At 37.5% G+C, this 576,716-nt stretch overlaps 1 protein-coding gene and 1 pseudogene across 2 annotated transcripts; one reads left to right on the top strand and one right to left on the bottom strand.

Annotated features, from left to right (window-relative positions):
- LOC142078065 (uncharacterized) overlaps positions 1-269 on the top strand; it is a 686-nt pseudogene extending 417 nt beyond the window's left edge.
- A 105,128-nt stretch (positions 270-105,397) lies between these two features.
- On the bottom strand, positions 105,398-372,129 carry KLHL1 (kelch like family member 1). Of its 2 annotated transcripts, XM_075139137.1 has the most exons (11): positions 371,618-372,129; positions 301,242-301,424; positions 276,911-277,047; positions 254,808-255,004; positions 210,029-210,241; positions 181,495-181,681; positions 153,405-153,629; positions 128,861-129,023; positions 111,812-112,024; positions 107,125-107,296; positions 105,398-105,457 (listed from the first exon to the last, which is right to left on the bottom strand). In XM_075139137.1, exons 1-11 carry the CDS (start codon positions 372,127-372,129, stop codon positions 105,398-105,400), a joined length of 2,262 nt encoding a protein of 753 aa, XP_074995238.1. The 2 variants fall into 2 exon arrangements, with proteins under 2 accessions (XP_074995238.1, XP_074995239.1); XM_075139138.1 differs by lacking the exon at positions 301,242-301,424.
- Between the last annotated feature and the right edge of the window lie 204,587 nt (positions 372,130-576,716).

Genomic DNA, 576,716 nt, shown 5'->3' with positions numbered 1-576,716 from the left:
AAACAAGGCCTTCAAGGAGCAGCTTAAGGCTCTTCAAAAGGACAACAAAGCCGTTCAGGAAGAGGAGAAAGCACCTTGTGAGGAAAAAAAATGCCCTCAGTGAGGAGAAATTTGCTCTCCAAGAGGAGAACAGGGTCCTTCAAGATGAGAAAAATGCCCTACAAAGTCAGGAGAAAGCTCTCCAAGAAGAACACAAAGTCCTCCAAGAATGGAATAAGATATTTCAAGAGGAGGAATAAAGCAATATAAGTAAAGAATCAGATGCTTAGGGAGATTTAGCAGCAGGAGTGAAGAGTAATTTTCATTGTTAGCCAGATACTATGGTCTAATCTTCACAACAGAACATCAGCAGCAACTAATGGATAAAACCGGACGTAAAGTAGTCTGTAGGCTTAGTGCAAAAGCCTAGGAAGTTTGAAAGCGCTGAAACATGGGTGTTGGTATCTTGGATCCCTGAAGCCTAATAAATTACTGCTAGCAATATATAAAGCATATCTGCAGATGTCTGCTTTATTGACACATTGAATATCACAGAAAACAAGTTTCTTATTATAGTATTTCAAAGTTTAGATTAACACAATTTTTCTACTATAAAATATTAGAAGATATTAATAGAAAATGGATTCTGATGTAACAAACACTAAAGTCATATACAAGTGAGACTGCATCAAACTTCCACTTTTTACACCTAGACTTAATCAGTAAAATTGCTTCTGAAAATAGGTGGTATGAAACACTTTCAGAATATGTTAATGAATCCTTTGGCTCAGAGATTTTCCTTCAAAGATCCAGTTTTAACATGAGTTTTGAGAAAAAAATTCAGTACATCTGTGCTACTAAAGAAAGAAGATCAGGAAGCAAGCTTGAATGCTGTCTTCCTGGACCATCCATAGTGCTACTTTTCTCTATTTTTGCTTTCTGCAGCTCCAACAGACAATTTCAAAGGCAATAGGTATGCACGATTACTCCCAAAAGCAATGGTTAGATGAGCCAGGGTTTTTCTTTAATCTTATACATTCCTCCAGTGTCAGCCTTGTAGCTTTGTACCCTTGGACACCTGCACATGCATTTGTATCACATTCCAGTACCCATAAAAAAAAAATTTACTATCATATGATAAAAACACCGCGCTTGTGGTATGCAAAGACATTATTTCAATAGCTTAGAACTAGAAAACCACACCAGAATAAAACCAGCACATTAAGACACTACCTGGTGTGCACAGGAAACCAGGAACAAGAACTCACTGTGTGATGTGGCCAGTCTGCTCTAGCTGCATCTAACCATAAGCACACTGACACAAGCGAGTATTTGATGCTTGACCTTGGGTCCAGGTCTTCTGAAGAGATTTCCTATTCACCCAGGAAATCAAGTTAGCAATGAAATGTATTAAAATACAGAATACTTGTTAGTGTAGAAACAAAAAGACTAGAAAAGAAAGTTCTCTAATCGTGGCTCCAAAATCTCAAAGAGAAGTGATATTGTAGGCAGTGGAGCAAGAACATGTGTAGCTAGCACCTGAGACAAACAAATTAATACTTCTTTTCTTTTGCCAAATATTAAACTCTTAATATTAATATCTCTGGTCTTAAAGGCCAGAGAGGTTTTGGAAAGTTGAGCACAGCGGTATAGTAGTGGACATCTAGCCTGAGAAAACTGATGCAATTTGAAAGGCATATCATTCTGGAGAAATATTAAGAGTTTTTTTCTTGTACAGATGGTTTCCTGATGACAACTCTGATATACCTTGTCTTCAATTTAGAGGTTTGGATTCAGACCCTTCCTTTGGATTCAGATACTTTTCATGTTGGAAGCATTCTTGGCAGACATCTATCATACAGATCTTTTCTTATGGTCACTCAGAGAGAGCTAAGAAGAGTCAAACAGTGGACTTGAAGTACTTCAGTATTTGAACTTTTTTCTGGATGCAGACTAAATCACGTGACTACCTATATAAATATCATATAATAATTGTTGAATATGATGTCAGCTAAAAAAATTTTAAAACCTGTATAACCATAGAATGATTTAGGTGGGATGTGACCTCTAGAGGTCAATGGTCACTCACTGAAAACAGGGACAGATTTCAAGTTACCTTAGAGAAGAGAAAACATTAGGCAAGATTTTACATTAGAATGGGGGAAAGACAACATCTCTGTCTCGTATTTGCCTGTTTCTCCTGCTTGGTTCATCTGTCCAGTGTTGGACAAGTCAGGTGTTACCCATGTAGGTCTGTAGTGCATTATTTTCTTCAGTCTCATGTTCTGCCACATCATATTGAAAGATTCTGCCACCTAATGGTTCACACTGCTAATTTCTGGTTCCACCTATTTCTGGTTCCTGGTCTTGCCTCACTGGTAAAGAATATTCAGGACCTCCAGCAAACTGGAAAGTTTCCTGTTACTGGACAAACCAGTTTGTCTTTCTACCAGTTTAGGTGTCTTTTCAACAACAGTCTTGTAGCTGTTTCCAGATTCATCTCCTCTTCTGCATCTCCTCTTCCTCTTAATTTAATTTATTGTTAATTAATATAAAATTTTAATTATTGATTCACGTATTGAGAAGAAAAAGAAAATATAAACTAACAAGAAAATACCTTTCCTCCTTGTGCTCAACTTGAGCCCTCCTCCTTCCACATCTCAGCCTCCCTTGTTTTCATCTCACATTGCAATTGTCCCTCTCCAATCTTTCTGGCCATGAGGGAGGCTGGGGTCAGTGAGCAGTGTTTTCTTTCTGATCGTCCCTGCTTCTTCCCCATTTGTATGCATGGATCACTCACAGCTGTAGTCCCTTGGCACTGTCTCTGCCCTGACATGGGTCACCTGCAGTCTGCAGTCCCTCAGAGGTACCTCCTCTGGCATGGAGTGCCTCTTTTCAGTAGTGCAGCTCCAGCTGTGTCCCCCAATCATGTCTCCTTCCACGTGTCCCCTCCATTTCTCTGGAGATGTTTTCTCCTTCATTTTCTCATGTCTCCAGTAACTGCTGCTCTTTCCAATACAGGTATGAATCAGGGCACTGGGGGCTCCTCTGCCTTGCTTTTGGTGCAAGATGGAGTGTTTACAGCAGTGTCAGAGCCCACCAAAGCTGGCTGTGACTGGCCCAGAGCAGCTCAGAGCCTCCTCCACAGAGGGCATCCTGCAGCCATCAGCTACCCAACTAGCCTACCAGTCACACCCATTACAGCGTTCCTGTAGCTGCTTTATTACATCACCAATATGAGTGAATGGTTCCGTCCCTGAGCCTGGACCTTGTGTCAGATAACTCATGCAGCTAGGTATAAAATGGGTATGTAGGTACATTTCAATTACGGTTTTTCCATACTGGATACATAATTAGCATTTCTGTGCCATTCAACTTCCAGCTACCATTTTCCACCTTCCCTTTTCTCCAACTCCACCCACTCAGAGTTGAAGTGCAACTGGTTCCTTGAACAACGCTTCTAACCATGATTTGCAAAGCTCAACAACTTGCAGTTTTGTCTGCACTGCAGTAGGAAATCCTAAAGGCTGATTCCCCCAATAGACAGAGGAGTTTATGACTGCAGTGGAAAGAATTTTAAAATTTTCATGCAGAGCCAAGAATTGTTTTCTAGACAAGAAATCAGGGCAGTAAGTTGGGGTAGTTAAGACATGCATTCTGAGTCAAACATTAGACTTGTGCAAGTTAGACAGACCTGGTTCACATATAATTTATGTGATAGCCTATGCTTTGGCTGTCAGACAGGACATGTAAGGAGAGAACCCTTACGCAGACATGAGATAGAATTTGCTGTCATGCAGGATAAAGTCTCTATCTTTGTTCTTTACTACCTGTGTAGTGACCAGCTGATGGAGAACCACCACTTTCGCCCATGGTAACCTGTTACACCTTGCTGTGCGCACTCTGAGACATTCACACAAAACTTGTGCCTAAACTTCCCCCTATCTGTGAAGAGAAAGGAGTTCTTTGTATATTCTGATAGTCTGATATTCTGATATATTCCAACTTCTGTTGAAGTATATAAGGCTAGTCTCCTAGAGCTGCTTTCTCTAATCTTTTTCTTCCCTTGGTTCCCTTGGAATTTTATGATATGTTTGCTCAGAATTAGGGACTATGATAATAACTTGGCAAGATTATGTGTTACTGATGGTAATACTCCTTTTGGAAAATGCTGCATTTACTTCTAATTACATTAGGGGTTTGGATATGTATATAATGAAGAAATATGGTGCTTTAATTTGTCTTTATAGCATTAATATGATTAAATTTACTTACACACAAATAAATTAATTATTCCATAAATATGTTACGTTTAAAACATTACAAAATTATTATGTGTAATTAGATACTTCAAGTATGATTAATAGCGTTTCAAAGTATTTTAAGTTAGCTGTTTATTTCTTGTGAAAAATTAAACAACATTGTGGCATTAAGAGTGATGATAAAGCTTCAGCTAAATGTATATAAGCAGCCATACGTTGACTATTGTGTGATGCTAAAGGTCTTGGATTGTGATCAGCAGAATGAAGTCCTGTTGGAGGCCAGTCACCAGCAGTGTGCACCAGCAGTGGGATCGATATTGGGACCAATACCATTTAACATCTTCATTAATGACCCAGAGAATGACGGCATGCACCCTCAGCAAGTTTGCAGATGACCTAAAGCCAGGAGGAGTGACTGAAACACCCGATGGGTGTGCTGCCATTCAGAGGGACAGGGTGGAGACTTGGGCAGACAGGAATCTAATGAAGTTCAGCAAAATGAAATGCACATTTCCCCAGGGAAATTCCTGTGGAGAAACAAAAGTGCACTGCTACTAGCAGAATCATAGCAAAGATGCAGAGAGATGAATGCACATCCCTGGGACTTTACTGAAGGAGAAAACATGCCAAAGAAGATGAAAGTGCAGCACTGAAGAGGAGGACTTGTAGATGCTTTACAAGAAGTTTACAGGAAAAGTACATCACTAAGATGATGCAGGAGATGAGGCTGTAGGGAGGAAATCCTCAGTCTCAGTAGAGCTCTACCTAAAAGCCATGTCTATGCACATTGGTTAGTTTTAGCCTCATGCTACTCAGCATCAATACCCTCTTGATTTCAACAGCAGAAGAGCAAACAGAATCCTCAGCATGGTACCCACTATGGATGGACTTAACTCTGTCAAGTGTTTGCCATGTAGTAGAGAATCTAATAAAAGTCAGAATCTTCCAAAAGTGAAAAATAATTACTAGAAGAGTCTGGAATAAATATCAGCTGGTAAGCAGGAACACTTTTTTCTGGATAAAAATTATACTCCTTTCATTGCACTGCAAAAGAGAGCCTCTATTCTTGTCAGATGTTAGGGAAAGTTGAAGTTACATAGAAGAAATATGTTTAGCTCTACATATAGCCCCTACAAAGGAGTATTTTAAGAAAGTTTGTGCCAGCTTAAGGCAAATCTATGAAAATACGGTTTTGTGTTAATTGTGTGGAAAAAATATTTCTAACCTTTCAAAATGCTACATTTTTAATTGCTCCAGGGAATTTTTTTGACTAAGTAGATATCTCATTCAAATGTCCTCATGGCATAGATTTGGAATATTAAATATAATATAAAATGAAATATAAAATCAACAGGAAGTCCAGGAGGCAGAGCTAGCTGTTAAAATAAGGTTTTGATGCTTATTAAAATACTCAAAATATTGAAAGTCAATAGAATGAAGATTATTGATGTATAAATCTAATATACAAAGTCTTTGTACTAGGAAATGCACATATTTTGGTTGGCATAGTAGTACAGCTTCAAAATATCTCTTAGCTAGAGACTTATACTTTTCTGTTTCTCCTCTACTATTACAGACATTGGATATGCTTCAGCTCAATGTAGTCAGGAGTTTGTACACATAGACATGAATTAAAGGCATGGTCTTATAACTTAGGCAGTATTTTAGGAAGATGGTAAAATAGACTAGTGTAGCTTTCACTGCATTTCCACTTGCTGGTTATTTTACCTGAAGCATAATATTAACAATATTTCTGAGTGAGGAAAGCCGTTTAGAAGCAAGCTAAAGTAAAAACAAAAATGGGGGGAAAATTAAAGAAAAAAAATGTTTAGTCCCATGCAGTTCATATCGCTTGAGAAAAAGAAATTTAAAAAAAAAAAAAGAAAAAAACAGTGGTTTAGTCTAAGGCTGCCCATAGGGTGAAACACTTTTTCTTAGATTTCCTGTATGAGAGCAGAAAATTTTAAAAGTACAGTTCTCTTGCACAAGGAGAGATAGATTGATGAGAAAAATATCTAACAGACCCAGGACATCCAGTATCTCTATATGTATAATGAACTGTTTGAGGATGGAACAAGAAGAGAAGAAAAGATAACCAATACATGCATAATCAGATTCCTCAGAGTGGCAGATTGGAGCAAAAATTACGATAATCTCAATAATGTACTCACAGAAGGTATCAGTGTTTACACAGATTCTAAGATGGAGTAAAATCCTCCAGAGTGAAATATGACTAACAGACCAGTCTGGAGTAAATTTTAGGTGATAGATCATTCTAGATTACAGTGATTAGGTATTTCCTTTAGGTCGTGTCTCTGTACCACTTGCTTGAAAGTCATTTTCATAGTAAGCTGCAGTTTAATCCAGTATTCAGTGCATATTGATTTTCCCTCAATATTTGATCCACAGGCTATATGGTCTGTTGTCTTTTTTGTCTTCACTGCTGACATAAAAAAATTTATGCTTTTAGCTCTAAAGGTATCTAATTCATTCCCCAATGTGCTGATCAAAAGAACAATCATGAGCCATCGGACAACCGCTGAATTATTATATTCGTATACAACGGGTTAATGATGTGCATCCTAGAGTTTTATTAAGCTGGTTCAAGGAGGTTAGACTGAGAATAATAACATAAAAATGAGTAGTGGGAAACAGAAGCTGAAAAATCCAGGAAACTTTCTAAATTAGAATGTGCCTAGAGAATTTTTCTCCTAATGAAAATTGTGGAAATATCAAAGCTTGAGTCTCATAAAATGTTTCAGTCACTCAGATATATACTATACTAAATAATTGTCAATTTACAATTACAGGAACAAGCTAGCCATCAGGAACAGATCTTTCTGGGTTTTGGTTCATTTTTTAACTCATTATTAAGTTAAATGAAAGAAAGAGCTAATATCCAACCATTAAGAAAACGTTATGAGAGTCATGGGTGCTTAATAGCATACAAAACATAAATGCATTTAGAAATTATGGGCTTCTCTCACCTGGTTTACAACTCAATCTGCATCCAAGCTTTCACAGGGTTCATTCAGAGTCAGGAATTAGGTCCATTCTCAGCCCAACCGGTAGGAAAAAAATTAATACCGGGGACCTCCTTGTAATATGTTGTTCAGGGTTTTAAGATGCATTTAACTTAGGTTTATTTTATTAGTATGTGTAACAGTCTTCACAGAGATCACTAAATCTATACAGAATTTACTGTTTACAGGATTACTAGGAGGAATAAACAACTCAAAAAGGGAATTAAAATAGATAATCTGCAATGAAAAGATAAAAGACAGAGATTATCAGTACCCTTTTCAGTTCTGGGGTCCCCAGTACTGGAGAGAGTCCATTGAAGGGCCATGAAGATGATGAAAGGACTGGAGCGTCTCTCCTATGAGGAAAGGCAGAGAGAACTGGGACTGCTTATCCTAGAGAAAGGGTTCACCTTAGGAGGATTTACCAATGTATATAAATGCCTGAAGGGAGGGTGTAAAGACAACGGGGCCAGGCTTTTTCGAGTGCTCTCTGATGTCAGGACAAGAGGCAATGAGCACAAACTGAAACATAGGAGGTTCCCTCTGAATATCAGGAAACACTATTTTACTGTGAGAGTGACCGAGCATTGGTACGGGTTGCCCAGAGAGGTTGTAGAGCCTCCATCCTTGGAGATATTCAAAAGCCACTTGAACACGGTCCCGGGCAACTGACTCTAGGTGTCCCTGCTTGAGCAGGGTGGTTGGACCAGATGACCTCCAGAGGCCTTTTCCAACCTCAACCATTCTGTGATTCCATGATTCCATCAGTCTATGATCAGGACAGCTGTATCTCAGAAGTTCAAAAGGTAAAATTTAAAGGAAGAACTAAAGAAAATAAAGTGAATGGTAGAAAGGTTCTCCTCAGACGTATATGGAAAGAGAATGAAAAGAGAAATGGGCCAGAGTTTGTGAAGGGAAAGATACAGATCCTATAACATTTTCAATAAGGATGATGATGCACGTAACACCAATGGAAAAGTAATTTAAAGACAATATTAGAAAAGGGTATTAGAATATCGTAGGTGAGTTGTGAGTCAGCTTTGGGCTGCTTGCAATGATTATATTGGATGTCTAAAAAATCTATATCCAGACTACTAAAAGAACTAACATATTAAATAACACATTAACAGACACCAGCAATATAGTAGGAGAATAGAAAAAAAAAATTTCTTAGAAAAAAAAATTAAGCAGAATGAGACAAGTATAAGTCTGTTACTTTATTCTAAAGATCGTGAAATTTTTTTTCACAGTTTGTATCAAAGATATCAGTATTTTAAGAGACAGAAGGAAATGGACAATGATATAAACCACAAATTGGATTATTAAAGATATATCATATTAGAGTTATTAAATATCTTTTCTAATAAGATAATTTCTGAGATAAGATTAATACAAAAGATGAGATCTAAACAGTATGATACTATTTAAAAAAATAGTATTCAAGTTGGAGATCTTCGATGGGTTAATAAAAGAATTATAAAATGGATAAACAGACTTTTTGGTGGGTATTAAACGCAGATTACTGAAATGAAAGGGAGATTTCAATGTTCTTTATGTTCAGTTTTGCAATAATTATTTAATATTTTCATAATTGGCTATGTTGCCAGGCATAGGTCATGAAATCCATGTAAAACACAAGGTTGAAGAGTTTGACCAATACTGTGGAGAGCAGATCATGACTCTGGAAGAAACAAATTAAGCTGAAAATTGATATAACAGAAATTGTGGTGTAACTTGAAGTACATAAGATCACTGTAAACTAGGAGTTTATTTTCTAGAGGCCATGACACAAGAGAAACTGTGATGACAACAAGCTGCCCATGTACTGCAGATTTCTCAGTGAAGTTCTAGAACTTCAGGTAAAAAAAAAAAAAAAAAAGAAAAAAAACATGGAAGTCTTAGTAATATCTTTGCAGAAGTCATTAGTCTATGTGTAGTTGCATCCAGTTCTGGTCACCTACGCTCAGAAAGCACAAGTTTGAACTAGAAGAAGTGAAAATGAATGGAGAATCTATTTTACAATATGAGAGTAAAAATCTATGGCTAGCTTAGTCTATAACAAAATAAGTGTTGAAAAATTTGATTCATCTGGGTGGAAAATACAAGGGAAGGAGATCTATTTAAGTATGGAATCTGTGGACATATATTGCTCATAAACAAATTACTACCAATTATTACAAAAACACTTCTCACTGTAAAACAGCTAAAATTACTCAGTGACCCTTCAACCAGGATAATTAGAAACAAGGAGCTCATCGCTTCATATGTCCTTAGATATACTTCCTGTAAATGCTCTTATTTGTTTTTTATGTTGCACTTAATATCTAATATTTTGGGGATTCTTCTGGTTACCAAATGGGATCAGGAGGTTTTCTGCTCCTTACTTCACAGTGCATAACTTAGCTTCTTTTTTACTGCACTTACATAACCAACGGCTACATTGCCAAGTGGGAAGGACCAGTACTTGATTTGACATCATCTATTATAGTTCTAGAACCATATATTCATGTGGTGTGTTTATGAGGGTTGTAGTCTGGGTCAGCTGTATTGTTTGCAGGAATGACTGGAGGACCTTGCATCTACATTGGTGGTGGTATACCCTAGATGTGCCCCAGAAGTGACTTTGATCATGATTCCACCAGGAGAGGAATCACTTGAGTGCACCACTGCTGTTCTCAAACACCAACTGTAGGACTACAGATGACAGGTGCAAGGCACATTCACACCTGAAAACAACGTAACAGAGATGCACCTATTGAGGATGGAAATACAAGAGACTGGCCACAGCTAGGTATTAATGAAGACAAAATGCACTGATTTTATTTAGTATTACTACAAGCGTGTTTGCACACATTTTACAAGTAGGCAGGAGCTTGCCTGACTGATACTCAGTGTTCTGAAAAGCTGCTAGAGCTGAAAAAGTACCTTGAAACCAGGCACAAAATAAGTGACTGGAAAAGTAAACTAGATATCCTGTAACTGATCATTTTCAGCACAAATTTTAGCAGTTACCATGGTTTAGCCTGACTAGATTCAAAGATTTTTAAGATCCAGGATGTGAGCTATAGAAGGCTTCTACTCATGTTAAAAGACTTTAAGCAAATGTGTAATTGCATTTATGAAGAAGGAAGGTTGTTTCCTCAACCGAAACCTAAATGTAAAGAGCATTTTTTTTGCATTAATTGGTATAAGAAAGTATCATAAAGATTCTGGGAAGAGAAAGGAAACCTATAATACAGCTTCAGGGGTTAAGAATAGTCCATATATGCCAAAACATCTGAGAAGGCGACCACAGTTAATGAACAGTAAAAGCATACTGTAGCACATAATTATGCAATTTTGATGACAGATACATTGAGTATCTAGCAACTTTTGGTTTTAGAGTCAGCGGCAGATTCTCAGTATCTTTGGAATAGGGACAGTTTTTAAGCTGTCTGGACATGGATTTAGAGGGACAATACCTTCTGTATTTGTTTAGACACTGAAAGTTTGGTGTCAATAAATCATGCAGTCTGGATTTTGTGTTTGATAATATACTCAGTGATGTACATGTGTTTTGGGGTTTATACAATGTATGTTCTATAAATATTTCTAATTAAATATCTACTTTATTGATGTCTGTAGTTATTGATTATCATAAGCCATGCAGTCTTTTCTGGTCCTGTGATTCCATCTGCTATTCAGAAAAAAATGTATTAGTTATGGAGTAAAGGGTTTTCTTTCTAGACTTAGAATATAGTGATCTGTATTTAGTGTGAAGTCTCTATTAGGGAAAGTGAAGTCTGGTGATGTTTTGTTTAAAAGAAAGAAAAATATAAGTAAAATTTTTCCATTCAAATAATAAAGCCCTCAGAAGTCAATGCATTGAACACAAGTGTAACTTTAAATACATACATTAATTACTGTGAAATTACATCATTAAGGAAAAGCATCTGTTTAAGTACTTGGCTGAATTTTGGCCACCTTGGTCATAAAGGGAATGTTGACAATATCTGGTCTGCAGATTAAAGGTGCAAAAGTCTTTTCCATATTACATCAAATGACAACAATTCTCCATCATTCCTGTGCAAAAGGGCAAAACTACAAATTAATTCCTGTCTAGACAGAAGAAATAATGGTTTTTATCTAAATTGTCTTGGGCCACTACTGGGACATTCAATGAAAAGCTCTACTACTAATGAATAAAAAGACAATTTTTTTACAATTAATGAGTCATAGATATTTTAAGCACTGCAATCCGAGGACAGAAAGCTATTAGATTTAGAGGAAGAATGGGAGAAAATAATGAGATCAGAAGGGTGAGCTATTTTGGTACCTGAGAAAGGTTGTTATTCTAATTCAATATTTATCATGCAGTAGCAACTTTAAAATGAGGAATCTAAAGAAAAGATGCTTGGATCTTGGATACCATCTGGAAAGTTCAGCTGAAGAGAATCATGCATAAGGAAAGTAATAACATTAGTAACTGAAAATATGTCTGTAAAACACATTTTTCATTCAAAACAGAAAAAAAAAAAAAAAAAGCAGATGGTAGAATTTGGAAGGGAAGATTATAAATTAACATATTAATGGCCAGATCCTGAATAACTTCAGTGACTGAAAGAAACAGAGTTTTGCCATTGATTTTAATGAGAGTAGACTAAAGTATCTCATCAGAAGCGGTGAGAAAAGGTTGTAAACATAAAAGACCACATTCTCCAATTGATGCAGTTTTCTGCTTTATAAACACAAATTGGACTTCAAGGGGCTAAACATAACCACTGGTCAAGTCCTCTAGTCAGTGAAACAGCTCTCTGGGAAAAAGTTAGCAAAAGTAGCTTCATTCCTTTGGATTTAAATGAGTTTTATGAGGTCAAGGTGTGACAGAGACAGATACTCATTTGTGCTGGCTCAGTCACTGACATAAACTAGGGCAGCATTGCGCTTTGATCTTCAACAAATCTAGGTAGCTCAAATCAAGAAGAAAGACTTAGCTCCCCTGTGATCCTGTTCTGTCTCTACAAAGTTCAGTTTGCTTTCAAACAAGGTAGGGTATCTGTCACTAAGATACAATTACTGCTAAATTGCAGAATTCCATTGGGTTACATGATTACCTGTATCATGCTCTAATCTGCATTTACAAAGCATCCTCTGCTAGGACATTATGGAGAGGTAGGTCCTTCTAAGGTCCTAAAGGCGTAAACTTGTTTAAGCACCTAAAAAGGTTTCATTTAACTCAGAAAAGGCATGAAGAAGAGTTTATCTAATATAAACCCTTTTCTATAAAGCAAACACATTATTGGGGCTGGAGCTGCATTTTCATATTGAATTGATATATTTTATCTCTAAGGGTCATTGCACTGTGTAAGTGAAGAGTGAGGGACAAAATGTTAGAGAAAATATGATTGCATAACAAAACTTTGTTATTATTTCAAAAGGAATGTAGCTACAACATGCATGTTATTTACTAGTTCTTTGCTTTAATTAAAAACAAATAAAAAGGTGAATATAAATGGAATTGGGAATACCGTGCTAATTTACATCAGTGTTTAATTTCCTGAAATACAATAATTAAAGTAAATACTAATTACTAAAACTATTTTTCATTGTTAAAGTGAAAAATGTAGTTATTTTCTCAAGCAGCCTTATGTTTTTACAAGAGCACTCTCTTGTGGCTATAACAGTTTTCTGCATATTTTAAGGACTTTTTTAAAAAGAATTTTATACTGCAATTTAAGGTAATAGGAAAAGCAATAACCTAACTCCATCCAGCCATGCAGCAGATAATGGTAATATAACTTCAAATCTGAATAAATCGTCTAAAAATCGTTTATTCACCAAGTCATAAAGACTGTTGAAAATATATTCCTATATTTTAATCTAATAAGAAGGCTTAAAATGATAGCCAGCCTACAAAAGATAGCAAGAACCAAATGTAATCAGAACACGATGCTGCAAAAGCAAAGATAGGATAATCAAAATGAATGTGACATATGGGCAGGTGGGCTGGTCTGTAGTCACACAACGCTGGAGAAATCTTTACAAATGGTGAAGGAAAATGACAAAGATGCAATTGCTTCTGCTTCTTTTGTGCAGTGATATTCCTCTGTTTATCCACTGTATCCCTCCGTAACAAGAATATTCTTGTAGCAGGTGAGAGATGCACAGAAAGGGGTTTGAGCCAAGTTGTCCAGTGGCTTCTCTGATGTTTTTGGTAGTGGTCATCCTATAGCAGATACTCATTAAAGTGAAGTGTGCTGAGGACCTGGTCCACACCATCTTCCAACTGCATTCATGCCTGACCCAAACCTTCTATCTGCACTGGGGTGACAACTGCCTTGTTCCCATAGAAGGGGTCTTCTGGGAATTCCTTACTGGCCTGGGTGTCTGGACTATCTCCTTTTTCCAGTTGGAACAGAGGGATTTTCAACAGTAAAGTCTGCTCATCAGGAGAGAGCACAGAGCAAAACAGCTTTGGGAAATGGTGCCATAAAGGAACTGTGATTGCTATCAAGTATTAGACACCTCATCTTTAATGCAGAACTTGGACATATGAATAATGGGAACTAAAGCTCTTTAATAGGGAGAAAATAGCAGTCTGGAGTCTAGTGCTAATGGGAGTTATGCTCACCAATGTTTGGCAAGTAGATTAATTACTCTTTACTAACCTGCTCTCATCGAATGGTGATGAAATCTCTTCAGGCAGGCTAGAGGTTTTTTGCTTGACATAGCTTTTCTGCTTCACAGAGCCACGTACTGATATGTAGTTGCACAAATAATAAAGGATAAATCCAGCTCTCAGTTTTCCCTAGCTCACTGATATGTTACGAGATTTCACTAACTCATTTATTAATGTTTTAGCAATACTTTGAGATCCTCAGATGGAAGATGGTATATCAAAACAGGTTATTGTCTCACAAAAGGTATCTAAAGAAATTAAGTTAAAAATATTTGCAAACCCTTTCATCATTTTAGTGTGCTTATAATTCTCCATATAGCTAATACAGATTTTCCTAAAAAGGGCAACAATGGACACTAGAAACCAAAAAGCTGTTCTTTCAAATTAGTCAAGCTTTTTTCAAGGTACACCAATCTGTAGTTCAGATATTACTAGAAGAACACAATAAATGAAAATCTTCAATCTCAGAAGCTAAAGCTATGTCAACAGTAGTAAATTAAACAGAACTCATAAACATTCCTGGGCACAGAGTTAAATGAAATGACCCATATCTATTAGTAAATGCTTTTAGCCACAGAAAGAGAGTGGCTGCATACAAACTGCCAGCTGACATTTAGATACAGTAGCTGGAATATTTGACTTCCTAAAACATACCCATGAATTAGTTAAGAGCTTGCTAGTTGGGCCAGATCAAAATTGTTCCAGAAAATGGTCTAAAAGCTTAAAAATACAGAGACAATTGCATTTCAGTCTTGAGAGCATTGCCTGCCTGGCTCTGTTTAAATTACTAAGAGAGATGCAGTCTACAAAGTGAATGTGCGTGGAATAGATATAAAAGCTGAGGTCAGCGAAGAGAGTTGAAGGAATTTATGGTGTGATTTAAATACTTTTTCTAATCACTAAAGCTTTATTGAGCTAGTTTGAAAATACATGTCATTACACTCTTGACTTAAAATAATTCCTTTAACAAAGTTGGAGAGAAAAAGACAAATGGAGTTAAACCCAGCTACTGTTGAGTTTCCCAATATAGATAAAATTATATGCAAAATAAATAAAATAAATGTCACAATACTTAAAATGTTGTGATTTGACAATAAAAAATAGCAAATTGTCAATAGTTTTATTCAAATGAGTAGTTTGACTGACTTCAGAGGCTATATGTCTACAGATTTAAAACATTAAAAAAGTAAGACTGACAAGCTTCAGTCCCAAGGCTATGCAAATTCAGTATGAAGCCCATTGCCTGATACTACCGATGGCATGACTGTATTTACTGCACAGTTACATGCACCATTTACTTACAATGGTGACAGACTTCACCCTCTGGCCCAGATCCATCATTCTTCTATTGTACCTATATGTGGAACCTGCTTGGTGTGGGGAAATAGTTCACGTGATGTCCTGATCTCTGCAGGATGGCAACAAGTTCCTCCAAGCTCCTCTGCTGGTACTGACAGCTTTTTACTGACCTTCTCTATTTCCAAAAGTGCTTCTGATTCAGTTTAGAACTGGACCACAAACCAGGGAATAAGAACTGGGAATGGGCATTTCCTGTGGTGAAGCCATTACATACATTTTGAAGCTACACCCTTAGTAAAAAGCAGAGAAATGGAGTCCCAGGCCTCAGCAAGGGAGGTGGCATGATTGCCATTATCAGTAGGGTCATGTCATGAAAGCACAATAATCAATTGTCAGTGTGGTCTATGAGATTGCACTGGAGTTTCATTTTAGAATATATACCACACCTTTTAAAGATTCTTACCACTTCAGCTGATTTGTCTGGTTGGTGATAAGAGTTGTACTCAATGCCCTCTTTGCCTCCATCATTACTGGTAAGATTTGACCTCAGGAACTGCAGGCAACTGAGACCAGTAGGAAAGTCTGGAGCAAGGAATACTTACTTTTGATAGAGAAGGATCAAGTTGGGAAATATTTAAACAAACTGGATGTACAGTCCATGCAGCCTGGTGAGATGCATCCGTGAGTGCTGAAAGTGCAGTAATGTGAAACTCATGCCAAGATTTTAAGTCATGTTAATGGTGGTCAGCAGTTTTGCACAATTTAGGCAGGTGTTCTGAAGTTCAGAAATGTGATGCCTATCCAGAGATGCTGTATCCTGCTTGTTGCTCTCTCTGATCAGCGAATACTTGATCATTGCATGAGACATTATGGGTGGGAGCCTTTTAATCTGACTTTTGATGCCTGTACTGCAAATGTGAGTTTTGCACCCTGTGCCTCCTTTTTTTCTGAGGTGAAAAACAGTCACTTTCAGAGTATGATTCATTTGCCCAAACACGAATGTTTATTTTAGGATGAGATGACTCGTATTCAATGGTATCTATTACTCTTCCATGATGGTGAGGAAAATTGGTAGTCACCAGATCAGATCAGTTCAGATACCCTGGATGTTGAAATTTAATCTACATTTATGCTTCCCTCAGCAGGAGTACCTATTCCAAGAAATGCTGAAGCTGTCTACATGACACACTGGAAGCGTGTGGACAATCTTGTATGGTCTTCCAAGTCTTCTGAGAAGGTAAGAAGCTGCAGTAGAAGCACAGGCGATAGGCAGCCTTGAATAGCCCTTAAACAGTGTCTTCAGCTTCATCAGTGCACACAGAGACTGAAACCCACTCTGAAGCTTGCAGTAATAATTGCAGAAATCACAGAATTGCAGTAAAAATTACAGAAATTATACACTCATGGTATAATTTAAAGCAAATCAACTCCTACTTCAATTCAAAACTATTTTGTAAAATCAGCTGCTCTATATTTTTCTCCTTACTTTCCAAACTAAATCTAAAAAGAAATGTCATTTCCATAATTTTTGGATATTGATGAAAAAATCTTTGATTACTGAATTTATGGGCCAATACATCCACAGCTTTGCTGTTAATTGTAATGTTATTAAAATTCTCAGCATACAACTAGGAACATAAATGTTTCTTTCTCAACATACCTGCAAGTAGTATTTACTTCCTCAACAATATCAGAGAAATTTTTGTCCATGTTCAAATCCGACCTTGTGGTTCTATAGTAGGTTTTCAGCACTATCTAAATAGAACTTCAATTAGCTTCTTCCAACATGGTCTTGATACATTAGAAATTAGTTAAAATGACTTATTTACACTCCTTTCTTTTTTATTTAAAAATAAATTGGTTTTATCAAGAAGAAATGTAAATAATTAAAACTGATGAAACATAACTGCCATCAGTTAATAACTCCAGCTTTTTACTATCCATCTGCAACTTTATCGTGCAATTCTACATATCAGATGTATTAAATTGTTTCTGAGTAATATAGGATTAAAGAATCATAGAATAGTTTGGATTGGAAGGGACCTTTAAAGGTCACCTAGTCCAAGCCCACTGCCATGGGCAGGGACATCTTCAACTAGATCAGGTTGCTCAGAGCCTCGTCCAACCTGACCTTGAATGTTTCCAGGGATGGGGCATCTACCACCTCTCTGGGCAACCTCTGCCAGTGTTTCACCACCCTCATTGTAAAAAAGTTCTTCCTTACATCTAGTCTAAATCTACCCTCTTTTAGTTTAAAACCATTCCCCCTTTGTCCTGTCGCAACAGGCCCTGCTAGAAAGTTTGTCCCCATCTTTCTTATAAGCCCCCTTTAGGTACTGGAAGGCCGCAATAAGGTCTCCCCGAAGCCTTCTCTTCTCCAGGCTGAACAACCCCAACTCTCTCAGACTTTCTTCATAGGTGAGGTGTTCCATCCCCCTGATCATTTTTGTGGCCCTCCTCTGGACCCGCTCCAACAGGTCCATGTCTTTCTTGTGCTGAGTGTTCCAGAGTTGGACGCAGTACTCCAGGTGGGGTCTCACCAGAGCAGAAGAGAGGGGCAGAATTACCTTCCTCGACCTGCTGGTCGTACTTCTTTTGATGCAGCCCAAGATTCGGTTGGTCTTCTGGGCTGCGAGCGCACATTGTCGGGTCTTGTTGAGCTTCTCATCAACCAATGCCCCCAAGTTCTTCTCCCCAGGGCTGCTCTCAATCCCTTCATCCCTCAGCCTGTATTGATAGCGGGGGTTGCCCCAACCCAGGTGCAGGACCTTGCACTTGGCCTTGTTGAACCTCATGAAGTTCACATGGGCCCACTTCTAGAGCTTGTCCAGGTCCCTCTGGATGGCATCCTGTCCCTCAGGCCTGTCAACCGCACCACTCAGCTTGGTGTCATCTGCAAAATGCTGAGGGTGCATTCAATCCCACTATCTATGTCATTGACGAAGATATTAAACAGTACTGGTCCCAATACAGACCCCTGCGGGACACCACTTGTCACCAATCTCTACCTGGACATTGAGCCGTTGACCACTACCCTCTGGATGCAACCATCCAACCAATTCCTCCTCCACCTAACAGTCCACCCATCAAATCCATACCTCTCCAATTTAGAGAGAAGGAAGTTGTGGGGGACCGTGTCAAAGGCCTTACAGCGGTCCAGATAGACGACACCTGTAGCCCTTCCCATGTCCACTGATGTAGTCACTCCATCCTAGAAGGCCACTAGATTGGTCAGACGTGACTTGCCCTTGGTGAAGCCATGCTGACTGTCTCAAATCACCTCCCTGTCCTCCATGTGCCTTAGCATAGTTTCCAGGAGCTATGGAAAATCTTTAAATCTTTTTTATATGGAAAATCTTAAAAAAAAAGAGGTCACCTATAGATGTATAGATAGATCTATTAAAAAAAAAAAAAGGTAAAAAAAAAATTATCGTATATAGATATAGAGTATTTCCTGCAAGGGAGATTCCACCGTTTCTCTTGGCAACCTATTCCAGCATTAATTGTTGTCATGGTGAAGAATTTTTTTCTCATGTTCAGGCCCATTTCCCCTGAACAACTTTTGTCCATCGCCTCTTGTCCTGTCTCTGTTCATCCTTGTGAAAAAAACACCTCCATTTTCTCTATAACTACCTTTTAAAGGTAGACTTGGAAGACTGCGATTATAATCCCCTGAGCCTTCTACTTTTACCTTTTCTAAACCAAAGAAGCCCAAATTCTTCAACTTTTCTTCAAATGTCAAGTTTTTCAGACCTCTAATTGCCATGGTGACCCACCTGGTGGACCATCTCCATTTTTTTGATGTGTCTCTTGAACTGTGTGAGACCAAAACTAGACACAGTATTCCAGGCACGACCTAACAAATGCTGAAGTAGATCCCTTGATTTGCTGGATATATGTGAGGCTACTATTGCCTTATATGGTATTTCCAGGGCCCATGCACAGCAAAGGAGGTGAAAGACACAAAACCTTTAGTAGCCAAAGATATCTTTTCCTTTTAATTCTTATGACTTTAAACAAGGAATGTCAACTTTCTAAACTAACAATATAATTGCAACTTAACACATCAAACTGTAAAAACAGTCTCCTCTATTATTATGGAAATGGGCTACAGAATCCAGCAAAAAGGAAAGGTTTGTGAGTCTGTTGAATTGTTGTGAATGAAAATTCAGGAAAATTTTTTATTATTGTAGTTACCTCAGGGTCTGAGCATTAGATGTTTTCAGGGTTAAATAATGGATTAGGCCGTATTCATTTTTTCAATCTTTCTAAGATCAAACTATGTTTTAAAAGCTTTTTCTTATTGCTACAAAGGTAAAAAAAAATCACAAGAAGTTAAGATATTAAAAGTAATTAGGTATTTCTTCCATGTTACATAACTGAAAAAAGGCTTTCATGAACTCATGTTTTTAGTAACTAATATCTTGAAAGATAAAACATCATCAAAGTCAAATCCAGTCAAGATGTACAACCTGCAATAAAAATGTTCATTTTCCAGTTTCATAGCCCATCTTCCTTTCAGTCTTGCCATTTTTTTCCCACCAAATATTCAGTAGATTTTTTTTTGTTTTCTTATCCATCGTGTTCTTCATATCACATAACTTTTGAAACACCCAGCCAGCTTATACAGCTTGTCTGTTCACAGAGCAGTCTGTGGTGACATATATCATCTGTCATCTTCTAATATGGAAATATTAATAGTCTTTAAAACATATAGGAAGCAAATAAGGTTTCTATGCTTCATACGTGGTGGATATGGTACTAATTTTATCAGTGCATAACAGAGCATAAGAGCAATAAAAATTTAAAAAAAAAAAAGTCAGAGCTTTTGAGGAGGAATGAGGGTAGAAAAGAGAAACTCAGCAATGAGAAATGGAAGACCAAAAAGAAAATTTATTCTAGAGAAAGAAACAACACAAAAACAAACAAACACAGAAGACACTAAAGAATATGCAAAATGAAATGATAGCTGCAAGAATTTACTTCAAGGGTTATAATTTTTAACTGCTGCAAGTTGAGCAGACTTATAGAATAGAATAGAATATTTCAATTGTAACGGATCTACAATGGTCATCTAGTCCAACTGCCTGACCATGCCAGGGCTAACCAAAAGTTAAAGGCCATGTTATGAAGGCCTTGTCCAAATGTCTTTTAAACACTGACAGGCTAAGGCATTGACCACGTCTCTAGGAAGCCTGTTCCGGTGTTTGACCACCCTCTCGGTAAAGAAATGCTTCCTAATGTCCAGTCTAAACCTCCCCTGATGCAGCTTTGAACCATTCCCATGCGTCCTACCACTGGATCCTAGGGAGAAGAGCTCAGCACCTCCCTCTCCACTTCCCCTCCTCAGAAAGCTGTAGAGAACAATAAGGTCGCCCCTCAGCCTCCCTTTCTCCAAATTAGACAAGCTCAATGTCCTCAGCCGCTCCTCATAGGACATACCTTCCAGCCCTTTCACCAGCTTTATTGTCCTCCTCTGGACGCATTCAAGGACCTGAACACCCTTCTTAAACGGCGGGCCCCAGAACTGCACACAGTACTCAAGGTGAGGCCACACCAACGCTGAATACAACGGAACAATCACCTCTTTTGACTGGCTGGTTATGTTGTGTTTGATGCACCCCAGGGTGCGGTTTGCCCTCTTGGCTGCCAGGGCACGCTGCTGACTCCTGTTGAGCCTGCTATGGACCAGCACACCCATTTATTCTTGAACAGAATCTGTTCCATGATCAGGTACTCCTTAAAAACAGTCTCATGGACTAGCAGCCAGCAAATGTTATAATGTGGGGTTTTTTGAACTAGAGGTAGGCTAAGCTATGTCATATACTGCCAGATGGACATATGTGAGTACAGTCATGTGTCTCCAAATGGTTTGACCTGCTGTTGTATATATTTTAAAAGGTGCATTTTTTTACAATGAAAAACAGAAAACAATTAGACTTTCTTTGGAAATTTGTTCTTCCCAAATGGCATGGCAGAAACAGAAATCTTGTCAACGAAATCTTTACTCAAGTTTTATTTTCTCCCATAGGTGTTGTTGGAAAGAGGACTCAGAACTTATGCTATGAAAACCACTGCAACCACTTTCTTTGAACGAACAGGACACTAGCATGTAGTAAGTACTGTTTTCTTTGAGTGTTCGGTTAAACATCCACCAGATGTCAGTACATACTTGCAGAATGGTCTAAGTTGTGCCACAGAGATGTTTCTAACACAAATCTGATCCTTCTGATACATAATACAGAAGTGCAAAGTTGCATATCACTGATGGTGCTGCCAAAACGTGCAAAATAGTTCAAAGAAAATTCTTATGCTTTATAAATGACAGACAAAAAAACCAGAATTTTGATTCTGTATTTTTCTACATCTAGCACTTATTTGGCTACTAGCTAGTTACAACTGCTCCGAGTTTTTATTTGTGAAAGCAGAAAATACAGGGCGGAGAACTGCACTGTAGACTGTGGCCATTCAGATTCTTAAATATAAGAGATGAGGAAAAAATGAGAGATCTAGACTTCTTCAGTCTTAATAAAGGAAGGCTAAGGAATAATTTTATTGCTGCCTTCAAATATCTAATAAGTTGTTAGAGTGTAGAAAGAGCCAGACTGTTCTCAGACAAGCACAGCTATTGGATGTAGGACAATGGATACAAGTTGCAATATGGAAAATTCTGATTGGACATCAGGAAAATAAACCCACAACCCACAAATGAAAGTAATCAGACACTGGACTGGGTCACCCAAAAGCTTGTGGAATCTGTCTTCAGAGATATTCAAAAATCAACTGAACAAGATGATGAGCAACCTCATCAAACTTTGAAGTTAGATCCAGCTTCAAAGTTGGTCTAGCAGGGTTTGGACCAGATGATCTCCAGAGATCCTCCCTAAACTAAATTATTCTCTGGTTTTATTTCAGTAACATTTCAGAAGCAGGATACATTAAGACACATAAAATGTCATTAGGCTCCAATCTGCTGGCAGATTTTTTTTTTAAAGATAGTTTATAAAAATAAGCAAATAAGCCTCCTGCCTATCACAGTCAGATATTTCTTTCCTCTCAGGCAGTTGGCAGCTGTACTGAGATGCCTCAGTGATTTTCTGTGGTTTTTTTATGAGGTACCTCCACATACAAAAATCACGATCATGTAAACTATTCTCAGTGACAGTTTAGCTTTTGAAATGTAATAATTTGGTTTTATTTCATTATAAAACTGACAACTTTGTTTTATTTCCTGATGCAGTATTAAATAGGCCACGTAAGTCCAGTGACTTTTAACTACATCTTCAGTTAGGAAGTTGTTCCAGGACCTAGTTTTCCTGTTTGAAGATTTTAAGAAAATACACTGAAACATCACACACACACACAAAAAAGTTACTATCTACCTTAAATAAACAGTTATTTTCACTGAATGTAATGAAAACAATTAAAAAAAATGTAATAAGATTTTAATGAGAATGACTCTATGGATACTTAACAGTGATCAAATGCATTTTGCTCTGAAAATCTATGAATGTATTACAGAATAATTTTCATTCCCATTCATTTTTTTTGCCAAGTTATTCTTAAAAATTCTTCAGATAAAAATTAAAATTCTGAATATATAATTAATTTCCCATCATTTCCCAAATTTTGGGAATTATGGATCCCTGTGATCCTCAATATTTCTTACAATACATCATGTACAAACTAATATGAATTATTTATCATGGTTTTGAAAACAGTGGTGTGTGGCCCAAGAAGTTTGGCAACAACATTCCTATTGTGGTTTTTTTGCCTTTCATTTATTTTCCTGAATGATTGTTTCATGCCATTCTTACAAGAATACCGTTATTTTACCCGTAAGATTTATCAATGCCTTGTATGACCCAAAACCAGATGAAGACTATCAGATACAAAACCCTTAACTGAAATGTGAAAGAAATCTCAATTATTTTCTTTTAGAAAGAAATGGAAACTTCATTTTGTATATTATTTCTAAAATAATAATGTAATTTATTTGATTCATAGAAGGGATATACTGTTTTTTGATGGTGATCGCTGGAGGCACAAAGCAATCTCCATAGAGACCCTGAACGGTTGTAGTATTGCCCACTACTGATTTTCTCCACAGAGGCCAAAAGCTGCTCAGCGTAGCAGTCAAAATGTTTAATACTGGCTGAGAACAGAGTGTTTTGTACTCCAGGGATGTATTGATTCAGAGTCTAACAGCTTTTGTTTGCAAGCCTTAGGCAAAAATTAGAGGTATTAGGATAGTGCCCTGACAAAACCAGAGCCTACTTCCCCACAGGGATGGGTACCCACTGGTGCGGTATGAGATGACAACCATTTTATCTCCTTTATCATGTTGTTCTGCTTCTCAGGATTCCAGCTGGAGCCAGTCTGCTGATTTTTCAGCAGCCAGAAGAAGCAGGCTTGGGTGTTCATGTCTTCTGTTTTGGGAGGAAGGGTGTTTGGGGTTTCTTTTTTGGTTGGTTGGTGGGTAGTTTTTTGGTTTGGTTTTGTTTTTTGCTTTTTTAACTACTACACAGTTCTCATTGTTTCCAGCACCAGGATATTTGACATCCTGTATGATTAGTGTTCCAGCCATTTCAATGTCTCTGCTTATCTGCATAAACAATTCTGCATAGACAATAGTCTACTTCCTTGTTTTACCCTGGAGATATAACAGGGGTTTTTTTGAAACGCCTCTACAAAATCTGCCTGTCTTTTTCCTTCAGTCCAGTTTGCCTTTACAGTTTCCAAGAGCATTCTGCCACATAATGAGGCTTTTATTTCCTTTTTATTATTTTATAAATATCATCACATCTATAATATATTTATTTTCTACCAAAAAGAATCTCCATTGAATAATTTTACATTTGCAAAGACAAACATCTAAACTGTGAAGTACAGTTTTAAGACCCAGAAATATTTCTTGTTTTTCAGAGCTACCTTGTACCACACAGAAAGGCGGTATAGATAAGTCAAAGAGAAATGTGCCTACCCTGTTATTAGATTGGATCGTCAACTGAAGACTTCCAGGGCAACATAACACTAACTCTCAGTCTTCTTTTCTTTAATATAAGGAAAATAAAATGTGTCTGCATTCTGAAGTAAGACTATGAGGCATTTTTTATTGGCATGAGATTTTGTGTCATTTAGTGTAAAAATGAAACATATTGATGCTGAAACTGGTAACTTAGCTAATATAATATAAAGAAAGCAAAAGGCAAGTTAGGAAAGCAGGAAGACTGATGTTTCAAGTTTTTGCTTAGAATACTGGTTACGATGCAGGAGGCTTAGTGACCATTAGGCTTACATGAAATTGAAAGGAGACATTTACACAAATATATGCAAATGCAGGAGTACAGCATAGGTCAAGACAGTAATATTTTTTCTCATGGAATTTACAAAGGCTTTCTCTGGGGTTTCGACACTCTCCATGCTTCATTTCTGAAGCTGAAGTTAATAGGATGACAGGTGGTGCAAGTTACTAGCCACTAAGAGGAAAAAAAAAAAAAAAATCAGTTCCTATGCGCTAGATGCACTAGAAAGCTGGGGGAAATGAGAAGTTGGTAATGTTACTCATTGACTCTTCTTTACCAGATCTAGTGCTTTGATCTCCATAGTTTCACTTAAGAAGTTTCTTCTGTTTTGAAAGGTTCCACCTGTCTTCCAGAGAATATCTTGTAATAAAAACTCTGAAGTTCATCATCAGTATTAAATCACTAGAAATGTGATTCCACTAAACATATCAAGATTGACTATTGCTTCCGAATACCAGGGCTTTTTGTCAAAATGCTATTACAGTACAAATAACAACAAATGACACCTGTTTATGTTATTATGTCTACAGGCTGATGGCAGTAGTAAAGCTGGATATTCAGGACTTTAAAAATATTTAGTTACAAAAAACTGGATATAAACACAAATTCTAGGTAGCTGCTATATTACAGAATATATTTGTCATGTTTTTTAATGTGAAGAAGAGATTCAGAAATTCAGTCAATATTTCCAAACAGCTACTCATAGCAATTAAAAATGTTTTTGTAATGGTCGTGCTTAGATCTTTTGTTCTTTTTACTAGAAGTTTCAGACACATATTTCTAAAAGCTCTTTTATTCCTTCTAGTCAATGATTTGCAGTGTAAAGACTCTTGTCTTACTTTTTGTCTGATAACTTTAAAGCTTTAAAGCCTTGTGTTCTCAATGCAGCACTGAAATAGAAGATTTTACACACACAGGACTTTGAAATTCATGTGAAATAATAAATGTTTTCAAATTTTCCAAAGTCTATGTTATAGAATGGATCAAAGCTCCATCTCATTTAATTCCTTTTTTTATGAACTAAGAATCTGACCCAGAATCAGTGAATATCATTTTTTAATACTTTCAGTTCCTTGACTGTGCAGTAATCTTCTATCAACAAGAATTTTTCCACAGTAAGTCTTTTTCAGTCCACAGAACTGCCTTAACAATCTTTAAGGGGTGATTTGATATCAGTCACTTGTCATCGATGTGTTCTTTGACTATGCATGTTTAAACAAGACACTGCACTGAGGCTTATAAAGGGAAATACTCAATATATTTATTATGTTTATTTTGAATGTTCAAAATATATTAAGAATTCCACTTTTTTTTTTCCCCCAAGCAAGTGCTGCTTAACATAAGCACATAATTCAGTCAAGATGACTCAAAGCAGTTATCAAATGAGGTCAGTTCCTTTGTCCCTATTTTACAGATGGGAAAATAGGTATATAAAGCAGATTTACATTCAGTGACAAGAGTCATAGTGTAGCTTGAGGCCAAAAGTAAGTCCTTTACTGAATGATGACAAAACATTTATTTACCTGCATCATTCAAATAAACCTTGCAGGCAACACAAATGGTCAGAGTCCATCATAATATACATAGCATAACTATTTCTATACATGGGCAAAACCAGCAGACAGGCTCAATGCTTGTATGATGTTCCACTTTTATCAATTTAATCTTGTTTTCTACCCAGACTAGGAGATGCTTCCTTGTATAACAGTAATATTCTATAAAACAATTCCAGAGTTACTTCCATTTAATCTTGCAATTATCTAAAAGAAGGGAATATTTTCTTAGGTTAAACAAAGTGAAATACAGCTTTTCAGTCTTCCCTAGGTTTGAAAGCACTTTCATTTCTCATTTCTTACTGTACGTCGTCACATCTAGCATTATATTGGGGTTTTATTTCCTCCTTTACTTATTTTTCTCTTTCTGTTTTATTCCCAAGCAAACTCATTAGGCCCACATTAGAAATTACAAGAGCATTGAAGGATCTGGCAGGTTTAACAGCACAAACACACAGCTAGAGCCCTTAATGGATTTTTTTTTCCCCCCATATTAACTCTGGGTGACCAATACCTTTGAAATTTGTGCCTACACATTATGCACTTTTAGTCACTTTGTCTATCAAATCTTTATCAAAAGCATAACAGAAGATCCTTGAATTGCACATCGAAATGAAGAATATTCATTACTACCAGACGTGTTAATATTTCATGTTAAACATGCCCCCAAGTTTCAAAAATGTCAAGCACAAGAGGACTTTCTGATTGTGGTCAGTCCTGTCTCTTTGTCTTCCATTCTTCTGAATTCTTAAGTTATTATGCATGACTCCTGAAAAAGTATTTTTTCCAGAAGAAAAAAAAAAAAGAAAAATAAAAAAAGAATTTAATAAAAATTAGTTCAAATCTTGATATTTTGGGTTCAGCTTAATATGCAAATATATAAATATACTACAGAATTCTTTCATAAGCTCTATATGCACTATGTATTTACCTTCTGCAGATTAGAAGATTAACCAGTGTTTCACATAAGTATAATGCAGAAAATGCTTCTTCCATTCAGAATTCCCATTTGTCCACATTTTTATGAAAGAAATGTAATAACTTTTTCATTAAAAAATCCCACTAGCTATATTGTGTGACTCAGAATTAAGACTACTTTCTGTGTAATGTAAAAATACTTGCTGTAGTATAAAAGAAATTAAACTCAGTTCCAAGCAAACTTAAATCTTTTCCTATACTTGTCTAGAAGATATTATTTCAACCTGGTTGCTTCCTGTGTTTTAAATATATCAAGACAGTAGATAAGGCATATGTTGGCAGTACACTGTGAGCATCACTGCAGGACAAAAACATGGCAGTTTCCTGGCACTGCCTGTGACTCTTCCTGTGATTTTTTTTCGACAAGCTTTACACAATCAGTTTTCAAATCTTAATTCAGGGTTAGCCAAGAATTCAGTCTGGGTTTCCCCTAAGCCTATCTGTGAAACAGACAGTTGAAAGCTGGGAATCCATTACTTTAAAAACTCTGCAGAATTAATTAGATGGACCTAATGGGAGGAATTGAAGGTTGGAGTGAGAGATTATGCTTACTCTTGGGAGAGTATGGGGGAAAAAAATTGTATTGTTTCACAATACATCATGCTTCTTAGGATTCCAGCTGTATAACAGCATAATAACTGGAGCATTTGTTTACAAAACAAAATATCTGGTTCCAGGTCCTTCCAGGCAGGCAGACTGTTTGTAATAGCAACCAAAGTTAAGGTCTTCTCAAACACCAGTGTGTTCTCTAAGCATCCCTGGGTTGTTCCATTTGTTTGCTCTGGTTTCCTTCAGGCTATATAATATCAAGTATTAATCAAAAACTTGTAAACTTTAAACAGAAGGGAAAAAGGAGTGAGGCCACCCTTACTGATGTTAGCAACAGCCTGTCAAAAGGACATTTTAAAGTTCACGGGCTTCATTTTCATTTCTAGATCTACGGAAACAGCTACAAGACTGTCCTCATTTACTGTTTCTCAAGTGATTTTATAGCTACTGTTCTATTTCACATTTTGTTTCAGCAGAATTGCAAAGAGTGGAGAGGATTAAATGGAAGCATTTGAGAAACATTCATACTATATGGAAAAGGGGGAAAGAAAATGAATTGCAGTTATGGGTAACAGAAATAGGATTCATCAATACCAGATTGGATATAGCTATAAATGATTTAAAAATTTTTAAAAAGAAGAAGAAAAAAAAAAAAAAAAAAAGAAAAAATATGATAAAAAACAGGAGAAAAATAACATTCATTCCAGAAAAATGCAGCAGAGACTTTACTTTCACAAGGATATATGTACATGCAGACTTTAAGTTCACATGTGTGTCTATTGATTTAATTGTTACATTACACAAATGTAGGTGTACTTGTTCAGGGAGATCCGGGACTGCTGCAACCTAGGAAAAATAAGTAAAAATATTAATGCAAAAGAATATTCAAAACCCCATAATGATAAAACTAAAATAGAGCTACTTATATGTTTGGCTCGCTTCACCTATCAGTGCTTTGAGTGCTTATGAAACCCAATAACAATGTCCACACTACCAGTTCTCACACACTTTCTGTATAACTTGTCTTCTAACATTTCTTTTTCATTCTTCATCTTCACTGAAGCATCAGTAATGGTTTTCACTTAACAAATTTTCATTTAGCAAATCCTGTACTAGACTTGTAAAAATATTTCTTTGATGCTGTGCAACAAGAAAAAGCTAATGAGAAATGAAACAGTAAAAGAAATAGCAATCTCTTTGCAATGAATCACACCAAAAACTTATAAACATAGTTTTAGTTTATGCAAATATCATCCTTTCTCTGAGCAATTCTGTTGAGACAGATCTAAAGATACTGAGTTCCAATCATTTCATTACCAGATAAGTATAGACAGTTTGGAAGATAAGTGCATGAGGTTGGAGAGATCACTTACAGAGGAATTATTTCAAAGTTAAATATATATCTGGGTTAAACGAAAAACAACATTTTTGCATATTGAGTGAGAAGAGAGTGGCTATTAATTTAATAATAATAAAAAACCTCCTCTCGGTGATTTATAGAATCAACAGGTATTAGACTGAACTTAATAAAAACTTCCTTGTAATAAGCTCTCACAGCCAGTATAGTCTCCGGTGGGAAATGAAGAGAATTATTTCTCTTGAACATTTAAAACTAAATCAGGCAAAACTCTGTTGAAAACATGACAAGGAGCAATTATGAATCAGCAGACTGATGAACCATATGACATAATACATCTTTTCCCCTAGTTAAATTATATGATTCTGTTACTTAAATTATGTTCTTCCTCATTTGTAAGCAGAAATCTTCCTTGCAATGAGTGCTTTGTTCACAGTGAAGTTGCCAATCATTTTTGTCTGAAATGGCAGCTTTTCTCATGAAGTCACATTCTTTCATTTATGTGTTTGGACTTCACGCAAATGTTTTTTATCAATCTATTCATTTTGCAAGGCTCAGCGGACAAGAATTCACCATGCTGCATCATCCATGTATTCAATGGCAGTCACTGTTACATATAGTTTGACAATCATACCTGCAATGAAAGCAAAATATTAAAGGTTAGTCCATTAAAATGGGAACTACAAAATAAATCTTTTTTTTTGTTTGTCTTTTTACACATTTTACTGAATTGTCAAACAGATATTAGCTATTTATATAATTTAGTGATAATTCTAAGTCATACAAGCAAAACTTTCATAGCAGCAATCTTTTTTTTTGTTCTCACAAAATCTTTATAGTATACCACTAACTATTAATTTCATGAAAGATTCAGTCTTGAGTAAAACAGCAAAAGTCCTTCAGAAACTGAACTTTCAATAAATTGAGAACAATAGATCAGTGTTTGTTCACTGCAGCAAAAGACTAAGACCAATTTTTTTGAGCTTTCATTTCATAGATAACTTCTAAAACATTAAGTCAGCTGACTAAATTAGATCTTTCCAGATAGGAATTAATCTTTCATGACCTTAAATATTTTCAGCACATATTCTACATTTAAATCAATCATAGAATCATAGAATCATAGAATCATTAAGGTTGGAAAAGACCTCTAAGATCATCGAGTCCAACCGTCAACCCAACACCACCATACCCACTACACCATGTGCCTAAGCGCCTCATCTACACATCTTTTAAATACTTCCAGGGATGGTGACTCAACCACTTCTCTGGGCAGCCTGTTCCAAGGCCTGACCACTCTTTCAGTAAAGAAATTTCTCCTAACGTCCAGACTAAACCTTGCTTGGCGCAACTTGAGGCCATTTCCTCTCGTCCTCTCGCTGGTTACTTGGGAGAAGAGACCAACACCTATCTTGCTACAACCTCCTTTCAGGTAGTTGTAGAGCGCGATGAGGTCTCCCCTGAGACTCCTCTTCTCCAGACTAAACAACCCCAGTTCCCTCAGCCGCTCCTCAGAAGACTTGTGCTCCAAGCCCTTCACCAGCTTCGTTGCCCTTCTCTGGACACGCTCCAACACCTCGATGTCTGTCTTATAGTGAGGGGCCCAAAACTGAACACAGTATTCGAGGTGCGGCCTCACCAGTGCCGAGTACAGGGGCACCATCACTTCCCTACTCCTGCTGGCCACACTATTTCTAAAGCAGGCCAGGATGCCGTTGGCCTTCTTGGCCACCTGGGCACGCTGCCGGCTCATGTTCAGCCGGCTGTCAATCAGCACCCCCAGGTCCTTTTCCTCTGGGCAGCTTTCCAGCCACTCTTCCCCAAACCTGTAGCATTGCCTGGGGTTGTTGTGGCCGAAGTGCAGGACCTGGCACTTGGCCTTGTTGAACCTCATACAATTGGCCTCAGCCCATCGATCGAGCCTGTCCAGGTCCCTCTGCAGAGCCTTCCTACCCTCGAGCAGATCAACACTCCCGCCCAACATGGTGTCATCTGCAAACTTACTGAGGGTGCACTCGATCCCCTCATCCAGATCGTTGATAAAGATATTGAACAGGACCGGCCCCAGTACTGAGCCCTGGGGAACACCGCTCGTGACCGGCCACCAACTGGATTTAATTCCGTTCACCACAACTCTCTGGGCTAGGCCGTCCAGCCAGTTTTTTACCCAGCGAAGAGTGTACCTGTCTAGGCCGTGAGCTGCCAGTTTCTCTAGGAGAATGCTGTGGGAGACAGTGTCAAAGGCTTTACTGAAGTCCAGGTAGACCACATCCACAGCCTTTCCCTCATCCACTAGGTGGGTCACCTGGTCATAGAAGGAGATCAGGTTGGTCAAGCAGGACCTGCCTTCCATGAACCCGTGCTGGCTGGGCCTGATCCCCTGGTTGTCCCAGACATGGCTCGTGAGCACCCTCAAAACGAACCACTCCAAATCAGTTGCTCTTTGCTTCCTTTAGAGTTACAGAGTTGGAGGAGCCATTTTGGTATGTGATTCATCTAATCTACTTTAGGATCAAAGGAATGATATTTAGCTCTTTTGACTATGAAAATCAAGTGAGGTAGTAAATTCAGGTGTAAAGATTTATACTGAAAGCTCCTGAAATTAACTGTGAAATCAGAAAATAAATGGTTGAATGTAGCAATGTTCTTGTCACGTTATTTCATAAATCTGGAAAACATGTATCAGGAGTCTAGACTTAGAACATTAGGATCACAGGCAGGAAGAGACCTCAGGAGGTCCCTGGTCCAACCTTCTGCTCACTGCATCTCAGCTGTGAGATCAGACCATGTTGCTCAGGACTTTATCCAGTCAGATCTAGAAATCCTCCAAGGCTGGATACTGCACAATCTCTCTGGCAACCTATTCCACTGCCTGACTGTCCTCATGGGGAAAAAATCTCCTTATATCTAGTGTGAGCCTCTCTCATTTAAATGTATGCCCTTTGTAACTCATCCCCTTGCCATACATTGCTGTGAAGATCCTGGCTCCATCTTCTCGGTAGCTTCCCTATAGGTAATGGGGTGCTGCTGTTAGATCCCCCCACAGCGGTCTCTTCTCCAAGGTCAACCAGCCCGCCTCCCAGTTTTTTCTCACAGAGCTAGTGCTTCTGCCCTGACCGCCCTGCTCTCCCTCTGCTGAACTTGCTCCACTTTACCAATGTCTTCCTGTAGTGGGGGCCCCAAAACTAGTCGCAATGTTCTAGATGTGGTCCAATGAGTGCTGAGTAGGGGGATAATCCCTTCTTTTGATCTTCTGCTTGTGCTCCTTGTGTTAATACAACACTGGATGCTGTTGACCATCTCTGCTGCCAGGCCACACTGCTGGCTAACATTCGTCTTGCTCTCCCCCAAGGATCCCAAAAGCCTTTTCCACAGAGTAGCTCCCTAGACAGTCTTTCCCCAGACTGTATTGCTGCCAGGGAGTCTTCTTTCCCAGGGGCAGGACTTTGCTTTCGTCCTTGTTGAATTTAATCCATCCATACTGTAACATCTTAACTTAGATAGAAAAATATTGTGGGATACTGTGTTGAAAGTCTTGCTTTTCAAATGACATCTGCTCCTCTCCTCTAATCTACAAATCCAATCATTTTGTCATATAAGGCAAGCAGGCTGGTGAGACTTATCCTCGGCAAATCCATACAAATTGTTCCCAGTCATTTTCTTCTTCATGTGCCCTGAAGTGTGTTTGAAGAGGATTTGCTCCATGATTTTTCCAGGCAACAAAGTGAGGCTACAAAGAGGAGAGTAAGAATAAGCAGGAAAATGGAAATACCTGCTGTACAGTTCATACAGACTGAAGTTCACCTCTGTGCAGAACGTATAGATTTATCTAACCTGGCTTTAGATATCTCTAGCTAAGAGATAGATAGATAGATCTAGTTAAGATATTTCACATCTAAGTCTGATCTAGCAACCTTTACAGCCAAGGCCTAGAAATAGAAACTCCAGATGATTATTTTCTCTGTGATGCTTTAGATTGAGATGAACTGTCCTCTAGAGGTTTCTGTTGCTCTCCATTGAATATAAAAGGACCTTACATTGTCTGTATAAGGCATCTGGGGTGGGATTCAACTCATAAATTGTCAAATGTATACTCAATGAAAATTTTAGAAATCTGTATGGCTGTCCTCATGTAGAGGTATATTGACATTTAAGATGCCCTAGGGTATCTAAGATATTCATAACCACCTGTAATGCAGGACTTAGTGGAGCTATTTTTATATTCGTATCTTTCTCAAGTAGCAGTTGAAGGCCGGACAGGATACTCCAAAGCACCTCAAATAACCTAAATAACTAAGTGTGGAAACTGAAATAAGCCACTACTCAACAGTTAAGGGGTCCAGAGAGCCATTAACTTAATCTAAAGTGTAGAATCCTATATGTAGACACTGACATTTAAATTTCTAAAATCTGAAGCTGCATCTGACCCTTAACTTTCTCATGTTGAAGTTGAAGCAGATGTATCTCAACTACAGATTCCCTCAGGACCATTTATGTCCTACATCATCCTTCAACACTTCTGACTATGACTTATCACTGAAGATAATAGACACCATAAAATGTTCATCCTGAGATAAAGTTCTTTCCCTTACTTCTCCCTCATGCAAAGGACTTACCTGGATCCACTGCATGGGGAAAGCCATCATTATCTGAAATTCAAAAAAGGAAGGTGTGATATCTCTAATGGCATACTCATTTTATGGTAGTGCATACAATTGTACAAGTATTTTTTGCCAAATCCTACTTTTATTTGCACTTACAAATCCACCTTGTCTTCAATGGTGAGTGTAAATGTGCAAATGTGAATGTAAATAACAGCAATGCCCACATTTATAGTTCTAATATAAACTGCAATGCTGTATGAAAACTTAAATTTGAAAACTGCACTCATTCCATATGAACAACTTGTAACTAAGTGTGAAGAATCATGGTTTTGAAAAATAAATATTTTATCAGCTAAAATACAGGAAAGAAAATAAATGCTTTAGCAAAAGATAAGATTCAATTAGAACTGATTTTTTTTTTTTGTAATGTTTTTTAAAATAAGTAGCACTAGTGGTATTCCAGGCAAAGAAAAGCACTTCAAACAGGATTTATTACATTTGTTTATATATGTTAAAAAAATAGATTCTTGCTATCATAGAAGAAATAAGAATAATAGTGGGGCAAAAAGGGTGAAACATAAGGGAGTGAACCACTTGAGGTCCTTGATTTTACAAAGTGATAACATACTAAGAACCCTACACTTTCCTGGATACCTAGATTTCCAAGCCACATTTATTCAATAAATAAAATGTTCCAGGGTCTATTCTTTGGGCTTGAGGGCAAATGGCACAGGGTGGCTCAAATCTATACATTTAAACTCTTTTCCCCATACTTTTCATATTGCCTTTTGGTAATAATGCCAGGCCTCTGTAACCCCCTAAACTGAGTTGAAGCATCATCTGTGAGAGTGTTAACTGGCAAGGAAGAGCCATGTAGCGCTGGAGATAAGCAGCATGGATGACTTTAGGTCTGTTCTCAAGCCCATTCCCTGACACTCTTTAGTGTACATGCAAAATGTATTGCAGAAGACAGTGGGATTAAGAAAAGAGCTACATGATGCAGACATGGCCAATATGTTCCTGAGATGTTATCACTCTACTAGGGGATGTGAGCACTTTTTTTTTTCTTTTTTTTTTTAAAAAAAAGATTAGCAAAAAATTATTTGCCAACATATTTTCAAGTTTATTGTAGACAGCAAAATCAATAAATCACAGGACATACTGAACAGAGGGGATTTATGGATCAGCATTGCTTGGGCTATGGTGGCCCAGAAAGTGTGCTGATATGACTGATGTAGAAGGAAACTTGTTACCAGAACAGTATCAATCTTTATGAATTTACCTCCACATTATGCAATATATTAATTTATTCTGAATCTTACCTTCAGCAAGCTTGAGTCACTGTTCATATCTATGACAAACAGTATGGAAGGAGTTAGTGAGCATGTTGGATAGAGCCCTTATCACAAGTCTTGAAGAAAATAAGATATGATAGGGTGAAATAAAAAATTGTTCTCAAACAACTAGTAAAAAGACTAGAGACAAATTTGCAGGAGTAGATGAGAAGCTTCACAATGGAAGAAATTCACCAATGGAATCCCATGAGGATGTCTGTGTACATCCTTGCTAAATACGGACACATTTGGCAAAATATGTGAATTTTGTCATTTATGACCTGGAAAAGGGCCATAAATCACAAAATTCACATATTTTGGTAAATGGTAAAGAGTTACTGAAAGATCTTATACTATTGATTCGTCAGAAATAAAATGGAGACAAAATTTTGTGAAGATAATTCCGAAGAAATTCACGTTGAAAAATACAATCCTATTTTCCTAAATACAGATGTCAGATGACATTTTAGAGATTTATATAACTAATTTGAAGTAAAAGAGAGATAAAGCCTTTTTTCTTGAAATGTATTCTAATCTGGTGAATTTGTGCGCACTTCTGAGCTTGCATACTCAGGAACAGCTGCGTCTTGACATAATCGCAGGTTGATATTTAGGAAGTACCTCCTTATGCACAACTAAATTTGTGTGGGGAAAAGGCCCAAAAGTGAAGGCTGGAAAGAGTTACATACATTACTAGAGTCAGATGCTTTATCTGGACAACTGAAAGACTGCAACCTCAAAGTAGTTTATGATGTTTATCCATTCTTAAGCTTATTTAAAATACAAAATTTCTAAAGGAAAGTGGATTTGCTGTATCACTAAATATTTTTTTTTCTTCTAACTCTGTTTACTTCCTAATCACTTGGACTGTTCTTCTGAAGATAATTTTACTGCTTCGGGATTTTCTTTGCTGAAGAGTTACTGTGTGTAAACACTGAGATAGCTGTGTGTCAGTCTAGCTGTGGCAAGCTCAGCTGCACAGCTAGGAAAATCAAGCAACACAGAATGACTAAATTCATTACAGACTATTTCAAAATTTTCTTCCATACAAATTCAAGCATGTTGTATCTTACTCACACTTCATTTCATATTTCTATCAGGTGAGATGCACCACTGGCATAGTTATTTTAGTGTGTACATAGGAGATGTACGAGGAGCACAATAGAGTTGCTTTCTGACCGCACACGATGGGGAGCCTAAGTCCTTCCCATTAAGATGTCCTCCAAAGTTGTTCTCACACTGAAAGCATAAAAAGAAATCTGGTGTAAAGTTATAATGAGTCATTATCCTCTACTTGCAAAAAAGCTTGGCTTGAGTTCACAAAGCTTGTATTGTATGTATCTTTTACACAGAGCTCATTATTCAAATAAAATACAAAAAAAGATAGCACAAAATAATTTTCTTCTTTGAAAAACTCTTCTGAATTAGAAAGGGGAGTAGAACTTGAATTAAAAAAAGAGACTGTATCTTTTTTTCAGACTGATAACAAATTGACTATTTTATCACAGACATTTTTTTTTTGATTCCTTTAAAAGACCATTAACAAAAATGGTAGTTCAAAGCAGATGTCAGAAGTTAACTAAATATTAATAACATAAAGAAAAAAATATCTGATAGAATTAGTTCATATTTGACTTGTTTGACTGAGACAAAATATGTGCAAGTGAAGCATATGAGCAAGTGAAGCACATGAAGCAATATGTGGAAGCTGATTTTATAGAGAGAACTTTGTAAAATGTTCTGCTAATTTATGATAGGTCTGTATATCTGTGTTCTTGCTATACTTATTTTTGACAACTTAATATCTTTTTCACCTCCTTTTGAAACTAGTCTTAAACAGCTCTCTGAAGAAAGGAGCTCTACTAGACCATGCTATCACAACAAGAAATATTACTGTGATAATTTGTGACACACTGAAATGCAAACCAAGAAATGCTTATAGCTTGTAGTTTTCTGGATGGTTATATTAAATAAAACCAAGAGTAACAGCATGATCCTTGGATTATTTGGTTATTTAAAAGCATACCTGCATGTTGTTTAGTAATTATGTATGATTTTAGTCTCCAAGTTCTGATTTTGAGATTTCACTAACATTCTTTCAAAACTGCACAAAATCGTATTGTGAGATGATGAATTCAATTTAGCCTACATAATCCTTTAATTTACATCATCCAAGTTCTATCTATCTCCCTTTCTCTTTTTTTCCCCTTCCACTTCCTAGTTATTCAAGACTCTTGATGTTTGTAAGTAAAAGTGGTTATGCTGACAGAGTGCAAAAAGGTTTATCCTTTCTCAAACAATAACATAAATTGTTCAAGTAGTTACTAGACAAAAAGAGCTAGTAATATCACCTAGCATTCATATATTTCTAAGAAAACCAAGAAAAGGCTGTGAAACCAACTGAATCATTTAACAGTAACATTTCATGTACTGCTTTGGCATTCTTTACAATGAATCTATTCCCCATACTACTTCAAATTCTGTTGGCTTTACGGATTGTTCAACAGTATCTGTATAGAAAAAGATGTACCTAAAGTAATTGTTTGCTAACAGCTGCCTTTCAGTAGCACTTTGAATAACTAACAAGAAATGCATGAACCATTACCAAGGATAGTAGAACAATTCAAAAGACAGTCCATGTCTTCATAACTACAGGCATGGTAGATAAACCCCTGGTCCTCCAGCCAGATAATGTAGAATTTCTTGTGTCTGCATTTGTCAGTTAAGGTCCGTCAGGGTGGACTGGCCACATTTAACTACAAAGAACTTTCCCAGAGTCTTTCTGTAACCTCAGCAACAATCATTATTTCTTTAGTACCTTTTCAGTTAAGAGTACCTGAAAAAAATATGAGGTTTATATCACAACTCACTAGGATAATATTCTCATTCCAAAGGTACATTACATGTCCTGAAGTGCCATTTGAGAGCATGTAGTGGTTCCTAAGGGTACATAGCTTGCTAATCTGTAGGGTAAAGGGAATAACTTGAGGCTAATTTATCCATATATTTTTACATGAGGAGTGCCTATGGAGTGAACTTTCCTGAGAACTGCAATTGTGTTGTGTCTTAAAGGTAATGTGTTGCTTGAGTCCAAAGGATAACCTTGGAGTAAATAAGCATACACTGCAGCTGATCAAGAGATGAAGGCACAAGAGCAAACTGTAGATTCACGTTATCTGATGGTATAGACACACCCAGAATATCTCCAATTCTTTTATTAAACATTCAAGTACTAAGAAATACAGAAATGCTATCAGTTTCCTTTAAACACTATGAAATAATATATAATTTCAGTTAAATATTTAGAAGACTATTATTTTTGCTATGTTATAATTTCCTGTACTTTTCCAGTCTTCAGGTTTCACCATACAGGATGGTTTCAAAGTATCCTGAGACTAATTTGTGGGTTTCATAATTTATGTCTGAAAATATTTAAATTTCTGAGATTAATACTCAGCATCACAGAAAGAAAAATTGCTATTCTAATTTCAGCATTGTGTTAAGAGAACTCAGCAAAAAAATGTTACTTCATATTACGAAATTACATTTTGCTTTTTAAACATGTTATGTAAACTTTAGCAAACTTTTACATTGCAAGCTTAGACATTATTTAGTGTTTTAATTATGTCACTATTTCTTCTGACAATACCATATTAAAATTTTAAATAGGCATAGGGTTTTTTCCCTTCCTTTTGCTTAAATAAACAGCCATAAAGAATTTCAACAAGATTCATCATTACCTTCATCTGGCAAAGTCAAATCATTATTCACCACAGCAGGAGGTGTAGAGCAGGAAAACTTCTGAAGGTTCCCCCTAAAAAGATGACAAACATTCAGCATGCCCTGAAGTCACTTAATCAATTACAGTGCTAGCAACATTACCAAACGTATTTTGAAAATACAGAAATAGGTACCTCAGAAAGACATGGCAGAAAATGTAGTGTTTGAACATAGTCTGATTTTTTCTCTGGCTGAAAAACCATACCTCAAACTGACAAATGTGAAAATTATAATGCTTTTTTTTTTTTCATTTTGTATCATCCTTCCTATTATAGATAACACCTGCAAAAGAAGCACAGTACATAAGAAACACACAATATAGCCCTCAGAATGATTGGAACGTAAACATCAATATTTGCTTATCTAGATCTTTTGTGTACATTGTTTGACATGACAAGAACTCCATATAAGGACTGGGAGTTATTGTGCATGCTAAATCATATGAAAGTATTAGGTTGTAGCAATAAGTTTATATAAACTATATCAAAAAAGGAAGTGTCAAATACATGACAAATCTGATTTATTCAACCTTCACAGTGCAACTCTGAGATATTTCTGGGTTTTCATATTATATGGTTAGGCTATAACTTCAAGCATATATTTACACACGATACATTAAATGTGTAAAATGCTGTGGAGCTCTTAACCATGCTGTTTGACACCTGCAGCTCCTTGGGATTCTCAGATCAGCAGGGAGCCTTTCAGAGATGTAAGGAACTTCTTCAGTGCTCCTCATTTTGGCATGACGAAAGAGTCACGTTCAACAGATATTGCCTCTGTATATATAATAAATTTGGCAGAAGTACAGCTTACTTAAAACTTGGTGACAGAAAATTTTCTCTGTGTCCCCAAGCTGGGGTAATTACATCTGAAGGACCGATAACATATTCCCCTCAAAGACTGTCATCTCTGTCTTCACTACTTTTATGGTTAAAAAGTGGCAATCTATAAATCTCTAAGGGAAGCCTTTCTTAAGTTAATTTGTTGAAATAATATCTTAAAATATTGTTGGATATGAATAATTATCCCTCTGCAATATTCACTATAGCTGCATCTGTACTGACAAATACAGTGAACCCAGGGGGCACACCCTCCCCTCAAGGTTTGGCAGAGCAGAATGGTTTCCAGACATATTTCTCAAGTTTAATCTCTAAAGTCAGATAATCAAACTACAGAACATTTGGTCCTGAGTCCTCTCAGCCCTCATGGAATTCCTGGGACCTTAAGGCATAACCTCCTCAGTTAAAAATGTCCGAAATAACGTAACACATTTCCTCCCTCCCTACTTGCCTTCCTATTTTCCTTCCTGTTTGCTCATCTGCCTGTCTTTCTGTCCATCCCTTTCCTTCCATGTTTCCTTCTCTTTCCATCTGGTTTTCTTTCCATCTTTCTTTCTTTACTTTCTTTCTTTTTTCATCTGCCTGACAGTCTGTGTCCCTTTCTTCCCTTCTTCCCTTTCTTCTAACTTCTGTTCTTCCTTCGCTTCTTTCTGCACAGCACTATCACCTGAGAAGTAGAAACATAGAATCATAGAATCATAGAATCATTAAGGTTGGAAAAGACCTCTAAGATCATCGAGTCCAACCGTCAACCCAACACCACCATACCCACTACACCATGTCCCTAAACGCCTCATCTACACATCTTTTAAATACTTCCAGGGATGGTGACTCAACCACTTCTCTGGGCAGCCTGTTCCAAGGCCTGACCACTCTTTCAGTAAAGAAATTTCTCCTAACGTCCAGACTAAACCTCCCTTGGCGCATCTTGAGGCCATTTCCTCTCATCCTATCACTAGTTACTTGGGAGAAGAGACCAACACCTATCTCGCTACAACCTCCTTTCAGGTAGGTGTTGAGCATGATGAGGTCTCCCCTGAGACTCCTCTTCTCCAGACTAAACAACCCCAGTTCCCTCAACCACTCCTCAGAAGACTTGTGCTCCAGGCCCTTCACCAGCTTCGTTGCCCTTCTCTGGACACATTCCAGCACCTCAATGTCCTTCTCGTACTGAGGGGCCCAGTACAACGGAACACAGTATTCGAGGTGTGACCTCACCAGTGCCGAGTACAGGGGCACGATCACCTCCTTACTCCTGCTGGCCACACTATTTCTGATACAGGCCAGGATGCCGTTGGCCTTCTTGGCCACCTGGGCATGCTGCTGGCTCATGTTCAGCCGGCTGTCAGTCAACACCCCCACATCCTTTTCCTCTGGGTAGCTTTCCAGCCACTGTTGCCCAAGCCTGTAGCGTTGCCTGGGGTTGTTGTGGCCGAAGTGCAGGACCTGGCACTTGGCCTTGTTGAACCTCATACAGTTGGCCTCAGCCCATCGATCCAGCCTGTGCAGGTCCCTCTGCAGAGCCTTCCTACCCTCGAGCAGATCAACACTGCCGCACAACTTGGTGTTGTCTGCAAACTTACTCATCCAGATCGTTGATAAAGATATTGAACAGGACCGGCCCCAGTATTGAGCCCTGGGGAACACTGTTCATGACCGGCCGCCAACTGGATTTAACTCCGTTCACCACAACTCTCTGGGCTCAGCTGTCCAGCCAGTTTTTTACCCAGCGAAGAGTGTACCTGTCTAGGCCATGAGCTGCCAGCTTCTCTAGGAGAATGCTGTGGGAGACAGTGTCAAAGGCTTTACTAAAGTCCAGGTAGACCACATCCACAGCCTTTCCCTCATCCACTAGGCAGGTCACCTGGTCATAGAAGGAGATCAAATTGGTCAAGCAGGACCTGTCTTCTGTGAACTCGTGCTGGCTGGGCCTGATCCCCTGGTTGTCCCACACATGGCTCGTGAGCGCCCTCAAAACAAACCGCTCCATGATCTTCCCCAGCACTGAGGTCAGGCTGACCGGCCTGTAGTTTTCCGGATCCTCCTTCCGGCCCTTCTTGTAGATGGGCATCACATTGGCAAGCCTCCAGTCAACAGGGACCTCCCCTGTTAACCAGGACTGCTGGTAAATGATGGAGAGTGGCTCGGCAAGCTCCTCCGCCAGCTCCCTCAGTACCCTCGGGTGGATCCCATCCGGCCCCATAGACTTGTGAATGTCCAGGTGGTGTAGCAGGTCATTAACTTCTTCCTCTTAATTTATGGGGGGTTTATCCTGCTCACCATCCTTGTCTTCCAGCTCAGGGGGCTGAATACCCTGAGGATAACTGCTCTGACTATTAAAGATTGAGGCAAAGAAGTTGTTAAGTACCTCAGCCTTATCCTCGTCCTTGGTGGCAACGTTCCCCCCCGCATCCTACAGAGGATGGAGATTCTCCTTGGCTCTCCTTTTGTCATTAATATACTTGTAAAAGCATTTTTTGTTGTCTCTCACGACAGCAGCCAGGTTGAGTTCTAGCTGGGCTTTTGCCTTTCTAATTTACACTCTGCACGACCTGCACTACTCTTCCTGAGTTGCCTGCCCCTTCTTCCACAACTGATAAACTCTCCTTTTTTTCCTGAGTCCCAGCCAGAGCTCCCTGTTCAGCCAGGCCAGTCGTCTTCCCCGCTCGTTCTTCTTGCAGCACATGGGGACAGCCCGCTCCTGCACCTTTAAGACTTCCTTCTTGAAGAACGTCCAGCCTTCCTGGACCCCTTTGCCCTTCAGGATTGTCTCCCAAGGAACCTTCTCGACCAGTGTCCTGAGCAGGCCAAAGTCCGCCCTCTGGAAGTCCATGGTCGCGGTTTTGCTGGCCCCGCTCTTTACTTCACTAAGTATTGAGTATTCTATCATTTCATGGTCACTAAGCCCAAGCCGGCCTCCGACCACCACATCTCCCACCAGTCCTTCTCTGTTTGTGAACAGCAGGTCAACCGAGGCACCTCTCCTAGTGGGCTCGCTTACCAGCTGCGTCAGGAAGTTATCTTCCACACACTCCAGGAACCTCCTTGACTGTTTCCTCTCTGCCGTGTGATATTTCCAGCAGACGTCCGGAAAGTTGAAGTCCCCCACGAGAACAAGGGCTAGCGACTGTGAGACTTCTGCCAGCCTTTTGTAGAATATTTCATCTGTCTCCTCGTCCTGGTTAGGTGGTCTATAACAGAGTCCCAGCAGGATATCTGCCTTGTTGGCCTTCCCCCTCATCCTTACCCACAAGCACTCGACCTCGTCATCACTACCATTGAGCTCTAGACAGTCAAAGTACTCCCTAACATACAGGGCTACCCCACAGCCTCTCCTTCCTCGCCTGTCCCTTCTGAAGAGCTTATAGCTATCCATTGCAGCACTCCAATCATGAGACTCATCCCACCATGTTTCCGTGATGGCGACTAAGTCATAACTCCCCCGCTGCACAATGGCTTCCACCTCCTCCTGTTTGCTGCCCATGCTGCGTGCATTGGTGTAGATGCACTTGAGCTGGGCTGCCGATTTCTCCTCCGACATTGGCGTGCGGTCCCTAGGCTCTTCTCTAGTGAGCCTGGTTTTATCCCCTTTCCCCTTCAAATTTAGTTTAAAGCCCTTTCGATGAGCCCGGCCAACTCATACGCGAGAATTCTTTTTCCCCTGTGAGACAACTGAACTCTGTCCGTCGCCAGCAGGCCTGGTGCCGTGTAAACCTCCCCATGGTCAAAGAAGCCAAAATTCTGCTGATGGCACCAGCCCCTAAGCCATGTGTTGATCCGATGAGTTTTCCTGTTCCCTTCAGTATTCCTCCCCGCCACTAAAGGGATCAAGGAAAACACTACCTGTGCTCCCGATCCTTCCACCAGTCGCCCCAGTGCCCTGAAGTCCCTTTTGATCCCTTTGGGACTTCTCTCTGCAACCTCCTCACTGCCAGCCTGTATAACCAGTAGCGGGCAGTAATCGGAGGCCTGTACCAGACTAGGGAACTTCCTAGTAATGTCCTTAACCCGGGCCCCAGGGAGGCAGCAGACTTCCCTGCCCTCCGTCCCCCTCAGAAGGGAATCACCAATGACAATTACCCTCCTTTTTTTCTTAGCGGAGGCAGTCGTAATGCGTGGGGCTGACTGCCTCACCTTGGGCAACCCCCTGGATGGGCCTTCATCTGCGTCCTCATTTGTCTGGCCCTCAAACTCCAGAGCTCCGTATCTGTTCTGTAAGGGCAACTGGGAAGGTTGAGGTGAGGGAGGCCGGGCGGGGGTTCGCCTGGCACCCTGAGCAGGGACCTGTGTCCATTCCCTCCTGTCTCCTGGGTCCCCTCCTTCTGCCTGGCGGCAAGAGGGCAGGGGATCCTCCGCTTCTTGTGGAGCCTCCATGTGCTGCCCTTGCCTCAGGGATGATAGGGTGCGGCTCCACCAATCTATCTCCCTCTCACACTTCCTGATACTCCTTAACCTCTCCACTTCCTCCTTCAGCTCTGCCACCAGGCTGAGCAGATCATCCACGTGGTCACAGCGCACACAGGCGTCGTCTCTGCTGCCCTCCTGTACAAGGGACAGGCTCAGGCTCTCCCTGCAGCCGGAAACCTGGACAGATGTGTGTTTGCGTAGGGGCTCCGTTTCTTCTGGCGATGGCTTTCGGCCGAGTGGATACCATGGCTAGGTCGTCTTCTGGAGTAAAGCATGTGTTTAATGTCCTGGGGCAGTTCCTTAAGTCCAGTTGTTTCTTTTTTTATGACTGTCTGTCCTGGTTTCAGCAGGGATAGAGTTAATTTTCTTTCTAGTAGCTGGTATAGTGTTTTGGATTTAGGATGAGAATAATGTTGATAACACATTGATGTTTTCGTTATTGCTGAGCAGTTCTTACAGAGAGTCAAGGCCTTTTCCTGCTTCCCACGCTGCCCCCTAGCAAGTAGGCTAGGGGTGCACAAGAAGTTGGGAGGGGACACATCTGGGACATCTGATCCAAACTGACCCCCGGCACGCTTTTCCTCTAGTTTATATACTGAGCATGACGTCATATAGTATGGAATATCCCTTTGGTCAGTAGCCCACTGTAGAGCAGAAAGAGCCCACACCACGTTCAAATATTTTTTACTGATTTTAGAGAATAATTTTTGGTGTGAAACATGCCCTCAAAGTAATTTTCTTGGGATTTGTTTTGTCTGGAATTAGTTTGCTACAAAACAGACACCAGAAGCAAACTAACATGGATGCAGTATGGATGCTGGGTTGACATTGACTTGAAAGACAATTAAAATCAAGTAACTTGATGGTGAATACATGTCTAAAGTCATTCCAGCCTAGTTCCCTGTCAGCAGAGTATGATGTTATCAGCTCGGGCACACTATTACTCTGCAAATGTAGTTTTCCTTTACATGGAACATGGAACATGGGAAAACAGAAATGGATAATGAAGATGTGGAGTCAGGACACTACCAGGGAGTGACAACACTTAATCCCAGACATGAGGAAGCCCTTTGTTTGTTTGGGTTTTTTGTACTTCAAGGTGAGCTTAATGCACAAAACAGATTTACAAAAACTACATAACAACTTTTTCTTTCTTCATACCAACATAATCTTTCTACTGAAAAATCAAGCTGCTGTCTGAGGTAAGTATTTGAGATTTCAACAGCCATTAGGGGACCCAGAAGGACGGATAAACATCATTCCAATATTGCTGGTTAAGCTGCACGTTTTTCTGAATTATTTGATCGGTCTTTTAACATATCCCTGAGATAAAGAAGGGCTCAAGCAGCTCAGCAGGAAAGATAGTGTAATGTATTCACCCTGGATCATTAAAACTTTGGAAACAGTGTATTTTTTTTACCCACTCTTGGGCAGGGATTAGAAACTATATTATCAGTTCTGCAGATGCCAGCACTGAAGCTACTGTTCTATTCATACCTTGAACTTTCTATCCCTAAGGATACCTTCCTTATGGAAACTATTGATTTCTGCCATCTGATGTGCAGTTACTCACAAAGTATTCTAGTTTTCTGTTTGCCAGCATGACTTTTATGGAGGGAACCATTGATTTTTGCTTTTTTTGTAACAAGTTTTTAAAATAGTTCTTTAAAAACTTACCTTTCTTCGTCTTCGATGTCAATAGAAAGAAGAAAAGTGAAGAATATAGAAAGGAACTACTTTGTCATTGAATCTATGATGCATGTGGGATGCATATATGCAGACTTTATAGGACTGTTATACACAGTAGCTGTAGTTCTCTGAAAAATTGAACCTATTTTGTGTGGAAAATGTTCACTATAGAGGAAATTAAAGTTAATAATTTGCATGTATTCTTTTAATTTTATTATCATGTAGATTTCATAACAACATTCATGTTCTTTCATAAAAACTACTTACCTTTGCATAGCTAAGACATTCTCACTACAAATTTCTACAAGTGAAGTTTTACATCAAGATGCGTGTTAGATAAAGCTCAAAACTGTAAGCTTGTATTCAGTTTTACATCAGCAAGATCTCAACCTTTTTTTTTTCCTTTTTTTTTTTAATCTTTAGAATGCCTCTTTAGAACCAGTGACAACACATTTATTCTATTGGCTTTATTCACTCTTGACATGACCATCTTCTGAAGAAAGCTCATGTGTACACACTATTTTGTTTACCAATATCAATATGAACTTTTATGTAACAATTTATTACTTTCTTACAGACACATGGATGCATGGATAATTTGCTCTGTACTAATTATTTCAGTTTATAATTACAGACATGGTATTGTAGCAATATTTTTAGTTACATGTGAAGAGGAAGGATGAAAAGTCAACAGTTTCATATTTCAAACCCCAAAGATTAATTAAGTAAGCAGATCGAGCTTCTCTTACACTTATCTCTAAGAGTTCTTAAAAGTAAAAAATGGAGGGGTTTTTTTTACATATATATATTTAAAATATTAAGGATTGTTATTTCCATATTATAAATCTATCTCTGTTTACTCTAAAATACTATATTAGACTTGAAAAGGAGTGAAAGTGTCACCATGAGGTCATTTTTTTTGGAGAAGAATGCCATTTTAGTCAGACTATTTAGATGAATTATTGTGCTGTAGCAAATTACTGACATTTACAAGGCACTGACTCTTTTTCTAATACATTGTTTAATTGTAGCACAGATAGTTCACATAAAGATGTCATGGGCATTATTATTCTCAGCTGGGATTGAATTCCTGAGTCTGTTAATGGCAATGAGAGTTTTGACATGATTTGCAGAGACATGAGAGTTTTATTTGGGGATTCAGCCCATTGCTTGTTTATCTATCAGCTATGAATATGATCTGAAAAATTCTGTTGGAGAGATGCATATCATTCAGATCACTTTCAAGGTTGTTTACAGAAACTGGAAAATGGTAATACCTTCTGTTCATTTCACATTTTCAACTTCAACTGCAAAGAGGGCACTTCTCTAGTCCCACAGAATTGTTTTTTTCATGCTTATCTGACAGTTATAACTGGCAATACAAATACAGAAAAAGATTAGAAAATCTATGAAATTTCCTCCAAAAATAGGATGAAATACAGTAAGACTAATTTAAGTACAAACCTTTAGTCTGTTAAAAAAATGCTTAACGTACCTATATAGCCAAAGGAAAGAGGCAGGTGTCTTTGATGGCGTTTAATGGAAGAACTTGCCTTCTTATTTACTTCTTACCTATTTTCATTTTGTATCATAGGTTATAAAGACAGTTAGGGTCAAGTGAAATGGAACTTTTCAAACAGAAATTGAGTTAATTGAACTACAAACTTTTAACTACATGGGGCACTAGATCAAGTCTTAAATGCTCCAACTCAAACATTTGTGAGATGTCGTAGTGGAAACAGTATAGTAAAGTGCTAGTTTTTCTCTTGGGAGAAAAAATTATGTTGGTATGGGCACGCAATATTTTCTTTTTATTTAATTTTTTGTACTCAATATTCATCAAGATTAAAATGGACATAATTTTTTTCTGTTCATTTGTAATGAATTTTTACATAGATTTGAATCTACTAAAGATATGTCTGCATTTTTGACACTGTCACTACTTTTCAAAAGAGTAGTGATATCCTAAAAAGATATGAGTGAAAGAAGTGACTGAATTTATTTTAAAAAAACATGAACTGTGGTAAATCACCTGGAAAAGATAGCCCCCCTGCACGTTTTATAAAAGAAGGCTAAAGCTATTTACAAAAAAGTAATCAAAAACTCTTCAGTGAAATAAGCAGTATAGGGAATTTTTCAACCCATGAAGACAACAGTAATTTAACACATTTTGGAATATAAAGACCCTACTGATGAAACTATTGTCTACCTAAAGTTATTTTAAGCTGCAGCCTGTATATATTGTATCCTTCTTAAAGATCTGGAGGCATAACACATTGGGAGTTGCTGGGAAAAAGCACATAGAAACATATGCAGAAATAGCTACACTTAACAAAGAAGTTGACAAATTGGAAAAGCATATCAATGAAAAATTAAAGAAAAGAAGAAAAAAGTCAAAACTCTGCTTCTCTTTTCTTCTGTGCTTCAAAATGGCATGACTGCAGCTTCTGTCAGGTACCTTTTTAAAAGTGTTAGTTCTGTGCTGTAGGATCGTTGTTCTCTCTCCTCACTAATGAGAAATGTTGAGGTCATTTGGCCCTAAATGTTCACTGAACTGCAGAAGGACTTTCTTTTCATAGAATATGTTGAATATCCATGAAAATCAACAGGTTGTTATGTGATGAAGAACAATTTACCTGATGGTCTAGGTTAGATTAAAGACCTGTATACCATTCATCTGTCATGTAAATAGAAGGAACAGATAGATAGCTGGATAAAATAATAAGTCGTCTTACTTGTGGTGAACTTTGCATAAAAGCAGAGTTCCATCATTAATTTTAGGACTTGATCATCCAAAGTACTGTGTGCTCAGGGAATTATCATACAAAATGCTGAAATATTTGCTTAACTTTCAGTGTGAGAATATTTGCTATTGACTGGAAAAAGGAGGAGACATGTTAAAAGATGAAAGGACCATAGTACGACAAACCTAATGATTGGGTTTTCAAAATATTTATTTTCTCCTTCAAAATAAATTGCATTTAATTAAAAAAAAATTGTATTCACTTTTTACTATAAGAAGATTATGTCACTTATTTTTTCTTTCCACTAGATAAGTCCACTGATGTTTTTGTGATTAAAGAGGAAAGGGCACGTGTCGCAACAGTTCATCTATTTTTGTCTCATTGAATATCAGTTTAAAAAGAAAGAATTAGATATAAAGGAGAGATCTCTTTTTCTCAGATTGTCCCTTGTGGTTTTATTTTGTTTAAACATGGCTTATATCACATCTCTGATTCTTCTTGGCTTCTTGTCTATGCCTTGTGGGCTTAGAAGTTCTCTTCATACTATACTCTGTAAAATCAATTTTTTATTTTCTCAATGTTTTGCAGACATTTTCCACTTTGTACCAATTTCATCTTCTGTCCCTACTTTTCTGACATCAAAATATGTGCATACATGGAAGAGTTCCTTCCCAGCAGACACTTTTTGTGAAAGTGGATCTGTGGCACTCTGAATGGAAATACAAAGGTATTTTTCTAGTAATACAATGATTTGTCTTTACCAGGAAGGAAAACGAAAATTAGTATGTTCTTATCTTAATGTGATCTTTTCCTTATGTTGCATTCTTCAAGTCCAATATATTGGGGGTTTTAGGGTGGATGTGGCAAGAGGATTGCCTTGTAAGATCTTGTAGATTTATTGCTATACTCTTTTTTCTTTATTCATCGCATTTCCTATTTTTTCCATGACTGGAAAGTCTCTGATGCTCCTTCATGGCATGGGTGACCAGTATTTTGTTCAAGGCTTTATTGTACCCAAGGGACATAAAATTCTGTATTAGAACTCCCAGCAAGATGTTCACTTGAGGCAGTTTAAGGAGGCAGAATACTAGGTCCTCTTCACAGTTTTCCGGTACAACAGAAAGGGATGGTGCAATAACTTCAGCACAAAATATTTAACCTAGAGGTCTCTTCAGTATCCTCATTTCTTGTTATTTGTTTCTCTGGAAAAATGGAATTTTCTGTTTTCTACTGCATTTCCATTCCATCTGTAATGCCGGGGTAGAACAGGTCTTTTCTCCCAAAGATAGAGAAATGGTAGCTATAACAGATTCACAGAAAGGGAACATAACATGTGATACACAAATGTTAAATTAATGGCCACTTCTTTAGCTCAGATTTGGGTATAGGTCAAATGATCTTGCTCTAGACTGCTGATAGATCACAATTCTGTCCTTTTTTCTAGGCATACAGATGAAGATACAGAAAGTGATGTTTTTAAATACCTCAGTTTATATTGAAACTAGTTTGCACAGGCGCATTCTAAGTCACTTCTTCATAGTGGCTGTATCCCCAGCGCTCTCAGCACTGGAAGTTGTACAAGAGGGCTGAAGGGTCCTCAGGAGGTCACCTTGGCCACCAGTCTCTTTCCAAGAAAGGTTGCCATGCAGTGTCACTGTGACAAATTTTTTGTTTAGTCTTGCAATTTACTAGCTGTTAGTCTTTAAAGAATTCCTGGCTTATTACCAAAGCTTTGGAATTTTCTTGCATATTCTTAAAAAGGGATTCATTTAGACACTGTTTAAAGGTTAGGTATCTAGTTCAAGCCTGGAAATGCAAGGTCTGTTTAAGTAGGGACAGGAACCTTTATTAGTTCTTTTTTCTCATTGTGAGACAGAACACATTTTTTGTTGATGAGTGAAATCCCATCTTTACCTGAGTAATTTTTCCTCCTGAATGTTGAAAAAATTCAAAATGAATGTACCCTGAGCGCTCTCCAGGTATATTTGAATTTTCTATTATCTTCTAAAGGCGAAGAATCCGTGAAGTATAATATATTTGAATAGCATTATTTCTATTTGAATTGATACTTAACACTACCAAGACCTTTCCCTTATGTGGTGAAAAACTGTATTTGATTATAATTGCCATCTTATTGTGAATAATCATTTCATCCACTCAAAACTGCAATTAGAATATTTATACTTGATTAGATATTTGATAAGTAACACTGACCTAATTTCATATTCTTTAGAATAAAATCTTATGAATCAGAGAAAAAGGGTAAATTTAAGTAAGTTGTATCCAAAATAGTTTAAGCTTGTACAAATGTCAAATTTCAGGTATTAGATAATATAGTCATAACCAATGATCTTGATATTCTTTTTCATCAGTTTTACAGTATCAGTATCAAAAAATTACCCAAAGAAACTTTTTTCCCTGAGGAGTGGGAATAAATATAAATACATCAAGAGACTAAATATTTACTACCTGTTTGTTATGTGTAATATGTTATTTAGGAACAAAAGTAAAATATGGAGGCTATATATACACAACTGTAATGGTTAGAAGTTATGGCCATATATTAATCACACAGTTATCTTTCAGTAATAATTTATAACATATGCTCTACTTTTGTGTTGTGGTTTAGGTCAGGACAAACTAAACACACATTAACTGCTATGCAATATTTGGATAGCTGTGAAGGAGTTTGGATATTTATTGCTGCTGTGACAGGGCAATTAATAACTCCAAGAACACTGCAAAGTTACAGAAAAGTGGCTATCTTTACTTCCCCTTTCTTGCCAACAGAAGCGGTGGATGTCAGAGGCCTGGAGAAGCAGGCAGCTGAACATGAGAACATCAGGCAGCTCCAGCCACGAGAACTTGGTCCTGGGAATCTCAGAGGTCCTCCACAGTCAAGTGTCCCCGAAGGCAGAGTCATGATGCTCCACTTTGGGCTGGAACTGATGAGTTTTATGAGGTGGAGAGCATCTTCCATATAGGTTGATCTTTGCTAGTTGGTGGACCACTCTGAGTTGTTGCTCACTGATTGGTTGCTGCAAGTTGCTAGGCAAATATTCTTGTATAACTTTGGTTCTTCAGTATCTACCAATTAATATTTTTTTTCTTTTTTTTTCCCCCCATACACCTGCCTAGTTGTGCTTTGTTTATCCCTAACAACTGACGGTTGGACACGATGATCTTAGAGGTCTTTTCCAACCTGTATGATTCTATGATTCTAACTACATAGCAACGTATTGAAGGTCACACTGTGGGCCTCTTGTGCCAGCCTTATTACTCAAGTGCTGCCAACTCAGTAAGCTAAGAAGCCTCATTCTTATGACTTGAGGAAGCACTGATACCCACTCACACATGTTCAGCTACCTGAGCAAATATCACCTGGGAGTCCATAGTTGCTTGTAGGGCTGCCACACAATGAAATAATTTTAATGCATCTAGCTGACATTCAGGTGCCATCTCTTTCTGCCTCTGGAAATACTTTATCTCTTTGTGTTATATGCTTCCCTCTCAGTATACAATTCTCCTTGTTTCAAATATTTTCCCTTTTCAGATGATTCCAACTCCTAGGCTTTCTGGTCCTCATATGACACATTTTTGATCATGCCATGTAAGCCATGTAAGAGCAAGTGGCCCTAAATAACCTTAAGCTTCCTTACATAGTTTGGTCAGGCAGATGAAGTGCTAGAAATAACATGAAGTCTCACATATTGTAAATAAGCAGCTGAAAACAGAAAGGAGCTATTGTTTAAATTGCCTGTCAAAAGCAGAAAACTATTTGAGTATCCTCTTTAGAACAAGGTTATTTTAAACTGACTTCAGTACTGATAGGAGCTTTATTTGACTTTGCATTCAAAAGGACTATTATCAATACATAGTCAGTACACATATGTAAGATGTAGCTCTTAATTAATAATTATGACTTAGCTTTTAAAGCAAAGAAAGTTCATTTAAATTTTGAATGAGATGAAGCCACATTTACCAAGACCAGTTCAAATATGACTATTCAGTAGATTTCTCCACAATGTGGTTGATTTATGTCAAGTTTAACACTTATTACTGGAGAAAAGTGCTTTTTTGAAAAGATGTTTTGGGGGGAAGAAAAGATGCTGGGGCTTGTTTTGGTTTGATTTGGTTTGATTTGGTTTGATGTGGTTTTTCAATTCTGATTTAAATTCATGGTTTTTATAAACATATCAGCTGCAGGAAAAATGTTACTAAATCTATGACAAAGTTTCTGTTTAAAAATAATCACAGAGAGAAACTGGAATAACCAATAACTTACAGCTATGCTACTTATGATATGGGAAACCCACATTTAGAACCATAGTTTACCTCTCTCAGAGCCATGACTTGAACATGTGTCTAAATATCGAGTGTATTCCTGTTACATGAAAGTACTTTGAAACATCTTAAATTTTTTCCCTAAAAATAGTTTGTTTTTTTTCTTCTTCAATTTACAAAATATGTCTCAGCATGGAAAATCATTTTCCATTCAAGTCTGCTTATAACTGGTTGATGTAAAGGCTATCACACTTCTGAGCTACCAAATATCCAACCTGCAAAACAGCTGGCACCCACCTCTTCTGACAGTGTTGTTTAGCTAAGAGCTCTTCAAATAAGCTTCACTGCTGTCCTAGGCAGATCATCTTTTTTTGCAGATATAGCTCACCATTGTCTTTAAACAATTTTAGTTTTTCTGTTTAAGAATGCCAACTGAGATTACGCTTCACATTACATTTCATGTGAAATGTGTTCAGTTCTCATAAGAATGTTGTTCCACTAAGAAGAAAGCAATCTCTGAACTTGTTCCTGCAAAATCGCTATTGTCTGGGGAAAGATGTGTCAGATGGAATTTCATAAGAGCTAAAATTAAACTTCAGAAGTTTTTTTATATCCTTCTTCACTCCCTTTTTTGGTCATAACAGTTCCAGTTGAGAACAGTTGAGAATATTTTGTCTTCATCTTTTTCTTTAGATAAGGAAAAAGAAATAATTATCGAAAGGATTACAAGGATGTATACTGTAAGTGCTTTTCTATCTTGTTGCTTCTGATTGCAGGGAAAGTCTAAATCTCTTGGGACCATAGGCAATTTTCTTGTTAATAATCATTCTGCAAAATGACGAAAACGAAATAATGTTTATTATTTTGTGTAGCTGATCCTTTGATAAATATGCGTATATAAAATACCACCAAAGAAACAGACACTTGTTGATGGTATTTATTGCTGATTGAGAGAGGGATCAATTCAAACTGAGATTGACAATTCAAGTTGCCTAAAAGTATGAGGTAGTGTCTGTAGTCAATGGTGATCTGAGTCCCATTTCAGCTGCATAAACATGGATATTTAGTGCCATCTAAGAAGCCATATGATTTTATCACGCAGGACTGGAGATATAACACATCCTAGAGAAGTTGTGTGCTCTGTAGAATGGTAGTTACTCTAATGAGACATATGAAATGACACTACACACCTCTCAGATGACCAAATGTACATGACTACTGTGAATTGAATAGCATTCCAGATTCCTCTTACTGTATCAAGCAGATCTCTAGCATTTATAACGGAGCCCTGCTCATTTTAGACTTCATGGACAAACACATCTTCATGTCTGAGTTTGGAGCTGATTCCCAGTCTTAACCAGAAGGTGAACTGAACTGCATAATTAACTTCAAATATGCAGATTACATAGACACAAAATATTTTGCAACTCAGTAATATATTTTCATATGGAAACACTTTTAAGAAAATTCTATTTAAATATTAGTGTCATTTGAGATGCCTGAAGGCTCAAAAAAGCAGTGGCTCATTTAAGAAAAAAACAATAAATATTGGGAACATGGATAATGAAAAAGAACAGCAATCAGCTTTGCTGTGTACATAGTGCAAGTAGGAGCAATAGGAAATACATTCTGAAAATCAGGAGACTGCAATGGTATGAAAACATTAATGTCTCATAAAAATTGCAATAACCCAAGAATTTATTTAAAAATGGGACCATATTACCTGCTTTGTTTTAGAAAGGAAAATAAAAGTAATAAATAATTTCTATACAAATGAGAAAGAGAAAATATATTGAAATAAAAACTTACAACCTATTATCATTTGACTAAAATAAGAAATATTAATTATAATTAAGACTAAAGCGAGAGAAACTGAATTACTCTCAAAAAGTCTTTTCTCATAAATAGCTAGCAAATGGGAATCTACTAATATTCTTTCAGAGAAGCTTGATTTTTTTATTATTATTTCTGTGTTTGAAAAAAGTAAATGAGCTAAAATGCAGTTTATGGATTCTTACTAAACACAGATTTTTTTTTTTTTTTATTTCTTGTTTTAGAGGCCTTGATAGTAAATTTTGCATACCAGTTTTTTTTTAAATTATATTGCTTGTGAAGTGGTATATTAATGCATTTAAGTACTGCCTATCCTAATCATAGTCATACAACTTTTTTCTTCCAGTTGATCTCTCTTTAGCAGGAAGTTCATCTAAAGCTTGTTGTAATCAATGAACAAAGTCGCAGTAATTTCAATATTGCTTAAAATGGAGCATTAGGAAACAACCCTCCCGATAGTTTTAGCAATAACATTGCAGATATCAGTAAGAAAATGAATAATAAAGCTATAATATGATTCTTCACTTTGAAGAATAATTTGATTTTATCCTTGACTCTTTGACTTATATATGGAACTGGCTAAAATGAAAAATATAGAGGATTACTACTTGATGAGATTTCTATGACATAGTCTAAATCCTACATGGTGCTTTATATTTTTATCTTGTGAAAACTAGAAAAAAGAAATTAACAAATCTCTACTTTTAAGCATTTCTGTTAAGCTAGTTCTCCATAAATATCCCTTAATTTTGCTAACGTTAAAGAGTTTCAGAGTACTTACCTCAAGGTTCTTCACTCGGGAGTGCCCCTGGGTGAGTGTAATACAAACTTCAAGCTCCAATTTCTTCCCCAGGTATAGATTATCAATTTTTGATGAGTAAGTTTACTGTATAGATACTGAACTAAATTGTACAATTATAGGTGACCTATACTAAACTTTCTACCATTTCTGGCTTCTGCGTCTTTGACATTCTAGCAAACTTTTCCCTCTCTTTTCTACCTACAATCTGCTCATTACTATGAAATTCCCTATTTGGTTTTATGATATTCTTCTGCTGTGTTACTTATATACATCTATAGTGAGGTTATGAGAGAGATATATAACTTTGAAGACCTTCAGAGGGTGATTTAATCCACCTAAATTAGTACGTCATCTGTCACTAAGTTAAACATGCCCAGAACCGTTTTCTGGCACCAAGGCCAACAGCCCATATCCATACTATTAAACTGTCTTCACCTCAAAAACAATTTGGCAACATCCAAACTGAGTATGGAAGATGACCTTGGCCCACAGCAGCTCCTGAGCTCTGCCCAAGAATAGTCACGGAGAGTATTAGTTATTCCAGTCCAAAATCATGTTAGGGTTTTTTCCCAAAATATAGGTGACTGAATTACATTTCCCAGAAATGTTCCCCTGCTTTTTTAACGTACTAAAATAGGAGATCTGAGCCTGAAACAACAGGCCTATATTTGCTTGTTTGTTTGCTTGCTTGGGAGATGCTGATGACCAGAGTCCAGTTACATGGATAGATGGCATGTATGGCAAAATGTAAAAGCTTGTTCAGTGGCAAATACATGGAGGGCAAAATAGGAGAAAGGGTATTTTTCTTCAAATAAAAGGAAACATCTATTTGGGATTAGTCCTTTAACAGCAGAATCCATAACTCATTTCTGTTAGTTATCTGATTACATTATCCCCCCGCAGTACCAGTATAATATCATCATGTAGTATTTTCCCAGAAGATCCCAGAATTCGAGAAGTCTGTTCTGAAAGCACCAGGTGAGAGAAAAGGTTAGTAATTCCTTGCCGTCTCTGAGCACTAGTGTTGTTCTTAATGTATAGAGGAGAGTGGCAAATGTCAGCCTATGATAGCTCATATCTTGAGTGGTAGGAGAAACAGATAACTGAAGTGGTTATTCACACTGTCTGCTTTGGGCTAATTTAAACATGTAACTGAGATGTGATTGATATTTGGAAATTAGTTCTTAATTCCCTATGTAACTAATAGAGTGAAAGAGAATTACTAACAGAGGTGTCATCAGAATACTACAACTGATTAAAATTAGATGGTATGAACCTTATAATCTCTAATACAAGTTGGTAAAAGTCACTAACTTCTAAACTCAGAGTGAAAGGGAAAAGATTTTCTACCAACTTTTAAATACATCTGTCATGTTATATTAGTCATCCTAATCACTAAAAATATGCTTGCACTTGTAAAACAGATTTGATACTGACCGCTTGTGCAAAAGGAGTGAGTAAGAGCGATGTGAATAATGAGAAGAGGTATTCATTCTGACTGAAAGTACTGATGTCTGTTGCATGGCTATATTCAAGGGAGAGCCAGAAAATAAATTGCAGTGAAGGTAATGCACGTGACTCTTCATTTAGTAATGCTGGCCAAAGCCCTACAGCTTTTGCACCTTTGCTTTTGCTGAAGAAGGAGGAAATCAGGGGGAACTACCTCAGGAGGAAACATATGAAGTCTACAAAAAATCATACAGGATTAAACTCTATTTAAACTTTATATATTTTATTGTATTGAAATATAGGGGATTTCTGGGTGTTTGTCGTCTCCTGGTACAGGATTGTAGGATAAGAAATGGCAACACTTCCCCTCTCATTTTAGGTTGGCTGCTCAGAGGTTTTAGGAAGATACTAATTTTATCCTGGCAAAGACTATGAGACTACAGTAAAATATAACCACATCCCTTTCCAGCACTGAGAGCCACCTTGGGAGGAATTATCATCCAACACATGTTTTCACTTGTTGAGTGATTTGAATATACATTTCAGAATTAGTCCTGTAACTCAGAAATAAATTGATGAACAGTTCTTGGAGTTCCCCAAAAGATTTTTAAGATTTCCTTCATATCAGAAAAACTTATGATCAGGAGAGGAGAGTTCTAAGAATGACAAAACAATGCTGAGTCATTTGGGATTTATGATGAAGTGAAATAAGAAACTTTTTTTTTTTTTTTTAATTTTTTTTTCAAGTATCAAGAAATGTCTTTATGAAGCACAACTACTAGAGATGTTATTTTCTTTACTAAAGGTGTCTTTTCTATACATACTGAACCCACAGTGAAAACAAGAGAATAAAAACCACAATTTGATTGTGTTCTAAGTTTAAATAATTTCAAAAAAAAAACTTTTTACAAGCATTACTAAAATATTGCTTCTAAGAATATTACTTCAAATTAAACCTATCTATGGTCCTCCAGTGATCTTACGGAAAAGAGTTTCAAAAATGTTAAATGACCATTTAAAAAAGCTGAAAAATAATTTTTTTATACAATCTCATTGGCATTATTGTAGAATAGGACAGCATTACTAGGGCAGCTCACACAGACCATAACTGGCAAAACCAGCTGTTAAGGTAGAAATAAGGGTAAGAAATGGGGTGTGAATGAAGCACCCAAAACTCTCTGGAGAGTGTCTGTCCAAAGACAAGCTTTTACATGTAAAAAAAGAAGGCGACTAATCCACTGGATTAAATAGTAACCAGGGAATTACCAAGAGACTTTTCAAACAAAGAAGGAGGCAATTTGAAAAGAAATCAAAGGTCAGAGACTTTGCAAAGGAAGCAGAAGCAGTCAAACCTGGCTTGACATTGCTGGAAGTCATCACACACTGCCCCAATCCTTGCCAGGGACAGAAAAGCCATGGGGCAGTGTAAGCAGCTGCACTCTGGTGAGTGGGGTGGCACTGTGGGGGTGCAATACTCAGGGCGACCGTGCAGGGACCACACCTCCATTGTGCAAGCATGAGCCTGTGGGTGCTTTCTCAGCAGTGTATGCAGCAACAAGGTGTTGGGAGTGGCAGAGGTGCACTCAAAGACAGAGCACCCTCATCTCTCACAGGAAGGTTGTGCACAGAGGGGAACCCACCTTCTTATAGTTGTTGAAAATATGTTACCAAAAGAAAGAGTAAAATAAAAGTGCTTCCATTTCTAAAAATCTTTCGAGACTTTTGTTATGGGGCTTATTCCCCAACAACTGAAGAAAAAATTGCCCTTAAAATTTTAATTTTAGAGTCCATAACTATTATTATTATACCATAGAATCATAGAATCATAGCATGGTTTGGGTTGGAAGGGACCTTTAAAGATCATATAGTCCAACCACCCCGCCATGGGCAGGGACATCTGTCACTAGATCTGGTTGCTCAAAGCCCCATCCAACCTGACCTTGAACGCTTCCAATGATGGGGCATCCACAACTTTTCTGGGCAACCTATTCCAATGTCTCACCATCCTTGCTATATAAAATTTCTTATGTACAATCTAAACCTACCTTTTTTCAGTTTAAAAATATTGTCCCTTGTCCTGTCACTACAGGCTTTGGTAAAAAGCCTCTCTCCATCTTTCTTGTAAGCCCCTTTTATATATTGAAATGCCACAATCAGGTCTTCCTGGAGTCTTCTTTTCTCCAGGCTGAACAACCCCAACTCTCTCAGCCTTTCTTTGTAAGAGAGGTATTCCAGCCCTCTGAACATTTTTGTGGCCCTCCTCTGAACCTGCTTTAACAGGTCTATGTCTTTCTTGTGCTGGGGACCCCAAAACAGAACACAGTACTCCAGATGGGGTCTCACAAGGGTGGAATAGAGAGGGGAGAACCACCTCCCTCCACCTACTGGCCATGCCTCTTTTTATGCAGTCCAGGATATGATTGGTTTTCTGTGCTGCAAGAGCACATTGCTGGCTAATGTCCAATTTTTCATCCACCAGTATCTCCAAATCCTTCTCCTATTCTCAATCAATTCATCCTCCAGTCTGTACTGATACTGGGGATTGCCCTGACCTAGGTATAGGACCTTATACTTGGCCTTGTTGAATTTCATGAGGTTCATGTGGGCCCACTCCTCAAGCCTGTCAAGGTCCCTCTGGATGGCACCCCTTCCCTCTAGCGAATCCACTCAGCTTGGTGTCATCTGCAAACTTGTTGAGGGTGCACTGAATCCCACTATGTCATTGATGAAGATATTAAGCACTATTGGTCCCAGTATGGACCCTTTAGGAATACCACTCGCTATTGGTTTCCACTTGGACATTGAGCCATTGACATTGTCCACACTTTGGACATGGCCATCTATCCAGTTTCTTATCCATCTAACAATCCTTCCATCAAAACCATGTCTTTCTAACTTAGTGGCAAGAATGTTTTGGGAGACCGTATCACAGGCCTTACAGAATTCCAGATGACATCTGTAGTTCTTCCCTTGTCTATTAATGCAGTTACTCCATCGTAGGAAGCCACTAGACTGATCAGGCACATTTTGCCCTTTGTGAAGCCATGTTGGGTCTCTAATCACCTCCCTGTGTTCCATATGTTTTGACATGTTTTCCAGGAGGATCTGTTCCATGACCTTACAGAGCATGGAGGTGAGGTTGACTGGTTAGTAGTTCCCAGGGTCCTCGTTTCTACCTTTTTTAAAAACGGGTGTGATGTTTCCCTTTTTCCTGTTACTGGGGACTTTGCTTGACTGCCATGATTTTTCAAATATGGTGGAGAGTGGCTTAACAACTGCATTAGCCAATTCCCTTAGGACCCTGGGATGCATTTTGTCAGGTCCCATGGACTTGTGTACGTTCAGGTTTCTCAGGTGATCTCAAACACGATCTTCACTTATGATGGGAGAGACTTCATTCCCACAATCCTTGTCTTGAGGTTCAGGGGCTTGAGAGATGTGGGAAGAGAAATTACCATTGAAAACTGAGGCAAAAAAATTGTTGAGTACCTCAGCCTTTTCCTGTCTAGTTGTCACTAGTTCTTCTGTCTTATTACCAAGGGGGAGTACATTTTCTTTAATCTTCCTTTTCTGCCCAACGTACATGTAGAAGCCCTTATTATTCTTTGCATCCCCTGCCAAATTCAGCTCCAACTGTGCCTTAGCTTTCCTAATCCCATTCCTAGGACAGTCCCTATAGTCTTCCCAGGATACATGTCCCTGTGCATTTCCTTCTTACACTTTAGTTTGACCAAGAGGTTCTTACTCAGCCATGTTGGTCTTCTGCCTTCCTTGCCCAATTTCTTACATGTGGAAATCAAGAGCTCTTGCGCTTCAAGAATAATATCCTTAAAGTGCTGTCAGCTCTGTTCAGCTCATATTCCAGTGAACAGATGAAACAAGATATACTGTTAAAATAACACACACACAAGATAACAGGACTGTGCTATTTTCTTTCAAGGTTAAATTTTGTTACATATACAACCTGTTCTTTGTTCAGAATTTTTTTTTTTTAACAGAGAAGTACATAGGGATTAAGCCTCTGACTTGCCTTCCAATCCAGTAATAATACCAATAAATCCCCTTGGATTGCTTTGGAAATTTAGTGCCTAACCTTATGTCATTAAAAACTGAGCTGTGAAATAGCTGGCATCTGAATTGCAGCCAAATACTCATATTTTACAAGTTTATGGTATTACAAGATATATTTCTCTAAGGTTGTAATTTCTTCTCTCAAAGTATACAGGAAATGAATTTGAATGAAACTGAAATGCAAGATTTTTCTTCATTTACTGAAGAAGCCTGATCTGATGACACCTGTCACTCCAAAACCTAAAGTACACTATTAAAGTATGCTGTTAGAAGCAAGCAAGCAACCAACCTAGGAAGCAATATAAATCTTATGGAAAAGACTCTTGCTGTAAGCTAGCTGATGTTAGTGATGAAAAAAGGGTATTTATAGAGTTTTGGTAGGCATTGCCTAGTAACTAAAGAAATGTCTGATTCAATTGCTAAGATTTTGAGATTCTGATTTTAAAGAAAAAATCTTTTATTTATTTTTCTGACATACTATTTAATATCAATACCTATTAATGTTCTGTGTTTTAAAACTATTACATTTTTTATGGCATTCTATTCTCTGAACATAAAAACCATCTTTTACAATAAATAACACAAATTTGCACATGTGTATTTGACATTAGGCCATACGTACTTCATCTGGATCTGCCATTTTACCTCATAATCATTACTACGGTAAAAAAAAAAAAAAATCCAGGTGCCACCAGCAGTGACAGCTCTTTTGTACTCTAGAAGGAATATTGCAATGTTAACGTATACTACTCTCAAATATATTTTAGCACAGATGGGTTTTGTCTGCTAAGATATTGTTATCTTCATTTGAGAGACTTCTTGAAATATAGAGAATACTGAATTAAAATGAGCTGAGTGCATTCTGCATGTGACATCTCTACAGAAATGGAAATAACAAATTATTTGTTTGAGAGAATTAATCATGCTTGACAGGAACAAGCAATAGTAATATATTTCATTTCCAAATTCATCTAGTAAATGAAGCTAATATTACCTTCCTTAGTAACAAAGCAAAACATTTAATATGTTTGGCTTAGGATTGATCACTAGTGAGCCTAGACTAAAATAACTTCTACACTTGAAAACCTGAAGAATAATTGTAGAAAATCTTGACACATGATCCTATTAAAACACTGAAAATATAAAAGCTATCATAGCAATTAAACACAATATTTTCACAGGAAAATTTAATTTTCCAGATTATATTTCTACGTAATGTACTTCTATATTTGATTACTGCAAACGAAAAATGAACACCCAATGGAAGTGGTAACATTTATATTTACTGCATTGTGTATTAATCCAATGAAAATGTTTTGTCACAAGATTTCAGCTGCTACAGTTGGGGATATGTGTTGCAGAAAATACATTACTAACTCCCAAAACATTTTTATCTTCAATTTATGGCTCTTTTACCCTATTAAAATACTTTCCAAATACTGTTGTACTATCTAAATGCCCTACTCCTCTCTGTGGATTGCAGTAGCTGTTGCTATCTAGCTTGGCATCAGTTCTGACTCATTGGCCTAATTATGCAGATGCAAAGAGAAACCTTTGCGTAAATCCTTAAGATCTGACTGAATCCAGTGAACTGTAGGACCTGAGGGAGTTGTCCTTCCTATTGTGCTACCACACACATACATGCACACACTCGCCTTCTATAGACACAGTCAACTGCCCATAGATTAGCAAATAGCAGTGCCTTTACTGACAGCACGTTACATGTGAACACCACTTTCATAAGTGTGAACAACAGAAATGGCCTGATCCTGCTCTTACTTGCTGCCTGGTCAAAGCCTGCTAGCAGATCTCACCACCCCCAAGGCACATACACAAGCATGGGTCCCGCCAGTGTCTAGCTGGGACGTCTGGTCTATCCCTCCGGTATCCAGCTCTCAGACCCCTGGTCTCTGGACCATGCAGCTATGGTTTCTCTGACAACTCAGACACCCCAGCTTCAGAAGAATTAGTCCTCTCTTGTACATCTATGCCAGCAAACATGTGGCATCAATTCATACTTCTGGTGAAGCAAGGAGACAGTCGCTCATTTATCAATATTAGAGATAGACCAAGCTCAAAACCAGGAAGAATTATTTGATCTCAGAAAAGTTCGTCAAATAGTTCCCAGATCTACTAACTTTCTGCTATCTATCACCATCTTATAAATCATCCAAGCCCATAAGTATAGCCAGGCCCATCAGCTGCTGGAGGGATCTCACTGTAGATATAAGTATCTCACCAGAAATCCGTTTGGACACCCTATTTGCCACCTGGTTATCATATAGTCTTACGTCAGCATTGCTCCAGATGGTGAACTTTGGGCATAGTCTCTGAATTGGCTACAGCCTGGCTTGTATGCAAGGTTACTAGAGGGTCTAGGGCTATAGGAGTCCTTGTCTATGGCAATATACAATTTTATCATGCTTCATTCTTTCAAAATTTTCTCTCACTTGGAGGGCATGCTTTCATTTAATAGCTATGCAGTCATGCTACCTCTAACAATATTATCTTCACCTGCCATATCCTTTTTCCTCCCCTTTCCGTTTCACTTGCTGCCTGTTATAATCAGCTGCCTCACTGGCAGAATGGATAGCAGAAGAGGTTAGATGCAGACTGTGCGCTTGAGCTCCTACTCCATTTGCCTGCGCTGCAAACATGGTGGGAAAAATCATAGTAAGGTTGACTGCACAAATAATCCATGCCCATTTATTGTGTATTTCAAATCATGCAACTTTGTTATTTTGTAACTTGCTTTTGAGTGGGCTTGTAAAAGAAGAGGGTTTTTTTTTGTTGTTTTTCTTTCCTAACTGCTCTGTACTTCAGTCAACATAACAGATCCCTGCTAAGGGTTTAGCTGGTTCTAACTCCTCCCAAGAATCAGGGAGAGCACTTCTGAAGACACATTGTTAATAAAAACATGTTTTTCCCCCTCTTCAGTAGCAGCTGAAGTATATTAAATCCAGCTATTTAAAAAAAGCGATAGCTAAATCTTAGCTGTACCCTAGGGGATCTGTATTTCCAATGGAGCTGTATCTTCAAAATACTGTATTCTGAAATTTCAGTTCAGGAGGTTTGAATGGACTTTATGCTTTCCAGAGATCATTCTTCCCATCACAAATAATAGAGATCATATTACTTTAGGTACAGTGAGGTCAGGTCCCACACGAATAAAATATGATCAAAGATTTTTTTCTAGCTTTTATGGTTCCTCTCTGTGGCAAGTAAGGAGTAAATGTGAACTGAACATTTGGTTTGCCTGAGGCAAGTTTATGAACACAGCTCCACTCTTTTTGCAGCTTATATTGTCTTCTGTTTGGATTTGATAACTCTTCAAAATAAGCCTAGGTTCCCTTCTCTAGTGTAACTGTCAGCTTCTGTAGTGATCCTCTCTGAACTGATTCTTTTCAACAAAATGATACAGCGCGATTGCACACGGCTGTGTATGTTCTTGGGAGAAATAATGAGGATGTGCTTCAAAGAAAGAGAGTCAATTCCAACATAGAAATAATTTATTTTGCATTCAGTCTGTTAACATTTAGACTCTAATAATTCTACTTAAGTAGCAGGGAAAAATTATAATCCTCTGTATTAATTATCATGTCGTGAGATGTTTTAAATTTTTTCTTTTTGGTACAGAATAGAAGAAAAGATTGTCAGTTTATTTTTGTCTGTCTAAAGCTTAACTTTCTTTGCACCAAACTTTACACTAAAGATTTTAAATGTATAGTAAATCCTCACCCTTGTATGGAATGCATGATATCTTTTAAAAGGCTTAACCTGGCTATATTTTCAGCTTGATTTCCAATGCAAGTTGAGCTAGGAATGAAGTTTTAATTAACTGATGCTGCTGAACACCTGTAACATTGATCACAAGGGGTTTTTTTGCTTTATTTTGGGGGATTTTTTTGCAAGGCGAAGAGTCATGGGAGGGTGTTCGATTTTATAAAAGAACATTATTTGAGGAAAAAAGAGAACTCAGGACGTATGTCCCATGTGAGGCTTTTCTTTGCATTACTAAAATCTGCATTTATAGATATATACAGACATATATATATGTGTATGTATATATAACTATAGGTACTTAAATTGCAATCTCTGTCATTACAGAATTATGTCTCAATACAGAAATATTTGACTTATGATATAAACAGCAATACTAAAATAAATAAAATAGTTAATAACATAATATTAGAAACTGAAGATAACTTTTTGTCAAGTTTGTATTTATCTTAAAAGCAACACAAATCCACTTGTAGGATTCAGTAGTTTGCAATTCACTAATATTACACCAAGTAAACATGGCTTGTACCAAAGAAATTTTCCATATTCTGTATTTTTTCTCAAAATATGTTTCAGTATAATTGTTCCATGCTGGGCCAAATAACATTTCATGTTTTAATTTCTTTGTGAATTAATTTATATTTTCAGTTCATATACTGTCCAACATTGTGAATTTCTATGGCATTACTTACATATTAATAGTGAGAATTAGTGATGACAGTTTATGACAGCGTTATAAGTAGAAGTGAGAAGTCCTGCACCGGGGGAGGAACAACCCTTGGCACCAGTATATGCTGAGGACCACCCAGCTGGAAAACAGCTTGGCAGAAAAAGCCCTGGGGACCTGATGAACACCAAGTTGAACATGACCTAGCAATGCACCTTTGCTGCAAAGAAGGCTAACAGTATCCTGAGCTGCATTAGACAAAATATTGCCAGCAGGTCCAGGGAGGTGATCCTTCCCCTCTGCTCAGCACTGGTGAGGCCACACCTGGAGTATTGTGGCCAGATCTGGGCTCCCCAATACAAGAGAGACCGGACATACTGCAGAGAGTCCAACGAAGGGTGACAAAGACGGTGAAGGGACTGGAACATCTCTCCCATAAGGAAAGGCTGAGAGATCTGGAACAGTTTGGCCTAGAGAAGAGAAGGCTCAGGGGGGATCTCATCAATGTATACAAATGCCTGAAGGGAGAGTGCAAAGAGGACAGAGCCAGACTCTTTCAGTGGTGCCCAGTGAGGACCAGAGGCAATGGACTCAAACTGAAACACAGGAGGTGCTGTCTGAACATCAGGAAACACTTTTTTACTCTGAGGATGACCAAGCACTGGCATAGGTTGCCCAGGGATGTTGTGGAGTCTCCCTCCTATAAAGGGAGGATATAGGATATTCAAAAGCTGTCTGGACATGGTCCTGGGCAACTGGGTCTAAGTGGCCCTGCTTGAGCAGGGGGTTGCACCAGAGGACCTCCAGAGGTCCCTTCCAATCTCAACTGTTCTGTGATTTTGTGATTCTATGACATCTTTCCTCTATCGCTTATCTTTCTTTTTTAATTCAAATACTATTTTTTGATTCAAGACTAAAGATCCTGTGAAGCTGACAACATGCAAGTTGCTTTCAGAAAAGCAAAGGCATTCGTATATATGTTTGCATTCAGCTGAGCTGAGAGCATGGAGAGATATGGGTGTGATTTTTTTTTTTTCAGAGAACAGTAAATGCTAACATATACTTCAAAGGAGATTTAGGATGTTACAAGAAATGTCTTTGACTCATCCGCTGGTTTTGGAGCAGTTTATCCCCAAATTGTGAAATACAATGAAGACTGAGGTGTAATTCATAACATGGGGATGGGAAGCAATGGTATAGCTCAATAGCAACCTCAGACAGTGAAGGGAACATCACTGTTCACTACAGAAAGGGTTATGCAATACGGCTGTGAAATTTAGTCTCTACTGGGAGGCACTAAGGAGATTTACCAAAATGCAAAAAGCATCAGTCTCATGCAGAAGGGGTTCCCTGTGTGAACTATAGAAAATATAATTCATAGTGCCATTTTTTAACACAATTAGTGCAAAAGAAGAGGAATGACTGATGAACAAGGAATGTATAGATTAGCAAAAAGGTAGATGACATGACAATATTGATGGCATTTTCAAAAATGGGGAATTTATTCAGTACGTTGTATCATTTTAATTAACCAGGTTTCGGCTGAATAATTACTAATGTGAATCAAATTTTATAAATCTTTTGTGAATGGAGAATTCTAATAACAAATAAAGAATAAAATTTAGAATAATGCAGGACTTTGAGGGTGGAGGGATGCTCCACCAACGCAACAGCGTTGTGAGGTTTTGGGTTTTTTTTTTATGTAATTTTCCTTTAATATATGCAGTTTAAAAATAATTTGTTTTTTATTAATCTTGAGATCTTGTAAAGATTAAGCTTTGTGTCTTAAAATAAGACAACTATTTCTATATATATTTTCATAGAACTGTATTGTAATTGTGGAAAAAATAATTATTATAAACACAATATATATTTCTCCTAAAAATAGGTGTGTACAGTACAGTAAAATAAAAAATGTTAATTGTTTTCTTTTTCAACTGCTCTGATTTCAACAACATCTTCGGACTTGGGTTTTTTTAATCTCAAAAAATACTCAGCAACCTCAATGAAAGTATTAAAAATAATAAATAAATAAATAATATAATAATAATATACTTTGAAGTCATTTAGAATTAACATCCCCTGAATTAATTGACAATTGTCACAGATTATATGACTGACTGCAAAAATAGAGAACTGGGACCTGTGAAGCAAAAGGATCTTTCCATCTAATTTTTAGTATTATCCACAAAGCATAGATAAAGCAAATTGAGAATGAACCACTATTTTTCTGCATAGTTATAGTCATACTGGTCCAGTTACTTCCAACCCTTTCGTTAAGTAAGGGAAACTCTCTGAATTGGCTGCCTTGCTTTAATTTAATAAATCACTTGGTGAATTCATGCAGCACATATTAAAACTTATAATTTTACTATATATTATTGATTTATGTTCCAACATTGGGAGATAATGGGTATAGATCTGCTGTTTATACGTTAAGTATGTGTCAAAAAGAAGTTGTAAGTTACAATAGCTCATGGTTTTAAAGACACGAACTCAAAAGAATGGTAGGGTATTTCTTTAAATGATAGGGCTTTACCATTAAAGTATATCAGGTAACAGTAGGGTTTATCCCTGTTAGGTGGTTAAATATATGACTAAAAATAGGCGTTGTTCCTGTATTCTGTAAATGTCCTTTATGTCTCTGAGTCTCTATTTTAGCAACTGTTTACTTAGTTTTGAAATTGCAACTGTTTCACATAATCTTGCATCATTGGAAGGAGATGGATCTCCAGTTATGACAACAGTTTTGACACCCAGGACAGTGGGCCCTAACTGGTAAAACTATGAAGGAAATCCAAAAAAAAAAAAAAAGAAAAAATGTTTCTAGAGAAAAGTATCTCAAGGCCTACTAAAGATTGACATTAATAGTAGTTTCTCTTTAAAGATCTGACCCCTAATATTTACGAACTAGCAAAGTACTAGATTTCAAAATTTGGCATTTATGCATGAAATAAATTATTATTGACCTAAGCTAACATTTTGCTGGGATCAATGCCTTCTCATTGGAGAGAACTTTTTCAGCATGAAAGCAATCAGCTATTACAATAAACCTCTCAAATAATGTTTAGAATTAAGGAAGAGTAAAACAAAATGTTTCTGAGGGAAGAAAAAGTCTGTGTCTAAAAATTGCAAGTTGCTTATTCACCTCACCAGTAGGCTTAGAATCTCATATCTTTCCATGTTACCCTCAAAACAAACAAGTATGCAAACAATGATTAAGAAACATGGCAGTAATAATTTTTGGTGCAGGACAATGGTTATGCTTGTTGTTATTGTCCTAAGACTGAAAAAGGCTGGTAGATTTCTTCTTTAGCTTGGACTCTGCAGGGCAACATTCTTCTCATTCTGCCAGCCACCTCCATGCAACTCATAGTAGTTTGAAACATCCTGGAAACCATATTTTCTCCTAGATTATTTAAGATAATTTTCAAGTTTCTCCTCATTCTGCTTTGTAAAAATCAGAAGCAATGGTAAAGAAGAAGAATTTGCAAAATTAAAGCCTGGGGTTAAGAAACAATAAAAAAACACTGACAAGACGTTGAGAGTCTCTCTTTTATAGAACAGGTAATGAGGGGATGATATGTACTTTTTCCTATTTCTTGAGGTGTATAAAAAGCAAAGCTTTTTCCAAAGATTTTCCAAACTATGCTCTTTTGAGGTAATCTTCCAAGATGTATATTTGTACTGGAGAGGGATGTATTGTGAAACATGAGTTTAATGCTCCATCAGGATTGCAAACAAAAGGTATATGGTCATGTCAAAATGCTCTACAGTGACTGTGACACAGACAGGAGTACACGTATAGTAACAATTCTTTTGTCACTTGTGATTGTCTTTAACTGAGTACATGGGAACCTCAGTCTTCCAGACAGTTCGAAGAATGGAAAGTTCAAATTGATGCCACAGAGGCTAGAAGACTGTATGTCCAACCTTCACATTTTCCCCTAATTAGGACTTCATACAGTATCTTTCTATTTTCACAGAAGAGAGATACTTAATCTTCTGCATATCAGCCTGAGCTGCTACATTGAGTGGACATAGAAGTTACTGCTGTTCTTGACTGCCCACACCGTGCCTGCTTCTCATCCTTTCTCTCCATGTTGTTCGTACCACAACTTCATTTAACATGTAGCAGAAAAATCTTCACATGACAGGTTTTTTGACTTGGTGTCTTCACCATTCCTTTTGTAGCCGTTATTTCTGATCATTACTGTAGGAGACAATAATGATTTTTTCAGCACCTTTTGCCTTACTGATGTGTGTGGTTTATCAGCCTAGGTCACTTGCATCATGTAAGCTGAAACATGTGTACTGAAACAATGTGATTCAACTGGTGAATTAAAAATAATATTATAGAATATACAGGATAGAATGTTATATTCTGGTTTAGTTTAAAGTGTTAAGAAGAAAAGATAGTAGTTTTGCAAGATAATACCTTGTAAAATATATTTAAATCAATATAATCTAAAAAAATACTGTGAAATATACATTATCATATTTAGTAGTGATGTTTTACAGAATGTTTGCATAGAAATAGTAAGCTTAAGTGTTATAAGAAATAAAAGCCTAGCTTTCTGAGACTTGGAATGCTATCTTGTTAAGGTTGTTCACCCACTACTTTTACAGATAAATTTTAATGAGGAGATGAGGGAGAAAACTTGTAGTCATGACAGTGAAACATGCTGAGCTTTTATGGGCTTCACTATCTTAGTGACTATTTAATTAAAAATTCTATCAATAAGTATATATCAATGAGATGAAAAAAAAAAAATCCAGAAAGACCATATGTACTAAAACCATGCCAAATTCTTCACTTCAGAATAATCTTATTTTACAAATCCCTAGAGAAAAAACAGTGGCAATTCAAACCTTACAGAATTTAAGCCTGCCAGTGGTAGACTTGCCTTTCTCAATAATGTTCGCAGGCTCTTTAGAAGTCATTGATAAACCTCTGATAGTCCACAATCCCAAGTTTGTAACCTACTACACAGAGGTATGAAATGAGATAACATATCCTTTTATACCACACTTTAATATGGGCTAGTACAGCAAGTTTTTTCTATCCTCAGCCTTTCTTACTGCTAGTTTTCCCTGAAAGACTGTTGATTTCCACACAAACAATGAAGGAAAAAATATTGGAACTTTGCAGTTTGCTAAGCATTTTTTAAAATATGTAATATATATGTGATTTATATGCCTGTATCTTTATACATATACAAATAAGATATACCTACAATTTCTATGGTTACCCTTTGCATTTTAAGAACAGTAATAATAACATCTATTGTTACTATTATTCTGAAAAAGTAAGAACTCCATTATTAAATGAAAATAAAATCCCGATCAGAAGTATATAGCCCTGGAAATTAATCCTAACAATGGCAAAAAGAGATTTGTGAGTTTAAACACTAGGTTTCCAAAGCTAGGAAGAAATCTTAAAAGTATTAGTATTTGTTTTCCCAGTTATTTGATAACATTTGAAATATTTGAGAAAATAAAACTTTATTTTTATATGTGATAGCCTGCTTATGTGTATTTCCAACTTAGTGCAGATGCAAAGAAGATGTATAGATTAGCCAAGAACTATCTTGAGATATACACATGGCATACATTTCAGGAAAAACAAACAAACAAGCAAACAAACAAAAATTGCCTATCCAAACAAACTAAAGAAACAAGAGATAAAGAAAAAAAAAAAAGCAGGCTTATATTAAAGCAAGGAATAGGAACACTCTCATGTTTTGAAATTGTTACAAAGTACTAGAAGTAACATAAGGAAGTAGGTTTGTTGCAGATTGTATACAAGGTTTTAGAATCACATTACATGAACATTAAATTACTTTGTAGAGTCAAGTGCTTAATAGACATGAAAAGCCAAAATTAATATTAAATGTGAAAGCCTGTGAAACTTTAATTCACTGTTTTAGTATCCTTGTGTTTTTGCATTAAAATGCTGTCTTTGCTTACTTAATTGACTATATTTTTTTCAGACAGATCCCAACACATTCAGAGCAGATGGAAGTGTAGTGTTCACTTAAAAATTAACAATTCAGTATTTTTTTTTGTCACACTGATTAATGTTTAACATAATTTCATAGAAATTTTTCCAGTCCCAATTTCCCATAGAAATTGTTCAAAAACTAGTGACTTGCTTCATACATGGGCAAAGGAAGAGACAATACAAATCACTAAGGCACCAAAATATTACCCATGGCAATACATGGGTGTGTACAACGTCTCTGGGAAACCTGTTCCAAAGTTTGACCATACTTGCAGTTAAAAAGTTTTTTTTATGTTTAAGTGGAATCTCTTATATTTCACTTTATGTCCTTCCTTTTTGTCCTGTCACTGGGCATGACTGAAAACAGCTTGGCTCTGCCTTCTTTAGTCCCTCCCACCAACTATTCATACACATTGATAAGACCTCCTGAGCCTTCTTTTCTCCAGGATCAACAGTCCCAGCTCTCTCAGCCTCCCCTCATGTGACAAATGCTCCACTCCCTAATGATCTTAGTGTCCCTTTGCTGGATCTGTTCCACCATGTCCATGTTTTCCTTGCACTGGGGAGCCCAGACCTGGACCCAGCGCTCCAGATGTGTCTCACCAGAGCTGAGCAGAGGAGAAGGATCACCTCTCTCATCCTTCTGGTAATGCTTTTCCTTATGCAGCCCAGGATGCTCTTGGTCTTTTGTGTTGCAGGAACATTGCTGATGACTTATGTCTTATGATCTTAGTACTTGCAGCATCAACAAGTAATATCAGGATCCCATGGATAACAACTTCCTTTATTCTGTAAGAACAGCCTTCAAGAAAGAAAAAAAAAAAAAAAAAAAAAAACCCACAAAAGAACAATCAGTCTGGTCCATTGACAACTCCAGAAAAATAGTTGAGAAACATGGTGCCCTATTTCATGTGGAATCACCTTGTTTCCTAAGTAAATTATAGTTGTTTAAGCATGAGGAGATGTAGCTTATCACCCCAATTAAATACTATATCTTTTAATATTAGCAAGTACAGAACTCAGCTTTGAAGTTTCAACAAGTTCTACTAAAAAAGAAATTGTTTTTTCTTAAAACATCACTAGCAACTGAAAAGTTTGAAAGAAACTGATTTTGAAACATTTTGCGTAGAACACAAAGTGTAAGTAAAACCTGGGCTGAAACCATTTGTGCTTATGACAAACTAGCTGTATATAATGTGTGAATTTGGTTTCCATGGATCTACAAGGGCTGTTAGTTGTCTGGGCTGTTGATTGGCTATGGCTGCTGCATCAACAAGTGGGTCTTATTGATTCTTTAATATGGGATTGGGACATTGCCTGTTCCAAACTCTAATTCTCTGGTGAGTCTCCTCTATACTTTGGTCCTCTGATTATCCAAACCAAGAAAATCTTTTAATGCTGGAAGACAGAACTGATCTTTCTGTCTACCTGCCCATTTCCTAGCAGTGAAAATCAGGGTAAATAGTAACCATACAGGTCTCCTTCGTTGTGTCAGCTGGAAGTGAGTTTTTGAACCCCAGGTGCTATGAGGTGTTCCACAGTCCTACAGTTGCAAGTACTGACAACTTTGTATGACCTTAAGAAAATATATAACTTCTTTTCAATTCAGTTGCTCCCCTTGTAGCATGGACAAAACATGCGCTTCAAAAAAGGTTTAACATCTTGCTGTCTTTCTCATTTCCTTCAGTCCTGATCGATGTAAAAATAAGGTGTTTGAACATGAATGGTCCATAAAATATTGAACTATACAGCAATTTTTGAATGTTTTAAATGGACTTTGAACATGCTAGAAATTGCCTTGAATCTTAAACTGCAACAATACTCCAGAAAAATATTTTGTTTATGGGATTGCTAGATAACAATGAGTATCGTCCATGTACATAATCACATAATGATATAATTAGCTCCTACAAGCTAATGGTGGTCTGAATGATGTATATGGTGAGTGTTTACACATATACATCTACCATTTAGTCAAACTTTCAGGAAAACAAACAAACAAACAAACAAAAACACCCCTGCCATGAATACTACTTTATTCTAATTAAATGATTTATTTTTAATATAGTATCAGTCTGTATATAGCAGGGGCACTGCCATAATATTGCTGCTTAAGAATAAAACTTTTAGTTGCATCTGTCAAGGTGGAAATAAAGTTTCTCTTTTAAATGGGCATTTTCTGCCTTTTGGGACTTTAGTATTTGTGAAGATCTGATTTATATTAAAGAAACTTTGAAGTTGTACAGCTGAAACAACTTCTTTTCTTTTAGTGTACGACTCTCAAAGTATCTCCTTCAAACAGACCCGAGGCATGGGTGTGGGCGTATTCCTCTGTGACCTGAGATTTCTTTTCCAGTTGCCATGTCTGAAAGCTTTGATGCACCATCTATTGGGAAATCCTCAGAATAATCAAACTGCACTCTGGAATGTGGACTCCTTTTTCTGTATTTGTTTAATAGGAGTTTGAATAACTTCAATAATGACAGAAAAATGATAATTTCAGAAATGTAATTCATTAAGAAAATTATTTCTAAATTAACCTTTTTAAAATTTTCAAGTTTTGGGGAAAAAAAATGTAATGCTTATAATAATATGGAGAAGAGGAAAACCAACAAATATGCGAAAATCCAGCAAAATGTCTTTTTCCTAATACCAGCCACAGAATTACAGGAACATAAAATGACAAAATCGTATGCAAACATTTACCTACAATTCTGTTTGTAAATAAGACTCAGTAGTTCGTTTCCAGCATGACTCAATGACAAGTGATCATAGAGTCACGGAATCATAGAATCATAGAATGGTTTAGGTTGGAAGGGACCTGTAAAGATCATACAGTCCAACCGCCCCACCATGGGCAGGGACATCTGTCACTAGATCAGGTTGCTCAAAGCCTCATCCAACCTGACTTTGAACACTTCCAGGGATGGGACATCCACAACTTCTCTAGGTGACCTGTTCCAGTGTCGCACCACCCCCATAGTAAAGAGTTTTTTCCTTATGTCCAATCTAAACCTATCCTCTTTTAGTTTAAAACTGCTGCCCCTTTTCCTATCACTACAGGCCCTGGTAAAAAGTAACATCAGGATCCCATGGAAAATAACCCCCTTTATTCTGCGAAGACAACCTTCAAGGAAAAGACAAACACCAGTCCAGTCCACAAGAAAACTAGGTGAGAAACCTAGTGCCATATATAGAATAGAATAGAATAGAATAGCATAGAATAGAATAGAATAGAATAGAATAGAATAAAATAGAATATTTCAGTTGGAAGGGACCTATAACGATCATCTAGTCCAACTGCCTGACCACTTCAGGGCTTACTAAAAATTAAAGCAAGTTATTCAGGGCATTGTCCAAATGCCTCTTAAACACTGACAGGCTTGGGGCATTGACCACGTCTCTAGGAAGCCTGTTCCGGTGTTTGACCACACTCTCAGTAAAGAAATGTTTCCTAATGTCCAGTCTAAACCTCCCCAGCACAGCTTTGAACCATTCCCACACATCCTATCACTGGATACCAGGGAGAAGAACTCAGCACCTCCCCCTCCACTTCCCCTCCTCAGGAAGATGTGGAGAGCAATGAGGTTGCCCCTCAGCCTCCTTTTCTCCAAACTTCTCAGCCGCTCCTCATAGGACATGCCTTCCAGCCCTTTTACCATCTTTGTTGTCCTCCTCTGGACGCATTCAAGGACCTGAACATCCTTCTTAAATGGTGGGCCCCAGAACTGCACATAGTACTCAAGGTGAGGCCACACCAATGCTGAATACAAAGGGATAATGACCTCTTTTGACTGGCTGGTTATGCTGTGTTTGATGCACCCCAGGGTGCGGTTTGCCCTCTTGGCTGCCAGGGCAGACTGCTGACTCCTGTTGAGCCTGCTGTGGACCAGCACCCCCAGGTCCCTTTCTGCAGGGCTGCTCTCCAGGAAGGAGAGGTGGTGGGGTAGCCCTGTATGTTAGGGAGTACTTCGACTGTCTAGAGCTCAATGATAGTGATGACGAGGTCGATGCTTGTGGGTAAGGATGAGGGGGAAGGTCAACAAGGCAGATATCTTGCTGGGAGTCTGTTATAGACCACCTAGCCAGGATGAGGAGGCAGACGAAATATTCTACAAAAGGCTGGCAGAAGTCTCACAGTCGCTAGCCCTTGTTCTCATGGGGGACTTCAACTTTCCGGACGTCTGCTGGAAATATCACACGGCAGAGAGGAAACAGTCGAGGAGGTTCCTGGAGTGTGTGGAGGATAACTTCCTGATGCAGCTGGTAAGCGAGCCCACTAGGAGAGGTGCCTCGCTTGACCTGTTGTTCACAAACAGAGAAGAACTGGTGGGAGATGTGGTGGTCGGAGGCCGGCTTGGGCTTAGCGACCATGAAATGATAGAATACTCAATACTTAGTGAAGTAAAGAGGGGGGGCAGCAAAACCGCTACCATGGACTTCCGGAGGGCAGACTTTGGCCTGCTCAGGACACTGGTCAAGAAGGTCCCTTGGGAGACAGTCCTGAAGGGCAAAGGGGTCCAGGAAGGCTGGACGTTCTTCAAGAAGGAAGTCTTAAAGGCGCAGGAGCAGGCTGTCATCATGTGCCGTAAGAAGAACAGGCGGGGAAGACGACTGGCCTGGCTGAACGGGGAGCTCTGGCTGGAACTCAGGAAAAAAAGGAGAGTTTATCACCTTTGGAAGAAGGGGCAGGCAACTCAAGAAGAGTACAGGGATCTCGTTAGGTCGTGCAGAGTGGAAATTAGAAAGGCAAAAGCCCGGTTAGAACTCAATCTGGCCACTGTCATGAGAGACAACAAAAAATGCTTTTACAAGTATATTAATGACAAAAGGAGAGCCAGGGAGAATCTCCATCCTTTATAGGATGCAGGGGGGAACGTTGCCACCAAGGATGAGGAAAAGGCTGAGGTACTCAATGCCTTCTTTGCCTCAGTCTTTAATAGTCAGAGCAGTTATCCTCAGGGTACTCAGCCCCCTGAGCTGGAAGACAAGGACGACGAGCAGGATAAACCCCCCATAATCCACGAGGAAGCAGTTAATGACCTGCTACGCCACCTGGACACTCACAAGTCTATGGGGCCGGATGGGATCCACCCGAGGGTACTGAGGGAGCTGGCGGAGGAGCTTGCCAAGCCACTCTCCATCATTTACTAGCACTCCTGGTTAATAGGGGAGGTCCCTGTTGACTGGAGGCTTGCCAATGTGACGCCCATCTACAAGAAGGGCCGGAAGGAGGATCCGGAGAACTACAGGTCGGTCAGCCTGACCTCAGTGCTGGGGAAGATCATGGAGCGGTTTGTTTTGAGGGCGCTCACGAGCCATGTGTGGGACAACCCCAGGGGATCAGGCCCAGCCAGCCCGGGTTCATGGAAGGCAGGTCTTGCTTGACCAATTTGATCTCCTTCTATGACCAAGTGACCTGCCTAGTGGATGAGGGAAAGGCTGTCGATGTGGTCTACCTGGACTTCAGTAAAGCCTTTGACACTGTCTCCCATGGCATTCTCTTAGAGAAACTGGCAGCTCACGGCTTAGACAGGTACACTCTTCGCTGGGTAAAAAACTGGCTGGACGGCTGAGCCCAGAGAGTTGTGGTAAAAGGAGTTAAATCCAGTTGGCGGCTGGTCACGAGCAGAGTTCCTCAGGGCTCAATACTGGGGCCGGTCCTGTTCAATATCTTTATCAACGATCTGGATGAGGGGATCGAGTGCTCCCTCAGGAAGTTTGCAGACGACACCAAGCTGGGCGGGAGTGTTGATCTGCTGGAGGGTAGGAAGGCTCTGCAGAGGGACCTGGACAGGCTCGATCGATGGGCCGAGGCCAACTGTATGAGGTTCAACAAGGCCAAGTGCCAGGTCCTGCACTTCAGCCGCAACAACCCCAGGCAACGCTACAGGCTTGGGCAACAGTGGCTGGAAAGCTGCCCGGAGGAAAAGGATGTGGGGGTGTTGATTGACAGCCGGCTGAACATGAGCCAGCAGCGTGCCCAGGTGGCCAAGAAGGCCAACGTCATCCTGGCCTGTATTAGGAATAGTGTGGCCAGCGGGAGCAGGGAGGTGATCGTGCCCCTGTACTCGGCACTGGTGAGGTCACACCTCGAATACTGTGTTCCGTTGTACTGGGCCCCTCACTACAAGAAGGACATGGAGGTGCTGGAGCGTGTCCAGAGAAGGGCAATGAAGCTGGTGAAGGGCCTGGAGTGCAAGTCTTATGAGGAGCGGCTGAGGGAACTGGGGTTGTTTAGCCTGGAGAAGAGGAGGCTGAGGGGAGACCTCATCGTGCTCTACAACTACCTGAAAGGAGGTTGTAGCGAGATAGGTGTTGGTCTCTTCTCCCAAGTAACCAGCGAGAGGACGAGAGGAAATGGCCTCAAGTTGCACCAAGGGAGGTTTAGATTGGATATTAGGAGAAATTTCTTTACTGAAAGAGTGGTCAGGCCTTGGAACAGGCTGCCCAGGGAAGTGGTGGAGTCACCATCCCTGGAAGTATTTAAAAGACGTGTAGATGAGGCGCTTAGGGACATGGTGTAGTGGGTATGGTGGTGTTGGGTTGACGGTTGGACTCGATGATCTTAGAGGTCTTTTCCAACCTTAACGATTCTATGATTCTATGATTCTATGATTCCTCTCCCAATTCATACTTGTGCCCAACATTACTCTGTCTTAGATGAAGAATCTGGCATTTGGTCTTGTTAAATTTCATCCCCTTAATCACTGCCCAATGCTCCAACCTATCTAGATCCCTCTGCAAGGCCTCTTGTCCCTCAAGAGAGTCAACAACACCTCCCAGTTTGGTATCATCAGCAAACTTGCTAATGGTGCATTCAACTCCTGCATCCATATTTCATGTGGAATCACATGAAAACCATGAAAAACAGTTTCCTATTATATGGAGTTTTTAATAAATTGGAGAAATACTTTCTATACTGATATTGATATCCATCTAAGAAGCTTACGATTTTTACAGGTTTATGTAAAGAATTCTTAAAATTTGCACTAGTATTTCTGAATTTATTTGGGTTTCAGTGATCTAAGATCTTGGGTCATGCCTATAATACTCAATAAGAGCAGGAAAGTGATGAAATGTCTTCTGTGGCTCAGTGAATAATCTAATCTATGCACAGTATAGGTGGGATTCTCACAAAACTTTATTCATCTAAACATCAATCAAGTCTAAACTAGTCACCTAGTCTTTCCTTCAGAGAATGATGCAGCTACCCTCCCATAATTCAACTCCACATTGTAGCAAAAAATGCCTAATGTCAAGCTCTGACTCAGCAGCATATTCTCATAACAAGATCATAGCAAACCTAATAGGCCAGGACTGGAGTCTTGGCACTTTGCAAGGTTAAGACATAGTGTAAGACTTATGGTACATTACTAGCAGCAGCTGGCTGCTGTTTTTGCTGGATCACTGTCCAAAAGGATGAATCAAAATTTCTGTAATTACAAGCTATACTGTGTTCGTTAATTTTCCTTTTAAAGAAATTCTAAACAAATTCTTATTTAACTATTCATTGAGGGGGCAGAGTGAGAAACAGAGAAGGACTTGATGTTATGCAAACGCTCCAGCAAAAGCTAACAAAATCTAAAACACAGCATCATATAAGCTGCTATGAAGAAAATTAACTCTATTCTAGCCCAGCCCAGCACGCTTTACTACCACTGCACAATGTATCCCTGTTAGTTTTTGCTTTCTTTCTCTGCAAATGTTTTCTCTGCAAATGTGTGGGGGGGAAGGAAGAAGAAGTAATTATGTTATTCTTGGAGAAATACAGAAATGAGCAAGGATGGATCAGATTTATTTTTTTATTCAGGCCAAAACATGTCACTCCTTATCCAGCTGTACAACCCCCAAAAAAGGGTATTGAACAAGATGATATTCTTCTTCACAGTGAAGTGAAAGTATGTCCATCAGTATCAAAGAATAAATTTTGGTTCAAAGAATAAAGACATGAAGACACACATAAAGCAGTATTAAAAAGGCTTACAAAAATTAGATAACAATGAATTAAAAAAAACAGATCCATATATCAGTAGTATGTTTGCTGTAAAAAGGAGATGAGTTTAAGGGGTAGCACTGAAAGAATATAAAAATCAGTAGTTTTAACATTAGATAATTGATCTGAGGGTGGTGACTCAGGACACTCAGATTTTTGGAAGCTTCTGGAAGCAGACTTGGGTTTGATATTAACTGGGTTCATTCAGTGCATCATTTAGTAAGACCATTTCTTCGTGTGGTGTTTTAGAATGGATGCTAATCTTTATTCAAGTATTTATTACTTAGAACTGCTGATATAAAGTCAGGTTTTTTATTAGGAAATATCAGGTAAGTGTTGATGTTTTAAGAACCGTCCTGACTTACAATAGTTTGAAACCCTTCTATTGCTCAAAGCAGAAATTATTGAAGTGGCAGTTTAAATGTAATACTGCATACATATGCAGAAGGCAAAAATCGTATAATAAGCTGATCAGTGAACACTGTAAGGTGCTTTACTGGCAAATTTGTTATTTGTAAGAGTTCATTTCTAGCAATTTTACCAGTGTATTAGATTCACTGGACAATTGTGGTTTTTTTATTTTACTGACACACTATTGAAGCTACAACAAAGTTTACGAAATGCTGCAGTATGGCCTCTCCAATAAGACATAATTTTATGGTTGCACAAGAAACGCATGGAATTAGAGCTGAATAGATAAAATAAGCCTCAAATTCATCCCAATTAAATTAAGTACTTAAATAATACAACCAGGCCCCTTACTTAGCCCTCCCACAAATTCTGTCAAAATTCAGAGTAAGATAGAAATGAGAAAATCCTCCTTTATGCAAAATAGGTGAGGTCAAACTGAAGTTAATTGGACACAGAGATGCATCTTTCAAGATCTGCACTGTGATTCCAATTCATATTACCTGTAGGTATCATTTAATATATGAAGATAAACAAACTGCTGATAATACTTTTTTACTGAGATAAAATATGTATTAGCTGCTTCCATGAAATTCAAAAGGTATCAGTTAGGTTTCTTAGTGCTACTCCTATATGCACCTTTTTTGAGAGACCAGCACGGTTGCAGTATCAGTATGACAGATTATTTCTTTATTTGCTCTCCTTGTGTTGTGTTGTGTTCCCTTAAAGGAAGAACGAGAAGATCAGGTGGACCTCCCGGGTGTCCTGAAGCACCTGATGTGCTTCTATAGACATTTTAGCATGCTTGGGAAAAAGTTGTTTCCTCGGGCAGTGAAAGAAGAAATGGGGAGATTTTAGCATAGAACAAAGAGTTTGTCCATGATGAGACACTGGTGAGGAGGAAGAGAGCAGGCAACTGGGTTTTGAGAATAGCTCGCAAACAGAAGACGGTTTCAGGGGTACCAAGTGGGACCGTACAGAGTTAACTTCCATTCAGGAAGCCAATGAGAGACTAACCCTTACCCCAAAGCGAGTCTGGAAAAGAGATTTGACTTCCCATGATATAGTGAAAAGAAAATTGGTTTTTAGACTTTCTGCTCTGTGTTTTTTGTGGTTTTTTGTTTTGGGTTTTTGGTTTGTGGTTTTGTTTTTTTTTTTTTTAGTTTAAAAGCCTTTTTGGTAATTTTGGAGTACTTCTCTAAGAAACAAATCTAGACAGACCTGTTTCAAAGCTCCAGCTAAATCAGGGTCCCATTGAAATCACTCAAGGCAGTGTCACTTCTCTGGAAGATATGAGTCTGGCCACCTGGAAAGGTTCAGAAGAAAGATGGTTACTATGCCCAGAAAGACTTGGCTTACCCATAGGTTGGCCAACTGTCTAAATGGATCCTATCATGGATTTCTGGAACTCAGACTTATACAGCAGGAAAAAAACCCTAAGTTTCAGTTATCTGAGATTATAGTCAGAAGAAGAGGTCACTCAGGGTAAAAAGCAAGAATCTATGACCTGCTGTAAGGTCAGCTGAGATGACCAAATTCTGCTAAGCAATGGAAAAGTCTGGATAACCTTTCATGAACTTACAGTATATTATCCTTGGAATAGAGATAAATGTTTGTTCAGAGCACTCCATGAGTCATTTTACAGCTAAAGAAAAAAGGCACCCAGAATAAAAGTTCATGAGGAAGTATTGTCAAACATAGTAGTAAAATCCTCTGCAGGAGTATTAATCCATTCCAGAAGTCATATGTTCTTGTCAAAGTACAATTATAATGTTTAATCCTTCTTTTGTCTCCTCAGTGAATGTCACTATTGGGGAAATGTATGTCCAGCAATGTCAAAGTCACCACAGTAGTCTATGCAGGGAACATTCATCTTTTCTTTTCAGATGTTCAGTGAACTGCAGCAGCATTAAATCCACATTTATATGTAAGGCTATGCCCAGGATGATCAGGAACTCACAGGGACTGTATTCAATTTTTACTCCTTATTAAAGGAGAATGTGCTTCTCTACAGAGATAAAGGGTCTGAAGGACAAAGGTAATAAAATGTAAAATTAAGAAAATTTATGTGGCAGCAAATGAAGGGAGATGAGGGCAGAGCTGAAGGAAACTCTTCCACTGCAGTTGCACTGATTTCACTATTTTTGACTTTAACAATATGATTTATTTATGAGCTATTCTCCTATGGAGTGTAGTTCTTTCTGAGCACTTGCTAAGCATAACACATACAGAAGGAAGACGGAAATCCATAAAATAAACAACATCATAACTGAAGATCAGGTATTCATGGTGAGAAGTATATTACTCTAGCAGTTGCCTTACTTGCTTCAGTACAGCTTTTGGATGACATGTAGGCAGTGTTCAGTGTAATTATCACAATTTGGTTTTCTCTGAGTCACACAGAGTTATAGTATTCCTATCTGATATTGCCAAATTTTTCATTTTTTTGTATGTGCTGTTCCTGAGTTCATTAATCTTCAGATATTATGTGATATAGATACAACATCTTATCTCAGGCAGTTAGAGATGAAAAACAAACAACAACTACAAAACCCCCCAAAATGTTTACAAGTTTTATTTGCCTTCTTAATTGTGAGTTCGGAGGCTCTCGAATTTGCACAGCTGTTGTCAAGTTAATCAAACTACTGTATATTCTGTATTTGTGAACCCAGAAGATTGAATGTAGCATTATAAAAATATCGCCAGTTATTAAGTACCCACTGAACAAGATATTTTAGTTATATGACATATTTGAATTAAAAGGTTTCCAAGACACTTCAAATTACTATAGAACTGTAAATACATGTTTTTTCATAGTAGATGTTAATCTGTCAGTTTACTTACCAAACGAAAGGCCAAAAAGAAAAAATCTACCTTTAGATGAAGCCTGGTATCATAGAATAGAAATCAATGATTTTCCCAGATAGGCAAGAATTGATGTTTGTGGATAGTCTCAAAACATCTCCCAGAGAAATGTGTGTGGTTGTTTCTGGGAATAAAGACAACAAAATTGAAGATTTCCCTTAAAAAATTCTTATGACACAAACATTGACTGTTATTTGACGGAATTTGTGTAAGAAATCCATGTAAGAAATAGACACAGTGCATCTATCTTTAAATACTTACAACTTTCTGTGCTAGATCTTATAAGGATGCCTGTTAGGAGTCATGACAAATTAATCAGGGCAGTTTTATGGCCATACTCACCACACAGTGTATGTTAGTGCATGGTATCCCTCAAAGCTGACACAAGGAGTCATGTGAGACTACCTTGGCACTACATCTGCAGCTATTCATGTTTCAGCCAGCAACTTGGAATGAGTATCATCTATATCCTTATTTATATATATGTATAAAAAGTAGTTGAATATAAACCAAACATACATGTATAAAAATTGCATTTAAATATTTTGTAAATCTATACAATAAAAGTGGGACTCATCTCACCAAAATTTAAATAGGAAAAAATATTTTTGAAATCTGAAATACTTGGCATTGATCTAAAGTATAGGTAAATATAAGCATGTTTTTTCTCATATACCCTTGTATCCAACTTAGAAACAAGTATTTTTATGATCTGCATTTGAATTCTGAAAACACATAACTTTACTTTTTTTTTTTTTTAAAACATTTTGCTGTTAGGCTGGGTTTCAGGGATATTAGCAAACCCCAAATAATTCCAGACTAGTGTCTGAATTAACACTATTTCTGATCTTTTAGCCTTTTCAGAGAGTGTCATCTGACCAATAATTCAAGGTTCTACTGAAGACATAACAAGGAGAGGCTCCTGTATCATGTTGCACAAGTTTTTCAGGATTCTGGTCTTGTGAGGCTCCGTGGTATTACAGCAGTGGGGAGAATTTCTGAGACTATTACAGGAGCAGTACAGAAGTTATATGTCTGCTTTTCAGACAACTTCACATAACAACGTTTTCATCTCTCTAATATGGATGAGTAGCCATGCTTTAAATCCTCCCTTGCTGGTTGTCAGCTTAATTCTCCAAGTGAAAGCTTAATCTATGGTAACCATAGTCTAAACTGAAACTCCAAAGAGGGCCAAAGCTTTTAAACTGGAAACTTTGAGTTTCCAAATAGTCTCTCCTTTCTTGAATAAAATAATAATATCCTGATTCTTCAGAACTTATGTGGGACTCACAACTTTGCGTTTTCTAGGTTTTCACTTGCAAGTCCTAAACGTCATCATTTCCTTCCTCTTTCTTCCCAATAGGATTAATTTTTCTTCCTTGCATAACTGTCTCTACCAATGCAGAGTTTCTCCATAAAGGATTCTGCCTTTTCTGTCTCTCTTACAGCAAGAAAAAAGGACTGTTTTGATCCCTTCTCTAATGAAGAGATACCACACAATGTCCCTGTTATGGCAATGTAATAATTTTATGCTCCATTTTTTTTTTTAAAGTATATGTTTACTATTTTAAATACTCCATTTTCATGTAATAAACTTTGTTGCTGTGGGAAAATTTTTCATCAGGACTACTTGCCTTCCAAGTGGAGCAGCTGAGCCATTCATTGCTTGGAAAAGGAAGTAACATCAAGGACAGAGCAATACCGGGTACAACTCATATAACTACAGAAACGTGAGATTACAAATTATTGTAGAGAAATTTCCAGTTGTCATTATCTTACAATGTGAACATTTCTGGAGACTAATTTTATGACTGTCAGTTTTCATTACTGTAAATGACTCTGAAATCAGAAGCTGCTCTGAGTCAAGAGATTCACTATCAAATATAATGGATTTAATTATTAAAGATATCCACTATATTGTTTTTAAATTTGAACCTTAGGATAAAAGTTGACATTTCATGCAGTATTCATCTCACTTAAGTTTAGTTGTCTACAGCACAGCTGTGTGTATCTGGATTATTTAATTAGGCTCCCTTTATGAACAGTAAAAAGGAAGAAAGAATTCTAGTATTATTCCTCTTTCCCTAATTACCTAAATTAATTGACCTAATGCAACAAACCACCCTCAGACAGCCTTCAGACATGGCTAGATCCTATTGAGTATTCTTATTACTTCTTCCTTTTCAGCCTAAAACAGCAGTTTGCTTTGAAGAATATAGTTTCCCTCCATTAATGAGGGAATGAGCCTTAACATTAATGAACTAAAATATGACTGAAAAGAGTTTAAGTGAAACACTAGAGAAAGGAACAGGAAAAGAAGGGAGAGTTACTGTGGAATATAGAGTGTCAGAGGAGAATATAAGTAGGAGGAATTTAAATACAGGAACTTTAGTGGTAAAGAGGGACTGAAGGGATGGAAGACTGAAGAACTAAGGGAGAGAAGGACAGAGATAATGAACATGGGACTGAGAAAGACTGTGAAAAGGGGCGATCTGCTGAGCATTGTGTAGGGAGTGGAAAGACAGACAGTCATTGAATAAAATAATTTAAGTTAGTTTGTTTGCATATACTCATTTTTCTTTTCACTCTCACCATAGAATTTTAAAAATGGCAAGCACACATAACAAAGCAAATTTCATTTGCATTTTAAAATACTTAATCTATTATATTAATTCCTTAAATCATTTTTGTCTAAAAAAACCCAGAACTCCACAGCAGACATGTCTAAAAGGTCTAAAAAAAGAATGGATTTGTTTAACATATAACTATTTAAAATAACCACATTTTCTGATAGTCCACTGTAGCTCCTATAATGTTTTCTTTACTGTCTGTACTCAATACAATTGTCCTGGTTTCAGCTGGGATGGAGTTGATTTTTTTCCTATTAACTGGTATAGTGCTGTGTTTTGGATGTAGTATGAGAATAATGTTGATAACATACTGATGTTTTAGTTGTTGCTAAGTAATGTTTATGCTAGTCAAGGACTTTTCATCTTCCTGTGCCCTGCCGGGTGCGCAGGGGGCTGGGAGGGAGCATTGCTGAGACGGCTGGCCCAGCTGGCTAATGGGCTATTCCATACCATATGACATCATGCTCAACATATAAGGCTGGGTGAAGAAGAAGGGGCGGGGGGGCGTTCGGAATGATGGCATTTGTCTTCCCAAGTAACCGTTACGTGTGATGGAGCCCTGCTTTCCTGGAGATGGCTGAACACCTGCCTGCCGATGGGAAGTAGTGAAGGAATTCCTGGTTTTGCTTTGCTTGCGTGTGCAGCTTTTGCTTTTCCTATTAAACTGTCTTTATCTCAACCCACGAGTTTTCTCACTTTTACCCTTCTGATTCTCTCCCCCATCCCATTGTGGGGGGAGTGAGCGAGCGGCTGTGTGGTGCTTAGTTGCTAGCTTGGGTTAAACCTCGACAACAATATTTCAGGAAGACTCAGAAAGTCTTAAGAAAAAGGCTGTGCAGAAAGAATTTTGTTTTTCTGAGATCTGTTATGGTTTCCACAAAAGTATCTAGTAACTGTTCTAATGCTAAGACTGCTGTTTGATCTATCAGACCCAACCTCAGGCCAAAAATATGAGCCATTTGACACTTCCTCTACTGTGGTATTATCAGATATACCCTTATCTGATTGCTTACTATTCATTTTAAGAAACCGGTCTTGAAGTTCTGAAAACACAAACTCATCTTTATGGTCTTATGAGTTTTTACATAAGCGTATTTATTGAAAGGATTCCGATCAAACTTATCATACCCAGCTCATATTCATGTACAGGATAAGTAGTGAGCTTGTCTTACTCAAGTTACATTTTTCTTTTGTTGGTTCAAGTCAACTGACTGAAATGGAATGAAAATTCTATATATTGTATATTTCACGCATCAGAAGCCTTTTCAACATTCATTATTAACTTTGATAGCAAAAGCTTACATAACTATGCCACAATATTTGTCTTGTATTAGGGTTTAAAAGCCTTCAGCCATTTATCTTACACTATTGGCATATTTTTAATAATTTTTGCTTAAATGAAATGCAATATTTTCTGCTTTTTGATCCAATGGTTTATGAAACCATTGTGACCATCACAGTATTCTGTCCCCTGAAATCAACATGCACTTGACCTAGTACTGAAAATTAATTTTTTGCTTTGAAATGGTAATTGTTATTGCTAGCACTAATGTCATTAAAGTTAAATAAGTACACATTTTGGAAAGTAAAGCACAAGTGTAAAAGATGACATAATTGAAGCTATACAAGATTTTCAAATGTATATCATACCAGCTTGAACCGAGCAATATCTTCCTAGTGCAACTGGAGAATTTCACACAATAGCAAAGAAAAGGAAAAGCACTAACATGCATTACTCTATTATAGGACTTCACAATTTACATCATGCTGAGTAAATCTCAGGAAATGAATATACAAATCACCTTTTTATCTAATTTCTGTTGACATTTCGTAAGTATCTCATAGGTCGTATGAAGGAGCATCCACTAGTCTTGGCATTCATCAGCCCTTTGTGGCAGAACGAGAAAAAATATTTTCATAAATGACTTTGCAATGACCTAATACTATATTATTAGTGAGAAACAGCTATGTAAATATGACCACTTTGAACTCAAAGTCAACATCCTTGAAAGAAAAAAAAAAATCCTCTGCTGAAAAAAAAACCCAAACCAAATATGAAGGGGGAAAAAAAAAAAAGAATTAAGCTTGATAAAAGGAAATACAATGGAGCAACCAAAAGAATAAAATATTGGCAAGTGAAACATATTATTAGAGATGCTACACTGGCATCTCAATGGAAATGTTTACCCATCAAAACCAGCTCAAAAAATCAAAACTGGTGAAACAAAAGAATAAAGTATGCATGTGAAGTAAAATAAATCTTTAATTGGTAAAATATATGATGGAACAAAGAAAACAGAAGAGACAAATCCAAAGTCTTAATGAAAGTAGCCAAAAGAAATTTTGATAAAGTACTTGCTGAAAATTTAAAACTATTAATAGAAACAAACTCAAACATCTCAGAATCAAGAAGAATGACAGAAGTGTTAAAAATAATTTACCGGATGCACAGATGATCATGGTATAAAACAACATACAAGAAGTGTGCAAAAAACATAAACTTGTAGAAAACAGAACTATTTCAGTTCTGGAGGAGTGGAGGAGTTCTGGAAATTTGCCACATTGAATTCTTCCTTTACTGAGAGGGAACTGTCATTAAAGACAAGTGTCGTCAGAACAGACTAAGTGGTAATCAGTAGAATAAAATACTCAGATTTCCAGAAGCAAGTGGTATTCGCCCAAAAGTGTTAAAGGAAGCCAGATACAAAATTGTTGAAATATTAATTGTGGCTTTAATTAACCTTGGGGAATGATGTGTGGAAAATAAAACTTGAGTTAATAAAAAGATTTGGGGGCATATGAGTATCTGCACATCATTAGGTCGGAGTTTTACATAACTGTGATTGTTAAAAATTGTGTTAAAGAATAAAATTTTTAGATTAACAAAAAATGACGGGAAGTCAACATGGCTTTCTTTAAAGGAAGTCACACCAGACAAATCAATTAGAAAACTTTGAAAGACTTATTTGATAAAGATTTCCAAAACCTTTTAAGATGATCTTCTAAAACTTATTAAAGAAACTAAGCCATCATGGGATAAAACCAAGACCCTGACAGGGATAAACAGAAAATGGGTGAATGATGATGATGTTTGCAACTGATAAAAAATTATTCTGGACAATAAAACCGAATCCTAACTATTGAGAGTTCTAATAAATTGGTAAAATGACAAATAAAATTAAAGGTCAATACATATAATGCATGTGCAGAAAATGGCCTTAATTACACACAAACAATAAAAGTTTCCAAATTAGCTATTCTTAGGGAAGAGATCTTGTATTCTTTATAAATAACTCTGTAGTAGCATCATTATAATGTGCAACCATAAGCAAGAGGTAAATATGTTACATCTTCCTACTAAAATAAATGAGAAAATAATAAACATTCTGATGCCACTGTGAACTTCCAGGACATACTTAAATTTTGAATACTAAGTACAGTTCAGGAACTATGATTTCTAACATGATACAGTAAAACATCCTTAGAAAAAATAGTAAAAGGCTGACAAAGATAACTGAAGTTACAGAATAGCTACTGTATAATGCAAAGAAAATATATCTTTTTAGGTAGGAAAAAAATACCAAGCATGAAAGATAGTGAATTATGTAAAATAATGAGTGCTGTAAAATGAGAAGAGATTGAGAGGACAAGGAAAGATCATTCATTCTTTCTTTATTACAACACAGGAATTCTTTCTTTATGACAACACAAGCATTTGGGTTGCCCACTGAAGTTATCAGGCAGTGGCACAAGTTAGGCAGGAGTAGGTGAGAATATAACCCTATAAACTTGTTTTTTTTTTCTTAAATTGCTGCTGCTGGTCACTAGTCAAAGATAAAATTTAAGGCACAATGGATCTTTCATCAGAACTGGTTCAGTCATTTCTATGTTCTTACAGGCAGTTTTTATTTTCTTTTTTGAAACATTCAAAATCTCTGAAGGCCTGTGATGGGTGTTTCCAACTAATTTCCACCATGTGACTTACATTTTTCCTTCTGAAAAACAGGAAGCCCTCCATTTCATTCTTCCTTATACACTGGAGCCATTGTAAAGGAAATTTTGTTGTTACTGCATTTTACCAGTAATACAGATGATGTATCAACAGCAGATGCCCTATGATGTTTATTACAAAATGTTTGTTCAACACAGGCCTGGGTTACTTAGTAAAGGTCTAGACACCTTCCCACCTTCATACTGAACAATTCTAACATATTTTAGTAATCACTATTGTGTTTTTGTTGTACAGCATGGGATTCCTCAAACCCTTCAAAAGCAGTTTCAGGCAACCTGAACTTTGACTCTATTTGTAACTTACCCTGCAAATGTATTTTGGTGCAATAGTACCAGGCATCAGACGAAGGCATCTGTTAGGCTCTGGAGCACTCCTTTGCCTGTGGTCAGACAGACTCTCTCTCATGCCTGCCTGTTTGATGAAGATCCTTGACTTGCAATATAATAACAAAAAAAACACAAAAAATGAGAAGAAACCCACACCAATTTTCTGTTCTTTAATGCTCTGAATTAGAAGAATTGGGTATGTTTTAAAACCAACACTGCAAGAGTGAGGAACAAAGGGAGTTAGGCTATGTAGAACACAACACAAAATCAAAAATAACAACTACAGCCATTTAGTCCTCTGACTCACTGAGGGTAACAGGCCTCCATTATAGATGAGAGACATCATAGCTTTTGATTCAAATAAATTAATAACTTCCATTTCGGTAACTTTTTTTTTTCACCTGCTACCCAGGTTTTGTAGTTCAAACAATCTTTCTTTGCTTTAGAAATTTACCAGTTTCCTGGTCCTAGTAATGCAGGCTAGAAAATGCATGAAAACATACTCTGCGCAAAATACATTCTTACCTTCCTCTAGTTTGGATAAAGTCAAGGAAATTTATTTATTTCCATCACTTCAAAGCCAGTATCTTTGTGTTCAGAAATCTACCCAGAGTTTTTTTTCCTTAGGCTTTTAAAATTCTTGAAAATTTCTTTACACTTATAACAGGACTGCTTGTTGCTAAGCTGCCATTTTTACACTGTGCTCATCCATTTATGAAATTTTCAGGCTACTTAATACTATACCAACTTTAAACTTCACATCTACAGTGAAAGACATAGATGTTTTGGATGTCGGTTGCTAAGAATAGATTTATATAATATTTATACATGAACTACTTCTGATCAAGTGCAGGTCTATGGGATTGTGTTAGAATGCCTTAGAGCTTTTACTAATATATCTCCTGAAAGATAAACATTTGGGTTTAGGTTCATCAATTTGATTTAACTAATTTGTAGAGAAGGTAGAGCGAGAACATATTGGTCCAGACAGGTGTAAACATAAGTTCATGCACCTGCAACTGCCCAGGATCAGGCATCTAAGCTATAAATGCAGTGTACAAAACCAATCAACATGCAAGTCAGAACTACCTAAATTAGCTGAGAGGAAATGCTGAAAATGGGAAGTCTTGGATCCAGGAGTTAATTTAATTGATGGCTATTTTGCCTAATACCTTTTTTCTGTTAAAGGATCATAAACTACTAAATGTAATCTATAAAACGTCTTATGCAGAGCCAAAACCCAGAAATTTTGTATGATGAATGCCCAGATTAATAGATTAGAAAGTCATATTCCTTCTCACACTTGTGCTCATGCTCTCTTTCTCTGGCCCAATGAACCTTTCATTCTTTGCTGCCTAATGACACGTTTGCAGCACTGTGGAGATTGTGTTCTTTGAAAACCTCTAATCATAGTTTGGGCACCAGCTGCAAGGTATAGCAAATGTAAAAGTTAAACATGAGGTTACAGAGAGAGTATAACATAATGAATTCACAAAGTAACACTTTTTTCAGTTCTTGGGCCAAAGAAAATTATGGATCAAAATACCAATGTAATTTGTTTCTGTTTTTTTTCAAACAGAATTAATATGTTGCTGTGAAAAGAAAAGACGACAACAGAGAACTTCATGGAGATTACTAGAAAAGCCGCTGTTATATTATTTTAAGAATCTTGATTTAAATTTACAATTTGTAAAGAATGAAATCAACTTTAGGTACCTCTCATTCTCATCATTTACTTTCCAAAGTTGTGAGGTGAAAAAAGTCCTCTCAGGACAATTGGGGGCCTGGCCAAAATGTGGTGAGAAATGGGCTTAGTGGTGTCAGGAGTAAGGAGATCTGAGACAGGAATAATGTATGGTTTATATCCTTTGGAGTTTACCAATCAATTTTTCAGTTAGCTTCTAAACATTCTTGTTAGAAGGGAGGTCCTTAACTTTAGACTTCTCCTACTTAAACATCTTATTTTAGTTTCTGTCTACAGTTTGTTCTTAACCACTCTAAAGGTATTTTTCCCTGCCCAGTATGATCCTGTAAATAATTATTTTCTCTTTGTTGTTTATCAATTTTTCTTAATTTCACTTTGCAGTCAGTGATCATAGTCTGTCTCATTCTTAATTTCACTGTGCTCAGCAATGTACTCTTGTACAGTAGATTCTGAATCTTCCTATCCATCTCCTTGCAACTGATCCAGCATGAAATAACACTTCATTGAACATGAATGATCAGAGGGAAATGCACAGATACAGTAATAACTGTTTGTTCTTCACACATATAAAATCTTTCTGACATGGAAATTATGCAATGTGCTGTGTAGTATGGGTCCTTGACCTCTGGACAGTACAACGGAAAAAAAAACCTTTATGATGGTATAACTAGCAATTATTTTCATTTTTTGGGTGTCAAGACTACTAATAATTCATCTTTATCAAAATAAATATATTTTTCCAATGCTTATAATAGGACAAAAGGAAAGGCTTTTAAAGGATAAATAGCTGTAATATATCCATTTCCAATACAATGTAGCAGGATTTCTTGATGAAGTGTTTGTACCCAAACAAAAGGAAGTTGAAGGAAAAGCACTGAGAGGAAGAAGAAAACTGAGTTCCAGCTAAATGCGGCATGAAGGAGACATTGCAACTCACCATGAAAAGAAGCAGTAAGAAAATCTAGGTTCCTGGAGGCTAGGTAGAATCCAACAATAAGAAGGAAATTGGAAAAAGGAGGGAAATAGAAAGCAATATGAGTTATTAGAAGGAAGAAAATTATCATATGAATAGGACAGAGAACTGGAAATGAGAGTAGGATGAAACATGGATAAAGAAAAGGAGGAAAAGATGCATAAAAGAGTAAGTAGTAAGAAAGCATAAATGTAGTTTCTTTCCAGGTCTTACATTTCCATGCAAGGATTCAAAACTGAATCTTGAACCACAAAGTATTAAATAATTTAATAACTATGTTTAATAAATTAAACTTCTCCTCCTATAATAGAAGGATTTTTGATTCTAATACCCTTGGTATATGATCTTATTTATGATCTGCAATACAGTGATCAGGGCTCAAAACCCATCATATTATTTTTGGAAATTTTTGTGAGCATGCCGGACAGGTTTGACCATGTAGTTTGTTGGCAGATCCAAAATTACATGAATTAACAGGATATAGAATGTAGCTTATGGCCACTTTTGACAGCCTTCTTTTCATTAATTTGAATTATAAACAATTACTCATTTTTTGACTGTATATTACTCAAGAAAAATGTTGAGACCATGCGAAAAGTGATTTCTATGGCAAAGGTTCATTGTATCAAAAGTTAAACTCAGCTGAACACAAAGAGAATTTCTTGCTTAAATATTTTCTAACATCTTTTATAAAAAATAATTTTGACGTTTTAGCCCTCATCCAAAATAGATTAAGATAAATGTTAAAAAGAAGTATGTTCTCAGCAAAGTTTCTGCATTTAAACTGTCCACCTTAGAAAGTCAAATATCGGTTATTCAAAATTCATGCTTGTTGATGCAGTCATGTCTAAAGCATTTGTCTCTCCAAGGAGTTTGAAATCACTTAATGCAAATTCTATTATAAGCATTCTTCATGCTTCAGGAGTCTCTATTCAAATTTGACTGGCAGAACTTTTAACCTATCTGTCATGCATCCCTCTCATATCTTCATCAACGTATTTTAGTATATCTTCTCATAAATCCTGTATATGTTACATATATAGTATGATCCACCATGTCACACGGCGGGGGAGGGGGGCAGATTTTAAGGACAGGGAATACATAGTTCTCCCAGGTTATACACGAAAACTGGGGAAACAAAGGGATTGAGTCTTGGTCAATCTGAACTGCCCACCCATCTGAACTGTCCACCCATACAGCAGAGAGTGCAGCTGTGTTGTGAATTAGTGGTTTAAAAGCTACTTAAAGAATCACTGTCAAAGGTATTAGCAGAAAGTGATTTTAATAGAAATTTATAAAAGCATGACTTCACAGAGTTTGATGGCAAGGTTCACTCTATCACTTACTACATATATGAAGCACACAAAGGCAAATCGAGTTAGAATTGAGCTAGAATGATTTATACAGAGACCGAGGACAAAAAGCGTAAGGGAGACCCCCTTGCTTTCTAAACTCCTGATGGAACTTAGGTGCAGCTGGATCCACTCCTAGTCCCAGACTTGGTCAATGGTTTATGTCTAAGGGGTCATATGTGTTTAGCAGCAGTCTAAGGTTCATTCACAGTTTTAAGATAGATCACAAGATTTTAGTGGCAATTAATCATTGACTAATTTAACATTTACAAAATAAGTTAGTAGAATCTATTACAATCACGACAGTGACTTAATTACAGATTATATTTAATATCAGTTCACACACACACACACAGAGACAGAAATATATATAAATGTACAAAAGGTATACCTGTTAAAAAATTTCCCTGGAGTCCAATGAAATAGTCACGTCAAATGTCTTGGTATTTCTCAACAGGTGAGGGGTTGAGCCTTGAAGAGTGTTTCAGCCCAGGTCCCATCGTCAGTCAGCAACAGTCTTCTGAATATTGCAAACTCAAGAGTTCACAAGCTCTGAGATGTGTCCCACTCAGAGGGAGATACTGGGTGCAGCCCGCTGCCATCTAGGAGAACTCAAACAATCTCACTTGGGACCGCTGTTTATAGGTTCACAAGATGATTGGCTTTAGTCATCCGTAAACTTCCACCCTGGCCACAGTCCAAGGTGGTAGTTACTAAAATTCTCAAGGTTTCAGTAACAAAGATATCATTCCACTTGAGCTACAACTCAGATAAGGGTATCGGGGGATGATGAATTATTCTCTCTCTTGTCTCCCACCTGGGCCAGGCAGTAGGACTATGTTCCCAACCTCAGCTATGCAGAGTTTCTGATACGGTCAAGGGACGCTTAACCACCTGACTCATTACACCTAGGTCAAGGTTTAACAGGAGTTTCTGAGCTCAACAAGCGGCCCAGGAAAGGACAGAGAGCGGGGGAGGAATGCACCGCCACAAGCTGGATCTCACTGTAGGAGAATAAATCTGGAATGTACAGGTGGACTCAAGAAATACAAAGTACTCCTAGATCCTATAACACAGATTTGTTTTATATCCCAGGTTAACATTTTAGACACTAAGCCATTCCAACTATGTGTGATTCAAGGCAGCTGTTTTGCCTGAACAGGTATATTTTTTGCCACTGAGAATTTATTTTCTTATTGATCATCATATTAAACAGCATTCAGACTCACTTGCAGTTCATGTCTCTTACTGTAATTAAATCCTGAACCACATAGCTTTGCATGTAGACTTTTTTTTTCTTATTGAGGGCGAGGAGTTCTTTCATTATGTTTCCAATAAAAAGAAACTAAAAAACTTGAAAGTCTGAATTGTTGATGATGTTATGTGTCATTCCATTATAGTCTTGATAGTCTTAATTAAGAAAAGGATAAATGACTTAAATATTAATGTTTATCAGAGTTTTAAGATTCTTGCTTTTTGAATTTACATAAGGGAAACTGGGTATGGGCAAGTTTAAAACATGTAAGCTAAAACCCTAATTGTGTTACCATATCCACTTAAAAGAATTACCTCTGCAACACATAAAAACAGGCATATTTATTTTTGCACAGTGACATTTTCAGGACTCAAATTCCTTAAAAACAGGTTGTGTCAAACAAAACCAGGTTACGAGTTTAACATTGTGCTCTATGTCTTCACTTGCATCCTATACACACATGTCCAAGATATAAGGGAATCATGTAAAAGCATAACATTCAGTAAACTGCTCTGCAAATATTGCAAAACTTAGGACAGCTTAATTGAATGTATTTACAACCATATTTGTACATTTTCATAATGTATTTATTCTCTTACATTCCAAACAATTGTACACTTACTTTGCTCTGTAGTTCCTTACCATACTAAATATACTCATACCTCAACATCCCAAGATACTTTTTAAATACTAGTTTTGTTTTCATCTAAAATGTCAATACTTCTGACTGGACCAGTTTGACACAGAAGTCGTATAATACATCTGCAAACAGTTGCATTCTCATATGACAGCACTGGAAAGTTCATATTTATGGCATACTGCTAAGCACATGATTCCTACTTCAGCTATGTCCCACTTGCAGGGAAGACTCAGCCCTCAGTTTCCAGTCTCTTACACAGAGCAAGCAGCCATAATCTGATACAAGCTCTTTTGGTATGCAAGGTGAAGGCAGAAGCTTTTTAGTTAAAGAGTAAATCATCCATTAGCATAAATCTGCTGACACTCTATGTGGATTTGACCATTCTAGAAAAACTACTACTAATTTTTTTTGTTTTGGTTTGTTTTTTTTTTCAGTTAATGAAGTCCTCCATTCTGTGCATAACAGTTACTTCTGTGCCATTTTAGTTACAGTTCTTCCTCTAATTCTAATTTTACAAATAATTATAATTTATGACAATATAAATTAGTCAACATACACTGAAATTAAAAATGACATAGATCTTATCTGCTTATTGTTTGGAGGGTTTTTTTGGTTGTTTTTTTTTTTAACGGTTGCTTTTTAGGAGGGAAGAAGGGAAAGACAGCAGTCAAACAAGTAAAGTTCATTGAAGACCTTCATTTCATTTTCTTTATAATTTTTTTTCATGACTCTAAAATGACTCTTCTTTAAACATAACCAAAGATATCTGTTTTCTGTCATTGAAAATGTTTTTAAAAGTTTATGTGTTGTGTAATCTCATTGCAGCAGAATCCTGCCATGTATTTTTCTGCGAGGTTCCATACACATAAACCTGTGTTACACAAACATCTTAAATAAAATATAGCCATAATTTTGAAAAATGGAATAAAAAACAAGCATCTGAATTTAAAGAGCAAAGAAAATGGTTTGTGATTTTAAGAAGTGCTAAACGTTCACGATTTACAATGAAATGAACAATGAATCCAATGGTTGTTCAGAACTGCCCAAAGAAAGAGCATGAACTCACATAAAAACAACAAAACAATTTACCTGCAATAGCTGCGCAATGGATCCGTTATTTCAAAAGTTGCCTTTAAGCACAAAAAATATATTTTTTAAATTATGTCTATATACATAGAGTTGGTAAAGAATATGTAGTATGGTGTAAACTATTCACGAGAAAAATGATAACATGGATAAATCTATAAGAAAGTCAAACAGATTTACAATTTCAGACAGATGATACTATTTGGTATTTTTCTACACTTCATTGTTGGGTTTTCTACTAATTTAGGTGCCTAAATCTGGGTTAGTCACATTGGCACCTTTATAAATCAAAGAGGAAAACCATGCATCTCAAGCGGGTGATTTATTTGTATGCCTGTATTTCGGATGAGATGAACCTTCTATGCAAGGGCCTGGAATAATTAATACCCATTGATTACAGCAATCTAATGAATCTAATGTTTTTAAATAATCCTATTTATGTTCTGAAGTTCAATTATATGGACATGTTTTGCAGCTTACTGTATTAAATTGCTCCCTTATCCCTGAAATCTAGCTGGTTATCTAAACCTTAGGTAACCACGAGCTGCAGCTACAATTCTCTGAATGCTTTTTCTCCTTCTGGGTTAATGAAGAGATATCTTCTACTTCTTTTGTATGTCATTTGGCAGCTCAAAATTATCCACTCTCTGAAGATCAGTGCTTGATTTCAGAGTAGGGAAATTGGTTTTGTTCAGTATGTAGTTGAGTCTTGCAGTTATGTTCCAAATGGAATTCCTGTCATAGTTATTTGAAAGAATAACTATGTGTTTGTGTGGCCAGTTCCTTCTAGACATTTATCAGATTTGAGAGATTCATTTCTCCCAGCTTAAATATTTATCTTAAGAAATGTAGGTGTCCACAGTGTGAATGTCTGCATCTGAACTAGTCATTTTAGGCACCTTTTGAAGTTAATGGAGAGAAACACACTTTTAAAGTGTGATTTATTTCACCTTTAGTATGAGATCAGTCATGTCCTAGAAATACTGTTTTTGCTACTCTAGCTATAATAAAAAGCTTAGGATGTATAATTCTGATGTGGACATTTATGCAGTAGATATCTATATTTGAGAACACTCTATATTAATGAAATAAAGAACTGGATATTTATTCATTCAGCCTGTTATTGCAAGTCTTCTTTCTCTTTTTCCTTTCATATGGGACAAATGATCATTTTCAATTCATTGATATCCTGGAAAATATACAGATGTAGAAACAAGAAAAAAAAAAACTAAACCCTGATACACTCAGTTTCCACACTATGCCTACATGTGAGATATCCCACTATGTGACTGAAATATATAATCCAAATCTTTACAGAATTGCACTCGGAAACATTTTACCATTAAATAGAAAAACAAATCCAAGAAGTCTACATTAAGCAATAACAACTACTGTAGGTGATTTTTTTAATAACTCTGCTGAGTAAGGGTGATTCACTCATGACTTGTTTACAGAAAAAATTTCTGTCTAAAGTGATGTACAAAAGTTAATTTTCATGATAAAAAGGATCTCTCCGAGTTAGCATTTCCCATACTTAACCATATCATGCCAGTATTAATGAGTATTAATTGACTGTGCTTTCACATCTATGTTCACTATATGTGTCATTCGTTGGACAATCAAGGTTAATATTTTCAAGCTTAAGCAACTGAAGTAAAACATTTTTAAATTCAGCCTTTCTTATCACCCAGGTGGGTTGCAAGATACCATCTTCAAATATCTAATGGCACTGGGTGCATATATATATAAAAATATATGAGGGATCATGGATTTTATTGCCTACACATAAGCACCTAATATCATCTGGGTTACTTTAGAGCTTCCCATTTGAACTTCTGTTGCCACTCCAAAACTTCATCTGTGTCATGCCTGCCAGCCCAGTATGGATGTCTTAGGTAATTTTGGGCATCTCAGATGGTATTAGACACTTCTGTGGGGGGAACTAACTGAATGCTCATCTACTTAATTTAAATATCTCACCTTTGGAACAATATTTCCTCCTGGAGGCCTTCACTTTCCAGTGACTTTTGTTGGGGACAGCCTCTCCATTAGACATAGTTCACTAAGGATACCAGAATTTACACACAACTTAAGTAAAGAAGATTGAATATGATCCTGGTTCACAGACCTAATTCTGAAGAGTGAATTTTTTTTTTTTTAATTTTTATTTATTTTTTAAGCATCAAGTCATCATGGAAAATCTGGGAAAATATAGGGTGACAGAAGTGTAAGTTGCTTATATTTCAGCTTTGACTGCTTTTCAAACCCTTAGAGAGTGACAAATTTAGCGGCTCCATAGATGCCCAAGGGGAAGCTGATCACAGGTTGTATTGTTCCCTGCCACTGCATTTGTTACCTTTGTTAGTAATTTTCTGTATGGTTTAATTTCCAACAGTCGCAGTCCTGCATGTGGAAATCAAAGTTTTGCTGATTTAAGGATTTTGAGCAGTATCTCTGTCCCTAAGTATTCCTAATCCCAGGTACTATGAAGCAGAACTATAATGAGGGAATTTGCTATGAAATGTAAGGTTATGCCAATTTGAGCAGCTTTAGACTGGATTTAGAATAAGGCTGAAGAATAATTATTCTGCTGAATATTTTATACATTCTCATTTATGTTAGAATAGATATATTGCATGGATAATCTATTTTTAAACAGAAATATTTCTGAAGTTACTTTTACATATTGAGATTCTCTTCTGAGTTGGCAGTAAGCCTGTATTACCTAGTATATGTACATCTGCTTGGTACAGTAGATGCAAAAATATCCAAGAACTTGATATTCTCAGAATTTAAAGTATGTAACTTCTAAGATATATTTGAGTTGCTGTTTTTCAATATTGAGATTTTAAGTATTACTTTGGGATAAATAACAATTTTTCTTCTTTTATGGTGAATGTACGAAGTCAAGTCCCTATTTTATGAGAAGGAATATAAGAAATGACTGCTTTCAAATAATATTTCAATTTACAAGCCAGTAGATTGGTTGCAAAGTTATTTCCCTAAAATCAAATTGCTTCTGTTGGGAATAAAATGTAGTGTCCTTGGGGAACGTCTTCTTGCAAGTAACAAAAATCTGTTTCCCTAATATTCTTTCTACATTTCTGAGGTACTGTTATTCTACTGTATTATCCTTCACACAATATTTTCTATTCTGATATTTTGATAAAATTATACCGATTACACTGGATGCTATATTTGTAGGAAAGCTAACTTTGAATCAAACTTCTATGAAGGTTGGAAACATGCTTTGTGAACAATCTGGGATCCTGATTTCTGATTTGTGCATACCACACAGAAGCTTCAAATGTGAGCTGTAAATATTGCATTTGATATTTTATTCACTCAACTGGAGATGTCCTTTGGATTAGAAAAAATCTGGAGACAATGAGACACATTCACAAAGATGAACATCTACAAGAGATCTGGATGCCAGCACTGGGATCATGATAAATTGTGCATGACTAAACACAGTGAGGTTTTACTTTGCAAAAGAAAAATAAACCTTTCTTTTTTTATGTCATGCACATCCACTTTGCATATAGAGTGGTAAGGAATTGGTTACCAGTACTATTATACTTGCTGCTTTCATTAGAAACAAGTCTGTGGGAAAACGTGCCTAATGCTAGAAAGCCCCTGCAATGTAAACAGAAACTGGGGGTGGGTGGGGAGGGGAGAAAAGTGGGAAAGCAGTATTGTACAAAGAGCCAATGTGCAGTGGGACTGTGAGCATATAAAACTAAACACAGGTGTATGTATGGGAGATGCTAATGGCAAAAAAGTGCACCATGTCTTGTTCCAGGCTGTGAATTTAATACAGTTTTATACTTGGTTTTGTACCATCAAATCCCATTCATGCACATAATCAAATGTCTAAGTTTCCCACAATATTACAGAATTATTCACGTTGTTTGTTACTGCTATTTGATAACTGTTACAAGAGCTTTTTTTAAGCCTTTGCAGAAATACCTTCTCTATTTATTCCTAAAGAAATAACTAACGCAAAGTCATAGATAACAGGATACGTTTTGTTATGCCCAGTCCATTGTGAGCACAGTAATAAGGAAAGACTTCTAGAGTGTGAATTCTGTTGTGGAAAATCTGTATTTTATTCATAATTACAATGCACTGTGTTTCTGGTGTTTGCTCATGGACATCAAGGTCTGAGTCATTAAAACTTGCATAACTTCAAGCTCATTTGCGAATTATTTTTATTGAAGACATTGAAAAGTGTTTAAGTCATTGACAAATATATTCAAGGGAATTTATTTGGGCCTTCTAAATATATAAAACAAACTGAATAATATATAGAGATTTCTAGATACATTTTAACATGAATACTTTTTAAATATGGTCAACTGATGGCAGTTTTCCATAGAAGAGAATGATACTCAAGGAAATCATCCTTCGTCTATGCCAAAATGGTTCCCTTATGTCAATTAATGGTAGCTTAACAGAGTAACATTATGAGACAGGCCTGGAAAACATCCTTAAATTGCCTTAATTATTTGACCAGTTTCATATGATTAAAAGTCTGTTCTATATGCAAAAGGATTTTTTAAAATTCACTTTTGCTTTTAAACAATATTAGTATTTTTATTGCAAGAACACATAGAAATATGTATTGAACAATTATAATTAAAGCGAAAGTAACAATATTCTCATCTTCAAATTTTTTTATTATATTATTTGTGGCTTTGATTTCAATGCATAAATTTTCAATAAAATTGGACCACAAAATGTCAATAATAAAGAGCTCTACTAAAAAATGACTATCAAATGACATTTTTCTATGTAGATCTTTACTAATACTGATTATATTTCTAACATCCCTCACTGTCAATAATAAAAACTGTAAATGTAAAAAATAACTTCAAGGAAAGGTCCAAAACTGCAACATAATCAACAGTTCCATAAACAATAGACGATCAAAAGATTAGTCTTTCTTTTGCCAAATGGATTTTTTAACACTATTATATTGGTAGAAACAAATTAAAAATGGCACCCTCAGAGTCATAGGAAAAGATTTACCTATTTTGCTTGATCAGGTTTTCTATTGAGTTCAGCTTGAATTATTCCATATTTATTAAGCTTCTAACATTGTCTAGAAAATTATATTATTGAAGTTTAACTATCTAACATTTTGAGAGGAATTAAATCAGGAGACTAAATCATTTGAAAAAAAGAGACATAATGTTACGATATTTTTCTTGACTTTGTTTACTTAAACAACCAATCAAATCCCTGCAAAAAATGTAATTCCTTCTATGATTTCTTTAATAATTGTATTCATAAACATTAACAGCATTGCCACGGCTATAACACTGATGAATTTATTCCTTATTCTGGGGAATCCACTTATTTTGTTTTTTAGGTATCATTTTCTATAAGCACTTCAAAGATAACTATCATCTTTTGTGGTGTTCCTTTTTTTTTTTTTTTTTTTTTTTTTGAGCAGCAAATGTTTTATCCTCACTAGAGAAATAATCAATGAAAGGAAAAAGAGAAAAGAAAACGCTGCATCACAACTGTCCCAATGGATTTGAAAAGAGTTGGGTAGGGAAACTGAAGAAAGAGCATAGACTTGATTTCTTTGTGTCCATCCAAGCTTTTGAATATAAATCCTCAGGCACAAGAATGACCACTTTCTGCCAGTATTGTTTTCTCTATCTTCATATAAAAATCTGTATAGACTCATCCATTTAAAAACAGCTTTTCTAGCACTCATGTCCTTGACCTTCCTCCTACCTCAAAACCAGAGGCAGCAAGAAGAAAATTAATAAAATCTCTAATAAACAATAAAAACAAAAGAAAAGGACTTTTTGTCATATAGAACAGAGAAATGCAAGGCTTCGTAGTAGTTCCAGGGACCTTAATTTTAATTACCCCAGAGGACCCTAATTTTAATTACTTTTACTTATATTTGATTAATACAAAAGATGTTCATATACAAGGATGGGCAACAATAGGAAAAAATGGGTATAACTCGCATGTATAAATACAGGCTAATGTGAAACAAAGACTTTCTCATAAAACCGGCTGACATTCTGGAAAAAGAAAGCATGCTACAATGAATAAAAAGAATTGGAAAGATAGAGAAAATGCTAACATTTTAGAACATTCTTAGAATATTAAACTACAAAGCTTACAAGCAGCATTTTGAGGAAATTAATTATTGATTTCACTGAAATTAATATTTGTTGCAGATCTGATTCCACTGTGATTTTCATATTGAGAAATCAAAGGGATTATTTGCAAGAAAAAGTACCATGCTAGATTAACAATCATGAGATAATCTGGCTTTTGAAAAGACAGATGCTTTTCCTGTAAATGGAATATTGTTTAGCATAACTTAACCTGTCAGAAGCGATTTGAACTCTTATACGTAAAAAAGGGATCTCAATGGATCACCGAAACCAAGTTTAAGATTATATACTATTTTGATTTAAATCCATTCCTTTCGAAGTCAAAGGTAAAACTATTATCGTTTTTAACAAGAGCAGAGTGAACACAATGGTAAGAAAAACTTAAAATTTAATTAAAAAATTCTCCCTAAATTCTTTTTAGAAGAAACTCCAGAACGTATTGATGTAGGTGTATAAAAAGAACTGAAAGCCAAATTTGGCTCTTATTGTGGCTAGATTCTACATAATCTAAATAAAACAAATTAATAATTTTATTCTTTCAACATAAGACAATTGGAGTAGTCTGAAAAATTTCACATGACAATAATATTTCATTTTGGATAAAGGCAAACTGAAAATGTGTAGATGGAAATTGAGAATAAAAATAAAATTGAGGACAAATTGAGGATAAAAATGATCAAGGCATAGAAAACAAATCTGTCATGGATTGCAATTAATAGAAGTAATCCTTTTTTGAAGGCCAGCATATAGGTAGAGTAATCATATTTCTATTGTGTATTAATATAATGTAATAAAAGGAAATTCTGGCAACACAATTAAAATTCAATTTCTAAGTTCATTAAGTATCTGTGTAGGAGAACTGAATGCTAATGTCTGTATTTAATTGCAGTTATAATTCTAAAATCTTCTTGGTTTGGTCTTAGACGCTTATGTTTATGTGAAACATGACATAAACATCTTTTATTCAACAAGTTGTTATAGTTGGGGAAAAATGGACATGCTTGTTTGTGGATGAAAGACTGGTTGCAATCAAAAGCCAACTGTCTGTGAAAAAACTAATATTAAAGATTTTGCAGCTGATTTCTAATTAGGAAAGAGAAGCATATAAAAAGATTTAAACCAGTGTACTTAGGCTTCAGAACTGAAGTTCAATTTGTGTTAGGAAACAAAGATCTCCATGCATGCTGATGCTGTTAGAAGGAAAGACACATCTTTAAATCAAATGTCCCAAATAGGAGGCTGTATTTTTCATCTCAAATGGTTTCAAAGGTTTCCACTAGGAAACTACAACCAGAATTCCTTCCCAAAATTGCTAGTGATAGAAGACTGTGAGGTCTCTGCTTTTGACCATGAAATGTTTCTTAAAGGATCAGCAAGGCTTTAAAGAAGAGGTATACTTGGTAGTACCTGTCCCACAGGTAGAGCCTGTGCCTCCCTCGGTAGCAGAATTTCATGTTCCATTAGTGGCCTTAGGATTCCAACTGATTCAGCTGAGCAGATAGAAAGCATCAGCGTCAAATCTACTGCCAAGGCAAAAGCTAAAAGTATCATTACTGTCGGAAATGATCAACCCTAAAGGGAAGCACAGATGACACTAGTATATTTACCATATGAACTTTATTCGATCAAATGGTCTAATTTTCCTTACTCCACTTGCACTTATTCTGAATTCCCTATTTGCAGTTATTCTCAGTCATAAGTGGAAAATCATAAATTGGCATCTCTAATCAGGCAAAGTTGTGTATGTATGAGCATCAGAAAGAAATAAAATATAGTATTTTTATCCCTCTTGAAATGTTAGAAGAGGCTCTATAGACTGTTCTGGTCATGGTTCATCTGTTACATGATGCAGTGAAGGACCAGTATTAATTTTCCAGCTTTTCATGAGCTTCCAACATGCAGAAGATGCATTAAATAATAAGATCAGAGCCCACATGCTTAAATTGAATATAAGATTAAGAAAGGATTAGGAAACTGTTCTTTTGACTCCCACATTTGCAACAAAGCCCCACTGTAACCAAAGGATTGCTTTGTGTGTAATTAGATTAAATATACAGGCTTCCCCTTCAATAGACTCTCTTATAAGATGCGTTAACACTGGCAAGAAGGTACAATCTGAGGTTACAAAAAAAGTCATCTTGGAGGTTTGCTTTTAGTTTGTTTTTCTTCCTACTGTAGAACAACAGTTCAGTCATTATGAATGAAACTTGAATATCCAGACTCTTCTACCTCTTCCCTTCAGTAAGAACCAAACTGCTTATTTAAATAAGAAGGCCATAACCCATTTGAAGACAAGACCTGAACAGAAAAAATTTATATTACTATCTACTTTTCTCTTTTAAAAAACACACTTTAAAAGTGATTAAATGTACTTTGATGTTTCTGCAGTTAAAACTCTTGCGGCCATGAAAACTGTTCTCGTATTCCTTCCTGCTCCTTGTGTAGAGCTGTCCCTTGATTATCCAGTTCTCCAGGACACATTTGTGAGAACAGTACCTGAACTTACTATTCCACATTCACATATTTATGCCTACAACAGACTGATTTTTTTTCTTGTTCACTAACTGTGAACAGTTTTTATGATTTTATGGGGCATAAACACTTAATCTTTCTCACTTCCAAACTTCTTCAAGATTGTGATCAACAGAGTATTCACTGTGTAAATCCTTGTTCTCATTAAGTTATCATTCTTGTTGTCTGATAGAAAAATAATCATTTCACAGTCAGTAAAATCCTAAACAGTGTTGACAAAGTCATGGTTGTTTGATGACTACAACACAGGCACCAGCTCTTCCAATATTTAGGGAAGCCATCTGCAGAAAAAAAGATACAAATTAACTGAACAGGAAAAGCCATGTAAGAGATTGCCAAAATGCTGTGTCAACATTATTCTAAAATGGTCAAAACTAATGGGAGTATAAACTGCTAAAAATAAATACAACCCACCATATCCTAGTATTGTGGTTTTAAAGTTACTTACTCATATCTGACATCTTTCACTTGAAAGTATGAGAACACAAAAAAGAAGAAGTGATTTTAGAGCTGTTATCAATTTTGTGAACTGTTGATATGCAAAGGGTTTCTATAATCTGTAGATGGTAGCTGATGCTTCCACTTTAGTCTCTGAGGCAAGGTCAAGGCTACTAATACCAAAATTGTATGGTTCCAGTATTCCTAAACAGGTTCAAGCATCCGTTAGAATAAGTTTGGCAGCTTTAGAGAATATTCAAGACACCACAATGATTAATAACTTTAGGAGACTGGATCTTGCTGAAACTAACACAGTAGAGTCAGCTTATATGGTATGTAATAATAACAGTAATGATAATATACTGTAATTAATGGTACTGTACATATCAAAGCAGAGGTGTTACATGTTTCCTAACTGTCTGTCCAAGTACGGTTATTTATGTTTTTTCATGTGGACTGGTGGATTTAGGAAAAGAATTTTTCCAAACTGATTTCTTATTTCCTACAGAATGTCATAAAAATGCTCTCTTGTCATTTAATTAATAGTAGATAAAAAAGATGTGTTTCTGCATAAACTTTACCTCATGTATGTCTACATTTACGCTTAACAACAGCGTAAATCATAAAAAGAAATGGGCATTTACAATCATAAAAAGAAATGGGCATTTTTTATTATAATACATCTGGTCTATTTTAAATGTTTATTTTAGGATAAGATTGTGCTTTTGAAGTATGTACTTTTCTTCACTAACTTTAAATGGAACTTAGGGTGACTAATTCAAATGTAAACATCTACACTGGTGGAACAAGTTTTTTTCAGAAAGTCTTAAAACAGAATTAATAACAGAAAGTGTTGAAATAATCCTTTGTTTCTTTTTTAAGGCTTTGTTATTAATCCAAATTTTTCCAAGCACAGCTGTGACATAATAAAGTACATTTCTTCAACAATCAAATCACCAGTCCCCATCTTCTTCCATTACACCACTGTTTCTATTATACCTGTTAATTCTTATATGGTTCAACATTAGGAACATACATACAGTTCAACATTTCAAAATATCCATCAAACAGAAGAAAATGGAAATGAAGAATGAAATGAAAACCTGTCTCTCTACATAAAATAAACAAATTTTCATATGAAGGATGGTGGTTGGTTACGAATTAAAATTCCAGATCCATTTTGATACTTTTTATAACATTTCTTCTGCATGAAGAAAGATGAAAAAAATGAATTTGCTATAGAAATTTATCAGAACAAGAATTTTGTCTGAAAGGTAACAAGATAATATTTCTAATGACTGCTTATTCTGTCTTTTTCCAATTTCTTAGGATCTAATTCCCTTTTCCATCTTTAGAGGAAACTCCTGACATAATAGTTGATAAAATACTAGGACTACTTTTACAGTTATGGCAATCTCAGATACTATACTTTTTTTCAGAAAAGTAATGTTTTTATGGACAACTATCAAAATATGTCACAGACAAAAAAAAATACAGACTTTATGATTACCTGTGTCCATTCATTAGTTTGAGGGTCATATGCTTCCATAGTGTTCAGGTATGTTTGACCATCATAGCCACCCACTGCATATAATTTGTCACCAAGGAGACAGACACCAACAGCATCTCGAGGCATACTCAGTGGAGCCACCATCGTCCACGTATCAGTCTTTGGATCATACCTGAGGAAAGAGAAAGGAAATTGAATGTCCAGGGATAAGATAAGTGTCAATCATTATGATCTTCACTTGAAATTTAGTCCTTTTTTTCTGGGGAAAAAAAAAAATCCTTTAGCATCTTATGCAAAATATTCCTCCTAACAGCAAAAAGAAAACATACAGATTTTTTGTGTTCCCAATTAAAACCTCTAAATGTTGATTAGGAACTTTTGCTCAGCTAACACTTTGGAATAAACTAAGGTATTTGTGGAGTGAGGTGTCAAAAAAAAGAGATTTGAGAAGGATATAAGAGCAATATCTGGATGTATCTATATTTCTATGTATATATTTTAAATAGGATATTTCTTCTAGCATATTAAAAATATTCGTTCTAAAATTATATTACACTATTTTTTAATTTCTAAAATTATACTATACAATGTTCACAGCCAAAAAACCTCCTTAAGAATTCAGGGCATATGTTTAACTGCATTAGAGTTAGATTCTCCTCCTGATATTTGCCCAAGTGAAGAGAGTAGTACCGTTTTTAAGACATTAATCACCTTAGAATTTTTAAGGGCAAAATTCCTTTTGTATAACGATAGCAATTTAAAAATTAAACATTTAACCTAAGCGGTTAATTTAGATATTCATTAACAATGTAAAAATTAGTTAATTTCAGAAGCCATTCCATTGTATCTATTTTAGACATCTGTAAAATAGAATCAAATCACTTTTTGATAGTGCCTCTCAGGTTGTTACTAAGGATGTCTGGAGTATGAGGTTAAACTAGATACCTCATTTTCAGATGACAAATATTACTGAAATAGAATACTGTATCACAGTATGATAGAATTAATTTCATCTGTCCTTAAGCATCTCTACTATGTAGTAGAATCACTTGAAAATCAGAGGAAAAAAGAAACATTTTAAGAGTACAGATGCTTTGACTGTCTTTAGTCATTTGCTTAAGTGGAAGGTGGATCAAACTTTGGGCATGATAATTTCTCTAAAATTATTATAAAGAAACTCTATGACGGTTAAAAATCTTATTTATTTTCAAGTCCTCTAACTACTGCATTGTTATATAAAAGTAGGCATCAAACCACTTTCTCCTACACCTTTAGGAGACAGTATTAGCTATAAGTTCATTTGGGGGGGGGAGTCAATTTCTTTCAACATATTTTCTTGCAGTCTAAATTTTATTAACTAGAAGTTGATAATCCCACAGAAAGTTGTATATACATATGCTTTACAAAAAGGAAAATTCTAGGCTTTTACTACAAAGGTTGACTATAAAAGCATCTGTAACTATTTCAGTCATTGATATTTTCAATAAGCAACTGGCAGGAATATTATTAGAAGTCCCACATTATATTTGAACAATGGAAATTTTTGAACCTTCTTAATACAGATACTACAACAGTGATGCTACAGTGCTTTCTGTGTAATTGCCTTTTGGTTCATAAATATGACCTTCAAATTGGACAGTAACAGAATTGTCTTTAACCTTGATTAAATTGTTCTTGAAAGCTAAATACATTTTGGGAAAATATTCTACTCATCTTCTGGCTTTATTGGGACTTCTCAGAAAATAAAATGATAAAATGTTGTGTTCAACTTTTTATGTCTGAAATACCATTAAATTGATCGTTTTGTTCATTTTCCTTTCTTTTTTAATGTTATTAACTTTATTTATTCAAATTCTTTCATTTTGCTATTTTTCCTTAAGAAGTTTTGAGTTAAATATCTGTATATGTGATAAATGTCTTTTAAAACTTGAGAGGAAAATACTTTAAAACAATGCTTGAATATGTGGAAGTGGAATGTACAAACCTTAATTTTGAATGTTTTTTTCCAAAGACTGTGTGACTTTTTCAACAACAGGATCGTATGTCTCTAGCTGAAAGAGTTTCACAACCAGTGAAATGCACCAGCGTGCATTGTATCTTCACCTGCCTAAAGGCAATAAATTTTAATATGCTCTTTGATACTACTTTTGAATTACAAGGGCAAAGGTGAGGAGCTGAAAAAGCAGGGACACTGAATACAGTTGACATCTTTGGAGTTTTTTTTTTCCCAATAAACAGGTAAGCAAGGGCTAAACAGAATTCTTATAACTTGATTGTGTCAACAAAATAGAACTGCACAAGAACTTGTTTTTTGTAATTGCCATGAAAATGTCTGAGATTTCTTATATCCTTTCTTCTGCTAAAAACAACTGTACATTTCATCTTTGTAATAACTAGGTATGCCCTAGAGTGAGAAGGGTTATGATAACAGTTCCTGAATGTGGAAAGAAATCAATTTGAAATCAAGGTGAGACGAAGGGGAAAAACTATAGATCACCTGCTTATGTTTTTAATAGCTGTCAAGTTTGGAGTAACATTTTGAAAAGAAACCTACTTTATAAAATTTGCCAAAAAATCTCCAAAATTTTATAATTCTTAAATAGGAACTACTTATTTTATCTTTAAAAAAGAATACAACATTGTAGTTTCCCAGCTTGTGAAGAGCAGCTAAAAATAACTATTATTGTGTTTTAGAATGCTTGAATCCATAGGAAATCTTTTACAATTGCATCAACCTTAGAAGAGTTCAAACTGGGAGTCCTAATTACTATTGAACAGGATTTTAGAAGTAGCGTTTAAAAAACACATATCTGCTCTCACTAGATTTATGTAATCTCAAAAGTAAATTTTAAAACATTATGTCTGGTTTGACAGTCTTCCAGGAGAAAACTGGTATTTGAATAAAGCACATCCTATCAGACTGTATCAGAATGACAAAATGACTGAAGCACAGACCTATTTCTGAAGAAGATTGATGCCCTAGATATTTACAGAAAGTAAAACTTTCAGAGAGATATAAAATAACTTACTATTATAGACCTCATTATCACTAGTCTTTGGTTTCCTAGGTTATTGAGATGCTTTTATTTTTTGAAGATGATGCATTATTTTTGAATGTAAAAATAGACACATTAAATCACATCCTAGACACCTTATAAACTTATCAATCACAGGGAGGGCCATGAGAGTTGTTTCATGCTTTAGTGGAGTCTACTGGTTAATTTACATCCACTCTAAGGCAAGCTAATAGCCTTACAAGTTCTGATTTGTTAGTCTCAACTTTTAGTCTGGAAGCTAACTGCCCGTGAAGTACATTGTCCACATTTTTTGCTATCAGTGCAAAATTACGTAGACAAGGAACATTGTATAATGTCAGTCAGATACCAGTACATAAAATAGTTTAAGGATATGTGGTTTAGTTCGTTGTTATAATCCCCCCTGAGAAAGACAAATGTGGTTTGACTTCAACACCAGAAGGGTTTTCTTCTCAGAGACTGAAAAATGAAAGAAAAGTTCCCTTAGTACCAATAAGCAGAAGTAGTTGGAAAGATTTCATACTTATTAATATTGTCACTAGTAGTCTTAATATAAATTTATTTCATTGAAAATTCTGGTTATAAATAGAAGTCCACGAGGATAGGCCCTGTAAGCACAGGCATCATGGGATTTCTCTGATAAACTTTCTGTCTGTTGGAGACGAGAAGTAAAGTATTTGGCAGTCTGTGGTCTTTGCTTACATATGGTGGAGATGGGAATGAGTCTAAGACTGAGCAAAATCATATGGGTAACATAAGGAGTAAGTTTTAACGTATAATTTTTGGATTACATATTGGGTAACTGCTAAATACCAGCCAGATTCAGCAGAAGCAATAACTGACATTTAATTAAAGTTTAACCCCTTCAGAAAATAAATAAATAGATAAATCTCTCCCATCTCCTATCTTTACTTGTATGTTAAGATAAACCAATTACTCAAACATATGTACTTTAACCTTTGCAACCTGTACATATTCAGAGAGTGTATTTTTCCTTATTCTATTTTAAAGCATACAGAAACAGAAAAAAGTCAAACCTTCATGAAACGTTTGAAGAGTACTTTCAAGTTGAATGCTATAGTCACCCCACCTGTGCCCTACTGCCCTACTAAATATTCTTGAATTTGCAGAATATCCACTTGCAGAATATCCAATGTGTAAGGCTTATATCAACACGTCAGGAAGTGGCAGTGTTGCCAAAGGAAACAATGTCATGTACGGTAAATATCCATCACTTAAGCAGTTCTATATTTCTTCTTTGCTCAGCTATGGTTTTAGAGTTACAAAATACTTCTAAACACAATTTGATGTTATAAAATTATTTTAAGGCTGAATTTTTGTCTCTGCAAAGTTTAGTTTATGACTCTGCAATGCGTAATACCATGCCTTAAAAACAAAGATTTCTTAAATGAGATGTGAAAAGAGTGGAGTTTTATGTCCATGGTAATATATGATAGTACTGTGAAAAAATGGGAAAGAAAATAACCTTCAAAGAAATTGTCTTCTACAAACCTCTATGGAATTTTTCAAGTAAATAATAAGTTGGCATTTCTTGGGGTAAAAATATCTGTTTAATTTTACCATCATTTAGCTAAGAAAATGATGCTACTGGACATTATTTTTTATTCAAAAATGCACGTATAATTGGATACCTCTCTACATAGTCCAGCAGTCTGGAACAATGGTTAGAAGCAGGAGCATCATGGCCTCCAACTGCATAAAGAAAGCCATCACATGTAGCCACTCCTACACCTCCTCTTCTCTTACACATAGGAGCACACATATTCCATTTATTTGTGTGAGGATCATAATATTCCATTGAACTCAAACACGAACTTCCATCCCGACCTCCAACTGAATATAACCTAAGAAAGTCCACACAAATAAAAATGTTAATAAAACAATAGCTGAGAACTGTAGAAATCAAAACAAGGAGCATCTGAGGTTTTTATCTGACATCAGCAAACAAGAAAAATTTAAAAATATAATTTCTCAAAATCATACAAATTTCATATAGTCAGCAAACATAGATGATTTTAATATTATTACCAAATTCGCACACTACTTAGTGCTTTGCCCACCTGAATAGAAAGGAAGATATTTTCTTTCTGGTAGTGGATATTTTCATTTTTTGATTACAGCATATACTGCCAAGAGTGCCATAAGTGACATGCAGATTTGTCTCTGACTTATAGATTTATAAATCATGTAAGCAGGGTTGCTGCCTAACTGCTCATCATCTGTGAGGTGGAAGTGAAAGTGCTAATTTATAATTGGTAATCCAGACAAACAAGAAATATGCAATCCATTTATTATGGTTTCTCTGTGTTTTTATCGTGCATCAAAGTAGCAGGAATTAGTCTGACAACTGTTGTCCTGTATTTTAATATTTTATCTTGTATAATTCTTTAATACTGAATAGATTCACAAAGTTCTAATTCTCCCTTCTTGCAAAAAAAAAAAAAAAAAAAAAGAAAGAAACTAAAAAAAAAGGTCTGCATAAGCTCTCTATGCTACAGTACAAACCATATGGAAAACTATAGTCAGTGTTTGATCTAGTATTCAGCCTATTCCACATAGAAAACTGCCAATAGGAGGCTCATGTCCAGAATGAATTTTACACTTACAATACAGTAGAGATCAAATATCCAGTGCATTGCAGAAAAGAATATCGCATTATGTTTTAAACACAGAGTTTTAAAAAGTGTTACCTCTGTTTCAGGGATCTTGGTTACACTGAAGAAAAGTCTTGCCTATACTAACATTAACATGTCTACTCAACAAGTAAGAAAATTATATCCCCAGGCACTGAATGTTGATTTTCTTCATCAGAATTTATTATGAGGATTGAGTTCTGTAGGGAAGTCATGGAAAACTTCTGAAAATATTTTAAATTCTAAATGCAAAAATGTGGTTTAACAAAAAATATGTTGTGTTTGTAACTACCAGCAGGCAAGAAACTTGTTTCCTTCCTCCCTTTATAATGGTTCCGAAGAGGAAACAGTTCTGATTGTTCTTTTCCACTACCACCGTGCTGCATTCTTTTCTTATATGAATCCTTTTGTAGTCTAATGCCTTTTCCACAGTGCCCGGAGATTAACTAATAGAAACACAGGCTATTTTAAAGTCCAACCACTGAGCAATTTAGGATGCAAAAGCTGTCTGTGTGAAGCAATTATTCATTTGGAAGCTTTTACTGTTCTAAGTGCTCCATGAATTCAGAGGTACTTAAATGTGCATTTACCATTACGTTTCATTGGCGTGGATGCTGATGAATAAGGAAATACCATACTACTACTAATGTCACTGAAGCCATAGAACATTTTGGTACTACCTGACTAACATACTTGTGCTCTGACAGAAGTAGCCAGGAGAATCCATACTCCTGTATAACAGATGTTAAAGTAAATACACTTTTTTGCAACTATTTCTGTGGATCCAGTCCTAAAACATTTACCTTTCTATGTGATTATCAGGTATCTACAGGTGGGATCCAATTCGAGATTAAGACACCTACATGTAAGTGTTAATCTGTGAGTGTCTACAGTGTCTAAATTGCTGTTACGCTTAGGGTAGTCAGCCGAGCCTGAAGAAAAATTTAGCTCACCAGCAACAACCATACTTTTTTTCTTCAGCAGAGAATAAGAACTGCAGAACAGCACTAAAAAAATTTAAACATGTGATCCAAATACATTTACATTAATAAAAATGTAAATATAAGAATTTACATGTAGGTGCCTGTAAGGATGTTATCTTTATTTTCAAAGATGGGACTTGGTTCAGCTTCCTACAGTGATCAAATGTTATTTGTGATATCTAGGGTACGGTGACATTCCCTGCAGACTGGCAGATATGACAAAGAGTACACAGGAGAAACATGCATGATTGCTGGAGGTCAAGTAGGCTATCCTGAGGCAATTCAAATGACAGTAGGCAATTACATGTAGATAAGTGAATTGATCCCTAAAAATGAAGACCATAGTGATTGGGACAACCTAGTTTTTGTTAAAATGCTCTATGCTATTCAGAACAAACAAAATTAATTTCCAAAATCAGATTTTGGAAATTTTAGGGTTTGATTGTGTTTATATCTTAGCAAGGAATAGTTCATAAGACTATCAATAAAATTTTGTTTCACAAAGGTCTTTTGACCTTTCAGGCAAATAAAAGTTGGAAATTGAGTAATTGTTTTAAAGCTCTGGTTGTGGCTGAGCCTGAACACCTCAGTCAGGAATTGCTTCCACTCTTTAGCCAAGTTTCCTAATCTATGGTCACAAAGGCCCAAAATGACTGCAGAACAACTCTGCAACCAGTGCTGAATATTCAAGATACTGTACAGATAACTGAAACTTTTGCAATACTTATATCCAAAGATATTTAGTAGTCTTACTTCCTTCTTAATGCTCAGAGTCCTATTTTATTAGATGACTTAGAATGAATCTATTTTTGCAGCTTAAGGTAAAATTTTCTATAGGGAAAAGTATAATGTATTTCTCTAAAAAGCCTGAAAACCTGGCACTACTGAGATCAGATATCAGTCCTGCAACTTCAAGGGCTACTCTTATGCCTCTTAACTATATTCAGTTCTATTACTTCAGTTACCAGGTACCACCTCTGCTCTGGAAGATTTGTTGAAAATACTTATAAGTAGACTTTCATTTTCATGTGCAAGTACTTTCAGAATTCAGAGATGAAAGATAATCCAGTGAGTCTGGATTTAGCAAATTCAAGTTCCTCAAATTTTGCTTTGTTTGTTAATTTCACATTGTTAATTCAAAATATTATCCTAGTAATCTTACCTTACCTTACCTACTATTTCAAATAACATCAAATACATAGCTCATTTTTTATTATTTCTCCCAGATTATTGGTATCTGTAGACTTCTTGTAGATGTCATATGTCTTAGTAGCTTTTGAGTACCTACAGTATTGTAAGACTTTTAGTTTCAAGATTAAAAAGAAAGCTTGAGAAATAAGCATAATCATGGTCACATAATAGTCATACCTTCATTCGTTTTTGTGTTGGGAATATTGTATTAACTGAATTGCACCTCCTTGTGTATCCCATCAAAACCATTGGGATTTCTATTATAATTATCTCTGTTTAGAGGGGAAGATCGACAATGAAAAAAAAAGCATCCACTACTGAGTACTTTTATCTCCACTGATCACAGTGAAAGTTTTGCCTGTGGAGTTATAGATTTCTATTCCCCAATGGTCTATATTTCAGCTTACTCAGACACTGTGCATAGATATGAATTTAGAGCAAACTCAGTCTCCTCTGGGCTGGAAATTTGTCTTTTCAGGTTTTGGTTACTTCTTCTTGTATTAAGATGGATAGAGATTCCTAAATATTTGTGTGTATATATATGTGTATAAAATGGCTAGAAAATGCAGTAGAGGTTTCAAAGTAGGAGACATTAGGAGAAATCATGACTGGCTGGATCAAAAGCATTTATCTCAGTGCTATCATTACAAAGCTTTGATAACTAACCAGAAAAGCCATTTTTAAATTCAGTTTGACAAGCCAACCTCAAAAGGCCAGACTGCCTTTGATGTGAGGTAGTATGGCTTGTGAAAACAGTTGAATCATGCTTTTGCTGCATTTCTTAACGAGGTTTTGCCTTTCAAAATTCTTTCACTGTGAATATCAAAGACCATATCCAGTCTTTTGCTTAGGCCCCTTTGTACCCTTTTCTGCCCTTTCAGTGTGCCTGAAAGAGCAACAGAGAATTACTCTGCCACAAAGGATATCTGCCTGGTAGAAATGAAGGGGAGGTAAGTATTTTCATCAGTGCTGGACTTCTGTATTGCTCAATCAGTCCATACCTGATCTAGGAATCAGACTATAGGAGAGGAAAGATATCTATCCATGCTGCCTTGGTTATGCCAATGAACAGTAGTTCACTGGCAAAAGTTGAAAAAATGATTTTCTGAATGGAAAGCATTAATGAATTCTTATTTTTGTGTGTAAATTTTGAATGGTATTTCATGTATTTGGTGCAGTAATGCAGTAGTGGAGTAAATTAAGAATACATACAGTTTGACCCCCCCAAAAAAATGTACAAATAAAAGGTCATAGAGTAAGTGCCTGCAATTAAAGAAATAGTAACTACTGATAGAACATATTGAGAGAAAAAAACACTTTGCATGGATAATATAATTACAGCAAAGTTCTACTTCCTACACTAGAAAGTATAGTTTCCTAATAGAAAGAACCTGTTTCAAGCAAATTTAGTTCTAATCGCAGTTATATGGACTGCAGCATCTCCACAAGACTAGTGATTGAAAGCAGATTTCACCAGTTAAAAATATTCTTGACTGTATCAGGCTATAAGATAGTTAAGGCAAAATAGTCTTGTAAATTAATAATTTACTACAGCATGAGTTTAAGGCCGTTTATTTACTCTCTTATTTATTAAAAAAAATACAGTGAATCTGTCATTAAATAAGAAATTGTTATTGAATTCACAGAATTACTTTGTGCTAGACTGAGCTAATGTGTTTATGATATTCATCTTCTTTGTGAGTTTCATAATTTTACACCATACAGCTCTTCCATTTTGTTCTGTCTAAGTGCCCATTTATCGCATGATTTTGACTAAAATATTAAAAAATGTCTACACCTTTTTGTAGTTTCTACAGTTAAGGAAGAATATTTTCAACATGTCCCTTTTTCCCTATAGTGAGAGGCAGAATAATTGCCTTTCTGAGAAAAGAGTTTGATCAAAAGCAGAAGTTAATAAACAGCACATTTATAAAACATCAGCAGTGTCAAAACTGTCATAAAAGAACCTGAAATAACTTCTACAAGATTTAAATTAAGGTATAAATTTGTTTATAGGTCAAAGTATATTTAGAGTAAAATACAGTAAGAACAGAGACAAGATTTAAAAAGTTTCTAAGAAAAAATTATAAGGCTGGTAGCTTGTGAGTTAGTCTTTGAAATATATTTGTCATTCTTCCCATTGCAAAAGGTTTTTGTAAAATTAGTTACATTTACAAAATACCTAATAAGTAATTAATATAATCCTAAGTCAGATTTTGTTTTACTCTCTAGTTGGGTAGATAATGTAAGATCTGTTATGGAAACAGACATGTGAAAGCATGAATTTTTTGACAAGGAAAAGCACTGCTGTATTTCAGTATCAGGCAAAATATTAATGTCATTCATAAAATATTGATCTAAAAGTATTTGTTTGCAGCGAGAACATTGTGGGCAGAAAGCAGGCAGTATGAAACGTATTTTCTTTCTTTACATGGCTGTAATTATGTATGCCAAGTATAGTATTTTTCTTAGTTCAAATGGATTAGTAAAAGAATAACTGAATCATCAATAAGGCACAAGAGCAAAGAAACCCTCAAGCAAAAACAGCCATAAAAAACCTGCTCTGATAGGAAATATAATTGTTTCAGTCATACTTTCTTATCCTGTAAGCTTGACATGAAATTTTGAAGTGTTACTTCAGCTTTAAAATCACAATTACAGCATATTAATACTTCATTTATTTAATAATATTAATCCAGTTTTTACTGAAGTATGAAAATTATCAGTGCATTGCAATTATATGGCTAACTTGGAAAAAAGTCTTAGTCTGTGACCTTCACAACGAACAAATCCTTCTCAATTCAATGAATTCAACCAATAATGAAAGATTCAGCTGAAGTTGGTCTACTGAGTCAAAAGACATTTCATTTTACCCCAATATTAGTTATTAAGAAATTAATCAAGTTTCAAATTAGAAAAATAGAAATTTTAGTTAAGAGTGGAGATGGCATGGTATTCTATTCGGCTGAGTATAGCAGATATTTGGTAGCTGCAATAAGGACCCATAAAGATGTTTAGTTGAGTATCAAATTAGATATTTAGCTTTCTTTAATTTCAGTAAGATTTAGATGTTTAAATATCGTTCCAGATTTACACATATATGGAAATAAGAAAGTATGTGTATACATATATACATGAATACATGTGTGTATACATGTGTGCATATAGTTCAAGTAAATGCCTACATTTGGTCAGGGGAGCATCTCTAGATTTCTCCGACTGCACTGAACAAGGGCTCCCTTCAGGTCCCAGCATATAAGCACTAAGTAGTCTTTGACACAGGCTGGGATTCTCATACTTCATCTCCCGCTAAAAATAATTAAAAGCCAGACTTTCAGAATAATCCAGACTGTGGGATGCTAATATCTTTTGCAGTTTTGACTAGGAGAGATAAGACAGTGATTGCTGAATGTTTTTAAGAGTCTGTGTTTTATTGTGGAAGCTGCACAATTTAAAAATTGGCTATGAATCTTTCTAGGCATTATCCACACTGCCTCCCACTGTCTAGATTGGTACATATGTTACTTTTAAAAGCTTAAGTTAGATGGACTGACCTGATTGCCTTTTCCTGTCAGGTACTAGGACTTTAGTAAGTTAACTCACCCTGTCTGCTTGGTGTGAAGTACCCTTACATGACCAAATTAGTGCATACCATACTATGTTATGTTCATTACCTATGTAGAATTGTTGTTCATTACAAAATCTACTGAAAAAAAAAGAACTATATAGTAAAGACAAAATGTTTCTTATTACAGAAACTGAATGGCAGACCTTACAGCAAATGACAGTCACACTATCTGTGTACCTGCTAGCTAGTCCAAAAATCTTATTTGTGTGGGTGATGGATGAAGAGAAGTGCATGGTGGGGTTTACACACTGAAAGATGTAGATGTGCAGTAAACATGCAAAATAGAAATGTGGCCTAAGCATCTGGGAGCCTGACCATAGCATACTGTCCTGGTTTCGGCTGGGATAGGGTTAAATTTCTTCCTAGTGCTGTGTTTTGGATTTAGTATGAGGAGAATGTTGATAACACACTGATGTTTTCAGTTGTTGCTAAGTGCCCTCCTAGTCCAAGGACAGCTCCCGTGCCTACTGACTGAGCTAGGTACACAAGATGGGAGGGAACATAATCAGGACAGCCAGCCCAGCTGGCCAATGGGGTATTCCATACCATGTGACGTCATGCTCAGTATATGAAGGGTAGGCGTGATCCAGGAAGTGCCGATCGCTACTTGGTTATCGGTCAGCGCGGGTGGTGAGCAATTGCATTGTGCATCACTCATTTTGTATATTCTATCATTATTTATTATCATTATTCTCCCTTTTCTGTTCTATTAAACTGTCTTTATCTCAACCCACGAGTTTTTCTCACTCTTACCCTTCCGATTCTCTCCCCGTCCCACTGGGGGGGCGGGGGGAGTGAGTGAGCGGCTGCGTGGTATTTGGCTGCCTGCCAGGTTAAACCACGACACATACCAAGAGAAAACAGGCTCATCAAGTTCCCACCCTGCAACATAGCAATGTCTTTAGCATCTGCCATGTTTCCTAACAATCACTTGGGTTCTAAAGAGCAATACATCCTAGCTGTATATGCATCTGCCTTGGGCTGTAGAAAAAATATTGGTTTTGCTGTAAAGTTTAATGATTTTTCATTGTCCTCTTCTAGGAATCACATATAAATACCTAAATTGTATCTGTTCTGGCCCTTTTTAAGGCTAGCCTAGCCACATAAAAAGAAGTAAGCCGGTCCAGAGACTCCTATTTTACAGGCTGGATGTAAAATACCAAGTTAAATCTTGCTTGAAAAAGAGAGAATATGATGCACATTGAATTGAATTGCACATTCACTGAGCTGCATGGGACCTACCATGTTGTAGGAAATATGAATTTGTGTGCAAAAGTACAAAAGATCAGACCAGGGCACTGAATTAGTAATAAGCCTTAATGATTCTGTTAAGAGAAAATGCCACAGGTAGTTTATTATATGATGCATGAAAGACAAAGAAGCAGAACTCCTGGAGGAGGTTGTAATCAGCCACGCAATCAAGTTTTGTAGGTGGTTATATGAATGTAATACATTGCTAATTCTCTTGTGCCAACCTGAACTGCTATTAAGAACTTTGCGGAATTATTAACCTATGCTTCTCCGAGGTCAGTACACAGTGAATATATTCCTGTGAGTGACTAACTTCAAGACAATTTTGAGAACCTTTCCTGTGCACACACTAATTTGGTTTGAATTTTGCTATTTTCTTGAAAAGGAAGGTTCAGCAAGCTAAATGTTCTGACGTTCACTTTGTAATAATGCATAATAGTCATAAGGGACATATTAAACTAAAGCAACTGCTATTTACCACAGGCACAATATTGATCTAAATAACACAAGTTTCATTCCAGCTTTGTTTCATTAAATGACCTAAAAACAAAATATTCCCCTGCATATATGCCAATGTTTGTATTGGACAGTTCTCTGTGTTTCCCATTCAAAATGAAAAAGAGAATAGCTGGAAAAATACTGCTAAGAATGCTAAGACAATTTATGGAAATCCATTACTAAATGAATCCAGCTACTGCAAAACTAGTGGAACTGAATGAATGAATGTAACTGAATATAAATAAATAAAAACCATTTTTTAAAAAATAAAGCTAGGTGTTATTAAAGCCTCTCCACCTAACAAATTAAATTGAAAACATAATGAATTTACATGGGTGTGAAGGGACAAAATAGAAAATATATATATGCATATGTATTTTTTTAAAAAATCATGAGTATGTTCTATTTCTATGAATGCTTAAGTAGAATTAATAGAATGTGGAAATCATTCTCAATTCTGTCTGCTACAATCAAGCAACAGACAAAATCTGACATTGCCAATTGATAATAAATAATTTCATAAAGGACACAACCACAAAATCACATTTTTATGATGGACTATCTTTCAATAAAAATATGAAAAGGGAATACATTCAAATATCAGTGACTAAGATAAACAGGTAAAGGAAGGAAACATAATTGATGGAGAAAGATGAGGCTTTCCAAACAACTCAATGTTAAAGATGTTGGATTGGATTAAGAGGATCTATGTTTAGGGTTTTGTTCCTATAAAAGAAAATATCTCTGGGTCAGTTTAAGCATCTTGCCCTTAGTATTTGTATTGCATTTTCCTGCTTAAAAAAATCATCACTCATAATTTTGTCATCTTTCTTGAGATTATAAATTGTGACTCATGTCCTCAAGAGTCTTTGAACATTTGGTTACTTCCTTTGGTACGAAACTTATGAAACAAGAACCACAGATAGAGCTTTGGCACCAACCTCCTGAAAGCTCAAATGTTTTAAAAATGTTCAACTTAGGTTTTTTTCAAAACTGCTATAAAAAAAGGTGAACCATGGCCAGAGCTGGTCGTTTGCCCCAGGATAGACTTGCTGCTTGGGTACTTGAAGCCCATCCCCGTTCTTCATCTTCCATCTTTACCTAATTTAAACAACTTCCTTACTGGTTTCTAATTATCCTTTCTTTTCCAAACTCAATTTAGACAACATTTGACAGGAAACCTGATCTCCTAACTCAACACAAAGATGTCCACTATGTGGCAATTATTTCATGATTAAGTGTGCAAAAGTCAATATTGCAATTGTACTGGCTGTGAGTGCCCGGATGTTGGCAGCGGGGGCTGCAGAGCGGCCTCTGTGAGGAGAGGCCGGGGCTGCCCCGTGCCGGACACAGCTGGTTCCAGCCGACTCCAACCCACCCCCTGCAGGGCACGGCTGAGCCCCTCAGACAAGATGGTGGCGCCTTGGGGAAAACATGTTTAAGAAAGGGAAAAAAATGCCACACAGACAGAGTGAGGAGGGGAAAAAAAGAGTGAGAAACAGCAGAGGGAACACCAAAGTCAGAGGAGGAGGAGGTACTCCATGGCACCAGAGAGATATCTGCACTGCAGCCTGTGGAAGACACCAGGCTGGAGCAGCAGGATATTTCTGAAGGACTGCAGCCAGTGGAGAGCCCATGATGGAGCAAGGGAAATGTGTGAGGAGGAAGGAGCAGCTGATAGGAGCAGTTATGGACTGACTGCAACTCTCATTCCCCATCCCCCTGCACCACTCGGGGTGGGGGTAGAGGAATTGGGAACGAAAGACATAAGTTGAGCCTGGGAAAGGGGGGAAGAAAGGTGGTGTTTTAAAATTTGTCTTTGTTTCTCACTACCCGAAATCTATTTTTATTAGCAATAAATTACAATAATTTTCCCCAAGTCGAGTCTGTTTTGCCTGTGACTGTAGTTCGTAAGTGATCTTGCTGTTTTTATCTCTACCCATAAGCAATCTCATCCTATTTCCCCCCGTCTAATGAAGGAGAATGAGTGAGCAGCTGGGTGGGCATTTGACTGTTAGCCAAGGCTACCCCACCATAGTAATGCATAAGTAACTCCCAATTCACAGCATCCCTTTTGTCCTTCTCTCATTGTACAGTGCCTAAACACAGGCATAGGCTGTAAAAACAATTGTAACAGAAATACTAATATTAATGATAATAATAAAAAATACATTGCTGCTTCTCTGCTGAAAGAATCAGATACAAGTCAGATAGATATTGATAGGGAATAATATTCTCCTGCAGCATTTCTCATTGCTCTTTTACTTTTCTTCAGAGAAAACAAATACTTATAAAACCCTTTTTTCTCAAATAAAAGAAAAGTAGAAGATGATTTTTAAAGGCACTTAAAATAGTTCTATTTTTAAAAGTTAAGATTAGACAATTCCTTGCTTTTCATCATCTATCATAGATCAATAATAGAGTGTGACATTTGATATAAACAGCAAGAGCAGATGGAAATATCAAGTTCACTAAAGCACATCTTTGAGGATGTGGCAATCAATAAAGGGCAGAACTCCCTTCTCCTTGGTTCTGCAAGATGTTACCATGTGAATGAACTTCTTCCCAGTGCGTGCTGAAGTCGTATCTGTAGATCATATTAACAGCTGAGTACTTTTCCCTTTTGTAACACAGATTTATTTTTATCTGTTAAAGAGAACAAAAGTAAAGGGCCAATCTTTTTGCCCTGAAAGCTACAGTTACATGAAAATAATGTTGATAATTTCCAACATACAAGTAAAAATTCAGGAATATTTTTTGTAATGTAATTTTTATGGCCATATAATAGGAAAATCTAGAAAATTTTCAGATGTGGTTGTGTCCCACAATTATTTGAAATAACATAAATCTGTATGATACAGAGAGTGACTTTTAGGTATATATTCCAGAGGAAAGTGCGTAAACTTAATTTCACTTTTACTTACAGTTTCCCCATTTAGAATAAAATTTGTTCTGAAATTAAATTACATGAATAAAAGTTAGTGTAAATGTTCAGTGTTCTTAGGGAATGCATGCTTCACGTATTAGACACTTGTAATAGAAAGCTAATAAATAGCTACCGTAGTCTTGGAGGCAACTACATTTTAAGTTATTGAAAAGATTAGTATTTATTGGATTGAAACTGTCAACTAGATTTTTTTTCTTCTTGATTTTAAAAATTAAGAAATGAAGACACAATCTTGAAACAGTAGTGACAACTTTAAAAAGTTTCTGGAAAAGATAAATTTTTTTTGGTACTTTTTGTTCCTTGGTGCTTCTAACTTACACTGTAGAAGAGTACTATGTCTTCAGCATTATCTCCTGTAAACTTTAGAATAGTAGTCTTACATAGCATATATTGCATGCTAGTTACATGTTACTTATGTCAGCCCCTCAAAAAACAATTCAAATAAATCATCCCAACTTCTGACCTTTCCCGTTATCTGCATGTAAAAAGCACCATCCTTTCCTGATTTTTTTAAACTTCTAAGTTAGTGTAAGTCTTCATTTCACATTTAATGTTTAACACCTACATCTATTGCTGATGTGGGAGACTTCATACACTCTTTCTCTTCCAGTCTGTGCAACAGGGTTGTTAACAGTAACAAGGCAGAAAAGATAATGCTGTTTCCAGATTAAGAGGAACTACTGACCTTGTTTCATCCTATGAAACTCTACAGTCATGGCAAGTCCTACTGTAGTTACCAATGTATGTTAAAAAATGATAAAGGCATCAAGTTAAAAAAAAAAAAAAATACTAAGATTAACACCCTCCAGACTTCCATTACTCTTTAACTATAAGAAAGGTATGAGGATGAAGGAGATGGAATCTCCAAAGCCTCAATACAGATCATTACTGCTACACAGCACCAATTGTTGACTTGGGAAAACAAAGGCATGTTACTGAAAAGGAAAACTCTCGGACTCTAATCTTTGATGTTGCATGAAAACAGCTAATATTACCCTTTCTATGAACTAATAAACCTGCATTTAGAACCAGATGAGAGTTTTGTGAACACCCTCTTGTTTTCTCCCTATCATTTTTCTTCTATCTCTATTTTCCCATCTGAATTTTATCTGTTTGTATCCATCTGTTCCTTTGCCAGCTGGAATACTTCCATGGCTTTTCTTTGGTGTGACAGGCATTCATGATAATCATGGTACCCCCTATTCAAACTTTGCACTTTCAGTTAAACTTTCTTCAACATGCATGACCAGAAATTAATGCAAATAGCATAAATATTACCACAATGAATAAAACTTTATGTATTCCTCAGCTGCATTTCCTTTTTTCACAGATTTCTTCTACTGTTTTTTCTGTACTAACAGGGTACAGAGGTTTTTTTCCCTCTTCTGCCACTTTTCTACCACCAGTTTTCTTCAAACACAAGACTTGTTCATTCACATATATACTGGTAAATATCCCATTTGCGTTGCTGCTTAGCATCATCCAAATACTTCTGTAGTGTAGTCCAACATGTCCCATATGATAATGTTCCCTTTGGTGTCACTTTGAATGGTCTGATAATTTAACTAGCATGCTCCTGCTGTTACACTCCTTTATCCCAAGGCTGATCTTTAAATAATTCCAACAGTGAGTTTGTGATGTTCTAGTTGTCACTCACAGTTCTTTTCTTCTTAAAATCCCTGTACTATTCATCTTTTTTCCATCTTAAGTAATTATTTCCTGTGTAACATCAGATAAGCTGCTTTACTGAAATTCTGGTAGAATAAACCTGCTGTGTGTGTGTCTTTTATCTAGAAAGCCATCTATCCCTTTTATTATTTGTTCTAGTTGCACCTTAGGTTTAGGAAGCCGCTTAAAAAAAGGAATATTATTTGTGTTCCCAATTGAAGGATAGCAACTACCGTATCCTATTACTGTGGGGAGTCTGAGGGTAACAAGCAGGTGACATTCAAGCTTAGAGACAAAGATGTTCCATTAAGCCCTCATGGGTGAAACAGTATTGCGACCTCAAAATGTAATAATGCAACCTGATTATACCAAAGAACTGTGTTAACTGGACTAAGTTTTTTAAAAAAAAGTACTTCAGGTATTTATTTTTCTGAATTTCTGACAAATTTAGAACATTTTATAACTTCAATAGTTAAAAGTTCTTCAGATATTTGTTTTTCTGAATTTCTGACAAATTCAACAGGATTTTATAACTTCAATAATTAAAAGTTTTTTCAGACTGGATTATGATGCACATCTTGACACAATCCTTTTCAGGTTTTAGGAAAGATTTTGATATAATATAGCATTTTCATTTTAAATTTAAAAATGTATTTCAGTGAAATAACACTCATTTCTGTGTGCCTTGGTTTGCCAAATTCAGATAGTATCCTTCTCCATTTGTTTGAGCAGGAAAATAATTGATAATTGACTTACACAGGCTATGCAAGTGAGCTTCAAAAACATAGGTAAGCATAAAAAGGTTCAATACATTAAGAACTAATAAGAAGTTACTTACAAATCAATCATCTCAGGGCCTAAGGTGATCTCCTTAAAATCTAAAAATTTTTATTTTTTATTTCCACCATAAGCTTAAAGAAAATACAATTTTCATCCAATTTTATGTCAAAATGTATCATTTTGTTCTGCTTAAAATGGCTTTAACTGGAAAACCAATGAAGCAGACCATGGAGGTATGGAAGATCACAAACAGAATAGTTTCCAGCATTAAAACACAAAAGAAGAGACTGTATTTTTTCAAGTATTTAAGAAGCTTACATTTGAGATCTTCTGCATACAGTATCCCTTTAATGTGAAGTGCCCAAAGCAGTGTGGGAGATACACACATAGAGTAGTTTCTAACGGTCTCACTTCAAAGATAGTCTAACCCTGCTGCATTTTATTTATTTACTTATTTAATTCAGTGCAGAAGAAAAGAAACATAAGGAATAACCGGGAAAAGAATCCTCAGAACTTCCATACTAAAATAGCTTCTCCTTTGTTAAATGTTAAAGCCAATATCTTGTTTCTCATTGAGACATTCATTTCCAATATCCCTAGAATTTCTTTAAAAAAAATAAAATCCATAAATGTTTGCCTATTTCAAAGCAAAAAGCTCAGATGAGGAATGCAGCATATGTCAGTTGTGTGTAACAGCAGTGTAGTAAGAATAGCACCAGAGAGTTGAAAGGTTTGGTCCTTACATATGTTTTCAAGTTTCAGTTCTTGGCATATGGGATGTTTTTTAAAGATGGTTATTCAGATTTAAAAAAAAATAAAAATCAGTATTATATTTGCTATTTGCTTCAGTGAGACCATTGCTTTTCAGTTTTCAGTGGTGTTCATTCCACCTTTCTGAGGCACAGATAACATCTCTTTTCATTTAAAAGTGTTCTATGTAAGTAATGCAAAATTCAGTTGAGCATTTATTAACTGAGAAGCATTAAATACATGCTCAGCTGTGCAGAAGAAACATACCTGGAACATATATATATAATCATATGCAGCTTTTCATAATTTTAGATCTATATTTTCAGGGTTATTTGTCTAGATTTTGTCTCTGCTGGTTTGCTGCATGGCTCATACACTATTGAAACCAGATTCTTTTAGAGTAACAGGGTTGTTAAAGCAACTTTGTCTATTTGATCTACTCTGGAACATTTCAATGCCACTGTGGCTTAGTAAGAGAAAGCAATGACAATTAAACTTCAGTGGTTTCAGATGATTTCACAACATAAAACTAAATCCTAATGTCATGGATGAGAAGTAGATTATCTGAGTATATGATACCATGAATTAAATAATATAATATTAATAATTAATGCATCCAATAAAGCCTATTTAATCCAGAGTTACTCTGCAAATAGGACACAACGATAATATGACAAACTCATAAAATTAGTTAACACTTTTAAAGCCGGTAGTTTTAATTAATTGGAGAATCAATTAAAAAAAAAATCTGCATATTGTCATAATGATGGGAATATGGGTACTCTGTCAGGCCTCCTGCTGCTGCTACAGAAAGGTACACAATCTCCTATAGGTCTTGTAACATAGTTTTTTTGTGGGCTAACTTAAGCTCCTTGTTTGACTTTTATATTCAGTCACTCTTACACTCAGTGGAAAGAGTCTGACAATTCCAGAAATCAATTCAGCCTACTTATCTCAAGCCTGTATCTTAGGTGTGATAAGCACAACATGATAAAAAGGATTTTTGAGAGTTTATCCAACTGTATAATCAAGACTGAATGATTTGCAACTGGAAGAAATGGGGTGGGCAAAATTTAGTGGGTTGTTGAATTACGTAATAGCATAGTCTACCATGAAAACCCAATAATCTTAATAAGTCCTTTTTTCCCCTATATACTTTTTATCCTAAGTTTTGTTAACTATTTTTTTAATGTCCTCAACATTTACTTTCTTATTCCATCCCACATCTGCAGCTGCTTCTCATCCTTTCATCCTTGCAGTTCAGTAGCAATAAAGTATGAGGAAAATAATATTCCAGAAATTTGCCTTACTCCGTTGCTCCCACCATGCCCAAAGGATTCTTTACCGACTGTCCTCATTTGTCTACAGGGGGATTAATCTTCCCCCTTAAGATATCAAAAGCATAGGAGTCAGAATCTGAGACAGAGTTCCCAGGTTTCATATATAGTTACTTAGGGCACTTACAGAGCACAATTCCTGCTGTCCTAACATAAATGTCTAAAATAAGTAAGACAAATGATATCCTAAAAGTACATATTTCTTCCATTGACTATAAGGTGAGCTTAGGATGATTGGCTCAGTTGCAGATGTCTATACAAAAATATCTGAAGTTAAGTGTGATGAATTCCTCTCTCACGTCTAAATTATCACAGTTCACACCATATTCTTTTTAGCCACATAGCTAAAAGCAAGTACTTTAAAAGTTATAAGCAACAAGTAATACATGATATCACATTACTGTAAAATGAGTTTTAATAAGTGCCACATTAAAATTTTAAAAACTGAAAGTTATAAAAGAGAAACTTAGAATCTGAACACAATTAGAATTACAGGTTTAATGCAGTCCGATTGGTTTGACAAGAATTAAATTTCTGTTTATTTCCTGTGTGAATGTAGTTGTCTTCAGACAAAGAAGGTTTCATTGGTCAATGTTTGGCTGAAGCAAGGTACAAAATGCATATAGAACAAATCTTATCACTGAGTACATGACTATATTAGACAGATAAACTCAGTTGATTAACTAGAACTGACATATACAACATATAAAATTCAGATGAGTCAACTGACAATTTGTCCGGAATTGGTTTATACCATACACACTGAAATTTCAGGTCTATATTCTTAAGCATTTGATATAAATATTAAAAAAAAAAAAATAGAAAAAATATATAAATTACTTATTTCAAATAAATGTAAGGGCTATGAGATACAGGAGGGTGTGCACAACTGTCTACATTTATTTTAAAAGACACCTTCTATTAAAATATGCCAAAAGTTACTTACTGCTGTGTGTCACAGTTATTCATCTCTCTAAGAAATGTGTTTCAGCCGTATAAGAATACCCTACTCACTTGCCATTTAATGCTGCTACTCCAACAGTGCTTCTGGCAATTGACATACTTGCCACAAATGTCCATTGCTGACTTTGAGGGTCCCACCTCTCAACTGTATTCAAATAACTCCAACCATCATGTCCTCCCACTGCATAAATAGGCCCTTCAAGCACTGTAACTCCTAAAATGGAGGAGAGAGCAAGAGAAGATAAAAGTATGCTTCATCAATAGTAAAAAAAAAAAAAAAGTTTTCCAAAACACAGCTAACAAATGAACTTGCATTTTCAAAGTGAAGAAGGAAACACCAATTTGAGATTTGATTAATTAGGGATTAACAAACAGGAATAAAATTAATGCCACTCCACATGGCTTTATGAAAAATAGGTCTTGTCAAACAAACCCAATTTCATCCTTGAGAAGATTGTTTGCTTCATGGAATAACCTGTCAATTATGTGACAGTCTTAGACTTCTGTATACTGTTTAACTTAGTATCTCCTAACATTCTGATCATGAATTAGCTCTTTAGAATATCAGTAAAGCACATGATAAATAAATTATGGACGGGATACCTGACAGATCTCAAATTATTGTCAACCTAAGGGGGATTTCATTGAATGGAATTGCTTCTACCAGGGTTCCACAGGGAAGGGAAAGAAGTCTGATGTTTTCAGCATTTTTGTCAATTATGTAGAAGAAAATATACAATTTTTCAGTAGCGGGAAGTGGCGGACTGGCACAGGATCAGAAAACATATTCAAAGGCTCAAGGAAGTAACTCACAGCGAGAAACTTAAGCTGCTTCATCAATTTACCTTATCAAAAAAAAGAAATAACGAAAGAATAGGTACCTTCATAGGAAAATAATGTTGGATATTTAAGGATTCTCTTATCTAGTGAAGAAAAGTAAAACAAAATGTAAAGCATGGAAGTTAAAGTAGGGAAAACTTAAATAAGAAACAAATTTTTAACTCTGAGGGTTTTTAATCACCCATTCAAAGGAACTGATGAATTCTCTATCTCACAGTATCTTCAGTTAAGCTTAGAAGGCTCTGGAAGATAAGTTATAGCTAAGCATCATTTGTTACAATACGGTGAGCTCAGTAATTCCATTCTATGAATCCATGATCCCAAATGAGCATCGTTCTGAAAATCTCAAGCTAAATCCAACCCTATTCCTAAGTCAATGTCTTTTTTTTTCCACTCCATTTCACATGATTTGAACTCATCCAAAAGTCAGAAAACATTAGATCATTGAAGTTTCAGAGAATGTGTTTATTTTTTTCTTGCAGAAAAGTCTATCTTTCATTTAAAACAATGTAAAGTTTCCACTTTCTGTGTAGAACTGTTTTGTTCTATTTCAGAAAAATCATTCATTCAAAGCTTAATTTGACATTAAAAACTATATTTATCAATGTTTGAACAAGTCTCATCTCAGTGTTCACAGAAAATGTTCCTGTACTTTGGATGTTGGGTTTGGGTTTTTTTAAAACTTAAAAAAAGGATTTAAAATCCCTACTAACCTATACTGAAATTTTCCTTCTTATAAAGTCTGAGTCTTGTCTTTTTCTGTAGAACCTTCTGTGAACTCATTCTCCAATTTCTTCTGGTATGAAGAGTCTTGCTTATAAATGCTTTTTATTCAGTCACAAGTTTCAGCTAAAATTTTTCCAGAATATTAAATTGAACTCATGATTCGTATAGCTCAATATCATATCTCAGAAAGCAACCATGTGGGAAGATGCATTAGTGTTCACATAGAAAATCAGGAGATAATATGCTGTAGTTGTGGGGGCTTTTTTTTTGTTGTTGTTGTTTTTTTGGTTTTTTTTTACCCTAATATCTAATAGCTATAAATATTCTTAAATCCTGAACAAACAGGTTTACATTGTCAGAAAAGTATTTGTTATACTTTATTATAACAACACTATACTTTTTAGCTTTTCATGTATATAGTCTTCACTCAAAGAAACGTTAAATAGAAAATCAAATTCTAAAAAATTATTCATATTCAAAGAAAGTTTAGGTGTGTGAATGTTTCTATACACACACATGCAGATATAATCAGTGTCTAGATAAACACACAAACTCTCTCTCACCTTCACACATAAGCAGAGTTGTACTATTAAGCAGTGAATTTCACAGTGAAACTATGATGCATGTCAAAACACATATCCTCAGTTTTGAAATTTCCACTTCCTCAAATAGCTTATTTGCTCTTTCATTAGGACATAAAGAGTTGTCCTCAATTTACTCTTTTTATCTCATTCACTATTTCATACTTTTTGTCATGTCTTTTTATATTTAGGTTTTATTCTCGTTTTTTTTCCCTGCTGTAAATTAAGCCATCCCAATTATTTCTGTCATTTTTTGTAGACAATTTGTTTTCCTCTTAATCAAAATACTGTTCTTCCTGCATTTTCATGGATTTTTAGCCTTTTTTTTTTAATGACAACAAAACCCGATAAGCTCATTGCATTAATGTAACGGATTTTCTCTCCGCATTTCCTGTCGTACTTTTTTATCTGGGCTTTATACAGAAAATAGTCTTCAGTGACTTCTCTTTATAGAGAACTTTACTGCGTTTATACAATGCATATAGAACCCTGTGAGATGTACAATTCCTTCAGATTTTTTCTCCAATGTTTTTTACTTTGCATTTACCACTTGCTGTTGTGTTGTGAATTCAATCGGCTTTTAAAGTTCATCAGAGTGTTCTCTGAACTTGTCTGACCTTACTGAATGACTTCTACATACTTTTTATCATGATGTTCAATTCCATTTCCACATAAATTAATCTTACATTGACACAGGGAAATGTTGCAGTTAGAAAACTGCTGAAATAAAAATGTTGATTTGGTGTGAGATTTATGTCATGCTCCTCTGCGAAAAGGTGTGAATATAGTTACAGCTACACCAATGAAGAAATCTAGAAGTTTATTTTGCTTGGAGAACTTTAAGGGATTCAATACAAGATTGCCTGTTTGAGTTTCCCAGTTTGCATTGCTTCTATAATAGGAAAATTTACTGGCAAAGCTATAGGAAAATTATTCTTTCCATACAGGATAAAGACAGGCTTCTGCACAAAAGTGATCTTCCATGCTGCTGACTATAGCACATACTAACTTGCTATGGGTTTACACATTTAAAGTCTCTTTACAGAATACCAAATGCATTGACATCCTTACATTTGCTCCTTAAGAGCTGATCCAGTTCTGGCCCACTATGTTTTAAAATACTGGACAAATACATTCTGCAATATTGAATTTCATTCTGTTTTGGTACAGTTATGGCTGTATATGTGAGGGCAAATCATAATTTTGGACTACATAAATTCAATATATTAATGTTCAAAGTCCAGTTCTTTAATAAGTGAATATAAAACCAAACAAGGTGCTGCATTCCATGAAAGTAGTATTATGTCTATTTTAAGTATTTTGTCTCCTTTATTTTAAATTTTGCTTTGATATTTGTAGATATCTGAGAAACATAAATGCAAAGTGGAACAGATTGAGAAACCTGTAGTCACAGCTGGTAGTGAGTTCCTCTAATGATACACCCATGAAAATTAATGGATGCAGATGTTGTACATGTAAAGAATGCAATTAGTATGGAGGAACTTCAGAAAGAATTACAAAAGAACCATTAAAAATCTGGAAAACCTGCTGGAAATTCCATAAGAGATGTAGGGTTTATCAAGATATTTTTCCAAGAGGTAATCAAATCATAGTGTACCTGCACAAAGAAAAGATTGTATGATTAAGAGTCTAACTGTTAGAGGAATAATAAGATCTAATGACTGGAATTAGTATCCTGTTAAATTAAGCCTAAGAATGATATTTCATATTTTAACCAATGATGGTAAGGATTTATTGGGATTATGAATTTAGGAATGTACTAGTTTCTGTGTTGCTTGAAGTTTTCATATCTACACTGATACATTTTTAGACAGACGTGCTCAAACTCCTTGAGATGGCATGTCCTCAGGGCAGAAATGATGGGGAGAAATTCTGTGTTCCTCTTGCAGAAAGTCAATCTACATGATCACAGCAGTAACATCAGGCCATAAAATCTATGAGTCTATATAAATTTGCTAAATTTGGGCATGGATATCACAGTCTCTTTGACTTTGGTATAAACTCTGCTCTTTCAGTATTTGTTCGGGATGGAATCTGTCTTCTCTTCCCAAGTTAACAACTCTGAAGGCTTGGCTAGACAAACCTGTCAAATTGATAATTGCAGGAGGTCTATTGATGATAGGTTGAAATGACAGAAATGTAAGATTTAGCACCCGACTTAACATATCATGACATAGAGAGTGAGATGCTCTGTGGGACAGACATCTCTGTGAGAAAAGCAACTAGGCCTCTATAGTGAATCTAATTACACAATATGTTTTTTCTTTCGTGTTGTTTAACAGTAAATCCATTGTTTCTCTTTTACTTTTCATTCATGCACTCCCTTCCCACTCCAGTTAAGTCTCCTTATCTTCCATCCATTCTTCATCTATTCCTTAACACATTGCATAGCAAGGGTATTATGGTGTAGAGACGACAGAAAGTCACCTACTGAAAACTCACCACTCTATTATGATATATCAGAGACCTTTTGGTCTGTCTAATAGCACTGTCAAATGAGAGCGAACTGGTTGAATACTCATTTTTGGTTTCCCAGTCATACCTCTTTCCAGAGAGCCGTGGCAAACCACATAGTTTCCTCTGCAGAAAAACCTGGATGCTATTTTGAGAGTAGTTTCCTCCAGAAACAGTTCTTTATTACATATGCATAGGACTATGCCAGATTTGCTCTGTCAGTCCTCCAAAGATGATTCTGGTAGGCTCAGCGATCTCATTGCCAATATAACTTCACGTCACTCACCAGAACATACAGAAGCTATCTTCAATACTACACCATTAAACACTTTTCTACAACTCTGCGACATTTCCCTCACATTATTGCAAGCCCTTTGGGCTGAAAAAAAAACATTTAGAAGTTCATCCAAAACTGGATTAAGTCAATATTAAAATAATACAATAGTATGAAGTTTACTAATACAAAGCACCAGACTAAAACAAGATTAATAATAAAATTAATTTGCTGGACTCTGCTCGCAAGGGAGAGCCTCATTTACCAGTCTGGGAAGAGTGCTCTTCCTTTTTCTCACTTGCATAGTTCTGTATTGTTTGAAATTAAAAAAATTCAAGGAGTGGGATCTGGCACTCAGTATCACAACTATCAGTGCCCTATCCTTCCTCTCGCTTTTCCTCTATTCCATTTTGTATTAATACGACATATAATAAGAATAGCTCCTGCAGAAAGATCCGAGGAGATCATATTTTTAGTGTAGTCCTTTCCTGACTAGGTCAATCTTTGGAAACTAGATATCCCACTGTCCAGGTGATGAATTTAATTACTAATATAGGAAAACTTAGTGACTCATAGAGGCAGCTCTAATGCTTAAAAAACAAAAAAATTGTACTTAAATTGCAGACATCTTTATGTGAGTCAGATAAATAAATAAATAAATATGCACCTTGCAATACTGGTCAATCAAGTAAGTACATGTGATTAGACCTTGCAACATTCTGGGAGCGGCCAAAATCATGTTTTCAATAAATTTCCATTAATTTTTAAGACGCTTTTTTGTGAATAGTTCCTTTTGATCATGCAAACTATGAATAATCACTGTCAAAATATTGCTTTCTCAGGTCATTGCTACTGCAGAGCTGTTGCAGAGTTTGCTGAATGTATACAGTTTTTGGTTATTAATGGGATAGGCATATACAGGTATAATTAAAACTTACAAAAGTAAAGATGAGTGTTCAAGAAAAGTGTTACTTCCGTAATGTATGCCTTCATTTAAACAACCAATAATTTGCTTTATGAAGCATGTATAAAATACATGGCTTCAACCACATGGCTTCAATAATAAGTTTATGAAATAACTTGATGATTGTTTTAATCAAATCAAATCAATAAAGGTTGTTACTTCTATGATGTAATGACAATAAAAAACTTTCATTCCCTCTTCACTATTAAACTATTAAACTATTAAACTAAAATATTCAATATTTGTTAATAACAATACACAATGATGTATATATAGTTTTAGAGGTGGAAAAAAATCTCTTCATACACATTTGAGACATCTATGTCTGTGTGACAGAAAAGGCAACCAAAGAGAACAAGCCCAAAGCAAAAACCCAAGGCAAATATAAGCAGACAAATTCCCATCAATCAGTAACTTGTTTTTATAGAAATGTTGGGGTTTTTTTCTCTTCTTTTTCTGGGTACTCATACTATATAGTTTTGTTTTGTTTTGCTTTTTTTTACAATTATTAAAACAGTATGAAAACGTTAATCACACATGTATTGAAAAATGGAGACATGGAAGACTAGATTTACAAAATATAAAAATTTATATTTGTAAGTCATGCTATGAAACATTGTTAATTTCTTCAACTACTTTTTACTCAGAGGACTATATACTCTCTTATAGGACACAACAGTCTCCTTGACTTTCACCCTTTCTTAATGTGAAGTTGATGATGCTGATTCTATTTTGCTGATGATTTCTCCTAAAGGGAAGAATGCCCAGAAAGAGACCAGCTATGACATTCACCCTCTTGCCTGGCACCATGGTGATAGGGAATAGGAGAAATAATGACTAATCCCTTAACACATTTAGCTTTCTGGTTAAGAAAGTAAAACATCTCCAGATTAGTGTCCTGGTTTCGGCTGGGATAGAGTTAAATTTCTTCCTAGTGTTGTATTTTGGATTTAATATGAGAAGAATATTGATAACACGCTGATATTTGTAGTTGTTGCTAAGTGCCCCATAGTCAAGGACTTTTCAGCTTCCCATGCTCTGCCAGGTGCACAAGAAGCTGGGAGGGAGCATAGCCAGGACAGCTAGCCCAACTGGCCAGTGGGGTATTCCACACCATATGACGTCATGCTCAGTATATAAATAAAAGGCATGGTCCAGGAAGTAGCGATCGCTGTTTGGGCTTTGCTTGGTGGGTGGTTAACAATTGCATTATGCATCATGTATTTTGTATATTCTATCATTATTATTATTATTATAATCATCATCATCATCATCATCATCATTTTCACTTCCTTTTCTGTTCTATTAAACTGTCTTTATTTCAGTCCACGAATTTTACTTTTTTTTTTTTTTCAATTCTCTCCCCCATCCTACTGCAGGGGCTAGGGGGGGAGTGAGCGAGCGACTGTGTGGTGTTTGGCTGCCTGCTGGGTTAAATCACAACAATTAGGCAGTTACGTTTTGAAAGACTGAACTAACTAGACCAATTTTGCTTTCTCCTGTATGCAGCAGCAGCTTGTTTACTATCAACCACTTTCAGCTTACTTTTCAATACAAATATCATATGGGAATACTAAGATGATACCAATTTATTCTTCAAAAGAAAGAGTGTGCTGAAAATGAAAGGACCATTAAAGGCTGCTGAAACAAATCCGTATTTTCCCTCCAAATCTCTCTGCCTGTTCTGTTACCACCACCATCCACTCCTTTTATTTCACCTCTCTTCTATCATCTTTCTCTCATTTATATCAGCTAAGGGATTTTTCTACGCATTTCCTGTATAATGACACATTACTTGACAAGATCCAAAATTCACTCTGGGAGAATGAAAATTTAGTACTGAAAAAATCAATATCTACCCTTTGTTTAAATTGATGAATCAGTTTTGATTTAAAATGATGAAATGAAACCAACAAGCCCCTCTAATTTTACAAAGTCAGCTTCACAGATTTAGTGAGACATATGTTTTTGGTTTTGAGTTTAATATAGTAAGTACACCAAAATGCAAATTATAAATATATACATTTTAAAAACTGCTAAATGTGATGATTTTAATCTAAGTATAGATCTGCTTAAATAAAACCATAACAGTGAAATGAAGCAATGCAGAAATGAAAATCTTGATATTACTGATGACATTCATTTAAGAAAACAAATTGGTTCATTGTATCATTAGCAACTGACTGTAGATTCAATAGTATATTTAGAAATGGGATAGTTATTTAAGCACAACTGATAAGCATGAGTTACAACCACTAAGGATTTATAAAATGTGTTAACCAATTGTCTTCATCAAGCAATGGCTGAAGTAATTTAAATAGAGTGTTAAAACTGACAAAAAAAATTAATAACTTGGCAACATTCTGTGTGTTATTGTCATCTGATCTTGTGTCAGGCTTAAAGGAAAATGGACTGAAACCTAAAAAACAAGATGTTCAACGGGCTGTAATTCTGTTCCCATTGTCCTATTGTAGTTTCAGACTCCCAGAATCACTTACAGTAGATCTGTCACAGAGTGGTTGAGGTTGGCAGGCATCTCTGGAGATTGTCTAACCAACTCCACTGCTCAAAGCAGGGCCACCTAGAGCCAGTTGCCCAGGACCACGTTCAGATGGCTTTTAAATAACTCCTAGGATAGAGACTCCACAGTCTTTGTGAGAAATCTGTGCCAGTGTACCAATCTCACAGTAAAAAAGTTGGTTTTCTTTACATTTAGATGGTATTTCCTGTATTTCAGTCTGTATTTCACTCGATACCCCTGAGGACACCATGCCTCCATTTTCTTTACTCCTTCCCATTAGGTATTTATAGACATTGAGCCCCCTGAGACTTCTCTACTCCAAGCTAAACAGTCCCAGCTCTCTCAGACTCTCCTCGTGTATGAGATACTCCAGTCTCTTAATCTTCTTTGTGGCCCTTCGCTGGACTCACTTGAGTAATGTCTCTCTTGTACCGGAGAGCCCAGAACAGGGTGCAGTACTCCAGGTGTATCTCACCAGGGCTGAGTAGCGGGGAAAATCGTCTCCCTCATATTGCAGGCAACACTCCCCTTAATGCAACACAGGATACTGTTGGCCACCTTTGCTGCAAGCATACATTACTGGCTCTTGTACAACCTGTTGTTCACCAGGACCCCAGGATCTTTTCTACAGATCTTTTCTACATCTGCTTTCCTGCCAATCAGCCCCCAGCCTGTGCTGGTGCATAGGGTTATTCCTCCCCAATTGCAGGACATGCCATTTGCCTTTGTTGAACCTCAGGAGATTTCCACAAGCTCATTTTCCAGACTGTTAAGGTTTCTCTGATGGGAGCATAACCATCAACCACTCCTCACTTTTTGTCATCTGCCAACTTGCTGCACTCTGTCCCATCATCCAGGTCATTAATGAAATTAAACATTAATAATGAACACATTGGCCCCTCGGAAACATCACTAATGGCTTCCAGCTGGACTTTCTGCTTCTGATTACAACCCTCTGATCCTGGCAGTTCAGTTAATCAGGTTGGTCAGGAATGATTTCTTTTTCACAAATTCATGTTGACTATTCCAGTCAACTTCTTGACCTTAATATCAACTGAAACTGGTTCCAGCAGTATTTGCTCCATTACATTCTCAGGGATCATGGTGAGGCTGACTGGCCTGTACCATCCCAGACCCTCTTGCCCTTTTTGAAGATACAAGTGGCATTTGCTTTCTTCCAGTCCTCAGGAACCTCTCCTGATCACCATGACCTTTCAAAGATAATTGAGAGCCTCACAACGACATCAGCCAGCTCCCTCAGCACTTGTGGATGCATGCTGTCAGGTTCCATGGACTTGTACATGTCCAGCTTGCTTAAATGTTCCTTAACTTGATCCTCCCTCACTGAGGGTAAGTCTTCCTTGTTCAAGACTTCCTCCCCTGCTTTCAGAGACCTGGGACTCGTGAAGCTAGTCGTAAAGACTGAGGCAAAGAAGGCATTGAGTACCTCAGTCTTTTTTGTGGTCTTTCTCACCAAGTCCCCTGCCCCAATCAGCAGCGAGCCCACATTTTCCCTAGTCTTCCTTTTGCTGTTGAAAGACCTGAGGGAGCCTTGCTTGTTGCCCTTCAAGTCACTCATCAGATTCAACTCAAAATGAGCTTTGGCTTTCCTAACCCGAGACCTACAAGCTCAGACAGTGCCTCTGTATTTCTCCTGGGTCACTTGTCCATTTTTCTACCTCTTGCATGCTTCCTCTTTTAGTTTGAGTTTAATCAGGAGCTCTCAATCCATCTATGCAGGCCTCCTACTGTCTTTGCTTGATCTCCCGCACATCAAGATGGAACTTTTTTGACATTAAAGGAGGTGATCTTTGAAAAATCTATCAGCTCTCCTGGGCCCCTCTTTTCTCCAGGGCTGTATTCCCTGGAGCCACTATTGCAGAGCACACATATACTGCCCTCAGTGGAGTTTCTGGCCCCCTTTTGTGGAAGTTGCTGCACAAACTGTTGCATCTGTTGGCTGCCTGTATTACCTGTGCTCAGACCCAGCTATCTATGAAACCCCACAGTCTGATTCTCGCATTATGTTTTCTAAGAAGCCAAGCTGGAAAAGTTCTAAGTAATGCAGTATTTACTTTCATCATTAGGCAATGCTTGCAACATATGTTTCAAAAAATTATAATAAGTAGTAGTGATAACGTAATAAACTCCCCCCAAGCAAATAAATAAATACACCCTTTACATTACAGCTGGCTGTGTCATATATGAAGAATTACAGAGCAGATTGTGTCATATATGAGGAATTCAATATTCAAGCATTACTGTTTCTTGTGGTTTGCTCTCAGAGCTTACATGCCAGAACTTCTATATGATTTTTATACCACACATATGGATTAAAAGGTTGTTCCAAAGGTGTTGCTTTTAGCCTCCCTATCACACAGAATGGAGTGCAGTACATCTCACCGCTGTATCAAAACCTGCACTGAAGTTACTGAACAGTCCATGACAACCACAAATGGCAATACTGCAATCAAAATCTTAAGGGATACATTCTACCAAGATCACAAAGCAAAATATTTTCCAGTCAAATTGATGAAACAAGACTATTCTCTTTTCTGAATGTTCCAGGTCATTTGTTTTAATAGAAAAAAAAGATTAAATTCATTTTAAGTAGCCTGTGTTGAAATGTCAGAGTTCCAGTCCTATTAACACACTGTAGAATTCCTCCTCCTTAAAGAGCAAAGGTACTGAACTCTATATACATTTTATTTTTTCTAAATGGTGCAGACAATTTCTGCATGGTCTCTTGAGATAAGATTCTTCATCTTTTTGTAGTCAAGATAGTGAATAGTATCATCTCTTTCAGGATTGTTTGCTAAGAGAAAAGAAAGGACACAAGGCCCTCACAGCTTTTCTTCCTGCATCTCATCTTCAACAATTTGACAAAACCAGTTTAAGGCATAAAGAAAGAAGAAGAAATCCTCTTGGATTTAATGTTCCACATGATACTAGTGCTCTGTTGTTGTTTGCTGAGAAAAGCAATCATACATCTAGAAAGAGAGGCTTTCTTGTAAGAGAATTACATTAAAAATAATCAAGGTTATTATTTATCTGAATAAGGAAAGTGGAAATTGGTGGAATCAGATCTTTTTTTTTTTTTTTTTTTTAATTTATAGAAAATAATAATTCTAGCATTGAGGGACTAATTTATCCTATCCATCTTTTGATGAATTACTTTCATTTTCATGACATTCTGAACAGTTTGGCTTTGCTCGTTCACATACAGTTACTGGATGGCTGAAACTAGAAACCCAACTATAAGGATTTCTTTTAGGAAAGGAAACAACTTTTTTTCTTAAGAGGAGATATGTTTTCAGTAATATTTTGTACAGCTAGGTGCAGTAAGTACAGTAGAATGAAATCTTAATATTTCCCTGAAAATGATGAAAACCTTAATAACTCGATGTTTGTTATTTATTCAGTCATACAGAAGTCAGTACCTATTAAACTTTATTTCCTGTAATAAATCATAGAATCATAGAATCATAGAATCATAGAATCATACAGGTTGGAAAAGACCTCTAAGATCATCGTGTCCAACCGTCAACCCAACACCACCATACCCACTACACCATGTCCCTAAGCACTTCATCTACACATCTTTTAAATACTTCCAGGGATGGTGACTCAACCACTTCCCTGGGCAGCCTGTTCCAAGGCCTGATCACTCTTTCAGTAAAGAAATTTCTCCTAATGTCCAATCTAAACCTCCCTTGGCACAACTTGAGGCCATTTCCTCTCGTCCTCTCGCTAGTTACTTGGGAGAAGAGACCAACACCCACCTCACTACAACCTCCTTTCAGGTAGTTGTAGAGCGCAATGAGGTCTCCCCTCAGTCTCCTCTTCTCCAGGCTAAACAGTCCCAGTTCCCTCAGCTGCCTTGTTGAACCTCATACAGTTGGTCTCGGCCCATTGATCCAGCCTGTCCAGGTCCCTCTGCAGAGCCTTCCTACCCTCCAGCAGATCAACACTCCCGCCCAGCTTGGTGTGGTCTGCAAACTTACTGAGGGAGCACTCGATCCCCTCGTCCAGATCGTTGATAAAGATATTGAACAGGATCGGCCCCAGTACTGAGCCCTGGGGAATACTGTTCATGATCGGCCGCCAACTGGATTTAACTCCATTCACCACAATTCTCTGGGCTCAGCCATCCAGCCAGTTTTTTACCCAGCGAAGAATGTACCTGTCTAGGCCGTGAGCTGCCAGCTTCTCTAGGAGAATGCTGTGGGAGACAGTGTCAAAAGAAGCTTTTCGGGGAATATGTATAGTCTTGATTGAAAAGTGTCCTAGACAAATTGTGTCTCAACATATTGCTGTTCATCAGTACAATCTGAAACTGGCAGATTCCTGAACTAAAAAAAATTTTGAAAATACTAAAATAAATTTTGCAGTCAAATTGTACATACAGACAAAAAGTACAAGAAAGAAGGATAATAAGTTGCAGTACTATTAGTAGTTACTATATACTGGGAGTTATATATACTGTAGTAGTTACTATATACTGGGAAGAACAATTTTTTCTACCTGGAAAATAATTCTCCTAAGCATTTAGACTTAGAGATTTATGAAAGCAGAGAGTGTTATTTTTTAACTAAATGAGATCTAAAAATGAATATTGTCCAGTGTGCAATGGCAGGCATTTTCCTTTTGATTGCCTTCATAAAGCTATGTAGCAAAAAACCTATTATGTCTAATTAGGTGCTGAGATCTGTACAGTTTCAATTATTTATACTTGGAGATTGGAATGGGATTTTTAAATTGCTTTTCTGTGATGTTAGAAAAGAATGGAACACTGACTATCATATTTCTAACTCTGCCTTTCCTTATTGCATGATAGACCTAATTTAAGAGAGTGAAATTTTAAAAAGTGTCAGTTTTTATAAAATAACAGGAAATATAATTTCATACTAACACTTTTGGATATAAAATGGCAAAGAAAAATTATCTATGGTGTTAGCTTTACTGTAGTCTCTGCGTTTTAATATTTGTAGAGACACAGAATTTTACCTGGGAAGAATAAACTTGTATCCAACAACCAATATTTTAAATAAGGAAATTATCTTTTAAGAAGAGGGCAGACATATGCTGTATCATGACACTCAAGATGAGCAGACAAACAAATCAGTGACTTGTTATCCAAATATTGAACTTGATTAAGTGACACTCAGACTTTACTCCACCATTTTTAACCTCTGCATTTATTTAGTTTCCAGGTAGCTGTAAATTTCTAACAATCTCCTTTCTCACCCACATCCACAGAAGCATACTTTGACAATTTTGTATTAATTGTAACTAATATTGTTGCTTTTCCTCACTCTGTTCTTGCCCTCTTTAAGTATTAAACCACTTTTCTTCCATACTACTGGTGTCAACATAAAGAAAAGTAATGATGGTAAAGTCCAATTTGTTTTAAATTATGCATCAATTAATTAAACCTGGTCTTTAATTTTCACAACCATAATCTTAAATGGGTGTGAAATATAAGTATAGTTCTTTGGATGTTGCATATAGGACTGCCATAGGCCAAGCTGGGAATTTAGTATGTGATAAATTGGAGATAGATCTGACCTACCTTCCTTAGTGAATATTCAGTGACACATTGTTGAAAATACTTCTTCCTATGTTTATTCACAGGCAGGTATCAAGGCTGATTAAAAGAACTATAAAGATACCCCTGCCCTCTTGGGACAGAAGATATTATACTGACATGTTAATAAAATGCAAATTTATAGAAATAAAGATCTGCCTGCCATCTCTTTATTTACATTCCATTTTGTAGATGAGACACCAGATTCTCAACTCTGCCACACTATTATCCTGAGAACCTGACTCAGAAATTATTATAAGTGTTGCCATTATGATTTGTAGCTCTTTAGTGAATTGGGTCATGATCTACTACTTACTAAGTGTGCAAAGTACAATGACAAGGTACTTAATAATTCAGAAAAAAATATCCTTGTAATGTGCCTGATGATTAGGAGAAAAATCCGAAGTAAAAATCTAATATACATGCAAATCAATATTGCAGCGAAAATATTTTAAAAGGCTCAGGTCTTCTGTCAACAAACAGTGCAAGCTAGAATGACATATTTCCCCTGAGGTTTCAACATTAAAAAATAACAATAACTTAACTACATAGAGGTACAAAGTACTAGCCAATATTGCATAAAAGAAAGATTCTCAAACTAATCTCTAAACAGCTGCTCCTGAAAGGGTAAACAGTACAGCTATGTCAGAGCTAGCCTGTTGAAGAACTATTCCACTCTACTTAATGCTTAGGTGGTTATAGGTTTTGGATTTTTGTTTGGTGTTTTTGGTTTGTTTGGCTTTGTTTCTTTGTTTGTTTGTTTGTTTGTTTGTTTTTTATCTATGGCTGTGCACAGATATCGCCACATAGAGAGGGAGAACACACATCTCCAGCATAGTACTGTCCTGTGAGATGCTGATGTACCCAGAAAGATTTACCATTGCAGAAAATCAAGATATTTCCAACAAGATCTTGACTCAAAGAACCTTTTTGGGGCACATGACATGAGTCTTTCTCCTTGAGCTGTTCTGTTTTCCGTTCCAGTCATACTGTTAAATTAATGCTAGTGAATAATCTTTTGTACAAGAATGTAAATGAAGAAGGGACAGATTAAAGGTGGAAACTGTTTCTTCATGTTACACAAACAGCAAAATGGTGGACATTTTTCTTTGTACTCATGAAGCACATATACAACATATGAATGTGTTCTTCATGACTGAAAGTATTGTTTATGACTGTCAATATGTCAAGGTCCAAAACCATCTCAGATTTCCTGCAGGAGCAGAAGATAAGGCAGATTTGACATGTATAAAATGCATTAGACTCACGCTCTGTTGATTTAAGCTTGATTTGAACAGACATCATGGTCATTTGCTCAGAGTATCTAAATATCCAACAAGTGAGCTGCATACATCTGGAAATATGGAATGTCATTGCCTAATGCAGTAGAACTTGGTCAGTACTATACATGTGTGGTTGTATGAAGGGCTGTATTATTTTCAGGCTGATTATTGGGATTGACTGATTGCTTGTTTTAAAATAAACAATGTGCAATGAGCAAATCACAGATATTGGTATGCTCTAACAAACTAGTATCTGGAAAAGTTTCCTTCACCCATTGATCTAGCTTTTGACACTATAGCAAACATTCTGCACAAAATATAACTATACATTTCAAGAATTCTTTTCTTTATAAATAGTTGGTGTGCTTATAGCACTTTTGGGAAATAAATTAATCAGAAATAATTACAGGTTTATCATACCAATAAGGTATAAGCTACTATAAGATCAGTCTGTTGGTTTCAACGCTAATTTAATTCTCCTCATTTTACTGACATTTCTTTCTTCCAATTTTTCATCTCCAGCCTCCTGTCCATAAGGACACTGCAATTCGTATCTGCCCTCATATCCATAATGGAATCTCAGATTCTCATGCATCTGTTTATTCACCTCTGTATTTTTTTCTCTCCTCATAGTAGTTTCTTCTACTTACACCCAACATAAATAAAATTTGGAATTATTTTGCTATTAAACTTAAAAAAAAAAACCAACAGAACATACTCCTACTTATTTTTGTTTGTCTCTTAATAGAAGACGTGAATTTTCCATTTTTGCCTCTTCTGTAGCACAGCAATGGTGGTACATAAAAAGAAGATGCTATCCTGCAAGCTAGTGGAGAAAGCAGAAAAAGAATCCCCTTTATTTTTTACAGTTTTAGTTTATTTTACAGTTGCCATGGATGTAACTGTTAAGGCTGTATCAAGCTTTTATTTATATTCCTACTCTACTTTAATGGTTTCTGCTTTCCCTTGAACGCTTTTTTGATAAACTGTAACTCCATAGACAAACATGTATTTATTGGGGCTTAAGCACTATCTAAAATAACATCATTGCTTAACTGCCACGGCAAAAGTTTTTAAAATAGAGGATGAAAGTTAAACTCTCACTGACTTGAAAGTTATCCTTCAGTCTAGGTCTAAGGAGTGGTATCGTTTACCATTAGATTTTCAGTGTTGAACAAGCAATAATCTATGTTTCATAATGCTTTATGAAAAAGGTAAAACTCAGACAGCCTGTACACTAATGGTTTTTGCTACATTGCTGTGCATCTGATCTACTCTGCTCATAAATACTTTAGCCTGTGTTTTCCTGGTCACGGTATTTCAAAAATTCTTTAAAGGTTTTACTTCCAAACAGAGTTTATTTGGCGTATTCACCTCATAAACTGCATCTTCAAGCTGCATAACTTTTGTTGTAATGACCTGTTCATTATAAATTTGTGGTATCAACCTATTTGTTACATTTGGTTTCTCCTTCACTTGTTTCAATGTGATCAGGTATTGTTTTGCTATTATGGAACTGTCAGGGTTTCTAGTATCTGAAACTTCTTCTGGTATTTGCACTGAATGCATATTTTAAAAGTCTGCTGAAATTTTAGACATTTATTATTAAAAATATGACATTTTCTTTATTTCATCAAGTGAAAGCAAAGGAATTAAAAATATTTGTTCCATGACAATATTTTATTTGCAGAACTCTTATTATGTAGAATAATTTATTTTAATAATTGATTTATTTTCTTTTTTCTTTTTTTTTCCAATTTATTACTTTATGAAGGAATAATTCTGCCAGGAAGTACTGAACTGGTAAGCGGTTCCATTAATATTACCTACTATGTTACCTCTAACTTTAAGACACTATGTACTTCATTACTTTGCTAGTTTTATTTAAATAGATGTTTTCCTACAAATTGACTATATTTTTTGATTTAGTTTTTTTATCTTAAACAGTTTTTTCAAGAATATGTATTTTTGGTATCTCTCAAATCATACATACGCACATGCATAAATACTCAGTACAACAACTTTGGATTTCTTTTTGAAAGTTCTATTGCAACTCCTTAGCGGAATCTAAGTTACATTTGCTTTACCAGAGTTACAATTGGTTTTTTTATTATTTTTTTCCTTAGACAATTCTAGGTTAATTCACTTGTGAAGTTAACAAGTCTAAAATATAATCTACCTAATTTACGTACATTGAAAAATATTTTTATTTATGCTTAATTGTAATTTTTCAATTTTTTTTATACTTGGCTAGCACAGAAAACAACATAAAAAATATGTCTATAAAGGAGAAAACCCAGATTTTTTTTTTTTTTAAGAAGGACATTTCTTTTACTCATAGATCAATACTGAAGCTTTTATTGTAGTCATATTTGACAGAAAACTCTTGCATCCTTCTGAGCTGAATTTTAATACGTTGATATTAAGAAAAATAGGTAAAGAGTCCAAATCCTCACTGCAGGACCAACGTAATGGCTGAATCTACCATGACGTAGATGGAAGTCTTACCTAGACAGCACATTGGTTCAGGGCTAAATGTAATGATTTCTCTGTAAGATTTTTGGCTATATGCTGTTATGCCCAAATTAATACTTAAGGCTGAATAAAGAGCCACATAAGGCTAGGAATAGGCTGATTCTATGTTCCTACATAACTGCAATTGACAAATTATACCTTTATTTAAAAAAAAAGTTCTCAGTCTTGTTTCTTAGAAGTGGATTACTTATTGGAAAGCAACACTTGGTAATTCTTTTGCAAAATCTTTTCTTTTTTTTTCTTTTGGGCATATCTAAACAATTTCAATTACACAAGACTATACTGGACTGGCTGAGAATATTCTGTCTCATTTGGCTAAGAAAGAGTTATTTATGGGTGTTTTCTTCTGTGTTTCAAAGAAAAATGAAAACATTCAATCAAGATTCTGCAACTACACTTGGTGCTCCATTCATCCACATTGTTAGAGGTAAAAATCACATCTTAAGCAACAAGAGTAAAATGACATTTGAAAGTCAATGGCCTTTATGACCAGATTTGAGCTATAGGAAACTGTCATTGCTTTGAGTCTCTTTCTGTACAAATTCAGATTCTTAGTTTTGACATAATCAATTAAAGCTAGCTCAAGCTATTTGTTTTAATTTTTCCCCTAAATGGAAAAAAGAGCTGTCTATTGCCAAGTACTGACAAAAAGTAATTTAAGCTGTGGTACCTCAATCATATCTCTAAGGCTTTAGATTGAAATGTCCTTATAAAGAAAGGATTTGGACTCTTCTGTCTATCTAAATAAAAGAAGACTGTCCAAGTGTGATCATTTTTATGATGATTTGATTCTGGGAATTCCTTTGTAGATTAAAAAGTTTACATTGGTACTAACATTCTGCTTCATAAAAATTCTAAACCAAAAGATTTATACCTTTATTTTCAGACTTTAACTTAGCTTCAACTGAATATAACTGATGTAATTCAATACTTTGCTGAATGATAGTAGCCAACTTTGTAAGTTGGCAGTCCTCTGTTCTGCAAAGCTTATCTGCATCTGAAGTGTGAATATGATGTGTGGGTCTTTGTTTATGCTTGTCCTTTAATTTTTGATCTTTTACCCTAGCATATATTAGATTAAGATGACATCCATCTTTGAGTCATTTATTTTTCTAAGGGAGTTTATTCAGATGCAGATACCTACATTTGGTTAAAGTAATACCATCCACATTGCTTTTTCAGGTTAAGGCTGTATTAAACTTCTAGACTATTTCTCACTTTTTTTTTTGGAAAATTTTTATTTTCAGAAGTGACTTTGAGATTTTTTTTAAATAAATAAATTAGAAATCAAAGGATTGTATTAAGTCCTGGAAAACCTCCCAGTTCTAGGTTAAACTTTCTTAACAACTCACTCTTCTTTATTATTTGTTGCATTCTTGTCATTTTGTGAAGTGAGTGAACTGTGGTTGCTAATGTTGTCTAATATTCAGTCAAAAAGTAGTGAACAAACAGCAACAGATTCACTCTAATCTAACAAGGAGTTCATGAACATGTTGCAAATTGCAAGATCTTTCAATTAGACAGTAGCAGCGTACTCACACTTATATGGCAAACATGACAGATCATTACTGAAATGATTATAAAAATGAACTGTGGAGCCCAATCAAGATGTTCTTTGTTAATTACACAAGAAGTTCCTTCCAATGTAACAGCTTTTTTTAATATATTAATTCAGTGATATATATATAAAATATAATATAAAAAGTCAAAGTTAGCTTTTAAATTTTTTTTTCCTTTCAGTAGTAAAAACCATGGTAATAGATTTATAATCAGCTTCTAATATAGATAAAACTGATGTAGGTTTTTTTATTTAAAAAAAAAAAAAAAGAGAGAGAGATTCAGGAAGCAAATTTTCAGTTTGCAAATTCTTCTCAATAATCTTAGTTGTACCTTGAGAGGCAGGAACTGTTCCCAAACCACAACTATTTAATCCTAAACACACTTTTTTTTTTTTTTTTCATGGAAATGGGACTATGCCACCTCAGTTGTTCTATTCTATTGTACATATTCTTATTTAGGGGGATGAATCCTACCCTAAATTCTTAGTTCTCTAAAATTGTAGACAGTTTGTAAATATGCCTTAAGCTATCACACAGATTAAAAATATTTGATAAACAATAATTATTTTCTGAAAATCTAAAAATTCTTTGGAAAGCATCTCATTAATTTTAAAACATTGAAACAGACAACAATGAAATACTTTTAAAAGTAATTAAAATATTTTATAAATTATCATTTAATGATTTAAAAAATGTACAGGCTTAGATTGATTAATGTCTTTATATTTTTACATGTATTTTCCTTCTGAGATTTACCATGTAGTAAGAATAAAATCAAAGCCAAGATGAATTAATTATGCAGGAGATAAATTTTTGTGACATTTTGCATCAGTGAAAACATAAAGTTAAATTTACATCAATTTGCACTTCAGTCCTGATTTTCTTTATTAATAGTCAGAATCTTCTTCTCTTGACTCATCAGTAAGTAAGGGTCATGATACATCGGCAGTAAGGATCATGCATTTCTCCTGGTGAATGAGCTCTTTAAGCAGTTTCTGATAAAGAAAGAAATTATTACACTATGTTCCCATGACATGTTATTTTAACACACTTTATCTCAGACAGCTGCAGACAGTGATTAAAATAAAGATAGAAAAAGTGAGAATGTTCTTAACAGTTAATAAGGACTCGAGTTAATATATAATAAGCATTGTCTTGATGAAAATGAAAGATTCAGTAAAATTATCTACTACCAAGTAATTGATTTGTTTCTATTAATAATAGGTTTTCATCTTAAAAACTTTAAATGGCATAAATAATCAAAAGATCTTAAGATTTTTCACTATCATTTCATTAAGAGTGATTTCCTGACACAACTCTGTCATGTGCAAGTCTGCACAGGAATCTTACAGTTATTTCTGTGGGATATAGAAAATCACTAGAAATAATAATCTGAGTGAAATGACAAAAATTAGGCCTAGCATTTCTAGAGCTTTTTCAGAATGAATAGAAAATTATTTTCTTTAAAGTTCAAGAAAGCTTCAAAATTTATCTTTGAATAGGCAGAATTTAATTATTGTTATTAGATAATTCATGGCTGTTGAGACAAAGGAAAATAACCAACCAATCAACCCAAAAAACCAACCAATCAAAAATATCTTGCTGTGTAAGCAATTCACTTTACTAAACTTTATGTAACATTTATTACTCTTAAAACTCATAAAACATTTAACTGCATTTATATTCTCTGTAAATTTTAGTATCTATAGTCCTTTTAAGGAATCACCACTACAGTTCTGTAAATCTATTAGTTCCATGCCTGTATTGCAAATTTCCACCCTGACTGGTGTCAGTGTTTTGGATTATCATTTTTGTCACTAGCGTTTAATGCAAATTTACATCCTTAAAAAGTTAATTGCTCCTCATAATTTCAGAGATATTACTTTATTCAGTGTTTTGTACTTAAAGTGCAGAGGAGAAAATTTAGATGAATAGAAGCATTGACTTTAAGCTTTTGTATTATTTCAAAAACGGTCTTCTAAGCAAAGTAAAATTACTAAGAGAAATTAAGTATTCAATAAACATTCAAACCTCCCTATTATTATCAGTTTCAGGAAGGTAATGACTTAATTATGCAGCTGCATTTGGAATTCAACTATCAGTTAAACTTCTTCACACTTGGACATTGCATAGATTGTAACTGCTGACAATGCAAGGAAAGGACTCACAGCTTTTCTACAAGGCACACAGATCTGGAAATAAATGAATGCTTCTAACGCAGATAAAAATATGTAATCTGCCTCCACTCTAAGCTGCATAGGAGTTTGTTAGGTAATACCATGATAACTTAGCAAGATGATCACCTTCTTCCCACGCTGATCATCTTGCAAATACATGTTTGACTATGGAGAGTGAGATCAGTATATTTACAAAGCCAAAATCCAAAGCTCAAGTCTAAGCTTAACAAACAGTGTAAATCTAGCCCAAAATAGGAGCTTAGACAGTCTTTACACAGTTCATGGAAAGGGCAAGACAATTTAGGACACCGAGCTGAAAAGACTGCCCTTCTCCCTTAACTATACTGGAAGCCTAATTTTCTCACTGAGGCCCTTAAATTGTTTACTTTGGAAAGACAAGCTGAGTATGACTCTTTTGTTTGGTTCCTTCCTTTATTTATTTTTTTTAAACCACAGTTCCACTGGATTTGATATCTAAAGTTTAAATTTAGTCTATTATTGATTCCCTATTTCCTCTTTTATAAAGCAATTCTGTACCCACTTTTCCTGTTTCTCTACTGAATTTATAATCCACAATCTGTTTTACATTTTTTTGCCTCTTTGTTCTTTCAGCCTCTTTCTGCCTTCTCTATATGGGTCTTGATTTGGTCTTTCTGCTTCTCAGGTTTCACTTTCCCCATATTTCATTTGTGCTTTCCACTTCCTTTCTGGCTTCTTACTACTCTTTCATATTCCATACTGTTTTATGGCCTACTTGACAGGGATATTAGAATCACTGTTAGTTGAAATGATAGTTTTGGATCCCACAGTCTACTCTTTCTTTTTTGTATTTTAGCACCACTTATTCCAAACACTACCACTACCATAGCTTCTACTCATCTTCCATTGACAGTACTGAAACTGCCTAACATATGACTTCCTACACTGTTACTTTCACTACAAAACCTGTCAGTTTTCATTTTCTCATTTCTCATTTCTACATATATCAACTTCTACACACATAGTTTTATTGAAGATTGTAAGAAGGCAGAATTGTGAATTGTATTGCCTGGTTGTAACTTTAGTTTTTGCTGATGTCAACAACACGACATCATTCTAAAGGATGGGTGCCTATTTCTAATCTTGTATACAAAATCCAATTCAAACAGCTCTAGCATTATTATTACATGGATATAACATAACACATATTGAAAACAAATGAAAGAAGATTTCTTATGCAGATTAATTTCTCATTACAAAGGGCATTTACTAAAATAATAACTTTATGGGATTCCTGGAAAAAAAAAATATTCAAATGAAAAAAAAGCAATTAAATTCTATTAGCTAAGCTTCTCAGGAAACAATATATCATGACTCTTATGCAATTCCAAATAAAGAAAAAAAGCACATCTCTACTACTTCCCAAACAACTGCATTTAATAATTTTCATCATCACCAATAAAATCCCAGTTTATACTTCTTTCCTCATTTTACATGTTGTTTACAAAAAGCCCCAATTTCTGCAATATAAAAATTGAAAAGTGATTCCACACAAAACCAAAAAATCCTCAAGTGGTCAAATGCCTTGTGTGTTCCCTTTTTTCTCCTGTAGAAAAAATACCAGTTTTTCTCCAGTCATAACCTCAACATTCCTGAACAGCTTTACTTAAACTGTTTGATCATGGCTCCATCTCTCTTGTCACTTGGAAAAGTTTTTTCTCTATCAAGCATTTCCTAATGTTTTATTAATACTCTCCTGTGTTATAGCTGAAGTAATTTCATTTTTACCACCCTTGGGAACAGCATTGAAACTAATAACAGATTCTGTAAAATTCTGGAACACCGGTAAAAAAGACATTACATGTATTTCTGCAGCATTATAATTAAATTTAAACTTAGGAAACAATTTCAAATCACAGAGCTATTTAGTATCATGATGCCATTTGACATAAATTTCCATCACTACTTTTTATTGTAAGACATGTTTAATAACAAAAATGCATTATGCCAGCCACTGTACAAATGAATATTATGATATAAGTGTCAAATAGCGGGGGGCGGGGGGGGAGCACCTTCATTTTGTGAGATATTGATACAGTAGTACCTTAAACAATTTGCTGCTGATTGTAACTCAGGGCAATGGACATGATAACTTAGCATGTCTTTTCCATTTCTATTTTTCATGACGTTGTAATGATTCTATCACACCAGGTGACTTTAGCAGGACAGATAATGACCAGTTCAGTTTTCTATACCTTACACAAGTTATATTCTGGTGGGAATGTCCTATAGATTATAAATTCCTTTCTTTAAGTGAAAAAATCTCATCACAGTTAAGAATAAAAAAAAGGATATTTTTGAAACATCACAAAATTACTTATGTAATTGAATAAATTAGAGCTTTTTTCCTACTGTGTATATATGATATATGTAACAGAAAGACCACTTTTTTTTCAAAGAAACAATATAACTGTCTTTTGCTTAATTTAAAAAATAATACCCTCCCCCCCACCAAATACATATTTCTTTGAGTAGAGAACAGGGATACAATGTGGATTGATTAATGCTGACAGTGGTATGGATAATAATATTTAAACCAAACCAAAACAAAACAAAAAACAATTTATCTGAAAACATGCTATGGGAAAATATGTTCTCAGTCATGATGAAACTATTGCTACAAATACTTTGTAAAGTCCATCAGTCCACCACTGACACAGTGTTTATAGCCTTTATTTCCTATCATACTGGATAAATGAAAACACATAATGCTTTGATTAAAAATAAATAACAACTTGATTGTTTGATAAATAAAGGTGTTCTTTTTCAAAATCAGTGCATACAAACCTGAATTTTTTCACTAACCTGTATAACTTTCAGGGTTTCTCTACCTGTTGCTCTGCCTTTTCTGTGTTGTTTTGTTGTTTTTTTTTTTTTCTTTTTCTTTTTCCCAGTATTATTTTGGTAAATAATAAAAATAATCAGTTATTGTTACTGTTTAGAGTGCTATGATAGCTTTAAAGTACTGAGGTTTCCATTACAAATTACATATCTGAAAAATGTGGTGTTTTTTTAAAACATTTTTTTTCCTTACCTAAACCATGCCTATGTGTTGACATTGGTGGTAACACAGTCCAAGCCTTGGTCTTTGGATTGTAACATTCAACAGTGTTTAATGTCTTTAAACCATCCCGGCCTCCAATGACAAACAGCTTGTCATCGATGACAGCAACACCAAACTGAAGCCTCCTGCCATTCATCACTCCAGCCTGGATCCATATATTTGTTCTGAGATCATACTTTTCAATAGTTGTAGCACCTGATGAGACATAATAATAGGATAATGTATACAAAATGTATACAAAATTGGAATTGGCTCTTTTTTTTTTTTTAGTGTAAAACTTTAATATTATTTTCTGATTACTTCCAACATCTTGACAAATATTTTCTGTTTCTTTAGATAAAGTAGTCCCTGGAATATATATGTGTGTGTGTATATATATACATATATATATATAAAAATATAACTTTTTTCCCTCCCACAAAAAAGTGAAAAAAAACCCCAACCCTAAATGGTCCCTATAGAATCAAAGTATTGCAAGTCTGAATTACCGCATGCTCTAACTTTATGATCTTTTTTTACAGTTCAGTGGCATAACTATTTAAGATAATTAATCTTGTTACACTTGATTCCAATCTTCCATAAAGCGTAAAAAAAGCCTGTGAAATTACATGATATTTTAATTAAAGATTATAGCTTGTATTTTAATTTGGATTCGTATTTTCTTTCTTATTTTAGGTACCCATGTGTAGTTTTTTTCAGACACACTTCTGCTGGAAGTACAGAATGTTGTACTTACAATCTCAAACAAAATATTTAAAGAATGTTTCCACAGTCAAAACCATTTCCTTCTGAATATAGTAATTTGATTTACTTTCACAGATTAACTCAAAAGCTATAAAAAGCATTATGTATAAAATAACTTACCAGTTGATCATGAAAAAATTATTAAGAAGCCTCTGCTATTAAAAGTAACTTGTATGCAATATACAAAAATGAAATACAAAATGAAGAGTTTATTAACAAAAACAGAGTGTATTGGGTTTGCGTGGCAAAGTTTTGGTTGCAGGTGGGCTACAGGGGTGGATTCTGTGAGAAGCTGCCAGAAGCTTCCCCTATGTCCGATAGAGTCAATGCCAGCCGGCTCCAAAATGGACCTGCTGCTGGCCAAGGCTGAGCCCATCAGGGACGGTGGTAGCGCCTCTGTGACAACATATTTAAGAAGCCGGGGGAAAAAACCTGTGCAACTGCAGCCAGAGAGAGGAGTGAGAATATGTGAGAGAGACAACTCTGCAGACACCAAGGTCAGTGAAGAAGGAGAGGGAGGAGATGCTCCAGGCGCCAGAGCAGAGATTCCCCTACAGCTTGTGGTGAAGACCATGGTGAGGCAGGCTGTCCCTCTGCAGCCGGGGTTAATGGTGGAGCAGATATCCACCTGCAGCCTGTGGAGGACCCCACGCCGGAGCAGGTGGATGGCCGAAGGAGGCTGTGACCCAGTGGGAAGCCTGCGCTGGAGCCGGCTCCTTGCCAGGACCTGTGGACCCGTTGAGAGAGGAGCCCATGCTGGAGCAGGTTTTCTGGCAGGACTTGTGACCCCGTGGAAAGGACCCACACTGGAGCAGTTCATGAAGAACTGCAGCCGTGGGAAGAATTCACACTGGAGAAGTTCATGGAGGACTGTCTCCCATGGGAGGGACACCATGCTGGAGCAGGGGAAGAGCGTGAGGAGGAAGGAGCGGCAGAGACAACGTGTGATGAACTGACCACAACCTCCATTCCTCATCCCCCTGCGCTGCTGCGGGGGGAAGAGGTGGAGAAAATCAGGATTAAAGTCAAGCCCAGGAAGAAGGGAGGGGTGGGGGGAAGGTGTTTTAAGATTTATTTTTTATTTCTCATTATTCTACTATGATTTAATTAAAAATAAATTAATTTCCCTGAGTTGGGTCTGTTTTGCCTGTGACGGTAATTGTTGAGTGATCTCTCCCTGTCCTTAGCTCAACCCATGAGCCTTTCATTATATTTTCTTTCCCCTGTCCAGCTGAGGAGGGGAAGTGATAGAGCGGCTTGGTGGGCACCTAGTGTCCAGCCAGGGTCAACCCACCACACAGAGTGATAAAGGAAGCATAATTAACTTAACGAGATTCCAGAAAGTGAAAGAGTAATACATCCCATTGATTGTAATATGAGTGTGGAAAAGGTTAATTTAAAGCAAAAGCAAAAATATTTGAATGACAGATGAGTTTAAGCTAATCCTTAAGACAGATACTTGATAATTCATCTGAAATGTAACCAATGTTTTAATTTTACATACACATAAAAGGGCTTCGTTTCTAAAGTTTAAATATCCCTACAGAAAGAATCAACATAATTATTAAGCTTTACCAACTATTTGGATTATAATAAAAGGTTAGAATTCCATGGGAAATAATTCTTTAGGATTCATTCATTCTTTGGAATAGAAGGGCAATGAACCAAGTGGAAACAAACATCATGAAAGCAGTACTTTTGTTAATTGAACTAAAAAAGATATAATTTAAATTCAATTTGTATCTAAGTGTAGCAGAGCAGCAATAATGTACAATTCAACTGGATATATTAAATCCCCTGATAGTTTTATGAAGCTATAAGATATATGAAGCAATTTTTGCTTTCGATTGAGAGAGACATATTTATTTATCTTTTTGCCCCTAATTTAAAATTGAGAACTGTGTAAATGCATTAATCTTTAGGTTAGAAAGAGCAAAAATACAGATTATTTGATACAGTTTTTTGGTAGTGCTTCAGGGCATATTATAATGATGCATATTAATAAAATTATGTTATAATGTTTGAAATTTTTTATATGTGGAATCTATTAATGTTAAAAGCTAGAACTGTAGAATACGAGTTCTATAATGCTGTCTACTCCTATGGTAAAGAGTTTAAAGAGTTCAGTTTAAAAGCTTTGTCATTCTAATTTCAGAAAAGCTTACTAACATAACAAATACAGTCTTTGAATTATGCTCAGCTATATATTTTCTAACATTGGTTGTCTCAGTTTGCCACAATGTTTTATTAAATTACATATTAAGCATCTAATCCAGCAGTTCCTGGAGTGCCTGAATTCTGTTTATCCAGTAAGGTGCCTTGCTAATATATAATAATGGTGATGATGATGATGATTATGAAAATAATAACGATAATAATAACGATCATAATAATAACAATAATAACAATAATAATAATAATTAATAATAATAATAATACAAAGTGGAATAAGTACTGGTCCTATAAAGTGGTCTTTAGTATTGGGAACATGAACATAATACATTCCAGATTGCAATGCAGACAATAACAGAAGACCTCTCAAGTTACCATAGTCCTTGGATGAAATCAGCTCATGGATGAAGAAGAGATGATTGAATGAGCTAAAATATTATAGATATCTTGTCAATGGGCAGAAAAACATATTTTTAGTCTTTTTTGGCTGAATTCTACTTCATGAACCCCAGTCAGTTCAGTTCCCAGGACTGGAATGCCCATAGACTCTCCATGGATGCTAAGATTGCATGAAGAAGAATGTGGAAGTGATGTCTTTTTAAAACTATTTGATGACAGTCTTTCTACAGGAAGAGCTCTAGGCCTAGAATTTCTTATCAGAAATCATTAGTCACTATAGGCTTTTTTAATAGATGCCATCACCGCATTCAGGTCAGCTGCATCATTTCGTACCAGTCTTGCATTCTCCGGACTTTTTCCAAAAAACACTGAGCCATGTTAAAAATCTCATTCCTTGACTTTAGTGACTCTCAGCATAGATGATCAGCCTGCCACTTGTAAAGTGAGTAAAACTTCCCAGAACATCTCAACCAATCCACCAGCTCCAGCTGTACACAACAAAATCTAAAAAGAAAACAGCTGTGTAAAAACCATCTACAGTCTCTCCCCTGTTCCTGCAGTAAATAGTGAAGCAGCTGTGACCTCTGTTTATAGCCCCAATCACAAAATGAAGTAACATCTCGTATTCTGTTAACGCATCAGTCCTGTCATGGAGCAGTCTTAATATACAGCTGGATATGGGCCTGTCTAAACAACCAACCAACCAAACGAATAAATAAATTTTTAAAAATTATGCCATGTCCTCACCATGAAGACGGTCAAGCAAATTGAATAGTTCGTCCATAGGGGTTGGTCAGTCTTCATCCTTGAAGGTTTTCAAGACCCAAGTGGATATGGTCTGATCTCATAGCTGACCCTGCTTTGAGGAGGTTGGACTAGAGACCTCCTGAGGTCCCTTCCAAACTGAATTATCCTGTGACTTTGTGATTGCATGATCTGGGATGGAGACTGTAGCCATCAGTTTCTTTTCTTAGGCACGATTAACTTTCAGTAAGAGAAAGCCTCATATATGATACAGTTTTATTTAAGATTGAGAAATGAAATACTGTGTAAATAAAAGACCATTGCAATTCTCTTAATGTTCCACTATGTCATATATTTCTTTGAATTTCTTATTTATTTATTATTTACATAAACAACTATCTGAAAAATATACATAGTCATGAACTAAAACCGTAACAATTCCTTGACAACTTTCACTCTCAACAGAACTACATGAAGTCCTCTGTTTAACTTGAAGCGAGCAAAATTTACCTCACACATCAGACATTAGTACTGTTTTGAATGTGCTTTCTCAAATTCAATAGGTTATAAGAACACAAACAAAATAGTTTTAATGAACATTAAGCCATTCCTAATTCAAGTCATGGGATTACATTTGGTTTAACAACACACAGATCATTGTTTCTGATTAGGTACTTGTCATGGGGAAAAAAAAAAAAAACAAAAAACTGTAATTAAAGAAAAAAAAAACCTGTCTTGCCCTAGTCCTGTTCTGTTCTAAACTGTTTGGACTGCAATGGCTCTTCAGAAGTAATATTTAAACTGGAAAAATCTTCCAAAAAAAGATGGTGGAACCACTGAGAGTTATCATCAACAGAGATTTTAGGATATCTGTAATTGGAGATTATTGAGAACAAACATATTTCAATCATACTAAACTTAATCCTACAACATGGGGGATCTGAATACATGAATTTAAATTCCTCTTACAGCTCTACAGCCCATGATTCCTTGAATTTACCCTATATGGAAGCAATGAGAATTATACTAAGGTTGTTTGCATTTTAAGCCTACTTTTTTTTATAACGTTTAGACTGTTCTTCATTCCCATACAAACGGAGAAGTACTGGGACAGCTTAGATTAAAAAAGAGAGCAACCTTCCACCTTTCCTAGGAAGAAAACTGGGTGATTATTTCTAACAAAGCAATAGATATTTTTCTTTAGCTCAATTGATTTGATCTTGAAAGTAAAAGGATTTTCTGCCTCGGAGAGGAGAAGAGGCAAAATCCTGATTAAATCCAACAGGATTTTACTAAACAAATCAGTTTAGCTACTTAAGTGTCAGGTCCTCTGGGTATATAAAATCAATAACATATTGGAATATTGATTTTTCATTCATCATATATTTTATGGTTTGCATATACTTCAGAAAGAAAGTACTATTACATTGCCAAATGTTAACATCACAAAAAAGTTAAGAACTAATTTACTTGCTCTGAAAAAGAATAAAAGCAGAAGCTGTAAAGTATCACTCTGAGAACTTATAGATCTTGTCTGCTAAGTGAATGACAATAGGACAGTCAGGATAACAGGCATGATCTGTCTATGAAAATCTTACTTTAAAGACTTTCTGTTAAATATTGTAGTCTTTATATTAATTTTATTCATATTAAATATTTAAAGATGCTAATATAGATAAATAAATAATGCATAGCTTCTTTCAAAAAAATGCACAGATTCAACACAATACTTAAATCATCTTTTCTAGCTATAGCGCTTTGTTTAGATATATTCTCTTCTTTATTTTTTCTTTCCTGAAACCTATTGATTGTATCTTCTTCTGCATCATTGTTGATGGGCATGTCATTAATCTCATTACCAACAAAGGCATTGCTTTGTCTTGATGTCAACAGCTTTGAGCTAGTTTTGCTGAACACTCTTGTCACTGAGTGAAGACTATTTTGAAAATAGTTTTTTGAATATTGTCCATTTTCCTAATTTTTAAGTATCTTAATTCAGATGGGCAGCAATGTCATTCTCAGTTTCTCTCACAGCCTTTTCTGCTGATTCTATAATGACCTCAAGCACTTGTCTTACGGTAAGTCTACTGGAGCTAAATAATTCATAAACATCAAGCTTTTTGGTAAATATTTTGCAATCCTGTTTTGACATGTACTTAAACAACTGATTACGTTTTATGACTTCAGGTAGCAGCTCTGCCATTGCCAGAAGCCTAAGTGAATCAAATCCCTTTCTTGGTCTGCTGGGCCCTAAAGATCCTCATGTACTTTGGGGAGTCAGGAGTTGTGAGACTGCTCTTCTTGAACCTGAATATTAGACCTCCAGTAATCAAGTAGTAATAGAAAAGCAATAGGAGAAGGAAGGGGAGGAGCTAAATGGTCTTTGCTGTGGGAAAGACAATCTGCCAATGTCCCATTGCTGTCTGTTTCTGTTCTGACACAAACGCCAAACGAAGTGAGCCTGCTTGTTACTCTGAGTAGCCTACTGAGAAATGGAACAGGCATTTGATAGCAAGAGCCAAGTTTGAATGAGAACTATCTCACACAATAATGTTCCCTACACATCTAAAAGTGGACTGGGCTATATGTACCCAAGAGTCAACTGGGTTAGTGTACTGATGGGAGTGTTTCCATTGAATTGGTCTAGATTATTTTGAGTACTTAATTTATAAGAAATTTGCCAATATTTGCACTCCAAAGGGCTTTATGTTTGAAGAGTAATGAAAAGACTGTTTTAGCAGGATCAAGAAATTTGGAGAGTTGTGAGAAATTTTGGTGAAACAGTCTCCACTTGCTGCTGTTTCCCTGGTTCCTGTCTAGTACTTGTCCTATATGACAAAACTGCCAATTGATGATACCTTGCCTCCAGATCAAAGATGAAGATTAGCCAAAATTTCTGCAAAACTCTATTCATTCCATATCCTCTCTTGTTGTTGGCTGTTCCTTGACTTTAGCATATGGAGGACTAGGCTCCCTATAATAGAGAAGCCTCTCCAGAGTTTATTTTACTTTGGGGAGTGTGATTATCTTTTGGAAACAAAGCTTGCAGAAGAGGATGAGACTGGTGAGGTGTTACAAATTACAGGGACTGGGAATTTGACAAGTAAGCAGTGCTTGATTAGCAAAAAGCCAGATGAACTCTAGTGGGAGTGGAAGAGTATGTTGGCAAGCATTTTTTGACGTCACAATTCACAGCACTCTTGCAGTCTTTTTGATCCTGAACTCTATTTTGTATCTTTTTCTGCATGTCAGTCTCAGCAGTTTGGACCTGACACCACATGGTCCCCTGGGGGATGGGAAATAAGGGGCATGATTTGTGGAGAGATAGTTGGAGATTTATGCAGAGATCATTGTCATATTTTCAAAGTATACAGAGAAACATATTCACTGCATTTTGATTCCTGTCACAGGCATGCATGACTGCAGAGGATACCTTAAGATGCAAAAAGGCTCCAGGGGGTCACTGCCAGATTCACCTCCTAAGTAGGTTACATGTTAGGCTGCTTCAGTGAGAAAAGCTGTGGGGTTTGCTGTAGTGCACCGTGACAGTCAGAGTTTTTCCAGAGGATTGTACTTCAGAGACCTCTTAAAAATCCTATTACAGAGGTTTTCATTGCTGCAGAAGGCCACGTTTGGCTTTAGAATAGGTTATTTCTCATCTTCACCTTGTTCTCATACTATTTGGCCTCTTTGTTAACATTGACTTTGGCCAAATGCCAGACAGCAGCATTCATTTTCTGCATAAGCCTGAACTCTGTCCTGCAAATCTTCTTTCTGATGCTGATTAACCAGACTGTGTCTTTGGTCATATCCATATTGATATATCTCTCACCTCTCTTCATGGTCCAGTCCCCTACTTGGAGAAGAATTAGATAAGCACCAGGATTCTTCCTTATCCACAACTTTTTCCACAAACCTTTCTTTCTAAAGGAAAGAAATCTAGGTTACAGACTGGAGTAAAGCCATGAGACTGTCCAGCTAAGCCTTTAATACCAGTTCCATTGGACTATAGCCACAGCATCCACCAGCTGCTGTAAAGACAGCCCTTTTGTGCCCAGCAAGCCCCTGCAGTAGTCCTGTCATACTGCCAGGAAAAGAATTCAAAGAAATGAGAGCTGCTTTGTGAATTGCAGTGTGCACTCCACTGTAGTAGGACACTGGACATTTGTCAGTGTAGAGCCTGAGAGCAAGAAAGTGACGGTGAGGTGAAATGCAACATCAAAATAGAGGTATACCGTCTCAATCCATCAGTTAGCATCACTGGCTAGCATCACTACATTTTCTTATCAGGTGTAGACATGCAGGCAGGTGAGAATTTGAACTTGAATGTGAGCATGAGTTCAAGTTAATATTCTCTATATATACATATTTATATATAATGCATACAATTTATATAGAGATACATGCTTATATTTTTAAACATACATGTCAATTTTTCAACTGTAAATAGAACAGGGAAAGTAGAAGAGAGTATTTGTCTATCTTTAAGTCTCTATTTCAGAGATAAATAAATTAAATTATATAATAACAGGAAGTATAAGAGTTCCTAAAAGAGAATGTCATAAGAACAATCCCTGATTGTGATTTTTTTCTTCCAAAATTGATAGTAGGTGTTGATGTCTAGTCCCTGAGATACTGGAGTGACTAGAGCTATCAAAACAAGATGAATAGACAGAAAAGGAGTGACTCATCAATCCAATTGACTGTCAAATTGCAGAACACTGCAACAAAAGCTCACTGCACAAAGCTTTAGGAAAGTATACCAGTCATAAATACGTCCTTAAACATATAATAAAATGCCAAGTCATAGTCTTTGTCATCATGGATGAAAGTAGAACTTGTTTTCCTAAAAAACTTTGGATAATAATAAACTCATAGATGTTTATAAAAGGCTAGTTTTTCACTTAAAAGAGTAGTGGGGCAGTAACCACACATTGCAAGTGTACTTCAGACAAATATGAAATATGGCAGGTATTGCATCATTTTACCGTGAGGGACATTTTTCCAGATATATTCTCAACAAAGGACACTCACTGACTTTAGGCAGTCAGTGGTATTATAAGTATTATGGGATTATGCAGGTCAAAGTGATTATGATGGACGTTTATCTTTACAGAAACTAATCAGTAAGTAATTAATAGTAAATGATGAGTCACATTAACCTTTGTACGTACTTAAATTTTTCATTGATGTTCCATCTCTCTACTTGTCAGTAGCAAGTTGATGTAATTTTAGTCCTTAGTTCATCTTTAAATATGTTGCTTTTTTCTTGTTTGTTTTTAGCAGAAATCATGTCCTTTTCTAGGTTATCATATCAACTACCACACTTGTTCTCTACAAACTGATAAAATATTTACATGACTGGAAAAAGAAGACATAAGCAAGTCCCTTAGAAACTAGTATGATATCAGAAAGCAAACAGGAAACTGGAAACATTACTGAAACAGAGAGACCATAAATGGTCTAACTTGTCTACAGGTCATAAAGGGTCTATAATTGTTCAACCAAATTTACAACTTTTTTTTCTCTGTAGGCTTTTCAAAGTAACATACATATATATATATATATATATGTATGATCTCATAGGAGTCTTTTCATAGTATAGCTAAATAACTTAGGCAAACATAACAGTGATAGTTCTGTTGGAGGCCTCATGGTGTTAGATTAAGCCTCTGTTCCACAGGTTCCAGAAGTTATGATTTTCTCAGATGCCATAGAAAACTGTCAGAAGTATAGGGAAAAAAATGAGCAGAAAAGGAGAGAAACAGAAATGAATAAATTCAACATTACATGTAAGAGAAAAGAGAGATTCTAAACTGTGTTGAAGCTTCAGGAAACTAAAATGATCAATGAAGAGCTTATTGTTGAATTTACTGTAATGTTGACGTGATTTTATTGTGTTAATAACAATGTGGCAGTGCACTTAGAACTGTGAATAGTCATAAATTTATTACTTTGATTTAAGTAAATAAAAACAAATAAATGCAGGATTTAAACAGGCTGTAGATTTTAGGGCCAGAAAAATCTACATTATTAATCATGTTTACTGTGGTAGTAGTAAAGAACTACTCAGAAATACGTCCCATTGTGCTAGGCACTTGAAAAATCAATGTAAAAATCAACTATATATATTACAGACTGAAAACCAGACATAGGCAGAAGTAGTAAGGCATACAAAAATAAATAATGTGATAGCAGCAAATATTGGTTCATTCTACAGCCATATGTTTATTCGTTAGATTTAACTAAGTAGAGGTAAATTAATTGTGAAAAAATGAAAGGAAAAGGATAAAACCAGATAGTAAGGTGAAGGTGAGATTGTGGGAAGAAGATGATGGTGGAAACACAAACATTTTTGCAGAGCAGGAATGAAGACACAGAGAGATAGGTAGAAGATGAATTTAAACAATAAAAGTAGAGTGGTGATATTCCACTACAGCCACAGTGCTATAATATTCTCTGAACAGACACAGTTTCTTCCTTTGTTCAATTTCCTGGCTGTGTTTGATAACTAGGATGGATTCAGTTCATCCTATCAGGAGTGGGGAGGGATACAGCTTCAAACATGAAAATATAGGTATCTGCAATTTGAGGTATTTGTATAAGCTCCCAGGGCAGTCCTGGTCAGTGCTGCCAATGGATTCTGTACAGCTATCCTGTCCAGCAAATGTTGGTCTTGACTAGACCAACTGTACTATCTCCATCTGTGGTGGGTTGACCTTGGCTGGATGCCAGGTGCCCACCAAGCCGCTCTATCACTCTCCTCCTTAGCAGGACACCAGGGGCAGGGGGAGAAAATAAGATGGAAAAAACTCGTGGGTCAAGTTAAAGACAGTTTAATAAAAGCAAAAGCACAGGCCATGAATGGAAGCAAAGGAAAACAAAAGATTTATTCTCTACTTCCCATCAGAAGGCAATGCACAGCCACTTCCTGGGAAGTGGGGCTTCAGTACGCGTAGCAGTTGCTCTGGAAGACAAACGTCGTAGTAACGAATGACACCCCTCCTTCTCCTTTCTCTTACCTTTTATTGCTGAGCAGACGTACGGTATGGAATATCCCTTTGGTCAGCTTGGGCCAGCTGTCCTGACTATGTCCCCTCCCAAGATCTTGCCCACACCCAGCCTACTGGTGAGGGGGGAATGTTGGAGAGACAGCCGTGATGCTGTGCGAGCACTGCTCAGCAGTAGCCAAAACATCGGTGTGTTATCAACGCCTTTCTAGCTACCAATACAAAGCACTGCACTATGAGGGCTGCCATGGGGAAAATTAACTCCATCTCAGCCAGATCCAATACGCCATCTGTATTGACTACAGTGAGCACTAAGTGTATAATTTAGGTGTAGACATGTATAGTGTAAACACTAAAATTTAGGTGAACCATATTCTAGTTCTAGTGTCAGTTGTTAGTACCTTTCTATATTAGAGAGAAAGGGGAAAGACTATACAGGTTTTGGTAATGCAGGCTATGGCAGTTCAAGACAAGGGAATGGACCCCAGGCAAGTTTTCTATTGCATTTGTTTTCTATGAAAATTTAGATACAACACTGACATTTTAAAATAACTTTAAATAATAGATTCTTTGAAAACAAAAGTTTTAGGAGGCAAGAACTATTTTCAGTCTTTATCTTTCGTGCATAACTTGGTTCACATACATAACATATTTCAGTAACTGTAGTCCAAATGCTTTTGTTTTTTCAGAATTCTGATTCATTTTAGTTAATGTGAAGAATCAGATTAAATGTCACCAAGTACAAATTATTAGATAACATTTTTATGCAGTACCACTGCTGTATGCTCCCTAAAGTAACTAACTTAACCTTTTCTTGCAGTACTCATAACTCATTATAATTTTATTATTAGCACTTCTTGAAGATTTTCATTTTCTTGTTTGAAACAGATACAGTGACAATAAAATGTTTCTTTGTCAAGCTCCTTAACTGCCTGCTATTTTACCCTGTTCCCTCTTCCTGTGCTACTATAGTTGAACACTTCCTTTGAAAAATTAATAAGATATAAAGACGTATCTTCAAAATACACAATTTTTAAGCAGGGAGAGTTATCCAGTTTAGAGAAATGAAATGTTCCAGACTATATTTTGTATCTATTGGTTGTAGTATCCTCTCCAGATTCATTCACCAAGGTACCCAGGGACCAAGGGTCTGTTCATTCCCAGTACCTCACAGAGCGTTTGGAAGGTGTATTATAAAGAACTTGAAGATAAACTTTGTGTCCTGAAAAGCTGTTATTCCTGAAAGTTTAACCCTGCCCTCTGAATGGTGACTAAAATAACTCCTAAATTTTAAAGCAAGTATACAATTTGCAAAGTGTGAGTCATAATATATTTTAAAACTTATTTGTTAATATTTCACAATTCTTCTACTTTCAACGTATTACCACCCTTCCTAGAGATGGTTCTACTCGTGCTATAAAGTAAATATGGCCTTGAATTTAACATTGTTTTAAAAATTACTTAAAATTATCCCTAATTAAAATTATCACAGCCTGCACATAGAGATTTTTCATAAATTACTGACCCACAGCTGCATATTTTATAAATTATGCAAATCCCTGTGGTTTGATTAATTACTGGCCCCAAAACTATATAACCGTACGTGGTACATGGCTATCTCACCTCTCTTCCCATCTGTTTCTTTACATGCTCTGCCCTACGTATTTTCCCTCTTACAGCAGCCTTTGCAATTGCCCCAGACACTTGGGGGGGAGGGAGAGAAAAAGGAACTTTTCAGACAATTATTTCTCCCCTGAAATTCTCTATCTACACTGTCTAAAATAACCACAACCTCACACTACTCATACATTACTTGTAATTTTTCGGAACAGTTTAGAGGGGAAAATAGAAGTCAGAGGAGAGAAACATACAAAAAAAAGGAGCTAAAGATGTAATTGAGGGACAAAAGATGTGGGATAACATATAGGAGATTAAGAGATTAAGAGGGTTTGAGAGGAAAGATTGTACGGAGTCCATGAAGAGAACACATTTTAATGTAAAGTCTAAAACTGACATCATTTAAAGAGTTAATAGGGAATTTTATGTTGACATAAAGACAGAATGTTGCAGGGAATAGAATAAGACAAAAATAGCAGTGTTCTTACCATTATCCTAACATGTCTTTCTCTTGTCTGCTCCCGACCTGGAGAGGTTTGAATCCCACCTTGTGTGTGAAGAGTTGACCTTACAGGACCTGTTCTAGAAATGTCACTTTTATATATTTTATTTATATTTACTTTATTTATTTATTTACTTATTTATTCATTTATTGTTTCACAGAGGAATTTAAGATCTTCTGGAACAGGGAGAAACAACAATTTGAGGAGAATGTTTATCATACTGTTCCCATATGAACACTTTTTACAATCAATCTTTTCTGCAGAAGAGCTGTGTATTTTATTTTCAGTTTTAGTAGAGTGAGAAGGAGAAGGTGAGGGATAGGAACCATGAGCAAAGTCCAAAAGTTGCGGAGTGCATATGACTTAAGACACTTCTGACTTCTGCATTTCCCTTTTGACTAGCTCTAGACAGCACCTTGATACATGCACTTATGTTCACAATTCCCATTCACTGAGCCTACTCTCCTTGTGTCCTGTAAATTGAAGCAACGCACTTCACACAGGAATTCTAGGAAGCAGCCTCTTATTGATAGGGTATATTCACACTTAACATTTTGGTATCTAAATTCAATATGGGGATTTTGTTTCTCCTCTCTGTGCTTTAATTTCCCTCTAAATAAAAAGAGATAATAATATTTTCATACACAAAAGGATAACATGTTAAAGACTGAGGTACTTGTAAGCATTGCGATAGGCAATGTATTATTACCTTTTACAACACAAACGACTTGTTTAAAGTGTGCTTGACCTGTACTTAAGTCCTGGATTTTGGGCTGGTAAGACTATTGCATTGCCCTTCTGTCTACATCCAATCAGTTTTCAGCTAGGAGCTGAGAGTAATCAAATTAATGGGATGCATCTATACTGCCAAACAGCATGGCCCGCAGCTTACTCCCTGGTCCTGAATGCTTATATTTCATACATATTTGTTCCTTACTAGATTCTAGTGGGAGTAGTAATAAGAAAATGGAAGAAACACCTGAGTGCAGCATTCACTTCAGGGTCCACTCCTTGGTGGCAGACTGGATGAGAATGCAGCATGTTTGATTCCTTCCATCCTGCAGTAACTTTGCAAAGCATTTTAGTAGTCTTTCCAAGCTCAAGCACCTCTACACAATTTTAAACATCCAAAACCTGATATAAAAACACCATTCCAATTGTCTATGACACAGGTTTCACATTATTTCATTAACTCTGAACGACTGCATACATAACCACTAATTACACTGCAGGGCCACAAGGCTACCTTTGTGGTGTGGTGTGCATCCTTGAGCTGTGAGTAACTTTGTGTCACCAGATCTGGAGGGACTATGCCATATCCCCTGGACAGATAGCAGAAAGAGGGAAGGAACCCTCTCCCCATTCACATTCACCATTTCTAAGGGAAGATCAGTACCTAGAGTCAAACAACTTATTTTAAACCGCCATGGCATTGCAGAGTGGAGGAACAGTCACTCAGGGAGATGCTAGTTCCAGTGACAAGCAAAAGTTAACAGCATCACATCCCAGCTAAGATCAGAAAGTCTTCTCTCTGCCATTACTAGTAGATGGCAGTCAGCAGAGCCAACTCCTACCTGAAGCAACTTCCAAACTGTGCAAACTCAAAGAAATGAGCAATGTTGGTTAATACTGCCTACCCCGGTCTATGTCTTACCAATGTTAGAAATCTGTAGACAACTACTTTTTTCTAATCCCCATGGACAAACCAACGTAATTATTATTAAATGTTTCAGAAAACCAGAAAATCCAATTTCCCAGGAATAGGAGGATGGAAGGAAGCAATTGGGAAGATACTATGGTATATTTTCCTATGGAAATGAGAGATACAGGTTTAATGTGAAGATATGAATAAACTAAATGCAGCAAAAAATCATTATTTGTTTTTGGCAGCAGTGTATGTGCTGATTATGCAGAGATAGACATATTTTCCTATAAAACAAAACAGATGGAATACCACAGTATAAGTAAAACACACAGGGGCCCAAGTTAAAATACTGCTAACTATATAAAAATTATGTGAATTTCCATTAAAAATGTATTTGATTATAGTTTATTTCACTTGTGTATCACTCTGGTGGTTTTTTAGTTATCTAAAAGTAAAAAGGAAAAACATGACTTATTAGACTGTCTTTAAGATATTGGATATGAAACTGCAATGATAAATTAAAAGCAAATACATAGAATATTGAGGATCTTATAATAAACATCCTATGCACTCAGGCAATTCCTCTATACATACACATGTGTACAAACCCCTATTTTTCAGATGGACAGATCTCTAAAAAAGCCTGAGTTATTTCAGTGAGTAATACTGAAGACAGAGTATGTGAAAAAGATATTGACAGGTGAAACAGAATGCATTTAATAGTTATATGCATGATAAATAGCAGTGTGTGGTAAATTTAAAACCTATACCATGACCGTGTGCTGGTTTTGGCTGGTTTGGCAGCACAAATGATTTCAGATAAGAAGTTAAGGATTTCTCTTGATATTCTGGTTACATTTCAACTTTTTTGTTTTTTTTTTTTTAAACTTAAATTCTTCTTATAGTCCAGCTGGGTATTGGATGAGATTAGCTCTGTGTATTGTGCATACTTTCATGGGCATTATAAGCCCTAATTAATCAAGGTTTATGAAGTAATGAGAGATCTACAGAGAAAGAAAACTTTAGAAATTAAAGTACTCTAGATGTTTTGAATAGTTTGCTATGAATGTCCAACTGCTGCTGACAACTCCTATGTGCACGCAGCAGGGGTGTATGTGATTCTTGTATCCAAGGTTTCTGATGAAACAATAAAGTACTAGATCTCACAATCTTACCTTCATCTACAAATCAGTACACCATTGCACAATACAAATTTATATTTTTTGTTTTAGTTATAATTTGTAAGCTTGTGAAATTGTGAAATTGTTTTGATGAAACATTTTCAAGTGATCTTTAAGTTATCTTTCTATTACACTTACTCTTTTTCTGCAGTTAAGCATATTACATTTCCTTGCTCATGTTTTGTAAATCAAGAATTTTGTATAAAGCTGATTGCCATTCTCAATGATTGAAGACTAATCATATAGCAAGGTCATTGCATGAAAAAGAATAAATGTATTGCAAGATTGTTTGTAATTCAATGTTTTAAGTCAAATGCAGCAATATCTAGAGCCTGTCTTCCAAAGTTGTTAGCAAGTATTTTGAACAACCTGATGTAGGCTACATGAGTCAGATAAACTTCATGAAGAATGTCTGAGACTATGAGAGCAATATATTCATTTCAATAATGCAGGGATTTTGGCATAAACAAAGTGAAAATTGCTTCAGAAGCAGACACAAATGCCTAAACATTCCCCCTCCCCAAAAACCCCACTTTTGCATTCAGTGTAGACATTTCCATAGTAAAGGTGCTTTTCTTTCCTCATAGCTAGAATGATTCACTATTTAAACCCATGAAGAAGGGTAGGAATTCTACATTTATCATCACTTTTTTTTCCCCATAAGATTTTCTGCTATTCTGATTTTGCTATTACTAAAGCTGTTGCTGACGTGTACTCTGACCATTTTGTTCAAGAGTTAGAGATGCTGCTATGAGTAGGTACAAAATGATGACCTTGATCTAGTGATCTGCAACATTACGTTTTGAACTGAAAAGATGGTTACTCAAGAGGAACGAATGTGACCTAAATAGGTTTACTGATGCAAATATCAAGGAGAATCTCTTGGTAAAGAAAGAGCTATACAGAAAACAGGGTAGCAGTTCACTACTTTTCTCTTTAGTTAGACTGTAAAAAATTCCTTTAAGCATTCAAAAAATATATAATTTGTATATAATAATTCTTACATTTTTGAAGTGAAAAAAAATATTAAAATATCATAAGAATTTGCCATAAAGTGACATGAACAAATATCAGAAAACCTTGGGGAATATTCAATTATTCAATATGATCAGAATTCTCTAAAAATACAAGTTTTTCCACTAATGTTTATATTTTAAAGAGTATCAGAAATGACAGCTTTTAGACAGTTATTTTAGGTAATGCCTTTAGTGTTGGGTGTTTTGTTTTATAATATAGTGTTATGTTTTATAACATAAAACATTCATGTTTTATTTTATGTTTTTATCTTGTCTATAACTTACAAAAGTCCCTTTTATTAATGATTTATATCATGCAGTATGCTAGTCTACCTTTGTTCATCAACAAAACACATGCCTTTTCTTTAAAAGCAGTTCTGTTCCCACTGGAACTTGTGCAAATAAGGTGTTAACAATAAAAGAAAAAGTACTACATGTGGACAGCAGCAAATGCTGGGGCAACTGCATCTCTTGCAGGAGAGGTGTGCACCCAGAGGAGACCCCACTGCTGGGGAGGTGGTGATGGTGCCTGCACAAACTGTGAGAGAGGGGTTGCATGTATCTGTGTGTGTGTATGTGTATGCGCACATGTGTGCACGTGTGTGTCTGTGACTAGAACTTTTGGGGATTTGCTTAAGAAGACCATTCAGGAATTTGGAGAAGTTAATTCATATTTTTTAAGTATCTAGCATTGCAGTTTATCTACTGCATGATTGATATTGATCCTAAACACACAGTTCATCTGATTGCCAGTTAATTATGTATCATAAGTAAATCAATAAGCTGCTTTGATCATCATTTGGTTTAAACTATGTGAACTGAGCAGTTTGGCGCTGCAACCAGCACCAATTTCCCATTACCCTCAGCCTTCTTTTATTATTTATCATTATAGCTATATAGATGTTCATCCGCACTGCTTAGCTATTGGCTCGATTCCTGGGAGATTCTGCTTTGCTTCAATTACTTCCCTCTAAGGTAAACCTCTTGTAAAGGATGCTATCCCTAACTTGCATGGATAGGAGCCACCTAATGCTTAATATTCATTGGGCTCTATATGGTGCCTTCTGTAGTCCAAAGAGATAAATTTGTTTGTTGATTTGTTTTTCCAGTTCACAGTGTTAAAAATAAGGTGAGAGCTGTACTGAAGCCTACTTGCATGTTCTTATGCCTGAAACTATGGCCTTTTTGAGCATTTCCTGGAATTTGGCATCAAGATTTATGAGGTGGCTGAGAGCTGGAGGACTGCACAAGGCAGGAGGTGCCAAGCTTTTTGAAATCTAATCCGCACTGGCTATTGAGGGTGGTTCCAGCAGTGAACTGACTCCTGAACACCATCCAGGATTTGTGCTGGAAGAAACTATTTGGTTTACTCCAAAGCCAATCCCAATAGTAACAACCATGAATGAAACTTGAGTGATCAGGGAACAAAAATTGGTTAGTGTATGGAAAAAGTTAAGGTTTCTGACAATATAGAGCTTCTCTAAATTACCAGGCTGCCATGCATGTGTCTTCTCTAGATCATATACAAGGTTGTCCTTCTTTCTGTGTACTTTAATCAGTGATAAAATATCTCACTGGAATTGTCAGAAAATAAAGTCAGTAAGCAGCAGGGAAGTCATGAGGGAGGACACAGGGGTGTTCTTGGGAGAATAATCCCCTAAATATTCCCACAAAAGCAGCAGCCTCTTGGGCTCTCTGCTTGACCCCATAGGTTGTAGCAACAGGTGTGAATAACAGTAACAGACTGGCAAGGTGAGGAGCTTGTGGGATGATGAAATCTATCTTCTGTGTGATAACTTTGGCTCTTGCCTTATATTTGAAGCCATGCAGGCTTCAGAATAGATTGCTTCAGGTTCCTTTTATTTCAAACCGTAACTGAAATAGCAATTTCAGAAGTTAACTACACTGAAAACATGCCAGAAATTAAGTGATCCAAAATAAGTACGGAAAAACTACCAGATGGTGTTACAATCTGGATTTTTTTCTATTCAGAAATGCACATGTAAATCAAAGTACTGTAATTGCAAATTAGCTTATGAGGCTGAATATTCTGGAACACATTGAAATTCACAGGAGTGAAAAGAAGCAAATAATAATGTTAATACTTACAAGAACTGGATGAGAAGATAATGTTAGTGTGATTTATACATTTAATTATATCATCAGTCATTAGCCAGTGTATTTCATATTCCTCTGGTGAAGTAGTTAACCAACTCCACCTTTACTTTACAATTATGCTATCATGTTACAGAATCACAAAATCACAGAATGGTTGAGGTTGGAAGGGACCTCTGGAGGTCATCTGGTCCAACCCCCTGCTCAAGCAGGACCACCTACAGCCAGTTGCCCAGGATCTTGTCTAGACAGTTTTTTAATATCTTCAAGGATGGAGACTCCATAACCTCTCTGAGCAACCTGTGCTAGTGCTCAGTCACCCTCAGAGTAAAAAAGTGTTTCTTGATGTTCAGAGGGAAAACCCTGTGTTTCAGTTTGTGCCCGTTGCCTCTGGTCCTGGCACACCAAGAAGAACCTGTCTCTGTCCTCGTTGCACCCTCCCTTCAGGTATTTGTATACATTGATAAGATCCCCGAGCCTTCTCTTCTCTGGGCTGAACAATCACACCTCTCTCAGCCCTTCTTCATAGGAGAGATACTCCTGTCCCTTCACTAACTTTGTGGCCCTTCATTGGAGTCTCTAACAGCAACTTATCTCTCTTGTACTGGGAAGCCCAGAACTGGGCACAGCACTCCAGGTGTGGCCTCACCACTGCTGAGCAGAGAGGAAGGATCACCTCCCTTGACCTGCTGGCAATACTTTGCCTAATGCAGCCCAGGACTCCGTTAGCCTTCTTTGTGGCAAGGGCACACTGCTGGCTCCTGTTCAACTTGGTGTCCACCAGGACCCCAGGTCCTTTTCTGCGACACTGCTTTCCAGATGGGTGGCCGCCAGCATGTACTGCTGCCTGGGGTTGTTCCTCCCCAGATGCAGGAGTTTGCACTTCCCCATGTTGAACTTCATGAGGTTACTTAATATTATTTAATTAATTATGATTTCTCTCTCCAGAATGTTGTGTTGCCAGCTAAATATAACATATATATATTTCTTAGGAATTGAAGCAGTTTGTTTCAGTTTCAGTCTATTATTGTGTGAATGAAACTAAAAATCATACTCCTTTTGCAGTTTATCAAATGTATATCCAATGATGAACTCGTGGAATATGACTGAAAATATAAATTTCTGCAATGGATAAACTAAGGCTCCTAGAATCAGTTGCCTTGTTTTCTGTTTTAAAAAGTAGTGGATTTTTTTTTTTTTTAAAAACAGCTAACTTCTGTCTGTTCCATTTAAGGAATCTAAAATGAAAAATAAGTTTTGATGCACATTTTCAATACAGACACTGAAAAACTCAGTTGTTCATTCTGCATAGCCTGCCTGACTCTTACTTTGGTATTCTAATTTTCTCAAAAAAACCCACTGTGATGACAACTCATTATTATGCTAGGCTGATGACTCTGATGAGAGATACTTTTTTGTTGTTGTTCCTATTTATATATTTGTCGTGGTTTAACCTGGCAGGCAGCCAAATACCACGCAGCCGCTCACTCACTCCCCCCGCCCCCCCAGTGGGACGGGGAGAGAATCGGAAGGGTAGGAGTGAGAAAAACTCATGGGTTGAGATAAAGACAGTTTAATAGAACAGAAAAGGGAGAATAATGATAATAAATAATGATAGAATATACAAAATGAGTGATGCACAATGCAATTGCTCACCACCCGCGCTGACCGATAACCAAGTAGCGATCGGCACTTCCTGGATCACGCCTACCCTTCATATACTGAGCATGACGTCACATGGTATGGAATACCCCATTGGCCAGCTGGGCTGGCTGTCCTGATGTTCCCTCCCATCTTGTGTACCTAGCTCAGTCAGTAGGCACGGGAGCTGTCCTTGGACTAGGAGGGCACTTAGCAACAACTGAAAACATCAGTGTGTTATCAACATTCTCCTCATACTAAATCCAAAACACAGCACTAGGAAGAAATTTAACCCTATCCCAGCCGAAACCAGGACAATATTCCATTATTCTTTCCCTGCTGAATCTCCAACAAAGATTGGTACACAGTGTTGACCTAAAGCTAATGGAATATTCCTTGTTTTTTAGTGCATTTTACAATTAAGGTAAATTATGCTGTAATTGTTTCCCATTGCTAGCTAGAGAATGACTGGGAAAATACCGGATTATACCAACACATATTTTTATGTTTTTTAAAAAAAACCTAAATGTGTTCATTTTTTGGAAAAAATGGACTCCAGAAAGTATAAGAAAGAATATTAAAGTATATTACATGGAACTGAGTAAACATCACATTACAATCATCTATCTCAGTAAAATCACTCACCCACGATATTTGAAAAACACAGGAATTGTGTGGCTGAGACAGAACTGTTACTTAAACACAGCAGGTAGTTTAGATATCTGAATAAAAGTGGTAGGCAGACAGCTGCTTGGAATGTCAGAGGCATAATTTATTTTGGCTTATCACCCTCCTGAGGTATTTTAAGGTTATGACTACATGATTCTTTAATTTAACATAACAAATGTCCTCATGGAAAACATACAGGTGAAAACAAACTAGCTTTAAAGGCAGAAGAAACTCATACTGAGGACTGGTGAGGACAGATATATGATGTTATCAATAAAAAGAGTATGATTGCAAAAGGGACAGTCCATTTCTCACTTCTCAGTTCATTTTTTGTTAACATCTACTCATTTCATGAGTAATAACAGCACATTTATGTTCCTGCTTCACAGGGGCAGCTCCTGGAGTCAGACTCGGGGTGTGGGTGCCCCTGGCCTGTGGTCTCAGCTACTGGAGCCAGTGGGGTCTTTAACCTCCAGCTACTGGGGCCGTGTCCCAAAAGCCAGCTACTGGGGGGACCAGTGTGAGTGAGGAGGGCAAAGGGGCTGTGCCGGTACTCAGGGATCCACGAATGTGCGTGTGCCTGTGAACCCGGAGAGCGTGGTGTGTGTGCTGCACCAGTGACCTTCTGCCTCTGCCAGCCCAAGAGGAGGAGGGGACGTGGCTGCCTGTGCCCGTGTCTGCTGTGAGTCCTCAGTGCGGGTGCTGCCGGGGGCAGCGCCCTGTCTGTGGCCGCCTGTGTGACTGGCCGTGGCCGTGTCCTCTGTGTGTGTGTGTCTGCGCCTGGCTCTGGGACACACACTTAACTTCGTTACTGGTTGACCCTGCTAATGGGAAAACGGCAGATGCATCCCTCAGCCCGAGCAGAGTCCCCGGGGGCACCACGCTGGGCTCCAGCAGCCGGGCAGGAGGGTCTTAACAGTTTGTAAGCGTGAGCCTATTTACTTGTATTTTAATATTTGAACAGGAATAAGAAAACCTACCAAGTTCTTACTAAAAAAAAAAAATCTTAACAAATATATTATCATTAAATGCAGGAAGCCCTAGCCGTGAATTCATTTGCATGCTGGATTAAGGAATGGCTTAAGTACAACAGATAGGGTGGGGTATTTTACCATGCCACACTGTCAAACTTTTAAGAGAACACCTCAATAATTCATATTACTTATATATATGAGTATATATACACATACATCTATGTATACTTACAAAACATGCATATTTATATAAAATATTTCAAAAGGCACACCAAGCAGAAATGTTCTGTAATAAACACATTGCATTTTATTTTCCTTTTTTTTTAAAGAAAATACTATACCTTCTTAAGTAGGTTTTGCTGTTTGTCTGTATTACAGAAATACAAGGAGTACAAGCACGCATCTTCTGAAAATCAAACTCAGTTACTGTACATTGTATAGTTTGAATAAAAATGTAAGTAAGATGATTTAGATTGGACATTAGGAAAAATTTCTTTACTGAAAGAGTGGTCAGGCCTTGGAACAGGCTGCCCAGGGAAGTGGTTGAGTCACCATCCCTGGAGGTATTTAAAAGACGTGTAGATGAGGCGCCTGGGGACATGGTTTAGTGGGCATGGTGGTGTTTGGTTTATGGTTGGACTCAATGATCTTAGAGGTCTTTTCCAACCTTAATGATTCTATGAGTCTATGATTCTATGAAGATAAGATGTTTTCTCAAAACAGTTATGTACATCAAATGAAGAGATAATGAATGCTGTCAAATATTTTATGTATGTGAAGACAAGGTGGTTTGTAGTAATTTCCACAACTTGCAAAATGCCACAAAACAATCTTGATGGATTTTACTTTTTTTTTTTTTTTAAATAATTCCTACTAAACTGAAGATGGAGGAGAGAGATAGATTTTCAAGTTATAGACATCTCAGACATATCTTAAAAAGCAAGAAGAATTACCTAAGAGGAAAAACATGATCTTTTCCTATTTCTGCCTTTATTTACAGTATTTACAATAGGTTGTCCAATATTTATTTCAGTATTTAAAAAGTATGCTTATATGAGAATGAAAAATATAAAATTAAAATAAATAAGGTTTAAGTGAAGTATGCTGTGAGAAATGTCTTGCTAGAAACAAAAAAAAAAAGCCCAGAAAAACAAGGACATCCTTTGAAGTTCACCAGAGCAAAAGACTAACTTCTCGTAGTCATGTTACATGACATTCCTGTGAAATAACGATATATAAGTAATAAACCACATTTGATAAAACATATCTGTAAAGAAAAAAAGATTATTACAAACAATTGAAAACCATTAAAGAAAAGGCAAAACATGCAACATGGGAGTTTAAGGAACAATGACTGGAGACCTCACAATTTCACATTTCAAAAGATTCAGTTTTTAATATATCTGTGGTGATATCAAAGTTCTTTCTACAAAATATCTAAATAATAATGAAAGGACTTTTAATATTGCTTGATATAGACTAATGATGCACTTCACCTATTTACTATCAGAGCAATTTTTGTTATAGATTTTATATCTAATCACAAGATTAATGAAAAAAACACATTTATTATCAGTATTTCAGTAAATCAAATTTTCCCTCTCTTTGTTAATGACCTGTCACATTTTTATGGAAGAGTTTCTTGCTAGCCAATATAGAACAGAATCGTAGAATTGTTTAGGTTGGAAAAGACCTTTAAGATCATCAAGTCCAACCGTTAACCTAGCACTGCCAAGTCCACCACTAAACCATGTCCCTAAGCACCACATCTACAATCTTTTAAACACCTCCAGGGATGGTGACTCAACCACTTCCCTGGGCAGCCTGATGCAATGCTTGACAACCCTTTTGGTGAAGAAATTTTTCCTAATATCCAATCTAAACCTTCCCTGACGCAACTTGAGGCCATTTCCTCTTGTCCTATCGCTAGTTACTTGGGAGAAGAGACCAACACCCACCTCGTTACAACCTCCTTTCAGATAGTTGTAGAGCGCGGTAAGGTCTCCCCTCAGTCCCCTTTTCTCCAGGCTAAACAACCTCAATTCCCTCAGCCAATCCTCAAGACTAGACCCTTCACCAGCTTCATTGCCCTTCTTTGGACACGCTCCAGCACCTCAATGTCCTTCTTGTAGCGAGGGGCCCAAAACTGAACACAGTATGCGAAGTGCAGCTTCACCAGTGCTGAGTACAGGGGGACAATCACTTCCCTACTCCTGCTGGCCACACTATTTCTGATACAGGCCAGGATGCCATTGGCCTTCTTGGCCACCTGGGCACACTGCCGGCTCATGTTCAGCCGGCTGTTGACCGAACACCCCCAGGTCTTTTTCCTCTGGGCAGCTTTCCAGCCACTCTTCCCCAAGCCTGTAATGTTGCATGGGGTTGTTGTGACCCAAGTGCAGGACCCAGCACTTGACCTCGTTGAATCTCATACAGTTGGCCTCGGCCCATCGATCCAGCCTGTCCAGGTCCCTCTGCAGAGCTTTCTTACCCTCGAGCAGATCAACACTCCCGCCCAACTTGGTGTTGTCTGCAAATTTCCTGAGGGTATGCTTGATCCCCTCATCCAGATCATTGATAAAGTTATTAAACAGAACTGGCCCCAGTACTGAGCCCTGGGCAACATCACTTGTGACCAGCCACCAACTGAATTTAACTCCATTCACCACAACTATTTGGGCCCGGCCAACCAGCCAGTTTTTTACCCAGCAAAGAGTACACCCATCCAAGCCATGAGCAGCCAGTTTCTCTAGGAGAATGCTGTGGGAAAGGGTGTCAAAGGCTTTACTAAAGTCTAGGTAGACAACATCTACAGCCTTTCCCTCATCCACTAAGTGCGTCACCTTGTCATAGAAGGAGATCAGGTTAGGCAAGCAGGACCTGCCTTTCATAAACCCTTGCTGACTGGACCTGATCACCTGGTTGGCCTGTATGTGCTGCGTGATGGCACTCAAGATGATCTGCTCCATAACCTTCCCTGGCATCAAAGTCAGACTGACAGGCCTGTAGTTCCCCAGATCCTCCTTCCGACCCTTCTTGTAGATGGGCATCACATTTGCTAACCCCCAGTCAACTGGGACCTCCCCGTTTAGCCAGGACTGCTGATAAAGGATTGAAAGTGGCTTGGTGAACACTTCTGCCAGCTCCCTCAGTACCCTTAGGTGGATCCCATCCGGCCCCATAGACTTGTGTGTGTCTAAGTGATGTAGCAGGTCGCTAACCATTTCCCCTTGGATTACGGGGACTTCATTCCGCTCCCCTTCCCTGTCTTTCAGGGTGCTGGGTACATGGAGAACCACTGGTCTTACTATTAAAGACTGAGGCAAAGAAGGCATGAAGTACCTCAGCCTTTTCCTCATCCTTTGTCACTATGTTTCCCCCCTGCATCCAATAAAGGATGGAGATTCTCCTTAGCCTTCTTTTTGTTGCTAATGTATTTAGAGAAACATTTTTTATTGTCTTTTATGGCAGTAGCCAGATTGGGCTCTCATTGGGCTTTGGCCCTTCTAATTTTCTCCCTGCTTAACCTCACGACATCCTTGTAGTCCTCCTGAGTTGCCTACCCCCTCTTCCAAAGGTCATAAACTCTCCTTTTTTTCCTGAGTTCCAGCCCATGTAATTTTTCATTTCTTTTTCCCTTGTATTTACTTGAAGACTGTGATCCAGTAAATAGTGAACTAATTTAGCACTTTGATGAACTAATCTAGGACTATTCCAAAAGTAATATATACCAGTGTTTTTGGATCATGGTTACCCTGACACTTTTGTTTTCTTTAGTTTTCTTTTTCTGCAGATTCTCTTTATCGTTATTATTATACCTGCTAGGTAGTGAAACAGGTTAGAACACCTCATGAGAGATCAGTCAGTATTCGGCCATCAATATAACACTGCTCAATTATTTATACCAGTGTCCTCTTGCTGTGCAAGTATATTTTCCTTATCATAATCTTCCATGGCACTATCTAACATAGACCATATACATCATGTTCTATCACATAATTTTCTTCTGCATTTCGGATTCCAAGACAGCTGCAAGAAGTCAGTGTTTTACCATTCTAACAAATTTGTGTATGTTCACTTCTTGCATTTACTCATTTATTTCAGTCTAGCATCCTCCGTTATATGTGCACCTAGATAGCTTTTGTATACTACTAGATTATTAAATCCTGCTAATCCAAATTACAGAAGTCAGTGTGACGATCTGAATGGGTAAGGTCTATGGAACACTGTCAGAAGTATATACCTCTACTCTATTAATACATCTCATTCTATTAATGTAAACATATAGAGAGAATCTGTTTCTGATATGTGCCTTTCAAATTAAATGATTAAATAAACAAAGGTGTGTGGAAACAGAAATTAAATGAGGTTTTGTACATTTAGGAAATTAAAATTACAAAATGATCTAACTTTGTTCCTTTTAATTCTGTTCAGTTAGTGCTATGCTGCATTAACTTTTCACATGTCAGGCATAATTCCAGTCACTGGTTGCTGGAGTTTAATTATCACCTCTTTTTTATGGAAAGGAAAAAAACTATAGAAGAGATTTCAAAACAAACTTGATTTAGCATGCTAGGCTACTTTTTATGTGATAGGCCACATAACCTTCAAATACTTCTATAATATTAGCACTTACCCGCTGTTTTATATGCTAGCTAATAAATTGCTAATTTGCTTAGCTCATCCAGTTCTTATACGTAACTCTTTCATATTTGGTAGCAAACACCAGGAGACATTAAAAATATATCATTGTGAATCGCAATCATCCATGTCAGCATTTCAGTGGAGAAAGTTGTGGGAAAAAAAATTATTAATTATTGAGGAGAAATAATACAGTATCAGCATCATCCCACAGCCCAAATATTGAGGCGTGCTATATGAACTCACAGTGACTCTTCAAAACACACAAACAGCACTCAGTCTCCTGAGCTGAGGTGAGGAAGCAAGTCTCGCTGGTCCTAAAAGCTAGACAAGGGCACAGCAGCATCACAAGAGGGACGAGCTGAGCAGATGTAAGTCGAGGCCGCACAGCTGCAGATCCTAAGTTATTGGGAATACATGTTACATCGGCTGTAACAAAGGCACCTACTATGTAGATGCTGCTCTGCCATACCAGGCCACTTCTCAAAACAGTTTTTATCTGCTGCAAATGTATATAAAACTTTTGTTTTCAGTCAGATTTCATATTGACACAGGGCTGAAATAAACCGCTTCTGCCTGACCTGAATCTGCAAAATAGACTGCGTGTTGATGCTGCAATGGTGCTATGCTCTGTGCTGTCTTCCTAAATATTTCTGTATTTGATTTGCTATGTGAACCAGGAACCGATCTGCACAGTAAGACAGAACAAACACAGCTGCACCTAAATTGGGTTTATGGTCGTTTCCACTACCTGAACTTGATTTAGCAAAGAATGAACTCAAAACTCAGTTTCTTTTGTCTAACAGTATGATATTTTTCCTTAAATATCAGTTGATTTTCATTGGACCAAAAGTCTTGGCAGCATTTCTTGACTGACTTAGACACCCCCATCCCAGTCTTGGAATTTCACTATTTCTAGGTATTTCACTATTTTCTAATAAAGAAAATGCAAAATATAACTTTTATAAAGGAAAAATATCCTCTAATACCTTTGTTGTTATCCATTCCTCCAACAGCATAAAGTGTCCCAACTGTAGATTTTCTAGGTTTAGTTCTTGGACTTTGCATGAGAGTTCTTCTTTCTGGTAAAAGATGGTATTTCATGGCTTCCAGAATAAGCTTCTGGCATTCTAGGTCATCCTTAAATAGCGCATGATTTTCTAGGTCAGCCAATATCTGTGAATGACATGATTGTGAATCAAAAAATCTAGAAATTCTTAGAAAAGCAATACCATGCAATGAGAGAAGATCACAAAACAGATAAGTATATCACTTCATTGTAGAATACAGGGGTTTGTGTGGGTTGTTTTTTTTTTTTGGAGGAGGGACAGGAAAATAAGTATTTAGTTGATTTTTAAAAGACTAGGCAACTTTTAGATCCCTGTTTCACCATCCCTAAAGACTACAATCTTACTACTCTCTTACTGAAGACATTGAAGAAAATTAAGTATTCTCTTGTAGGCTACAGCCTGACTTATTTTTAATGGTTTCCAACATAACACTGTAAGGATCCAGAAAGCATCTCTTTGCAAGTATCTTGAATGTGCGGTCATATAACATAACAACTTTCTACAGTATTTTATGTAATACTTTCCAGGAACATCCCTTATTTTTAAAACCAAACCAAACAAAAAAAAAAACCCTAACAACAACAACAAACACAACAACAAAAAAAAACAAACAACCAACCAAACAAAAAAACAGAGAACTTTCTTGTGCAAGTTTTGAATCTATTGTTTTGCTATATTATTGGCAAAATTAAGGATTAATAATCCAGATAATGTAGCTGTCTATCTTTACAATTGGCATAACAACTATAATCAGTAGTTACCACAACAGATACTCAGTGCATACAGCTGAAAGAATATTCTATTACGTTTCCACGGGAGAAGGCTACAAGTTGTAAATGTTAGGTGTTTGATTCACTTGCCTGTATGTACATATCTACTGGCTTTTTATAGGTAAATCACCCTATAAATTTTCAAGACCACATTGGACTAAGCAACCTGGTCTAATCTCATAGCTGACCCAGCTTTGAGCAGAAGGTTGGACTACAGACCTTCTGAGGTCTACTCCTATCGGAACAATTCCATGATTCTGTGATCTCACTGATGTCAGGCCAGAAGAGTGCAACACTTATGCAGATTTTGTGCCATATCTGCCAGACCCATGTAGATATCTCAGATACCCTAAGGCATCAGAAGTCGATCAAACTCTCAATGTTTATGTTTAGGCAATTGAGTATTATGTCTAGAGTTTGATCCCTATATTCTGCTGACTGTCAAATTACAGCAGGTTTTTATTGCATATGGCAGCATATGTGTATAGTCTAGTAAATTTTTAGATCTCATAGAACATCTATCTGGGAGGCCCAATTATTTTCAGAGAGGCAACTGAAGGCCAGGAAGCAAGAGAATTTAGTTCCCAGTCTATGAAGAGATACCACCCTCACAGACACATATATACAAATGTGTGGAAACTGCTTTGCAGTTGCCTAACACGGGCAGCTAGATTCCTTTTAAGGATTCTCAGCTATTTCATCTGGTCTTCAATGGCTGCTGAAGAATGCATGAATGTCCTTTGTCAATCTGTCAGCCTTTTGCAGATAACACGTGTTCTGTGACATCTAAAATATTAATAGCTTGTACATGTAGACAGCAGATTCCTGCTTCTGATTTTAGATGTCAGTCATGAAATGAATCTGTTCAGGTCCAAAGAAAGGCATTACACACTGCAGTATCTCTAGTAGTGATCCAGAACTCTTATTTTACATGGCTGATGACCTAACAGCCAATAGACCTGCTTATTAAAAGAAGTGAGTAAGGAGGGTCATCTAGCCTGACAAAATATGTCTCCAACTGTGGCCATAAGTCAATGTCTAGGGAGCAAGCCATAAAACTGTTTTCAAATATTTATTAATTCCCCTTCATATTCCCCTGATGTCCAACTTTCAGATCAGGGACGTTCTGAGGTGGATGTCTTTTCCATGCATTTTGTAATTCTCAGGGACCTTATCTTCCATGAACTGATTCAATCTTCCTTTGAACCCACATACATTTGTTGCATCTACAAGGCGTTTTCACAGCGAATTTGGCCTATCGCTAGCTGTATATGAAGGTTTACCTCCCTCTGTTTTTTTTAAACCTGGCTCCTGTTGCTTCATTTGCTTTCACTCAATTTGTTTCACTCATTTCTTTCATTCAGTGCCCCCTAATTCTTCTATTGAAAGAGAAAATGAGTAACTGAACCCTACCATACCAAGTTCCTTATAACGTTCTAGACTTCAGCATATTCTCCATTAGCTGACTGTCTTCTAGACTGAGGAACCTTAGCTTAGTTAATCATTGCTTATATGAAAGAACATTAATATTTTTATCTTCCTTGTTGGCTTTTTCTGAAGCTTTCAGTTCTGTTAGATTCTTTTTGTGAAGGGAGTAGAACTGCACGCAATATACAAGATACTGGCAAACCATGAACTTCTATGGTGGCATAATGATGTGTTCTGCTTTGTTATCTTTTTCTTTCCTAATAACTTGTAACTTTTGATTTTGTCTTTTTGACTACTACAGAGCTTAAAGCTGACTTTTCCAGGAAGTCATATTTCATAGACCCAAAATTTGACTTCTGAATGGAAGTGGCCAACCCAAAACCTATGATTTTAAATTTGAAGTTAAAGGTTGGCTTTTTCTTTATTTGCTTGTTTGTTTTTTATTATTGTTTGTTCTCCAGGTGCATTACATTAAATTTATCTACATTAAAATTGTAGAAATGCAGTTATTAGCAATTTTGAGTGGGTTAAATGCTACTCACATCTTGTGTATTGAAAATTAAAGTATCACCTTTAATATATGCACAAAACCTATGTGGCAATGCAGAAAGATTACTATAGGAGTAATAAGATTTGTGCTATTAATAATCATGGACTTTTTGGCGTGAAGGAGGATTTCATTTGTCATTGGTCTCTAACTTAGATACTTGTAGTCTATGGGGAAGTTGGTATAACTGTGAAGTTTGATTCTATTATTAAATTACAGAGCAAACTCTCTGTCCTGGTTTCAGCTGGGATAGGGTTAAATTTCTTCCTAGTGCTGTGTTTTGGATTTAGTATGAGGAAAATGTTGATAACACACTGATGTTTTCAGTTGTTGCTGAGTACCCTCCTAGTCCAAAGACAGCTCCTGTGCCTATTGACTGAGCTAGGTACACAAGATGGGAGGGAACATAATCAGGACAGCCAGCCCAGCTGTCGCCCCACATACCATGTGACGTCATGCTCAGCATATGAATGGTAGGCGTGATCCAGGAAGTACCGATCACTACTTGGTTATCGGTCAGCGCGGGTGGTGAGCAATTGCATTGTGCATCACTCATTTTGTATATTTTATCATTATCATTATTATTTTCCCTTTCCTGTTCTATTAAACTGTCTTTATCTCAACCCACAATTTTTTCTCACTCTTACCCTTCCGATTCTCTCCCCGTCCCACTGCGGGGTGGGGAGGAGTGAGTGAGCGGCTGCGTGGTATTTGGCTGCCTGCCAGGTTAAACCATGACACTCTCTAAGTTGAGGAGACTATGCATTACAGTGGAAGGCTGGGTATTTCATTATTTTCTGTTCTAACACAAATTCCACATATTTTAGCTGAATAAATGAAAGGGTTTTTTTAAATTCTTATTTTTATTTAATTAAAGGTAACTGCCTGAACTAGCAAGGATATGAAGTGTTCTGCATGGCCTAATCATGAATGAGAAAAGTTGTTGATAGTTTGAGTCACGCTGATGTTCGGTGAAGTTCTTGGCAAAAATGAATGAAATCCAGTTTACATTATTAAAACATTAGCCTCTAGTTAGCAAAATTGATAGTTTTAAGCTGTCTGTTGTGCATTGAAAACCTCTGGCTCATTTCAGATGATAGTACATATCATGTTTGGCTCTGCCATATCTTCCTGCATATCTGGTATCATAAAATATCCATATATTGATATCATGAAAGAGAAAAACAGGTGGGGAATAAAAAAAATGGAAGAGGGAAAGAGACAGTAGGAGATACAGAAAGGTACAAAATAATTGAGCTGAGTTCAGCTGAGCTCCTCTTCAGGGAGAAGGAATAAGACTAAAAGTGCGATAACTTAGCATAAGAAAGCTGGCAATACACACAAAGCCCCTAGCTTCATAGGAAATAGTAAGCTTGCAGAGGGAACAATATAATACAAAGAAACCATGGGATTTATTAGTTTGCACAAGGACTGCATAAATAATAAATTTACAATATCTTGAATGTAGTAATCCTAATATTCATGTATTCTCCTTATCAGGATGTGAAAGTAAATGCTATAATGAATATATGCTATATCACAAATGTACAATTAGGAAGGCTAAACCAAACATCAAATATTTATTTTGGTCACTAAACCTATGGACCAAACACAATAGTGGTGTTTTACCACTAAAGATATGAGAAAGTTAAAAGAATGAAAATGTGAAAGCAAAGACGGCTATGTTTCTTGATGGTAGTATTTTCAGAAAATGTCACTCAACGTGGTCCAGGTTAATAGCTTTATATAAATGTTTGCAAACACATTATGCATCAGTCACAAATAATCCCACAATCATAAAAGTAAAAATAAATGTATGAAAGAATAAATGTATGAAGATAAGATACAAAGGGGCTGAAAATGTATGTATCGATATATTTTGAGGACTTCAAATACTTTGCAGGATCTCTGAATAAATCTCTGTCAGTATGTCAAATCTGGATTCATGTAACAACAAGTGAAGTGATGAGGTCTGAAGTTTTTCCTCCCAATCAGTAACAAATGGCTCATATGCTTTCCTTCATTTAGGCAGATTAGGTTTTTGAAAATTGTCATATCAAGTTTCTACGTCTGCTGGGACAAGCACTTTTCTCATATCACACGGAAAATGAGGCATAGAAATCCCTCCATATATTTGTTTCGCAAAACTATACTTACTATTATTATCTAATAAAACAACAGTATCTATCATATTCATTTTTATAAACATGCATGATTATTGTATTAAGAAACTACTAAAACAACTTTGAAACAGCAGCAGCAGAATAATAAATAACTGACTGGAAAAGCAAGAAAAATATTGAGATTGGCTAATATGAATTCAGTCTCAGAGAAATGTTACAGAAAAGATTTTAAATTAAATATGCTGCTCTTTTAAATTTGTCACAAACTCCCATTCTGGCATCTCCCTAGCATGTATGTATCTTTTAAACTAATTTGTTTCTACTGATCTATATACTCCAAGGCCATATGCCTAAGACCACAGAAATTCAGTAAGAGGGAGCCAATATCGTATATACATAATTGTCTTATATTGAAAGTTTACTCCTCAAAACCACTTGCCTCTGTTTAGATTTCAGACAATTTTAATACAAAAAAGCCTCTTTTGGAAAAACAAGTTCACTAAACAGGCATGTTTATCGTCAGCTTAAAACAATGTATACTTATACCTATAACATAAGTGTTTTGTGGTTGAAGGCTCAAGATGCTGGGTGGTCAAGAGTCTTTTTAAAATAGTATGAGGCACAGGCAGAACAGAAATAGACACATGCAAAAATCAGAAGAGACATTTGTGTTCCTTGATGGCAGTATTTTTAAAAGGGGTCACTATATATGGTTAATGTTAATAGCTTGATATAAGTGTTTGCAAATAAATTGAAATAAATTATATTTGAAAATATTCTTCAACTTTGATATTGACTTCTTTTTCTATAGGAAAATGGTCAGCTCCCAAAGTCTGCTATTTTCAATCAAAATGGCAGCCCCTTAAAATTTTATCTGGAAGTGCATTACAATGTATACCACTCTGACATATTTGTTGAACTGTACTATGATGTAACATATACTACCTTCACATCTAACCTCAGGAATTTAAATATCAAGATTCTACTCTCTTCCTTCATAGCTGAGAAGTGTTTTCACCAGACTGTAATAGTATTACACAAAATACAGCATTTTTTTATTGAGCTAGGATCAGTACAAGAATAGTAGAATAATCACTAGAATTTTTACTGTATTTCTTAATCTAAGTTGAGCAACAAGAATACTGAGTCTATGGTTAGAATCCAATTTATTTTCAAATGTATTTACTTTCCCTAGCGTGTAGAGGAAAATACAATTCTTAGGAAGGTATTTAAGCTATTATTTTTAATAACTTTCCAAAGAGTGTATCCTTATAATCTTGGCACCCACGATATCAATGGAAGGGCTCAGAAACTTCAGATTATCAAGAAATTAAAAGCAAGCATTTTGTATGTTAGAGATGATAAGGATTTGTATGTATATGTGTGTGTGTGCATGTTCTGGTGTTGTTTATCATGCAATTAATGTTACTAAATAAGAATATTAAAATGTGCTAATAAACAGCAGTAGTAAGTATATTTTATAACAATAGGTTAATTCATATTTCATAATATTAAGATTTTTAATATATCCTTTTTGTGATTTTTTTTTTCCCTTTGAAGTTCTCAGCACAGTACTCACTCAGTAGATTAAAAATCAAAGATCTGAAGACAAATCATATTCAGAGTTTAGGCAGGATGACATCTTCTCTTGCAAAATGATTTAATGTACATTTAGAACTTCTGAACCAAACAGTGTACTCTGTCAACAATTAATTTAACAGAATACAGGCACAACAAAGCTGAGAAATCAAATTATCGGTTTCCCCTGCACAAATTTGAAGTAATATATTGAGTTACCTATGCTTTCTAATGCTTAATGGAATTAATGGAATTGATGACAAGGTTTTTTATGGCAAGCTTATTATATCAGTAAGGATCAAAGTCCAACAATCATATTTGGTGACTTCCTATCGGACAGCTACTTCTTTATTTTGATGTTCCAATCTGTGCCTAGGCTCTTAAAGCAAATATTTATACCTATGAGATCTTCTAACTGAGTTGCCAGGTGTTTCAAATAAAGAAGTCATAATCAGTGAACACTGTCCTGTCCCAAAATTCCGAAATTTCAACCACAAATAAAGGCTGAACCTCTTTTTCTTTCTGATTAGAAATTCATCCTAGAAATGAAAAAAACATTTCTAAATGAAACTTTAAAATCAGACAGAAACCTGTGTTTATTTCCCTAAAAAAAAAAAAAAGTTTTACTCCATGGCCAAATCATAAATTTTTTTTTTTGTCAACAACAACAAAATAAAGTTAACTAACTAAAAAAGTAACAGTAAAAGTAAAAGTAAAAAAAAAAATCTTATGGGGTAAAATATAGGCTTTTTCCCATTTTGAGAAAAATATTAATTCCTCCCTCCTACCCATTTATTTTAGCACATGGGCTGACTTGTGATAAACACTGTATTTCTGACTGTCCTAATGGCTAAACCCTGTGAGTGAGGGGGGAAAAAAAAGCTGAAATTAAAGCTACTGTTTAGAAACCAAAAGTCATATCAAGCTAACTGTTTCATGTTGTCTAAGTTTCAATAATCTGCTTCAATGTTTTTCTACTCCATAGTTATCTTTCCTTATTACATCAAAATAATCAATATATTTTTATTAAATCAGGATGTGCCTGATCAGGAAATTCAGTTAATAAGGATGTTTCCCTGGAAACCATATTATGTTCAGCTTGCTATTTCATGGCTATGACTTACTTCATTAAGAGAGAATTGTAGCTAATATTAAATGAAGATTTCTGGGTTTTGTAATATGTGGAAAGTCAGAGCTGTCACTTCTCAGAAGACCCATGTCAGTGCTACTTCAGCATAGGTACTTCTAGTATTGCTAGAACTTCTCAGACTAGCAATATCCTGAGGATTGTTAGCAATTTTGTGTCATCATGCGTCTCTTTTTTCCCAGTTAAAACCCCACCAAGTCCTTTCTCATCTGTACTTCTAAATTACTGTCAACACAATGCTGCAGAGAGCAGGCATGCTTCATCTCAGTGAAGCACATTCAATCTGAGATCATGAGTGAAAAGTACTCCAGTACTGCCAAAGGGAAAGTCAGGTCTAATGAGCACGAGGAGTTGTTTGGTACGGGTGCGGTGACTGACAGTGGGTGGGCGCACCATGGAACTGCGCCCTTGTTGCTGCCTGCCTTGCTGTCACCCTCGGATCCCACCTTCTTTCCTCGGGGAGCAGCTCTACTTTTGCTGCCCCTCTTTTATCCCATTGATTTGCAGCCATGATCCAGGTGAGAGTAGGAATGATTTGATTAGCTGATTTGAATGATATTATTTTAAATCTCACATATTCTACATAAATGATCATCTGAGAGATGGGATGGGTCTCATTCTCCCCTGTTGAATGTGTGGCATCTAGGATGAAATTCAGCCACTACTAGGGAAAAAGAGGGTGCCACCTGCCTGGGAAGGAAATAATCACTCTCCTCTCTCCTGCACCCCACTCTTGGAAGAGATTACAAGAAAAGGGAAGAGCCAGAGAACTGCCTTACCAAAACTTTCATAGTATCCTCATCCCTCTGAAGAGGCACAGAACATGCCCTGGTTATTTAGGTAGAGCTTCCTACCTTGTGAAAAGTGTGAGATGTGGCAATATTCGCTCTGTCAGGGTGAACTAAACCTCAAATTCCACCACCTTGGTATGTGCCTCAGATACAGTAATTACGCAAAAAGGGAGATGCAGAAACACTATAAGATTCCTACCATTAAAAAGAAAGACTTGGATATTTCCTCCAGGACAGGTATCAGGGCTATAAAACTGAACAAAGTGAGAAAGTGTTCCCTGCACACCAAAGAAAGATACTAAGCACATGCAAAAGTTTTTATCTTTTTTTTTCCAAGTGATAGTTGCTGCCAAAAGGAGCATAGCATCATTCAAAATTATACTTTATGTGGTCTCTATCTGTCCATGTCTATTTATTGTGATTTAGAATCTTGAATAGTCCTTAACACATAATTATTCTATACCCTGAATAGTATTAAATTTCATGATAGGCAGAAAGCAACTTCCCATTCTCTAAAAATTATCCCAGTATCTAGATACATTCTCCCTGTAAAAAACCCTAAAGAGTCATGTACCCTCAGAAACTTACATGCCAATGTTATGCAGAACACAGGATTAGCCTTATCTTAATAGTATTAATAATCATAACAGAAGAACAAAAAGCTTAAAATCTTTTAAATGAACCGTGAATAAAAGAAATGAGTAAATGAAATGTGGATTTTTATGGCACATTTTTTTTTAACAAAGCCCATGAGTCTCTTTCTTGATCCAAAATGTATCTGAAGTCACTTGACAACCTTGAGTGAGAGAAACACATTATCATATGAAACAAAAATCTGAAGAAGGAATGACCTAAAGTTTGCATATTGAATGGTTTTCAAGAGAGATTTGATTAGCCATCATTGTCCTTTTACGTGTCTTCTTCCACGAACAGATTTGTTATGGCTGGATATTGTTGATGATCATAGTAATGCAGCTACCAGGAAAGAATAAAGGCTTCTGAAATGTAAGGTCATGATTGTTCTTTGTACAGATTGAAATGAAAAGCAAATAAAGGGTTTGTATGTATTCCCGGAAAGTATAAAAATACTGTTTTAAAACTTTCTTTAAAAAAAGTTCTCCGTCCACTTTCAAAGTCTTACCATGCTTATGCTGCTCTAGCTGTTAGGAAACACTGTGTATCTTAGAACAAAACTCCAATTAGAAGAATTTTTTCTCTGTCTAAAGCTAGTAGAAAAACAAGTCATTATTTCTACGTCATTGTATTGGTATACGAATGGAAGTATTTCAGTTGCCTAATGTGGTGAAAGGAATAAATGACACTTTGTATTTTCTGTCTATAAGACAACTGCAAGAAATGCCTGTAAATACTATCATAACTGCAGGTTTCAACTTAATTCATTGTTATTCTGATTAAAACTGTATATACCCATTTTAAGAAATATCAGTCAGGCTATTATTCATGCTCCACTGCAAACATGAAGGAAAAAAAAAGTCCCCCCCAAAGTGCTACTTCTTTTTTACAAAACCAATAGTGTCTCACCTACTTCTGTTGGATACAAACCCTCTTGTTATAAAGACTAATTGTTTAATAATATTCATATCCTAGTTTAAAAACTTTTGAACCTATGAGATAAACAAAATAGTGAGTTAATTACTGTCATTTTTTTGTTTCATTTTAGGAGTTTGTCGAAATGCACCGTTTTCAAAAAAATTATGCAGACTTCCTTCAGAGAACTGAACATAGGTTCTGCAACTGGCAATTGATCGGCAATTGTAATTTACATTTTTTGTAGGTAAATTGATCTTGGAGACAGTATGTTTTTCAGGACAATTCTGCAATGATTGTAAACAGTTTTGTTATTTCTTTTTCCAAGAACAGCCTGATGCCAAACTTAATTATTTCCACTTAAACTAGACCTTATAAGTAGAAACAACAGTATACTGAGCTAATATTATTAACAGCATACCAAACGGATCTGCTTCTGTATGAATACATTTGGTCATGCATCAATTAATTCAGGATTCTGCCTGAACAAACATATCCACGTCTTCTCTGGGATTAAAATGATGGTTAACAAGATCTTTGTTTAGTCTACAAGATCTTTGGTTTAGTCTACAGTTATTGAATAGACATCAGCCATTATTAAAAACTTAAATAAAATTGAGGGCAGATAATTTAAATGCTAATCTCACTAAGAAGGTTTAAATCAGGAATAATAGGGTTTCACATAAAAATTGTGATTTTATATCATTATAAATCTTGTTAAAAACTAGCTAGAAAAGAATGAATGCTGTTTTCATCATCTAGGTAATAAAGCACTTTAACTAACTTTCCTTTCTAGAAGTGATGGAAATTTTTGTGTAGTGTTTTTTTTTTGTTTTTTTTTTTAATTAAAAGTCCAATAAGGTTGAAAAATGAAACAGCATACCAAAGGTGTTGTTTTTTTTCTGGAAGGCATGATAGGCTTTGCTCAAATCAATTTGATTTTCTGATGCAGAGTCCTAATTTTTAATCTAGATTAACACATTCCAGATGATTCCCAAACCTCACTATATTAAGTTTTATCCTAAATCATTTTATCTACTTAGTGTCACAAAGTGTAGGAGGAAAATCATACTGAAAATTCTGAAGATGAATACAATATGAACAGAGAAAATTCAGACTTAGCACTTACTACTAGAAAGTGTGATGTTACAAATAATTTTGAGTTAACCAATTACCAATTAATCTTCAGAAACAGGCATTTTTTAAGAGCCTTGTAAGTTTTTCACATTTATGCTGATTATCTACCAGGCATTACAAGGAGATTCAATTTAATTATTAGACTCCTTGGCATATACCCAAGAACAAAAGTGTACATGCAAACACTCTTTGTGGGGCTTAAAAAGATGCATGAGTAGGCTTTCAATGACAAGAGACACAACATCAAAAATTATCAAACTTTGCCTGCCTAGTTTCCCTTGTATGTCAAAATAAAATGTTATTTTCCTTTTTTTACAATCTCTTTCATAGACAAAGCCACACAGCCCTGAAAACACATACATAATACTCTATATATTACAAAAAAGAAAGCAAACTAAAGTGAATGTTTTTATTCTCCAAGATAGAAAGCATTTTCCATGAAAAAACAGAACTTTCAAATTAAGTTTTTGACTATCTTCAGAATTAAAAACTTTTTACAAAACATGGGGTTTTTTCCTGCAGAAAATATATCCCAGCTCTTTATAATTTTTCTTACTTCTCCTATTTCAATTGAAAATTTACAGCCCATTTTCTGACCAGCTTCTCCAATTTTAAACATTCTTAGTGCATAGTTTTTGTATGAAAGTTCTTACATGCTTGAAAAAATGGATAAAAGCATTTCAGAATCAAGAATTCTCCAATACTATGGGTTAGTTCTAAAATAATTTTCTTCCTTTGTCCAAGGTAAAAATGAAAGATAATTATGAAATTAATTACAGAAAGATACTGGGGAATGGAATTAAAGTATGGCTTGCCTCTTTCAATTTCACTTTAATTTTTGCTCTTGCAACATTAAGTGAATTTCCTGCTTAAAATCTGTACTTAAACAGATTTAAGTAAGAGAGAATTATGGCTCTCTTTACAATGCAAGGTATTCATTTAAATGCCTGCATTAGAAGTTTAAATGGTTTCCACTAATAATAATATTAACTATTCTCAAGTAAAATGAGCAAGATATTTCAGTCATCAGTAATATTTTCTAATAAGGAAAAAATACACAACAATTTTTATTTTTATACATACCAAATTAATTACCCATTAAAAAAATACTAACACAACAGGAATGAGAACAGCAGCATGTTTGCACTGTTTACATGAGGAACTGAAAGTATTTGGGGCTAAGAAGTAAGCATGCATTATTAACATGTTTAAGAATTATATTCAGAGAACAACAATATAGAAAAAAAAGCCTTTAAAATTTAGATTAAAATTTAGAATAATGTTTAGAAAAAGACATCAGAAATGATATATAAATTTTAAAATTGGGCCAGTTTTGTACATAAAAAATTAATTCAATTTTGTATAGCAGAAGATACAACTTCAGGAATCATACAATTGTGAATTTACTACAGATATATTTTACCACATCTTTTAACTCTTATTTTTAAATTACTACATTTTGAAAGGAAAATAAAAATGTATTGCTGTCATAAAATTATTTTCCACCAATTTTTGCGCTTTGAGGATATGTTAAGGTATTACCCACAGTGTCATCTTTATCCAGATCCTGATTTGCAAATAGATTTTAACTAAAGTAGATTAAAATACTTCCTTCACACTCTCCTTTAAGTTATTTAAAAAATACAAAAGTTGTTAGCTTTTCTAGACTCCTAAATGTAGAGATCACAAGGTTAGAAACTGTTCATGTATGGAGCTGAAGTTTAAACTCCATTTCTAAATCCCATTTTATCCAACTGAACCTTAGCAATATTACTTAAAGTCCTTTTTGTTTTGCTAGAAATTGAATGAATTGAGCTAAATCCAACATAATCATCTGCTTTAGTCACTTGACTGTTTTGTAATTAAGGGCCTTAAATGGAAATTTAAAACAAAGTTTATACCTAATTTATCTTTTTGAGTTTTTACTTGTTTTTAGAACAACTGTTTCAATATATTGTCTTAGAAATAAAATAATGAAAAATATTTGCAACTAAGATTTTCTCTAATTTAACACGTCTCATTTTGTTTTGTTTCCTACCATTTTCTTTCAGCTCATCGAACATTTCTGGATCTGTTTGGAATTCTTTCTTTCTTATTCATGTTTAATTAATGATTTCAGTAAACCTGTTTTAGCTCAGAGATGATTTCCAGGCATTTTTCTGTGGCAATACAAATATTCACTACATGAAATTCAATGTTTTTGTTGCTCATGGACTAAATTATTCATAATGTGTGAGTTAGTCAAGCCAGCTGCTCAACCAACTCTAAAAGAAAAGACTAAAAGAAAACTCTAAAGAAAGAGACTATACTAAATCCCTCAGAATTCAGTATTCTCAGAGAAAGGTTATTTTCTCCTCAGCAATAAGATGCAGCAGACTCAAGGTTCTTTAAGAAACTCCAGACAAGTTCTTTCTTGAAACATACATAATTTCTATTACAAATAATCTACATTAATATTTACTGCTTAGACGCAACAGACGTTCATTAGTCTGTCTGTAAGTCTGTGATCTGTGTATGCATGCAGGTGATAATATATTGCAGAGAGATCAATCACACAGCAATAATAGTGAACAGTCTTGGACTGGAATTTTGGAAAGAAATCTAATTGTGTTTTCTGTCTAACAACCGAACTCTGACATCTACTAAGCTTGTATTTTTGATGATCACAGTCACTGGCAGAGGAAATGTGTTCAGTGTTTAATTGATTTGTAATTCCAACTTTTTCACCACACATTAAAAATAATTTCATATTCAGAAGAAATTTTAAACTGACTTTCTACCCTTCAGTTATAATCCTGAGTCCACCCTATCCCTCCCCGACATCAGGGTACAAAAACTAAACCAAAACAAAAAGAATACAGCATAGCTGAAGTTTGTTTTCCTTAACATATCATTAGATTACCAAAATGAATATATTAGATAAACAAACAATCACACACACACACATTCTCTGAGGCTTTACATTTGATATAAAAATGAAGAAACTGATTTTTTTCCCCCACTCTCTTGAATAAACTAAGTAATGGGCTTGGAATATTCATTGGTAGCATCTGTGGTAAGTAATTAAACTGTGGTGTTGAAACCACTTTCACAACATTAACACTTCCCCAAAGCTTATGATTTAATTAGCCCATTTATTAAAACCTTCAGTATTATTTTCTATAAGTGGTCCCTTGATATCTTTTATCACACTGTTCAAACTTTAATTTTGACTTAATTTGTAAATATGCCCACACTTTTTTGGCACACACGTTGACTTTTGTTGGACTACTAATACTGCTGGGTCTATCTTTGAAACTGGTACTAATTTGACCAATGTATTTATCACTCTGATGTATTACTGATTCAAATGTTATCCAGTTTAGGAAAACAGTAATTGTTTTACTTCCCTCCCCCCCAGCTCCTGCCTCTAGTGATGTCTTTTCATAGCGATTTTATCAATCTATGTATTTTACATAGTGGCTGAAATAAGGAGTGCAAAATCTAAGATGCAAGCTTTCTACACACTTAATTATACTGATGCAGAGATCTACATTTAACCTCATCATGCTAGGCTCTCTCTCCACTAAATGAAGAAAAAAATCTTTATTTCAAGATAAATCCCTTCTTAAAATAAATACGTATCTCATATGTTAGATATTTACTTTCTAGATATGTAAAGTTAGGGGAGATGAATCTCTCTTAGAGTACCTTTTACTTTTTCTTCTCTAATTTTTTTTTCTTCTTCTAATTCATAACCCATGCATATTTTGCAATAGTGTTAGAATACTACATAAGAAATAAGAAAAGTTCTGTAGGTCAAATTGCATTCATAAGGAAGACGAACAAAAAAATCACATTAAAAAAAGATAAAATAAAAAAAATGCCCCAACACTACAAGCAACAAAAAGGCTGGGCTATGACAAAATATTCTTATTGTCTGATCTCCTTTGGTTCAAAGGCAGATATTTTTATGTGAAGCTCTTCTGAATCAAATTATTATTTTTTTCTTCTGAAAGTGATAAATTGAATAGAAGGTTAGGTAAAAGCATGACAGATGCCAACAAATGGAACACAAATGTTATTCAGTCAATATCAGGTAAGAGCCTACATTTGAAAATTACTGGGGTTTTTATTTTTAACTGTAGTTACCTGTTAACTATAGTTAACTGTAGTCTACCAAAATTGATGTCATTTTGATAAAACTCCTATAAGAGAATAAGTACAAAGAAATGGAATACAAAAGAAGCATCTTTTCCCTAAATAAAGGGAGCTCTATATTTAGACATCTTTTCCATATACTGTATTTTAAGGATAAATGTTACAAATGTCTAATATGAAGAATTCCTCTCGTACATACATAATCTCTGAAATGCTGATGGCTCAGCTAGAATTAGAGTAGAAAATGTTTCTGGTCATGTGTTTTTCTATTATGCAAAATCAATTTAAAGGAGAAGGAAGGATGCAGAAAACAGCACTAGACTGCAAAAATAGGGACTTAACATTAGGGAAGGGAAGTCCACCCCATCTCTGGCTTAGACAGGTGCACTCTGCTGGGTAAAAAACTGGCTGGATGGCCGAGCCCAGACAGTTGTAGTGAACAGAGTTAAATCCAGTTGGCAGCCAGTCACGAGCGGTGTTCCCCAGGGCTCAGTTTTGGGGCTGGTCTTGTTCAGTATCTTTATCAATTATCTGGATAAGGGGATTGAGTGCTCCCTCAGGAAGTTTGCAGACAACACCAAGCTGGGCGGCAGTGTTGATCTGCTCGAGGGTAAGAAGGCTCTGCAGAGGGACCTGGACAGGCTGGATCGATGGGCTCAGGCCAATTGCATGAGGTTCAACAAGTCCTGCACTTCGGCCACAACAACCCCATGCAACACTACAGGCTTGGGGAAGAGTGGCTGGAAAGCTGCCCAGAGGAAAAGGACCTGGGGGTGCTGGTTGACAGCCGGCTGAACATGAGCTGGCAGTGTGCCCAGGTGGCCAAGAAGGCCAATGGCATCTTGGCCTGTATCAGAAATAGTGTGGCCAGCAGGAGTAGGGAGGTGATTGTGCCCCTGTACTCGGCACTGGTGAGGCCGCACTTCGAATACTGTGTTCAGTTTTGGGCCCCTCACTACAAGAAGGACATTGAGGTGCTGGAGCGTGTCCGGAAAAGGGCAATGAAGCTGGTGAAGGGCCTGGAGCACAAGTCTTATGAGGAGCGGCTGAGGGAACTGGGGTTGTTTAGCCTGGAGAAGAGGAGGCTGAGGGGAGACCTCATCGCTCTCTACAACTACCTGAAAGGAGGTTGTAGCGAGGTGGGTGTTGGTCTCTTCTGCCAAGTAACTAGCGACAGGACGAGAGGAAATGGCCTCAAGTTGCGCCAAGGGAGGTTTAGATTGGACATTAGGAGAAATTTCTTTACTGAAAGAGTGGTCAGGCCTTGGAACAGGCTGCCCAGGGAAGTGGTGGAGTGACCATCCCTGGAAGTATTTAAAAGACATGTAGGTGAGGCACTTCGGGACATGGTTTAGTGGACATGGTGGTGTTGGGTTGATGGTTGGACTCGATGATCTTAGAGGTCTTTTCCAACCTTAATGATTCCATGATTCTATGATTCTATGATTCTTAGACTTCTCACTACCCTTTTTCCAGGAAGACTATACAAGCTACACCATTGCACCAATCCAAGCATTTGCAATCCCTTTTTCCTTCCTTCTTTAGTTAAAAGTGACAGATTTCAAATTATGTCAAGAGCAATAAAGGTTTTGGCTTTTAAAACCACCTGTTGTCAACCATTGCTGACAGTAGTGATTGATCTTTGCCTTCACTACTTTCAATGAGTTATGTTTGCATGACCTCTGGAGGCATGATCTATGGAACACCAAGAACTAGCAGTAAAACTTGCTATATAGAAGGACAGTTTAAGCTTTGCTAGGGTCAACTCCCACTCTGTTACTATCCTGATAAGCTAGTTACTCTAAAACTAGCTTAGATACCTCTACAATAAATTGCAGAAATCATTACTGATCTGGATGATGGGGCAGAGTATACCCTCAGCAAGTTTGCTGATGACACGAAACTGGGAGGAGTAGCTGACAGTGACTGGGAGGGTTGTGCTGCCATCCAGACGAACCTTAACAGACTGGAGAAAGGGGCTGACAGGAACTCATGAAGTTCAACAAGGACAAATGTAAAGTCCTGCACCTAGGGAGGAGCAACCTCAAATACCAGTATATGCTAGGGCCACCCAGATGGAAAACAGCTTGGCAGAAAAGGACCTGGGGTCCTGGTGGATACCAAGTTGAACAGGAGCCAGCAGTGTGCCCTTGCCACAAAGAAGGCTAATGGTGTCCTGGGCTGCTGAATTGCCAGCAAGTCGAGGGAGGTGATCCTTCCTCTCTACTCAGCACTGGTGAGGCCACACCTGGAGTGCTCTTATACTGGGTGGGGCTGCCCAGTATAAGAGAGATAAGGGAAATAAAGGAGACTAGGGAGTCCAGCGAAGGGCTGCTTAGATGGTTACGGGATTGGAGCATCTCACTCCTATGAGGAAAGGCTGAGAGATGGGGCAGTTCTCAGCGTAGAGAAGAGGGGGATCTTACCAATCTGGCTGTTCTCCATGGTGCCCAGTGACAGGACCAGAGGCAATGGGCACAAACTGAAACAAGAAGGTTCCATCTGAACACCAAGAAACACTTTTTTACTGTGACGGTCACTGAACACTGGCACAGGGAGTCTCCCTTCTTGGAGATATTCAAAAGCTGTCTGGACATGGTCCTGGGCAACTGGCTCTGGGTGTCCTGCTTAAGCACAGGAGTTGGACCAGATGACCTCCAGAGGTCCACTCCTACCTCAACCATGCTGTGATTCTGTAATTATAAGTAGAAAGTAAGTACAACTTACATTAAATAGATATGGAAGTGTTATACGTTATAACAAAGTAAACTTAGACATCTGGGTTTGACTCAGACAGTCAAGGTTTCTAGGTAATTAGGTGTGCAATTTAAGCTGTGCCTTCCAGGGACTGTACAACATGCTGTTCTCCAGGTAGCTACAACATAGCTCCTGAGCAGACAGGCTGAATCTACTCCACTGACAGATTTTAATGTCTTTCTGGTTTGGTGGTATTTGTGGCCCACATTGAAAGGACTTGCTACCTTGTTTAGATCCCAACAGAACTGTGAAGTCTGCAGAAAGCTTGTTTTTCTCCTATGATAAAACTTCTCTGTCCAATTTGTTTGTTGTCCTCATTAATCAAAATAGAGCCTGTTACTACATGATAAACTCCACAATCCAGTAGCACTGGATTTTTGCTATTATTGCCACTCACAAGCAAAATATAATACTGGAGAGTGAAACAACAGTGTTCATTATATACAGTGCAGTTTGAATCTTATGGTAATTGTCATGTTGTATGCTCGTAGATGAAAACATATCCTGGACAGGTCTAAGGGAAACAGGTATCTGAAAAGGTACTCAAAACAAGATTTCTAAAAGTGGTCGGCAATTTGCAACTCTGTTTAGGAACATAAACTACACTGGTAGACTTTTAAAAGTGCTTGTTGGCAAGTCTCAGCATATTAAGTAGAAATGACAGTGGAGCTTTGCTGAAAGCTATGCTAATTTTCATTGCTGAGATACATGCAAGCTATTATGATGCAGTTTATTTGTATGATTAAAAAATGAGTGTAAACCAGAGTTTGAACTGGCAAATGACATGGGGTACAATACTGTTGTTTGATCCACTCCCATTGCATTTATTTTTACTAGTTTCATGGAACATACAGGATTTTAAGATGTAAATTATAATACCCTGGCATCCTAATCAGTTAAAATTTATTGACAGAACTTAAAAATATGTTGCCAAAGAGGATGACTGAATAGCCACACACACATCGAGCAATTTCTGCAACAATCTGAAATAATCAACAATCTGACAGTCACTAAGACAGAAAAAGATAGAAAGGTGCCAAATAATGATTATAAATAATATGACCTTGGAAAAACATAAACAATAGGCAAAACATCTTCTCAAAACTAAAGACATCATTTTATGCAAATAAAATAGTATTACACATTTAACTATGCACTGAAAATAGTACTGTTTTGACGGTCAAGGAAAGATATGTTCTTATTTATATGACCAGAGCTTATAATTGATTTGGACAGTTAATATAATCTAATATATCAATAAATATGTGTTTTCACATGGACATACTCTATACGTTCTAATGGGAACATTTATGAGAATAAATGTTTCACATAGAATGAACTGCATAGAATGAGCAACAGAAGTAGAATATTTTTATCAAAACATTGTTCTGAACATTTGGCAATGTAGAATTAAGATACAGAGAGGCAAGGTTTGTATTTTCTATTCATCATTGTCATTCCCCAATAATTGCATAACCATGTGCAAAAGTGGTTTACCTAGTGAAGATCCACTCTTCCACTAAATAAATTTACCCCAACATATTTAGTAGCAAACCATATGCTCAATATATCATGAGACACCAAATAAAAAGGCAGGTAAGTTAGTTGCCTGTGTGTAGGATAAAGAAATAGTATTATATCATTATTTTGCCACAACTTTTTATTTGAACAGCATCTCATGACAACTTCAAAGCATTTACTGATACTTTACTGATATTTACTGGTATTTACTAAACTTTACTGATAGAAAACGGTATTTGGAAATGAATGTCACACACAACTATGTTGAATAGTTATCATTTTCACTGTTTACAAATTTTCACAGTCACTTATCTACTTAAGAAATGCCAGTCATATTGACAGAACTTTTGGACAATTTTAGAATTAGCTAAAAGACAAAAAAGATCCATTTGGATCATATCTGCACACTGCATTGAGCTATCACATCTTTCTTCAGAAAAAATATAAGCTGACAATATACCTCCACAGCTAGAGAAGTTGTAATAAAAAAAAGAAAAAAGTTAGCTTTACTGCATGAACTATATAAGAAAAGTAGAGAAATGAGAGCATATTCTGCCTGTACTGACTATAATCAACTAATTGCTATTTCACAGACAAGTGAAATTTCAGGCCCAAATTTCTCCTACATTGATAAGCTAATAGAAGCTTGCCTGAAACCTCCTTTTTTATGGACTGAGAAGTTATTAATTCTTAATGTAATTTGTTTATTTTTATTTACTTTAAGTTACATTAAAAATTACATTAAATATTGTCAAACTTCCTCACATTCCCAAATTTATTTTATTCTGATACAAGCTGATATTCAAATCAAGTGATTGCTTGAAAAACCAAGCATTTTGCACCATTTGAGATGCCACATGGTGTCTAAGAATCCACACAGAGCCAGTAAATATAGCACTGGATTTATGAGGGAACGCTTCCAGAAAATCTGCTGGGAGCCAGGCAGCATGATAATCCATGGCACCTCTTAAATCAGCACATAAGTTTGTTCCTATGTGCTGGGAACTGCACTAGATCTTCATTGCCTACAGTGGGAGATCAGGAATCTAGTTGATGCGGAGAAGCCTACACTCATAGGCAAATAAGAAACTGAATCATACCTTCAGTTCTTTCAAATGCAAGTTATCACACTGCTCTGAAGGGAAAAGTTAGAGATTGAGTGACATACAGTGATACCCTCCATTTTTGCTAAGCAAAGGATCCTTCAATTGTTTCATCTAGCCCAATATATATTGAAAAGGTCAGAACTCGATGAACCTCAGTCTGACGACTGCCTGGTTAATTGGTTTTTTAGCAGTACAGAGAAATACCTCTTTGCCAAATGCCAGCTGAACTGTGGAAGGAATTTACAAGTTTGCCTCACGACGTCAATTATCCAAGCTAGGATTTAAAGGGTTTCTATTTGATTATTATATGCAAATTCATATACACTTTTAAAATCATGTACGGCTAGATGTAATGTGTGCATTCTGAAGCGATTTAGAAGCTTAGCGTTTCTTACAGGTTCCCTACAACATCTCTGTATAAATAAGAACAGAATCCGGGTGGATCAGTTCACTTTCTCTCCAGTGACTTAGAGGGTATTTAAGTACTTCACTTTATAAGAACTGGATTGTTTCTGCCCCTGGGCAAGAAACCCAATTTAGATGCTTATATTAGTTTCACTGGATCTGAGCCACAGTGCATTTAATACTCAAAGATTATGCATTATCCTAGTGATGTTATTTGCAGGCCTCTGAAAGTGATATTATTAAAAGTGTTGCAGAGAGAAAGGCAATAATATCTATGCTTTACCCTATGCTATTTTTTAGCTTTCACAGTTAACCAATGATCTACTATTACAAGCAGTTGCAAAAAACATCCATTATAAACATAGCACACTGGTGGCTACAATGTATCTTTAACTTAACCATTTCTACAAGTAAATATTTGTGCTCTTTTTATCATGCACATCTTTGCTGAGAAACATTAAAACATAACATCCTCATTCCTTACTAGCCATGCTATTCTAGGCACTCAGTATCATGTGTTAACTCCTAACTCTTGCTTGTAAATTCCTTCAGCAACCCAACTGTCATTAGCAACTTTTCACACTCTTAAGAAACACCATAAAAATAATGTTTTGCCCAATAGAAGCTGCACACATTCTTGGCCCATGTTATAGCCTCAACATTAACAGATACATTACACTGTGCACAGACAATCAGCAAAAACAAGCTTTTCATCTTAGTAAATGAGATTACATCACTAGTAAACAAAATAGGACTAGGCAAAGGTTCAAACATGCTGATGAATTGCATTGAAAGTTTCCACGTACAGCTTGAGTCAGGGAATGGGAGATACAAGCACAGAAGAAACCATTCTGTTTTGGGAAAGGAGGAGAGAAAGATAAGGAGAATTCAGTGATATAGATATAAACTCTTCTATACTGTTTGCCTTCAGGGCCAGAAGTTAATGTTTTAGCTTCAACTGCTAAAAGGTTAGAGGTTAGACTGTTGCCTGTGCAGAATTAGCGAGGATTCAGATGAACCTTTTTGCTCCCTGAGCTGTGGGGATGGTAATCACTACATCACGCGTCATGGGGAAGGTAATCATTAGATGATGGGTCAGGACAGTCATCAGGGAATCAGGTGAGAACACCTTTAGCTGTTCTAGCTAGACCTTAATGGGTATATCTTTCTACAACTATAGATTTTCACCTCTAACTAAAAGGTTCACAAGAACATTCTACTATAAAAGAATTAAATAAATGTATATGTACATGTGTATGTGCATGTGCATGTGTATGTAAATCCGTGCATCAATATATGCTGGTGGCCACCCAGCTGGAAAACAGCTTGGCAGAACAGGAGCCAGCAGTGTGCTCTTGCTGCAAAGAAGGCTAACAGTGTTCTGGGCTGCGTTAGGCAAAGTGTTGCCAATAGGTCAAGGGAGGTGATCATTCCCCTCTACTCAGCACTGGTGAGGCCAAACCTGGACTCCTGTGTCTAGTTCTAGGTTCCTCCGTGCAAGAGAGACAGGGACATACTGCAGAGAATTCCATGAAGGGTCACAAAGATGATGAAGGGACTGGAGCACCTCTCCTATGTGGAAAGGCTGAGAGAGCTGGGACAGTTCAGCCTGGAGAAGAGAAAGCTCAGGGGGATCTTACTAATGTGCATAAATACCTGAAGTGAGGGTGGAAAGAGGATGAAGCCAAGCTCTTTTTAGTGGTGCCCAATTAAAGGACCAGAAGCAATGGGCACAAACTGAAACACAGGAGGTTCCCTCTGAACATTAGGAAACGCTTTTATACTGAGGGTGACTGGACCCTGGCACAGTCTTTGGAGGTATTCAAAAGCCACTTGTACATGGTCCTGGGCAACTGGCTGTAGGTGTCCCTGCTTGAGCAGAGGTGTTGGACCAGATGACCTCCAGAGGTCCCTTCCAACTTCAACCATTCTGTGATTCTGTGATTATGTATACGTTTATCACATTATGTCAAAAAAGACATATCCACAAACCGTCTTTAGTGTTTTTGCTTTGTTTTACATGTACTAATTTTGTTTGATTTTTTAAAAGATTAAAATGGTTTTATTGAAATTTCATTTAAAAACACTGCTGAAAATTGAGGGCAACTGTGGTACCTTTTAGCCACAAAACGTAGCTTCTTACAGTTTTTGAACAACTGACAAAATGAAATGTCAGCTTAACGATATCTTTTGTTTGTTTCTTAACTTGTTTGTCTGTCAACTTACTCTCAGTGAAGAATGCTATTAAAAATCACAGGAAAAAATACTTATGATAAGCTTGTAAATGAACAATTCAAGTAAGTAATCTAAAATATTTCAGCATTAACAAGGTTTAAGGCTCCCACCAAATTTTTACTCTCCCTAAATCCTTTAAGAATGAGAATGAACATAAATTACGTCTTCTGGACAGATCAATACAAACTATTTGGAACACCTATTGAAAGGAAGTAACTAAATCTTACCTATTATAATGTGAAATAATTTTTTGTATTAGTCAAGCCACCAATCTTCCTAGTTTGACTTGAATGAAGAAAAACGAACTGTTTTAGTTTAGCAGATGGTTTCAGGCAAATCAAAAGAGCAAAATTAAACTAAACTTCTATGGCAACATTGCAGGCTCTATTATTTCGTTTTCAGCTTCATGATATTTTCCCTTTAATATGTTAATACTGATTGGCTTCTCCTAAATTATTCTATTGAATTGTGAATTACATTGTTTGATATCGTATTACTCAAGTCTAACTACATTGTCAATGTAATTACTGCACCTTGAAAGTGAAATGAGGTATCATAAAAACTCGGGCTATAAATTTAAGCCTTCATTTTAAGAGGATCTCAGTACAATCTTTCTAATCTGTTAATAATCTTTACAGTCTATGACTTAATCTTATTTAGTGAATTGAAATGTAAGGAACCAAAATCTTTTTTTCTCAAAGGTCCAATGATTAGCTTTTAATTTTGACCTGGCTTTTCTCCAGAGAGCTCTTCAGTTAATTGTCAGTGTAATGAAAATGATAGAATGTTTTATTTGATTTATACTTAAATATAAACCATAGTAGGAAAAAATGTCACCTTTTGTTAATAAAAAGTAAATTTTCACCTCCAGCTCTCAATAATTTTCTGTTGAAACTTTGTTATATCTTAATTTTAATTTGGAAATAATTTTTAAATACATTTTTAGCATTATAACAAACATTTATATGATGCGGTACTCAATTATAGGCAAACACCAGTGCGTAAGGGTTAATTTTCAGATTAAATTGAACAAAAAATACAGAGAATTTCCAGAAGTATATCACTCTAAAATATTTTTTTTAAACTCCTTACAAACAGTTTTGAAACTGTTACTAGTTTTCTTTATATACCCTACTCACTACTCACCTGCCTCCTTTCCTTCAGAAAGAAACGTGTTCTCTCTAAAAGGTGGACTTGAATCTGAAGAAAGAAGTTTTATGAGAAACTTTCTAAAAGATACAAAATGGAATTAAGTTTGAGGTTAACACAACTGTTTTAGGAGTATATAGGTGGGTGTCAATCATGGGAGATACCAATGATACATGTTTACATTTGTGATGCTTATTTATGATAGGCAGTGGAAATCTAGGATTTAATTCAGTTGCTAAACATGGGATATAGTGATACTTCAGATAACTTAAGGTATCCAGGATATTCTTGTGAGGATGACATATAACAAAGTGGACACAGTTCAGTTGCATAAATGAGGGACATTAGTGCTGTTGGCAGTGTCTCAGAGTATCCTTATGTGTTAGGGCCACAGAGACACCAGAGGAAACCCAGAAGCAGGTACTGTGGAGTGTGGACATAGGTACTCCACTATGCAGGGAATTACCTTTAACACTGTGGATAAAGAGCTACAACACTCAGCTTGGTAATGTGGGGATCACTGGTTTACACACAATTAGCAGTGCAGAGGTAAGCAAAGTACGTGATACCTAGATGAAGTAAAATCCCTATTGATTGGAGGAATGCAGCTAAATTTATGAGCCATACATTTAGAATTTGTAACGGGATTAGAAGCTTCTGAACATAAAAGTAGTTTGAAATCTTGCCTCTAAATTATATCAACTGATACTTTATATACCATAGAATCATAGAATCATAGAACAGCCCAGGTTGAAAGCGACTTTGAAAGATCTTCTGGTCCAAACTTTCATGGAAAAGGGAGTCTAGATGAGAATGAGACCATTACATACCTTACACATATACATACATTACCTGATAGTTTACATAAGGCTGTTGAAAAGGAAAGTAAACTTTTTAATCTTGGGTCTACCATTTTCAGCAATTCACAGAACAAACAGAATAGTTGCATTCCTTTTGTCTGACTTGTATCAATAGCTTCATTTAACTCCGTAGTGGTAGATCTTGCAGACGTTAATTATAATGAAAATTATTACTAAGAACTAGGGCAGGGACCAGTAACCAACAAAGCCTGCATGATCTCTTTCCACACAGTAAGAACTAGAGGTGAGGCTGGTGTGTGAACAGTTTAAGTTACCTTTTGTAAGTGCTTAGCAGATTTAAAAAAACACTTAAAGACTGCAGTAATGCACAGTACTGTGTGCTAGCTTCTCAATTGGCATAGATGTTGAAAAATAAACAGCTCACATTTCTGACAAAGAAACCTTTAACTTTGTCATATTTGACAGTTTCCTTTGTAGCACATTTTATATTGGAAAGCAAAACAAAAAAAAACACTCAAGCCTCGAAGATCTCAGTACGGATGCAAAGAGCCGGTAAATCTTAGCATCATGATTTACAATAGTTTTTGTTTTAATCATCTCCTTCCTAGCATTCTTTTCTTGATCTCTTTCAGAGTGCGCATATTTTTTGTACATCATAGACATTACAATACCAGTATCTGGTCATGTACTGAGCTGCCACTCTTAGCTTACGTTCACCTTTCTTCCCATATTCTTCAAAATATTAGCTGAAACAGAATAATTACTTAAGCATGTCAGAGAATCATATGCTATGCTTATACTGATAAAGGAAACATGGCAGGAAACGATTGATTAGTGCCAATTGGGATAGCACTACAATACCCTATGGCATACTTGTCTGGCAGAGAGCTAACTGGAGTGATTCAAACCAGAGCCAGGGATTGAGTTAACAACTGAGCAGTAAGGGCGACCAAGATCTGGTGTTTGAGTTCTCTCCTTGTTTTTCTTTTTATTTTGCAGTGTCATATACCCAATATGAAGGAACCTCCGGATGTCATTTGAGGATGCCAATATTAATATTTACTTGATTTTTAAGCAGATTTGAACTTGGATTTCTTTCTTGATTTTGGACAAGCGAGTCATTCTGGAAGGTTAATATCCAGAATAGCAACTGGGATTCACAACCAAAAGTATTTGCCATTGTCATATTATTTTTGTCTTTTTTTCCTTCATGGTCTGAAGGAAATAAATTTTGCAGACTCAGACAGAGAAGATATAGCTCAACAATATCTTTTGCTGTATCAGTGACTCCTCTGTTTATTCATCGGACCCTCAGCTCAGGATTTGATCTCTAAGGAACAGCAAGTACACTCAAATGAACATGAAGAGATTTAGATATGTGAGAACATTGTCTCTGGCTTCCTGTGTAGAAATAACTCCTGTAGAGATTGATATGTTCTGATATTATTGCTAGTATAATTATGGAATTATCTAAAAGGCACCACCAAAAAACAGACTGGAGTGGCAGCTGATTCTGACCTTACTCATCACTGCGCAATTCTCAGTGTTGTGACCTTCCCCATAAACAGTCCTTTTTGGTTCCCAAGGTGGGATGTCAAAAAGGGCTCTGATGGGTTGACCCTGGCCAGCAGCCAAACACCCACCCTGCCTCTTACTCACGCCCCTCTCCTGTGGGATGGGGAGAAAATAATAGGAAGGTGAGAAGAGTCATGGATCAAGATAAAGACATTTTAATAGGGAAAACAAAAGCTGTGTACACAAGCAAAGCAAAAAGAAGAATTAATTCACTACTTCCCATCAGCAGACAGATGTCCTGCTACATCCTTGTAAACAGGGCCTCAGTATGTGTAACAGTTGCTTGGGGAGACAAACACCATAACCACAATCGTCCTCCCCCTTCCTTTTCCTTTCCCTGAGCTTTTTATTGCTGAGCATGGTGTCATACGGCATGGAATATCCCTTTGGTCAGTTGGGGTCAGCTGTCTCAGCTGTGTCTCCTCCCAGCCTCTTGCCCACTGCCGATCTACTGGCTTTTGGAGGGGTAGTACGGTAGGGAAGAGAGAAAGCCTTGATGCTGTGTAAGCACTGCTCAGCAATAGCCAAAACACTGGTGTGTTACCAACACTGTTTTAGCCACAAGTGCAAAGCACGGCACCATACAGGTTGCCATGAAGAAAGTTAACTCCACCCCAGCCAGACCCAGTACACTAGCTGAAAGGAGATGATTATCTGGAGGTACTAAATAGAAGGAAATTACTATTTACTTCTCTGGAAAAAAAAGGGAACTGAAGCCTGAATCACAGAATCATAGAAGCATTCATAGGAAGGGAGCTCCAAAGGACCTCCAGCAGTCAACTAGTTCAACCTCTCACTCAAATCAGGGCTAATGCCAACACTGGATTTGGTGATCACCTGGTCTAGCTAATTCAGGAAAACCTTCAATGAAGAAAATTTCTTAGCCTCTGAAAAACTTACTGAAGTGGTTCACTGCTTTCCAAGTGATTCCCCTCCCAGCCAATGTCCAATCTGAATTCTCCATGCTACCCTTTGAGGCGTTTGCCCCTTCTTACGTTTTGTGGTGCTCCCAAGAAGAATTTGGTTCCATGACCTTCCCTTCAAGAAGTCTTAAGTTGCTATTAGGTCATCGCTTAGCCTCCTCTTCACCAGACTAAACAAGCCCACTTCTTCAGCCTCTGCTCTCCTAGCTGACATACCATCTTGGTAGCCCATCACTGGACCTTCTCCAGGTTCTTCCTATGCCTTTCAAATTGCAGAGTGCAAAATTGGAAACAATATTCCAGGTGCAGCCTTAGCAGCACCAGGTATTATGGGAATAATAACTTTATATGGCCTGCTGACAGAATTTTTCCTGATGTAAACCAATATGCAGTTATTCTTCTTTGTGCTGTTGGCTCATACTCAGCCCCATATCTGTCATAATCCCCAGGATTTTTTTTCTGAGAATATTTACTATTTTGCCTGTCCTTAGCATGTTATGATATCTGTGGTTACTCCTCTTCAGTTTCACAACTCTGCACTTCTTGTTGGCCCAATCCTCAAGTTTATTGAGTGACTCTGGATGAAGGGCCGCCATTCATTTTATCTAATTCTGAACAGCTTTGCTTTTAAATACCCATAGTATTCAGCAGTTGCAGATTATAAACTGTTGAGAGTTTTTACAGTAACAGTGATGATATTATTATTGTTGTTGTTGTTGTTGTTATTATTAAAATAATAATTAAAAAAATACCTGCGGTGGAAGCAGTGGTAATCTGATATAAGCAAGTAGCATACTTAGGTCATTGCATCGTCTCTGCATATCATACTTCACCCACATCATTAAGGCATGGAAAATGGTCTCTTCATCAGGAACGTTCACATCATCACTAGCAAGAAGTTTATGGAGTTCTTCAGCCGGTAGAAGTAAAAATTCTTGATTTCTTATAACTTCCATTATATTTTCCTGAGAAGAAGAAAGTATTTCAGATTCAGTACTATTGGAAGAAAATAAAAGCAGCTGTTAAAGCTAATAAACCCATAGGATTAGTCAATATCTGTCACACCCAGCCCTCTTACAGCTCATGAGAAAAACAAACCAAAGATGATTGGAATTAAACAGCTATAGTTGTAATTCATATATAAACATATTCAGAAAACAATATGAAGGTTATATGGTAATATTGTAATTAAAATTGTCAGAATCAGTAAAGGGTAGGGCAGGTCTGCATATTGTTTGAAATTTTTATGAACTCAGCTGTAATTGAGCACATTTAATATATTGTAAATCCTTACATGCACATACTACATTTTCCTGTATTTTTTCACTATCTGATCTATTTCTTAAATAACTTGTCAGTCATATATAGTTATATTATCAATATCCAAATGATGGCCATCTATACATATGACAAGGCTGAGAGGAAGATCAACAGCATGAACTTAGCATTATTTCTTGAACTTGTTTAGAAGAGATTGTTAACATCCAGCTAACATGCAAAATGTAGACAGAAATTAAAATCAGAGAGTATTGAAATTTATAATACATATAAGAATAACTATAAAAAAATAAACAAAAACTATATAAACTATATAAAACCATATAGATATAAACTATATAAACTAAACAAAAATGTTTCATTTAGTTGACTGAATCCTGAGAACTGAATTAAGCGCTTTCTGAACTACCTACCCTACATTAACAGGACACAACAGAAGCACAGTTCTGCAGGGTATCTTTCTCCAAATATTTCTTTTATGATGCTTGATCTCTGTGGAGAAATTGCAAATGTGCAATGTGCAAATGTTCTCATATTCTTGATTCATAGGCAATTCTAAGAAGAAAGTGAAGTAGGTAGAGACTGGAGGCACAAGACCCTCCTCCTGGAAAAAAATCTACTTTTTGACATAAAACAAAATAATAAAAAAAACCCAGTATCTGATAGATAAAAGATAATCGTGAATTTCATAATGATGTTTTGGATAGGCTTCATGAGGGTAAGATAAAAAGCAGGGAATAAATGACAAAACATCAGTCAAGCACGTAAGTGAAGAACATCAAAATTGAGGGAAGTGGATAATTCCACTGCTAACCCACTCAATTAAATTCTTAGCATATCAAAATTCAAATTAATGCTGTCTACAATTGCCTGTTTGGATCTGGGCCAGGGGGAAGACTAACTGGCCATCAGGAACTGAAATAGAAGTAATACAGCATTACTGAGACAATATAACTAATACAGAAAAAAAATGGTGCAAGACCTAAAACATAAGAATTATACTCTGGCCCTAGTAAGTCACATGTCGTCCTCCCCCCACCCCATGCAATACAAGGAAATTATTATTTTAATTCTCCAACATCATATTTTTTGAAAGGTACTGCTTAAAAGAATCTATTAAAAACTAACTGCATATTATTTTGTATAAGGTAGCAGAGATGAATAATAGAGACACAGACATGACAAAATCATGACAGACAGAAGTTCATTGAAATGTGTAATGTAATTACACATCAAATACATATGTGCAAATAGAATAAATTAGCTAAAGTTGAAAGTGATGCTTATTATTATGAATATGAATACTTTTATGTGTAAAACTTAACTTTCAATGAGTAACACTTTAATTCTACATATACACCCAAAACAGGATGCTGACACAACAGACAATCAAAGATATATATATGGTCATGGTCTGTACTAACCGTGCTGTTTAGTTACCTTTACATAACTGATAATTAGATCGAAGCATAACTCAGTTCTTTTTTAAATTTCTTGATTAGATGTCAATAGGTACTTAAAAAACTAGATTTTTATGGCCTAAGGTTTTAATACCTTGACTCCTGATAAAGTTTAAATTGTGTGACTAGAACATTGTACAATAGCTTGGAAATGTAAGGGAACTACTTTGCAGGCACTTAACCACAAGTTGGCTTAATTCGTTTTAATTAAAAAGCTATAAAATTCAGAAAATTTCATTGCACTTCTCAATAAAATGATTTATAAGCCAAAGTTTAATTAAGGCTGGTTAAACTGACATTAAATCCCATTATGAAAAAAATATAACTCTACTTCTTAATAGGAACCAACATCAAACTTTGCAATAGCATATTAATCCAAAGATCTAATATTATTGAGAAGCATTGCGATGGTGGAATACATTTTATGAACTCACAGAACTTAATTAATTTTTAATAACACTCAGAGCAGGGGCTCTAAATTCAGAATTATAATTTTAGGTTTGATTAAGATTTTTTATCATTTTTAATTGTCTTTTCATTTGGATATATGTTTAAGGAGAACTTATTTCAGCCTCTGTACTGATTTACCATTGACTGAAAGTAGAATCTAACAAAGTTTTCAGACAAAACATATGAACTCAAATCTGTTCTTCTAAACATCTGGACTTACACTATTTTCATGTTACTCAGGGCTGAGTATTGTAGAAAATGTTATTGAATAAAAATTCTTTATATAACTGTAACTGCTGCATATATATACATTTATATGGTATATTTATATATATTTTATAGATAAAAACCAACAATAAAGTCCAGGTTCTTGGTCTTCAGAGCTAAAAGCTCTCTCCTTCAAATATTTAACATTTCCTAAATTGACTATTGAATGTTTAGAACTTCCTAGATCATATTTTAATTTCTTGAGAATCATTTCATTTGGAGCAGCAAAGCATATGGCTTGCTGTTTTATCATAACAGAAATAATTTATTATATGCTTATTGTGAAAGAATATCTGCCTTTCTTTTAAAATATAATTGGTCTTCATTTTTGCACTTTAGGGAACAGGATACAAAAGATGTCTGCGATCTAATGGCTAAAATTTTCAGGATAAATGAAATAAATTTTAAGTTCTCCTGAAATTAAAGTGCAAGATAGGAATTGAGCTACTCAGTCCCACTGTAGTGAAGTTCTTTCAGGAATGCTTAGGTCCTCACAGGTTGAAGAAACCTTAATTTTGAGAATAAGGGTACTCGGCACTCAAGCATGTCCAGGGTTATGTGACAGAGGTGTATGAGTTTTCAGGACCTGTAACTTTTGACTCTGATACTTAAGAAGCTTTGTAGATATGGTCTTCACTGTCTCATAAGTCTCATAAGATCAGCTGGGCTGTGACTAATGTCTCTCCTGCATGGGTCATTCACTTAGCCTTTCCCTTCAGCAAGGATTGTAATGTTTTAATTAAGTAGAGTAGTGGAATTTTGCTTTTAAATTAGAAAAGGTAACATAACAGTAGAAAGTATGAAAGTCTCTGAACCCACTTGGAGAAAACCATGTCTCACTTGGTTGCCCTTCCACTTTCTCAAAATGATCATGTAATAACCGTTGCTGTGGGGTCATAGCATTTCCACGGCAGAGCTGTTTCACTTTTAAACCTTTTCAGCAGCACATAGGATGGGAATTAAATGATCATAAAGTATTAGTACAGTAGAGTCATGTAAACAAAACATATCTGTATTTAAAGGTAGATAAGCAAGCACCTTAAAGCACCTTAGTATCTGAGTCTAACAGATTGTGCATCATAGGAACATAAATGCTGTAATGAAATTAAACTATTACCAAATGGAATTCTACTACATATATCCTTATAATGATGTTATCAATAAAAATGAATTTGATTTTGACTTGTAATAATCATTATTTCACATGGAATCAAATTATCTTGCAAAAGTTAGTTCTCATTGATGTTTATGTCATTGATTTCACTAATCAGCATGTATCAGTTGTAAGGAAGAACCCGAGAATAATTTCTTCAGAACTGTAAAAAATATGAAATAATTTCATACCTTGACAAAGAATGTCACATTCCAAGAATGCTATTTAGAGCCTGTTACATCAGAGTTGCTGTGGCAGTAAAGTGCTTAGCAGTTTTTTTGGTTTTGGATGTAGAGGTCTTATTTAAGAAGTTTTACATTTTATTGATCTTGATGCTGTGGCCTTTTCAATTCCAAAATGAGAAATGCATAAAATAATGCTGAAAAAAAGGTTATCTCTACACTAGTCTTTCATTTAAATAGTAAATGACTAGTGTCAATGAATATTTTAAGCCCACACTGCTTTTAGTTTATAACCTAAGTTTTCATGAGAACATTTAAATAAATGAATAAAGAGTGCATTTGTTTTCCATATTAAATCATATAGTATACTTTCTGAAGTGCTAAAGACCTGAAAGCCAATTTTGATTTTGGTCAAGCCCCAAACTATTTCAGTCTGAAATTATTGCTGCTGTGCTATATTTGAATTCAGCCCTCTTGTTTTGAACACTCAGTTTTCCCTGTCAGCTGTGTATCATACAAGACCACATCCCCTTTGCAAAAACTGTCCTGTTGTGTATCTTCTTTCCTAAGGAGAATGGGCTTTTCAAGTTCCTGAACTCCCATACGACAACAGACCAGCACTTACTAATATGCTTATGGTCTGTTTCTCTAGCCAAATCCCAGATTTTATCTGAGAGCAAGCTCCATCTACCCTATGTAATCCAAAGAGCTACATGTTTCTTCCAGTACCAGATGCCAGCCTGATATCACCATTATGAAAGGGATATAAAGGCTGGGGTGTTCAAAGGATAGGCAGCTAGTGGAAAGAGATCGTGTAGGTGTATGCTCCTCTGAACTTTGTTAGTGCGAAGAGAGATCAGCAGCTGCTGCTTTTTGGGGAGAGCAGATAGTAAGCTGAGGGTAGAAGAGACTGACTATGGATACCAGCTCACACAGCATACTGAAATCTTAATAGAGACTTCTAGATGACAAAGTTAGACTACCACAATCTAAATATTTCCTTTTCTACTTGCAACTTTTAAATTCTTTTTTTATTTTTCCAAAATTTTCAGGTTTTAGGATATGACTCTGCAGAATTAGCCAGATCATAGTCTAATTCATCATCAATATCATGCAGCATTCTGAGATTTCACGATCTAAATGTAGTTCATAACCAGTTGGTCATAGACGTTTGCTGATATGCCAGTTCATCACAATAAACTGGCTAAACCTTTCAAGCCAGAAGTCCTTAATCTTGCATGTTTCCTTAACTGTGTCAGAATGGTTAATGTTTGTTTCCTGTTTTGCTGAAGGATCTTGACTCACACATGCTGCAGGTATTCTTCTTCACATCTAAGAAGATCCAAGAAGCCTAAACCTGTACATAAAACAGACACAACTTGCTGAATGGATGAGGACATCTACACATCTTGCTCCCTCTGACTGAAACAGTCTTCCAACACTGTTCTGAAAGGTCTCGTATCCCATAAACCCCAGAATTTCTGGGTGCTAAGCCCCAGTGCATGCACAACATGTTCTTCCTAGCATGGCAACTAGGAAAAACAGAACTCTAGTAGCCTGTAAGCCAGTTCTCTTGTTATTCATTACTCCACCTCTCTTTTTTTTTTTCTTTCTTTTTTTTTCTTTCTTTTTTTTTCCTTTTTTTTTCTTTTTATTTCCCCCTCTTTTTTTTTTTCCACTTTTTTGGGGTCTTTTTTTATGTTAGTTTACCCTCCCAAAAGAAAGTTAAGAGAACCAGGGAGCACACTTTGGGGACCTAAAAAACTGGAATGTTTTTGTTCCGTGACTTGAATTGTCCCAGATTGATATATTTGTCATTGGAAGGGTTCTCAGCACAATTTCAAGAAAATAGCAAAAGAGATCAGCACTGTGAATCATTCAGAGGTGGTATTTTGGACTGAAAAGGCTAAAAGTGGCAAAAATAGAGACTCACAATGCAAACTGTCACATTGGTGCAGTATTGTAAAGTGTGGATACACACTTGTACTGACTCTGGTGACTGTCTTGTTTTGTTTTTACTTGTATAAGATGTACCCTTAGCACTCCCCAAATATGGAAAATATGAGCTGCCACAACTTTTTAAATTGTGCTGTTTGCACAGCAGGAATGCAACCCTTCTCACCTAGAGAACAGAATGACAAGTTTCTGGGTTTAAATTATAACGCTCCAGGGAAGTAGTCATCATGACACTCTCACTTTCTTACTCTTCTAGCGTGACTTTTCTTTCTTTCCTACCCTGCTCCTGTAATTATGCTGCCCCAATCCAGCACTATCATCCAATTTAAAGTCTGGCCACAGTGGCTTCCCTAACCTATAGGTCACAGAATCACAGAATCATTTAGATTGGAAGGGAGCTCTTGAGATCATCTAGTCCAATGCCCTTTTTCAAGCAGGGTCGGGTAGAGCAGGTTGTCCAAGACTGTGCCTAGTCGGGTTTTGAATGTCTCCACAGAAGGTCACTCCACAACCTCTCTTTGCAATGTATTCCAGTGTTTGACCACCATCACAGTAAAAAAGTGTTTTCTTGTGTTCTGATGGAATTTCATGTTTTTTAACTTGTTTCCATTCCCTCTTGTCCTGTCACTGGGCTCTACTGAGATTCTGAGTCTGACCCCTCATCTTCAATCCCTTCCATCAGGCATTTATACACATTGACAAGATTCCCCCTTTCTCTTCTCCAGGCTGAAGAATCCCAGCTCTCTCAGCCTCTTCTTATATGAAAAATGCTCAAGCAACCGTTGGAGCAACCATGGGAGATGAACCACTCCATAACTGGTAACCCCATGGGAGGAGGAACAGACCATTTTGTAGGATAGGAGGGTATGAGGACCATCACTTACAACATCATGCAGGGCAGGATAATACCAGAGAAAAATAATGAGCTTAAGGAAGAGGGCTGTCTTCCACTAAAAGCCCCATCAACACTCCGCACAGCTTCTGGCCATTGATGGAATACTCTATCCATAGATAGATCAAAACTCACTCAGCATGGGAACATACTTGCCTACACATTCTGTAGCAGGTACAGCAAGTACTAGCCCATATTGATCAAATCAGACCTGGTAGCACACTGTATTGGAGCACTCATGACTGTGACCAAGAGTTGGAATTGCAGCTTATGGCATCTTAAGCAAGATGAGTAAAGAAAAAATTACTGTTAGAGAAGTCTCAGAAGCAGCACTGTTAGGCATTGGGTTGCTCAACAAAGGTTACAAGTGTGTTTCAAGATTTAATGTAACTTGCTCTGCATGGCTGTGGTGTATGCTAGAGCCGAGGCCTGTGGATTAACAAAACCAGTAAGTCATTCTTTCAGCCACTGTGCCATGGTTTACTCCACTCATTATGCAGAATCCACAACTAGAGAGGATATTGGTATTCAGCTACAGAGGTGTGCTTCAATCTGTGTAGTCTGGCCTTTGAGCCATATCGCAAACAAAGTTTGGATACAGAAAAGCACAAGTGTAACCTTTCAACATTTATGTCAAGGTAAGCACATATTTTTGTGTCCTAATGGAGCCCCTGTCTTGTTTACCCTGATTACAGGCATAGAAAAGGAAAACAAGGAAAATGAAGGGTAACAAGCCTAACAGGAACCTCATCTAAACCAAATCTGATTAAACGAAAGTTGGAAATCAGAAAAAAAAAAAAAATTCTTGCTGTTAAAGCATCAAGTTTTAGAACAGATTTCCAGCGGGTGGGCAGCGAACAGGTCTGTTAGAACCAGTGTAATAACTTAGGATGAAATACTCAAAAGGAATTAAATGAGGTGGTTTCCACAGACAGCAGGGAACTGCCTTGGAATCCCTTTCAGTTTTGTTGTAACCCAGTTACCCTTCTGTTGAACCTAATAACATCTGATCCACTGAAGATTGCTTCCTATAAAAGCATCATCTCAAAGACATCTGGAGATGGATAATTTGCTGCTTTTGCAGTAGCTTTCAGAAGTAATCATCCTCAACATTAAAATGTATGTCTAATTTCCTATTTGAACTCATCTGTCTTCCACTCATACATACCTGTTCTTATTATAAATTTCTCACTCTGATCAATGAGCCCATTAGCACCAAAACTTAAAAAAAATCAAAATAATCTCTTGGGTCTTTAATAACTCAAAGGAGTTGAGTGGTTATGGCCTTGCTTTCACAATTCATTCACAGTACTGTGTCCTGTAACACTATGTTGTAATGTTCAGGAGTGAAAACAAGATACTTAATCATTAACACTGTTTCTTGTGGTAGCACCTACAAATTCACTGGTAATCTCATAATCATTCACTGACCTATCCTGACTCTACTCATCTTGTGAAATGTGACGGAATACAGCACAAAGCAAAGGCTGAAGGCATATGCAGGATCATGTCTACAAAAAAAGCTTTGACTTTCATAAATGATTAATAAATATTGTAATTAAGATAATATTCCAAAAGGCAATCGAAACCTCAGTCAGAGCATTAGAGTGAAATCTTTTCTCATATTCCTGTACTCCAAACTTGAATTAAGAATAAGTAGCCATTAAAATGAAAATGCATCTAACGAACCATGGGGAATTGCATGATCATAGAGGAAAAATGCCTTGTTCTATTACTCTCCTTTCTACACTATAAAGATTTGCAACAACAGTGTTTCTTCTGTCTTCATTAGCTATCTCAAAGCATATGTGTTCTGTGTCATATGCGATATATGCTGTTGCTGGAGAATGTTTTAGTTACAGTTTTGTTTGAGGAGTTAAATGTTTAAAAATGGTAGTTTATGTTAAGATTTCAGATTCAGTAGTCATTTGAACTGAAACCAAATATTTAAAAAATCACAACAGAGACATATGACAACTTTAGCATTTCTGATTAATTTATAGCAAATCACTGTATTGAAAAAGTATGTACCTTCCAAAAGCATCCTAGAAAACAAATAGCCCATCATACAGAAAATATAAAGTTCAGGAAATGCCTGAATCATATGTTTGAATCATTCTCTCACACAGTTTATTTTTCATTGTCAGACTCTAATCTACTCTTCAACTAACATCCAGCAAAATTTGAAGTATTCCTGAGAGTCTTAATTAGTATGAAAGAAGAGAATATATTCCAAATTAGAAAAACATTGGAACACAAAAAGGATTCTGAGAACCACCTCTCTGTGTAAAGGGGACTTCCAAAGACTTCCACTCCATAAGCAAGTTTGAAGAAAGTCATATGGTAATTACTTTCTGACAGCACTTACAGCCTTCAAGCACATTATTAAATCCAGATTAATTCTGAAGACACAGTGTTATGGTACAAAGTTAATTAAGCGAGCAGCTCCAGTGCCAGCAGGATCCGCAGCGGAGCACTCCAGGGCGGTGCACAGGGGGGTTCCTGAACCGGGGGAACCTCAGGGGAGCCGAGAGCGTGCCCGCAGCTCGTGCCACAGCAGCTGAGGAGATCTGGGCGGGGCCAGGAGCAACAGCGGCCCAGCCCCCATATAAAAGAGGCCCTTAGGGAGCGCTAGTGACCGGGAGCGCTGCTACCAGGGCGGGAAATAGGGCGTGGTGCATCAGCAAGGGCATGGCGCATCAGCAAGGGTGTGGCGCGGCGGTGCGCGCGGCAGCGCGCGCGGAAGGGTGAGCAAGAAGGGCGCTGAAGCTCTGCCAGCTCGACCAGGGAACAATGGTATCCACCCGGCAGAAAGCCACGGCCTCTCTAAGCCCTGCACCCACCACGACTGACGCAGCTTCCCAGAGAGAGCTCCGGAGGGAACACGGTGCCGCCCCGGTGCCAGGCTGCAGCCGTGCCCTGCTCTTAGGCCAGTACCGGCCGGCAGCAGGGAGCACAGCTGTGGGAGCTGCACCCAGGCAGACGAACTCCTCCGCTTGGTGACAGAGCTCTGGGAGAAGGTGAGTAGGTTGAGGAGCATCAGGGAGTGCGAGAGAGAGACAGACTGCTGGAATGGCACCCTGCCTTCCCTGAGACAGGCCCCACAGGGAGACAGGGCGCATGACACGGAGGATTCCCTGTCCTCTCTCCGCCTGGCTGAACACAGGCACTTAAGTCACAGTGGGCAATGGCCACAAGTTCCTGCCTGGCACAGCAGGCGTGTCTCCTCTGTGACTACCCCACCTTCCCAGGTGCCCTTGCATAAGTACCGAGGCTCTGCAAGTGGAACCGAACAATGACGAGGACGATGGTTCATCTACCTTGGAGGTGTCGCTGAGGTTAAGTCGGCCTACGCCCTGCATCAAAACTGCTTCAATAAAGAAAAAAAGATGGGTCATTGTCATAGGAGACTCCCTTCTGAACGGAACAGGAGGCCCAATATGCAGACCGGACCCACTTCTTAGGGAAGTCTGCTGCCTCCCTGGGGCCCAGGTAAAAGATGTGAAAAGAAAACTTCCTACCCTGGTACGGCCCTCAGATTACTCGCCATTATTGATTTTTCAGGTAGGCAATGTTGAAGTTGCAACAAGAAGTCCAAGGGCAATCAAGAGAGACTTCGGGGCCTTGGGATGACAGATTAAGGGATCAGGAGCACAAGTAATGTTCTCCACTATCCTTCCAGTTGCAGGGAATGATGAGGGAAGAATCAGAAGACCCAGAAGATCAATACCTGGCTCCAAGCCTGGTGTCACCAGCAGAATTTTGGGTCTTTTGATCATGGGTTCGTTTACACAACACCAGGCCTGCCAGCGACAGATGGGGTACACCTGTCTCAAAGGGGGAAAAGGATCTTTGCACAGGAGTTTGCAGGGCTCATTGAAAGAGCTGTAAACTAGATTTGAAGGGGGAAAGGGATAGAACCAGGCTCACTAGAGACAAGCCTGGGGGCGGCACGCCAATGTCTGAGGAATAGTGTGCTAGAGAGGTCCTTCGATCTGCCGTCTCAGTGGTGGTAGGGAATGGAGATCCATGCTGTAGCAAAGACGCAAAGATGTGTTAGAAACCACAGAAGTGGCTGAGAATGGTCACGTAGGAACTAGGGTTTCTTCCCCCCAAAAGGTAGCGGGATCAATAGCCCAACTGAAGTGCATCTACACCAATGCACACAGCATGGGCAACAAACAGGAGGAGCTGGAAGCCATTGTGCAGCAGGAAAACTGTGATATAGTTGCCATCACGGAAACATGGTGGGATGACTCACAAAACTGGAGTGCTGCAATGGATGGCTGTAAACTCTTCAGAAGGGATAGGCAAGGAAGGAGAGGCAGAGGGGTAGCCCTGTATGTTAGTGAGTGTTTTGATTGTCTAGAGCTTAATGATGGTCACAATAGGGTTGAGTGTTTATGGGTAAGAATGAGGGGGAAGGCCAACAAGGCAGGTATCATGGTGGGAGTCTGTAATAGACCACCCAACCAGGATGAAGAGGCAGGCAAAATATTCTATAAGCAGCTGGAAGAAGTCTCACAATTAGCCCTTTTTCTCGAGGGGGACTTCAACTTACCAGATGTCTGCTGGAAATACAATACAGCAGAGAGGAAACAGTCTAGGAGGTTCCTGGAGTGTGTGTCCTTCCTGACACAGCTGGTGAGGGAGCCAACTAGGGAAGGCACCCTGCTGGATGCATTGTTTGCGAACAGAGAAGGACTTGTGGGTGATGTGATGGTTGGAGGCTGTCTTGAGCATAGCGATCACAAAATGATAGAGTTTTCGATTCTTGGAGAAGTAAGAAGGGGGATGAGCAGAACTGCTACCTTGGACTTCCAGACTTTGGCCTGGTTAGGAGCCTGGTTGACAGAGTCCCTTGGGAGGCAGTCCTAAAGGTCAAAGGAGTCCAGGAAGGCTGGACATTCTTCAGGAAGGAAATCTTAAAGGTGAAGGAGCAGGCTGTCCCCATGTGCCGAAAGACAAGCCAGCGGGGAAGAAGGCCAGCCTGGCTGAACAGACAGCGGCACTGGTGAGGCCATCCTGTGTTCAGTTTTGGGACCCTCACTGCAAGAAAGATATTGAGGTGCTGGGGTGTGTCCAAAGGACAATGAAGCTGGTGAAGGGTCTAGAGTGCAAGTCTAATGAGAAGCAGCTGAGGGTACAGGGGTTGTTTAGCCTGGAGAAAAGGAGGCTGAGGGGACACCTCATCGCGCTCTACAACTACCTGAAAGGAGGTTCTAGCGAGGTAGGTGCCAGTCTCTTCTCCCAAGTAACAAGTGATAGGACAAGAGGAAATGGCCGCCAGTTGCGCCAGGGGAGGTTTAGATTAGATATTAGGAAAATTTTCTTCACTGAAAGGGTTGTCAAGCATTGGGACAGGCTGCCCAGGGAAGTGGTTGAGTCACCATCCCTGGAGGCATTTAAAAGATGTGTAGATGTGGTGTTTAGGGACATGGTTTAGTGCTGGACTTGGCAGTGCTAGGTTAATGGTTGGACTTGATGATCTTAAAGGTCTTTTCCAACCTAAATGATGCTATGATTCTATGATTCCATTCTAAAATAGCCACACATACCTCTCCTCTAGATAACAGAAACTTTTTGTACTCCACAGTATTTCAGAAAATAGAATAATTCACACAAAGGTGCCCGATCATTAACAATGGTGATTTCCATACTCTTTCCAGCAAAATAGTCCTATATATTATACTGTAAAATAACCACTGTATTTAAATCTTAAGTGGTTTTTCAAGATACAAGGCTGCTGAAAACTTGTCACATTAAGTTGTTGGTTTTGATAGAATACTTAAAAAAACTGTTAAATGAATGCTGAAAATATTTTAACCTACTGTGTGAATCCCAAAAGACAAATTTCAGACTGAAGTGAAATTGTAAAACATTTGTCATCCTGCTCATAATATTGATTAAACTGACAGTTACTCTTATTTTTTTTGGTGCTTTGGAAATTACAAATTTGGAAGGAACAGACATTACGTTTCACTTTCTCCAAGATTGCACATTACCATCAAATAATCTCATGCTGTCAACTAACTATAATATGCAGTAATTTCTTAGCATCAGTTCTTTATTGGGAAGGGGGAGGAGGCGAAGAGAACTTTATATCTGTGTCTTGCTGTTGGTTGTTTTGGGTTTTTTTTTAATTAGCTTGTGTTCAAGTTCTCACATAATTCATTACCATTCTACTGTTTTTAAAATCCACTACTTAAAAAATCATCTGTACTTTTTAAAAGAATGATCTAAGCAAACTGCACCCAAACTCAACTTCCTAAGCTGTTTACTACAAAGCCATTGGTTCCTTACATAATTAAACCTTCCCTATAAAATACAAAAAAAGATTTCTAGACTACTTATCACACATCTAAAATCTCATTTCTTCCTTGTCTTTTTTATCAACACAAATAAACAGAAAATTTATCAACACAAATAAACAGATAATTTCTTCTGGAAATAAACAGAATGCTACTAGATGAGATTTACACCTGAAATTATGCTGCCTAACACAGCTGACTTTAAAGCAGAAAAGAGTTATAAACATTCTTTAAGATAAAGAATTTAAAGCAACATGGGGATTTGCTAAACTTTTAGGATTAGAAGGTACGCATTACATTAGGTTTTAGAAGGTACTCATTACATTAAAAAATATGGGTTTTATCCACATAAATTATTGATAGCAGATACAGTCTTGCACAGAATTTAGGTACCTAGATGTTACTTAGTGTTTAAGTGCTCATAGAACAAAAAAAAATCCATACATTCAGCTCTATGGGTTTAGAGCAAGCAAAGGTCCATTTGTGACCAGTTATCAGATATAATTTTGACAATGATTAGAAGGAACTTTAAAAGGTAAATGTTACATCTTCTCTGTGTATCATAGATTTTGGAAATTTGTGATTTTAGGGATTTCCTGTATGAGATGTTTAGAAGACCTTTGTGGACTTCTCTTCTATTTATTTAATACCATTTTGAATCTATTTAGGTTTTTTTCTCCATAGAATCCCTTGCAGTAATCTACACGACTTAAGCACGTATCTGTAAAAGGCAAGTATTTCCTTTTGTTTGCTTTTAAATCTTTTGCTCAAATAGATTTGATGAAGCTCAATTTTTGAATTGAGGGAAATAATAACCCATTCTCCCTTTCCATGCCACTTATGTGTCTATTACAGCCTCTCCAGCAGTCATGTCTTCACCATTGCCAAAAAAAAACCTCCAAAACCACTACCACCACCAAAATACCTCTCTTCTTAAGGAGATAGGAGGCTTTCCCAGATTTTCAATTATTATTCCATTATTATCCTTAGCTACAACTAATCAGAGTGCCCTGGCAATGTCATTCCAAGATGACTTTATTCCCAGTGTTCCAGGGAGAGAGAACACCACCAAAGAGCCTCACCTCGCAGGCTTCTTCCCATGAAAAGGAAACCTAAGCTGCAAGATTTATATTTGATGTGGATGGCAGAGGATTCAGACTTCAGATCACTCTGTAGCACATACTCGCAGGTCTACTTAGATGCAGGCATCACTTAGATGCTTTTTAGTTTTGATATATTTTTTGTGAGATTAGATAACTAAAGCTACAAGCAAACAAAGGTGCAGACAACCCATGGAGTGGAGTAGGATTTAGTGTTTCCTGTTTTGGCTGTCTCTGTTCCTTTCCTAATACTCCCCAGCAGTCCCCTTCTTTTGTAACCACCTTAAGTGCTCAGCATTCTCATAAGCAGACAACTGATCTCAATGAATAAAAGTTGTTTTGTATTTTTTCCCTCCCTGATAAGAGATAGCTAGTTAAGTTCCCATCATTAAATGTATACAGATTATTCCTCCACCTGCATTACTTTTACCTTATCAATATTTAATTTTATTTGGCATTACATGCTTAGCATCAAAAGATCTTTTTGCAACTTCTTAGAGAGAGTTTGTGGCTTTTACTATCCTTAGTAATTTAATACTGTCCATAAAGCCATTTTAATTCATTATTTACTCTTTTTCAATACAATTTATGAGAATGTTTAATTGAATGTTTAATTCACAACATATTTCCCTTGTGGTTCTTACTGGTAACTTTTTACACAGCGACATCTGTACATTCATTCTGATCCTTTGTTTCCTAATTGTTAACCAGATATTAATCCACAGGAGCACCTTTTCTCTCATGCCTTTAAGGCTATGATTTTTAAGAGTTGCCAATAATAGACTTATCAAAGGACTTTTGGAAATGCAAGTACACAATAGAAAATTTGTCCACAGACTCCCATAGACTTGTGAAATGGGGTTTGCCTTACCAAAATTTCTTTCACTCTTTTCTGTTTTTTTAATCCATCTTTCTGCCTGATCTCCTTTATTATGGTTTAACCAATTTATATAGAAATCAAGCTAATTGGTGTCTGGCTCTTTGTGGGATTTTTCTTTCTTTTTTTTTCTTTGCTCTCTCACTGCTGTCACATTTATCAGCTTCCATTTTTCTCTTACCAAGGACAACTTAGAGGTTAGGTTACATATCACAGCTAACACTTCCTTCAGAATACTTGGGTCAATACCAAATGGTCTTAGTGATCTGTCAGCATTCATATCATTTTGAGACAATTACTCTAACTTACCTACTTTAAAAAAAAAAAAAAGTTAATTTATGGTCTAAGACCCTTGGTAGAAAATATGAATGTAAACAACTCATTTAAATTTCTGTCTCTTGCCTTATCTACCTTGAACATTCATATTAAATCTGTTTTATCTCAGCCTTACGGATTCTCTGTCAAGATTTTTGTTTTAATGTTTTCAAGAAGAACAGAATCCAAAAGCCAAACTGGTTGCTGAGGCTCCCTACGTAGTGCATGAGCAAAGTCAGTCACTAAACAGCAAGCCAAAATCCTGTACGGTAAAGAAGATGCTACTTTGAACTTGCTAAAAGGTCTAGTGACATTTTTTAAATCCCACCTTTTTTTCTGCATTGAAGATACTCAGATTACAGAGTACAAATCCTCTCTGGAAGGCAAGCCACAAAATCCTCACAAAATATGTGGTACCAGTAGTATGATGTCTATGTTTCAAATACTTTAATAATTCAAATACCTATCTATCTGAGAAATTTAGGGCATAAGACAAGCCTCACTCTGAATGAATCCATTTCATCAGCTCTCAAGAAAATACTCTAACTGTTCATGAACAAGACATTATTCAGTGCACTCCCACTGAACCTGATTTTGAACATATTTCTGCGCATCAACATTTTTGCTATAGATATTGGACTAACTATTCAATCAAGACAATTGATGGGATATTAAAATTTTCAAATCTTAAACCAGTTATCTTAATTGGATTTAGAACCCTATCTAACATTAGTTCTTTGAGATACAGTTTCTTAGGAGGAGTTGCTAATCATTATTCCAGCCTTATTAAGTCAGGGGGAAAAAAAAAAAAAAAAAAGGTTTTCCTGCTTTAATTCTGTATGGACAGAAGATAGTGGCATAGAGAGTGCAGAAAAGAGTAGTAAGTGGACTAAACTGGGTCCGCTCAATGAACCAAATGTGGTGTACTCGTGCTATATGGCTTTGAGTTCTGTGCTTCCCATTCTTTGCATCACAGACTAATCCCTCCTCCAAATAACTTTGGGATATTTGCATTTCAACTTAAATTTGCTAATTTGTCTCAGCACAGGAACACAGGATATACACATAGTATAATGTAACTGCACATTTTTATCCTGTGAACACCACCAATAAAAAAATATCTCTGAGCCAGGATGCAAGGCTCAGGCCTGGATGAAACATGCATTGCAACATACCCTATGTTGGTTCTTTCTGCATACTGCTTCATTTACAAAAGAAATAGAGTAAGAGTAAGAGTAGAAATAGGAGCAAGAATAAGATAAGGATAAGGATAAGGATTAAGGATAAAAAAACATTGATATTTCATACCTGTCACTTTCTCCCAAGCACATTTTTTTTTCTTACTAAGAAAGATAATACATAATAAATACAACCTTATTTAAGATATGCAAATTTTCAGCTAACATTCAATTTTACTGAAAAGCTGAAGGTGATGATAAACTCTCAATGCTCTTGTCCCTTCTCAGTTTTAATTAAACATAAAACCAGACAGCAGTAGATATCATTCTGCATTTCTACTTCAATGTACAGCAACATCCTGAATGAAAAAGAATCAAAGTATCTATATTTTCATATATTTACTTTTTCCAGCAGGTACTTTACAAAAATCTTTAAAAAGTACTGAATTAGGTAATGCATTTCCAAAATATTCCAGATATGTCCAATCACTTCTAAAAAGGAAGAGGCTTTTACCAATTGTACAAGAAATAAGACAGTTGCAATACATCTCAGCAGGTCCTGATGGATATAACAGGTTAAGGATGTTAAGAACTAAGATTATTTTAACATATGTTATTCAAATGCAATTTAACAACAAAAAAAAAAGTCGAATTTAATTCAGGAATTTATTCTACAGAATTCATTAATCTATGCTGACATGTTGAAATTTGTAATAAGAAAAACAGAAGTGTTTAAAAACATGCTTGCAAAATCCTTTCTGTGTGTCCTGGTTTTGGCTGGGATAGGGTTAAATTTCTTCCTAGTGCTGTGTTTTGGATTTAGTATGAGGAGAATGTTGATAACACAATGATGTTTTCAGTTGTTGCTAAGTGCCCTCCTAGTCCAAGGACAGCTCCCATGCCTACTGACTGAGCTAGGTACACAAGATGGGAGGGAACATAATCAGGACAGCCAGCCCAGCTGGCCAATGGGGTATTCCATACCATGTGACGTCATGCTCAGTATATGAAGGGTAGGCGTGATCCAGGAAGTACCGATCGCTACTTGGTTATCGTTCAGCGTGGGTGGTGAGCAATTGCATTGTGCATCACTCATTTTGTATATTTTATCATTATCATTATTATTTTCCCTTTTTTTCCCTGTTCTATTAAACTGTCTTTATCTCAACCCACGAGTTTTTCTCACTCTTACCCTTCCGATTCTCTCCCCGTCCCACTGGGGGTGGGGGGAGTGAGTGAGCGGCTGCGTGGTATTTGGCTGCCTGCCAGGTTAAACGATGACACTGTGGAACCACCTTGTGATACCAACTTTTAGGAGAAAGTCATGGCAATAAATTTCTAAGATTTAGAACAAATAAGAAAACAACCAGGTGTACTTCTGAATAACTTCTTAGAACATACCTTTCAAAAATTATAATCGAATCCTAATTAATATAAAGTTTTAACTACCCCTAGGAATTTCACAACTCTCTCTCAGATTTTGTCTAGACCTAAGCAAAGCAATAACAACCATCAGAATGAACTCTGAGTAGGTTTTACAACTGAATTAAATTGTTTTAAGAAAACGTTTGGATATCTCTAAAATACTGATCCTCAGAATGCTTGCAGAGAAGTTTAGCACTATTTTTAATGCTTTTTCTATATGTCAATACATGGCTCATATCTTTAGAATCAAAACGATAAGTGTGTTCAGTGTTTATGAAAAGCACTAGACTGATGGAAGATTGATTGGTTTTGGATACAGTCTTGTCAGAGGTCCAGTTCAGAGTAGAAATAAATGTTTCATAATAGGTAGTGGTTTCCACAATTTTGACAACTTTCCCTTATATAGAGAGTTTATATGTACAAATTGTTATCTTCTAAATATGTAGTTTAATTTGGGTGTGCTTCACTACTTATCAACTCCACAGTTTGCCCATTACAGAACTGCACTATAGTAATGCAGTAAAATTTACAGTTACACTCCTATTTTGAGAACTTTGGCTTTTTAACCAGAACATAAATTCACTTGTGGAATGTGCTTCGTTTACAAAGTCACCTGTCGAAGAGCTACTATTTCATCAAAATTTACAAGAATTACTACATTTCTTTGAAATTATCTTCAATTCAATGACATGCATAACGTCCAAAATTATGGATTTTATTGATTAAACTGTGTTTTTTGTAATGGGATCTTGGACACTAAGACCACAAATGTGTATATAAATATACAAATGCATGTGGATATGTGTGTGGATATGTATATACATACATATATATACACACAATGAAGACATTCCACCATAGAGTTTCGAATCTGATCTGAATCATAGCTCTAATCTCATGAAAATAAACAACGAAAAAAAGAATCATTACTGATGGAATAAATTCTACTGAAAATTGAAAATTACGGAATGTCCCAAAGAATTACATCTGATTATTTTGTGAGTATTACATTTTCCCTTGACTGGACAGCAATGAAATGTAGTAAATTTAGACTTAATGCATCAGGTTGATTTACTATAGGAAAATAATGGAAGATTGGTGAGGAAGATTGTAAACACGCTTAAGTGACTTGCAGCAGGGGTGTCAAAAAACATGACATGAGTTCATGGAAGGCAGGTCCTGCTTGACCAACCTGTTCTCCTTCTATGACTAGGTGACCTGCCTCGTGGATGAGGCAAAGGCTGTGGATGTGACCTACCTGGACTTTAGTAAAGCCTTTGACACTGTCTCCCACAGCATTCTCCTAGAGAAACTGGCATCTCATGGCTTAGACAGGTGTACTATTCGCTGGGTAAAAAACTGGCTGGATGGCCGAGCCCAGAGAGTTGTGGTGAATGGAGTTAAATCCAGTTGGCGGCTGGTCACGAGCGGTGTACCCAGGGCTCAGTACTGGGGCCGGTCTTGTTCAATATCTCTATCAATGATCTCCATGAGGGGATTGAGTGCTCCCTCAATAAGTTTGCAGATGACACCAAGCTGGGCGGGAGTGTTGATCTGCTCGAGGGTAGGAAGGTTCTGCAGAGGGACCTGGACAGGCTGGATCGATGGGCTGAGGCCAACTGTATGAGGTTCAACAAGGCCAAGTGCCGGGTCCTGCACTTCAGCCACAACAACCCCATGCAACGCTACAGGTTTGGGGAAGAGTGGCTGGAAAGCTGCCCAGAGGAAAAGGACCTGGGGGTGCTGGTTGACAGCCAGCTGAACATGAGCCGGCAGTGTGCCCAGGTGGCCAAGAAGGCCAATGGCATCTTGGCCTGTATTAGAAATAGTGTGGCCAGCAGGAGTAGGAAGGTGATCATGCCCCTGTACTTGGCACTGGTGAGGCCGCACTTCGCATACTGTGTTCAGTTTTGGGCCCCTCACTACAAGAAGGACATTGAGGTGCTGGAGCGCGTCCGGAAAAGGGCAATGAAGCTGGTGAATGGTCTGGAGCACAAGTCTTATGAGGAGCGGCTGAGGGAACTGGGTCTGTTAAGCCTGGAGAAGAGGAGGCTGAGGGGAGACCTCATCGTGCTCTACAACTACCTGAAAGGAGGTTGTAGCGAGGTGGGTATTGGTCTCTTCTCCCAAGTAACCAGCGAGAGGACGAGAGGAAATGGCCTCAAGTTGCGCCAAGGGAGGTTTAGATTGGACATTAGGAGAAATTTCTTTACTGAAAGAGTGGTCAGGCCTTGGAACAGGCTGCCCAGGGAAGTGGTGGAGTGACCATCCCTGGAAGTATTTAAAAGACGTGTAGATGAGGTGCTTAGGGACATGGTGTAGTGGGTATGGTGGTGTTGGGTTGACGGTTGGACTCGATGATCTTAGAGGTCTTTTCCAACCTTAATGATTCTATGATTCTATGATTCTATGAAATGGAGAGCAACACACAGTCTGCAGACTATCTGAATGACGTGTAGCTCTAGTCAATGTTATCAGTTTTTAACTGTGTAGACTCACTACTGAAACTGTTCAGAATTTTTCTTTTGATGAAATTTTGTGCTGCATCTGTATGAAGACTAGCCATATACTCCGTTGCATTAGCCAGCGGGTTGAAAGAAATAATTATTCCCCTCTTCCCATGATTCATGATGCCTTACTTTTTCCAAGTATTTAATTTTTTGTTCTATTTTGATTTTTTTCCTAACATCTTCAATCTTCACATTCACATAAGGAAACAAACACCAAAAACTTTAAAAGAATAAACTTCCTTTAAAACAAGCAAAGAAACTGTGCCTGGCAGGTCTCAGATGCCAAATTAACACTGGGTCATTAAGAGTGATATCAGAGCTACCCTAACCTAAAGCATACGTAGGGCTGCTTAAAAGATGGCTTGCCTTTGACAACACCCTTACAATTTTCTTTCATTTTCTTTTTCATTATTTCCTCACTCCTTTTAAGGAAATTCTGATGTGCTGGGTAAAGAGAGGTTATTGGGTTTATCCTGATAAGTTAATATATTTTCCAATCACTTACTGCTGTTTGTAGTATTTCAGACGTTAACACTGGACTTAGAATATTTTCAGAAAGGCATGCTTGTAAAAAGATCCATATCAGCAACTAATACATGGCCTCTTTGGGGAATATTGTATACAATCTAGGAAGCAGTCACCAGTGTTTTCTGTACATTAAAAAATATTAAATACAGTTATGAAAACAATTGAATGTGCCCTACTGCAATGGATTTTGCTGTTTTGAACTTTTAACTAAAAGCCTTAAAAACGTAATTCTGGGTAGGATACAGAAGAACGGGATTAGACTATACTACCTGTAGGGAAATCTTTAATGAAACAGAATTGAAATTATTAATTCTCCTTAACCTTTGTATTTTTGGGAAAAGCAATTTCCTTACCCATCTGTCTCTGATCACAGCATCATAAGGCTTTGCTCTGCTTTGTTTAACCCTACTGCAAACAGCAGCTATACTGACTAGACATAACTCTGCTGAAAGGGGTTGAAGGGTGGGATATTTCTTCTATTAATGTTAGTCGTGCACAGCACGTCACCTTCTCAGCAATTATATTGTTGTCAAGCACAAAACATTGTTCTTACAATGACAAAAAAACCTGACAGGTCTAGACCTATTGAAGACTTTGCACTAGGCTATACTAATCCATCACTGCCACTGGCACAATTTGTTTTTGTGAAACTGCAGATCTAAACAAATACATTCTGCTAATTTACATCACTTTGATTTCTTTTGTAAGCTAACTAACATAAACAGAAAGTGCATCTCAACTCCTTAATTGCAATAGGAAGCAATACATAAAAGGGCTAGATATACTTTAATTTCACACATGGAAAAGAGTCTCTGCAATTCCATTAATCTATCCAGTTCTGAAACCACTTTGGAACAGGTCCCTGCCTTGCTGCGCCCTCCCAGAGCGAGTTAAAGGAATTTCCTGATACTCTCCAAAATGCAGTTTTGTACGTAAGTACTGGAGCACCAGTACTTATGCCAGAAGTTAAAGTATACCAGTGAAACCTCCTGCATTTAGGAAGACCAATCTAAATTATCAGAAGTATAAAATGACGTGTCAGAATTAACAGAACCTCAAATTAATGGAATTAAAATAGATGAAAAATCTTTTGATTTTTAATATCTGAGTCTTCACAGTAAGATCTATTTTATAAATTGTGTCAGATTAATTTCTTGAGCAGCCTTGTTGAGGCAACTCACTGTAAGCAGGGAAGACTACAGAATTCTACCACAGATGTAAGAAAATAAAACGTAACAAACATTAATGGAAACACACTGCTCGGAGAAGGTTCAGAAAGATAAGTTGACTTTGATACACATTTTCATTATTAACTTTGCAAAAATATATAGATTTAATTAAATAAATAATTGTTGAACTGAAATAAAAAAGATAAAAAAAATTTGTGACCTCAAAAAGAGTACTTGTCAAAAATAATAATGTAATGAAGATGTAGTCACAGAATAAGGTAGTAGAACTTAAGAGTCCTTTTTCCCTATTTACTCTAAAGATAATGAAATATTCCAGTGGACACAAAAGCTTAGGCTCTGCACCAGGACTGCAGATTGGATCCACAATAAAAAGAATTAATGAAATGAAAAATTTTGAACAAAATTCCTCTATTTACAAATTAACACCCTTAATCTTGTGCAGAATACTCCACAAATCTTATTAAATTAAAATTCTCTTTGGTGTCAATTCAGAAATGAGAATTAAATAAATACCGGGCAATGTAAAAATAAAAGATTTTGGTAGTACAATCACATTGAAGCAGCACCACTTAGAACAGATCACAGTCTAAACGATAAGAAAGTAAGTTATGAAAATGAACAACTAGGAAATAAGTTCTTGTTTACATTTATATATTAAATCTACATTAACATGAACTAATGCAGAACGCTTTCTCTCTTGCATTCATTAGCTAAATAAACCCATAAGCCTCCTTCCTAAAGCTTTCTCATCCTAAGGCATCTCTGATCTCATCATGCTAGAAACCTGTTAAATAAAATTTGCGTAATTATAAAGCATATAACATTGTCATACTGAAAAAAAGACAACTTGTTAATAGAAGAAAAGAAACATAAAACAGTTGTACATTTTTCAGGTTTACTGTATTCTAGGTATTGGCTAACATTTGTGTTTATTTAGAGTACGTTGTATAGAGATATATAATGGAAATGAAAAGGATATTTTTTGTTCTAAGCTAAATCAATGTACAGTCTTTACACACAGCTGTTGACAACCGAAAATGTATTATACATGACCGTGTTTATACCTCACTTTTCTTAAATCAATCCAGAAGATCTTTTCTACTATAAAAGAAATGAATGAGTGAAATTATAACCTGCTCCCTTACAAAACAAATACATTTGCTGAATAAATATTAAATCAGAATAGCAAATAACAAATCACTGTTTACTCAACTAATGAAAATTGAGTAACTGTCCTTGTTTATGTAGAACTATATGCACGACTAGAATTTAATGTCATTGTTTCAAAGAACGATCTTTTCCACTGAAATCTGAAACCACTGAAAAGAACTTAAATACTTGTGGCAACTTCTTAAATATCTGAGCCCTGGAGCACAATTTAGAAGCCTCTGTTTGGTGCTTAGGATTTCTACATGTATGAAGCAATCTAAACAGTGAAATCCAAACAGTTGTAGTGAATGGGGCTACATCTGGCTAGCGACTGGTCACCAGTGATGTTCCTCAGGGCTCAATTCTAGGGCCAGGACTGTTCAAAATTTTTATCAATGATCTGGATGTAGGAGTTGAATGAACCATTATCAAGAGCATTACTCTTTGAAAGGAACAACCGGTGCTCACTCTTCTCCATAAATGAGGATGTGGAAGCCACCCTTTATTATTTATCATTATATTTTATCGTTAAAGTATTCATTGACAATCTTGGAGACTCAATGTTAACTGTGCTTTCACATCACATCTACCAAATTCTACGACTCCACCCAAGCCAGCTAAGAAAACTAGCAAAACTCCAAACATATTCTATGTGGCTTGGTATTTGAAGATTTTGCCTAAATACTTAAATTATGCAAAATAAATTACAGAACACTACATTTTGCTTAAAAGAATTGGATAACTCAAGGTTTTCTTCACTTGACATGTAGGCTCATCTTCCGGTAGTATGGCTATGCATTACTATTACGTTTGATAATAAAACCCCCAAACCTTAAATAATCAATAACCTGTTCTGTTTTATTCCTGTTGTGAAACACATTTCTTCAAGCAAAATTTACTCCAAGTTAATAAAGTATTAGAAACAAAATTAGTTACCTAACTGACTCTTCTGTGGTGCAGTACAGCATCCATCCATGCATGAGTATTTCACGAACTTTTATTTATCTTCATACTTTCTCTTAGAGATTAAGCAGTTTTATTACCTCCATTGTATAAATCAGAAAAAGAAACACTGAGAATCTACAGTGGAAAAAAAGGCTACAACTTTCCAAAAAGTCCAGTTTGAAAAGTTTGGGACTACATTGCTTAAAGAACTACTAACACTTCAAGAATCCCAAAGTAAAGGCTCTTACATTTCCCATGTAATGATTTCTCATCCAAGGTCTCAAGCAAGGTAACTATAAAGTGAGAAATATTATTTTAGTGAACTTTTGTAGAAAAAATGTAGTTTAAATTATTTAATATTATACAGAAAGAAATGTGATTAAAAAGTAGTGTATCTAAACAAAGGCAATATTCAGTTTCCATCAGTACTGCATACCTACAAATTGCATATTAAGAATGGGATGAGAGTCCTTTGCTACTCAAAATGGCTTCTATTTATCTTGTGTATTGAAAGAAAAAAGAAGAGGTTTCATGGAAAATATTATATATGATTTTGTAATTAAAGATTGCATCATAATGTATATGTGCAAGTACTCCACATTAAGGCTGCACATACAGCTTTGATTCTGGCATCCAAATACTTGATTCTGTATTACAAAAATTTGAACATATTATTTTACATATAATTGTTTTTTCAAAAAATTCAGCAAAAAAAAATTCCCTATATTTATTCTTAGAAATACCTCAGCTATTTTTTGTTGACATGTTTCCAGGAAAAAAAAAAAATGTTCATGAGACAGATACCTGGCTTGGAAGATATTATGACTAGCAGAATGTTCCAAAACTTTAGTATGTGAAAACAGAAACAGCTAGATGAATTTGGGGTAATGTTAATTAAAAATGTGAAACGATGAGTAAGAAATCGCACTTTATTTCTTAAACATGAAAAAGAAATGTTTCTTATTTAATCTCTGAGTAGCTGTTGTTGTTCTGAGATTGAAGTTGAAGACAGATGGCATTTAAATGTCCTTTGGAGAAGCTTCTATTTCTCCATTGATGACAGAGGAAGCCTGGACACCAAGCTTAGACTAGGCAACTAACATTAATATGACCAAGTCTTGCAAGCTAACTCTCATTTTTCATTTATATTCTGAATTTTAAAAGGTGAATATGAAGCTTGCACTGCTGTAAATATGAATTCATGGATGACCTAATATTTATTTTATTGGGAGAAAGCTATTCATTACTGACAATTATGTTTGCAATGAAAACTGAAAATTAGATTTAGGCTGTATGGATTTTTTTAATGTTAAGTCATTTAATTAAACATATTAGAAATAGCAGTAAATTTTTCTGGTCTAATGTATCATTTGCTACAGTGGTTTTCAGCTCCAGATACACTATTTTAAAGCTATTAATAAAAGCAGAACACAAAAAAGAATTATCATTGTTTCTATTAGTATAATAATAAGCTAAATTTACCATCTGAATTCTGCAACAGGCTTAAATGATGCTGTATATTGTACGCATTTTACATGGCTCTCTATTTGTGGATGGAAAGATAAATTCCCAAGTATGCAAGAAAAAAGGAAGTTTGAGGCTTTGCCATTCTTAGAGCAAACCACTCAGTAGCACTTTGTTTTATAAATATACCTTAGAAACATTTTAGCTGTAAATGAACCTTGCAACTCTTTCTGTAGTGAAAAGGAAATTGTTCTTTCTTATCACCATGGTATAATGACAGCAGCTAAAAGTATTGCATCTCAGATAAACTACTAACTACCTGAATTTAAACTTGGATAGTTTTTAATATGTAACATCTAAGTAGTTCTTTTCTCCAGTATCAGAAATACTGATGCTTTATTTATATAAATCAATCCTTTATCCTCTGGAGAGCTAGTGTCCTTATGTGGATTTATAGGAATTTACATACTTCTTTACAGAAGTTTCTTATTCCATGTATTAAATTACTCTTCAAACTAAATAAGATATGTAGTTTATTTAGGGTTACATAAGATATATTTGAGTGTCATACATTCATGGTACTGAAAGCTTGACAATCAGGGCTTCAAAAGAATGGTTATACACTAAGAAAGGCTACAGAATCAACGAAGCATTGAGTAAAATTCCTTGCATCTTTCCCTTAGTAAACACACCAAAATGAACTATCCTGCTGTTGACTGAACTGCAACATACTCCTGAGCTGCAACAAATTCTACATATCTCCTGTGAAAAAAAGTCTTTTATCCATTTCCTCTAAGTTTCGGATGACTATCTGCTTCCTACTCAGCTAAGAAATTTTCTATCCTCTCTGATACCGTGGATTCCTTGTTTAGCAAAATCTCCCTAATGACACCCTGAACTCCAAAACGTTTCCCTCTGCTGAGCTACCTGTTAAGGAGAATTTGGCCTTCCTCCCACACAATTCCACTTTACTCAGTTTTCAGTATTTGTGACTAACAAAAAGGCAGCCTGTTTTTCTGTTGCACCTTTTTAACAGGACATAAGATATATCAAGCACTAAAAAGGAAACAAATAGTTTAACATGTCACAGATATTTAGAATTAAAGCCAAGAAAACCGGTTAGATCATTAATCTAATTTCTTGTATATAAAATCTATTCTGCACATACAGTTCACCAATTACCCTGGGACTAAGAATAATTTCTGCTTTGCCTAGATTTTATTCAAATGCATTCAATCTTGAGATGACAATATGTTGAGATGGAGAATTCAATGGTTTTCTCTGCAGCTATTCCGGTTTATTCCAGTGTTTAAGCATTCTTCTTGATGGAAAAGTGTACCTTATTTCCAATCTGTCTAAACTGAATTGGCTTTTGCTAAGATTTCTCAACTAGATTAAAGAGCTCTTTAGTTCACAGTAGTTTCTCCCTGTGGAGATACACTGTAATCAAGAACATCATTTTCTCTTCTTTTTAATAAGCTGAAATAGCCTGAGCATTCCAAGACATTCTTTGCAAGACATTTTCTCTTGTTCTGTAATCCTGTGTGTCTCTCTTCTTTACACCCTCCAATGTCAAGCATTATTTAAAAATGGTGACATGAGAACTACACAAAGTATTCCAAAATCCACTGTCACATCCAGATAAGCCCTTTTTTGCCACAGCACCACACTTGATCTTCTGCAGCTAAAATGTCCAGACAGTACATATCACATTTTACTGAAATGCAAAGGTATTAGCTCTACTCTTCTTCCTTTTTCAAAGAAATTTCAATCTTCTTATTAAAGAAAGATGTTAGATGCATCTGACATGATCTCACCTTGGCAAACCTCGTGTGTTTGTACATGTAATGTGTATATATATGTAGATATCTATACAGGTATACATACACACATCTAAATATGTATATGGCATGTGTATATATACATATGTATACAGTTTAAAGATCTAAATCTCCTCAAGATCTTAGTCCTTAATCTGCTGGATCCAGTTGACTAGTTTATTGTAATAACTTTTTTTTCCTTTTGCAATCAAGAATGTTAAGTACCACCCATATTTCATCTATCCTTCATTTTAAGTAAAGTTTGCTCATCATCATATGAATCAATTCTATCTTCAACAACTACTGTTTCAAAGATGCTCTTGCACCATGAGATCATGAATTTACTTTGGCTTAGTAACTATTTGGTAAAGAAACCTGGCAGCTACTACATCCAGAAATGACTGGCTCCTACTTTTATTTGCAATATTTATTTCCTACACTTTGTATGTTAATGAAGTTCAAATCTTCAAATTGTCAAAAGACAATCCCTGGTAATATCTCTCACTTTTACAACAGACAATGGCATCCATTTACAAATCTAGTTCTGTTAGTCTCTAACAGACACTTTTCTCTATTTTAATATTCTTCCCTTTTCAATTTATCAGAACCTGTTTTATATGTTCTATCCCTTATTATTTTCCTGCCTATCACTCCATTTACCACTTTTACTTCTCACTTCCTTTCTTTAATGAATAAGCCATATCCTCTCACACCTGTGGAAGATGGGCACAACAATCAAGTTGTTGTTACCTGTATAAAATCTAGTTTCACACATGAACTAATAAAAGCTTTTCTAGTTAGCTGTTCTGTTTTAACATTAGTACATAAATAATTACATAGCACTAGAATTTTAGTTTCTTGTCTGTTACAATTCCCTGTGTTCTAGCTTTCTTCTCTTGGCCCTTCTTACCTACCCTTCCATTTCAAATTCAGACCCTTCATTTTATATCTTTCTGCTCTAGGGTATATAACTCACTTGTGGGCACATTAAAAAATAATTAGTTTGTTAGTGTTAAGTAATCAACCCAGGCAGTTCTCCATGGTTGCTGTTTCTCATGATTATTTATTGCCCTGCCAATCTTGTATCATCCATAGACTTTATCAGCAGTAATTTTAATTTTGTTCCAAATTATAGATGATGAAAACACTGACTAGAACCAAAACCAATATAATAATATCACAATACCATAGAATAATTAGACGGACTTTCTCTCAAGGAACTTAGATCTCTATTGACCTTATAATCACTTAAAAATATTATGGATGGAAACCATCTTTCTGTCAATGATCTGCTATCTGTCAAATTAGGCGAGAATGGAGTCGAAAAGGATAGAAAGAAACAGCAATTTGGCATAAAGGGTAAGCATAACTTTTATTTTCCTTAACTAGAACAAATCATTAACATCAACGTGAGATCAGCCTTCATCAAGCAATAAATGTGGTCAAGAGTACTTCAGTTTACTTTCAGGTTACTAGAGTTAGACTATTCAATTTATTAGAACTGGGTTTTATCTGGTTTTGTTTTGTTTTTTTTTTAATAAACTCTCCTTTGCAAGGTAGAGGATACATTTTGCATATGCAAAAAACCCAGATGTACTCTGAGAATTACTATCAAGGTAAATAATATATATAACCACTATCAAGGTAAATAATACATATATAAAATGTTAACTGAAATCTTCTTAGTACTTAAAGTCATAAAATTAGCCTCTAGGGTCATATTCTTCAGAGTTTTTTTGGTTAAACAATAAACCAAGTATGTTCATATTTTAAATAATCCACCAGAGGGAGTTCTATGAATAAAATAGGAATATTGACAACAAACATAAACTTTTGGAATAAGAGTTTAAATATGCAACTGCCATAACTTACACTTTTTATTGACACTAAAATTTTTAGTCAAGCTTATGTCAAGAAAATGAGAGTTTAGTAACTATGGATTCAATCTGAAGTTGCAATTTCCAGTGTTCCAAAACACTGGTATAGGGGAGAATGAAATGCAGCTATTTGATACTAACTCTAATCTTTGGTGGCATGAGTATTTTTGAGTAATTACCAAAGTAAATTAAGTTTAACCATAAAAGTCAACTGCCAGTCTTTTATCATGGCCACCACAGTGCAGAATATCCTCACAAGTTCTGGTTTTAGCACTATCAGTGCTAAGTGGCAGATTTCCCAAACATTTTCATCCCACAGAAAAGTCCTAAGATATATCCACAGAATTGTCTACATCTCGCTTTTGGTAATGTTTTCCTTATTTTCCTGGTTTTGGCTGAGATAAAGTTAATTTTCTTCATAGTAGCTGGTATAGTACTGTGGTTTGGATTTAGGATGAGAATAATGTTGCTAACACACTGATGTTTTAGTTGTTGCTGAGCAGTGCTTACACTAAATCAAGGACTTTTCAGCTTCTCATACTGCCCTGCCAGTGAGGAAGCTGGAGGTGCACAAGAAGCTGGGAGGGGACACAACCAGGACAGCTGACCCAAACTGACCAAAGGGCTATTCCATACCATATGACGTCAGACTCAACAACAAAAGCTTGGGGAAAGGAGGAAGAAGGTGGGAAAATTTGGAGTTATGGCATTTGTCTTCCTGTCCTGGTTTCGGCTGGGATAGGGTTAAATTTCTTCCTAGTGCTGTGTTTTGGATTTAGTATGAGGAGAATGTTGATAACACACTGATGTTTTCAGTTGTTGCTAAGTGCCCTCCTAGTCCAAGGACAGCTCCCGTGCCTACTGACTGAGCTAGGTACACAAGATGGGAGGGAACATAATCAGGACAGCCAGCCCAGCTGGCCAATGGGGTATTCCATACCATGTGACGTCATGCTCAGTATATGAAGGGTAGGCGTGATCCAGGAAGTACCGATCGCTACTTGGTTATCGGTCAGCGCGGGTGGTGAGCAATTGCATTGTGCATCACTCATTTTGTATATTTTATCATTATCATTATTATTTTCCCTTTTTTTCTGTTCTATTAAACTGTCTTTATCTCAACCCACGAGTTTCTCTCACTCTTACCCTTCCGATTCTCTCCTCGTCCCACTGGGGGGGCGGGGGGAGTGAGTGAGCGGCTGCATGGTATTTGGCTGCCTGCCAGGTTAAACCACGACACTTCCCAAGTAACCATTACACATGATGGAGCCCTGCTTTCCTAGAAATGGCTGAACACCCGCCTACTGATGAGAAGTGGTGAATGAATTCCTTGTTTAGCTTTGCTTGCGTGCTTTTGCTTTACCTATTAAACTGTCTTTATCTCAACACACAAGTTTTCTCACTTTTACCCTTCTGATTCTTCCCCCCATCCCACTGTGGGGGAGTGAGCAAGTGGCTGTGTGGGGCTGGGCTGCCTACCACACTTAAACCACAACAGGTGAATATAGTCACAGTAGAATTAGAGGATTTTCATAAAACCAAACATGTATCTGTGAAAGTATGTGGGACTTCAATAGAAGGAAGATTTGAATTCTTTAGTATTTGATGGGATTAGGTCAAGTAATTTTAATTACTTCTATCTTGGTTTCATCTTCACTAAGTTGGAGATAAAAATACCCACTTGTATTTAGATGAACTCAGTGGGATTTTTACTAAGTACTATTAAGAGTGTAAGGTAATAGAGTTCAATTATAATAAGAATGCAGTAACGCTTGCTTATAATACTATTTATTTTTAAGTGTACAAGTTGCAAACAGTGATGAAGATCAATACCTGCCCAGAAAAATCTCCAAATAAACCATCATTGCTATTGAGAGATATTTGAAAAATCCCACCAATTTCATTTGGAGTCCCAACGAAATTGATGGAGGCAATGAAAACATACCATAAAGAGCAGAAGAAAAGGAGAGGAGGTGATGAATGAACAGCATACCCAAACAGTGAGACTAACATACATTGTCACTTCCACTAATCCCTATTGATTTCTTTGTATTTTCTTCCTTTCCAGTTTAATTTTTAGGGTTTCAGTTACATATTCTCTGTACACAGACAACACACAATTACTACACACAATTATTAACGTGTGTTGCTACTTTAAAGTGTCCAAAAGGTAAAATATCCATACAGGATGTATGGAAGCACAGTAAAGAGTGGAAACCAAAAAGGAGGGAAGGAGGGAAGGAAAGAAGGAAGATAGGCAGGAAGAAGGGAAGGCAGGAAGGCAGGAAAGCAGGAAGAGAAAGAGGGAGGGAGGGGAAAGGGACAGAGGGAAGGTGAAAAGGAGGGAGAGGGAGAGGAAAGGATAAAGGAAGGAAGGAGGGAGGAAAGAAGGAGAAAAAGTGGAAGAAGTTCATCATATTGTGAAAGACAGGGAGAGGAAAAAATTGAAATTATGTAATTCATTATATATAGCTACAATGCTTAGTCTAACCTTCTCATGTATTTTATATGTTGACCATATAAAAATCACACATTGATCTTATTGGTGCTGTATACATCCATTGTTTCCTTTTCAGAACAGGTTGCATGAAGAAAGCAGATCCAATGCAGTTGATGAGCTTTTTACTAAAGATGTAATTGCACCTTTCTGATTTTTAAATAATAGTACATAGTTCAGAATATTTTAAAATACATTTTTTTATATTGCCCTCTCTTGCAGGTATGATCTATTACAACATCTTTAACACCTTTAAGTCTAAATGAGTTATAAAAATGTAACAGTTTTTCATGATATATTTCCATAAAGGAAAAAAAAAAAGATTTATTTCTGGTAAGGAACATTTCCAGTCAAAATAAGACAATATGGTATTTCTTAGTGCCAAGAAAAAAGCATGATGAAAACAGTTGTCAAGGGGGAGGGAGCAGGGAGAAAGAGCACCAGACAGTGTGATGCTGCAAAGTTCAGTTTAATAACTGAATCAAAGCAGTGGATAAGCTGTGTCAGGAAAAACTTCACACTCCCACACATACAACCTACATACAGTTCCAGTTACTGAAGCTGGCCCTAAATGTGAATTGGCACAGTGGACCCTGGGGAAATGCAACACTTGCTCCAGCTCAGTGTTGGATGTCTGCACAATATCCCCCTTCCCCAACCCTTGTGGTCCTGATCTCTATTACTGGGGAGGTGTCACACAGACCGACAATAAATCAGTCCATGATGATATTATGCATCTTTCCAGCACTTTCAGGCTTTGTTCTCCTCTTGCTTGCTGACCCATAGCCTGTACCAAGGCTTATAACACTGTCTTTGCATTGTATTGTCAGCCATGACTCATTATAATCAGTCACCCAACTCCTTATTAAGGCAAGGTTGTGATGCTCCCATGACAAAAGTTAAAACTCTCTGAAAGTTTGCAATGCCACAAGAAATGTTCTAAATGTGAACAGAATAAAATAAAATATTTTATGAACCAGCATTCACAACAATTTTAAGGCTCAGGCTGGAGTAACATGACAATGAGATGCAAAGATTCATGTCTTGTCTACTGATAATGAATATTTTTTTTAATATAGAGTAAGTGAGAACATGCACCCTGCTGTTCCCCTGGCTCCAGTTAGGAAAAAATACCTGCAGATGATTTTTTTTACCCAGTATCTCTGTATTATGATTCTCTAACATCTGTCATTATTGAAGGGCACCTGTACATTAGCAGAGCACTGTAAAGCTTCAGTTTCTGATATTGCTTCAGGGAAGAGCAGGGCTAACCTTTACTCTGAATGGTTCTCTTTTTTTTTTCTAGTACTGAAAGCATCAAAAGAGATATCATCCTTTGAGATTTTATTGTCTTTATTCTTCTCGATTTAGTCAAACAGAGAAATGAGCTTTCTGATCTGCATTATACTGAAAACATTATTGCCAGACAAGATCAGCATGAATACTCCATCACTCTCAAGTCTTCGCCATTATCACCAAAAATTAGCCATTGGGTATGTCTTACCCTTGGAAATGAGGAGCACCATCTGTGAATCAGTAACTCAAGATGTCTTTTTGCTTTTGAAAGACAAATCACACAGTATCATCCTGACTGACAACAAATACTCCTTAGTAAACCATCTAATGCTTAAGAGATAATCTCGTAAATGGTATGTGTTGTATATCAAAGCTTCATGAAAATAATATTAAAACTAAGTTGTAAGCTCTCAGGATGCACCATTTTAAGAATGCGAGTCACTGATGATTGCAGAAAGCACAGCAATGACTAAAGACAAGAATCTTGGTGATGGAGTTTCTACAGAGTACGATTTCTACTGGTCATATACTCTTTCGTTTACTTTCTCAGTCATAACCAAATGTCTAAGACTAACTTTTCTGTCGTGTCGCACTCCTGTATCTTCCCTTCCTTTGTTTTTCCTCCAAGAGCTCCCCATGTTAATTTCAGGTCAACCACCCTGTCCAATGTTATTTCCTTGTCCCCTCCCACCACCTATGTATTCCAGTTAGATCTCTGTTATCTGAGAAGCCCACAGAAAGTACTAGTGGGTCTTCTTTCTACCCTAAAGGAACTCTTCTCAATCCTAAAATATTGGGAATAGCAGACAGAAAATGCATTTACAGGTTATGTTAATGCTTTCTCGGTACTCCTGAATTGGAACTTCAATACATACTACATTTTCAGAGAATTTAGCCCTCAACTTCCAATTTTCTACTACGCACACAATCTAAGTATTCTAAAGGGGTTTTGTATTTAGCCACTCTTGGATACCCTTTTGTGAAACCAAAGAATGTTTATCCCCAGTACTGGGACATATCCTTCAATCTTGCCAAAGACTTGTACAAATGTCAAGAATTTGATTTTACACTAGTGTGCAGATTCAAAGGCTTTGAATTTACTGCTACACAATTCAGCTGTCTTGATTCTCATCTTTGCTTTTTTCCATGAATGCCAAGAAAATCCGCTAAAATTCACTGTCTTTGGAGTGCTTTTTTAGTGTGATATTTGCAGTTCTGTATGTGCTGACACAGATTCATGCTAACTGATTTTAGGCACCCATCAGTGCTTTTTAAGTTAAGAGTCTGCTTACTCTTAACCTGTCCATGAGCTACCTCTATGGACAGTAATTTATTTATGCCTACAGTTCAGTGAGATGAAGCAGGATTTATAAATTGATATATTCTTCACTCAAGAGATTGAGATGTAGATCTGCTGACCTGACAGACAAACCATCACCAGACCCACTGAAGAAAGTAGAGACATATCAGAGTACCCTTAATATAAGATTATATTTCTGCTAGCACTCTGAAGCATGGTAAGTATTATTTCGATGGGATACTAACGTTGCTGCTGAATATTCAGGTTTCTGGAAATAGAATAAAATTGAAAAACAAATTAAAACCATAGGAACTGTTGAGTCCTGTGTATAATGTAAAAACATCATTTAGATGAGAGTGCTACTTTTCATAGCAGCACTCTCTAGGAATAATACAGCATTCTGCCATACTAACCTTTTTAATGTGGCATTTAGGCAATAAAATTGAAGTTCCTGATGATAAAGAAGCCATCAAATTGTGATTAATGCACTATAGACTACTTGCTTAACTATTTTCCTGTAGATTTCACAGCATTTTACTACCAGCAGTTGTCTTCTCTGTTTCCTATTAATTATCTTGTTGTCCATATGCTAGTTCTTGAAATGCTCTTACTTTCCTCTTCTCCTACTGTGTCTTGATGGAGTGGTACTGTAATGTGCCATGTCACAGCTGTATTAAGGAGAACTTATAAAAAAGCAGCACACTGTGCTAAGTGCTGATTATTACTTTCAAACAAGCATCTTAAAAATACTAGAAGTGTGAAAAGCAATCTATGAAGTACAATTTCTTCTCCAAGAAGAAAAGAAAAAAAAAGAAATTGGAAGCAAGAATCATAATAATAGTCATAATAAACGTTTAATGTCATGAATTTAAAAAAAAAAAAAAAAGAAAAAAGAATGATACTGTAATATTTTAAGAAAGTCATACTATCAAGAGAAATAAACTAGTCTAAGCTTAGTTTTGTATACAAAGATCAAATCTTGTGTTTTGATTGAAAGCAAGATCATCACAAGCATTTTGGGACTCGTTTGTGTTTGCACTGTTTCAGTCTTTTTCACTTTTGTGTATTGCTAGTAGGGCTTTAAAATGGTAAAATGGAGAAAATTCTAAACCTCAAAAAATGTACTACCAGGTAAGGCACAAGTGATACAGTGAGTGCCAAAATATTTTTCTTTTTCATCTCTGCATCTCTGGTTTTACTATTTATTTCAATTATTATGGTTTCTTTGGAATATTTTCAACTTAATTTTACTAGTCGAAAGGATGTTAGAGAAAGAAAGAAACTTAAAAAACCCCAAACAATTGGAGTGTCAAAATAACAACTTTAACAATCAGAATTTAGCTAGAAAAGGGAAGGGATCTGATTTCTTTAATTAGCATTCTATGTAGACTTAAGAAGTAGAGACATAATTAAACTTTTTACTCCAAGCTAGTGTATTTAAAATTAAGTCCTTTGAAAGGAAAATGTGTAAGCAATTTGGATATAGGAAGCCATGTCCATGGCTTTTTCCATGTCCATATGTCAAAATGTACAAGATGCATAACATTTTTTCCAGGGACACCCTGCCATGTGTAAGAGACGAATGAGAATTGCTAACTTAGAAAGAGTCCCAGAGACTCAATGATCAGTGATATTTCAGCGAGGTTTTGACACAGTGTCTTCTCACTTCTGTTGTCAATGGTGCAGGAATAAATAGTAAGTTGTATATGTGTACAACTATATAATTTTTAAAGAATATGTGTAACGTTTACAGTACATGATCTTTTTAATACTGAATATTCCAAATTTGTGATTAGAATCCACAAGGTAAAAAGCATAAACCAGAACAATTACAGTTTTTCTATAGTTTGGTTCCAATCCTCTCTCCCCTTGAAAAATACATTTAATGGATTAGTATGTCCATTTTAGCCATACGTAGATGGAGTCATTTTATTTTCCAATTAAATTACACTGATTTTTTTTCCCCCAGCACGTCCCAAGATAGTTTCTTGCACATACTTAATTTATATTAAACCTGAGTCAAAAATTTCAAAATCCTAAGCAGTTCTTACAACACCGATTCACTTTTAAAAGTGCATGCAATGTGCACTAAAACCAGTGTTCTCATTACACTACAGCAGCTGCAACATTTCCAGTTGAGTGAGCAATAAATTGTTCCAAGTTAAAAACCAAATAAATACTGCTACGGATGGAAATGTCCTATTTTAAAAGTTTTTTTTCTTAAAGTATTTTCCTCAAAACTATTATTTTTTTTCCCCCAAGTGTTAAGAACATAATATATTGCATTTTTAGACAAATAAATGTTTAGCAATATGAGTAACAATGTCACCTTCCAGTGTGTGACACAGTCTCCTCCATAGTAGCTCAAGTACTGTAATCTATCACAATATCCTCTTAGGTGGCTGGACAAATGTTTAAATAGGGCTTTTGAAGAAGCAAAAATAAAACACAAAATAAAACAAATGAAAAAAAAAGTTCTGTTGCTGTCTGGAGTCACTCTAGTTTTCTATGAACACTATATATCCTAAGAAAAAACATCTTACAGATCATCCATTAAGTGTAGGATGCCATAAAGTCTGAACACAGCCTGCTATATAAATAGCAGATTTATATTTGCTATTTACAGTGCAAGTAGGACATTTTGTACAATAATATATTTTGGAAATGTATGCCTGACAGAGCATAAGAAACAGAAAATTGCAGAATGCTTTAAAATTTCAGTGTGTAACTGCTAACTTGTTGCTAACTTGTTACCAATAGCTCGTTGCTAATAAAAGTCAATTAAATGTTAGCTTTGGTAATCCCATCTGTTGCACATTGCTTAAAAACTAAAACTAAAAAAAAAAAAAAAATATCTGAACTTTTGCTTCATGTTGTCCCTGGATACACAGCTCATATCTAAGACCATTGAAAATGTACAGGACATACATTTAATAGCCTCATAAAATAATTTTGGTTCAAAGTGACCTCTGGAGGTCATCTAGTCAAACTCCCTGCTCAATGCATGTCTAACTAGGTCAGGTTACTCTGCGACATTTTCAGTCAAGTCTTGAATACCTCCAAGAACAGATCCCAAAAACTCCATTGGTTGTTGCTTTTCTAGTATTTGACTACCCCCATGGTTGGGAAAAAAAAAAAAAAATCCTAATATCCAGTCGGGATTTCCTATCTTCCAATTTGTGTCTGTTGCCTATCACTGTGCACCTTCAATAATAGTCTGGCACCATCTTCTGTATCCTCAATCAAGTAGATGCAGAGAGCAGTAAGGTCTCCCTTAACCCTGTCTTACCTAAGTTCAACAGGTCCAGCTCCCCCAGACTTTCCTCATACACTGCATGCTCCAGCATCCAAACAGCTTGGTGACCTCCACTGGACGCACTACAGTATATCCATGTCTCTCCTGTACTGAGGAACCCGAAAGTAGACACAGCACTTCATATGTGGTCTCATGGGTGCCAAACAGGGAAGGATCACCTGCAACTTGCTCATTCTCATTAATACATCCCAGGATGTTGTTTGCCTTCTTTGCTGCCAGGGTACATTGCTGGCTTACGTTCAACTTGGACCCCAGGTCCTTTTCTGCAGAGCTGCTTCCTAGAGAGTTGCTCCACAGCCTGCACTGGTGCATGGGGTTATTTGTCCCCAGATTGCAGGTTTTTGCATTTCCCTTTGCTGAACTTTGTGATGTTCTTGTCAGCCCATTTCTCCAGCCTGCCCTCTAAATAGGAGCCCTGTCCTCAAACATATTGATCATCTCCCCCTGCCAGTTTGGTGACATCTGCAACCTTGCTGAGAGAGAACTCTATCCTAACATTTAGATCATTAATAAACTTGTTAAACAGTATTGGACCCAGAAGTGATCCCTGAAGAACATCACTATTTACTGGTCACCAGCTGGACTTTTTACTACAGATCACAACTCTCTGAGCCTGTCTGTCAAGTCAGCTTTCCACCCATCTTACTGTCTATTTATCCATATGTCACCAATGTGGTAAACAAAGTATGATATGAAGTTAACAAAGCTGTTATCTGCTCAGTATCTGTTGACCAGTATCTGGTCAGCTATTTTAAATAGTAGAAAGCCAACTGATGACTCTGTACTGTATATAAATCATGTTAAACAGTATATGTTTAAGAACTGTTAAATTACAGTACTAGAGAGTTTGCTTGCCTCACTTGTTACCTGACCTTAGTTAAAACCATATTAACATTGAAATAAACTACTGATGTCTGAATGTACAACCACAACTCATTAATGACTGTCATCACCATCTATCAATATCTTAATAATATTTTTCTTAATTTGAATATGGAGTATTGTTACAATATTTCAATATGCTTCAGGATGAGCTGTTGTAAATGGAACTGGATAGGAGAGGTTTTACATATCACTCCTTCCCCACTCCCCACAAAGTTTTAACTGTGAAATTCTGTGGCTTAGATAATAAACATAACTAATAACAAGATCACTGAAGCTCTTCACCATAAAAGATCATTAAAAAATTTGCAAAAGGCACACACTTCACATAAATGAAATGGTTGCTCCATCTGCAGTATAATCAGAATTCTCAGTAAGTTAAAGAGTCTATATAGAGTCAGTACATGTCACTTAGATTACTCACGTGCTTAATGTTTTGCTGTGCTGGGACTAATGACCCTTACAGTGTGAAGCACAGAACTGCATCTATGAGAGACTGAACACCTTCTACCAATTCAAAGGCACTTGCAAACATACTTGCAAACACACTTGCATCTCCCAGGCTTGGAACTGTAACATATGTTAGGGTTCTTTATATTGCTAACATTTTGACTGGGTTACAGACATATTAATCACTTTATTCAAATACATTCTTCTGCTCATGGAAATTTTGCTTATGGCCTTCCTCCTACTCAGCGTCTCAAAGTAATCTGAAGATTTCCCAAGTTTAGTAATTCATCTTGGAATACGGCGAAATAAAAATGTGGAACAAGCTCTATCATCTCAATTGTCAAACTGCAGTTTCAAGATGCAAAATGATCACTGAGCTTTAAGTGAAGTTTCCTGAGAGGTAAAGCACTGACAGATTAAATAGTTGTATCTATGAGGTATTTCGATTTTCCATTTGAAACAATTGGGCTTCCGTCAAACAGCATGATATTGAGATGAAGAAACTGATTGCATAACTTGGAATGTCACACTCTAAATTTCTAAGTATTATTTATATGTCATAACACAAGCAGATCATGTTCTTTACCGTGAAAGAGAAAGCAAACTACAGTTGTATTCAAAACCTTACCAAGAATGAATAAAATTTTTAAGAATTTCCCATGGTTTGAAATCAAACTGCAATTATCTATTTAAGGAGAAATATGACAAACTTTTAATCTCTCAATATTTACTAATGTAGAAAAGTAGTTGTTATGAGAAGGGCTAATGGTATATCAAGGCCACAGAGTTCATTAAACTAGCATGGTCTATTACAAACTGGGATAGCAATAGACATAATGGTTCAAAGTAAAGTACATTATAAAAAGTCATATATTCTAAAAAGAATTGCATCCCAATGAGGTTGCCATCACAATTTCGAATTAGACTTTATTCTGTTTTATAGAGAGACAGATAAGACCATACACTATGACTCTAATTTCTAACAAGTTGACAAGCTGATAAATTGCTGACTTTAGAGGTTACCTTCCCTACATATGAAACCCCTGATAACTAGAATAAAGAACTGTCACTAAAAATGTGTTACAAGAATGCATTTGCTTTAGCTTATTGATATTTTCCATTTTGCTGGGTTTTTTTTAGAAGACATCACACATGCATTTCACTGTACTATCATATAACTCTGACAATAAATTAGGAATTTAAAGTTATCAGACATATGGCTTTGTAGATTGAAAATTTACAGAAATTGACAAGCTAGTAAAAACCCAGATTGTAATTAAGAAGTACAGAAGTCTTAAATCAAGAGAGACACAGGTATTTGTGCCGCCATTTACATTAGCAGATTCATTAAAAGAAAAACCAATTAAAAAAAAACAAAAAGCCCCCACCATACCTAAATGCCTAAAAAAAGGAACCAATTAAACTTTGCATTTTTTCTCTTATTTTTAACTTCTTGCTTCTAATGCTTTAATTTAAAATGTTGCTATCCCAGTTCTAATTATAAAAAGTACAGGGAATGCAAAGATAGAAATCTCCAACTTTTATTGTTCACTAACTTTTCATGAAGTCTACTTTCCCCTCTTGCCCCACTACCCTCATAACTTGTTACTTGGCAAGTGTATTTTCTAAAGATTTCTCAAATGTTCTCTCTTCTGGTTTTCTTATCTTCATTTCCTCACTGCATCTCCTCCTCCATGCACACATTTTCTTTTCCTCGCTTAGATTTTGCATTTCAAAAGAGCAATTTGATATTTGAAACTGAAGACTAAATATCTCAGTAAATGCCAGGGATATTATGCCTCTGCTCATGGAAAGTGATATATAACTGTACAGTTAATGAATTTTACTTCCATTAGAAGCTTTCTCCAGGCTCAGCAATGACTCTTTGCATTTTGAAAAAAGTTTGTCACATTTGAATTAAGTCTGGACATACCTGTGTCAACTATGCAAATAAAAATTTGCATTCGTGGCTTCCACAGATTTAATGGTTGAGGGGAATTGAACAGTTATCTAATGTGACAAAAAAACATGCGTTGGAAATGACATATCTCCTGAAGTCAACAGGATTTTTAAATTCAGTGGTCTGTTCTTCAGCAGCTATTTCTTCTTCAATATAAAGAAATTTCCAAGCTCAAATGTCTTGTCCTCATAACAGGTTATGTGAAAGCCTAAAGCAAACTGAATATATAAATATAAATTATTTTTGAATGAACAATACTGTAATTTAGAACTTATAAAATATTAAGTCTGACACTGGGCAAGGAAATTACTTTTGAAAAATGAAGATTAAAACATTTATGGAGATTCAATGAAGCAAACCACTTTCATGAAAATATATTGATTTTCATTAAAATGCTATTGTGAAGACAACTGTGAATGACTTTCTAATGAAAACTAATTGGTGGAGGAAAGCTGTAAGACATTTGCCAGGTATGATGTAGTCAGAGAGTTATCCTAAGGTTCCAGCACTTTAAATGAGTACCTCAACTAAGGGCTACAGAGAATTAGTCTTTTTTTTTTTTTAAAAAAAGGAATCAATTAATATTTAATTTCACCTCTGTGATTAACTAAGAAGCAAAATTATTCCAAGATGAGATTTAACTTGAGTCATATCTCAAAATTATTATACATTCTATAGAATATGCCGTGTCTATAAATCTATTTTTCCAAGATTATTTGAAAAATTTTGTCTTGCTCCCCATTCCCACAACCAGTGTAGAATTACTGTTTCTTTGAATTTTTTATCTCAAAAAACTTTATGGTACAGTACTATTATTTCTGGTCAGGCTTAGTTTTATTTCTCTATAGCATTATGGTTAGTAGAATAAAAATTATTATTTTTGGTTTTGACAATTCTTGGCTACAATATTTAAGAGACATATGATGGGGTCAAAAAGAATTTATTTTTGAAATACAGAGTAGATATTTTTGTATATGCAAAGAACAAGAAGAAAGGTATAATTTTAGTCATTGCCTTCATTTTTTTTACCTTGATGACAAGTATATCTACTTCATTTAGCTTTGTTATTTGTACTTTATTAAAAAAATGTTTGTTATGATGATTAGCATTATAGAACTGGCTATTCAGATAGTCAGCTATAATCCCCTATTCACTGAACTGACATATTACTAAAAGACTCTGGCGCTATAATGCTAAATATCCAGAAATTCAGTATTTCTAAAGATTAAAAAAACTGTAGAAAGAAATCATAATATTTCAGTCTTCAAAAGCCATTAGAGTTCTCTCAAATGCTGTCAAAGCTTCTCCCTCCCCCCAAGTTTTCTCCCTATAAGTGCTTTTCATATATCAGAGAGATTCATTTCCTGACAATTCCACTATTTATATGAGAAATAATTTAAGTAAATATTTAAGACAATCGGCTAAGGAAAATTCACTTCACTGTTTTACGTTTCACATTTTCATGGAGAAAAATGATTTTTTTTTAGAAAGCAGAAACACCCAAACTTTGAAAGTTGCATTCATTAATCTGTTATTCTGCCTTCACATCAGAAACTTCTTAAGCTATTTATTTTCTATAGCTTTCAAAGAATGGTATTTTTACAAGGAAACGATCACACAATATGCCAGCTGAGGGAGTATTCACAAAAAACAAGCTTTTGCAATGATACCTTGGAAGAGGATTCACAGAGCCAGAATTTGAGATACATGAACTCTTATAGAAAGCACCTGAAAAGCTTTAAAGAAAGGGCCTTGAAGTTCTCTTGAAAGCATAAGAACTTTTCTAAAACAAGGATTTCCCCACCCTTTTTTAAAGAGGGCTTCCCCTCAAATCCTCTGCATAAGACAGGAGGAGTTTGTTAACAAACTCCCCTTTGCCTTACTTTAGGTTTGCTCTCATCACAGTCCATACTATTTCCCTGGAGTCTGAAGGAGAAAATAATGCTTTCCGTCACCTCAGAGACTGTGCATCTGCTCTTTGCTCTGCTCATCGCTTTCCTGCTCTTTCTTCACATTACAAGGTCTCTGCTGTTCCTTTATCACACTCTCCAGGATATCCTCCTTGCACTCTAGTTTTTCCCAGTTATGCATGTGTGTAGAAGAAATAATCACTTTCCTCTTATGTAGATTCTCTCTGATAGAGTGTTGTGGTCGAGACAGACAATAAGGCACCCTTCCCCCACTCACAACTGCTCATCCATACCCTTTAACACAAAACAGTAAATCAAATAGATGTGAGCTGCCTCACACTTAAACACAATAACACGAGGTCTGTAAAAATATCATGCACTATGAAGCTTAACTTTTAGGATTATGTTTTCACTGGGTCGGAAGTTTAATCATGTACAGAAAAAAATATTGTAATTGCATGGTTGAATAGATGTGATTATTTGTATTTCTAGCAAAGAGAAAGTGTGACTATCTGTATATGCTTGTACAGAGCTTGCTTATTAATTACAACTGACTTCCTTTTTAATCCACCATCTTTTGTTGCCATAGCTTATTTCTCTCCACTGACATAAGAAGGGTAAACTGACTAGCTTGGACCTGGAAAACTACATTTTAGATGTCTAAATACAGGGAAAATTAAAACCAGCCACAGAACTAGCTCCCTAAGTGTAAAATAGATATAACTACCTGACCTGTAGTGGTAAGAAAAACACAGTTCAACCTGTGAATGACAATATGGTATTAGTTACAGAAAAGAATAAATAAAATAAGGACATAACTGCTGGACAAGCAAAGCAGATTCATTGAAACCTCCTGTATTACTTCAATAATAATTTCTGTATAGACCTTAAGGGACCATTAATTCTCAGAAATTATATGTAATCTACTCTTTATGTAAGCTTAATTTCATGAGCCAGATGTTTTTTAATTTTGTCAAACTATGCAGAATCCAATGGCTACTGATATGATTTAGTTTCTGAATAAGTAGCATATTTTTGCTTCATTGATTCTGATTAATGTTTAATATTAATGCCATAGCTGTTCTGTCAGGTATAACTGGAAAAATTTAAAATATTGTCAGATAAAATTCTTTATGTCTTCAACTTTCTGTCTTAATCTACTTCACAGATGAATAAAAGGAGGGATAATTCTTGACAAAAAAATATCCCAAAACTTCCTTTGATATTGTTCCCGTGCAGAACAATGACAATTACAAAGCTTCCCTAAAGCTAAACAAAAAGGAACAGCAATTAAAAAGTATTCTAAGGACTTACAGATACTTTCTACTGTCCTTACCTGTACGTGAACATGCATCTAATTAAGGCATATACTGTTCTGACTCAGCAGAAAGTGCATTCATCATAAAGAGCCAATTCTCATAACTTCACTGAAGTTGAGAGGAATCACCACTCCTATGGTTTCAAAAGGGCCACTTATGAAATAAAGTTCCACGTAAGTATGATTTCAAGCAGAAAAGTAACAAGATATTTTTACTTACAGAAGATATAGAGGATTCACAAGATCATAATTTAGATCTTCTAAAACTGCCTTACCATGGTGTAGTTGTGAGCCACCTTCATAAGCTCTGTGCATCCTTGCGCATCAGCAAATGCTCGTATTCCCAAACAGTTGGATGGGTGCAAAAGCTTCATTAGAAAATGGCAGCAAACCTCTACTACTTGTGGGAGCTGGAGGAGGCAGGCAGCTGCTAGAAGATTTTCAATCGTGTCTTCTTTCAATTCTAGGCAGCCTAAAAAAAGGGATTGATAACACATGCAAACTTATTTACTTGGTATTTACAAAACATACAGTATCAAAAGACCTTTCATAAATAATCCTACCTCTATATAAATAACTACAGAAAAAGTGAAGAAAAGGAGGATTAATGTCTCTGACTGGACTCCTCAGTGACATGAAAATCACAGTATTAGAAACATTTCTTTCTAAACTACTATTAATTCAACTATATTATAGGGATACAAATAGAGACTGTAAAGTGTGGAAAGGAAGAGAAGACATAGGAATACTGGTTTTGTTTCTCTAATGAGACTAAAATCTGAGTCAGTATCTGCATATCAACCAGGCTGTGATTTTTTTTTTTTTTTTTTTTTTTTTTGCATTGAAATTGGTGATAAAATCTGCATTATCTTCAGTGGTACAGAGCAAAACTCACAGTCATTTACCTCCCTGCAAAGCATGAAATAACTGGCTAACATAGTATAACTAAAACCATAAAAAGATCTTCAAAATAGGGCTTAGAATTTTCAAACTTTGTGTTGTTTATTTGTAATGTTACTTTGGGATTAATTTTATCTGAGTAATATATGGCAGGCCTCTCATAGCATATAGTTCTTCTAAAAGACTTTATATTAGCTAAAAGAACATATATGATGCATAATATTTATATTCCATTAATTAATACTTATATTTTGGCATTTCACAAGTAATTATCTCTATCTTGCAGACTGATACGCTTTTTAATAAATAAAAAAGTAAAATAGAACAAAATAAACCTAAAAAATAATTTCTTTTAGTGAGGAATAAGTGTAATTCTTGTCATCATGCTCCCCTCCCGACCTGTAATTTTTAATTTTTTTTTTTTACATTAATATCTCTTACAAATCTCTTACATTAATAACTTAAGAAACTATAAATTAGAGATCACAGGGATGTCTGGGAGAACCAGGAAAAAAAAAAAAAGGAAATTAAAATGTACAAATATAATATAAATTGTAAGAAACTTACACTTCTGATTTTATTTTGCTGTGCTTGAAAAAATAATTACAAACTATAGGAGGATTAAGTGTATATTGATCTTTCTGTTCAAAGTAATATAGTTCAACTGTTAGATAAACTCACTCTTTTCCCCACAAAAAATTTTGTATTTGTTATCACATAAAGAGAAATCTACAAATCTTAATAGTTCTATCACATGGCACTGAGCAGTTCTAAAATTCTCAACTTCACAACAGAATGCCATTGAAAAGAAAAGCTATTTTATATTGCAATACCAAACCCAAAATACAATAACCATAGCACTGAAGATCTGACCTTTTCTCCTTCTTTCACTGTATCTGGAGCTTTTAATGTAAGATGGAAACTGGGAATTTATACTTTACTGTATTTAGTTATAATACACCCTTTTGCAAAGTTTAGAGCATCAGATCAAGTACACAGCATGATTTCAGTGGTTTTCCTCTGCTTATTTTTATGCATCTAATAATGCCACATGAGTTTCTCTTTATGTTATCTGACTTTTTCCCATCCTTTCTGTCCACCATGCGTTTATGCAATGTGGTCAGAAGGTACACTTAACAGCTGATTCTTGGCTGACCCATATATTTATCAATGACAGTCCCACATTCGCTGCATGTTTGCAGGTAACCACTGGCTTAACACACTACTCATTATCTAGAATATAGTTCCACTGTGTCATGTGGAAGCTATCAAAAGATAGTTGTTTTCAGGTTAAAACTGATCATCCCAGTACCAGGAGGAAGAAAAATAAAAATATGCAAAACAGCTGTGAAAAGTAGATTGACTGAGAAATGTGCTGATGGAAACAGAATTAGAAAAACAGCGTTTTAAATCTCCTTTTCTTATATGCTACATATTTTTCAACAACAAGCTCAAAGAAGTCTCTGGCCCTACAAAGCTGATCCAGATAACGTTTGCAGAATGACATAAGGATTGAAAGAATCACCACCCTTTATGAAGAAAAGTAATAATGTCACAGTTTGGCTTTTTATCACCAAATATAGCCTTAAGATAAGAACCCAAAGGAAGCAGTTGAAGCCACATCAATTTGTTTATTTTCAAATTGAAGATATTTTTTGTTATCTGTAAGGAAAACTTGGGTACTAGGTAAGATTAAAATAAGTTTAAGTCAATAAAAATTATTATCTGTTTTATAAATTATGTATTTCTTTACGTAACCAACATGACCATTTTGAAGGTGATCCTTCACATTTTTATGGAAGAGAGTGAAGTTTCTGCCTTACATATTAATCAAGGGAGGAAACATACAATGGCTTCTGGGATAGCTGGGGATATGAATATATTATAGCTTGACTTATTTTTAACTAAATTCAGAAACACCAATTTACTACTTAATATATCTAGGATAAAAGCTACAAAATTACATGTGCTTCTTCCTTTCAGTACTGTCTTATCCTGCCTTTTTTTGTTTTTCCCTGCAGAAACACGATAAGAAGTAAGATAGGGCTCTCCAGGATCCCGTTTTTACAAAGCATTATCTTCAGTAGTAGATAAGTATCTAATCCATCTAAATGCTTTCTAAGTCTTACTTATCTTAAAACAATCAAGACACCTTCGCAAGTTTGGTCACAAGGGCTGTATTCACTTTTTCGGAAGGGTGCTGTGACATTTTTATGCAAAGTTCTCCGGGATATCAAGCGTTTAGCATGGCCAGAGTTTGAAAAAAAAGATGTTAAAAGGCTCAGTATATACAGTGTCCTCTCTTCAGACAGTTTCGTATTGACAAGTAGAAGACCCAAGCATCTATTAAAAAACGTTTCATAGAATATTCAAGGGGGCATTAATATTACTGCTTCTTCAATTCACCTCCCCTTCACATTTTTATGCAATAAGGAGCTTGCACAAGTACTTCAGCCTGAGCAAAAAAAATTAACCAAAGCTTAAAATCTCATTTTGTGTTACATTAATTAGGATGAAAAAAATATGAGAAAAAAACAATCAAAAGAACTTTAATGGATTCTAATTGCTATTTTAAATTATAGTTCTATTTGTAACAAATTTTATGTGTATTGCTTATGCAGAAATTAAAATGCCTTTCTTTAGGATGCATTCTTTTAATGAATACATAAATTTTATTACCTCATTACCAAATGTGAAGCAGAGGTAATATATACAAATTCCCTGATATCTTTATTCTTTTGCTAAATCTTTTTCCAAGTTAAGGGTCAGTTTGGGGATTTTTGTCTTTTTTTTTTTTTTTAAATCTTATCTTTTGCTTTTATTCTTTCTTCTACTCCTTAGGCTACACTGTTACAATTAATTTTGTGTATAGGGAATCACTCCATCTTTGACCACCTTTGCATGACGTTAAAAAGGTCAGTGTGTGTTACAGGAATCAGCCTCCCACAGCTATTGACCAATAGGTATCAATACAAATATGGTGGGACCACCCAGTAGGTACCGCTCACTTCTCTGTGCATAAGCAACAAATTTTAACGCAGATGCGTAACACATGGTAGTATCATTTTACCTCATGTGCACAGTACATTTTAAGACAGCTGTGAGTAAGGTGCACCAGTGAAGTCATGGGAAGTGTCAAGGAATTAGAAAAAAAGGCTAGAACTAATTCCATATTTCTCTTTTAAAACTTTCTATTTCATGTGTCTTGACCAGTTGTGTTGCAGTTTTGAAGAGTTTTTGAATGGAATTATTTCCATAGTCTAACCGGTCGTAAGAACACAGCTTCTCTATTAGGTCTCCATTTTTTAAAATAAAGGCAGTAAATGGTATCAAGATAATATTTATTCAGATTTTGCACAGTAGATGAATTGCTTACAATTATGGTTACAAGAAGAAATTGCTTTTTTGAAACAGCATCAAATTCCAGTGAAGACTAGAAAAAGCTATAAAAAAGGTGCTACGCTTCATATTGCTATAACAGACCTTTTTAGCATTGCTTACCATTAACCTTACCAAATCTTAGGTATCTGCCAGGTAGCCACCTGAGCTAATCATCTGAGATTTCCTTTTTACAGTCAATGGAGATAAATATGAGATGTTAGAGCAGTTTTCATCTGCCCTGTTCTAGTCATCTGCTTTAGAATGAGACGAATCACTCCCTAAGAGTGGCTATTTCTTGCTTGTAACTATAAAAGGAGCACCTTCATTTGACTTACGGAGACACTGTTGATATTTATATTTGCTGATATGAATTCAGTTCATCTGCTCCCAAACATACAGTACTGGAATCATTGGAATCATCAGGTACCAGGTGATGCAGTGTCTGGAAATGCTTTACACCCTAAACACTCTTTGGGTCCAATTCTGATGATCGTTCTCTCTGTTACTGTCAACTCCTGGTAATGACATAATGTGCAGTAATCACCTCTTACATCCATCCATGCATAGCAGCAAACGAAGAACACAATAAAAAGTGTTTTCCCTGTAGAAGAATATCTTTTAGTCTCCAGCTGATTTCTGAAGTGAATGTTAAGGGTTTGATTTTGACCTATGCCTTAAAAGATAAATTCTACATTGTATCAACTCCCACACCTTTCATAAAGATGAAGTTGTTTTCAGAAAAGAAAACATGACAGTATATTCACTTTGCAGAGGTTTCTCCTGATCAAACTCTTCTTTATTTTCTATTAATTATTTGCTGCAGACCATGGTCATCAGCTGCAAGTGAGGAAGACAGGCACTCTATGGCTGATTGTGTTTATTTCCTTACAGTTTGGCATTTAGCATCAGTGAAAATTCAGAAAGGCAGCTCATTTTTTTTTCTGTAGATATTCAAATAAACAAATAAATACTACCCCAAAAGGGATTAGTCTCCTACACAAACAGATAGTGCAATTTAAATTGGGGAAAAAACTTAGGGTCTTTCCATCCCCTATTATCGGACTATTCATCTTACATACTAGCAGCCGAAAACTAAACCAAATACAAATTAATCCCCAAAGTATGTATGATCCAAAGACGTATTCACCTGAGGATGCTGATGGATCACTTGATTTTTTTGGCAGCCATTTGGGTATCAGCCACCATAAATAAAAAGCCACCATATAACTTAACTAGGAAAATTATTTTTTCCCCAGTGGAAAAAATTTTTGTCCTAACAGAAATTTTTTCTTGTCCTGAACAACTTCAATCCCCCTGAACTCCAAACTAAACTGAGTCATCTGATTGGAACAGATTGATTTTCTGTTCTTACAACATCTCTTTTTTAATCTGTGTGGATAAAATTCAACTCTTGGAAAGGACAACTTATTTTAAGTCCTCTTCACACAGGGGACTTAAAATGATTTTTTAAAGTAATTTTAATTTACGTTTCTATGAAATAATCTCTAAAAAACATTTAAGGTTAAAATCAGGAAAGCATTCACTTTATTCAGATATGCAAGTTTCGACTCTGATTAGATACTCAGTTACATTGTCAGTTATAGTGCTAGTTTTTGAACTCTTCACTACAAAACATGACTTCAAAATTATGGGAATTTGTCATTTCCAATAACAATTTTATATGAAATTTATATTTAAGTATTATTATGTGTAAAAAATAATTTCATAAATGATTCCGCAGCCATAAAAATATGTAGTTTGCCAAAAATGAAAACGCCTCTATCACAGTAATATGAGAATTCTTATAAATTAAATAGCTTCACTCTTCTGAAAAACTGTACCATTATTTACACCGTAATATGGCTACGTCTTTCCTTGAGTAAGCTGACTAAACTGGCATAATCACGTGGTCATTTGTGAGTACTGCCAAAGTCCACCGTATTTCAATGGTGCAGAAAATTACAACATTGCAGAGTGATAAGGAAATCCTATTAACAAATTAAAATCCCCTCTGAGCAGGAAGCTTCTTGCAAATGTCTGGCTAAAGATCAGAAAAGTATATTAGCCAAAATATGCCATGATGTGGTACCTTTTCATCTCCTGGTCTGAAAAAAAAAACAAAACACCTCTGTTGTATAACTGAAATGTCATGTTTTTAAAGGAAATTTGTCTGCTGACTTATAAATATCAGCTTTTCAGAGACAGACATTAAGATGCTACTTTCTCCTAATGAAGCAACTGCCATTCATGTGCCTTAGTTCACCTTAGATATTTGAACTTAGTCACCTGTAAGATATACATACAAATAACAGGAGTAAAAACAATAAATAATTTTAGCTGTGAGTTTAATCTTCATAAAATCTTTTTATAAACTGTGAAGAAAGATATGTTAGTAGTCTGAAACATACCTGAAGATATGTTTTTCCATTGGTTATAGAAAAATTGTTAAAATATGAATTTCGTTGTTGGTATTATTTGCTAAAGATTACTAGTTTGTACTTGTGTAGATGATCAATATATTGATAATTACATCACCAATAATTCAACTATTATACAGTCATTATATTTGGAAATTTTAAACTTAGCTTTATATATAAATAGAGGAAGAAAAACTCACAGGTTAAAACAAACAACGAAAAAATCCCAAGAAAAAGGTTACCTCAAAAGAACACAAATATAAACAGGATTTACTAACTAAATTTCCAAGAGCACAAATCTTGCACTCATACACCAAATAGGGTGGGAGATGAGAAGAATTATTCCCAAAAGCTCATTTCAGATACAAGGCCTTAATTTCCCTTAATTCTTTTTAGTCAATGGACTTCAATAGTTGGATTTGCTTCCAGACTGTAGGTCCTGCTCATCATGCTGTACACCTTGAAACCCACTCCGGGAGTTTATTTTTGTAAACAAAAACAAACTTCATACTGAGGAGAGTGGGGAAATCTTGTTCCAAAAGACTTGTACCGAAAGGTACATTTCAGGGAGATTTTATTCCAGTGGTCACTTTTTGTTGATGATATGAAGGGGAGTGTACCACCTTTAGCTTCCAGCACACTGCCTAGGATTCCAGAACTATCCCAAATAACCTGCCTCACACAGGTCCTTTTGCTACTACCAAAGCCACACAATACATACTTCTAGTATCTATATCTCAGTGAGATATAACCTTTCTGTTACACTGAACACAATCAAGTCCTGACCTCTGGGGGAAAAAAAAAAAAAGGAAAAAAAAAAGAAAACAAAAGGAATAATGTCTCAAGGACAAAGGAGCTCAGCTTTCAGGTTTGAAGGAGCCATATTTTATTCTCCACATCTGAAGCAGGAATACTCACCTCTGCCAGAATAAGCTTCTCAACCTCTCAGGCGATGATTTGGCAGCTTGTGCTATGGTAGCACAGAGCAGTTCAGATGTACGCTTAAAGAACAAAAGGTTACTGAGATGGAGGCATCAAATGCCAAGAAAAGATTTTTGCTTATGAGTCCACCTTACAGCCTAATGAAATCTGCTTTGCTTTGGGCTGGATTCCACTGCTGGGAGAAGTGAATACTACAGTTGCATCCTGTTCTGCGGGTATATTTCAGCACAGTCACTGTGTGACAGGCACAGAATAGAAAGGGAACGAAGGTATACGTTTTAAAATGTAGAGACAGGAGCAGAGAAATGCGTGAAAAGTAAGGATCTCTCACAAACTGCCATTGGGATTTTCCTGAATTTTTTCCTTTCTTTAACTGTGGACACACAACTAGGCAGCTGAGCTCGGTGGAGTGGATATGGGTACACATCTCCACTGCAGGAACTCCAGAAAGCAGCACATTAAAGAGGTATCCCATGTTATAGCAGCCTCTCTTCACTGATGCTGTCTAAGCAACAGCATGGCATACACCAGATGACAACACGGGGATGGCAATCCACTCAAAGGAACCCTCTCACTTTTCAGGCACGTCCTGTTCAGTGCTTGGCTTATTCCCTCTTTGGAGATGGAGAACTTTGAACACAGCAAGGGATGGCTTTAAAAATGCACCTTGCAGTGCACTCAGTCTAATTGTTCTACCCCTCCACACTTACCACTTCCCTGAGTCTGCCTGAATTTATTCTTACTGACTTCTCAGGAGTAACAGGTTTCACTATAGTACAAGGAGACAGTCACTAGCTATCTCCCCACAACAGTCTCGATCATTCTGAATACTCAAAATTTATGGATATCTAGTTCAGAGCTCTTTTCCAAGCAATGCTCATATGCTGCATCAAAATAATGAGAAAACAGGTCGTTCCTAATACATAATTGCAAATTTTGCCCCTTAATAATGTATAAGGGAGGATAAAAGGAGGAACAGTTACAGCTCATTTTATTGTATAACTCCAGAAATGATTAAGGACTTCGTGTTTCAGTGACAGGAATGGAAAACATCTGCTCCAGCTGGACACAAGATCCTCAGAGCAGGGACTGCTAAAAAAAAAAAAAATTAAGAAGGCAGTCAGTCTTTGCAGCTGGTTAAGCTAAATGGGTCTATGAAGATCTTTCCCACAGACCTGAATTACATGAAAGCCCACAGTTTGTTTCAGGATCAGAAAGACATTCAGGGTAGGAAGGTATTTGATTCCAAGCAGGCTGACATCCACAGATGGAGCAGGATGACAGTCTAGTTCTACAGTTACAGTGAAGAACTTGGGAAGATTCTTGCATTGTACATATGGACAGTATAGCTGACAATTCAATCCAGGTATAATCCAGTGGTGTTGCACTAAGGCTTTGCTGATGCATAAATATGAACTTAATGAGGAACATCATATGAAAATGTGAATCTTGTCAATTGCTCCAGCACTGGTAAGAAAGCTAACTGGAGCAAAGGTACATATGATCTTGGAAGTGTAGTCAATGCAGAACATCCGAGGACAGATAATTTGAATGATGGCTTTGCAGATCATCAGATCACTACCACCTTCCCACTTCCTAAATTGGAGCAACCCTGATAAACAAGATTTCTGTGGATACTTGCAACTCTCTCTTTACTGACTCCTGAAAAGGAGTTTATGACAAGTATGACTCCCAGAAGAGAACCTCACCATATCCAGAAGTTAAGTTTATTCAAAGTCTACTACCATCTGGTGTGACTTATGACCATTTTTTCTGTACTCTCCACTACACAATGGCTAACAAAGTCTTCCAGGTCAAATCAATTGTCCTTTTATCACTCATCCCAGAGTTCCTGGAACAATTGATCTCCCATCTGAAGTGAATGGAAATTCACAAAGGCTTATTCTGTGAAAGTGCAAACTCAACCATCAAATACATGGCAGAGCAAATGTAGTGGGACAGCAGCAGTTAATAGTCTCCTGCCAAAAGTGCTAGATAGAGATGGTCCATGTTCACAGGGGTCTCTAACATGATACCACAGAACAAACAACTCTTGAACTTACTCAACATATCACAGAAGTAGAGGCAAAGACCTTCATGATACACACAGTATCAGAGGTCACTCCAGTTCTCAATGTGATGAGTATCTCCTAGAGGGGAGTAGCCTGACACACTGTAAACAAGCTACCATCACCTAAGAGCCCAGGATTGTTTGTCTGAGCAGATGTCTTTAATAATATACATACAGCCTTACATTATATCTATTAAGTTAAACAAGTCTGGGACTTCCTTCTAGCACTGAGGCTAACTGGAATGAAATGTCACGTTCAAACTGCATGTTGAAGAACGATCCTGTGGCTGCGATAACCCCTGGACTGTATGAACACTATAAATTGGCACAGGCCAAAACTATGCTAAGTATCATTCTCATTGTTTATTTGTATACACAACCGAGTTTCAGCAATTAAAAAACAAACAAACACAAGAAAAGCCCCCAAAAAACCCAAACCAAAACCAACAAACAAAGCTCCCTGGGATATTTAATTAATAAAGCTTCTGTTCTGAAGGAACCTAAGGATCCTTGTGCTTAAAGGCAGTTTCTTTCTTGCTACATCCCTGCTGTCTGCCCTGTGTGCGTTATTAGATATAATACTGACAGAGAAGACACTTGACAGTCCTTTAATTAAAGAATCCCCCAAATAAAACCTAATTAAAAGCTAGGGCTTTTACTTCTTCCATGTATGATCCACACTCTCTATGCATAAATAAATCAAGGATTTTTTGTTTCCTATTAGTTAACTAATTTTTGATTTTCAGTTTCATGAACGGTATGAAAGCACCAGCCTATTCTTCTGATCGCTGTTGTGAACGCATACTAATTAGATAGACCAACGCAGTATGAGGAAATCTATAGTAACTTCACAGCTCTGTTGTAACTTCAAAGGAAGGCTCCCAAAGTCACCAATGGCAGCAAAATACCAAAAGCTCAATCTCTAGTTCCAGTCCCATCTAAAACATTTAAGCATAATGGAAAATAATGAAAACTCAAGTTTTAAGATCAGGAGAGAAGCATTACCTAAGAAAATGAGGTAAAGAAATACTCTTCTGTATTACTCCTTACCTTTGATCTAAAAAGATCAAAGAATAGATATCCATGTATTCCAGGGCACTAGGATCTCAATCCTAGATTTTCTGCTATCAATCATCCTGCTCCTTGAAAAATGAAATGTATTTTCTGCATAGCCATTGCATGTAAGTGTTGGCTTCAGAGTTCCTCAGCTGGCTGACATGAAACACTTAACAGACATGCAAAACCGGAAACTTTTTTCCTCTTAAATGATAGTTCTGTTATATCACAGGTAAAACACACTTTGTTTATTGGAATAAACCAATCAAATGCAGCAACGTGTGGACAGATTAAACCTGCACCTTGTATTGAAGTTGCATATTTTTTACTGGTCAAATATATCCTTCACAAAAAAACAGTGGGAAAACCTTTGTGGTTTACCCTTATGAATTTATGCAAAATACAAGAAGCACATAATTTTTATGCAGCATTTTACTAATAAATCTACATGATATATATAGAATTTGAATTACACAACTTGTAATTACATTTTAATTTAGCCAATATAATTAGAAAATTTTGTGCTTATTTCAGATAAAACAATATGCAACCACTACCTTATTAATTTATTTACAAAATTAAGTTATTCAGTTATAATCCTCATATATAAAACAAAAACCTCTTCCAAAAGAACCCCAAAGCCCATCTAACAGTTTATAGTACACATTTTTACACATCTCAATTTTTCGAGCTTTAATCAAATTGTGTTTTATATGTATGCCTATCACATTAACTTTATAATTAGTCATGCTGCCTCTTCACAGAAACTTTAACACCTTTCACTACCTTTAAATCAGTATTTTTGGCAGTCCAATTTTCTGTCTTCCTGTTACTACTCTTAGATGGACAGCTGCCTTCACTTAGGAGCAGCTCTTATCGAGGCTGTACAGGACTTGATGCTCTGCTGGTCACCATGCAATTCTACCTTGCTAATTATTTAGAACTCTATTTGTTTATACACGAGTGAACACAGTCTGGCTTCACAGGGTGTCATGGCTTTGTTGCATCTACCTATTTAGGAGGTACAGAGAGGATAATTTACCATTGTATAAAGCCTTTCATAATATAATTAAGTACTGTGACTCCTTTATTTAAGAGAGTAGTATTTTCTTTAAGAAAAAGAAAAAAAGAAAAAAGTCCAAAAGTACTGCCTATTTTAAAAGAAGAAAAAAAAAGTTAAAAAAAAAAAAGTGAAGCAAGCAGAAGAAAATTAACATTGAATTTTACTTAAGCATTTGGCCAACTTTACTCATCAGTATAACCTCAAAAACATGATTGGATTTATTTAATATGCTAATTTCTCATAGATGGAAAGCTATTCCTGAAGTTGATTAGAGTTTAAAATGTTCATTTTCCTTCACAAAGTAAGTAATATCCTGAATTCACACAATTGGCAAGGAGACAATACACTTTGTTGTTGTTGGTTTTCTTCTTTTTGTTTTCCACGCCCCTCCCCCCCCCCCCCCCCCCAATTTAAATTCACAAGTGTTACTACCTGGCTAGTTTTTCTTTGTCTCCCATTAAGATATAATTTAGTTATTCTTTACATGGTAAGCTTTTTTAAAGGCTCAATATCTACACAAGAAAAGATTGCTCCTGATAATAAATTAACACAACGTCCTCATGAAAATGGACATCTTGAAAATAGATGTAGCCTTTATTTTGTAGGGTAGCAGAGAAGATTTTTTTAAATATATGCATATATATTTGATCTCTACATATAATTTTTGTTTATATATCTATATCTTTTACATGTATATAGATAAATAAATAAAATTGTTTAGGACCTATTGTAACAGAAAATTTTTTGAATTATTAAATACAAAACCAAATTAAAAAAAATGTTACTTTTTAATTAGGTCATAGAAGATTGAATATTTTCCTTAAAAAATGAAAGCCTGAAATACAGAGTTCATTTAAAAGATTTAAATCTAATAAACAAACAACCAAGAGCAATAGAAAGGCTTATGGAAGCTAATATGATGGTAGCAAAATACTGTCTTTAGCTCATGGGGTAAAGGAATTTTGATTCTCTACTGGATCAGAATTCTGCTTTATCATAGATATCATTAAATTCCAATATAAGATTTAAATAAACTTTTTAAATAGGAAAATAGCCTAATTTTGAAATAAGTAAGATCTATTCACTTTCTTTTACATTTTTAGCAAAAATATATTTTTAATTTATTTTAAAAGATTGAAACCTACAACCATGAACTAGTTTTCAAGAATTCTTTAGGTTTTTTTCATTACCAAAGAAAAGAAGCAGCTTTCACATCCCATATTTTAAAATTCCTGGGGAAAGTACATTTGTAGTCAGAAATGACATATTTAAATGAGATTATAATAATAAAACCTACCACTTTTAGAAAAGCTTTAAAATCACCAAAATCACATTTACACCAAAACTATATTTTTACCCTTATATTTCTCTTCCTTTATAACTGGAATAAAAATGTGCCAAATATGTTCTAACATAAAACTTTTACCTTCCTAATAATATTTAGGATGTTTCTGACAAGATTCAAAATGCATTGAGTTGCAAAACTGAAATTATAAAAATTCAACTATCTTACTGATAGCTTAGTTTGGTTTTGGTTTTGTTTTTTCTTCTCACTGAAGGCTTAAAATAACAAAAAATAATATCAAAATGGTTGTCAAGCAGTGACCAACCTTTCCATGCTGGCCCAAACCAAGATCAATTATGCTAATGAAGTCTAAGAATAGGTTATATGTGGTGGTAATAAATGTACATTTTGCAATGGATGAACATTACTCTCTGTGTTGCATAGTTTCATGTTTTTTAAGCTGTTAATAATATTAGTAAGTAATCTCATAAATGAGGGTTTATTGTGTACAATAGAAACAGATAAAGTAATGATTTGCACAAATGAGGTGAAAAGGAATGACTGTTTGTTATTTCTCACATAAGTAGAAACTATGAGAAAACAAACAAAATTATCAGACAGCAAATTTGGAAATACCAAAGGAAATAATGTATTTTACAGAGTTTAACTCAATACCACAGTATGCTGTAGAGGCTGAAACTATACATGCTTTCAAAAGGATTAGACAAATTCACATTTGATCAGCGACTACCGAAGCAGATGAAATTATGTTCCATAAAGCTGAAAGCTAGGAGGACATGCCAGCCAAATTATGACTATTCATATCATACTATCAAATATCTATTATCAGCTATTTTTACTGGCAAGTCTCTGAATTAATGCATTTATGATCTGTCCCAATACTATACAATGCTCATCTACCCACAGTTACAGAATGTGTTTCGAAAGGGACAAAAGAAAGAACATTTATTAATGATTTTTAAAAAGTAGACAATATAATTTTGTTGTTTTGAACAAGTTGGAATTATCACCTATTTCAATGATTTAGAGAAAATGGCACTGAACAGCGACTCCAGAAATTCTGTCAGGAAAATCATGTCCTTTCAGAAGCATATGGATATTTCTGGAAGCACAGGTAAGAACTATTTTAATTAACAGGAGTTAAGAGGAAAAATTGAAGATGCACAAAACAATGTGTAACTAGTTACCAAACTAATATTATTCCCTTTTTTTGTACTGATGGATATAGCAGATGTTAACAACTCTCCTTTCAGATAAATATACCTATCTTTCTTCAGGTCTCTGATGTACAAAACCTCCCCCTTGCTAAGCTTTAATTCTGATATTTTGCATAGTATTTGATTTTATTGCTGGAACTGAAAGGTCTGGTATCAATACAGGATACTTTTATCTATAGTAATACTTTTCATAGTTATGCATATTTCACCCTTCTTGAACTACTATTTAATACGTATGATTCATAGTAAAAATGAAATAATTTCACTAGATTCTGAAAAATATAAACCTGACTGAATTACAGTTAATATAATGTAGAAAAGGTTTCGTTTTTTAAATCACATCTAAAAATATTTGCAGTGTAATACTCTTAACTTCTAAGTTTTTGCAAACAAGCCCATGTTCAGCTGTATTTTCCTGAAATGTTCAGTTGTCCCCAGGGAAAAACTTCTCTCTAACAGCAGCAACTATATCTGAAATTAATTTTTTTTTTATCTCCTTGAGCTAAGAAGGTAGTGGCAGGAAAAAGAAAATGGAAGAAGAATGAATAACTTCCTATTTGTCAAAATGGTTTGCTATTCCTGGGGTAAAAGAATAAAGAGCTCAGACATGAATTACTGAAAACCTTTTCACATATTGTGCAGTCAGTAATTGGAATTTGGCAGCCGAATTCTCCAGATATTCTGTCTAGACTATGTATGCACCAGATTACAGATTAAAAGGCTGAACAGGAATTTCAGCTGGCTGCTACACTGCTGGGTATCAGAACGGTGTCTACTTCCTTTACTTTTCAGTGTTTCCCCTGCCCACATCCATGCAGCAAGAAAGTGAACTTGTCGTGGTTTAACCAGCAGGCAGCCAAACACCACGCAGCCGCTCGCTCACTCCCCCCATCCCCCACCCCCTCCCACCCAGTGGGATGAGGAGAGAATCAGAAGGGTAAGAGTGAGAAAAACTTGTGGGTTGAGATAAAGACAGTTTAATAGAACAGCAAAGGAAGGGAAAATAATAATAATAATAACAACAACAACAACAACAACAACAGAATATACAAAATGAGTGATGCACAATGCAATTGCTCACCACCCGCACTGACTGATAACTGAGTAGCGATCGCTACTTCCTGGACCACGCCTCTTATTTCTACACTGAGCATGACGTCATATGGTATGGAATACCCCATTGGCCAGCTGGGCTAGCTGTCCTGGCTATGCTCCCTCCCAGCCTCTGAAGAGTCCTTGACTAGCAGGGTACTTAGCAACAACTAAAGCCATCAGTGTGTTATCAACATTCTTCTCATGCTAAATCCAAAACACAGCACTAGGAAGAAATTTAACTCTATCCCAGCTGAAACCAGGACAGAACTGACTCAAAGGAAAAGGGGCCATGCACTAGACTGGTGGTAAATAAGGAATCAGAGGGCAAGAAAAGAGGTAAGAAACTATGAATAGATAAATCATGAGAGATGGTGGAAAGGAAAGGGAAGGGGAAAAAAAAATAAGATTTGAAAGGAAGGGTTTTGATTTGGCAAAGAACATGGGAAAACAGAATGATTAACCAAGGAGCAAAGACTGTGTTTAATTTCAGTAAACTGAACAAGCTTGGGACCATGTTCTAAGAATTCCCTGATCACCTGTGAGTTCTCACTGAATTGTCCATAGCATTGTTGAATGCTCTTGCTCTCTGCACAAGGATGGCCACATTCATGACAAGCCTACGTATCCAGGCTATACCCAAGGTTTGTTAGAGAGATTGCTAGCTGGATTTAGCTAAAAATGCCAGGGTCAATATAGATAATTCCAACGCCTGAAAATGTTCCCCAGCACTGTTTAATTTACTATCATAACTGTAGCTAGAAAATTTAGGAGTTTGATAAGACATCTCATGCAGAGAAAAGGAATAGAGAAAGTAATAATCTAACATAAATTTCAAGAGATAAGGACACAATAAATTGGGATAAATTGGACAAAGAACCTGATGGAACAGAAATGCAAGACAGAGTAATCAAAACTAGAATGGTCCATAGCATCTGATACGTGTTCTTTTAGCATGCAAAATGAACTCATTTCCTGTATCTTATCACACTTTTCTTGTCAGCAAGTATTTGTGAAATTTCCTTTTCAAGTTTAAACTTAAGATGACATTTTTTAAGTCTTATTTGGTCTCCAAAATGGGTTAGAACTAAACAAATGGTGGATTATCACTACAAGTGACAGAAATTAGCGACCTTTGTTACCACCTTAAGTTTCTAATTCTTCAAGGTGACATTACGATGGCAGATAACATTGCCATTTTAAGGTAGTTTGGGCTTTATGTGACAGTTTAAATGAAAGAACATTGCAGATGCACATTCATATGAGTCGAATTAGAAAACACTGATATTACTCTAACTGTGGAGTTCTCTTTTCATCCATTTGTGAAGGCTGGTCTTTAATTACCTAACCATAAGAAGACAACTCCAAGTTTTCCACCTCATATAATAAACAGAGTACATCACATGACATAAACAAATCAAGGAGAGTAAAGCAGTTGAAAATCTTTTGCAGAAAGTGGGAGGAGTTTGCTTTTTCTAGTTTTTCATTACCTCATCCAGTCTCCAAAGTTCTCAGAGATAACCAATAAACTTCTGAGATAGCTTCATTCATGTTGAAAATAGTTAAGTATCTTTTTGCTTCCTCTGTATCTTTCTCTTTTCTTAATCTACACTTACATGTTATCTTTTGTTGTCAATATTAACTGTGCTGTGTGTTTGCATGTGATCTTTTAGTGAAAACTGGGGCAAAAGAACCACGCAGCACTTCAGTATTTCCACAGTTTTGTTCCCAGGGGAACAACACTGTCCCTCATCTTCCTCTTACCTCCTCTTCCTCTTACAGAACGATTTAATGTTACCAGTAAGGTCTTTTGCTATTCTGCGCCAAGGTATTCTTGATTTTGCCTCGGTATTTCTGTGCCATTCATTTTATACTCATACTTAGTAATCAGATTGTATCCTTCTCATGCTTGAAGAGAACTACTTACATGTTCTTCATTTCGTGGATCCCTAGCTTGAAATCCTTTGGATGATGTACATTCCTGAATGGCAAAACCACAACGGAAGGGAGTAGGCACTACCCTTTCCTAGAACCTGAATTTCTCAAACATGATTCTCAAAAAGAGTATTTTTAACTTAAATTATGTTTATTTGCAGTTTCTGTTTCTTATTAAGACAGTAAAGTTATTATGTCATAAAATAAACAGCACATATCCTGATTAAATATATCAAAGCAAACAGCAACTTATAATTAAATTAATATATGTGTATTAGAGACGACGCCTGTGTGCGCTGTGACCAGGTGGATGATGTGCTCAGCCTGGTGGCAGAGCTGAAGGAGGAAGTGGAGAGGTTAAGGAGTATCAGGGAGTGTGAGAGAGAGATAGATTGGTGGAGCCGCACCCTACCGTCCCTGAGGCAAGGGCAGCACATGGAGGCCCCACAAGAAGTGGAGAATCCCCTGCTCTCTTGCCACCAGGCAGAAGGAGGGGACCCAGGCGACAGGGGGGAATGGACACAGGTCCCTGCTCAGGGCGCCAGGTGAACCCCCGCCCGGCCTCCCTCACCTCAACCTTCCCAGTTGCCCTTACAGAACAGATACGGGGCTCTGGAACTTGAGGGTCAGACAAACGAGGACGCAGATGAAGGCCCATCCAGGGGGTTGCCCGAGGCGAGGCAGTCAGCCCCACGCATTACGACTGCCTCCGCTAAGAAAAAAAGGAGGGTAATTGTCATAGGTGATTCCCTTCTGAGGGGGACGGAGGGCCCAATTTGCCGGCCAGACCCATCCCACAGGGAAGTCTGCTGCCTCCCTGGGGCCCAGGTTAAGGACATTACTAGAAAGCTCCCTAGTCTGGTACAGGCCTCCGATTACTACCCGCTACTGGGTAGTAATACAGGCTGGCAGTGAGGAGGTTGCAGAGAGAAGTCCCGAAGGGATCAAAAGGGACTTCAGGGCACTGGGGCGACGGGTAGAAGGATCGGGAGCACAGGTAGTGTTTTCCTCGATCCCTTTAGTGGCAGGGAGGAATACTGAAGGGAACAGGAAAACTCATCGGATCAACACATGGCTTAGGGGCTGGTGCCATCGGCAGAATTTTGGCTTCTTTGACCACGGGGAGGTTTACACGGCACTGGGCCTGCTGGCGACGGACGGAGTTCAGCTGTCTCACAGGGGGAAAAGGATTCTCGCGTATGAGTTGGCGGGGCTCATCGAGAGGGCTTTCAACTAGATTCGAAGGGGGGAGGGGATAAAACCAGGCTCACTAGAGAAGAGCCTAGGGGTGGCACGCCAATGTCGGGGGAGAAATCGGTAGCCTAGCTCAAGTGCATCTACACCAATGCACGCAGCATGGGTGGCAAACAGGAGGAGGTGGAAGCCATTGTGCAGCGGGGGAGCTATGACTTAGTTGCCATCACGGAAACATGGTGGGATGAGTCTCACGATTGGAGTGCTGCAATGGATGGCTATAAGCTCTTCAGAAGGGAAAGGCAAGGAAGGAGAGGCGGTGGGGTAGCCCTGTATGTTAGGGAGTGCTTTGACTGTCTAGAGCTCAATGGTAGTGATGATGAGGTTGAGTGCTTGTGGGTAAGGATGAGGGGGAAGGCCAACAAGGCAGATATCCTGCTGGGAGTCTGTTATAGACCACCTAACCAGGACGAGGAGGCAGACGAAATATTCTACCAGAGGCTCGCAGAAGTCTCACAGTCGTAGCCCTTGTTCTCATGGGGGACTTCAACTTTCTGGACATCTGCTGGAAATACCACATGGCAGAGAGGAGGTTCCTGGAGTGTGTGGAAGATAACCTCCTGATGCAGCTGGTAAGCGAGCCCACTAGGGGAGGTGCCTCACTTGACCTGCTGTTCACAAACAGAGAAGGACTGGTGGGAGATGTGGTCATCAGGGGCCAGCTTGGGCTTAGCGACCATGAAATGATAGAATACTCAATACTTAGTGAAGTAAGAAGGGGGGCCAGTAAAACCGCTACCATGGACTTCCGGAGGGTGGACTTTGGCCTGCTCAGGTCACTGGTCGAGGGGGTCCCTTGGGAGACAATCCTGAAGGGCAAAGGGGTCCAGGAAGGCTGGACGTTCTTCAAGAAGGGAGTCTTAAAGGCGCAGGAGCGGGCTGTCCCCATGTGCCGAAAGAACGGCGGGGAATACGACCGGCCTGGCTGAACGGGGAGCTCTGGCTGGGACTCAGGTAAAAAAGGAGAATTTATCACCTTTGGAAGAAGGGGCAGGCAACTCAAGAAGAGTACAGGGATCTCGTTAGGTTGTGCAGAGTGGAAATTAGAAAGGCAAAAGCCCAGCTAGAACTCAACCTGGCCACTGTTGTGAGAGACAACAAAAAATGCTCTTACAAATATATTAATGACAAAAGGAGAGCCAAGGAGAATCTCCATCCTCTATTGGATGCGGGGGGGAACGTTGCCACCAAGGATGAGGATAAAGCTGAGGTACTTAACGCCTTCTTTGCCTCAGTCTTTAATAGTCAGAGCAGTTATCCTCAGGGTACTCAGCCCCCTGAGCTGGAAGACAGGGGCAGCGAGCAGGATAAACCCCCATAATCCAAAAGGAAGAAGTTAATGACCTGCTATGCCACCTGGACATTCTTAAGTCTATGGGGCCGGATGGGATCCACCCAAGGGTGCTGAGGGAGCTGGCGGAGGAGCTTGCCAACCTGCTCTCCATCATTTACCAGCAGTCCTGGTTAATAGGGGAGGTCCTGGACGACTGGAGGCTTGCCAATGTGATGCCCATCTACAAGAAGGGCCGGAAAGAGGATCCGGGGAACTACAGGCCGGTCAGCCTGACCTCGGTGCCGGGGAAGATCATGGAGCGGTTCGTTTTGAGGGTGCTCACGAGCCATGTGCAGGACAACCAGGGGATCAGGCCCAGCCAGCACGGGTTCATGAAAGGCAGGTCCTGCTTGACCAACCTGATCTCCTTCTATGACCAGGTGACCCGCCTAGTGGATGAGGGAAAGACTGTGGATGTGATCTACCTGGACTTCAGTAAAGCCTTTGACACTGTCTCCCACAGCATTCTCTTAGAGAAACTGGCAGCTCACGGCTTAGACAGGTACACTCTTTGCTGGGTAAAAAACTGGCTGGACGGTCGGGCCCAGAGAGTTGTGGTGAACGGAGTTAAATCCAGTTGGTGGCCGGTCACGAGCGGTGTTCCCCAGGGCTCAGTACTGGGGCCGGTCCTGTTCAATATCTTTATCAACGATCTGGATGAGGGGATCGAGTGCTCCCTCAGGAAGTTTGCAGATGACACCAAGTTGAGCAGGAGTGTTGATCTGCTGGAGGGTAGGAAAGCTCTGCAGAGGGACCTGGACTGGCTGGATTGATGGCCTGAGGCCAATTGTATGAGGTTCAACAAGGCCAAGTGCCGGGTCCTGTTCGGCCACAACAACCCCAGGCAACGTTACAGGCTTGGGGAAGAGTGGCTGGAAAGCTGCCCAGAGGAAAAGGACCTGGGGGTGCTGGTTGACAGCCGGCTGAACATGAGCCAGCAGCGTGCCCAGGTGGCCCAGAAGGCCAATGGCATCCTGGTCTGTATCAGAAATAGTGTGGCCAGCAGGAGTAGGGAAGTGATGGTGCCCCTGTACTCGGCACTGGTGAGGCCGCACCTCGAATACCGTGTTCAGTTTTGGGCCCCTCACTATAAGACAGACATCGAGGTGTTGGAGCGTGTCCAGAGAAGAGCAACGAAGGTGGTGAAGGGCCTGGAGCAGAAGTCCTATGAGGAGCAGCTGAGGGAACTGGGGTTGTTTAGTCTGGAGAAGATGAGTCTCAGGGGAGACCTCATCGCGCTCTACAACTACCTGAAAGGAGGTTGTAGTGAGGTAGGTGTTGGTCTCTTCTCCCAAGTAACCAGCGATAGGACGAGAGGAAATGGCCTCAAGCTGCGCCAAGGGAGGTTTAGATTGGACATTAGAAGAAATTTCTTTACTGAAAGAGTGGTCAGGCCTTGGAACAGGCTGCCCAGGGAAGTGGTTGAGTCACCATCCCTGGAGGTATTTAAAAGACGTGTAGATGAGGTGCTTAGGGACATGGTGTAGTGGGCATGGTGGTGTTGGGTTGACGGTTGGACTCGATGATCTTAGAGGTCTTTTCCAACCTTAATGATTCTATGATTCTGTGAAAACTGCAAGGTATGGGCTATCCATTTAAAATTGAAGCTAAAATCAAATATTCAATAGAAACATCATGATAAAATATTGTTAATTTGAACAATATAAGGATGTCTTTTAGGAAACAGAAATAGAAACCAGCATATATTTTATACTTACATGATTCATAAGTAAGAGGAGACAAATTCAGACTACAAATCTTATTATTGGCATTTCCTCTATTTTAATTACTTTATTTTGTAACTTTAGTATGCTTTCATGTTAATGCATTTCAGATACATTGTGCATAGCAGCTTGTTTAAGAAGGATAAAAACCAAATCTATTATGCATTAAAATGTAATAACTATTCAGGAAGTTCTGAGTTATTAACTCTGAGTTTTGAGTCATTCATAAATTTACATTACACAACAGAGTACCAGCCTATAACAGGAAATGAAAGTGATAATGTCCAGCTCAAATGTTTTATTATTTAATATTTTTAAAGATTTATGTAATTATTTAAACTGAAATTTGACTAAGACAAAAATATAGGGCTATTCTTCAAAAAATACAGCTGTTCCTTCAATGATCTCGTGTAATCTGAATCATATGCATACGAGGCATGCTTTTTAAGTATTTGAAAACCAAGAAAAAATTATAATTTTCTAGACTCCTGTACTTACCAAGCCTAAAATATTTAAAAGTTTGGAAATAAGAGATAACCATCTGAATTCAGCCTTAGAATTGGTAAATAAGTGTTTTGATTGATTGAGATTAAAAAGAAAAAAATATTTAGAAAATAAGTATAATTCATTGGCATGTAGCAAACAAAACTATCAACATCTTTCCCTATAATGTATTCAGTTCAATACCTGTATATGCAAACTGAACAAGATCCCACAGTGCATTGGGGTCTATGCCTTCCATTTTGATCTCTTCTTGCTTGGCTTCACAAACATCACTTGTAAACATGGCAGCAAAATAGTCAGAGACAGAACTGAGGACAAGTCTGCAAAAAAGTTAGAAACTGGTGTCATTTAGATTGATATATGTATTAGAAATTTCATATATTAAAAAAACCCAGAGACTTTTTAAAAAACATATTTTCATAGTAATTATAAATTACCAGGAGCAATATATTATTAATGCATGTAGGCAGCAAAATACAGCATGACATTTAATTCTAATTTGGTTTTGCTTCCTGTGATATGAACCAAGTGGCACATTAGCATATGAGTATAAAACAAACATAGAAATTAGCACTCAGTCTTTCTGATAATTTTCCAATCATGCAGACGTCACAATTGTTAACAAGATAACCTCTCAGTATCAAAGACAACTTATTAGTGAAACACGTTTCATACTCCAGAGGTACTCTTCATTGTTCTTAGAGGCCTATTTTTATAAACTTTGCTAACAGCACATAACTTTACACAATCCTTCAATCTTCAGTAAAACTCTTAGTAGTTTAACATGTTATTCATTAAAAGAAAAATTAAAAAATCATTGCGTAATGCAATGTTTTTGTTAAGAAACATTTCCAAAGGAAAATAATTTCAGAATTCTTACAAAATGCACATGGCTTGTTTGGCAATCTGATTTAGATAAATCAAAACTGCAGCAAATACCAGATATGATTATCGTTACTGGGGCCTTAAGCTAAGGCATTCTTCTAAATACCATCCACAGTAATATTATGATTTGTGAGGAGTGAATATTCACAGATGATCTTGAGCTAGAAATGTTGTACAGCTATAGTGTATCACATCCTTCCATAAAAGATGGTCACATTTCTGGCTTAATTTGAAAACCCGGTATATAAACACATTGACAAAAGACGCAAGAATCACAGCTGGAGAACTTGGAAAACAAGAGAACATTTGTATATACTTAACTATTTTGTCCAAGCAAAAAAAAAAACCAAAACAAAACAAAACAAAAAACCAAAAAAACTGAAGAATAACAAGTTACCGCTTATCAGTCAGTGTAGCAGTTGATTGCTTTTGTTCTCTTAGCTCATCCCAATAGCAAAGTAAAATATGACAGTTTGAATTGACTTCATAATTTTACAGTGCTTTAAGCTACTGTATTTTACCTGCAAGTAGGGCACCTTGAGAACATACGTATGATCTTTACTCTGGCTCAAATGATAGTCAATGACTAATTAGGTGTACTAGTTTTATCACTTCTCGTGTTGTGTTCAACTGTAGCAATCATGAACTTTAGAAGTAAAGATCCTAATTCATGAACAGTTCACATTTATATTCATATAATTAATGAAAAACTAAATGGCTACACAAAGATGAATTTAGAAATATACTTTGTTGCTACCTCCAGAGATTCCTAATTCACTATTTATTTATTTATTTATTTTCTCACCACTGAGGAACATTTACTTCTATGTTTGTTTATTTATTAACTGAGTATCACAAGTGTATTTAGTCAACTGAGATAACCGTACAATTCTAGATAACTAAAAATCTTATAACCTTTCTTCAAATACTTTTTCTGACCACTTATAAAAAGTGACTTGATTCACTGTTATTAGATGCTTGATTAAAAAAAAAAAAAATTACAGCAAAAAGAAAAAACATGACAAATTGATGATTTTCTATGAGATACAATCTCTCACAACTAGCAGAGATTTAGGTCTGTGACTGAGATTTCCATTTGAGAGCACTTCACATCAGCTATTGCTTCAGATTTATTAACCACCATTTAAATTCAACTATAAGTCTTCAACCTGGTCACTTGGTAAAAGCAAAGCCAAAACCATTTGCTGCATCAAAACCAATGGACAAATTAATGAACAGAAATTTTAATACACCAGTTAATGATCAGTTAATGAAATATTTTTAAACAGTACTATCTTATATTATAATTTATATCATTTATGTTCAGACATTATTTATTATATAATCTTCTTGTATATATATTCTCACCTCAAAGAAAACAAAACAAAGGGAGGGCAGAAAATAAATAACAGAAAGATTACATCTCTTTCACAAACTTCTACAAAAATCTGTGATTTTCCATAATTTGTCTGATGGATTACTCTGGGGTAAGGAAATTCAAAGAAGCTATCTGATGGATTACAACTGCAAATGAGCGTTCAGTCTACAGGAGCAGACAAGATACAGTGCAAAGTGAAAAACTCTGAAAAATATATAATACAGATGTCAAGTCCTCAGCACTACAAATTTTACTTACAGGTTTATCCCTACTGGTTTGCACCACCTGTTAAAGAAGATAGCTTAAGTGAGCAGAGTTCTGTGAAGTAACAGCTCACCTAAACAAGCAAGACAAGTTTTTGAACAGAATGATAGAGGATTTTTTTTTTTTAAGTCCCTTATGTTAAACAATAGTTAATAGAAATAATGAATCAGCTATTTCATCAACTGAACATAACCAAAAAGTCAACTGATTTCAAGACACAAACTTTTACCTTGAGAAGTGCTTCATAGGCTGAATTGAAGTGAAAGGAACTTGCTAATTGCACTTAATTCTGAAAGGTGACACCTTTTGTAAATCTTAATTGTGTTCCAGTGTTGAGAGAAAAAATGAAAAGTGAGAAATCAAAGTGATCAATTAATTTGTAATGATCTCCTGCTTTTTGTAGCTGAGAAGGCTCAAAACAGCTCTAAATCTTGGTTTAAAGGCATGTTGACCTATTCATCAAGAAAGGTCAGGTGTCTCAGGATGTCACCTTTTTTCAACTACTGATCTGGCAGTGAGAATACATAATAAACTCTTTCATCCTTGAGAATTATAGCAGGTAACTCATGGCTAAAAATGAGTTTGTGGACCCAGCAAGATTTTCTCCAGATTAAGGGATTTCTCTACCTTTACTACAACTAAATTCAGCCTGATATATTTCTGCTTTCTTTTATAATATAGAGTATAACTGATTCCTGTTGTGACTTTTTTTATTCTATGATATCAGATTTTATTTCCTTTTATTATAGAATATTTCCTTGCAATTTTCACAACTGTTTTCACATACACCTTTGATACAGAATTCTCTTAACATTGTTGGTGCATGTGGTAATTAAAAGAAGCAAACATACAAAAGAAACAAACCTTGATCACTTACATTCTTTAAGCAAGCTCTAATGATATTTTACTGCCAACTGAGTAGAATCACAGATGTTACTTGAACCGAAAACTCATAGACATGACACAAATTTTTTCCACACATATTATACTAGTTCATATAGAAGCTGAACATTCATTGTTTTTAAATGTGATTTGTTGCTCTGCAGAGGACACCAGTTGATACTGCGTGTCTTCACTGATAGTGGTGCTCTACAGCTCTTCTTACAGCAGGCAAACATTTACTGTATATACAGAGAAAGCTTCACAATTTCTGAAATTTTAAGGCTTGCAGAACATATATTTATGAATGCATATATAAGTGTATATACATTTGTATCTGTCAAATTGAAAAAATATATATTTTACAGAGAAAAAAGGAAATAAAAAATCTGCCAAAAGTCACATGGCAAAATTCTAAATATTGCTCTTTTATTCCCCATTCTTTGTAAATGAAAGCTGTTCCTGTGCGGTTAACAAACAGGATATAATCTTATGTCCTAGTTTCGGCTGGGATAGGGTTAAATTTCTTCCTAGTGCTGTGTTTTGGATTTAGTATGAGGAGAATGTCGATAACACACTGATGTTTTCAGTTGTTGCTAAGTGCCCTCCTAGTCCAAGGACAGCTCCCGTGCCTGCTGACTGAGCTAGGTACACAAGATGGGAGGGAACATAATCAGGACAGCCAGCCCAGCTGGCCAATGGGGTATTCCATACCATGTGACGTCATGCTCAGTATATGAACGGTAGGCGTGATCCAGGAAGTACCGATCGCTACTTGGTTATCGGTCAGCGTGGGTGGTGAGCAATTGCATTGTGCATCACTCATTTTGTATATTTTATCATTATCATTATTATTTTCCCTTTTTTTCTGTTCTATTAAACTGTCTTTATCTCAACCCACGAGTTTTTCTCACTCCTACCCTTCCGATTCTCTCCCCGTCCCACTGGGGGGGCGGGGGGAGTGAGTGAGCGGCTGCGTGGTATTTGGCTGCCTGCCAGGTTAAACCACGACATCTTAGAGTTAATTTGGGATTCAGCATCCACTCAGAACCATTGTCATAGTGCAATCATCTTGATAGTAATTCAGCAGCATCAGATTAGCTCATTAACATATTAGAAATTCACATTTTTTTGGTAAAGAAGTGGTCAGTGAATATATAATAGTTAAATTAATGAGAACTGTCTCATACTTCCCATCGTAACTGTTAATATTACAGTCTGTTCTGTGTCCTTATCTCATTTTGGAAAAAAATGGAACAGAACTCCGTGATAAACTTTTTTCCCCGACTATCTGAGTAATATTTATAAACCAACCTATTTGTAAAGGCAATTTCATCTACAACAATTACAGAATAATAATAATAAAAAATCCCCAAACAAGAAACCAAAAAAACCTCCCCAAGCCCATAGATAGGCAGATGGAATTTTGAAGAGATTCGATTAAGCCTGAAACAAGTTTCCTTTTTGTCTTTAATCAAACATAGCTTTCTTCCATATTAATCTCTTATACAACACATAGCTACAAGTAGAAGTGGTACCAGTAATCTACAGTAAGTGATGTTCCCTCTTTGCCCTGAGGACGTTGCCTTTTGAGTTTACATTCTCTTCTTTCTTTGTTTCATCTTCTTTTAATTCTTTCACTTTCTCCCAGACATTTAACAATAAATACAGTAAGTGGCTCCTTATCTCTTCTACAGTACAAGCTGAAACACAATTTTACATCTCATTACAACTCTTAAGTTGCCACAATGTTTTTAGGAATGTTACACAAATATGACATCATCATTTCCACCAAACGCACAATGTCTACCATAGCATTAGTTTTTCCCAGAGACCGCAAGTAATGCACATATCACAGCTGCCAGACTTGATAAGAAAGTCCATTGTCCAAAACACTTTGCCGGCGTCAGTTTGTGTCCTTGTGTCTGTTTGGAAGATATCTGCTATTGCAGCCAGTATTTTGAACTCTACGTTGTTTTGAACCAGTAGAAAGATGAAAAAAAAGAGAAGACAGAAATATGAATCCAAGCAACTTTTCAACATTTGGGAGTGGACAGGAAAGGAAAAATGTCACAGTGATGAATATAAGAGCTGATGAAGTTCCACTATGATGCAAATACAAAGCAGAGCTCAGTATTTTTCTCCAGAAGAAAAAACATATATTCAGACATACCATACATATTTGAATGTAGAAAGACAACACAATCAACTGTGATCCTCTATCTGTGGGCTTAATGATTTTATTTATTCACTGTACCTCCACAAAGAAAAGGGGGGAAAAGCTTGCAGAAGGAAAAGTTCAATTTTAGCTCCTTTGAGCTATCAGAAGAAATGTCAGAAACACAGAAATTGTGTTTGATGGATGTACAGAGATAGATCTGTAAAGTTATTAGAATAAGTATCTGCTTAAGTATCTAGATTTTTTAAGGTCTATTTGCCATATTTTTCTTTTATTCTAGAACTCCTTTGTACAAAATGACACAATAGAGCATCATTATTAATTTATCTTCACAACTCATTCCTCCATAGAGCTCAGTTTTGTCAAATCCTTGTGTGTGAACTTCAACCCCTCTTTTGATGGCGGGCTGTCAGGACTTGCTGACCCAAGTTATTCTTGTATGGCCTCCGTTGTCATTGTCATCTACCTGATTTTGTTTGCTTGCTTGTTATATTTTTATATTCTATGTCATTTAGCCTCCTCTCCTTTTTTTTTTTTTTAAATCATTCAATTTTAAAGGGGAATCAATCCCCTAAACCTAGATGTCAAGTGCCAGTTTCAGAGATTTCGCAGTATCTGATTAATCAGCATAGGTCTGGTGCAGATGTATGAAAATCTTTCACCCTTCTGGACCGCATGATGAAAGCCAGGCAGGGTATTCCAAAGCATCTCAGGAGACTAGGCATCTGAACATTGTTTTTTACCTTCTTCCTAAGACATCTCATGCTTATTTCTTTCACCCTTCCAAGTCCATTTCAGTTACTCTACTTACTTCCACTCCATAAAGTAATAGCATTAGTACTCTGGTTTAATAGAATCACAGGATATCTCAAGTTGGAAGGGACCCCTAAGGATCATTGAGTCCAAATCCCTGCTCCACGCAGGACTACCTAAAACTAAACAATATGACTAAGACCATTGTTCAGATGCTCCTTGAACTCTGACAAGGCTTGGTGCCATGACCACTTCCCTGGGGAGCCTGTTCCACTGACTGACTACCCTCTCAGTGAAGAACGTATTCCTAATGTCCAATCTGAACTTCTCCAACACAACTTCATTCCATTTCCTCGTGTCCTATCGCTGGTCACCAGAAAGAGGAGATCAGCACCTCCCCCTCCGCTGCCCCCCTGGACACACTCTAATAGTTTGATGTCTTTCTTATATTGAGGTGCCCAAAACTGCACACACCACTCGAGGTGGGGCCACACCAGTGCAGCGTAGAGTGGGACAATCACGTCCCTCGACCGGCTAGCTATACTGTGCTTGATGCATCCCAGGACACAGTTGGCCCTTTTTGCTGCCAGGGCACCCTGCTGACTCATATCCAACTTGCCATCAACCCAAACCCCCAGATCTCTTTCCGTGGGGCTAGTCTCCAGCCTCTCGTCCCCCAATTTGTGTATATAACCAGAATTACCCCATCCCAGGTGCAGGATCTGGCACTTGCTCTTTAAATTTCATACAGTTGGCAATTGTCCAGCTCTCTAATTTATCCAGCTCTCTCTGTAAGGCCTCTCTACCCTCCAGGGAGTCCACAGATCCACCTAATTTAGTATCATCAGCAAACTTACTTAATGTACATTTGACTCCTGCATCCAGATAATTTCTAAAAACATTAAAGAGCACTGGCCCTAAAATTGAGGCATGGGGAACCCCACTGGTGACTGTCCACCAGCCTGAAGTAACTCCATTTACTGTAACTCTTTGAGCATATTTAAGAAAGGGTGAGAAATGCTGTGCAACAGCAGCTGCGAGAGAGGAATGAGAAAATGTGAGAGAAACAGCCCTGCAGACACCAAGGTGAGACAAAAAGGAAGGGGAGGAGGTGCTCCAGGCACACCGTGTCCCGATCCAATGTCGGGGGAGGTTTCGATACGATCCCAAAAGCGAGATTAAGACACAAACGAGGTCAAATGCCACCAATTTTAAAGGTCCTAAACAACTTTTATTATCAAAAGTAAAACTTAATAGCGATAGGATTGATTAGAACAAAGATAGAAATTAAGCAAGCATTCGGGATAGAGTTGCAACAGTAGTCACCACCATGGGTCCGTGGTGTCCCGAGAGTCCAAGTCCTTCAGTGTTCCGGAGGTGGGCAGTTGCGCCGGAGTCCAAATCACTTGGTGTTTCTGTTTCGGCGGCGGGTGGGCGGTCACACACACCCTCCCACACCCACACTCGGGGGTTTGTCTTGGCAGCCGTTTTAGCCTCACTCAAGGGCTGCAGTTTCCATGGCAACGGCACATACTTGCACGTGGCTACATTCCTGCGCATGCGCAGACGCTCTACGCGGCTCCAGCCCCGCTCTTCACGCGGCTAGCATGCGGCTAGCACGCGGCTGCACACGCGCACATGCTCCTCGCGACTGCGGCTAGCGCGGGGTCTCTCGTGAGCATTGGTTGACCCCAACCGAGTCCTGCGCACGGCGCAGTCCCTGCAAACCGCAGGTCTTCGCGGCCGTAGCTGTCCTTGTCGTGTTCAGGGGATTCTTCGTTTAGATGAGCAAACTTTGAGACTAATGTTCTACAGTTCAGTCCCTCACACAACCGGAGCAGAGATTCAGTCCATGCTGAAGCAGGTTGTCCCCCTGCAGCCCCTGGAAGGCCACGCTGGAGCAGTTATCCACCCTGCAGCCTGTGGAGGATCCCATGCTGCAGCAGGTGGATGTGCCTTGAAGGAAGTTGCAGCCCACGAAGAGCCAATGCGGGAGCAGGCTCCTGACAGGAGCTGCAGCCCATGGAGAGGAGGCCATGCAGGAGAAGGTTTTCTGGCAGGACCTATGGCCTATAGGGGACCCACGCTGGAGCAGTCCATTCCTGAAGGACTGCGCCCCATGGAAAAGACCCATTCTGGAGCAGTTTGTGAAGAACTACAGCCCATGGGAAAAATCCACGCTGGAGAATTTAGTGAAGGACTGTCTGTTTAGGGAATGATCTTGCGCTGGAGCATGGGAAGAGTGTGAGGAGGAAGGAGCAGCAGAGACAACGTGTGATGAACTGACCATAACCTTCATTCCCTGTCCCCCTGCACTGCTCGGGGGGAGGAAGTAGAAGAGTCAGGAGTGAAGCTGAGCCTGAAAAGAAGGGAGGAGTGGGGGAAGGTGTTTTTAGTTTTGTTTTTATTTCTTACTATCCTACTCTGTTATTAACTGGCATTATGTTAAATTAATTTCCCCCAAGTCAAGTCTGTTTTGCCTTTGATGCTAACCAGTGAGTGATCTCCCTCTCCTTATGTTGACCCATGAACTTTTCCGTCTTATTTTCTCCCCTAGTCCTGCTGAGGAAGGGGAGTGATAGAGCGACTTGGTGGGCACCTGGCAACCAGCCAAGGTCAACACACCACAATCAGACACAGGTGTTTAAGTAACTTAAGCTATAGATCTCCATTGATTACAATGAGATTAGAGACATGGCCGTATCAAAACCAAAACTCAACTGGATAATCAACTTCGAATTCTCATAAATGATCTTCAAAATTCAAGGCCCATTTCTGCATGTACAAAATCTTTAACCGGTACATACTCAATTGTGTGAACTTAAGATTCTTTATGTCTGAAAAAGGTACAAATAAAACCAGAAGAATTCCTTGTGGAGATCACAGAAATTCCTTTGAAAATATTAGTCCCATTCTCGGTATCAGGAAATATTCTTTATCTACTACTCCTTCTCCTTTAAAAAAAAAAAGGTATCGATCAAGGCTGATATTAAAAGCTTACGTAAATTGCCTTGCTGCTTTTTCCTCTGATAGCAGGATCTTTTTTTATTGTTGTTGTTCTGTCCCAACCATATTACTTGAATAATTTGTTTTTAAACTCACAGAAAGTAGGTTGCATTAAACACCACAGTTTAGATGCAATGTTTGACTTGGGAAGTTCCTCAAACCCTAATTACAGATATCCAGGAGTGAACACAGAGCAGCTGTACTGCTTATACTCTGTGCTTTCCACGAGCATCTGTTACTGACTAATGCAAGAAAACAAGCTGAGTCTTAGGACTGTATATGGTACATTCTACTTCTTTCAGCCCATGCCTTTAAATTGTCTTTCCTTCTCTGCCTAGTTCTTTATCCTTTCATCTCTCCTTTCATCTCAACTTTCTCCATTCTTTTTTTTCATTTTATTGATGCTGTTTTTTCTTAAACTTCACCTCTCTGTTGCAGCACTCAAAATACATTGAAAAAAGATGGCCCCTCTCCTTAACTAAAAAAGGGGAACATAAATTACAGTTTGTTGAAAGAGTTTTATTAATTTATCAGGATGTGTGGTGGGTTGACCCTGGCTGGATGCCAGCTGCCCACCAAGCCGCTCTATCACTCCCCCTCCTCAACTGGACAGGGGGAGAAAAACACAACGAAAGGCTCATGGGTCGAGGTAAGGACAGGGAGATCACTCACCAATTACCATCACAGGCAAAACAGTCTTGACTCGGAGAAAGCAATTTAATTTATTGCCAATCAAATCAGAGTAGGGTAATGAGAAATAAAACCAAATCTTAAAACACCTTCTCCCCACCCTTCTTCCCAGGCTCAGCTCCACTCCCGGTTTTCTCTACCTCCTCCCCCCGAATGGCACGGCGGGAGAGGGAATGGGGGCTGTGGTCAGTTTCTCGCATGTTGTCTCTGCCGCTCCTTCCTCCTCGCACTCTGCTCCTGCTCCAGCGTGGGGTCCCTCCCACGGGAGACAGTCCTCCACTAACTTTTCCGAGGTGAGTCCTTCCCACGGGCTGCAGTTCTTCATGAACTGCTCCAGCATGGGTCCTTTCCACAGGATACAGTCTTTCAGGATCAGACTGCTCCAGTGTGGGCTCCTCTCCATGGGGGCACAGGTCCTGCCAGGAGCCGGCTCCAGCGCAGGCTTCCCACAGGGTCACAGCCTCCTTCAGGCACCCACCTGCTCTGGTGTGGGGTCCTCCACAGGCTGCAGGTGGATATCTGCTCCACCGTGGGCCTCCATGGGCTGCAGGGGCACAGCCTGACTCACCATGGTCTTCACCACGGGCTGCAGGGGAATCTCTGCTCTGGCGCCTGGAGCACCTCCTCCCCCTCTTTCTTCACTGACCTTGGTATCTGCAGAGTTGTCTCTCACATATTCTCACTCCTCTCTGCAGCTCCAGTTCCTGTTGCACAGCAACTTTTTCCCCTTCTTAAATATGTTATCACAGAGGTGCTACCACCGTTGCTGATGGGCTCGGCCTTGGCCAGCAGCTGGTCTGTCTTGGAGCCGGCTGGCATTGGCTCTGTTGGACATAGGGGAAGCTTCTAGCAGCTTCTCACAGAAGCCAATCCTGTAGCCCACCCGCTACCAAAAGCTTGCCATGCAAACCCAATACAGGGTGATAGCAAATAAAAGCTGTACTACTTTAGAGCTGAGCGTTCTAAAAAGGCTTCAGTTGAATTTATTTCAGTATTTACGATGCAGACTTTAAATTTTGTGTTGAAAAAAAGTTTTCACTTTTCATCCAAACACTTGTAGAAATATTTGAGTGCCATACTAACGAATTTCTTTGTTTTATATGTAAGTGGTAATTTTCTACTCATTCTGCGCTACTTTTTCCACCCTGGTAAGAATCCCTCCCTGACTGTTATCTTCAGTATTGGAAAGAACAGAAATGCCTAAGTTTCTTTGATACTAAGTGAAAACAGCAAATAAAGAACTCAGATTTCTCATAACAAACTCAGATACACTTGACAATATTAACAACAACAAAAGTAGATGTCCTGGTTTCGGCTGGGATAGGGTTAAATTTCTTCCTAGTGCTGTGTTTTGGATTTAGTATGAGGAGAATGTTGATAACACACTGATGTTTTCAGTTGTTGCTAAGTGCCCTCCTAGTCCAAGGACAGCTCCCGTGCCTACTGACTGAGCTAGGTACACAAGATGGGAGGGAACATAATCAGGAAAGCCAGCCCAGCTGGCCAATGGGGTATTCCATACCATGTGACGTCATGCTCAGTATATGAAGGGTAGGCGTGATCCAGGAAGTACCGATCGCTACTTGGTTATCGGTCAGCGCGGGTGGTGAGCAATTGCATTGTGTATCACTCATTTTGTATATTTTATCATTATCATTATTATTTTCCCTTTTTTTCTTCCCTGTTCTATTAAACTGTCTTTATCTCAACCCACGAGTTTTTCTCACTCTTACCCTTCCGATTCTCTCCCCGTCCCGCTGGGGGCGGGGGGAGTGAGTGAGCGGCTGCGTGGTATTTGGCTGCCTGCCAGGTTAAACCACGACAGTCCTTTTTGGCGCCCAACGTGGGGCTCGAAGGGTTGAGATAACGATAGATCTGACCAAAGTGTGTTAAGGCAAAATTGTTATAAGCATCCATTATATTGATTGGTCACAATGTTGATGTATTGGCTGTCAAAGTTGTGGGGATGGCTCTCAATGTTGGGTCATGTAATACCTTGCTTGCAGTATATGTTCCCTTTTGTGCTGTTTATCATTATTCGGAACTGGGCCAAGATTATCATTTTGTTGCTGTTTTATGAGGTGATAAAATCATTGGTCGTAAGTCTAATCTGGTATCTGTACTCGGCACTGCCGTCATTTCTGTACCTCGGGAACCACCTCTTAGAGATTATTGGTAATTGCACTTGTTTCTCCTCGGAGAATGAATTTAAGGGGGAGACGGGATGGGACACTCTCTCCCACTTGTTCATCTTCCCTTCCATATCGTCAGAAACTCCTTTTTCTTCTATCCTCTTCACAAAGATGTCCACAATATTCCCTGAGAATTTTGAATATCCTTGGGATGTTCAAACAAGCATGTTCATATTGCTATGTCTCCTGAATGTGGTTCAGGCCTTGTTTAGGGTTAAACAACTATTCAGGAATACTGTCCAGAGATCAACCCTCAGGAACAAGAAAAGAGGGAGGGCAAGCAGCGGTGCCTCATCGGGGCGGGCGGAGCGGCGAGTCTTGGGGGCGGCTACAGACACGGAGGCTACTCAAAACCCCACGACAGGCACTGCGGCTACTCCAACCCCTATGACAACCCCTGTGGCTACTCAAACCCCGGCAACAGTCACCGTAGCTTCTCCAACCCCTGCGACAGGCACTGCAGCCACTCAAGCTCCGGCAACAGGCACTACAGTTACTCCAACCCCCATGACAAGCACTGCAGCTACCCAAACCCCAGCAACAGGCACTACAGCTGAACCAGAGGACCAACCCTTGCTGGTATCCGTTGCCCCTGTACAGAAGAGGAAATCTTGGAAGCGGAGATCAGGTCGTTTAGAAAGAGATGATGAAAGAGCAGGGCCATCACAAGGAGGGGAGGAGGAAGAGGAAGAACTCATAAACGAGACGGAAACCACCCGATCCCTATCCCTGAGTGAGCTGCGAGATATGCGGAAAGATTTTAGCCGTCGTCCAGGCGAGCATATTGTTACCTGACTGCTCTGATGCTGGGATAATGGGGCCAGTAGCCTGGAATTGGAGGGGGAGGAAGCCAAACAGCTGGGATCCCTTGCTAGGGAAGGAGGCATTGACAAAGCAATTGGAAAAGGGACACAGGTCCTCAGCCTCTGGAGGCGACTGCTGTCAGGCGTGAAGGAAAGGTATCCCTTCAAGGAAGATGTTATATATCGCCTAGGCAAATGGACCACTATGGAGAGAGGTATCCAGTACCTGAGAGAACTAGGCGTGCTGGAGGTGGTTTATAGTGACCTGAACGACAACCAAACGCCCAAAGATCCAGATGACGTCCAGTGCACGCAACCCATGTGGCGGAAGTTGGTACGGAGCGCACCAGCATCGTATGCCAGTTCATTGGCAGTACTGTGCTGGAAAGAGGAAGAAGCACCAACGGTGGATGAGGTGGTTAGCAGACTTCGGGATTTTGAAGAAACTATCTCCTCCTCCCTTGTCTCGGCTGTAGAGAAACTGTCCCGAGAGGTCCAGCAACTCAAAGACGATAGGTCCTATTCTCCACCTGTACGGACCAGTATCTCAGCCATTAGGAGTCAGCGTTTTTCTCCTCAAGAGAGAGGATATCGAAAGTACACACCACGGGGCACCCTGTGGGTTTACCTGCGTGACCACGGAGAGGACATGAGGCAGTGGGATGGAAAACCTACCTTCATCCTAGAGGCACGTGTACATGAGTTGCAAGGAAAAACAATGACACAAGGGGGTTCTCCCAGGAAAAATGCTGCTCCAGTTTTCAGGAAAACCCTGTCTCATGATGGTCCAGTTTCCAGTGAACAGTTCCCCAGACAGAGTAGAAGGGCTGATATTACTTTGGACTGTAATGAAGGAATTCTTGACTCACGTTTGCAAGAAGTGAGAAGCGGATACTATGACCAGAACTAGAGGGGCCCTGCCTCCGGCCAGGTGGAGGAAAGGGACAACCGGGTTTACTGGACTGTGTGGATTCGATGGCCTGGCACATCAGAGCCACAGGAGTATAAGGCTCTTGTAGACACTGGTGCACAGTGCACCCTAATGCCATCAAGCTATAAAGGGGCAGAACCCATCTGTATTTCTGGAGTGACAGGGGGATCCCAAGAGTTAACTGTATTGGAGGCCGAAGTGAGCCTAACCGGGAACGAGTGGCAGAAGCACCCCATTGTGACTGGCCCAGAGGCTCCGTGCATCCTTGGCATAGACTACCTCAGGAGAGGGTATTTTAAGGACCCAAAAGGGTATCGGTGGGCTTTTGGTATAGCTGCCCTGGAGACGGAGGAAATTAAACAGCTGTCCACCTTGCCTGGTCTCTAAGAGGACCCTTCTGTTGTGGGGTTGTTGAGGGTTGAAGAACAACAGGTACCAATCGCTACCACAACAGTGCATCGGCGACAATATCACACCAACCGAGACTCTCTGATCCCCATCCATGAGCTGATTCGTCGACTGGAGAGCCAAGGAGTGATCAGCAAGACTCGCTCACCCTTCAACAGTCCCATATGGCCAGTGCGAAAGTCTAATGGAGAGTGGAGACTAACAGTAGACTACCGTGGCCTGAACGAAGTCACGCCGCCACTGAGTGCTGCCGTGCCGGACATGCTAGAACTTCAATACAAACTGGAGTCGAAGGCAGCCAAGTGGTACGCCACCATTGACATTGCTAATGCCTTCTTCTCCATCCCTTTGGCGGCAGGGTGCAGGCCACAGTTTGCTTTCACTTGGAGGGGCGTCCAGTACACCTGGAACCGACTGCCCCAGGGGTGGAAACACAGCCCTACCATTTGCCATGGACTGATCCACACCGCACTGGAACAGGGTGAGGCTCCGGAACACCTGCAATACATTGATGACATCATCGTGTGGGGCAACACAGCAGAAGAAGTTTTTGAGAAAGGGGAGAGAATAATTCAAATCCTTCTGAAAGCCGGTTTTGCCATAAAACAAAGTAAGGTCAAGGGACCTGCACAGGAGATCCAGTTTTTAGGAATAAAATGGCAAGATGGACGTCGTCAGATCCCAATGGATGTGATCAACAAAATAACAGCCATGTCCCCACCAACTAGCAAAAGGGAAACACAAGCTTTCTTAGGCGTTGTGGGTTTTTGGAGAATGCATATTCCAAATTACAGTCAGATCGTAAGCCCCCTCTATCAAGTGACCAGGAAGAAGAACGACTTCAGATGGGGCCCTGAGCAACGACAAGCCTTTGAACAAATTAAACAGGAGATAGTTCATGCAGTAGCGCTTGGGCCAGTCCGGGCAGGACAAGATGTGAAGAATGTGCTCTACACCGCAGCCGGGGAGAATGGCCCTACCTGGAGCCTCTGGCAGAAAGCACCAGGGGAAACTCGAGGTCGACCCTTAGGGTTCTGGAGTCGGGGATACAGAGGATCCGAAGCCCGCTACACTCCAACTGAGAAGGAGATATTGGCAGCATATGAAGGGATTCGAGCTGCTTCGGAAGTGGTTGGTACGGAAGCACAGCTCCTCCTGGCACCCCGACTGCCGGTGCTGGGCTGGATGTTCAAAGGGAGGGTCCCCTCCACACATCATGCAACCGATGCTACGTGGAGTAAGTGGGTCGCACTGATCACACAATGGGCCCGAATAGGAAACCCCAGTCGCCCAGGAATCTTGGAGGTGATCACGAACTGGCCAGAAGGCAAAGATTTTGGCATATCCACAGAGGAGGAGGTGATAGGTGCTGAAGAAGCCCCACTGTATAATAAACTACCAGTAAACGAGAAGCAATATGCCCTGTTCACTGATGGGTCCTGTCGCCTTGTGGGAAAACATCGGAGATGGAAAGCTGCTGTATGGAGTCCTATACGCCAAGTTGCAGAAACTGCTGAAGAAGGTGAATCGAGCCAGTTTGCAGAGGTGAAAGCCATCCAGCTGGCCTTGGACATTGCTGAACGAGAAGAATGGCCAGTACTCTATCTCTATACTGACTCATGGATGGTGGCAAATGCCCTGTGGGGGTGGTTGCAGCAGTGGAAGCAGAACAACTGGCAGCGCAGAGGTAAACCCATCTGGGCTGCCGCACTGTGGCAAGATATTGCTGCCCGGGTAGAGAACCTGGTTGTAAAAGTACGTCACGTAGATGCTCATGTACCCAAGAGTTGGGCCACTGAAGAACATCAAAACAACCAGCAGGTGGACCAGGCTGCTAAGATTGAAGTGGCTCAGGTGGATCTGGACTGGCAACATAAGGGTGAATTATTTATAGCTCGGTGGGCCCATGATGCCTCAGGCCATCAAGGAAGAGATGCAACATATAGATGGGCTCGTGATCGAGGGGTGGACTTAACCATGGACGCTATTGCACAGGTTATCCATGAATGTGAAACGTGCGCTGCAATCAAACAAGCCAAGCGAGTAAAGCCTCTTTGGTATGGAGGACAATGGTTGAAATACAAATATGGGGAGGCCTGGCAGATTGATTATATCACACTCCCACAAACCCGCCACGGCAAACGCTATGTGCTCACCATGGTGGAAGCAACCACCGGATGGCTAGAAACATACCCTGTGCCCCATGCCACTGCCCGGAACACCATCCTGGGCCTTGAAAAGCAAGTCCTATGGCGACATGGCACCCCAGAAAGAATTGAGTCAGACAACGGGACTCATTTCCGAAACACCTTCATAGACACCTGGGCCAAAGAGCATGGCATTGAGTGGGTCTATCACATCCCCTACCATGCACCAGCCTCCAGGAAAATCGAACGATACAACGGGCTGCTAAAGACAACACTGAGGGCAATGGGTGGTGGGACATTCAAGCATTGGGATACACATTTAGCAAAAGCCACCTGGTTAGTCAACACTAGGGGGTCTGTTAATCGAGCTGGCCCTGCCCAGTCAAGACTTTTACGTACTGTAGATGGAGATAAAGTCCCTGTCGTGCACATAAGAAATATGCTGGGGAAGACAGTCTGGGTTACTCCTGCCTCTGGCAAGGGAAAACCCATCCGTGGGATTGCTTTTGCTCAAGGACCTGGGTGCACTTGGTGGGTGATGCGAAAGGATGGGCAAGTCCGGTGTGTACCTCAAGGGGATTTGATTTTGGGTGAAAATAGCCAATGAACTGAATTTTATGATGTATATCATTATTTCTATGGTTGCTATCAATGGTATAGCAGTGAAAATCACCCAGATTAATGAAGAATGAACTAACTCCGATGAAACCGAGCAAAGTGCAACGATGATAGAACTGAACGAGTGCAGCAGTACCGAAATGAGAACTGGCTTCAGGATGCAACAGCCCAACACCACACACCATCCTTCTGGCCCTGAAAGACTGTTATGACAGATGGAGCCCAAAGTTGTGGACTAAAAGAACTCAATGGACATTTATATATATTTATGTGTATATATGTATGTATATGTATTATATGTATATATGTATGTATATGTATTATATATGTATATATATAAAAAGATAGTGGTGATTAATTGAAAGGTATCGAAAAATGTGAGACCTAAGCATAACGTAAATGGTATGGAATAAGGGGTGGATACTGTCCTGGTTTCGGCTGGGATAGGGTTAAATTTCTTCCTAGTGCTGTGTTTTGGATTTAGTATGAGGAGAATGTTGATAACACACTGATGTTTTCAGTTGTTGCTAAGTGCCCTCCTAGTCCAAGGACAGCTCCCGTGCCTACTGACTGAGCTAGGTACACAAGATGGGAGGGAACATAATCAGGACAGCCAGCCCAGCTGGCCAATGGGGTATTCCATACCATGTGACGTCATGCTCAGTATATGAACGGTAGGCGTGATCCAGGAAGTACCGATCGCTACTTGGTTATCGGTCAGCGCGGGTGGTGAGCAATTGCATTGTGTATCACTCATTTTGTATATTTTATCATTATCATTATTATTTTCCCTTTTTTTCTTCCCTGTTCTATTAAACTGTCTTTATCTCAACCCATGAGTTTTTCTCACTCTTACCCTTCCGATTCTCTCCCCGTCCCGCTGGGGGCGGGGGGAGTGAGTGAGCGGCTGCGTGGTATTTGGCTGCCTGCCAGGTTAAACCACGACAGTAGATTTCTCAGTTTCTTTTAATTCACAATCTTGGGTTCTCACCAAATGCAATGAAAATTAGAATTACAAGTTGAGGATGTAACTCTTCTCCTATATTTTTTGCATTTTCTGTTTACATTGAATTTTCTGGTTTATTGTAATTCAGTCTCTGCTATATAGGAGCTTTTTGTATTTATTGAATAGGGATAGGTAAATTCTATGCTTATAGCACTTCTCTTTTTTTTTTTAATTCCAATACTGAGTTCTTCTATTGCTTTGTGCACGTTCCTAGTCAAAATCTAACTTATGGCTTAAACCTTAGTCTGAGTTTAGAGCTGCCTATAACATTTACGCAATCCTGGTTCGAAGTTTTAATGAACTCTCCAATGCAAATCTTAAAGGTCTGTCTATCATTTGCATTGACTTTGGCTGTTTTCTTTGCAACATTTCTTATGTTTATTCAGCAGCTGTAGAATATAGTATTTCAAGTATTGTATTTAAAAATGATGCAATTCAAGTGAGTTGCCTTCACTCAAAACAACCAAATTATTTGTGACAAATATGTATTTTTAATTTTATGTTGACCCATGGGATTATTGCTTGATTAAGAGTTTTCTTTTACCTTGGAAATAATTGGTGCTTTGGTCATGTCACTATAGTTCTGAATAACATTTACTTCCATGTTTTGTGTTTCAGATGACATTTACTAGCTGCAGACTAGTTAGATTTCTAGATACAACTGCATTTGGCTGATTGTAACCTGGATAAAAGAAGGAAGTGTCAATACAGTGGGTCGGTTTTATTCTTGTGTTTCTTTTGTAGCAGCAATGCCCTAGTTCCTTCTATTCCAGGCACTGTAAGATTACAATATGTTTCTTGCCTTAAAGAGGTTATATTCTAAATGAGAGGTACAGAAAATGAGAAAAAAATATATAGCATGCATCTCCAGAGTGAGTGGAGAAACTACAAACTCCATGCTCATAATATTTTAAAATTAGGATGGATTGTTAATAGTGCAACAGCTTAATTTAAGGGAAGGGAAATTATTATTTTAGCATTTTTCTCTCTTTAAGGTATTTCACATTTTTACATTTGATTGTTATCTATACATATTATAGCAATATAATAAAAAAATCGAGGTTTATTTAATGTGTCAAATTTATTTAAATGTCAGCTCCTTTACCCCTCTGAAATGCCTGCTACAGAGGTCTTCCTATTTCTCAGTATCCTTTTTGGTTGCTTGTTCATCATTACAAAACTTGGTTGGTTTGTACTTCCTTTTGATACTCGTTCATTTGAAAGATTACACCTGTAACCTGTTTAGTGGAAGATTAGATTACACAAACATGATGTTCAGAAGCCAACAAAAAGCTTAAGCGCATTATAACCTTAAAGCTGTTTGAGTCACCCGAACAGTGAAAAGCAGCTATAATAAGATTGAGAGTTTGGCATGGTGCCTCCAAGTGGGAAACTAGAGCTCAGTGATCATGTTTTATGATCTCCCTTCTAATTTGACTTTCTCCCATTTTTGGGGAGAAATAAAAATTAAAAAAAACCCAAACACAATCAAAAACCAAAGAACAACACCAATGACAAAAATTAACTTGGCAGCATTCAGGCTATGACCAGAGTTTACCTGACTTTTTTCCTATAAAAGTATAAGGTTTTAGAGACCTTATGGTATAACAATAACTTCTCCTCTAGAGAAAAAGTTATTTAAACAGATCATCAAAGGACATAATCAATATATGTGATTGGAGAAGAGGGGAAAAAAGAGCAAGTACTAGCAGGAATGAAAACAGAAATTACCCCTGTGGAGGGATCTGGTGAGATGCAATGACAGAACCATTGGCAGCGTACTTATTTTTGGTGTCTTTCACTTCATTTGATGCAATATACTGGCATTTCTTAACTGAATTTTAACTTTCATAGAAATAGATACATTGAGACTACATTATTGCACAAAACATTTTTTGGTGCTTGGTTTTTACACTATTGTTTTGTTTTGATTTGTTCTAAATCAGAAGAAAATAAAGAAAAATATCACTTTCATTTTTATTGAAAAATGTAGAAAGTTTTGCCCTGGTTTTCTGAAAATGATTCTTATTGTACTACATTGTAGCATATTAAATCTATTGCATTTTCTTAAATTACTCTATTAAAAAGAAGAGAAAATATGTGAAAACCATTATTTTTTAGGCAATAATTTTGAATAGTTTGTATTTATTAATCTGTAACATATTCAGTATAAGCTACGGCTTGTAATATGTTTTAAGTGGATTTTAAAATAAGGGTTAATTTTATCTAGGATAAGATTTTATAAACTTTGTACAGGGAGTGTTCAACCAAACTTCTACCTATCATGAAGTATCGAATTTAAAAACTCCACAAATGCTAATCATGCATTGCCCTCTGCAAGCAGGCTTTTTATATGTTCTCAGGAATGCAAAATAAATATTATCTAGCTTACTTTGTAAAAAACTTTAATTAGAGGAGGCACTTTGCTGGATCTGATCCTGACAAATTGTTGTGGTTTAACCTGGCAGGCAGCTAAACACCACACAGCTGCTCGCTCACTCCCCTCCCCACCCCCACAGTGGGATGGGGGGGAGAATTGGGAGGAAAAAAAGTAAAATTCCTGGACTGAGATAAAGACAGTTTAGTAGAACAGAAAAAGAAATAATAATAATAGTAATAATAATAATAGAATATATAAAGTGAGTGATGCACAATGCAATTGCTTACCACCCGCTGACTGATAACCAAGTAGCGATCGCTACTTCCTGGACCACGCCTTTTATTTATATATTAATTATGACGTCATATGGTGTGGAATACCCCGTTGGCCAGCTGGGCTAGCTGTCGTGGCTATGCTCCCTCCCAACCTCTGAGGACCCCTTGACTAGCAGGGTACTTAGCAACAACTAAAACCATCAGTGTGTTATCAATATTCTTCTCATACTAAATCCAAAACACAGCACTAGGATGAAATTTAACTCTATCCCAGCCAAAACCAGGACACAAATCTGGAAAAAAAAACCTGACCTGTGAAATCTGATGGCAAACTTGGCTGCAGTGACAATGAGACAACGGAATTTAAGGCAATGGATCTTGAGAGAAATTAGTAAAAAGAATAGCAAATTACAACCCTGGACATCAGAAGTGATTCCTGATTGAAGTCAAATGCAAAAAGGAAGTACACAGAATGTGAAAGCAGGGATGAATGACCTGGGAGAAATACAGAGACATTGCCCCAACATGTAAAAATGGAATTAGGGAGGCCCGAAGGTCGGGTGCAGATGAAGTTAGCTAGGGATGTGATGGGAAAGAAGGGTTTCTGTAATTACCTTGGCAGCAAAAGGATCCAAAAGCTTTCTTTGGATCAGTGTTTTTTTCTTTTTTTTTTAATCATGGTCTGCTTTCAGGCCTCCCCGGTCCCTGTGCCTAGTAGCAGGATCTGTGGGGTATCCCTTACAATAGAGGAAGATGTACTTAGGCTGCAGTTAAGCGAATTGGACGTACCCAAGTCCTTGGGAGCAGAGAAGGTATGTTCAAGGAGCAATGGCTGAGGAGCTCAATAATGTCACTGAAAGGCCACTGCCTCTTATCTTTAACAGGTCATGATAATCACAGGAGTTTTCTGACGACTGGAAAAGACAATTTCCATGTCGCTCTTCAGGAAGGAAGATGTGGGTAACTACGGACTGGTTTGCCTCACCAAGAAGATCATGGAGCAGATTTGCCTAGAAGCCAAATGCTGGATCACTAAAGACATCAAGGATAATCAAAAACTGGAACAGGCTGCCAAGTGAGGAACCTCCACAAGTGATGATACTTAAAAACTAACTGGGTATGGCCCTCAACAGCCTAATCTAACTTTGGACTTGACCCTGCTTTGAGCAGTGGGAGTTGAATCAGACTCTAGAAGGTCGCTTCCAAATTAAATTATAGTCTAGGATTGTAATAGCCACAGTAAAAATAAACAACTTTGTCTGTGCTTGTCCAGCCACATCTGTCTAAAACAATATAGAATAAACACTATTAAAAAAACCCCAGAAAATTCAAAACACATTTTTGGACAAAATTCTAGTTTATTCAGAACATAATCTTTTCAATTCTACAGCTGTTTTTGGCTGTTCTTTGAGATTTGATCTTTCGACTACAGACCACAGAGAAGTAGAAAATCAAATGTAAAGTTGTCTGAAGGTTTATTAGAAAATCTAAATAAGATTTTGGCTATTATTTCATGGTCAATCTTCTTGTTAAGGTATTTTTCCAGCTCCAGAAGGATTTAGATATGCTGTAGAATTGAAATGACAAATGTGAAATTAAATTTACTACTGAAAGGTGGGTATACAAATATGAACAGCTGTCTTAAAAATAGTGGGGAAAATGAACTAAACTAACAAAAAAACCTTACAGTTCCTCTGTCTCCTTCTCTACAGACTATGCGGTTTACCAAAATATTCAAAATAGGCAAAAAATATACTGGTAAAAATACTTATTTTATATCATCTATATTAAACAGGGCAAATGAGACCAATTATGGAATATTTCTATGTATCTAATAAGTATTTTTTCTGTCAGTTTAAGCATGTAGATTCAGACATTGAAATTTTTTTTTTACCTCATCTGTGTTGAAAAATGTGAAAAGCAAAAAATAGGCCAAGTAACTGTCAAGAAGAAACAACAAAATTCTTATTATTTCTGAAAAAATCTTTTTATTTGATTTCAGTAATGTATAGGGATGTAAAATTGGACACAAATTAGAAGGCCTTAGGTTATTAACTCTCCAGTTTTCTTTTTGATGGGAGGCACCTTAAGGCAAATCTTGCAGCTCTGGAACACTGTAAATGCAGAGGGACAGAAGGACTGAAGTTTAATATTATTCCCTCTGTACTTGATATACCCATAAAGGAAAGATCTTGGTGATTTAGATAAAAATGGCATCAGACCAGGGATGCATAAAGTGCCAGAGAGATACATAATATATTTAACAGTGGCAAAAAGCCTGGAACACAGGAGTTGTGTCAGTTGCCAAGTCAGTGGGTAGAAATTACTGAGGACTTAGCTGGCATCTGGGAACCTGGGTATATGAAGGCAAAGGAGGAACAGTAAAAATGGTAGCTCTTAGAAGATAGGAGAGTAGAAACAGAGTCTTAAGAATGAAAAATGCTGAAAGAGGAGAAAGATTTCTACGTTTATTACAGCTACTAATCTGAAACCAAGCGGATGTGTGCTGCAAACTACCTAGATCAATCTAACTGTTACTGCTTGTTAAGTGGAGTTATTTTCTCATTTTTTACAATTATTGGGGCAATTTAAATATTTTAATGAAGGTTTCTGTCTGGTTTTACTTTGTAGCATTTGAACAATAGCTTTGGCTTTGCAGTCTTGCATATTGCATCTTTCTTTTAATTATTATTATGGGAGTTGGAATACGGAACATCCAACTTTTCTGTAAAACAGAAAAAGAATAGTCTCTGTGTCCATCTTCACTTAGGGCAGAAGGAACTTTCTAAGGTCTAAGTTGCCAAGATGACCTTATAGTATTCCTCTACACCAGAAAGTTAATTTATGAGTTCAGAAATACATTGGCTGTTTTTTGGTTTTCCTGCGGAGGAACCATAGTCCTGCTCTGAATTTAGTACCTCAGCAGAGAAACCAGGCCACAAGCAGGAAATAGATCACCCTTAGTTTCCAGCCTTATGTAGCGTTCAAATACAAAAAGACTTGCTAACCTGGAAACTCAGAAGTATTGTCTGTATTTTAATCTAAACTCTAGGATTGGATTTGTGTTTGCATGCACTAAATCAAAGGCTATAGCTAAGACCAAAATCTCAATGAAGAATTAACTATTTTAAGCTCTAATTATAATCCAAACCCAAGCATAGTTTCATATATACTGGCTGCTTTACTACCAGATAATCTTATAGAATTTTAGAAATTAAGTCTTTACAATTTTTATACGAATAATTATCATTAAAAGTAATTGTGATATTTTTCAGTTCATTCAAAAGAACAGTTCGTGGGAAGTCAGTGTTCAGTATTATTCTACTATAGGTGTCTGAGAGACTGTATGACACACTTATCAGAGTATCGTGATCTTAAGCTAAAAATGACGCTCTGTTCAGTGTAGCTGTACAGCATCTCATTTCAGAAATTTCCATTCTCTTCACATATGAACAGCATCACAGCATGAAGAAATATTTGGCACACTCATGATAAAAAGTTTGCTAGTTGAGTACTACTTGAACTTTTGAAATCTGTACCAAAAAAACCCACCTTCAAAGGCTCAACCTTCAAATACCACGTTCTGCAGCTACTTACATTTGTGGTCTTTAAAGTAAGAGGAAAGCAGGCATAAGGGGCCACAGAAAACACTGTTCTATGAAATAAGCATATCCAAAACGTTTACTGTTGTAGTTTCAGTATCATATGCTTACGTCCTACCTATGTGCAGGTATCTTGCGATTCCCAGCAATCAGGATAACATCACAGAGCTGCTGTTGTTTCAGGTAGCTCTCCATCTTTCTGAAGGTTTGCTCCGCGTGGTGAACAGCCTGATAGAATTCCTCGGAACTACACGAATCCATGTCGCAGTGGGGTGGCAAGGGGTGGCTGGCTGCTGACAGCCTGTAAACCACAAGAGAAACTCTGTGTTGATAAGGTGTGACCAGTTGCCTAAACTTCATCACAGGCTTCTAGAAACTAATAAAAGTAATCAATGCATCCTTCCCAGTTTTCATCACTAGAAGTACAAGATGGAAAAATCTTACTGCAGGGAGGAACCACTAGAGTTGTAAGTCCTTTAACATTGAAATGATTTTTTTTAGCACAGACACAGAAGTAATCCATTTCTTTTTTCTTTCTTAATAAAGTTATTAAAAATATAAATATGAACAACAAATAGAAATTCAGTATATTCATGTTAAGTTTAATGGTATAGCTATGTCTTCATTATTAAACTATGATTGGGCTCTTTAATTTTTTTAGCATTTTAGAGCAAAATTATTTTACAGAATTAAACAAACTATTTATTTTTCTTAGGTATTAATATGAACACACAAAATAAAGAAATAATAGAAAAAGCAATCCTATCTTTCCACTGATTCTAAGACTGCCTACTCTAGTTCACTTCTCCAAATTCACATTCATTTTACACCACCTGGGAAAGAAAAATAAAACTCTAATTGACTTAATTTGTAATGACTTGGGAATATTTCCACAATGATAAATTGCATACCTACTTTTTAGCCAAAAGGCTCATTAATACAAAGTGAATTTAGCCTACAAAGATAATGAGGTCTACAATTCAAAAAATCAGAAAAAAAATATAGAAACAGGAGAAAAATGCAAATATTTTTCAATATATGTAGCCATATATTCTTAGTTCAGATTTACTCAGTTCAGTATTTCTGGTTCAGACCTTTACTGAAAATAAGAAAATGTGTCAGCACGCACTAGCCCTTGAGGAAGCTAATGCTAGTGCTTCCAAATAATTCACGCTATGCACGATACCCCCTTCTTTTACAAATATGTAATGAGATTGTTTCAAGTGAAAGCCACAAGATTTTATATATCTTGTGGTGCTGAAAATGAAGGATTTCGTAGATGAGGCCGATTATGTTTTTTACTTCAACTAGATATACACAAAATAGCTTACATAATCAATAGAAAAACATCAGAGAACATATTTCAGTCCAGCATATCAAATGATATTATTAATTAATTCAAACCGATCACATTTTACACATATTCTATTGAAAGATAAATATTAAGGAGCAAATCAGTAATTTGATAATTTACAGTAATAATACAACAGTTTCATTATATAAGGTTTGAATTCAGTAGGTACTATATTCTAAGAATGATATTAATAGACCTATAGAATAACACAGTCTGCACTCCTGGTGCTGGAAAAAATTGAAAAGTGCATAAAGATAATAATTAAAAAAAATAGCTATTAAAATGAAATACTGTTATCTTAAAAAAAAAAAACTTTAGTATTTTTATTGACTTTTGGTACACTATAATATAGTACAGAAAAAGAGTATTTCCTTTTGACATATACTAGTGATTTATTTTTGAATTAGTTTTTGCCCAAAAGTGTTCCATACACTCTCCTATAGTCATTGTACAAGGGTCCGCAGGGGAAAGGAGGAAAGGCTGGTCCATCTTTCTGTGGTAGTAATTGCTAGGCTTCACAGCATTCCTTTAAAGTAGCTGGAAGCCTGCATAATTGAAGGTAGCCTGCAGATAATTTAGAGAGAACCATCTCAGTTACCTTTGTATCTCACCCTGCCATCTATTCTGTGCCATATACAGGTACTAACATACTAGAATGAGTTACCTTTTAAAATTACTACCCATGGTAACTTCAGTTGCATAGCATTAAATTGGATCCTAAGAAATCATCAGCTGGTTTAAATTAATCAATATTGTCATTTATATTCTGGTAAGGTTACAATATGTGTGAGCCTCTCTATAGGAAATCGAACTGGCAAAACTTTATTAACCATAATTCCTCAACAGAAACATTTATGAATTGGTGATTTAGAAAGGAACATTTCCTTAATTCTCTTATAGTCAACCTTGTTATACAGTCAAGTACTTTGTTAGATACCTCTTGCAAACTCCTCCTAAAGTATAAAAGAACCATATTCATTCTGTGAGTAACATAATCTGTCTGTGTGTTCCTATCCAACCTGGACTGCCAACCATGTTGATCAGAAATACAAGTTTATTTTCATATCTTTGGATGATCAACAAATACTTTCACATAAAACTGTCATGATGGAGCTGAGTTCATTAGTATGGGTAGTGGGTAGATATTTCAGCTTTTTTCTTCTTTTTTTTTCCGCTCAGTTTGATTGTACCCCTATGCAGACTTCTTCAGTTTTATTGCTGAAGAATTAGAATGACAAGTAATTTACAAGAAATAAAACAGTGCCTAATAAACGAGGTTGCTAGGGTTAAACAGACACATTTCTTCCCCTCCTCCGGGGAATTCAGAAGTGACAACAACAGCAGTTCTGAGAAATGAAAATAACAGGAATGAGCAGGTCTGAATGGGTTCATATTGTTTGTTAATTCAGAAGTTAGGTCTAAGTCAGTTTACATTTGAACAGATAAGGTACTAATTCTGCCTCTTCTTGGCTATTCAAAACATGCTGCACTTTTCAGGTCAGAAAAAGAGAAGTACCCTGACTGAATTTATGCGAGTCCTATAAAGTTAGATTGGGCTGAAATAAGTTTAGTCTATTCTGTTCTTGAATGACTAGACAGTGTTTGCCACATATTTTGCCCTCTTTTTTTGCTTGCCGTTTATAAACAAAGCTTTCCATCCTCAAACACATCTGTCACTTAGCAAGTCATTAAATGACTACTCAAACGCAAGCCCTGAAGGCCCAGCGCATTTTGAATTATTATCCTGAAAACTAGCAAGTAATAAGCTTTTTAGAAGACAATTAAGTTAATCTTTTATTTGTTTTCTAAGAAAGCCCACATAAAAAGTCTGCTACTTATTGTATTCAGGAGCTACCTTGTTTTCATTACAAGTGCTCTGTCTGCATAATTGATGCTTTAAATTCAGTCAGCAGCTTGTTAAAATAGGAATTAGTTAAAGAGCTTCAGCCAGCAAATACCAGTTATTTTCTACCAGTTCGTTAAATGCATGTCTAGGTACTTCTGACTAATTAGTGAAATTAAAACAACATTTTCTGTTTACATATATTGTTTTCGTTTAGGTGTAGGCAATCTGAACCACATATGCAATGAGACGCTTATTGATCGCGTCCTGCAGGAACTCCAGCACAAATTCATCTGAAGATTCCCTGAGTCGTTCAAAACCCGTTTTAGCACTTGTGTACCTCAAAACCCTGTAATCGGTCAACAGGTCCACATGGGCTTTTTCCAGAATCTTTCTTGATTGGCAAGAGCAAAACCTGAACTTGAATTTCAAACATTCAGGGATTGTTCAGTGTAGAACACTTTTTATCTTTAAACGACTTTGTAAATAGTGCAGAAATAAGGAAACCAAAACTTTCACAAGTTTACAACAATGATACCGAAGCGTAATACTACAGGATGAGAAAACGAAAAGGCTCACAAAATTTATCAGCACTGCAAATAACCAATAATCTCAAAAATTTCTTTATGAAATGACAAACGAGAGTGCCTGTCACAGAAAAAAAAAGAAAAAAAAAAAGGAAAAAAATCCACCCCAGCAACTTTGTACAGACTAATTTTCAGTGTTAAGAACACCATGCTGTCCTCAAAAGAGAAATGTTTTAAGAAGGGCCCAAAGGTGTTGGATGAGAAAATTCAGCCTTTGAGCCTTTACAGATCTTAAAATAATCTAAATAGAAATAAAAGCTTAACTCTGAGGTTCTACAACATCTGACTCCACAGTGCTCCTCTTTTCCTAGAAAAAGCACTTTGATCCGAACAAGGGTGCTATTCTCTAATTGCCTTTTACCTGCTCCTAACTACTTTGAAAAAACAGGTGAAACAACAGTAAAATCCCGGTAAAATTAAGTGTACTGATTCTTCCCTCAATTTAACAACCCTTTAAGTAAGTACTTTCGATAGCCCACTGTAAGTAAGAAGGAAAAGGCATTCCGGCCAAAGGTCTCCTAGGGACACCTTTAAGACCTTCGGCCTTTATGTCCAAGATTAGATTTATTCACCTAACCAGGATGAGGAGGCAGATGAAATATTCTACCAGAGGCTCGCAGAAGTCTCACAGTCACTAGCCCTTGTTCTCGTGGGGGACTTCAGCTTTCCGGACGTCTGCTGGAAATACCACACGGCAGAGAGGAAACAGTCGAGGAGGTTCCTGGAGTGTTTGGAAGATAACTTCCTGACGCAGCTGGTAAGCGAGCCCGCTAGGGGAGGTGCCTCGCTTGACCTGCTGTTCACAAACAGAGAAGGACTGGTGGGAGATGTGGTGGTCGGAGGCCGGCTTGGGCTTAGCGACCATGAAATGATAGAATACTCAATACTTAGTGAAGTAAAGAGAGGGACCAGCAAAACTGCTACCATGGACTTCCAGAGGGTGGACTTTGGCCTGCTCAGGACATTGGTCGAGAGGGTCCTTTGGGAGACAGTCCTGAAGGGCAAAGAGGTCCAGGAAGGCTGGATGTTCTTCAAGAAGGGAGTCTTAAAGGCACAGGAGCGGGCTGTCCCCATGTGCCGTAAGAAGAACGGGTGGGGAAGACGTCCGGCCTGGCTGAATGGGGAGCTCTGGCTGGGACTCAGGAAAAAAAGGAGAGTTTATTGCTTGTGGAAGAAGGGGCAGGCAACTCAAGAAGAGTACAGGGATCTCGTTAGGTCATGCAGAGTGGAAATTAGAAAGGCAAAAGCCCAGCTAGAACTCAACCTGGCCACTGTCGTGAGAGACAACAAAAAATGCTTTTACAAGTATATTAATGACAAAAGGAGAGCCAAGGAGAATCTCCATCCTCTATTGGATGCAGGGGGGGGGGAACGTTGTCTCCAAGGATGAGGATAAGGCTGAGGTACTTAACGACTTCTTTGCCTCAGTCTTTAATAGTCAGAGCAGTTATCCTCAGGGTACTCAGCCCCCTGAGCTGGAAGTCAGGGGCAGTGAGCAGGATAAACCCCCCATAATCCAAGAGGAAGAAGTTAATGACTTGCTACGCCACCTGAATGTTCGTAAGTCTATGGGGTCAGATGGGATCCACCCAAGGGTACTGAGGGAGCTGGCGGAGGAGCTTGCCAAGCCACTCTCCATCATTTACCAGCAGTCCTGGTTAACAGGGGAAGTCCCGGACGACTGGAGGCTTGCCAATGTGACGCCCATCTACAAGAAGGGCCGGAAGGAGGATCCGGGGAACTACAGGCCGGTCAGCCTGACCTCGGTGCCGGGGAAGATTATGGAGTGGTTCGTTTTGAGGGTGCTCACGAGCCATGTGCGGGACAACCAGGGGATCAGGCCCAGCCAGCACGGATTCATGGAAGGCAGGTCCTGTTTGACCAACCTGATCTCCTTCTATGACCAGGTGACCCGCCTCGTGGATGAGGGAAAGGCTGTGGATGTGGTCTACCTGGACTTCAGTAAAGCCTTTGACACTGTCTCCCACGGCATTTTCCTAAAGAAGCTGGTGGCTCACGGCTTAGACAGGTACACTCTTCACTTGGTAAAAAAACTGGCTGGATGGCCGGGCCCAGAGAGTTGTGGTGAACGGAGTTAAATCCAGTTGGCGGCCGGTCACGAGTGGTGTTCCCCAGGGCTCAGTACTGGGGCCGGTCCTGTTCAATATCTTTATCAACGATCTGGATGAGGGGATCGAGTGCACCCTCAGGAAGTATGCAGATGACACCAAGCTGGGCAGAAGTGTTGATCTGCTCGAGGGTAGGAAGGCTCTGCAGAGGGACCTGGACAGGCTGGATCGATGGGCTGAGGCCAATTGTATGAGGTTCAACAAGGCCAAGTGCCGGGTCCTGCACTTCGGCCACAACAACCCCAGGCAACGCTACAGGCTTGGGGAAGAGTGGCTGGAAAGCTGCCTGGAGGAAAAGGACCTGGGGGTGCTGGTTGACAGCCGGCTGAACATGAGCCGGCAGTGTGCCCAGGTGGCTAAGAAGGCCAACAGCATCCTGGCCTGTATCAGAAATAGTGTGTCCAGCAAGAGCAGGGAGGTGATCGTGCCCCTGTACTTGGCACTAGTGAGGCTGCACTTGGAATACTGTGTTCAGTTTTGGGCCCCTCACTACAAGAAGGACATTGAGGTGCTGGAGCGTGTCCAGAGAAGGGCAACGAAACTGGTGAAGGGCCTGGAGCAGAAGTCCTATGAGGAGCGGCTGAGGGAACTGGGGTTGTTTAGCCTGGAGAAGAGGAGTCTCAGAGGAAACTTCATCGCACTGTAGAACTACCTGGAAGGAGGTTGTAGCGAGGTGGGTGTTGGTCTGTTCTCCCAAGTAACTGGCGATAGGACGAGAGGAAATGGCCTCAAGTTGCACCAGGGGAGGTTTAGATTGGACATTAGGAAAAATTTCTTTACTGAAAGAGTGGTCAGACCTTGGAACAGGCTGCCCAGGGAAGTGGTTGAGTTACCATCCCTGGAGGTATTTAAAAGACATGTAGATGAGGTGCTTAGGGACATGGTTTAGTGGGTATAGTGGTGTTGGGTTGATGGTTGGACTCAATGATCTTAGAGGTCTTTTTCAACCTTAATGATTCTATGATTCTATGATTCTAAGTACGTATTGGGTTTGTGTAGTAAGACAAACACATACTAATCCTCAGAAGATATTTTGGGTACACCAGTTAGAACCCTGTAATTATGTAGATATCTAATCTGCCATCTCCTGTACCTTGTACAGTTCACTCTTATACACAGTAAGACCATACTACTGAGACTTGAATTTTGCTCACTGAATTTACACACAAATAAGCTATAACATAAAGAACAGAGAAATTAAAACCCTGAGCTTACAGTAATACTGTCAGGGAGTTAAAGAGAAAATGCCAGGAAAAAAGGGACCTCACATACAGGTTTAGCTACCTGTATCTTTCTCCTCAGGAAATGGGAAAGTAATTAGTAAAACTACCACTCCTGAGCTGCAAAGGTTTGAACAATAGCAAATATCAGTAGTTAAAACCATATCCTGAATAAGTGTCAAAAGGAAAAAAAAAGTACTTTGAAATAACACGTGAGAGAATTCATATAACTTTAAACTATACTGCATTTCTCTGAGTAAATAGAGGCTTAGATTTAGAAATGGTTTCCATTCTGGAAACCTCCATAGAGATGCAGAAAACAGCAGAATTGTGTCACTGTATAAAGCAGAGTAGTTTATAGAGTACTTAGATATTTTACTTACTCAACTGGTAAATATTTCTCATAACTTCTACTGAAGCCCTGGCCTGAAATAAAGAACTCTCTAGTCAGAAAATGTCCTATCATTTCATTGTTAATGGAATAGCAAATCCTGCTATATTTAACTTTTTTTCACTTTTCACTTACGCAGGATTGATCATGCAAACTTATCTAAAACCAGTTCAGTGTAATTTAATGTATATTACTGGGTATGTATCTAAAGTACGTAGTCAAGAAACAAAATATGTCCAGTTCTTCAATGAAAAAACTATTGGTTTGCTATTTATAACTTGTAAAAGCATATAAGAAATATTCCATATGTAAGACTGAAAAAAGTCTTCACAAAATTTGGTCTCTTAAAATTGCTCATTGAATGCTTAGAAATCAATAGCCTGTAGAATCGCACTTATAAAGATGGACTGTCAAAAGTCATAGCTCTCATTAGCGATCACTTGCAAAAATGCAAGAGAGAGAGTTTTATAAAGACTTTAAAACATTTTTTTTATAGCAACAGCAGGGCTGAAGTTCTGTTTGTGATCAAAAGGTATGCTTTTCACTCTGCTACCAGCAATTATATCTGTAACTGAAGGCTCTACCCAGAGTTTCAGCAGGTTGTTATAAATTTCTTTTATAAAAGACAAAGTTAGGTAGAGGTGCCAGAAAAAAAAAAATATCCGAATATCAAATAGGACTTTTTAGTTACATCAGTTCAGCTCAGAGATGTTTTACTGCTGTCTCAGAGATTCCTTTTCTATGTAAAAAATTAAATATTTTTAAAAGGAGTCTAGTGCAGATTATAAACATGTTGTTTTCATTCTATAAATAAATCTATATAATAGATAATGTATAATTTACAATGGTGTTTCCTCCTAAAGGTAATTTGTGGATTAAACTACTTGTAATGTAACTCATTCTTTGGACACCACAAGGCAAAATTCAGTCACTAAGACATCTGTGTGCCTAGCAGAAATATGCATGATTCCACTGTTGTTCTGTATATCTGTGCATCTTATTACCAGCCTCAATAAACAAAATATTAACTACCAGTTTGTTGTGTGGTCATTCAAATTGTTCAAGCAGCCCTTCAGAAACACAAAAAGGACAGTAAGAAGGGCTGTGCTATACTAAATAGCTTCTATAGAGAAGAAATATTTTTCTTGTTTAGTAGCTGACAGAAAAAAAAAAAAATAGAAGTAGGGTTAGAGAAGGAAGTTTGTTCACACCATGATTTTTCCAGGTTACCAATAAAACATACAAAGCAAGGCTTCTCTCTTGATTCAGTTCAAAACACTCTCAGTTGCAATTTTTCTTACCTATCCCCCTTCACCAGATAATTATCTAACCTAAGCTACAAGCATAGACCTCTCTATTGTCAGTGGTGAGAAACCAACATACATAAAGATTCCATTGCCTTCTGAAATACTTGGGTTTTAGTTATTCAGTCCTTTTTTAAATTTCTTATTTTTGCCTTTTGTAAAAATAAAAGGTTAAAGAAAACTAATTCAATTAATGAATAACTAGTGAAAAATCTCATGATTTTGCAAGAAACTTACTGAATTCAGTTAAATTAATGACAAATGCTTTATCTTCCCTTCAGTCTTCCCCCATTTTTCCAGAATTTATTACTGTTATTAATGACATGACTTTGTCCTATGTCCTATGCCCTTAGAACCACTTAAACTGTTGGGGAGTTTGTTTGTTTTTTAAGTATTCTGTTCAATTGATCCTTTATCTCTTCTCACTTTCTCATCTTTTATCCTCTATAGTCTTACAAACAATTGCTTCAGACTTTTCCTGTTTCTTCTCTTCTTTCTCCACAGTCATTTATGTCCAGTCTTAAAAATTACCTAAATTTCTGCTTACCCCTCACTAGTACTTCCAGTATGTGCCTACCAATATTGTGCCCCACCTTCTGTCAATTTTACTTTCAGCTCTCCGATACTTACAGCTCCCAATAATTTAGATGCTCTTCCACGGATGAACAACTAAATGTGCTCAGCAGTCCAACACAGCCCTTACTGATAGTCAAAAAATTGAATTTCCAAATAAAGATTGAAATTGAGGAGCCACAAATATCAATAGACTTACATTAAACTTTGGGAAAAATATTAAAATACATAAAATATTATTTGCAGAAAATTTAAATATATGTAAACTTTTTTTTAATTATTAAGAAAAAGGTGGGAGGTGTTTGGGGATGATGGGGGGTTTTCCCCTATGAACAGAAAAATGCAACATTGTAATGCTTGTGTTTAACAAGGTTAGAAAGTTTCATTTTGATATCATTGTTTTATATTATATCTATAAACCGTCTTAAAAGGCATACCAAAATATTTATCTCTTAAGGAAAGCATTGTTTCAACTAAATCCACTTATGAAAAACTTTATATATTACATTTTTCTGAAGATGTAATACATAAAAGTATTCCGATATAGAAGTTCCCCATCAAAAAATACCAGGTCTGTGCTGCTAATGGGGACATTTACTTTCCAGTATATCTATTTTGAGAGGTAAAATGAAAGATAGCCCAGAAAGAAATGGTGCCATTACTGACAAAATACCCATTTTATATACACCTTCCAGTCAAAAAACTTGTTAGCAAAGTTTTTGCTCAAATTACACAAAATTCCCAAGCAAGTATGCTTTTATTAAATAGCAAGTTTTCAGAACTGACTTCACTTAATTTTGCATATGTTAATTATTCACGTTGCTTTGTTAATTTTTTTAGTGGTGGTTTGTTCGCTTTTTGTTTGGGTATTTTTTTTTTAAGACTGTCAGGTCTCATTTTAACACCTCTTGAGACACCTGATTTTATTTGTATAAGGAAATGCCTAGTTCACATATTCTTTCAGATTTTAATAATTGACAGATGGTAATTTAGAAGTTATCTTTCTTCAAATCCTCAGCAAATAAGAACTGCATGTTTATTTTAACAATTGTAATTATAATTGTATAACTGTTGTAAGTATTAATTATAAGTATTTGTAAGTGACCTTGATATAAAAACACTTTCAGCAATGTCCACATCTATACATAATGTCAGTTAGAAGGGTAATGATTTTGTTTTAACTGAGATGCCATTCAGAAAATAAAAAAGAATACAAAAAACGAGAAAGTAGTAATAAAAATATTGAAAAGAAGCAGTGGTGCCATTACAATGAAAACTTATCAGCTAGTCTATGTGAAAATGTCAAATCACTCAGGTAAGTGCAGACTGGGAAGTCTGACTCCTCGGTCCATTGCCTGACTGGGACAGGGTAAGAGTAAAGAAAGAAAGGTCTAGTGGCCTGAGAGCCTTTGCAAAGGCAAAAGGCAGAAAGAGTCCACGCACCCTGCACCATACAACAGTAAAACATTTCCTACTGTTTTTATTTTCCCTAGAAAATCCAAAATCACCAAATCATGTCTAACAAATAATGACAGAAAATAAAACTTTTTTGTCCTCCTGACAGCCAAGTTGCCTCACAGGATCTAAGACATTGAGCATTTTGTCTCTGTTCTGCACAACCTCCATCCATCAAAACAATATGCTACCTACTTTTTTTTTTAATCTACTTTATTCATTTTCATGGGTAAAAAAAAAAAAAAAAAAGCATGTGTTTCTTTTCCAAATCTATACATTGCTTTTTAAGGTGTCTTTGAAATGTAACTAAGGCCTCTTACTGTTTCTTCTCATCATGCCATAATATAACAATTTATTGCAGTCTATCACAGTGGAATATTATTTCATTCCTAAAATCAATCTCATCATCCTTTCTGAAACTCATTTCAACATACAGATGAACCCTTTATAAACCCTATTTCAAGTTCCCATCAATTCCTCAAATCCAGACCAAACTTTTGAAGGAGATCTGACTTTTTAAGGTTCATCATCGCAGTCACACCAGGCGCCTGACAGCTATAGTACTATAGTACACTACAAACCATTGTCATGAGTTAGCAGCCTTCATACTTCCTTGACAAATTACACTTTTTTTTCCATATCTTTGACCTATTCTGCCTCTAAACAGTCTTGCTATGCAACAACAGAGAAAAGATGCTGACTATCAGCTGGACTGCTCTCTCCCACCCACAGCTAATAGTCCATCCACTCCTTTTTCAGCTTTGCATGCCCACATAGAGGGAGCACTTTGTTCCAGCTCTTCTTGGAAAACCGATGATTAACTTAAATGAACACCCAGTTCTCCTAGCTACACATAGACATATTTTAATGAGTTGGAAACTTACTGGTATATTTTCCACAATCACATTGCTAACAGAGCTTTTTGTCATATTGGATCTTGCTGTCTGAATTTATTTTTTGTATCTTGGAGGATACAGGAAACAGAGAGCTTACAAGTATAAAGCCCCGCAAGCAGATACTAGGTGCATATAAATCTACACAATGAATCAGCCTCCTGAAAGGAGGCAAGCCATTCTTCTTGAAAACAGAAACCAGGAAAGATGTCACAGGAGACCTCAATGTTTAAATACGTATGCCATTGGAGAACAACCAAGAAGCATAACCACCTTTCCTTAAGTTACTGTCAGTAGTTCTCTATTTCTAACTCAAGACTCAGGGGACCCTCCTTCATTAAAGTACAGTCCAGCTGCTCTGCTTTCCTCCTTTCTCTTTCCTTTTACTATCAGAGACATAGACAAAATTCCTACTGCAAAGAATCAGCTTAGCCTCAGACCAGTAAGGCTACTGCTTTTTCAGATAGGCGCTCTTTCCTCCTCCCACCTCAACCCCACCAAAATATTCACCATGCATTTTCAGTTAATGAAGATCTTGACTGCAAGAAGGAATAATAAATAAATAAATCTGTGCACAAATTAAATCCTTTATATTTGTGAGACTACTTGCTTGCTGTTATTTAAAAAAAAAAAAAAAATTAGAAAAAAACTGTTGCTTTATGGTCTTCCAAGCCTCTTATGGCAGACAAATACATAAAACAGGAAACCCTAACATATGAGTCAAGCACTTGTAATGCATTCACAGTACATCCATGCTTTAATTACCCAATTGGTAATGCGATAGGGAAACACCCTCTTCATTATGAAGACAGTTTGTCATCATAAAACTTTTTGAATACTTTGGTTAAATATTTGCTAGCATAGATGATTCCACATTTCTACCAACCAAAAGTTGAATGAAAAAGATTATTATGACTTAGAAATTCAAAACTGCAGTTTTAACCTAAGCTCTGCTTCCCTGCAAAAGTTGAAGTCCTCCCATTTCTAAAAGGTAACACCAAAATTATATCCTGTCTGCATTGTTCGTGACATACATGCAATTTTCTGTAGTTTATTTTTATTCTTTTGTTTCATTATAATAATTTACATGAATTCCTTTAAAATAGATTCTCCACTTCCTTTGATCCTATCCATTAATGAATGTAGGCAAATAACAAAAGGTCATGAGGTAGCTGTTCATGGCAGACAAAGCCACCAGCGATGTTTAAGTTGGATGAGAAAGAACATTGTGTCTGCTGTGGCATTTACAGTGGAAGTTATTAGCTGGGAAGCCTGGAACAAAAGGTAAAGACTGTTGTAAAGGAGGCTAATGTTACTGGCCTGAGTAGTTAAATGTGATAGGTTGGAGATGTATTTTCCTGTCTTCTTGCAGATATGAAGGGCTCATGATGACTACTCATTCCTCTGGCTGAGAAGCAGCAATAAGCAGACAGGTGCAGGAAGAAAACCAGAAAGCAAATGACATAGTGGTAATGAGAGAGAGGTGATTCCTTTTTCTTTCTTAATAGCTCAAGAAATTTATGACATTGTATTGTGTACCACCGTGCACTATCAGCTGAGCAGCACTAGCAAAGACAGACTCCAGGGGACAAATTTCACAAAGCAGACTGTCACAGTCTCCTTGATGTCAAGTTGTTATGATGTCTTTTTCCAGATGATGATGTGCACTGAGCCTTTCTGAATTACTTAAGTAGTCAAACATAATATAACAAAATAGTTCTCCTATATCATTAAAATAATTCCCTTATCCCCCAATGCCACCTTTTACCAGGTGGCAAATGCCAAACATGTTGGCACTTTATAACTCAGCTATAAAAATGGACTGAGTTTGAGCCTGAAGATAAGTGTGAATGGATATTGTTATGCACAGGCTGTCTTAGTACCCTTTGTAGAGGGGAAAGAAATGTGAGCAGCCAGAAAGACTATCCTTCCAGGTCTACAAAGAGACTCAGGTCATACGCCTGGTACCAGATGTGCTTTTCACAAATAAAAATAAGCTTCTGGTGAGGCTAGTTACAATTGAAAGATTTTTTTTTTTTAGGAATTGATACTTTGATGGATGGTAAAAACTTTCAAAGAAAAAAACAGCAGTATTAAAATTAATGTGGTTGGGTTCATTTAATAAATGAGAAATTATGCTGAGCATTTCAGAATAATTCTTAAAACATAATCTTTATTCACTGATTCTATTATTTTATTATTCAGATTTACTTAGTCATAGATAAGATTCAGAGTTTCACTAAGTGTGACTTTAAGTCAAGGAAGTGAATAGAGAGAATACAAAAGAATACCAAGGTGAAAGGTTAGAAATTAAAACCCTAACTGTCTTTGATAACAGGGCCTTAACAGTATTTACTGGCCATAAAAATAACATTCACTGACAGTTTTATTATTTCAAATCATAAAAACATTATGATAAATGCAGCTGTATTGTATTGACTTGTTTTTCTGATTTTTATCATTAAAATAATAAATGTTAAATAGGTTACTTCCCTATATTATACAGATACATGATAAAAACATAAACCAGTAGAATTTTGAAATCACTTTAACTTAGGCAGAGCAATTAAAGAAGATGGTTTCAGACTTAAGTATAACAAGGAGCTGACATCAGCTAGTATTTTAATTTGGAAGTGATACACATAAAATAACTTGTGGTTTTATCACCGCCCATCATTTATGCACATACTGCCACACAAAATGAGAATTTTACAAATACAGGCACTGAAGACTGTACATTCAGAAATTGCTGAAGCAAACAACAGACAGAAGAGTCCTCTAACATACTATGGAGGGGAAGCTCCCCTATCTTTCTGGCAGCTCTGCTTGTAAATCTGTTAGCTGCTGCTATCAGTGGTGTGTAATTCTCCCAACAATTGCCACTTCATAAACTTCATAAAACCAATGCCACTGCCACTGACATTGCAGCACTCTTCTATGTTAGTCCCATAACTACTCTAGGAATAATGCAACTTCAGATTATAAAACAGCAGTGCTGGATTTACTAGTGGGATGGCCAAGAGAGAGACAAAAAAAAAAAGAAGAGAAGAGGTGCAGGGCACCCTCCATGTTATGTGACAGCAGAAAGGTTTCTCCACTGCAGTCCCAGCAGATCCCTTTACAGCAGTTTTTGCTTCCTTCCTTACAACAGTGCTGTATTTTCTGAATGGATGGCTTGCATTATGCCTAAGAGAGATGCTAGAGTCATGTTGTTAACTTGTCATAACAAATGGCCATATCTATATGGATAAACTAAGTAAATTAGCTGACACAGTTATTCATTCAGAGTGTGTGCACAAATATATACAAGCATGCAGATCTCTCTTTTTACTAAGAGGCGTTTTCTTCCAGCATTTAATTTATGATATAGGCACTTTATGTAAACAGAAATCATATATGTGAATGATGGTAACGGCATACAAACAGGACAAACAAGTATTTTATTGCTATTGCATTTAGCATACATTTCAATAAAATTTCAGTGTTACTGTATTATGTGCTGATATTCCACAGCACAGGTAGCATGTCAGAGCTTAAAACACCCTATGACTGCAATGGAAATCATGTCAAAGACCATGGGAAGCTGAATCTTTAAAAATCCCAGCTTAAAATTCTGGTTCAGTTAAGTACTGCACTTGGTGAGGTGGGAGATTGCAACACACATGCATGCACAAACCCACCTCCCCCCTCATTCAGTAAGCTGTAGGAATGATGCTTCAACCCATGTCCTGTTGCAAGATAAGCTTTTAGGGAGCTTGCACAGCATTCAGTAGCAAGCAGCATACAATCTCTTCCTATTTGCTACAGACCTATCGAGTGTCACGTATCTTTCGGTGATGCTCATGAATTTCATGGTCCTGACATGCCTGCCTGCATCTGCAAACCAGTGGGAAAGATACGTCTGAAATAAAGGAATAAATCATAGGTCATTTTGCCACGCTGTTTTGAAGTGTCAATACATATTTTGCTAACCTCGAATACAGCAATTAAGATTGACAATTTGGTGAATCCTGTCCAAAATGAATTTGACAGATTCAGCTTCTACACAACAGGATCACTACAACCCTAGGAACTTAACTGGCAAGAAATTAAGGACTACATATTCCATAACAGCTACCACTCATTAACCCTGCACATACCCAAGCTATGTTATTCATAGTATGTTCACTATGAAAAAAGTCTAATGAATTTTTCATACATATGCATGGTAGCACAAAAACCTAGCCATTAATATTGTTCTGGTCTACCACAGTATTTGTAAAATTGTTATCTATAGAAGCTGAAATCAGGCAGTAAGAGTGATACGCTGAATTAAAAATGTAGGTACACACACATCTAAGTTAAATACTGCCCTTAATTTGCAAACTTGTAGGTATGGAATCTCCAGCCAAAGCCGCAACATTATGTACAGTTACAGAGAGCTAGAGGGCAGCCAGTGGCATAATTAGTGCTTACCTTATAGAACAGAAAAACCATGAATTCTTCCACATTACTGTTTGTGATTTAAAGATTTTTTACATATTTTATCCAAAGTGTGACACAAACTTAAAAGCAAAACCTGGAATTCAGATTTTTTTCTGTTAAAGAAAGTTAATTCTTTGTACCCCTCTGCCTTTGGCTTAATTGTTCTTGAAAGATGAAGTAGCTAAGACACTTTCACTCTCTTTCACCTCCACAGACTAGTCTGTAGACCCCAAAGTAGGTAAGATCTTCCCCTCCACAGGCAGAGGAGGAATCAAGTCCAGAGCACAAATGCTCTGACCACAGAGCTAACTGCAAAAAGCACAGAGAAGACAGACCTTTGTAATCACGCATTTTGCACAGGGCATATGTAAAGGTATTAAAACAGACCTGAATGTTTAATGTCTTTAAAGAGATACAGGGATGAGACACTCTTGCCTGTGACTCCCACGCAGCTGAAGGTACTTCCAGGAGTACATATGAAGAAAAGCAACATTTAAAGAAAGGCATTTCTTTTCCTCGCCTGCCCTACATTGGGGCAGTTATGAGGACTCTTACTTAGTATGATGGCTTTTATGGACCTCCATTTTGTGGTGCTTAGCCTTTTGCATTAAACATTTAAGGAACCTAGGTATATTTTAGTTGTAGGTATCCAATATTTAGGCATTCCAGTACTTAACATTGCAGCTCCTTCGGAAGCTGAGCTCCAGGGATGACAAAAGGAATTTCTAGATTTCTGAATTATGTTTGTATCTACATTCAATTTAATGCCACACTGGTGTACGTGAAGAGGGGTCTTCAGTAGTATTTTGTAACAACACTAAGATTCCTGCTTATGCTTCCTGCTAAGATTTTTTTCTTAGGCCATCATATCACAGCAATTTTTTTTAAGGCCATTCTCATTCTTTTCTTTCCTACTTTTTATTTCGATAGAAGACAAAAGAAACAAACTGCAGGTAATATATATAGAGACAAAAACTATTCACACCTTTTGCATATCTGTGATTACTGTGGACGTAAGAGAAATTGCACAAATTCCCTTACTGTCTCAGGTCAGCTTTAAAGAATGCCAGCAATGATTACTTGGCTATATTTTACATTTACTCCATATGGAATATTAATGAACTTGTAAAAATTAAAAATAAAAACCCTACTTCGATAACCAAATATGTAATCCCTTAATTTTTCAGGTCTACGGAATTGTAACCATGCACTTCCAACTAGTTTCAGTGAACTCCACACCACTTCAAAATTAAGAATTAATGACTAGAATAAGATTTATTTTAACCAGGCTTATTATAAACCAGGCTAATCTACACTGTCACTGTTTGCATCTCAAAAGTGCCTGCCTACTCAAGTTAAAAGTCTACTTTAATTTTTTTCTTAAATTTGTTTGGTTTTGCTTTCTGAATGTGTGCCTTCAAATGCCAAGATAATTTCAGTGCATATGGACTAATTTGCAGAGCCTTCCATTCCCTGATTAAACTCAGTCTATACAGAATAGTGTAGCTGTGAATTGTATTATTATTCAAATAATAGTTAAGACCTGTGATTGGCAGATTTTTTTTTCCTACTTGTATATTTCTTTAACTTTGGGATAAAAATAAAATTCTAGTTCAACTATATTGAAAAGACAAAAATTTAAAGTTCACATCGGTCATTAAAAAGATTACATCTTCAAGAACCCCTGCAACCTTTGTAAAGCATCAAATAGCATCAAGATATGATTACTAAAGACAAATTCTGAATAATTTCTCAAACTCTTTAGATTATTCAGGAATCAATGACATAGTTTTATGTATATGGGTTATTTATTCAACATAATTAATGTGATATCCATCAGAATAAATATCTATGGAAACATACTTAAAAATGACCACTGATTGTAGACTATATCTTTAATTACTTTTCTAGTTATACAACTTATTAAAAGAAAAATTTCATGCCTGGCCTCACCATGTTTCATATAAAGCCCAAATGAGCATGTTTAGCGTAGGGTATCTCTGAGAAATCATAGAATCATAGAATAGTTTGGTGTCGTGGTTTAACCTGGCAGGCAGCCAAATACCACGCAGCCGCTCACTCACTCCCCCCGTCCCCAGCGGGACGGGGAGAGAATCGGAAGGGTAAGAGTGAGAAAAACTCGTGGGTTGAGATAAAGACAGTTTAATAGAACAGAAAAAAAGGGAAAATAATAATGATAATGATAAAATATACAAAATGAGTGTTGCACAATGCAATTGCTCACCACCCACGCTGACCAATAACCAAGTAGCAATCGGTACTTCCTGGATCACGCCTACCCTTCATATACTGAGCATGACGTCACATGGTATGGAATACCCCATTAGCCAGCTGGGCTGGCTGTCCTGATTATGTTCCCTCCCATCTTGTGTACCTAGCTCAGTCAGTAGGCACGGGAGCTGTCCTTGGACTAGGAGGGCACTTAGCAACAACTGAAAACATCAGTGTGTTATCAACATTTTCCTCATACTAAATCCAAAACACAGCACTAGGAAGAGATTTAACCCTATCCCAGCTGAAACCAGGACATTTGGGTTGGAAGGGACCTTTAAAGGTCTAGTCCAACCCCCCTGCCATGGGCAGGGACATCTTCAACTAGATCAGGTTGCTCAGAGCCCCATCCAGCCTGACCTTGAATGTTTCCAGGGATGGGGCATCTACCACCTCTCTGGGCAACCTCTGCCAGTGTTTCACCACCCTCATTGTAAAAAAGTTCTTCCTTATATCTAGTCTAAATCTACCCTTTTTTAGTTTAAAGCCATTCCCCCTTGTCCTGTCACAACAGGCCCTGCTAAAACGTCTGTCGCCATCTTTCTTACAAGCCCCCTTTAAGTACTGAAAGGCTGCAATAAGGTCTCCCCAGAGCCTTCTCTTCTCTAGACTGAATTACCCCCACTCTCTCAGAGTTTCTTCACAGGTGAGGTGCTCCATCCCCCTGATCATTTCCGTGGCCCTCCTCTAGACCCACTCCAGCATGGAGGTCCATGTGTTTCTTGTGCTGAGGACTCCAGAGCTGGACGCAGTACTCCAGGGGGGGTCTCACCACAGCAGAGGAGAGGGGCAGAATCACCTCCCTCGACCTGCTGGTCACACTTCTTTTGATGCAGTCCAGGATACGGTTGGCCTTCTGAGCTGCAAGCGCACATTGTCGGCTCATGTCCAGCTTTTCATCCACCAGTACCCCCAAGTCCTTCTCCCCAGGGCTGCTCTCAATCCCTTCATCCCCCAGCCTGTTGTACTGATACCAGGGGTTGCCCCAATCCAGGTGCAGGACCTTGCACTTGGCCCTGTTCAACCTCATGAGGTTCACACAGGCCCACTGCTTGAGCTTGTCCAGGTCCCTCTGGATGACATCCCTTCCCTCAGGCATGTCAACCATCTGCAAACTTGCTGAGCATGCACTCAATCCCACTGTCTATGTAGGTCATTGATGAAGATATTAAACAGTTCTGGTCCCAATATGGACCCCTGCGGGATACGACTTGTTATCGATCTCCATCTGGACATTGAGCCGTTAAGCACTACCCCCTGGATGCGACCATCCAACCAATTCCTCCTCCACCGGACAGTCCACCCATCAAATGCATACCTCTCCAATTTAGAGAGAAGGATGTTGTGGAGGACAGTGTCAAAGGCTTGTCTTTTAGTCTGTAAAGTCATTGGGACTGTTCACTTCTGGATTTAAATTTGAATAGCTCTAAGGCAATCTGATTTCAGCAAACCTGAAATGGTGGGTTTTGCTCCTCAGGCATTGTGAAAAAAAAATTGTGTGTGGCCCAATTTTTACCACCAGAGTACTCCTCCATATCAGAAGTTGCAGGGCAGGGGGAAGGGTGCCAGGGGAGGTGAGGAAGAAGGAAATTCTATATAACAGGAATTCCTGCTATTATTTTAATTTTTTTTTTTTAAAAGGGGAAAAAATTAAAAGAAAAAAACCACAACCCAAACTATAGGTAACTACTCCAGTCTGAAATAGTTTAAATAGCTTCATCAGTGGTATAGATGCCTTTCTAGTCCTGTGCACTGCCTTGATAGGTTCATTATTTATTTAATTCAGCAGTTAATATTCATTAGCTATCGCAAGAATTATATGCTGTCATATATCTTTATTTGGTTGAGATTATTTTGCTGAAAAGCCATTTCCAGTCATGATTGAATGTTTCCATATTTTTGGCAGCTATAAGACAAAGAGAAGGCATTAATGCTGTAATTACTAGCCTACCTCTAAGAATGATATAGATGTGACAATTTTTCACTAGTGAAATTGCTGCTTGAGATGAGTAGTTTACACAATGTGTAGTTACAGAGACCTTAATTGTGGAATTAATTTCATTTAGTTGTCACTTAAAAATCCAACTTGTATAAAAAGGTTTTATTAACTGGAATACATCAAACTATCCTACACATGCTTCAGGGCAGAATGTGACAATTAGGCAATGTTATAGCTTAGTCTTTTGGCCAAAGACATCTGTACGCTAAGAGAGTTTTATTGTCAGCTTTTTTCCTACACCTGAGCAACTTACGTACACAAACTTAGCAGATAAATCGATACCTATGAGCATGTCTCGGGTTTAATTGGGAGTGCTGTAAAAGAAACACAAAGGTTTTCTCCAATCTTCTTATTCCAAAGTGAAGATAAATGGTCTACCACTTTGCACTATGCAATATTTTTTTCCAATAAAAAGCCACGTTAATGATTATTACTTGATTATGCATTTCTTTCATGGCTTCTCGATAAAACACTGGCACTTTCAGTGAAAATTCAAGAATCTTTACTCCACATCAGTAAATTCCAAACTAGACTCTTTTTTTCTTAGTTGATGATGATTTTTAACTTCTTGCTAATGAAAGATTAAGGCAGCACACCTGTACTTTTTAATTTATGTTACAGTGGAGTACAATGTCTCTATTTCTAAATTATTTTGCCAATCCTAATATTAATTATCATTATATTTTAGTAGCTAGAAACTAAAACAAGAGCTACTAGTAAACAGGGCAATGAACCTGTATATCTTCTCTGTAGACTGTGTGTGACCATAATAAAGCAGTTATTAATAAATGTTTGTTGGATAATCGCAATCGTTGCTTAAATATATATCATGAAATTAAGTACAGTTATGTATGAGATCGACTCTTATTAATGAACTAATGATTTTGATTTCTGCCAAGCTTTGCTATGATGGAGCATTCAATTTAAAATGTTAATATGTGTATGCACACCAATTTCTGGGTTTCTCAGCTGTTGTATTTGGACACCTGTCAAGTATGCATTATGCCATTGACGGGCCACAGCTTTCCAATAAATCATATTTCGTTGAATCTTTTCCATTATGCTTCACATCATAATCTTTTTTCTCACTGTCAAAAAGAGGGATTAATTTATCATACAATGGTATGAAATCTCTCAATCATAACATGTAATTGCAACAGATTGCAAAATACTACTTGTTCTTCCTGGACAGACCTTTCCTATTTAAAACACCACCATTGACAAGACATCAGCAGAGGTACCTTATTTCAAAGGTACCTGTTATGCTACGAAAAAACAAACAGACAAAAACCCTAGTCCAGTCTATGAGTCTGAGCTCCTTTCAAGCTTGTGCTTATTCAAGCTTATTTTACCGGTGTTTGTCTGGAAGAATCTCATCCCTAAAACACCATCAGAATACCTAAACTTTAAAAAAGCCTGACTTATATTGGTTATGCTTGCCATTATATGCTGTCTCTGTATCAAATTTAATTTTCTTAAAATGACATTTCTTTAGGACTTTCCTTATTTTTAAAATACTATGGTGACCTTCCTTAAGCAATTGGTGGTATCTTTACTATTATGTGTTTAATATAATGCAAAATTATTATAATGTCGTATATGTGTATGGCTATACACAAGTACATAACTAAAAAAATTGCATGCACCATATCATTCTGTTTACAATAAAAAAGACTAAAAGGGTATTTGTTTGGAGTTTTTTATTTGTTCCCTGAGAATACCTTTTCTGATGATTTAAAAAACATTTGAAACAGAAATTAAGAAAAATCAATTTAATTGTGCATAATTTCACAAGCATTTCAGACTATAAAAATATTCAAGAAATCATTTACAAATTACCAAGTTGTAAACGAACAAATACTGTTAGGAGAATTCCCAATGTTTAAAAAGATTTGAATTAAAAATTTAGATTTCAGAGCAACAAAATCCTGACAGTAATTAAAATCAGCAAAAGGTTATTTGCCCACAAGAGGCAGCTAAATAAAGATAAGATAATAGTAATCGCATTCAAAACTCTTTGGAAGATCAGATTGCTGCTCACAAACTTGGAAAAAATTTTTTATTATGTTGTAATGCAGTCTTAGTAAACAGATAAACCCAAAACACTGATGGAAAGCTGTCAATATTCACTGAGTTTATTAAGATTTCAAATCAATACACTACTGTACTTATGATATTTATTGAAAACCAGACAAAATATTAGCAAGTTTATTTTTGATATTGCTGCTAAAAGTGCTAATTATTAGTACAACAAATAATAGTTAGTAAAACAGACTAAACCAGAAATACATAGTAAAATTTTTTATTAAGAAAACATGAAAATATGTCATGCTTTTCTTAGAAGTACAGCATTCTCCTGGAGAAACTGGCTGCTCATGGCTTGGATGGGCGTACTCTTTACTGGGTAAAAAACTGGCTGGACGGCCGAGCCCAGAGAGTTGTGGTGAATGGAGTTAAATCCAGTTGGCGGCCGGTCACGAGTGATGTTCCCAGGGCTCAGTACTGGGGCCGGTCCTGTTCAATATCTTTATCAATGACCTGGACGAGGGGATCGAGTGCTCCCTCAGGAAGTTTGCAGACAACACTAAGCTGGGCGGGAGTGTTGATCTGCTCGAGGGTAGGAAGGCTCTGCAGAGGGACCTGGACAGGCTGGATCGATGGGCCGAGGCCAATTGTATGAGGTTCAACAAGGCCAAGTGCCGGGTCCTGCACTTGGGTCACAACAACCCCAGGCAACGCCACAGGCTTGGGCAAGAGTGGCTGGAAAGCTGCCTGGAGGAAAAGGACCTGGGGGTGCTGATTGACAGCCGGCTGAACATGAGCTGGCAGTGTGCTCAGGTGGCATCCTGGCCTGTATCAGAAATAGTGTGGCCAGCAGGAGTGGGGATGTGATCGTGCCCCTGTACTCGGCACTGGTGAGGCCGCACCTCGAATACTGTGTTCAGTTTTGGGCCCCTCCCTACAGGAAGGACATTGAGGTGTTGGAGCATGTCCAAAGAAGGGCAACGAAGCTGGTGAAGGGCCTGGAGCACAAGTCTTATGAGGAGTGGCTGAGGGAGCTGGGGTTGTTTAGCCTGGAGAAGAGGAGGCTGAGGGGAGACCTCATGGCGCTCTACAACTACCTGAAAGGAAGTTGTAGCGAGGTGGGTGTTGGTCTCTTCTCCCAAGTAACTAGCGATAGGACGAAAGGAAATGGCCTCAAGTTGCGCCAGGGGAGGTTTAGATTGGATACGAGGAAAAATTTCTTCACTGAAAGGGTTGTCAAGCATTGGAACAGGCTGCCCAGGGAAGTGGTTGAGTCACCATCCCTGGAGGTATTTGAAAGATGTGTAGACATGGTGCTTAGGGACATGGTTCAGTGGTGGACTTGGCAGTGGTAGGTTAACGGTTGGACTCGATGATCTTAAAGGTCTTTTCCAACCTAAATGATTCTATAATTCTATGATTCTGTGAAAAGTGTAAGGCAATACAGGGTTCAATCAATGCTTTTAAATAAGCACCTTCTCAGATATCCTAAACCTGAATGCCAAAACCTGTCTTTTTTATAAAATAACTTGACAAATTTGATTCTATTTTCCTTTTTCTTCTACCTTAAATATATTTTAAATACACTTAAACGTGTAAATATGTGAAAAACATTAAGACAGCTCTTCTTTTAATCTAGGCTTGATTTTAACGATAGTAATAGTTTATATTATTCTACCTAAATGCCTTGATCAAAAACTAGAAGTCTACTGTGATAGTCACTTTATAAGCACTTCATGAGAAGATTTTTGCACCCGTAAACACCTGAAAGGCCTCAAGCTGCATGCCTGAATAACAGAGAGAGAGATGTACTATTTTCTCCACCGAGTCCATTCATTGAGAATTGTATCCTGCCAGCTCATGGATTTTAGGGCCATGTAAAACACGCAGAGCTTTACAGGCGTAAATATAAAACACTCAAAAACGGATTATGTGGTCACTAATTTAGGGCAAAGGCTCTAACAATGGAGGTGCTTGTCAGCTGTTCATTTTTCTGAGGGGCTGGCTGGCTAGTCTTACTTTAACAGACATCCAAACACATAATACAGGCTGAAATTGTTAGGCCTTTAAACCTCTTTTTTTTTTTTTTTTTTTTAATGTACTTGTTCAGTTGAGGCATCAAGGTCCAGAATTCATGTGTTCTTCAGTGTTCTTGGCCTGATACTGGTGATTTTTTTTCCAACGGCTGTCACTAAAGCAGCCACTCAAAATGCGGTAGTGGTTGTGTTTCTGTTACAAGGCACAGAGGAAAAGGAATTATTTACTTAGTGTTAGGGAAAAATACTGGGTGGATCCAGCAGCCTGAGACAGGCAAGGCTGCTGCAGCTCCATGCCCCCAGGTGTAACCAGTATCGAAGCAGAAGTATTCCCAGCAGCTGCACGCACAGAGAGCGCACATAAACCACATATATACGTATATGTATATATATATGTATATGCATGCCAGCCACATAGACACTCAGAGCACCCACGTAACACAGACAGCACCAACGGCCTCATCCTGCTCTCCTCTCTGGCTAAGCAGGATGGAGGTTGACTACTGAGACTATATATATACACATATATATATGTACAGAGTGGATATCTCCAGCAGTTGGGCTCAGACTCTCGGTCTGGACATACATGCTGCCAAGGTCCCAGCCCACTCTGGTTGCTGGTACAGACCCCCTCACTCTCTCTCCTTCTCACACACACAGAGAAACAGAAACTTGATTTTGTTCCCCAGTCCAGAGAGTCTTAATGTAAGACACATCAAAAAGTTACAGAAAAAACAGATCAACAGCTATTAGTGGAAAAAGGACCACAAAAGAGTGCTTCTCCCTCAGGGACAAATGCACTAATCATCAGGCTAAGCAAGATTTCCTCATATTATATTTAATGAAGTTCCTCACGCAATAGAGGAAAAGATTTACCAATATAGCATTAACATCATTCTTACAGTCCTTTTGTGGTGTCTTGAGACGTGGAAGTTACAGGCTGCATTTTCTTAAAAGAAAGGTAGAAACTGAGCCTTGTACCTTTCATTTTCCACACTTGTGACAAACTATTGAATGGAGAGAGAGCAGACCTTTCTCTTCTGGTGTTTTCCATTGATTCTAATCCATTAGGCATTTGTTGTTAATTTTATGTATGTTGTTAACATGTATGTTTATATATTTGTGTGTGTATAATACATACACATTTTCTATGTGTGTGTTTTCATATTTATATATACATGCACTTGTATGTATATGCGTACACACACATACGTACACACACAGACACATATACAATTCACACAGTAAAAGTTTTTGCATATCAGATTTTTGTTTTCTAATTGTCATTGGTATTGCACATGATTCTGTTAAATTTAAATTTAAGACAAAAGATGATCAGTGCAATTAAAAAGGAATGAAAGTAAAATTTTATCAAGTACTGCTAATAGTGCTAGCAGTATTGCTGAGTTACACATGGAGGAGGAATTCAATAAGGTCAGTGATCATCTGTGAAGTTTCAAGTGATTCATGGCTAAGTTCACCTATTTCACATGCATTTTGCACAATAAGCATTACCATAGCTGTCAGATTAGAGCATGGCTTTGTGACCTCCTCTAGACTGGATAGCTGTAATTAGTTATTCTTAACGATGCTTTGAAATGAAAGCAAAAACTTCCAAGGATGCACAGTACATTCTGACCCAACTGCATTGTGAACTGCATCATCCGCCTATTGACTTCCTGGTACAGTTTAAATTGCTATTATGGATCTCAACGATTGTGTGGTTAGGGCATTAGTTCTCAGAAGATACCAGTAATCCACTGCACATCAGTTCAGCCAAGTTCATCTAATGAACCCATGGTAGCATTATCTAGATTGGATTTTATGTCAAGCTATTCTTAACCAGAGATTTTTGCTCACCTATTAGTGAAAAAAGAAAAAAATGTATATAATTTCATATAATGCATTTTCATATGTGATACATTTAGGAAGGACATAAATATGTAAGCAACTGACTGCTTTAATTTTCTTACACTTGAAACTAAAATGGATTAAAAGGTTAACGCTAGTGTAGCACATCATGACTTTATATGACCCTTCTTACTAATTTACTCTTACCAATCTAATATTTCCATTAAATTCAAATATTGTCTAGATATATTTTGCATATTCAGCGTCACTGCTCTTAAAAAGATACTGTCATTATTAACTGCATTTTAGTAATGGAGGAACTGTGTCATCAACATATGAAGGGGTATTTCCAAAAATCTACTACCTGGCCAATAAAAGATGAAGCAATAAATGCCAGATGAACCAGTTGGTGTTTGGAGTTTAGCACAATGCTGTCTTTTCTGTAAATAATTTAAATTAGGTAACCACATGTAATAAATTACAATAGCTTAATCCGTACTAGTAAAGAAAACTTGGCATAGCTGATACCCACTGTCCTAAAATCTTCCTGCCCCAAAGCATGGTGATTTTCCCTGTCAGGAACCATCCCTGGGCTGTGCTGTTTCTTAGATCGTGTCCAGACACTGGGACAAACCTACATCATGAAATTTGTTAGCAACTAAATGGCATAGGTGGTAGAAGGCTGCTTGAACTCCTTGGTCTGTGTTGTTTACAGTACAGCCTTAGCCAGATGCTACTATTCCCCACCAAATCCTAAGTTCATCAAAGATCACACAGAAAGTAAAAAGGTATCTACTGAATTGGCCTTTATATTTTAACGTGATTTTCAAATAACATTTTAAATGAAAGATCCCAGAAGCAATTAACTTATTAGCACGTGATGCTTTTGAAAAAAAAAGATTTAAATAAGAAAAATGAGTGGTATTTCTTTTAATGACACCCTCTTTTTCTTACCATAATTTTGATGAACAAATTTAATAATTATAGTATTAAACTTTCATATGTGCTAATTATATTTGAAACAATACATTTGTCTTGTCTTGCAAAGCCTTGTAATAGTTAAAACATTGACTCCTTCATGTTTCAGCATGGCTTGAGGTAAGAAGCAATAGGGTTTGTTTTTTTGACAGCAGGATGGATTGTATTTTGAAAGTTCTTTGAGGGTGTTTTACTGAAAGAAAAAGGATTTGTCTGAACTGTCGTGTTGTGTATTCTTGAAAGCGCATGTGTTCAAACATCCTGGCAGATTATTCTGAGTTACAGACAAACTAGCTTCAAAGCCTACAAACAAACTTTTAACAGCTTAAGTACATTAAGCCGAGGAGCTAATTTAAAGAACAATAATAATAATACAATGTATGGAAAATAACATTTTAAAAAATCAAAGCATTTAAATCACATTAAAAGACTTAGATTAGTTTATTTACTCTGTCCTAGTTAAAAATAGCCTGATACTTGAGTGTTTACACTTCTTTACGGGCACACTGTCATTCTTCACCGAGGGAGCCTCTCCAAGAAGGAAAGTGAAAAAGATAATGCCACAGTTACTAGCCAGGGGAAAGGAAGGACTCCCATCTTCTCAGAGCCCATAATATTAATCCATCTAGTAAGGCTTTCCTTTACAATCCAATATGCACTTTTCAGTGTCAGTCCTTACTTATTAGCACAGGTATATTTTACATGTAGATTCATGGAATAAAAGGGCAGACTCAGAGTAGATTTTTGCATAACTGTAATACCAACACACAAACAAAATTCCAATGTGTCAGAGTTGCAAATCTAGCAGGATAACTTGTGGGGTACGTGTAGTTTTGTACTACTGTGAAGTATATTCTACTTTTAAAATTAATTCACTTTGTATCCTTGGAAAAGGATTTGACATAATTTTTAAAGGATGAGTTGCTTAATCTATTTAAAGGTTTTGGCATGAAAAAACAATTACACACAAAACATTTCTACTCTCAGACAAAATGGATGTGCATTCAGTTGCTGGTGGCTTTTATAATAAACAAAATATGCTTGGAAATATAAGTTATTGTTTTTAAGAAAAAAAAATATTAAAAAACTCAACCAAAACAAAATCCCTGTCTTCCCCAATTAAAAAACCCCAAACCTGCCTCCCATGAAAAGGTGCCTATTGTCCTAACAATGTTTTGAATACCTACACACATTAATCATGGTATAGTACCTATGCTTACATACCAAACCATCAACTATTGTGCTGTTGGAACCAAATGCAGCAGAAGAGTACCTCAATATTATATTTTAAGATTAGCTTTGCACCTTAATTCAATTCCAGTTCACATTGATAAATTCCTAACCGCAAATTATAATACTCTCTAATTTAGAGCTTTAAATCCTTTAAACCTAAGAGACACAGAAACAGAGCCAATGCAGCCTTCTCATCAAGCTCTATTATGCTGTCCAAATGGATAGTAATTCACAGATGAAACGTAGTATATGAAATGACCCCTAATGATCTTAACAACTGTTTGTTGCCATGCCCTGGCAACTACTGAAACAAACATAAACTTACCCTTCCTCTTTACTTGTGGAAATACTGTCTCAGCAGTGACTTCTTATTTAAATTTTGCAAATGTGCGCAACAAGGCCAATTCACCTGTAAAACTACAAATCCAGCAGATTTTAAGAACCAAGACAGCAGATATTGCAACCTTTTATCAGTTCATCCTTGATTGGTTGAAGAGGGCTATAGCTGGGAAGAAAATAATGCCAGCTAAAATCTGCCTCAGGGTGAACAAAATCCAAGGGATATGAGCCTAAGTTAGAGTTCAGTGCAATCGTAGATATTACTAGACGCCTAACAGAATGCCTATTAATTCCAAAAATGAAATTAATACAGTGCAACTCATTTTCCTACAGGTGGAGTGGTAAAAGACAAAGAAAGAGCCTTGTTTGTTTCCTAACAGCTAAGGTACTGGAGGCTGGGACACCTAACCGAGCCAGCAGGGAATACCAATGAAAGGAATGAGACTGAATTTCCTTAAACTATATGACTGAAAAAGCCTTCCTCACAACTGCAGTCTAGCACAAACATAAAACAGGGATGAAGAGACACATACCCATTCTGGAGTTATTCATCTACTTACTTGCCTTTGGGAAAAGTAACAGTCCTTTATGTCTCAGGGTAAGAGGAATCAGTTCAGACAGTGGGAGACCTGGGTCCTGTAATCAGAAACCTGGGTTCGGTACCTAGAGCTGTCCAGCCCGGGAAAGCTTTTTATTCATTTGATTACATACTATTCTGAGCTGGAAGCCCTCTCTACACATCACTGGCTATGCCTTATCATGTAACTGAAGAAGATCAGGTAGGAGAAAGAATTTCAGTTAATGGCTTGATACAGTCCTAAACTCAAAACTGAGTATTAAGGATATGTGATATTATATGTATCTGAATAAAAGCACAACAGCACCTGTTCTGTGGAACAATCCTATATTCTGTCCATTCATAATTCTCCTACTTTATAAATGAACAAAGCACACTACTTTTAAGCTGTGTAAAAATAAAGCCTTAGCCATCAGTTGACTGGGTTAATTTTCCCCAAGCTTTTAATGTGTTTTTAACAGATATTTGTTCTGAGCATTCATTTTATGTATATTGATGAGCTGTATATTCTAAAGGCTTCAAGCCTGTTTTCACAATTAATCTCTGAAAGCTCTTTAAGCTGTTCCGTACCATCTTGTCAATAGCAAACATATCCTTGACGAAAACAATTAATCCAACTCCTTTTACAAATGTTGGAAAGACACATTTATTGTTTAATATACTGCACATATTTAAATGTATTTTAATCTCTTTAACCATAGACACACTTTTTCCAATTATTTTTCTTCAAAGCTATCTGCCCTTCAGCAGTTATGGCTTCAGTATTTACTTTTCAGCACAGCTGCCACATTACACATACATGCCTCTTTTTTTTTTTTCTTTTTTTTTTTTTTAACTACCTCACATTACTTGCTTACTACTGCAGAATTAACTACTTCAAAATCTTAAGATTCCTTGACAGAATGCAAATAATTCAAAGTTCTGGTTTAATACATCAGTGGATACTCTAGAAAAACAAAATAGATAATTATGTTTTGGCATAAATGTTGAATGACATGGCTTAGCGGAAGAGCTGCATCTCTTCTCGCCACGATCTCTTTGGGTGCACCCCTCAGGGTGTCTGACCTCATGCCCTTATGAAGCACTCCTGTTCAAGAAACCAGACTGAGCTAAACGTTGTTTTTTGGAGGAAGTGAGGTTTGAGCAATGTTCCCCATTGATTGAAATATGACTTTTTAAATAAAAAATAGTTTTGTAAACCAAAGCAATAAAACAAACAAACAAACAAAATAAACAGTTACGTTCAATCACTGACCTCAGTTCCTCTGGTATCAGACTTTTCATTCTCTGTCATATTTAAAAATTCCTATATTTTGCTCATTTGTTTATGTTATAAAGAGTAATGACACATTCAAGTAAGTGAAAAAAGTAATGACACATTCATCATAAGATGACAGAATGCAATTTAAACTGATAACTTCATGGTGAAAAATTGTTTTTGCCTGCATAATGACTTTATAATCTTTCTCAGTGTTAAGTCTTTTATCAGAATAATTAACACTTTCACCAGTACTTCACAGAAATCATGATGTCACTGTCCTATGGATTCTCTCTCTTTTTAAAATAAGTTTTAACAGATCAGCAGATCAGAAGAAACAAGAATGCTAACTGCATTTATACATCAGTATTCATAGCTGTATCCTAAGGAAATCCTGATACGAAAAGAAGGATCTATCAGTTTGCCGCTGCTTCTTACACAACTATCCTTTTCCAGTAATTTTTTTTTTAGTAATAGTTCAGCTTATCAAAATGTAAAGAGTTTACAAAGATGTAGAATTACATTTTTTGCCATAATTGGTCATCAAAAACTATTCTCAAAGAGCCAAGTATCACTTACTATTAGAATAATACCTTCCTTGAAGCATAACACAAAGAAAGTGAGAATATCTTTATATTACAGATCATGTGGAAGCTTTGAGATTAAGTAAGTGACTTGTCCACAAAATTACATTGAAAGCTTGAGGTAAAGCTAAAAACTTAACTGAAATCTCCTGTGTATTAATGCAATGTTTCAATGACAGAATCATCCTTATTCTTCATCTAAATTTTGTTTTTCACAAAGCTAACTAAACCCAAACAAGAATAAATAAGCCTAGCTAAATATTTTTGTAGAATCACAGAATTAAAACCCTTTAAAGTACAGTGGCTTGAGACCCATGATTTTCATTAGAATTATGGTCTTCCGGTAAATGAATAGCAAGAATCAGAGGTAAGTATAAATTGTCCTCTCTCCATTTTTATTTCCCTCCCTTTGCACATTCCTTTGTTTGTCTGGAGACAAAGCAGAATTGAATAATATTAATACACCCCAGAGCTCATACCTCTGACTCTACCAATCCATATAATTACGTTATTTAAGGGATGCTACTTAAAAAACTTCCTGGTTTCCTCTAAAAGACTGTAGGTCAACAGTGACAGAGGGAATTGGGGGGGGGGGGGGGGGGAAGAGAAAAAGATTTTTAAAAAAGCAAGCACATCATCTTTTCACATTATTTCCTCTCTCCCTTTATACATTTTATTGGATTAAAATGCTATTTACTTTCAATATACATGGAATTTGTTGGCAACAGAAACACAAAACCAAAATAACCAAACTGTTGCCACATTGCAAAGAAAGCAATAAATGGAAAAAAAATACTATTATCTCCAAAACATTTATTAATACACACCACCTGTAGTTAGTGTGCATGTTTGTCAGGAGCTTCTGAGCTGGTTCAGACCAGCCTCCTTGATTATGCCTCCTTGAATGTGTTCAAGAGTCCAAACAGTTACCAATATTCCTGGAAGAAACATTTTACTAAGTCACAGGTACAGTAGGCTGCCATTAAATATGTATTTACCAACATGCCTGAGAGCAACAGAGGCAGAAACAGGCCCAGCATACATGAAGAAGTATGCAGCCATGCATATGTGAATACATTGCATGACGCAGAAGGGCATGATGCAGCAGCCTAGTGCTGAAGCCACCACAGTCATCTGGAAAAACATGCACGAGAACTCCATTGACTTTAGTAGAAACACTCACACGCTTCAAGTGAATAATATTTCTATATATTTTGCTTGATCAGAAAGGATTAAGGATTTACAAGAGAACTCAAATCCCAGTCCTGAAACCCAGAAAGTCAGAAATCATGTGTTTAGCAAAGTAATGCTTTTGCCTTAACTGAAGACTAGGATATGATAAGAAAATGCTTTCCTGTGTAAATATATTTGGATCATGATCAGATCCTTTGTCAACCTTCTCTTTCAGTAAAGAAAATAAATTAGCCTGTTTATTAACTTTCTCTAAAGCAGAATTACCAGACCATTTTTTTCTATAGTTTTTTTTGCTTTGTTTTGTTTTCTGATTCATACTTTCCTCGAAGTGGATACCAGCATGGGATGCATAGTTCTTGTGATGGTTCATCAATGCCATGTATTTACTTTGTTTCTACTTTCTTACTTAATCTTTTCATCTTTCTGCATTAAAAAAATGTTGACCCTCTCTTTAAATGATTTTTATTTTCCAGGACACTATTTCCTGTCTTATGAATATATTTTATATTCCTAGCAGATATACATAGATAACTTGTAATAGCCTGTATTCAAATGATTCTCTTTGCATTATCCCATTACTAGCTGTGATGACGACTTATCTGTATCACTGGGTAATTATTATGTAAGATTCCATAGTTTCTGAATCATTTGCAGATTACATCAAGAAATTATTTCTATATTTTCTTTAAGACCAATTATATAATTATGCACGTTGACAGCATAAAATCTAGAGTAATGAAAAAAATGTAACTCATTTATCTGGTTAAAAAACTATTTTCTTTTTAATTAAAATCTTATGAAAGACTAATATAAAACCGTACAGGTGTCAAAATGTATTAGTGTGTTATAGGATTGTACCCATCTCCTGCTTTTAACAAAGATAATGAATTGATTTGATAAGACTTATATTCCATGAAGCTCTTTTGTTTTGCATTGACTCATTTATAGTGCTTACCATATTGACTCTTCTCTTATTTTCTTAGGACTAATGTGAGGCTAGTTAGTCTGTAGCATCCTTCTTAAATATTAGAAGAAACAAACTTTTCCTTCGACTGCTGGATTTTCCCCAACATTCTGAATTTTTTGTTAGACTAACTCAAAAATTTGTTCAAGGAACTTCCTATGCAGCTAGCACTTGTAATAAATGTGTATATTGCTAACACATCTGCTTTCTAAATATTTACTTTTACTAGTTCATGATTAACATCCTCACAAATTAAAACCAGATCAGAAAACATTTCAACGAAAAAAACTTACAAATGCACCATATCAGGCACAAGATTGTTGTATTTTCAGTATGCAATACTGAGTTCTATGTTAACAAACTACATTTCTTCCTAATTTTTAGAAGAATGTCTACTTTTTTTCTTAATCCTGCTTAGAATTTTTCATGGATATCTTTAAACCTCCTTTATATGCCTGCAGGTCCTGACTGCAGTTTTATAGTGTCTCTGACTATATTTAAATTGAAGGACCCACAAGCACCTTTCAGGAATATTTCCATGGGGGAATGAAAACTGGGAAGGCAACATTCTTCCCCCTAATGTCTATGGAGACTGGTGTCAAATAGGTTTGATTTGAGTTTCCTGAGATATTGCTGGTTTTGCAGGCCCACAGGAACATAGTTCGTATTTTATAATAGTTAAATAGGAAATTGAATTGTTTTAAAAGGAAAACTCCACTGCTGTCCATATTGTAGCCTAATCTCCAGTCCTGTCTCTGGCCTTGTCTCCTTTTGCTCCTGATCCCCTGGAAGGACCCTGGCCCTGGCTCATTGCTTGCCATGGTGGGGATGTCAATAGTCCCAGTTACCAGCCCTGGGCTCTGCTGGCTGTGATCAGATACTGTAGGGCTCTACCCCATCAGTGGGGACACTGTCTGTGCTGTGGTCACCCCTGACTCCTTGATCAGCAAGCCAATAGGGAGCAGTCCTTGATCTCCTTTCTCCCAAAAATATGAGACATATCTTCACAATAAGATCCTTTGTGAAGACTCATTCATGAAGTTAAGTAAGGTGAGAATTTTAAGATAGCCCAGCGGTTGTTTTCTGTTTGAGTTGAAAGTTCTATTAAAATGTTCTGTAAAGGTTATTTTTATTTTCTTCTTCTCATTCTACTCTCCCCTGTTCTCTGTTGCAATCTCACAGGGAACTGCAGACACTTAAACTCTGTTTTGACCATGAGAAAGTAACCACTCTAGATGAAATGGAAACTCAAAGCTGGAGCTTATTCTCCAGAGGTTGTTCTCATCATGTCTTGTGAGCTCGTTCTCATTACCTTTCTATAGGAAAATTTCAGTGGTGGGGGTTGGGAAGGGAATAGATACAAAGAGGGCCTTTCGGGAGAATTTTTCATATTTCTGGTTAGGGAGAGGGATGAAAGACTTTGCAAGTAACGAGTTTGATGAGGACAAGCAGCACTATAAATTACTTACAACTATCTACAGTTGTTAATATGATCTAGTTATAAAATGATAACCTATTTTAAAGCAAAACTGCATTTATGCTGCATGAAACTGAATTTCTGATTGAGATCTGTATTCTCAACTGATGACCAACATTCAGCATAGATTTAACAGCAGCAGCAACAGCAAAAATACAGGTTTGTTCCACTGTGATTGATTTTTTCAGAAAAGATTTTAAGCTTCTGTAAAGTTCATTGCTAGCTACATACATCTATATGGACTTTTTTTTCTTCTGATAGATTTAGCCACAGTTAAGCTTTAGTTGCAATGGCCACTTACCAGTGGCCAAAATAACAATAAATAGAGGGACTTTGAAGTACTGGTTCATTAACTACAGTTATGGCAGGAATCATGCTGATTCCTGAGAAAATATGCTGAACTGAGAAAACAGTTGATCCAGAGATTGATTGTTTACTTAGCTAACCAACTGTATCTTAAAAACAAGAAACCTATACACTTATTAAAGGATTGCTTCTTGCAAAGACTTTAGAGATGTGGATTAAAAAAACCCAAACCAAACCAAAAAACAACCCTGATGTTAATAAAGTTCAAAAATGTTAATAAATAATAAAAAATAACTACAAAAATTCAGTATACTCTTGATAAATATGTTCCATCATCACTCGCTTTATGGAGTGAGAGAGCAGATGAGCAGAGGAATAAATTTGCTTTGAAAATGGCAGCAAAAGCTTTTCACTTTATGGTAAATAGCTTGATTACATAGTCAGAGTGCTCTGAACTCCTAAAGGAAAAAAATCTAATTTCGAGGGTTTTTTCCTTCTTTAGAAATAATCTGTAACAATACGGACTTCATCCAGACGCAGATAGCAATTTTTGCCAAGATGGTTTCTAACTAGTTATAGTTACACTGCAAGGCTATCTCTACATCACACTTGTGTGTACATATATACATATGCACATGTGCTGAACTGCACATTAAATTGGGAGAGATGGTAGAATTTTAAGAATGATCTTAGGACTGCACAAATTTTGAGGGAGAACACATTTTTCCTTCTTGAGCTTCTATATGGAAGTATCTTAGCTTGACAATAACAATACTAGATATTTTTCTACCACTTCTTTCCATCCCAGCTAGTTCCAATGTCTGGGTCCTGCTCAGTAAGGTGAGCTCTTCCTCCTTTTCATGCAGTTAATGGCAAGTGCCACAGAAACCCAGTGTTACTGAAGAGGACAACTGAGTAGCAGCTTGCAATCCTGAGAAGCAGACAGTAAGGCAGAGAGCAAGGTGAGTCTGCAGGACGGATGCTGACTTGTCAGAACAGAAGATGGCTAATAAAAACAATGATAGCTGTGAGTTTGACACCGTAGATCAGTTCTTATGAAATATTCACAACATCAACTAACTGAACTAGAAGGTAATGCTAGTTGGGATGTGGAGACGAGAAAAGACGTGCAGCAGAGGGAGGCTGCTATTGTGATCTCAAAACAAGCTACAGTAAGATACTGATTTGTTTTGCGAGTCCCATTTCCTTATTTTCTCACACACGGTATTGCTTGCAGCCCATTTCTTTGTGTAATGATACTATCAGTAAACAGAACAATTCTAAATTGACCTGAGATTACTAAGGAGACATACACACACATTAGCTGTGCACCAGGAGGTACCACTTCAGAAGTACACCACTCGCAATGTCCTTGGACAGCGGGTCGTGAAGGCTAATGGAAGGCGCGGGTAGAGTAAACAAGTCATAGCAGGTTGCTTAGGAGATGTGGCATCAGCTTGCTGGGGGGAGCGGAGGTCTTTATATCTTTCAAATAACATTGATATCAAGACAGTATTTGTACACAGATGTCATCAACACACGGCAGATTAGTTTAACTGCACACTAAATAGTCTGACAAATTCAGAACAGGGGTGACAGGACTGACACTCCCTTTCCTGGTGCACTCTGTGACTGTAAACTACATGAGGGTGGGAGGGAGCATTCCTTAGGAGTGACTCAAAGGGGTTCTGGTGAACAGGCTAAGTGCTAATCATCCGGATGCATTTGGCCAAGCAAGGGACATGAGTTATGCTCATTATCTTACCTGTAGTGGGAAGATATATGATTCTGATACAGGGGATGAAGAGCTAAACTGTAGTGTAAATAATTCTTCTATTTGCTATTGCTCATAAAAGAAGATATGAAGATATATTAGTTTTTTTCTTCCTGCTGCTTATTTCCCCAAATTCTCATGCTAACATCGGAAAGGTATAGGCAGTCTAGCTACAACTGTAGCTAATTGTAACTTAGAAGGGAGAAACTATATGCTTATTAAAGGATTGCTTGAATATTCTTTCCTATTAGTTTTTCAAAGATGTGAATACATAATATACAAATGTTAATAAAGCTGAAAAGCATCTTGAGCCAGAAAAGCCAACTACTACCATTCAGTGCCATCTTACTGATAACAAAGAGCTGTTCTAATTCGTACTGCCATCTCCATTCAGCCTGTCCCTTAATTATTCAGATGCTAGTTACCAAAAAAGATGTAAAGGTGAAAATACAGAAACAGATGCAGCCACAACTTTGAGTAGTGTACAGCTTGATGACTTGCTACTCTCCTGAGATAGCCAAAGTGCCAAAACAATAGCAGAACTCAGAAGTTACCATCATGACTATTGCAAGTGTGAGACTGGGACAACTTTCTAGATTTTTTTTCCCCCGTGGACTTTAGCAATGTTCGAATGATTTCTAACTAAAAACTGAACTGGAGGACTGGATTATTCTGGGGCACTTTAGGTTTCCAGGAGGAGAAATGAAAAGGAAATAATTGTAACTGCTCAGATTGCACTCCATACTAAAGGCATACAAAATTACAGAGTTAAGCACTTAAAAGTAGGAAATGCTATGCTTGCTTAAATGTTTAATCTGAGCCTATTGTGAAAGTGTTATAATATATTTTTGTCTTAAACCAAGTTCAATTTATGGCTGCAAAAAATCTGACTTGACAATTGACAGGAACTTGACAGCACAGCTGCATGCTAAGGGTTTCAAACATAATCCTGAGGATGAAAAACTAAACAAATAACCTGATAAAAATAATTTACAATAAAGCCCACGATGAGAAATATCATGGTGATATACATGTAATATACAAGGAAAGGTGTGTAATGACTGGGCTGTATTTAGTATTCTCTCTGAAGAAACCTGTGGGCCACTGAGTCCACGCTAAGGTTTATAGGATGAACCCTGATAAATTAAGTGTTTCTACAGTGTGAATTTAGCTGGTTTGTTCCAGAAGGAGCTAGCCGTCATCAGCACGGGCAAGTCTGTGTTGATTATATACCTGATGGGAGGGTGCAAAGAGGACAGAGCCATGCCCAGTGTCAGGACCAGAAGGCAGGAGGCACAAACTGAAACACAGGAGGTTCCTCCTGAACATCAAGAAACACTTTTTTACTGTGAGGGTGACTAAGCACTGGCACAGGTTGCCCAAGGAGGTTGTGGAGTCTCCATCCTTGGAGATATTGAAAAGCCATCTGGACATTGTCCTGGGCAGCCTGCTCTAGGTGTCCATGCTTGAGCAGGGGGATTGGACCTGATGACATCCAGAAGTTCCTTCCAACCTCAATATTCTGTGATTCTGTGAAGCTGGTGTACACCAGTTGTTCCAGAAACAGATTGTTCCCTGTGGAAAAGCCCAAGAGAACCTGTGCAGCTACAGCTGTAGGTGGTGACCTGCTTGGAGCCACAAAGAAGAATCTCTGAATAATAAGGGAGAGACTTCAGTTTTCTAGGTCTTTTTGTGCTTTCTTTTCCTCTGGAATTTCACAAGGGGAATTCAAGAGAACTGGAAGAACTAACCAGAGAATGATGTAAATATTAAAATGGAATAAATCTTGAAAAATTATTTAACCATCTGCCTAGTTAGAATTACGTGCACATAGACAATTACTGAAAGATGTCTGCCTAATTCTCAAAACTCAAAACTCTTCAGTGAATGAGATTCACAGATATCTACGGTAATTTTTTTCAGTGTTTAACTATGTCTCTAGCTAAACATGTTCCCAAAAAGCAGTGCACATCAGCTGGTCAAAATTTCTATTCTTAGCCAGAGATACCACAAATCTGAAATAGCTTATCCTTTGTTGCAAGAGGAATAAGTTAATTCAAATTACCTTGCATTTGCTGTGGGATATACTCATCTGTGATTATTAAAGCACTACCCATGGGTAATATGCTTGTGTGTCTCAGCCTTGTGTTTCAACATCTAGATTTCAATTTTTTTTTTCCTTTTTCCTCCCAAATGATCCAAGATCAATGTGAGCTCAGGCTTAGGTTGCAAATATTTTTGGAAGGCTTTTGTCTTTCACCTGCAGATTGTATGCATATGTTTTTTATTATATTATCCAAGCCATTAAAATAGTGAATGAAACTGGCTTAAGGACATAACTGTATTATACATCCTTCCAGCTTAACAACAAGCCTTTAATAACTATTCTATGAGTGATTTTTAAGCAGTTGAGCACTCACCAGAGGCTGATTATACCTCCATCATATGTCATTAGTTCAATTATAAGTGTGCTTAAGTACCAAAATCTTTCCTAGGTTTTCATTCATTGGGACAGTCAATCTAACAAAGAGATTGATTAGACATGATTTATTCTTCACCTATTGATGATAGAAGGATAGGTTTTATCTCTTGATCCCAATCTTACAAGATTGGTGTTTGTTTATTCAGCATAGAGGTACCTCAGTGAAATTCTGTGTATGTGCTCTATGTGACTTAAGTCAATGGTCCCTTCCGGATTCAATTGTTATAAATCCATCACTTCTTCACTGCTTTCAAACACCTGAGGTGAGGGACAGCAGTCCTTCCAAGCAACAAATTCAATTGAATGTCCCACTAAATAAACCTTTGTAGTCCAGCATCTCTTGAAAGTGAACGGATCCCGTTAAAACTGTGTTTCTTAGATTTGCAATCTCAAGGCATCTTAAGTGAATATGTAGCATGAATAATGTAAAATATAGTCTCCTTCAAATAACTGAAAGAAAATTTTTTCATTCAGGTTGGAGTGACCAATTTAAGATTAAGAACTTAGAACATTTACAGAAATGCATAGGAAAAATTAATTAATGTCTTTGCTCTCTGCCTACAAAAAACTTCATAAAAGATTTCAGAATATAGGCAAAAACATAAGAAATAGAAATAAGTGTGATATTTGAATCTTAAATATTTTCAGGAATATTTTTTTTTCTTCTCACCAATACCAATAACAACTTGTCTTTCTCTACTGAAACATTGTACCTAATTTTGGTAATCAGTATGGATTTTCGTTACTATAATTGTGTTATTTGGGCATAAATCAGAATATAACATGGTCCATAACTTTTTTTTTCCCAAAAAGAAATTACAATAGTCAAAACCAAATTCCAGTACAGTCCATCTCCTCTTTGATATGCTTTTTTTTTTTTTATTAGCAACAGAGGCTGCTGTATGTGTGTATTAGCTAAGGAATGAGAATTTTGTATCATGGGCAATTATGTTACCCTATTATCATGCTATTTTAAAATAGAGACTTTAGTAAAACACGTAATGTTACGCTCAGGATTATGAAATGATCTTTTCTACAGTACACTTGCGAACTCTCTGTACATTTAAAATTAGTCCTCACTGACAAAAGCCTTTATGCCTTGCACATAAAGATGTCACTTTATGGCGTTCTTTATGCTATAAGATACCAGTTCAGCTGCCCACATGCAGGCATCTTGAAGCAATTTAAGATGCTCTCACATATCTAGTCTGGTCTTCAGATAGCAACACATAAAGCATGGTCTCCTCTAGATCCAGTGTAGTATCTGTCAACCCCATGGACATATCTTAGACATCTTACGGCATGTCAAATGACACTAGATGGCTATGCATGGGGAACTGAACTGAGCTACTACTGGAGCCTAGAAAACTTCATCTGGACATTTACAGGAATTTACTCTAGCAATGAGATGACTAGCTCTCTGGATGCCTTAACTGTTTTTTTCTTCTGACAGCAACGTGTGCTTCAATTGCTAGGCCACATTCGAGTATCTACATTACAGGCACTGAAGTCAGGTAAAGTGAATCCCAGTTTAAAGTCTGCTCCTGAAAAGCCTGTAGAAAGATTTTAAAAAACATAAAGAAGGAATTGGAGTATGTATTGTTTTGACCATTAAATGCAAAATAAATGTTTGTTATATTCCTTGGGTTTAATAGATTGCTACAGCTTACTCTTTATTATATACTTAATAAAATTAACAAACAAAAACAGCATTGAAGAGGATCATTACGTGCATCCAGCCATGCAATAGGAATTATAAATAATAAAAATATTATAAATAATGAAATACAAGCTCAGAGCTTTGGATTTGTGTAAAGCCTGCAAAAAGGAATTCCACATTTCATCCTTTCAACTAAGGAAATTGCTGAGTATAGGGTTTATAGTAGACACGTATAGGGTAATCAATGGATAAATATTCTCTTAACTGCTCACAGCTCATCAGTGTTCTTTAAGACATGAGATGTCTTCTCTGCTGAAGCTGAAAAGGTCCCACCAAAGCTGCTAAGTGGGAGTAACACAACTGTCATCCTCAACACTTATTTGCATATAGTTGGTAGACGGTGGCATACAAATCATCAGCTGTCTCATATAACAAGCACATGGCAATATTATGATTTGCCATGCATCACTTCGTGGGAGTGATAAATAAATGAATATTTTAAAAGTATAACCTCTGTATCAGAATCACAAAGCTGATTCTCTTGCTGAAAAAAACCCATGAATTAAAAGAATAGCAATAAACGTTTAAGTATTTTATTCTGCTGAATGAAATATTAGTGATGCTATTTTTAAAGCTTCCGAGTAGAGATGTTTGAAGAGGCTTAGATGTATCAATGCCTGCCTACCAAATCATGTTGACGTGTAGCTGGCTAAGTACACCATGCAATTCTCACTTAATGCACAACTATAAGGAGTTTAGTTACAAATCTTATTGTAAGGAGGTATCTGTAATACTTTTTGATTGATTGATAATAAAAATTCTTAAGGCAAACAAAATAGTAGGAGGGAAGGTAGAGTTCATTTGCCTCAATCCATGAATAGCAAATTTTAAGAAATGAATGGACGGCCCTTATTCAAGGATTTCCAATATGTGACAGTTTAGATTTACTTGGTTTAGATTTATTAACTCAGTAATATTTAAGTCTACATAAACCTGTTCTCTGCTTTAAAAATACTTAATTGTTTGCCAGTCAATGTTTATACAAGAAATAACCATTGCAACATTTCAGTACCTCTCCAAAGAGCACCTTTTTAGAGTGTCAGTCTTCGGAACATTTTGTGTACATTTAATGTGTAAGGACATCGGTTTGCTTTCATACACCTTTTCCTTTGACATTAGGCACACTGACTCAGTTTATTCTAGTATTATGCTAAGGATAAGCGCCATCATGGATGACAGCTTTGCAGCATTGAACCCATATGCGAGCAGAACACTCTCAGTTAAATGTGGCTGACAAACCAAATTTGTTCAGTTGAATTAGTAGAAAAATACATGATTATTTCTGAATTTCTAAAAACTCACATATTTTTGAAAACGGCATTTGAAATCCTATGAGTAACAGTCTCATTGAAGGTCAGCAGATTTATGCTTCTAAATTAATAAGGTAAAAATCTATACCTATTTGGATTTTTGTCCATAATAAAAATAAAGCTGTTTCCAAATGCCATTTAATCTGCCTGATATTGAATTCTACTTGCACTTTCCTTTAATGTTCATGTCATAGGTTAATCTGGAGGTAGAATAGAGGGAAGATGAGAAGAAAAGCCTACAAGATATCTATCACCACAGCAAATCCAATTTTCTGGAATAATCTTGGATTTATGGACGTACACAAGCATGCCTCCTTTAAGTAGGATTACACATGCTGCCCCATCTCATGGCCTAATAGAATCATAGAATCATAGAATCATTAAGGTTGGAAAAGACCTCTAAGATCATCGAGTCCAATCGTCAACCCAACACCACCATGCCCACTAAACCATGTCCCTGAGTGCCTCATCTACACGTCTTTTAAATACTTTCAGGGATGGTGACTCAACCACTTCCCTGGGCAGCCTGTTCCAAGGCCTGACCACTCTTTCAGTGAAGAAATTTCTCCTAATGTCCAATCTAAACCTCCCTTGGTGCAACTTGAGGCCATTTCCTCTCGTCCTATCGCTAGTTACTTGGCAGAAGAGACCAACACCCACCTCGCTACAACCTCCTTTCAGGTAGTTGTAGAGCACGATGAGGTCTCCCCTCAGCCTCCTCTTCTCCAGGCTAAACAACCCCAGTTCCCTCAGCCCCTCCTCATAAGACTTGTGCTCCAGGCCCTTCACCAGCTTCGTTGCCCTTCTCTGGACACGCTCCAGCACCTCAATGTCCTTCCTGTAGGGAGGGGCCCAAAACTGAACACAGTATTCGAGGTGCGGCCTCACCAGTGCCGAGTACAGGGACACGATCACCTCCCTGCTCCTGCTGGCCACACTATTTCTGATACAGGCCAGGATGCCGTTGGCCTTCTTGGCCACCTGGGCACACTGCTGGCTCATGTTCAGCCAGCTGTCAATCAGCACCCCCAGGTCCTTTTCCTCTGGGCAGCTTTCCAGCCACTGTTGCCCAAGCCTGTAGCGTTGCCTGGGGTTGTTGTGGCCGAAGTGCAGGACCCGGCACTTGGCCTTGTTGAACCTCATACAGTTGGCCTCAGCCCATCGATCCAGCCTGTCCAGGTCCCTCTGTAGAGCCTTCCTACCCTGGAGCAGATCAACACTCCCACCCAACTTGGTGTTGTCTGCAAACTTCCTGAGGGTGCACTCGATCCCCTCATCCAGATCATTGATAAAGATATTGAACAGGACAGGCCCCAGTACTGAGCCCTGGGGAACACAGCTCGTGACCGGCCGCCAACTGGATTTAACTCCGTTCACCACAACTCTCTGGGCCCGGCCATCCAGCCAGTTTTTTTACCAAGTGAAGAGTGTACCTGTCTAAGCCGTGAGCCACCAGCTTCTTTAGGAAAATGCTGTGGGAGACAGTGTCAAAGGCTTTACTAAAGTCCAAGTAGACCACATCCACAGCCTTTCCCTCATCCATGAGGTGGGTCACCTGGTCATAGAAGGAGATCAGGTTGATCAAGCAGGGCCTGCCTTCCATGAATCCGTGCTGGCTGGGCCTGATCCCCTGGTTGTCCTGCACATGGCTCGTGAGCACCCTCAAAACGAACCACTCCATAATCTTCCCCGGCACCGAGGTCAGGCTGACCAGCCTGTAGTTCCCCGGATCCTCCTTCCGGCCCTTCTTGTAGATGGGCGTCACATTGGGAAGCCTCCAGTCATCCCGGACCTCCCCTGTTAACCAGGACTGCTGGTAAATGATGGAGAGCAGCTTGGCAAGCTCCTCTGCCAGCTCCTTCAGTACCCTCGGGTGGATCCCATCCGGCCCCATAGACTTGTGAGCATCCAGGTGGCGTAGCAGGTCGTTAACTGCTTCCTCTTGGATTATGGGGGGTTTATCCTGCTCGCTGTTCCTGTCTTCCAGCTCAGGGGGCTGAATACCCTGAGAATAACTGCTCTGACTATTAAAGACTGAGGCAAAGAAGGCGTTAAGTACCTCAGCCTTATCCTCATCCTTGGTGGCAACGTTCCCCCCCCCCTGCATCCAATAAAGGATGGAGATTCTCCTTGGCTCTCCTTTTGTCATTAATATATTTGTAAAAGCATTTTTTGTTGTCTCTCACAACAGTGGCCAGATTGCGTTCTAGCTGGGCTTTTACCTTTCTAATTTCCACTCTGCATGAGCTAACGAGATCCCTGTACTCTTCTTGAGTTTCCTGCCCTTTCTTCCACAAGTGATAAACTCTCCTTTTTTTCCTGAGTCCCAGCCAGAGCTCCCCATTCAGCCAGTGACCTGAGAGTAATGGCTTAGAGTGGAACAGACTTGTAAATGTCTGCTGGGAGTGCTGGGAGATCTCCACAAATGGAGGCTGATTGCGTACCTTTTACAACACTACTGTATGTTGCCCTGTTTTTCCTCCTGCCTCCCTTTTAAGCTGAAGGTGCTAATGAGGAAAGGCTCAACTCATCACACTGAATTAGCAGCACGTACTGGACCTAAAATGAGCTAGATTGCTTGGAAATACTTTTTTTTCCTACTACCATTATGGGAACTTCTCGTGTTCCTCATCTTTATGCCTCAAGGCTTAAAGTCAGGCTAAGTCAAGGCTTAGTCAAGGCTAAGAGCCACATATGGACTCCTTTGTGAACATAGTGGGGAGGCACACAGGAGGGAAACATCTTTTGCCCTCACTTTCCTATTTGGCAGAATGAGGACTGCCAACACTGCTTTTGGCCCCCAAACTTAGACACACATTTTATCTTACTTATTGACAGCACTGAAAACTACTGGTAACTTTTAACAGCTCCTAGACCTTTTTAGGATAAGGACTTCAAGCTGTACATTCATGAGCTCTCTCTGGTAAAGCCTTATTTTAGTTTTGTTTACAGAGCAGCCTGAACATTATTATCTATTAAAAAGTTAAGCAATTGATTATTTGTTCACTTTTTAACACTACTGTTCTGTAGAGCTTTCATGAAGGAAGAGGACTGGCTTTTTCAATTCAGTGGTCAGAAGGTGCAAATAAAATTTTACTTGCTATTTTTGTGGCAAAAATAAAAACATTACTGCTGTTTTGTAAGAATCTCGTTTAGAAAGAATAATAAATAGATGTTGGTTTTTTCCTGTGTATTGGTGAAGAGCAACTGAAATTAAGATATTATTAATGTAAGCTCTTACTAAGGAAAGCAAATACATTCTTATTTAAATTGGTGGGACTTAAACATTAAGTTTTCAGGAAGACATTTCCTGAATGAAGCCTCAGACTTCAGAAAGAGGCCAAACATAGCACTTTTCTGTTTTCTGATTTATTTTCAGTGATGGATTTGAAAGGTATATGTAGTTAATATTAATACCAAGCAAATATTCTTTGGAAGAGAGAAGAAAAGTGGGTTTTATTTATTGGAATTCACAGCTTCTGAGTCTGACCAAAACACAAGAACATCTACAGACTACAGATAATTATAAAAATTACTTTCCTTTTTTTAAACAATTTGAAGTTAAGAAACAAAATCAGGTTATGTCCACTTCAGCAATCCAAAATATGTTTGTTTATGCAGTGCAGAACAGTGTGGTGCAGACTTATCCAAGTTAATATTGTTCAAGTCGCTATTAACAATTCATATGCTTTTAAACTAAGAAAGAGTGGGTAGGCTGAGAAATCATTGAATATTTGGGTAGGAGTAAATATATCCTTGAACTTTTGTTTCCCACAGATCTGCTACGGTCACTGCTCTCCTGAGTACACCTGCATGTGTCCATTCTCCCATTGTTTTCTTAAAAAATGCAGTAGATTTCTCCAATTAATATAGTATAAATAATATAATTAAAATTTAAAAATAAAAATAAAAATAAAAATAAAAATAAAAATAAAAATAAAAATAAAAATAAAAATAAAAATAAAAATAAAATAGCAGAAAATTAGAACTATTGTAGAGGTAACATAACATTCATCAGATTGAAGTCAAACTGGTACTTCTAATAGCATTGCTTGGCTGGCATAAATTCATGAAATAATATCTTTCTGAGAGTCAAAACAATTGGCATGTTGTTTCCAAACATTCTGATTTATTATTTAATTTAAACTATAATTATTTAAAGTGTCATAAATGTTATATGATGAATGATCTAAATATTTTTAAGTATTTTCGTATGTTCAGTAAAACATGTTGATATCAAGTACTGCACAACAACAACAAAAGAAAAATTACATTTTCCAATATTTTATATATATTTCTCACTCTTTTAAAACACAAATATTTTAAAACATGAAATCAATTTTGAAATAACAGTGCATATGCTCTATTTTGAAATAAGTAAGGCTTTGTAGAGATGAATTCTTAATTCAAAACTTTACAAGGCTTGTGGGACTTTTTGCATTTAATGTAATAGTCTTTTATCAATTATAGAAAGAGTTTACAGTATTATTGCATTGCATAGTTTTCAAAAATAGTTTTGACTATAATTGATTCATTTTTTCAAGTTATGGGTTATGGGATGTACTTGACCTTTCAGGTATTCTCCACAGGATTGGACGGGGCTATTCAATCTCCTCTTCATCAGCCTTCCAGCCCCCTATTCCCTTTCAGTGGAGGGAGGATCATTAGTGGAGAGAAGTGAACGTTTACTGTAACAGCATCCAAACCTATTTTCCATACAGAGTTTCCACACATGGAGTGAAAAGGTATGATCTGACCATATATACACATATGGATGTATATATATATACATCCATGTATGTATATAACTAACCTAGAAAAAATATTTATATTAATGAGATTGCCTGTGCCTGAATACATGCTTCATGAAAGCTGTCTGCTATAAGTTAGTCTGAATTTTTCCTAGTAGGTGCTCTTAAAAGTGAGCAGGAAATAAGGTGTGATTATATAATTGCCTAATTATGCTTTTAATCTGGTCTATTATGTTTATGAAGACCTTTACAATCCCTTAGTCAGCACAAATAATATAAAAAAACCCTATAAACAATAAAGGTGAGGTTTCATAATTTATTCAGATATTCCTTCAAACTTTCCTAAAATAAGAAATTAAATTAAACTATAGGGTCTTGCTTTTTATTTAAGATTTTTTTAAGTTCCATTTAGCTAAAATTAACCTTGGTCACAGAATTCATTAGTGGCTTAACTCACCATCATATTACAAGTTCTTATAATTCTGCAATTGTTTATCAGTTACTGTATTGTACAAACATAGACATCGAAATATTAATAATCAAAGTAGTTGAACTGATCTCTTCAAAAGAGAGAATCTCTTTCTCATACTATTTTCCTACATTTGTAAGAAAAATTAGAAGCTTCCAGAAGACTCAAGAGCCAATATTGTTAAATAGTAGTATCTATCAGAATTCTGGCATCAAAGCAGATTTCTTTCTTAACTTAGAAGTTAAATACATAAAAGAAAACCAAATAAAAACAAACAAACAAACAAACAAAAATAAAATACCCAAAGAATTTAGACACCCAACCTAGTCAGTAACAGGCACGCATATGTTCTGATTGCATGTCCTGGGCTTGGACTGTCTCCTGAACTTTGGCATTTATCTTAGGAGACAGTATACTGCAGTAGAACTCTCATGCAGAGAATAACGAAATGCTGAGAACGTTTAAATGGCATTTAAATGACTCCTGTTTTCCTCCCTTCTGCTCTTCTTTTCCAAAAGATGCTTTGTTATGTATGAGTAATGTAAAATCATGAGGAAGCTAATCCTTTCCTTTTGTAAATAAATGGTAAAACTTCATTAGCTCAAATGGGCCTCACTGAGCATCAAATGATCTATATGTGAGATGTCACAATATCTCCTTGTACTAACAAAGGCAGAAGGCTATTTGCTGAGCTTTTAACAGTCATTACTAAACATTTGATAACAGAAATTAAATATAATTAATTTCATAATTATGCATTTCTATTAAAAAAATGAATCTTTGGATTTACTTACTAAAAGTCAAGTCTTTATTTTTATGATGTCTCTCACTTTGCCTTGTATACTGACTGTGATAGAAAAAAATTTAAAAATCTTCCTTCCCATTCTATTTTTTTTTTTCTTATTATGAACTGGTATTTTTTTATGCATTTAAAAAAACTTGACAGAATGAAGGTACGAACTGAACAACCTTTCAGTTTTATGTGCTTGGATGCCTGTTACATTTTTTTTTTGAGACTCATTTGAAATAAAGACAATAGCTCTAGCAAAGAACAAGAAATTAATAACAGAAATATTGTAATACCACACACTGAAAGAATGAATCATACCTGAAAAGAAACTGCACAAAAACATGCATTTATGAAGGCTTTAAAAATATGGAAAATCCTGTGCTTCACTCAGTTTTGGGTTTGTTTTGTTTTGTTTTGTTTTCATGTATCCTACCTCATTTTCTATTTACAACTGTGTTCAGCCACAGAGGAACACATATAGGTTCTCTGACCAGATGTCTTCTTTTTACTGGAAACAAAATCTGACAAGTAGTCACAAAATAAAATTGCTAAAGAAAAGGTTCTGGAATAAATTTATGAAATAGAAAATAACAAATTGTCTGGATAATTTTGTATTCACCCACTAATTTTCTATGAAATACATAGCAAACTGCTAAACTGTTAGTTCTGTAGCTATTACTTAAATCATAGAATAATGGACAGAAGCTATTCGTGTGACACCAACTTTAAAAATAGCTCTAGCCATTGTCTGAATTCTGTTCCAGATAAATTGATATAAAAATAAAATAAGGAACATCCTTCATATACACTTGAATACATAAGATACATTTGGAAGTCTCAAACTGGGTTCCATGGAAGAAATACTGCCCTTACAAGTTTTAGTTGAGTCATGTGAAGGAATCAGAAAGTATGTGAATATGATATGAGCAATATGTACTTTGTTTTCCAATAAAACTTTTCTTAAGTTCTCCCAAGCCTCTGAAAGAACCTATCCTGTTTTAAAGGAAGAGGAAGACCTTTAATGAATTAATAACTAGCTAAAAGACAGGAAAAGGATTGGAATGAACGGTCATTTTTCATAATGAAGAAACCTCTACAGAGGCATCTCTGAATCATTTGTGTGGCTGGGTTTGTTGTTAATTATTTACCCAAGAAAAATGAGAATGTAAAATCTTTTATTTGAATTATTAAGGATAATCAAATCTAACCTGATCATAGAGGTGTAAGAAAGATCTCATGTTTCTGAATGACTGAGTAATACATTTGAATGTTAACAAAAGAAGATTAAATTCAGTGTTGATAACTGCAGACTCAAGGAAACTGGAAAAGAATCCCCACACATGAAAAAAAGTAGCCTCTAAACTGGCTATTACCACTTAGAAGACAACTCTGGATTCACTGTGGATAATTTTCTTTTTCTTAAGAAATCCAGTAAAGGATTTGATACTCTTTCCTTATGTTAATATATGTTAGCAGCCATTTCCTAAGTCAGATGCTGGAATCTTTGATCTGGCAGCAGGTTTTTGTCTTTAACTTCTCAAAAAAGGTGATGTGATAGTGATTTAATTTTAAACCTATTTGGTTTAGCTATCATATTTTACTTTCTTAATATTAAGATCGTTCTTTTCTTAAGAACTTAAAATACAGGCACAGTTTATTTCTGAGAGTTTTCCAGTATCTTTATTCTGTGAGAATGGAAAATTAATCTCTTTGTGTACGTGTCTATGTGTGCTCTATAATGCATAACATACCACCACACTGTTTGTATTTAAAAGAAATATTTCTTATAATCTTCTCTTGAATCACATGCCATAGATTTAAGACGATGCGGAGCAGACTCCTTGGCGAGCATTTTATCCCTCGTTCTGTCTTTCCTGCGTTGTGTATTCCTTTAGTAAGTCAGTTATTGGTAATATCTTTCAACTCCACTCCTTCCAGATTTAAAACGAAGAGTCAATTTTATATAATTTTATTGAATCAAATCTACTGAAAGTCCCCATGAAAATTTGTATAATGAAATTAGAACCAGACCTTTGTAAAAGAAAAACTAGTACACAGAAGCTTTGCAGGGTTCCAGCAATCTGGGCAACTTTTACCTCCACAGAAAACTCACTGTAGAGGCTTTATGAATACTCTTACAAGAGGAAGACAATTCATGGTTGTCTGATTTACTTGTGGGAAAAATTGGAAGTATAGTTCCTGCAGAGGCTATACTCTCTTATTCTTCAGTACAGCACAGTACATACTGCAGCCATTACATGGACTTAATAGGAAAGACTGACTTGGGTCATTTGTCATGACTAACAATTTTATTATGTTTGCAGTTTATAAAGTAGTATTTTCATGAGGCAATGACAGCAATACAGCCTAATGCTGTAGAATGAGAAGAAAAAGGAGAGAAAGGGTGAGAGAGAGGAAAAAAGAAGGAAAGATCATTTGGGAAGCTGTTTCCTTTGTTCTGAATACAACTCTCCTTCACATTAATGCTTGACACAACTTGCGTAGTCAATGGAAAGATGACCTGTATTTCACACTGCTGTAAACTACAGCGCAACTGGGGCATGGAGAGGAAGCAAAGAAAAGACAGATAGATTGAAACAAAATGTCCCTCATTTTAGTCCTTGAAGCTATTTCTGAGTTGAGGATTGGACACAAAAACATTGGATAGCCATCCATCATACTAGTTAGGCAAGATTTTATTAGTATAGGACCACCAAACATAGCTTTAAGCAGCCTACGTGTGGCTGGCAGAACATGGCATAACTGGACTACCCCATCCAGCTGTGACCAAATACTCTTAGTCTCAGGGATGATTCTTTAGGTGATCTTTTCCTGGAAGTTTTTTTTGTTGTTGTTGTCGTCATTTGTAGTTTTGGGTTTTAATTTTAGTGAGACCACTGCAGTCAAGCAAAATGGTATAGCCAGTTGGAATTGACTGAAAACTTGTTCAACTGACACTATTTAACTCCCATGATAAAATGGCGTTTGCAAAGACTTCAATCTGAAATACATATCAATCATTTCCCTTTTATTAATTTTCCTTTAAAATACCTTCTGGAAGGTAAAGCTTTTACCAATGCTTATTTAAAAATGTACTTATCCCTGAGTGATGATATTTTTAATTGACATCAGAAACACGCATACTAAAAACACAGGGGCTTGCAAACATTTCATATGCTTCTATGCTTGGTACTACTAAAGTAACCTTTTCTAAAGGTTATAACTAACCTTTTGATGGTCTTTTTGTCAAAAAATTGAAGGTTGACATTGAAGCTGGTTCTTGTAACATGAAATATTCACAAATGACTTCAGTGCTTTCTTCTTTGTGCTAAAGAACCCCTTTCAAAACATTCTTATTCAGCAACTATCTTCTGCTGATGTATTAAACTTTTATATCAGAGTTAAAGTTTTATAAGGTTTCAGGTTATAAAATATTAAGACAAGAGTTGAGCTTGTGATAAGTTCTGTTTAAAAGACAGCAAGTATATCTACTGAAATGGAAAGAAATGCACATTTTATTACATTGCTGCTTTACAGAGATGCTTTTCTGATTCTTTTTTCTTTTTTTTTTCCTCATGCTAAATTTATTTTTGGTAAATGCATAACAGAAAAAAAAAAGACAGGAAAATATCCTTTGAGTTCCAATACAATGAAATTGTTACGAACTTTCTTTCAAAACTTTCAATTACTTGGTCTTGACCAATCCCAAAATTTGATCAGGCACTACTGGTCACTAGAGGTCAAAATTAGTCAAATTAGTCAAAATTAGTAGCAGAATTGTCAATCGGACTTTGTAAGACTGGGCCTTCATTTGAATTCATTCTGTTTGAATTCAGAAATGTTTATCCAGTATCTCCAAACAGTATCTCTATACAAATTTCTTATATGTAGCTCTTAAGCACATTTAAAAATAATTCAAATCTATTGCATGCAAATGTTTCAGTTATGTTAAAAAGTAAAAAAAAAGTTTTTGGTTTTTTTTTTTTTACTTTCTCCATAGGTAAATAAATATGTTCATTGGACTGCAAATATCACTTTAAATTGCAAGAGTAGCTTTAAAAATTGTATTTACCTTCTGCAATTTTCATTTTGTATAGCAGTTTTTGTAGTTTATAGAATTTTCATTATAAAGATCTGTATTGTGCAATTCTTGTTTTCTATCATCTTTTGCTTAGAGCTTTCTGCAAACAGGGTTACATTTTTATCCTAATGTCTTCTTTTTTGTAGTAGTAGTAATATATATGAAAGACAGCAGTTAAAAATTATTCTTCACTTCTACTGTTAAAATCATGTTTATTCTCTTTTAATTCATTCTTTCTATCATTTTAGTTTAAGCTGATGAGGCTTGGGCAGCCTTCCCAGTAATGAAAGCACGTTAGAAGGGTAAAATTCAGATTCTGCCTTGCCCCAGTCTCTTCCACATTATTCTATACATAGAGAACCTTTATGGAAACATAGGATGGGCACTACAGAAATCTAAGCACTTCTGAAGCACGATCCATTCCATATTCCTGTAGACATCTGACGTCAGCTGAACCATGGCTTAAAGTACATATTTCTCTCCATTGGCTATAGAGCATAGAAAGACACACCAAAACAAGTAATCTAAATGTAAATGGCTAAAACGAATTGAGATATTCTACCTCAATGATGATCTCACTCAAAAATTGTGATCCTGCTTCCCTTGTAATATGGGAACCTAAAATGCCACTTCCTACCACACTACTAAAGTTTCAGTTTCTCTTACCAAAACAAATATTCTGCTTCAGACCTGAGAATCTTCTAAGCAACAAAATAATAAACATCTGTAGACAATCCGGGTTTCATTCTAGACCAATAATGTGGAGCCTTTCACAACAAGTTTTGGAGTAAAGTGAATCATCCATCCCTTCCAAGCCCAACTTCTTTCAGATAAATTTTAAGGTCTGTGGATACTAACCTAGATGTAAATCAAGAATATTGGATAATACAAAACAACTAACATCTTTCATTCTTCCATTTTATTGAATAAAGTAAAACTCTTAACATTTAAAATTTTCAGTCCTAGGATATGGGCAGAAGGTAGCAAGTGAACAAGTTGAACCATCTTAAGATATTACTGTTTTTCAGCTGACATACAGTAACTGTCCCTGCAAATGCTCCTAAACTATAGGATGCAGCTATAAAGTAAAATGAATTAAACTGTCATGACAACAGTAGCAGTTCACATTCTCCTTATAACTATTTTTTCAGTTGTTTTGTTTTATACTTCCTCAGTTCTATTATTTCAGTTAAAAAATAATTACAGTGATTTACAGTCAATTAGAAATTAAAATATTAGAGTCCTAACAATCACCAGTGAATGGTTAGTTTTTAACCAAGACTTGGTTGTTACTATTTTAATTTAAAGTTAAAACTCTTCTATATACAGGAAAAAATCACACTGTAATAAAATTAAACAAATAATTCTGAGAGCACCAGAACTAGTGAGCTTGATTTCTTATGCATTTTTGTTCTTTGGGTTGAATTAGGGCAAGGTTTTGTGTTATCTCTTCAGAGATATATGCTATCCTTTCACAAAGTACTGTGGTGGTGGTATGTAGGCTGCCATGTTCAAATGATAGTGTTTTATAAAACTTGTAGCAACAAAATTATTTTGGGTACTTGTCCTAATACATCATTTTTTTTCTGACATGATACTCAGAAAAGGTTGGGACACAAGTGGTACAACACAAAATTATACTGAGATAGTATAAAATCTGACCTGAAGGGAAAACAAACTTAAAACACGCACACATAAATGTTCAGTGGTTAAAGTATTATGCTTATATACTTTTATTTCATAAACTTATCTTGCCACCTTTAATTCTGTGGTGCATCTACACTAGGTTAACAGTGGTACTGTTTGAGTACTAGTAACCAAGGTTCATCCAAATAGTTGAATGTCAGACACTTTGGCACTTGCATAACCATTTGAAGCTATCTTTGGACTGTATAACTAATTTCTGCTTTCACTTGTTTAACTAATGCATGTACTTTCATCACACAGATAGAGGACTCATTTCGTGCAGCATATGCCACATCTTTGTTCAGATATTCAACTGTTGAGTCCATTAGGTTGGCTGGACTACTGCACTAGAGGTCTTTCTTTTAGATGAGTAAAATTAAATTGGACAAACTCCTATTAGTAAACTAATACATCACTGTAAAAACAAGGCTAAAATAGCTTCATCAATGCTGACTGCCTGCAGTTTTAGCAAAGAAAATTTGGCAAAGTTGTTAAATTGTTTTGGACCTGATAATCCAATACACAAAAATAATACGAAAAAAAGATATGGTAGTCTGAAGAGGGTTACTAAAAATTCAGTACTCTTCCTCTTGCTTGCATGCTATTTCTTCTAATTTTTCTAATTATAATACCTAAGAATTGTTCTTTTATTCTCAGAAATTAATTTCTAATACAATGTAGAGATTTAAAAAGAAATGCCATTTTAAAAGGTCATACAGCAGGGAAAATACACAGCATGTGACAAAAGGATTAGCAGAAAAATAATACTGCTTTTTTGCCCCTATTAAGCTTTTAACAAAAATGGTATTTCTGATATAAGACTGCTATGGCTCATTCCCCTTTGACACTACATCTTACTGAGTACTTAGCGGTAATGGAAAATAAGGTTGAAATATTATGTTGATAGTAAACTATAAACTTTAATATAAGACTGACTATATTTGTTAAAAAGGCAAGGAATACTGTAAAGTTTATCCATCTAAAGCTGATTATTGTTATTTAAATCCTTGGCTGTTTTCAATGATATACCAAGTATGTGTAAACGTAGGAGACTAAAAATAAAAGATTACTGAAGTGAGATAACTATACACAGAGAAGAACTTATATCAACAAAAAAAAGTACACATTTTAAAAACATCCACGTGGTGTCAAAGTTCCCAAAAATAGGATCTGTGATCTCAGAACTAATAACAGAATATATTTTCCTTCTTCCACTAAAACTTGTAACCATCTCTTCAACCATTTGATGGGATTTTGAGGTTAATAATTTTCCAAGGTTCTGACAATGCAGTCTGATGATTTCATGAACCAGAATTCAAAAATTAGTAAATAAGAAGTCTTAATTGGCTCAATTCAACACATTCATTTGAATCATTTAATATTAGTTTTTTGTAACACTCTTCAGGCTTTTTAACTATCTAATCATGATCTTTGAAGCAAAAATATTTTTTAAAATGAGACTGTAGCCTTTTTGTTCATATGCCATACAGGATGTTTCAGTAATTTTGAAAATATCTTCTTAATTATTCATTTTACATCAATAAACCATTGGAATCATTCCTTCCCACTATTTTTTTATAAAACAGTATTTTCTTACAAAAATGTTTTCATGGAAAATTCATGTTCATCTCTACTTTTGTGTACAGAAAAGAAACATCAGATCTTTTTTGACTGCCCCTTCCACAGTGAACTGAATTAGAATAGAATGATTACATTGTATACACAGGGATTATTTTTTAACACATTTTGGTCTCCATTAATTTTCAAACAAGCCTAAAGGAACTTGTTATAAGAAGGAATCATTTAAAAAGCATGCTTAAAAATCAGACATTATTATACAAATTAGCATGAGAAGCAATTTGAAAGATAAAGTAAATCAGGGACCAAAAAAAAAAAAGAAATAATTTTGTAAGTTTTTTATCTTCTGTTATCATTTATTACAATATGAACCATAAGTTTTAAATTTTGACAGGAGATATGTTTTTAAACTTAATAACATATGGTTGGCCTCAATAAAAAAAATTCCAAATATTTAAAACAGTTGTCAAGAATACAATTACTGGAAACTGTCAAAGATTTATTTCTGAAGCTCTTGGTTCAGATTTCTGGTATGTTGTACTTTGGTTTTCCAATTACATCCATGCTTCCAATTCCTAATAACGTTCTGAATCTTCCACAGTGCAGCGTGGAAATTTTCCAAACTTCAACCCTGTCCAGAAGACGACTAATATTACGAAGGAATAAGTTACAGAAAAACTCACAAAAACGCACCTTACAACATTTTCTGAAAATCTGCACAGCAAAGACAAGGCATACAGTATAATTTACAGAAATAGTCACTAGGAATACCTGTTTTTGAGAGATCACTTATGTTTACATTAGATCAGCTTTAGATTGAGTTTTGATATTCTGAAACTTGTCTATTGTACATGACATGAGGTTTGTGCTTATTTGGTTCATTTTTTAACTTACATTTTTAGACAGTGTTCTGTTCCTGAAGAGAAAAAAACACCTACAAGGGTGGAAAAGGAGTCATTACAATTGCTGCTTACTCTGAAAGGATGCTGGAATTCAGTCTCTGACAGAAAGATTACCTGTTATGGTAATGATAAGGAATCTTAGATAAATTTTCACCTGCATGCGAAGCGGAAATATATTTTTCTGAGCTCCACCAGAGTCTCCTCCAATGTAGTGTTTTTATGAAAAGACAAAAAGGCAATATCATTATCTGTATTTTTCCCAGGAAAAAATGAAATAAGTAATGAAGAAATATAAAAAATAAAAAGAAACACAAATTAGTGAGGAAACGGGACCCAGCTACTTGGCATTTCAATATGCTCAAATGTCCTGAGATATAAATTTTATTATAGTGTTGTGCCCCAACAGCAAAGTTTGGAACATATAATCAAAACACAACATTTGAAGAGAGAGGCAGCAGTACTTCTGAAATTAGTTTTGTTCCTGGTTTCCCAGCTTGTCTATCTATATTTATATACACAGAAACATACAAACATGTGTATGTTGGAATATGTAGATTCTTCATCTTTTAACATAAAAAAAGCATTTTTCTGCTTAATTTAGGCCATAATCATACTTTCTTCAAAAGTTTTAGCAGACAATGTTGTCTGCATAATACTAGTCAGAACACCTATCATCTGCTTGTAACAGAATGCACAAACCATCTGTTGGGTGTGTTTTTTTTTTCCAACTGCTGTTTTCATATGCTAACATAAAAAGCAAAACAAAATAAAAACCCTGAAGTATATTTGAGCTTTTCCTACAGCACATTCCTACAGTAATCATGGACAGCTCTGTTTAGACTACACAAAAAGGCAAGAGAGAAAAACAAACCCCTGAAGGTGAAGTTATTTGACTTCACCTTGCAAAATAACACATGCCTAGATACGCCTCTGTTATAATATAACAATTAATCTGCAGAAAAAGGAAAAAAAAAAATGTTTTTCCCAAGATTCATTCTTGACATTAGTTACTCTTACTGTTTTTTAGTTTTCTGTATCTTGAACTTTTTCATTGATCTTTTCAGAATCTTCTTGTGTCATGCACAGGGGAATTAATTTCAATACCCATCAAAAGATTTAAGAAACATCTGTATCAGTTCTTAATCACTGAAATTTGGAAAGAAACCTTCCAACGATATTTCTCCTTCAGAAGGAAGCCTCTTAGAAGAGGGTTCATAAGACAAGGCAAATTCCTTCCTTTCTTAATTACTCGCTGCCTTTTTTGCTATGTAATTCCCAATCACCACTACAAAGGAAACAGGACCCTTCAGACAGCAATCTCCTTGTTTAGACAACCATGTTTGATTCTGAGAGTTACACTCTGAATGCTGTGTACTCTCTTATTATGAGAGTATTAACAGCCTAGCACATAAAAAGATCTTATTTCAACTCTGAGCTTTAGTAATGCTTGAAGCCTGCCATGAAAACAGTGTCACCTGAAGAGAAATCAACTTGACAACTTAGATGGTGATGACACAGATGGTACTAGAGAATACTTAGTGCTGTTAGGAAACTATACGAAATTCCTTTTAAGTCTTTATTTTTTATCTAATTCACTATTCGTTTCTGGAAGCAAACAACTTCATTATATTTTCCACAATCTTTTTAAGATGATACAATGAGAAATACGACATTAAATGGGCTTATTAGGGGGATATCAGTAAAGATGGCACACAAAAAGGAACAGACTAAATTTTGCATAATTAAAATTTTAGAGTTTGAGGAACTAAACACACACACAAGTTTTTATTATACACTTTAACATCATTTTTATGTACTGTGGATGAATTTATTTTACTATAACATTTATAACCAAATGATTTTGGTTATGGTAGTCATGAGATTTGGCATACCACAGTACTCCAGTGGAAGAGCAAGTCAAATGAGGAAGCCATAAAATGTAAAGAGAGGATGTACTTAAATTATAAGAGATATATTCAAAGAATGTTGTAAAAATGTGATGATAAAAAAAAAACTTTTAATCCCCATACGAAAGGTTAGGTTTTTTCAAACTCTTTGTCAGCATCTGTAGCCAACCTTTTCATAGAAGGATACTGACTGATAGTTTGTGAGACATTATTTAATGCACCTCCTTCTTCAAGGCAAAAGGGCTGTTACACTTAAACATGTCATGCTTGACAGACATTTGTCTAACCTATTCTTCTAATCCCAGATATCAAGTAGTCCACACCACTCCCAGGAAATCTCTTCCTGTGCATCAGTATCTGTAGAATCAGTTTCTTACTGATCATCTCATGTGTGAGTTAAATCCTTTAAATCTTTTTCAACATTCCTTTCATAGGAAGAGTAGATGAATATTGTTATCAAATCTTAAAAAAAAAAAAACTCTTTCCTATGGTAATCTTTTTTTTTTGTACAATATGTTTCCTAAAATTCTAGTGATTTTTTACCTAGAATTTCTCCAAACAATCCTTACCTTTCTTGACTATCGTGGACAATATAGTAGAGCTGAGGCTTTACCAAAACTGATCAGAGAAGAGGAATTATTAAGCTGTTTTGCAGGCTATGTATCTGTTTATATAATTTTATGATTACACTTTAACAGCAGCATGGCATTGTTGACTCATATTTTACTTGCTGTTTACTAATTGCAAAACTTCTGCAGAACTGCTATCTAGACATTTGATACCACTGGGTAGCTGTGCTGATTATTCTTGTGACAGGATAGCAAGTTGAACTATTCCATATTCATTTTTTCAGGGGATGTCTGTGGTTTTTCAAGATTATTTTGCATTCTAATTCTCTCCTGTAAAATATTGATGAATCTTCTAAGACTATTTTCATCTTTATTTTTAAGAAGCATATGCTTTATTTCATTGTTTAGTCATTAGTGACTACAGTGAAAGTACTGGGCCCAAAAGAAATATATGAAGAATACCAACTGATACAACTATTGTTTCTAATTTTGCATGTGAACAAGGCTTTCCTCTTGCATCCCTTTTATAGCAGTTTTCATAAATTCTATTTCCACCCCAGATGAACAGTGTACAGAAGCATTCACTTTCATCTAAATTTCAATCCTCTCAAAGACTATTATATTTTCAAACAAAAGTCATTCATCTTCTAAATTAAAAATAACAAGAGTCAAGATATGCAAAACTCAATTAAGGAGCACTAATTTTAATCAAATATGTGGGTGAAGATATTGTTGATTAACAAACAATTATTTATTGAAACTTTTTCTATTAAAAAAAAACTTCTGAAATGTGGCAGTAGTTTGAAGTCCTCAAGTCTGCCAGCAGAAGACTAAAAAGATTTTTAAAAAATCTTTAAAATCTTTTTAAAAAGAATTTTTTTCCATATTCTTTACTTCTCTCTTCCCTTCTTTCTCTTCTCTCCTTTCTTGTTTTGAATCTTACATATTTTGAACTTATACTTACTATTGCTACTTTAGATTTTTTTTTTTTTATTTCCTTTGGGGTATTTCTGTTCTGAACTTCAGATAATTGATATAAAAAGTAGATTATAATTGTGGATAAATTAATAATAAAAATCAAGACAGAACAACTGACAAACAAAAATTCAACTTGCATAAATAGAGCCACCAGACATTACACACAGAAGGTGTACATTTAGCATAATAAGTAGTACTATAAAATTCTGTGATAAGTAATTTTCTAAAGATAATCTTTCAGACATTGACAAATGATCATAATTCAATTGCATGCATAAAAATATAACAGTGCATGTGGAGATTAATAATGAATGGATGTATACTAATATCATTCCAAATTCCAATTTGTAAGCAGAGAAATAACAACGAATTTGAGAAAAAGTGGTGAACCAGGTCAGCCTGAAGGCCTGGATTGGTGACGCACCTAACCTGTCTAAAACAAAAGGAACTTACATCTCCATAGGCAGCCAGAAGTCTATCTAAGAACAGAAAGTTGAGTATCTGAAGTTGAAGTGCCATATATTCTTGCAAAAACAGATGCAGTGTTCTTTTTGCGTATTTTCTCCACACTTGCCCAAGAAACACAAGACAACTTCTATGCCCTGAAAGAACTTCTTCATCACTGAAATATAAGATATTTTGGGAGGAGACAGTTTCAACAAAACCACACAGCGCAACAAACCTATGCATTAGGTATGCATCCTGTACTTTCTCGCTTTACATATTTCTACACCCTGTTTATAGGTATGAATCATTTACACAGTTGAAGAATCACTAGAAAGAATTAGGAGCCAAAATAGGATTTAGTCCTAGGACTATATTCAGCAAAGAGGGCATAAGGGTGTGATTATACCTGTTCAGATCAAAGGATCTTTTATTTGATTTGGTTTTGGGTTTCTCTTTGAGCTTTGCACAAAGCAACACTACAATAGCAGCAAAAAAGATACCAAAGGGTCAAAGCAATGCTGCTTTTTCCATATGGTTAGAGTGGGAGGAAGGATAAAAACAGATGACAGGCAAATCCAAGCGTTATAAAAGGTTGAGCATTTTAATGTTGATAAGACATAGTAAAACAGAAAACTTGACTGATGCAGTTTAAAAAAGATTGAATGGCGGGTGATGCATTCCACACAGTGAATCCAGCCATTTATTAGACAGTAAGAAAGTAAGTGCCTTAAATTCAGACAATCAGTTCAGTGTGATAAAGATTATTGGTTTAGAGTCAAGAAATAATTTTTAAATGGCATTTTGAAAAAGACATTTCTATCTCTATTACCATTTTGAGATAATGGCAAATGCTGAAACAATGCCAAAGACCAAAAGAAAAAAAACCTCTTATTTTCAACTAGATCTAATTTTAAATGTTTCATTTCTAATATTCAGTTGTAATATAACAAGCTGAAGCAAGTAATTCCAAACTGTGGAATACATATCACATTGAACTAAGTCTTAATTCTCTCTGCACATTTCTGTTGGGGTTTTTTTGAGAATTATATACTCATGCTCATCGTTTATTTTCAATTTTATTTCATTAATTAAAGTCAATATTTTTTATGTGAAAAATATCATTAGCATGAACTCCTGCAAATTGATGTCTTTGGTTTGAGGTAAAAGCAGCTTCTGTATAGAGTGTCTTCCGAGTTCTGTAACTTACCCCTAGGACTTACTGTAAATCTTTTACTTTAAAGCCTCCAGACACATCAACCCAGCTGGGTCAAGTAGAACAGCTCAAATTCCACATGAAGTAGTGAAAATGGAAAGCTAGAGATGAGATGTGCCTAGATAAGTGGAAGGATGGATTCTGGATCCTAACTGCTAGAAAAGGTATATGTGACACTGCTAAAATGTGGCAGGGAGATACACGGTAAAGGACTGAAGAGTGAAGAAATAGGAGATGTGGTTTGGAAAACCAGGCTATGCATGACAATGACCTGTGATGCTCTGAATATAAATCTTTATGACTATATAACTGTAACGCTGGTCTAAACTTACAGTAATCCTCAGCATTGACAGTACAAATATTCAAGACTTAAGTTGGAAATAGGACATATGGAATTACAGTCATATACGTTACAAATAATATGGTATTTCTTATAGTTGATAAAATAAATGAAAACCACAGGCAAGAACAACCTGATTACATTGAAAATATGTATTGAAATTTTCAGATAAATCTGAACATGAATTTTGGAGAAACTTACATTGTTTTGTTTATTCTGAAGTGAAATGCTTTCATTTCATATTTTGTAACAAATTAAAGAATATTTTAAAAGTGTAAATGATGATAATACTCTAATCTGTTATTACAGCTAAAATTAACATTTTAAAAATATTTTGAAATAAAAGATTGAAAAGATTAATAGAAAAAGATCTAAAAAAAATTATAATCTTAGGTGAAATACTGTTGGAAAAAATCATAATATTTTAATATTTTGGATCTGTGTTTGGCTTAAATTATTGCTAAGCTATGATTTTTTGAAATAAAAATCAGAAATTTTAGGCAGTAGATTTTGGTAAACTTCAGGGCTTGGAAGTTGGTTTGGTTTTTTTTCAATATTACTAGGGATGACTACATTGTTACTTATCTTTCTGTGAAAGTTGGAGCAGTTCTCAACTTTTTACAGGATAGATTTCCTTTTGGAAACTTTTGATGGCATACATCAAGTTAGTTCCCTAGTGCAAATAGTTTATTTTAGGTCATCAATCTGTATTCTTAAAAATTGTTCAGACAACACCGGGAAATTTGTATACTAGGAAATTCTACCAAAACACCATAGCATAGTATTTAAAAAGCAGTTTTCACCTAAAAAATGCAACTTTGAGATATAAAAGGAAAGAGCAATCTCTTAAGCCGCTTGCAACATATAAAAAATGTGTCACAAGGATAAAGAAGTAGCCTTTAGAAAGCAATGATCACGTGCTAAGAATATGTTAACCTATATGTAGCAGCACCATCCTTACGAATTTAGCACAGATTCCAACAATATGCTCTAATTTTTTTCCACGTACACTATTTAAGTGAACTTCATTGCTCACAAAAATAGCATAGGGGAACCACCTATAATTCATCTATTAATAACTGTGCAGGAATTCAAAGATTAAAAGTATGTGTATATGCATAAATATATAAAATATGCATATATATATGCATTTTTATATATGTATGTATTATGTTGTTTATATGAAGACAGAAACGCAGATAATACAGATTTAGATGTCTGTATGCACATAGAGACCTATATTACTATTATTATTACAAAACCGTTTTTATCAGGGGAAAAAAAAAAAAGATTTTCAAGCCACCAGTATTTCTGGAGGCTTACCTATGAAGATTCAGCATCAATTAGATTTTCCAGAGATAGCTGTTCTTCTCTGCACATGCCTTCTCTTTTACTATGGAAAGGCTGAACAGCATTTCCCTTTTCTAATGCTGTTTGATGTTGCCCTTAACACAACCATAGTTTCAGAGGTATTTTAGTGATTTAGCTACTCTCTGTGCAGCTGATATTTCCATTGCCAAATCTTGTCTTCATGTTGAAATCTTTTGGAAATTTTCTGGCAAAAGAGTGCAAGCATTTCTGAAAATAAGTCCGGAGGAAAAAACGTTGATTTAGCCAATGTTTAAAGTACGTGGATAACAACAACAAAAATAACTCTCAAGTCTTGCTTTCTAGCAGGTTTAGTGGGCCCATGTTTCAGAGCAGCACCCTTATATTTATTGGGATGAGAGATATGCTCTTTACTAATGCTATGAAAATCTACCAAGATTTAATTAGTTCTATCCTTTTAGAACAGTTTGAATTTGCAACACAGACTTCAAATGATGTTCATTTTCTCAAATTTAATTGAATATTAAACATTTAAATTGAGCATTTAAAACTGAACTAGCCACTTTAGACTACTGTTACACTCAATGAAGAGGAAATAGACCTGTCTGGAAGACAATTCACCTTATTCTAAAATGTGCATCTAAGAAAGAGATAAGATAAATCCCCATCACTGACAGAATGAATTACTCAAACTTAGGTGTCTTACTGACCCATTAAGCATAGCAAATGTTACCATCAACTTGGCAGCAGTTGAGAAAACAGGTCAGAGGAACACGGTAAAACCAGGAGCTGGGGAGAAAACATAGGAATGGGAATTCTATTAGGATTCCATTAAAACTGACAAAGGAGCTGAAGGAAGGGGTAAAGGATACTGAAATTCGAAGATTAGGAAATAGTGGCAGAGAAACAGAAGAATGAGAAGTCTGAAAAGCTGTTAAGGAACTAGGGGATAAGTGGACTTGATTTGTGACAGTATCTAGGAGAAGATATAGGAAAGAATGGACAGTTCTTCCTTAGAGTAACCAACCTGTTGAGTAAATCAAGGAGGCAGACCGTAAGAGAAGCCAGTAAAATCAAGTAATACTGCCTGGATAAGGAACCTAGGATTTGAATAAGGCAGCCAGGAATAGTCTGAGACTGTGGAAGGGAGAAAAAGGCTACGATAAGATCCGAAGGAGAACACAAAATTAAGACAAAAAGAGTTTAAAGAGGATGAAACAAAAGGAAGTAAGTTTGGGAGCACCAAGAAGAAAAGTGTATGAGTCTGTGCTTGCCACTGGCATCTCCAATGCAGCAGAAGATTCTGAAGACTTGCCATCCCTTCAGCTGTCGTATTCCCGAATCTTTCTGCAGAGAGAGTACGCAATCACCAGTATAATTATCCACACAGGAAATAAGAACTTCCTTTTGCTGTCAGTTATTCTATCAGGTTAAGTGGCAGTGGGATGTACAGTGAATCCTCAAGTTTCAGACCTGCATCCTAGTGGCGGACAAAAGAAATGACAGCACATGAAGTTCTGTGTTCTTCTGCTTTCTTTGTTAAAAATCTAAACTGCTAAACAACCCGCATTAGAAATGCTGTTCTAGAAGTAGCAAAGCCAAAGACTTCACAGTTAGGAAATTCTAGAACTAGATTTTCCTTGTAACTTTAATTTAATTCCATCTGTATATACATACAGTCTTTGGCTGTATGATCATGCACTATTTTTATCACCAGATTCTTTTGCATCCCATGCACAGAATATACATCCTCTGAGAATGAATCAGAACTTCGGAAGAGAAAGGTCTTTGGTGTGTGTTGTGTATGAACCCTGCCTCTTTTGTTGTGAAAGTCAAAACTATAAAAGCATAAAAGCTATATAATCATTTTTAAAAGTTTCATAATTGAGTTGAAAAGCCATCTCACAATAAAGACAAATGAATTATTCTCTTCTGATTCCATAACCTCGAAATGCAGAGCTGTGTGTTCTATATTCCACCCCTAGCATTAAATTACATTCCTAACAGAGCAGTCTATATGAGATAGCCAAGTCAATGGAAAACTCTAAGCTCTAAGTTTGATGTCTATAGTATCTAATTTTAGGATCTGGCTATCACAGTAGTATCCACCATTCATATTTTGATAGCTAAATAATATCAAGAGGGTAGCATCTCAGAAAGGCCATAGCCTCAGTTGAGAAAATACAAAGTTGTGAAAGCTCATAGGATAGACTAAGACACAGGAAGATGCTTTGACTCCCCTGTTTTTGTAATCTCAGATACCAAAGTCAAAGCCGTAAGTGGGAAACTCCATTTACTTAGAAAACAGAGCCCAGAATCCTCTCTTGAGACTAGATACATATACAACAGTTCATCAAGTACTTAAGCTGTAAATTTCAATTACAATTTTATCTGCATTTTCTAAAATGATAAAAATATTTTCTCATTAAATTAGAAAGCTGCATTGAAATTCTTTCTCGTCCTGACAGGTTTCAAACTCGTAACTTTCTATAGCAGCAGGCTAACCACCTCTAACCTAAGGTTGCTAAGAGAAATGGAGGAAGACTTGAAAGTGGGCGAGACTAATGGGCAAAAGCATCAAAATGCAAGATTTGTGGGATCAGAACAGAAAAATACAAAACAAATGCTTATCCAACAGTTTTGATTCTATAGTTTAAAAATACACATTTTTATGCTCCCGATTCTACCCTGATCATTATTATTATTGTTTCTTATCAAATAATGATTTAATTTAAATAAATAGTTTTGAGCATAGAGACTTGTAAACTAAATTGCTCAGTGAATATTTGAATTACAAAATTATGCTCTCACTTTTGGACTCCCATTAATACTGAATTTTTTACTTTCCAGTGACAAATTTGACAGAAACAGTAGAAAATGCTCTTTCCTCATGACTTTTTCTTGTGAAGCAAATATGAGTGTGAAACTCTGCTGTGTGAGGAGGGCACAGAACTCAGCCCTTTCACTTCTTGCTTTACAGTACACTATTATAAAGTATCTAATGGTGGGACGACTTGCCACCAAGCTGTATTTTCAAATACTTGTATGTTTTATGAAAGACTTCCGCAGCCAGTGCTTGTTTTATGTGGGTTAGGCATATCTAGCATATCCTTCTTGGAGCTGTCTCTTAACCAGAATGTTAATTGAATCCTGTATTTCTCATTACACTTGCACACAGCCAGAGGAGTCTGGGACTGGTTTGCAGAAGGGCTCATCATTTACAGGTGCAACTGAGAACACAGAAAGTAGTAGGAGAAAAATGCTATGTGCTCTGAAACCAGCAATTCAATTTTCAACTCTTTTTCGCTTTTTTCTCTCTCTCTCTGTTGTACTCCTCCATTGTAAAATAGGGCTGTTGTAAAGATAAAGCCACAAATAGTTTGTGAGGCACGTACTGAATGTAGTGGTGAATAGTGCTGAGGGGTCATGAATAATTACATCTTCATAGGAGTTGGACAATGTAAAGCAAGCAAAGCATGCTACCATTCACTGAGGAAGGAGGAGAGAAAATACTGACTCTTTGCTTAATAAGTGAATACTATTCATATTGAGGGTTGATTAATACGTCACGTGAAAAAAGCTATCATGATCATGCAAAAACTCCATTATAAACTCATAGGAGCTGATGGCTATATAGAAAATCTTAGCACTGGTATTTTCCAAGCATTTTGTAGTCGATTTATAAATCTTAATTGTAAATTCATTATATAGATTTTTTTTTCTAACAGCTTTTTCTTACAGAATTAAGATCAAAATAGAACCTGTTTAAATATGCAGTTATTGCCAAATTTGTCATGGAAGCTCTAAAACAATTTGATCTGCACGGTTTCAAGCAATTTCAACAATCAAATAGTGTTTTGACACTAATTGTTCACTGTAAAAATTTTTTTTGTTTTTACAAATACAATATGGAACATAGAACAATTTACTTTATATCATGTATGAAGTTTAACCCTTCAGTCTTCTTAACGCCAATGGGACTATCCACATAACCTTACTTGTGCGTATAAGTACCTGTGCAATTAACATGACAGGATGTTCTTTAGCAGCATACAAAAACAAATTAATAAAATAGAATGTAGTTGTTATTACCCAGCCATGCTCTCACATTAAATAAATTCCATAATATTTAACAGAATATTAAAAGTAAAATTAAGAATTCAAGATCATTCAGCTAAGCATTTAATTTAGATGTGAAAACAGAGTAACTAGAAATCCACAAATAGCCAAAACCAGGAATTCTGCACATGAGCTGGGCTGAAAAAGGATTCCAGTACAGAATTCATGTATCAAGCAGAGGGAAGCAACCAGGGGAAAAAAAAAAAATCGGCGGGTTACAAGGGTCCCAAGTAGAAGCCAAAGGGAAAAAAAGTGTAATTTTCACTTGTACATACATATTAATAATAGAAAAAACAACAAATTTATTAATCCCAAGCATAAATCCAAAGCCGCCTTGTTGACCTGCTCCTCACGTTATGTCCTACCACTGGGTTACTAGCTAATACTGCCCAGAGACCTCCCTTCACAACATCTGAAATATTGTGGATATGGTCTATATTGGAACATATCCAAATGTTGAATTCTCACCATCTTCACAAAACAGAAATATTGTTTTCTGAACAGTCCTAAAGTATTGAAGTAGTTGCTAAATAGGTAGAGGACAAAATATCAAGGAGAGCCAGGAGTTAACAATTTTACACTCACTGTAGCAAACATCTAGGTGTATGCCTAAAGGTTTGGTGAAGTTCCACATATTAGTCTGTTTATGTATTTGGTATTATCTATCATTCAGGACTGAATGGTAGTTTACATATCCTATAGTTATAATAAAATAAAGTAGTTGGCAACATTTATAAAAAGACTAATTTCTACAGAAGGAGTGAGACATAACTTGTCAGGGGCATTAGAAGACTATTGGACCACAGAGCTTTCAAGCACAGCCCTGCCATTTTTGCAGCACTTGACCACCTCTTGCCATAGCATTCAAAATTCATATAGGTGAATGAAAGGTTCTTTGATGGAAAAAGAGAAAGGAAAGTCTCAGACTCTAAAACTATCTTAAACATTTTCGTATCTCAAAACGTGTCATTTTCATTAATAATAAAATGGTTATCTTCCTGACTTAGTTATTTTAAATCTGAAGAAATTTTAGCATATGCCTTCAACAAGACTGTGAGCTACTGATGACTAGATGTGTTGTTTCAGTAGCAATGAACAAAGAACATGGAATAAATGGATTATAAAAACCCAGGAGCAGTAAGAATAAATTAGATACATATTATCACAGAGTACATATGTGATGAGGAAGTTCATTCTAGCAAGTCAACTCTTATGGACAAATCAAGTGGTGCCATTAAAATTCAGTAAGCTTCTGTCAGTACGCAGATCTCTGAAGATGCTCAGATCAGTGACGCACTTAATATAAAATGTATAGAATAAGATTATATTTGTACCAGTTTTCTATTCAGTTCAGAAACCTTGAAGAGATACTTGTTTTAATTTTACCTGTCTTTATAGTGTATCTCGATAACATTTTGTATTGAATCCTATGATAAGCATCTTCTTGTTGTTCAAAATAACAACTTCCAATGGTCATGAAAATTTCAGCATCGCTGACTTTTTCTTTAAAAATGTACCCTAAGTCATTCATCAGCTATTCCACATTTGTTTAAATGATATAGCTCCTATGAAATGAACTACGCTGACAAAACAATGAAGAGTTTCAAGTAGACAATATATGCTTTAGGTCTCTACGAAAACGCTTAACATACTTAAAGTTATATGCACATGTATGTTTATCTACAGCCATACTAATCCAAATACACAGTGCTGTCTCTTTATCTAATAAAATATTTAATACCATATGCTTTACTTTCAATTTGAAGAACACAAATAATTCTTTTATTTTCTGTTTAGAAATAGAACTATACATTTCTTTCCACAGAAAAAGTAATAAATGACAAGGGAAATGAAAATGAAGTTATTTAAACCATAGAGAAGCGGGGGTAAGCAGAGTTAAACCAATGAAGCATTTTATCCTCAGAATTATCTGTATCACAGCATTTCTGGAAGCTCTATGTTAGCTACATTTCCCTCTAATGATTTTAATTTCTGTTTGGGCTGGGGGGGGAGGGGAGCAGGGATTGAGAAAGAAAAGCAATTCAACATTAAAAGAAGTTTCACATGAAACACAAGCACCTGGATGTGTCTTGCTTTTTCTTACATCTTCTCAGGTGCCACTCAGTTGATGACTCGTAAAACAAATTCTTACTTTTCTCCGAGGTAGGCTGTGACACGGTTTAGTTGCCAAGTTCCAGGAAAGTGGACGTTTTTTGAGCTTTCACCTGGCATCCCGATACTCAGAACAACATCACCTCCCGCTAGCACTTCAATGAACTTCTAAGGAAGTTGGGTGGGGATGATCCTCAGCGCGGAGCGCCGGCTTTGAGAGGCGCTTGTGCCCGGGCCAGCCCCGCGGGCAGGGGCAGGGGCAGGGGCAGGGGCAGGAAAGAGGCACAACAGGGGCAGGGGCAGGATAGGGACAGGACAGGGACAGGGAAAGCGTCCCTTGCCCGCGGCACCCCGACCCTGAGGCTGGCCGGTCTCTCCCGGGACCCTTCGGGCAGTCCCCCGCCACCCTTCCCGCGCCGCGGGGCGCCCCTCCGCCCCCAAACCCTGCCATTTCAAACGGAGGAGCCCTCCTGCCCCCGGCCCCCACCACCACCCCCGCCACAACGCCCGCACACCTGCCTACCTGCGCCCCCAGCCCCGCCACTCCCCGCCGAGGCCCCCCGGCCCGCGGACGCCGCGCAGGTTGCGCCGGAGCCGCCGCGCTTCCCTACCTGCGCCCGCCTCCGTCACCTGTTGCCCGGCTGCCTCCATCCGCGCAGCCCCCCGGCGCCTCCTCCCGCTCCGGCGGTGCCAGGGGCTTCTCGGGCTCCCGGGCCACCTCCATCCCGCCGGGCGCCGCCTCCGCCTCCTCCTCCTCCTCCTCCAGGGACTCCACGTAGAAGACGGTGCGGGGCGGTGGCGGCCCCGGCCCGTGTCCGTGCCCCAGCCCGTGCCCCCCGCCCGGCCGGCCGCCGGCGGGCAGCAGCGTCCCGTTGGGCGGGCTGGACGTGGTGGCCGCCGAGGAGGAGGCGGAGGAGGCGGATTTCTTCCAGAAGACGCTGTTGCCTCTCTCCTGGCTCTTCAGCAGGCGGCTCTGGCTGGGCCCCCAGTGCTCGAAGCTGCTGTCGGGCGGCAGGCAGCCGCCCCCCGCCGGGCCGCCCGCCGGCGAGGGGTGGCTGAACAGTTTCCAGCGGAGGCGCAGGATGTGCTTCACGTCGAAGTCTTTCCTGCCGGAGCCGGACATGGTGCCGCGGCGGGCGGGGGACGGGCGCGGGCTGAGGCGGGACTCACGGAGGCCAGGCAGGGCCGGGCGGCGGCGGCGGCGGCGGCAGCGCGGGGCGGCCCCGCTCCCGGCAGCGGCGGCGGCTGCGGCGGCTCCTCCGGGCAGCGCTGCGCCTGCAGGGCGAGGGGTGGCAGCCGCCAGGAGGAGAGAGATGCGCGCACACAGCAGTGCGGAGAGAGAGGGAGGATGGATGGAGTGATGCACAGAGCCGAGAGGAGGTAGAGACACCCACAGGGAAGGGAGAAGGAGAGAGGGAGAGATGCCCGGAGCTGACGGGAATTGCACGGTGATCAGTGGAAAGGGGAGGAGAGAGAGGCAGAAATGAGAGACACCTCTCAGGGGAGACAGGCACTTGCGAGGGAAGAGCGGGTGAGGGAGGCTGCGAAGACACGCTAATCTGATTAACGGAGGAACGAGCGGAGCTACAGCCCAGAGAGGACCGGCGGCGGCAGCAGCCACACTGGGAGGCAGGTGGCTCTTTCTCAGTCTCTTAGAGCTCCGTGACCGAGTGCAGCCAGAGAGGGAAAAGTCACCTGGAAGCCCCTCTCCACCTCCCGCCTTCCCATCCCATTTCTCAGGGGAGTCCCATGCCTGCAGTTATCTGGGATGGCAAAGCCTGAGAGCTGGTACGGAGAGAAATCGGGGCTCCTTTATATACACTGTACGTAGGAGGAAAAAAAAAAATCACGGCCGTGAGGCTGTCAAGGTCCTCACTGTACAATTTTCTATCTATCTCAGCGCCTCTCACCAAGCCGCCCCCTCCCCTGCATGTGACGCAGACGTGCTCTGGGGCCGTCAGTGTGAAAAGACAGAGGGAAAAACAGATGCTTCAGTCTTCCTCGTGCAAGTAAGTCGGCAGGTCTGTCCCTCATAGCCTCCTTCTCCCCTCTTTCCAATGCAGGTCTCCTCACCTCGGTATTTTGGTTCCGAGACCACTATGTAATACGGGGAGCAAAATAAAGCAAAACAAAAAATGCAGCAGCAGCAGTAAACACAAGAGTGTGAATCATAGGAGTACAAACTTAATAGACTGCATGCAGACTGGATCAGGTTACAGGTTAACGATTTATTCTGCAGGCTCCGTTCATTAGCCTGTTGGCTCAGTGTTGCTGTACCAGTAGAAAACATTGGCTAGAGGGACAGTGTGTCAAACAGAAATAGCACTACACATCTGCTTCTTACCTTGTATATCTGCTGTTAATGTAGTCTGACAGTGCTAAACCCAAGGGAGGTTCCGTCACAACAGAGAGATCTGCTTAGGAACATCTGCCCACCTGGGAGGGATGTCACAAAGTACACTGTGCATCCGGGACATAATTACAGAATTAAAAGCTTCATGGAGAAATGTAGGAGAGGGATACGGGGGCAAAACTACACTGCGTATCATTACCTGCTAGCTCATAAATCCCCATGCATGAAAAGTTGCCAGCAATAAGATAATATACAGAATGCCTGCAATGCACCCGTACCTTAGAAAGTAGTATTTTAGAAGAAGATTTATCCCTAGGAAAATGATGAAGAAGATTGTATTTTCCTCCAGGTACTCTTTGCATTGGCCAACTTTACCCATGTACTCATGAGCTGTCAAAAGTTTGTTAAACTAACTCTTTGTGAATTCAGGAAGTAAAGTTGAAGGAATTCTTTCCTCAAGGTGGAATGTTTTAACTCCTCATTCATAAAACACTATAGCTTGAAAATTCCTCCAGAGAAACACAAAAGTCAAACATCAATTAACAAATTTATTACTGTTTTATTTACTTTATCACTGAAGTATATTACTGTTTTATTTAGTTTATCGCTGAAGTAGTGCTTCTGGGTACAAACCAATATTAGTTTTTGTGTTTTAACGTTGATAAAACTCTGGATTTAACAGAACAAGAAATTCAGGACACAAAGTCCTACTTTCAAGGGAAGAAAAATTGCCGCTGTGCATTTTAAATATTGATTTATGCCACAACAGCTGGACTGCAAACTCTCTACTGCCTCAATTTTGCTCTCAGTATTCAGTGATAAAAAAAGACAAAAACCACTCTAAAGCAAACAGAAGAGACAGTTCATTTTTATCCAGTAACTGATCTGAGTGAATATATGCTGCTTGGGAGAGCAGCAGAAAGAAAAGCCTAAAAATCTTCATCTAAAATAGGACAGATAAAACTTTCATCATTTCAGAGACTTTAAAAATGCATCTTTTATGACAATATATGTGAAACCATCTATAATGAATCCTGGTTGCTTAATGTCTAGTTACAAGCTCTGAAAGATGCAGATATGTTTAATCAACGAATACATAGATAGACAGTATACTATGTGTTCTGTATTTAATACCTCTTAACTGATTAGGAAAATTCAGAAATATTCTGATTTGAGGAGAATTACATAATTTCCTTGTCATATGATAAATCTTAGACATTTTAAAATCTGCATTAATATTTTAGTTGATCATTTGATGTGAACAGTTAGATTTTCTAGTTTTACTTCTGTTACATAGATAAATATAAATGACAATACATTCCAACAAAATTGTTCTTCTAAATATACTTCGGAGGTCACTCAATGAATATATTACAGTATCACCCAAGAAAGTGATTCAGTTTTTTATCACCTTTCCAGTACAAACTAGCAAGCAATTATAAGGAAAAAAAGTAAAAAAAAAAATTAGGTTATTTGTTTTTCATTTTTTTTTTATTTAAGTCAGTAACAGAGATAAATAGTCTTGGATTTTTTTTTTTTATAATTAAAATCTCAACTCTTCAATGTATCGTGTATAGGCTTTGATATGTTTTTTAACATTACTTGATTCTTTCATATTTTAGTACATAAACATTTTTTGAAGTGAGAGATGCATTAATTTGGTATGTAAGTCTGATTTTTTGTGAGTGAAGATATATGAACACTTCTCTGTTATAAAATGAAATCTGGAAAACTGTCTCGATTTTCTTAGTTCATATCACATTCACAATTATTTGGTCAATGTAAACAACAGCTACCCCCAAAAAAGCTACACTGGAGAAATAGCCGTTGTCACTACATATATTAATGAATAAATTGGTTTCCCAAGCATGAAGTAAAAGAATGGAACAGTTTGGTTTACTTAGGTTTTTATAGTTTCTTATCTTTATGTTTCCCTGCGAACACTTTTGACATATGCCAGTGAGGCAAAGAACATATTCTAGATTATGGCATGACAAGGTGAACACAAAATGTCTTTTGAGTTTCAGTTGAAACTTCTGGTACATAAAAAGTTTAACTCTACAGGTTGTCTAGACTTGCTTCTCCATCCAGGAGAAGAAAAAATGGTTCTCTATTGGAGTTCTAGAGACCTTGCTCATAGGAGTTACAATAAAATAATTAGTTTACTAGTCAAATATGTCTTAGTCAACTCATAGGGAGTTGACGTAAACATATGAAGAGAATTGTGAAAATACATGTTACTCTAAGTTGTTGAAGGGAAACATTTTGATGTCTAACAGCCTTCCATCCTTACCTTACACATCCCATGAAGTGTAGCTGAGATAACAATAAACATGGGTAATCTGTCACGTGTCTGTTCATTGCACACTGGAACATAGTGTATAGCATTGTATTTTTGTTTATTAAACAGCACGTTTCTGAACTTCCTCACCTGTTGTAGTTTCTTCAGATTATTCATAACCACTCAAATCTTGAATAACTTTACAGACTTTGCTTGAAAGTGCTAATGACTCTTTTTTCTTTATCTATTAGTTAGGCAAACAGATGAAAGTGGTTAATCTTTATGACCCTGTTATGAGTCAGATTCCTGACACTTCCTCTCTGTGTTTTTTGTCTTTCTAATGCTCTTCAAATGAATTAAATTCACACAGTCATGTCCCTAAGGAATTCTCATGCTCATGTTTTGTAGGAAAAATGGCCTAGGGATATATATTCTTTTAATAAATCCTCCAAGTAATAAAAAGCACTTCCAAAGAGAAGGACCTTGAAGTAGGTATCCAAACCAGTCAGATTTTATTAACCCTCTTTTTTCCTTCTTTCCACTGCAAAGCTTTGGAGTATTAGTTATTTTTGGGTTTCAGATGTTTTACATTAAGCTGTTTACATGTTGTGCCCTGTACCCCAGTGAGAACTGGTGGATCAGGAATAAAGTTAAGTTGTAGCTGGAGTTATCGATTACTAAAACAAGCAACAGAGGAACCATCAAGCAAGGTAATTTGCTAACAGTACCCTTAGGGTTATGAATATTCCTAATCTATGTGAGTCTCCACATTACATTTACATAGTCAAAAGATATATAGTAAGTGAGTCTGAAGGTGATGAGCATATGTGTTACTGTGGAATGATAGTTATTAATAAGAGAAAGGATATACCTCTCAGCAAATTAAAAGGATAAGGGGTAATTTTGTTGCTGAATTTTAACCTGTCGTGTATTTTTAATCCAGAAGACACTAAATTTTGATGAAAAGAAGCAGAAAAAAGACAAGAGACATCACAGTGCTTTGAATAAGGACGATACTAGAATGAATGGCTTTAAAACAATTCTCACTTGAATGTGGGAATTCTCACGAGTGAATGAACATGTACTTCAGCTATAAAGATGCTGATTTTGTAGATGGTTAATTATACATTCAGAAGCAAGAATCTGAGGGTGTTAAAAAGATGCTGTGAAACAGATCTATAGAATACTCAAGCTGAAGAGAGTAGAGAAAGAAATTGATGGGACTGGACGTCCATTGAGAGTTCAAAACTTACTGCAGAAAGTGGCAGTGTGCTAAGTGATAAATAATGTATTAGACTTATTCTTTAAACTTTTGTTGTGTACAAAGCCTTTGAATAAGATTTGTGAAATGCAGATATATTCCGAATCAGTTTAGGTAAGTAAACTGTGAAACACTGGGAAGTAGTGGGAAACTAAACTGTTACTTTGTATATAATGTATACATGTAATGCTGAGGCATTGCTGTGAGTCGGGAAGGGGAGTTTCAAGTTGTTGAGCTGATTTTCCTCCCATAATAGTATATGTTGACATATTTAAAATACTATAAATATGTCTACTCTTATTAACTATGATTGCTTTCTAATGCAATCTAACGCAAGAAAGGAATAACAAAAACAGACCAACAGTACACCAGAACTGATACACTTGTCAGCTTTTGTGATGGGTTTTTGTAGTGCGTTTTCAGCCGAGGTTGAACTTTTGAGAATAAGTTTGCCTTCTGATAAGTTAAAAGGTTAAATGATATTATTTCTCAAAATTAACAGTGAGTTAGCACAGCACAGGGTAGATTTCTGTAAGTGTGGTGACATGACCAGCTACACTTATTTCAGGGGGTAACAAAAATTACTTCTCCATAGTTGTTGTTTACTGCCTCCTTAGTAATGCTGGATAAAATAACGATATATGAATTGCCCCCAGTGGTGATTTGAACAGATATACATTTTATTCTGCATTGCAGGATCCTAGAAGAGCACAGTCAGTTGTCTTACATTAGCTTGAGGGACAGTCACTTCTTAAGCCATTTCATTATGATCACAACCAGTTTTATAAACACACCCTAAAGCAGTTTTCAAATGGTCAGAGAATTTCACTTAAGAAGAATAAATGCTACATGACTTGTCATGGGTAAAGATTCACAAGTAAACTGAGGCTAGAGAACATAAAATTATGAAACCAGAGAAATAATTATTAAATTTAGAAAAATAGGCAAATTAAAGAATATTAAGGTTCTTCAATTCCAAAATCAGTTCCCACAGTTGCTCTATTTGTAATGGTTTTTACCTGCAGTTCCCAAACTGACTATGGACTACCCTTATTTGAAAAATGTGTCATGCCTTCTTTCCCAAATTACGGTCCAGAGGAACAGCTGAACTCCGTCTAGTACAGGTTTGGCAGAGCACACACCTTTGTGCTCCTATGCCATACCCACTATGATATCCCTAGACCTTACCATTTGGAAGCGGCTCATCTATCCCATTTGCTGATTCAAATGGAAGCTGCTCCTATCTATTTTAGGTGATAGAATTTCTTATTAAAATCCCTGTGTTTCGTTTTGATTTAGATCTAACACTTTTAGCAGTGCTTCTGTGAATGATACCTTATCAATCTCTCTTGTCTGTGGAAATTCTGGTGATGCAAAGAAAATAGGATGTTTTTTCCTTAGCTACATTTAATAATAGTTGTTGTCATTTTTTCTGTGACTCAGAATCTTCTTAGAAGTGGTTTGCTTTCATGTTCTGTTCAAAAAATATGCATTTCCCTGCTGATCTTTTATTTAACATTTATTTTTCAATCTGAAGTAAAAACTTCTGTCAAATATTATATATTAGCAAATCACAACAGTGGAAACACCCATAGTTTGCAAAACAGGCTATATAAAAAAAGAAATATCCAGGATTTTACCACTACACATATACTAATAAATTAAATGAGAGTTAATTAAAGTAAACAGCTTTAATTGTTTAAACTGGCAGAAATGGTCAATACTGATAAGGCATTATCACAATCATTAAAATGGTTTTGGATTGTACAAACTAACATCTCGCAAACTAGTTCAGGAGTTAGCATAAGTCAGGAAACATACTCAATAGGCACTTTGGATATAGGCAGTGTTTTGGAGGATAAGAGCATTTAGCCGTATGGAGGTAAATTGTGCCATGCCATTTGGCCTGAGTCCCAGAGCCTGAACAGAGCAGAGAACAGACACTGGGCAATATTGTTTACTGTTCTAGACATGACTTTATGATGCCTATAGGTTCTTCTGAAGTTCAAAAAAAATGTGATTTCAGGGGGGTTTCACCCTTGAAAACCTTTTAGTATTTGACAGAATACAAAAGGCTTCTAGACTTCTCTTAAGAACAAGTTGGGATAACAGCAGATTTGTAATGTCACATCATTGGAGAAGTTATCTTTTGAGTAACTTTCTTTCCAAGTTGATATGCCTTTCTCCAGCATCTGAATAAGCAGCAATCTTAATCAATGTCAGCAGAAGTTGGGATGTAGTAAAGTGAATACAGGCAAGTATGAAGGAAAGAAGTTGGCTGGTTGGGATGAACAATAAGCATGTTTTTGGTATTCACCCACAACTGATACGAGGTATTTTGTAATGTCCCTCTGTGGATAGGTTGTTTTAAAAGGAATGTTTCTTTTTTTATAAATCTGACTTATAATTTTATTTATTGCATTATTTTATAGGAAAACTTACTATCCCTATAGAATTTAGCTTTAAAAATCAAAATGCTTTATCTAAGTAACAGGATATTGGATAATTTTAAAGAATCTTGTCCTATAATATTATTTACGTTCTACATGACAATCTTTGTAATCAGAGTAGAAAAATAGAAAAGTAGAAAGTAGAAAATATCAACTGTACTACATTATATATAGACAGTTTTATTTTGAGGAATACATAGATGCATAACATGTAATTGTTCAGATTGACACTTGTAGTAACAAGTGTAATAATCTTATAATTTTATATTAAAGTTTTGCTATTTCAGAAATAAAGTGAAGAACGAAATACTGCCATCTCTTATTGTTCTATGCATTTCTAAATGAACATTTTCCTCCTGCAGCCTACAATTAAAGTAAAATATTTTGAGGTACAGAACAGCAATTAACTTCTATTAATGTTAAAAATGAACTTGTTTTTTTTCCTTTGCCATTGAAAAGTATAAGCAAAAGTTCTGTAATTAAGCTGCGTCAAGATAAAATAAAAAAATTTAGAAATTTCTCTACGTCTCATTCACACAGGATTACTTAAGCCGTAAATCTTGTTGCTCTTTAAATGCCTGTTACTGAGACTGAATATTAAAATGAGCAACATATGATGATCATGATGTCTCCTCATGTTTTCTCCAGCTCAGAGTCTCATTGCCCTTTGGGTATAGCTTCCTACCCGTACTGCTTTAATTTCTTATGAATACATGCATTTACAGGAGAAGCATTTCCCTATTTTCAGGTGTGTCTCATGGTATGTAAGACCCCTGTCCTCACAGAGCTGTATTCTGTCACCTGAGTTGTTATTTAACGTCAAACTTCTACTGTCTTATATGTCCCATATTTTCTGGTCTCAGTAGACAGATTCCTAGACTCTGAAAAATTGTATACTTCTAGTTTAGGAAGTTACATTTTTCTCCCATGAAAATTAAACTTTCTAGTTGCAATTGAGATACTTGTTGCATGTACCAAGTGCCTTATCATCACATTAGTAAGATTAGTTGAAAATTTTACATTGCAGAGACATAGACATTGCTTCTGTTATTCTCAAGTAATGGTGGATATTTGGTCAGCTTCTGACTTCACGGTTAAATAGAGGAATCTTCCTTTCTGGGAAACCTAACAAGGAAATTCATATATAGTAATGCTGGTGGGGATCTCTGGAGGCCATTTTAATTTTAAAGTAACTGTTAATGACACTGAAATCTTTATTTACCATGCATATTATTGTTTTGTGTCTTGTATCACAATCAAATAACTCATTCAAAACTTTGGCAAGAAGTTACAGTATTTCTTGCAGAAATGTATTATTTCTTTAAAAGAATTCTTCATCGCTTTGTATAAGGCAATAAAATAAGCTCTTGTATGCTTCTCTTGTCCTTCCTTTTGAAAAGGAAAGATGGGGCTTTGTTTATAATTATGTGTACATATGGTCTTTCATTTGTTTACATTCAGTGTCTGACCAAATTAAAAAATCAGATATTTGAGAATGTTGGTTTGGTTTTTTTTTAATCTGCTTATTCACGGTTTCAGTTGAACTGAGTGTCCCAGAGAATATGCTGGTGGGGTTTTTTCCCTTGAAAAATGTTTTGTGATTCAGATGAGATTGTTATAATTGCTTGAACAACTTGAGAGGATAGTTTTCTATTCGAATGCCATGACACCTACAGTAATAAGTGTTAACACTTATTTAAGATCACAGGTTGCTTGAAATTTCCTCTTCTTAACTACATAATACAAAAGCAGAAAGGGTATGGACACTTTTTTTTTTAAAATGTTTTACAGTATTATATAGTTGACGTTTCACATACTTCTAGTTGTTCTTCTATGCAGAATTGTTTTCCTGCTGTGTTCTCTGTTTTTACCTAATAAACTACAGTATATTTTTAATTCTTTGGCCACAGTTTTTTATACTGGCAGAATGTCATAGATTCCAGTGTTATGAGACTGTAACTTCTGACATGGCAAGTATGTTCTAACTTCATGTTTTGACATAGTCACTTTGTCAAGAAAAGTCTAGACATAAATTACACTGTCAAATTAGAGAATAGAGATGAACCTAAAAAAAAAATTTAATCCTTTCTCCTCAAAACTGAGTGAACTGTAACTATTTCTGACAGATATTTTTCTGTTTTTTAAAAAATGCTTATGATAGAAAGTCCACATTTTTCCTAATTTATTCCAGTACTTTTTAGCAGTTACATAAGGTTACATATAAATTAAATATATATGTAAAGTTAAGACGTGATATGTTGTTTGCAGCTCCAACTATATGAAATAAAGACTGACATAATTTTCTTTATTTTGGTATAACTTGAGTTTGGCAATTGGATTGCTACAGCATATAACTAATAAGGAGGTATAATTAACAAAGAAGGTCAGTCATTAGGCTGCTGTGATGGCCAGAACATGTGTTACCTGTCCAATAGGAGTTATATGAGCAGTACAAAGTAATATCTTTAGATATGCTTGAACTTTAGTAGGAAAAAACCCTCAAAAAAGAAAACTTATTATTTCTGATGATCTAAAGGAGGGGACTGAAGAAAATCCTAATTGATAGAACCATTCTGATAACCTTTTGGGCTATTTTCTTATTTGCCCCAAACATTTGCATGAACTGTTTGACAGTTAGGCTCTAGTTTTTAAGTGAACATAACAACAATCTTTCATATTCTTTTAAGCTAAAAGTGCATTACTGTCAGCAAACATTCTTTGGGGTTTTTTGGAAGATAAACAACTTCAGTTTCTCATGATCATTTGAATTTTAATGTGGTCTCTAAAGCCTAGTCCAGTCTGAAGTGATCTACACATTGAATGGTGTATTCTATTATAAAATGATAAATGTATCGAGCAGTACTGAAGTAAAGACAAATACATATGTAAACATGCTCACCATTTTTTCTTGTTCTACTGTGAGCAATGAATAACAGCTGAGTACAGTTTTCCAACCATTTATACACTCACCTTGCAGCAGATTTTTCTTCACTGTAATTTTCTAGGTCATTTAAGAAAATTGTACCAGCACTATCTGAAATACCTATTATTTTTAACATACTAACGAGATGAGGTACCCCGTGGAAAGAAATTTTTTTGTTATGGCGTGATTTATTGGCTGACAATAAACACCTTTTGATTTTCCATATCTTTCTACTAACATATTTTTCATCAACTGGAGCTAGATAACTGTGGCCTTTTTCCTCCCTTTTAAAAAAATAATTATGTTTGCCCTTTTCTAATCTTCTGGAAGATCATTTATTCTCTTTGTGTTCTCAAATATAATGCTAACATGAGATTTCCTCAGCCATTTTTCTAAGTACTCTGCAGAAAATTTCATCAACCTGATGAAATTTCATCTGACTTCGATAAGTAACTTTTTTCCCTTATTCTCTGTTGGTGTGACGTCCATTCATGCATAACCTCCTTAATGAAAACTGAAGCACGAAAGGTGTAAACACTTCATCCTTCCCAGCATCAATAGTGTTTGGTGCTCTTAAGTAATGACTCAACTCTTTCTTGCCTATCCTTTTGCTTACGATAAACTGACAAGGTATTTTCCCTTCCTAGTTAGATTTTTCCTGTGCCTTGGCTGTCCTGGCTACTGTTAATTTGCTGAAGGCAAGGAAGTGAATACTAGCCCAGTGGTCAAATGGAAAAAGACTGCTTAAACTTAAGCATTTTAATGACAGATTAGTCTTGAAGATAACGAATGACAGATGTGCAAAAAAGAGCCAGTAGTAAATTAGCAGATAAGCATTGTAGACATTCAGGAGTAAAAATCTTTTCTTTGTTCTCTTTCATCCATGAGTGTAATTGAGCCGTCTGACTTCTCCCTAAGGTGCTTCTTCTATACTGTTGTTCAGCTATGCAACCCAGGTTACAATATTTTCTGATCATGTCTGAACTGGTTGCTAGTTTTCTTGATAATCAGAGGGAAGAAGACGGCATGTCCAAAGGGTGGTTCATTGGAGCTATCTCGAACATCTGTCTAGGGTGATATGAACCAATCTCTGGAAGTTATCACTGTTAACTGCAATAGTACACTGAGGTGAGGAGCTGTTATTTAAACATCTACAATGTAGATGTCAGAATGAAAGAAAATTAATCATATCCAAAGTTTCAACTTAATGATTTTTATTTTTTTTTTAATTTCATGTAATTGAAAGCTAATGCTTTTGTTCAGCTGTACACAGAAGGTAACTATGGAGAAGAAATAACATGCAGTTCTAATCCATTTTACTTGATCTTAAAAGTCTGAAAATGGACAGATAAATTTCATTACTTAACCAGTACTGCTGACTTTGATAGAACCAATCATGCTTTCTTTGTGGCTTTGGGGTTTTGTTTGTTTGTTTTGCAATCATTTCAGATCAACACAATAATTTTCAAGTGAATAACGATATTGTTTCTTAGAGCTGCAAAACTCCAGTCAAGACTTATCTGGGAAATGAAATTTTTAAATTTACATTCCTCTACTGTTTTGCTAAATATGAAAGCAACTTAGTTATTTTGTTCATATTGTTCTCATTTAGGTTTAATGCTAAACATGAGTCTCTGATAATGTTCAAGAGCTGTATTATTTTAGGTAATATTCTGAGTTTAAGGTCTACAGTGTACAAAATCTGAATAAAATTATAAATTTAGAGAAAAGGCATTTGAAGTTATATTGTGGTAGCTCATGACTCATTTATTTATCCTGGAAGTCTTTGGTGCTCTTTTCATCTTTTTCTCAACATTATTTTTACAACTGCTTTGTCTTCAAAGAAAGATGTGTCCTACAACCACAATATTATGAATGATACACAGACAAAAATGGATTTTTTTTTTTAAGTACGTTAAAAGAGGAGGTCTAAAGAAAACATTGGACCGATACTTGTTGAAGGTGATCATCTGACTAATAGGGATGAAAAAAAAACAGAGGCATTCAATGCATTTTTTGCCTCAGTCTTTAATAATACTGATAGACTTCGGGCTGCCTTATCCCCTGAGTCACAGGACCACCAGCATGGGAACAGTGACTTTCCTTTTGTGGACACTGAAATTGTAAGGGACCAGCTCTATGAGCTGAATATTCACAAGTCCATGGGGCCTGATGGGATTCATCCCACAGTTCTGAAGGAGCTGGTGGATGTTACGGCAGGACCCCTCTCGATCATCCACCAAAGGCCTTGGGAGTCTGGGGAGGCCTGTGCTGACTGGAAGCTAGCCAACATTATTCCAATTTACAAAAAAGGCGTGAGGGAAGACCCGGGGAACTACAGACCTGTTAGGCTAACCTCAGTTCCTGGAAAAATTATGGAGAAGATTATACTGGATACTATTGAAAGGCATTTAAAGAATAATGCAATAATGCAATCATCAGGCACAGGCAGTATGGGTTCACAAAAAGGAAAGTCCTGTTTAACTAATTTGATACCCTTCTATGATAAGGTCACCCTCCTAGTTGGTGAAGCGAAGGTGGTGGATGTAGTTTTTCTGGATTTTAGTAAGGCTTTTGATACTGTCCCTCACAGCATCTTTCTGGACAAGTTGTCTAAATGTGGATGGGTGGGTTCACGGTGCGCTGGGTGAAGAACTGGCTGAAGGGCAGAGCTCAAAGGGTTGTAGTGAATGGGGCTACATCTGAGTGGTGACCGATCACCAGCAGTGTTCCTCAGGGTTCAATTCTAGGGCCAGTTCTGTTCAATATATTTATCAACGATCTGGATGCAGGAGTTGAATGTACCATTAGCAAGTTTGCTGATGATACCAAACTGGGAGGTGCGGTTGACTCTCTTGAGGGACAGGAGGCGTTGCAGAGGGATCTAGATAGATTGGAGCATTGGACAATGATTAATGGGATGAAATTTAACAAGTCCAAATGCCAGATTCTGCACCTAGGACAGAGTAATTTTGGGCACAAATATGAATTGGGTAAGGAGTGGCTGGAGAGCAGCCCTGCAGAAAGGGACCTGGGGGTGCTGGTCAACAGCAGGCTCAACAGGAGTCAGCAGCGTGCCCTGGCAGCCAAGAGGGCAAACCGCATCCTGGGGTGCATCAAACACAATATAACCAGCCGGTCAAAAGAGGTGATTATCCCACTGTATTCAGCATTGGCGCGGCCTCACCTTGAGTACTGTGTGCAGTTCTGGGCCCTGCAATTTAAGAAGGATGTGAAGGTCCTTGAATGCATCAGAGGAGGGCAACAAAGCTGGTGAAAGGGCTGGAAGGCATGTCCTATGAGGAGCGGCTAAATACTTTGGGCTTGTCTAGTTTGGAGAAAAGGAGGCCAAGGGGCGACCTCATTGCTCTCTACAACTTCCTGAGGAGGCGAAGTGGAGAGGGAGGTGCTGAGCTCTTCTCTCTGGTATCCAGTGATAGGATGTGTGGGAATGGTTCAAAGCTGCGCCAGGGGAGGTTTAGACTGGGCATTAGGAAGCATTTCTTTCCCAAGAGGGTGGTCAAACACTGGAACAGGCTTCCTAGAGACGTGGTCAATGCCCCAAGCCTGTCAGTGTTTAAAAGACATTTGGACAAGGCCTTAATAACATGCTTTAACTTTTGGTCAGCCCTGAATTGCTCAGGCAGTTGGACTAGGTGATTGTTGTAGGTCCCTTCCAACTGAAATAGTCTATTCTATTCTATTCTATTCTATTCTATTCTATTCTATTCTATTCTATCCTATCCTATCCTATTCTAAACTTGGCTGGCAAAGAAATTGCTATTTTATCTATTTGGAGAGACACTCTTCTTTTAAACCAGTTGAGCATATGTATTTACATGTAGAAGTGGAAAATGGTAAGGGGTTACTGTGCAGACTTCGTCTATGCTATCAGTATGTATTTTTGCAAATATATGAATGTCAATATGTAATGCTGACACACATAAATGTAAAAAGGGAAAGTGAAAGAAAACTAACCACATTCAGATATGCCTATTTTGACAGTATTGTGGGTGACATCAAGTCAGAATGTGGACATTCTGAGCAATTTAAAGAACAATAAAAAAAATATTTTTGACCTTCACACGTATAAAAGCTGCAGCAAGATACATGGTATTCTTTTAAAAAATGTTATTGAGTGGTATTAAATCAAATTTGTTTTGTCTTTTCTTCCTAATGTAGTAGCAAATAAGTTTATGAAATGTAGTTTAATGAGGTATAAAACCATAATTGAAACAAAATCAATTATACTTCATATTATTTAGGATACATCTGAACAAACTGTAGACCTAAAACAAAATAGAAACAAAGTCACCACGACACTAATTTATATTCAAGAACTTAAAGCTCTCTTAAATTCTAAATCACATCATAGTAATGCCTCAAACAAGGTATTTTCTATAATTGAAATGATCTTAAACTGCAATTCTTGAAATGTTAATTATGTTAATAAATTTTAAAAGTAGAAAACCTTAATTAGTTTTCATCCTTGTTTGTAGATTTCTTTCAAATTTCCTTAGCATAATGCTTATGAAGGCTGGGTTAGCCTTACTGTACCAAGGGTGACCCTCTTTTTCTGGGTCACTTCATTTGGGCTTCTTCTATCATAAAGGAAGAGACTATCAGTAAGATATGAACAACTTAGGAATGGAAAGCAATTACTTGTTGGCTAATACACATGGTAGATAACTGCAACTGGTAAGCTACCATGTAAAGCATTAATATGCTTGCCATCCCGAATACTGATCCCTGATGAGTCTCAGTTGACTGGGCAGTTAGTAATCAGATGGGGAAGATCCTCCTTGTTCTTTGAACAGGTTGATCCTTGCTGTTGCTGAATTTTTCTCAGGATTTTATACTTTTTCATGTCAGCATTTTTCATACTAAATCTCTGACCTGCTGATTATCACTGTCTCAACACCTACACTTCTTTCTCCCCTCACCCCTTTTTTTTTCTCTTCCATGACTTTAGACCACTTACTTTCTCACACTTAAAATAATTTTCTCAGCAAAACAGTGCCAAAGTCACACAGCTGTGCTGCAGGAAACGAAGCCTTGGATCACAAACAGCTGAACCCATTGGTCAAGGGTTACACTACTGTACTGTAATTTGTTATGTGTACATCTGCATAAGAAGTATCAGTTTTACTATATTAAAATTGTAATAATTGTCGGTTAAAGTAATTAGAACATTTAGAGGACACATGTTCAGGCCTAACAAAACATGTGGATTTCAGGTTCAGTATTTATCTTAAATTTGTCTTCACAAATTTCTGAAAGCTTGATTTCTTAACATTGGTATAATTTCTAAATTTTAGAGATAAATAACTCATTTCCCAAAACAAAAAAAAAAAAAAAAAGAAATAACTTCTTCAATGTTAAATACAATTTTTTGATTTGTGAATATTTATCTTAGTACCTTTAAAGATAGCTGCCTGCTGACATTCACAAGAGACCACCAGGGAATTTAGGAACTACAGGTGCTCTCACAAAACACCTAACATTTAATCATAAATTAGATCTCTTTGTTAAGTAAGCTGTATGTCACTCTTGAATAAACTGGCTTATATACTTTTTAATATTTATTTAGTAAAATGTGCATCAAAATAAAATTTGATTTTCAGCTATACTTTAAACTTTGTTGAACACCACTTATCTCTTGGCAATATAAAAATGTATTCCTATTAATTGGAATTTATGTGAAATACTGTCCTGATTAAATGTAAATTAGTATTCATTAACATTTGTGAGTAAACATTTCTTGGAAAACACCCCAATATAGCATTAATTTTTATTCACATATATAGCAGGGAAAGTAATAATATGTTGTATTTGCCTCATGTTTTCCATTTCAAAACAATTGATAAGCAAGGCAGTGAAGACCCAGAAAAAAGTTTTACAACCCTTAGTACTGCAACAGTTATGTTAGGTATCCAGGTTCAATGTTTAATTTTTAGGGTTAAATTAACATCTTAGTTACATTTATAGTATATATAAGTGTATGACATGGTTGTAAATAAGGACTCCCACCCACCTGATGGCCAGAAAACCTAAAGACAATGGAAATGTAAAGTAACAACTAAGAAGAAAAGGATTTAGCTGAAAGTGTCATCTACAGGAGTTGAGGTAGATCAAGACTGACATGAGTTAGGCATCTTCATGAAAGTTTCAGAGCTAAAAGCCCCTTCATGAGGTTTTGACAAAATTACAATGGAGTTTATGGTATGACCTTTGGTTTTGTTTTGTTTTTTTTTTTAAACTGGTCATAAAGTATCTAGGATATTTTTGTTGATAAGAACACAAATGCAAAACTCAAAATTTGATGGAATATGCTGAAAAACATAAAAAACCATTATTTACATGTAAGTCCATGTAGCCTTTTTTCCCTCTGTCCTGTAGTGTATGAAATTTGAAATATTCTATGTTCTATGTTTTGATAAATTTTCTTTCTTTATTGAATATACTAAAGTGCTGCAGGACCAAATTCTTCATTGAACTTCATAATATTGCAAATGGAGGATAAATCTATAGAAGCTGAGATGGGAACTTTCATTTTCTTAAATCAATTTTTAATTGTTTCTAATCAAGAGAAGAAATTGTCATTAATGGAGTAGACTTCTATTGCTTCATTCTGAAAGTTTATGTTCTTCCTTCTCTGCATTCATCATATGTTGCTCCCTAAATTTAATGTCCTGTGTGGAGCTAGATGTAGGATTCTAAGGTAAATGAGGTGAAAATGTTTTAGATTAATAAAAAATAAGGACACAAACATTTTTTACAGAAAGTATGTGATTTAGAAAGGCAGGGAGAAGATATGCAGAATATTTTGTTGAAGTTTACTGGATAATAAAAATGAAGGTAATAAATATTTAGTCTTCTTGAAGTAATAGATTCTACGACAGGCGTAGCACTTGATTCTTAGCTCAATAAATTACATTTTTTTAAAGTAGGCATTGAATATTGAAAGTTCTCCATGTAGATTATAAAGACCCCATTTAAAAAAAAAAAAAACAAAACAGAATAAGGAATTTAATGAATACTTTTGAACAGAATTTTCTGCCTTCTTACTTCTATACTATATAAAAAGTATATTTTATGTATTTATGTTTTATAGCCGTGTTGTTGATACCATTTAAGAGAGTTGTGGTCCATGTATATGCATGCATTACCAAATATTAAGTTGACTAAGTGCCATTTAAGCAAAATAAATTCAAGATAGTAATTCAAGTTCTTCCTCAGGTACTGGAAATGAAGTGTCTCAGATCTCAAGCAAATTTTTTCTAGTAGTTTAATCTATCCCATGTGCATGCACAGTCTTTGTTGATATCCCTTTGCCTGTTTCCCATCTCCATCTGTTTGGAAGTCAAAGAAAGAAGTGTTCTGGTACTATTAGAAGTACAAATTGTTAATTGTGGTTGGAGAAATCCTAAACCATGAATAGTAGAAATTCCTAGAAAATGAATAGAGATTCCTAGAAATTCCTAGAACTCCTAGAAATGAATAGAGAAATCCTAAACCATGAATTAAATTATTTCTAAAATAATTTAATAAAAGTCTTGCTTTGACCTCTCTGGATCAATAAACATTGATATAACTTTTCCAGTGAGCGCCTTTGTCTTATTTAGAATTACAGCAGCAGCTAAAAAATGAATTCTGAGTTGCATGAATTGCATGGCAAGGTTTGTGTCAAAATGTTATACTTATTAGAATTGATGGGCAGATGTGGATGCTGTCAGGAACAAGACCTGACCTGGAGATGCTATTGATTTGCGTGTCCACGTGTGCTCCTGTTAGCCAAGGAGAGAACCCTGCCCAAGCTGTCCTGCCTGCAGGGTTGACTCCTGTGTTATGCTCAGAGTAACAGGCTTTGTCTACGGTCTGGATTTAGGCTACAGTGATCAAGTGCAGGGCTGCCCAGCAGGTACACCCAGGCAGCACCAATTTCAATATTAGCATACCTTATTACAACTTCTGCCACCCTTGTACCTCCCTTTGTATGCCTCAATCTCCTCCCAACTGCCATCAATTACTTTTTCCTTATTGGTCCCAGTTTTGCTACATCCATATCCAAATCAAGCACTGCTGGCCTGCAAGATACTACCTTCCCAAAGGTCCCCAGTACTCCCTCCAATTACCTGTGAAGTTCAGTCATTTCTCTGATAGCTCTGCCTTAACCACCTGCGCACCCCTGCCATGCCTCATGGTGCTCTCTCTAATTTAGAGTTTCTCACACTGTTATCTGTCACATCCAGCAGTTTCCCATGCTGTGTCATTTCCTGCTCAGTTAACATAATCTCAAGGCAGGGTCTAGCCGTCAGCCTAGTCATGGTCTTGCAGCCCTAACAAGATTCCACCTTTAACGTAACTTCACAGCTATTCAAAGCCAATCTTCATGTGTATGGACACTTCTTTTAAGTACAGACTTTTTATTATACTTTTAACACAGGTAACTAGGATAAAAGGTTGATTATAACAGAAATAGCGATAAGTGCCCATCACTTTTGTGCCCCTCTTCCTAACATATCTGTAGTCAGCTAACTTTTCCAGTAACACCACTAATAGTATTTGACATTGAGAGACTTCAAATAAGTCTTATAACCTTCTGGTTTTGATTCCTTTTTTCAAATGCTCTAGCCCTAAATAAAAAGTTTACTTCTATGTTGTTGTCATATCTAGTGCATCATCATTATAATCTGTCATGGTTTACTTGTTGCTTGTTTCTTTATGAACTTTGACATCATCTTCTCACTGAAATTTATCCATATTGTAAAAACACACTTTAAAATCTCTCCTATTAGAAAAAATTTACTCCTATTTTCAGATTTTGTTAGACTTTTACATTTCATTTAAATGATCCTTATAAAGTTTAATTGAGTAAGAAAAAAATGTTAGTTACAAAGCTGTGTCTGATAATTTTGCAGTCGTTGTGTTTGTATTTTTTGTGTGAAGATTTGCCATCAAGTAGAAGAATGGAAGATTTTAGCTAAATAAAAAAAAAAGGCTACATTTGTGAACACTACAAACAGAATAAAAGATTTCATTATATTAAAATGTTGTTAAGAGCAAACTGTGATTTAAGAAGTTAATTAAAAAGTGCACTCAAAGTCAATTCCAGTTTCAGAGGTATTGATTATTCGTTCTGTGCTCTCCATTTTAACTATACAGAAAATTACTACCAATTGCTGGAGTTTTACTTTGAGAACTTAAAATTAATATCTCTAAGCTACATATTACATTTTATCATTTACTTCTGAAAGAAAACATAGCTGAAACATACTTGATAATTTAATTATTATAGATTTGTGCATTAAAATCCAAAAGATATTTGTATGTTTTAAAAGTGTGGAAATAGCACATCAGTGGATCTGGTTTTCTGTACACCTATTGTCTGGAACCTGATCCTCCTGTGAATGTGCCTCACAGTTAAAGTCTTTGGGCTTGCTGTTCACGTACGGAGCAAATGCACAGACTATGCTCTCTAGTCCCTGTGTACTGTCTTCAGGTCCCTTTTCAAATATAGTTTAGGTATTAAGACTTTTAAGGATAGTTCTGTGGCCAGAAGAATGAATTTGGTAAAAACATAGGATAAAGTAGGCGTAGTATCGCACAAGGTGGGAATTAGCTCCAGACTGCACACAGTAAAATTTGCGTGCACTTAAATATTACATGTGGTTTTGAAAGCTAAATACTGTGGTTTAAATTATAGTCAATGGTAAGACTGAGCACCATTCAGTTGCCTTGACATTGAAAGAGATATGACAGATATAACAGATATAACACAGTCCCTGTGTCCTTCTCAAGTGACAGCTGCATAAGATACCTAAAGATGCCTGTCTTCTACTGATGACTATTTTTTGATATTTGACAGATTTCAGTAGCTGTTGCCTATTTGTTAGGAATTTTTTATGTACTGTTTTAGGTTATTCTTGCTATAGTGTATTCGAGTCCTGTAGAAGTCTCTGATTTGCCTGTGCATTCTGTTTGTGTTTTTTATGCAATATAAATTCTTAAATGTTGTGTTAGCTTGCATAACACAAAGAAACAGTGTAAGTGTCTGAAATTAATATGGGATTAGATCTGGAAAGAAATTTAGGCACTGCAGCATATTATTGCAGTACCTCATGTTTAAGTCTAGTTTTCAGATGTGTTCATTGTAGACTGAAATCCCAGTAATTTTTGTTAGACTATTACCTTCCTAAACAAAGTTCTATATTTGAGACTGACTGGAAGACTAGAGTGCTGAATGATGAGCCAATAGTTAGCTAATAGTGAGAAGTATTTATTCAGTGTTATTACTCTTCAGACAATACCGATCTCCAGGGAGGCTGTTTTTTCCACTCATGATTAACAGTCCTTCTTCTTAAGAGACAGAGCACAGCAAGGAGAGTTTTGCTTCCCTTTCACATAGCAGTTTATTATGATATAGTAAATGGAGATTCAGATTCCTTCATCTCCTTGAAGATTTAAACCTACGTTTTTCTGACTTTTTTGCATATGCCCTATCCTCCAGGCTATAGGTTATTGTGGAATAAAGCTGAATTTTGAAGACAAGATTTAAAGTGATTGTTTGTCTTTATAGAAAGAGAAAAGCATGAATAAGCTACCGGATAAAGACGATCTTATTTATCCACATATCTATTAATCCTGTCCTTTGCAGTGTGTTAATTTGTTCAGTATAAGCCAAAGAGTTATTAAGATGCGGTTTTCTGCCGACCCATGAAAACTTCTTTAAAAATTAGCCATATTTACTCCTCTGCAATCCAGGTGTCAATGCTGTTTTAGATAAAAGATCACATCTTTGATACAAATTCATCTGATTCATTCATGTGAGGTGATTTGTTCTTGTTTATTTATGCGTGTGCCATAGCTTCTCCTACAATCCCTTCAATTTTAGGCAAATCCTCTGCAGAGCCCTTTCCAGAAAGGATTCTGCTGTGAGAGCTGATCTCTTGTGTTAGTTGAATAGATTCGAGTATATAAAATTAAGTCACTTGAAAATACTTAACATTTAGTAAGCAGATTGGAGACTATAACTTTTGAATGGAGAAGTTTATAAAATATAATTTTGGCCTATATCAATATATTAACAGAGAACAAGAAGAACATATAGGACTATCCTCTAAGCTTAAAATTCTCCTTGGCTTCCACCTCGATGTAATATGTTCAGTACTTCACCTATTGTTATTCTCTTTTGTTTGTCCTTAACTTCTCCCAGGAATTACTAGTAAATTGTTCTTGCAACTGTTATAAGTTTTCTGTTTAAACCAATCAACACATTTTAGGTAAATTGATTTTTTTTTAACTGAGTGAAGTAATTGGACTGTCTGTTTGACCTATGGTTGACTTTTAAAATCAGAATAGAGTGATATTTCTTTATCTATGTCTAAATAGTAATAACAAAGGCATTCTGAGGCAAAATGTCTTTTATTTAGTGCACCTTGATGCAAGATGAGCACTGTCAAGCTGTATACATGACCCTGACAGATTTAAGGTTCTTGAATTTTTATTATTGCTGAAAAGAAATCAGTAATATAGGAATGAGATATTATTATTTAACCCCTCTTTTCAGAATTTGTTAGACTTTTACATTTCATTTAAAGGATCCCTATGAAGTTTAATTGAGTAAAAAAAAATGTTAGTTACAAAGCTGTGTCTGACAATTTGGCAGTCCACTGTATTTGTATTTTCTGTGTGAAGATTTGCCATCAAGTAGGAGAAAGAGTTGCAGTCAATGGCTCCAGTGGAGAACAGTGACGAGTGGCGTTCCTCAGGGGTCGGTATTGGGACCATTGCTGTTTAACATCTTTGTCAGTGACATGGACAGTGGGATTGAGCGCACCCTCAGCAAGTTTGCCAATGACACCAAGCTGTGTGGTGCGGTCGACATGCCTGAGGGAAGGGGTGCCATTCAGAGGAACCTTGACAAGCTTTAGAGGTGGGCCCGTGTGAACCTCATGAAGTTCAACAAGGCCAAGTGCAAGGTCCTGCACCTGGATCGGGGCAACCCCCAGTATCAATACAGGCTGGGTGGAGAACGGATTGAGAGCAGCCCTGCAGAGGACTTGGTGGTGTTGGTTGATGAGAAGCTCAACATGACCCGACAACGTGCACTTGCAGCACAGATGGTCAACTGTATCCCGGACTGCATCAAAAGAAGCGTGACCAGCAGGGGAAGGGAGGTGATTCTGCCCCTCTACTCTGCTCTGGTGAGACCCCAACTGGAGTACTGCATTCAGCTCCGGGGCCCCCAACATAAGAAGGACATGGACCTGTTGGAGCGAGTCCAGAGAAGGGCCACAAAGATGATCAGAGGGCTGGAGCACCTCTCCTGTGAAGACAGGCTGAGAGAGTTGGGGTTGTTCAGCCTGAAGAAGAGAAGGCTCCAGGGACACCTTATAGCAGCCTTCCAGTACCTGAAAGGGGTCTACAAGAAAGCTGCAGAGGGACTTTTTACAAGGGCATGTAGTGATAGACAAGGGTTAATGGCTTTAAACTGAAAGAGGGTAGATTTAGATGAGATATAAGGAAGAAGTTCTTCACTATGAGGGTGGTGAGGCACTGGAACAGGTTGCCCAGAGAAGTTGTGGGTGACCCATGATTGGAAGTGTCCAAGGTCAGGTTGGATGGGACTTTGAGCAACCTGGTCTAGTGGAAGGTGTCTCTGCCCTTGGCAGGGGGGTTGGAACTAGATGATCTTTAAGGTCACTTCCAACACAAACCATTCCATGATTCTATGATTTTGTGATTATATTTTAATCATTATTTATCCAAATAGTGGTCAGCACTGCAACATGAAGTTCATTTAAGATATAACACCGGCTGTTGGTTTATATCTCCAGGCTTTATTTATGTAATGAAAATAATTAGAGCTATCTGTTTAAAATGTGTAAGTTTTTAGCTCCTTGTTTAGTGGTATTTTAATTGTTACAAAGTTACTTGTTTCTCAGTTACTGAAAAGGATTTTTTTTTTTTTAATTTTGGATGCTACTGGTATCTGTTACTAAGGTAATTTTTATGTTCATTCCAACTTATTAAACAGAGTAATATTGATTACCTATGTTAGATGGAAGGTATTAACTTGTGAAATTATTAACCTCTGACATGAATGAGAGGTAAATGTGAATGCTTTATTTCTAAAGGCACTGTAGGTTCACTTGTTGAACTTAATAGCTCATTACCTAAGGAATATTGGGCTAGTTACTCTTGCCAAGAACTATATATAAATAGATACAATATGAAACATGACAAAATTAATACCTAGCATAAATCATTGGTATATTGGAATAATACTGGAGAATAACTCAACCCACTATCCCTACAATAATTCACATTCAGTAAAATATAGTATTCATAAATAATAGGACTTCTAAGTTACAAGGGATTCAAAGAAAACAGGAGCTCACATAATGATGTTGGCTGACTGTCTTGCTCATATAATTGCAATGCAGCAATAGTTTATAATAAGATTAATAAAATATGACAACTGCTATGTTTTTTTTGTGACACTTGGTTCTGCAAATGCCATATGTTCATTGGATTTTATACTGTATTGTGCTTAATAGTGTACTTGTAACTATAAACAGCATTTGTGTATTATAATGAATCCTTGATAAATGAATATCCATATCAGATTATAGTTCGATCATTTTAATTAAGTAGATATATTTTCTTCACATTACAATGGCAGAGGTAAGGCTCCTGTTACGTTTTCACACATTCACATTTTGTGATACTGAACACAATCTAATCACGTTTCTCGGAAATCTACTGTGGGAATTAGCTACAGTGAGCACTCTTAGGTGTCTTGCTGGCACACAGATTTGACTATTCCAAGCTGGTACATAGGTCCATGTGTCCAGGCTGGAAAGCACCTTCTCTTTACAGAGGCCTTTTCAAAATAATAACTGCATGAGTAACTGATATACCCAACCTGAAGCAAATTCTACTCCTAAAATGTGATTACAGGCAAGACGCAATTGATAACTTCGGAGTCTTAATTTGGGTTTGGGAAATTTGGCTTTGCCCAAGCCCAAAATTTGGATAAATATATAAAGCCCACCCCTGTTTGACTTTAAAAATCACTAGTATTATTGCGCTTTGTTTATGTGCATGCTTGTAGGGAGTCTTATTCTGATCTGTTTACATAACCAAGGTCTTGAACCACGATGCTGCATACTGAATCCAGTGACACTGCTGACGTCTTCTGAATGGCCATATAGAAATCTCAAATCAAAGTGAAAAAACTTTATCGCCATATTTGTCCTTCATATATTGCAATAATAATCACTCTCTCTGAAAAGTATTATCAGTAGAGTATTAGTTAATTAATCTACAACAATAGTGCAGTAGTTGAAATGCTGAGAGAAATTGAAAATGTATGATTAATTTATCCCTCCTATTTCAGAAGCACCAAATTCATATCATCCAACTTTCAGAAGATATAGGTATTATTTTCACACTTGTGGTATCTCTCCTGACAAGTTAAATATTGTTTTTCATATTGCATAACAGCACTGCTTCAAAAGGAGAAACCAAGAAAATTTATCTGCTCCAACCCAACATCCGTTACTGTAAAGTCTAAAGCTTTTCCCTGGGAAGTCCAGAGTATTTAGTTTATCCTGTTGGTGTAAGATGTGAATTAAATGAAGGTCTTTGACAGCTTGGACCAGTCCTCTGACCATAAGGAAATAATGTAAAATAGAAACAAGACTCCAGTTTGTCTCCTAGCAGTTGTTCTTTAAAATTGAAAAAGTCACAAGTCTTGCCAATAGCTTGGAAATAACTGTATTTTTTATAAGGTCTGTGGGATGTCCATGCTGGTCTACCAATAGATTCCCCAGGAGCTCACACAAAAGTACTTCTAGGGAAATTCAGAGCTAGAGAGGCACATAGTGAGTTTAGATGATTTATTACTTCTGAATTGTAAGGTTTGTACCTACTTAAAAAGTGAGATTCACTATATAGTTATTATCAGTATATAACCTGTAGTTAAGTGAGTACGATATGCCTGCTTATAGCGATTTGTGTCCCGCAACATAGCCATGGCTCATAAAGCATACTTCTGCTGGAACTTGATGTAACTGAATGAAAATCAGTAACCCAAAAGAGCAAAGGAACCAGTGAGTAGCAAGGTGGAGGACATACAATGACAAACTGTACCGTACATTTCATGTGTTTGAAACTGCTTCTGCTCAAGACATTTCTTTGACTATACCTTGATGAGTTCCTACTATTTGGAGATTTTTATTGTTTTTTCTTTCATAGCTGAATGTCTCTTTCTATTAGGGTAATACTTTCTTATTTGTTCTTTTCTAGGCACATATGATATAAGTTTTTGTGAGAAATTGTAACAGAAAATAAAGACAAGAAAAGTTTGAAATGAAGAGAGTGAAAAGAAAATCTTGACTTGTAATCATTGCTCATCTCTGTTAAAACCATATTGACTGCCCTATAAATCAGGCAAATTGTGGCTGTCAGTACAGGAATGAATATTCTCGGGTGGTATATATAACAGATATCAGTTCTTTATCTCTCTTGCAAGATGTTATTCACCAAGATATTATTCACAGAAGCTTATTGGCAAAGTAGTTGCCAAAATGGTTTCTTTCCTTAAGCTCCAAATCTGACTGAACCATAAAGAAGACAGAAGCAGCAAAAGGGACTATGTTGTCAGAGAAATATGCAGAAAATATACACTTACTGTGGGCCATCCAAATAGTGCACAGTTTTGGGCCTTATTTGCAAATCAAAATTATCTGGCAATTTGATAAAGGAGCTGCTTTTATACCCATTTTTCCAACAATACAAAGAAATAATAGGAAGTCTCAGAAGTCAAAATTCACAGATTCCAATTATTTTGTTCTTGAGTATACATACATATTTACATTCTTAGAAATATCAAAATGATAATGATTTACATCTGTATTCTGCAGCTGCAAATGACTGCATGATCAAGAGCACTATAGAATTGAATCCCTTTCTGTTTGACTAATATATTTTTCCAGGCTCCATTTAGTTAGGCTGATTTCTAAGCATTTTTCAAGTACTCTGCTTTTGTTTAACAGAAGCCTTTCAACTCTTAATGAATTCTCATATCCTTCTTGACAGTTCTTAGAAGCAAATTTCCATTTTTAGATATAATGTTATATATCATGACAAGTGTTGATTTTGATCATTGAAAGCAGATACAGTTATTACTGAAAATAATAATAATAAAAAAAGTTTTCTTGATAGAATAGCCTCGAGTGTTTTGCTTTATTAATATTAATGGTGTTAGTAATGTATTAATAATAGAAGGTCAAAATCTATTGCAATGTAAATTGGCACAATAAATTTGGTAGGACCATATCCGGTAAAGCTATCTAAGAAAGCGATACAGTTTCTAACTGAATCTGGATTTTTTAAATGTAATCTTAATATTTATGTTAAGTAAAAATCCATGGTTGTTTGTTTTTTCTCCATTTCATTATCATTTTTGTAACCTTGTTTCTCCTGTACATTACTTCTAAAAATCATTAGTGACAAAGAAAGGAATATATCTCTGAGGCTGTCAAAAATGGACAAGCTGCTTCTTGGTGAAACTATCTAGTTTTTAATCTAAAGACTGCAGAGTTTCCAAAATATTTTATGTATTTCTTAATTTTTTTTTTTTATTTCAATAAATGTAATTTTTTTAATGATGTTATTTACCCTTTCAGACTGCTTTACATTAAATTTAAAACTAGTCTTCTCCATTATTGAAATAGATTTGTATACCACTTCTTCGATTTTTAAAAGGTGCAGTCCCCATTGATTTTGAATAGATTTGTGAAATCAAGACCTCTTTTTCGCTAATATTTTTCCAGGAATTTATATTTCAAAATGTAAGAATGTGTAACTATTTTAAGATGTCATATATCATCTTTTTCTTTGCAGTAAAAGATGGAAGGGAATTGGGAAAGCTATACTTTTATATTATGCCTGAATGCATTTTTTATTATTCTATCAGTTGTTGTTGCTAAAAATGATTACGTATGAATCCATATGCATATGTATATCCATATATACATGTATACACACATACAAAAATTGTGTGTTATTACTGCTGAATTTTTACACTAACTAGTTTTAAGCCTTAATATTTAACTGGAAATGCATAATTTTTTAAAGTGAGACAGTACAATTCATGTAACAGGGACTGAGAAGCATAGATACTCAAATCTCTGCTTATTTCTAGGCATTGTTTGTTTTCAAGTAGTAAAAGGATGTGTGTTAAGAATGACAGTTCTATAGGAGTACTGAAGACTGGGGCACTTATTCAAGAACTTTTGGAGGGCTGAGCTTTAAGTATGGTAGCTGCCTGTATGGCTCCAGGATGCAGTCGTTCACAGTTTAGATAGGCATTGTAAATTTTGCAATAAATAAGCTTACATACTGATACAACAGAAATGGTCTTTATTTGTAATCAAATTGAATGTCAGAAAGTGGCCACAGAAATATGGTTGAATTTCAGTACGTAAATGATACTTGAAAAATTAACCACACAATGTCAGAATATTTTTTCTAAATTGTTTCAGTAAAATGTTGTACTATATAAGTTAGCAAAAGAAGTCATAAAATAAAAATCAAGGAGGAAAAGACTTGAAGCCTTGTTTGTTCTCTGATACATTGTGCAAGTTGTTCATCTTGTTTGTCAGAAAACACTATAAAATATGTCTGGAATTAATTTAAATTATTTATTACAATTAGTAAAATGGGGAAACAGGACAGAAATTGTCCTCTTTTATGCATAAAAGAAATTTACTTGTCTAATTTCCATTATCAGTGATCAAGAAAGGAATCAAAATAATTATTTAAATTTAATGATTTCCTCCAAATTTCAGAGCTGCTTTCATTTAAAATCAATAATAATGTTTCCAGGTTAACACTGTACTCATTTAATATACTGAGGCCCTAGGGGTAGGGGACATTTACATGGCAGCTCTTAAGTGATTTCACTTGCTAATTCCGCCAGTAAAATCAGATAATCTCCCAAATGGGGAGAACTAATTAAAAATTAGATGTCTTCCTGACTTTTTCACTTAGAGTAAAACCTCAGAACTAGAATGTCACAGTCATTCTGTAGGGAGGATTTGTCAAATCTCTTTTCTTTAGCGTTGATGAGCTTCTGGATATGTAAAGTTAACATCTTCAATCCACAGCTTAAATCCTCATGATATGAATAAGAGTTTTACACAAAGACGAAGGAAAGTCCATGTGCTCATGTGTCCTAAGCCTCCCTAGGAAATTTGGGTGAGTCAGAAAGACAGGAAACAGGGAGACAAGCATTGCAAAACTACTTCACGTAGAGCAATTCAGTTTTTCTTTAATAGATGGACTCAGACATCTTTGTACAATGCATGGGACACTGCATTCTACAATAACAGTTTCTTAAACTTTGTGACAGATATAGAACATTTGTTGACCATTTAATTGGCTTTATACATAATCTTTGTAGCAGGCCTCCAGTACTAAGAAAACACTTTGTATTTCATGGGTTTATTTCCTATCATGGCCTTGAGTTAATTCATAGAGAAAGTCCCAGCTGGAACTTAAATATATGTAAAAAGAACCTGTCAGCAATTTACAGCTTCTATAAGCTGAACATCAAAAAGAAAAGAAAAACAGATGCCATGATAGAAACAGAACAAAAACAACCATCAGGAGCAAGAAAGGACGCTTTTGAGAAATGCACATACTATCCTGCTTGTTTTCTTTTCATTTTCTTTGAGTTTGTTGTTCATAAAATTATAAGCAAGAAATGCATAAATATGGTGTTTATTTACATTAAGATAGACACTTTATACCAAAAAATCTATCAAGTAATTATATCACGCTCCAATCAAATCCTAACAAGACTTTTCCACTTCCCTTTTTTTTAATACATCTTACATATAAACTATATATGTATAAGAACCGTCTGATATTTAAAATTAAAAAATGTAATTTAGCACTACATATGTCCAGGTCAATCTTAACCCCGAAAAAAAGCCAAGATGTCTCAGTCAATGTCGTGGTTTAATCTGGCAGGCAGCCAAATACCACGCAGCTGCTCACTCACTCCCCCCGCCCCCCCAGTGGAACGGGGAGAGAATCGGAAGGGTAAGAGTGAGAAAAACTCGTGGGTTGAGATAAAGACAGTTTAATAGAACAGAAAAGGGAAAATAATGATAATAAATAATGATAGAATATACAAAATGAGTGATGCACAATGCAATTGCTCACCACCCGCGCTGACCGATAACCAAGTAGTGATCGGCACTTCCTGGATCACGCCTACCCTTCATATACTGAGCATGACGTCACATGGTATGGAATACCCCATTAGCCAGCTGGGCTGGCTGTCCTGATTATGTTCCCTCCCATCTTGTGTACCTAGCTCAGTCAGTAGGCACGGGAGCTGTCCTTGGACTAGGAGGGCACTTAGCAACAACTGAAAACATGAGTGTGTTATCAACATTCTCCTCATACTAAATCCAAAACACAGCACTAGGAAGAAATTTAACCCTATCCCAGCCGAAACCAGGACAGTATCCACCCCTTATTCCATACCATTTGCGTTATGCTTAGGTCTCACATTTTTCGATACATTTCAATTAATCACCACTATCTATATATATATACATATATAATACATATACATACATATATACATATAATACATATACATACATAAATATATACAAATGTCCATTGAGTTCATTTAGTCCACGACTTTGGGCTCCATCTGTCATAACAGTCTTTCAGGGCCAGAAAAATGGTGTGTGGTGTTGGGCTGTTGCATCCTGAAGCCAGTTCTCATTTCGGTACTGCTGCGCTCGTCCAGTTCTATCACCGTTGCACTTTGTTCAGTTTCATCAGAGTTAGTTCATTCTTCGTTAATCTGTGTGATTTTCACTGCTATATCATTGATAGCAACCATAGAAATAATGATATACAATATCATATAACAATTGACATCATAAAATTCAGTTCATTAGCTATTTTCACCCAAAATCAAATCCCCTTGAGGTACACACCGGACTTGCCCATCCTTTCGCATCACCCACCAAGTGCACCCAGGTCCTTGAGCAAAAGCAATCCCACGGATGGGTTTTCCCTTGCCAGAGGCAGGAGTAACCCAGACTGTCTTCCCCAGCATATTTCTTATGTGCACGACAGGGACTTTATCTCCATCTACAGTACATAAGGGTTTGGATTGAGCAGGGCCAGCTCGAGTGACAGATCCCCTAGTGTTGACTAACCAGGTGGCCTTTGCTAAATGTGTGTCCCAATGCTTGAATGTCCCACCACCCATTGCCCTCAGTGTTGTCTTTAGCAGTCCGTTGTATCGTTCAGTTTTTCCGGAGGCTGGTGCATGGTAGGGGATGTGATAGACCCACTCAATGCCGTGCTCTTTGGCCCAGGTGTCTATGAGGGTGTTTTGGAAATGAGTCCCGTTGTCTGACTCAATTCTTTCTGGGGTGCCGTGTTGCCATAGGACTTGTTTTTCAAGGCCCAGGATGGTGTTCCGGGCAGTGGCATGGGGCACAGGGTATGTTTCTAGCCATCCGGTGGTTGCTTCCACCATGGTGAGCACATAGCGCTTGCCGTGTCGGGTTTGTGGGAGTGTGATATAATCAATCTGCCAGGCCTCCCCATATTTGTATTTCAACCATTGTCCTCCATACCAAAGAGGCTTTACTCGCTTGGCTTGCTTGATTGCAGCGCACGTTTCACATTCATGGATAACCTGTGCAATAGCGTCCATGGTTAAGTCCACCCCTCGATCACGAGCCCATCTATATGTTGCATCTCTTCCTTGATGGCCTGAGGCGTCATGGGCCCACCGAGCTATAAATAATTCACCCTTATGTTGCCAGTCCAGATCCACCTGAGCCACTTCAATCTTAGCAGCCTGGTCCACCTGCTGGTTGTTTTGATGTTCTTCAGTGGCCCGACTCTTGGGTACATGAGCATCCACATGACGTACTTTTACAACCAGGTTCTCTACCCGGGCAGCAATATCTTGCCACAGTGCGGCAGCCCAGATGGGTTTACCTCTGCGCTGCCAGTTGTTCTGCTTCCACTGCTGCAACCACCCCCACAGGGCATTTGCCACCATCCATGAGTCAGTATAGAGATACAGTACTGGCCATTTTTCTCATTCAGCAATGTCCAAGGCCAGCTGGATGGCTTTTACCTCTGCAAACTGGCTCGATTCACCTTCTCCTTCAGCAGTTTCTGCAACTTGGTGTATAGGACTCCATACAGCAGCTTTCCACCTCCAATGCTTTCCCACAAGGCAACAGGACCCATCAGTGAACAGGGCATATTGCTTCTCGTTTTCTGGTAGTTTATTATACAGTGGGGCTTCTTCAGCACGTGTCATCTCCTCCTCGGGATATTCCAAAATCTTTGCTTTCTGGCCAGTTCGTGATCACCTCCAAGATTCCTGGGCGACTGGGGTTTCCTATTCGGGCCCGTTGTGTGATCAGTGCGACTCACTTACTCCACGTAGCATTGGTTACATGATGTGTAGAGGGGACCCTCCCTTTGAACATCCAGCCCAGCACCGGCAGTCGGGGTGCCAGGAGGAGCTGTGCTTCAGTACCAACCACTTCCGAAGCAGCTCAAATCCCTTCATATGCTGCCAATATCTCCTTCTCAGTGGGAGTGTAGCGGGCCTCGGATCCTCTGTATCCCTGACTCCAGAACCCTAAGGGTCGACCTCGAGTCTCCCCTGGTGCTTTCTGCCAGAGGCTCCAGGTAGGGCCATTCTCCCCGGCTGCGGTGTAGAGCACATTCTTCACATCTTGTCCTGCCCGGACTGGCCCAAGGGCTACTGCATGAACTATCTCCTGTTTAATTTGCTCAAAGGCTTGTTGTTGCTCAGGGCCCCATTTGAAGTCGTTCTTCTTCCGAGTCACTTGATAGAGAGGGCTTACAATCAGGCTGTAATCTGGAATATGCATTCTCCAAAAGCCCACAACGCCTAAGAAAGCTTGTGTTTCCCTTTTGCTAGTTGGTGGGGACATGGCTGTTATTTTGTTGATCACATCCATTGGGATCTGACGACATCCATCTTGCCATTTTATTCCTAAAAACTGGATCTCCTGTGCAGGTCCCTTGACCTTACTTTGTTTTATGGCAAAACCGGCTTTCAGAAGGATTTGAATTATTCTCTCCCCTTTCTCAAAAACTTCTTCTGCTGTGTTGCCCCACACGATGATGTCATCAATGTATTGCAGGTGTTCCGGAGCCTCACCCTGTTCCAGTGCGGTGTGGATCAGTCCATGGCAAATGGTAGGGCTGTGTTTCTACCCCTGGGGCAGGTGGTTCCAGGTGTACTGGACGCCCCTCCAAGTGAAAGCAAACTGTGGCCTGCACTCTGCTGCCAAAGGGATGGAGAAGAAGGCATTAGCAATGTCAATGGTGGCGTACCACTTGGCTGCCTTTGACTCCAGTTCGTATTGGAGTTCTAGCATGTCCAGCACGGCAGCACTCAGTGGCGGCGTGACTTCGTTCAGGCCACGGTAGTCTACTGTTAGTCTCAACTCTCCATTAGACTTTCGCACTGGCCATATGGGACTGTTAAAGGGTGAGCGAGTCTTGCTGATCACTCCTTGGCTCTCCAATCGACGAATCAGCTCATGGATGGGGATGAGGGAATCTCGGTTGGTGCAATATTGTCGCCGGTGCACTGTTGTGGTAACGATTGGTACCTGTTGTTCTTCAACCCTCAACAACCCCACAATAGAAGAGTCCTCCGAGAGACCGGGCAAGGTGGACAGCTGTTTAATTTCTTCCGTCTCCAGGGCAGCTATACCAAAAGCCCACCGGTACCCTTTTGGGTCCTTGAAATACCCTCTCCTGAGGTAGTCTATGCCAAGGATGCACGGAGCCTCTGGGCCAGTCACAATGGGGTGCTTCTGCCACTCGTTCCCGGTTAGGTTCACTTCGGCCTCCAACACAGTTAACTCTTGGGATCCCCCTGTCCCTCCAGAAATACAAATGGGTTCTGCCCCTTTATAGTTTGATGGCATCAGGGTGCACTGTGCACCGGTGTCTACTAGAGCCTTATACTCCTGTGGCTCTGATGTGCCAGGCCATCGAATCTACACAGTCCAGTAAACCCAGTTGTCCCTTTCCTCCACCTGGCTGGAGGCAGGGCCCCTCTAGTCCTGGTCATAGTATCCGCTTCTCACTTCTTGCAAATGTGAGTCAAGAATTCCTTCGTTACAATCCAAAGTAAGATCAGCCCTTCTACTCTGTCTGGGGAACTGTTCACTGGAAACTGGACCGTCGTGAGACAGGTTTTTCCTGACAACTGGAGCAGCATTTTTCCTGGGAGAACCCCCTTGTGTCATTGTTTTTCCTTGCAACTCACGTACCCGTACCTCTAGGGTCAAGGTAGGTTTTCCATCCCACTGCCTCATGTCCTCTCCGTGGTCACGCAGGTAAAACCACAGGATGCCCTGTGGTGTGTACTTTTGATATCCTCTCTCTTGAGGAGAAAAACGCTGACTCCTAATGGCTGAGATACTGGTCCGTACAGGTGGAGAATAGGACCTATCGTCTTTGAGTTGCTGGACCTCTCGGGACAGTTTCTCTACAGCCGAGACAAGGGAGGAGGAGATAGTTTCTTCGAAATCCCTAAGTCTGCTAACTAAGACATCCACCGTTGGTGCTTCTTCCTCTGCCCAGGACAATACTGCCAACGAACTGGCATATGATGCTGGTGCGCTCCGTACCAACTTCCGCCACATGGGTTGTGTGCACTGGACGTCATCTGGATCTTTGGGCGTTTGGTTGTCGTCCAGGTCACTATAAACCACCTCCAGCACACCTAATTCTCTCAGGTACTGGATACCTCTCTCCATAGTGGTCCATTTGCTTGGGCGATATATAACATCTTCCTTGAAGGGATACCTTTCCTTCACGCCTGACAGCAGTCGCCTCCAGAGGCTGAGGGCCTGTGTCCCTTTTCCAATTGCTTTGTCAATGCCTCCTTCCCTAGCAAGGGATCCCAGCTGTTTGGCTTCCTTCCCCTCTAATTCCAGGCTACTGGCCCCATTATCCCAGCATCAGAGCAGTCAGGTAACAATATGCTCGCCTGGACGACGGCTGAAATCTTTCCGCATATCTCGCAGCTCACTCAGGGATAGGGATCGGGTGGTTTCCGTCTCGTTTATGAGTTCTTCCTCTTCCTCCTCCCCTCCTTGTGATGGCCCTGCTCTTTCATCATCCCTTTCTAAACGACCTGATCTCCGCTTCCAAGATTTCCTCTTCTGTACAGGGGCAACGGATACCAGCAAGGGCTGGTCCTCTGGTTCAGCTGTAGTGCCTGTTGCTGGGGTTTGGGTAGCTGCAGTGCTTGTCATGGGGGTTGGAGTAACTGTAGTGCCTGTTGCCGGAGCTTGAGTGGCTGCAGTGCCTGTCGCAGGGGTTGGAGAAGCTACAGTGACTGTTGCCAGGGTTTGAGTAGCCACAAGGGTTGTGGTGGGGGTTGAAGTAGCCGCAGTACCTGTCGTGGGGTTTTGAGTAGCTACCGTGTCTGTTGCCGGGGTTGATCTCCCGCTGCTCACTGCCGCTGAGACTCACCGCTCCACCCGCTCCGACGAGGCAACGCCGTTTGCCCTCCCTCTTTTCTTGTTCCTGAGGGTTGATCTCTGGACAGTATTCCTGAATAGTTGTTTAACCCTAAACAAGGCCTGAACCACATTCAGGAGACATAGCAATATGAACATGCTTGTTTGAACATCCCAAGGATATTCAAAATTCTCAGGGAATATCGTGGACATCTTTGTGAAGAGGATAGAAGAAAAAGGAGTTTCTGACAATATGGAAGGGAAGATGAACAAGTGGGAGAAAGTGTCCCATCCTGTCTCCCCCTTAAATTCATTCTCCGAGGAGAAAAAAGTGCAATTACTAATAATTTCTAAGAGGTGGTTCCCAATGTACAGAAATGACGGCAGTACCGAGTACAGATACCAGATTAGACTTACGACCAATGATTTTATCACCTCATAAAACAGCAACAAAATGATAATCTTGGCCCAGTTCCGACTGATGATAAACAGCACAAAAGGGAACACATAATGCAAGCAAGGTATTACATGACCCAACATTGAAAGCCAGCCCCACAACTTTGACAGCCAATACATCAACATTGTGACCAATCAATATAATGAATGCTTATAACAATTTTTCCTTAACACTCTCTGGTCAGATCTATCATTATCTCAACCCTTCGAGCCCCACATTGGGCGCCAAAAAGGACTGTCATGGTTTAACCTGGCAGGCAGCCAAATACTACGCAGCCGCTCACTCAGTCCCCCCGCCCCCGCAGTGGGACAGGGAGAGAATCGGAAGGGTAAGAGTGAGAGAAACTCGTGGGTTGAGATAAAGACAGTTTAATAGAACAGAAAAGGGAAAATAATGATAATAAATAATGATAGAATATACAAAATGAGTGATGCACAATGCAATTGCTCACCACCTGCGCTGACCAATAACCAAGTAGCGATCGGTACTTCCTGGATCACGCCTACCATTCATATACTGAGCATGATGTCACATGGTATGGAATACCCCATTGGCCAGCTGGACTGGCTGTCCTGATTATGTTCCCTCCCATCTTGTGTACCTAGCTCAGTCAGTAGGCACGGGAGCTGTCCTTGGACTAGGAGGGCACTTAGCAACAACTGAAAACATCAGTGTGTTATCAACATTTTCCTCATACTAAATCCAAAACACAGCACTAGGAAGACATTTAACCCTATCCCAGCCAAAACCGGGACAGTCGAGTATCTGCAAAATAGTTAATGGTACTAGGAAACTTAACAATATGCAACCTCCTGTCCTGGCTTTAGCTCTGGCTTCTAATACTTTGCTCTAAAGCACTTCTTTAGACTGCCTCCAAAAGTGAAAATTTGGTGCTTTTAAGGCAAGTTATGTGTTTGGAAGGAAAAAAGGAAAAACACCAAAACCAATCCTTCCCTTTCAGATCAGGAAGTAACTAGTTTACAAGTCAATAAAAACAGTAAACCTGCCTACTGGGAGGAAAAAAGTATATATTTCACATATAGTAGAAACAATAAAAAAGATTCTCCATTAAGAAAGTCTTGAATCTTAGTAGCAAAGTATGACAGTGAGTTCTGAAAAAGTGAGGAGGGAAGGAAGAAAGAAAGAAAGGAAGATCTGGTGCTAAATGTCCATGTATCAGACTAAGTGGCAGGTTTGTGTAGCTGGGAGCTGCAGGGTGCCCTGGGTGGAGGAGGCCCTGAGGGTCCAGTTGACTCTGACACCACTGTAAACATCCCTTACACCCCAAACTGCAGCCAGGCAGGGGAGCCCCAGGTGCTCAGGCTCGTGTATTTAGGAAATAGGGGCAGCTGGGAGGCACAGGAGGCACATCGAGGAGAGGCACTTGGGGAGACCGGTGAGGAGAGGTATTTGGGGAAATGTGCTGGGGAGAGGCACCTGGGGAGACACGTGTAGATGCTGTGCAAGGTGTTGTTAGAGACACACAGAAAGACGTGACAAGATGTTGGTGACAGTAGAGACTCCAGGGGCACACGGGAGAGGACCCAAGGCAGGAGTGATGGGATTGCAGAAGAAAGCAGTGAAGTGATATCCAGGGGACCCCATAGCCCAGCCCCCTGATCGTGCACCACACAGCTGTGACCACTGTGCTGACCCATCTGACCTTCCTCCTGGACTGCACTGTCTACCCCACGAGAGAGAAAGGTCATGTAATTTGTAAAATTGCACATGTATCTGTGATTAAAGTGTTTTGTATCTGCCAATGTCATTTTAAACTGTGATGTTCCAGAGATTTGATTCCATGACTCTATTGGTGTTATTGCTCTTTATTGCCAGATAGTATACAGTTATCAATACCTTCGTGTTTCACAGGCACTATCATAGAGAACAGTATTAACCCCCTAAAAGAAAAGGCGGGGGGGGGGAACCAAACCAGATGAGGTTACAGACTCAATAATTCTGTCATTATTTTTAAAAGTGTCTTCTGGAGTAAACCTATTTTCAGCATGCAATTCTATCCCTTTAGCTTTAGAAATCAAAGAATGTTCTGTCTTGAAAGTAGTCTGGTGAAACAAAGTCTGATAAACCATAAAAACAAGTTATAAATTTCTTTCAGTCCACGATGCATATTGAACAAAATCCGTCTCGAAAATACATTCACAATTACTGTTAGAATAACAAAATGCAAAATAATTATTAACATATCCCATTCAACTGTAGTATTTTAATATGAGGCATTACAGGGGAATTGATTTATATTTCTTTTGACATTAGTCTGTAGCTAAAGGCATGCCAGTGTAACCCATGAAAAAGGAAATATTACATGTCTTCTTTAATTTACTGGTGTTCCTATATATCTTAAATACTTGATTTTATGGGCCCTTTTGTGTTACATAATCTTTTATAGAACCTTCATTTGACTTCAGTGGTAATAGAATAGGACCTAAAACCAGTGTACCTTACCTAATATTTTTTCTTAGAAAATAAATTATTCTCAAATAGATTTTTTTTTATTTTAGTTATATATTAAAACATGATAACTACATTTTTTCCGAATAATAACAAAATCTGTTCATCATATATTATGGAAGAATCACTCCTTTGGTTCTATGCTATAAAATTTGAAATAATGTAAATCCCTTTGCCAGTTTTGTTCAAAGACAGTAGAGGCGTTTACCAACTTGAATTTCACCAAAAAGATTTTTTAGAGAGAATTCATATTAATGTTGAACTCATATGAATATTTGGTGATAAAGATGTACAAAAATAAAATTTAAAAACTTCATAAGTCTCATTTTATTTCCGTGAAAAGTCCTTTTATAGAGCATTCATAACATTTTATATGAATTTTAGCAAATGTTAGGGACATGGCTTTACCAAGACTCATAAAACATTTTTGAAAATTACATAGAAAAATTATGAGGAGTAGCAAATGGATGTCCACTCAGCCATTTTTCAAACTTTAATATCTTGACCTTTCCTAAATAATTTTTTTAACACAGGCCCTAGGACTGAATAACAGTGCATAAGGATGCTTCTTGTTTATCAGCCATGTGCTAAAGGAGTCTGCTGGCAAAACAGAATTTATTTGGCTATTCCATATCCCACACTCTATCATGGACTGCTGCTTTGCCCCATAAGGAAGGGAAGTGGGGTGGGTGTCAAGGCAACAATCAAGATGCTGTGTACTTTAAACACATTGTAGTCAGCTTATTCTATTCCTTTAAGGGACTCTCTGCTCAATCTCGTATTTATCAAATCAGTAGGAAAGCTTATACAGAATCTATCCTGCAGAGTCTCCCAAGTCTGCATTTGTAAGAACAGAGATTATTTCAGACGTGAATTTTCAACTCATGCTTTGTAGTTAATAATTTTAAAAGTAATGGAGGAAGGGGCTAAGGTTCATCGTTCTTTATCCTCAGACAGAGCACTGAAATGAATGAATGCAAGCCATATGCTTCTTAGAAATGCTGTATAACAGAACTAAGAGAGAGAGAGAGAGAGTGTTAAAAATAGATTAAGGATAAATTAAGGAAAGATACTCTTTCTAATAACATTAGACTTTTTATTTTATATTATAAACATAGAATCATAGAATCATAGAATCATAGAATCATACAGGTTGGAAAAGACCTCTAAGATCATCGTGTCCAACCGTCAACCCAACACCACCATGCCCACTACACCATGTCCCTAAGGGCCTCATCTACACGTCTTTTAAATACCTCCAGGGATGGTGACTCCACCACTTCCCTGGGCAGCCTGTTCCAAGGCCTGACCACTCTTTCAGTAAAGAAATTTTTCCTAATGTTCAATCTAAACCTCCCTTGGCACAACTTGAGGCCATTTCCTCTTGTCCTATCGCTAGTTACTTGGGAGAAGAGACCAACACCCACCTCGCTACACCCTCCTTTCAGGTAGTTGTAGAGTGCGATGAGGTCTCCCCTCAGCCTCCTCTTCTCCAGGCTAAACAACCCCAGTTCCCTCAGCCGCTCCTCATAAGACTTGTGCTCCAGGCCCTTCACCAGCTTCGTTGCCCTCCTCTGGACGCGCTCCAGCACCTCCATGTCCTTCTTGTAGTGAGGGGCCCAAAACTGAACACAGTATTCGAGGTGCGGCCTCACCAGTGCCGAGTACAGGGGCACGATCACCTCCCTATTCCTGCTGGCCACACTATTTCTGATACAGGCCAGGATGCCGTTGGCCTTCTTGGCCACCTGAGCACACTGCCGGCTCATGTTCAGCCGGCTGTCAACCAGTACCCCCAGGTCCTTTTCCTCTGGGCAGCTTTCCAGCCACTCTTCCCCAAGCCTGTAGCGTTGCCTGGGGTTGTTGTGGCCGAAGTGCAGGACCCGGCACTTGGCTTTGTTGAATCTCATACAGTTGGCCTCGGCCCATCGATCCAGCCTGTCCAGGTCCCTCTGCAGAGCCTTCCTACCCTCGAGCAGATCAACACTCCCGCCCAACTTGGTGTCGTCTGCAAACTTACTGAGGGAGCACTCGATCCCCTCGTCCAGATCATTGATGAAGATATTGAACAGGACCGGCCCCAAAACTGAGCCCTGGGGAACACCGCTCGTGACCGGCCGCCAACTGGATTTAACTCCGTTGACCACAACTCTCTGGGCTCGGCCGTCCAGCCAGTTTTTTACCCAGCGAAGAGTGTACCTGTCTAGGCCGTGAGCCGCCAGCTTCTCTAGGAGAATGCTGTGGGAGACAGTGTCAAAGGCCTTACTGAAGTCCAAGTAGACCACATCCACTGCCTTTCCCTCATCCACTAGGCGGGTCACCTGGTCATAGAAGGAGATCAGGTTGGTCAAGCAGGACCTGCCTTCCATGAACCCGTGCTGGCTGGGCCTGATCCCCTGGTTGTCCCGGACATGGCTCGTGAGCACCCTCAAAACCAACCGCTCCATGATCTTCCCCGGCACCGAGGTCAGGCTGACCGGCCTGTAGTTCCCCGGATCCTCCTTCCAGCCCTTCTTGTAGATGGGAGTCACATTGGCAAGCCTCCAGTCGTCCGGGACTTCCCCAGTTAACCAGGACTGCTGGTAAATGATGGAGAGCGGCTCGGCAAGCTCCTCCGCCAGCTCCCTCAGAACCCTCGGGTGGATCCCATCCGGCCCCATAGACTTGTGAACATCCAGGTGGCATAGCAGGTCATGAACTTCATCCTCTTGAATTATGGGGGGTTTATCCTGCTTGTCGTCCCTGTCTTCCAGCTCAGGGGGCTGAGTACCCTGAGGATAACCATTCTGACTACTAAAGACTGAGGCAAAGAAGGCGTTGAGTACCTCAGCCTTTTCCTCATCCTTGGTGGCAACGTTCCCCCCCGCATCCAATAGAGGATGGAGATTCTCCTTGGCTCTCCTTTTGTCATTAATATATTTGTAAAAACATTTTTTGTTGTCTCTCATGACAGTGGCCAGGTTGAGTTCTAGCTGGGCTTTTGCCTTTCTAATTTCCTCTCTGCACGACCTAACGCGATCCCTGTACTCTTCCTGAGTTGCCTGACCCTTCCTCCACAAGTGATAAACTCTCCTTTTTTCCCTGAGTCCCAGCCAGAGCTCCCCATTCAGCCAGGCCGGTCGCCTTCCCCGCCCGCACTTCTTGCGGCACATGGGGACAGCCCGCTCCTGCGCCTTTAAGACTTCCTTCTTGAAGAACGTCCAGCCTTCCTGGACCCCTTTGCCCTTCAGGACCGTCTCCCAAGGGATCCTCTCGACCAGTGTCCTGAGCAGGCCAAAGTCCGCCCGCCGGAAGTCCATGGTAGCGGTTTTGCTGGCCCCCCTCTTTACTTCATCAAGTATCGAGAATTCTACCATTTCATGGTCGCTAAGCCCAAGCCGGCCTCCGACCACCACATCTCCCACCAGCCCTTCTCTGTTCGTGAACAGCAGGTCAAGCGAGGCATCTCCCCTGGTGGGCTCGCTTACCAGCTGCGTCAGGAAGTTATCCTCCACACACTCCAGGAACCTCCTCGACTGTTTCCTCTCTGCCGTGTGGTATTTCCAGCAGACATCTGGAAAGTTGAAGTCCCCCACAAGAACAAGGGCTAGCGACTGTGAGACTTCTGCCAGCCTCTGGTAGAATATTTCGTCTGCCTCCTCTTCCTGGCCAGGTGGTCTATAACAGACCCCCAGCAGGATATCTGCCTTGTTGGCCTTCCCCCTCATCCTTACCCACAAGCACTCGACCTCGTCATCACTATCATCGAGCTCTAGACAGTCGAAGCATTCCCTAACATACAGGGCTACTCCACCGCCTCTCCTTCCTCGCCTGTTCCTTCTGAAAAGCTTATAGCCGTCCATTGCAGCACTCCAATCGTGCGACTCATCCCACCACGTTTCCGTGATGGCGACTAAGTCATAGCTACCCCGCTGCACAATGGCTTCCACCTCCTCCTGTTTGCCGCCCATGCTGCGTGCATTGGTATAGATGCACTTGAGCTGGGCTGCCGATTTCTCCCCCGACAATGGCGTGCGGACCCTAGGCTCTTCTCTAGAGAGCCTGGTTTTATCCCCGTCCCCCTTCAAATCTATTTTAAAGCCCTCTCGATGAGCCCGGCCAACTCACACGCGAGAATCCTTTTCCCCCTGCGAGACAGCTGAACTCCGTCCGTCGCCAGCAGGCCCGGTGCCATGTAAACCTCCCCGTGGTCAAAGAAGCCAAAATTCTGTTGATGGCACCAGCCCCTGAGCCACGTGTTGATCCGATGAGTTTTCCTGTTCCTTTCGGTGTTCCGCCCCGCCACTAAAGGGATCGAGGAAAAAACTACCTGTGCTCCCGATCCTCCTACCAGTCGCCCCAGCGCCCTGAAGTCCCTTTTGATCCCTTCGGGACTTCTCCCTGCAACCTCCTCACTGCCAGCCTGTATAACCAGTAGCGGGTAGTAATCGGAGGCCTGCACGAGACTAGGGAGTTTCCTAGTAATGTCCTTCACCCGGGCCCCAGGGAGGCAGCAGACTTCCCTGTGGGATGGGTCCGGCCGACAAATTGGGCCCTCGGTCCCCCTCAGAAGGGAATCACCAATGACAATTACCCTCCTTTTTTTCTTAGCGGAGGCAGTCGTAATTTGTGGGGCTGGCTGCCTCTCCTCGGGCAACCCCCTGGATGGACCTTCATCTTCGTCCTCGTTCGTCTGGCCCTCAAGTTCCAGAGCCCCGTATCTGTTGTGTAGGGGCAGCTGGGAAGGTTGAGGCGAGGAAGGCCGGCCGGGGGTTCATCATTATTTCTCTACTGTTTATCACATTATTAACATAGAAAGATATCAGTCAATGCTTCTGTCTTTTCTGAACTCTTTATTTCTACAGTTTTTCTGAAGTAAAACAATATTCAATTTCAGGTCCTCCACCTGTTTGCCTGTTTTATTCAATATACTGCCCAGGCCACTTGCTTTAGAAAACTAACATATCTAAGACTTATATTTTCATAAAAGCTCCTTCTTTTTTATTTTTGTCAGAGTTTTGTATAGGTGCCTATGAGTACATAGATACCAGAAAACAGCTGATTGAAAAGAGAAGTGTGTGCTGAGGGGTAGCATGTGAAAGTCTCCCAAGACTAGCAGGCCTATGGAATCTGCAAGAACTGAAAAACTCCGGACACCATGAATCTGCCATGTCTGTTCAAGGCCACCAGCACACGCTGGTATCAACAATGGCCTGGATAACTCAGACCACATCCAAGAGGGCAGTGGCTGCAGGCAAAGACAAGAGAATTATGTTTATGTACAGCTGATGAAACAAGGAAATCCTTGCGGGGCTTTCCGAAAATCTACATGGAAGGCATTGGAGCATCAGTATGACTCTCCAGTCCTGATTGGCCTCCCAGCTGTTGCTCCAACTACGCAACTATGAGAGTGTGTGTGTGTGTGTATGAGAAAGAGAGGGAGGGAGGGAGGGAGGGAGAGGGAACTTTGTGAGAGAATGATTGAATACACTATGCAAATAGTTATCTGCTATGAATAACAGCTTGAGTCTATTAATAGCAACAGCTTAATTAATAAGGAGTGTTCTAATAAATATTGGTTGTGATCAGTTTCTGATCCCCTAATGGAAAAGGGAATTTACAACACTAGATGCTTCTTACTGACCACATCCCATTTCCTGGTTGAAGTAGATGCGGTATTTCTCTTAGTTGCATTGCCTATATGCAAGTTCATGTCATTAATACTAACACTTTCTTTTTTTTTGTTATCTAGCCCATTATCTTCTGCTATTTTTTTAATCAACACCTGCTGGATATCCTTATTCTCCTGATATTCTTCCATCCCACACATGGAAACTGTATAAATCTATATACTTTCTTCTTTTTGTTTTATATGTTTAAAATAAACTTATCTTATTTGTTTCATCCTCTACCACACAAGATTCTTGATGTCAAGTGCTTCAAGAAACTCCCACTACAAGGAATAGTTGTGGGTTTGTTTTTTTTTCTTTTCTGTGTATACCTCCCTAAGCAGTTTCCTATTCTTCACGTTTTTAGATAACATTAAAAAAAAAATCTGATAAAGTCATAGGATCACAGGATCATAGTATCCTGTGGTGGTTCAGGTGGGAAGGGACATCAGGAGGCCTCTAATCCAACCTCCTGTTCCAAGCAGAGTCAGCTGTGAGGTTACTCAGGGACTTATCCATTCTCGTTCTTGAAAATCTCAAAGAATGGAAACTGCACAGCCTCTTACGGCAGCTTGTTCCTCTGCCTGACTGTCCTCATGGTGTAAAAAGTTCTTAGACAAACTAATGCTTTACTGACGAAAAGTGAAAAACAATCTGAACTTTTCTTGTTCCAACAGATGTCCATGGTCCCTTGTCCACATGTCACTGTGAAGAGCTTAGCTGCATCTCCTTTGTGGCCTCTGAGTGACATCTCAGTATGCTCTGTGGTTCCAAATTCTAGGAACGATGGACAATTCAGTCCTCTGTGAGGATTATTCTTAGACATAGACACTCACACATTGCATATTTAGTATGGAAAACCAGCACGTGTTGCACATCTGTAGCAGTTTTGCTACCAGTTAACAAAGTTGATCATGCCAAGCTAACCTCAAACTATAAACATACTTTTTAGTGGATCTATTCTACTTAAACTTCTATTGAAACTTAAAAAACTTATTAGTTGAACTGGGGCTAATTACAAGTTATAAAGTAGATAAAGAACTTGATAAAAGAAGAGACAATAAAATTCAAGGAGTAAAAGGCATCTAAAAGAAGCTCCTGCTGGATTTTCTTAAGGTTCAGTCTTGAGAACAAGTTTATTTAATATTTCTATGACTGATTCTAATATAAAAATAGGAATATTCTAACTAAATTTTCTCACGACACAGAGTTGGGAGACATCATTAATACACAGCCAGATGTGAATATCATAAGGGAATAATGAGATCATCTTCCAGGATAAAGTAACACAAATAGGACAAAATTTAGTAGGGTCATGTGCTTAGGGACTTCTAGAGTGAGTTTCTACTACTAGATTAACTAAAAGCTTATCGGTAGAAAATTACTTCAATGACCATGACTGTGCACTGCCAAATTAATACAGAAATGGAAAAAGTGAAGGGAAAGTCTAAAAAGTGCCATGCAAAGTATTTCTAATAGTTGTAGGAAGGTATTAAAATAATTATATAAAGTTTTAGAAGGGAAGGGAAGGGAAGGGAAGGGAAGGGAAGGGAAGGGAAGGGAAGGGAAGGGAAGAGGAAGAGGAAGAGGAAGAGGAAGAGGAAGAGGAAGAGAAGAGAAGAGAAGAGAAGAGAAGAGAAGAGAAGAGAAGAGAAGAGAAGAGAAGAGAAGAGAAGAGAAGAGAAGAGAGAATATTTTCAATTGCAAGGGACCTACAATGATCATCTAGTCCAACTGCCTGACCACTTCAGAGCTGACCAAAAGTTAAAGCATGTTATTCAGGGCATTGTCCAAACACTGACAGGCATGGGTCATCGACCACATCTCTAGGAAGCCTGTTCCAGTGTTTGACCATCCTCTCGGTAAAGGAATACTTCCTGATGTCCAGTCTAAACCTCCCCTGATGGAGCTTTAAATGATTCCCATGCGTCCTACCACTGGATACCAGGGAGAAGAGCTCAGCACCTCTCTCTTCACTTCCCCCTCCTCAGGAAGCTGTAGAGAGCAATGAGGTTGCCCTTCTGCTTCCCTTTCTCCAAAGTAGACAAGCCCGAAGTCCTCAGCCGCTCCTTATAGGACATTCCTTGAGCCCTTTCACCAGTTTTGTTGCCCTCCTCTGGACAAATTCAAGGACCTGAACATCCTTCTTAAATGGTGGACCCCAGAACTGCACACAGTACTCAAGGTGAGGCCACACCAACGCTGAATACAATGGGATAATCACCTCTTCTGACCGGCTGGTTATGCTGTCTCTGAAGCACCGCAGGATGCGGTTTGCTCTCCTGGCTGCCAGGGCATGCTGCTGACTCCTGTTGAGCCTGCTGCCGACCAGCACCCCCAGGTCCCTTTCTGCAGGGCTGCTCTCCAGCCACTCTTCTCCCAGTTTATACTTGTGCCAGGTGTTACTCTGTCCTAGTTTTAGAATCCGGCATTTGGTCTTGTTAAATTTCATCCTGTTGAAAGTTGCCCAATGCTCCAATCTATATAGATCTCTCTGCAAGGCCTCTTGTCCCTCGAGAGCATCAACAGCACCTCCCAGTTTATGAGTCATAGTCCAGAATACTACTGATAACTCTGTTATTCCATGTAAAAAGAAGATAAATAAATTTATAAGACACTCAGAGGAAGATGACTTGGGTGATTAGGAGACTCTAAAACTTATGTTAGGAATAGCAGCTACAAGACCTAGCACTGTTAATCCAAATAAAATGAAATTTGAGAAGACAGTAGTAAAAAGTAGAGTATAAAAATAGGAGTAATTAAAGCTAAAGGACAAATATTGGTGCAAGAACAAATGGGCATAAAGTGACTATGAATAAAGTTAACATCTAAATTCAAACTTTCTTTTAACAGCAGAATTGTTGGACTGTTTTATATTGGTGCTTGCTTCAGCGTAAGGAGATAGGATGCTGGGGTCAGACAGCTTCCCGTATTTGCAGGAACAGGGGCTGAGGAGGGAAGAGGTTCCTCCCAGTCCTGCACTCTGGTTGTGGTACAGCACTCTCTCTCTTGGGATGTGAGCTGTTTTGATATCATTACTTTCTCATAGGTTATCTGGGTTTTAATTACTTTTGGATAGTTTCCTTTTCCTTCTTGGGGACACATGGTGTTGAATACAGGCCTGTACTTAGAGGTCTAAAGCCAACTGCAGATAAAAATTTGTTCCTGATAAGAGCTGTATATTTTATGTCACTGACAGAAAACAAACCAAACCAAACAAACCACAAACCAAAAACCAAACAGCCAAAAAAACCTAAACCACAAAAAAACCCCAAGCCAGACAAGATGCAGTTTGGCTTTGTATTTTGCTTGTATTTGTCTGAATGGTGAGAAAAGATTGCTAATAATAGAGATGTAAGTATGAAATCTGTTATGCATATCCCATACTGATAAAGGAGAAAAGAGGATAAACTTATATCATAAGAAAGACAAAGTTTGTGTTAGTTGAATGTATTGTTTGAGAAGTTCAACTCTATTCTTACTCCATGGATTAAAAAGAAAACTGTAATAGACTTGGAAGGCAATTCTAGTCATTGATACCTGCATGCAACTGTAGTGAGTAAGTTTGAGAGGAAATTTGGTTGTGCTAAGTGATTACTATACAGTTTTCTACTTCCATGTGGGCTCTATTTGCACAACTTTATAACAGGCTTTGCAATACAGCATACCACTAACCTTACATAATTTAGACATTATTGAACTCTTACCCTAAAATATTGACTGTAACAAGCTCATCATGGTATGTTTATTTCAGAATATGAATATCATTAATTATATCACCAGCAATTTATGTTTCAGAAGTTGAAATAACTTTTTTTAGTGTCATACATTGATAGAATCCTTTATTTGTTAACTCATTGCTTCAAAGCATTTAGACTGAAAATGATTTAACTTTTTTATCCTAAAATGGAAAAAAAATTGTCTAGTAAAAAAAAAAATAGAAAGCTAAAAGCCTATCAGAAATAAAGAATCCCTAATTCTCAGAAAGGTTGGAAAAAAATAAGGAAAATAATCACTTAATATTAACTATCAGGTATAAAAAACAATCAATAAATACAAACATAAAGAAATAAATATGGCTGTTACCAACAAATAAACCTAAATAAAAGAAAGAACAAAAATACCTTAATCTACTGAGAAGAGATTTTTTTTTCCCCCCTAGAAGCAGATCTGAAAAACTATATATATCTTCCATAAAAGGCAGGTTCCTTCTTTATACCTACAGCTAGTTAGCATCTTACTGATTGCATGTCAGGCTTTCTCCAGTGGGTTTTTCTTAATATCCACTGATGTCTCTGATAATGCACTTTATCAGAGAGCACCTTTTTCAGCAGTGATTAAATGTTCCACAGACAGTCATAGATAGAGTATTTGTGAAAAAGAAAAAAAAAGAGAAAGAAAAAAAAAAAAGGAAAAAGAAAAAAGGAAAAGGAAAAAAGGAAAAAGAAAAAAGACTGATTATTGGGGTCTTTGCATTGAGTGGCACTCGCATGGGGAATCAAATATCTCAGACAGGATGGTCAGTCACTGTTCAGATTATGATGGGTGCTTGTAACAGTGTTTTCAGCCAAGATTCCACAAACCGTTCCTCTGATAAAATCCTATAATCCATCTGGCCTATGTTCCTATGTTGTCAGGGTCCTGAGTGTGCGTATAAGTATTAATTGCCCTAACAGCCTCACCTGCATCCTCCAGCAGTGCACCACCCTATCACCACCCCTGCTTTGCTTGCCTAGCTCAGGTGCTGTGGGACAGCACCCTGCTGATGAGCGTATTGCCCGGGGCCTGTGCTGGGGTCACCCTCTGCTGCCAGCTCATCTTGCCTCAGGGAGCAGTCCAGCTCTCGCTGCTCCCTGACATACATCACCGCTCCAACAACTATTGATTATCTTAAATCACATACAAAACATCTCCTGATTATCCGCAGTATGTGCAAAAGATTGTCATATGTGACCATTTCTGTATCCGCACGAGCACTTTGTACTGACTATTCACAAGAGTCTTATCTATGCAAGGCTGGTCAGTTCTGCCCAGGAACCAGCTGGAGAGTTTCTGAAAGGGCCAGATTTTCCACCCAGGGTGTCAATCAACACGTTGAACATACAGACTGGTCTGGGCACAGCATTTCACCTGGGAAAATCTTGGGGACAGTTTGAAATTCTGACCTGGATAATTCCTCTGCAAATTAGTCAAATGCTTTGAAGATGACTAGGAGTTCAGTCAATAAACTTGTCTCAAGCCAGTCCATTATCTCAACTATGCAGATAACTTCACAGGGAATTTCTGGACTACCCGGAGAATTAATGACTTAAGTGCACTGGGTGTGCACAAAGGCTCAGAACTCATACCCAGCTATACAGCAGTTATAGCTAAAGGACAAATTTGAATCTAACTTGCAAATTATATTCCATACTTTTTGCCACACAAGAGAGAACTAACAAATGAAGTCTTCTGCTGGTGCTGTGGACATGAGAATAGCAGAATGACAACAGGTTAACTGGAATCAAATGCTCTATTAATATGTCATAGTGAATATATCTCCTCACTGGAGCTGAAAACAAGACTGGATATTCTGTAAAATAAGACGGGGAAACACCCACCTGTCTAGAAGTTTTCAGGTTTGCAAGCGCAAAGCTTGCACTATCCAAAAGGTGAAGTGACTTTTTTTATGGGAACAGTCCCCCTCAAATAAATTCCACGGTTCCCTGTTGCTGGGCATTTTTGGTCATCCTCATTAATATAAAACTTTGCATAATATACTAATATAATTTGTAGTGGTCTGTCTTAAAAAAACCTCAGCTCTGCAATTCATTGAGTTATCACCACATCACTACATTTGCAGTGGCAATATGCACAATAATGGTTTTGCTTTAAAAAGAAATAATTTGAAGTACAATATTCAGCAACATGCATTTAATCATATAAATAATTAAAGATGGGCATTTATTATAGGTATGAGTTAATGAGTATAGTGTAATCAGGGAGCCTTTGTTTAATCACATATTTAGATGCTAGAAAATATCTTGCTTCCTAACTGCACTCCTGAAAGGTATGCACACAATTTTAATTTTAGTTTTGGAAGCACCTCTCCCAATAGATTAGTTTTAAATGTCAGTGTTCCAGACTCTAGCCAAATGCAGCAGATGAAAATGTGATAATAAGAGATGTGACGGCTGTACAGCATCTATAATGCATTAATTAACATTGCCTTCTAACATTTCTTACCTGCAATATCTAGGTAGGACTCAGAGGCTTTGTAGTTCCTCTATCAGTTGCTAATTATTAAAGTCATAATGATTATTTTCTTCATTTTTTTTTTTTCATGATTCTTTTCCTTGAAAGCTCAATAGCAAATTAACCATAGCATATTTTTGTGATCCTATAAAGTATTCTCATATTCTTTGAGGAAATTTGAGAAAGGGACTGCAGGTGATCCTTTGGCTCACAATGACCACTCACTGTACTTCCACAATTCTTTCTGTTGGGATGTGATTCAGATGCCTAAAAATAGAAATCTAAATTTAAGCTAGTGCTTCTTCCAAACTGCATTTAATCATGAGATATCTGCCTAAAGGCAGACATCCTATTCCCCTATTTACACAATGGAAGATATTATGGATAGACAGTCTTCAGATGGAGTGATTCAGGTGACTCAGCTTTATCAAGATGACAGTACAGCAACAAGAAGGAAAAGTGCTGCAGGGCATCACACTAAAACTCCCTCCTTCCCCTCTTCCCCCCCATATTTCTGCTCAGGCTTGCTCCTTCTTCAAATCTGTTATTACTCTGTTTTGCAAAAAAACCCAAACCTTGGAGCTTTATTTTCCCTTCTCTGCTAGCAAGAAGTCTTTCCCCTTACCCTACATGAACTATCTAGAAAATAGAAGGGTTTTCATGGACAAAAAGACATAGCCTCTGTAAGACAGTTCTGAAAGAAGAGTCACAGCTTCTAGTCTCACAGAAGCACCAAGCTTGCAAAAGCTGGCACACTTGGACACCATTCTTTCCATCTGTCACAGCCAAAACCAAAGCAGTAGATCATGCAGATATCATATATGTTCAGCCAATACTTGCTGCCTGCAACGCAGTGTGGTTGATGATTTACATGCTTAGTTTCTTACTATAAGAGCATATGGACGTTGGCAGCTGAAAATTGCTCTCCCACTGGCTGACATATAGGATGGTAGTGTTTTCCCACTTTGCCCTATAAGGTGGAAGAACCCCTATAATATAGGACAACACAGACTGGAGGCGGGGGGCTAACTAGGAGCAGATGGAGGTGTCAAAGAAGGATGTATAGCGGATGTTCTGAGTGTGCCTGGGGAGATATATAGACACAGTTCCCCACTTTCCTTATTGTCTTCACATGCTATACAGGATCAGGATATAGGAGCCAGGAGTACTGCTTGCAATAAAGGCCTTCATGCAAAACACTTGTTGCAAGAAGTCAATACTGACAGATTTCTACAGTGACAGAATTGTTTCACAGGTCTGACAGCAATGCCTGACCTTTCCTGTAGTAGTGCCAGCATCCTTCCGAGCCAGTAAACTGCTCAAGTTCCATGGCTAACCAGAAATACGGGGGCACATCAATGTGGACGGCTGCCCATAAGCCACAATGATTCAGTGCTGAATCATTCTACCCTAAGCATGAAGTGTTTGCTTCAGGTAGTCAGCAGGATGAACCCTTGATCATGAGCCCAAGTTTACATGTTCACTTTGTCTCACAGCAAAACCAGTCAGAATTTATAGTAACACAAGGTATAGGTTTCTTTATCAAGATAGAGAAGTAAAAGTCAGACACAGGCACAAGGCTTAGAAATAAACATGGCACTGAAGTAAATCTAAATTTATGCCCTTTCTTTTAGTAGCTGTTAGCAATTGAATCTGTAGATTGCTGTTAGCAATCTGACATGTAGACTACCTAAGGAATAAAGAGAAATGGGTTTATGAGAGGCTTAATACTTCTATACCTTTTCTCCTCCCCCTCACAATCCTTTCCATATCATTAGTCTAAATTTTTGGAGTGTGATGATTGAAGAGTATAGTGTCTTGTTCTCATCACTGTGGTCAGTTGCCAAATTCAATCTTGTAAAATACAGAAAGGGGGAGAGGAATTCAAATTAAACTTCCTCACACTGTTAGTGAGTACATTGAATGGTCATCCGAGATGGAGATCCACAGGAGTCACGTACTGAGAGGGAAGTGTTTGAAGCCAGGTGGAAGCTTTCTGTGCCTTAGAACTGTTCATTCAGGTGATCTGTTCCAACGCCTGTGCAAACTGCACTTAAAAGTGTTAAGGCTCTAGTTGAATGCATAAGGGAACTACACGTGGCCTTTGTCAAAAAGCAGAGAGAGCTATGACATTTGGTCTTTGTTTTGAAGCAGCTGATAATCATATGCTGTCTTGGGTTTGGTACTGCTGGTTGGTGCTGCTGCTAGACTCCAGATGTGAGTAGACATCACCATAAAGAGATCATTTCCATAATATTCCAGGACAAAATGCAGGATCTATATCCTTGTAAGCAGATACATATGCTTGCAGATAAATATGCAGGGTGTTCCACAAAACTCAGTCTTTGATATAACTATTCAAATTAGAACAAATTAAAAATGTCTTAAATTTCAGGAGTATGGTACGTACCTGAGTCTATGCTGTAGGGCAGTTCCAGTGGCTGACATGTCCAGAACTCCACAACTTCTTATTTGTGGAACTTGTACCAATGTGAAAAAGCTGGTAAGCATTACAAATGAGCCTATTATTAACTCTCAGAAATTTTCTTTCTGAAAAGCATGCAGCAATAACGAGATAGCACTTCAGGAAGTTTAAGGATGGATTTTTGTATTTAGATCCTTCAGTCTACAGCTGTCATGACACAAGTCCTTTTCTCTTCTCCTTTTTTTAATTTTTTTTAAATCCATTCATTCCTGACATCATCTTAAGGTGCACAGGTGCACAGACCACAATGACATCTTTAGTCTTTTACTAATAATCAGTGCACAGATGAACACGTATGCACAAATTCATGAAAATAAGTTTAATAAATGGATTCCTTTACATACAGATTTTTCTTTCAGATATCTCACTCTTTTCTTGATTATCTGTTTTCCCTTTGTAAAGCTTTTTGCCAATCTGTATGCTGGGATTGATACCAGAGAAAGGTTGCTAGGCAACATAAAATGGAAATCATGTAGTGGACTAGCATTTCTGATGTAGGCTTCTTGAACCATACCTTAGGCTTCACACCTCACAAATAAGTGTGGGATTATGGGCTGGTGTAACAGATAGGCAGTGGTCTCCAATTAGTATACCCTAATGTACAGGGGAGTAGCATGCCAAAATGAAAGTTACTAATGAATGCAGGATACACATTTAATATTCAAGGGCACAGGACTCAGAAATGACCAGTTAGAGAGGTTTATTGAAAGCACAGTTATGCAATACTACGTAACATAAACTATCTAGCTGCCTAAGCTTGAAGTAAAGAGTTAAAAAGGAAATGGAACGGTAAACAACATCAATAGTGTAGCCTTTGGTTACATCTATATTAGTAAATAAAATAGTTTCTGGAAATGCTCCTGCACACTCTATTGCACATTCTGTCAAACCACTAGAATGACCTTGTGCCAGCAAGAGTCTCCCAAAGCATTTCTTGGGACAGTCTGGGAGTTAACATTGACTATGGATGACCCCCAAAAGGCATCGTGGATGTATCCATGATGTTCTGGAGCATAAGGGAGTTTAATGGTTTAATGTTATGAATGCACGTTGTTCCACAGAGTTGCCCTCAGAGGTAGACAGAAGTCTGAGTCATAGTTAATTTACTAGCATAAGCTTGTGAGGATTCAGCTGGGTGTTTTCAGTCTTGACAACTTTCTTGATCCCTAGATCCTGGTACTCTATCCAAATGTTCTGATTTGCATCTTTATACTTTCTTATATGACATTCAGAAACTTTTCATCACAACTAGAATCTGTAGTTTTCTACAAATCATTTTCTGAGTTCAAGTAATACATATATGCAGTTTACCAGATTGTCTATATCTGCTGCTATATAATATAAAAATGGTTATTTGAATAATTCACCACATGAATTTCAATTATTTAGAAGGTCTTATTACTCAGTTCTGTTATTCTGTATATTTCCTTTTATTTGAAATATTGCTTTGACAATTGTGAACATGCACAATGACTATTGTGTTCCCATGGTGAGACATCAAATGTGCAAGCTCTTATAATTTTGTCACTGATTAAATAATACATAATTCCAGTAGGAAACTCACAGGATGTCTCTCATTGTCACTGCTTCTGTTAAGTTTCCTTACTCTTTAATTGTCTCCCTGCCTTCCTACTCACACTCTGAGTATCTCCTTTGCAATTTTCTGTGCCTTCTGAGTTCCCTACCTCCACACCATCTTTCTCTGGTTTGAACTATTTTTAATTAACCTATGCAAACTTCAATAGTTGTAACAGGAAGGAATGAGAAATTCCAAAATGTAATGTATTTTGTTTTGTTATTCATTGAAGAGATGAAGGATGTGTCTTCAAATCTTCCTATGTGAAGAATATCTTGTGAATATCTTGAAGAATATCTGTGTGCAGGTGTCTTGCAACCTCAGTAAATGCCATAGTCATTGCTTTGGCAAATTTTACAGAAGTGCTGCATTTTGAGTTTTACAGTTTATAGGGAGGGTTTTCTAAGTGTTGAGAGTGGGCTTCCTCTCACCTAGCTTTAGACATTTGAAAGTCATCTAGGTTTCCTAAATAGTCAATAGAAATACAAACATCTGCAAAGAACAGGAGGTGGGATTCATCTTAGCATATGTCTTTAACATAGGTATCTACATGTGAAGTGGATTATAGTCAAAGTTCTGTTCAGTACAGTCAATGAAGTTTAGAAAGTTGATAATTTAATTCTATAGTATATATCCACAGAGGCTGAAGGACTCTCCATGCTCCAGTGCCTACTAGTTGTCTCAACATAATTATTTCAATCCTTGAGTTGAATCCTGGCAGAAAAAAAGTTTTGTCAAGATGAATTCTACCCAAAGAATCAATGTTAGGTGGAACAAAATCAATTACTTTTCTGACAATTTAATATAAAGGGACCCTAAAGATTAAATACATTAACTTAGGTGGAAGGAATCATATTCTTTGTAGATGGCTTGAGGTGCACAGTATTGACTACATGAAGAAGCAAAAAAAAGCATGCAAATGAAGGTGTATGCAGTTAGCAGAACTTAAAGAGAATAACTGAAAGAATATTTGCTATATATGTAAGAGGAGTCTCTGATACAGATATATGTACAGAGTGCTTAATTATGTTTTTCATTAACATTTAAAATATCAAAGTGGATGAGAAATATGATATAAAGAATTAATGGCATTTAGTGTTAGAGGATTTCTTTAGAGGCAGGTTCCCTGTGGATATGTGTCTAGCAACGTATTAACTTCCCATTGGCAATTTTTACATTTATTTCCACTGTTTTGCTGAAGGGGCGGTTCCCATATGTATTAGAATCTAGACCTTGAAAAAATAAGTGCATCAGTTCATCTACTGTCTAATTCTTTTTCTTGGTGCATTCATTCATAATGCTCTGACACTGATTCTTATAGATTTTGGTTTCCATTAATGTTCAGAAAAGCCAAAGTATTTACAAAACACAATTTGCAAAAATTTGCCACATTTCCAAAGCAATGTAAAGAATTCTACTGTAAATAAATGTTTAGTCCCAAGTATCTAGAAACAGAGGGAACCAACCATTACTTAATGGCATCTGAAAAAGGTGAGAAATTTAATTTCAGTGAGTTTCTCTCTAGTGATATAGATGATAGTGTTCTACTAAAACCAAGGATTCTGAAACACTGTTCTCCTTAATAGGGTTCCCTCCAAATCAAAACATCCTTAGAGCTATGGAAACAAAAATGCCCAGTTAAGTAATTTGTACCTGTATTCCAAGGTTGAGACATGTCTTTCTGTGAAATAGTTTATTTTTGAAAATCTGACATGAAAAATGTGTTTCCAGATAGTTGTTTTATGTTCATGGTAACTACTAACTTATGCGTCAACTGTTGTAAATTTTATATACTTTCCAAACCAAATCCTAAATATATTTTGATAGGGTTATTTAATATTATAAATAATAAATATATGTTGTGTTAAAAACAAAACAAAACAAAACAAAACAAACAAAACCAAAAAAACCCAACAAAACAAAACCAACCCAAACCCACAAACAAACAAACAAAAGAAACAGTTTATGCAGTTGCAAGTTTTTCACTCATCTTCCACAATGTAAGGGTAGCTCTTAGCAGTTTAAGGATGAGAAACTATTAAAGTCTGTTTGAAACAATATTGCTTCTAAAAGTATTTTGGTCTGAACATTGTTACTTATATGATTTTCTGTACTAGGTAAGTGGTAGTGCTTGATTCCATGAGTTGTAATTGAAAATATTGCTTATTAGTAATATTTCTACAATTTAAACCAAATTAAATTGTGTAACATGGTTTGGTTACAGGAATAAAATGTGTATATGCCTGTATGTATATATACATGTTTCTGTGTGTATACACTGTTGTATAAATCAGAACGAATTTGGAACTTAGAATCAAAAGTATACGAGTTTAAGTATTTGTAGATTCTTATGACAAAATTTTAAAATGGCACAACCTTAAATACCTCAGATTGCAACTTCCAATTGCTGTATTTAGGCTGAATAAATAGGCAACATGATGCTGTAGCTTTAAAATAAAAATCTTAGTAAACATTTTTAGTAATGTAGATTTAATGTGCTTTCCAAATACATAGCAAACTCACAATCCTAACTCAGACTCTGAGTTATTTGTCCCTCTTTTTCTATCAGCACTATACAGTTCCAAGAAAGGAAGAGTAAACTCTAGTTTTTTACTTAGAACAAAACCTTGCTATCTCATAGTGAATGGCCTATTGTCCAAATCAAAGGTGCATACCTTTTTAAAAAAATATATATTCTCTGGTAATATGTAATGCAACTGTAGATTGTCTTACTAAAAAAAAGCCAAGTCAGTTTCTTTTAATTTGTTACAGACTTTTACAATGCTCCTTTGGCAATAACTTTTAAAATATATTGCTGAAGAAGTAACCCTCACAATGAATTCCTAACAATTTACTTTTGAAAAGTGGAGAACTTAGTTTTCACTAAGTCTAAGTATAGCCAGCACTTTCCCACTAAAAGACACGTTTTTAAAAGGGTAAAATAAAGACATTATGGAGAACAATATTTATTCTACATAATTCATAGGAAGTATTGAATATTGTGATGTTTCATAGGAATTTACTAGTCTGATGAAAACATTTTAGATTTTCCAAAGGAAAAGGAAGGAGGAATAGAGGGAATTTTAAACCATTCACCTTTAAGTAATTGATAGGCAAGTTCCCTTAGTCATTGCTTAGTGTCTCTGCAGCCTGTAGCTGAATTTCTCCCTGCTCCAAAAGAACATAGTAGAAATGGAAAGGCCTGGAGAAGGTTAATCAAACATATGCGCTCTTAGCCACGACTCGAACTAAGGTTGTGGTCAAAGGTGGATCTTCCATCTCACTAGTTAGAGTTCTTCTGTTGGATGAAGACAAAGGAACCGTACTGATGTGCTGCAGCCCAGCATCTGGTCTGTTCTCTTCAGTTATCAACCTTTTCATTTTTAATAGGTCCTAAATTCTATCTGGATTTGTGGTGCATGTTTTACGTAGATGTTCCATATGTTGTTATCTGCATAGTTATAATAATGTCTACTTTTTTATTTTGCAGACTAGAAAATATTGGCTGAGTACCATATATGCTCAACATATTTTTCATGCCAAATTACTTTAAATTATACTATGGTTCATACATTTTAGTAATTTATAAATGGTAATCCAGAAGACCTGATATGAATCTTGATATACTGCTGGTTATTTAAATGCTTCCTGTGAAAATTGCTGTAGTTAAACTAAATGCAATGAAAGCTATTTATTTTCACCTTTTCTGATGGTAGTTCTAGTTGGCTGAAGCACTGCAATATGATCTTGAAAAAATATACATGACATATTTGCATTATTACTTTTTAATTAAAACCAGCTTGCAATTCCATTTATTACTCATATAATTTCTATTGCGATTGGTGTACTGATTATCAAGAGGGTGGATTTATGATTTGTCCATGTCTGTAACTTAATTTAAGTGTGTATTTATTACATACCTCTTACAAACAAAACCTCTACTGGACATTTTTATGGGGCTGAGGAATTAATATAAATATATTTCACTGTATTTGTAGTGATTATGCTTCCAATATTAACCTCCAGAAATCCAACAAATGAGCAAGCCTGTTCTTACCTCAGTTGAAAAACTCTGTTTGATCAAACTGTGTTTTTACTAACATCACTTAAGAATTTTCTAAGTTCATCAAATCAGGTCATGTTAAGCTAGTCAGTTGGTAATTTTCATATGGGTTTCTCACTGGGTTGTTGGCTACATTCCACTTCTCACAAGGCTCTCCTAAAGGGAATGAACTTAGGTAAATTTCTATAATAGATTTCTTATCTTATTAGCAGTCAAAATATATGGAATCAACTCTAGAAACATGAGCATCAAACAGTATCATTATTCAATTACTTTAACTTGCCATTTTCAATAAGATGTTTATGTAAGGATGATATTTGTAAAAATGTAAACTCTGATAAAATTAAATCTATTTTCATAGTTATATCTCCAAATTAAATGAATAGGTGTTATCTAGACTGAAACCATATATACTCATGGCAATCCATATTTTGATTTTAATGAGAGTTTTTCCACTTATTTTAATGAATCCAGGGTTCTATAATAGGAAAAATTAAATATAGAGACATTTCTTGAAAGAAACACTGTACTAAAAATTGCATGCTATCGGTGTGTGTTAAACATGCCATAGATGTGTTCCTGTAAAAGTTGACCTGTCATTGACATAAATATTCTTTAACTGCTATTTTATATTCAGAAAATAATTGTATGTAAGCAGCCCAATTTAGAATAAATGTTTCACAAGAAGGTGTAATTTGCATTGTCTTTACCAAATATTTAATGAATTTTATTGATATCAGATCCAGGAAGAATAACTCTTGACTTTGAGAACTAAGACAGATTGAACACAAGAAAGAAAGTCCCTTCTTTGAGACCCAAAATCACAGAACTGTTTGCCGGGGCGGGTGTGTATGATTTTCCATTTTTTATTAAACTTTTTTCAAAGATAAATTTGTTTTTAAGGATTTTCCAGTCAATTGAAAAACCCTCCTATGTGTCTGTGAGACTAGAATTCTCCATGAAGCTTAATTAAAATATGTAAGGGTAATCCTTTGTACTGGATGTTGACTATTTGGAATATACTATTTTCATCTGCATAAATTAATTTCCTTATTTCGGAAATATTTTTGTTATCTGAAGTAACAAATTCCAATATCTATTTTCAGAAGAAATGTTCTGTAAAAAATGAGATCATAATCTGTATCACAGAAATACAAAAAAACCCTTAAAATTGTCTGTTCCATAGCTCTAATTTTGTATTTCTGAAATTTCAATATCTAACCTGAATTGTCACTTTAAAACCACTGCGTAAGCCTCTGTCTTCACAAGTTCATTATTTTTCCATTTTTATACTTCAAAATGGTATTTAGAGAAGAGTCAGTATCTGTCAGTACTTCACAGTTTGCAAATGAATGTCAAAGTAGAAAGAAAGAAAGAAAGAAAGAGAAAGAAAGAAAGAAAGAAAGAAAGAAAGAAAGAAAGAAAGAAAGAAAGAAAGAAAGAAAGAAAGAAAGAAAAAAAGAAGCAAACAAGCAATCAAACAAACAAAAATGCCCAAACAAAAGAATGCTTAAGAAATCATAAAACTCCTGCAATACCGATATTTAAGTTCCAGGACTGTCACTAGAAATAATAATGCTAACTTAAACATATATATGAAATGAAAACAGTTAAACTCCTTGGACTGTGATTTCTCAGATCCGGTATTTTGACTGCACTGAATGCAGCCGTGGGAAACACTGAAGATTTGGGAAATTCTTTGACTTCTTCCTCTCTGCAAAGACTCAGAGTCAGTGGTTTGTGACCATATTGTCCTAAAGCACATATTTAGAAATGGACAACTGGAACATTGTTTTCTTTTAAATATGACTAGGAAGAAGACAAAAAATATTACTAGCCTAAAATTGTCTTCTTTTGCACAAAATCAATGTATTTACTTCTGATTTTTTTTCCCCATTCCTCAGTCTTCACCAAATCAGAGATTTGGGAGGGAGAGGCATGGGGGGAGTATTTTGCTTGCTTGTTTTTATAAACTATGAATGTGGCTCCAGTAGGACTATTTTAATTATAGACAGCTATCATTAGACAAAGAAATAAACAAAACCCCCCAAAAAACTCAAACCCAAATCAAATGCTGTTGCTAGTTCATCAAAAAGGAATGGGAGATGTTCATACCTATTAGCCCCATCTGGACATCTCAGATAACTCAGGACACCTCAGTCAGTGCAAATATGTTAAAAAGTAGTAACTGAATGGCATCACTAAATTTAGGTGTTTTAACCGCAAGCTGAATCATTCTTAAAATTAACAGATAAAGTCTGGAACTGATTTTCATTCATATTGTTTCAAAGTCCTGGGAACAGCAAAGTTTAGTTCTAGACCAATAAACGGTTTCAGTATAGTACCCTGCAACAGACCAGACCTGGACTTTTTTGAAAAACACAGACGAATCAAGAACTTTCAGTCTTAAACAGATCTTAAAATACTTCTATATTATCACAAATTTAGACTTAAGTAAGAGGACTTCTACTGCAAATGTTTCCTCCTTTAATTCTGCTACATCACATTTGACCTTGAATCAAACAGTTATTAACTTCTATGACATAAGATGTGCCTAATTAATAGTATCACATCTATTTCCCTATTTTAGGTAAGATGGTTCTTGCTAGATCATAAAGCAATACATATCAACTCATTGCTTTAGTATACTAATTCATAATATTTTTTTTTTATAATGCCCTGAGTACGATGAATGTAAACGTGCCCATCTGGTTGGCTTTCCAACAGTTATAGCACACAGTGCAGAGCAAGAGGAGATGAGATGTCTTTGAGCTACCTTTAAACCACCCAAATTGCAGATTAACAAAGGTCATGAAATGCTTTAATTGAATTGTACTTTTGCATAGCTAAATAAATAGGTATTTTGGAATACCTATAACACTATGATAGATACAAATCCCCTACCCTGACTGTTTTCCTTATGCAGGAGCCTGTGGCATTATTTCTATCCTAAAACTGCTTACTGCTACTGCACAGTATGAATATTGTCCTGAAGAACTGTGGCTTTATTACAAGCATGATGTGCTACACTAGGGGCTCAGACCACTTATTTCTATTAGAATTGTTGTGTGATGATCAACCACAGGATATTGTTTATTGTTCTTCATTGTGGTACAAGTAATAAATAGTTGATTTCTTTAATAAAGGCACACTTGAAATAACAAGAACTAAATTCCAAAGCAAAATTAATTTGAGAAAGAATCCGCAACTTGTGGCCAGTTACCCACTGTGTACATTTACTGAAAACGACATTCCTTGCAGATGTTATGATCCATGAACCAAAGCCAAGTGATTTAAACTGCTTAGGATAGAAGTTATGTTATACTTGTTTAGTGGAATATGTTATTGTATTTATAAAATAATATTCTAAACATGAAGAAAAATAGATTTGCATCATGAAGTAATGAAGTGCTTTGGTTTAAAGTAAAATTCATTTTGAAGTAAACGAGTTTGGGGGATAGCACAGCAAGATCTCGAAAATTCAGTGCTAGCTTAGTTCTCTGGTTCAGTAACAAGTGAAGCAATTCAGGAGTGTCCTCCTGTGAAAATAGTTTACAGATTCTTCTGCACTACAGTTAACAACCAGCATCAGAAATGTGCGCAAATAAACTACCAGCCACTACAAGTTTGTCATTGATGAGTGGTAGTGTAACATCAGATTCATAGCAGTGTTGTTGTTGCTGCTGCGCCTGTTAGAATAAACAGAAAATAACGAAGAAAAATACTCTTTTTTTTGCAAGTAATTTATTTCAGTGTTGGTGCAAAGACTATTTTCCTGCCCTCAGGAGACAGTGAAAACTGTCAACAACTGGAATGTTTCAGAATTGCAAACGATCTGAATCCTAAATATTGCTTTTCAAATAAAATCTAAAATGTAAGTCATAACTAAAAGACAGATAGAGCTGTTTAAAGCTGAATGTACTATATGTACTAAAATGTTGTCAGAGGTAACCATTGTGTCCTAGGTCTGTTTAAAAGTCTAGTGTTCCTGTTAAAGAGCTTGTATACAACTGATGTACTTAAATGGTATTCACATTTCAGATTAATTACACTCTTCATTCTCATCACCTCTACCAGTAGATTTCCATCAATCCTTAGAAAACAATAATTTTATTTTTTTGTTCTATGAAAAGAAAAAAAATTAAAGCAACAAAAATGATTTGTACTCCCTATTTTCTACAAAGCCTGAACCTCAAGCCTTAAGAACTTTATACTGAAGTGTTTTCATATATAACTAAATCTTCTGGGGAGTGGGAAGAGTGGGAGCCTCACCTAACTTTCACTAGATATTTAGGCTTCTAAATGGTATATTGTCTTCTTATTTACCTATGATAACAACTGGAAAGAAAGTAAATTAGAGTTAGCAGAACTTGGACATTTGCACATACTCTTCCATTATGTGCTAAAGGTCAAGGACAGCTTTCTGGTCCTCTCCACAAGCCGCAGCTTCCTTCAGGGCACATCCACCTGCTGCAGCATGGGGTCCTCCATGGGCTGCAGCATAGGTATCTGCTCCACCATGGTTCTCCACGGGCTGCAGGGGGACAACCTGTTTCACCATGATCTCCTCCAGGGACTGCAGGGGAACCTCTGCTCCGGCACCTGGAGCACCTCCTCCCCCTCCTTCTTCTCTCACCTTGGTGTCTGCAGGGCTACTTCTCACACTTTTTTCCTGACTCGTCACTGCCTGTTCAAGTGTTTTGCCCTTTCTTAATATGTTTTCACAGAGGCACCACCGCTTGGCTGATGGGCTCAGTTGTAAAATGTGTTTTGCTAGAAAATTACATGCTATACAAAAATATGATTTTTTATAAAAGGATGGTGGCAGTAAAAACATACTTCTAAAGAACTGGAAAATCTGCCAATACTTCATTACAATACGTGCCTTTGTTTTGCCTTCTTTCTCCTGAAGATCTGGGAGGAATAGTTGGCATAAGACAATGTTGTTTCAAGGAAAAGATTTTTTTAGGATGATGGTGGGTGTGACCAACTTTCTGCTGACAAATGGCACTTGTCTTTGTTGGGTCACTATCATTTTGTGATAAATATCATTGCCAAGTGCATGATGCTACAAAATATCACTAGTGACAAATTCTGAAACCAGCAATAGTAGATGAAAATCTGGAGAGACAAAACAATATACTTTCACTGGTCAAGATACTGGCTAGTCACTGAAATTAGCACTCCATACACAAGCTTCATCTTGTTTCTTAGTGAAGAAATTGCAATAAACATCTTCTAATTGGTTTCTTTTATACCTATGCAGAGATCTTCAATTATGTTCATGCTTTTTATCCCAACAGCGGCTGACTTGACATTTACACATACAGCAACAGCATACTTTTCCTGCTGTTACTAGACTTAACAGTTTTACAATCTGTGAATCAGTGACCTTTGCAACTAAATTCAGACCTTCAGCATTTCTCATAAAAATAATAAAATGTCCTCAGAAGAACAGAATACTTTGCGGCTTACTCTTCAAGGCTACAGAATATTTGATGATGGTGTTAGCATCACAATAATTTGCGTACAGACCATATACTCTATCAGGGAAAAAATAAAATAAGAGACATGTTACACAGCAACACATATGAGAAACAAAAAGACTGGGATCTTCCAAACTGTTCCCTGCAGTATGAACTTACCTGTGAGAAGATAGAGCTGATGTATCTGGTTTTGAAAGGCTATATCCTCAGTAGGCTAAATGTAGATGAAAGAACAAGGAGCTTGAAGTGGAGTTAGGGAGACATGTCCAGATAATGAGAGATAACTAAGCATTTTAAAGATAATTAAGTATCCTGGTGGACTGGGCAGAGACGTTAAATCTGACACGCTCATTGAATCTGGAGGACTGAATTATGAAGGACTATTAAGTCATATCTGCTGCTGTATAAAGTAAAAGAAATCCATCGATATTTCTTTGTATGGTTAAAGGGTGAACACTCTCACTCTCTATTTTACAACTTTTCATAAGATATGAAACAGCCTCCGTAACAAAATGAAATGAAACCATTATAGCATCTTGGAATGGGAAAGTAGGTTCAGAAGAATTTTTTTCCTTATTTTTTCTTTTTTTTTCCCTAACAAGTAAATCATCATTTCAACAATTCTGGATTGTTTTCAACAAATGATACCCAGCATGCTGTTTTTATTACAGGCTTTTGCTCCTTACAGGCTTCATTACATTTTTGTAATATACTGGTTTTTCTCCACAGGCATTACAGTTTTTTCATCTCTTTTCCAAGGAATACCTTTTAAAGGACTATGTAACCCCTATAAATAATACTTTCCTGTGCTTTCTCAAAGCTTTTTCAGAGTATTTTTTAAATTGCAGCATTTTCAATGGCATCAGACCCGCTAAAAGCAGAAGTTAAAAATAAATCTTATCTCAAAGAGATTGCTAAAGCTAATGAACTGCCAGTCTTGGCATTTGTAGGTTCCTAAATCCTTTCAATTTCAAGACTGCCATCCTGAATTCTCAGTTTAATTATAAAACATTGGATTTATATAACAGACCTAATTCAACTGCTTTGGCAAATTCACTTTTATTTTATATAATTGAACTTGAAGAAACCCTGTTTAGTTCAAACTTTAAAAGTATAGATTTAACATCATATGTGACCCTTTAATCTCTTTGAACTGTATTTCAGTGTGTTAGTTTCTCAGTTGCTTCAAATAAGGATAGATTCTTTTCAATTCTCATAGCACATTATCTAAAGATCTCCTGCCTGCTTCCTTAACTTCGTTTAATGGGAAGTTAAGGGAAATGCATTCTGACAGTTATCTTTTATAGTCTACTTCTACCTACCAGAGAGCTTGTATCTACCAGAACCAATTTCAGCTTGAAAGACCATATTAACAAAGAAAATGTATTTATTAAAATGGACAAAATAATACATAAAATCTAAAATCTAAAAAATATATTGGAGCAGTATCATCCTACATAATGCCATATATCTAGGAAAAGTAAGAAAAAAAGGCATCTTTTCAAAGGAACTTCAAAATCACCATTTTGCATCTGTTTTTTGTTTGAAAGCTCTTGCATTTTTCTGGTTCCTAGTGAGCTAGTTCAGCTCACTAAACTGGTGGGAGAGCAGTTAAAAAAAAAAGAATAGAAAAACCTATAGAGAACAGGATACCACTCCATGCACATGCAGTAAAGTGTTAGGTCAGCCTTCTGTATTGCGGAAGTATGCCTGTCATATATGAAAGTCAACCCATAACATTATCTTATTTTGGGCTTTCTCAATGCTACTGAATACCTGAATGGCTAAGATGATTTAAAAACAAACAACACCCAACCTTCTACCATACTCCCAAAACTGTTGTAATGGAGTAACTTTATCAAGAGAAGAGCTGGCTATGCAGAACCTGAGCATGGCATCAGGGATGCTTTATTGTGGATTACCATTGTTTGGAATTGTCTAGCCTTCACTCTGCCATCTAGGTATGGAAAATAACAGGGAGTAACAAGGATTTTACAGCTGTTATTGTATTTTGAGGATTGTGTTTTGGGATAGTAAGGATTTAGGATAGTAAGCAAAACAGTGGTGAGTTCTAGTATTGACTTTATTACCTATTCATTTTGGATTAATTGCTTCATATTTCAGTTTACCTATCAGTAAAATGAGAATAAGGATATCTTCCTTCCTGCCCAAAGGATATTTGATTAGTGTCTCTGATGTTATGGATTTAAAAATGAAAAGTATGATTATTTGTCAGGATTAAAAGAGAGTATTGGGATGCCACAAGGTAACTGTAGTGATCCGTGTTCCCTCCCCTGCTTCATTGTGGTTGTAGAATTTTAATTAGCAGTTCCAAAAAATTTTCTTAGCATAGTCTGATGACATATCTCTATAGACCAGAGTGTGTGATTTATAGAATCATAGAATCATTTAGGTTGGAAAAGACCTTTAAGATCATTGAGTCCAACCGTAATCATCGAGTCCAACCATAAAAAAACGGTTTGCTGTTTGAAGAGAGCACGCGTTTTTTCTGATAAATTTTACAATTATTTGTGTCATCACAAACATACATGTCCACATGCATTAGACGGGAATATAAGAAGATATTTGTATAAATAAACAGAGTGATATTTAGGATAGGATATTTGCATAGTTAGTCCTCCTTCCTGATTTCTTCAAAAGAATTAATGCTATAAATTAATGATTACAATTGTTACCGTTTTGACAGTTCTTATTTTTTTGTTCACATTTTTTGTTGGTCTATGAATGACAGTTGGGGTTAATTCACATATTTTTTCAGCTGAAGACCAAGATTCAGTGTTGCTTAAGCTGGAAGCAGAAAAGTTTAAATTCTCCAGCCTCCTTTTCAGTACACACTTTGCATTACAAAATCAGTGCACAACTTTGCCCCATTAGGTCCAGCCGCTAGCCAATTTAAACTGAGGTATCTCGGTTTATACTAATAGGACGACATCAATATGCCTCACATGATGCTGACACACAAAGAACCTCAATGTGCAGCTATAGCTTACGGTAATTACATGCAGTTGGACATTCCCGCTGCTGACTGGGGCTCATCAGAGGAGTAGCCTTTTGAGTTTTTCATAATGTTTCTCAACTGCTTACATTCTCAGGCACTCTGTTGGTATCCTGCCTACACCCTGGGTGTGCCCTGTTGGGATCTACATTTTAGATGTCTGACAATGCAGTCTTTTTAGGAGAACTATAGAGGTTTAATGGAGAGGTCTCTGAGGGAAAGGGCCTCCAGAAGACAGCAGAAATCGCATCTGTATATGTTTATGCAAATAACTTAAATACCATTTACTGAAAAAGCTCTTCAAATTTATCTACCTTTCTCTGCAGACTACATGTGAAACTATATGCATTAGAAGTACTGTTCCACTGAGCATCTAAAATATAGGTGAGTTTAAGTGGACTGAATCAGGCTTGGGAAGCAGTCAAATGCAGGTTTTCAAACATAGCTAACATCCAAGTCCTTTAGAAATTGATGTGCTTTTTATGTCCAGATGCTTTTATAAACAATGTATGAGTACTTAGCCACATAACATTTTTAACCTGGAATAGAAGGAAAGTTTCAGCCAGTGAGGGCGAAGTGTTTGAGTATTTATTTGTGAAAGAAACCTCACATCCTTCATAGCTTGAAGCTTTGTTCTTAATTTTTTTCCTGTTTTCTAATTCACCTATACAATTTATTTTATTGAGTAATGAGAAATCAGGTTGTCTAAAAATATTTAATGCTATACTTTCAACTTACTACTATTATTTTTTCATGGGATTGTTTCAAAGAATGTATAGCTGGATCCTCAGTTCCCCATAGTCATTATTATATGAAAAGATTTGAAATATGGCATTTTGAGCTTAAATGGTGTGATTATATACAGAAGTTCAAGCCTCTATTGTTAGATTAATTATTTACTTCCTTGCTGTTCTAACTTTGCCTAATCACTATTTTTAGCTACATATTTTTGCAATAAGGTGTCACAGGGCTCTGTGAGAAGTTTTAATGTGAAGAAGAAATAATGTGCAAAATACACATGTGACATACTCTACATATGTCACATTAGAAAGTTACAGTATGCTTAGATAAGCTGAAATAAATAAATTTAACACAACAATTCTAAATATCAGAAAACCATTAACCAAACTTTGTCCATCCTTATATGAGTGACTCAGTTTGCACAACTGTGTGTCGATATGCATATGTGAAGTCCAAGGAAAGAACAGATGATGTGTGATGCAGTGGTGCAGAAGATTGCTGTGGGGAGTGATATAAGCAGTTCTGCATCCTATAACAGATGCCAGCTGCCTCTGCTAGTGCGAAGGTAGAAAATTTGTGCCACCAGCCTAGTTTTCTGGAGACATTTGATCCTGAGCATTCTTGAAGGCCTGCAGACCTGACTGAATTTGTCCTCTGATGGTTTTTTTATGTGTATGACCTGATCTGGTATTGTGTACTGTTTTGTATAGTTTTATAAACTGACATGTTTCAACTGTTTGAAAACAGTATTTATAAGTTAGGCTGGAATAATGCAAATAATTAACACATTTACATCACATCGGTTGAGAAAATAATTTGTTTTCTGTTTTAACCACAATATCAATAGAAAAAATTCAATCCACTCCCATGATACAGATTTATTTTGAATTTTCAGGGTAATTTGCATTAGCGATGGTATTGTGTGTGCAATAAATATGACCTGCTTGGTTTCTAATGATGTTAATAATCCTCTGTGTATTATTATGATGAGAATTGCATCTACCATCATTATTTGCCTATTATTATTGTGCTGTACAGAAATAGTGGTTTTGCATTAACCAATAAATAATATACATGTTTGTATTTAACATCATTCTTGAAGGTAGTCCTCACCTCTGAAAATACCTCTTGGAAGCTGTATCAAGCAGGAAATCTAGACAGATGGCAGAATACAGAATATGTCATTCAGGATAGAGAACAAAATAAAAACCAGGAAATTCTCGATGGATGCTGCATGAGTACAAAGGCACCATTAATTAAACTTGAAAAATAGTGCAATGTGAAAATTCTTCGGTTAATAAAAATCTACACTAAACAAGAGACTAGAGTGCTAAGTGTGCTACAAGGCATTATTGTAATTAACATAATTTCCAGGATTAGAAAAATACCATTTTTATTGTAAATTGTTTTAGAGGGCACAACGGTTTGGAAAAATGTTTTTATTTTTCTACTAATAGTAATTGTCTATCATTATAAGAGATATTGTAAACCTTGACATTTTTGAAAACAATGCTATTTTAAAGGTTAATTATATTCATAAACACTTCACAAGAACTAATTTATTATGTTGTTAATCCTGAAGACTCTTAAAGGAAATTGTCCCTGTTGCACTTTGTTGTCTCTAGTACAGGTACACTGTCTTACCTGCATTCAGATGCTTTCTTATGTTCCTGATGTGTGTCCTGAGTATCCTTAGCTCCATTACTAGGATGATTTCCATAACACATGATGAGAATTTCTGCTCATGATTGGTGAAATTAATCATCACGACAATAATTTGAAGTCAATTTGAAGTTTTTTCCAAAAGGAATTTCTTCCTTCCTAATGAAAAACATCACCCATAGTGAACCTACTCCGTTCTTCAGGAAGGGAAATAATAGGCCTACACTCTTCAGTTTCCTCAAATTTTCTTATGAGAAGAAAAAAAAAAATTGCTACTTTCTTCTTGTTATTATATCACCTCAGACTTATTTTATTCTAAATAGTTATAAACTTTTGAATTTATATTTATAGCTAACTACTTTTACTGTGTTCTATAACATATATGTAAAAAAGGACATTGTCGTGGTTTAACCTGGTAGGCAGCCAAATAACACGCAGCCACTCGCTCACTCCCCCTCCCCGGTGGGACAGGGAGAGAATCGGAAGGGTGAGAGTGAGAAAAACTCGTGGGCTGAGATAAAGATAGTTTAATAGAACAGAAAAGAGAAAAAAATAATAATAATCATAGAATATACAAAATGAGTGAGGCACAATGCAATTGCTTACCACCCGCGCTGACCGATAACCAAGTAGCGATTGCTACTTCCTGGATCACACCTACCATTCATACGCTGAGCATGACGTCACATTGTATGGAATAGCCCATTAGCCAGCTGGGCTGGCTATCCTGGTTATTTTCCCTCCCATCTTGTGTACCTAGCTCAGTCAGTAGGTATGGGAGCTGTCCTTTGACTAGGAGGGTACTTAGCAACGACTGAAAACATCAGCGTGTTATCAACATTCTTCTCACACTAAATCCAAAACACAGCACTAGGAAGAAATTTTAACTCTATCCATCCCAGCCGAAACCAGGACAGACATATATACGAGAATACAGATATATACCAGAAAATAAGTTGAAACATTATATCAATAAACCAAAAATTTACAATGATATTTTTTATCTTATACAAAATTTAAAAAAAAATCTTATAAAACTGAGACCAGCAACTGATGTCTGTAAGACTGTCGCTGCTGTTTTTTTCCAGCACAGTGTGCAGTTCTCCCCAATCCTATTTCTCCCTCTTTGATTATTTCATGTAACAGTGGTGATTCAAGACGATTGTCTCAGAGACAAATTTATTCTTAGGATTTTCTCAGATTTTTTGCTTTCTCCCTTCTTGTTAGACATACAATAACACTCACTGGGAAAGAAAATGGGGAATTTTAAACTACAATTTCTTCTTCTATCAAAACCAAAATGGTTTTCTGCTTTTTTAATTTCCTGGCTGACACTGTGTTTGAGTGGAATGTTTCAGGTGAGACTTGATCTATGCAAGACAAAAAGTGAAAACATGGAGCAAAAATCCACTGGCTCCTCTTGCTGAGATTATCTATTTTTGTCCAGGAGATGGGCAATTCGAAGCTGCTTTACAGGGTACCCCGAATGGATAGTCTATGATCTGTACATGAGTCATGGAACAGTTTCCCCTATCACACAGGCTTCCCAGTCTTTTTGCTTGTTTACAGGAATTAGCCAGACTAGAGCTGCAAGCTGGAAGCTGTTAAACCAGGTTTTCTGGAAAAACCCTATGGTGCTCCTAGACTCAGTGGCATTTAGCAAAGAATGACAGTACCTACAAATAAAGTATTTATTTAAGTACCTGTATGATTTTTCTTTACAGAATATGTGTCTGCTTGGGCTCAGTGCCAGGACATCAAATCCATCATATATAATATGCACAACATTCCCTACCCTACAACTTCAAAATCTTATATGCATGAATAAACATCTCTGGTTTTGCCCCGATCTGCTTAAAAGTTTTACATTTAGTTCTTGCTACAGTTATCTGCAACCTTGGCTCCTGGGCTGTTTGTTGCAATGCAGACTGCATGATCCTATTCTGAGCTTCCACATTGTCGTGGTTTAACCCGGCAGGCAGCCAAACACCACGCAACTGCTCGCTCACTCCTCCCACCCACCCCCCGCAGTGGGATGGGGAGAGAATCGGAAGGGTAAGAGTGAGAAAACTTGTGGGTTGAGATAAAGACAGTTTAATAGAACATAAAAGGAAGGGAAAATAATAATAATAATGATAATGATAGAATATACAAAATGAGTGATGCACACTGCAGTTGCTCACCACCTGCGCTGACTGATAACTAAGTAGCGATAGTTACTTCCTGGAACACGCCTACCATTCATATACTGAGCATGATGTCACATGGTACGGAACACCTCGTTGGCCAGCTGGGCCAGCTGTCCCGGCTGTGCTACCTCCTAGCCGCTTGTGCACTTGATAGAGTATGGAAGCTGAAAGTCCTTCACCATAGGGCACTTAGCAACAACTAAAGACATCAGTGTGTTATCAACATTCTTCTCATACTAAATCCAAAACACAGCACTAGGACAAAATTTAACTCTATCCCAGCCAAAACCAGGACACACATGAGAAACTACAGATGCTGCGTAGTGTTGCTTTCTTGTCCTGGAACAAAATCAAAGCAAAGTGATATAATACTCTCATCTTTGTACTCCTGAGTGAGATTCAGTGTGTCGATAGTGATCTGTAGGACTTGGTCTGTGTGGCTGTCCTGGAACTGTGTGCTATCACGGCCCCTGAGGCCTAATGAAGTACCCGAGCTTGCAGTTTACAGATTTACAGTCCTGGAGCATACTGAGCTTAGTGAAATAAAGGTCTCTCATGGTCCTGATGCAACCAGTGGCTGACAAGGCAACAATGTATCTCTGGTGCTTTGAAAGAAAAGTAGAGTTGAAGAAGAATCAACTGAGTGGTTCTTCTCTGAGGGCTCCTTTGGCAGGAGAGTCAAAACTATGTAAGGCTTTGAAGCTGTTTTCTCTTCCTAGACAGCCTGCAAAAATTTGCAATGGAAAATTTGCCATAAATAGGGATTGTGATAGTATGTCAGATATGATTTGTTCCAAAGTGTAAAGCAATTAGAAAGCCTATACACTTAAGCTCAAAAAAAGCAAGCAAAGAAAGTAAAAATACCCTTTACTCTCTGCCAAAGCCAGGAGCTGAATTATAAAGGAGGAAAGACTGTTAGGGGCAAGGGAAGAATTGATTCAGGGGTTGCCATTGAAATCAATGGCAAAATTCCCATCGGCTTCTGAAGTACAAAACCAGATCTTCAGTTTTTAAAGTTTTATCCCACTTCTTAGCCTCAAAGAACACCTATGGGAAAGCAGACGGCATCAATTTCCCTGAAATCCAATGAATTAGACTGGTGTAGAGATGCAGTTTTTATTGCCCTCAGCCAGCAAGAGGTATTCATTTCCAGTATGATTATTATAATTATTTTATATGTGCAAATTGTAAGGCATATTAGAGTGAAGACTTTAAACAATCCAAAACTCGGGCATATACACAAATATTGTTACATAGTCTTCTAATGTTGGCATGTTACTGCTGGTGTAAAGCATTGCCATGCCAGTGTTTGAGTTGGCTGTATTTTAGTCATGTTCAAATTTGGTAACGGTACAAATTTGGTAATGGTACAAATTACCATTTCTACCCTTCCTAAAGCAGCAAAACTGTGGCAAAAACCGTAAAGGCAAAAGCGTAGGGAGCGAGAGGGTGCCCCAGCCCCCCTCCCCCGAGCCGGAGGAGCGAGCTCCTGACGAGCGGCAGCTCTGACTCAGCATGGGCGGGGACAGGAGGGACGGGGCCAAACCCCCTCAGGGACAAGAGCAGCCCCAGGGAGCGCGAGCGACCCGGAGCGCGGCGAACAGGGCGTGGCGCGGCAGTTGGCACAGGCAGGGCGTGCGGGGAAGGCAAGCGGGCAGGGCACAGCCCCCCTCCAGGCTCTAGAGGCTCAACTTGTGGTCATCGCCCTCCCAGAAGAGGACCTGGCCATGGTTTCCACTCAGCCGAAAGCCATCGTCAGAAGGAATGTGGCGACCCAGACAGAGCCTCTATGCAAACATCCATCTGTCCAGGTCTCTGGCTGCAGGGAGTGCCTGAGCCTGTCCCTTGTACAGGAGGGCAGCAGAGATGACGCCTGTGTGCGCTGTGACCAGGTGGATGATCTGCTCAGCCTGATGGCAGAGCTGAAGGAGGAAGTGGAGAGGTTAAGGAGCATCAGGGAGTGTGAGAGGGAGATAGATTGGTGGAGCCGCACCCTGCCGTCCCTGAGGCAAGGGCAGCACATGGAAGCCCCACAAGAAGCGGAGGATCCCCTGCCCTTTTGCCACCAGGCAGAAGGAGGGGACCCAGGAGATGGGAGGGAATGGACACAGGTCCCTGCTCGGGGCGCCAGGCGAACCCCCGCCCGGTCTCCCTCACCTCAACCTTCCCAGTTGCCCTTACAGAACAGATACGGGGCTCTGGAACTTGAGGGTCAGACAAACGAGGACGCAGATGAAGGCCCATCCAGGGGGTTGCCCGAGGCGAGGCAGTCAGCCCCACGCATTGCGACTGCCTCCGCTGAGAAAAAAAGGAGGGTAATTGTCATAGGTGATTCCCTTCTGAGGGGGACAGAGGGCCCAATTTGCCGGCCAGACCCATCCCACAGGGAAGTCTGCTGCCTCCCTGGGGCCCGGGTGAAGGACATTACTAGCAAGCTCCTTAGTCTGGTACAGGCCTCCAATTACTACCCGCTACTGGTTATACAGGCTGGCAGTGAGGAGGTTGCAGAGAGAAGTCCCAAAGGGATCAAAAGGGACTTCAGGGCACTGGGGCGACGGGTGGAAGGATCGGGAGCGCAGGTAGTGTTTTCCTCGATCCCTTCAGTGGCAGGGAGGAATACTGAAGGGAACAGGAAAACTCATCGGATCAACACGTGGCTTAGGGGCTGGTGCCATCAGCGGAATTTTGGCTTCTTTGACCACGGGGAGGTTTACACGGCACCGGGCCTGCTGGCGACGGACGGATTTCAGCTGTCTCACAGGGGGAAAAGGATTCTCACGTATGAGTTGGCGGGGCTCATCGAGAGGGCTTTAAACGAGATTCGAAGGGGGGAGGGGATAAAACCAGGCTCACTAGAGAAGAGCCTAGGGGTGGCACGCCAATGTCGGAGGAGAAATCGGCAGCCCAGCTCAAATGCATCTACACCAATGCACGCAGCATGGGCGGCAAACAGGAGGAGGTGGAAGCCATTGTGCAGCGGGGTAGCTATGACTTAGTCGCTATCACGGAAACATGGTGGGATGAGTCTCACAATTGGAGTGCTGCAATAGATGGCTATAAGCTCTTCAGAAGGGACAGACGAGGAAGAAGAGGCGGTGGGGTAGTCCTGTATGTTAGGGAGTACTTTGACTGTCTAGAGCTCGATGGTAGTGATGACGAGGTCGAGTGCTTGTGGGTAAGGATGAGGGGGAAGGCCAACAAGGCAGATATCCTGCTGGGAGTCTGTTATAGACCACCTAGCCAGGATGAGGAGGCAGACAAAATATTCTACCAGAGACTGGCAGAAGTTTCACAGTCGCTAGCCCTTGTTCTCGTGATGGACTTCAACTTTCCAGATGTCTGCTGGAAATACCACATGGCAGAGAAGAAACAGTCGAGGAGGTTCCTGGAGTGTGTGGAAGATAACTTCCTGATGCAGCTGGTAAGCTGGTAAGCTGGTGCTCTCTCTGGCACTAGGAGAGGTGCCTCGCTTGACCTGCTGTTCACAAACAGAGAAGGACTGGTGGGAGATGTGGTGGTTGGAGGTCGGCTTCGGCTTAGCAACCCTGAAATGATAGAATACTCAATACTTAGTGAAGTAAAGAGGGGGGCCAGCAAAACCGCTACCATGGACTTCCAGAGGGCGGACTTTGGCCTGCTCAGGACACTGGTCGAGAGGGTCCTTTGGGAGACAGTCCTGAAGGGCAAAGGGGTCCAGGAAGGCTGGACGTTCTTCAGGAAGGAAGTCTTAAAGGCGCAGGACTGGGCTGTCCCCATGTGCCATAAGAAGAACAGGCGGGGAAGACGAGCGGCCTGGCTGAATGGGGAGCTCTGGCTGGGACTCAAGAAAAAAAGGAGAGTTTATCACCTTTGGAAGAAGGGGCAGGAAACTCAAGAAGAGTACAAGGATCTCGTTAGGTCATGCAGAGTGGAAATTAGAAAGGCAAAAGCCCAGCTAGAACTCAACCTGGCCACTGTCATGAGAGACAACAAAAAATGTTTTTACAAATATATTAATGACAAAAGGAGAGTCAAGGAGAATTTCCATCCTTTATTGGATGTGGGGGGGAACGTTGCCACCAAGGAGGAGAATAAGGCTGAGGTACTCAACGCCTTCTTTGCCTCAGTCTTTAATAATCAGAGCAGTTATCCTCAGGGTACTCAGCCCCCTGAGCTGGAAGACAAGGACGACGAGCAGGATAAACCCCCCATAACCTAAGAGGAAGAAGTTAACGACCTGCTACGCCACCTGGATGCTCACAAGTCTATGGGGCCGGATGGGATCCACCCGAGGGTACTGAGGGAGCTGGTGGAGGAGCTTGCCAAGCCACTCTCCATCATTTACCAGCAGTCCTGGTTAACAGGGGAGGTCCCGGACAACTGGAGGCTTGCCAATGTGATGCCCATCTACAAGAAGGGCTGGAAGGAGGATCTGGGGAACTACAGGCCGGTCAGCCTGACCTCGGTGCTGGGGAAGATCATGGAGCGGTTCGTTTTGAGGGTGCTCACGAGCCATGTGTGGGACAACCAGGGAATCAGGCCCAGCCAGCACGGGTTCATGGAAGGCAGGTCCTGCTTGACCAACCTGATCTCCTTCTATGACCAGGTGACCCACCTCGTGGATGAGGGCAAGGCTGTGGATGTGGTCTCCCTGGACTTCAGTAAAGCCTTTGACACTGCCTCCCACAGCATTATCCTAGAGAAGCTGGCGGCTCATGGCTTAGACAGGTACACTCTTCGCTGGGTAAAAAACTGGCTGGACGGCCGAGCCCAGAGAGTTGTCGTCAACAGAGTTAACTCCAGTTGGCGGCCGGTCACGAGTGGTGTTCCCCAGGGCTCAGTACTGGGGCCTGTCCTGTTCAATATCTTTATCAATGATCTGGACGAGGGGATCGAGTGCTCCCTCAGTAAGTTTGCAGATGACACCAAGTTGGGCGGGAGTGTTGATCTGCTCGAGGGTAGGAAGGCTCTGCAGAGGGACCTGGACAGGCTGGATCGATGGGCTGAGGCCAACTGTATGAGGTTCAACAAGGCGAAGTGCCGGGTCCTGCACTTGGGTCACAACAACCCCATGCAATGCTACAGGCTTGGGGAAGAGTGGCTGGAAAGCTGCCCAGAGGAAAAGGACCTGGGGGTGCTGGTTGACAGCCGGCTGAACATGAGCCGGCAGTCTGCCCAGGTGGCCAAGAAGGCCAACAGCATCCTGGCCTGCATCAGAAATAGTGTGGCCAGCAGGAGTAGGGAAGTGATTGTCCTCCCTGTACTCGGCATTGGTGAGGCCGCACCTCGAATACTGTGTTCAGTATTGGGCCCCTCACTACAAGAAAGACATGGAGGTGTTGGAGCGTGTCCAGAGGAGGGCAACGAAGCTGGTGAAGGGCCTGGAGTGCAAGTCTTATGAGGAGCGGCTGAGGGAACTGGGGTTGTTTAGCCTGGAGAAGAGGAGGCTGAGGGGAGACCTCATCGCGCTCTACAACTACCTGAAGGGAGGTTGTAGCGAGGTGGGTATTGGTCTCTTCTGCCAAGTAACTAGCGATAGGACGAGAGGAAATGACCTCAAGTTGCACCAAGGGAGGTTTAAACTGGACATGAGGAGAAATTTCTTTACTGAAAGAGTGGTCAGGCCTTGCAACAGGCTGCCCAGGGAAGTGGTTGAGTCACCATCCCTGAAAGTATTTAAAAGACGTGTAGATGAGGCGCTTAGGGACATGGTGTAGTGGGTATGGTGGTGTTAGGTTGATGGTTGTACTCAATGATCTTAGAGGTCTTTTCCAACCTTAATGATTCTATGATTCTATTATTCTATGAAATTTTTTTACTGGTCACACTTTAGCAAGCAAGAGAGCCACTTGACCCTTAGACGCTATCACGACTCCCAGAGAAGGATGCATGAAGTGATAATGTGCCCTGTACTCTGAAGAGAGCTGAAACACTTATTTCTGGGCTCAGTCCCCATCCTGATGCAGAAAGAGCCCAGAGGGGTGTGAAGCACCGCCTTTTCCCTCTTTGCACTCACTGGTAAATTGGAGACAGAACTTGCTTCAAGTCTTTTGCAAAATACCCTTTTTATGCCACTGTTAACCAGACAACATCTCAGGGAAAATTTGCATTGGCAGAAAGCAAGCCCTTCCTAGAAAACCTTCTGAAATTGTTCAGAAGTTATTCCCATTCACTGCTACTAACATCCACTGTCTAGCTTTCAGAAATGTCTGGGGCCACGTTAAAATAGTTATAAACAATATACTCATGCTTCAATACTGAGTAAACATAAATACTTCCACAGTTACCATGAAAAAATTTATATTGGTGAAAAGGACTTTAATGTAAAAAAATAACATGGCACTCTATAAAACAAAACAAAACAACAAAGCAAAGCTTTGCTTCAATAGATTGAAGATCCAAAAGATATTTACTTTTAAGTCAAACAGAGTAGACATTTTTTAAGTTAGTTTGTGAAAGTGAATATGAAGTAGTAATACATTCTACATCACTGGTGCATAAGAAGTTCAGGTTTCCAAGTCAGAGTTGGGAAAACCTATCTTTCAGTAAGTTGATTATTAAAAATAGAATTTGTTGCCTTGTGGAAAAGTAGCCAATTATTAATTCTATCAAAGATAAAATTCTATCAAATATTCCTACAAGGCAGTACCACTGCTAGCAAAAGCTTTTTGGCACGCATTTAACTACAGGAAACTTGAGAAAGCAGACGACTATAACTGTTTTCTCTTCCTACAAGGTTTTTGCTGCAGCAAGTTGTACTACTTGCTAATGTTAAAACATAGTCTAAACATAGTCTAAAGAAAACCAAAATAAAAAGACTGTAATATAAGCTACTGTAAATACTGCCTAATAGATTCAGTTCCAGCCAATTTTAAGTAACAAGTATCGGACACATATTCTAGTTGCATATTCTAATGCATAGATGGACTATATTATCACTAATAAATGGACAGCCTGGATACAGGAGGAAATGCACATGACCTTCAGGCAAGGAAAGTATTTGAGGGTTAACTGCAGTCCCTTGACTTTACAAGAAACTACGTCCAATAATTCCATCTCTAAACATATATAGTTCCAATTTGAAATGAATTTTATTTATTGCCCTCTTTTCCTCCTATATGAAGAAACTGTGTTTTGGGCTAATTGTCAAAATGTCATCGCAAAAGCCTTTAAGATGCCTGAAATCTTTTTCTCCTAGAAACAACTGCCTTGAAGTCTCTTTAAAGCTGACTTTTCCCCCTAAGTTGCAGTGTTAAAAAATAGCATCTTGTCATTGAACAGGGTATTCAGAATATCGTTTATAAATTTAGATTAAAAGTAACACTTTTCCTAGTAATCTTTCTTTTTTACAGTGCACTGCTAACATGGGCAGTGAAGAAGTGAACAGACTGCAGTTCTTTCTGGCATGTCTTGAACAAATGCTGTTGCTTATGTTCTAATCATTCACTTCACCAAAGTAACTAACAATTATAAAAAGGTTGCAAAGACATCACTAATAGTATCATATGGCAAAGTGTGGGTGTGATTTATGAAGTAGAATTTGTATCACAGAAGATGATACCTGGCAAACAGCAAATTAAGTTTGTTCTTGAGATCTCAGATTGATGTTACATGGCTATAATTTAATAAAAGGATAACCAGAATGATATTTCTTGGAGAAATTGAGCCAGTGAACAAGAAATTTAATTATGTCACTACCATGGACATCTGGTAATCATGGATAGACAGTGGCTGGATTTAGAAAAAATACAGGGTAATTATCACAGTTTAAAGAATCGTATGACCATAAACACTTTGCTAATGGAACGTATCCTGTTCATTGACTGAAATGAAGGAAAGATAGACAGGACATATGAAACATTTAGTGTAGATCAAGCATTTATTTTCTAAAGTGGTGCTGACAGACAGTGAACCCACTAACTTACACTAACTATTGCTTAGTAGGTGAGGGTACCTGACTTGCTACAATCTCCTGAGGAATCATCAGACTTTGGCAAAAGGGGATATTTCCCTGCATCTGTGAAAATGCGGCAACCTTTTGTACAATCCTTTTGCAACAGTGTGGTTCAGTCCGATCAGCTAGGGTGAAGGGTGAATTATCAGCAGCAAGATGGCTGGCTTCAACTAAACATCCCTTTAATTGAAGAGATTTTGATGTACAAGATATTTTGAAGATCTGTTTCAGTCCTGTTTGTCAAACACAGCCTTTAAATGAAGCTGAACAATTTGCCAGGCTGTGGTTCATATGAAAAGATACTTACTGGGATCTGTACTGGACCATATGGTCTTTATTTTCTCCCTCAACTTCTTCACCACCATCTCTCATCTGTTTCACATGAGCTATGTTCAAAGTCCACAGCATCATTTTCACAGAATCTTGAGGCTTGATTCAGTAGGAATGATGAATATACTTGGGATGGATTTCCCAGTTTTGATAAAATGTACTGTGTACACAAATCCAATGGGAAGATATTCCCCCCCTAACTTCATTGCATTGTGAATGTCTCCTGTTTAAAATCTGGTCTTAATGTGTTATAGAGACTATATTTTAGTCTGAAAGAAAAACTTTTTCTCAGAGTGTCTGAGACATTTGAATGGAGCATAGAGATTTGACACCTGCAACTTTGAATCTCAGAGGAAAAAGGAAGTTGTAAAATGTTTGTAATTTTACATGTTTACATGTTTGTAATTTTACATGTTTAAAATCCAAGCACTTTTCAAAAAGTGTTAAGCTCAAATGTGCATCATCTGAAAGATATTTTAATACAAAATGTGTTTCAAACCAAAATAGTTTTGAAACTTTCCTTAAATTTTATGTGCCTGAAATTATCCTTTCTGACATAAATGCAAAAAGGTTTTTACTTTGATGGGAACTCATTATTACTGCAAAACAGTCTTTTTACTGAAGATGCTGAAGCAAGGCTTTTGCAGACAGTGGACAAAATATTGATTATAGAAGAAATACCTGCTGAAGTACAGAGGCATATGGAAAAGATATCATCTAATCAAAGCTACTTTATGTATTGTGCATGAATAAAAGAAAAGATTATTCCTTCCTTTTTTTTTTTTTTTTTTTCTGTACTTGATCTGTGATGCTATTAAACGCATGGAAAAGTCCTTATCAGTTTGCTAATGAACATATATAAGAGAAATAGAAAGCATACAGGAGATAATTCAGTTCTACCTCATTCTGTTCCAATGTCCTGTTGAGAGATTCATAGGTGAGATTGGGACTTTAAGTCGTCCAAGTTATTTCTCCACTTTTTTTTTTCCTTCAGAAGGAAAATAATCCAGTATTGTAAACTAAATTACATTTAAATTACAGGTAATGTACACTCAACATAGTATGAATGAGTAAATACAGTTAATAGAGTGAATGTCTGTACTGAAGCCCATTTATTCCAAGTTCAGCACTGACTGCTGTCAACTGTGACTAAAAATAGATGTTTTGCATATTCCGGAATACTGAAAAACACAATACCTAACAGCAGAGGCCCAGCTTCAGCTATTGAAGTCCTTCAGACTAATATTCAGATATTGGTTATTGAGACTCCAAACGTAATCAGTTAGATACCTCTAAAAGCTTTTTACATGTGATTGGGAGAATGTATATTTGCTTTTAAAAGTAAAAGATAAAGCCTCGTAGCATTGATAAGGCCGACGGCAATTCTGCATTCCAAGTTTGGAAAGCACTTGGAGTTAGTAATCAGGATACAACACAGAACAGGTGATTAGGTACTAATATTTTCCTTAGGACTTCATAGTAGATGCAACTTTTCACCAAAGATTCAGAAATCCATGTCCTTTTATGAGGTTTGCATGAGCCTGCTGTACTTCCTGGTACAACTGTCTCTTGGCTAGAGCCTCATGAATGAGAGATGTTCCGGGTCCTCCTTGGCACCAAGGTTTGAACATACCACTCTTTTCTCCAAGAACCTTATCATCCATTCACTGCTCGGTATTCTGGTGGGACCAGATCTCCTGAAAGTATGTCACTGATCCTTTAATCCCATGGAATAGGATTTTCCAGAACTCTTAGTGGTGATCTGATTTCAAGCAAAACTTGTTTATTTTACATTTCAGTGCTGTTGAGTGAAGTACCAAAAGAGTAAAATCTGAGGCAAATCTGAAAATCTGATTTAAAAATCCGAGACACAGCTGAAGATATCTTCATGTATTAGAAGTTAACAATAATATTGTGAGTTTACATTAAATAATAACGATGTGGCATTTTAGCAATGAGACCAAAATAATATCTTTGATTACTTCAGAATGAACATATCTGAGTAAGTTTAACTGTACTTTCAGCAATGTTTCCCAAACCATACAACCTTCAAAGGAATTTTAGATGAACAAGTTTCAATACTAGATAGTGTCTTTGGCAATGACAAGTCCTTAGAAGCAGTGATTTGAGGGAAAAGAAAAGGTAAAGTTAACAGTGAAACTGGAAGACCAAACAGACAACAGGAGATGTCTGAAGAATGAAAACTATTGCTTAGCTAATAATCACCAAGTGCTGAAATTGCTGACTTGCACAGCATCAAGTGAGCCTCTTGATGGTTTTGAAACAAAGTTTGAATATAAAAGAAGCTCAGATTTAAGGATAGGAGCAAGTTCTTCACTCAGTTTTACTGGTGTAAATTCAAAGTTTTACAAAAATGTAATTATCTGTGGTTTACATTACTGTAACAGAAAGGCTAATGAAAACTATGCAGAAGACACATCAAATGTTAAAAAATATAGTATATGAATTACAACATAAAATATGTGGGATGGGTTTCAACATGGGAGGCTATCTGAAGAGGAAAAGAAGTCAGACTTTAAACTCTGTATTTTATCACTTTATAGCGTTAGGATTTCATGAAGTGACAAAGAAGAAGGTAAAACATCATTCAGGGCATCATTTACTGTAGTTCATCCTATTCATTACTAATAATTGGTGTTTTAATTAATGTAAGTCTATCACACATACTTTCCATTCACTAAAAACTTACTGTTTACAATAAATAAGCAATGAGGACCAAAATTTTTTGAAATCATCTTATAAATGTAAAGTATTGCATTATAAATGGCCTGCGAATAAAATATTTATTCTAGCTTAGTGAGGAACAAATAAATGCTTCCATATCAGAATTGCTCCAAATTGTATAAACCAAATAACATTTTATCCTGAAAATATATCATATCCTCTTTTCCATTTTTAGTAAGAAAATATTCATAGAAATACAACAGACATTCAAAAGATGGGAAATAAAACTGAGGAATTTTAAACAAATAAATTAAATAAAAGTAATATCTAAATAAAATTAAATAAAAAGCCATGTTTTAAGTATGGTGTAGACATTAAACAGCATTTTACCATGATTGCATCAGATGTTTTGCAAAGGAAAATAATTATTTAGCATTTCAGTCTTTTACAAGGTGCTAATGTTCTGCTATGCTGATCCTGTGTGTGTGCCTGTGTGTAACTACTGAACTCTTTCAAAAGTTACTGTGTTGTTCAGGAACTTGAGGACAATAAATTATTACTTTTTTATTATTATTTTCCACAGACAGCTTGCATTCTTTTTGCATCAAGGACTTCAGTTAAGATTAAAACTAAAATATGAGCTAGTCAGCTCTGTATGTCCAAATCAATTTGTCTCGGTAGGAAATTAACTGAACCAGTCCTAAAGTGAATGGAATCACCCCTGTTCACGTTATTAGGTATTCTCTTGCCTCTCACAGGTTGTCTTGGACTAATTTGGCACATGGATATGTTTCTTTATATAATGATGAAAAAAAATCAATCTTTTTCTAGAAATCCAAGACCCACTGAAGTAATTGAGAGTGGAATTTATCTGATTAAATGAAGTCTGCATCTTAGCTAGTTACTCTAAGCTTTTGTTTATAGTTAATGAAAGAAAACAGACAATTGCAGTGTGTGATTCATCTGAACTAAGATATCTACTTAAAATGAGATAAATCACATCCTAAAAATACCTGCTTCTCTATATTGATTATAAATACATCCTACTGTCAATACATCAAAGACAGACATCCAGACTGTCTATGTCTGAAGTTAGATGAGAAGTTGAAGGTTTTTCACTAATTGGCTTTGGAATAAGCTATTTGCAATTCTGAGCAGAAATTCCTTTGGATTCCTTATAAACTCTTTTTCTGTTGTTCTAATCATAGTTTGAATTTAAAAAACCCATAAATATCTAACACCTTGTTCACCTATTTTAGACTCAGTCAGTTTAGATTATGATAGCCCTAAATTTAAAAATTCTTTCTTTCCATTCCCCTTCTTTGTCTACCAGATGCATACTGAAGTTACTCTTTTAACTCTAACTTTTTTTAATCATCTGTACTTTGAATGAAATTACATATACATATTTGAACATCTATTTTACTGTTATTACTGAGTACTTTATGTCTTATATGAAATGGCAAGGATCATTCAAATTGCTTACTGAAATGCCTTAAAAATAATAAAATATTTCATTTGTTTTTCCTTTTAAAATGAAGATATAGTTTATTAGAAATTCTACAAATTCTTTCAGATCTAAATATATATAATGCACAATAGATGTGTAAGTGCAATTCCTTTGATGTCAATTAACATATCATACCTTCTGTAAAGGAGACCATCCTTTGTTTCAAATTAAATGACTCTTAAAAGGAATTTGCCTTATGTTCTATAAATCCTTTAATAACACTCCTTAATATGATATTGTAAAATGATATTGTAAATTTGGGACTGTTCAGTCTGGAGAAGAGAAGGCTAAGGAGGATCTTATCAATGTATATAAATACCTGAAAGGAAGGTGCAAAGAAGATGGAGCCAGGCTCTTTTCAGTGGTGTCCAGTGACAGGAGCACAGGCAATGAGCACACACTGAAACACAGGAGGTTCCCTCTGAACATCAGAAAACACTTTTTTACTGTGAGGGTGACTGAGCCCTGGCATAGGTTGCCCAGGGAGGTTGTGGAGTCTCCATCCTTGGAGATATTAAAAAAACGTCCAGACAAGATCCTGGACAACTGGCCCTAATTGTCCCTGCTTGAACAGGGGACTTAGACCAGATGACCTCCAGAGATCCCTTCTAACCTCAACCATTCTGTGATTCTGTGATATACAAATCATGTTGTTTAAGAAACAGTGAATCAAAGGAAGATAAGATGGCAAAAGCAAATGTCTCTATTATTCTAAGATATTTTGTGATCTGTTTGGAAGTAATGAAATTTGTTGTGCATATTCCTAGGGTTATAATTGTTGTGGGGTTTTGTGTCGTTTTTTTTTTTAAACTATATTTCAGAGTTGTCATGGAGAAAAATGTAAGTACATGGGTACTGAAAAGAAATAATAAGAAGCAATAGTTAAGCCCCAATAACATGCCACCTAAATATAATCATGAGACAAAGGTCAAGTTCAAACAAATTAAGGCGATCAAGGGATGAAAGAGTGAGTCAGCAAGTCAGCACTGGTCAGGATGGCAAGTGTTCTGTGTTCTGTGCATAACACAGTAAAATCTCTTCTTGATTTCTATTCATATTCTGCAGTAGTTCTATGAAAAGAACATTTGTTAATATCAGTGGGAGTCCTGTATACAGGACAGCTGCAGAATATACTATTAAGAACTGCAGTGCGGATTGGAGAAAGGAATTTTATCCTTTATTAAGGACTACATTGCAGCATTTCTCACCCTTTAAAATAGACTTTCAAGTAAAATTGTTCTACTCTGTGTCCTGATTTCTTTCTTTGTCTAATTTTTATCAGTGCATTCCTTCTAGCCTTTTCTCTCTACAATTTCATTTTTCTTACTTGCAGTCTTTTGATGCTCAACTTTTTTCTGTCCTCCATCACACCTGAAATTGCAGACCAATAAACAGTAGTAAAGCACCTTTGTTCTCCCTTGGGAAAACAATAACCTAAAGCTCTTCTATTTAATTTCTTCTCATAAATTTATTTTTGTAGTTATAAATATTATTTATTACTGCACTTGTTTGTCATTTTTTCTGCTTATGATATAGCCTTAAATAGATATTGCTATTAAAAACACCTGCTATCCATTCTGATGAAAAGTTTAAAGGCATTGTGGTGGAGTAAAACACTGTTGAGATAGCCTATACATACTGGACTGTTCAAACTAGAAGTGAAACAACCCCTACAACATCCTATTCTATCTGAAGCTAATTTCATATTGTCAGCTGAAGAAAAGACAAAAATTTCTCTCCCTTGTCACCTTCTTAAGGATTTGGTATAATTATAATTTGTAAATTACAGCACAATATGGCACTATATGGAGTTAGAATGAAGAGTGGACCTATGGAAGCAAAGGAATAAAAGAGAAGGTTTAAATAGGAGTCTCGGGTAGAAACTCCAAGCTATACAATTACATTATATTCATAGCTGTTGAGAAGAGTGCAAAGGAAATTTAAAGATACTGAAGGAAATTAAATTCTTAGAAAGAATGAGAGTTGTATATTATGTCAGTCTTATGTGAGAAACTCAAAAAGAAAAAGAATTAAGAGCAAGATTGAGACTAGTGAGAGAATTTTGGAAGGTACTTCCAAATCCCAGTAAACAGGGTTGTAATAGTAATCTGAGAACCAAAACTGAGGGAAAGGCTATTAAGAACTTGATTTAAACTTAGAGAAAGAAATTTGTATTTTCTAACATACAGAATTATACCTAATCTTCATTATGTATTTAAAAGAAAGAAAATAAAATTATTTGTAAAACAGAAACAGATCTGGAAGCAAAACCAAAACTAAACAGACAGAATTAATATATGTTTAGGAAAAAAAAAATCATTTTGCAAGAACCCACAAAAACGGAGTAGAAGTATCAAAGAAGAGATAAAGTATAAACATACTGTGTATAGTGACAAAGGTCTTTCATGGGAAACTGCTGAAGCTGTAGCTTCATCTAATGATGAGATTGTCTTGGACACATGTAGAACCCTTATTATTCATAAAATGGATGCTAGTGGAACGCACAATAAAATGTCAGAAGTTACACTAAAATTTTGGAAGAAAAAAATTATTATTTTTAGCATAAGTAGAATTCAGATGATACAGCAAGCAAATTATTCTGTCTCAAAGTACTGCAAACCATTGTAGAATAGAAATATCAAAACACAATTAGGAAGTTTAGACTTTATACTTCCCATACAACTGATCAGTAGGAATTAGTGAAGAAATAATTGATCATGGTGAAGTGCTCAGAATGTGCAGTTTTATGTAAGTACCTAAAATATATGTATATTTCTTAAAATATATACATAAGTTGCAGAAAAGAATATTTTATATTCAATGTAGTTTCTGAGGAGAATGAACTGTGGCTTTTCCTCTGCCTTTTTTATTTTTCTGTACCTTTGAAAACAGAAGCAGAATTTAAGCCCTTTGAATATAAAATCTTACGAAAAAGAACTTGGTTTTTGTTGTTGTTGTTGTTGAACAGTCTTTTAATTACTACTTTTTTCTGTAATTAAAAAAAAAAGGGTATTTAAAATATCAAGCCAGATGAAGGATTTTGATTAGGTAAAATCTTCAGGAGTTTATGTTACCTAATAATAATTAAACCGCTTTATATGAAATACATTATACTTTTAATGGAGCTATAAAACTGTAGACCTTAGTTCTGAAAAAATTATAAAAAAGGATTCCCGTTGATCTTGAAGAGTGGTGAATGAATAAAGCTTTGTGTATGGACAGTTCTGGATAGATGCAGGTTGCTATACAGTGCTTTCTAAGTCCTCTAAGCCAACCTGGCATAAGCCAGCTTCATTCCAGTAGCCAAATAAATGGTATTAGCATTAGCAAGTCAATATATTTGAGGTCACAGGCTTCAGTTGCTGCAGATTATCAGATGTTCATCCTGCTGGCACACAAGACAGCCATGTCCAGAATACAGTATTTTTACAAATCTAACCCTAAGTTAACATTCTTTGCCTCTTAGCAAAGCCTGTCAATCTGAGTACAACAGTGTCATTAGTTTTTAGTATATTCATAGCACTACTTCTGGTGATTGCTGAAGATATTTTTGTCAAATACAGTTTATGTCATTCATTCTTGCTTATAGGCAACATCAACAAGCAGCAGGCTGGTGAAAGTATCTAAACATGATAATACTTTGCAATCATGTAACATTTTTCTTTTCATATCACTAACAATGCTCTATTAAGTCTTCACAAGGATCTCACTGAACTAGATAATATCAACCCAAAGTAAACCTGAGCAGATTAAATCACAGAAAAGTTGTCTGAGGTTATAGAACAAATCAACGGCAGAGAAAATTAGAGCTCAGGAATTCTGAATTTGAATAAGCAATCCCTCGGCCACATTGGAGGTGATATCTTTGTGTTGTTAGAATGATTTTATGCAATTTGCAAGAGTGGATGATGTTTTACAAATACGTAAAAAAGACAGGTCCTCTAGTTAGAATTACTTCATTTCAAAGGTCAAACAGAAGGACAGAAGGCAGTTTCTCAACAGAAAAGCAAGGTTATTGAATAATAATGTTGTGAATACAAAGTACTAGCTCTGTTATAATGGCAGCTATATCAGAGCAGTAGATGAAGCATGGAAAAGGGTGCTATAGAGTCTGAACAGGAGAATATTTAGTAGTTTCCAACAACAAAGAAAGAAAAAGCATGTGCTTTTCCAAGGTGACCCCTGGATCCAGTGGCAACATGTGCAATTCAGTCTCTATGTGATGAGGTTGTATACGGCATGGACAATAAGATGGGCATATCTGCCACATGCAAACTCCTGAAAGCACAAATCTCAGCTTTCAGAGTTGCAGCACACACAGAGACAACAGCACATACACAAACAATAGCACAACACATTACAGTAGATCTGATGTGTATGGTATTGGTTAGGTCTTCTGTGCACACTCCATGGGACCCGTTCAAAGACCTAGGATCTGATCATAGGCATGGACTGCAAAGTAAAATCATCTCTTCTGTCAGTTTTGCATGCACTCCTGCCCTCTTAAGCATGCAGAGAAAGACTCCTGCATATTTGCCAAATGCTTCCTTCTTCATGATTTTCCTGTTAGCAAAGATTTTGGCAACTGATTTCAATGAATACAACACATCCATTCTTACGCTATTATCTTCAGTAAGTAGTAACAATAATGTTGTTATGCCTTTGCTATGAAACTAGAGAATTCTTTTGACTCAGGTATTGATAAGGTTCATGTTAATAGCAAGCTCTATTGCCTTTGAAAATTTCTTTTACTTAATTATTAAAAAGTAAATGAGTGGGTCTGTATTTGAAATCCTCATTGAGTTACATAGATATTGCTGGTGTTGTGGTTTAACCCCAGCCGGCAACTAAGTCCCACACAGCTGCTCACTCACTCCCCCACAGGGGGATGGGGGAGAGAATCGGAAGAGTAAAAGTGAGAAAACTCCTGGGTTGAGATAAAGATAGCTTAATTGGTAAAGCAGAAGCCACACACGCAAGCAAAGCAAAACAAGGAATTCATTCACTAGTTCCCATCGGCAGGCAGGTGTTCAGCCATCTCCAGGAAAGCAGGGCTCCATCACGCGTACTGGTTACTTGGGAAGACAAACACCATCACTCCAAACGCCCCCCCTTCCTCCTTTTTCCCCCAGTTTTATACTCTGAGCATGATGTCATATGGTATGGGATACCCCATTGGTCAGTTGGCGTCACCTGTCCCAGCTGTGTCCTCTCCCAACTTCTTGTGCACCCCCAGCGAACTCGCTGGTGGGGTGGTGTGAGAAGCAGAAAAGGTCTTCACTCTCTGGAAGCACTGCTCAGCAATAATGAAAACATCCCTGTATTACCAACACTGTTTTCAGCACAAATCCAAAACATAGCCCCATACTAGCTACTATGAAGAAAATTAACTCTATCCCAGCCAAAACCAGAACAGTTGGTTATTAGATTTTTTTTTCCACTAAATGTAGAGCAGAAAGTCTGAATGCAGAGGATGAAGTCTCCCAAGACACTGGGTACGAGACAGAAAATAAATCCCCCGTAGTTTCTTTTGGAGTCCAAGTGTTCAAGCAAAATTAATTGTAATTGTGCTGCCTAAGCTGATCATAGAAAGGCACCCAAAATCACAAATACTTGGAAAAATACTTTCTCACAAAATATATCACCTGTTGAATTATGTATCTTACATTAAAATGTTAAATACTTCTTTTTAAGGTATTGTCAAGGTAAGCCAGAAGTCAGTTTTTAAAAGTAATTAACAGATAAATAACTCTCAATCTGGAAAAAATATATATTCACTTTTTAATTTTTTGCATTTGCTACTGGTGTTAATTTGTTCATTATTTTCTCTCTTTGACTTTTTGATTGTCTCTGATATATTTTTCTTTATTTAATTAAATGTTCTCCTTCACATAGTTTCTTCACTGCATCAGACAAACTCAATTCTTCCTCAGCTCAGCCACAAACCAAATATATTTTAATTTGGATTTAAGAAAAACAAGTAGTTGATTCAGAATATGTCAAAAAGCAAAGAGATTTTTTTTCCCCTTGGATCAGTTCTAAAATGTATTCATTCATTATGCATACTATAAATATAAAAATGGAACCCAGCAGTAATAAGGACAGAATTAAATTACAGGGTGCTGTGTGTGGTTCCTTTTATAGCTGCATTCATACTGATTACATGTAATTTTTATAGCAGACCTCTTTTAACTGTACAGGTGAAGATGGCAATTAGGTGTCTGCTGTTTTTCTTTACATTGCTATAAGATATCCAGGCTATGATAGTTTTTTATATAATTCTTTCCACTCTTTTACCCTTCTAACCTTCAGTTTAAATACTAAGCATTTGTGATACATACTCTTTTTTTTCCCCCAAGAAGTAAAACTGTTAAAAAGTGCATGTGAAATTACTTTTTTTTCCCTAGTAGTTTACAGTATACATAAAAATGTGGACATATGAATGCTAGTTTAAAAAAAATAATTGTTGGAAATGGTTGCTAAAAGATTTTATGGTTGCCCCTAAACGATGCAGAACCAGCAGCACAACATCACTGTTCTTAGATAAACTCATTAGAAAACTGCACACCTTGCTCATGATGAGGACAGGGCCAGAGCAGAATCACCTCTACTTGCATATGCTCCATTTATAATTGAGCTTGCAAACTTTACAGGGTCCGTATGGCTTTTGTCCTCATTGGAATAAGTCACTACGAAAATTTTTCATTGTCACTTCTGTTGACCAAGTCTATTTTTATTGTCAGCTCAAGTGTTGTCCCCCATCTTAGAGACTTTCAAGATCCCCTGCATCATAACCCCATGACCTGCAGTGCTTTTCTGAGGCTATGTAACTCATAAAGTGGAGCCACAAAAAGATAATATCCAGAGGGAAAGATAATTCATTTTTTTAATAGATCCAGATAATGGAAGCATTTCCAGTTTAGCTGGAACATCATGGGTGTATGTATGTGTTTTTGTGTGTGTGCCCGCGCTCTGCAAAACTTTTGATGGTGATTCTTTATGTCTGCACTATCTAAACGATAAAAACATGAATTAAAACCAGTACTGAAATAAATAAGTATTCCACACAAGTACGGATGGAAAAAAAAAGAACTTAGTTCTATGAAGTCCACTAGGAGGCTTTTCTGTCTGTCTAATTTATCTGGGAACCACATGAATACTGCATCATATCTGCTATAGAGCATCTTAAAACATATGAAAGCATGTTTTGTTTCCTAATAGCACTCATCTCTTGGAATGGTCTACAGCTTTTACTAAGAAGATTTTTGCAAATGAGGTAAGAAACATTTTTTTCAATGCGTCAGTCAAAAACATGAGTGAAAGTATGCATATATGTTTCTCATAGTTCTGTCCCTCTGAGTGTTTTAATCTTTTGTCTCAGCAAGTAAAATAGATACTGTCAGGGGTATTTTGAGCTCAAATTATCTCCTTTTCCATAGGATTAAGTGTATATTTTATGAATAGATATTCTGTAGATATAGGGGGGTGTTAATTTTTTCTTTTTTTCACATTGCTTACAGTGACTAATCTACCTAATCTACCTTAAATATTGTCTTTTAAGGGTCAACTGCTGTTTCTTCTGATATGCTTAGATATTTTGTCATTGGCATCAAGATTGGATACCTACCATAGATAACTTCTTCACAGAAAAGATGGAAGTCCTGAATGCCTTCTTTCCTTCAGTCTCTATTAGCAAGACCAGCCTTTGGGAATCCCAGGTTCCAGAGACCAGGGGGAAGGCTTGGAGCAAGGAAGATGTACTCTTGCTGGAAGAGGATCAGGAAATACTTAAGGTCAGGAAATACTTAAGGTCAGAAAATACTTAAGCAAACTGAACATACATTAGTCCATGGGTCCTGTTGGGAGTCACCGACAGGTGCTCTAGGTGGTTCTGCTTGAGGTTTCTTCCAGCCTCAACCATTCTGTGATTCCTCTGTGTTATAGCTGCACCCTTCTGGTTGGCAGACTCAGTAATTTATTTTCTTCAGAAAGAATCATAGAATTATAGAATCATTAAGGTTGGAAAAGATCTCTAAGATCATCGAGTCCAACCATCAACCCAACACCACCATGCCCACTAAACTATTCCCTAAGCGCGACATCGACATATCTTTTAAATACTTCCAGGGATGGTGACTCAACCACTTCTCTGGGCAGCCTGTTCCAAGGCCTGATCACTCTTTCAGTAAAGAAATTTCTCCTAATGTCCAATCTAAACCTCCCTTGGCGCAACTTGAGGCCATTTCCTCTCATCATATCGCCAGTTACTTGGGAGAAGAGACCAACACCCACCTCACTACAACCTCCTTTCAGGTAGTTGTAGAGCGCGATGAGGTCTCCCCTCAGCCTTCTCCAGACTAAACAACCCCAGTTCCCTCAACTGCTCCTCACAAGACTTGTGCTCCAGGCCCTTCACCAGTTTCGTTGCCCTTCTCTGCATATGCTCCAGCACCTCAATGTCCTTCCTGTAGTGAGGGGCCCAAAATGGAACACAGTATTCGAGGTGCAGCCTCACCAGTGCCGAGTACAGGGGCACGATCACCTCCCTGCTCCTGCTGGCCACACTATTTCTGATACAGGCCAGGATGCCATTGGCCTTCTTGGCCACCTGGGCACACTGCCAGCTCATGTTCAGCCTACTGTCAACCAGCACTCCCAGGTCCTTTTCCTCTGGGCAGCTTTCCAGCCACTCTTCCCCAAGCCTGTAGCATTGCATGGGGTTGTTGTAACCCAAGCGCAGGACCTGACACTTGGCCTTGTTGAACCTCATACAATTGATCTCGGCCCATCGATCCAGCCTGTCCAGGTCCCTCTGCAGGGCCTTCTTACCCTCGAGCAGATCAACACTCCTGCCCAACTTGGTGTTGTCTGCAAATTTCCTGAGGGTGCACTCAATTCCCTCATCCAGATCATTGATAAAGATATTGAACAAGACCGGCCCCAAAACTGAGCCCTGGGGAACACTGCTCATGACCAGCCACCAACTGAAAAGAAAACTGTATTGTGTAGTTAGAGGTGGAAAGTGGAAAATATTGAACTATTCATCTGAATAAAAATAAATTTTTTATTATTTGTCCTAATGCAAAAGAAGTTATATCAAATAAAAATTGATGCATTCTGAGAAAAAGTGCTCTGTTCTTAACTCCTTTTTTTTTTTCTTTTTTTCTTTCCTAATAAAGTAGTGGTGTACATTTGTGTGCCCTCAGAACAGTCTTTGGAATAATTTGGACACACTACCTTTCTCCTTCTCTTTTTGGGAAGCTGTTTTTCTGTTTGTCTGATCAGCTACCTTGGCCAAAGTTGAGTTCCCTTCCTAGTTATTGTTAACTGATTGCAGATGAAGTAATATGTAAATGTCCATGATCTCATTCTGCCTTCTTATTTGTCCTGTGTAATGTCATGTAAAACTCTTATGAGTGTGCAGGCCATGGTACGAGGCCCTTTTGTCCTGAATGTTTAATGCCTGATATACAAAAGAAACAGTATTGTACTTGGGGAAATCACAGCAACAAGCTGGCATCATAAGCAGTGGATTCTACACTGCCATCTAGACTTGCTGAATAGCAAGTGTTTGGCAGAGCAAACTAAGAAGGAGCAAAGCAAGAGGCTCTGCCAGTCCTTACAACCGAAAAACAAAAGTCAAAATTCAGTTTGATTTCTTGAAAATGGTACAGTCAGTCATGAAGGATTGGAATCATAGAATATAGAATATCTTGAGTTGGAAGGCTCCATAAGGATCATCGAGTCCAAATCCCTGCTCCTCGCAGGACTACCTAAAACTAAACCATATGACTAAGAGCATCATCCAGATGCTCCTTGAACTCTGACAGGCTTGGTGCTGTGACCGCTTCCCTGGGGAGCCTGTTCCAGTGACTGACCATCCTCTTGGTGGAGAACCTTTTCCTAATATCCAATCTGAACTTCCCCTGTGTCCTGGTTTTGGCTGGGATGGAGTTGATTTTCTTCCTATTAACTGGTATAGTGCTGTGTTTTGGATGTAGTGTGAGAATAATGTTGATGACACGCTGATGTTTTGGTTGTTGCTAGGTATTATTTACGCTAGTCAAGGACTTTTCATCTTCCCATGCCCTGCCAGATGTGCAGGGGGCTGGGAGGGAGTGTGGCCAGGGCGGCTGGCCCAGCTGGCCAATAGGCTATTCCATACCATATGACGTCATGCTCAGTATATAAGGCTGGGTGAAGAAGAAGGAGGGGGGGCGTTCGGAGTGATGGCGTGTGTCTTCCCAAGTAACCGTTACGCGTGATGGAGCCCTACTTTCCTAGCGATGGCTGAACACCTGCCTGCCGACGGGAAGTGGTGAATGAATTCCTTGTTTTGCTTTGCTTGCGTGCGCGGCTTTTGCTTTCCCTATTAAACTGTCTTTATCTCAGCCCACGAGTTTTTCTTACTTTTACCCTTCCGATTCGCTCCCCGTCCCGCTGGGGGTGGGGGGAGTGAGTGAGCGGCTGCGTGGTATTTGGCTGCTGCCAGGTTAAACCACGACAGTCCTTTTTGGCGCCCAACGTGGGGCTCGAAGGGTTCAAGATAACGACAGGTTTGATTGGAATGTGCTAGATTGAATTTATAGCTGTTACTGCTGTTTAGCTATTAATTCGCAGGCTCTTGTGCTTGCCATGGGGCTTGCTTGCCTTAATGTGTATTAGAGTCTTGTGCTCGTTAGTGGCTGCTTTTTTGCTCTCGCTGCTTGCTGTACTGCTGCACTGCTGATCGTCTTACTGTGCTGTGCCTGGGAACATTCTGATAACAGCAATGGGGATGCGCCTGGGCTGACAGATGGCCAGGGCATCGCTGCTGCTTCTGTGCTGCTGTGCTGGACAGGCTGGAACTGCAGCGTGAACTCGAATTGAAGGGACTGTGACCTGTGGCTGAGTCCATGCGGGACAGGACACCCCGAGGCATCTGTGACTGTGGATAAGCCCATGCCCAAGCAGGTACATCTTGAAGCGTCTGTGGCCGTGATTATGTCCATGCCGCAGCAGGTATACCTCTGAAGGGATTGTGGCCTAAGGATAAGTCCACGCTGGAGAAGGTACACCTCGAAGCATCTGTGGCTGTGGATAAGTCCATGCTGCAGCAGGTACACCTTGAAGTGTCAGTGGCTGTGCATGAGGCCATGCTGGAGCACCTCAAAGCGTGTGGCCGTGGATAAGCCCATGACAGGGGAGGTACACCCCTGGAGAGATTGCAGCCATGGGTAAGGCCATGTTAGAGTAGGTTTACTTCTGAAGGGACTGTGGCCCATGGAGAAGGCCACACTGGAACTGGTGCACCTCGAAGCGACTGTGGCTGTGGACAAGCCTGTGCCGCAGCAGGTATACCCCTGGAGAGACTGTGGCTCATAGGTAAGGCTCCACTTGGAGCAGGTACACCCTAAGGGACTGCAGTCTGTGGATAAATCCAAGCCGGAGCAGGGGCAAGGGGAGGAGTTCATTGCAATGTTAAACCCTATGATCTGGCCCAAAGGGACCAGGGGTGGAGATTGTAATGGATATACCTTTAAATTGTTGTAACCCATGATTTGAGTTGCATGTTATAGGAATTACTATAGCAGGAACCACCTGAACCAACGGAGGACAAACTTTACAAGAAGCAGCGCAGGTGCAGCAGTGACCCGACCTGAGCTGGCTTTGGTGCCCAGTAACTCCATGCAACACACCACCTCTGCTGACCTGAGTGACCACCATAACAGATGGAGCCCAAAGTCATGGACTAAATGAACGCAGTGGACATTTTGTGGACATTTATGGATATTTTATGGACATTTTACAGGGGTGGTCCATAGACTAAGGGAATGATATCTGTGTATTATATCAAAGGATGGGAAGGGGGATGGTGGGTAATGAGAATGTATTGGATAGTGTGGGACCTGAGCATGATGTAAATGGTATGGAATAAGGGGTGGATACTGTCCTGGTTTTGGCTGGGATGGAGTTGATTTTCTTCCTATTAACTGGTATAGTGCTGTGTTTTGGATGTAGTGTGAGAATAATGTTGATGACACGCTGATGTTTTGGTTGTTGCTAGGTATTGTTTACGCTAGTCAAGGACTTTTCATCTTCCCATGCCCTGCCAGATGTGCAGGGGGCTGGGAGGGAGTGTGGCCAGGGCGGCTGGCCCAGCTGGCCAATAGGCTATTCCATACCATATGACGTCATGCTCAGTATATAAGGCTGGGTGAAGAAGAAGGAGGGGGGGCGTTCGGAGTGATGGCGTGTGTCTTCCCAAGTAACCGTTACGCGTGATGGAGCCCTACTTTCCTAGCGATGGCTGAACACCTGCCTGCCGATGGGAAGTGGTGAATGAATTCCTTGTTTTGCTTTGCTTGCGTGCGCGGCTTTTGCTTTCCCTATTAAACTGTCTTTATCTCAGCCCACGAGTTTTTCTTACTTTTACCCTTCCGATTCGCTCCCCGTCCCGCTGGGGGTGGGGGGAGTGAGTGAGCGGCTGCGTGGTATTTGGCTGCTGCCAGGTTAAACCATGACACCCTGATATAGCTTCATTCCATTTCCTCGTGTCCCGTCGCTGGTCACCAGAGAGAGGAGGTCAGTTCCTCTCCCTCTGATGCCCACCTTGAGGAAGTTGTAGACTGCAATGAGGTCACCCTTTAGCCTTCTCTTCTCTAACCTGAACAAAACAAGTGACCTCAGCCACTCCTTATAAGTCTTGCCCTCAAGGTCTTTCACGATCTTGGCTGTCCTCCTCTGGACCCACTAATAGTTTGATGTCCTTCTTATATTGAGGCACCCAAAACTGCACACAGTACTTGAGGCGGGGCTGCACCAGTGCAGTGTAAAGTGAGACAATCCCCTCCCGCGACTGGCTAGCTATGCTGTGCTTGATGCACCCCAGGACACAGTTGGCCCTTTTGGCTGTCAGGACACACTGTTGACTTATATTCAGCTTGCCATCAACCCAAACCCCCAGATCTCTTTCCGCGGGGCTGGTCTCCAGCCTCTCGTACCCGAAGTTGTATGTATAATCAGGATTATCCCATCCCAGGTACAGGATCTGGCACTTGCTCTTAGAATCATAGAATCATTCTATAGAATCATAGAATCATTAAGGTTGGAAAAGACCTCTAAGATCATCGAGTCCAACTGTCAACCCAACACCACCATGCCCACTAAACCATGTCCCTAAGCACCTCATCTATACGTCTTTTAAATACTTCCAGGGATGGTGACTCAACCACTTCCCTGGGCAGCCTGTTCCAAGGCTTGACCACTCTGTCAATAAAGAATTTTTTCCTAATGTTGGTGGTTGTTACTTCTTTTATCCCTTCCTTCCTAATTCACTTATAAAATTTCCATGTTTATATCAAAGTTTTCTTGATTTCTAGACTTTTCATTTCCTAACTCTTTCTTTCTTTAGCCAATACCATCTTCGGTCTTCCTTTTGTCAATGTCTGTGCTTTTTTTTGGTGAAATAATTTTATTAATTTTGTTTTTTCCAGTTGCTGCTGGAATTGTTTCAGAGATAGCAAGGCTGTTGGATGACTTTTTTTTACCTGACTTTTGGCTTTTGCCACACTACAGAACAAAAATAAAGCAATGATTTTCATCTTTTATCTCAATATATGAAATATATTTTGTATATGTCTTAAGTCAGAAATTATCTTGATGATCTCTCTGAGTAGATATGTTGCTCTTGCTAAGGATTTCTATGTATTTTTCCAGTTTGCACAGTACAGTGCAATCATTGGAAGACCAAGCATGTGTTTAGCGAAAAGAGTGAATTTCTAACCTTTTTGCTCCTGTCATAGTCTGGTAAATGTATACACATCTTAACCTATAACCTTTCTTGTTAGATTTTGCATGCCAGTCTAACCCACACAGAGAATATCTGAGTAATGTTTTCCTGTTATTTGGAAGATATTAAATTATCAATAAAATATTAATAATGTTTTAATAAAAAGGTAACATATTTTTGTGCAGGGATATTTGTTTATCTATTTATTAACACATTTGTTCTCATTGAAAATAGCAAATGTTATAGCAGGTTCATAATCATCCACTCTGTTTTCATCGAATCTCTTTTGTAATTGGAGATGTGTGGAGAAGAATTAAGAGGTGGCCTAATGAGTACCAGCTGATTCAAGAACAGAAACAGGTGAAGGGAATTGTGAGCAGACATGTGATCGTTGCCAGAAGGAAGATATAAGAGAGGCAACGGAGAGAGACAGAGGAGAGAGGTGCAGTGGAGAGAGAGATGGTAGGGCTGCTCTGTTATGATAAAGGCTGTGCATGTATGCCACAACAGAAATGAACCCATAGGGATTTCTTTTGTATGTTTCCTTGTTCCTTTGTCGCAACATAACATCTTATGTCGATCCATAACACCTTAAATAGTAACAAAGTTCTGTTGATATCTAGCAAGGGTTTCATGGGCCTCAGTCATTTAAAATAACAGTTGTGCACTGCAGTGAAGGAAGATGTAATTGTGACTTCTGCTATCCTACTCACCAACTATATCTGTCAGAGAAATGGGAGAGTAGTGAAAAAAGTTTTGGGATGGAGAATAGGGAAGAAAAGAGTGAAATGAAATTAGAAGAATCACCTGGAAAAAGTCTCCTTTATCTACTCTCAGAAAGATTCTTGGATAAAGATAAAAAGTGGGAAGTGTAGTTCAGTTTTGCTTCTCCTAGGTATCTAGCCAATATTAATATTAACGAGGCGTGAATTGGAATGCATAAAGTAATTTGAACTTCTACTGATTTCAGAAAGAATTGTGACTGTTCATCACTTTCAACTGAGCCCTTTGCACCTTCACTGTTTAATATGTTAATTTTATTAAAATATTTTATTTTTATTGTATTAGCGTTTATTCAACATTACATTAATATGTTAATCTAAATAATTTTGTGATTATATAGCATATTTCTTCCTTCAAATATTAACTCAGAAACTTCAATTTTGTGTTGACATGCACAAATAGCAACTCTAAATTGCTAATCTGACTCTAATCAAAGGTGAATTTGACCAGAATTTTGAAGTACTTTGGGGATAAGATTTAAATTGGTTGAACTTCATTAAGGCAAGAAAATTTAATCTATTGTATTAGCTTCTACCTTCTACTTTAGTTTACAATGAAATACACTGTAGCATATAAGCCTTAAAAGTATTTCAATAAACATCTTTTTCTTAGCTTAACTTTTGTGAATTCCTGCAATTCTTTAGAATTGAAAAGGGATGCATTAATAAAGGAAACTACTGGAAGAAGCCTCATGTTCACAGGGCATGGTTCTCATGGTGGCCTTTTTACCCTGATATCTTCTGGAAGGACAATACAGCAGGGCTCAAGCGATTTAGATTTCTAGAATGCATTGACAACAACATCCTGATACAGGTGTTCGGGGAGCCAACAAGGAAATGTGCTCTGCTGGACCTGATGTTTACAAACAACAAAGAACTTACCACAGATGTGAAAGTTGGGGGCTGCCTTGGCTGCAGTGACCATGAAATGGTAGAGTTCAGAATCCTAAGAGAAGGAAACAGGGCAAAAAGCAGGACCACAACTCTGGATTTTAGGAGAGATGCTAACCTCCTCAGAGATCTGATTGGAAGAATCATATGGGATGTGTCCCTGGAGAGAAGAGGTGTCTAGGAGAGGTGATTGATATTTAAAAATGGCCTTCTCCGAGCTCAAGAAAGGTTCATCCATCAAACAGGAAGACACACAAAAGCAGTAGGAAGCCTGTATGGATCAACAAGGAGTTCCTGACTGAACTAAGACATAAAAAAGAGGTGTACAAGAGGCAGAAGCAGGGGCAGGAGACCTAGGAAGAGTATGGGGTTGCTGTTCAACACATGGAGTTCTGTGGAGTTCAGTCATGCAGTTAAGAGACTAGGAAATCCAAGGCCAACCTGAAGTTGAATCTGGCAAGGGATGTGAAAGGCAGCAAGGAAGGATTCTACAAGTACATCAACAGTAATAGGAAGACTAGGTGTCGTGGTTTAGCCTGGCAGACAGCCAAACCCCACGCAGGCGCTCGCTCACTCCCCCTCTCCGGTGGGACGGGGAGAGAATCGGAAGGGTGAGAGTGAGAAAAACTCGTGGGCTGAGATAAAGATAGTTTAATAGAACAGAAAAAAGAAAATAATAACAATAATGATAGAATATACAAAATGAGTGATGCACAATGCAATTGCTCACCACCCACGCTGACCGATAACCAAGTAGCGATCGCTATTTCCTGGAACACCCCTGCCATTCATATATTAAGCATGACGTCACATGATACGGAATACCCCATTGGCCAGCTGAGCTGGCTGTCCTGATTATGTTCCCTCCCATCTTGTGTACCTAGCTCAGTCAGTAGGCACGGGAGCTGTCCTTGGACTAGGAGGGCACTTAGCAACAACTGAAAACATGAGTGTGTTATCAACATTCTTCTCATACTAAATCCAAAACACAGCACTAGGAAGAAATTTAACCCTATCCCAGCCAAAACCAGGACAGTATCCACCCCTTATTCTATACCATTTATGTCAAGCCTAGGTCTCACATCTTTTTTCAATACATTCCAATTAATCACCACGATCTTTCTTGTCTTTTTGTATATATATATACACATACAGAGATATCATTCCCTTAGTCTATGGGTCATCCCTCTAAAATGTCCATTGATTTCATTTAGTCCATGATTTTGGGCTTCATCTGTCATAACAGTCGTTCAGGGCAGGAGGGATGGTGTGTGGTGTTGGACTGTTGCATCCTGAAGCCAGGTCTGATTTCCGGTATTGCTGTGCTCGTCCGGTTCTATCGTCGTCGCACTTTGCTCGGTTTCATTGGAGTTAGTTCATTCTTCATTAATCTAATTGCTATAGCAATCATAGAAATAATGATGATATACAATATCATATAGCAATTAACATCATACAATTCAGTTCATTGACTATTTTCACCCAAAATTAAATCCCCGTGAGGTATACACCAGACTTTCCCGTCCTTTCGCATTACCCACCAAGTGCACCCAGGTCCTTGAGCAAAAGCAATCCCATGGAGGGGTTTTCCCTTGCCAGAGGCAGGAGTAACCCAGACTGTCTTCCCCAGCATATTTCTTATGTGCACGACAGAGACTTTATCTCCATCTACAGTACGTAAGAGTCTTGATTGGGCAGGGCCAGCTCGATTAACAGATTCCCTAGTGTTGACTAACCAGGTGGCTTTTGCTAAACGTGTGTCCCAATGCTTGAATGTCCCACCACCCATTGCCTTCAGTGTTGTCTTTAGCAGTCCGTTCTATCGTTCGATTTTCCCGGAGGCTGGTGCATGGTAGGGGATGTGATATACCCACTCAATGCCATGCTCTTTGGCCCAGGTGTCTCTGAGGGTGTTTCAGAAATGACGCCCATTGTCTGACTCAATTCTTTCTGGAGTGCCATGTCGCCATAGGACTTGCTTTTCAGGATGGTGTTCCTGGCGGTGGCGTGGGGCATGGGATATGTTTCTAGCCATCCGGTGGTTGCTTCCACCATGGTGAGCACATAGCGCTTGCCCTGTCGGGTTTGTGGGAGTGTGATATAATCAATCTGCCAGGCCTCCCCATATTTATATTTCAACCATTGTCCTCCATACCAAAGAGGCTTTACTCGCTTGGCTTGTTTGATTGCAGCTCACGTTTCACATTCATGGATAACCTGTGCAATAGTGTCCATGGTCAAGTCCACCCCTTGATCACGAGCCCATCTATATGTTGCATCTCTTCCTTGATGGCCTGAGGCGTCATGGGCCCACCGAGCTATAAATATTTCACCCTTATGTTGCCAGTCCAGATCCACCTGAGCCACTTCAATCTTAGCAGCCTGGTCCACCTGCTGGTTGTGTTGATGTTCTTCAGTGGCCCAACTCTTGGGTACGTGAGCATCTACATGACGTACTTTTACAGTCAGGTTCTCTACCCGGGCAGCAATATCTTGTCACAATGTGGCAGCCCAGATGGGTTTACTGTGCCCACCCCCACAGGGCATTTGCCACCATCCATGAGTCAGTATAGAGATAAAGTACTGGCCATTTTTCTCGTTCAGCAATGTCCAAGGCCAGCTGGATGGCTTTCACCTCAGCAAACTGGCTCGATTCACCTTCTTCAGCAGTTTCTGTGACTTGGCATGTAGGACTCCATACAACAGCTTTCGTTGTCCAGGTCACTATAAACCACCTCCAGCACACCTAATTCTCTCAGGTACTGGATACCTCTCTCCATAGTGGTCCATTTGCCTAGGCGATATATAACATCTTCCTTGAAGGGATACCTTTCCTTCACACCTGACAGCAGTCGCCTCCAGAGGCTGAGGGCCTGTGTCCCTCTTCCAATTGCTTTGTCAATGCCCCCTTCCCTAGCAAGGGATCCCAGCTGTTTGGCTTCCTTCCCCTCTAATTCCAGGCTACTGGCCCCATTATCCCAGCATCGGAGCAGCCAGGTAACAATATGCTCGCCTGGACGACGGCTGAAATCTTTCCGCATATCTCGCAGCTCACTCAGGGATAGGGATCGGGTGGTTTCCGTCTCGTTTATGAGTTCTTCCTCTTCCTCCTCCCCTCCTCGTGATGGCCCTGCTTTTCCATCATCCTTTTCTAAACGATCTGACTTCCGCTTCCAAAATTTCTTCTTCTGTACAGGGGCAACGGATACCAGCAAGGGTTGGTCCTCTGGTTCAGCTGTAGTGCCTGTTGCTGGGGTTTGGGTAGCTGCAGTGCTTGTCATGGGGGTTCATGTAACTGTAGTGACTGTTGCTGGAGTTTGAGTGGCTGCAGTGCCTGTGACAGGCTTGGAGTACCAGCGGTGTCTGTCGTCAGAGTTTGAGTAGCCACAGTGCTGTTGCGGGGGTTGGAGAAGCTACAGTGACTGTTACAGGGGTTTGAGTAGCCGCAGTGGCTGTCGTGGGGGTTTGAGCAGCCACCATGTCTGTTGCTGGGGTTGATCTCCCGCCGCTCACTGCTCCCAGGACTCGCCGCTCTGCCCGTCCCGATGAGGCACCGCCGTTTGCCCTCCCTCTTTTCTTGTTCCTGTGGGTAAAGATAGTTTAATAGATAGTTTAAAGATAGTTTAAAGATAGTTTAATAGAACAGAAAAGAGAAAATAATAATAATAATGATAGAATATACAAAATGTGTGATGCACAATGCAATTGCTCACCACCTGCGCTGACCAATAACCAAGTAGCAATCGGTCCTTCCTGGATTATGCCTACCATTCATATACTGAGCATGACGTTGCATGGTATGGAATACCCCGTTGGCCAGCTGGGCTGGCTGTCCTGATTATGTTCCCTCCCATCTTGTGTACCTAGCTCAGTCAGTACGCATGGGAGCTGTCCTTGGACTAGAAGAGCACTTAGCAACAACTGAAAACATGAGTGTGTTATCAACATTCTTCTCATACTAAATCCAAAACACAGCACTAGGAAGAAATTTAACCCTATCCCAGCCGAAACCAGGACACTAGGGAAAACATGGACCTGCTGCTGAATAGAGCAAGGCACCTGATGATGAAGGACATGGAAAAGGTGGAGGTACTCAATGTCTTCTTTGCCTCAGCCTTTGCCAGTAAATTGGCCTTCAGGAATCCCAGATTCCTGAGAGTAGAGGGAAAGTCTGGAGTGAGATTCTTCATGAAGCAGGACCATGTTAAGGAACACTTACACAAACTGGATGTACAAAAGTCCATGCTGTCTGATGGGTGCTGAGAGAGCTGGCTGATGTAATTGTGAGGACACTCTTATCTTTGAAAAGTCATTGTGATAGAGAGAGGTTCCTGAAGACTGGAAGAAAGCAAATGAAACTCCCTTCTTCAAGAAAGGCAAGAAGGAGGACCTGGGGAACTACAGGCTTGTCAGCTTCCCCTCAGTGCCTGAGAGGGTGATTGAGCAACTAATTCTGGAAATCATTTCCAGACAAGAGAATGATTAGGAGTAGTCAGTATGGATTTATGAGGGGAAAATCATGTTTTATCAACCTGATAGCCTTCTACAATGAGATGACTAGCTTGCTGAATGAGATGAGAGCAGTGGGTGTTGTTTACCTCAGCTTCAGTAAGGGTTTTGACAGTATCTCCCATAACATTGTAATAGACAAGCTGACAAAGTACAGGTTGGGTAAGTGGACAGTGAGGTGGAGCAAAAAATGTCTGGACCCAGAGAGTTATGGTCAGTGGAACAAGGTCCAGTTGGAGGCCAGTCACTAATGGTGTACTGTACTGGTGCCAATACCGTTCTACATCTTCTTAAATGACCTGGGTGCTGGGACAGAGTGCACCCTCAGCAAGTTCGCAGATGATACAAAACTGGGAGGAATGTCTGGTAGAACAGATGGTTGTGTTGCCATTAAGAGGGACATGACAGGCTGGAGAATTGATCTGACAGGAATCTTATGAAGTTCAGCAAAGGAATATGCAAAGTCCTGCACCTGTGCAGGAATAACCCCAGGCACCAATACACACTGGGAGCCAACCAGCTGGAACGCACCACTGCAGAGAAAGTCCTTGGGGTCCTGGTCACCAGCACAAGCTGATTGTAAGCCAGCAATGTGCTCTTGTGGCAAAGTAGGTCAACAGCCTCCTGTTACATTAGGAAGACCATTGCTAAGAGGTTGAGGGAGGTGATCCTTCCCTGGTGAGATTCATCTGGACTGCTGGACCTAGTTCTGGATTCCCCAATGCAGCACAGATTTGGTCATACTGGTGGAGGGCCACAAAGATGATTAAGGGGCTGGAGCATCTGTTGTACTGGATACAACTGAGAGAGCTGGGACTATTCAGCCTGGAGAAGGGAAGGAAGGCTGAAAGGGAAACTTATTAGTATTTACAACCGATAGAAGAGAATAAAGATGGAGACAGACTCCTCTCAGTTGTACCCAGTGAAAGGACAAGAGACAACGGGCACAAACTGAAATATAAGAAATTCCATCCGAACACAAGAAAACACATTTTTATTGTGAGAGTGCTCAAACACTGGAACAAGTTGCCCAGAAAGGCTGTGCAGTCTCCACCTGTGGAGACATTCAAGACCCTACTAGATACAGTCCTGGGCAACCTGCTGTAGCTGATGCTACTTTAGCAAGGCATTTGGACTAGATGATCTCAAGAGCCCCTTCCAACATCAATCATTTTGTGATTCTGTAATTTTATCCATTGTATTCAAAACAGTATGAATTTCACACCACACAGTAGCAAGATTTCTAGTGTTAATATTCACAACAGCAGCTCTTGGGAACCAATTTCACAGTGATTGTTTTTTCCTCCTTTTCTTTATAAATAGTTCCTGTCCAGCTCCCTTCAACTAACAGTGTCAGTTCATTTTAAATTTCAGTGAAGCATGCCTTCAGGTTCACTTGCTGTTTAACAGTAGTCTGCCTCTACAATGAAATAGTGGTAAAATAAGCGCCTTCCCAAATAAGTCTGTCATATACATAGCACACACAATAGATTATTTTGTCTGTTGTTATCCTTTCGGGGAAAAGAAGTGAATAGTAAGACAGGATAATATGCTTCATTCATTAACTTTTGGGAAACTAGCTAGTTTTCAAACATCTAACATATCCAAATGCCTCTTAACTGTTTTTCAAAGGCTTTTGGCGAGTTTGTACACTGTCAAATGGAAAAGAGATTCTCTAGGAAGCAAGCCCTGTCTCATGTGGAACCTGTCAGCCACTGAATTATAGTTATAAATAGCTAAAGTACTTGCTATGCTTTTGTGTAGTATAGGTTACTTAAATTTTGAATTTGTTCAATGACATAGGAAAGGATTACAGATTATAGATTAAAAGCCAGGAAGGGTGAGAGAGTTTTTGGCAGGAGGGATAGATTATATGGCACACAGTATATAGGGACAGTAAACAGTAAAAGAACAGTGGGCACAAGGTTTAAGCCTTACACAAGAGCAGCAAAAAATTGTACAGTTTTCTTCCAATAATGAAGCAGCAACTTTACTACCAGATTAACATTTATTTAGTAATCCTCCAGTTTTCTTAATTTATATATGACTTTCAAGAATAATTTGGTAAATATATTTGAGCAGTACCCTTCACACTGGCTGATTTGCATAGCTTCATGTTTTCCATACATTCTGACATTCATTATTTATTAATTAATACAGCCTACTATTACAAGGGATGCCATACTTTGTGTTTTAACCATTTTTTCTCCTTTTTTGTTTCAGATATAAAAAGTTCTCAGCCTTTTAAACTTTGTTAACTGTTTCATTAATTTACTTGTTACCTTTGTAATGTCTGCTTTCACTATTGGGCAGATATCGTATTCATTATTAGATATTAGAAGTCTGTTACTATTACTATTACTAAGATAGTAACTCATTACCGTTAATTTTACCTCTATTATATCTTAATACCTTTTGACCCTGAAAAACTTGAAGATCTCTGTGTGTACTTAACTTTTTAATATATCCAGCACAGAGTGTGTTTTTGGTTGGTTGGCTGGTTGGTTTTAATAGTCAGGACTTCAAGCAATATTTGCTGAAGTGATGTATCTTGCTACGAGTTCATTAGCAAACTATACTGTCTTGATGTATCTGATGGCATTATGCTCCATGTGGAACTGGCCAACAATCCACTACTGTATTCCCTCCGCGGTTCATTGCTAGACCTGAAAGTTTGAATCAATATCAGAAAGCCTGCTTTAAAACTAGAACATTTTGACATACTTCAATTTTTTTTTTTCAAAAGCAATTATTATCATACTTTGAACTCCCGGAGTTTGCATCCTTACCTGGGACTCATTGGAAGTCAATGGAAAAACTCCATTGATTTCAGCTGACCCGCTGTGAGAGAAGCACAATAACTATTCAAAAAACAGTTTTGACACTGTTTGTCTATAAAAATCACAACTGACTGGAGTTAGTAAATATTTATTACTCAAGCTGAATATATTTACATATATACAGAATACAAATATAGTAGCACACACACACGTATATATATAAATATTTATATACACCTGTGCATATTATATCTCTCAGAGAATTAGAAATCACTGTGACAATAGCCTGATTCATCTATCTTCTTTTAAATATTAAAATAAAATTTTACTAGACTGACTTTTATTAGGAGCACACTTTGAAAGTTACTGCCACTACCTATCAGTTCATATACACAACTGTTAGTCCTTAAAGCTTATATCCCAAATTAACAGCATATATAATACTATGGAGTCAGTGCCATACAGTTAGCACTGAGGGCTGTGGTCCTTGGTTATTCTTAGTTGCTAAGGTTAAGGTTATCAGGCTTGAGAACAAAGAAAGTTGAACTGAAGCAGAAGTATTCTTTTTACCTAGATTCCCTCACTCAAGCCTAGTGTTTTCATGCTGCTTGCCCCTCCTGAAAGACAGGGAATCTCATCTGCGCACACTGCTGCTTATCTTGGTTTTAATTTTCCTTTCATCTTTCTCACACATTTATGAGCATGTCTCGCTTATTTGCGGTCCCTAGTGCTAATCTTGTTTTTTTGTTCTCTCTCTGGCATATCTGTTACTCGGGCCACTGTTTACAAGTTTTTCTATGCCTCTCACAGACAACTGCACATTTCTTTGTCCCTTTGTTGGTCACACCGTTCACATATATATGTAAAATGTGCATATATATATGTTTTGTTTTGGCAGTGTTACAAAATATTTATATATTACGGTTGGTTATCACCAACATTTTGATTGGAGGCTTCTCATGGATGCCAGGTTTGGCAGGGGCACCTTTTCCAATACTCAGGACATTAAGGAAAAGCTTAATCTTTCTGATCAACATACTTTCTAAAAGTTCAATCTTTCATCAGAGCATTGTTAAAATCCCGTTTTGAATAACAATTCACTTAAGGACTTTTTTATGTTAAATTAGTGGTGACTGATTTTGGTTAATTTGACTACCAAATTATGTTTCTTTTATTAATTCGGGAAGGATTCCAAATCTGTCGAAAAGTACAAGAACTTAATCCATTTGTTGTACTTTCTCAGTTGCAAAGCTTTTTGTTTTATGTCTTTATAATTAGTAGTTAATTAGTGTTAAAAAAATATATTGCTAGCATCAAGTAGCTACTAAGCACTTGTTCTCACTGTATTCACATTTTGGGCTCACAGGTGCTTCATATGCCTTATGTTATTTAAGTTTCGTTATTTCCTAAGTAAATTGGTGTAGAGACTATATACATGAATAAGCTCTGCAGGGAAGGTAAAGCAGGGTGTGGCACACACGTATTCTAAATGAAATAGAAAAATAAACAAGCCATGAGTCACACAGTTGCTATACTATGTGATGTTAAATACAGCACCCAATACTAGGACACTTTGAAGTGACATGGAGAAACACACAGCCAGAAGTTAGAATGTCACAGTGTGACAGTGGTTACTTCTGCATTTGCAAATAAATTCAGTGCCTTACAGACAGAAGCTGTAACGTGCTTTTATTTCAAAGTGTCACTGGCCCAGTTTAGTCCTGAATTGCACAGTTAATGCAGAAGACCTAAGCACAAATACTTTTCCCAGTTTCTAACAAAACAGCTGGACTGGTTTTTTGTTTTGTTTTGTTTTATTTTTAACATTAATCCACCATCAGTAAACAAATGTTATCACCTCCTCAGAGAAATTTAGCACACTTCATAATGCAAATGAAAATGGATCTGTATAGGTTTATATTCAGATCTGTAGCCTGAAGTCACACAAAGTCAGTGTCTGACCTTCTGATTCTGTTTGGTCTTCCATTTCTTCCTTCCATCAGTAGTGCTCCCACACCACTGCACACCAGTGCTCCCTTAGAGTGAGAACATTTCAAGGTTGAACATGAAGAACTATATACTTATTTTGCTTTTTACATTACAAGTCATTCTGCTATTGTCAGGTAGTCTGCTGACCTTGCAGAAAGCAAATGCCCGCTGAGGCAGATGAGTGATTCGTGTAGTCTTCATACCACTCAACACTCATAACAATTTAAGTATATCTGTCTTATTTCTTATTACTTGTATATAAGCAATTGCAAATCAGGACCATATGTCTTATATTAATACTCTAGAATACCAATACTCTACAAAATGTGTATAATATACATTTCCTAATCAGATTTGCTGCCTCTTCATTTGTTTTTGTTATATTCTTTCCTAAACATCCATTCTTGGCCATTCTCAGAGACAGAATTTTTTGCTAGGTAAATCATTGGTCTTTCCCAGTACAGACACTTTTATGTTCCTTAGATACTCAGCATTTTCTTGCATGGCTTTATAATCTAGTAGTCTTCACATACTATTATATGGGTACCATGTCAAGAAACGTCAACAAATAAATTATTTTAAATCAGTACTGGCCAGATAGCTTGTTTTTTTTTCTACAAGAAATGCTGCTAAGTTAATCTTCTGACAAGCGTCTTTCTCCATTATTTTGTGCTAATATATTACACAAAGTTAAACTCTTTGTCAGTTAGTGGCGTGACAATAAGAAGAATGACAAAACTGTAAACTGATTTGAAATTCATTAATAAGGGAGAATTTTTTTCCAATTTTTGCCTGATCAAGAAATTTTTATTAATTAAGTGTAGAATGTTTGCATTTTTTCTTAAAAGTGTTGTGTAAGCATTGTGTATATAATTTTCTTCGAGGCTGCCTACTAAAAACATTTATCTGTGACTTTATTGTTAGTAGCCAAAATATATTGCTCCACTGCTATAACACAAAGTAAGCTTTGACTTTATTACTTCACCACATTAATTAATTTATTAAATATTAATGATGAAAAAGCCATTCAAGTGATGTTATATAGACAGCTTCAGCATTGCTAACATGTTATTACCCCATTTATCAGCAGCTATGCATAAGATGTACGAAGCAATATAACTGGTAGATGAGGTATGTTCATACCATATGTTGTTAATCTAGTTAATGGAATAACAAATACATAGCTGGGTCTATTAGATGTGTGACTTAACAATATACAGTTATGTTGAAATATTTTATCTTCCACAGACAGGATGATTACACTGTCTTTTTGATCTCAGATAAAGAATGGAACATGAATAAAAAATCTTTTTAGAAGTATAATTATGCCAGTTTTTTTTTTCTGTCCAAAATGTTGCACTGACAAAAGCTCTATACTGAAACAAATACACTTATTTTTAGATAAATATTTTGTAAGGTTATATTAAATGTAATTAAGTCTTCAAAATAATTTATAACTCTTTACATATTGGATTTTACTTATCCTCCTTTAAATTTTCTTCTTTGTCTTCCATTTGTTACCATTTATTGCACTGCATCAATATGAATTGTCATCTTCCTTCTGTTCCCCTGAAGTAAATGTAATAAAATGTCAATCTTCTGAGTTGAAACTTTACTTGAATGTCAATTTTGGAAGTTGAAACTTGTTTTTCTAGCTTCTGTATGTCATGGTTATTGACCTAAACCTTGGAGGCTGGAGATTTAAACTCTGCTGTGTTTTTTATTCATTGTTCTTCTTGTACAATTCCCTAAACCCTGCTCATTCCTTTTCCTTTTCCAGTATTGTCTTTAGTTAGTTTTAAAAGTAATATATTTATGAAGCTATGATTTATAAATTAACATCTTCTATTAAACAAACATGTTAATTATTTTATTTGTTCCTTTAATAATTTAAATTGTAGGCAGCCAACTCTATCACATGGAAAAATTGATGTTTAGGATTTCAGATTGCAACTATCCTTTTGAAAGCTTCTGTAAAACTTTAATTAATTTAAGCAAATAAACCATTCAAAGGGAATATAAAAATCAGTGTTGTAAATACTTTAAGGGTAATTTTTTGTTCTACATATTCCAACTAATTAGTTCTTCTTATCCTGTTTTCTACTGGAATATTGCACGTATTTGTAATGTGACATGTTTATTAAAAATGTATCTGCATTCTGCAGTGTAATAACCTAATCACAAGATGTAGGCATGTATTCGTCAAAAGATTGGTTTTTTTCTAAACTACATTGTCTATAATTTTAGATTCTTTTACTTTAATTGGAATATTATTTGTGCTTCAATATCACTCTGATTAATATTCTTTTATGGTACTAGTAATACACTTTATAACGTTTTTCTAAATAGATACATTAAACTCTCCTGCACTCTTACTTCTGGGGTAGTATCAACAAGCATGAAATGGAGTTAGCACATTAGTTAGTTTGAACATTTTAGTAGGGGTGTTATTTCTAAAAGGAATAGTTAACGCAGTGTAGGAAACTTGCAGTGGCAGAATTATGCTTCAGTTCTATAATTTTTTTGAAAAACTTCACAGGGAGTGAACACAAAGCTTAACATTAACAAGAGATCAATTCTGAAATCATCAGTTTTACTCTGTCCTATCAATCAAATGCTCTATTACATATTATATTAAACATATTCATATTTTCAACCCCTATGGAGAAATGAGAATGTGGAGAACCCCTGAAATGCCATGCAACTTTTATGCAAATAGATAAATTTTCAAGAAAACGTTTATTTAAACTGATTTTTTAACTTGGATTTGAAATATGGTCTGTGGCAGGAGTGGTGGTGGTGTCAACCTCTTGATTTTTGTTGCTGGAAGTTGTACTGAAGGATTGTATTCTACTTTGGCCAGTTATTGAATAAAGTGCATAAACACCTTTGAAATTCATCTTGGGTCTCCCTATTCTAGGAGACTACTTCTAGGACTAACTTGCAGACTCAAGCTCCCTCTTGTTCTCTGTTTCTGTTTCTTTCCCATTTTCTTGGCTTCTTTGACACACTCTACACAATCTTATCACGTTTTTTTCCCACTACCATTTTTCCCTAGTTTGGTAATTAAGATAAACTTTTAAAGGAATTTTTTAAAGCTTTGTTAGAATCAAGAAAGTGTAGGACTTAGGTCTTCTCTTTTCCTTATGAGTATTGTAATGAAAGTGTTACATAAAGACTAATTCTTTATCTTTATTTTGAACACAAGTAGACATTTCCAATATGTTTTGTGGACAAATAGCCTCCATTGTTATGTAAGACATGACTTCAACGTGCCTTCTGTGACTGTTCTGCCAGCACCTACTGTGAAGATCTTAGTTGGCCTTAGAGTCACATAGGGAAAAATTTGCTCAGACTTACAAAGATAGTGTCAAAGATGTGCATCAGTCAATCTTTAGATACCTGCGGAATTTTCCCATGAAAGAGATTAAATTATGAAAGTAAGGATTTTCCTAGTGTTTTACATTCTGCTTGAAGTCCACTATAGGAACTTAAATCTCATGTCGATTTGGATCTAGCTCTGTGGAGCAATTTGCAATGCCAGTCATTGCAATGCATTTCCAAAAGAATTCGCTATCACAGAGTCACAGAATCATAGAATCACAGAATGATTGAGGCCGGAAGGGATCTCTGGAGGTAATCTGGTCCAATCCCCCTGCTCAAAAAGGGATACCTAGAGTCAGTTGCCCGGGACAGTGTCTGGACGGTTTTTCAATACCTCCAAGGATAGAGACTCCACAACCTTCCCCGTCAACCTGTGCTAGGGTTCGGTCATCCTGACAGTAAAAAAGTGTTTCCTGATGTTCAGAGGGAATCTCCTGTGTTTCAGTTTGTGCCCATTGCCTCTTGTCCTTTCACTGGGCACCACTGAAAAGAGCCTGGCTCCCTCCTTTTTGCACTCTGTTTATGTACATTGATAAGATCCCCTTTGAGCCATAGATGTCAAAAGCCTTCCTGAAGTCCGGGTAGACAATATTCACTGTTCTCCCTTCATCTGCCAGGCCAGTTGCTTCTTCACAAAAGTTTACCAAGTTCGTCAAGCATGACTTCCCCTTGGTGAAGCCGTGCTGACTACTCCTGATGATTTTCTCATCCTTAATGTGCCTGGTGATGGTTTCCAGGATTAGCAGCCCCATCACCTTCCCAGGGATTGAGGTGAGGCTGATTGGCCTCCTCGTTGCCCTTCTTGAAGATGGGGGTGACTTTTTTTGCTTTCGTCTAGTCTTCGGGCACTTCTCTCATTTGCCATGATCGATGAAAGATTATTGAGAGTGGCCTCGCAATAACGTCTGCTAGCTCCCTCGGGACTCATGGGTACATCCCAGCAGGGCCCATGGACTTAATTACCGCCTCCTAAATAGACAATAACCTACCGGCTGGGTATTCCCCTAACAGATGAGAGCACCTGCTTGATGTCCCTACTCAGTCAGTTTGTGCATACAATAAAAGTATCCTAATTAGATTATTTGGGTTGGGATTACGGTCTTTGAACTTTCTGTGCTCTCTATAAAAGTTTGGAATATTCACTGAACCAGGGACCTGAACACGAAACTTTCATTTCCCAGCTGTGTGCCCTAGCTTCTAAGGCTGTAATGCCATTTTTTCTCACCAGCTGAAATAATGATTTATTACTACAAAATGCAACAGCTCCAAGAGGAAAGATAAAGGCTGGACAATATTGTCTCTTGGTAAAGCTATTCATCTCAAATGAAAAGTGCCCAACTTCTAATCACTCACTGGTCTGAAGCTACAGGAAAGGGGAGATGGACCAAGTTGCCTTCCACTGCCTTTCTCACTGCCACTTCAGTGATCAGTACAGGTATGCAGACATGCAAAAATATAGTTTTGCTGAATTAATAAATTTTTGTTAAAAAAATTAATTCTTCAGCAGCTGAAACCAAAACAGCAAAATAGAGGTAATGAATTCCATGACAGATTGAAATGAATATTTATTCCTTTCATATTGTATAATGTTGCATATTGCATATGCTTGTGTTGCATCATTCTATGTGAAGTCCTACAGGTTTTCTAACTGGCACACCTCTCCGAATGAAAGCCCTGCCCGTAACCAAATACTGTAATCTGGAGGACTGCATTTTTCTGATGAGTAGAGCACAAGGTTGTCCTCACTTGCCTTTTTATTTTTACTGATGTTTGTTCCTCTGAAAATAATGTTTTCTTCCTCTGCAATATGTTAATATTGTTCCCACAGGTCAATCCCCACACATTTCCTGTCAGAGCTGTCACTAATCAGCTATTCTCCTATCTGCCTTCGAGCAGTTGACTGTCCCGGTCTAAAAGTAGCACCTCCTATGTAGCTGTGCTCTTAGTTTCCAGTGTCATCTTGAATTCAAACCCCCTCCTCCAAAATACTGATGGTTGTGTAGTCCACTAATGGAAAAAAAAATCTCTATCCATACTTACTAATTAAAAATACTAAAGTATGCCAGTCCCTAGAAAATCCCCCCTAGCTTTACACTACTTATCTTTGCCATGTTTCTCTAACTAACTTGCAAGACATTTATGAGATAATGTATTGTGTGAATTGTTTAATTTGAGAACAATTTAAAAGGGTGTGTGTATGTGTGTGTGGCTCCAACATGAGAATACTCTTCAAATCCATAAAAGCTTCCTGCAAATGCAATAACTTGCACTCTGTATACATAGTGAACTGCATAAGAAATAATGGAGCAAGTTAGTTATTAATTAAATTTTCTAATGACTAGGAGAGCATTACTCAAATCCATACCAAGTCTGTGGAGTCGCTAACACTGGAGGCTTTACAGAACACACACCTGTCAGGAGTGCCATGGGTATAATTGTGCTTGCATTGGAGTAGATAAATCAACATGTAAAGGGAGAATAAAGTTAAATGCATGTCAAAAGGGAATCAGTGAAGGTGAGTATAAATTCTTTTTATCAAAAGACATTCCCAGGACCTGTTCTTCTTTTTCACCTGAATAACTTAATTGTTTGAATACATTTTACACTTTGATAGTATTTTTTTTTTCCCAGGTAGGGGACTTTGCTGCCACACAAATGAGGTAAAATACATCTTTACTTATTTATTTATTTCCTTCTGTACCAGCAGTATTTTCAGGGAAAAGCTCTTTAAAAAGTTGGGGTTTTAATTCCTAATTGGGGGAAATGTATGGATTGACAGCAGCAAATACAGGTGAAATGAAGGACATGTGTCCTGATGGAGGTTATGTTTGGAAACTGGGATTTAGACTGCATTAATAAAGGGAATTATGCACTGACCTTGTAATTTATTTAACTTTTTCAGTGGCTAATTTGTATAGAAGAAAGGTTATTATTATTAAAGTACTCCATGTATTCTACTTCATCAATTTCTAAGAAATCAGAAAGAAAAGGATGAGAATAATGAAACTAAATATGATAAAAGTTAGCAGAAATCCTCAAGATTGGAGGACTTCTCTCTCCCCTACTGACAGATATTTTTTATAAATAATTATTTTGCTAAAATGATGCTGCAATACAACACAGCTGAAAACAATTTGTGCGATAGATAATTTTAAATTTATAACCTTCTGTAGATGCAAAGTAATCAACACATTTCTTCAAGAAATATAATTATAACTTAATAGAAATCATCATTTAATGTAGCCTGTTCTGAACTACAGAGAGAATATAATTGCTAATATCTAAGGTTATTTTTAAAAAGCTTCTAACAATATATAGTATTTCTTACATAAAATACAAAAACATATTTTTGGTATCCTTTGTATAACCATATTAGTTTCACTGGTATGACATTCTTCTGTAATTTTCACAGATCCCCCTGCTAAATTTAAAGCAGTATCGGGGCATATATATATAAGGTGGATCAAGTGTCAATGTGAACAGTACTCTATTCTATCGAAGTCAGATTTGTCACACTTTGTCAGATATTTATGACACCAAGATTTGATTAGCATAGCACTGAAAACTAAGTTATAAGCCATAAAAAGTGTCAGTTGACACTAAAAAAGCTGTCTGCTGAACAAATTGAGCCACAGTGAACATAGCTGTGCAATGTATATGGAATCCAGTTCATTTTTTTTAATTTGTAAATTCTTTCCTAAAGCTGTCTTTTCTTTGTGGCTGCATCTTCTCTTAATCTTTCATAACTTTTAGAGGTGTAGATATTATCTGAGATGATTAGTCTTATGAGCTCAATGGAAAGTAGATTCGTCTATTATTTGCTTTTTATTGCTAATAGTGATTTAACAAAAAATTGAAGAATTTATGAATGTTTCATGATAAGATGTTTCTTAAGTATTTCTTCTGATGATCTACATGAATGTATTATTATACATTAAATTAGGCAAGTTATCTATCAATAGACTTCTAACTTAATCATACTTTGAATTACATACAAAACTTTATTTTGCTGAGATTGATACAATAACTACTTTACTATGGAGGGGAAGCAAAAAAAGAGAGAAGAAGAAATTTAGTCTATTTAAGCATTCAAGATCTGCAGGGTATAGTAGGCGGGGTATAGAGAAATGTGGGGAGAGGAGATGAGAGAAGTCTTTGTAAAACTTGGCTAGTGCATAGGGAGTGTGGGTATGGACACCAGTGTAATTGCATGGAGAGAGGTGGAACCTTTCACTTCCCATTCCTGGAGAGAGCAGCACGATGGCTCTCCTCGTTTGCAAGGACAGCAAGAACTCGCCAATCCTCTTCATAGAGGGAGACAAACATTTCTTCAGATGTTGCTCTGCTGATCAGAATGTAGACATATCCATCTCCTGCATTAAAATGTTTGAAATAGCATATAAGCATAAAAGTTTCTGGAGGAGCTTGATTTGATAGGGATATTCAGAGCTCTCCTTTATTCCTGTTGATTTGATTTCATAGAATCATAGAATCATAGAATCATTAAGGTTGGAAAAGACCTCTAAGATCATCGAGTCCAACCGTCAACCCAACACCACCATGCCCACTACACCATGTCCCTAAGCGCCTCATCTACACGTCTTTTAAATACTTCCAGGGATGATGACTCAACCACTTCCCTGGGCAGCCTGCTCCAGGGTCTGACCACTCTTTCAGTAAAGAAATTTCTCCTAATGTCCAGTCTAAACCTCCCTTGGCGCAACTTGAGGCCATTTCCTCTCGTCCTATTGCTAGTTACTTGGCAGAAGAGACCAACATCCACCTTGCTACAACCTCCCTTCAGGTAGTTGTAGAGCGCGATGAGGTCTCCCCTGAGACTCCTCTTCTCCAGACTAAACAACCCCAGTTCCCTCAGCCGCTCCTCATAAGGCTTGCACTCCAGGCCCTTCACCAGCTTTGTTGCCCTTCTCTGGACACGCTCCAACACCTCCATGTCCTTTTTGTAGTGAGGGGCCCGAAACTGAACACAGTATTCGAGGTGCGGCCTCACCAGTGCCGAGTACAGGGGCACGATCACCTCCCTACTCCTGCTGGCCACACTATTTCTGATGCAGGCCAGGATGCTGTTGGCCTTCTTGGCCACCTGGGCAGACTGCCGGCTCATGTTCAGCCGGCTGTCAATCAGCACTCCCAGGTCCTTTTCCTCCTGGCAACTTTCCAGCCACTCTTCCCCAAGCCTGTAGCGTTGCATGGGGTTGTGGTGGCTGAAGTGCAGGACCCAGCACTTGGCCTTGTTGAACCTCATACAGTTGGCCTCGGCCCATCGATCCAGCCTGTCCAGGTCCTTCTGCAGAGCCTTCCTACCCTCGAGCAAATCAACACTCCCGCCCAACTTGGTGTCATCTGCAAAAACACAGATGTTTCTGTCAAACACATTGAAGGAAAAGTCAACTTTCTGCATAATAACCTAGTGATTAGAAAATTCACCCCATCCCCAAAGTGGTGATCTGAACTTTACTTCTTATTAGCATGAGGATTGAGTCTATATTGCAAACTAATGCTGTGAGGTATTTTGCTTGCAATTGCTCTCTAACTATTCTCTTGATATTGGGACTCTGTCTAGTTTATAATAAAAATGGACAGAAAAAGTGGAAAAAAGACAAAAAAATATGTTGGGCCAGAGAAATTTCTTTTTACATTCCACTGGTTATGTTTCAGAGTACTCTCCAGAAACTCCTTGTGTCCTTCACAATTAGGCAACGATTGATGCAGGCAGCAGAATTTACATCCCCAGGATTTATTCCTGCCTGTTTATGACTTGACTTTGCTCTAGACACCTAAAGTAAGATTTTTTTTTCCCTCTAGCTCTTAATCCTGGCTGCAATAGGTGTCTAAACTGAAATAAGAGAGAATTTCAGGCACACGTGGCTCAATACATTGCATTCTCACATCTGCTGCCATGTGAGATGTCTATCTGAGACATATGCCCAATGTTGGTAGATAGAAGATGGGACCTACTGGAGATTTTCAGCCTTCTTAAAGAACACTTGAAGGTGAGTTCATAAACCCTGGAGAATATCAAATGACAGTTCAATTTTCAGCAGCCCACCTGAGTCCATCCCTTTCTAATTTTCTATTTTCCATCTTGAGTACTCCAGTGTTCAAGGAGGTTTATAGGAATCCCAGTTCATGGGAATTTAATCATCTGCATTGTAAATTCTACTGCTGGAGCTGAGCAGTTGCATTTCACAATTTTGAGCATCACATAACTGAAGTCCTTTGGTTGAATGCCTGCCTAGCTCAGTTAGTTTAATGCAACTGCACCACGGAATGCTAATGCTGCAAAGAAAAAATATGTTAAAAAACCCAAGCAAGTCAATGTGAATTCATAAAGCAAAATGACATTTCAACCCAATACATTATTTAATAAAAGTAATCTATCACTGTAATTACCACACAGTATAGAAATATAACTTAAATTAGAAAAATGTATTAAAAGTGATATGCCATAAATGATAAATCATAGGGAAATCTATAAATCAGTTGCCAAATCCAGGCAGAAATGTTAATGAATTGAAATATACTTGTGATATTTTAAACTCACAAACAAAAAACTAGATATTTCCTTAAAGCAAAAAAGACATTTTGCATGTGGTGATATATATTGACTGATCCTTTATTACCTCAACTATTATTTATTATGTGTAATAGTACTAAAGTCTTCATTTTTTTTCACAGGACTACTTGCATACCAAGAATGGCACTGCTTCTTCGATTACAAAGTTTTATTGATATTGATTGATTTTACCACATTGTAATGATTATTCGATGATTTTTCTTGTACTAGTATTCTTTTTTTTCAGCCTTCTGACTGCAGAACTGAAAGACCAAGATGTGAAATGCGAAGGAATCCACTGACAATTCAGGTATATACTCATGGGACACGACAGCTTTCCTTGCATTTCCTTTTGGCATCCCCTACTGGTGTACAGCTGCAAAGACTCCTCCGTAAGACCGAAGTTCTCAAAAGGGCTTCTTGTGCTTTTTTGGCTCTCTGAGTCCTTCTGAATGTTAATAATAGCAAAAGTAATGGCACGTTAATAAGAAAATGTTTATATTCTCTTCAAGAAACATAAATTCATTACTTCAGTGAATATATAATCTCCTTAAACAGTACATCTAACTACACTACTTTCTTTGGTTGTTTCACACGTTTATTTTATCTCCTTGTCTTATAGAAATAAAGAGGTTTGCTGAATCTGGATGAGTTTTGGGTTTTTTTTGGGGTTTTGTTTTTTTTTTTTTTTTAATCTTAATAACAAAGAAATAAGTGTCACATTTTTCATTCAAACTATGTCATGATAAACATGGCTTGTAATGATGCAGTGTGGTAATGTATACTTTTCCATCCATTCATGAGTCATGTAAAGATGAAAAGTCTGTATGAATATTCCAGCTCCATTCTTTGAGTGTTAGGACAGAATTGTTCCTCACTATTAGAGTAACACTATTTCTTACATTTCCTCCTCCCAGAAAGAGTGGAAAGACATCAGTGACATTAACATCTATCCATTTGTTGTAGCTGTAGTGTTTCCTAATGTGGAAACCTCCCCACCTCACTTTAGGCACCTGGCACATCTGAAACCATGATCAACCCAGGCTCCCTAAAAAATCAAAGGAGATAAACTAGCATCTCAGATTCATAACCTAGAAATTCTCTATTGACTACAGAAGTGTTGGGCAGCTGCACTTCCACACAAAATGTCTAAAGTCTACCTTAATGTCTACAGTTAGGGTGTGTTTGCTGACCATGGAAAATGTTCTGAGCAGAATAGCTAGATAACAGTGCTGTAAGTCTGCTTGTCACAGAATTTTCTATATTTTTCTAGGAGACCAAACATACAGTGTTTTCTCACCATTATTAAACATGCTTATGTGAGTTTTGTCGTTAAAGGATCTCAGAAGTGGACAACACATATCCGATCTATGATCATGGGGTGTGTACATGAATAGGGGCTGAAAGATCTTTCTGTGGATACTTACTAAGCATAAAAATTAAATAATTTTAAATAGAAATCAAATAGTACACTACTGACTAGCTAGGTGCTGATCAATGACACTTTCTAAATGACAAATGATTTCCAATTGCAGATTCTGTTCATTCTTTGAATGTTCATTAATCTCTAGTGAGGATAAGATGGGAGTATGAACTGCTAAATATTAATACTTCCCATTAATTTTAAAATGCAATTATGATTTTTGGATAGATGGAATAATATTATCATATGTGTCCTGTCATGTTATCTATTAGACAAGAGTAGCCTCTTCCTTCTATCATAGACTACTTAGGTTATTTGCACACACATATCTTTTTTTTCACTAAAATCTATGATTTCTTCAAAGATAAAGTTTACTCCTATATTTGAATGTGTGTATGTGTATAAATATATATATAAAGGGAACACCACGTTTTAACCTCTTTCCCCTTCTAAAGTGATTCTTTTTTTTTTTTTTTTTTTTTTTTTTTTAACCATAGGCTATTAGTATTTCTCTAGAGTTAATGAGTAGAATATGCCTTTTTTTGCAGATGGGAATTATGAGGCACAAGCAGCTCAGTGACTTGCTGAATAGGTAACACCTGCCTGCAGCACCAGAATACAGGAGACTCTGTTCCTAAGTGTATACTTTAGTTGTATACAATGTATTTTCTTCTGGCTATGGAATATAAACTAGTGTGATTTATTTTCATTTATAGTGAACATAGTTGCCATGCACCTCAACTTTCAATACAATAAATGTCTTGAAGATGTGCCTTATATTTAAATAAGGAATAATGCTAACACCAGTGATATTAATAAACAGCCATGAGCCACTTAGCCTATATCTGTATGTATAAGTAAAACAGGGCCAGGAAGAAGGTTTGTCATTATCCATGCTTAACTGCCAGCACCACCTCCAACATTGCTTTACTGTATGCCAGCTGTTCCCCAGAAAGCACCTGGGCCTGGATAGCACATGCCACTAGGCAGTATGGAAGAACAAATCCTGTCTGGGGATAAGAGAGAGTTTAAGCAAGTGGACAAAATAAGGCTTTGCCACTTAAGCCTCAGGGCCGAAGAAGTGTCCCTGGTCTGCTACAGTTACCTGCAGAAAGTAACATATTATTGCATCAAAATTGGTTTCTTAAAAACTGCTGCTTCTTTAATTATGAACCAATCTGTTAGTCTACACAATTATCTTACCTTCCTGCAGTTCTCAGACTGCACTGAAATAAATTCCCTTTTATTTCAGAGGGTCAAACATTTCATTACATATGTAGGGCAAACTATACTGCCAGGTAGACCAACATCCACACTGGACCCAAACCTTGGCTGTTTTGAAATTTATATTGAAATCAGATGCATCTCTTGATGTTTAGAATGTTCTAGAACATTCAGGAAATAATACGATGTCATATCAACTGTTTCCTTGTTACAGACATAGTGAAGGAAAAAGTTACATTTCTACTTTTCATCTTCAAAGTATATCTGACTTGACTGTCATGCAGATTCAATATTTTTTCTATGTCACTTGGCTGAACATTTGTGTCCCTGTGAAATCATGTAAGATGTCTCTATTATGCTGTTTAAAACCTTATTTCAGTCCAAAAAACCACTATCTATACAATTTATGTTCAGTCATATGACATAACATAGGTTGTTGTTTTACTGTAGTCTAGAACAAATACAGTAAGAAGTTCTTTTTCTCCTCTTTGTTAGAAAAAAAATAGATGGTTGGAGGTCCAGTCTCTCTCCCTCTCTCTCTCTCAAAGGTTATGGAAAGATCTTGAAGTTAAATCATATATTTCTTTAAATAGTAGCCTCTGTGGAGGCAAACATGGCACTGCAGATTCCCAAAACATTTGACAAAAGTGTATGGGTTTAAGTTGTATCACTCCATAAAGCTAAAACCAGTTCAAATATTTTATCTTACCCCAGGGTAACAGTCACTCAACTGAAGGATAACGGTTTCTCAAAAAGCATAAATTCATTCCAGCTGCCTTTTTTTGCTGTTGATACCTCACCCACAGTAAACAAACAGCTAGTATCAGAAGTCAAACTTCATGAAATGTTCTGGAAAGAAAACTTATACATACATAATAAATAATAAAAGTATAAATGTAATTACAATTCCATAACTTATGGCTCATACAGTTAATATGAAATCATCACACATTACAAGTTCATAAAACATACACTTATATCAGGTATACTCAATTAATTAGAATCAAATAGGACTTAGTGTTTGTTAATTCAATACAATAGTCAAACCTACAAAGTGAAACTCTAATTTTTCTTGCGGGTTTCTGTTACTCCCAGACTCAAGGAAAGACTGTGTACTCCACAGGTATTTTCTGGATGTGGAAAGAAAATCCTAGAAATTGTTGCTTAAGTAGTTCTAGCATTTCTCAGCAGTGTAATGCTGGCTATCTACCTGCTGCGGTTCTTTGGCTTTGATTTCTGGCTGTCCTGGTTTCGGCTGGGAGAGAGTTAAATTTTGTCCTAGTGCTGTGGTTTGGATTCAGTATGAGAAGAATGTTGATAACACACTGATGTTTTCAGTTGTTGCTAAGTACCCTGCTAGTCAAGGACATTCAGCTTAAAAAAAAAAAACAACAACAAACAAGCATTGGGAGGGAGCACAGCCAGGACAGCTAACCCAGTTGGCCAACGGGCTGTTCCATACCATGTACGTCACGCTCAGTATATGAATGGTAGGCGTGATCCAGGAAGTAGCAATCACTACTTGGTTATAAGTCAGCGCAGGTGGTGAGCAATTGCATTGTGCATCACTCATTTTGTACGTTCTCTTTTTCTTTTTTTTTTCCCCTTTTCTGTTCTATTAAACTATCTTTATCTCAACCCACAAGTTTTTTTCATTCTTACCCTTCCGATTCTCTCCCCATCCCACTGTGTGGGGGGGGAGGGAGTAAGCGAGCGGCTGCGTGGTATTTGGCTGCCTGCCAGATTAAACCACGACACTGGCTTTCCATTCCTTTTCATTCCGAACAGCACAAGGCTACTGTGCCATCATTTATAATGCAACAGGGGTAGGACATTTGCAACATATTTCCTCAATAACAATAACACCACATGGTTTATATTTATTGAGACAGAGTCAAGTAACAAAACCCTGTTCAAGACTTACCTGTAAAATTGGATTCAGTTCACAGATCCAGTTTTCAGAACTCCCAGTGCCTGGTGTTGGGCAGGAATCATCATTTCAAGTCTCGTCCCTTTTTCTTAAAAAGAAATGGCTTGTTAGTACATCCTAGTTATCTCTCATGGGTCAGCAAAATTAATAAATAACTAAACCTTCAAGTTATGAGTGTCTGTCAGCCCTAGCAACCTCTGATTCAAATTATTCTCAAAAAAGGGCTCCAATCTTTAATATATGATGTCCCCAGTCCTGAAGGTTTTCCTCATAAAACTTGCAGAATAGAGTTGAAAAAAACCACACAGAGTAAGTTCATGCATTTAGTATTTAATAAAGTCGTCTTCACATGCACAGGGGAACTATTATCTTCATCGTAACAATGGTGTAGAGTCAGCAGTGTGTTTCTGGCCTGAATATGCAAACTTCTGCCTATTAGACTGTACTATGCTGAATCTTGAAGCCCAGCTCAGCTTTTTTGCTCCCCTTTTATAAAACAGAAGATTTTTAACATATTCAGTTTTTGTAATTAGAATATGAAATACTAATTTTATTCTGGCTCCAGTTTAACAAGGGGTGGATGCATATGTATGTATTTATGCATATATTCATTGTATAGGTATGACAGTGTGATATCTAGACAGACAAGATCAAGCCCAAACTTTTTAATTTTACAGAGTTTAGTTACACAATGATTGGATTTATTTATTAATCCACTATAATTAGCAAAACATCTTTTATTTAAATGCAGAAGGAAAGATTTATCCATTTATTATATTATAAACAAACTTCACATAATCCTTAATATAAGAACCCTGAAATTGCTGAGAACTTTTCCATTGTTTCTCATAGGCTTTATGTAAAGCTGATTTTCAGCAGCCAATATCTGCAGTGCAGAAATAATTATCTTTTCTCACATATGTGACAGTTGTACAGAGACTTGTTTATACTCGTGCCATTGTGATCCAACAGGAACTAACTTAGTACAACCCTTGTATCCTTCAAAGACTGAAATTATGCTTCTTGTTAATAATATATGCATGCTTGCATGTTTACAATGACAATGTATGTGCTGCTTGATTTTGTGTGTACCCTCACTTCTCATTTTACTCCTACTCAACTGTTAACTTAATTGAATGTGTATGCCTGACTAATCTAGTAGCCTTCTATGACGGAGTGACTGCATCAGTGGACAGAGGAAAAGCTATGGATGTCATGTATCTGGACTTCAGTAAGGCCTTTGATACAGTGCCCCACAACATTCTTACCTTTAAATTGGAGAGATATGGTTTTGATGGATGGACTGTTAGATGAATAAGGAATTGTCTGGATGGCCGCATCCAAAGCGTTACCGTCGTCAATGGCTCAATGTCCAAGTGGAAACCAGTAACAAGTGGTGTCCCTTAATGGTCCATACTGGGACCAATATAATTTAATATCTTCATCAATGACATAGACAGTGGGATTGAGTGCACCCTCAGCAAGTTTGTGGAAGACACCAAGCTGAGTGGTGCAGTTGATATGCTTGAGGGAAGTGATGCCATCCAGAGTGATCTTGACAGGCTTGAGAAGTGGGTCCATGCAAACCTCATGAGGTTCAACAAGGCCAAGTGCAAGGTCCTGCACCTATGTCAGGGTAATCCCCAGGATCAATGCAGATGAGGGGATGAATGGATTAAAAGCAGCTCTGCAGAAAAGGACTTGGGGGCACCGGTGGATGAAAAATCGGACATGAGCTGGCAATGTGTGATTGCAGCCTAGAAGGCCAACCGTGTCCTGGGCTGCTTAAAAAGAAGCACGGCCAGCAGGTTGAGGGTGGTGATTCTCCCCCTCTAGTCTGCTCTGGTGAGATCCCACCTGGAGTACTGCATTCAGTTCTGGAGTCCTCAGTACAGGAAAGCCATGATCCTCCAGAGGAGGGCCACAAAAATGATCAGACCATTGGAACACCTCTCCTATGAAGAAAGGCTGAGAGAGTTGAGGTTGTTCGGCCTGGAGCAGAGAAGGTTCCAGAGAAACCTTGTTGCAGCCTTTCAATACCTAAAGGGGGCTTGTAAGAAAGATGGAGAAAGACTTTTTACCAAAGGGCTGCAGTGACAGAACAAGGGGCACGGTTTTAAACTGAAAGAAGGTAGATTTAGATTGGACATAAGGAAGAAATTTTTTACAATGAGAGTGGTGAAACACAGGAACAGGTTGCCCAGAGAGGTGGTAGTTGCCCTGGCCCTGGAAACATTCAAGATCAGGTTGGATGGGGCTCTGAGCCACCTGATCTAGTTGAAGATGTCCCTGCCCATGGCAGTGGGGTTGGACTAGATGATCTTTAAAGGTCCCTTCCAACCCAAACCATTCTATGATTCTATGATTCTATGATGATTCTATGTATAAGTGACACCACCTCTTATTGCATTGATACAAGTATGAGAACAGAATAGTGATGATTTAAAATCTGTTTCCTTTGAATTTACAGTTGTGTGATTTTTATTCTTAATCTATGATCTATAATATGCATACTTTTTATTTTGTATATGCAATGCTGAATAACACATTTTAAATGCATTCTAACTAATGATAAAGTACAGAATAGAAATGGGCAATCCTTTTAGCCTGTAGGTGTTGCCACATTACTTACATAATGCATAGAATTTCAAAAAACCCAAACAGTTCTACAGACAACTGTGCTATTATTTTAAGTGTGATGTAGTCTGTGATTCCATTGTTTTCAGATATCCATGTTTTTTCAAAAACATGCAAATAGATATAGGCAAATATGTAACTAATGGAAATTTTAAAACATCCTAAGAAGATAAATGAAGTCCTCCTCTGAAATTCAGTTCACTAACACTAAGGCCTTGATCCCGCAGACCTTTGTGAAGTATACAGTGCCCAGCGTACACACAAACCCAACCCCCACCCACCCCAACACAGACATTATTGCCAAACAACCGTAAATCTCAGATTCCAGAGCACAGTGAAGAGGCAGAGACCAGATGTGTCTATGGAGACAGAGGCTTAATTACAGAGCTCGATTCTACTAGTAAGATCCTGCTTAATCGTGCATCCTCCTTTGCTAATTTAGCCCAGCTGCTCTGCGGCTATAAGAGCCATAAGGCATAATATGGTTCAGAATATTTTATGCTTTTAATAAAAAGATAGATAGTGATATGCAAAATAATGCAGCCCAATATATAGTTGCACATGGTAACAGAACTCAGCTTGTATTTATTTATTTTGTCTGCTGAGAAAAGCAGATTGAGTAACTTAAACATTAGGCTCATTTAGGCTACACCAAAATCCCTTGTTCACCCAGTAACTGGGTTTATGGTTTATTAATAGATGAGTGATCAGATATTTTTAAAGGAACACTTCAGTTAAAACCAGAAAGATGAACAGGTTGCAGTGTATTTTCCTTTATCAGAAAGGAATCAAAAAACATGTCATTTGGCCATGGATGAATACAGGCTGATGAAATCTGCAATGAAAAACCTTATATTTAAGCTAACAATGTTATTGTCAAGCTAAACCTCCTTAAAAACTTGTGATATCCCTGAAGAAGAATGTTGAAGTTCTTATTAGATGAGAAATCGGTGTTTTTCCTCTAGTGCACACTACCTATAAATAATTAACAGAAGCAAGTTAATCAAGAATAAACATTAAAGATGTGGAAAACTCGGACTTCTTCATCTCCACTGTCTCTTCTGTTAGCTTCACTATTAAAACTGTGCCAGGACACACAGTCCTTTCTTCTTGCTCCTGTGCTTCATAGGTTCCCAGCTGAATTAAATGATTTAAAGGGTGCTGATAAAACTTGGAATAACCCCATGTCTGCTTTGCTCTTGAGATCAGCCTGGTCTCCCTGTAGGGAGGAGTCAGAAAAGTCACATAAAGTATCTGTGTTTGCTCTTCCACCATTTGTTCTGCACTGAATTCCGATTATTCGACCCCCAAATCAGGATTATTAATTCCTTGCCCTCACCTTTTCCAGCTTTTAAGTTACACAGGGGCAAATTTATATACAAGGCAAAAACCATGAGAAAAAGGTCTTTAAGGCTATGTCGAGTCCATTAAAGAAACTATAGCAGGTGCTTGTCTGAGGGCCATTATTATATGTATTATCAAGTCAGCCTATGATATGGTTTTCCCACAGTCCAAGCAGCATTTTCCTAAGCAACCCCATCATGGTTTGAGGGATACAAAATTACAGGGACCGTTACCAAATAGTAGTACAGAAGAGTAAAACTTACTGAGGGGCGGAGAGTTCGAATGCATGAAATGAAATACTCCCTGCCACTTGATCTTGGCGTCAGAGAATGTTTCTTGATCTGTTTTATTTATTAGTATGCAAAATGAAAGGGCCAGATAGGAAGCTGTTGTAGGGATAAAGGCAGCATTACAGCTGAATAGAAGGTGCCCAGGGATCCATCCCTATTCCTGATTTCAAGCAGCACTGTGTACTTAAAATGGAAAGGGTGTACCATCATTTAAGGGGCAGAAAGAGCAATGTGTCCAGATGATTTGCCCAGTCTACCACCTCCTGTCGTCTCTGTACGTGGTTCTTTGCCATATGAAGATGCCCAAAGTCAGTGTTCTTATTTGTTCCATTCAGTAATTTGACTGAAATACATAATTTTTGTCAAAAACAGAAAATGACAGCAGCAGAATGAGAAATCCTATTCATTGCTATGCAATCCAATTTTTTAGAAATGCATCTTCCTCCAGCTCTCCTCTGAGCTTTTCACCTCTTATTTTTTTTCTTTTGTTTTAAGAAACTCTTCTGTTAAGTCTTGTGATCAGTCACTAACTTTGTTTTGCTGTTACTGTTTTTATCAGCCCTTACTAACATTGCCACAGGCTCTCCACTTCCCAAAAGTAATAATGATGAAGTAAAATAGGGAGAGAGGAGATGGGGTACAGTGTTTTAAGAAAACATTACATTTGTTATGAATATGCATTTTAGAAGGGACGAGGTAAATTCTTTACAAAACCATAAATGTGCACATCTTTGTGTTGCAGGAAAGCCTGACTGGAATATTTGAAAATGTGAGCTGCTCAGACTCCTTACCCAATTCATGAGTTGCAGTCTAGCAGTCACAGTTCATATTCCTCATCTTGATTCCTAACTTCACCTCACGCTTACGCAGGGAAACCATGGAGGCAATTAAAATAATCCAGATACAAAATTTATAATTGGAAGCCATATTTAGTGAAAAACTTCTCAATGGAATCTCAATGAAGAAAATATATCAGTTGGTAAAAATCAAATGCTTAAAAAATCAAATGTTCTGAAATAGGATATTTAGGGGGTTTTGTTTATTCAAATAAGATCTTATTTGTTCAATTGGAAATATTAATTGTAGTAATTAATTATTTTATTATCTGCTAAGTAAACAAATCATAGTGAGATAAGATGTCTATAGCTTAATTATAAGCAACCTTACCATATCATGCATTTTTTTTCTACTCGATATTAGTTCTTTTACTAAATTCAACACCACAGTATCTAAGTCTCTTCTAGTGAAAATTATTTCACTCACCTCTACTGCATATACCTAATATATGCAGTATATATTTCTGAAGGAATAAAGATATAAAGGGAGACATGAGACACAGAGAAAATAAAGTGAGCAATTTAGAGGAAAGTAAAAAGAAGGGAAGGAGTAATGAAGCAGAGTGTCTGGAGCAAATGGACATAAAACTATCAGGCTGCAGAATCCCTGACTCAGTGGAAGGATATAGAAACTGTGAGAGAGTCTCAGATAATCTCAAGGAATTAATCTGAGGGCATTAGCTTATATTTCTGTCCTTTGAAATACCTGGATTTGAAACTACTTGATGAGAAGAGCTGGTTTTTTTATTCTAATTAAAAAATACATTATTGAGGTACTGCATTTGTAAGCTGATCAGGAGTAAGCTCATCTTCAGTCCCAAGTTCTGGAGTTGCTGAATTGTTTATGTGTATATATATGGTTTTTAATTTTCTTAACTTAATTATTTTTCATTTTGTAAATTAGTCTTTTTACGTGAATATCTCTGGAGCTTTCAGACCTTTTTTCTTCATATTTCTACCATTCTGTTCTAGTTCTGGAAATAATATAATAATGACAATATGTTATAGCCGTAGTGATACAAAAATATATATAAAGAGACTGTGCCCAAAAGCTTTCTGTTTTTTCCAATTTTATCATCTGGCCTAATAAAAATATTACTTCTTCTTTCTCACACTTCCAATGGCATAAATTTTGGAATAAATTTGAAACCAAATTACCTCCTCAAATTTATTTTATTTAGTAATATATCAAAGCTTGACTGAGAATCTAAAAACAAAATTAACAAAATGAATGCTTGTTTCGTTTTGTTTTACTTTTGTTAAATGTCATTTCAACAATAGAAATCAGTACAATTTTATTGCATTAATATGTTAACTTCAATATTTAAAACATTGCAGAAGTTCCTTTTTATGCTGGACAACAAAATAAATAAAAAGAAATACTCTATTTGTCTTTTCCTGTGACATACCGGTAGAAGGCAACAGTGAACCTCTATCAGCTTAGATGACACATTCATTGACTTAAATTGGGCAAACCATGTAATTTTTTTCTATACTGGAAAATGTTGAGCAAAATGAGTCTATCACAAACTTGGGGCAGCCAAAATAATTTAGGCAGAACTGCATCAAAGGTGAAATTCACCACATGCAGAAGGTCTGCTCAGGGCCCATGAAGAATTTATATTCTGCCTCATTTTTAAGGTTTCAATGTTTTGAAGCTGTCTCCTGGACATAATGCTTTTTAAAATCTTTTTAGCACTACAGGGGTATAATATCCTACATAAATCAGTATTTCACAACTGATCATATAAACACCTGAATTCAATTTTGAGTTTTGCCATTGTTCTTATTAAATTAGTTTTCAATTGTTCTAATGTGTTACCAATCACTAACAGCAAATAGAACTAAAAAAAAAAAAAAAAAAAAAAAAGAAATTAACTGTTTTATTTGGCATTCCAGATAGGATGGTGAACATGAATGGATATTTTATTACTGAAACTAAGTTTATAAACTGTTTACCTTTGATTCTCATTACTGTGTTCCTACACATGGGATTAGCAATTTATAGGAGTTCGCCTATAGGGGAGAAACTTTATGTTTTTCTCTCTCTAGTTTGTCTTGCCCAGAAATGTGCTGGAAGCAAGTGTAACATATCAGGATGGGAGAAGTGTAGCTGAAGTGTAGCTTTATTTTAAAGCAAGTCTAGAATGCAAAGCAGCTCAGTGACTGTAAAAGCTGTTGTGAGGACCAGCATTTACTTCAGTCTGCAGAGCAGACAAAATCCAGGCAAAAAGCCATCTTTGCCTCTCCTTCCCCTCTGATGTGTTTCTCTGCACCTTGTATCTTAACAGAAGCAATAGAGAATACACCCCTTTGTCAAATACATCATGATATGAAGTGTATTTTAAGCATTTCAAACTGGAGAAAACCTTTGCACGTATGAAAGTATGTGATGAGACTGCAGAGCCTGAAAAATGAAAAATCAGATACCTGTAATGTAATCTGATACAATAAAAGATATTCTCGTATGGATTTAAACCATTTTCTTCTACCCAAAATCATCTGACTAAATACTTACAGGTGGATTTCCCAACTTGGCAGTTAGTTATGTTTGATAGATTTAGGTTTGAAAGTACTAAAAGGGTAGGCTTGATAAAAGAGTTCATTGGGATTAAAAGGGTTTTGCAAAACTTGCTGGTGTGATAGTATCTTGTGGGTTTTCTGATTTTGAGTAATTAGGATCTTACTTTTGCAGGGGGTACTACATATTTTTCTGATTTTTTTCAAAATATCATAATTGTTTCACAAATTAAAAATAATTTTTTTTTTTCTTTTTGATACTTAGCTTATGAAGAATATCGTTACAGGGAGAAAAACATCAAATTCACCTATAAATCATTCAGCGTTTATCACAAAACATCTCATTTCATCGCTGTTTCTTTTTTAACCTAAGTGGCATGTTTGTTCTGCAGACTGGTTTGGTCATGCTGATTTTCTTTCTGGTGTTTCAATGATACATTTGTGACTCAATTTCTCAGTAAATTCTTTACATGAATCTGTATCCAGCTGAGAGTTCTCATTCTGCAGGAATCTGTCTCATTGTGTGTAAATGGTCCTATTTTAAGTGCTGATAGAGAGCTTGATTGTAGTTGTTCAAATGGAGATGTTTATAATTGTTTAAAATACCACAGTGTTTCTGGGAGATGCAAATAATGCTGTAATTTATGACATTTCTGGATTAGCTGGAGGCCAGGCAAGATGCCATAGGGCAGGCTATTGAATTATTAGGCCTATAATTAATAACATTCATTCTTAACAATATTGAAATACAGATCTGTGGAACTAATGTTTTCAGAAATATCAAGAGTTACACTTTAAAATATTGGGGCCTGACAGGGCAGACAATATTTATATTTGCATCCTATGAAATCAAAATACATTTTTAGAGGCAAAAAATTAAATAGGTATTCCAGCTACCCACAACAAAGACCTGAGAACCTCAGGATATCTATCACAGGTAAAAATTTCTCAGTTCATGTAATTTAAACAAAATCATGATCAAAGTGATTTATCAATTTATTAAAAACAGGTAATTAACAAGCAATTAGTGAACTACACATTCAAGGTCAAAAACAGCAATATGAAAGATAAACCACAATACCAGACATTTTAAAAAGTCGATAAACACCTACATATTTCTAAACACCCTTCTGTAGCTAATGACCTTCTCTCTCTCTCGCTCTGTCACACACAAACACACACCCCCAGACACACACACACACACACTCATTCACACACACAGATACAGGTCATGCAGGTCACCAGCACCCTGCTGCCCATGGAGTGGGGGTTCCACTCCATGCACATCCTTCCTGTGGGAGCTGAGGATGCTCTGGCTTTGAGTGCACCCCTGCTACTCCCAACACCTTGCTGATGGATACGCTGCTGAAAAAGCACTCCACAGGCTCATGCTCGCGCACCCGAGGTGTGGTCCCTGCTTTGTCACCCTAGGTATTGCGCCCCACAGTGCCACCCCACTCACCAGAGTGCAGCTGCTCACGCCATCCCACTCCAAGATGGACAAATTTTTGGTAGCATAAATTTTCGTGCTTTGTTTATGCTTATTTCAAGCTGTCTCATTCTTTGTTTCAGAAGTCATTTTTAAATTGAATTTAATTGAAGCAATGAGAATTTACTTCAGAAAGAGATATTTAGGAAGTTTAATCTACTTTAGACTTAAGTGCTTTGGTTGATCCACAAGACCCTATGTTTTCTGTCAATGCTTCCCAAACTGCCAGATTACTGCCAGCATTTATATTCACCTTTATTTTAAAAATAATATTCTTTTCAAGCAAAATAGGAAGTAGTTGGGAAATCAGATTGCTGGAATAGGACTAAATTTCAGATTCCAGACACCTGTCTTTGAAGTTGGGTTCAGCTCTAGGTTATAGACACCTGTAATTAATTGTCTAAATCTGGGTTTCTTCAAGTGAGCTAGGTGGCTAAAGTCTGAGTATAGTCAAAGGAAAACCAATAATACAGTTAATGGATTTGATTCAGTTGTCCACACACAAGGTACCTAATGTCACTTGAGAGCACCTTAGTTACCCTGCCTCTCCAGCAGCTGCTATTGAAGATGATACAGATCCCCCATATGTCCTCTGAGAAAACTGCTGGTTCACGTGGATGCTGTCGATAACTTAAGGCATGTTAGGTAACATTAGGTTCTTATGTCACTTGGGTCACTAATCTAAACCAGTAGAATTTATACAGCTGTTTAGCAGACGTGATCTATTCAAATAATACATATGTAGACATCTAAATTGAAAACATTTACATGGCAGATGACTGACTGTGGAACACAAAACTCAGAGAGGGGTTTTTTTTAAAAGCCAAAAAAAAAAAAAGAAAAAGAAAAAAGAAAAAAAAAAGCAAAGGATTCAAAAAAATTCAAAAAATTCAATGAAAGATTCAATGCAATTAATCCAGCACTGGAACGTGTTCCCCAAGGAGGCTATGAAATCTCCGTTCCAGGAAATTTCCAATGCTCTACTGGATATGACCTGAGTGATCTGATCTGACTTCAAAGTTTGACCTGTTTTGAGTGGGAGGTTGGACCAGTGTTGACACCTTAATGTCCCTTCCACCCTATATTCTGTCTGGTTCTGTATATCCACAGCAAAATTCCACCTGGGACATTTTAGGGAGCAACAAGAACAGGCAGCAGTGAAGGCAAGACTGACATCAAGGGTGAGAGCATAGGCAGGGACAAGGGCACAGTCTCAGCTTCAAAGCAGCTCCCAAGGGAAGGAAGGGCAGCCCCTGGTTCCAGCTTTCTTCTCAACAGTACTTAACAAGAAGTAGCTCATGTGCTTGGACTCAGCCAGCTAAATTTTGTAATATAACCAAACAAAATTCTAGAAAGGTGCTCTGACAGGCCATCAGGTAATCTCTAAACTTAGTTCTTCCTCTCACAGATATGTTATTACAATTTTCGTGACCACTGTAATTTAAAAATACATTCACATGTTAAGTAGGCTTGAGTGAAATTATATCTATGAAAGTTATACTCAACATTATATTGGAAATGAATAATAGAGTCTTTATTGCTGTAGGGCAAATTTATCAGTAGCTGCAAAGAAATCCAGCTCATATAAATATGATCCATCCAATAAAGTCTATGGAGATTTCCAAAAGGCATTTGACAAAGTCCATCACCAAAGGATGATCAATAAACTAAACAGGACTGGGATAATCTCATCTAGGCTCCCAATAACCTCATCTAGGCTCCCATTCTGATAATCTCATCTAGGCTCCCTTTTCCATGAAAGGTTGGACCAGGTGATCTTTCGAGGTCCCCTCCAACCTGGGCTGTTCTATAAATCTATGAGGGGTAAAATAATTTACATAGGTAAAAGACTGACTAAATGACAGAAAACAGAGGATATAAGTGGTAAATTTTCACTATGGGGGGAGACCAAGCAGTGCTGTAAAAATATCACCTCAGGATTAGGAGTTTTGTACTGAAAGATGCTGGATGAAGGGACAATATCATTATGTAATATATGCTTTGTTTTGTGTCCTCGTTTCGGCTGGGATAGAGTTAATTTTCTTTCTGGTAGCTGGTGTGGTGCTGTGTTTTGGATTTGGTATGAGAGGAATGTTGATAACACACTGATGTTTAGTTGTTGCTAAGTGGTGTTTACAGAAGTCAAGGACTTTTCAGCTTCCCATGCTCTGCCAGGTGCACAAGAATCTGGGAGGGAGTATAGCCAGGACAGCTAACCCAACTGGCTAAGGGGGTATTCCATACCATATGACATCATGCTCAGTATATAAACTAGGAGGCGTGGTCCGGGAAGTGGGGATCATGGCTCGGGGACTGGCTGGATATTGGTCGGCGGGTGGTGAGCAATTGCATCAAGCATCACTTGCTTTGTATATTCTATTCTTACTATTATCATTCTACTACTATTTTACTTCATTTTATTTCAATTATTAAACTGTTTTTATCTCAACCCACAACTTTTCTCACTTTCACCCTCCCAATTCTCTCCCCCATCCCACTGGAGTGGGGGAGTGAGCGAGCAGCTGTGTGGTGTTTCTTTGCTGGCTGGGGTTAAACCACGACATTCTGTCAGCATCTGATGTTATCCATTGCCAAGCACAGGATATAGGCTAGGAATATCTTTGATTTAATCCTATCTACTAAGATTTTTCTTACTTTTTAACATCCTTAACTCCCACAGTTGTCTGTGTTGGTAGTTAAGCTCTTCAACGTATTCATAAAAATCTGGAAAGGAGGACTATGAAATCATAAAGTTTGCTGATGATATTAAATTTTTCAGGTAGGTAGTAAAGACTGTAGGGAACTATGGAAAGATCTTACAGTTCTGTGTTACTGAGACATAAACAGCAGATGAAATTCACCACTGACAAATGTAAAGTAACACACATGGGAAAAAATAATTCTATGCTTAAATATAGAGCTGTCAGAATAGCTGTCTGAATAGCTGACTAATAGCTGTCAGAAACAAGATCTTTGAGTTACAGATGGTTCCGTGGAAACTTCATCTCTACAATCAGTAGAGATTTCAAAATAAAAAAAAAAAAGACTCACTGGGAATTATTAGGAAAGAATTAAAGAAAAACAATCAAAATACCCCAAACAAACAAAACAGAATATGCCATTGTGTATATTCTTTCTGAATTCTATGTGCAGTTTAATCCCCTTATCTCAAAAAAAGTTATACCTGAACTCTAACAAAAAAGAAAATATGGAATTGCTTTTGCTGAGGAAAAATTAAATAAACTAGAACTCTTTGTGACGGTGTGCTCCCCCTGCCCCCGACCTGACGTTTTCCCTAACCCTGCTGAAGTGCATAATCACCTGTGTCGACTGTGATGAATGCATCTGATGGATGCAGATAACAACATAATAGGCGATGCATTCACCTAACCACAGTGCTGATCAGTGTGTGACTCCAGACAAATTTGGAATAAACTAACATCTGCAGTTGGTTTGTAAATACGACTGTGAGTCAATCATCTTAACTCCATAAACAGTGGGCAGCCCAAAAGCCCTTTGAGCTCTCCTTCTCAGCAGCTGGCTGCACACCAGGATCTCCCCTTGAGTAGGGACACCTCTCAGGGTTACTCCTTGAGGTTGAGAGATTCCTTGCACAACAGATCCTTGGTAAGTGACTAATAGCATGCTAAACTTTTTGAAATCTTAGCTAAGTGATATAAAGGATTGATTGTGCATATATAATCCTTTAGACATAAACCGTTGACTAAGTCTGGGACAGGGATTGGATCCAGCCGCACCTAGACTCTTCTCTGAGAAGGAGTTTAGAGAGCAAGAGGGCCCTTTCTGAACCTCATGACTCAATGGGAGGGTCTCCCTGACAGTTTTGTCTGACCCCATCCTCCATGCAGTAAATAATCAATTGTAACTTGCCATTGAATCGTGTTGAACCACTGTCACATTTACCATTGAACTCACTGTCTTACATCAATAAACGTATTGCTTCTGTCTTAGGAGTGAAGTGCATCTCTCACTCCATCCACGACACCCTTCAATTTAAAAGAAAAAAAGAAAGAGATGGACTAAAGAAGGTATTATAAATATGTGTAAGTCATAAATAGTGTGGAAATATTCATAGAGAACACTAGTGCAAGAATAGGACAAGTCATTTAATAGGACATCTAGTCCTACATCTAGCCCCCAACAAGACATCTAATCATAAGAAAAAAGAAATCAAAGTAGTTTAACAGATGGCAAGTTCAGAACAAAGGAACAGAGGCAGTTCTTCTCATAATATGCAATTACATTGTAGAATTTCTTCTTGCAAGATGTGGGTAGTAAAATTACAAATGGTGTTAAAAAACATAGGAGCAAAATCTATGAAGCTGTATTAACTAAAATCACAGTACTCCTGGTTTAGGATGTTTTGAGGCATGAACGACAGAATAAAAAGATATTCTGAGAAAATATAATTTCATTATTGATCTGTTACTGTGTTCTTCCTTAAAAATCTGCTCTGAGCTATTTTTGGAGGACAGATATTAGACTAGTTCGACCTTTGGTCTGACAATATGCCTGTTCGTATGGCTCTATACCTTATTTATTTAACTGATTTTAGCCAAAAGCAATCATAACTTCCATAGTCTGTCAGTTGATCACTTTTTTTGAAAGAAAAGGCTGAATATGATAATAAGAAAGGCCATTCTTTATTGTAATTTGTGATGGCTCCATCCTAAATTTGGAGTAATTTTTAGCAATAATTATGAAATCTAGAATACCTGAATAACCAGGAATCAAATAGCCTGGAAATACTTCTTTTTCAGATTCCAAATATTCCATTTGGATATTTTCTATATTTTATGAATATTTTTCTACTGACCCATTTAATATTTTAAAGGAGTAATTTCTGACATAAAAGATGAAATATAGTGGAACTAGTAATTGCTATTTTGGGGGACAAATATAGGTCAACTGAAAAGTTTTAACAGTTCTGAGAGATTTTAGTACAGAAATTACCTCTTAAATATTGTGCTTGTCCTAAATATCTATACGTGGTTTATCTTTTGAACAGCATAACAGGCTTTAGAGTGGATTATTTTGCATTGCATTTGTTAAAAAGAAAGGTTTTCACAATGTCTGATGACAGGAATCTACTGAAAGTCAAAGAAATCCATCCTCAAAAACCAGGACGCTACCTTAAGTGTTTTGAAAGGCTATCCAGATGATACATTAAAGAGATAGAAAGTTTATTTAGGTGTATGACTTACGTAATGTCAGTAACTCCTACACGTTCATAGTTTTGTAATACTTTAATAATAATAACTGCACACTAGATACGCTGTGAAAAATACACCATTATAAATTAATTAATAGCCTCTGGGATAACTATGATGTAAATCCAGGAAAAAACGGTAGTAGAAAAATTTCATTGTATGTACTTTGCAGAAGTCTGCATTAAGCCATTTTACTAGGCTTTGAGCAGTTTTCCAGGCTTCTGCCTGATGTTCTTCTGTGGGAATACTTCTGACATTCTGTTCCTCTGAGCAGCTGGAAAGAGAAGGAGAAGGCAGTCCTGAAAATATGTGCTTTTTGACTTGCCTGTGATAACTCTCATTAAGACTAGATGTCTCTTTTTCACATGGCAAACATAATGTCTTCTTCCATTGTGGAAAAGGATAGTTTTGTTTCCAAGCAAGGAAGTTTTGTTATAATCATTCAAGTGATTTATACCATCTCAAGAATTATATTGCTTTAATATATTGAAATTTATATATTGGATTTATTGAATTCAATATTTATATATTGACTATGTCAAAATTGTTTGAAATTAATTGACAGAGTGACAAAGGGTGTAAGATAATGGCAGGTGGGGTCTTAAGATAGTATTTCACAAATACGCAGAAATCATACATCAGTATGTAGACCATATTGAGATAAATCTATTTACAGAGTAAATAGATGTTTACATACAGGCATATCTACTTGCTCTCAAAAGACAGCTTCACCTCCAATTGTCACCTTGCATTTATAAAGAAGGCTTTTCCTTTTCACAAGCAGATGGCCTTATATGCATGCCCACAAGAGCCACTGTCCAAATTGCAATGACTGTAATGCTGCAGGACCATGCTTAATAATACCTTGTAATATCTGTAGTAAAGCAAATCTACACTTTTAAATTTTTTGTCTTTAACTAAAACATAGTAATTTTACTTTATTTAGGAAAATAAATTGCATGGTATTGAAATATTTAGGCTGGAAATTTAAAAATTACTGAAGAAGAATTTGTATTTGTTTATTTATTTTTACTTAGCCTGCAATGCCTATCAGAATTCCAGCCTACCAGGAGACTTCAGTACCCTTAAGAGATAGTTTCTACTGGGAAGACATCTGCAATGAGATACCAAGCCCAAAAGAACTACACACTGTGAAAAATAAGACAATTATTATCTGCTGATAAAAGATTTTATCCCAAAACTTCAAACAATATCTGTCTCCACAAATGGATAAATGGAAAAAAAATGTTTTTAGGAGATACAGATTTCAGAAAAAAAATAGCTTTCCTAATACACCTGTAAATAACAAGAAAAAAAAGAGAGAAATGTGAGATTTTATGTGATTAAACATATTTTTAAGAGGTGCTAATAGACAAATCACAAGGAATAGATACAGACATCACGAGTAAAAAAGTAAAAAGTATATGTGGAAAGCAAATAGAGAAAAAAAAATCTATATAGAATAATAGGAAGAGGTTAGGCAGACAGTCAATTAAGTATTTGCTAATTTAGTTCCAGTTAGGTTTCTTACTTTCATTCTACTAAAAAGCTTTTTTAATAGATGTGTATAAACAAGGAATGTGATGAAATGTTAGGGCAAAAAATACTGCAACAAAGCAATTGATACCCAAGGGAAGGAAGAATGCAGTAACTGGGATGATAAAGATTTATTGGGATGAGGGTACTACATTATTTACTTTCTGTCTCAAAGGATCTTAGATAAATGGATTAGCTAGGCTTTAAATGACCTTTCTGACACAAAAAAAGTGCAAAGGGAACAATACTCTCACATAACCCCTAGCAAAGCTAGGGAATAAAATTATTACCATCCAAGGCAGGACTGCTGTGAGGCTAAATGAAATTAACCACAGAACATTTTGTCCTTTATTTCTGTGAAAATTGATTCTGTAGAATTTCAGTAGAGGATCTCACTGATTTATATACTATCTGGTTCTTCGATATACTCGGTAAGGTAACTTGAAACATGTTTTACCTAGGGAGGAATTAGGGAAGAACAAAGCCTACATGGCTGATAGGGGTACTGGGGGAACAAATGAGAATGAACACTGACCTAGAAAAATAAAATAATGCCCTTTCTTATTTGTTATGTTTAGAAGAAAAAAAGTGCAAATCTCGATTTTTTAATTTTGATCACTGTTTTTTATCAGTTGATCACTCTGCTTCTGATAGAGATTGCCATCCTGATGGTAGCTATACTGCATTGCCTTCAGAAGGATCACAATAGAAATTCGGTGAATGAACCTGAGGCTCCATGTAAAAATAAACTAACCAAACCCTAATTTTCTTCCAACAAGATAATGTTTTATGAACTTCTTAATTTTTGCAAATAATAATGCTAATGTGATACTGACACCAACCAAATGTGGATGCCCTATATCTGAACTAGTAAACCTAAGCTGTCTTCCTAATCAGAGAAGAGAAAAAAAATTTGGTTTATTTAATCCTAAAACGTATGTTGACATCTGGTCAGATGAGTTAGATAACATATCAGGGCTCAGTTTTGGGGCCGGTCTTGTTCAATATCTTTATCAATGATCTGGATGAGGGGATCGAGTGCACTTTCAGTAAGTTTGGAGGCGACACCAAGTTGGCTGGGAGTGTTGGTCTGCTGGAGGGTAGGAAGGCTCTGCAGAGGGACCTGGACAGGCTGGATCAATGGGCCAAGGCCAACTGTATGAGGTTCAACAAGGCCAAGTGCCGGGTCCTGCACTTCGGTCACAACAACCCCAGGCAATGCTACAGACTTGGGGAAGAGTGGCTGGAAAGCTGCCCAGAGGAAAAGGACCTGGGGGTACTGATTGACAGCCAGCTGAATATGAGCCGGCAGTGTGCCCAGGTGGCCAAGAAGGCCAATGGCATCCTGGCCTGTATCAGAAATAGTGTGGCCAGCAGGAGCAGGGAGGTGATCGTGCCCCTGTACTCGGCGCTGGTGAGGCTGCACCTCGAATACTGTGTTCAGTTTTGGGCCCCTCACTACAAGAAGGACATGGAGGTGCTGGAGCGTGTCCAGAGAAGGGCAACAAAGCTGGTGAAGGGCCTGGAGCACAAGCCTTATGAGGAACGGCTGAGGGAACTGGGGTTGTTTAGCCTGGAGAAGAGGAGGCTGAGGGGAGACCTCATCGCGCTCTACAACTACCTGAAGGGAGGTTGTAGTGAGGTGGGTATTGGTCTCTTCTGCCAAGTAACTAGCGATAGGACGAGAGGAAATGACCTCAAGTTGCACCAAGGGAGGTTTAAACTGGACATGAGGAGAAATTTCTTTACTGAAAGAGTGGTCAGGCCTTGGAACAGGCTGCCCAGGGAAGTGGTTGAGTCACCATCCCTGAAAGTATTTAAAAGACGTGTAGATGAGGCGCTTAGGGACATGGTGTAGTGGGTATGGTGGTGTTAGGTTGACGGTTGGACTCGATGATCTTAGAGTTCTTTTCCAATCTTAATGATTTTATGATTCTATGATTCTATGATATTTCCCATTTTTTATTTCTGTTTTTCTCATGTACAGGGATTAGCGATGTATGATTCATCGCAAAGATTTAGACAATCTACTGTGTAGACACTGGACATACCTAGATGTTAGTTAATTTTCTATACCATTTTGAAATCTTTTGAGGATGATATGAATGACATGCTAGTAAGGTATCTTTTCTGAATCCTCAAGAAGAAAGACTAAGAGAGATAGTTCAGCTACTAGTTTAGTTAGTTACTATTTAGGTGGTTTAATTTGTTTAGTCTAAGATTAGATGAATACCACCTGTTATGCCAAAAAATACCAGAAATTAAACACTTGGGAACAGATTTTTCATGTTATATTTGTGCTGAAATGGTAAAATAGAAATGATGAGAAACTTTTTATTTTTAGATTGCCACTATGTCCAGCTGCAAAAATGTGTAAAAAGGAAAAAGAAAATCTCTCTCTCATTTAAGATTCTAGCTCCTTTGTGTCTTTTCAGCATTAACAAAACTGAAACAGTTCACTTTCCTATTATAAAGAACAAACTAATTTCCTATGAGCATGAAATTATACAGTGAATGCATTGAACTTTTGCCATACCTAGAGCTAACAATGTTTTTTTTTCTTCTTTATGGTGATATGCAGAACATGCCTGTTCAGTCTTGAGTTAGAATGAAGATGAAAGGTCTTAACACATTTTCATTAATATACAAATGAGTAAATGGAGACTTGCCAGTTTACTCCTCATTGAGATGCAAAAGAATAGGCAAAAAGGAAATAAAGATAAAAAATGTAGCTTTATGTAGTAAACAACTTGCTATCTTCTTTCGGGAATGTCTCTGATATAAGTAAGAGAGTGTTGGAAGGTAAGCTACAGTATCATTTCCTGACCGTGCACTTACCTGTTAATTTTCTCCCTGTATCTATTTTAGACCACCGCATGTAGCTGTTTCCAAGACAAAGACTGGGCATAACTTGGGGGGTTATTTCATTGTGAATTCTTCCCCCAAAAGCAGTATGGATGAAAACTGCTCCAAGTTTAGATTCTCTTTACCTACAAAGTCCTCCAGAGGACTCCGCTCCAGGCTTTGCACCTGTAAATGTCTTCAGTTCTCACCCAAGGGCACGGAATAAATTCATCGGAGTTATAAAATAAACTGACCTACTGGTGGGGTACAGTATAGCACTCCAAGTGTTTCATACACTTTGAGTTGAAATATATATGTATGTATAATGTTTCAGAGGGCCACATGGTAACCATGTTTCATAGGGTATCACGTGTTTCTCAAAAGAGGCCCAGGGCCAAACACGGCAAAGGGATTGTGGGTAGCCTGCTCTGGAGGGAGAAACTCGCAAGCAGTGAGGACACAGACCATGCTATGCCATCTGTTCTTGGGGTCAGAGATTCGTCTGTGCCACTTTATTTACCATAATTGTTGTGTTTGCAAAATTAATTCAAATAATTTCAGTACATGTGAGTAACATGTCAAAATGTTATCTTATAAAGATAAAACAGCAGGATTTAAAATAATCCTAGACTTATTTCTTTCATGTCTGTCAAAATCAGATTCTTATATTTAGAACCCCTCAGCTGCCAGGGAAACGGATTCAAATCTGTGCAAAATCTTAGTTAAGAGAAGTCTGACAGCAGAGAAACTAAAAAACCACAACTACAAGCTTATGTTCTTAGTACTCAGCTTTACAGGCACACCTGATTCACAGACTAAAATGAGCTTCTGTCTCTTGGGAAGTCATATTCGAGATAGCAGCTGAAAACAGCGTGACAGTTTGAAGTCTACTTGGCTTTGTAATATAGGTGACTGGCGAACAAATCAATAGAAGTGAAAATTATATAGTTAAACTTACCAAAAAATACTTTTTTTTAATGAGGAGTCCACTCTTGGCACTGGTGCTGCTGTAATCCTGAAACCTAATAATGCAAATGAATGGCAACATTCCATTTCTACCTGTATTCACACTGTTTTCTCTGCATTGCATATTAGTGGTAAATTAGATGAGGATTAAAATCTAGATCCCAACATCTACTTAGGTGCCAGGAGCAGAAATTTAAACTATACTTAATAATCTAAGTTCAAAATTCAGATTTGATTTATAAGGCACTTAAGTTTAAACTTTATTTGATGTTACATAGTCAGCTGGATTTTTTACCTAGTCTGAGCAGTTCTCCAGCCTACATTCACGTATTGGGTGCAGGTGCAGCCCATGGAGGACCATGTTGGAGCAGGTATCCACCCTGCAGCTTGTGGAGGACGCAACGCTCTGTTGGGTGCCCTGAAGGAAGCTGCAGCCTGTGGAAAGCCCATGCCAGAGCAGGCTCCTGGACAGTATTGTGGCCTGTGGAGAGGAGCCCATGCTGGGGCAGGTTTTTTGGCAAGAACTGTGGTCTGTGGGGGACCCATGCTAGAACAGTCTGTTCCTGAAGGACTGCACCCCATAGAAAAGGCCCTTGCTGGAGCAGTTCTTGAAGAAATGCAACCCATGGGAAGGACCCACATTGGACATGTTTGTGAAGGACTGTATCCTGTGGGAGGGACCCCACGCTGGAGCAGGAGAACAGCGTGCGGAGGAAGATGTGGCAGAGACTGTGTTATGGACTGACTGCAACCCCCATTCCTCATCCCTCCTGTACTGCTCAGGGGAAGGAAGTAGAAGAATCAAGAGAGAAGTTGAGCCTGGGAAGAAAAGGGGTGGGGAGAAGGTGTTTTTAGTTTTGTTTTTATTTCTCACTATTACATTCTGTTATTAATTGTCAATAAATTAAATTAATCTTCCCCAAGTTGCATCTGTTTTGCCCATGGCCGTAATTGGCAAGTGATCTCCCTCTCCTTATCTCAACCAATGATCTTTTTATCTTATTTTCTCCCTCTGTGCTGCTGATGTGGAGTGAGAGAGCGGTTTGGTGGGCACCTGGCAGCTGGCCAAGATTAACTCATTGCAATTCAATTGTATTCGGAAACCAGGTAATTTTCCAGTTCAATGCTTAGAAGGACTCAACCTCCAAGCATGCTGGAACCTCTTCAATAGTACTTGCTACACTGCAGAAAAAGTCAATGGAGACCATTGTTTTATTTTAAATTACAGAATCAAAGAGTGATTAAGAAGGGACCTGTTGAGACCTGCTATTTCAGTTCTCCTGCTTAAAGCAGGGTGTGCTAGAGCAGATTAATCAGGACTGTGTCCAGTCATGTTTTGAATATTTCCAAGGGTAGAAACCCCACAACCTCTCTGGGCACTCTGTTGCAGTGTTTAAGCACCCCAAGGTATAGATGTTTTCTCTTATGTTTAAAGGGAAGTTCCTATGTCCAATGACTCTTTTCTTTGCTCCAGTATGCCCTTGTTTATCTTGCACTTGGAAGCCCAGACCTGGACCCAGCACTCTAGATGTATCTTACCCGTGCTGAGTAGAGGGAAAGGATCACCTCCCATGACCTCCTGGCAATGCTCTTCCTAATGCAGCCCAGGAGACTGTTGCTCTTCTTTGCCACAAAGGGACATTGCTGACTCATGTCCAACTCAGTTCCTACTCTGACTGCCAGGTCCTTCTCTGCCAAACTGATTTCCAACTGCTCAGTTCCTCTAAATAGTACTACACTCACCTGGTGTATCAACCACCCCCCACTTTTCTCTCATCTGAAGACTTTTTGAGGGTGTAGTTTATCCCATCCTCTGTGTCATCAATGAAGATGTCAAACAGTATCGACCCCTGTATCAGTCCCTGGGGTATACCATTGGAGACTGGTCTCTAAGCTGAAGTTTGTGCCACTGTTCACAACCCTCTAAACCCAGCAGTTCAATCACTTTTCAGTCTACATCACTGTCCACTTTTCTAGTCCATACATCAGCAGTTTCTCTATAAGGATGTTACGGGACACACTGTCAAAAACCTTTCTAAAATCCAGATAAACAACATCCGCTGCTCTCCCCTTATCAACCACATCAATCACCTCTTTATAGAAGGCTATCAGAATGATAACGAATTACTTCCCCCTTTGTAAATTCATTCTTGTTTTCCCCAGTCACCTCCCTGTCCTTCATATGTCTTCCAGAATTATCTGCTCTGTCACCTTCCCAAGTACCAAGGTGATGGTGAACAAACTGTAGTTCCCCAGATCCTCCTTCTTGCCCTTCTTGAAGACCAGAGTGACATTTTCTTTCTTCAAGGCTCAGCAACCTCCCCCAAACTCCATGACCTTTCAATGATGTTCAAGCATGGCTTCACATTGATGTTGGCCAGCTCTTCTTGTTGGCAGTTGACAGTACTTGCTGTTAGAGGAAAATATATCATACCTGATCCAAAAGCTTGGGAGAGATGAGATTGCTGTAGCTCTATGCCCCCAGGTGCAATAAGTAGTGAGGCAAAAGATGTATTCCCGTCAGACGTGCACACATACACCACATATATACGTATATATGTGACCAATCATACAGATTACAGGCAGACATTCAGAGCACCCACAGAAACACAAACAGCACCAATGGTCTCATTCTGCTCCCTCTCTGGCTGAGCAGGATGGAAGTTCACTGGTGAGAATATATATATATATATGTATAGGTACAAGGTGGATCTCCCCAGCACCTGGTCTCAGATAGCCTGGCCAGTAGCTGCCCCTGGATCGCAGTCTCCCCAGTTGCTGGCACCTAGACATAGGAACCCCGAGGCCACAGCCCCACTACAGTTGCTGTACAGGCTTTCAGACATGGCTAGTCTGGCTTGATCTTTGCTAAGACCGTTGTCTGCCTCTATCAGCCACTAAAGGAAGAAAAGGTTGGATTTGTAGGGCTTTTTTTCCTTTTCTTTTTTTTTCCTTTTTTTTTTTTCCCCCCCTGAGTTACCTAATTCTCTGATGAATTGTGCATCCAAACACACTGCTTTAGATAACTATTTATGTTAAGCATTTTAAAATCAGGAATTGGGCTTCTAGATCCTTTACTGGACTGAGTCTTTCAGGCTGTCAGGTAAATCTAATGACTGAGAATGGGGCTTTAAAGTGGTCAGGAAAAAGTAGAAGCAGCTTATTAACTGACAAGAAACCACCTGTTTATAAGGAAAACATTATTAATAAAAGATAATGGAACCTGTTAGGATATTACTTAAGAAAACATGTTTGGGGAATAAATATGATTAAAGGTTTAAATTGGGCACTTTTTCTTTAAACACAGAAAAAAATTTAAATTTTAAACCTTAAAGGAATTGTTTGTTTTAGTCAAATGATAGTAAAAAAGGGTAGAAAACTGATTAGATTAAGTCTGAGAGTGAATGAAATAATATAAAGCCCTTTTGAAATAATATAAAGCCCTTTTGAAATAATATAAAGCCCTTCCATTATACTCATAGCCTTGTTTTTTATCATTGCTGTTATCATTACCTGAATAAAAGACTCTACAGAAAAAATATATTAAAATGTCATATTGAAAATTCAAGTCAGTCAGATAAACTTCTGAAGTGTCACAAAACCAGATAACATACCAAGAAAAACACCAGTAGACCCTGCCAAGAGAAGGAAGTTACTGAACGGCCAGGAAAAACAAAAAAATCCCAAGGCTATTTGGTCATTTAACAACATTTGCTTGCTGATCAAGCCAGGGTGTTTTAGGGTTTTGAAGAGCAAAGTGGTAGTCTGAGGAAAGATGAATGGAATTGGAGGAACACTTTTTCAACTAACAGTGGTTAGTTAGGGCAGAATATATAAATAGAAGAAAAATACTGAGCTTGAGCTTTACATGGCAATAGTTTTTATGTTGTAATAACATCATTCATTTCAGCTCAGTGAGCACAGTTTGTTCTAAACAGAAAACGTATGGAGAATGTAGGGTCTCCATCTGGAGGAGGAGTGCTAATGTTTCCTAGGTCTCTCTAGTGTTTAGGTAATTCTATTGTAAAAAGAAATAAAAAGCAAAATTAAAAAAAAAAAGAGGAAAACAAGAATGTAAGAAACTTAAAAATCAGTCCAAAAAGTCATAGGAAAGAATGTGATGTTTGTTTTAAAAGTTTGCCTTGAGATTTCTTTTGAAAGTTCCTGTCAAAACTGATAAATTTTGTTTTTAAGGCTAAATTAAGTTTTCATTAAAATCATATGAATTTAATAGAAATCTTGAGGTTTTACCAAAATATTTTGAAAATGGAAAAATGCTGACTTGCATGCTACTGGTGATTATCATTTGCTGTTTCCCAACTGTCCTACCTTTCATGTTACGCCTCTGATGATATGTTACAGACACAGACCCAATTGACAGATCCATGTAGGACTGGGACAGACTGGCTGTATCACAAGACAGAACATACAGCCAAGCAGAGTCAGAAAAATTAATAAAAGTTTCTAGTAACTAACCAGGCACCCAATAACTCCTTCAAATCACAGCAGTGGCATTTCAGGACAATATTTTTCCTTCCTCTCTTTTTTGTTGCTCTTGTTCTTTAATAAATTAACTGAGGAAGAAAGAGCTAAGTTGGATTTCTTCCAACAATTCTATGATAGTATCTCTCCTTCAACTTTTTGCTCCTCTAATGAACTGAAAATGTGCCTTCCAGCCACCTGAAGTATTTGAAGTATTTATGCTACACTATGTTCATGGAAGGTAGGGAAAACTCTCCAAAAAGTGTGAAGGCACTGCCAGCTCTCTGTTGGGCAACGCTACTGGAACTGCAGTTTCCTGACTGTTCTTAGCTCTTTGTCACTAAGCCAGGAAAAAAAAAAAAATAAGGAAAATATGGTTATGTGGGGAGAATGGGGAATTCAGGAATATATGCAAAGCAAGTAAAATAAGAAAATAAAAGAGGAAAAATATGCTGGACAGAAAACACAGAGGGAAAATTCCATTTAATATAACAGGGGTATATAAAGGAAAAAAAAAATTAGGGCAATCTTTATACTTAAGGAAAGGAAGGTGTAATTAGAAACAGAAGAAATGAGATTGTCAAAGTTTAACATAATTCCAGGATCAGAGGCTGAAAGGTGGTTCATAGTAGAATAGAGCTGGATGTTTTAAATTTGCATATTTACATTTGAATATGCAAGTCAGATAATGTTTTGTTCCCTTTGGCTTGTCACTTCTCTGTTTTATCAGCTTCTTATTTCGTGGGTAATTTTTGCAGACTATATTACTATTCTCAGTATAGCTTGTGTCCTTGTTCAACTGATACTCAGTATATACATAAAGAAGGCTTGTGAAGAATAAAAATCATAGACTTTTTTCCAACCTTCCATTTTTTACTATTGATCTGAGAGGCCAAAAAAATCTATCAGCTAATCAAAGATGAGTGTTTGACCCTTGGTACCAGGTAAAAACAAAATAAATAATTTATGCTTCTTATTTGGGTAGATCTCTTGAATACAGAAATATGTAGACTGAGTTGCTCAAATCTGAAATTATAATGCCTTTTTTAGAATTATTAATTCCACTTTTGGGAATAGAATTAGACTCCTGTTTCAAAATAGGTACATGTATAGAGAGGAAAAAATACCCGAGTTTTTTGTGAAGAACTGTTCAAGTGAAAACAAATAGGAAGCTAGTACTCCTTCAGGCTAGCTGGCAAATCAGGCCCCAGCTGCCCTTTTTGAGTCTGTGAAGTTCAGCACCTGCAAGAGCTAGAAACATTATTATTATTTATGCATAGGTGAGCTTCTGAGGGTTTAGGGAGCTCTCATACCTGCACATTTGAATTTTTCACTCATGGACTCAGACATTCTGCTGAACTTAAAATATTGCTTGTTGACTTCAGGACCTCTTTGTGAACTTTTTCTTCTTACTGACCTGTAGAAAATTGAATATATAGTATTCCCCTAAGCTTCACTCTGAATCAGGCCTCCATCCATACTCACTTCTTCTTAGATCATGTAGACAATAACAACAATAACAAAATGCTGCTTCTCTAGCAGTGAGCCAATTCCTATTTAGTGCTTCCTGAGCTTCATGCAGTAAGCAACAGCCCTAGTTACCAAACTCCATACATCTGTCTGTTCATACTAAGTACGTACCTGTTTCCAGACTGATTGGGGTTCACTATTTAATCTACTGCCACCCAACAGAGTGGATAAGAGATATTTCTGTAGTCCTGTCCAGCTAGATCGCAAAGTGAAGTGCAAAAGGCCAAATAAGTGCTCTCAGCCATTTTGGACTGGCTGACAGGTTTTTTACCACATCATACTCCTGTTAACTCAAATCAGAATGGTAATAGTGTCTATCTGCAAAACCCAGTCGCGCTCACTGAGGAGGGAGCAATGTGCCAGCTGCAGCACATTGCTGGCAGAATCTGAGGCTCCTGGCTGACAGAAATTGTAATTGGATACATGGAAATGCAGTAATGATGAGCCTACAGGCAGCAGAAGATAATACTGGCTGTATTCTGTCCAGGCAAACAATTTTTATGTCGTTCCTCCAATAGATTTCTTCTGTGTTTTATTTGATAAATAGTAAATGGAAAGGAGAGGAAGGTGGAATACACCAGGAGATTCCGATAGACCACAAAAAAAACCCAATTTCCCAAATCATCCTCATTAACATAATACACTGAAGAATAGGCAGCTGTAATGATTTTTTAAATATTGACTCTGGCATTCTGAAGTGAATAAGAGCTACTGCCTCAGCTGACAACAGCTGCCAACTGTGTGTGTAATAATTTTTCAGACTCTGTGGTGCCTACAATAGACAGCAATATTGTGGGTGCTAGGGAATGCACCAAGGAATTTAAAACAAATAACTTTTTATTTTTCTCCCATAACATTTCTGCTTATTATGACAGTCATAGCAACACAGTCAAAAGCTTGATCAGAGAAGTGATGGCTGCATATTTATAAGGTCCATATTTTTTTTTCCCAGTGGATTTTGAGTCATTTCAGTCAGAAAATTACCTCCAGACAAATGCAATAATAAATTGGAGAAATCATTTGCTGCCTTTTCTTTCACTGTGATGAGCCTGAACATGTAGGAAAGTGAGAAGATAGGGGTCATCATGAAATGCTTACTTTGGTAGCACTAAATCATCTAGCTAGTGATTGTTTCATGATCAAGCAGAGCCTTCACAGGAATAAAAAAAGCACAATTAGTGCATGCCATGACCTAAAAAAAGAAAGAGTTTTTTCTTTGAAATTAATGAAAAAGGATTAATGTCTTATATATGTTAAGTTTTGAAAATGACAAACACATTTCTGAAAGCCAGATGAATTACATACATTTAAATTATCTGATGTCATTAATGCAAGATCCAATAAAGAATTACATGTCTGCAATGTAAGGTTGCTGAAACCTAGATTAGATGCCTAGATTTTTTTGACATTTTATGAGGAATGATCACTGATTATCCATCAATAGACAGATGACCAATAATTGTAATTTATTGAGTTCAGAGTCACATAGAACTGTTCACGAAGGAATGCCAACCACCATTTTTTTGCCCCTTTCTGGTGATTAGGAAGCTGAGTCAGAATTTCAAGAAAGCTTGGTTCAATTACTTGTATTTACAGTACAGAAAATTATTCTCAGGATAGAAATATAAATGTGCTCTTAGAAGAAGGGATTAACATTCTCTATTTTAAGATATTAGGGCATTTACATCCTCTATTGCAGGTGCTCAATTTTAGAAGCTTTCTCTCTTTAGGTATTACATCTGGAGTAAAAGACTCCTTCTGCAGGTCACTCAGAGTACTAAGTTATGTTCCTGTTCTAAATCTGGAAAAAAACAACAGGAAGAACACAAACAATATATTTTTCTCACTAGAGAGAGTGAGAGAGACTAGTTTCCTAATTTAGGGATGTGAAGTAGATAGTGTGGTGCCTCCCATCAAGGGTGGGTACTTACCAAGGAAATCCAGCTTTTCCTTTAACCTGAATAAATTCAGAAGAGTGTATGAGATGCTCTGATTTTCTAATTAGGACTAATAGGAGACCTTCTTCTCCTACTGTTGAACATGAGACCCCCTGTAGAAAATACAGAATCTATAGAATCTAAGAATGCCATTAGGCATAACCATTACTTAGTGGTGAGCATATTCACTTGGGATGGAGTAATAGAACTATTTTGTTGTCTCCAATAATTCTTATAAATGGAGCTTCAAATAGTCTTTGGACAAAAATTAAATGAAGTGAAATGAAATAAAAATCTTGAAAACAGGAAGTTGAACTATCATTTCCACATGTATACTAATAGCCAAGCTCCTTCTTGTACTGCTGCTGACTTCACAACTCCTGTAATGTGATGTTCATACCCATGTAATTAAGAAAGATGTCCTAACTGAGAACAACTGATAGCCTTGAGATTATGTTTTCCTAATAGTTGAGGGAGGAATTCAGATATTCTACTTACTGGATAAATGTCTAATTTGCTGTCTATAATATTAATAATTGTAGAAAAGAAAACTGAGAGCACTGTGTCTGACCCATCAAATGAATTAGGTTCCATTCTTCTTAGTTTCTGATTTTAGCTTCTAGCTTTTCATACAGGGATAATTCTGAGGAAATGCAAAAATCCAGAGTTTATTACACTGGTGAATTTTAAGTAGGTGTTCCTTTGGGCTTCAGTATTTCAAATCCAACTGTTTCAAGCACTTAGTCCGAAGAACTATGGCCAACCATAGCCTAAAATGACATCAGCTTTACAATTACAAGCTGTTCTTCATCAATTTCAGCCTGCCAGAAAAAGGATTATCTAAATTTCTGGGGTAAAATTTTACATATTATACTCCTGACACTAAAATTCAGAAAGTGCCTTTGAAAAATCATCTAAGTTCAAATGCAGATCAGTTAACCAGACCTTGATCTGTGGGTTGTGGACACACAAACCTCCCACTGGCTTCACTTCTTTTGGAGTTTCATTTCTGTAGGGACAAAATAACTTAAATTACTGTTTATACTATGTGATATTTATATGTCCCAAAAACATAGTCAAAAGAATCTTGGAGAAGAGAAGGCTTCAGGGAGACCTTACTGTGGCCTATCAGTACTTAAAAGGGGCTTATAAGAAAGATGGGGACAAACATTTTAGCAACTTTTTATCCTGTTGTGATAGGACAAGGGGAAATGGTTTTAAACTAAAAGAGGGTAGATTTAGAATAGATACAAGGAAGAAATTTTTTACAGTGAGGGTGGTGAAACACTAGAACAGGTTGCCCAGCGAAGTGATAGATGCCCCATCCCTGGAAACATTCAAGGTCAGGTCGGATGGGGCTCTGAGCAACCTGATCTAGTTGAAGAAGTCCCTGTTCATTGTAGGGAGGGTTGGACTAGATGACCTTTAAAGATCCCTTCCAACCCAAACTATTCTATGATTCTGTGATAATTAAACTAGATAAATAAGTCTCTTTAAAAGGCAGTGGACATTGCAGGTCCATTAGTGGTAACCAGAGAAACTTCTATGGTGAGAATACTTCTTCAAGGCACAAACTTACTGCTTTATACTAAAGTGCTATTTACTGTGAATAAAATGATCAGTATATTTATTGTCAAACTGTTCTTCAGTGTCTGACTTTATAAGAACAGAGTAAGAGGGAAGCAAAAAATCAATTGAAAATATAATCTTCTCCAAGGACATCCACAGTCTTGCTGGATTCTGGATAGGCAAGTAGCATCAAACCGCAGTAACTTCAAAGTGCTCTTTTTATTGCATGTGCATTGTAATCTAGATGGGTAGGAACTTGATAAAGTGATACTAAAAAGTTGAACGCATTGGGAAGTTACTAACAAATAGAAGATGTGTTTTTCAAGGTGTTTTTGTATCAGAAAGTTCTGTAATGTGTAGGGAAATGTAGAGTACATTCGGAAAAATTAGTTTGCTTCTATCATGAAGCAGCATTTCCATTTCTTTATACCGTTCAGCACTTCAGTGGACTAGAAAGGCAGTGTCACAACCCTGTCAGATATGTGCATTTATTATGTGCATATATAAACAAAGAATAAATGAATGGAAGAGCTGATTCATTCCCCTTCTCAAGTACACTCAAGTATTAATTTAATTGCATTACTTAAGCATTTAGCAAATACAGTGCCTAACCTCCTGGTCTTCCAAAACACAGCTGCTGAGAGGTGATAGGTGGGGGAGTTTTCATACAAAGAGTGCTTAATGAGTGTTTAATACCTTAGTGAAGTCTCATTTCCCCAGCTACTGCCATAGGCTAATAGTTTGCAATATTCCTCTCCACAAGATATCACACTAATAAAAAAAAATAAACCCACAAATGTGAAATATAGCCTTAGCAGTTTTGTTACGTTTTGATCACTCCTAATCTTCAGTAGGCTGTAAGTGGCAGCCTACTGCCATTTCTGTTCATGCTGTGACCAAGGCCTTTCTTTCTCCAGAAAGTCTCTTTCACTGGAGTATCGGGGAAAAATTTCAGCTTAAAAACCACAACTATACCATTTCATGAGAGGCCAGCCTGCAAAAAGAGAAAGAAGTCTCCTGTCCCCTTTAATGCAGATCTGGGGAGCAGAATAAATTCGGGTATCCTTTTCTTATTATTAATAATGTTTTAAGATTTGAAAATAATCCTGCTTTTATGGTAACACTCATGATAGTTTGCCATTATTTTTCATAAATTTTATGGCTTTAAAAAAAATCTTTGTTATTTTGTAGGATACTATTTTTTTTATTTCTTCTCTGAGGGATGACCTTCAATAAAACAATTGCAGACTATGTTTACTTGGCAAAATCTATCTATATGTAGAGCTACTTTGTTCTGCGCATCATCAAAGTTGTACAGGAGCACTGTCTTGAGAGCTTTCATTTGACTTGCTTATACAAAAAGATCATGTGAAAATTAAATTCATGGGAAAAACTTCACTGTATTTGTAAATTTATATTGTCTGCTTTTAAAACACTGATACTTTTTCAGACCAAAGGTGTTAGTCAAAGTTATCTTGCTGACGGCTTTTACTATTAGGAAAAACAAGGATAAAATGTTTCTTTGGTATATTTACCAAGAATATTCATGCTGTTTCTGTTAACCCAGGATAAACTGAACTAGATGAGACAATTTCTTTTCTCCAGATCTAAGCTTCTCTTTTTGATATGTTTTTACAATATTTGTTTTTCTCACACTTTTCCTTAGAGTCAAGCTAGAAATGCCTTGCTCACTGTGTCTTGGCTTCTTTTCTGGTTTTACTATTCTACTTTGTTTCTTTCTTTTTTTCTTTTTCTCTTTTTTTTATGTTGGCTACATTACTTGTCTGACAACTCCCAGAAATCTTCACATCCCAAATAACACTCAGATTTAAGATTATTTCACCTAGCACAGAGAAATTTAAATGTTCCCTTGTCACTTTTACAAATGGGCATTGATACACTCAATATAGTCAGGAAAATAGCTCATCAGGTTGCTGATTTTTGGTAGATAATGTGTGGACAATGTTTGAAGTCCTTGAATTTTTTGATTGAGGCTCCTTTGTAATCTCCACTACTTATGTTTTAAGGATTGCGCTGTTGAAACTTAGATTGGTAGGTGAGATTTTAGTGAGACAACTTTCTCTGTCACCGAGATATCTCTTTCTACATCAGGAAACAGCACACTTTTTATTTATTGCTTTTCTGTTCTATGAACCCTCTTCTCCTGTACAAATGAGATTCACCAAAAAATCTTCCCCCCCTTTTTTTTTTTTTTAACTTTTTGAACTGCTTTGAGAAGATTGATTATCTAGCCTGGGTGCATATGTACAGCTGTGTATCACTCGAGCTATTAAGAACAGTGCAATGCCAACTAATCTGAATAAAGGCTTTTCTTGAACCTATTGAAGTTAATGGGAGTTTTGCCATTCAATTCTGTGAAGCCAGAATTTCATTGCAGTTGGAATGTTATTTTCTGTCTTTGTGGTAATGTTTCTTTCTGTCACAACAGAGAAGATCTGATAAATAATAGCGGGAAACTCTTCTGCTTGAAGAAGAGCTATCATTTTGAAGGAAGGAGTTTTGTACTAAAATGTATTTCTGCAGCTAAGGAATTCTATTTGCTTTATTCACAGATCAGATTATTGAAATATATTCACAAAATTTTATTTTCTCCAAAAGCTTTAATGATTAAGGACTAATTCAGGGAAAAGGCTCTACAAAACCAGTTTGCTGACCCATCACCTGTGCCGTCTAGTTATACAAATGTATATTCAGGATGTATATAATTTCCTTCAGTGGGCTAATTATTATGCAACTTGGTAAAAGTTTATGATTGTTTCAGTCAGTATTAAAGGATATTCAGATATTCAGAAATCAAACAGTCAGACAATGAAATTATATCATCAGTCCCATGTAAATGATTGCTAAGTCCATAATTGGCCATAGGAAAAGTGTGAAAGAGGAAAACATAAGGACTGGAGACACTTTTCCTCTTGAAATGAAAAAACTAAAATGATCATTGAAAGCAGAGAGGATGAACACTTTGTAATGGAAAGAAATTGCTATTATTCTTTTAACCAGAAAAATGTGAAGAGCTCTGGTTTGGTTGCTGATAGAGAAGCCACTTTCAAAACATTAAGGTAACAAATTCAAGAAAGCAAGAAATGAATCACTGACAATATCTTTATTCATTTTGAGTCAGCCACAGGTTGTTGCATATAATTTTATGTCAGCTTTTGACACCATGCAGAAGGGAAATTTGGGAAAATGCTGAATGCACCAATTTGCAGGGTGGATACCTAAAGTGGCATGTATTCAAATATGCTACATGCAGCTCAGCATGGTGCTGGACCATTTATGTGTAACTCAAATAATCCAGATTATATCTTTACCTTACCCGATAAACTCATCTGGCCAAGAATGGGGAATTCCTAACCATAGCCAGTAGTTAAATAACTTTATTTTACCTAGAGTACCAGTGGTAATGTGTTAATTTAAAAAAAAAAATAGTGCAAAGGAGATACAATGTAACCTTGTGTTATGGTTTCAGCAAAAGAAATACACTGAAATGACACTTTTTGCTAAAGTCAAATTTATGCATATATTCTACTGGCACCAATCCTGTAGTAGAAGCTGATTTTAACAACTTGGTATCCCCAGGGGAAATGCAGATATATGAGTCACCTGAATGACACAAAAATAGATGTTCAGTGAATATCAAGCTTCTTTATTCTGCCCTATTCTACTTGTTAATTTAAAATCATAGAATCTTAGAATCATAGAATTGTTTAGGTTGGAAAAGACCTTTAAGATCATCAAGTCCAACCGTTCACCTAGCACTGCCAAGTCCATCACTAAACTATGTCCCTAAGCACCACGCCTACACATCTTTTAAATACCTCCAGGGATTGTGACTCAACCACTTCCCTGGGCAGCCTGGTCCAATGTTTGACAAACCTTTTGGTGAAGAAATTTTTCCCCGTATCCAAAATAAACCTCCCCTGGTGCAACTTGAGGCCATTTCTTCTTGTCCTATGGGGCAGTTTTCCTCTGGGCAGTTTTTCAGCCACTCTCCTCCAAGCCTGCAGCTTTGCATGGGGTTGTTGTGACTCAAGGGCAGGACTCAGCACTTGGCCTTGTTGAACCTCATACAGTTGGCCTTGGCCCATCAATCCAGCCTGTCCAGATCCCTTTGTGGAGACTTTTTTCTTACCGTCAAGCAGATCAACACTCCCACCCAACTTGGTGTCATCTGCAAACATACTGACCATGCACTTGATCCCCTCATTGATGAAGTTATTAAACAGAACTGGCCCCAATATTGAGCCCTGGGGAATATCACTTGTGGCGGCCGCCAAATGGACTTAACTCCATTCACCACAACTCTTTGGGCCTGGCCATCCAGTTTTTTACCCAGTGAAGAGTATGCCCATCCAAGCCATGAGTAACCAGTTTCTCCGGGAGAGTGCTGTGGGAAAGGGTGTCAAAGGTTTCAATACAGTCTAGATAGAAAGTATCCACAGCCTTTCCCTTATCCACTAAGCAGGTCACCTTGTCATAGAAGGAGATCAGGTTGGTCAAGCAGGACCTGCCTTTCATAATCCCATGCTGACTGGGCCTGATCAGCTGGTTAGCCTGTACGTGCTGCATGATGGCACTCAAGATGATCAGCTGCATAACCTTCCTCGGGCACCGAGTTCAGACTGACAGGCCTGTAGTTCCCTGGACCCTCCTTCAGGCCCTTCTTGCAGATGGGTGCCACATTTCATAGAACCACAGAATCATAAAACCATAGAGTCATAGAGTCATAGAATCATAGAATCATTAAGGTTGGAAAAGACCTCTAAGATCATCAAGTCCAACCATCAACCCAACACCACCATACCCACTAAACCATGTCCCTAAGCGCCTCATCTGCACGTCTTTTAAATACTTCCAGGGATGGTCACTCAACCACAGCCTGTTCCAAGGCCTGACCACTCTTTCAGTAAAGAAATTTTTCCTAATGTCCACTCTAATCCTCCCTTGGCACAACTTGAGGCCATTTCCTCTCGTCCTATCGCTAGTTACTTGGGAGAACCAAGTTACTTGGGAGAACCAACACCCACCTCACTACAACCTCCTTTCAGGTAGTTGTAGAGCGCGATGAGGTCTCCCGTCAGCCTCCTCTTCTCCAGGCTAAAGAACCCCAGTTCCCTCAGCCGCTCCTCATAAGACTTGTGCTCCAGGCCCTTCACCAGCTTCATTGCCCTTCTTTGGACACGCTCCAACACCTCAATGTCCTTCTTGTAGTGAGGGGCCCAAAACTGAACACAGTATTCGAGGTGCAGCCTCACCAGTGCCAAGTACAGGGGGACAATCACTTCCCTGCTCTTGCTGGACACACTATTTCTGATACAGACCAGGATGCTGTTGGCCTTCTTGGCCACCTGGGCACACTGCCGGCTCATGTTCAGCCGGCTGTCAACCAGCACCCCCAGGTCCTTTTCCTCTGGGCAGCTTTCCAGCCACTCTTCCCCAAGCCTGTAGCGTTGCATGGGGTTGTTGTGGCCGAAGTGCAGGACCTGGCACTTGGCCTTGTGGAACCTCATAAAATTGGCCTTGGCCCATTGATCCAGCCTGTCCAGGTCCCTCTGCAGAGCCTTCCTACCGTCGAGCAGATCAACATTCCTGCCCAGCTTGGTGTCATCTGCCAACTTACTGAGGGAGCACTCCATCCCCTCATCCAGATCGTTGATAAAGATTGAACAGGACTGGACCCAACACTGAGCCTTGGGGAACACCGCTTGTGAGCGGCCGCCAACTGGATTTAATTCCGTTCACCACAACTCTCTGGGCTTGGCCGTCCAGCCAGTTTTTTACCCAGTGAAGAGTGTACCTAAGTCATGAGCTGCCAGCTTCTCTAGGAGAATGCTGTGGGAGACAGTGTCAAAGGCTTTACTGAAGTCCAAGTAGACCACATCTACAGCCTTGCCCTCATCCACTAGGTGGGTCACCTGGTCATATAAGGAGATCAGGTTGGTCAAACAGGACCTGCCTTCCATGAACCCGTGCTGGCTGGGCCTGATCCCCTGGTTGTCCCGCACAGGGCTTGTGAGCACCCTCAAAACCAACCGCTCCATGATCTTCCCCAGCACCGAGGTCAGGCTGACTGGCCTGTAGTTCCCCGGATCCTCCTTCCGGCCCTTCTTGTAGATGGGCATCACATTGGCGAGCCTCCGGTCGTCCGGGACCTCCCCAGTTAACCAGGACTGCTGGCAAATGATGGAGAGTGGTTTGGCAAGCTCCTCCGCCAGCTCCCTCAGTACCCTTGGGTGGATCCCATCTGGCCCCATAGACTTGTGAACGTCCAGGTGGCATAGCAGCTCATTAACTGCTTCCTCTTGGATTATGGGGGGTTTATCCTGCTCGCTGTCCCTGTCTTCCAGCTCAGGGGCTGAATACCCTGAGGATAACTGCTCTGACTATTAAAGACTGAGGCAAAGAAGTCGTTAAGTACCTCAGCCTTATCCTCGTCCCTGGTGGCAATGTTCCCCCCCACATCCACTAAAGGATAGAGATTCTCCTTGGCTCTCTTTTCGTCATTACTATACTTGTAAAAACATTTTTTGTTGTCTCTCATGACAGTGGCCAGGTTGAGTTCTAGCTGGGCTTTTGCCTTTCTAATTTCCACTCTGCACGACCTAACGAGATCCTTGTACTCTTCTTGAGTTGCCTGCCCCCTCTTCCAAAGTTAGTAAACTCTCCTTTTTTTCCTGAGTCCCAGCCAGAGCTCCCTGTTCAGCCAGGCCAGTCGTCTTCCCCGGCCATTCTTCTTACGGCATATGCGGATAGTCCGCTCCTGCGCCTTTAAGAATTCCTTCTTGAAGATTTACTAAGTTCCAGTCAACTAGGACCTCCCCGGTTAGCCAGGACTGCTGATAAAGGATTGAAAGTGGCTTGGTGAACACTTCTGCCAGCTCCCTCAGTACCCTTGGGTCGATCCCATCTGGCCCCATAGACTTGTGTGTGTCTAAGTGGTGTAGCAGGTCACTAACCATTTCCCCTTGGATTATGGGGGCTTCATTCTGCTCCCCATCCCTGTCTTCCAGCTCAGGGGGCTGGGTACCCTGAGAACCACTGGTCTTACTACTAAACACCGAGGCAAAGAAGGCATTAAGTACCACAGCCTTTTCCTCATCCTTTGTCACCATGTTTCTCCCTGCATCCAATAAACAAGGGAGATTTTCCTTAGCCCTTCTTTTGTTGCTAATGTATTTATAGAAACATTTTTTATTGTCTTTTACAGCAGTAGCCAGATTTAGTTCTAGTTGGGCTTTGGCCTTCTAATTTCCTCCCTGCATAACCTCACAACATCCTTGTAGTCCTCCTCTTCTTGAGTTGCCTCCCCCTTCTTCCAAAGGTCTTAAACTCTCTTTTTCTCCCTGAGTTCCATCCAAAGCTCTCTGTTCAGCCAGGCCGGTCTCCTTCGCCGCTGGCTCATCTTTTGGCACATGGGGACGGCCTGCTCCTGTGCCTTTAAGATTTCCTTCTTGAAGAATGTCCTGCCTTCCTGGACTCTTTTGCCCTTTAGGACTGCCTCCCAAGGGACTCTGTCAACCAGGCTCCTAACCAGGCCAAAGCCTGCCCTCTGGAAGTCCAAGGTAGCAGTTCTGCTCACCCCCCTTCTTACTTCTCCAAGAATTGAAAACTCTATCATTTTGTGATCGCTATGCTCAAGACAGACTCCAACCGTCACATCACCCACAAGTCCTTCTCTGTTCACAAACAACAGGTCCAGTGGGCACCTTCCCTAGTTGGCTCACTCGCTGTGTCAGGAACTTTTCTTCCACACACTCCAGGAACCTCCTCGACTATTTCCTCTCTGCTGTATTGTATTTTCAGCAGACATCTGGTAAGTTGAAGTCCCCCTTGAGAAAAAGGGCTAGCAATTGTGAGACTTCTCCCAGCTGCTCAAATAATATTTTGTCTGCCTCTTCATCCTCGTTGGGTGGTCTATAACAGAATCCCACCATGATATCTGTCTTGTTGGCCTTCCCCCTGATTCTTACCCATAAACACTCAACCCTATTGTCACCATCGTTAAGCTCTAGACAATCAAAACATTCCTTAACATACAGGGCTACCCCACCGCCTCTCCTTCCTTGTCTGTCCCCTCTGAAGAGTTTATAGCCATCCATTGCAACACTCCAGTTGTGCAAGTCATCCCATCATGTTTCCGTGATGGCAACTATATCACAGTTTTCCTGCTGCAAAATGGCTTCCAGCTCCTCCTCTTTGTTCCTGTGGTGGTGCATTCCTTCCCCTCCTTTTTCCCAGGGTCACTCTATGACCTCAAGAACTCCTGATAAACTTTGGCCCTCCTGTAATGAGTTGGGCAGTGAAGCGTCCCTTGACTGTTCCCAGAACTATTGCATGGCAGAAGTGAGGAACAGCATTGACCGTACCAGAACTTTCGTTACCTAACCCAGATAGGGGACAAAGCGGGGGATAATCCGTCATTCCCTGACGCCCTTGTCAGAGTTGTAACTCAAGTGGAATGGCACCATTGTTGTTCCTAAAGCCTTTATGAAGGCTTTAGGCCTTCATAAACTTATCTAACTTTGATACCATATATATATATGAATTGATCTAGATCTTTTGTGTGTTTATGTGTATTGATTTAGATAATCAATGATAAGCACAATCTGTAGTTAAGTTGCTTTAGTAGTTGTAGTAAACTTGACTACCTCACTTTGTAACTTCCAAATTGGTTAATGATTAAGTGTTAGAATCTTATGATTTACCTCAAAACTGTGAATGAACTTTAAATTGCTGCTAAACACATATAACCCCCTAGGCATAAACCATTGCCCAGGTCTGAGACAAGGGGTAGATCCAGCCGCACCTAGATTCCTGTCTGAGAAGGAATTTAGAAGGCAAGGGGGTCTACTCTGAACCTCATGACTCAATGGGAGAATCTCCCTATTCCTTATATTCCTCCTATTAAAACCGTTGCCCAGGTCTGAGACTAGAGGTAGATCTAGACGCACCTAGACTCCTCTCAGAGAAGGAGTTTAGAGAGCAAGGCGGTTTACTCTGAATCTCATGACTCAACGGGAGGGTCTCCTTACTCCTTATCCCTTTTGTGTTAGACACAAACCATTGTCCAAGTCTGAGACTAAGATTGGATCCAGCTGGGTCTTCTCTGATCCTTGTGACTCAACGGGAGGATCTCCCTTACCCTTTTATCCTAAATCTCTGCACAAATCATTCCAACAAAATTATGACACAATTTGGAAACTCTGGAAATGTCCAAAGATGTATATTTCCATTTCAATACCCTTTCTACCTGAAAAATAAAAAAGTGTTATATCTAGAAGATATGTTTATTACACATCTTCCACTTAAGTACCTGCCTCTATATTGCATATTTTTATATTTGTTTTCTGAATTCTTTTTTTTTCTTTGAATCCTACGACCTATAAAGTTAATACAAATGTATTTCCTCTAAAAAAAATCATGTGTTGAGGAGTTTTAAGATCAGATATCTAAAATGTTCATAAAAGTGTGCTTGGAAAATATAATAAGAAAATATATGCAAGATCAAATGGTTAGGATTAAAGGCAATTGATGATCACAATGAATTTAATTTAATTTACCAAAAGAGAGATTTATTAATAAGGACTTATTGCTTAATTTGATGCATCTGTTATGTGAAGTTAAGTGGATGTCTATTTTGAATATGTTACTACTGAAAAAAGTAAAAATAAGATTTAAAGTAAGCACAGACTCAGCTTGCAACTTGTTATAATCTACTGATATTAAAACTCATATCAGTTTTCCAGACTGAAGTAATTTCTTGGAATATTGACTTCAGATTAAATTTGTCTTCTCTTGTTTCATGAATAGGGCCAGGCTCAGCATTGATTCATTGCACACTAAATAGCATAATACTTTAAGTTTGTAGGGGATAGCATTATATTCTAACAAACAATATTTTTAATATTATTTCATTTTAACAATACTATCGCAAGATAGATATTTCCTCTTTAAATTTTGTAAATTTAAATATTCTTCCTTATTTTATTTTCCAAATAGGAAAAAAAAGGCAAATACTATTTTCTTTTTTTTGAGGAAAGCTTCTCTAATCAACTTGGAACTATAATCTAGACTTCTTTAAGACATGTTCTCATACTTTTTTTCCCAAGTGTAGATATTTGAGACTAGTTTCCAGATGATAAGGAACTCTCAGAAGTTTCTGTTTAAATTCCATTTTAGATTCTCTCATACTTTATTTAACAGTAGGAAGACATTATTATTCTGAAACTTTTGTTGCCTGTGTTGATGGCATGATCCATATTGAGAAGAGATTGTATACTTCTAAAAAAAAGAAACAAACCTACAAATTCCTTTAATTACTAAAAGTATTAAATTGATCTGGAAGATAAATAAAAGGCAGTAGATAAATTTATGATTGTCTGTAACTTTGCCAATTTTCTTTATTGTGCTATTTTTTAAATTGTTAAAGAGAATTATAGGTATTTTCTATCAAGAATTGGAAACTCCCAGGTGTCCAGGAGAGGTTGGAAGAACACAAGAAATACCCTGCTGGGTCAACCAAATGCTTCCTTTAGCCCAGACTCGAGTCTCTGACGGTGGTAGTAAGATACGCTGTTTGGCTTGACCACTTTCTGCAGAAGATTTTCCTCATGCTCGCAGTGCAACTTCTGTATTAGGACTCTGACTAATCTTTTTATGAACTCTTTATGGACTTGTTGTCCACGAATTTGTCTGATTCATTTTTTGAAATTTCTGATACTGCCTGCTTCTGTAGTGTCCTGTGGCAGCAAGCTACATAAGTTCATTTCCCACCGTGTCAAGTACTCTGTTATATTTGTTCAAATCAAATTCTTGGTACTTTAACAGAATGCTTCCAATTCTGTTTGTGAACAGCTAATCAAGGCTCTTAACGACTTGGTAACCTTCCATCATAATTCTTTTCAAATTTTTCCTCCCTGAATTGAAGAGTACCAGCCTTTATAGCACTTCTTCACAAGGCAACATCTTCAGTTCTTATGTTGTTATTCTCTGTCTTTTCCTTAACTATCCTACATCTTTCTCAGAATGTGGAGGCCAGAATTACAAAAGACAGTGAAATGACTTTACCTCTATAAAACTTTGACTGGCCCACACCTTGAGTACTACATTGTCTTCATGAGGAAAGCCTAAAAATACAGGGATTCTTCATGAACCTATGGTTTCAGGGCTGTAAACGTTACTTCTGTGTTCAGCATCATGTAGGCATGTTATAATTTTCTTTACCTATACATATATTTTCATTTATCTAAATTGAAGCTCATCTTTTACTTCACTCAGTTTTGTGATGTCTCTGTGGAATTCCTTATCATCAGCATGGCATTTGACTATCCAGCAGAGCTTAGTATCATCTGCAGAGTTGGAAATCTATTTGTTCACTCCCTTTCCTAGATCATTAATGACCATGTTTTCAATGTTTTATCATGTTTGATTACCCTGTTTTCAAGACCAGATTAGACAAGCAATGGCTGTCGTGCCGCTAGGCAGAATTTGAGCTGGATAACCTCCAGAAGTCCTCTTCAGACAACTCTTCTCTTGTTTTGTGAATGTAGCCAGGCCCAGCATTGATTCATTGCATGCTAAATAGCATAATACTTTACGTTTGTAGGGGATAGCATTATATTCTAGCAAACAATATTTTTAATTTTATTTCATTTTAACAATACTATCGCAAGACAGATATTTCCTCCTAATACTGCAATTTATTTCCTTAAAGGTCAATGTTGAGATTCTTCTTCCTTTTCAAGTTACCAGCAGCCTGTTGCAGGAAAAAAGAAAATAGAACAATAATATCAACATATAACACTAATATCAAATAAAGAGTGACTGTACAAGGATCTCTAATTCTGTATACACCATGTAACAGAAAATAAATTCCTAATAATGCATAACTCAATGTTTTGGGTTTTTTTTTTCAATGATTAAGAAGAGCAGAAAAATCAACGAGGCTCTCATTCTAATGCTGTAATTCAAATTTTTAAGGCAAAGGTTTGTTATAGACTTGATTAATGCTGATACAATTCTTTACCTCTCATATATTTACTGCTTTTTCAGAAGGTAACTGGAATAATTTTAAGACAACAGGGATCAGAGCCATCTGTTATCTGTTTATGAAATATAAATCATATACGGCAGTCACATGTTAATGAACAAGACCAAGTGTACCTCACAACATGTCTTCTTTATTGAGAGGAAGAAATATTTTGTTTATAAATATAAAAAATTTATTCTGAGGGACAAAAATAATTTCTGCTGCATGCATAAAATTTGCTGTTCTTTCATCAGAAGAGACCTGTGCACATGTTAGTGAAAGCTGATAGAAGTAGCTATTACATTTAGGGAGTCATTAATCTACAGGTGTGTGATAATTGGTTCCATTATGGTTCACTTTTTTTTTTTTTTAAGTATTTTTTGTGTTTCCTGTAAAGCTGCTACTTCAGAGTATACAAATAGCTTCTAGAGACCAAGTAGTTTCCCAAAGAGTTCGTATATAATTTATTTTTCTGAAGCTGAACAGACATAATATAATGCTGGTTATTTTTATGTAAAAAATGGAAAAGTATTAAAAGAAGATTTAGTGAGTCACCTTATTTACTTTAAAATAAAGCAAAATACAAAACAAACAGCTCACCTATTCTCAATTATATTTACGATTACGTGGCACTCCTCAATTTATTTCTACTATATATTTGAATACCCTGAAATATTTATATCTCTTTCAAGTAGCATAGATAAAATTGTCCACTCAATCTGCTTTTAATATAAAATTAGAAGAATAAATATATACAAATTCTCTGAGTTTTGCTAACTAGTCCAATTTTGCTGGATATTTATCGTAACACATAAAATTCCAGATTACTTTCTGCACTGCTGACAAAATGATATGGTAACTTTGAAAGCTGCAGCTACCACTGACTTGTCTGTGGTTTCTAGAAGGCATTCTAAGTGTTTTCAGGTAAGAAAATACGTGATTTTTTCAACAATATGTGAAATCATTTCATGTAAGTGTAAACTGAGAAAGGCTAAGTGATTTAGTTTAGTTCAAACTATAATAACTAAACAAGTTATGTATAAGAAGAATGGTTTTTAGAAAAATATACTTTATACATAATATTATCAACAGAAGAGTAGGCAAACTAAATAGTATTCATGACATGGATTGGAACTCCAGAATACTTACCTATGTTCTGTAATATTCTCTAAAGGCATCTTAAAAAGAAGATTTATTAAAGAAGCAAAGTCAATATTAAGAGAGCATTAAAATAGTGAAGCATGAGTTACTGTGGACTGATTTTTATCAAGTCTGAAATGCAAGGAAAAAGACTGATATATCTTAGTACTTACACAATCACCATATAAATGTCTGTGGATAGTTTAAGGGGACATATAGTCAGCTGGTCACTTTGAGGGATTTACAGTGTTTACATTATTATTTAGAAGGTGGTCAAGCACTGGAACAAGATCCCCAGGGAAGTGGTTATGGCCCCAAGCCTGTTGGTATTCAAGAAAGATTTGGGCAACATTCTTAGATATTTGGTATAACTTTCAGGTTGCCTTGTGTGGATTCAGGAGTTGGACTCAATGATCCTCATGGGTCCCTGTTGTGGTTTAACCCCAGCCGGCAACTAAGCATCACACAGCCGCTTGCTCACTCCCCCTCCGGTGGAGAATATCCAATTCAGGATACTCTATATACTATATATATATATACTATAATTCATTATCTCCATCTTTGGTACAGTCACCCATTCAAAGCCAGATGTGCATTTGAAGAGCTGAATACAATGTTAACTTGACTAAAATTCTATATATTGTCTGGTTAGACAGATATTCTTTTTGCTCAAAAAAAGAATATGGTGATCCCTACGGGTGAAAACTAATGGTCCCCCAAAGTTAGTTTGTAGGAGCATGAAAAAAATGGAAGTTGCTGACTAGAACATGAGAAGTGGGACAAGAGTACAAAAGCTCTCTTTATGTGGTTCATAAAGGAAAGGGCAGCTGTGGTCTGAAATCCTGACTTTCAAAACTTCAATATCAATGAAAGTAGTCTTACAGCTGCAGTGTTATAAAAAGAAAAGGAGGTAATACAACAAGGAGAAGAAATATCTCATTTACTCTGGACATGGAAACAATGACCTTTTACAGGGAGCTGCACCCACTATGACAAACTCTGCAAAGTGATGATCTCACTAGCTTAAAGAGTGGAAGAGGATACACAATGCTCTCTCAAGGAAACCATTTTTCAAAGTGAGTTTGTACAGGATGACAAACTTCTGTTGAGCTTCTAAGGAAAACAAGACAAGAAATCCAGGATGGGATTGATCTCATCTGACTTTCTCCCTGTCTTGGCCTACTGACTTGACATCACTTGAGTAATCAGGCTGATATTGGAGGCCTGTGGTATGTTGCTAAGTAGTTGTTAGGGACACAGCTTCTGTTAGGTAAAGCACAATTAGGAAGGTGTTATGAAAAAAAAAAACCCACCCACATGTAAATGGTAGAAACAGCAGAACTCAATTGATACAAAAATATTTGCACATTGACTCACTACACCCATTAACAAGCAACATCTTGAAGCAGTCTACCAACAAGTAAAGATCAAACAATCTGGAAGATGCTCCACACCTTGTGAAGCTTATCTATCCTCCACCATCCAAACGTGGGGCGGCATGAGTTTACCTTCGGGGGCACCTGGCCATGGAGGACCTCCAGGGGTGCCTGAGAACCAAGCTTCTGCAGCCAGAGCCACCACGCTCAGCTCCTGGCTCCTTCCAGACTCTGAAGGCTAAAAAATCTATGAGCAAGAAAAGAGGAAGAAGAGACAGCCACTGTTCTGTAACTTTGTAGTATTTTTTGCATTATTAATCACAATACATTTCAGGACTCATTGACACAGATCCAATTATTGAACAGTAGTTAATATATTTAGTTCATCCTGACCTAAACCATGATACTCCCCCAAAACAGGTATTTAAAAAAATTTTATATATATATATATATTCATAACCACACTGCCACACATACATACACATGCACACATGTAGATATATGTCAATTCCATAAATTATGATTTTTTCATAAATTACTTTTAAAATAAATTGTTCTCAGCATTCACTCTGACTCCTGGAAATAATGACGAAATACTGAAAACTGAGATTCCCATACCTTCAAACATACATATACTTATCTTAAAGCAAATGTTCAAGTGCTTTCAAGATTTTGGTTTCAATTACTGATTTATTTGGCTCTCATATTTTTTATCATTCTTAATTAAAAAAAGAGGTTGGTTTGTTGTTGGGTTTTGTTTGTAGCAATCTCTTTACCATCGCTATCTTGCAATGTGAGAAAACACCCAGACAATAAAAGTACTGCACCAGTACGAACAGCCCAGTTCTGCTCTGATAACTCAAACTTTACTGTACACTAGCAATAAACAGAGACAGATTCCTACAGATAATTCACCCCATTTAAAACTGGCCTAGCTGTAAATTAAATTATATTTCTTCCAGTAATTTGACATACTCTTTAACACCCTTACGCTAAGCACACAACAGGTTTAACATTTCATTGCTTTTGGAAACGTATCAAAACAAAGTTTTAACTTAGATTTTTATTAAATAATTTAACAAATAACAGCAGTTCAGGGAAAGCATTTGAAATTGTAATTTAATATTATTAAACTACATGTGTATAAAAGTCTGGCTTAGTTCTAAAACCATATGCGTAACTAAAAACAATGACCATTTTGCTCTAAGAGCACTGAAACTTATGAAATCTGGTGTTCTATGTCCCTCCATCTCTCCTGACTGCAGTAAACTTGTCTTATCTGAACACAGATATTACAATATTTCCCCCCATGGTAATTTAAGTTTCGTTAGCTTTTTCTTTTGCTTCCTTTTATAGCCCATCTGGGCAAGTAACTTTACAGTTCTTTGGCTATTATGAATCAATCACATGCTTTCCAGTCACCTGAGATGTACAAGGACCAAAAGTTCAGTTTGAACTTTGAAATAAATATACATTTAAAAATAACCTCACAGATTGCAGTGAAGTAGAGCTTTTATAACTACAAAATACAAGAATTTCTGAGAGTTTCGCAATTCCATACAAGGTACCATACAGTGTTCTTTACAGGATGCATACATACCTCAGTTTTCCTGTTATGTTAACATGACAGGTCTCATACATTAATTGTTATTCTGAGCAATGAATTCTTTCATTGCTATATCAAATGTGACAAATTTAGACATTTTCCTTAAAATTACAGTTTATAATGACATTTCTACTGCTTATGTTTTTGGTTTTCTTTTTCTTAATAGTTTCAGAATATTAACATTGAAGCTAGTATAATCTTGTTTTGGTGAAGCTGCTTTAAAGTTTGCACAGCTCTTTTAAAGTGCTATTCCTGCACAGAGAAATTGTTGGGTAGGTTATTTTATACTAAAGAACTACTGGTTCAGGATTCTCTTGTGCTATTTCATGCTCTCTATAGACTTTCAAGTTTCTAACTCTATAGACTTTCAAGTTTCTAAATAAAAGTAAGAAAAAATAATGCAAAAGAATTTTTCAGGTATTTAGGAATATCAAACTCGAGGAAAAAAGATTTCTATTTCTTGGGAATTAATACAACTACAAGAAAAAAATCTTTTCTCTAAGATTATTGTTTTATTTTTATCTCTGTCATTTATCTATCTATACACACATATATATACATATAATATATTTAAAATAATTCGCAAAACCAAGGTATTTTTAGCTGGTGACTCATATCACATAGTGCTTTTGATACCTTTGGCTTGTTACTAATATCATGCAGCCAGACCGTCTCTTTTAGCAGCCCTCTTCTGCCTCTTTGAAGTAAGCAAAGTTTAGGACAGGGGCTTAATACAGTCCTATGTTGACATCCTGAATTCATGGAAGTCACTGCCAGAATTCACTTTTGAATTCTCATTTTCAGCTCTATCACAGAAAAAATTAAAACTTATCCTATGCAGCCCTGGAATGAAGCGATTTAATGCTTCTACTTGTTAATCCTCAGTGGATACTACCCACAGCACAGGAAAAGTACAATTGGGGAAAACATCCTTATAACCTCTACCAGTTTTGTTTCCCTTACATCACCAGATGAATGTGGTATGGTAATTCCTCGCAATGTACAATGCTACAATGAGTATATATTTTCTGCTAGGTCTTAGTTTTTTTTTTTTTCTTTTATCACTATTTCCTCTCTGTTTTTCCTGCACAATAATCTAATAGAAATTTTCTGTAGTTATCTGGTCTGGTAGATATCCAAAGAAGGCTGCTCATAAATATGGTTTACAAATATTGGGTGGTGAAACCAGAACATGAAAGTTAAAGAAATGTAAGACGAAGACAAAAAAAGTAATAAAGTTTTGCTTTTTTGAAAATTATGAATTTTATTTTGCTTCCCAGTTTTGAATTCTTTTAGTTGATATTTTTTCGAACTTTTTTCCAGAACTATTAACACTTGAAAAGAAGTTGTCAGACTCTACTGGGGATGGAGTTAATTTTCTTCATGGCATCCTGTAAGGTGCTGTATTTTGGATTTGTGGCTAAACCAGTGTTGATATACCAATGTTTTAGCCGTTGTTGAACAGTGCTTACATAGTGTTGAGTCCTTCTTTGGTTCTGAGTCTGTCCCCATGGTGAGGTGGACAAGATGCTGGGAGGGGACACAGATGGGAAAGCTGATCTGAATTGACCATGCCATATTATGTCTTGCTTAGCAATAAAACTGTGGGATGGTCTTTCCTAGTTCCTTGGAGACTGACGGGGCATTGGTCTGCTGGTGGAAGGTGCCTTTGCATCACTTAGGTTTTTTGGTTTTGAGGTGAGTTTTTTTTTCTTTCTTTCTTCTTTCTCTTTCCGTCACTTATTAAGCAATCTTTATCTTGACCCAGAAGTTTCCATGCTTTTGTTCTTCCTGTTCTTTTCCCCATCCCACTGGGGACAGGGGAAGTGAGTGGCTGGTGGGTGCTTAGTTACTGGCCAGGGTCAACTCACCACTAGGCCTTAGAAAAAACACGTGTCCTAGGATTAGAAATTCTTAGGAATTATAATTCTATGTTATCTAGCTACTTACTGAGGTTTCTTCTCACATAAACCTGGCAAGTGCTGTTAGAAGAATGAAGAAAAACATATTCATTCACATATATAACATACAGTATACAACAAGACTTGGAAATGCAACATAGAATATACATTGTTTAAAGAAAATCTGATATTATTTAGAGAAATTCAAAGAGAAATCTGAAGTATGGATTTCTGTGGTGATTCATTTGAATACAATTTAATGTATAAAATTATTTATTTCAATATGTTCAATATAAGAATTGTCTATAATTTAAGAGTTTATTTTATGTAAACTCTTTTTATTATATAAAGAAAAAAAATAATAGAAATATTTTCCCATTGATTAAATACAACCTATCAGATTAGGATGCAATATTGTACTATATATGTTAACTTTTTTTCCTAGTTTCAAGATTTGGTATATGATAGAACACAAACATACTTACAAAATAGATACACAAGGAAAGGGAATTTGAAATGTTATCCTTATATTTCCTGACAGGAAAGGAAAGGGGTGCATAAGGTGTGTAGATGCCAAAATCTTAATGTAAAAATAAACACCCAAAATCTCAAGGACATTGGCTTATTGTGACTATACATGTGAGAATTTAAATTTATACTTATATTTTTCAAGGTATACCAATATAAAGTTGAAAAGCAAGTAATACTAAAAGCCTGCTAAATGACAAATTTTCACCAAAATAATTGATTCAAATATAAAGCTGCAAAAGACATGGCTACAAAAGTCTATGTCTCTGCTTTTTCAGCTATAAAAATCTAAGATATCAGAGAATAACACTTACAAGACCATGCGGAGACAACAAACTAAAATATGAATGATACCGCAAAATGAGGAATAACAAACGAGGAGACCAGGAATGTGAACGAGATACTAGTGCTACTAGATAGTTTAAGAAAATAGTGAAAAATTACAGATTTCATGCATGCTTTTATTAATTAATGCAGTGATTATAGAAGAAAAAATAATAATTTTTATTAAACTTACTGATACCTTAAAAAACCCACCAAACAGATAAGCTTATGAATATGGGATAAGCCTAAGAATATGGGGTATAAACTGCTGTGGAACATACGCTTGTGTTGAAATAGAGCAATGTGCTGTTACTTCTTCCTGGCTTGCTTCTCCAGCAGAAAACAACAGAGAGCAATGAAACCAGGCAGAAGCCTGTGCCAGTTTGTTCGCTATGGCACTTGCTAATCGACAAGCAAGTTACGGCATTGCCGATGATTAGTCTAGTTTCACTGTATGTTTTAATAACAGCATGTTGCTAACTTGCCATGGTATATTTTAGGCCAGCACACTTCATCCTGTACTTGTCTGCGTGGGTGTTGTCATAAGTGATAATTATATAGGAAACAAAGACAGAAAGTGGGAATATAATTTAAAGAGGTGTATGTTCAGGGAACACATGGACACAGAAAAGAACAATAGGCACTGGGTCGCTGCTGAAAGCAGTATATTTTCAGCTGCTAAACTAAGTGAGGTTAAGTCCATGTGGATATCCTGGCTTTATTTCACATGCTGTTACAGGTAACAGGTACACAGTAATGAGACAGGAAGAAAGATGTAATGGGAAAAGTGTTAACCCTTTATTTACCACCCTACACCCTGCTTGCTTTCTGACAGAAATGTAGCTTAATACAAATTTTCTTATTTCACATGGATATTATACCAATATCCATTTATTATGCAGTATGTGCCAATACTATTTGTTAGTACAACAGCAGCAAAATGTGCATATGAGGTGCAAAATCAATGATGGTTTAGCATGAGTTTTTGGAATACAGAGATATTTAATTGCCTATCAAGCAGGAATCTGAAAAACAATTTAAAATTCCGAATTTTCACCCACCAGTCAGAGCAGTTTTGGTTTTTTGATGACCGGTCACATCCTTAAAGAAAGTGGGAGTTCCTATCTGAATTGTTGGAAAATAAATACATGGTTGTACTTTGCTTCTTCCAATATGTATTGGGTCTGGCTGAGATGGAGTTAATTTTCCCCATGGCAGCCCTCAGAGTGCTATGTTTTGTATTGGTAGCTAGAAAGGTGTTGATAACACACCAGTGTTTTGGTTACTGCTGAGCAGTGCTCACACAGCATCAAGGCTGTCTCTCCAACATTCCCCCCTCACCCAGCAGGCTGGGGGTGGGCAAGATCTTGGGAGGGGACATAGCCAGGACAGTTGACCGAAACTGACCAAAGGGATATTCCATACCACATGACATCTGCTCAGCAATAAAAGCTAAGAGAAAGGAAGAGGAGGGGTGGCATTCTTTATTACGACGTTTGTCTTCCAGAGCAACCGCTACGAGTACTGAAGCCCTACTTCCAGGAAGTGGCTGGACATCACTTGCTGATGGGAAGTAGAGAATAAATCTTTTGTTTTCCTTTGCTTCCGCATGCACCCTTTGCCTTTGCTTTATTAAACTACTTTTATCTTGACCGACGAGTTCTTTTTCATCTTATTTTCTCCTCCTCTGTCCTGCTGAGGAGGGGAGTGATAGAGCGGCTTGGTGGGCACCTGGCATCCAGCCAAGGTCAATCCACTACAGAATACAAACTTTCAAGTCAAAGATGGCACAGGGATATATTGATGTGTGGAAAAGTCATATAAACTTGTCACAAGCAGGGATATACAACTCGCCAGCAAGAACTTATGAAATGTATGGACAATTACACCTTTCAGCAAATTATAGTCATTATTTTCATACTAATGGTGAGTGTGAAAGGGCTGTGTAAAATATAAAACATTCTGAAACAAGATGTTCTTTTTCTTCTTAATGGCAGAGAAACAGAATGGGCAAATGTCACCAGAAAACAGGGATCATCAGTTTTAAATGTCTCTAAGGAACACATATATATCAAAACAGTCATTTAACCTCTCAATAGAGAGAAACAGGCAATTCTAAATAACGATTTATTTAATCCTAAGGTAGATGTCTAAAATTGATCAGATAAACATTTCCAAGAAGTACTATTTTTTCTCCATCTGTTACAAAGAGAGTCTAATCAATTAGCTCAGGTATTGACATCTATGTTATAGATGCCTAAAGAGAATTTAAATGAATCTTGTCCCTATATGTGGTGGTGACAATTTAGAAGGCAAAGTATAATTCTGATTCTGCTTTACTTACACATCTCAGACGGTGTACAATCAATAAGATTATTTCCCATGTAAAAGATAAATTAAAAATAGATTTAGCAGAAGGAAAAATCTAGTTTCTATTGTTTTGTACAGTAAAATATTGCATTGGTACAGTGTACAGAAAGCATATAGCTAGAATTATTCTTTAAGTGTAAGAGAGGATACACTCCAGTAATGATTTGGTCAGGAGTGATATGAAAATAAACAATAATCCTTGCATAGATATCTGAAATGCATTCTACAGTATATATAACTTTTCTACTGGCATCTCATGATCCAAATTACAAAAATTACAAAATATCATATCTTTCTAATAAATTTGTATTATTATCCATAGCAAACCCTAGGCAAATGATTTGACCTTTAAGCCTAGGGCTTTCTGCAATGCTAATTTGAAGACAGATAGACAATAATATTTACTTAAATGCAAGAAGCATGGAACCTTTATAGTAACATGATACAAACTAGCAGAAGTCCCTCATCTCTCTTTAAAGGAGACGAGGAAAAAATGACTCTTCATATGTTCTTTAACATAAACTGTAATAAGGTTGATTTAAAATTTTTGGTGGTCTTACTTTGTTTCAAATGCTTATTGCACAAACAACAGATTTTGCTACTGCTGGAATAATTAAATGGCACAGTAACTACTTAAGCATTGGGCAACCTTGACTGTAGAGGTATAGCTTTAACCTGCTAGCAAAGATTTTGATTAATTAGTTATGGAGATATCTCTCTTTCTCAGCTGACTGTAGAGGAGCCTGGATGACCTTAAATGTAGATGGTGAGTGTGAAGTGAGATGAACTCTGCTCTCAATAGCTTGTTTTATAATGATTGTAAAATAAAAAACTGAAAGCCTTGTTTTAGAGGTGAGCAGTTTTATCCACTGAAAATCATACCTTTTGCTGAGTTCTTGTCTGGAAAGTCTGAACCTTGCCTATGGGGAGCAGAAAGTTGTGCCAGAGACAGTTTTCTGTCATACTTCTCTACTGCAAACCAGCAACAGCTAAGAAGACAACTTAGAAAAGGTAACCATCCTTCAAAAAGAGGCATCATAAAGTAGTACTTTCAGGACTAGAACAGACTGGAGTCTGACATGACAAGAATTAAAAAAAAACCACTGAACTTCTAATACTTGGATAATTATTGTTTAGAACTAGTAAACTCTTATGTGATATCAACATTAGCAAATAAGAATAATCTAAAGACGACTCTGTGCTCTGAAACCAAGTGTCACAGCACACCTTGCATCCATATGACTAAGGTGTCTTTTCCCCAAGCAGCAGAATGGCCTTACTCCTACTGTCTACTGGAATCACTCACTAGTTCAAGCTCCCTTCCAAGCTATGCTTTTTCATCGTTCAAAGAGTGCTAGCTGATAGGCAGCACCACCATGTCAGAGACCATCTGAAAAATTTAAAAGAAAAGAAAATTCTTTGTACTTTCCTGAGTCTGTGTTCAGGTCTTGTTACTATCATAGGTATAACTAAAGGTGCCAATTGGGGTTGCTTAGTTTCTTGTAGACAAAAAAAAGAATTATCTTGTGCCTAGTCTTGTTAGTTCTTTTCCTTTTTCTCTCTCTAAGCAAGGAACTTACATTTTCATGCTCTCAATGACTACTGTCTGTCCTAAAAAATATGTTCCATAGGGCATTTCAAACCTAGAAATAAGAACTTAATCAAGAGGAAGGGGTTTGAACTACTCTTTTATAGATCTTGGAAGAGCATCCATAGGCACTATTGCTGCCAAGATGATCGGGCAAAAATTGCATGCTTTTTAAAAGCAGCTATCAAATGGTTAAACTTCTGAGTCATTTTGCGTTATCTAACATGTAGTTGTAATAGTCCTAATACTTCAACCTAACAAAAGTGCTAATAAACTTTTGCTATATGTCTGCTGAGTATGTCTAATATGCTCATTAAAGTCGCTATTCTAATTAGTTTGTTCTCTTGTTACCTGAAGACAGGGACAATATTTTGCATTTGATTAATTTTTACCTCAGAAGTAATGGATGCTGGGACACAATATTAAACCATACGCTCCCCTTCATAAATACTATAAAGAACTTGCTTATAGGTATTCATTGCATAGAATAGATGCAAGCATGGATTTTAGAAAAAGCACATGACCAAGAATCACAGAGAATTCTTATCCTAAAGTTACTTGCTTCCGAAAGTGTGTTTGACATTTGGTTGAATAGCTATGTAAGAATCTTAGTTTATGAGCAACTTTGAGGGATTCTTAAACCCTGAGGGTATCTCTATACTTCTAAATAAACAAACAAACAAACAAACAAACACCAGGACTGAATTCAGGCACTGAACCTTGTATGATATTTGTTACTTATGGGATTTAGGCTAAGGAAATATTAAACTTTAAGTATTCCCAAACCTGTTCATAGCAGCCTAGTCACAGTGGCTTAAAATGCTATAGGAGCTTGGAGGTGTGTTCAAAAGGCAGAGCAGAAAAGTTCTTGGCTAGGACTGGGAACTGAACTATGTGTCTGTTTTTACTGAGTCAGTAAAAATTTACAAGCCAGCAAAGTACTGCCTGATTTCATGTGATGCGCTGGTGCCTTCATAATATAGATTTTGAAGCTCTTTTGTGGATTTGGACTACAAGTGTTGCATGTTATGGAGTGCTTGAACTTTGTTGTCTCATAAGATTCATTCAAGGTTCTCATCAGTACAATCCACAAACTACTTTATCCATAGGCTAGACGTGAGGCAAAAATATTTCTGTCAAGTTGCTCTCTCAAGGACTGTCTTCCTGGTCTGGAGACCTGTCTGTGACTGTGGAAAAGACCATGCAGTTAGTGAACTGCCTGAATGGCTGAAAGGAGGACGCTGGAGGAGGAGAGTTCTTTCTCCCTGTCTGATGATATGACACTATTTCAGCAAGGTCAGGAGCGTGTTGTCAAATGTGGAAAGGAAAAGTACCAAAAGATAACTGAAGAAAATGCAGTCCTGTGCCAGAGTTTGCACTCCATACAGCACAAATATTTTCATAGACATCTTTTTTCAACAAACATCCATTTGCACTAGTGGCATTCCATATTAATATTTTGAAAACATTTTTCCTTAAAATTGAAAATATCAGCAAGATTTTATCCTTGATTTTTCATGCTTATGTAGAACACATAAATGCAGAGGAAAGATTATTATTAGCTACTATTTTAGTACTTGGTAATATTTTTTTGTCTGAAATGCATTATTATTATGCTACTCTTTCTTTTCTTTATTTTAAGACATTGTCGTGGTTTAACCTGGCAGGCAGCCAAACACCATGCAGCCGCTCGCTCTCTCCTCCACCCCCACAGTGGGACAGGGAGAGAATCGGAAGGGTAAGAGTGAGAAAACTCATGTGTTGAGATAAAGACAATGTAATAGAACAGAAAAGGAAGGGGGGGGGGGAATAGTAATAAAATATACAAAATGAGTGATGCACAATGCAATTGCTCACCACCTGCGCTGACCGATAACCAAGTAGCGATCGCTACTTCCTGGAACATGCCTACCATTCATATACTGAGCATGACATCACACGGTATGGAATACCCCATTGGCCAGCTGGGCCAGCTGTCCCGGCTATGTTCCCTCCCAGCCTCTTATGCACTTGGCAGAGCATGGAAGCTGAAAGTCCTTGACCATAGGGGACTTAGCAACAACTAAAAACATCAGTGTGTTATCAACATTCTTCTCATACTAAAACCAAAACACAGCACTAGGAAAAAATTTAACTCTATCCCAGCCGAAACCAGGACAGACATTAAGTCATCTGTGTTAATATATGTTATATTATTGGTTAGATTTTCTTTGTACATACTAGAGAGAGTTCTTTCATCATACTCTTTCCTTGGGGCTACTGAAAGTATTATCCTGCAGGGTGTATGTACGTCTTATGATTTTTAGTGAGTATTGATTTTATTAGATGTAAGCATAGTTAGAAATTTCCTATATATAAATGAACCTATATGTATAGAAGTCACCTGCTTTCCAGGGAATAAATCTTTTCCCCTGATAAGGACATAACAAAAGAACAAGAGGATACCAGAATCTATTTATGACACTTCATCTTATTTGTCATGAGTACTAAAATGTCTTTCCTTAATTAAGGGTAAAATATTTTTTTCCTGAAGATTAAAATTATACATAATTTCTTTTATTTCCATATTTTGGAACTGCTTTTACAGCTAATGAGTAGTTTCAGTCTCTATCATTAACCCCATACTTTATCTCTAAATATAGTCCACTGGTCAGTGTGCACATCTGAATTTCTGTCATCAATCAGTGGAGGCTGTGAGTCTATTATAGGTTTAACTCAAGAGGATTTTTTTTTCATCTTGTAATGATACATGCTTTTACCTCCTAAGGTCTGTAGTTCAGTCCAAGTGTTGACGAGCATCAATAAACATCAAAGTTTTGAGATTTAATCCATACACAGACAAATAGTAAAAGCTAGATTGTGATATTTCAGTTACAAGTCCTGTTCAAAAAAGAGTGGAAATATAGGATTGTCCACTGTATGTACATACACCAAAAAAATAGAGACATGGTTGTAGAAGATGAAGAAGAATATAGGCAAATTAGAATTTCTCAGAACACAGAATATAACTTTTTTGCCTTCTTTCAACTTCCCATACCCAGAGTTGAAAATCTGACTGAATGATCTCGTCTAGAGGCCTGAAATAAGACACTCAACTTCTGAGTTGCTTTATCAGTAAAGCAGGGATAATGGTACCTATCCACCAAAGACTCTTCTCATAAGAATTGCAAAGATTTATATCTTGGTTAGCACCGATAGGATATTTGAAATATGAAAGAAAGTTAGTTCTAGAAAAAACACTGTTCTAGGTTATGATTAACCTCATTGTACATGTATCAGTATCTGTGAGAGAAATCTCACTGTTGATGTGTATGTTATCAAGTTCTACAACATTCAAAAGATTATTTTTTCATTGATATATTTTGGTTTTTTTTTTTCTCAATGTATTTGCTATTTTGCTTAACTTCTGATTTTCCCAAAAATTCTTTAAGAAGTTCTGTGTCTGGTATAGTCAGGTGAATAGAAAGAGTTTAATGACGGAAGGGAAGGAAGGGAAGGGAAGGGAAGGGAAGGGAAGGGAAAGGAAGGGAAGGGAAGGGAAGGGAAGGGAAGGGAAGGGAAGGGAAGGGAAGGGAAGGGAAGGGAAGGGAAGGGAAGGGAAGGGAAGGGAAGGGAAGGGAAGGGAAGGGAAGGGAAGGGAAGGGAAAGATAGTATCCTAGAAAAAAATTACAAAGATATGGTTTGCTTTTTTGTGTGTGTATGCATGGGCACATGAACACAGGCATGTGTATATGCATATCAGTGCCAGTATATGAGACAGGAAGCTACTATGTAATCTGATTTATTTAATAATTCAGTTACAGCAATGTCACTTGTAGTTTCTTATCCTTCATTGCTGAGTAGAGATGATACATCAAGACTTGGTTTTATTACTGTAAAAATTTTCCTTATTTGAAGAGAACATTTACATATAAATAATGTCAATATAGGACATGAGAAATATTCTGCTAGAAATGATGATTGACCATCGTGGACCCTCAGCAAATCTGCAGACGATATAAAAGTGGAAGGAGGGGTTGATACATCAGTTGGGTGTGTTGTCATTTAAAGGGACCTCTATAAGCAGGAGAAATGGGCAGGGAGGAATCCCATGAAGTTCAAAAAAGGGAAATGCAATGTCCTACATCTGTGGAGGAATAATCCCATGGGCCACTACAGGCTGAGGACCAACCATCTGGAAAGCAGAGAAGGAGCTGGGGGACCTGGCTGACAAAACTAAATGAGGCAGCAATATGTCTTTGCAGTAAAGAAGACCAACAGCATCCTGGGTTGCATTAGGAAGAACATTGCCAACAGTCTGAGGGAGGAGAACCTTCCTCTATACTCAGCCCTGGAGAGGCCACATCTGGAATGCTGGGTACAGAGCTGTATTTCTCAGTACAAGAGAGATACGATGCAATTAAAGAGAGTCCAGTGAAGGGCCACTGAGATGATTAATGGCTTGGAGCATCTGTCATAGAAGGAGAGGCTGAGAGCTGGAACAGTTCAGCCTGTGGAAGAGAAGGTTCAGGGGGTTCTTATTAATAAATACTTGATGGGCAGGAGTAAAGAAGACAGAGACAGACTCTTCTCAGTGGTATCCAGTGAAAGTACAAGAAGGCACAAACTGAAACACAAGAAATTCCATCTGAACATAAGGAAAAACTCCTTTACAATGATTGTGGTTGAACACTGGAACAGGTTGTCCAGAGAGGCTGTGGAGTCTTCATCCTTGGAGATATTCAAATCCCAGCTGGAGACAGCCCTGAGCAAACTGCTCCAGCTGATGTTACTTAAGCAGGAGTTTGGACCGGAGGGTTTCTAGAGGTCCCTGCCATCCTCAACTACTCTATGATTCTGTAAAATAAACAATTTATAATATGCAAGTATATACCTGTCAACACTTTTAATAAGCACAATAGAAAAACCTTATCATAAGAACGGTAATATAAAATGGAAATAATCCTGAATATACTACAATTTTTTAACATTAAGAAGATTTCCCACTAGCTCCATGAAATGTTCAGCTCTAAGTATATCTTATTATTTTCCTTTATTTCACATTGCACCTAATTATATCTTTGACTGGATATTCTTTAAGGCATAGTGAATATTACTTTAATTTATCAGGGTAGATGTTACTGCACATATAATTTCCTTTCCCTTCAGCAGGTAGAAGTGACAATATAGATTTTATACTTCTTGAAACAACCTAGTAAATGTTTTTATATTGTTTTTTTTTTTCTTAAGATGCATTTTAGTTTCTGTGGACATTTATGTTTCTAACCTTACGGTTTTTCCAGACTTCTTGACTTGTGGAAATTAGGAAACCTTTTTTCAGTGTATGCAATAAATTTAGATGGGGGGATGACTTCACATGACGGGTTCAGAGAAGTATAAATTACATACCCTTAGTTGTCAGGGGAACCTGTGTTACTTTGAAATTCAAACATAAAAGAAAACTGACTCTGCTGGAACTCCGTGGGATACTTTCTACTGCGGGTTATTTGAACAGCATTGAACAGGAAAATATTTGGGAATATATTTATCTCCTTGTTAGTATTTCCTTTGTTCTCATCTGCACTCAGCATCCCTATTGGCTTAAGGGTTTTGAAAGTCATGGGTAATACCATATCATTTCTGTTGTCTTTGCCAAAATAGAGATATCTACATGTGTTGTCAAACAGGACCCAGCAGCACACTAACATGACACTGACTTCCTCTAGCTCATACTTCTTGGTTTTCAAAGAAAGAAAATCCAGACTCACATACTAATGGAAGCTATTGTGTTTTCCACCCAAGAGTTCCATCAGGACTATTGAAGTTATGGTAGGGCAATGAGGATGAGGGAAGAGATGTTAGATGCACTCATGAATCAGTCTACTGATTAATTTCAAATCTATAATTGAGAGACATAATCTGGCAGCAGAGAGAATTGAAGGAGAGAAGCATCCAAAAAAATGAAATTAATTTTTTTGATAGGCTCTGTGACGTAACCTATGTCTCTCCATTGACCTCAAAAGGGCCTAAGGCAAAGAGATTAACTTACATACTTCTAGTAAATTAGGTGATACGATGTCATCTGAAGAATGGTCTTTAGCCTCCAAAACTGACTTCTTGTGGTAATTGGTTCGTATTATTGTGTTTTATGAAAATAATATTTGGGCTTAAAAAGATCAAAACCAGTTTATTTTTGTGAATTTTTTTAAGCATTTTGAAATTATAATGTCAGCTGCACAATTCAGAACTGGTCCACTATGTAACTATTTCAATTCATAACTGCCCTTTAGCCCTTTTAGGTATCTTGACAGTACTCATAATTTTTAATTGTTTTCTTTGTTTGCTTTCATTTAAATTTATTCTGTTCAAATTATTCAGGTAGTTTAACATTTCTCTGTATTCCAACTGCCGTTTCTTGACTACTGCTAGCAAAAGAAATTTGATTAAGGACATATGTCCACAAAGACTGCAGCTTTAGGTAAACTAACTATTTCATTATCTCAAATGACATTTCTCACTGTTAGTATGTTAAATATTAGAGATGAGGTTTATTAGAACAAATTGGTTCTAAACTAGCTCTGAATGTCCAATTCTAATTCCTTGAGTTGATAATAAAATTACAGCTTTGGAAAAAAAAATATTAGCTCAGTGCTGAATTCTTTGAAAATTTGTATAATCTGTCTAAAATCCATAAATGGTGTTTACACATTCTTTACGGCTGCAGCTGTATAGGGCTAAAGAGGTTACCAACTCAGCCTAGCCACTGTACTTTCTCTCTCCCAATTGTATATGATAGCCTTTCTTTGTTGCAGACTTGACAGGCAGGCAGGTAACTGACTGAACCTGGTGCAGTCAAAACAAGCCAGGTTATCCTCAGCGGTTTAAATAGTAGAACCTTACCAACTCAACTCATTTAAACTAAGAGAGGCTAGCAAATAATTGCAGGAGCAAATGAACAGACAGAGGCACAGAAATCTCCAGGGGAGCCAAAGTAACTGACACCCTTCCCCCTGACACACTGCCCCTTGACCAACATCGTCATGTAGGCAGGGTACTGCCCATATCGTCGAAGGTAACGTGTAGGGCACACTACTGCCATGTAAGGTCTGATTCTCTCCATTGGTGGAGCCAAGGGGTGGCACAACTCCTACCTGCACCCAAAAAGCATTTGCGCAATTGGCTTTTACTGTTGGATGACCTGCACATTAAGCGACCCTGATGGTCTGTTGGAGCCACGGCATCACTTATGATCCTGTATTTGTTATTGGTGATCAGGTAAGTCACTGTATAAGAGTGTTATTGCTCATCTTTCTTACTGCCTCAATAAAGCTTTGTCTATAATGTGTTGTCAGACTCCGTTACAATTTGGACCACACTAATAACGACTGAGATGAGACACTCCCTCTCTAAGGATGGTTACAAACACAGAAGGGGATATGAACGCACCACCAGATGTACTTCAAACTGTATAGGTCATTTGCTGTGTTTTGTCTCTAATCTGTGGACTACAATAGCCTAGATGTCCCATGAAAGCAAACAAGACAGGTTATTTTCTACTCATATTCTATGGTACTTTGAAAACATCCATAAACATCAGAACGGCCTGGATGTACTACTATGGCAGGACAAGCATCCAAATATACCTTCAGATATCTTCTCTTACCTAGCATTGGAGTTGAGCAATATTTACTGGTCATTTTTATAGGCTTTTTGTCATAGTTACAATGAATTTTATATTGAAGACATCCCCAGACACATAATCAAAAAGACAGTTATGACACAGAACAGGAAGTACCTAGACTTCTAGGCCCCTTACTACTCTTCCCGGCTCAGCTGTCATATCAAATAGTTGATACTCTTTGAATTATATCTACTTAACATAAAAGATTTTCTTTCCAATCTTTAGCAATTTCCTTATGTTTTCCACTGAGATGAAGTGTTTCATATTTCCCTATCTCCATTTTTTCATTCCCTTGGGAGTTTGTGGAAAGAGAAGGTAGTGTCTCTGAGCAGTGGTGAATACTGTGTGACCTATGTTGAACTCAGGGTAATTATCAGGGTTCCTCTAGAACTGTTTTTGTTGGGTTTTAGTATTGTTTCATCTGTGCTACTGAATTATTAATTTTAGAAAAGACATTAGAGACTTGTCGTGGTTTAACCCCAACTAGCAACTAAGCACGACACAGCTGCTCGTTCACCAGTGGGATGGGTGAGAGAATCAGAAGGGTAAAAGCGAGAAAACTCGTGGTTTGAGATAAAGACAGTTTAACAGGTAAAGCAAAAGCTGCACACACAAACAAAGCAAAACAAGGAATTCATTCACTAGTTCCCATCGGCAGGCAGGTGTTCAGCCATCTCTGGGAAAGCAGGGCTCCATCATGCCTAACGGTTACTTGGGAAGACAAACACCATCACTCCAAACGCCCCCCCTTCCTCCTTTTTCCCCCAGTTTTATACTCTGAGCATGATGTCATATGGTGTGGAATATCCCTTTGGTGAGTTGGGGTCAGCTGTCCCAGCTGTGTTCCACCCCAACTTCTTGTGCACCCCTAGCGAACTCACTGGTGGGGTGGTGTGAGAAGCAGAAAAGGCCTTGACTCTCTGTAAGCACTGCTCAGCAATAACGAAAACATCCCTGTGTTATCAACACTGTTTTTAGCACAAATCCAAAACATAGCCCTGTACTAGCTACTATGAAGAAAATCAACTCCATCCCAGCCAAAACCAGCACAAGATTTAATAAGGCAGCACCGAATACCCATATGGATCTTTACCATCAATATAAACTGCATAGGATAGATGTAGAGCATTAACAGGTTTATTATTTAATGCTGGGTTTATATTTCTTTTTCAGTTCAAGACTCATATTATTTTGTGTACCTTGGCAAGCTAGTTACAGTACAATGAGACCTATATTTCTTGAAATAAGATGGATTCAGCACTTTAGCATTCAGCAGTACGTAGAGGAAAATATGTTTTACCTGTCTCTTCAAAAGCAATTGAAGTCTAGGAGAAAAATGTCAGTGTTGGAAACCCCATGGATGGAAAATAAAATTCTGAACTCTAAGAATATGATGTTCAAGTTCTTCTGCTTGAAATGTCAGTGCTGGCAGTCCGTATCGAGCGCCAGACTGATATAAACAGTCAGTGAAATAGAACTTAGATAGGAGGAAAATTATGTATAATGCCAAAAAAACCCCCAATAATATAATAAAGCCACTATTGTTTTATCAGAAAGAGAATATCACAGAAATGGTGATTCAAGTTTTAATAACATTTGAGACAATTTCTACTTTTACTTACAATGAAATCATGCAATTATGTGCCAAGAAGAAGTAAATTATGGCACAATCTGATACTGATATAAAAATAAAAGAAGCTGAAATATGTTCTGGCTTAGTAAACAACCTATTAATTCAAGCTACTATGTCAATAGGACAAGATATCTTTGTAACAGCCCAAATTAAGTTAATCTTATTTTTTTCCTGTAAAAATGTTCACTTTTCTTTTTTTTTCCTTCTTTTTTTAATTTTTTCTTCCTTTTTTTTTCATATTTTGAGGACTTTGAGTATCAAGAGGTAAACCTTATCTTTTGGATGCAACTGAAAATGAATACCTTGCCTCAGTGAGAAATAGCAATATATAAGTCTTATGTGACACAGAAGGAAATGTATCCATCCAATTATGCCCAGTGTTTATTTTAACATCATGATATATTGATTTTCAAAATAAATGTTTTTCATTTTGGTTCTCAGAAATGTGGTTTGTGAGCCAACAGAGACATAAGCTAAATATGAATGAAAGGCATCTGAGTAGCATTGTGTTATGATCTATTGCACTGTCGTATATGTAATGAAAATATGCAAAGGCTGGCAAACCTGATATGTCTGTTATACTATCTGAATCCAAGATAATGAGAAAATTTATAAAGCCTACATGTCAAATATTAGTCTCTGTCAGGTGATTGTTCTCCTTATAAAACTTAGCAAAGCTGATATAATAATTTGTCATCTACAAATAATTATTAAGGATAATGAGGAGGGGAATTTTTTCCACTTTAGACTCAGAATTGCTCAGTAATACAAATATCTAAACCTAAACAACTGTATTGATTTCCTAATTTGTGAAAATATAAATTAAAAACTGCAGAGTGCATGTGTGGTATTATTTATTCATAATTCATTACTCTGAAGCTCAGTTGTAATGCTGTGACCATGGCTACAGTAATCTGTGATCTTTCATAAGACATTGCATATTATTTTCTGATTTTCTGAATACAGGAAAAAAAAAAAACAACCCCAAAACCACAAAAACCCTAAACCAACAAAACAACCCATGGGAACAGAGAAGAGAAGAGTCACCCTGAATAATGCAGTGAGTAATACTCTCCCTCTAGCTATCAACTGTTCACTGCTTTTTTACAGGTGAAAAATAATAACCAGGTCTGCAAAATGCTTTTAGATTAGATATGCTTATCTTGATATATTTATATCAGTTCTTCAAAGTTAAATTTTGCGTAAAAGAAAATATATTTGTACTGTTGACAACTTCATATTGTTATACTTTATCTTATCAAGTAGTCAGTTTGAACTATCTGAATGTATTACTTTCAACTGTATAGCATTTTATACACATGTATTTTTCTCATCTTCTATTCTGAAGTAGGTAAAGTAGTTGTAATTAAAAGTTATAAATTTAATGTAAATATGTGTGAATTAGGTTGATGTGATTAAATTAGCACTGATATATTCAAATCAAAAATGAGTAACCTCATCTAAACCGATATGGGTCACAAAAACATAATGACTCTCATCTCCTTTCCTTAGTAAACGCAGACTCTTGACCGGATAGAAGTTAATGCTAATGCTCCCTGGAGCAGGATTAAATTACAGTAGCTGACAGCTCTTTTCCCTGATGATTTATTTGTTTGTATTAGTGTTATTCTAGAAAATTAAGGCTTGCCCACAGAGTGAGCCATTAAGGTGAAAATACCTTCTCCAATTCCTTTCAGTTTTTCTTCTGCATGTATTAAAGTGCATATGGGAGTATGAAAGCATATTGTATTTTGAGTGTCAATTTCTAATCAGATGTGTCTGATTTTTTTTTAATATTCTTTTCAAGTTTTTAGTTGTATAGAGCAACATTAGTATTGACCAGATTTCTGCAGAAGTATGGTCTGTAAGGTATTGAGAATTATACAATTGAATTCTGCTGGTAATTTCTCCTGTGAATTAAATATGTGTGCAGACATACTGTTAAGACCAAAACTATTTGCTATTTATACTGTAAATTCTCACTATTGTGCTAAAAGGCTACTTTAGGCCAAATTCTGTAGCTCTACACAGGGGATCTCTTAAACACAAATCTCTGAAACCCTTATCTCCCAGAGCAGACATACCAGTCATGTTAAACATACATTGGAAGTAGTTTACTAGTTTCAGACATGAATAATAGTAATCAGTCATCAGTAATCAATAATACTTTATGAGCAATATAGAAGTAGAATTTGATTTCTGTAAAGAAACTCAGTGCTTCCACATAATTGAGGTAATTATGAAACCTGGATGTAAACTATCCATGAAATCAGAAAGAGCTGTAAGTATTGAATAATTTGGTCACTCTTGAAGAATTTCTCCGCTCTTTTCTCCACAGATACAACATACCCAAAGATTTACTCAACACAGAAGATATCTGTTTCTCCCTTACAAATTATCCTTAACTCTGGTTTTGATGTATGACATTGCTGTAGAGTTAGGAATACGTATCTTGCCTTCACAGGACATCATGAAGTTCTTTTTTAAAAATAATATTCTTTCTTTTGAAACACAGTTAGTTTAGATTTTTTGCCATATAATATGATTTATTTCATTTTCCTGGAGTAAAGCTTCTGGTTACACTAAACTAATTTGACTTTAAATATATGTAATTCAAAACATGACCTTTATTAGCCATGAGGTTATTGTCTTTATCACTTATAGGTAAGTAGCTTATCCTAAAATATCAGTATGAAATTTCCTTACTATATTAGCAAAGCTTCTACCTAGCTAGAATTCTCCAAATCTTATTACAAAACTATTCCCTATTCTTTGCAAAAGCTTATATGTTTGAGCAGTGTATAGAATTGTCAAAATGAGCTATCTGTGAATTGTGACTCATTGTCTGTTATTATCTCATCTGGAAAACTTTGATGAACAAAGTAGATATGCAGTGTGGTATTACCTTGCTACTTGATGTAGTTCTGTAAAAGCTTAATAGGAGGTCACTATAAGAGGTAATCCTTTCCATTTAATTCAAATACTTCTGCTACTAACCTTGGACTAGGGGTAATTAAGAACAATAGGAAGTTGAAATAGCTTTTTTCAATTCTTTTTAAGTAGTAGTTGGAGTAATTACCTTGAATATTGTTTCTTCAGTGAAGCTCTTTATGTTGGTCAAAGACAGACATCCTATTTTTCATAGAATCATAGAATCATACAGGTTGGAAAAGACCTCTAAGATCATCGTGTCCAACCGTCAACCCAACACACCATGCCCACTACACCATGTCCCTAAGGGCCTCATCTACAGGTCTTTTAAATACTTCCAGGGATGGTGACTCAACCACTTCCCTGCGCAGTGTCAAAGGCTTTACTGAAGTCCAGGTAGACCACATCCACAGCCTTGCCCTCATCCACTAGGCGGGTCACCTGGTCATAGAAGGAGATCAGGTTGGTCAAGCAGGACCTGCCTTCCATGAACCCGTGCTGGCTGGGCCTGATCCCCTGGTTGTCCCGCACAGGGCTTGTGAGCACCCTCAAAACCAACCGCTCCATGATCTTCCCCGGCACTGAGGTCAGGCTGACCGGCCTGTAGTTCCCTGGATCCTCCCTCCGGCCCTTCTCGTAGATGGGAGTCACATTGGCAAGCCTCCATTCATCCAGGACCTCCCCAGTTAACCAGGACTGCTGGTAAATGATAGAGAGCGGCTCGGCAAGCTCCTCCGCCAGCTCCCTCAGTACCCTTGGGTGGATCCCATCTGGCCCCATAGACTTGTGAACGTCCAGGTGGCATAGCAGGTCATTAACGTCATCCTCTTGAATTATGGGGGGTTTATCCTGCTCGCTGTCCTTGTCTTCCAGCTCAGGGGGCTGAGTTCCCTGAGGATAACCACTCTGACTACTAAAGACTGAGGCAAAGAAGACGTTGAGTACCTCAGCCTTTTCCTCGTCCTTGGTGGCAACGTTCCCCCTTGCATCCACTAAAAGATAGAGATTCTCCTTGGCTCTCCTTTTGTCATTAACATACTTATAAAAGCATTTTTTGTTGTCTCTCATGACAGTGGCCAGGTTGAGTTCTACCTGGGCTTTTGCCTTTCTAATATCCTCTCTGCACAACCTAACGAAATCCCTGTACTCTTCTTGAGTTGCCTGCCCCTTCTTCCACAGGTGATAAACTCTCCTTTTTTTCCTGAGTCCCAGCCAGAGCTCCCCGTTCAGCCAGGCCGGTCGTCTTCCCCGCCGTTCTTCTTTCGGCACACGCAGACAGACCGCTCCTGCGCCTTTAAGACTCCCTTCTTGAAGAACGTCCAGCCTTCCTGGACCCCTTTGCCCTTCAGGACTGTCTCCCAAGGGACCTTCTCGACCAGTGTCCTGAGCAGGCCAAAGTCCGCCTGCCGGAAGTCCATGGTAGCGGCTTTGCTGGCCCCCCTTCTTACTTCACTAAGTATCGAGAATTCTACCATTTCATGGTCGCTAAGCCCAAGCCGGCCTCCGACCACCACATCTCCCATCAGTCCTTCTCTGTTTGTAAACAGCAGGTCAAGCGAGGCACCTCTCCTATTGGGCTCGCTTACCAGCTGCGTCAGGAAGTTATCCTCCACACACTCCAGGAACCTCCTCGACTGTTTCCTCTCTGCTGTGTTGTATTTCCAGCAGACATCTGGAAGGTTGAAGTCCCCCACGAGTACAAGGGTTAGCAACTGTGAGACTTCTGCCAGCCTATGAAACCTTTTGATTGTCTAACAAAATACTCCAACGCAAATTATGGAATTATGGAGTTACAGTTTGCCTAATTCACAAAGTGGTTTTTTTGGGGTTTGTTTCCCACCCCCCCAGTCTTGGAGTTTTCAATCTACTCACTGGCATAGAACATGAGAAGGTTATGTTCCCTCATGTTGTGTAATAATCTTCAGATGTAGTTGATCACATGGTCATACAACTTTGAATATGTGGCACTAACCTTGGAAAAATGTCATCTCATGTAAGTTTAGACTGTAAGAGTTTGATCTATATGTCTGATCTAGCCACAGTAGTATGCGTTTCTACTCAGTCAAAACCCAGGCTCTCTTCAGAGGGAGAATGACAACTATTTAAGGTAGGTCTGATGAACAGCCCTCTGGAATGCCTACATCCATCAGTTAAGCATCATTGAAGTTAGGTGCTACCACTGACATAGACATCTGTTTTGCACCAGGAGATGCTGGTCTGTTATGACCCCAGTAAGAAAGGCACTCAGTCTCTGTGAAGCATAATTTAAAAATATATTTATTAGATTGAATATTATAAAGAAAGAGAGGATAATACAAATACTATGACCCTTCAGGCGCTCGGAATCTCAAATTGTGCAACACTGAACAGGTCTCCAATCCACAAGCATACCCCATCCATAAAAAGGGTTGGTCATTCAAGCTGTTAAGGGATTTTCTTGCAATAAAACAACACTCTTCATCATTTCTACTGCCAAATAGGAAGAATGTTGGCACAAGAACTTCTTGCTGCATTGTTAGATAAAGGCAAGGCCACTCTGGTGGTGTAATCACCAGTACCGAGTGGGAGCTGCCTGCAGTCTCTTCTGTTACAATGAGCTGGATGAGTTCATCCTATGTCCAAGAGATTTGTACAGAACAATCACAGGCCTGAAGGCCATGCAGTACCCGTAGCACAGTATAGACCTGGGCCTATTCTGATTAACTGTTACGCAGATCACCAACTCCTTGATGTGTAATGGTCTTCTAGTCAGGATCACTGCAACATCCAGCTTAAAAGTTTTATAGTCATCTGAATTATAATTCCACACTAAGTCTTCTAAACAACTGGATGCAGTATAGTATTCATGCACACTAAATTTATACTGGATTACATGTATTTGTAAACTAGTAAATTCCTCCTGTTTCCCAAATAAGTGCCTTATATATAGTTCTATTAGTGCAGAATATAAAATTACAAGAAGAATAAAAATTCTGAAATGGTTCTAGTTTGGGGATTCTACCTGGCGACGAAAGAACTTCTGATAATATTTTGGACTATATTGGGAACAGTTAATAGCACAAAAGCAATTGGATTCTCCTGCGAGTATTTGAGAGAAGCAATATCAAATAAAACATCACTCAGTTAAGCTGAACACAAATAGATTATGACTGTAACTCAGTAAAAACAAAACAAAACAAAACAAAAACCCGCAAACCACAAGGAAACAGATAAAGAGTCTGAAAGTTTGTTTTGCTCGCTTTTCTTGTTGTTTGATTTGTTTTGTTTATTTTTTAAGTACTACTGGGAAAGACAATATCTGACAGATTTATGATCAGTGGACAAATCGTTACATACTTTAAACTCAAACTTTAGTAGGTACTCTTACAACCATTTATAGATAACAAAATCTAGTTTAGAAACTTCCTTAATTTTTACTATAATATTGGCCATGTGTTTTGCTTTTTTTTTTTTTCAATAAGGGAAATGTTTGCCCTTCTAATGGAAAATAGTACAGCAGGAGTACCTGCTATAACTATCACATTCTCCTTTTTTCCTCATGCCAGCTTTTACTTTTCCCTGGAAAAAAAAGAGCTTTATTTCTGTATTTTAAGAAACACTAAGTAGTTTAACATCAAATGTTTATATATATGTAAAATAGAAATAGACGTTAGTAGGCCCATTTTAAAACATAAGGTACAAGTTATTTTTCTTTATTTATTTTTTCTTTTCTCCTAGGAGAACATTTAGTGCATGATAAATACTGTAGAATGTTGTCATAATATTTGGGAAAATAATGTTAGTAGAGCTGTTAAAAACAAACAAACAAACAAACAAAGTCTGTCAAATTCTGAGTTAATGTTACTGTTCTTTCATTGCTGTCATATAAAAAAACTTAGTACAATATCCACGCTATAGTTACACTTTTGCAAATACATATAAGCAATACTTGGTTCTAATATGTATTCAGAGATGATTTCTCTACCCTCATAGTGTCACTTTTATGTCATCTGGCCTCCTTAGAATTTCATCCAAAAAGCAAAGTTCATTTCAGCATACTGCAGCACCCTGTCAGTAAACAAGAAGTTTGAATCATCCATTGCTATGAGCATGTCCTGGTTTCAGCTGGGATAGAGTTAATTTTCTTCCTAGTAGCTGGTATAGTGCTGTGGTTTGGATTTAGTATGAGAAGAATGTTGGTAACACACTGATGTTTTAGTTGTTGCTAAGTGATGCTTACACAAGTCAAGGACTTTTCAGCTTCCCATGCTCTGTGAGATGCACAAGAAGCTGGAAGGGAGCATAGTCAGGACAGCTGACCCACCTGGCCAACGGGGTATTCCCATACCATATGACATCATGCTCAGTATATAAACTAGGAGGCATGGTCCAGGAAGCAACGATCACTGCTCGGGGACTGGCTGGGCAGCAGGTCAGCGGATGGTGAGCAGTTGCATTGCGCATCGCTTGCTTTGTATATTCCATTATTACTATTATCACTATTATTACTATTATTACTATTACTACTATTACTACTACTACTACTACTACTACTGCTACTATTTTACTTTTTTTTATTTCAATTATTAAACTGCCTTTATCTCACTTTTACCCTCCCGATTCTCTCCCCCATCCCACCGGAGGTGGGGAGTGAGTGAGCAGCTGTGTGGTGTTTAGTTGCTGGGTAGCATTAAAGCATGACAGAGCAAGATCCAGACTTGAGGATAAGGACTGAATGAATGGTCACCAGTGACTGGGGAAGACAGAAATCTGTAGCCTTTATACAAAGTGGCACAACATATTGGGACCAACATATAACGTGCTTGTTCCCTGTACCAGATGGAAACTCTTGCTTACAACTGTCATCACAAAATCATCAGAAAATAATCACCGGAAGTTACTCTTTTATCTCTGGCCCTGTTCATTTTGAGATATAATTTCACCTTCACGCTACTGGATAATTTTATGTGTTTTGTAATTTCTAACTGGAAAAGTACCATGAAAGGTATGTTCAGATACCATAAAACATTGTTCTAGGAGAGGGGTTTTCTTCTGTACAAACTCGAAACAGAGTATTTATATCTATCCATAATGGTGTAACTCAGTCTTATTTTGATCATGCAAAACTACTGATTTGAAAGAAAAAGAAGGAAAAGTGTTTGATTTGTGAAATAGTTTCCTCACGGTAAGGATTTTCTATGTGCTTGGGAAATTATCAAAGCTAATTTCAAAAATAATTATCAAAGGCTATTCACAATCTTACAAGGCCCTTCTGAGTGGCGAACCAACCGTGTTCTCATCAACTCTGTAGAGAGAACAAGTCCCTGTCTTTTCTTGTGAACTTCATTTCCCTTCTTTAAGCCACAGTTAAATAACACAAAAAGCACATCCAAGCTGACATCTCAGATTGCAGTCCAGATGGAAGGATTTACTAGATGGGTGAAAAAGTGGCTTGGTTGTCAAGTTCAAAAGGTAATGGTTAATGGTTTGTACAGCTGGAGCACCACTGTCTGTTCTGGAATGGTGTATTCTGGAACCACTCCAGTTTAACACTGTTATCAATGACCTGGAAGAGGAGATGAAGTGCACTCTCATGGAGTTTGGAGACAGCATCAAGCTGGGAGTGCAACTGCTTGTATTAACAAAAGAACAGTTGGCAGGTCAAGGAAAGTGATTATTTCCCCTCTATTCAGTACTCATTAGGCCACATCTACAGTGCTGTGTCCACTTTTGGACCACACAGGATGGGAAATATCGATAAACTGGAACAAGATCAGTGAAGGGCCACTGAAGCAGGAGCTGAGTTCTGCCATATGAGGAGATGCTGAGTGACTGGGGTTTGGTCTGCCTGGAGAACAGATCGCTGCAGGAGGACCTCTGGAGGATCTTTCCCACTGAACTATGTCATGATCCTATACAGTCATAAAATTACGGAATGGTTGAGGTTGGAAGAGACCTCTGAAGATCAACTAGTCCAACTGCCCTTCTCAAAGTGGGAAAGCAGGCTGATCTGGTCTGTGACCAGTTGGGTTTTGAGTATGTCCAGGTATGGAAATTCCACAAGTACTCTAGGCAACCTGTTCCAGTGTTGATCACTAGAAAAGAAAAAAAAAAATCTCATATTCAGATAGAATTTCATGTGTTTCATTTTGTGCTCAGTGCCTCTTGTCCTGTCAGTGGGTATTACCAAGAAGAGTCTGGTTCTGTCTTCTTTACTTCCTCCCCATCAAGCATCTATATACATTGATAAGATTCCCCTTCTCTTCTCCAAGCTGAACAGTACTAGCTCTCTCAACCTCTCTTCATATGACAAATGTACAAAGCCCTTAACCTCTATGGACTCTCATCATATATCCATGTCTCTTTTACACTGAGAAGTCCAGATCTGGTCCCAGCATGCCAGATGTGTCTTACTGGCACTGAGTAAACAGGAAAGATTGCCTCCTTCAACCTCCTGGCAACACTCTTCCTAATGCAACTCAGAATACCATTGCTGCAAGGACACATTGCTTTTTCATGTCCAGCTTGGTTTCTACCCTGACCTCCAGGTCCTCTGCAGATCTGCCTACCTCACCCCATCCCTCCATGATTGGACGATGTTTCTATATTTCTCCTGGGTCATCTGTCCTTTTTTCTATGTCTTGTATGCTTCCTTTTTACATCTGAGTTTTAATCAGGAGCTTTCTGTTCATCTGTTCTGTGCTCAGGCTCATACCTCCCCAAACTGACCCTGACTAGGACCAGCTGTCTTGGCTTCTTGGCTTGATCTTGAACCTGCCTCCTCACTACGACCTAGCTGGGTGATCACTAGAACATGTCTGACCCTGACCACTGTCCCTGGCTTTGATCCTGACCCTGACTTGCCGTTCCACATCCTGGGTCCTCATTGGCGAGGTCACTGCTTGCACCTGTCTTTTTATCACACAGTGTTCCTGACTCACTTTCCTTTGTGGGCCAGCCAACCCTTGCTGCTCCCTAACATTTGCAAGCAAATCTCTGAACTGGGGAAAATCTGATCTCTTGAAGTGCAGGGTTGTGATCTTGCGTTTTGCCCTGCTCTCTTCTCTCAGGATGCTGAAGTACACTATCTCACGGTCACTGCAGCCAAGGTTGCCCCCAACCTATGATCCCAGATATTCTCTTCAAGATTCAAAGTGTGTAAACACCTAAATCAGAGTAAGCAAATCAATATCAATTTCTTTCCCTCCTTTAGTAGAAAACAGCTGTTTAGAAACCCAGAGAAGGGTTGTATTCTTTAATTCTGACATCTTTTCTCATGCTAAAGATAACTTTAGTTCACAAGTAGTGCTTCAGGGGTAAAGAAAGCTGAATGAGATTCCAAGTTGCTTCAGTGAATAAATAGCATGGATAAATGTGAGCAGTTATTTGCTTTCATGGATTAGGTAACATGACAGCATGCAAAATGTGATGTACTTGTGATATTCCTTTCTAAAACAAAAAAGTATCATATTTACTATTTTAACCAGTGGCTATGTAGAATATATATGCATTTACAAAGGTAAATGTGATGTTTAGTTGCTTTGAAAAATGTAAATCAATATTAAAATAATATTTTCTATATTACCATCCATTGCTTTTTTAAGATACCCGCACAGCCTATTTGCTTCCTTAACCAATGGCTGCCCAAAGTGTGCATAAGCAATTAAAAAAGCATATAAGGATTCTGGATGGCTTAAAATGATAGAATGTGCTACTAAAATATTCTAGTGACTTTATTCAGCTGAATGTTATTTGGGAAAACTTTAACTGCCTTTCCCACACTCTGTGGGAACAGCACAATAACTCTCTCAGATTAGCCTACTCTTTCAAACCTTTGGTAATAATTTATAAATTATTTTTACTTGATTGCAGATTTCATCTTTAAATTCAGCAGTAGTCAGCTATTAGTGCATTGCTCAGATATACTTTGGCAGAACTATTTACTTAACTCTCATTACACTCCCTTTTGCCTTTTTCTTTTAGATGCACCCCAAAGACAAGAAGGCAGCTGGCTGCAAGCCAGATAAATTATCTGAGATCCTCTACCTTTTCTGTTCTCTTCTCTTTTGAAGATCCATTGTAAGTACTCTTAAGCAGGTCATATGGGTCAGAGTTTCATACGTGCTTGGTCATATGACCTGTTTCTCCCCTCAGATTACTATATGTCCAGTCACATTGCATATGTGTGTTCTGTCTCCTGAAGAGTATCTTTGTAAATATTACATATCATGACAGGTTGAGCATATACAGAGGCATATGATAGACTTGCATTCTGTTACACTATAGAACAAGGGATTGAGTCAAATGAATTCTTTCCTTGTAATACATGTGACTTTTGTTGACAGAGTTTCTGTCCCACTGACTTAGCACAGAATTGATGAAATTTTGTTTCCAAAATCTGTGTTTTACTTTGAATTACAGATCTATTTCAAAATGAAAACTCAAACCACAGTCAACCATTACAAATTTCATGACACTGTGAAGGGTTGGGATGACTTGTGTAAAATCATTTCTGACAAGAAAGAGTTGAAAACTCAACAGAAAGAAAAGTTAGAAAACAGAGATGTTAAAATATGAAATTAAGAACAAAAGGAGTGATATTAAATATAGTGACAAGAAACATACCAAGAAGTGTATTTATAGAATCACAGAATCGTAGAATCATTAAGGTTGGAAAAGACCTCTAAGATCATCATGTCCAACCGTCAACCCAACACTACCATGCCCACTACACCATGTCCCTAAGGGCCTCATCTACACGTCTTTTAAATACTTCCAGGGATGGTGACTCAACCACTTCCCTGGGCAGCCTGTTCCAAGGCTTGACCACTCTTTCAGTAAAGAAATTTCTCCTAATGTCCAGTCTAAACCTCCCTTGGCGCAACTTGAGGCCATTTCCTCTCGTCCTATCACTAGTTACTTGGAAGAAGAGACCAACACACACCTCACTACAACCTCCTTTCAGGTAGTTGTAGAGCACGAGGTCTTCCGTCAGCCTCCTCTTCTCCAGACTAAACAATCCCAGTTCCCTCAGCCGCTCCTCATAAGACTTGTTCTCCAGGCCCTTCACCAGCTTTGTTGCCCTTCTCTGGACACGCTCCAACACCTCCATGTCCTTCTTGTAGTGAGGGGCCCAAAACTGAACACAGTATTCGAAGTGCGGCCTCACCAGTGCCGAGTACAGGGGCACGATCACCTCCCTACTCCTGCTGGCCACACTATTCCTGATACAGGCCAAGATGCCATTGGCCTTCTTGGCCACCTGGGCACACTTCTGGCTCATGTTCAGCCGGCTGTCAACCAGCACCCCCAGGTCCTTTTCCTTTGGGCAAGAAAGAAGAATGCTGAAAATCTGATGAATACCTAGGGATAGAGGAATGGGAATATCTGTCCCTAAATGATGAAATCAACAAGATAGGGATATCAGACACTTGGCCAGAAGAGGAGTGACTAGTTCAAGAAACTAGCCAATGCAATAAATAATACCAATAATTCCTTCCAATTCATCAGGAGCCAAAAGCCTGTCAGGCATTCTGTAGATCCAACTGTTTACCAGGGTAAAAATTTAGTACTCAGATGTGTCACTGACATTGCAGAGAAACAAAATGAATTCTTTGCTTTACTGTCCACTGTCAAATAAACACCTTTAGTAAACCTTTTTGAGCAGGAGTTGGCAGATTGCCTGAAGTAACTATTGAAAAGATTAAGGTGTAAAAAGACAAAATGAATGCTATCGAACTCCCAGGACTGCATATATTACACATACAAATTTTTTTTAAAAGCTGAGTTAAAATAGTTGAATAGCTCTGAGTAGCCTTCTACTCTACACTTTTTTGCTACTTGAAGATTGGAGGGTAGCAAATATGATATCAATCTTTAAAAAAGGATTATGGGGATCTGAGAAACTATAAGCTTATAGTCTTGACATCAGTGCCAGGAAAATTAGTAGCAATTATAAAAAGAAGGTAAGATTAGAATGATTGAACACATTGGTGAACACAGACTACCTTTTTCAAACAGTACCTGAGAGGATGTTCTCCCTTCCAAATGTTATTTCTTGCTGAACAGAATTGTGCTATAACTTTTTATTTCAGATTTCCAGGCCTGAATCTTAAGTTTTGATTCTAAATTCTGAGCTGCATGTTGCTGATACAATTGTCTCATTATTTGAGAATGTGTTCTTTACCAGTTATTATTTTCTTTATTCATTAAAACATTAGCTGTAGCATTATAGGAATCTTCAGAACCTTCAGAAACCTTATAGTTTCCTCTGAGTCTTCTTTTTCTTCTTCCTTTAGTGATAGACTTTGCATTTCAACATAAGTGAAGGAAGCTATCAGTAACAATTAAACTAAAAAAAATTACTATCTCTGTGCCAAATCATGTCAATATTCAATAGTCTGTCTCTCATATCTCTCCTGTCATCATCCAGAACTTGTACCTCCTGCAATACTTTATGGCAGGACCATGCTCATCCTTCACTTAAGGCTTAGGTCTGTGTCTTTTTACAGGTAATCCTCCTTCCTCTTCTGTAACCGCCCTATGCTAACTCTCTTCTTCCATCTGCGTTTTTCTGAATTGATAATAGAATTCAAGTTGAAATAGAACAAGTATCCTTTTTAAGTTAGTAAAGCAGAGAAGTACAATTTTTGTCAAATTTCTGTGGGGCATTAGAAAGAACTTCTCTACAGAGGATTGATAATGGGGAGCTGATTTACATTTTTTCTAACTAGGACAGATTCACATACATATACCTACATGCATGCATTTCCAAATACATCATAAACTGAATAATGCTTCAGAGGGTGGTGTGGCATTTATCCACAGGAATGATATTAATAATGTTTGTTAAACATAATAGACAAATGAGGTTTGGATGTTGTGAGACAGATCCAAAATACATATAAACTGCATTGCACATAATGTACACGTTATTACACACTACATTATTGTCTGAAAGATGTATCATATAAAAGATACATCAATATAATTTCTCCAAGTATTTGGCCACAACTGTGTTAACCAGACAAAAGATATAAAAGCTGCATCCTTCACACCTTGGAACGAACACATAAAACTGATCAATGACTATGTCAAACGACTGCAAAATGATGGCAACATAAAATGGAGAAAAGCAAATATCAATCTATGGATTTACATCTATAAGAGATACAATTGTGTATTGAATGGACACCTAAAACAGAATAATGACAATGTACCTTGAAATCTCAGAGGTTTATTTTTTACCAACTTTAATTCAATAAGGAGAAAAAAAGTGTATGCACTTTTTGCTAATGGCAGTGCTGACCTAATTATGATTAATGAAGCTAGTGAATAATTGATGAACATGACCTAAAAAGTAACCTGCTAGGATCTAGACTATACATTTTTGTCACTTAGAATGTGACAAATTTAGAAAGTGGCATGCCAAACCATTGGACTTCAGAAAAGTAAGTAAACTAGAAAGGGGAAAAAAAAAAAGACAAAAAAAAAAGCTATTTCTTTTTGAGATATTCAGGGTCTAGTAGTTTACTTCACTGTTTATAAATACAACCTTATTATTTTATTTGGTTGTGTATAACAAAAACCAAAGAGCAAGTAAGCAAGATGTAAATGTCTATTGGATATGAGCAGATATGAAGATTTCAATGCCTTTAGCTAGACTGCTAACAAGACAGCATTCAGTTGCCTATTGGATGGGGAAATGTAACTCAAGTTTGCACCACATCATGTAAATGGGATTATGCATAGCTTCATGCAATGCTACAAGAATAAAATAGAAGCAACTGTGGAGCATAAAACCAAAACAAAGCAATGCCCCAACCCAACTAATTGTTTCAAAACTAACAGGTAGTTAAATAATTTATAGACTTGCACTGGCATATTGAGTCTAGGGATCAGACAGACATAGAATGTATACTTAGGCAACCAAAGAGAACCTTTCCAGATTTTAATTGTCATTATTACACTGAAAACGGTAATTTTGATAAAAATTTGGAGAAATTTCGTAATGTATGTCACCCTGGATTCTTACAAAACTGTGAAATTCAGGCTGTCTATATATTGCCATAGACATAATAAAACTTGTATGAGCCACTATCTGTAATCAAAGGTTCAATCAGCTATGAAAACCCAGGAGTGCAAGAAAAGAAGGAAAAAAATTAAGAAATATGAATGACTGGAGAAAACAAAAACAAATTGGTATTTATTGCAGAAAATAAAATGTTTACTGTTGGTCATGGCTTCAACAACAACATGGGCAAATTTAGATTTATTTATTGGGTTTTCCTTGCCTTAGAATTATTTTAACTTTCTTTTTAAATTCATAGCTTTGTGGAACTCCATGAACTAATTAGATCATATTGATAGTGATATGCTAATGCTGCAACTCTGGCAGTATATTGTAGATATAAGACAATGTAAGAAGATAAAATAAAGATAATAGCAATATTACCTCATGGTATTTCAAAATCTTTTTTTGTTTTAAAGTAGAATGAAAAGGAAAAAAAAGTTATATTGAAAAATATCTTCCAGGACTAGTTACATCTGGTAATTGACGAATGATGTGTTTAAAATAGGTATAGAAATCAATTGGAATGCCAAAAGATAAAAATGAGGAAGGTGAATGTGAGTAAGCCTTTTTACGAAGGGTAGGTGAAGTGTTTTCTAGTTAAGATACTGATATGTAACGTGGTTAAAATCTCAATGAAATAAGCTAATTCTCAACAGAGAAAAATAATTACACTAAAAAAAGAATTTAAGGCAGAATTAATTTTTATCAAAGGAGTCCCTGACAATTGCCAAGGAGTAATATAAGGTGTTCCTTAAAAACATTGCTTCAAGACAGCTTTGGGAAACTACCAATAAACAATGGCGATTAAAAAATTCTAATCTACAAAATTAAAATTTGTTAAAAGACTTGGCTATATACAGGTACCTACCACAAATTTATATGCTCTGTGGATCCAAGTCATCTTCATAGATCTGGCATATACCAGGTACTGATCTTGATCTACTGATCTTGTGGGGCTTGATCAGGGAGAACCTAAGCTGCCCTGAAGTTAATTACTGTAAATACACATACTAAAACCAAGAGTGTATAGTAGATTTACATTCAAGGTTTCATAAAAAGCAGCAACTGTCTTCCAAGAAAGGTTATTAAACTTAGAGAGGATGAGAATTATTCCATTTAATGGCATCAGTTTAATGGAATTAATAACGGAGTCATATTTCATTTGGAGGCTGTTGACAGGATTTATACTGGAGCCTGTCAGATTTAATATCTTTAACAGTGACTTGAAGGAGACCATGGAGTGAATCCTAGTCAAGTTTGAAGATAAGACTGCACTGTGAATGCAGCTGATAAGCTCAAGTACAGGGCTGGCATTCAGAGGCACCTAGAGAGACCAGAGGAATGGGTGATGGGAACCTCAGGAATTCAGCAGAGACAAATGCAAAAGTCCTTTGCTAAGGACGGACTAACACCCTGCAGAAGTACAGGCTGGGGACAGATGGGTTGGTGAGCAGCTCTGCGGAAAAGGCCCTGGGGGTCCTGCAGGGGCAGCAAGCTGAGCACGAGCCAACAGTGCACCCTAGCAGCAGGGATGGCCAACAGTGTCCACAGCTGTATTAATAGGAGCAGAGACAACAGGTCAAGGGAAGGGATTACTCAGCACTCATGAGATCATACCTATGAGTACAATTTTGGGCACCCCTATACGGAGAATTTATCAATAATCTGGAGCAGTTTTCAGCAAGTGCCACAAGAATGGTTGAGAGTGGAGCACTCGTCCTGTGAGAAGAGGCTGAGGGACTGGGCTTGTTCAGCCTGGAGAAGAGACTGCTTCAGGGATATGTAATGACACCCATCCAAAATATGTACCTAAGATTAGGTTATCAAAAAGATGGAGCCAGGCTCTTCACAGTGGTGCATGGCAGGAGAACCAGATCCATCTGCGGATTGGATATAAGGAAAAACTTTTTTACAATGAAGACAGTCAAGCAGTGGAACAGGCTCCTGGGAGAGGATACAAAAGCTCTATCCTTAGAGGTTTTCAAAGCCCAACTGGATGAAGCCCAGAGCTGTTTGTTTGACCTCAGAGCTGAGCCTGCTAGGAGCAGGAGGCTGGATTAGAGACCCCCTGAGGTCTTCCTAGCTGAATCGTTCTATGGTTCTATGATTCTATGATATTTCCTTATTAATGCCTGAAATGTAGATAATAATACCCTAAACCATTGAAATCAACTAGATTACAACTCAATTGAAATTAGTGAATGATGATTATCTCTGATGGTTACGCACAAAGTTTTTTACAGATAGCAAAACAGAAAAAGGAATTTTCATCTTATTATTTGATTTCTTGGTAGAACCAGTTAAATTTTTTTATACTACTTAGTACACTTGATCAGAATTATTTGTAAAAAGTCATTCAGAGTTCTTGGTGATGGAAAGATAAAAGTCTACTATGAAGATGTGTTATCTTCAAAGCTTGAGTTTTTCCCTATAAAAATTGAACTCAGCAGGGCAAAATGCAGATTAGATTAAAGGCTATGATCCTAAGGACAATCACAAAACTAAGCAAGAAGCACAGACTTTCCCAAAGGGAAATGTTGAATGGTCAGAATAACAGCAGGAAAAAATTGTTTTTTCTCAGAGAAAGAGGTTATTATTTCATTTCTGACAAATTGAAGATTACTACAGAGGGATAAAAAGCAATAGCCAAAAGAGTAAATATTTCTGTTGTTAGTTTGTTGGTTTTTTTTTTAAGAAAGAACTAGGATTCGTTTTCCTTTTTTGTCAATATTAGCTGTGATACCATGAAATTGGGACTGTCATCCTATTGTCTTCTCCACAATAACAGTGGCAAAAACTACTGAAACATATTATAGTATAGCTAACTGGAATAAGGGAAATGTCAGCCTTTTAACATATATAGGACTTGGTGAACGTACACGCACCACAAGATCAAAGATCACCTTATTTCTCTAATTTCTAACACTGGAAACACACAGAATATGGATTTCATTGTGTATGATGGGGTAAACAGAGCTAACTACATTGCCACGGAGGATGAGGAAAAGACTGAGGTACTTAATGCCTCCTTTGCCTCAGTCTTTAATAGTCAGAGCAATTATCCTCAGGGTACTCAGCCCCCTGAGCTGGAAGACAGGGACAGCGAGCAGGATAAACCCCCCATAATCCAAGAGGAAGCAGTTAATGACCTGCTATGCCACCTGGATGCTCACAAGTCTATGGGGTCGGATGGGATCCACCCGAGGGTACTGAGGGAGCTGGCGGAGGAGCTTGCCAAGCCACTCTCCATCATTTGCCAGCAGTCCTGGTTAACTGGGGAGGTCCCGGACGACTGGAGGCCTGCCAACGTGACACCCATCTACAAGAAGGACTGGAAGGAGGATCCGGGGAACTACAGGCCGGTCAGCCTGACCTCGGTGCCGGGGAAGATCATGGAGCGGTTCGTTTTGAGGGCACTCACGAGCCATGTGCAGGACAACCAGGGGATGAAGTCCAGCCAGCATGGTTCATGGGTTCATGGAAGGCAGGTCCTGCTTGACCAACCTGATCTCCTTCTATGACCAGGTGACCCGCCTAGTGGATGAGGGAAAGGCTGTGGATGTGGTCTACCTGGACTTCAGTAAAGCCTTTGACACTGTCTCCCACAGCATTCTCCTAGAGAAGCTGGCGGCTCACGGCCTAGACAGGTGTACTCTTCGCTGGGTAAAAAACTGGCTGGACGGCCTAGCCCAAAGAGTTGTGGTCAACGGAGCTAAATCCAGTTGGCAGCTGGTCACGAGCGGTGTTCCTCAGGGCTCAGTTTTGGGGCCGGTCTTGTTCAATATCTTTACCAATGATCTGGATGAGGGGATCGAGTGTTCCATCAGAAAGTTTGCAGACGACACCAAGCTGGGCGGGAGTGTTGATCTGCTGGAGGGTAGGAAGGCTCTGCAGAGGGACCTGGACAGGCTGGATCGATGGGCCGAGGCCAACTGTATGAGGTTCAACAAGGCCAAGTGCCGGGTCCTACACTTCGGCCACAACAACCCCAGGCAACGCTACAGGCTTAGGAAAGAGTGGCTGGAAAGCTGCCAGGAGGAAAAGGACCTGGGGGTGCTGGGCAACAGCCAACTGAACATGAGCCAGTATTGTGCCCAGGTGGCCAAGAAGGCCAATGGCATCCTGGCCTGTATCAGAAATACTGTGGCCAGCAGGAGTAGGGATGTGATCGTGCCCTTGTACTCGGCACTGGTGAGGCCGCACCTCGAATACTGTGTTCAGTTTTGGGCCCCTCACTACAAGAAGGTCATGGAGGTGCTGGAGCGTGTCCAGAGGAGGGCAACGAAGCTGGTGAAGGGCCTGGAGCACAAGTCTTATGAGGAACAGCTGAGGGAACTGGGGTTGTTTAACCTTGAGAAGAGGAGGCTAAGGGGAGACCTCATTGTGCTCTACAACTGCCTGGAAGGAGGTTGTAGTGAGGTGGGTGTTGGTGTCTTCTGCCAAGTAACTAGCGATAGGACGAGAGGAAATGGCCCCAAGATGCGCCAAGGGAGGTTTAGATTGGACATTATGTCGTGGTTTAACCTGGCGGGCAGCAAAATACCATGCAGCCACTCGCTCACTCCCCCCCTTCCCGGCGGGGCGGGGAGAGAATCAGAAGGATGAGAGTGAGAAAAAACTCGTGTGTTGAGATAAAGATAGTTTAATAGAACAGAAAAGAGAAAATAATAATAATAATAATAGAATATACAAAATGAGTGATGCACAATGCAATTGCTCACCACCCACACTGACCAATAACCAAGTAACGATTGCTACTTCCTGGAACACCATTCATATACTGAGCATGACGTCACATGGTATGGAATACCCCGTTGGCCAGCTGGGCTAGCTGTCCTGGCTGTGTTCCCTCCCAGTCTAGCAGAGGATAGTTGTCCTTGACAAGGTTCTTAGCAACAACTGAAAACATCAGTGTGTTCTCAACGTTCTCCTCATACTAAATCCAAAACACAGCACTAGGAAGAAATTTAACCCTATCCCAGCCGAAACCAGGACAGTATCCACCCCTTATTCTATACCATTTATGTCATGCCTAGGTCTCACATTTTTCAATACATTCCAAATACTCATCACCATCTTTCTTGTCTTTTTATATATATACAAATATATACACACACAGAGATATCATTCCCGTAGTCTATGGGCCATTCCCCTAAAATGTCCATTGAGTTCATTTAGTCCACGACTTTGGGCTCCATCTGTCATAACAGTCCTTCAGGGCAGGAGGGATGATGTGTGGTGTTGGATGTTGCATCCTGAAGCCAGTTCTGATTTCCAGTATTGCTGCGCCCGTCCGGTTCCATCGTCATTGAACGTTGCTCTGTTTCATCAAAGTTAGCTCATTCTTCATTAATCTGGGTGATTTTACCGCTATAGCAACCATAGAAATAATGATGATATACAATATTATATAACAATTAACATCATACAATTTGGTTCATTGGCTATTTTCACCCAAAATCAAATCCCCTTGAGGTGCACACCAGAATTCTCCATCCTTTCGCATTACCCACCAAGTGCACCCAGGTCCTTGAGCAACAGCAGTCCCACAAATGGGTTTTCCCTTGTGTCTTGGTTTAACCTGGCAGGCAGCCAAATACCACGCAGCCGCTCACTCACTCCCCCCGCCCCCCCAGTGGGACGGGGAGAGAATCAGAAGGGTAAGAGTGAGAAAAACTTGTGGGTTGAGATAAAGACAGTTTAATAGAACAGAAAAGGGAGAATAATGATAATAAATAATG

This window comes from Calonectris borealis, chromosome 1 (assembly GCF_964195595.1).
Source record: "Calonectris borealis chromosome 1, bCalBor7.hap1.2, whole genome shotgun sequence".
NCBI lineage: Eukaryota > Metazoa > Chordata > Aves > Procellariiformes > Procellariidae > Calonectris > Calonectris borealis.
Note: the sequence above shows the minus strand (reverse complement) of the source record. Positions and strands in the feature narration are given on the sequence as shown.

Bases quoted from the DNA above. Each gene is read 5' to 3' on its own strand.
- KLHL1 (XM_075139137.1), bottom strand. From the start codon at position 372,129: ATGTCCGGCTCCGGCAGGAAAGACTTCGACGTGAAGCACATCCTGCGC. The intron at 277,048-301,241 runs GTAGGACGTAAG...ACTTTTTTGCAG, and splicing joins CGCAAGATACCTGCACATAG to ACTTGTCCTCAGTTCTGTCT. The intron at 129,024-153,404 runs GTAAGGAAAAAA...CCTCCATTTTAG, and splicing joins AACACATAGGCATGGTTTAG to GAGTTACAGTGCTTGAAGGG.